Genomic DNA, 576,699 nt, shown 5'->3' with positions numbered 1-576,699 from the left:
CTTGATCATTTTGATCAGCTCTATCATCTGTTACAGGTTTAAGTTTCTAAACACATTACTAAGAAATTGCCAAAGAAAAATAATACCTGAATATTTGAGGTCTTGTAAATGAAAACTACAATAGTGGTGAAATAGAAGTGTTCATACCAGTTAGTGAATTTTCAGACACACAAGGGAAAAACATTGTAGTAATTGGTGAGATAAAGACTGATTTGGGGATTTTGGTCTTTTCTGTGCTGTATAGGACTTGTAGTGAGGAGGACTTAGAGCAAAAGCCCAAGTCCAATTAAGCAGAGGCTGGAAAGACTGTGCTAAACTTACATGCTGTTTTCTGGCAGCCTTTGTGCATCATGTTTTCTAGATTTCAGTTAGATTTCTTAAGGCCCGTTTTATTAGATTAAGGGCAGGGCGGGCAAAAATTTTACTTAGAATCTTTCTCCTTGGGAATACAGAACAGTTTCATAAGTTTGACATATTCTCAAAAGTTTCTGAATTGGAAGAAACAGAAGAAAACAAAAGGGAAAATGGGTGCTCGAAAAAATTCATAGTATTAATAATCGCACACCATGTTTCCAAGCTTTAAGTCTAACATTTATGTCTTCATGTGTGGGTCTGACTCCTGTGATATGCTTAATATTTTGGTTAAGTTTTGGTTTAGAAGTTTATGCCCTGTCTTCCATGAAGTACAACTCAGAGCTACAGGGTTCTTAGGAATGGTTTTTTGCACTCACAAGGGATGTAGTTCTAAAAGAAGACTGATACTGACAACACCAAATGTTAGGGCCTTTAAAAACATTAACAGGTGGTGTTCTTGCCCCCAAATTGTTGTGATGGTGACAGTGGATAAACTTCTAAAGGAAATTCTGTTGGCCCATTTTCTTCTCTTACTGTATCATTATCTTTGGGTCAACTAAGGGGAAGGAAAAAAAATCCCTGGGATACTTTAGAAGAAAAAAGTCTTTTGGAGGAAAGAAAAGACGGGTGAGAGATTGTGTAACATTTTATGTAGCACAAGGTTACAATTGATAGTGCTACAACCCACCCCCAGAAAGTCAAGGGTAACGGCAGATTCTTGTTAATGGATGCCTTGGGGCAACCTGACAAAGACACTGAATGGCTGGTGTTTCTAAATATATGTAGGCTTTATTGCAGAACAGTTTGGTTGCAATGGAAAGCAGGTATGTAGCCATTTTGGTTATTATTCACTATATTAATATGACAATATACGCTTTAAAAATATATAAGGAAGGGACAAGGATAGAAAATTCTCACCATCAAAAGGCATCCTTACACCAGTTGGTAGTTGTAATTTAATGTCTGTTAGTCAAAGTGGTGGTGGCAGACCATCAGGTGGTGGGAGAAGTCACACAGCACCCCCTAAAACACTACATCTATTGAATTTTCATCTGCTCATGTTCAGGTGAGAATGGGAACGCCCAGGTACCTCTCCCGGGGTGGGGAGTTCCAGGCTGGATGATGATTGTGGATGAAGGTTGTGGTTCACGGGACACTTCGGAAGCCTTTGATACCCTATGTGAGCCCAGCAGAGTCCATTATGGCCCATCAGCAGAGATGAAATCGTCAGGCGGAGTACGAATGTCCCAGGACTTCCCCGGCAAGGGAGCCACCACAGCTGAATTCACTTTAGTAAGGACACGAAGACATTCCCGAGCCTCAGGGTTTGCCTCTTTCCTTATCTTGTTCAACACCAGCTGTAGCCTGTAGAGGCGTGCTCGCCCTCTGCTCACCCTCTGCACCTGGGCGGGTACTTTGCCCATCGCTGCTTGCCCCTGAATGTTTGAGCTGTCAGCATCACTTGTGGATACATTCTGCTCCCAGACCTGGGCTGATTGGACAATAGCACCCCTTTATCTTATCTCAAGTGCCTGTCACTTTCCACACTCCAGTCAGTAGGCATAATCGGGGTGGGGTGGGGTGGGGTGAGCTGCCCTGGTCTCAGATGAACAGCTTCTTTGCAGTTTGCTAGAGTGGGCAGATGTCCTCTGATGATTTTTACAGTGTTTAAGCCATTAACCATTTCACTCTCTCACAGAGAGTTGGTGTATATTTCTTTTAAAGATGAGATTCCAGCAATGGAGCGTACTTCTTGTTATGTGAATTCTCAGAGCTGCCATTACACAGCACAGTGTTCAGGGTTCTTTCATGTTTCAGGTCTGAGTACTGAAATTGCATATCCTTGTTCCTTCTTACAGAAGTAACCTGGATTGCAGAATTATCTTTGTGAGTAATCCAGAGTGTCTGTATATTATTACTGGAGTACAGTAAGTTTATTGTTTATGAAAGAGAAGGGGAGGAAAGGAATGTTAGTGGTCCATTATAAAATTTTTCTTTGTGTCCAGGATTTCTTATGGTAGAAAAGGAAAAATTTGAATAGGTTGTACATGTCCCTGGAACCTAGAAATAAAAACAAAGGCATAAAATATTGACTGTGGGGAACAGTTAAACTAAAATGGAAATTTTGTGATGCCTTACTGCCTTGCCTCACTAATTAAACCACAGGGAAGCAATCAGCAGAGATTTAACTTTTTGGTTTTGAATATTACTTCTGAAATAATGTGATGGTTTGTGCTTGGCTAAAAGCAATACATATCCTTGAATATGTTTACATATTGCAGTACCATCAAATCTTCCTCATTTGTTACAGTACTTTTGAGAGGCAGCAAAACTTTCCTAGATTCATTTTGGACACCAAAAATCTTTTCCCACCTCAGCAGTGGTTGAATACAGAATGATATGTATTTTTTAGGAGAGCCCTGAGCTTTCATCTGCCAATCAAAATGGACTTTTGTTGAGAGACCACCTTTATTTTACGTTCATTGAAACAGTAGAAAGTCCTGAAATCAAAACTAAAGATTCCTATTAAGTTGACTTTTTCTCATTACCCAGCTTTTTTTTTTCCATCCTCCTTATGTTCCCTGACTAAACCTTACAGTCCGTTTATGGTCCTCTCCTTTTGGCAGAACCTAAGATCCTGTCTTAGAATGATTCTGGCTTCAGGCAATCCAGGCATTTGGGGCTGGGTATGTATTGGCTTTCCCTTATTGCTGGACATGCTCCTGTCCTGTCTTGCCCCCACACCCTGTGTAGGGTGCACGAGCACATCGTGTACTTGGAACTGTTTCAGTTCCGCCTCAACACCTGACTGCGAGCTGGGGCTTTGTTTGCTGACAGTGTGACTTACCTTCCCAAATTTTGGCATGATAACCTCATAATGGCAGTACTCTGCATTTTTTTCCACTCTAGCAATAGCTGAAAATGCTGTAGTGCTGCAGTGGTTGGATTAAACAGGGCAGGAGGCTTTTACCCCTCGTTAATGCGTGATCTCCTCAAGATTGGGAAACTTGAAGGGTCTGCAGCGTCTCTGTTATCACTCCCGAGGTGACTTGGAGTAAGCGGAGTATGCAGCAATTTCACTGGGGACAGAGCGAGGAGTGTAATCCTCACCAGGGCTGTAGGGATTTACTCCAGGAATTGTGCTTCTTTCGTGCCTCCAAGCTCGCCCTCTTGATTCCAGATGGGGTCTTAGCTCAGGGCGAGGGGCAACAAAGGTTCTCAGCATCTCTGCAGGCTCGGCACCCTCTTCCTCACGTCTAGACATCACTCTAATTTCTTAATTCTATATTGGCTCGTTGTTTTGGGGGTCTTTTCTGTAAGTTTGGTGGAGTTCCTTCCCATGGCATGCTGGTCTCGAGGCTGTTTTGCATCCTCTCTGATGCCCCGCCAATGTCCCCTCCACCACCGGCTGGGAAGAAGGACAACTTAGCTTCAGGCAGGGCTATACCGATACAAAAGGAGCCATTTACGAGAATGGCTGGTGATTACAAAAACAAACAGGTAGAACTTTACTTTAGCAGCAACTAGTATAACTGGTTTTGCTTTTTTTTTTTTTTTTTTTCCAAAAAAATTGGCAGACTTTTTATTTATAACAGTGGTGGTGGTGTTTTTTGCTTGGATGAGGATATTTAATTGGTGGGGTTTTTTACCCCAGGAAGGTTTTACAGTCTAGGTAGGCTCTTAAATTCTACAATCAATTTTTCTCTCACTTCTCTCCATCCTCTTCCTCAAGTCCTGGAAAATTCACAGGATATATCCACAGTCCACAAAGCTGGTTTTAAAATACATTTTATCTGATATCTTTATTGTGGATGATATTGTGGACACATCTAAAAAAATGCACTAATTTATATCTGCCAATGGAAAAAAACTTCGAACTTTATTTTGTGGGGGGGAAATCTGCTTCTTTGTTTCCGTGCATCTGTTCCTGGTAAATAATCAGGCAATGATTGCTCGTAGCACAAGGACAGTTGTCAGCTCATCTACACTCTAAGTAGTCTGTTAAGATTGTAGAAGGACTTTATAGTTGCACTCAGGAAAGGTTAATTTTCCTCTTGGTTCTCTAAGTTATGCTTGATGATGCAGGTCTGAGTGGCACTGCAAATAGTGTTATGTGCAGGACATTTTAGCACTTGCTTTCAAGTAATCTGAAGAATCTGAAAGGTTCTACATTTGTTTAAAGACTCAAGAGTCAACCTTTGGTGTTCAGATATTTTTACTCTGAAAGATAAAAAGAAATCTTGATTTTTTTTTTTCATTTTCTATAAAAGACAAATCTTCAAAACATAAGCCTATTTAACCTCCGGACATATTTACACCTTTGGAATATAAAGGAGGGTTTAGAGGTCTTGTTGTTCCAGGATGCCTTCTGGTCTTAATTTTCAACATCATCTTTTCAGTAGCTTCTTTCAAGGTGTGATGAGGAACCATGAATAATTTCCTCTGTTTTCACCATCTGTGCTACCTTCTGCCTCTCTTCCATCTGATGACAGACTAGCTCAGCTTCATCAGATCTTTTTATATGCTAATATGAACCAGAGTCTTTAATTTTGTTGTCCATGGCTACAGTGTTCAGTAATTTTTATTTTTTATTTTTTGTCTTCACATCAAATTTCAGGTCTCTTTTTACAGTAATTTCTTTAAGCACCTGGTGCTACTTTGCAAAACTGAGATGCATAGAACTAATTTATCTGCATAGACCCATTACTCTCAAGCAAAAAATACAATGGTGATTCATCCTAGAATTGCAAGAGAGGGTATTTATGCTTAAAATTCAAATTGAGGAAAGTAGTCTCACTTCTGTAATTTTCCAGTATAGGAAGGGGACAGTTGTTTTATTCTCATCCTTGAAATTATTTGGACTTTCAGAAAAAATTCAGATTACTTTTGTTGGGACTAGTTGTCTTTTAGAGACCTGCCACTGCTCATCTGAGATGGACCACGACTCTCTTGATGAGTAATTGGCTTCTAAAACATAAGGTCACTTAGCTCAGGTTCTGTCAACTACTTTATGGTTCTTCAATTCTTGGTGGGGTTTTTTTGGTTTTGTTGTTTGTTTGTTGTTTGGGTCGTTGGTTTTGTTGTTTGTTTGTGTTGTTGGTTTTGTTTGTTTGTTTGTTTCAGGGACAGTAGATGAAAAGAAATTAAAAACCACCTGTATTTAAATAGCCCTGAACACCGCCCTGGTGTTCAGGGGCGGGTAGAAACCTATTAGAGTTTTTTCTCTTCAGGAATCTTTTCAGGCTGTGCAAAGTTGGATAGAGTACTTAGACAGTCATCCTCCTACTGTGAAGAGCTTCTTTCTAGTCTTTCTCGAAAAATAACCTTCAGTTCATTCTGTTTGGGTTTTTTTATGGGTTTTTGTTTGTTTGTTTGTTTGGGTTTTTATTTTTGTTTGGTTTTTTGTTTGTTTGGTTTAGGTAGGAGTTTTTTGGTTGGTGGTTTTTTGTCCTTTTTTTTATATCTGTCTGTCAATAACAAATCTCAAAATAATATCTCTATCTGATCTCAGATCTGATGAAGAATTCTTTACCTGCTCTAGTCCACTCACCCTTCCTATTTCAGTGTGAATACTGGGTGTCTGTCAGGGTTAGGGTACTGATGTTCCTATGCTATGGGAGAGATCCTAATGGAAAACATAAAGGGTTCTATGAGAGAATGCACTAAAAAGCCTTCTGTTTCTTCTTTCTTGGCTGAGTGTCCAGACTTTGGACTTTCTGTTGGAGCTAAAGAAGCTCAACCATCCCATTGTCTGCTCCACATTCACTTGGCAGCATTACCTTGGTGCACCAGCCACACATGTTCAATTCAGTGTTCTCAAAGGTTCTCTAGGTTGAATTAAATTGTTTCCAGTGTGGAAGACCAACAGAAACAAACCAGGTAATTATCAGGGCTAGGATTGCAGTACAGAACCTCAGAGGAGTTTACAGCACTGACATTCCTGATTACATCTCTTCAGGTTGTAACATTGTTTGGAGAGCCGGTGAAATCCACGCCTTGGACTGTCACTGTCACTGCCACTGTCACTTTTTTGGATAAAGTGAAGTCCTACAGCTTTCCCCCTTCCCAAGCAATTCTATTTTAACTAGGGAATGTAGTTTTATGTAGCCTCCCATTCCTAAACCATTCTTTCATGGACCAGGATGATAAGAGGGGGTGATTTTGTCTGCACAGGATCAAGTCAGCACCATGTTAGTAGCAAAGCAATGCTATCTGTAAAGGCTGCTCAACAGGATGATGATTTATGACATGTCTAGAGTGAAACTTGCCCAGAGTGGTGCAATTCATCAGACCTCTGGCAATCCTTGAGAGTCTCCACTGCAGATAGTTGTGAAGCTCTTCTCTGCTAAGAGCAGAGCCAACAGGCTTTGAGCTGATATTCAGCAAGAGTTATGGCATCACACAGGAATCTGGGGGTTGCTGCTGAGCTTCTAAGATTGATCTGTGAGTCAATTGATTTGAGTCTTAAAATGAGGACTGTGACACCTCTTTCCAGGTCACTGAGAGATGTTTAAATATATGTTTAAAAATGGAGAAAGAAAATATTCATAGGTTGCACCAAAGGGCAAGTCTTTCTGAGAACTCTGAGTTCTGTAGCAGAGCCAGGGCTGAGATGACACAGCACCTGTATCTGAAGAATGTGTGAGGATGTGGTGTGAACACACGCCGTGGGTAGTGCAAAGGTTGAAAATTCTTAACTGCCTAGGAACATGTGCAATTACAATATAAATATGCAAATGAACAACACTTCTAAGAAAGTAAATCACGGCTAAAGGAGAGAGATTTCAGGAAAAAATTACTGAGGATAGTCATTAAAATCTTCTACACTGATGCTATGTAGCACTGAAATGTATTCAATTCAGATATTTTAGAATTACCTGGATTTGAAAATTCTGAAGAAAATAACTTCAAAATTCATTCATGTTTAGCTGTTGTAAGACCTTTTTAATGCTTTTCTGAAAAGTAGAAACAGAAAAAAATCCAAGATAAATTGACTCCATATAACTGTTTGGCTTGTCTATTTTTCTTCTCTCCAATCATCTTACAAATGTAAATGTTATGGAGATTTCTGCAAGAAGAAATCAATAATTATTTTAAAAACCCAAAAACTTTTGAGATCAGAAGTGAGGGCTTCTGAACACTTAGACCTTTCTAGCATACCAACAAGAGTTTTTTTGTCCAGATAGTAACTTAAGCATACTTATTTTTCTTTCAGTGTGCTTCCTGTTAAAATGATGGATCCAGTCAAAATAATCTATAAACTATGATCAATTTTCTTGGAGAAATGGAGAGACAGCTGTGTCATGGAGATACAGCTACTGGAAGATAGGAGAGGAGTATCTGGAATCATATTCAAGCCAAAAAGGGAGGGCCTGGGGAACTATCTTTACTTTGACATCTGGAAGAACTTTATTTATCAAGCTTTTATTATTCATCAGGTGTTTAGACTGCAAGTTTGAAAGTTAATATTAAGTTTTCAGGAACGACCCTTATCAAATTGCTCCAATTTCCTCCTGTGTCTGAGTAACCAACCTGCAGAAGATGGATACAGCAGATGTGATATGTTTGACTGCAGTAAGACTTGCATAATTGAAGCTTAAGCAAATCATGCAATGGAGTGAAAGCTTACTGCTGGAAAAGGTAAACCTGGAGTGATCAGCAGTTATGTCAAAGCAGGGTCACATGGGGGTCTGTTTGGTCCATTCTTGTTCAGTACCTCAATTAATTAGCAACATTATTGGTGGAATCTCAGACTTTGCTGTTGTCTGAACCTGCCTTATCTCAAAGAACGGAATTATTGATACACAGAAGACTGTAAATTAACATGATGCCATTCAGTAAAGGCAAGTATAAAGTATTGCACTTACAAAAGTGAAATCAAATCCACAAATATAAAATTGATTATAAGCCACTGAAATACTACAGAGAGCAATGGGGTTTTAGTGTGGCTACTAAACCAGCAGTAAGCTAAGAAGATAAATAATACTGTGGAAGTGGAAGGGAAGAAGGGAGATGTCTGATGGGTGAATTAATAGCACTATTATTCAATCCAGGAGAGGTATGTCCTGCTGCTGAAGGTGTACTGTGTCCAGACCTGAGCAACTTTAATCAGCAATGGAGGAGAATGGCAAAAACATACAGAAAACATGACTTTACAGGTATATAATAATGAAAGAGCTGTATTTAGAGGAAGGTTGAATGGACATGATTTCTTCAGATGTAAAATATTGTTACACAAATATTACAAGCTTCATCAGTGAAGCACAAAGAAATCAGTTTCTGATCTGTGGTGAAAATCCCTCCCAAGTATTCTGAAAATAAAAGCTTTCTACTAAAGCAGTATCAGTGATGCTAAATTGTGGAATTTCATTCGCTGGGAGTGTTTGAGAGTAATGCAAATGAATGGATCATAAGATGACCTCCTGCCACTCGGGTTGCAACTTCTTGGTTTTACATTGCCAAATGCACAGAAATTTGTTTCAAACATCAGCTGTCACTGTGTTCAGCACCAGTGGGACTCCCAAAGGAAAAACAGCATGTGCCAAACTATATGTGTTCCTGGGAAATTCACTGATGAAGTAGGCCTCAATGTAAATACCCATGAAAGAGAACGAGTTGCCAAATTTCCCCTTGGAGCAGGTCCATGTATAGAAGTTCAAATGCAGAAGGCCCCACTTTGAAATAGAAAGAGCCAGGCAACACGAAGATAGGAATAACCCAGACTGTTCCAGTTGTATGGGATACAGTGGCTGCCAGATCAAATGGAGGAGCAAACCAGTATATTTTGCATATCAGATTAACAGCTCCTTTTTGATGCCCTTGATGGCCAGACTTCCAGTCACAAGTATGACTCTTGTGTTTTGCACAGTGACCTCGTGCCCTGCCCACTGTCATGTTGGGTGTTTGCATTCACGTTACCATGTTACTAAGATTGATAATTAAATGTATGGATCTCAGAAGAAGTGAAGTGCTTGACATAAAATCCTGTTACCTGATTTGCATTCAGGCCAAAGAAACTGCTTTTACTTCACCCAGAGATCTGTAGCTGCCCAGTGTTTTTGATTTCTCCATGGCTCTTTTTTCTTAGTGATTTAAACAAGCCCAGGGCTTGAACCTACCTTAATGCTTCCAACAGGATGAGGACCATTCTTTGGCCTATTGCAATGGAACCTCTCCTGTTGATATTGATACTGATACTCTGTAAAACATAATGCTACTCTGGGAGGGCTTCTGGGCCATGTAACTCCCAGGTTGTGACTGGCAAGAGTGTGTGGCAGGTACAATTTCACATGATAAATGACCAATTTTAGTGCCCAAGATGCTCCCATTGGTAGCATTACAAAGGTAGCCCAGCATGAGACATGCTAGTTCATAAGAATTCCTGAGAGAGAGAATGATATTTTCCATTTTTATAGATGATTAGAAACATGAAGGAGTGAAATGACTTGCAGAGGTTGCATACAAAGTCTGTGGGAAATTTGGGCTAAGAGCTGTGTCTTACAGCTCCCAGTTCAAAGTCTTAACCACAAGATCGTATTTCCCCCCACATCAGTGAAGCCCTGTTTCATCACCTTCAACAGCTGATAAATTACTGGTTTGAGCTGCTTAAATGCCAGAACTTTGAAGGGAAAGGTAAAAAGTTTTTGTGGCTTATAAGTGTTTTCATGGACACCTTAAATCATTCACCAACTCTATAATAATCTAATGAAATTAACTTTCTTTCCTGACTTGTAATTAAGTGCTTAAGAAAGCTGTGGAAGCCATCAGTTGATAAAAAAAATTAAAAGTACATATCAGCAATAGTTCAGAGACTAAGAGATAGTAAACTAATACTTCTAAAACTTGAAATTTATCACATTTTTAAAGCTTTTTTTTTCTCTCCAGAAAACAGAAGAATGTCTATAAATATTTCTTCAGCAAAATATTCAGTTGCTTAGAGGCATCTATCCCTGAAGATCTTTTTGGAAGTGTGCTTCTTTTGAGACCTTTTTCTGTGATGATTACATCAAATTGCCACTCAGCTACCTTACCTTTACCTTTAGGTCCCATGTGACACTGTCTCAAAGATAGGGACAGATATCCATAATTGATTATGTCACATAATAATTCCAAGTATACTTCCACTAAAGCCCTTAGGCATTTGTTTTTGGGTAGGTCTGTGTTTCAGTCTGAAGCCTTTAGGTCAGCTCATGCAGATGATGAGGATGACTGAAAAAGCTGTTTGAAGCAGCAGGAGCAGTCAGGTTGCAAAGATTTAGGTGCCAGTACAGCCATGTGTGTTCTCCATGGCTCTCTTCTACACTGATGTCTGTACTGGACTTTGGTGTTGGAACCAAGCTAAGAGAAGGAAAGTTTGCTTAGGTCTTGCTCACATACTGCAGTCATGCTTCCCACTTGTTCTACAGAGGTAGCATTTTTCAGGATTGGAAAAATGCTGGATCATCCCAGGACAACATCCACTCCCTCTCTAACCTTTGAGGTACTGCATGAATTAATGCCCTCAAAGATAGCACTTACAGAACTGTTTTTCCTTTATAAGCATGGAACTTGTATATCAAAAGGACCTGCTGTTTTTGTTTCTTAGTGAATGACTTTCATTGGAAAATCTGATTGACGAAGAAATTTAAATCACAGAACTCTTGATTTTAGTGTCAGTCCTCGTTTTCTCTGTCATTTACTAAACTCTGTTCACTATGTCTATTTTTTTTCTGACATAATCATAGTCCTTTTTATCCTTTGCTGCATATAGTTCTGAAGGAGAAACACCCACTTTCTATTCCTAATGTAAACAATATTTTAAAATGCTCCTTGTTGCTTATTTACATATTTATTGGTAACCCCCTGAAATCATATGTGAGGTTATAAATGTTATAAATATATAGGATTTAATAAGAAATAGCACTAACTAATAAACCCCAACATGGAATCTAAAAAAAAAATAAGTTCTCAAAGCTGACCTACTTTTTTGTTCTCCCTGCTTTTAGTGAATTACACGCTTCCTATGATAATATTTTATTATTACTTTATGCTTGGCAGGAATTGTGTTACTGAAGGTGATTCATTCATAATTTTCCTAGCAATTGAACCTGCAAAAGGAAGTTTTAAAGCAATACTTTTACAGCTAATTATCTTATTTTCCCCTAGAAAATGTTAAATTTAGTATGTTATAGGAGGTATAGTTATCAAGGACTAAAATCCTTTATTTTCCATAGGTTATCCAGTGTGAATAATATCTAGAATGGAAAAAAAAAAGAAATAATTTATATTGATTGAGGCGCAAGGCTGGCTGGAACTAGCATTTTATATTTGTAAATGTTGTGGAATTAGGAGAGGGATTTTTAGCTCTCTCTTAAAACTCTTCAGAGAGGATAAAGAATAAATCTGTCCACCCCCTTCCTGAGTTCACACGACAAGTAAGTTTTACATACTTTTGTTCTCATTATCTGCTTTCTCTCTTGTAGAATTTGTGACTGCATTCACTTTCTACACTGTAAATACACTTTCTTCTGTTCTGCCTCTTTCTTACATGGACACTACTTTTTTACCTTATTCTTTGTGTATTCCATGTTTTCATTACCTGTGATTCCTTGCATAAAACCTACTTTTCCTCCCTTCCTCTGGCACAATAATTTTCTTCAGAATTTTCTTGTGTGTGTGTGTGTACATGATATCACTTATTCTTTTTGTTCTGCATATCCTTCTTGTCTCATTCTTCCACTGGTAGTCACATTTCCATTGTTTTGTGACAGGGTGTTGTCACATAATATTTTTCAGTGGAAAACCAATAAATCCTGAAGTACCTGCTTTGTTTTCTTACTTTGATGCCTGGCTTCTGAGTTTATTTTTCTATTTGAAAAATTTTGGTTATTTTTAGGCTCATAACTAACAAATCTGCTTCCTTCCAGGGCTGCCATAGTCCAGGAAGTTTCTGCCTTTGAATGTCTCTCCAGAAGTTCTCCCTTTCCCCTTACAAGTACTGTTCACCCACCTTACTTTTATCTTTTCTGAAAATACTGCTTACCTCAAAGCCCTGTAAAATAGAAATAAAAATAATAGTAAGTATTCAAAACTGCCAAAAACAATATACCACTAAATATTAGTGACACTCTGTGTCAGATATTCAGACTAGGAGAATTGTTTTCATGCTATCAATAAACTGCTAATTGCATGTTGGATGTGGTGTGTACATAACACACAGTTTTTATGTATATGTTTACTACAAGGGTCCAAATATCTACCCTTTTTAACTCTAAGCATAGCTTTTTCTTCTAAATTAAACTTTCAAACATAGATAGGTGGATGAATTAAAGTAATTCAGTAAAATAATTAAATCTCCAAGGAACTTCTAACATTTGAATGACTGAGGAATCAGATTTACAGTGGAATTTAGAATTTAGTTTTATAGGTATAGTGATGTCTTAATACTTACAGGATGAGGTCCAACCAACACTTCCAGCTTTTTCTTAAAGAGTGGTAAGTGCAACGTTGTGATAGTGAGAGCAAAATGGGAATTAGTAAAGATTAGTAAAAAATGTGTCCACATGTGTAGCACCTTCATATCTGCTGGGTGAAAATATCTATGTGCTGTAAACCAGCTTTCTAACAAGAGCTGGACTGAGTTTATAGATTTGGCATGTGACTTACTCAGCCTTCTAACTGTTACATCTTTTGAAAAGTACTAATGGGAGATTTACTTAATGCATTTTACACAAGCCTTTTAAACTCAAAGAGGCAAACCCCTAGCAGTGGCACTGTATTCTCATGTATTTATGGGGAGAAATACAAAAGCACTGGGAAGATACTTTTCCAAGAAGTTGTAAAATGTAGCTATGTAGCTTGACCAGTCTTCCTGAAATTGCCTGCCTATCACTTCATTCCTGTATATTAACTTATGTAGACACTGAATCTGAACTTTAAAAAATATTTACATGTTCATATTCTTGCTCTGGTTTTATTTTTTGGTTTTGGGGTGTTTTTTTGTTTGGTTTGTTGGGGTTTTTTTTGGGGGGGGGTTTTTTGTGGGTTTTTTGTTTTGTTTTGTTTATTCTTGTTCTTGAAGCAAACCTCTTCTACCTTAATGAATGGAAAATAAGATTCTCTAGTAGTTAAGCTCCTGCATAGCAATGTCCATGAGAAACATTTCCTCCCAGTTCCACTGAGGTGTCTGTGTGTCTTTCTGATGCTGTGTCAGACTGTCTTTTCTAGAGGCATTACTGTGTTACAGCTGGGTGTGAAGCTACTGGTCTGAACAAGGCAGAAATCTCAGCAGCAGCAGCATCTGGTGTTGAGCACCACTTCTGTATTCTCTGCTCTCCACATTGGTTTACAGTAGACTGTTATCACATTCCTTCTCTTCAAGTACTGCACAGATTTCTAAAAGGTCACAAAGAACTTGTGGATGGGCAATGAGGCTGACAGAAAATATGGCAGAAGGGCTGCCTGAGTGAGAGGGTCCATCTGGGATGGAGGTTGGGCTCTCTACTCCAGGTGAAAGAAACTTCCACAAGACTCCAACCTCATTGTTTTTTAAAGGACAGATACACTGCTTTGATCTTTCCATCTAATGTACAGGAAATACTTAGTCTTATGTTACTTCTCTCCTCCCTTTTTCTTCCTGCCTCTTTCTCCCCCTCCAGAGCACTACGTCTCCTCTCAGGACAAGAGAAAAATAAGGTGACAGGTGTAACTCCAATAGAATATGCAAGTTCTGTATTGAGAAACAGTGCATCAAAGTGAACCTCCATGCCAAAAAATATGAGGAAAGCTGTTATAGGAGCGTGTAAGATGCTGAGATTATATGGAGGAAGTACCACCCAAAGCTGATCTTACACTCATCCATCAGCATCAGATACTGCAGCTGTTAGCAAGAGGTGGGCTTCACTGAGGAAATACTGCTGGTCCTGTGTCTGCTCAGATGGTAAGTACCCAAATAATTTGTTCTTTTCCAAATGAAAGAGAAATTCAGCAGGTTTACAGTCCAGTTCCTATAAAGAGAAGGAAAAAAGACCAGCCCACAAACAACTGTGTGTGAGCTTTTGAAGTTGTGCCATCAGTAGTAAAACTTAAGAGCTGTTTCAGGCTGTTAGTTTTAAGGAGAAATACCTTATACATAAAACTGTTAGTCACAGCCAGGGTGTTATTTGTGGTAATACTTACTAGAAATTATAGAAACGTACTCTTTTTGGCAAGTAATGCAGTTAGTTTAATTGTTTCAAATCTGGATAGGCCTTGTTGCTTCACATAATGCCATTTTATCTGTCCATTCATTGTGTTCTGGTGAAATAGAAAGTAAAGTGCTGTCTTCTAGAGCTGTTAACAGCAGTAAGTCCACTGCAGTGCTTCCTGTGCAATTAATTTTTCTCAGTTTGCCCCTATTTATAGTTCTTGCCCAGTGCAGTGAGTGCCCTTTTAATTTTTTTTTTCAAGACAAGCAATCAACTGAAATATAAATTCCTCTCAGGTATCATGAGTGAATCCAAAAGCAATTGCATTTGTTTGTTTTGTCCTTCGCTTTCTCCTTCAATTTATCTTAGCTGGTGGCTCACACAATCAGTGGCTGTTGCAATATCAGTTTGTTTTATTGAAATACTGTTTGCATTTGGCTCCTACACTTTAGAATTATGATAACTTAATGGCTGTTCTGGAGAGGAATATGGTAATGCCGGTAAAACAAAACTGATTTCAAAGATCCAACATTTTCATTTATAGAATCAGAAAATACTGATCCTTTTGCAAAATAGTAGTTTTACAGAGTACATTTGTGAAAACCTTTTTCTGTAGAAAATTCAATGCCCGTGTTTTCTTTTGCCATGCAACAGTTGCATTCTGCTATCCCTCTTTTTTACAGCTTCCAGTAAAAGCTGTGTAAATCATTCCTTGTAAGTAAGCAAGGACAGTGGTAAACACAGGAAGAGATTCTTACCCACAGCTAATTCTCATTAGCAAATCATAATTTCATCTCTTTCCCATATTGCATTAATCGATCCAGACTGCAAAGTGTTCTGTGGAAGAATCCTTAACACACACTAGACTGTTTAGAGACCATGCTTTACTTTCCAGAGTCAAACACAAGCATTAGTTCTATCAAAAGCTGCATTTCTCACTGCGTTACGAGCAGAGAGTTTGGCGTTTCCAAGCAGCGTTCTCTGCAGGTTTTCCCAAACCGTGTCCCTGGCTGGGAATGGAGTCCGCAGCCGCGGGAGCCGAGCTCTGGCTGCAGTTGCCCGGCCGGAGGCGGCGGGCAGGGCGGCAGGCGCTGCTGCTGCCGGCGCTGCGGTGCGCGCCCGGCCCGGAGGGTGGCACTGGCCCTCCACGCACCGCCCGCCCGGCCCAAGGTGCGCCCTGCCCGCGCTCCCAGCCAGCGCCCTCGGCCACGGGTTTGTCAAAATATTGGCACCGGTTCTGCAAGTGGCTCCCGAATGGTTTCGGTGCGATAGACACAATGCTGCTTGCCCGGGGGTGAGTAAACAAACCCCAGCCTGCTCTCTGCGTTTCCCTTACCTGGAGACGGGCTGGAGGGACTCCTACCGCCCGTGGGTGTGAGCCTGCCGATTTCTGACCGGGATAACACTGGGCCATGTGTTATTAAGGGCGATATGCCAGAAAGGCCAGGCTCGGAAACCTCTCTTCTGGATGAGAGAATCCTCTTGTATCTCTGTTATCCCCCCACCCCCGTGTGGAATTGTCTATAGGTGTATTTGCAACTTTCATGCATAGCCTACTCAAAAACAAATTGCAGAGTTTGGATACGATTGTCACTAAAACTATTTTGCTATCACATACTTGAACTGCAGGTCGTCTTGATCTGTTGTGTTGAGCTACTCATTTAACAGGACTATGGACAACAGCTGTGTGCAGTGACAGTAAATGGGCCAGGGAAAGTGGTGAAAATGTCACAGATTTTTCTGATCCATTCTGGAGGGACAATTGACAATGGTATGGAATAAAGAAATCCCACACCTTCAAGGAAACTTAAAGAATTACTGTTAAGAATTAATAATGTTGGGCACTCAGCTTTGACCTTGCTGTTTATCTTTGAATGACAAAATCTTAAGAACAGAAACAATGAGTGAATCTCTAAGGGAGGATCTAGTTTAAGCCCCCAGTTCTGATCGTAGGATTGCATTGTCAAGTCGAGGAATTAGTTAATTCTGAAAGAGGAGAAATGTTTTCCTTTCTTAATTTACATTTTTAAAAACATGTTTGTTTGTTTTCCTGCTCAGCTCCCCACGCCTTGTAAATTGTGAATTTCTATTTTGGCTGTGCATGATAAGGAAAATCAGTTTCATTCTACAAGTGTGTTAATCATCCTGTAGCTTAAAAATATCAAAGTGTAAACGCCGTAGTTTCTAAAGGGGTTGATCTTAAAATAATTACAGTGATCTGACCATTGCAGCTCTTTAATTTTATAGTATGAACTGAGGGTTTAAAGTGACTTACTGTTGTTTCGCCCCAAAATGAGCAGCAGGTTAAAAAAGTAGTTTTGACAGCGAAATTTGGTGGCGACTGCATTGGATTGTTACTGGCTTGGAAGATCTCAATACTCTGATTACAACCCCGAATGTGCTGCTGTTAAGAGTTGGGTAAAATACACACAGGAAAAAGAGCATTTCAGGGACTGAGGCGTGCTGATTTGCGGTAATGAAGTATTTCACTACTGGGCTGTCAGGGTTAAACGCTGATTGCACGGAGCTGGAACGAGCCCTGCGCTCCGGGCGCTGAGACAGTAGCGAGGTTTGGCCACAGGAGGCACAGCCGGTGTGCGCTGCACGGAGCTTTCCCTAATCCCTGCGGGCTGGGCACGGGAGATGCAGAGCAGCTCCGGGCCGCGTCCTTCTGTCCCCACCCCCCGGCCCGTCCCAGCCTCTGCTAACCCTTCTTGTCTTCTGATTGCATTGATCCGCTGAGAGGGCGCGCTTCTGCTCGGGCAGGGCAGCGCCAGTATTAAGAGATCAGAGCTGGCTTTCTCCCAGCCTACGTGAATGGATTTGGTGTCAAGGGCAAGGAAAGGCAGCTGCTGCTGCCCCAGAGCACCACCCACCCACCTGTTCGCCAGGGAAAGTGCTCCTGGCCCCAGGTGAGGCTCCTGCCTTTCACACTAAGAGTCCCCAGAGCACAGAAACCCTAAACGCTCCCTCTGGCCCCGAGCCTGCCAGGGCTCTACTTACCCTACGCACCAGGGAAGTTTCTTTCTTTCTTATTACAAGTGACTCTCTTAAATTCCCAAGTAGGACCCACAATTTAACTTCTCATTTCAGGGAAGTTTATGCCTGCGCTTAAATTAGAATGTCATCTGATAAGGCACAGTTCCCACAACCACTGTCTTATGACAGCTACACATATTTAATGAACAGTGGCTCCAGAGGGTACACTAAGTGTCCCTGGAATAATAAGGGATGTTGCATCGCTTCTGAGGGCAAAAGAGAAAGAAGAAATAAACCGTTTCTGGCTTTCAGGAATTTAGATTCCTATTCCAAACTTAATTTAATTCTTATGGAGAAAGTCCCTGTAGGAGCAGCCAAAGTTTAATCAGTAACACTACAGCGATTTAAGTCAATTCTCAGTATCTTAGTCGTATGGAGAAGCTGCTGCAACTGATTAGAAAGCCCATTTCATTGAAATATTGCATAGAAGCATGAAAATTCCAGTGAGGAAAGGCAACAGTCACTTCATCATTTTAGATCCCACGTTAACGCATCACCAACTCTCACACTCAAAGCCTTTCTAGAGAAATTTAATAGTTGGGGCACTAATAACCACCCACAACCCTTAATTCTGAGTGATTATTCCAAGCACAAATTAACAGATCTGGGCCATTACTACCCCGAACTGAATCATTCAGAGGGGTGGGAGGGAAGAAAAAAGGTAATACTCTATGGGAATGCCTCAGGATTAACTGCTTTTGTACATTGCCAAGCACTTTTGTCAATAGCATCCCTTGTGTATTAAGTTCCTTTTCTCGTTCCTTTGACACTGTTTACAGGCAGATGACTTAGAAGATTGCAATATACACTCAAATAACATTTTCCAAGTTACAAGAATTATTCACTTCAGGTAATTTTATTCTTTATAGTCTCTACATATTTGAATTTTTACTTGATAAATTCATAACAATGTATAAGTATTAAAAAAACCAACAGAAACAACACAAATCAAAGCCAACAGTTGGTCCCCAAAGAATAAAGCAAGCAATCAGTTCAATAAACACACTTGATTTATTTTGTATAAAAAGGGTTAAGTTTACAACTAAACTTTTATAAAAAGTTTAGCATGATTAAGTACATCATTACACTTTTTGCAGAAATGTATATTTCTGCCACTATACAAGAAAACTCTAATTAAAGAGTTCACAAGGTTTCACTCATATATATATATTTATATATAAATATATACACAGCATTCAGTCCTAGGTTTGTGTCAAAAAGGTAATTTCTGACCACAGACTTTCCTAAAAAACTGAACACTGGATCCTTCCGGTACTCACGCTCCACCTTTGGAAAAAAAGGCAAAGTCTGCTTTAAAATGGGCAACTCCTTGTGAGATTTTTGTTTCGCTCCCCACGTTGGGAATAGTATATAAAGGAAGCCTTCCAACTAGGGAAAGGGTATTTAAGAGTCTCTTCATAAATAACTAGGTTCAGTCCAAGTTGAAAAATGGGGTGGGGATAAAGATCAATCTTGATTTTTTCTTCTTTTTTCATTTTAAAAGTTCCTTTTACTTGAACGTGGATTTTCCCCTCCAGATACAGCTGAAAAATAAATTCAGCACCTCAAAAAAGAAAAAAAATCCTGTAGACATTTTCTTGTGCAAAAGAAAAAAAAAAATCTCATCAGTGGAACACCTGCAAGAGATTGAAAAGAGGCATATTTAGGAGAATGCTAACAGGGCAGAGATCCGGACAGACTGGCGCCAGAGAGGAAGCCACAGTTTGAACATTTAACCAAACACTCAGAGATTGGGCAAACCCTGGCGTCCAGATGCAACACATACAAGCTCACACACTCGCTCTCAAGAGCACAAATTGAACATAAAAATAACATACACTCCAGGGAAAAGCTAGAAAGAGGATTCTCAGTCCAATCTTTATTTAGATCTCTGTAAACGCAATGTTCAGAGGCGCCAGTCTGCCTCTTAGAGCAATTATTTGATTAAAAGCAGTCACTTATTTAACTGATAACGCAGACAATCCCACATCACAGAATTCAAGGAATTGTGCCAAGATTCCCAACTTAATCAGTCACTTTGGCCCAGGAAGTTGAGGCTCCAAGAACAGATAAGAATTTGCATTAAGCAGCGAGCAGCATCAGAGGAGCCTGTGCTGCTGGGTGAACCTTAGCGACACACACACATTTAGGACCTCAAGACTCAGTTATTAGTCTCATTTCTTACTGATTACAAAGGCATCTCCTAATCAACTTTTAAGAGCTATTTTTAGCACTTGCCATCACGCCTCACATTCCCCCAGAAGGCAGTTTTTACCCGAAGTTTAGGAAAAAGGCGCCCTGCACTCACCGTTCGATTCAGCCACAAAGTGCTTTGCTGTCGCTTGACATGAGCTCTGAGGGGAACTCGGACGCCTGCGAGAGAACAAGAGCAGGGTGAGGGCGAGGTGGCCGAGCACGCACAGGGAGGCCGGAGCGGATCGTCCCGGCTCCCGCAGCGCTTCCCCCGCGGCGGGAGAGGGAGCGCACCGCTGCCACTGTCACCCGCCCGCGCTGGGGACACCGAGCGCCGCCCCAGCTCCCGATGCGGCTCGGCGGCGAGCCGGGGACGCGCTTACCTGTAGCGAGAGGATGCTGATGTCTGTGTTGAGCGTGGTCAGAGGAGTTCTGGAGGAAGGGTTCTGCCCGGGTCTCTGGTGGTGCAGGCTGACGATGCTGGGGTGCGAGTCCAAGGCGATCTGCAGGTCCAGGATGTAGTCGATGACGTGCTGCAAGATTTCCATCTTGCTCACTTTCTTGTTCTGCGGGATGCTGGGCACCAGCTCCTTCAGCTTGGAGTAGCAGTCGTTCATATTGTACAGCAGGCTCATGGGGTCATCCACGGGGGTCTTGCTCCGGGAGATGCCCAGGTTGTGCTCCGAGAGGCCGCTTTTCCTGACGGACCGCACCGGGCTGAAGGCTTTCATGCTGGCAGGGCAGGCGGGAGGAGAGCGCGGTTCTGGCGTGCGGGCTGGAGCCTGAAGAGCGCTGTGCTGCCGCTCTGGCGCTGCCGGAGCTCGCACTGAGGGGAAACGCTGCGCGGCCGTTTTTATACGGCGGCCGCCGCCGGGCCCGGCCCGCGCTCGCTGCCATTGGCGGCCGCCGGCACGTCCATCACCGCGGGGCGCCCTCACTGGTGGGGCCTTCCGCCCGGACAGCCAATGGCGGCGGGGGGCGTGGCCGCGCGCACAGCTGAGGGAGTAAATAGTGTGCGGAGCTGTGCGGACCCGCGCGGGGCCCGGGGCGGTAGTGCTGTGTTCCTGCTGGGCCGGCAGGCACCCCTCCTGCCCTCAGACACCCCTCCAGGTCCGCTGGGACCCCTCCGGCCCTCAGACAGCCTTTCGTGCCCCCTGGCACCCCTCGGGCTCTCAGACACCCTTCTCTGCCCTCAGACATCCCTCCATGCCCCTTGGCATCCCTCCGTGTCCTCTCCCCGTCCGTGCCCGCTCCCTGCCCTCCGCCGCACCCCGGTCACTGCGCGGGCTCGTCCCGGTGTGCGGGGCTGGCGGCGGCGCGCCAGGAGCGCAGTGCGGGATGCGCAGGTCCCGCTGCAGCGAGGGGTGGCGAGGGCTGAGCCTTCCCCAGGTCACCGTGAATTGGAGCATCCCGGCCGGGTCTGCACATCCTCGCTCAGCGCACGGCAGCGAAAGTCAATGGCCGGGTTTGCAGCCAGCGCTGTAGGATGCGGCTGTAAGCAGGAATGAAATAAACCAAGATTAAAGATAAAATAAGCCTTTAAACCCCACTGCAACTTTCTGTCCTGGTGAGAACGGGACATTGAGCACCTCAGCAGCCAGGCAGGCGTCACTCCCAGCGCCCTGCTTCCTGAGAACAGGGCTACTTCAGATGATGCTATTAATTGGAGATCATTAAGCAAATCTGCATATTGGAAGTGCATTTACATGTATTACCCTTGAAAGGCTGCTCATCTGCGCCCTATCAGTGCTCGTGACACAGTACTGCCATTAATTATGCATAGATTGTTTCTGGTGACAAATGCAAATGCTTACTACACGCTGTACTTTTAGCAGCTTTTGGTTGCAGCCAATGAAACATCTTCCAGAAACATTCCAGAGGAAAAAGTTTTCGGGGTTTTTCTGTTTTGTTGAGCTGGAGAAGTGACATTGATTTTTTAAGTTTAGTTCCATTGTATTTTCCTATATTTTGCTTATGCTACCGGCCGTGTAACAAACGGACACAGCTTCCACCTTCCATTCCACACACTACCTAAGGACAGGTCAACTTACAAAAGCATGAACGTATAGACACAAATAATAGAAATTAAATTCTGCACAAATCGCAGCAATTTTCTAATAGTAGAACCACACAGATGCTCAAAGCGCGTTAGTGTTCATTGCAAACAAAACCGTAGTAAACCCATACATCCATAAAATCAGTGAGGATTGTGCTGCCAATCATAAATATTAAAAGCAGACAAATACTGGATTTATCTGCGCGGTTGTTGCATAGCTACACGAAGGGGGTCGGGGCTGTGAGAGAGGAACACTGCGGACACTTGGAGACAAAGCTGCGAAGAGCCACATCAGGTTTTTTTCCAATTAACGTGGCATTCCTGAGCTGGTGGTTGGTTATTCTCTTAACAGGGCACTTCGGTGACTGTCACACCAGGGTGTTTGCCCCGGGGCTGTTCTCCGGGGTGGACTGGAGGCGGTGCCGAGGCTGACAGGAACACAATTCAACGCGTTTTGAAACGGGAAGGGTGAAAGTGAATCTCGACATTCAATCTGATAGGAAGACAAGTACACTGTTCATGTGCAGTTACAGAGAGTAAATAATAATAAAAAACACCCTGCCAATTAACGACTCACTTAAGATCACGACTTAGGGTGATTTCAACCTTTACATCTGTAAGATACCAATTGGTGGTGGAACTTGATCAGCGGCCACTGGTTTTGGTCCTGCAACATACTTGCGTTTCTGTCTAATGAAGGCACCAGTGGAAGAAATGTTGAGTGGTTTGGTTGTAATAATAGCCAACGTAAATATGTTCACGCTTCTCCCATCACTGTTTGTCGTTCTTGGACAGCGCAGCAGCACCGGCCGGCCGGGCGCTGCAGAGGACCCCGTATTATTGCTCTCGGTTTTCCACACCAAGGGCTTAGCACGCTTTTTGGAACACCGGGAAGTTGTGTGGAGAGCCTAACCTGGCTATTTTCTCTGTCATCAAATGACTGTCATGTGTCTGCACGCAAAATAGAGCCCGCGAGCAGCCAGGAGAGCGGCTGAAGAGGCTTTCCCTAACACTGCATTCCCTCAATTCTGCTGTTTTACCACAGAAAGCTTTGGCAGCGGGCTCGCTCGCTTCGGGAGCTCCTGCGCTCTGACACGGGCCCCACGAGCGGTGTCGCACCCGCGGCGGTCCCGCTGCCCGGCGGGACTGCGGGGCGGGGGGAGCCCGAAACCACCGGGGAGGGGACTGCGAGCTGCTCCTCGGGGGCTTTTCCAGGACCGTCCCAGGCAGCTCCGAGCGCCTCGGGAGCCGTGCGTCCACCCCTTAGTTTTCAGCCGGGACTTTCACAGCCGGTTCCCAGCCCCGAACCGCCGCCACTCGAAGCCGCGCACAAAGCGCCGCTTTCGCCTCCGCGATCGCGGACCCGTGGCTGCGCTCCGCGGGTCTCCCCGCCCGGCGCCAGCCCGCGGCGGCGCTGGGTGCGCGGAGCGGCGGCGGGAGCGCGGCCGCCCCGGGGGCGCCGTTCCCCCCCCGCGCCCCCGTGCCCCGCCCCGCGCCCGGGGCCGGCCCGGACTGCGCGGCGCCAGCCCCGTGACATCAGCCCCTCGCCGCCGCCCCCCCCGCCCGCGCCGCCCGGGCCCGGCGGCGCCGCTCAGGCGGCTGCCATGGCGACCGGGGCTGCGCCCGCGGCGGCGGCCCGGCCTCGCTTCCCCCTCCCGGGCGCACCTGCAGCGGGGGCCGCCGCCGGACGCCCCGCCATGCCGCGGGGGGAGGACGAGGGAATGTGGGAAGGCGGGGGGGGGGGGGGGGGGGCGCCCGCAGAAAGGAGAGAGGAAAGAGTAAAAGGAGCAAAATCGCGGATGGACGAGGGGGCGAAAGGTGCTGGCGCCGCTCGCCCCCCAGCCCGGCTGCCCTGCGAGGCCGGGCTGCCGGGCGGGAAGGAGCGGGCCGCGCTTCCCTGGCTCCGATGTGGGGTAGAGAGCGAGGGGTTCGGTTCTGCCCCCTTCCCCTCCCTTCCCCCCCCCCCCCCCCCCCCGCGCCAAAAAAAGTGTATTTTCATGGTTGTTTTGATGCCAATTCTTTGGCCTCTGAAGGTTTTCTCAGCCCAGCCCCAGGGTCACACAGTCGCCCCCCGGGCAGGCTCCCCCCGGTGTGTGCGGGGCGAGGGGCTCCGGGCAGAACCTGCAGGGCTGCGCCGCCAGCCTCCTTGGGGACCGGCGCGTTCCTCCGTGGCCCTGTCCCCTGCCTCTAATGAAATCTATCTAAAACATCCAGTAATAATGTAAATAGCTTTAATTGCCGCGTATTAAAGTCATCAAACCAGACTAAAAAAAAAAAATCTGTTAAAATTGGCCCTGTTCCAAGTCATTGACACCATCCAGCCTGTCCAAGCGGGGTGTCTAAATATGTTTTGATACAGGAGTTTTCAATGTACCAGGTAAAATATCTCGCTAAACCCGGCCGCTTTTAACTACCCGCTCCCTTTTGTTTGCCTCACGTTTCCAACTCATTCAAAGAAAAGTTGTAGAAGTTTGGGGGTTGGCTTTTTTTTTTTCTTTCTTTCTTTTGAGCGGGAGGGAGAGTAATGCATGCAAAATATTTAGTTACAACTTCTGCGAAAGGCACCGATCTGTAACAGCATTTTCTACTTTCACAAAGGATTTTCCTGTTACTTTTGTTCCGGTCACAAAATTAAAAAAAAAAAAGGCGAAAGAAGAAGAAGAAAAAAAAAAAAAAAACTTGGGGGAGAGATAAGGTCTGGAAAACAATCTGGAATTGCCAGGCTGTTGGTGGGAGCTCTGCGGGGCTGGCGTCAGGAAGTCTGCGCCGCCTTCTATTACTGTTGATCCAGCTTTGTGCAGCTGCACTCAGTACAATTAGCTTGTAGAAACAATCCTGCTGTAGGCAGCCTCTTCCCTTCAAAGTGCTTTTCTATACTGATCCCCTCACATCATGATGCTGGAAATCAAGTCACAAGCCGACCACTGTTTGGCCAACATCATCTGTGGGAATTCATTAACCTCCATCCCAGAGATGCAACAAGAGATTGTTTGTCCAGAACTAAACTTACAGCTTAATATGATGTAGCCCATACAGGGAAAAACCTGTGTCCCCATTTTTTTCTTTTTTTTTCTTTTTTTTTCTTTCTTTTTTTTTTTTTTGTCCATAACAAGAAACACATTGTGCAGCTTTTTCTACTTTTTTCTTTTTTTCTTCAGGGGGTGGAGAATGTAGCTGAAACCAGGCATCAGCCAGCTCCTGCTAAAACTTTGCCATCAAACTGTTTTTTGGTTCATCGGGCTGCAGTTTCCATAGAAGCAACTTATCCCCGCGATCATCTTGTCGGGTGCACTTCGCAAGCTCATTTCCCGTCTGAGCTTGCTCCGCTGCTCTCGGATGCTGCAGCTGACACATTTCCTCCCCGTGCACTTTGCACCCACCTCATCCTTGCCCAGATGCTCGGGGCTGATTGTGCCTAAAAGGGGGTTTCAGCAGACTCCACAGCTGCCTTGGGGGAAGGGACTTTTTTTTTTCTTTTTTTCTTTTTTTTTTTTTAATTTTTTTTTTTTTTAAATTTTCCTTCTACTTTTCCCTGTTTCCCACTCCTCGCCATGCCGGCAGCAGCCCTGCCCGTGCCCCCGTCCCCAGCGCTGCAGGCCCGGCTGGCAGGGGCGTGGGTGCAGCCGCTGTCCCCCGCCTCGCGCGTGTGGTGCGTGCGTGCCGTGTGCCACCGCAGCCGGTGTCACCGGGCCCGGGGAGCGCTGCTGTGCCCCGCTCGGGGAGCGGGACCAGCCCCGCAGCGACAGGGTGGCATCTCCGTGCTCCCGAGGCGCTCCGCGAACAGCTGCGCTGTTGGGAGCAGGACTCTGCCTCCCGCACCCAGCGCTGGCCCTGGCAGCGCTCTCGGGCAGCGGGACTGGCAGCGCAGCTCCCTCGCCTCAGGTCCTACACTGGGCACGAGAATGCCCTGCCCACCGTTTCCACACATCCCCCTCCCAACCCCTCCGGGTGCCGCTGCAAGGACACACCTTCTCTGAGACCCTTTTCCAAACTCCGTTCTCTTCTGGGCCGCATTTGCAAATGCCACAGTTCCGCCACCTTCTAAGATCTCTTTTCCTCCTTCCTCACTGTGCTTTTGAATAATGTTGCTTTCGTATCATTCTCTTCATCCCTGCTTTTAAGCATCCCTCATCTGCTGCTGTTAATCCCAGGCCGTGTGTTGTTGGGATGCTTTGGAAGTATTTTGGCAACACATAAATGGTTTTTATTTCTTTTGAGACATGTCCATTTTGGCTAGAAGTGTTGGACTATAGGAAGGGCAGGCCTTTGTTTGGATTCCGTTTTGACATGTGTATCATTTTATGATCATATTCCTAAACTGCTGCTGTGCAGTAAAATGACTTTTATTCAAACTGTATTTTCCAACACTACTCTGCAAAAAGGGGTGAATTGCATGGTTTTGCTGCAACATTTATATCAAATCCAATTTCAGATGCTTTAGTTCTAATGTTTATTTCTGTTTTGTAGGATTTCTCTTTTTTGTAAGTAGGACCGGTGACCTGAAGGCTTTGCTATATAAACTGCTATCTGCAAAGGGCTATTGCTTACCTGATTCTGCTTGAAGAAAATTGCTGTGAAATCTTTCTGAGAGCAGCATCTCTCTGGCATAGTAATTTCTACTGGCATAAGGTGTATTAGATCCATGTATTAACTCTTATATTTTTACTCAAAGCCAAATACATTTATTTTTAAAAATCTTTAAGTATTTTATTAATGCAACATCTATGTTTTAATTAAGTCCTCTATAAGTCCTTATAAGTGGCTCTCTAACTTAGCATGGTTGTTCTAAAATCTGGGCTCAAGCAAGTACACTTATTACTGCATGGCTTATATAGCAGATGGTTTTCATCTAGTGCAACTTTTCTAGTGATACCTTTAAATTAATATCAGTTTAAAATGTTGCAGATTTTGCACTCCCCACCAATTCTCTGGAAAATCTATCCAGGATAGAAGAGGGAGGGAGATTACTGACAGTACCTCACATGCAATAAGGAATAAACCAAGGAGTAAAAAATGTGCTTATTCCTTTCTTAATTTTCTGGCTGGCTGGTCCAGCTCCCCTCACTCTCCCACTTTGGCCCAATTTTGATCTTTAGGTACAGGCCTGTGGGAATTAGATCACAAAACTCTTGTGTTAATTTCACTGAAGAAAAAGAAAGGATTGGGAATGGGCTTGGTGGGAGAAGATTTTGCAAATCTGTTCCAGGTATGGTTTTAAACACACACGCCCCACTCCACCCCCAAAATTGTAAAATTATGATAATTTCAAATATAAATGTATTTACATAGTATGCTCTGTGTGTTTTGGTTTTCCTCAATAATAATAATATTTCATGAACATAGAGGAGAAATTGAGTCTGTACTGCATCTAATTATTGGTCAATCTGGTCTTCCTTGTCTTCAGGAAGAACACCTCAGTTGCATGGTGGAAAGCTTTGTATTATTTAGCAGGCAATACTAATTCAGCTTTTCCAAAGCTATTGTTATAGGATATGTCAACACAGGACCCACAGCATTCTCAGTCCTTTTTAACTAATGTACAGAAAAAAATTTTGTATGGTCAGGAAAGCCTAATTCCACTCAGGGTTTGGGTACTGGAAGTGCAGTTTAACAAAATACATGCACCACATCCCAAATGCATGTGTACCCTCATGAGTCCTGTTGAACCACGTGAGTTTAAGTGAAGTTTCCTAGGCTGTTAAAACTTTGCTTCTTTATTGGCCCAGAATGAGCATTATCTAGGTTAAGTTGACTTTCTCTGTGACTGTCGCCTGCCTAAACCCACCTGGGACACACAAAATAGGTATGTGCCTGAATCTCTGGAGAGGCCTGGTCCAGGAGGTGTGCACAAGATCATGGTTAAATGCACACTGACAGCATGGAGCTTAGCACGAGGTGCAGCAGCTGGAGCTGCTGCAAAGTTCAGGGGCAAAGAAGGAAAGGAACTGTTGCTTTCTCATAGGTAATTTTTCTCATGAGAGCACTTGTCCTGGAAGTGAGTGATGCAGATTCAATGTTCTCCTCATCAGAGGTGATATAAACTCCCTCCTGCTTGCAAAGCAGCCCTAACGACCAGAGATAAGGCTAAGGTGGAGGACACCCACCCATCCTGTTCAAGCTTGCCACAGTAAAGAAACAGATGCAAATTTCGTAGGGCCAGAGGCATTATAAACAAGAGGGAGCCTAACACTATAGCTCAGGGGTAAAGGCATCTCCTGGATGGCAAGAAGCCTGAAGTCTGGGCCTGCTGGCCTGGCAGACTCACCCATTCTTGAGGGTGAGGTTCATCTCACCTTATCTTAGCTATTTAGAGGTTTTATGTCTCATCTCTCTATAGTCAGTGGGAAGAGAGAGCAAGAGACACCTGCAGAGAGTGATTCATTCTGTGCCCATCTGACACCTCTCTCAGGATGGAGTGAATCTCCTCGCTGGGGGCCGTTGCTCGCCATCAGTTCTCAGCAGGAGCCAGACAACCAATTTCAGCCAGAAGCCTGACTTATAGATGCCAGGCGAGGTGGATTCCACTGTGGATGACTAATTTTTCTGATTCATCATACCCAAATTTAGCCTTTAAAATTTGGGTCTGTAGTCTAAGTTAGTTGAGTTCTGTCTCTGTATCGTGGTCATTCCTTCCATTGGAAGGCTGGGCATGGCTAGCTGGGGTGAAGTGTCTTGGGATGAAGTACTGCTGAGCCTGTAGAGCCTAAACATGGGGCCATGTGTGTTCCTAGTCTGTGCTTGTGAATCCTGGTGCCAGGTGTCTGAAATGTAAGTATGGAAGTATAACCTGTCATTTTGCACTCTTGTGGATGGTCTAACTGACTTGAGGCACTACATACTGCTTCAAAGGGAGGATTAGATGTGTAAAATATGCATTAAAATTGTTTGAAGATATTACAGGGCTACAGTTGGGATTTTCAGAAAGCAGAAAGGCTCTGTGTTTAAAGAAAGTGAAGTACTACGGAAAACGGACTAAGTGTATACTGCATTTTATGCACTTGAATACACAGAAAAATCTGTCTCTGACTTCTAAAACTGATGGTTGGATGCCTTTAAAATATCACCTTTAATACTAGCTCTGAAGATGTGAGCCTATAATTCCCAGTTTCAAAAAGTTATAGTTTTTTCATTTTTGATAATGTGGAATAGTGCTGTGGTACTGCAGCATAAATCCCAACCATGTACTTAATTGTTTCATCAGAGATCAGCAGAAGGTCACCCAGCTTTCTTATCAAATTACTGGAGTTCAACTATTTTCTGTGCTGGTCTGAGTTTGGTGCACACATATTCTTTGCAAATGGATGATTCCAGGGAAAGACAATTTTAGTTAAAGGTCACCAAAGGCTTATTGTCCAGACATTTTGCAAAATTTAGATTGTGGAAACAATTGTGGAAAATAAGTGTCCAGTTTGGCAAAATTACAGTAATATGTTCTCCTGATGGGTTTTTAGCTATGAATACAATTGGAGATGATGTTACCATGTTGTTCATGTCAATCATTCCATAAAACTGAATGCCTTCAACTATTCCAAAACACATGGTTGAGAAACCCTTCTGCTTCTTTTATCATAATATGGAAGATATATGTCTAAATTCAGCAACTTAAAAATAATTTGGAATGGACTAAAATTAAATTATTTAAGGCCTCGAGCTATTTTTTACAGCAGAAACAAGAGATCTTGTTGAAATACTTTGAGCCAGGACAAAACAGCTCATTTATACCTAGCATCTCAGCTGTTCTCCATTGAATTTGGACTTTTTGCAGTTTCTTTTTTTCCTGCCTTATCACTCTGCTTGTTTTCACTTCATTAGCAATAGTTTTGTATTCCTTATTCCCTTTCACAGGTCTCTTGGTTCTGGAGATGGGATTCACCTCACCTGATTTATGGCATGTGTCTGGTTGATGTCTGCACCTAAGCCTGTCTTTAAAGACTCAGTTTACAGACAATTGAGAAAATTGTTGTTTCTGTGATGACTTGTATCTACCTACTGCAGAAGCCTAAAAGCTTAACTCTATCCTGGACACTCTATTTCTGAGTCCAGCTGTCCTTTGCCCAGACAGCATATGGTTTAACTAGACACCCTGGCCTTCATGTGGATGTCCCATGTCAGGGTTGGTTCTCAGACTTTCTTGGCAGTTTTTTTCTTTTTTTTTTTTTTTGGTGTGTGTGTGACTTTACACGTTTGACAGCACTGAGAAGAATGAGCAGTGGCTAATAGCTGTAGACCAAGAACCTTTTCTGACTGTGGTTTGGTGGAGTGCTGGGGTTTTACAGTCCACACTGTGTAACCTCTGGGCTAGATGCTCACAGTTATAAATTTTGTGCATTTCTGCCTGTTAGCTGTGCAAACTACACCAGCAGGGCTTTGTATTCCTTTGTGGCATAGATGGGACTTCCATGGTGAGGAAAATGGCATTCTGTGGAAACCTTACCTCAGCTGTTGTAGAAGGTACACAAGGAAGGAAGATGCTCATTGAAGCAGCTGAGTTATGTTCTGGAGGACTTATCCATGTCTCTGCCACAAAGTTTTTTTTATGTGCGATGATGGACAAGTCACTTGGAGCTGACCTGTGTCAGGAGACTGTTTATCACATGGGAAGTCCTTAATCCAGTGGGAATTGTCCTTAAAGATCCAAATTAGGATGAAAACACTGCTTGAAGTAACAGGTCCCATCGATCGCAAGTTTGGTAGCTAGAACTAGTGTTAGTATCCAGTACATTTTCTGACCAGCTGCTTCATATATTATCATTGGTTTGCAGATAACAGTTTATTTTTCTCTTTTTTCCCCTTTTTTCTTTTTTTCCCTTTCTTTTATTTTTAAATTTTTTTATATTTTTTCTCTTTTTTTTCTTTGCTTTTCATTTTTTCCTTTTTTCTCTTTTTTTTTTTTTCTTTTTTCTTTTCTTGTTTTTGAAAAGGGAATATCCCCTTTGAGGGTAGTACAGAATATATTCTAATAAATGTGGGAAAAGATTCTGGGGTGGCAGAAGTAATAATTATAATAAGGGGCATTCTGGTGTCCTTTCCAGTACCCGTAGAGAGATTCCACCTCCTGCTCTCCAGCTGGGAAATCACAAGGTGGTGCAGTGACAGTAGGGTGATTGCCAGAGACCAGAGAAAGTACCAGTCACAGCTGGATGAGGACTTGGAGCAGGAACAAGGAAGTCTAAGGATTAAAGAGGAAGGGGAGAGGGGGAATTCAAGTTTCAGATTTCTTCATCAATTTAGATTTCTTGCATTTGAAATGTCAAGCTAAAATAAGCAACACTATCCAGAAAGTGAATGCTTCTGAAGAAGTTTCTTGTATTTCTGTCTCCTGTTAGGACAACTTGTGAATTGTAATATGGTGATTTTAGCCCTAGTTAAATCAGTTTTCCAGGTTATGGGAGACATAGGTGTAGGGGGATACAGTATGGGTGAATGAAGGTGGTATAGAATGTAATCTTACCCCTAAAGAGTTGCAGCTGGGTTAATTACTAAAGATTAGGAGCAGGCCTGATGTTAACAGGCCACAGCTGTAGCCAATCAGAAGAGTGTTATAAAAGAGTGGATTGGTTGGTTGAGGGGAACTGGAGTCAGTGGTTGCTGTGAGGACAAGGAAGAGTCAGTGCCTGGAGGAGCTGCCTACAAGAGACATCAAGGAGGTATGGAACTCTGGCAATATGGAACCCTTGCAATGTAATGACAATAGAACCTTTGCGCTATAATGGCAACACGTAGGTTCTGGGTTAATCCAGTGAGGTGCCTACCATCATCAGATAAGAAACACTCCAGAAGTGGTCAGTTGGGACATTCACCTGATGCAATGGAAACTCTAAATTGTAGTCTGAACTGGGAAGAATAGGATTTGAAGCCTTGGTTTTTGATAGGCCTTATAAGCATCAGACTACTTTGAATTTCCTGAGGAAATGTTCAGGAGCATAATCTTGGTTTTCTTCTGAAGTGTGGTTTTATTTCTCTTTATTGAGCTTCTGCTTTGTTTTCAGAAGTGCTTTTATAGAATCTATTAAGGAAAAAAATGTTATGGGAAAGTTTTTGGTAATTTTTTTATTGACTGGGTGTTTTTTTGCTGTAATGCAGATGCTCCTCTTTTAAACCTGACAAAGGCATAGCTATTTGGGGACATGATACTCTCTGCTCTGTACTGAGAGCAGCAACACACCTTGCAGAATTGTTTTAAGGAGCAGTCTGGAGTGTGCCAATTTCTCTCTTTTTTGCTATTTTGGTAGTGTTTTGTGGAGAGAAGCACATGTATATAAGCTGCAAATGTACATTCCTGTATAGAATAAGCAGGCTGTCTGTGTGAATCAGCTGTTATGGGGGTGGCTGTGGGTAAGACATAAAACAGGCAGTGGAAACTCCTTTGATGGAGACTCAGTAGTCTTCATGCTTTACACCTTTGGGGCCTGATGCAAATCCAGTGAGACCTTCCAGAGAGAAAGACTCTTCCTGTCAGGCCACAGCTTTGGGTTCAGCTTCAGGTGTGTTTGTGAATGTTTCAGTGAATGTGTCTGTGGGATGTGGCTGGTTTTTGGCTAGTGTAACAGGTGCCTGTGAGAGTTGAGAGGGAATTTGTTTCACTGCTCTGGCTTGGCAAATGAATTTTATCTAAAGCTTGTCACTTGCACATAGCCAGCCTGCTCACGTTCTAAATAGATTCTGCCCTCAGATTGTAAAGAACAAGATAATAACATTATGTTATGTACTTGAGAGCTAAATTATTTTAAAAGTCTGAAATTAGCAGATGAGGAGGAATTTATTTGCCAAATACATTTCAGAAGCAGCTTGGGAAACCTGTCAGAGCCCATCTTTAAGTGCTTAACTAGTGGCTGTTCAACTTAATAGCTCTGAAGAGTGCTTGCAGTATGAGGGAGACCAATACAAAATCCCAGAATGCATGAGATTTTCTTCCAAACAACAAAAAACGCCATCAATTCACAAACCAGATGGTTAAAGAGGAAAACCTGCATCTACAACCACGAACTTCACCTAACATCCTTTGTGCTCCAGGAAAAAAAACCCCTTGCTCTTTTTCTGGACTCTTTATCCTCTCTTTCCAGCTCTGTTAACTTATTGCATGGCTGAACTTGACCTTTGCTGTGGTAGTGATGCTGGCCTGTACCACACACTTGTCCTTTTACTGCACAGATATCTTCACATTTTCCTGTGCCCTATCCTCCATGTATGGGACAAAGATCTTTCCAGCCACTTGCCTTCAACTCATGCCTTAAGATGCACTCCACCCCTCTTGTCTGGGGCTTTGCTGACAGTAGCTGGAAGTTAAATTGCTTTTTAGGCAGTCTGTGTGAAAACATGCTCATGTTATTGCTACTGCAGATCTGCTGTCACCCCCTTTCCTGCTGAGGACCACAAGGCCATGATGCCATTTTAGTAACCATCAGTTGTCATTGGAAGCTGACACAGACAGGAGCAGCTCTTGGCTCTGCTGGTTGTTACCTTCCCTCTCCTTCACTCCCAGCTGTCCCAGTTTGCTTTTAGTCCTGGTGCTGCTTCCATCCTCCTGCCTCTTACACATCTGCAAATTCAGCTGCTGTGCTTGGCCAGGGTCTAAGGCAGAGTCCACTCTTTCAGGCTTTATTAGCACATCTTGGCTGTAAGCATCAAAGATCTCTATTGGGGAGTTGACTTTCTTGCATATGAAGCCTCAGATCTTAATCCTTCAGAGTGGCAGAAAGGCTTCCCTCCTAGCTGATATTACTTGCCCAACTCCATATGGAAGGGGAAGGCATCCTAGCTAATCAGAACTTCAGACAGGCAATTCTTCAAACTGTTTTAGGGTTTTTAATTAATATTGTAGGCTCCTGCATAATGTGGCAGAGAGCCAGTATCAGTCATCTGACAATAGCCTTCACCATCTATCAATAATGAGGGAATTCCTCTCACAAGCTCCAGAAGCTTCTGTAAAGGGTGAGATTGCTGTTTGCAAAGCATCCTGTAACATTCAGCCTTGCAGGTCTGCTGATTTTTAAATTATATAAACAAAACCCTGTAAAATCCACACAGTCCAAAGACAGTGACTTCTGTTTATACTGTCCAGAACACAGATGCTGAGCGTGAATGCATGAGCAGTCCTTTTGTATGGTGCTTGACACTTTCTGCGCTGTCTGCACTGCTTTTTAATATACAGAATCCCTGATTCTCCACTGCCTTGCACCCTGTCTATTCATTCTCACCCCTGTGAAGTGAGGGTAAAACACTATCAAAACAAAATGGTACCATTTTGCATGTTTTCCACTCAGTTTGTTCAGGTGTAAATAACGACAGAGAGAACGGGGCAGAGCAGAACCTGACCCACAGTCTGTCTCTCAGTGCGTCAGGGGTCTTGAAGTGGGGGGATGACAGAACAAACACAAGCTGTTACCTTGCCATTTTTGCTAATGTTTTAAAACCAGGCAGCTTGTGAGGATGACAGATGCAAAAGTCAGGCAGTACTTCATTCAGTAGTCCTCACGTGATGTATTCCCCTGGAGCAATGGAGGTGTTACCTGTGGTGTGGATGGGTGCTGATGATAGCTGGTACAGGAGCAGGGCTGTCAGTGACAGTCATCCTTCTGACCTGTTCAGCTGCTCCACTTAGTACTGGAGAAAGAAAAATCTATTGTACTTTTTGCTCTTTGTTGCATTACCTTGGGTTTTAGAAATGATGGTAAATGGAGAGTGAGCTATTCAAGCTGTGGTAAGCTGCTACTTTGTCTCCTGGGCCCTGGACATGAACAGCACTCACATCTGTTTGACTTTTTAAAATTTTTTTGTCATTGTAGTGACGGAAAACTGTCCCCATCCTAACTGACTTTCCATCATCCTCTAATACTGCCTTTACAAAGCTCTGCAAGTAAACACCCATGCCTTCTCCCAAAAAAGGGTACCTCTTTTCCCTTTCCATCTCTCTTTGCACAAATGACAGCTCTGACACCTTCCTTGCTTTCCTGAACAAGACATTAGACCATCCTAAACCATTCTGTTTTTACCAGGGCACAGAATTTAAGTATATTTCTGTTTTGTTCATAAGATATCATTATTACCCCTTGTGATATAATGTACTTCACCATTAATGCAGGAAAAATAACGTGGCATTGCACAAAAAAAAAATCCACCCTCCCTTAAAAAAAGACCCAAATAATCAAAAAACATATAGATAAATACTGTCAAGATCTGAATTGAATGAATGTTGCATGGGCTTTTGTAGTAGGTAGGAATAATGAGCAGAAGTTAGAGTCTCTTTGAAACCAGAACAGTAAATATTTTTGCTTATCATCAATTGAAATCTCAGCCTTACCATTGCATTAGCATTTCCACTCATTTTTAGAAACAAAGTGAATTTTCATGACTCATTTGAGTGCTCTTTAACTATTTGTATGCAAATGTGACTCAGACTTTCTCACAGTCACATGCTTCACCCTCCTGTTGGAGTTCATGCACAAATGAGAGTGGTGGTGTTCCTTTTCCTTATAAACCTTACCTTTCCTAGACAGTCTTGTGCCTTTCTTGCATTTGTGATAGCATTTGAAAAAACACTTGTTCCTATATCTTCAGAGTTGCTTTAAAATTGAAAGACTCAAAAAGAGAAATGAAAAACCAGTCTGTATCAAAAGCATTTTGTTAAAATGTTGTGTTCTCACATTTAAATATGAGAGGTTAGGAAAGGAGTGCATGTATACTTCTAACTTTCAGAAAAAATTTGCAAGTTCTGGCTTGAGAACAGGCATGAGAAAGTTCAGCTGAAAGGCAATGTATCCATTGATGTATGCAGAGAATTAGAATGAAATTGCCACCTCAACCACAGCTAGAGTGAGCCCAGTTGATGAATAAATGGACATTGTCCAGATGTGGACAATGCAGAATGCAGAAAAGCAGTAAACTGAGTAAACATCAGATTAAGCATTAGCCTTAATTGTGAGGAGTCAATTCCAATGAGAAACAGAACTGGGGAGCTTTTTTGCCCAACACCAGTTGAGGTATGTTTCTAACTAAAAGAGAACCTACCTAATCTGTCACTGCTTTCCCGTTTGAGGCTCATCAATCCAGCAAATTTGGTTTGCAGTTTTTGTCAGCTTTTCTAGAATGCACCTTTCTGTTCTCCATAAACATCCATAGACCTTCTGTACAATATCCCTTGCACTGCAATCCCAGGGGTGTCTCTTGTCAGTGGTAGGAAGTATGTTTTTATATTTTCATCTCTCACAAAGTCCAAATGACTAAAATGGAGTCTTTCAGAGTTGCTCAATTCAGGAGCAGGATTTTTGGAATTCAGATGAGACAGATCACAGAATGGGTCAGGCTGAAAGAGACCACAGTGGGTCATCTGTTCCAACCTCCCTCCTCCTGCAGGATCATCCCAGAGCACATTGGACAGATTTGTGTCCAGATAGTTCTTGAATATCTCTGGTGAGGGAGGCTCCACAGCCTCTCTTGGCAACCTGCTCTGATCACTTGCACAGAAAAGTTGTTCTTCCTGATGTTCAGGTGGAACTTCCTGTACATCTGTTTCTGCCTGCTGCCTTCTTGTTAGCATCCACCGAGGAGCGCCTGCTTTCATCCTCTTTGCATCTCAAATGACACCAGTTGTAGTCAGTGAACATCTAATCAATAAGCTCAGTCTGTAGGGAGGTGTCAAACCAGAGTCCCAAACTATGTCTGCCTCTGAGTCAGTTCCATGGCTCAGCAGTCACTGACCATTAACTTAAAAACTGACACTGACAGATAAACACTGAAACTGTGTCTCCTATTCCAGCAGCTAATTTCCAGCCTATATAATTGTGATTTTTTGCTATACTAGAGTGGCCTGCTCACCCAGCACAGGGATGGAGCCAATGCATACCCAACTGTGTACCTGCTCCAGTGCTGTGTAACACCCTACAGGTTCTCAGATGCTTTTCTAATTGAAATCTTTTGTCTGTTTTTCTGTTTGTGATGTTTGTGCCATTAGTAAGCAGTGCTCCACAGGTACCTGGGCTCTGCTATGGCTGCAGTTAACACTGCTAAATAAGCTAAATGCAAATGAACTGAAATGTCTTGTTGACACACCTCTGACTGAACTCAATGATCAGTTGGTGATCACCTAAAGTTTCTAAATTGACATGAAATTAAGCAAGTTGCAAAAGCTGTAAACGAAGTGTAAAGAAAGGAAAGTAGGAACTTGGTACTTGCTCCGGCTGCAAGTTCCAGACTGATGCATAACCTGCCAACGTGCAGTTCACTCCAGGATCAGGCCTTATGAAGGATGCACTCCCTCCTTTCTTAATGCCAGCATCATTAATATTGCAGGTATATAGATCTCTTAAATTAATAGTGCAACAGATTGTTCCTGCTGCACTTAACAAGCAGTTCAATATAACAGCCCTGAGCTAAAAGATTCGCAAGTTTGTGAACTTCAAAGCAAACTTTACTTCTTTTTAAAGAGTCTTACAAACAACTAAGCACATTTTTTCCCACCTCATCTTAAAAGAAATTACAGAAGAATATATACAGCAGGCCTGAAATTCCTGCCAGTCCTTCATCTTGATTTTCTTGGCATATCGGCAAGGAGTCTGGATGCTGAAATTTACTGTTAATGAGTACCTTATTTTATGGATGTGTTCTTTTTCTGTGCCCTAATGCTTATCTGAACTGTTTGTGCTCTTATGGAGGGCCAAAAAAGACACCTAGAAGATAAATGTAGAAGTAACCAGTGAAATATCTTTGAAACACCAAATACTTTGGTGTTTAATTTTTAGTTTGGAAAGTATGGGTGGTCTTTAGTTGAACTAGATTTCTTTATTGATTTACTTGTCTGTGGATTATAATCTTACAAATTATCTGAAATCTTAATTTCAAGGGTTTTCTGTGGTTTGTGATGGATTAAATGTAGAGGCAGCAATTATTAGGGAGCTGTTGGTCAATGCAAACAAAAGTGGCATTGATTTTAAACAGTGTGAATGAAGTATATGCCTAAACACAAACATCAAGTGGAGAGCAAAAATGTAGAGAAATGGCAAGGATAGCAGCCATTCCAGAATGGAATAGATGAGGGGGAAGCTGAAAATACTTGCCCAGGAATGAAAAAAAGCCCCTAGCCCCACCCCTATTGAAAATAGTGAGGTAAAAATTAGAAATGTACACTTACCATTGGTTTCCAAGAATCCATAAGCAACTGTTGTTGGAAGCTGAACTAAAACCAAGGGAGGTGAAAAGTCAAAGGACCCTTTGATGGGAGAGTAAAAGATTGTGTTTGCCCTTTGAAAGAAAAAGGCAAAGATATCTGCTGGTTTTATCACAACAGAATAGAATGCTGTGAGCTATGGAGAAAAAAAAAGTCAGTGTTTTTATCATGTTGTGGTCCTAAACTTACACATGTGATTAATATGATGTTTTACATTCTGTAAATTGGGTGTTTATACTTAGGAAAATTTTGAGGACTGAAGACTGAAATGTCTTTCCTCATTCCTCCACTGGAAACAGCAGCATAGTCTCCTTTGTATTCTGGGCTTTTGTGCCTCAAAACCCAGCTACTTCTAGCTGGGAAAATCTGTAGTCTCCCCAGGTGACCTGCCCCTGCATTCACTGCCTGTGCATTTCTTTCTTACTCCTCAGTATGAGAAGCAGATTCTTGCTCAGCTGTGCTAGTTTCTGTCCTGCCTTGCTTGATTTCCTGCACACTGGGATTGGAGCTCTGGTATTATGAGAAAAATGGCTTTAAATAGCTGCCAGTTCTGTTTTGTTCCTGTGTCCTTAAGGCCAGTTACCCAGGGGATCTCATTCACCAACTCCTTAAACAGCTGGAAGTTCATTCTTGCAAACTTCAGGATTTTGACTTTGCTCCTCACCAGGCTAGAGTGTGGTCACTACATCTCAGGCTGCCTCCAATCTTAATTCCTTATGTTAGCCCATCTACATTGGTGAGCACCAGGTCCAGTAATGCCTCACCTCTGGTTGCCTTGTCTAACACCTGGACCAGGAAGTTGTCCTCTACACACTCCAGGGTCTCCTGCACTGCTTGCACCAGCTCCATTGCTTTCCCAGCAGATGTCCAGGTGGCTGAAATCACCCATCAGGATGAGAATTTGCAAGTGTGACAGTTCCTGTATGTGAAGCAAAAAGGCCTCATCAACAGGCTCCTAATCAGGTGGTCTAGAAGCCCATCACCAGGTGTCCTTTGTTGGTCCTGTCCTAGATTTTTACCCACAAGCTCTCAACCTGTTCATGGCTGTTACTCAGAGACAGCTCTTCACAATCTATCCCCTCCTTAACATAGGGTGAAAAGCCCCTGGCCCCCCTTCCCAGCCTGTCTCTTCTGAAAGGCTTGTGGGCCTCAGTTGCTATGCTTTGGTCAAACATGACAACTCATCCCACCATGTTTCTGTGAGGGCAATCAGGTTGTAGTCCTCTAATTGCACCATGGTTTCCATCTCATCCCGTTGGTTATCCGTGCTGCGTGCATTGGTGTAACTGGGCTGTTGAGCTCTTTGTCTTTTGGGAGGAGCTCTCTCCAATTCCTTTGGGATGATTTTTGGTGTTTCCTTGCTTTAGGGCTGTTTTTTCCTCGTTCCTTACTGACACCTGGTAGAGCATCCTGTTCCCCCCTGAATCTAGTTTAAAGCCCTGGCTAATAAGTCCCACCATCTTGCTCCCCAAAGCACTTGTACCTCACTTGAGCAAGTGTGCCCCATCTACTGTTGACAGGCCCAGTCTCTGGCATGTCCCAGACCAGAGAACACAAAGCTCTGAGCATGGCACCAATCTTTTGGCCAATCCTTCACCCTATGCACTTGTTTCACTCTGCCTGGGTCCCAGTGGCCTACTGGGAGGGTAAAAGAGAACACTACTGGTGCCTCAGATCCTTTCAATATCTTTCAGAGGGACTTGAAGTCACTTCTGATATTTTGGCATCTGTCACATCTTCTGTTGATCCTACATGAATCCTCAGCTTTTGCCAGGCTTGGAGGCCTCTTTTGTGACATCCCAAATGCACGGCCCTGGGTTGGCAGCAAACCTCTGTGTTAAGGCAGCCTCTCTTCTGAATGGCTAGCAAAGCTGTTCTTCATGTTGGAGATTTTTTTCCAGCTCATTAGTGTAACTGGAATTAACTGATTATCTTGCTGCGTCAAATCCCTGAGTAGATGTGAAGTAGATGCTGTTTCATCCAGGGTGGGATGCACTGTACCAGGCTGCAAAGGATTCTGCTTTCCTTTGCAAGCTCCTGTGGTTCTTATTCCAACAAAATTATGTCTTCATTTGGTTTCATTTGTTACAAATCTAATCAATGTAACTGAGGAGAAAAGGGAATTTTTTTCCTGTCTGGTGTAGTGTCATTGAATCAAACAGCCTGTACCCACACAGAAGTTGCACTGAAAAACACTGTTATAAGCATGCAAGAAGGAGCCAGAATACAGGTTTTCACCTGCAAGTCCTAGCTGAGGAGACAGATTTACCTCTTTAGTTCGTCCTTATCTTCTGGCAGTTAGAGTAGTTGAGAGCAGGGCTGAGCAGCTCTGACCAAGAAATGAACACCATTCTGACCAGGTGCAAGTGTCCCATTTCAAACCAGCAGTCTTTTCCCTCCATCACCATTACCTCTGGCATACATCTCCACAGGTTTATAGGCAAGGGACAGACAAGGAGGTACTACACCAAAATCTCAGAATATTGGTTCTAGTCATTTTGTAAATACATTGTGTGAGCTGTTCAGGGAGATGGTTGTTTGTATACTGTGTTAAAAGACTTTGAAGCACAATTGCATTGTTCTTCATAGTAGCCTCTAGGAAGAAGCAAGTGGGGGAGATGCATAATACCTAATAGATAAACAATCCCTTTGCAAATATTGTGGAGGCAATTGCAACACAATGCCATACATCCATGCCCCAGGCTACTTTGAAACAGCTACTTGTGAATAAAGAGGTCTAAAGTGCACTGAATAGTTAAAAAGCTCTTTCCAAGAAAGGATGAGATCAGTTGTCAGTAGGTGTCCAAACACAGAGAATGGCCAACTTCTTTAGCATTTGTCCTCAGAGACAGAGCAAGTGCATCTTCCTCACCAGCACGGGGGATTTGTGTCCCCTCCCCCTGCCCTCCGCTGCTCTCCAAGGGGCCAGTCAACACCTCAGCTCTCTGCTATGCAGGACAGCTTGGCTTTAACCAGCTTGGAAACTCTGCTGCCTGGAAAGCAGGAGACATACTGTGCCGTGGAGACAGCGTGTGTGATTTCTTGAGGATAGTGATAACATTTCCTCTTCATAACTGTCTGGTGCCAAAGGGAAGCAGAAAGTCTTGGTAGAAACCATCCTTTTGGTGAGGCTGCTACAGCGGGATTTACTAACCAGGACTTGAAACTTGCCTGGGCGTTGCTCTCAGTTCCACATTTTTCCTGCAGCAGTTGTTGCATCAAGGCCCAGAATCACTTCAGCAGATGGAGTCCTGTCTGAATTCAGAGGGACCAGAGAGGCCTGTAGGTAGAGTGGTGTTTGTCTTTACTCTGTGTGCCCTGTGTCAGCAGTCAGCATTGTGTTAAGTGCTAGAAACTTTAGTTAACTTGAAAGGCAATGCATGAACAAATGGAGTGGGCTGACTCTGACTCAGCAGCTGGTTTTCATGGATAGGTAAAACAAATTTATTGTGTAAGGGGTAGTCTTTTGCATAATCTACTATAGAAGTTCCATATGTTTTTCTTGTGCAGTGTTTCTTTGCAGATGTTATTTAACCTTCACTTCTTTCTATTTTTATACAAGCGGCAAGTTTTTTCCCCCAATTGCCAGAAGTATTTTAAGGATGTTGTTCATGTTCATCAAGTGCTTCTTTATTCTTCTTGGGGCTATTGGCATTTATCCCAGGTCAAGCTTGGATGCACCCTGGGTAATGTTTCTGAGTAACTGTGCTGGTGGAGCTGTCACTGTACTTACAGCTCTCTAGCCCTCTGGAATTACATGGATAGAAGAAATATCTTCAGACTTGAACCTTTGTATTCTTAAACATCTCAGACTTAAAGATGTCAGGATTAAAGACACGTTTGTTTGGCTAATCTCACTAATAATGAGTTAATTCACCATAAGGAGCATATGTGTTCTACCAGTATTTTTTGTTGCTCCTTTTTCACTTAGTAACTTACATCTCAGGAATCATGATGGTGCACCTCACTGCAGTAAGTGCAGACAAGGATACTTTTTCCTAGGAACTAAACCAGCACAGATGCTGTCAGTGACTATATGTGGTCTCTGATATCCAGTTGGAGCTCCCTGCATAAAACAACCATTAATTGTCACTCACTGATAAAGTGTCTTCTGATACTGGAGACAATATGACAATTTTGTGTCAGATGAAAATAAGATATCTCTCAGTTTCTGCTTCAAAGCAGTTCCTTGTTTTCTATGACTTGGTCTTATGCTCTGTCTACCTTTAGATGGCTATACTTGGAATAACAGGTCTCTGGTTGATGTCAGTTTTGGCAGTCATTGCTTCAGTAGAATGAACACTGAACTCTAGAGTGGTGGCTGAATGACATTCACAAGATGTCAAAAAGAACTTTGCAATGACACTAGTTGGGTCAGACCAGTGTCCAGCTGCCCAGGTGTTGTGTCTCTGAAAGCAGAAACAGGGAATGTTATTTAGGGAGACCATACTAGCCTGGTCACTTTCTGCAATTCATTCTTCTTCACTTCCCTCCCACACCTGCAGCAATTGTGTAGGGATGTTAGACTGTAGCCCTGCTTAGCTCTTTCAGCATCTGCTTAGGGACTCATGGTCCATCAAGTTATCTCATTTTTTAATGATCCTACACTTGCAGTTTCCCTCCTCACCCTTCTGCATCAGCAGGCTCCAGAAGTTTGGTAGATGCATTATAAAGAAGTGCTTTTACCTCTTTTAAATCAATCACTTACTGATTTCATCAAGTGACCCCTAGTTATAGAATTGCGAAAGTTGCTGAAGACTTCTCCTTTGTGTTCTAGAAACCTTGATTATATTCCCTCTCTCAGCTAGCTCCTTGTCAAATTTGAGCTCTAATCTTTTTTAGTCATTTATTTCTTCTTAGAGCAACTATTCTATCCCGTTGATAGTTTTAGTTGTCCTTGTCTGCACATGCAGTAACTCTGCCATGTCTGCCTCGAGGTGCTGGGGCCAGCAGTGTGAAGAGTAGTCAGGAGGGATCCCATGGGCAGTTTCTCTAAGAAGTGTCTTTAGTCACTTGTCCCATGCACCTACTGTCTGTTTGTAAGCCATACAGCTCCCCTCTGGCCGAGGCACTTGGATGGATGCTATGCTGGGGTGCAGAAGGGGAATTGTGTGTGCTTTATCTTGCTGCATCTTTCTGCTTTCCAGTCCAAACCACCAGAATTTACCAGGACACAGTGTTAACTCATACAAAAAAATAATGGCAGCATACATGCAGACCAGAAATGAAACATATCTCACAACCATCTCAAAAACCTACACTGACTGTAAGTACCAGACTAATCTCTTCAGTCAGCACGTGACTAACCTTGGGCATACATACACATCTGTAATGGTACCCATTTTATAGATCATATTTGTTCAAGTACATTATTGCTACAAGAAAGACATAGTTTTCCAATAGAGCTACCTTGTGTTTTCATATCAAGGCAGTATCTACATATTTATTGCAGATGAAATATTGCAGAAATAATCTTTCTCTAATTTATTCCTTAAAATTCTTAAACCGTTGCTGTTAAAGCAAAGCTCATACATATGATGAACTGAAGGAAACTTTTAGAACATAGTTGCCATTAATGCAAACTATCTTTAGGAATTTTTTTGTATTGATGGATTTACCATTTTGTGGTTAAACAGTTTTTCATTCTGGAATATTTCTGAAGCCACTTTCTGATAGAAATAAAAAAAAAATAAAGTTCATCTTGTCTATCAGTAGTTTGGACAGCTCTATCTGCAGAAAAATAAATATAGTAGATATAAATTAAAAGGGGACAAAACAATCTGAGCTGGGAAGAGTGCAAGTTTATTTCCTTGGTTGTGTAGGAGTCTTGTTAACCAGTACATAATGCATAGTCATGTAATAAAACATGCTAGACATTAAAAGGCAAAAACCCAGTTCACAGATGTTGTAATGTTATGAGATAATTTTAGGGAGTGAATGGGGTGAAAAGGCTGGATTTGTTAGAGAGGAAAATACCTATGGAGGCCTTTTCTGTGAGCAATACCATGACTTCATTACCATGTCAATTCTGGGAAAAGGCTCTGATTTAACACAGCAGTTGGCTGGATCCATATGGAGCTGATGAACCTCTGAATGAATAGTGAATGGAAAAACTGCTGGAATCTGCCTTCAGCTTTGTTCCCAGGATGACCAATGTAAAAGGCCTAAGAGCAATACTGCACAGATGGTGTAAAGAGGTAAGAAATCTGCAGGGTTTAGTTTACGTTTTCTTATTCTACACTGTTTGGGGTTTTATTTTTTTAACCATGTTTCAGTAACTCCAACTCTATTTGCTTAAATGTCTTCACTCACAAAAATGTAAGAAAAAGAAAAGCTTCTGGGAAATGAAATTAATTAAAAAAACATATGTAGCAATAAACATTTACATAAAAATACAATTTAAAATGTTGAATTTTGTATGGTGTAGAAGTAATTGAAAGTATAATTATGAAATCTTGAAAAAAAAGAAGATAGTTAAAAGTTTAACAAAGAACTTTGGAATTACTTGTTCAATTCACCCTATGTTGTGGGAATATGCAGATGTTCACATTTACACAGTCATGTATGTCCACTAGGGTTACATGCTTTTATAGTCTGAAGCATCATCACAAGTGCCAATACAGTAAATCAAAAGACTCTCTGGCATTATCTAGTTTCCTTTCTGGCTTTAAAAGTTAGAACAGATGTCACAAGAGAGGACAAAATGGATTTTACCCACCGAGAGAAGCTTTTCTTGCCATCATTAATAGGAGGCTCCTTGAAATGCTAATGTACACAGTTTGTGTTGCCGGGTTTGCATAGAGATGGTGGGAAACAGCTCTGATCCCAACAAAACCTTTTGTTATTAATCAAGAAAATCTGCTCTTCTGAAACAGCAAAGCACTAAAATGGTGTGGCTACTTGCAATGCAGAGATCTCTATAGCAATCGCCAATGAACAAAAATGTAATAAAAACTGTTCAGCAGTTCTACAAGATAGATACAGCACATGTAGCAATTTATTTGCAGTGATTCTGCATACACCTTCTACTTTTCTTTGTCAGTTCAGCATGGGTATTTGCAGTGGAAAGATTACATTGTTTCTGTATTTTTTCCAAATATCTGCTCTTTAAAAGTCTTGTTATATTTCATAGCAAATCTAAAAAAGCAAGTTGAGGCAGGAAGAACTTGGAAAAGCAAGCTTTTCTTCTTGTAAATAATCTATCACAGAGCAGGAGTTTCTGTTCAATTTGATGTTAATGCTATGTAAAATATTTTTACTTCCTTAGAATATAGGATTATGAGAACTTGTGAACATGTTTTGAGTACAAACATAGTCTGCAAAATTAGGACTAGTATGTTCTTTCTGCTGCAAATGGGATTTAACAATTTTTAGTAATCTTTAAAAGAAGGGGTTCAGGCCCTGACATTACTTTGTGACATATGACCTCTTACTTTTAAGAAATACCAGTGCAGTTAAATCACAAAGTACTGACTGCTGTCAAACATTCAGTGCCTTGTATAGGATGCCTCAGCAGAAGCCTTCTTCCCCAAAAGTACTTGGGGTATGAATAAAAGCAAAAAAAAACTAAGGAAAGCCTGAATTAAAATATAAATTATTTGCCTGGCATTATTCATCACTGAAATCTCTGACCCAGTCTCTGATCAGAGTTACATTAAATTCTCCATCAATTTATTCTACACCAGTTCCACAACACATTAATGTGTCTTTTCACAGATTCATTGTGCTGAGTGTTCCATATATGGCTACAAGAGAATGAATTGGGGATGAAGCATTAGCTCAGAGTTTAAGTCTCTTTTAATTTCTTTGCCTCTGTGTATCTAAAGCAGATACTGATGTTTGGCATTCCCATCGATTATTGCACTTTTATTTCTATTGTGGGGTTTTTTTTTGTTGTTTTTGTGTGGGTTTTTTTAAATGTTAATAAGCAGATAGTAAAAGTAAATAAAAGACCATGTTATAATTCAAGCAAGGTGTTTGAGATGGTTGTTGTGTAGGTATGGGATAAAGCAGTATACATAGTAAATTTTAAAATGGGAATGTCTATTTGTTCACAGCTTTGTCTGATACAAATTTGGTACAGACAACAGGAAATAAAGGAGTGGGGTAAGAGGAGGTAACTTATGTGAAAAAACCTGAGTGAAACATCACCAATTCCATCACTGAGGAGCTGTTTCAAGAGTAGGAAATACTGTAATGGGCCAGCAGAGAAAAACAAAGCTGTAAGAACAGCTTGGATGTCACAAGTGCCTTTGGCATTGGAAGAGGTCTAAATGAAATGACCAGGGCTATCTCTGGGTACTTCCTACAAAAGGATTATCTAGTCTCTAAGTTTTGATGTACGGAGTTTTTCCCAGTTTCCATTTTCCTTTCAAGTTTACAGTTAAACTTCTGATTTCATGAAAGCTGCATTTTAAAGGGGCCCCAAGTGCAGGGTGCAGCCCTGTGCCACAGGGTCTCCACCACCTGTAATTCTGTGAACACAGGACCTCTCTGCTCCTGTCAATGTGCCCAGATTCAGCCAGATGAGGCTGCACTGAAAATCCCAGTTTTCAAGAAGGGGAGACTTTTCATCCAAAATAAAAAGCAACAACAACAAATCCTACCAAGCATGCTGGGTGAGACCTGCTAAGGCTTTTGTCAGGGACCAATGACTTTGACCTCACTGTTCAATTCCTTAGCATAGAGCTAAGGATGAAGACTGTTTTTTTAAAAAAATTTTGATTAGGAGGGCTCAGCTATCTTGTGTCAAGAAAATACCCTACAGCCCTCTTGTCTTAAGAGTACTGACAAAGTAAAGTCATTTGAGCAGAAAAATACTGAAGGGATATTGTCCTATGTAAGACTTTTGTCTACCTGTGGAGTCTCAGTGATTCAGAAAAGGAGGTAGATTTGGTTTTTTTGTTTTTTCTTTTTTTTTTTTCCCTCCCAGAAGTGTTATACTTAAAATGGCATCAAAACTTTGCAGAATTTCAAATGCATAGATTTCAACCAGGCTGGAAATGTAAAGCATAGATTCTGTTGCTAAATTATGAGCTAAGATGCTGTATGGTACCTTGAAATACATCCATGAAAGGGTTTTCAGATAAACTGGTTTTTAAACCAGTGACACTCAACCGTGAAGATTTTCATCAGGGATTAAATGTTAACTGACTACTTCCCTGTACAGTCCCTACCAAATTTTGTTCTCACTTCCTCTCGTCCTGAGTCTCTTCACTGCATTTGAAGTGGTTATTCTAAATTTGTCCCAGTGTAACAGACCAAAATTTAACTTTAGGAGCCTCTTGGAGGAGCATTGCCTTCTGTTGGTGTGTTTATAGATTTTTGGCTGAGAATCTGGAATAGGTGAGCAGTCCAATTCAGGTGTGAATGCTTTTGCTGCACTGCCTTGTAGTGAAATCTCCTTTTCTTGGTTTTTATATACTGAAAAATTGGTGTGAATGGATATAAAATCAGATCTCTTCAGTTGTGCCTTTGGTAACATTTTATGGCCAGCTTAAATAGACAAAGTGCAAGAAATCAAGTCCCACTTTCCACTTGGGAATTGCTGCTCCTGGCAGTAAGCATTTATAAGATCAAATTCCTTTTGGTGGAGTAAAAATAATACTTTTAAAAGCTGTACATGTAAATTATTTAGGGATAGATCTTCAGTGAGGTTTCTAAAACTAAGCAAGTATTTACGATATGAAGGCCTTCAGGCTTTAGAGTACTGTATATGGGCAAACAGCAAAAAACGGTCAATTTTTTGTATATTTAACTTGGCCCCCATGTTAGTTTGAGTCTTATATAATTTCTGCTTTCTCTGTGTCTTTTTCTTTAAACTTCCATAGTCAGGTAGCACCCTGCAAACTGCGTTGATTCCCACACCTAAGATAGCCTTATAAACCCTGCGGACATTAAACTACTGGAAAACAGATTGGGTTGGTAAAAATAAGTGTGCATGTTCTCACAGAACCTGAGAAAATCACACCTTTACTTTGTTAAAAAAATCTGTTTGTGCCACTCCAGTAATCACTTCATAACTGGTGGGAGAGCAGAACATATGTCTCAGAAGTGGTGGTATATAAAAGCCTCTACCTCTAATCCTATTTTCTTTAACAGAAAAAAAAAAGGCAACAAAAACCCCCAACCTTTTCAGTATGTCATCTGTAAAATCGATGCCAAGGGTTTTCTGCTTTAAAATGCTAAGACATTTTGTGGCGATTTCTGTGCAACTCCTTGGTTAATCCTTTTGCAGTTTTATTAGCAAGCAGAGTCCTGAAGAAGTAAAGCAGTGTCAAGAAGGGTGCTGTGAATGGCTTTTGTAGCCCTGCTCCAGCTAACGAATCCTACGTGCCTGCTGTTCCCAGAGCATTTCTTGGTTAGCTGTTTGTGAGGGCTGAACTCACCTCTTTTCAAGTTTACCTTTGGGACTCTGTGCCAGTGCACTAAATATTGGGTAACAGGGTATTTACAGAGGGGTCATTTCCATAGACAATGGATGGGACCTGAACATTGATCTGCTGGACAGGGGAGGGAAAAAGAAAGAGGTTTCTTTTCTTTCAGTGTTGGTTGTTCAATGGTCAGTGGCACAATTGCTGTAATGTGTGTGGCAAGGCTGCTGCTTGAAATGAATGTGGAGAAACAATCTCAGTCTAGTGCCACAAGCATAAAGAGGAGATGATGGCAGTTTAATATGTAGACTACAGGACGAATGTATCCCACTTTAACACTGTTGAAACCAGCGTGGTGACAGGTTGTGCCTGGGAGGCTTTGGTCCAGCAGTGTCCAAATTAAATGTGAAAATGCAAATTAACTGCTGACATTAGACACAGGGGTCTCAGGAAGGTTGTTTTTGTCAGGATTCAATTGCTCTTTCATCTTCCTTACAAACTCCTTCCCTCTCCTCCCTTCTCCCATCTTGCTAATCAGCGAGGTCAGAGGATTGGAGATCCTGCCAAGCCTATACTAAGCCCCAGGGCTGTTCACTGATCAGCAGGTTCCCCAAATTGCTTCTTTTGTTCCCAGCCATGACCTCATCTTTCTGCTGGTTTCATGTAGGCTTAGGCTGGGCTGTACATCTCTGAAATGCAGCACCTGCAGTGGTGTCTTGTCCTTGGCACTGTGCAGCTTCAGGTGTGACAGGGATGGATAAATGAAGGGAGTGATTTGCACCATAAACCACATCAAGTACTTTTTATCTTCTTTCCAGCTCCAGACCTGGGTTCTTTGGCATAGGCCAACAAACAGTCCAAGGATTCAAAACTCACCTTTAAAATTATGCTCTGTTAAATAAATCTCTTTGACTTGATACAGGGCACATAATTCTAATGCACAGTGGGAGTTAATGGATGTATATTATGTGGAAATGAAAGCATGCACATTGCTGTGTGTACTCATCATTTCTAGGCAGTTATTTATTCACATAAATAAGATTTTGCTAAGCAGCACTCAGCTATGCTTAACCTTTATTAATTAAAATAATACTTGGTGTGGTACAATTTCTTAGAGTCAAGCCAAAATAGCTTCAAAAAGAGTAGGTAGAATAGATGTCAGGAGGATTATAGCATTTACATTCTGGTGATGATTATATATTCTAGATGCCAAATCATATTGCATTAGAAAATTCTAAATTAAGAAAATATTGTATCTAGTTCTATGAGCCATTATTTTAAAGCAGATCTGGTTGAAAAATAGTGGCTGTTTTGCTTTGGAATAGCTATTATACAGCTTTGCACTCTGATCTTTTCTGCTTCTTTTGCTTTGCCTTTGTTCTTACTCAGAGCACAAGAAATAAGTCACCAATTTCTGCACACATTGTGTACAAAGAGTACTTATTCATATTTATCAGTGCATCATACAGTTCTTTTTCTACCTCCTTTTCAGGTAAATTCTTCTTAGCAGTTCATTCTTGTTTACTCTCGGTTATTTGCAGTGCCTTGGAAATTCTCATTAAATGCTGGTGAATAACATTTAAAAAAAAAAGTAAAGCAGAGCTGTTTGTCTTGCTGTGTCTTTAAATCTGACCTTTATTGTTTAAGTTGCATTTGAAAAAAAAGGTGCCAGGTTGTTGAAAGATGAGTTCATTCTGTTATGCTGTGCTCAAAGCACTGGGAAAATCCCATTGAGGCAGGAACCCCAGCCAGTGTTTGCAATGCTACATTTTAAATGCATATTGGAAAAACAATGATAACATGAATTTCCTGCATCTAAGATTTCTCTGGTTAATTACACCAAATGCCAGTATTTCTTTTCAAGAGCAACCTACTTCTCCAGCAGTTGCAATGAGTCGTGTTGTGGCTTGAGAAGGGAAATCTTCTCTGGCAGTGCACTGATGCTCCTGGATTGCTCCAGGCAGGTGTGTCCCAGTGTGGACATGGCTGGAAGAGAGGCTTTGAAGGAATGCAGCCACCAACTCTTGTCTCACCTCTTCTGTGCTTTCTCTGACTCATACCCTTGTTTTGAGGTGGATTTTTTTTCTGCTCCCCACCTCGCAGGTATATTCAGAAATTCAAAGATATATAAATGCATATAGATACATGCTCATTTTTCTTTACTTCTTGGCTTCTTGGTGAAGGGGAAGATCGTAAGAGTTGGATACTGGGCTTGCAGTCCAAGCCAGTCAGGCTTACAATAGTGGTGGTGGTACTGAAAAAAGATGTTATTTTGCTGGGGGAAAGGGAAAATTGGAAACAAGAGAATCACAAACAATGAGAGCAAGCTTTAGTGTGCAGGAAAACTTGGAACTTTTCTAAAAGGCATACTGAGTCAACTGGAAACCAAGTTACTATAGTCTAGAGCTTATTTGAATGACATTTGTGAATAGTTTTTTTTCCATTAATTGTTGAATAAATAACTCAGAAATATATTTGCCCCTCTTTGACAAGCTTCATGTATGGTTAAATACTCTTTTCCAAATAAATTATTCATAAATTTTGAGCAATCATTGAGTAATTTATTCAAAGTATTTTTTTCATTATACACTCCTCTATCCCATGGACTGTGAGTGTGACTGTGTTAAAGTTAGCAAAAACATTCTAAATTATTTGACCAATGGCAAGACTTCAGCCAGTTCAAAGTCTTTTGAGAACTAAATGTAACGTTTACTTATGGAACCTTGGTTTAAATATTAGTGGTAAACTTACCTGTGACTTTTCCAATGTGTAGAAAAAAATAAGCAGGAATTACTTCAGCCCCAGCTTTTATTAATAAATCTAATTAATTTAAATTAAAATTTGACTCTGAATATGTGAATGCACAGTCAACCTGGTTGTTTTTTTTTGGACTTCGACATCATGATACTTCCTGTCATCTGAAGTCCCAGTTTATGATGAGGCAAATCACTACAACAATTACTAAAGAAGTCTCAGGTCCTGGCTCGTTTCCAGGTTTTAATAAAGTTATTCAGGAAGACAGCAGTTTTTGGGTTGCTTTGGTTTTGTTTGTTTGTGGTTTTGGTTTTTTAATTTTTTTTTCAAATTGCAGCAATCTTTGAAAGTGTCCAGACTTTGGGTTGGGATTAACTGTTCTTGTTATTGACCAGATAAAAATTTTAGGATGTTACCACAATTCTGGAAATAAGTGTAGTTTATTTTGTTGTGAATTTATTTGCATTTTACTGCTAGTTTTGGTAATTATAATACTCCAGCCTTAATTCTCCCTGAAAATATGACGTGAGTCTTCACTTCCTGTCTTAAATTTGTATTGTGTAACTTTATGCAATTAAGGCATGGCTGGCATTATGCCATTGTTCGTGGGTGAAATTATTCCTATGTAAATACTTCATTTTGTACTGTTAATTGGCAAATGGTATAGAGTGCTTTGGGATCCATCTGGAGAAAAGTTACTGCATATGCTTATGATCATTATTACTGTGTTATCTGGTTCCTTTAAGATACACAACTGCTTTATTATTTGCTGAGCTCCAGGAGAGTACTTGGTACTGTACAGATATACAAGGGGAAATGCTGCTGCCCATGGGGCCTCCAATAGACTTGGCTGAGTGAGACATTAGGTATTGAGCTGTGTGAAATACATGGGTTCAATATCCACATTTCTTATTAACTGAGGTTTTAAAATCTCTCTCTAGTATTATGATTAAGATACTTTGTGGGAGAAATGCACTGCAAGTGAATGACAAAAGAGGAGAAAAGTAACTTAGTGAATAACAGAAGAGAGAGCAAAGCCTAAAGGAGAGGGGCAGAAAGGTGAGAACAGGAGTAGGATTCATATGGGGCAATTCAGAGATAGCCTGGAAGGAGGAAAGAGAGGTTGGGAAATTTGTGCTGTTTGACAGATATGATAGAGGGAGGGAAGGGAGTAGTAGAGGGAGATAAGCTGGTAAATAACAAAGCAGAGCAGTAATTTTAGTGCTGTGATTTGTATTGGGGAATGTGGGTTGCATAATGGGAGAGTGAGAACTGCTGATGTCTGGGGATGGAGAAATGGAGAGGTGAAGATGAGTTGGTGAAGAATAAAACTGAGTTAGTTGTAGTTTTCAGAGTCTAACAAAGAAGACTGGGTAACTTTTTTGAGGAAAGAGATCTGTTTGAGATAAAGAAAATTCAGAGGTTGATGGTGTGATAATGTAGGAACAGATTTTGCTGAAATTTCATGGAAAGAGGAAGAATTGAGATAAAAGGCTGGGTTTAGATCTGGGTAACTTAAAATGTGGTAACCATTTCAGAATGTGCCAATTTATTAATTAACTAATATATTAATTGGCCTAAACTCAGACCTTTCTCTAAATCTGGAAGATTCAGCCAGGCCTTTTCCTTAGAGGTAAAGTAGGAAAAAATTTAAGTAAATTTTATTGTTTAAGTATTTTGATGGAAAATAATTTTGTTTTTCTTCACTGCTCAAAGATGTTGCTATAATTGAAGGCCCTGATCAATAAAGCATTGAGGAATCTGTGTCTTTGGAAGCACAGATGGTGAGAAGGCATCATATAAGTAAGATACCAAACCAGAGCTTGATAGAACTGAGAATCATTTCTACCTTTCTTTAGGTGTTTGCTGGGGTTTTGGACAAGTCAGCATTTCTAAGTAATTTCTTTGTACTTAATGGACATAATTTATTTCTGTTCATCATTCTTTTCATTCACCTGTTTATTGTGTTGAAGTGTCTTCCTATCCTTATTGGCCAGACATGGATCAAAGGGTGACTATATTCCAGCTGGAGTTGGAAGGTGCCTATGTTGTATAGGGTTAGTTCATATTTTAATATGTCTGTGCAATGCAAAGCATAAACAGAAATACAGAATATTGTGTTCCACTACTCTAACTTCTCTTCATTGACTACCCACGGAGTTGGGTCTGAAAGCTCTGGATTATGTGTGATCTGAAGGAAGGCTGTTCTCTTGGACTTTGAGACTGCACTGCTTGTGATCCCTAAATTAGCCATATACAGTTTGAATATGATCCCACATCAAAACAAAAACAATGCTGATATAGTATGGTAATCTGAAGATTCAGAATTAAGAAGACAGGCTATTGTAATTGTTATCAGATGTCATGTCTAAAATACCTCCATTTTTCTCTAGGGGGAAAAAAGGGTTGGCAGTGCAGTTGCATGGTATCAGTTGTCAAAAAACCTTCTAGGAGAAACTGATGTATAAAGTTTTTTTTCTGATGTGAAGGCCCACACGTGAGACATTTTTGTAAATACAGAAGAAAACACTCAACTTCACAATAAACTGTATCTTGTGTAAGTAGGTTGTGTAGATTGATGTGGATGACTCAAACAAATGGGAAAAACTGTTTAAAGTTTGCAATTAAGTTCACTTAGTATTACCTTGATTGATAGTAGTTTTTTCATATATCAGATAATTTTGTGCTAATTCAGTACAAAGTGTCTGCCTAATAACAATCAGTATCAATTTAAAATCAGTGATTTCCTGCTTCCAACTGCACTCAGTGTCAATATTGCACATGGCTCTGCTCAACACAAGTGATTTGTTTGTTAATCACTGAGCATGCATAGATAGATACTGAAGTCTGGTTTCATCAGAGTAGACTCTGAGAATTGAATTGTACATGACTTGGTTCAGTGCAACAGTCTCAGTCCAAATGAAGATGCCATTCTGCTAGACTGAGCATCCCCAGACCTGGGTCATGACTCACTGGATCAATTACTCGAACAATCCTGAAAGGTTGCTTTACTCTCCTTAGTAAATGAATTAAGTATATGAAACTCTAATGATTTTATTCTATGTTTGAGGAATATCAAGTTTCTTACTGAAAATCTGACTGTAAAAAATGAGACAAAAAGATGCTGGTAAAAGGAAGGCTTGGAACTATTTTTCATGACTATTTTTTCCTTGTGATATTTTGCTATTTTACTTCCAGTCCGTTTCTTTTTGTGGAAGATGAACCAAAATGGCTGACAAAATCAAGATACACATGAGGTGGCATTCTAGGCTGGAAAACCATCTTGCAGTGCTGCAGAGTACATCATCCTTCTTTCCATATGTCTTTGCTTACTAGTGAGGGTGAGTAGGTGTTGCAGTAGGAGGCAGTACCTGAATCATCAGAGGGAGTAATAAATTGCCTGGGGAGGTGGTCCCCATCATTCCTGTTTCTGCAGGTAGACAGGTACCCTGCCTTGGAAGTGCTCAGGTGGCTGTGGACTGAGAAATGTATTTCTTTTGTCTGGCTTTGTTTTCAGTTTCCAAACTCCCCCTCCTAGGTGATTATACTGCCTGTAGGAGATCTCTTTGTTAGTCTCAAGTGAGACAGATGCTCTGGCTTGAGCTGGTAATAGTGCTGTTTGGGGGCTGACAAGCTGGGTGAATTTGCAGTGTGGTTGTATACATCCTCTTCAGTCACCAGTGCTGTGTGTTTAACTTCTCAATATGTTCCATCTGTGGTAGCTAACAGGGGTAGGGAATTTATGACTGCAAAGACATAACATACCACAATACAGGAGTGCCTCTTGAGCTGAAATGATGTTTTTAATCAGTACATTAAATGTTGCAGTTGATTGACAGATGGCTCTTTCTTTTTTTCTGGAATGAATGTACTTAATTGTAACAAGGGTATCACATGTTTTATAACACCTTTTACACTAACAGGTACAGAATTTTAAAATCCACGTGCAAAGAACGCTTCATGCACCATGGAAATGCAACCACCTTAGGTGAAATGTGGGGAATTTAGGTAGAGAGAATGTAATTACCCTTGCTGGAATTTGGCCAGCACCCTGAGATTAAAACCCCTAATCTTACAAAGAGTACCATGGGATCTCTAATGACCACAAATGGTCAGATCACAATTTTGTCTCTGGCTATAATGCTTTACTACAATAAGGGTATTTTCAACTGTATAGTACATTCATTATGATTATGCAGCTAATTTTATTATCATTGTAATTTCTAATAATAAAGTTACAATACTGCCACCAAAATGTACAAACAAAATGGTATGACACAATCTTATGTTACACATATTTTGGGGGCATATTGTGCTCTCACTTATAGTGGTATCTCTCTTTGAAGCCAGTGGAATTCCTCCAGGTTTGTGCTGGAATAACTGACAACAGAAGTTGTCTTTCCAGGAGAGCCTTTTTTATGCACATATATTGTAGATATGTTTGAAAAGTTAAATATTTATATTCTGTCCAAATATGGGAGAGTCTTTCTTCTTTTACTTTTAAAACCATAAAATTGTTAACAGACCCATGAAAAAAGAATACTATGGCTCCATGTCTGTTGGTTAACCTTCACCACAAAAATTGATCTGTGGGAATTTCTCACAGTGTAACATACTGTATCCAATTCCATAGTTATTACTGTAAACCTATTAGTGCCACCTGGGTTTGCATATCCGCAATGCTGTCCAAGTGAAGACAGATTAGCTCTATCACATGTTATGCCAGAGGGACAGCCTCACGAGGAGCCTGCCCTCAGGGAGAAAAAAAAAGGGCTCAGACCTTTAATGAGAATACAGTGCTTTATAATAGCATTTGGTGGCCTAGAGATTTTCTGTCAAGTCATTTCAAATTAAATTGGCAGGCTTGCAGTGTTGAGCCCATATGAGTTTTTGTGTGCTGCGTATCGTTGGTGTTAAACCAATTCGCACAGAAATCAGCACAACATACAGAGGCACTGTTTGCATCCGTCCCTCTTTTAAACTCTGGGCCTTTATAAGCTGCTGAAAAACGCTTTTTCCAGAGCAGAACCTAACTTTGGCCTGGTTTATTCATGTGTAAATTCAGGCAATTTATTTGTGAAATTATTTGTAAATAATTATACATTTCTATATAGTGAAATAATGAAATTAGTACCAGTCTAGGAGTGAACTGAATGACTCTGTTACCAATTAGTGTGATTCTACTCCCACTTCCTCAGGCTGACTCCCACAGAAAGGGTGCAAAATTTGCCACTGAGAACTCCATTTATTTCTGTTACTTCCAGGACTTTCCTTTTTTAAAATGTAACATTTATGTGATATTTTAGTCCTTCTAGTGTCTGAAAATTTAAAAAGCAGATGATACTTAAAGCTAAACTGCTATCATTACGCAGGGAGTTTTTTCCTTAAGTCTTTCTCACATTTTTCATTCAGGACTCAGCCTGAAAAGCTCACATTGGTATCCTCTTTCTGTGAGGTATTGATGGTTTATTTTTGTGGGAAACTGGGGTTTGCATCCTCAGTAGTAGGTAAGTACCTTGTTCAATGGAATTCAGGAACTGGGCAGGTGAATAGATATGAGGATCCCAGTTTGCATCTCCAGTCATGCGAAATCCTAAGAATGCCTGCAGGATTCTGAAAGTCCATAAGCTATGTTACATTTAATGATAAAGAAAGTAGTTTTACAATTTCTAAGCATAGAGCATTAGCTGTAATTAATGCATGATAATATTAGATGAAAGTTTGCTTTCTAGTTGCTTTGGTAGAAAGGGAACTCACTGAATTAAGGGAAAAAAGGGACTATTTGTGTGATTGGAGCTACAGGTTATCTTAGTCTATTATTGTACCAATATTAGGTGAATAAGATTAGTCCTATAATAGTAAAACCAGATTTTTTCTTTTACTAGGGAGCAAGCATTTTTCACATTTTTTTGAGAAAAGCTCCTAAGATCTTCCATCCCATATTTGGTATGTGCACATTTGTAAATCAGACATGAGTATTAGTTTTGTTAGAATTATCTAAGTAAAACTGAAGCACCACAGTCATGAAACAAGTTTGAATTCCCCTTTTTATTTAACATAATCCTTGTTTTGGGATTCAGTCCAATACTGTGATTTCATAACATCCCCTACCCTCTGTATTCTGTTTTGTAATTGAAGGAAAAGTGATGACAGAAAATCTTCCTAATGTGATCACATTCTTATATGTAACTGTAAAAAGAAAAATCCAAATCTCGCTGCTTCAAATTAAGAGGAGTAAGTCCACTGCATTTGGTAAGAGATTTACACGGCCAGAGCAAGCATGACTTGATCCTGTGTGTGGTGTAAGCTCATTTTTTTCCTGTCTGTTAAATGTGTAGTTTTCAGTGCATGTTCCTTGGGCAGAATTTAGCTCAATTTTCTTAACTTGCAGTTCTGGACCAAATTCAGCTGTGCTGCAATTCCATTGACCTCTTTGGAGTTACTAAATAATTGGATTTGGCCTAATACGCTCTTCACTGAGCACCATCTTGCTTTCAGTGAGCTTAATACAATAAAATTTTCTCTTTCTGCACTCAAACATGAGCTTTTTTTTTTTTTTTTTCAAATTCCTACTAGAGGGAGTAGGCAAACTGCTGCTGCAAATAGTGCTAAATAACTAAAGGATATCCCCAATTGCCTTGAAACCTCACTTTGTTAGTTGAAATCGATAGTAAAATTCCTAGTGACATTAAGATGGCAGGAATTTTCCACTATTGCACCTGGTTATTTTTCTGGTCAGCTGTCCTTCCATAAAAGTGGGGTTCAGATCACAACAGGGCGATTCCCTGAGGGGTCCATTTTGTTTCCATCAACAGTAACCTTAGGTGATTAACTCCAAAATAACTACAAATAAAGAAAAAAAAAAGCTCAAATATTCCTTTCCACTATCTCTAGTGGTACCTTTGAAATTCAAAAGCTGGGAGTCCAGATCTTCCGTGTGCTTTGAACAAGCAGCATCTGATAGGGAAAGGTGGATGAAGCTGGGCTGTGTGGACTGCCTTAAGCTGAGTATTTTGGCCTGAGCTCATCTATCACAATTTCACATGGTGAATCTTGGTAACAGAATGGATGCACAAGCCTTTCTCTGTGAAGTTCTTAGTCTTGATATGGTAACAAGAATGTATGTGATAAGGTTTACTATGTGTAGGCAACACTGGGGTTACATAAAATACTCACATGCCAAGGTTTTGTTTGTGTGTATTTACAGATCTGGAGTTTTAAGCTACAAATTCACACTTTCAAGTTTGTAAACTTGAGTCTGTATTTTGTATTTTCCAAGAAGTAATTGGCCTAGGAAGACATTATATTGAATAGGATTTTAAGGGTCTAATTTGAAATTTATTTCTATATGCCAAAATCAAATAAGTATTTAATATATCATATGAGTTATAGTTAATTGATCTGATCAGTTATTATATAGATTTGAGATACTGGGCCTAATTCTGTACTTTCTTGAAGCTTGTATCTGACTTAAACCATATAAGATGCATGTAAAGCATTATTTCCATTTTACAAGCATCAGTGTTCACACCTGGAGAAGAAGCTGGAGATGAAGGCCCAAACACAGTAATGTGCCTTCCATGTGGCACAGAGCAGACTGTGTGCCCACATTGGCCAGCAGTGCAGATGGAGAGCAGCACTGGCAGGAAGGAGCTGTCAGCCCTCTGGTCCTGGTAGCCACACTGAGTACATTTCAGGAGGGTGCTTCAGGCTGATGCTAGTCCAGTCCCATGGAGTGAATGTCAGCAATCTCAGTGAGTAAACAGGGGCTCTCAGGAACATTTCTTTCTCTTTTAGCTCTGAGGCAACTCTGCAGTGTGAGCCCAAATGGTGTAAATGGGGATGATTGGTAGGTTTGACTCAAAAGAGTCCCTGTGATCCCAGCTAAAGCAATAGTACAGATGCACCCACATGGAGAGATTTGTCTCTCTGTGTCAAGTGTCTGCTTTTAAATCCTAATTTGCTTTTCTTGAGACTTTGTATTTAATTCTTGTGCCATCACTAACCTGTTCAGGAAGAGACAGTGCAGGTGTGAGGTTCCTGAGAGCATCCATCAAAGGTTTCTTCCTCTCTGGCCTTGTTGTAGAAATGTATCAGCACAAGCAGATTAACAGGGATGATATGAAATGCAGCTGTGTGATCTGAGTGTCCTTATTGAGTAGGCTTTGATTAGCCAGTCAGCCAAATAGTTAAATAATAGCCAATAGCCAACAGTTAAATAATTTTTTTCTCCTTGTGATATGTATTGGTATGCCTTGGTTCACTGAACACATGCCTGAGAACATCACCCTTGAATATCACAAATACACATACTCTGCTCAGGTTGCACTGAGGTTTGTGGTACTATATAGATGCAAACCAGGAAGAGCCACAAGGTGGAAAATAAACTTGAAACTGTCTCACTGAGGAGTGGCACTACAACTAAAAAATATCCAGTACAGAAACTAGATCCAAACACATTGCTGATTATTCCTCTGCAATTTGCCTTTAAAACTTCTGATGGTCTTTAAACTGTTGTACTAATGTTTCAAAAGAAATGTAATTTTACAGAGTGACTTGTCTGGGAATAGAATGAGATGGAACATCTGTCCTTCTGAACTGTTGGAATTGCTTGGCTGAAGCAAATGCAAGATGAAAAAAACGGAGATGAAAAGACAGTTGAAAAAAAATAGGACTTGTTAATCTTTTCTCTAAAACACATACTAAACTGTTCAAGTTAAATTTACTCATACTATTTCCTGCTATTTTATACTACTACATCTTCCCACATAACAACTGAGTTAAAAAAGGAAAAAAGCAAAACTGGTTTCATTACTGAGATAACAGCATATGCTAGGACAATTGAAAAAGTTTGATGCATTTTCTGATCACAGAAATGCAGCTTTGTTTTCTAAAATGATGTGTATGAAAACATATATTGATCTCGACTCCTGATTCATATTGTCAGCATCTCTGCTAATTATTATGACGATCCTTTTTTTGTTCTAAGCTGACATTCTAGAAAACATATTGGAGTAAACAACCATTAAGTCTTCCATGCCAGAAAGCACTTAAGGCTAGTAAAAAAGGTAGCATTGTCTTTTTAAAATGTTTTCAGCAGTCAGTAATCTATTTTCATGGTGTTCTGTAAACCCTATTATCAAGGCTGCAGATTCCTACACATGACTGGTCTTCAGTAGTGAACAAAAATGGCATCTAAATCCCAAGTGACACTCTTAAGTACTTGGCAGCAGAAGGGCTCTTCTGAGGAAGATTAAGTTAATGGAAGCATTTGGGTAACATCTGCATGACTCTTCGTCCTGGTATGGCCAACTCACACTGCTGCAACACGTGACAGAGGATTTCTTCTTCGATTATCACTTAAGAACAAAACTGGCTGAGGTTCCTTCCCAGGCACCCGTCAGGCTGAGATGTACATCTCGGAGTGTGCGTGTGCTGCAAACAGGCACAGCTACAAAGAGTGGCCTGCACGGCCTTTGAAGAGGACTTAATAAAAGTCAGATTACTCATTTAATGAAAAGTAAAAGAAATTGGGGGAAGGTTTGTTGTTGTAGCTGCTGTTTGTTTGTCTTATTTACAGGAAGATGTACTGTCTTTTCCAATTGAGGGCTGCTGCAGGCACGCAGAGCCTTGTTAATGCAGGCGATTAATGCACTTGCCCTTCACCTCGGTTGACCTGGGTTTAAATCTGTTATTTTGTTACAAGTTAGAGGAGTTTATTGGCCTTTCTTTAGCCCCAAGCTGGTGCCTTTCCACCTTGTAAAACCACTTCACAATTTGGCATGAGTGCTGTATTCTGGTGTGAAAAGACCCAGGTTTGCAGCAGCAGGGAATAGGCAGGTCCTGGCTGAGGAACATCTGGGAAGGGGCATGGGGAATTCATCCAGGGATGGCTGTGTTGGACTGGTGTTGCTTGGTTTTTCAGACTCCTATTTGAAATCAGGGAGATCCTTCTCGTCTGCATAATGCAGCATTGGCTTCCATGCATAGGCTGATCAGAAGTTACTGGGTTTTATTTTCCATAGGACTGATATTAACAAAAGAAGGATGGGGGAACCTGAAGGAGTCAGTTATATTAGTGCTAAGGGGCACTATTTGTATTTGCTTTGAGATTTGCTGACAATAAGGGCAGAGTGGAATAGAAATCTTAAATTCTTTGTAAAGGTTTTTATTTTCTACTGGGCGTTCCCACTCTTTCAAGCCTCCTTTCCTTTCCATTATCAAGAGATGATTTTCATTGACAGCTACAGGGGGAACCCACAAACCAATGCAAGCTCCACAGAAGTGCCTCTTCCACTCTACTACAAGACCTGGCTAATTGAAAAATCATCTTGAATTATATTCCAAGATTTGGATGAAAAGGTGACAAATCACTGCAAGTTTGAAATGAGATCCGTTCTGAGAAAAGAGAAGAAGCTCAATTTTTTTTTTTTTTTCCATAGAAAATGAGTGTTTTAGAGGAAATTGGCATTTTCCAGAAGAAAGCCTTGGAAACTGAATTTGAAATTTGTGTATATCACCATAACACTCAGCATTTTGGGCAGTTATACAGAAAAATAAAATTTGAAGAACATAAACCAGACTGAAATTAAAAATATAAAAGCACTTTCAGCATTTCACAGGAGAGAAATAAAAATCAAGGAAAAACTTTGCTGTGGCCAAAATTTGCTAGCATGTTAACATTCGGGTCTGAGCACTAGGGAAGGGAAATTGAGATCTATCTGCTGAGGTTTACTGTCTTTTTCCTTAGCTTCAAATTCTAACATTACCATAAGGGAACTCAACTAGTTGTTAATAATTTCCAGAATGTATTCTTTTTCTCCAAGGTATGTGTTCCTAGAATTTCCCCAGATTTTGTTTAGGTAAAGGAGTAGTTTTTCACTGCAATTACTTTTTTCTTTAATCTCTTTCAAAGGAAAGGCACTGGCATGCAAAGATTGGTTTTGCCTGCAGATTTCATCTTTCACTGACATTTGTGTTTTAGGATGTGGTAGACATCCAGTGTAGATCAGCACACTGGTTTCAGATGTGCTTTCCTTTTTGTTGTTGGTTATCAACTTTTTTTTTTTTTTTTTTTTTTTTTGTAATGCCATTGCCCTGAAAGCCATGTGGAAAGAGACAGTGAGAATCTGCTTCAGGGTAATGTCAGCCAGATTAAAGTAAAGAGCTTTTCTTGTGTTAAATTAACCTGCTAGCATTTGTAAGAGGAATGAAGGGGAGCTCTGCAGTGTGGGCAGCTCCTGGCAAAGGGATGGTAGCAACTAGCTGAAGGGGGACCATCTAACAGCAGTTTCTTCAACAAGCAACTGACCAGTAATTGTAAAGATTTTCAGTGTTTATACCTAGAAATTGCTTCTACTAGTGACACTGTTTAATGTGTCATCAAATTGCAGTGCTTCCTTGGGTGGCAGGGCTCAGGATACATCACAGAGCCCTGGGTTTTCCAATTAGATGTGCAGTGAATTAAGGAGTTTACATTTCCTGAGAATGAACAGATGAGTAGGTGAGTCTTCTTATGAACCAGTCTAGTTAAGAAAAAAAACAAACTCAAACCACCCAGACTGTATTAATAGTGAATTTTGTGGACTTCACCAAACTTCTGATCCTATATACCTACCCACAGAAAGACAAGAATGCTCTGTTGTTAAACCAGAGCCTGCTCATCACATTCCCAGCAGTCTCAACATGGAAGCAAAGCATCTTATCTGGGAGAGTGTGGTGAGGATGGAGGTATGAGAAAATTCATGGGCCTTGTTGTGAAGCTGGGCTCTCTCTCAGTTGCAGCCACAGTCTCAGTCCCTGCTCATAATCTGCACTTCTGAAGGGTGAAGTTTGAAATCTCAGATGTGATTCTAGGCCTTTAGTTTGGTGACTGAAACGTAATAACTTGTAAGCCTCAAACGTCAGTGCCTGGCAGTACTGTCTGTTGGCATTGGCCTGAAACCCTGCAGATGAGCTTAAGATGGTTGTTGTAATATAAAAATGCTGAAGACTTCTCATGAACAAAAGGATGTTAATTTAAAAAACTACACCAACCTCATTAATCTGTCAAAAGCACATTAAAACTGGTGCTTTTCAGTTTCTGGTGGAATACGTTTCTTGGGCCAGATCCTCAGGTGCTGCAGACAGTTGTGCTGAAGTCAAGTAAGCAATGATAGTTTGCAACAGCCAAAACTTTGGGTGCCTGCGGGTGTGTATGTGGGTTATATGTGGCCTGGATATTTGCTGTGAGGCTGGATTACATGCAAGGGATCTGTTGGTAGTGTGCCAAATGGAGAAAGAAAATTCTCTTTCCATGGAGTGCTGTCAAAATCTAGCTTTGTACTTTGAATCATCAGGGCTTTAGCTTTCAGGATTGCAATTGTTTAAAGAAATCATAAATATTTCTGATATTCTGTTAAATGCAGTCTGCTTTTATTACCAAACCTAGCTTGAGTATTGCACTCTGGGGGGTAATGATAATATTGATTTACCTATGTATAGGGTGTAGTATATCAGTGTTATCAGGCATGACTTTATTTTAGTAGAAACTTCACAATACAAATCTAATCTGATAGTTTTATATGATCTCTGGCTCTGGATGTTGGAAATAGGTTGCAGCTTGTGTTGTAATGGTTTTGTTTAACACAGCACATGGCTTTTCAAAAGCATTTGAGGGGTAACCTTTGCTCAGGATTTTGTTCTTACCCACAAATGGCCATTTTAATGATGACTCACAAGATACTGTTTGAAGTGTTTCAGAAACCTGTTGCCCTAACTTTGATATTCTTGTTTGAAGGTCAGTCTTTTAGAGGCAGTGAGCTGTGTCACAATGTCTGAAGGATTCTGGAGAGAAACTTGCTTCTGAACAGGATTCAGAGTGGCTTAGGAGAAGAAAATATCTTCTCTTACCTGCTGCCTGTTGAGAAGTGACCCTGCTGTAACTCATTTCTTGCTGCTCCTAATATACCCTCAAGGGAGACAAAGCCTTTGCTACAAGCCCGTCAGCAGAAAGTAGATCCACAGGGAACTTGGTTACATGGTTCAGTCTGGGGCCCAGTTTAACTTTGCTTCATCTTTCTAGCAATCCCAGAACTCTTCAGAAATGTGGGTGAAGCTCTATTACACATGCTTACTATGGTAACTTGCCATGAAAAGCAGTGTGAATGGCCAACGCAGGCTCCAGGTGGTGGATCAGCATTAATCTTAACAGACTCAGGGGCAGAGGACTGGCAGGATACTGTGGGAAGTGGTTGTACATCCATCCCCTTGAAGTCCATTCCCTCCCATGAGGGATAGGGATATGGAGGTAAGTGCCAGTGCCTCCATCTTCTGTTTCCTGCTCTCAGAAACTGTGGTGTGCTATATGTCCATGTCCTTTTGTCTGCAGGAAACAGGTGCATGACATAACCATCAGGTACAGCCGACTTCGAAATCTGGGGGTTTTGGCAGCTTTCGCAAAAAAGTAATAAAGATTGAAGTCTGTCCTTCAAATTCAGTTGGGTTTAATAGGAACAGTTTTTAGAAGTATTGCATGTTTGTCAGAACACTTAGCTAAAAAGCCATTTGGGTGAGCCAGAAAGATCCATTTTTTCTTCTCTCTCCTCTCCTCCTCTCTCATCTATTGTATATATATTTCTGCTCATCTGAACCTGGAAGGGAAATGGCATGGATATGGAAGAGAAGCAGGAGTGTTCAGTGTGTTTGCAGCAGGCTCAGAGCAGGCCTGTTATGTGAGATACAAGTGGTGAACCAACTAGCAGGAGAAGTTTGGGCTTGTGGTTGGCCTTGCGGCCGAACTCCTTGGCTGGCGGAGCAGCTGCAGAGGCAGCCGGGGCTGAGCTGGCTGTGAGGAGATGGGGAAGTAGACAGGCTCTGGTCAGTGCCCATCCCTCCCCCTTCCCTCAGTGCAGAGCTGTGTCGGGAGCTCTTTTGCTCAGAGGATGTTAGGACACAAGTGATGCCTCCCCTGAACCACAGAGAGGAACAGCTACCAGAGTTGCTGAAACAGGGACTGTTAGATGCTGTGAGAGCTTGCTGCACTTCTGGAGCAACTTCTGCACCCCATCCTCTTTCGCTGGAGCTCTGTCTCTCTCTTCTGCATCTTACCACTGCCTGCAGTCCTTTCACTTCATTTTTGCTCCTTGTCTGTTCTGGTTTATCTTCATCTCTCCTGACCTATTTCTCCTTTAATCTTTCCTCATCAGTCACTTCTTTCTTTTAGTTCCACACACCTCACTTTATCTAAAGCCTGCACAATTTGCTGGCTGTGGTACTGCCTTTCCTGCAGCCTTTCCTCCATTTCTTGCTTGGGCTGTGAGACCTCCTGGCAGGGCCTGCCTGCAGCTCTGTGTGCACAGAGCCTGGTGAGAGTGAAGGCACTATACTTGCAGTAGTTCTTAAGCACTAATGTGGTAAGCAGAATTAATAGCAATTTGAGTGGATGTAACTGCCAGTGTGAGCACAGACTTACAATGCAACTGTGGGAAAGTTACGTCTCCTGGTGTCTGATCACTATCTGTAAAATAACAATTTTCTTCTAGTCTTGAAATAAGAATACATGGTTAAAAATAAATTGTATTTTTAAATCTCTTTCACCATGAATAATCTCCTGTGTGATTAGCAAGAAAAATTGGGTATGCAGTTTTGATTAGTGAAATTTAGGCTTACCTATCTGCTTCTCAAACACTACACAATTCTGCCAAATGATGTACTGATTTGGCACTTGTGCATCCACATGAGTACACAAACACATTCCCTTTTCACTTCTGTTGCTGCTTCTCCTTTGGAGGATCCCACTGGAAAATTGCAAGAAATAGGAATCTGAGAAAAAACTGTTGCAAGTTCAATATCCACCCACCAACTTGCATCTTTTGTACCTGTGCAGGGAGGGAAAGAATAGCGATGGCAACACATGGATGTGCACATGTTCACATAACTAGCACAGTGGTAAACCAGAAACAAGGCAATGGTCAGAGCTTGTTGCTATTATATGAACCCACTCATACAATAGTACAGTGTTACAGTCGTGGAGAAATGCAATGAGACTACTGCAGTGTGTGATATAATCATACTTGCATAGTTCAAGGAAATATGTCTTATTAATTATGGATCACAAATGTATTTTGAGATCCTCTGATTAGAAGCAGTATTGAAATATAATGCATTTCAACAGAACTATGCTAATTTGCGTGGTTGACTGGAAGACCTTTTGTGGCCAAATTAATTTTGCAATTTATTAAGTTAACATACCTGGCACAGCAAAGCTCATGCATCATAAATCACAGTTCTTCAGTATATTTTTACAACAATATTATCTATTTTAGTTTTTTACAGTGCTTAATGACTTCCTAGTTATTCCCTGTAGCATCTGTTTTGAGAAAATCAGTGAAATCTTATTTATAGAGGCTCAAAGGGGTCAAGCACGTGGGAATGTTTGGCATAGATGAAGTTTGGGGTCCCTTTCTTCTCTCACCTGCACACTGGCTGCTTGCCACTGCTGTCTAACTCAACCTATTGTCTCTTCTCAGAAGTACTGGAAAAGTCCCTGAAACTGGCACTGTGGCTTAATTAGGACTATTTAAAAGAAAGCCATTCTTGTTTTTTATTACATGGTGTGCAGAAGAGTGTGGCTTGTTCTATGCTCTTGTTGCTAAATGCTTGATAGTGGCCAAATAACAGATGAAAAGATATTTCCTCTGTAAAGCAGGGTTTACACATTTGGAAATAAGGTAATCTTAAAGTAAAAGCAAAGATCTTTAGTGTATGACAGAAGATAAATGAGACAGATAAGGTTACAGATGACACAGCTTTCAAATATCAAATTGTCAAGCAGATGTTAGTATAGAACACACTTGCTGCTAAGAGAAAAAAATACCTCAAAAAAAAAACTTGGTGAACAAAAAAGTCTCCTCAGCATTGTGATATGACTGTCTCATGCTGGCAAAGGGTCCAGTGAACAAGTCCTAAGAGGACCAGCATGGGAACTGGGGTTGTTTAGTCTGGAGAAAAGGAGGCTCAGGGGAGACCTTATCACATGCTACAAATATCTGAAAGGAGGTTGTATTGAGGTGGGAGTTGGTCTCTTCTCCCAACTAACAAGTGATAGGACAAGAGGAAATGGCCTCAAGTTGTACCAGGGGATGTTTAGATTGGCTGTTAGGAAAAATTTCCTCATCAAAAAGATTGTTAAGCATTGGAACAGGCTACCCAGGGAAGTGGTTGAGTCACCATCCCTGGTGGCATTTAAAAGATGTGTAAATGTGGCACTTAGGGACATGGTTTAGTGGAGGACTTGGTAGTGTTAGGTTTATTGTTGGATTTGGTGATAAAGGTCTTTTCCAACCTAAGTGATTCTCTAATTCTGTGTAGTTCCCCTTTCTTGGCCTGATGGATCTGAAATCCTCCACCTCAGGATTATCAGGAGGCCATCTGGATTTCCTTTGAGATCAGCACACAGGATCATAATTTTTTTTTTTTTTTTTTGCCCAGCCGTGCAGTATCTCACCTCCCCTCTCACCAACAATCCTGGCAGTCCTGCATTTTGCATCTCTTGCTATTCCAGGCAGCCCAGGCATACACACTTTGCATGTGTGCCAAAGCCAATAGTTTTTGCTGTTTCCAGCATGTTGGTGGTTGACTTCATTTTCTCTGAGCTTAACACTTCACTGGAGTTTGGCATTGAGGGCTTGTTGTACAGAGTGCATCTCCTAGTACAGAGCAGGTAGCATGGGCTGTTTAACCCGTCCTTCCTCATGTTGGACAGACATCTCTTTTCTGGATAGGAATTCTCACCCTTTTCTGCTTTAACCAAGGCATCTGTGCTGATATATTACCCTTCCTTGCACCCACAGGGAAGTTGGTGCTTCCCTTGCCATTGGGCTTAGCTTGGTGGTTGGCTGCCTTGTGGGTATCACTTGTCCCTGAAGTCTAGCTATCTTGAGAAAAACCAAATGCATGTGGAAAATAGAAAACAGAGTATGCATGCCCATGTTAATAATGTCAAACATCAGGCTTAGATAAGCCCTAAACCAAGTTAGGTCCAATCCTAGTCAAATTGTTAGGAGACCACACACAATTTATGCATGGTGCTGCCTGTGTGGGTGCACCTCTTTCTCCTCCAAGAGACCATCCAATTGGCTCTCTCAGATAGTCTATGGCTGCTGAGCCTCTTTTGTAAAAATCAGAATCACAGAGTGGGTTGGATTGGAAGGGATCACAGTTTGTCATCAGGTCCAACCTCCCTGCTAAATCTTGTGCCATCCCAGAGCACACTGCACAGAATTGCATCCAGACAGTTCTTGCATATGTCCAGTGACGGAGACTCCATAACCTCTCTGGACAACCTGTTCCAGTGCTCAGTCACCTGCACACTAAAGAAGCTCTTCCTCATATTGAAGGGGAATTTCCTGTACATCAGTTTCTGCCCTTTGCCTCTTGTTCTATTCCTGAGAAGAGCCTGGTCCATCCTCTTGGCATCTGCATCCCAGCAGGCCAGCCCCAGCCTGTGCTGGTGCCTGGGGTTATTCCTCCACAGGTGCAGGACTTTGCACTGGCCTTTGTTGAATTTCAGGCAATTCTTCCCTGCCCCTCTCTCAAACCTGTTGAGTTCCTTCTGAAGGACTGCACGGCCTGCTGGGGCATTGGCTGCTCCTTCCAGCTTTGTGTCATCAGGGAACTTGCTGAGGAACCTTCTGCCCCTTCATCCAGGTCATTGATTAATAAGTCAAACAATACTGGGTGCAGTACTGAACTTTGTCAGATACCACTAGTCTCAGAAGACTTGAGAGAGATCTGTAAGACTAGGGACAGTTCTAAACGAGAGGTATATGAGCTTGTGATAGAGCTTAGGCATGCAGTCTGAACCTAAGCCTATTTTGGGGGGGCGCTGCAGAGAAACTGGGATTTTCAAATTAAACCCAAGTCCAGCATAGCTCTACTTTTCCTCCCAGATTAACCTGCTGCAGCTCTCACCTTCTTTCTTGTTAGTACAACTGTTTATATTTAGGGGTGTATGAAGGGGAACAGCCAGTATCTCGTTTTACTGTAGTGTGAGGAAAATCTATTTAAGTGTCTGAGGAAGGAACTGCTGGTTGCAGGTGTTCATGAGAGATGTGTTCCTCTTCACCCCTGCGCCCCTGGAGGGGAATTCAGCAAAAAGGACCTGCATATGGAGCACAGTCCCTGACTTCCCCAAAGCTATTTAAACACAGTACAGACACTGGTGGGCTCAGGTGTGCTGAGGGTCTGTCCCCTGGGTAGAAAAGAGGCTTAGATTATGCGTTTATATATGTTAACCTGTAAAATTCTCAACCTTTTTCTTCATACATAGTTTGTGCTGGATGTTTGTGGTTCACATCTAAGGATTCTTTCAATTTCTGACTCGTTTACTGAAGTTTTCAAGACAATGAGCAGCAAATAGGTGAATAATAAATGAATAACAGTAGTAGGTAGTAGTTGAGCATGCTTATTACCTACAGACTGTTGGCATCTTGCAGGCTGTAATTTGTCCACTTTAATTCCGACCTGGTAAAACCCTTGAACACATTTAGAAGTGTATGAATAATTTGCTAAAAATATTTTTGTTGCTTTCTTGAAATTAGACATGTCACTAGTTCCCTGTACGGATGATGTGTTTACTCTCATGCTTATGAGCAATGCATCAGGCTTCGCTCTCACATACTCACAGAAATGCTTTATTGCTGCTGAAATATGTCACCTTCTTCCTTCAGCTGCATGTTTCATTCCTCTTGCTCACAGATCTAATACCACAGTGAATTAAATGTATTGATGAATCAGGACTGAAATCTACAGTGAATATGATTGCTTAAAAATAATTCCATCAGACGTAGTTGGGAGATGTCATTTTCTGTGGGCACGTATGCTCAATGTATATAAAGCACACGTATATAAAGCAGCGTGTGGGAATGCGATGTTATTTAACTCGTAAATGGAGAGCAGAATTTTATTGGTCACAGTAAATATTTGTTCAAGGAAAAGGAGTGTAGGTGAGAACAATCCATATGAAAAGAAAGCAGGTTAATACCCAGAACACTGAAAATATTGTTCAAGGACAGTTTATCCTTGTGGAAAATATGACCCCCTGTAAAGCTGCTGAGTCTGTTTGCAGATCTTTTCAAAATAGAGTCCTTGCATTTGCCATTTTAGTTTGTTTTGGCTGTTGGTGTCCAAACTACATTCCTAGCAAATTGCATGAAGTGCTTATTCCATTATTTCAATTGTTATGTTTCTCAATAGAATGTGGTTATCTTTAGCTAGTGTCATGCTTTAGTACATTAGCACTAAAATGCACTGATGATATTGCAAAGAGAGTGTGAGGCAGCTGACATTGAACTGGTACCTTGTACTTTGTCTCTGAAGATTCCCAAAGCAGAGGTTGCTTTCAGCTTAAAATGAAGAAAGAATATTTGCATTTCTTCATAACCTGGTCTCCTCTTGTGAAACTGTGACCTGTGCCAGTTCGTATATGTTCTGCTCAAACTCTGTCCAGGTGCTGGGATGTGCTTGACTGGTCCTAACTGGTTTTTGGATGAGAGGTGCTCTAATCTGCTCTGCATTTTTATTTTGCATGGCTTCAGTTTTCACATAATGAGCCAGTTTTATCTGTCATGTGCACAGTTCTGCTTTCTTCACGTCCCAGTTCATAATTTTGTTACATGCCTTTTGTCCATAGAAAATAAAGGAATCACGGAACTGAAATTGAATTAGACTCAAAACGTGCTCGAGTTTCCTGTTTTTCTTGTATTAAAATACTTTTTCTATTGAGATCCATCATGCGGCAGTTTCCTAACCACAACCACAGGGACTGTGAGAGCACACTGAGTTTTGCCACAGAGCACAGGGAAAGGGGCAGATCTGGAAGTGTGCTGGGGATGTGCTGGGCAGAGCAGTGCAGGGGGGAGGCTGTCCTGCTGCACTGCCAGCTGCCCTGCTGCTGCTGGACAAATGAGTTATTTTTGTCCTGGACACTGGCAATGACTAGGTTTGTGGTTCACCCCTTGTCCAAGTCAGATGTCATCCTTCTCTTTCATCCTCCTTCCCTGCTGTTTTTTCTGCTGGCCATTCTTTTCTCTCATCTCATCTTTTTTTCTATCCTGCTCCACTCCTTCTTTCACTCTGTCCTCATTTGTTCTCCTTTGTTAGCCAAACAGACCTACTGAAATATAAAGCCTGGCCTCTCCTAAAGGGGGAGGATGTCCTTTCTCTTTTTAAATTATGCACCTACATAGATGTTTTCATCATGTAATTGCTACAGTCACTGTTGGGAACACAGATAGCCCCTTTAAGACAACCACTAAAAGCCTTTTGATTTAAAATGATGTCTTCAGTTTTATGGCCTTTCTGTGCTTCTGGTATTATCTTTCTGCAAAGCTTAAGTGGAGAGACAAAAGAAAGCAACGCAAGACCTGCCTCCAGCAATATTTCCACAGCCCTGTTACTGGGGAGGGCTGCTCACACTGAGGTCGCTGCTAGTAGAGCTCATCACTGAGTGCAAAATATATTCAAAAGTTATTTTATTATAAGATTAACAGCTCTATCATGAAAACCAGCAACATTCTTGGGCTTATGGGAATCAATTCTACCGCATTCCAACCCAGGATGTCCTTCTGACACATTTTTTTTTCCTGTGGAAACACTCATAAATTTGACCATGGTACTTGGAGATGAGTTAGACCCTTTTGATTACAGCCCTTTTGAATCCACCCTCTCTCCTTCCTTTGTTCCAAGAAAGAGGTAGTCTGTCTCTTGTGTCTTACATCCCTGAGTAAACTAAAGAATATTTTAGATATCTTGCTGTTTGTTTTGGATTAAGTGGTGCTGTTTAGGGAGTAATGTTCTTTTTGGTGTGAATGGGAGGAGTGGAATTTATAGTTCCTGTCTCGAGAAAAAAGATAAAAGATGTTTTCACAATAGATAAGCATTTTTTTATATGTAGGAGAGAGAGTCATGGTACACAATCAGAATTTTGGAAACCTCCCAGTTTAAGGGAGCTGTGACTTGGGCATTGGTAAAAATCCCTATTCTTAATGGCAATGAGAGGAAAAAAAATCCCAACACCCTGCCCCCCCCCCCCCCCCAAAACGTGATTATGTTAAATTTGCAATTATTTTACTTGTATTGACAAATTATTTAATACAGATTAATCAAATCCTTAATTTAGACACTAATTTGATGATCCACCCAACAGTGAAAGAAAGACTGTTGACTATCCATTATCTCATACAGAACACAAATACTGTGTTATTGAAGTGATTTGCATTTTTTCTGAAGTCAAATATTAATACACCCATGCCTTTCCTAAGTTTCAGCCCATCACTAAAGCTCTGTGGTCTTTTTAAACCAACATTTTGGGCCATTTTACTATGCATAGTAAAATAAAACTATGTTACACAATTAGGCAAAACACCCTTGTTGTATGGAATAGTAATTTTCTGAAGACACTGAATTCAACCTTCAATCAGTATTTTGTGTATGGCTAGGTGTCATACCTTGAATAAGTCCTAATAATGTTGCCATCTTCCAGTTTTCTTAGAGATGTAGTTTTGAGTTTATTTGCAGTCATGTCTAAAATTAACTATTTCAGCTATAAACCTAAGAGAAAAAGGAGGAGGATAATCTCCTAATGGCACACAAGAGTGGGGCCTGCACTAGATATTTTAATGTGCTTTCTCTCCTTATTATATTTGTACCATGTCTTCCTTATTTACTTTTAATATGGGCTATCAGTTTTCTCCTTAAAAGCCTCAGTCCAAAGGCTGTGCTGTCGATTGTACCTGTTGTTCTGGGGGCCTTTTCTGCCAGCACTGTTTCCCCTGCTGTCAGATCTCCCCCACCTATTCATTCCTCCTCCTTAAGGCCTGTTTGACACTGCTGTAATGATTCCCCTTGGGAGATGTACAATTAGATTTCTAAGTTCCCACATGGCTCCTGCTTTTTAATGTTTGCTCCTGAGTCAGCACTGTATGCATGACTGACTGGAATAGTGAAACTTTGAATAAATATCTGTTCTCTTCTCTGGATTATATTGCTGTTTGGTTGCATAGAAGAAATGTACCTCTGAAATGCTTCAGGAATCTCATACTCTCACATACAATTAGGTTGTAGTATTTTGGATGCCTAGTTTTTCTGCTTCCTAATCTTACTAGTACCTAAAGATTTTTGTTAGAAGTAGCCTGATTTTCATCAAAGCTTTATAGTTAAATACAACAGATGACAGATTTTTTTTTTCTTAATCACACTGCAGCACCCTTGATGGACAGTGCAGGCTCTGCTCCAAGTTGCATTTGGTCATAAAATATGTGGCAGTGTGAGACTAAACATGTATGCTGGTAGAACCATGAGCTCATAGCTAGACACTGGGGTAAAATTAGCTTTGGTCAAATTTACATTTTAGAGAGAGCAGGGATAAATGCTTGTCCCATGTCCTAAGAAAGGGAAGGTTATTTCAGGGAATCTCTGGATTCCACAAATGCTTCTGGAGTTCAGGATCATATTATTGGTTTACTGTGAACAGTCTGGGGGTTAATGTTTTTTTCTGCTTCAGCCAGCCACGATGAGTCCAGCTCTTCTGTATGCACAGGCTTGTATCCTTACATTATGTGTTGATAATTCTCATTCTGTCATATACTTTGGCAGAGAGTGATGCAATCTATCAGAACCTCTGAGCAATTATCTTCTTTTGGGCTTCATATCCTTAGTAGTCCGGGTAGCAATTACCCAATCTGAATATTTGGCAAATAGTTTGTAATTCCTGTGGGGAAAGCATATGCAAGCCTGGCTCTGACCTGATTAACTTTTAGTTCCCTGACTTTTCCGTGCAGTACCGAACACCTAAGGGGAACTAGCGTGTTCCCAGGTACTTGTGTCCTGAACAACATCAGTGAATGCTAATCATCCCTTCTGGATTTGGTGCTCCCTTTCATCTTGGGCTGGCTACATCCCAGGTGGGTGCAGCTTCTGGCAGCATGCCCTGCAACGTAGGTGTTGCTCTCAGAACAGAAGTAGAGGACTGCCAGATGTCCGGTGTCACCTGCCCGAAGGAAATTTTCCTTCCAAATCTCTGTGTGGATTGTTTCACCAGGTGACTGAGCTTATTGTTGTGGTCTGCTGATGTGACCATGTGACAAAATGCACTGCTGGCTTCCGTGTTCAAGGGAAGTGGAATTTAACTTGCTCAGTTGTATTTTGCAGCTGCAAAGAAGGAAAAAAAATAGAAGTAAGAGCACAGTACAGGATGGACCAACATATGTCTTATTTCCTGCATTCTGGCAGCACTCAGGGAGGAGGGACACAGCACCCTGGCAGTGACTATGGCCCAGATCCTCAGTTCAAGAGCTGCAGTGAGGAGTGTTAAGAAAGCTCAAGTATTAGGATCACTTTAATCCCCAGGTGACTGTGGACCTTGCCTACAGAAGGCTCTTTGGTTCATAACACAGCATGTTCATTTCATAGTGTTTCCTTTCCTGCTTTTCAGGGGTAGTTGTAGATGGTCTTATAGTTTTGTAACATTTCTCAGCTTTTTTGGATAAGCTTATCCTCTGCTTGCTTGCATGCTGTCAGACTTAAGTGAGATAAAAACATTGCTTGAGGACTAATTTCCTGCAACATCACCTTCTCATTCAGAGCTCCAAACTTCTCACACCAAAATATATCTGATGTCACTGATATGAAAGGGCCTGGGATGGTTCAGTATATTCTTTTCCTCAGCCAACCACATCTGTCTGATGTGTTCAATAGAGGGAACTGGTTGTTCTTGACTCATCAAAAGGGATAGCTTGTGTTATTTTGAGCTGGCTTGTCAGAGATGGCCGTTGACAAGACTTGAACTCATTCTCCTTGAGCTTAGTGGGGTGGTTTAACTGCTTGTCTCCAGACAATAAATCTGGTAGTCAGAGGCACAGCAAGGAGGTACAAGGAAGTTCTTTTAATCTTCACAAAACTTCATGGGTGAGGTCAAGTTCTTACCCTGTGATTCACCAGCATATTTCGTCAGGTTTAAGAGGTGAACATAGGCTCCCTCGTGCTTCTTTGTCAGTTCCCACATATCAGCATTCCTCCCTATCATGGCATAGGGGAAATGGAAGTGACTCACACTTGACAGGTTTCAGGTAGAGCACAAATCAGAACATAAGAGGTGTTGATTGTTGTGACAGTGTTACAAGTGGTGGGTCACTTCTCTCCTTAGGGAACCTGCTTAAATCCCTCAGACTTTTCCAGAAAAGAGCAAAAAAGACCAAAAAAAAAAAAAAAAGGATATTAAGGAAAGAAAAAGGCACTCCCATTTTTTGTGGCATTAAAACACAAAGCTGAGCTGCCAGGTTAGTTAAGATCTGCAATGAGATTGTGGTTAGTACTGGTGGTTGACTGGGCGCCACTGCATTCCTTGCAGTGGGACTAAGGCCAACACCATTACACCATCAGCTTTGAGGGATCACCAGCAGCACAGATTGACAACGGGACAGGAAAACACAACAGAGCTTTTGATACCTAGAAAAGGTGAGCTTTAGTGATAGTCCAATTGTTCTTCCCATCACCATGACTATCCTGGAAATATTAAAGTGTCAGCATGCCCTTTTGCTGTGTTTTGGTCTGTAATAGAATGGTTGCTGTCAAAAAGCAGTAGAATGTAAATATTTGTGGGATTTCATAGTTTGGCATTGGCTTTTTACTTTTTTTTTTTTCTGTAAATTCCTTCACTTCCTTTCTTCCTTCTCTTTAGCAACAGGCTGTGGGTCATTAGTATCAATATCTCAGATCTCTCTCATGCCACACCTAAAATAAATTGTCAATAGGAGGTGTTGTAGAAGATTCACACATCATTCCAGCAACTGTAATATCTGTTGGGAAATGCAACAACACCAGGTGCATAGCTGCTGGATAGAGTTTCCATTTACTTTACCTGGGGCTTTTCTGTAACATACAGTAATGTACGTCACATGCAGAAAAAAAGTAGGTGGAAGGTTCTTTCCAAACCACATTGACTGAAAGAATGTACGTGTAAGGTAAGCTGCATGCTGACATGCTCATGTGCTCTGCAGAGGAAAGGGTTACCTTGTCAAGGAAGTCTTCCTGGTGCAGGTGTGCATCCTAGCAGATTCATTCAGAGACTGAGAGACGAGAATGAGCCCTCCCTCAACTGACATGTACAAACAGCCTTTTGCCCATTTGTCTCTGAGGACATTTGCTAGCTGTCTCGTTAATCTTTTACTCGAAGTCAGACATATGTATTGATGGGAAAACAAACCATAGACCACAGACCCCCTGCCTTGCATTCCTCACCTCCTCAAAATAACACTCACCATAGAAGCATGCAGACAGCACTGATAGCTCCGTGGGTTTGTAGCTGCATTTCCTTGCCCTTCTAAAGGACCCCTTCCTGTTCTCATAAGCTGTTCTTACTTATTGTTTATACTGTTAACTACCTATGCCCTGCAGTCCATCACATCCCCTTCCTCATTTGCATTTTGCAGGTGTCTGATTTCTTCTGTGTCTCTGAACTTAAGGTGGCTGAAGAAACTGGGGCTGCAGTTTCTCCCTTTTAACACTAGGTCACCATGCACCTCTTGCTGACCTTCTAGAGGCTTTCAAACCACCTCTAATGGAGTAACAAAAGTTTAGGATCTGATCCTCAGCTGGTTGTATTGTTTTTAACTTTATTAAGATGGAATTAGAAACTTGTGAGCCAGAGCCACTAGCAGAGTATAGAAAGGGAAGTAATTTTAGGAACAGAAATATCAGTAAAGCTTAATCTCCAGTTATCTTGCCTCTGACTTCATCATCTGGTCCCAACACACTTTGTGAGCTAAACAGAGTCAGGTTAGCTCAGTACTGAAATAAAAGAGCCTGGAGGTGTTGTCTCAGTGATGTTAAATAGTGATCTTCTATCTTACCCAAGCAAGCAGATTCTTCTGCATCTTGCATCATTGCATTATCTGAGACTTTCTTGCATGTTTGCCTTCAAGCTTGCCGGGTGGATTGGTTGGGATTAGTGGCAGAGGTTTTCCAATGCTAATTTTATTTTTAATAGTATTTATTTTCTCCAACAAAGCTAAGCATACTCACATGTTGCATTGCATTTTAAGTGAGATCAACATTCTTTAAATAGTAATTATTTGAAAAGGAAGAATACCCCCAATTCCTGTAAGAATATTGTTTATAAATATTTGTACTTTGCATCTCTGTAAATGAAAATTACCAAAGCAGAGCAAGGATTTATTTTCAGTTCTCTTTAATCTTATAGTTATGCTTTGTACTGTATGACATGGGATTGACCTTCATGGGACTGGAGCTAGTCAGAATTCATATCTCACTCAAATCCACATTTGTACATTGTTAAGGGTGTTTGATCAGGATGTTTTAGCCTGTCTATTTCAAATAATTAATATTTGTAGTGCTCAGCCTCAGTAAAATCCATAGCAACTCCAACAGACTCTGTAATCACTTCTTCAAGTGAGAATGTGTTCTTCAATAGGAATTTTGGTTTGATACAGTGGTAGAACATCTCCTCTCCATTACATTTTTTTCCTAAATATTTTTGGTTTTAGCTTTCAGGTTCCCTTTGCAAAAAAATTCTCAAAAAATTTTTGCAGCACCTAGCGCAAGGACACCTGGATCATACTCTATTTCATAATACAAATCACCACTTAAAAGTAAAATAAGAAATAAGCTGTACAGAATATTGACTCTTCTCCAAGAGATAGTCAGAAGGTTGTAATAACTAGTTCAGTTGACAGCGCAGGGAAGGGAAGTTCTGGAAGCCAGTGCTGGTGATAATGGTGTGACCTTTGCTGCATTGCCCTTCTAGATCCTTCAACACTGAAGCAAGAGCAAGTACTTCCACTGTAATTCAGTTGTCAGTCCTGCACCATCCTTAATCTTGATGTGGAGGTCTGTGACAAAGGCACCTCCTGCTGTGCTGGTAGCAGTATTTGGGAACTAGTAGGAAATAGCTGTTGTACTTGGAGACAAACAGTTAAATTGTGAAGTCATTATTATTATACTTATAATAGCAACAGTCTGTATTAATCTGGGACAGATAAACCCATCCTGCAAACTGTATCAGTCCTTCTCTAGCCCTGGGTTCACTGAAGACACTGAAGTTCAACATGTAGGTTAAAGTGAAAATTGCATTCAATGTTGGCTTTTGTATAGACTAATTTGTTGGCTGGAAAGCAGTAAAGCTAAAGAGAAGCCTGAAAAGCTAGTAAAAGTGCTGTGGCAACTCACTGTAAATTTCTAAGTCCCTGGTGGAGACACTACATCCAGTTGCTGTTACTTCTCATACACTTAGATCAACGGGGAATTCTTTGGGGAGTGGCATCATTGTTTTGTTCTGAATTGTGTTCATGGTTGGTCTGTGACCATGCCTCCTGGGCTGAAAGATATTACAATAGGGATGGATCCTCTCCACCTTTGCAAGTGAATTGAGAAGGCCAGGTCTGGCTGCTGTGGCTAGGGTGAGCTGTGGGAGCCACTCCCATGCCTTCCCCCCTGTTACCCTGCTTACGGAGGCCCTGGAATGCAAAGGAGATGTAGTGCCAGTGCATCTGTCAGCCTGTCCTGCCTGGCTGGGTTTCCTTGTTCTTCTCCTAATTTCATCCAGTATTTCATTCAGGGAACACTAATGCAAAACTTAGCATCCTGGATGATTTCTTGCTCTCTTACTTGGCCTCCACGCCCTTGCTGGGGTCAGTATCCTCCAGATATCCACAGCCTACCACGCTCTCCTGCCTTCCATTCCCCCAGCAGCTTGCTGTCCTTTAGCCAGGTTACACATATTTTTTCAATCCCGGTTGTTCATGGTCTCTGAGCACAAGGCTTAGCGGAGTGCTGCGCTGCCAGCGCTGCGAGCCGCCCCAAAGGGAGCCTGGCTGTGGCTCTGCTGTTTTCACACCTCCGCGCAGATGGACCCGGCTCCCCTCCCCGGCGCCCCTGCGGGCGCCCTGCCCACCCTTGGCCTCTGCTGTCAGAACGGCTTTGGCAACTGCCACTGCTGGATTGCATCACCGTGCATGGCTCCCAGGTGGCTGCAGCTTTCAAACTCGCCTATCAGCCTGTCTATCTGCTATTAGGTTCTTATCTTGCCTGTCTATCCGGGGTATCTACTTCTGGGCTGCCTTTGCAGCTTTAATTGCAGTTTGGGCACGGCAGCACTGGGATGTGGGTGCTAGGTCAGCAAACATAAATCCCATGGTTGTTCAGGCTTGGAGCACACTTCTATGGCACTGCAGGAAATGGAGGTACAGCAGGCTGAAGAACACGGGAAGTAAAGCGAATGCAGCACCGACTCGCGTGCTCAGGAAAGGAGCAGCTTTGCGAGCAGGCACCGCTGGGGAGACGCCAGAGCTTCCCCCCTGTGATTTATATGGGGTTTGCAGTGGGGTGGGACCTAATAGGGCTGGTAGGAAGCAGCTCATAGAGCTGTGTGGCATTAGTGAGGAGTAGACAGAGGCAGCACAGCACCGGGCAGGGGACCTGCTCGTGGGACGGCTCAGCCACAGAGGCAGCTGGCACTGGAGTGCTGATAAGGAGGAGAAACAGATGGCCACGCAAGCCCTTACACATGCCTTCCTGGTAGGCCTGCTGAAGGCTGGTCCACATCCCTTATTCCCCAAACAAAAATACAGCTTTTCCTTTCCCTTGTTTGAAGATTTCATGTGGCTCATTAAAGTTTGCTGCCACAAACATGCTTTTGCGTGTTAGCCCAGTTCATTGCTGCTGCTTGTGAATGACACAGGATCAGTCCCATTTATGCCTCTACTGTGCTGTTGTGACATGGTTACAAAGCCCTTCTTTAGTGCTGCAAGTCTGAAAAGTTACAGAAAATTGGAAAAATGATAAGGAGAGATAGCAATTATGTAAAATATCCAAAAAACAATTCCAAGAACTGGCCTTGATACCAAGGGAAGCATGCAGCAACTTCTAGGTGTGCAGAAGGTAACATGACACACTGCTAAGTGTGATTTGTTTAAGCTGTGTTCTGTATTGTGGAGGTAAGAGTGGTGTGGTGGCATGTACCAGTTGCTGTGGAAGCCTTTTGGCTGTATGGCAGAGGGGGGGAAACCTTTTGGCCGTATGGCAGAGGGCAGAAGGTGAGCAGAGCCCAGGTAGTGGCTAGGTACTGGAGGCAAAGCTCCAGCATTTGGTATCCTGTCCCTACAGCAGTTCATTGCTTGCAGGCTTGTGTTATGCAGCTCTGTCTATTCTCCATTACTACAGAGCCACCATGGGGATGAGGTTTGGAAAAAGCACAGAATGTTTCTAGTAGTGCAGATGTTTTCAATGAATTCACCCTTCAGAACTGAAAGCGAAGGAGGCCTGGAAGGGGAAGAGTGTTTGTAGTGAAAAATATTCGGCTCATCCATATGTAGACCCAATGTGAGCCTGGAAGACACTGAGTGCTCCCTGTGAAGTGACAAGTGCCCTCAGTCTTCACTAAAGTTTTGCTGAAGGCAGTGGGTATGTCTGCATAGCAGTGGCAGCAATGACTGCTTTTTGGCTGGGTAAATTAGCCTTTGTGGCTGCGCTTCGGCTCCTACAGTATGCACGCTTCAGTATCTCTTTTAGAGGCTTGTCTGATGAAAAGGGAAAACATTCAGCATCTTGCCAGATCAGGGCCTGGATTTTGAAATGTTTTTGTAGGTTAAAATGAGAATGCATATGCATGGGCTTGTTTTCAGACAAGCTGAGCACTTGTAGCTTACAGAGTTGAGTGTAAATTTTAGATGTTCTGAGTCTCAGAATATTTTTTCTCCTGATACTATCCTTATTGCCCTTACCTCCACCTCCTCTGCTGGTATATAGTATTTTATCTGTGTAACTGTACTATTTAAAGCATTTATGATACCATTTGTTTGGGAAACAGTATAAATCTGCTCTATCCTATTTAGGAGTTTGCACTGCTACTCAGCAATGTAAACCCCTGAGTGACTTCCATGTAAAATCAATCAACAATAGTGAAATCTAGTGGAAAGGCTGTGAATGCCACTCAAAATAAGGCTCCCTTTCCTCCATGATGGCCTTATCTCAGCCAGTGAACTGGAATCTGGCCTGTTTCACTCACCATGAAATGTCTGGGTATAAATTTACTCATTTAACATCCTACAAAAAAAAGGTTGCATGAGCCAATCCCCACAATTTTCACATTTTAGAGAAGTGATGGAGACGGAAAATTTATGTGAGGAGCCTTGTCACTGTAGTATCTCAAACGGTAGCCTAATTCTGTGGAGTATCATCAATTGTAATCTTATGTGAACAGGCTTTCAAGCATTACAGTATTTCTGGAAATATTTAAAAAATTGCTGATGTTTATACAAAAAGGTGGGTACAGCTTTAGGTCTATATATCTGGACTTTTGATGCCCTCCCTTCTTATCCCCACATCTGTTTCCAAGAATGTCATACCTGGAAAGAATCATTTCAAATTAATTCAATTTGTTTCAAAGCAGCCTAAGCTTCATCCCTCACAGGGGCCATTCAATCATATTACTGCTCCTGTGAAACTCCTAATGGGACACAAAACAAGTAGAAGTAGATTCAGGTGATCTCACATATTAAACATACTAATTACATCTGGCAGCAAAATGACTTTGTGAATTTCCTTTAATCCTGTTTTTAAATTAGGCCATATGTATTTTGGCTGTAGATTTTACATGCTCTCTTTCTCTGAACTTCCTTTTAACCATGTCCTGTGGCCAGTTCATATCCAATTTTTGAAAACCAGTCTTAGGTGATAACTGGATCATTACATATGAAGTGTCTAATTCTGCTTTTAAATCAACCTGTTCCTTTGAAAATCTTAGTGTATATCTCACACAAGAGGTTCAAAGCTGAACCAATCTGATTGTCCTGTTAAAGACCCAAATGTCCTGAGTCTCTGTGTTTTATGGGAAGTGTTTCCTAGAGGAAAACTAGCTTTAGGAAGATGAAGATTCTTGCTTTAAATCAGCAGTAGTTTTCACTTTGCTGCTTTATAGCTTTGTGGGGAATATGGTCTTATTTATGTGTTTTGCAGTGACATGCTGACTAACAAGGGACATACTGACTAACAAGGGCTTTTTCCTGAAGTCCTCTTCTGAGTACAGTGTTGGTATTTAACCCACCCTCTAGAAAGTTTGGTTTGCAGTTCAAGGAAGTCTATGTTATTAGCCAAAATGTTACCTGTCAGTATCTACTTGAATGAATAATTAGCCCTGATGTGCATTCCTCTGTTGTGCACATTTTAACTTCACAAAGCCAAAGCTCCTTGTGGCATTCAGGATATATGGTGGTACCTGAATGGACTCTTTTAGGGGATGGGAGGAAATTCTCTCTTACTTCTGGGGCCCAGAACATGGACACTTTCATGTCTCATGCTCCTTGTGGTACACTACACTTTTTATCTATTTCAGGTGGGGCGTGGGGGTGTGGGTGTGACAGTGAAAATGTTCACAGTGTTTACAGGCCATTCTGGGAGAACATCTATTTATATGATTTTGGAGGGACTGAACTTGGTATGCTAGGTGGCCCTGCTCTTCCTCATTTTATGCTGCACTCTCCTGACTGCACCAGTGACACAAATATGCAATAAATAATACAATCTATAGTAGTGCTGCTTTCACATAATAACGATGGCAGCAAAATTCTTTCCTGGAGCCAAGCACTTAGTGGGTGTAATCTGTTACAGCTCTGTCAAATTACACAGGACTCCATCAGTTCACTGCAGCAGCAGATTGGGCTACTTTTGTTCCATCAAGGATTAGTGGATGGGAAATTTACCCAGACATACACACAGACATAACAGTGCTGATCCAGAGAACATAGTATCATGGACTCACCAGAGCTCCTGTTCTGCTAGGATGACAATCTGGTCTGCTGAAGTGAGTTTGTGTCAGCACAGTTCTCTTGATCTCTGTGCATTCAGTGACTCCTCCACTGGGCAGTAATGTTGGAGAGCAAGGAAAAGCTGCCAGTGATGCACATGTTTGTGGGTCTCTACTCTCACACAGTGCAGAGAAAATAAGTGGCACTGTTGAATAAACGTCCTATCTGCAGAGGTGTGAGGTAGTCGCATTACTCAGAAGTGTGCTGAAATGATTGATGCTAAAAATGTTATACCACTGTACTTCACACAGTGCACATTAAAGGAAAGCCAAGTCAGGGCATATTAAATTTTATTGAGAGTGGGTTTTGCAACTTTTTAAGAGGCCATGTGCCATGCTTCCTTTTTTAGGATCCAACTACCAAAATTAAAACCAGTAAATCTTTCTAAAAATAATCTGAGAAAAACTTTCCCCTGTGTGAAAATGAAGTATGTTAATGTCCTTGTGTGCCTTAATTTTCCATAAAAATATTGCCTTGTTGGAAGGCACAGTCTCTTCCCCTTGCACAATACCAAACTCCATGTATCTTGACCTTGTTGCTGATGGTGTAAAACTGGATGTGACCGGTCCTGGTGTTCAAATCAGTCACATTCCCAGGGATGGGAGGATGCTTTCCACTAATGGAGGCAGAAGACCCTGACTGCAACAGACTGCCTGAAGAAGTGAACAGGATTTGGACCACTAGATTTGGGGAAGATGTAGCTGTGGGAAGATGAAGGATTTAAAAGTCAATCAGATACAAATGTATTGCATGGGTTTTAATGAGGAATGTGTGCTTTGTGGGCATAGCTGTATGCATACTCACTGTTTGCATTCAGTGAGCAAAGACACATGTGAAAGGTGTTTGCATAACATGAATGGGAAGTAGGTAGGGTTGTTCTTTCTCACAGTCATTCTCTTTCTGTTTATATATATATATATGTATATATATAATTTACATTTATTGCAAAATATTATGTACTCAGACTGCAGCATATGTTAGGCTCACTATTTCACTATTGTATGTTGAATTCTTGGGGAGAGATGGAGAGGCAGTAAAATTAAGCAGGATCCTGGGGAAGTGATCATTTCCAGTTAAAGGGGCATGTAGTTTGCATAAGCAATAAGGAAAAAGATTATCTTATTGATTCTGGAGAATTTCTTCTGTGTGTACTTGGAGGCAGAAACAGTCGTGCTATTCAGCTATTTTAAGACTGTGCCTTTGTGTCTTTTTCTACATCTAGAAAGTGCCCTGCCCAATTTGTGCAACTCTAGTTTAAACAGAAGAACTGACCATTTCTGCATGACTGTGTCTGTTTCGTAGGGCCAGGTTGAGATGAATGTGGAGGGAAGCTCCTTTACTGCTGCTGGCTAGAACCAAAATGTGCAGACATGGGTGAAAAGGGCAACCCTGTGTGAACTCAAATAGCTTTCCAATCTCTTAAAATTGCTCAGCCTAGATAAAATTGTGGGATGTGAACTGCAAGTGCAGGCGGGAAGCTTAATGCTTTCTGGAAAAAGTAATGAGTGAAGGCTGCAGCAAAAACCAGAACAGTCCCTCCTCCCCTCAGCCCACTCTGCCCAAATGAGCACTTTCTCTGCAACTATTGGCAGTAATAAATAATCTTCATCTAAAACATCTCTTGTTACAGCCTTTATTGTATTGGCTAAGTGCGTAACAACCCAGTGCTGTACTAATAGTTCTGTGCTGATAAAAACTCAGTCAAGTGAAACACAGAAAATATTTTTTTTTAAATGCATTCTGAAATGCTTTCTTGCAGTGCTAAAAGCAGTTTACAGGAGATGTTGAAAACTAAGTGCAAGGTGTAGACACCATGTGTTTGCTTTTTAAGACTGGGGTAACGCCTAGGAAAATCTTTGCTTTTGAAATGTGTTTCAAGCTGAGGACCAAATGCACTGCTGTGTACTCATGCAAGTTCCAGCGAGCAAGGAGGAGGCTGGACATGTTTCCACCAGGAGTTGGTGCAATCACAAGCAAACCTTGATGTGTTTTTCTGGCGTCAGTGGGATGTGCCATGAACTGCTCTAGGAGCTAGAGCCAGGCCCCCACAGTGGCCAGGGCTTCTCAGGGAACTCTTTTTGTTCATCTGTGCTACTTCTGCCCGTTTCAAAAACTGTGGCCAATTAGCTGTAAAAACAGATGTGCCTGTGATATTTCTCTTCCTCTAAAGGTTACAGGCCAGATTGCTCTTGGTGCTTGCATGGCAAAAAGGCAGGAGGTGGGGAAGAGGGGAAGGAGCAAGAAACCTTTGCTGGTGTATTTGCATACCTACTGAGACACAAATATGGAGGAATGAAGAGGAATCAGGTTGTTTTGTCAATAATAGCGCTTACATCAGGGAGGACAGGGGGAGGGCTGGGGGAATGGAAGGGTGTTCTTTTCCCTGCAGCATCTCTGTACCCATCAGTCTAGGAAAGTCAGGCACACAATAGCAATGCATTTCCTTAGTTTTCACTTCATCCCACTCCCTCAGGCACAGGGAGTTTTGGGAGTTAACCTGAGCAAGTCACCCCATCACTCTTCGAGTAGAAGACATCAGCTGGCAGAGTCCCAGGAGGCTTGCGGGAAGGGCTCTCTGTGCTGGTTGTAGAGGGAGCTGAGGAAATGCGCACCTCCGAGGTGCGGACAGCCACTGCCGGCTGCATGAGATCCACCTCGGGTGGGCTGGGGCAAGGCAGAGGGCAGCCCTGCAGTGCTCCCTGCGCTGCTGTGCCTCCCACGGCCAGCCAGACACTCTCCTTGGGCTGCTGTGAGGTGGGGACACTCACCTAAGGCTTGTGCTGGGGCATCTCTCCGAGCTTCCTGGCCTGCTCCCTGCTGGCCTGGGGTAGTTCAGCTGCCTCTTCGGGAGAGCCGCCTGCCAATTTCTCCCCTGTCACCACCTCTTTTACTCCGTGTGTGGCATCAGAGCAGCCAGCAGGATGTAACTATAGACTCAGAGTATTTAGGGCTGTCGCTGCTGACCAGCACTACAGTAGGTTGACTCACAAAGGACAAGCAATTCTTTTTTTTCTTCGTATGCAGTTTTTCGGGGTTAAGATTATGTAGTGGACAGGGAGTGCTGCTTAACTAGAAAAGCTGCTGTAAGAGAAAGTTTCCTCCTTTTATTTTGTGGTGGGGGGAAAAAGTTTGTTCTCTTGCATGAAATATGATGGGAAGGCCAGAATCCCTCTGGCAGGGCTGATGGGACATGGCAGTGGTGTGAGGCAATGTGTGCGAGGAGACAGCCTTGGGCACTTCTGCACTGTGAGGGCTGGTGAAACTTTGGATCCCCTCCTGACTGCAGATCTTCACAGCAGCATTCCTTGTGTGACAAGCCTTTTTCACATTTCCCCATTCAGCTGATTGTGGGTGCTGTGCTATTTTAAACCCACATGGAAGTATGTTTTTAGGACCATCTGCTACCGGCCCTAACCCAGATGATACAGTTAGAGCCTGCCCACAGCATCCTCCCCTCCTTCAGACAGTTCCAGGAACAAGCAGTGAGTCAGTCCCGCAGCTGAACTCATATTTAGCTAACCCTGATATCCTGCCTATCGAAGAGAAATGCACAACGGCCTTCCCAGGTGCAAAGCCCCGTTGTTCCCATTATTTAGAGAATGCATGGAATTTAAAAAAAACAAAACAAAACAAAAACCACACCACCAAAGCAAATGTCAGCTCGCTTAGTGCGTCAGTTCCTTTTGTTCTGAAGGGTGAGAAGGATGAAGTGATCAGTCCCCACACAGCAGCTTGCCCATCTTGCAGTTTCTGCCCCTGGCTGACCGGCAGGCTCGCAGCCCGCCCCTCGCTGCTGCGGCGGTGCAGCCTCGGCAGGGCTTCTCTCGTGCTGAAACATCTCTGCACAGCTGGAGCGGAGTTCATTCTTCCTGCGGGCACCGGGGTGAGCGGAGGCGTCTCCTAGAGCTGTCTAAAGGCCAGTGTTGCCTGTCAGGGTCCTCCCTTCCCTCATTGAGCAACTGTTGTTAAACACACGTCTGTGGGTCTGGATGAGGCTCTTTCCCTTTACCTTAGGAGCTTCTTGAGCCTGAAGTAAGGTTTCAGCCAGTGGATCATCTGAAAAAGCCTCCCAGAGAGCAGCATGACTAAGAACTAGCATTTATAAACCATTACTTGATGTATTTTAAACTCCTGCTCTTTGATCCCTTTATGATCCAGCAGCCGCTTTCAGGCTGTTTGGCAAAACCAGCAAAATCTGCCCTGCTCTGTCATCACATTTCTCCTGGATCCCCTCAGCATGCTGCACTGTTTCCCACCCAGCAGGTTAATGACCCATAATTACCTTCATCACATAATGAATAAAGTTCAGTATCTCCACAGCAGATACACCAGCACTCAGTCTGGGCACAGCCTTCAATGTTAAGTGATACCTGAGGCCGTGTCCTGCTCCTGCTGAAGTGGAGGTAAATCCCTCACGCCGCCTCCGCGCAGCCACCGACTTCCCAAATCTGCAGCACAGAAGAAAAACCCTCCCTGATGCTGCCTGGAGCACTACCTGTAAAATGAGAATGAAAGATGAACGTTGTTTTATTTAGGCTATGCAGTGTTTGTGTGCTCCCGTGTAAGCTCAGATCAGCCCTGGCTCTGAGGAACTGGTATCCTGTTTCAATCAATGCTGATTTAAATAAGCATTGTGAACCTAATTATTTAGTACTGCTCACATGACACTGCGTTTGCTATGGTACCCTTGAGACAGGCAGGCTTTATCCTGCTCGACAGAAACATCCGCAGCTGTACCACACTGTGCTTCAGGCTCCTTGGAGTTACCTCATCGTTGCCTGACAGCTGTGTCCCTGACCATTATCTGGTGGCCGCATACTTCAATAGGGACTGTATGTACTGTATGCACTAGACTACGGTGTGACCTGACAACTTGGCTTCCTCTCCCAGAGTATATCTTCTGCTACTCTTCAGCATCCTACAGTTTATCTGTGGTCAGCTTTCTTACCCATTTCCTGCCAGCTGCTACTGGTCTTTTAGTCAGCTCCGCCAGGCACACAGGCAATGGTGAGCTTGCTGAGCCTTGTGCTGCATTATTTCTTGGATGGAGGCTCTGCAAAGGCTGCTCTGGACTTTTGTAGAGAGGATTTCTTCATATGTAGTGTCATGGCAATTAAAGAATGCCACTCTTAAGAAATACACCTTGTATTTATTGGATGGTATCAGTTTTATCTCTGTTCTAGCATTATTGCAGCATTACAGCTGAGGCTTTGAAAGCACAATATTGTTCCTAGCAAAAATTATAACTAATTTCATCAGCCCACAAGCCCAGACTTTGGTATTTTTCTTACCTCCTTTGTCAAGTTGTCCCACAGACATGTTAAAGCAGCTGAGGGCACAAGTCCCTGCTCTGAATCCAGAATTTGATGTTTTACAGGAACATAATTTCTCTGCCTAAGCCTTTTGGAAAATGGCTTACTATCCAAGCTGGGACTGAGCTGATGGCACTATGGTCATGTACTGACCTCAGTTTGGAGGTGTCCCCATAGCCACAGCAGGGTGTAGCAGCTGGGGAGGGTCACTATTCATGGACATGTCTCTTGCTTCTCTTGCTCCAGTCAGGGCAGGTTTAGGTTTACTTTTGGGGCTGTGTTGGGAAGCACCTGTTCTGAAGGAACCAAGTCACTGGAGCTCAGGGCTATTAACTGAGAGTTTGTTCTCCACCCTTCCACCCCGACTTCCCCTGTGTGGCAGCTCCCTTCCCAGGAGCACCCGAATGAGCCCCAAACAAGACAAATATTCAGTAAAGCAGAAATTGTCTAGAGAGATTCTGGTGCTCCAGGCTATCAAAAAAGAATGGCTTTGAAACAGCAAAAGGAGAAGAGCTCAAAGACTTGCCCAAATAATTTCCTTTTTTTTTTTTAAAGAAAAAATAGCTTTAAACCTTTATGAGGTTTATGAGTCAGCATGTAATATATCCTTATACTGGGGTAGGGGACAGTGTAGGAGTTCCTGAGATTTCTTGTTTGCATTTTGCTAAGCTCAGATGCACACCATTGGTAGCAGGTCCTGTAAAGATAAAGCACAGGGAAGGCATTGATAAAGCTGTGTCCATGTCCCATTCAGCCATGCAGCCAAACTGCACACCTGGAAACAGGAGTGCTTGGGCCAAAGGCAGATCACATGGAAAATCAAGGGGAAGAAGAAATTTGTCTCACACAGTGGAATTCACTGCTGAGCTTCTGAGAGACTGAATGCTCACAACAGTGTCTCCAATGAGAAGAAGGCAGAGATGTCTTCCTGCAAAGTGATAGGAGGGATTGTGTCCATCCTTTCCCATTCAGCATTCATTCTGACACCTAATGATGATAGCTGGGGGTGAGGAGGGTGATTTTGTTCTGAAACACCTTCTGAAGGAGCCTGACAGTCTCAGCAATACATGGAGGATTCCTGGAGAGGTTTGTCTCACTGTCCTAGAGCCAGCGCGTGTGAATACGCTGGGTTCAATGTCCAGCACTGTTGCTGTCTCCTCTCCTGGTAAATTTAGTAGACATACCTAGGAAAAATCCACTCCAGCTGAGCACCACAGGATGCTAAGATGGAAATTACCCATTAGGACTTTCTGTTCCTGCTGCGGGGCTCCTGCCATGTGTTGAGTGAGTTGTAGATTTTAAGGCACTGGTGCCTTGGTGCATTGGCTTATTAAAACCTGGGTGTCAGTGAATCCACTAAACCCCATGATGCACATCTGCCAATATAACTATTTTTCTCTCCATCATTTACTATTCCAGCAATTTTGAAATGAGATCTGTCTTTTAATAGCAACATTTTTTTCATTTTCTTCAAATAATTGCTAAGGAGAATGAGCAGCACTGGGCTAAGAGGTTTCTGGGGGATCCCATTAAGCATCTTCTGAAGATGGGAATGATTCAGTTAGGATTGCCTTTGGCTCACTTTTGGCTCACCAGCTTTTAATCGATTTAATAAGAGGTACATTAATTCTGGATAATGCTAATTATTTTAATCAGAATGCCATGTGGGACTGAGTTAAATGCCTCACAGATGTTGAAACCCATGATATAGACACAGCTATCTTTATCAGCTAAACTGGTAATTTCACTAAAAAGCAACACTGAGCTCATTTGACAAGACTTTTCCATGAAGTCATGCTGATGACTATTAATTACACTGCTATGTTTTAAACCTTTTTCAACTCTGACCCACAAGTGCCCATCTGAGTGGGATGAAGGTGCAAGGCAAATGAGACATGGAGGCAGACAGGACTTGCTGAGTTGTGTCATCTCCAGGCCAGGAGCTACGCTGGGTAGCATCAGTCATGTAAAGACTGTTCTCTCACTAATCCTTCACATAAATCTGCTTGACTTGTGGATCAGTGTTAGGCTAGTCAGCTTGTGATTGTCCAGCCTGCTTTTTCTACCCTCTGTAAATAGTAATGCCTCATGAGCTTTTTGCCAGTCTTCTGGAAGCTCTCCAGTGGTTCCAGATGTGTGAAAAATCAACACAAACATTTTGGAAAACTCTTTGGCACATTTCTTTAGTATGCTGAGGTGCAACTTACCAAGTGCTGCTGATTGAAAAATGTTCAGTTTTGATAGCAGCTGTTTAACTTTCCCCTAAGTAACTGATGGAATAGAAAGTGTTTCCTTATCACTATGAGATAAGAATACATCATCCTACTAGTTTCCAAATACAAACCTGAAATATTTATTGAATATTTCTTCTTCTATGAATCATGACTGACAATTTTGAGATTCCTATCTAGCTGTGGAGCTATCCCATTGTTAGGATTTTGTTTGTTCCTGATAAATTTAAACAGTTCCTCTTTATTGTTCTTACTGGCTGCAGATTTGTGTGTTGGTGCCTTTAATTTCCTATGGTAATTTCCTCACTGCTGCTATATGTACACCCACACTGACAGATCCAGATGCAAGTCCAATGTCCAAACTACCAAAGTTTTATGAATATGGGCTCCTGATTTTGTCTTGACCCAATACAAATGAACAGCTATAAAGATTGGGTTAAGGTTTAATTCCTGAATTTCATATCCGTTCTCTCTGATTCCAGAAAAGCTGGCATGTTTCAAAGCCATCTTTTATTCAGTGGCTCTCAGTCTTTGAGAATCAAGATCAGAAAAAAAGAATCCCATTTGTTTCATTCCTGTGAATCAGGACTGAACTGGTTTGGACTACGATGAAAATATCTGGGTTATATTTTGAGTGGTGACTATGGACTTGGCTACAGGTCTAACTGGTGGATGGGGCTGGTTGTCCTCTGCCCCTCATGCAGGGCTCAAACCTATTGCAGAACTTGGGACTGCAGGGAGTAGGGAATTTCTGCAGGTGGGGAGTGCTTTGGTCCAGGCACTGCTGCAGTGTGTATCCCTAAGGGCAGATGGACAGTCACAGAGCAGTGGGGAGAAATGAACTCGCTGCGCCAGGGCTGAGACTGTGCACATCACTGCCTTGTCCTGCTGGGCAGCCACGTGCAGCAGCACTCAGTCCTGGCCGTGGGGGCACGAGGGTAGGCAGCCCAAGTGCTGCCCTGCTTTGAGTTTGGAAGTGGGTGGCAGTGTCCTCTAGAGACACTGGTGGGATGAGTGGGTCTTTCTCATTGCTTCCCTCCCAGCTGCTGGGGAGGTGTGAGACATTTTTCACCCTTCTTGTTGCTGTTTCTGACCTAGTGTGCTGCTGTCTGCTGCAGTTGTGCCCTGGGGGCTTAGAAAAGCCCCTCTGGGTAACAGTACGTGAATTGTTATTTTTGATTGCAACTGGGTGACCATTTATTGACTCTTCAGCTGGGTAAAGTTATTTAGAAAGTTATGCAGCTGGAAGAATACTGCAAGCCTGGCTTACAGCTCTCCTCTCTTTCCCAGTAATAGACTTTGATTTGCCGTAGTTCATTTCCCTCTGAAGTCTGCTTTTTGTAGATAACATAAAGCACTTGGCATAGTGGTTGATAACTGAATGTATGAAGCATGACATTTTCCTAGATACAGTATGCCACATGAACACTTGTCTTTTGTATCAGAACCCATAAACAAGAGTTGACTGAGGGCAAATAGCTTGCTCAGGTCCTGTGGAGAGGCAGGGAGTGAGTCAGTGCTGAGGGGAGCGTGATGTGGTCACAGCTGCTTTGAGGAGGGCATGTGGCAAGAGAAGGCAAAGCCCAAGGGCAAATAATCCCTGTGAGCCAGCTGGTAGCAGGTGAGGCAACTCATGATGTGGATTAAAAAAAAAAAGATATTTTGGAAACTTAATTTCCTCCTTACTTGTTTTTCTGTCCAGTGATTAAAATACTGACATGTTTTTCTGTCTCTGGAGCATGGCAATCCACCTCTCCTCCCACCTCCCCCAGACTAGTGAAAACCTCAGAAACTGCCATTAAGGACCGGGACACTCCTGCTGGGTTTAGACCTTGGCAGCCCTGTGGGGGTAGATGACGGTGCCCCGTGCCCAGCCATCAAACAAAGCAGTAACCTCTTGGTTTCTCCCTCACCACCCACAAAGAGAAGCTAAAAATAGTAGGCAATCTTACAGAGTTCTGGGAAAGAATAAGGTAAGAATAAAGCACTGGGCTGGGTGGCTGGAAAGCAGCACTCCGTGCTGTAAGATGAAGCATAATGTATACCAGGGCATATGCAGAACTGTGTAGTATATTTTAAAAGTAATGAAGCTTCACACCTTCAGCTTTGCTATTAAAGCATTGCTGAGAGCTAGATTCACACTGCTGTGCTGCTGAGAGTTAGTAAGGATGTGTATGAACTGAGGGAAAATGACTGCCCTTCTCTTTCACAGTTCTCAAGGTTTTACACCAGCTGCCTGGCTCCAGCCAACACAGGACTTACACAGGAAGGTAAAGGGGAGACAAAGTGGTCATGTCACGAAAGAAAGCTAGAAGAGTACGGGAAGTACACAGAGCTCTGGTGAGTTAAATTGAAGATACTTGGGGTTGAATTTTTGAGCCTCCTTTCCCAAACTGTGTATGCAAGCTGCAGGCAGGCAAGTGTAGGCCAGAGACAGCTCAAAGAAATGCTGACTTGCTCATGAAAATGCAGATTTTACAGTTGTGTGTGTAAGAACTTTTGCATAGCAAGTAAGAAGCTGTGAACTGCTTCCCTTGATGCAGACTGAGCTTCTTTGGTTCAGACTCAGTTGTAAGGGAAAGTAATCCAGTTACTGATTTTGAATGAGAATCAGGCATCTGTTTGGATCGAGTCTTTGCATTCTGTTTCAGCCATACATTTATGAGCTATCCAAAGGGACAGGAACTGAAAGTGAAGAAAATATTTGTGGGATTCCACAGAGACTGAAGCAGCCACTGGTTTGCACGTGTGAATTTTGCCAGTGCATTTTGGTGGCTTAGAGTGAAAGCCTAGTGCCTGCTCATAATGCAAGTTGAACCTAAAAGTGGCCATATCCAAATTCCCAATGCCCAGCAAACTGGAGTGTGAGGGCTTAAGGCAGAAGAGAGGGCCTACACCAGGTAAAGATGCTGTATATTTATTTTAGTGCTTAGGGTTGATTAGAGTTGGGTGAAAATGATTAGCTGAAAGGACTCTGAGTAAACCAATTTAAAATGTAATTATGAAGGGCTCAAGATAGTGTGTGTGTGTGTGTAATTATGTTTCTTGCCCATGTACACTGCACTCAGTGATTTTGTTCTGCAGTGAGTGGAAGGGGGAGGAAGGGATGTGCAGGGGAATAGCTGGATGGGGAGCAGCTGCTGTCAAAAGGCAGCTTGTGCTGGGTTTCTCTTGTAATCTGGAGGTGCACTTTTAGCTGTGCTCAACATAGCACTGGGCTGGGTATCAAACCCAGCGTAGCCATAGCAATGTGTAGTTGTGTTTCAGCTGCTCAGAATTGGGAACAAAACTGGGCAGGTGATTGCAGTGAGCTCCTTGCTGCTCTCTTGGGATTCTCCTAGCCTGTGCCACAGTAAGCTTGTACAAACCAGCTCAGGGCTGCCATGCAAGCTGTGGCATATATTGGGACGAGAGCACTGACATCCTGGCTTGTGGCATTTCTGGGTTGCTCATATCACCCCTGTGACCAGCAGCAGAGAATAAGTCTTGTCTGGTCAGCAAGTCACTGCAGACCAGCTCACATCCATGCTGTTAGGGGTGAAGTCAGTCTGGGATGGGCTTGCTGCATCCACACTGATTGCTCTGGAGTGAGCTGAGTCTGTGCAGAGTGGCTGTAGAGTGAGGGGACTTGTCCCCCCCTTAGCTGGCTTTCTTTTCATATGGTGGCCCAGGGCTGAAGCCTGGGGTGAGCAGATCAGCACAGTGCTGACACTGCAGCCATCCATGAGCCATACAGGAACAAGCCACAAGCATGGTCTAGAGGCACCTTTTTGAGGCTGTTACATCTGGGCTTTCCTCCAGATGTTTTTCTTCTGTACTCTCACATTACTGAAGGCACAAAAGGTCAGGAAATGTTCCTAGAATCCTTCTTACTTTAAACAGGGAACACAGTGAGGAAGAGAAAGGAGAGAAGAAATTGTTGGAGGAAGGTGGGCTATGACAATTAAGGGGGCAAAGTTAGGAGTGCTTATAGGCATTTTATCACCAGTGGTGAAGGCTGATTTTCTGTGGGACTTGATACCAAAGTGTGTCTGAGTTAGGTTGTGAACTGTGTACAGAGGCACATTTAGGACAGAAAGTGAAAGGACATGCTCTGGCTGACTCACACATTCATCCACAGCGTGAGAGCAATCCCTTTTGTAAGACACAGCCCCAGTCGGGCAGCAGCTGTGCTGCACATGACTCTTGCCTTCTCTGACATGGGAACAGAGGACAGGAAGAGATTCCTGGGATAGCATACTCAATATCTCTTATTTTATTCTGTACTTCCTGATCAAGCATTAGTATTAAAACAAACAAACAAACAAAAAAAATGAGCAGCGTTATGCCCATGTTGTTTCATCTTTTCTTATGCTCTCTGTATGTCTGCTTTCTCTTACTGCCTTAATTGGATTGTTGGCTGCTTGGGGCAGTCATGGTCATGGGCAGTCATGGCTCTCATCATTTGCTGTGGTGGGCCAGTATCACACAGGCTATCACATCAGCACTTCAGACACATCCTCTGGCATTTTCAGACATGGGCTGCAAGATTAAGATGTTCCATTGGGACAGGCACATTTTCACAGCAGGAAACCTATGTTTCTGTTTTGTCCTTTGCTCAGTAGGTGCTGGTGTGTGTCAACTAATCCTTTTCCTACTTAATCATTCAGTCAGCACCAATGTGTTCCTCTGAGTAATGGCCTAAAGACCAGAAATTCTAGCCAAACCTTGTGTTTTGCTAAAACCACAAATCAAACTTGAAAAATAGGTGCAATAAGAAATAAAGCTTCCCAATAAAGAGAAAGGAATAGTTCAGCTGCTGTCATCTTAACTCTTAATACCTTCTTGCAGGAAAGAACTGTTTTTGGAAGATGGCAAGGGAAATGAAAAGGGGTAGCAGTGCATACAGCTGATAACACTGACCTGTTTTCTTGGCATTCCTCCAAATGCAAGGCCAGCTCTGCTAGAAATGTAGGTGATTCATCAGCTGAATTGCAAGCAAATAGTGTGGTGCAGAAGCACAGTCATATTATTTCAATAACCTGAGTTTTAGTTATTCCACTTTAAAAACTAATGAAGCAAATAATGTTGTGACACAGATGTAGGCAGTGAAAATGTGTCAGAGAAAGGCAATTAACCTCTGTACTAATAAAGTCTGTCAAATTAGTAAAATATTTTTATATATTATAATAGCTAATCAGAAATATATAGGCCATGAGTATTCAGTGCCACAATCCTGTGGAATTTTCTGTACCTTTGAAATCTAGACGTAAAACTTCATCAGGGAAAGCAGGATGTTTTTTGTGGTTTTTTTTAACACTGGTATAAATGGCTAAAAAGTCACAGGGTGACTTTTGCTGGGGTGGTTTGTGGATTTCTCAGGATCTGTTGGTATTGTGCACACCTCCTGAAACTAGAGTTAGGCTTTTATTTCCACATACAGGCATCCCTTAATCACTTACTGTCTATATTATCAAAGCTCTGCTGGACATTCATGGGGCATTCTGAGCTGAGACATGGTTGATTAAAAACCAAAGCAAAACAGATTCTGTAATCCAGCTACCTGGCTGGAGAAATGGGACTATATGAGATGGATTCCTGGAGTAGGAGAAGGTTCTCTCCATTCTGTGTCCTCTCCCAGTCATGACTTCTCCCACTGAGACATAGCAGGAAAATTACTTTGAATGTGAATCAAGGGTAGGTAAGGTAAAACCAGGTTTGAAATTCTTTGCCAAGGTGTGTAAAAGTTTTTGTGGACAAAACTGACTGCTCCTATAGGAGAAACATTAATAGTTCTGAAACTGAGTGAACTTTGCAAGGCATTAATGTGGTAGGCATTGTGGTGCTATAACCATCACTTAGCTGCTTCGTGTTGGATTTTGATTGACTTAGTCAATTGGTGAACATCACATCTGGAGTTCTGTTGCACTATAATATCACCAAACTTGCTGGACATTCCATCATTCACAGTACAAATACGCTGAAAAACAGCTTGATCTTGTGTATATCTTTTAGGATACACAGTAGTAAAACATTTATCCTGTTTGCAAATACTCAGACCAATGCATTACAGCATTACAAAGCTAAACCTCTTTCTTACTCCCACAAGTCACCTGCCATCTTTTTATTTTCTCTTAAAGTTAAATGTTTAGTGTTGTCTCATATTCACAGTTCTACAGAGCCATAGCTTGTATGCTATAGTATGACATAGTATGTGTGTGATAAAAACCAAAATTTTATCAAAGCCTTTTGTATCTTAATTGCATGCTCCCTCTATGCCTACAGAAGTGTTACTGTTAAAGATGTTAAATCATATTCAAATATTAATAATTAACAACAAACACCTCATATAAGTTATTGCTATTGATGGGCATGTGCTTCTGGTTGTGGCCTCTGTCCTTTTGCTCCTCCACACGTACCCTCTTACCTTTCCTGGCACAAAGAACCTTGTGTGTGCCATGGCCAGGGTTTGTTGGATGGGGCTGATGTGCAATTCGGGTGTGGACCTGAATGATGGCCTTTCCCATGGGCAAACAGCCTGTAACTGTTTCCCTTTGCATACATAAGTCTTTCTGGATTCCAGTTGAGCCAGTTTGTGTGACTTTGACTAACCAAGCAAATGATCTGTTCATCCCCATGACCTCCTACCGGGGTGCACATCATGTCTTGCACAGTATATGGGAATGCTGGTAGTGCTGTGTCTCACTGACAGTTCCTGGTGCAGGCAGCTTTTTTCATTGAGTGGGCTCATGCTAAATTGCATTCACAGAGTCACAGAATCAAAGAACGGCTTGGCTTGGAAGGGACCTTGAAGATCATCAAGTTCCATCCCCCTGCCATCATCAGGAACAACTTGGAAAAGATCAGGTTGCTTGGAGCCCCCTCTAACTTGGCCTTATGCACTTCCAGGGGTGGAGCATGTATAACTTTTCCAGGCAATCTGCTCCAGTGCCTCACTACCTTCATAGTAAAGAATTTCTTCCTAATATCTAATCTTAAACTACTCTCTTTATGTTTGAAACCATTCTCCCTTGTCCTGTCACTACATGTCCTGTTAAATAGCCCCTCTCCATCATTCTTGTAGGCTCATTTGGGTACACTGGAAGGCCACAATTAGGTCATCCTGAAGTTTTCCCTTCTCCAGGCTGAACAATCCCAATAATTTCAGTCTTTCCTCATAGTAGAGGTGCTCCATCCATCTGAGCAACTTGGTGGCCTCTGCTGGATTTGTTCCAACAGGTCTATGTCTTTCCTGTGCTGGGGAACCCCAGGTTGGATGCAGCCCTGCAGGTGGGGTTTCACCAGAGTAGAGCAGAGGGACAGAATCCCCTCCCTCCCCTGCTGCCTACACTGCTTTGGATGCAGCCCAGGACATGTTTGGTTTTCTGGGCTGCAAGGGCACATGGCTGGGTCATGTCCAGGCTCTCACCCAGCAACATCCTCAAGTCCTTCTCAGCAGGGCTGCTTTGGATCTGCTCATCCCCAGCCTGGATCTATACTGGGGGTTGCCCTGACCCAGGTGCAGCACCTTGCACTTGATCATATTAAACCTCATTAAAATCCCATGGGCCCAATTCTTGAGCTTGTCCGGGACCCTCTGGATGGCATCCCATCCCTCAGGTGTGTCAACAGCAACACTTAGCTCTGTGCCATCTGCAAACTTGTTGAGTGTGTACTCAATCCCTTTGTTTATGTCATTAATGCAGATATTAAAAACACCAGTCCCACTGTGGACCCCTGAGGACACCACTGATCACTGGTGTCCATCAAGACTCTGAGCTGTTGACCACAATCCTCTGAATCTGAGTCTCCAACCACTTTCTTAACCATCTAACAGTCTACCCAGAGAATCCATAATGTCCAATACAGAGAGAAGGATGTTGGGGAGACCATGTCAAAGGCTTTACAGAAGTTGAGATAAACGACATCTGTAGCTCTTCCCTTGCCCACTGATGCAGTCTCTCCATAACAGAAGGTCAGGCAGGGCTTCCCCATGGTGAAGCTACACTGGCTGGCTTGAATTCCCTCCCTGTCCTTCATGTGCCTTAGCATAACTTCTTGAGGGCTGTGTTCCATGATCTTCCCAAACACAGATGTGAGACTGACAGACAGGCCAGTATTTCCCAAGGTCCCAGGTATTCAAAGGCTTTAGCTACAAAATGTGAAGTTTGACTGAACTCATAAAAAGAAATGTCAGAAACCATGTTATTTTAATCACAAGTGAGTTGTTGCCTTTGAATTTGTTCTAATTAAACATCAGGTCAGATTAACTACTCAAAGGGTCTTTCTTTTTTTTTACCAGGTCTTAAAGTAATGGGTAGTTTAATAAGTTTTGACTCTTTTAAATAGCTATTTATTGCTTGGAAAAACAGCTTTTTGTACTTTTTTAATTACACAGTGAAAATTACATTAAAAGTTTTTTTATGACTTCTTATCTATATTTTAAGAAGCTTTGAAAGGATTAATTAAGCATCCAAACTACCTGCTGAGGTATGTAAATGTTACTATCTCCACTTTTCTGATGGGGAATCTGAAGCACAATGCTGTGTAAAGCCTGAATCCACCACGTCTCCATTTCAGAAAAAGACAAGGAGGATCAGCACCTGCCAGGGAGCAATTAATAGACTAACACAATCAGGCAAGAGTGGCTTTCCCAAGGTCAGACTATAATGTCATGGGCAGACAGTTGCAGGCATTTGAGTTAATGAGTTACTGATGGTGAACTGGACTGTGAAAACTCACAGGATACGTGCTCCTGCTCACAAGTGATGTACAGTACAGAGTGCCCTGAAACAGTGTTTGTGGGGCATTAGGATAGCTTTGCCATGGCTCAGTCTGATTATCTAAGCTACCACTGCATTTTGATATCTGATGGTCCTATGTCCTTATGCCAAAGTCCTCCCCTGCCCCCCTGTTGTGTGATCTGTAGATATTCCAAGATCTCCTCTGCTGATCCAGTCATGGGAAAAGGAGCTAAAAGAGCCAGTTTGGCTCTGGTTGTTGTCAGAAGTATCCACGGATTTTGATGATTTCCACACCTGAAACATTTTCTTACTCTCAAGGAAGTTCTTCAGTTAAAAAACTCCTCCATCAAATCCAGCCTTCCTGTTGGTTTAGTAGTTTTTACTAAAAATGGCAGAATCTACCATTCATCTGTATTTAATGATAAGCTCCTACAAGAACCATCATTCATCTGTAGGCTGAGAATAGCCCCTCATCTTGCAATCTTTCTGCTTTCTCTTCATCTGTATCCCAGTCCTCATCAACAGTTTCCCATGGGAATTGTTATATTAAAAATGTAATGACAGAAATGCTGTTTTGTGTAGAACTGTTCAGGAAAATGATGAATGCGGTACAGATGTGTGTATTGAAACCTCTCTATCTCTAGGAAATATACTGCTGTGTTTTCATAGGTTTCTCTCTAAAGCTGTAATTAACAACAGTCAGCAGAATGCTTGAAAGGGTTAAAGGAAAATAGATCTGAGGAAATACTCAAAGCCATGTGTACATGCTGCACATTCAGTGTTGCAGTTGCATGTGTGCTTGCAAAAAACGCAATGGGAAGTGTGTCAATTGCCTCTCTTTGCAGATGGATGTAAGTCTGTGTAAGCAAGATGCTGGTTACCACATAATTAGACCACGAGGTTCTGTCCTAATGCCCCAGTTTCTGTTTGTAACCCTGCAGTGATCTGGCATGTGAGAAAGGACAAAGCATTCAGCTTCTCCAGGTCAGTGCCATCAGCAAATCAGGGTGGTCACACCTCTGGTGTGAGTACAAAGCTCAGTGTTTGTCACAATGTTATCTTCCTCTCTCTTTGGGTATCTGCTGTGTCCAGTTTGAGATCTCAGAGCTTATCTACAACATGTGTAGCATGAGCACCTGATAGATTGAGGCTCTGAAAAAAAAAATATGTTTCCCTTTTTTTTTGCTTCTGCTAAAATTTCTCAGGTTCTTACACAAGTCTGTGGCATAAATTTCAGTAAAATGTATGACCTACCACAAACTGGGGTACTTTGCTAAGATGCATTTCTTCAACTCTGCCTTCAGTACTGAAAGTACAGATAATAGCAAGCATCAATAACCACATTATAAAAAAGTTATATATAATATGTGAAAGTATAAATACATTATATAGCTATTTTTGAAAAGTGAACTGAATATATTCATATTTATTTTCATCTATGAAGATTTCTCCATGGGAGGAGAAGAGAAAAAAAGAAAGATCAAGGTGTGACAGATGCACATCAGGGAAGTGGGTTGTCACACTGCAGGGAGGTGTTGAGATATCACAATGATGGGCATGCTACATAGACCAGAGCAGAGCAAAACACTTAGGAAAACTGAGCAGACATAGAAATCATTAACTTAGTGAGAAATGGTCCTGAGGTGAACTGCAATTTTTAAATAATATGCAATATGGAGAAGTCTCTGTGAAACAGGTGTTAGAGTTTCAAGTTGAACTTTTTAACATTTGTCCCTAAAGGCAGATCTGTTAAGTTTTTCCTTTGTGAGGGTATAGGCTTGAGGGGAATCACCTGTACCAAAGCAGTGTCCTTTGCTTTTAGAAATGGAGTTGCAATCTGCTGCCCATGCTGCTCTGAACTGACCTTTGAGTCTGCTCTTGCAATCCAGTATCTGCTTTCTGAGCCTAAGCTGTAAGTCACAGGCTTTGCAGCAGTCTCCCCAGAGAGCTTTGAGGCAGTTCATCAAAGCAGGTGGAAGGAAGAGTATGTTGTAATACATCTTTCATTCTTGCATATGAGTAATGAGGAGGAACAAAACATGCTGTCTGTGGACATAATTTTTCTTCAGCAACCAATCATACCAGGACTATAAATACGAGCAATGTATTACAGGTGCTACGTACAGCTTTAAATATTCTTCTTTGGTGCCAGAGTGTGTGTATTGATGTGATTTCGTGGTGGATGGAGAGAAATACTGTCTTTTGTTTTTGTGACAGCTCAAATACTGTGTTAAACAAATTACTTTCAGGACATTTCAAATGTTTTTATTGTTTGAGCAGCTCAGTTCAAACAGTCAGTTTGCGTTCAATTTCCTAGGTAAGTTAATAAGCTTTTCAGAGTTCTTCATGATTGCAGTTTAACCGGCGTCTTAGAATTTATGCTTCTGTTTTGTTTGCTCAGCATTAGCATTGCTCATTCACTAATCAAGCACTTACTTCCTAAAGTGGCCCCTTCCCCTTCTCAGCACCTGCACTCCATTCCTCCTTGAAGCTTCACTTTCCTGGTAGCTTTTGAGTGTTCTGAAGGATATGTACCTCTACCTTGGATAAATTATTCCTTGCTGGGCCTATTCCAACAGTATTTGAGAACTTACAGACACCATTTGGAAATGAGTATGAAGTTGAAGCTAGCAGCTCTGCTGCCCAGGAGATTGAGTTGCTGTCATATTGCATCTGACTTGCATCAGATCAGAGTTTAGGATTTGGGTGATTTGTTCTTCAGATTAATGTCAATCTGTTTTAAATTAAAACACCCTGGGGCAAATCCTTTGCTGTGATCAATGAACTGTCTGGCTGCAGTCAACCAACATTACAACAGACATGAATTTGGCCTCCTGGTTTGTTGCCTCATCTCCTACATCACTTTTCTTATGTGGTTCAGACATCAAGTCTTTGATCCTATGAGTTGTTGACCATCTTCCACTGAAATCAGTGAGAATGGAGGGTACTTCAATGTTCAACACCTTGTTGGTTTGGGCACAAGAGATGGACCACATATCTGCTCTACCTAAAATATAGTTATGGTATATCTATGAGTGGGCAATCTGCTTTGCACCTGTTTTACTACAGGAACAAAAGACACAGGAAGTGTTTGGAAAATGAGGAACACACCTGTGTGTGAGAGCATCTTTATATATAATCGTTTGCTATAAGTCATTTCAGAGTTGACAAGCTGTTTTTCAACTTCGTGTCGCCAGTGCCTGATGCATCTAATTAGTCCTGTTCTCCAGCTGACAAATATCAGCTGCTCTTTCTAAAACATGGTTTCTCCCTTAAGTACATCCCTCTGGCAAAGTTAAATATTAATTATCCTTTTTTTTTATTTTATGATTATTCATGTGTGCTAATGTCACTACACAATGAATGGGTAAGTCAATACCACAAAATATTAAAAGCATTGTTTCTAAACCTCTGCAGCAGCCAAGATCTACAGAGCCATTCTGGAAATGAATGAGGCTCTGGTGGCTGGGCTGTGCCACCAGTCACGCATGTCAGTGGTGAGTCTCAGAGACCTGTGGTTATGTGATGTGAGAAATGTACCTTCTCTTCCCAGCTCAGATGCTGGCCTGTTTTACAACTGCACAAATCACAGGAGTTTTTACTCTGCATACTGAAATTGCAGGGCACAGAACAGCATGGATTCTCAGCCATCCAGGTACCTCTGCAGGTCTGAGCTGTGTGGACATGCACTTTTGGGTATTTGGGTGGTGCTAGCCTGCTGGAGTTTCTTGCCTTTCTTTGTGTGCTGACTATCTTTGTGTGCCTGCCTTCAGGAAGATCCATATCCATGCCTTGTGAAACTGTCTCAGAAACGGACAGTGAGAAGGAAGATATGTTGTAATCATGTTTCCTGAGACCCAGCCTATGACACCCCTAGTTGTTCCCACAAAAACGAAGTTTCCCATCTTGCCCACTTAGCTGCTGCACTGACATGAAGGCTAGTGCATGCTCTTTTGTTCTGGAGGAGATTTTGTATTTCTTCAGCGCAGACAGATTTGCAACTGCCCCATGCAAGGGCTGATGTATGTGTGTGAGCCCTAATCCTTTGTGCCTTTCAAAGCATTGTGGGCAACTTTGAAGCTGTTCCTTTCCTTGGGCTCCACTTCAGGGTATGCAGGCTTCCTTTTATCTCAGTGTCTTTTGCTCACTGTGGCTATCCTTCCAGATCTCCATGTGGATCAGAAAGATGCTGAAATACAAGAGGATCTCCTATAGCTGTTCCTTACCTATTCCTGTTTCTCACCTTACCATTGACCTGACTTTCTGACCTAGCTTCTCTGTGAGTGTTTTCTAGCATGACTGGCATTTTCTTACCCACATCACACAACCCAGCATGTCTGCAGCCCAGGGTGCTAGACGTGTCTTTCCTCCCTTTCTGTAGGCACTGAAGTATTTGGAGTTTGATTGACTTACCAAGGCAGTCCAGAGGACTGAAGTAGCAACTGACACTTGTTAGAACTTGGGCTAACATTTTTCCAATATGCAATATCCTAGAGCAGTATGTTTTAGAAGCTGAAAGTATTTGTGAATATATTAGTTTTAAAGATAAAAATTAATAACATTTGTTTGCATTATGAATGTCGTGCTTAGGAAATAGAGTGCAAATAGTGCCAAGTCCTGCCACATGTTTAGATCACGGTTTTATTACATGAAAGTTTGTACATCTCTCTTGTCTTTTAAAGTGTCTGTCACCTGATGGAGATTTTGAAGAATGCTGGCTTTTTTGCATGTTAGATACCTGCTAAAGACCCAACTCCCAGCCAAAAGAAACTGAGGTGTGTAGGATCAGTGTGAACATGAAAGCTTCCAAACTGGCAGTCATGAAGGATATCCTATCATTGCAATTATTTCCAAGTAATTTAGTATATCTCTAATTATAATATGAGGTCATCTTGCTGCAAAATAATGTCTAATTAGACACAATCCCTTTTCAGATACTCATAATAGATTCCAGAGAAAAACCTCTTGGCTCCTCTTATTGTGAGCTTTTAATTCTTAATTTATGATTTTTTGGTAATTAATTTTTTGAGCAAACAGGGCAAATCAATCTATTTGAGTTAATTAGCATTTCTTCCTTGGTTTCCTAGTCGCTCTCTCTGTTATTTCTTTTCTTCTTCCCCTTATTTGGATATTACTGTAATTTATTCACATTTGTTTGCAACTAGTGCATAATGATTTCAAGCCATAGGTGAGCAAGAGACTGCAGCACAAGAAAGGTTGCAGCTCTAGGAAGGAAGGAAGGTAGGAAGGAAGGTCTGCAGAAAGTTTGTGTTGGTCACATTCATTTAGTTGCAAACACCAGACTGCATCAGGGCTGATAAGGGCAGCAGCTGAGTTAAGCAGAACTCCGGGGCTGAGGTGGGACAGGGTAGCAGAGCTCTGGAAAGAATCACTGCAACCACAGAAAGGGAAGATAATAAGCACTCAAGCAGGAAAATTGATTGATCTGCATTTGCTAAAACCCATTTTAAGCTGAACATTGTTTCACCTTGATACTTTTAAGAAAGTCCCTATGAGATCAGTTTTACAAAGAACACCTGGACTACATTCAGAGAAACCTATCTCACCTTTACTAGTCAGTGTTTGTACAGCTATTTGCTTTTTTCAGTGTTTATACACATCTATTCTTTTACCTAATGCAGATGTACTCTATGGTGTGCAGCAGGCAGATTACTGCTCTAGTGCATGCTCACTCTTTCTCCCCTTGGACCCATGAATCTCTTGAACTGTGAAAAGTAAGATTGTCCAGTGGTTTGAGCTGTAGGCTGAGTGCCAGCAATTCCTGATGTTGTCTTCTCCTAGTTCCTTTTGTTGCTGATTTTAGGAGCTCTCTAGACAGACAGAGTTTAGTTTAGAAAGGAAACACTTTGTTCTGTGCAGGATGAAAGGTGGCAGTTTCCACAAAGCAAGCACACCAAGGGGTAAAAGTTACATCTTTTATATATTAAAATTTACATGAACCTTCCTATCTAACACATATTCTCCGACTACCTAATGCATATCTATTTGTGTGACATAATCTTATGCAATGCTTGAAACACAAAGTACTTTTCTTATTAAGCAACTTCTATTGTAGAAGTTGTCTGATGACATTAGTTACATTCACAAAAGGTGAGAAAATTACATCAACTCCTTTTATAGAAGTTATCTGACAACATCAGTTACATTTACAAAAGGTAAGAAGATTCAGCCTGGGGACAGATAATTCAGATTGAAGACATCTGTTTCCTAACTTGTTCTGTATTTTTTGCATGTGTCAAGCAGTGGAAACTTTTGTCAGGACAATGGTGTCATAGTGTCATGGAAAAGTGACAAGAAAGCCATGTTTTTCATGTGGCCTGTGATGTGAGACACTTCAGTTTTGCTTGGAATGGAAGGGCTCAAAAAACCAAAGACTTCCTAAATTAGCAGGTGATTTTGTCCTCTTGTTTACCGCCTGTTTTCCTGCAAAAGATGCATAACAATGCTTATATATCTCACTCCCTTGGCTATTGTAAAAATTATTTCATGTTTTTAATGCTCTTTGAAAATAGAAATTGATAAGTAGCATAACCTTAATCAGAAATTGTTTTTCTTTTAAACAGGATCCTTATCTTTCCTATAACTTGCCTCTGCTGATCTCAGCTTGTACTTCATGTATTTGGAATTGAATCCAATAGGAGAAGCTTAGATTCGGGGGCAGAATGACCATGAGAGAGGAGGAGAGTTTTGTAAGGTAGAAGATTGCTGCTTTGAGATTTAATCTACAATTTCAGTTGGAGGGCCACGTCAAGGTGAAATAGTGCTTCGGCCTAATAGATGCAGTCATGTAATTTTCTGGTCAATTAAAAATCAGCTCAGACAATGCAGAAGACTGAGGGGAGATTAAATAGACTCTACAGAAACATCTCAGGGAGCAAAAGAATAGAAAAAAAGCTGAGTTTGCTGTGTTGGGGTGGTTGGCGCAGTCCTAGTAAGAGGCAGTTCCCATCCTGGCAAGTTCTCTGTGCTGAATGAATTGTGGTAGTCAAGATTGCTTCTACATTAGTGAATAAAATAGCCAGGGAGCTACTCACTAGCCACAAGGTCAGCTGGAGTGTCACTGCTTTTGAACATAAATTCTTCTCTCCCACCCTAACAAGGTGGCCCATCCAAACTGTATATCGGGAATGGTCCCCGGTTATTGCTGGAAGTGTCTGGGCATTGTGTGAGAGCGAGCTGGTTGCCTGGAACAAGTCTGTGCCAAGGACAGCACTGAGTTGAGCAACGGGTGATACTGTGCCAGTGCTTGGGCCCATGCCCTGGCCCTCTTTGGTTGCCTGGTGCAGTAGCCCATATGCCTCTGACTCTTGGCCGCATCCTACTGTTCCTTCAGCCCTTCCTGGAATTCTTGGCTTGTACTTTTGTTTTATTTGTTTGTCTCAAACAACACTGCCAGGATCTGAGCTGCCTTCTGGAGCGGGTCAGATCACCCGGCCCATCACCGGCTGCTTAATGAGCGGAGGGAGCCACACAGGCCTCGGGCACTGCAGGAGGCGCAGGGCTGACTGCTTGGCTGGATGGTGTGGGAAGAGTAAAAGGGTCAGTGCCCTGCCTCAAAACACACACACACTCACACACACACTTGTGCTGGCACAGACCATCATGGGGATGCATTCACAGGGCAATTCTCTGAGCTGCCACTTCCCACTCATAGCCAGGCTCTTTGGCTGTAATAACTTTGAAGCAAGGAAGTGGCTCTCAGCTAATAAAATACTTTCTCTATGCAGAAGACAATAGGAGTTTGGTAATGATATAGCTTTGAAAATTGGGATGGAAAGTGATTGTGAAACCTAAGTAAATTACTCTAGAAAAACTAATTTTTTTTAATTTGCAAAGTGAGACTGTGTCATGTAGATCATTTGTAGGTTTCTATGTGCAGTTACGCATACAAGCATATTTATTTGACAAAATGAGGAGATGGAATGATGATCTAAAATAAGAGGCTGACTCAGATGACTGGAATTTAATTTGTCAGCAAGCAAAAGTAGTAGCAATGAATAGAAGAAATAAAATTACTTTATCAAATTTCCTACATAGATCTTGTTTTACAAAAGCAACAATGTACAGCAAATCAAACCAACTCAAAATATTATAAATGTAAAATGGTAGTCACATTTAGCATATGGCAGAAAGAAATTTAAAAAACAAACAAAACTCATTGCTTTCTGGAAAAGTGCAGATTGTGTCAGTCATGTTTAAGCTCTCCCAGTTCTCATGAAGTATGAGGAGAAGTCTTAGTGTACAACCTTCTTCTCTTCCTAGAAAGAAAAGCTTTTCAGTACTGCAGATTATCAAGTCACACTTGTAAGTGAGGCACATACTTAACAGGTCTCCAGAACTTGGCTGCCTTTTGTCATAGAAGCCAAAGGCAAGTTTTGCATTATCCCAAACCAACCTTCAAATAATGACACTTGTTGTATGGCAGCTGTTGTTTTTCTTTAGGAGAATGATGTTCACCTTGATGAAAAAAAAAAAACCAAAAAATGAGGGAAGTTTTTAGTCTTGCTAGCTCCTCAGAAAAGTTATCTTCAGAAACATTTTAAAGACTTTGACAAGTTTCTTTCAAGCTTTTGGGGACTTCTAAACCATTGTGAAATGCAGACTCCTTCTCTTCTGTCTGTGACAAAATGAATTAGGCTGCAATCTGTATTGATAATAGCAACTGAGAGAGATTAGCAGAAGTCTAGCAGAAATCTAGCAATTTTTAATTCCTTTTATTTTTTTTAATGAGAGAATAAATTTAAGGGGACAAATAAGAGGCTGAGATATTTATTAAATCTAAACTGAATTGGAAAGAATATGATTTCTCTTACGGAGACAAGTAAAATGCAAAAACCTGTCTAGAAGCTAGGAACAAGGGTTGGGCTATGGAAAATAGAAACCAGCATTCCTTGGCCAAGAAAGCAGATGTTAATCATGAAATTATTGTAGACTCAAGAAGCATTATTCCTATGCAAGTGTATGACCTCTAATTCACCTGAAAGATTCTTATCTGTTTTCCCTCCTAAAGTGTGCATATATATCTAGATTACTCCTACAGATTATTTTGCTTTCTTTCATGCTTCTAAACCTATGTTTTGTTATTGTAAGGAGGCTTTTCACTTGTGGTTGCAAGTTGCTGTGGATCCTGTCCCAAAGTAGACCTGTTGGCTGTATCCACACTGAAGTTCAGGCATTGTGATCATCGTGTGGGAGACTCCAACGCAAGCTGAGGATAGTCAGTGGCAGACTGCTGTTACTGGGGGCAGCTGCTTTGTCTCACGGGGGTACTTATGTGACATCCTTGCAGTGCTGTCTGAAGCCTTGTGCTGCACTCTGTGTGGGATAAAGAAGAGGAAGGTGGCATTAAGTTGTGAACTATACAGTGCCCAAGGTCCAAGGCTTAACAACCCCTCTCCCTGTCCAGCCCCACTTCTACATGAGCAGTGTCTCCAGTTCCTTTATACTTGAAATTTTCATTGCTTAATTTGTATTTGCTTTGGACATCAGAAAACCAGCCTAAAACCTTGTCTGTGCTTTTCTAAGGTTATCTTTTGAGTCTATCCCTTAGTGTTGTTTTACCCCTCTGAAGCCAAAGATTGAGAAGGAAGGAGGGTGCCAGGAATCTGGCTGGCTGTAACTCTCCTTGAAAATGCTGGTTGAGGGATCCTTTGTCTGATCTTATAATATATTAAAGCTGGTGGTCTCCAGTAAGTACAGAGGAAATCTCTGATGATCACAGAAGAAAGGTTAAGGCAGACAGAGTGAAATTCTAAGAAACTGTTTGGGCCTAATGATGAGAGTAGGTAGCAAGCCAGGGGCCTTTCTGAGACTCACCCTGCTTCTCTGGCCTGAAGAACATGTGACTAAGGAAAAGAGCTGGAGAGGCAAAAGGCACAAAGGTCCTTTTCATCCTTGTCTGCCCTTTTTTTCCTTTTGGATATACCTTGAGGGGACAGGGTCTTCTTCTTCTCAAGAACATGTCATACATTTAACTGTTGTTGTATGTTGCTTAGGATGAGTAAAGACAGGAGGGTTTCTTCTGTTCAGAACCTGAGAGAAGTCTCTTTTTAAGAACATCTTTGTTAAAGTGATGGAAAAATAGTCCTTTGATACAAATGGCTTAGACGCTCGTGTTATAGTCACTTTCTTATGACAGTACTGTGTGTGGTACAGTTTGAGTTTCACATGGTTGCCAACCATTTTCCTCTGTTTTTAATGTTTTTAAAGCAATTTCAAGTCTGCCTAATTCCAAAAATATTAATACAAATGACATTAAAAGATGTTTCTGGTGCTCCTATTTAGACTGTTCTTGGCAGAAGGCTGGAGAGTTCAGCTAGAGCTGCCCAGGCTTGCCAAAGCCAGCTAAACAGCAGGTCCCCCCTCCTCCTCCCTCCACTACCAAGAAGGGGAAAAAAAGTCTGTTGGGCCCTAGATAAGCTTTGAAAATGCTAACAGAAAGAAGTGGAGAATGGTCTAGAAGCCAGATGTGGTGGGGAGAGAGAGGAAAAGATCTGGACAGTTATGAAATGGTAGAGGGGAAGGGATTTATCACAGGATGGGAGGAAGGACTGTAGAGGGTATTAAAAACAGGCAAGTGAACATTACTGGAAGTTGATGATATTACAAGGGAAATAGCTACTTGCTGCTGGCTGTGTAGGAGGCCTGTCAGACTTGGGGAAGTAAAAGCATAGTGCTTACATCAACATGATTTTTTCTTTTTTTTTTTTTTCCTTAATGGCATCTGGTCCTGTGTTGCATTTGGGCATGATATTTAGTGACCTACCTATATGTGACACATTTGCTGTAGGCAGTGTTGGTTGCTGCAGCTGGCAGGGACAAGAAAGCTTGCAGAGGGGAATTCTGGAGCACGGAGAGCCAGTACTGTCCAAGCCCTGAACAGCTCCAAGCTGGGTACATCAGTGTCAGCACCAGAGGTGTCCTACTGGTGATTTAAGCTGTGTTTTCCAATGTTCCAGCTTGAACTTTAGCTCTTGGGAGCCACTGTACTAAAAAGAAAATGTGTATTTGATTATGAGTGGAAAGGAGTGCTTGGGCCATCTTCAACTATTTGAAAAAAAGAGAAGAATTTGGTTTGCCTGTTTTGTTCCACAGAAAAGTGGGGCACAGGGAAGGAAGGAATTCCTGCCCTCTCCAGCCCTGTAGCAGCAAGCTGGGGACAACCTCAAATTGCTCTGTCATGCAAATGCCACTACCTTAGCCTGGGCTTGGCCACATTCAGTGTTGGCTAATGGCTGAGTTTTTCCTTTATAAAGAACCCTGTCTGAAAGGCCACAAGTAATTTCAAAAGTGAGGGAAGAGACCTAAGTTGTGACTTTCTGGTTCAGAGAAAGGGGGAGAACTGAGTGGATCTGGGCTGGGATGTAACTGGAATCTAGCAAAGCTGTACCTGGGATGAAGCCCAGCTATGGTTCCTTGATTCTCTGCTGCATCCTCAGTGTGGGCTGGATCAGCTCCTTGCACACCAGGACAGGTGGACAGCTGCCAAAGGAGAGCAGCCAGAGTGAGGTGTGAGGCAAACAGTGCCCTTCTACTGCCTACCTGAAACCACAGGAGGCTACACTGACTGCATGAGCTGTGGGGATCAGCCCCATTCCTGGACAATCCCTAGAAAGGAGTGAGCCAGCCCTAGACCCTCAACACTGCAAGAGCTAACCAAGATATACATTCAGTGTCTGCTGGAGCAGCCAGTTCTGTAGAGCTTTTACTGTAATGTCTTATCAAGCTGCAACCCATATTTGGGACTGCTCAGATCCTTTCTATCCTTTCTTTGGCACTTGTATGTTGTTTTCCTGGTAGTAACACTCTGCTCTTTTCTTTAGATCCCAGCTGGCATTTGCTTCATGTGGACAAAGCACAGAAAGTTTTCCAAATCCATTTCAGAATATCAGATGCCCTTAAAGGTTTGAAAGGACTTACCAGTCAGCAACTTTGGAAGAGCATTTCAAACCCACTGCCAAATTAATGGGTCAGCTAAATAGTAAGTGGACCTTTTTTACTGCTGTGCGTCACAGACCCCCTTCTGTTTCACTGGCCTAGAGTTTTATTGTGTGAAAAGGGATTGGACTGGATAAACCAGCATTCTTTCCTGAGGACCCAGCAGAGCACGATAATCACACAGCATTGTAGGCAACAGAGTGAATAGGAGCAATTGTATCCAATACCTGAGTTATTGGAACATGCCTGCCTGCTCATGTGAGCCAGGAGAGAAAGATTGTTTTTCCTTTCTGAAGAGGGAAAATTGGAAGGAAGCTGTGCCAGAACCTTTCCAGGTTTAGAGAAGTGGAGGAAACACCTGCTACGCCATCAGCATTCTTGTTAACAGCGACTGCATGAGTGACAGAATCTGTCCTTTCCGGGGATGATTCAGACTCAGAAGACTCTTGGTAGTGATGACACGAACGCCTGGTAGCTCCTGAAAGCAGAACTAATGAGCAGTGCCACTCACTTAGCGTATGGTTTGACAACAGATGCACATGTTGGTAATTAAGTATTTGGCTGCATTACATTATTTTATTTTTGGATTTCTCAAACACACTCCCATTGCAATCTCTAGACGCATTAGCATGATTTAAAAGCCCTAAACTTCTAACAAACAGAAAAATCAGCATAGGAAAACTATACCCCACTTTTCAGAAGGACTCAGTAGTACATGGGCCTTCCTGTGCACCCCAAGCCTATGAAATATAAGCTCTGTATGGCAAAACTGCACTCAGAGAATAATCCCAGGGATTTCTTCCATGTTGAGCAGAGCGGTGTCTGTGGTTTCAGATCAAATCAGTACACAAGTCTTGCATCAGGATTTTATTCTGCTGTATCATCACATCCATCACTTGTGACCCAGCAAAGCCTTGGAATGGCTTTGAACTTCATGAACTTCATAAATACCTGAATGCAATTTACCTTGCAGTGCTTAGGGAGCAGACTCAAATACTTCATCTTAGAAAAGATCTTCTGGAATGTCTTATTATGTTCTTGCGTGCTAGCAGTTATTTATGTCTATGTGTTAATGCTGACCCCAGCTACAAGTTGCAAAATATGTACATAATGGTGCTTGCTGGAGCATCTTGCTCCCAAATTCTGCACCTTTGCTAACTTAGCCTAGATATTTATTAACACTCTCCCTTGGAGCCCAGGCAACATTGCCCTATATGTCAGATATACTGGAGGAACAGTCACCCAAGAAATTATGGAAATTATGCTCTCGTCCCACTCTACCCAGGTTTCTGTCATGGGTTGTTAAGGAGGAATTAGGGTGCATCATAAGGGAATGATGGAGAAGCATATGACAGCTGGGGAGGTCACCTGGTCCAGGAAAAATGCATGGCATTAGGGTTTTTCCTGCACATTATGTTACAGGATAATGATTTCCTTTTGTGTGAAAGTTAGGATCTGAGCCAACTACAGTGAACTTGAGCTTGTTTTGAGATTCTGAAAGCAGCAGAACTAGTGAGAAGACCTGTTCTTTATCCTGACATTAGCAATGATATACAGCAGAGGTCCAAGATCTACTGCAACATCCTTGTAAAACCACCTGTAAAGTTGCTAAATATTTTGAGTCTTGCCTAGAAATTCTCAACCTTGTTTTACAATTCAAGGAAATTCCAAGAATTTGTGACCACTGCCTTCCAAAAGCATGGCTGATCACAGACTGTGCCATCTTTTCATGAAGAGATGAAGTAAAATCTCTTTGGTTTCCTCTCTATCTTTGTAAGCCTGGTTCTAGAGCTAAAATTGCAAGATGCTTGTGCAAAGACACTATTTGACTGACTGAGAGGTGTCTCAGGTATATCTTTCTGTGTTCCTATTCACTGGCTGGAAAGTCTGCCTGTGTAACCAGAAAATGATTACAGCTTAGGCTGATGTAGATGTCAGCTACGCTTAATGAAAAAAGAATTTCAGTTGGTGCTGACACTGAGAAGGGCATTTGGAATTTTGAAGGAGAAAGACAGAAATGAGAGTACTAAGAAAGATGTGACCAGGCAGCTCCACCTACAAACCATAGCCCTCCAGGGCAGTCTCAGGTTTCTGCTGTGTACTAGCATACAAAACAGATTACATGCAACCTAGACTGCAAGCATGAGAGTATTGGAAATCTGTTGCAGGTGTTTGATGGTAAACAGTGTTTATAGCTGCCAGGATGGAAACATTAATGCGTGTGAGTGAGTGCAAGTGGAGGGCAGGCCTCAAACTTTCACCCCATTACCTTCACATTTCGGTTTTGTTTTGTGGAGTACCAGCTCCCTGTGAGTTCAGACTGCTAGTGAAGCTACTATATGATTTTACTTGAGCATGTCCTGTGTTCAAATTTGAAATGCCAGAATCACCTGAGAAGTAGTGGGCTAATTTATCACAGGAACAAAAATATACAATGGAGACTGAATGGAAGAGGATGAGTTCTGACAGGCATGCCTTTACTTTTTCAAGCAAGTATTTTTGCTTGGGTGGGTGGTGCATTAGTTATATATACAACTCATGCTTTTAGCTACAGCAAAATGTGAGAAGACATAATAATAGCTCTTCATGCTAAAGCTTCCTCTTTTTTCTTCTTTTTTTTTTTCTTATTTCTTTTTCAGTTCAGTTAGTTTGAGAGTTTAGATTATTCTCTTTCTGAGAACGGAGGGAAGTATTTTTAATACTTCTCAGTGTGAGAGGTGGCTGGGTTGCCCTTAATCTAAGATGAAAATAGCAGTACATTTACTAGGGATTTGGGCCAGAAGATTGGACTTCTAGTGCAAAGCTCCTGATAACTGCCTTGCAGTGGTTCCCAGACGGTCAGGAAGATTAAAAAAACAAAAAACCAAAACAAATCCATCCAAAATAAAAGGCAAATTCACCTTTGAAGAATGGGTGAGTGTAAAGGGCTAAGTATGCTTCACTAGTATTTCTTTTTCCATAGGGAAAACAAGTAGTAGTAGTAGTATAACCAAAAGAAAAATGTGTTTACTAAATTTTTGCTCTACCCACAAATAGTTGACAATTGCTCACAATGAAACTGCGGCATAAGAAGGATTCATGAGACTGTTGGTGTCCTTCATCAGGGCTGTCTGCAGGCTGGGGTGGACAGTGAGGGGGCAAGAGGTGTTTACCACAGCCCCAACACACCCACTGCTGCTGTGTTTTGTGGGTGGGGTGGGTGCTAAGGGAGGAGTTGAATGATCTTGTTCAAGTGATCTTGTGCAAGAAAGTTAAGGGACAAGCCTGTCTCCTTGGGGTAAAATTTTACCCTATGCTTTGTCTTTTGGAAAATGCAGTTCTCATTTTCCACCAGTGCCACTCTGAAGTAAAAAAATACAAGAACATGAAATGGCTGGTCTGGCATTGTCTTTTGACAATGGTCAATCTGATGCTTAGAGAAAGGTATACAGCAGGAATATTTCCTTGTGTATAAGGTATAAAGCAAGAATATTTCCTTATCAGTTTCCTGCCTTCCTAAGCCAATGAAGTCTATGTCTAGTACCCAAATGGATATCTGTCTTGTTCATTTGTGTAACTGCATCTTGAAACCATGCACTATTTACAGTGCCCTTTGGCAACAAACTCCTACATTTCACTACCTGTTCTGTTGAGAAGAACCTTGCTCTGGTTCTGTCTCCTCATTCCTGTTTTGTGTCTCTCATTCTCAGTGACCATTTCTTATTCCCCTTCCTATGTCACTTTTTGTAAGAATCCTACCCCTTCAGTTTCTATACGAGGAAATGAGAGCATCTGTATCTCCATCATGTGTGCATCTTTGCATGTTCAATGGAGGCTGTGATATGGGGCTGGAGAGGGTCTTTCCAGCTGGGGTTTCTTCAGTATAGGCTTAAGAAGTATAGGCAGAGCAGCCATGTAGGCACTTTTCTTCCTCATCTCTGAGGGAAATGGTTGGCTGAGGTATGTTTGACCTCAGGAAGAAGTAAAGAAGTCATCATCCTCCTTTGCTTAATACATGAAAAAGAGGTGTAGGAATGAGGGAGAACAGGGTGGGAACCATGCGTCCTGCTCACTTTGGAAGACTCAATAGGTCTGTAAAATCATCCTATTAATAAAAATGCACCTTTTATTAAAGTCTGGAAAGGTACAAGCACTTTAGAAACCTAAAACAATTTAACCCCAACACTGCATAAAAAATCTTGAAATGGAATGAGTTAGAACTGATGAGAGTTCCTGGGGTCTGCAAAGCTTCATCCATGCACAGAGTCCTACTTCCTCTGAGCTGCCCCTGGATCTTCCTGGGGGCTGAGCTTGTTGAGGAGTGGAGGGTGCAAGCAGGCATTTCTACACTGCAGTCTGAGAGCATTTGAAAATCAGAATGCTCAATTTTAGTTTTTTTTCTCCTTAAAGAAAAAAGGCAGATGCTTTAAAAAGCAGACGCTTATTCTTTAATTTGTAGCTGTTAATTCATTTATAAACTACATGTGCTTCATGAGTGATTATGCTAATGTACTTAAGACTATTTAAACCCTTGCACTGATTAGCCTAACCATTCATTGTACAAATAAGATGTTATCTTCAGAATGTGTCTAGCAAAATTCCATAATCACAAACATGTTACTTTATTGAATGCAACTATTGGCATTACTGAATTCAGCCACTCACACTTTATTTTTTAGCATTCTATTCTATTTTGCATTATATTCATGTATTCCATACTGATATGGTAGGGCTAGGCTGGTGGAACATATTTAATGGCAATAGTAGGCAGTTAAATTTATATTTCATCCTGTCTCCAAGCAAGAGAATTTGTGGGGTCACACTCACCTCATGCATGCAGAGGAGCAAGTGGACTGTGACCCCTCTGAGGCAGGTGGGATGCACTGGCTCTGTGCCATGAATTAGCGCACCATAGCCCTAGCCTCAGTTCCTGCTCTGAGGTCTGCCAGGTGCTGTGGGGCTGCAGGCAAATCACTTAGCCTAGTGAGTCTGGTTTTCCCCATCTGAACAGGGTAATGATGCTCAGCTACCTTCCACACTCACTGCTAAGTGCTCTCTGAGTCATAGGCGTTGTCATTAAAGGTATCTGGAGAGAAGATTTCTTTGGGCAGCTTTGTGCTGAAGCTGTCTGAGGCCATTTCTGGGCACATTCCCTTGGGGCTGCCATCGTGTCGATGTCATCACTTCGTGTCATTTCTTCATTAAATGATCCAGGGAGTTTAAAGAGACATTAGGGTCTGTGCTCCGTCTGTAGTGCAGCAAGGTGCTTTGGGTGATCTGCCTGATATAGAAAACTTCTTTCCAGCTTGCAGAAGGTCTTCTGCCTGCAGAGTCCCAGGATGGGATTCTGCTGAGGGGGGGTCAAGGCTCTGGCCTTTTCGTCTGGAGAAGGATCAAACCTTTTTTGCTTTCTTTGAGGCAAAATGACAGAGCTCTGTGATGTTTTTGTTGGTACATCTTTTTAAAATCTGTTTTAAGATGAACTTAAATTATAAAGGTTTTTGGTTTTGTGTTGCTATATGACCCTGGCTTGCTGTGAAGTCAGGAGGGAATGTTCTTTTGGGAGGGGGTACAGGGCAGACTGGCTTGTTCCTTGACTGGCCCGCCAGCATCCCAGCCACATTGGTTATGGGACCAGGGCCGTACATCCCCCAGGCCCTGGAGAAAGCTGAGAAGGACTGGTGGCAATGATGATGGGCACTTCTAATCCCTTGTGCCCTGGTGTTGGTTTGGGCTGGTTCTTCCTCTGTGAGCTGAGCACTCTGAACAGCAGCCATTAGAATCAGTTAACTGAGCTCTGGACTTTGTGTGAAATAACTGTGAAGGTCAGATAGTGAAAGTGGAAAAAAAAGTCCGAGATAAATATCTATTTATCTAACATTGTACAACTACTTAAAAAAATGTTCTGTGGATGGAGCACATGGAAAAAGCTGTGCTATTTTGCTTAAATGTGATGTTCAGAGGCTAGTTTGCTCAAAGGGGCAGCTGCTTATACACATGTAGCCCCATCAAGCAGAACCTCTGCACCCGCCCGTTGGGAATAGTGACACCTGTGCAAGCGGGTGCTGACTTTTGCATACACAGAAGCTGCTTTTAGGGTGGATGAGTGCAGGCACTCCTCCCTGAACATCTGCAGGTGCGGCTGCATGCAAAGAGACAAAGGGAAGTTGAAAGGAGGCAATCGTATGTGCCCTTCATGGCAAAAAGTCATGAGTCACACTTAAAAATACTGTAAGATTCTGTGTTTTCAGGCTTTTCTCTGCAACCATGAAGGCCAGAGTTTCAAGGGCAGGCCTCCAGGAAAGAGGACAAGGAGCCCAGTAAAATGTGGGAGCTGAAAACCCTGAAACTTTGCCGGCAAGTGTCTGAAAACAGCTGCAGCTGAACTGCCCACAGCGTAGATTCAGTGTCATGCCCTGTGTCACCATTGAAGTGGAAACCAAGAGACCCTCTGGCTGTCCTTGTAAGAACAGTGAGAGAAGCAAAAAGCTGCATAACTTGTGGCAATGCAACTCCCACAAGAATGGCAGCACCAATGCAGGGATGTTGCGCAGCACCACAGCTTCCTCCGTACAGGTGTGTGAGTGCAGCCTAAAAACAAGTGTGTGCATGTTCTGCTTTGACAGATAAGGCATATCAAGGTCATGCAAGCTAGATGCAAAAGGGGTTAAACACCAGCTGCAAAATGGTTAAAAGTTGCATTCTTGCATTTATGCATTCACTGTCATAAGAGAGTGCTTTTTTCTGGAGTGTAGAGATGAACAGAATGTGTGTTGGTTCTTAGGACAGATTCTAGCCCTAACTGAAACCAACTAAACCATTAGCACAAAAACCATGCTGCTTTTCCTTTCATGCCATTAATTAGGAGAGTTAAAAAATCTTCCCTACTTTCTTATTAAAAAAATAGTACCAAGATTTGCACTTGTATGGATTTGTCAGAAATTTTTTATGATCCTGAGAGCAGTATTGCAGGGAAATTTACAACTAAAAATCAGATAGAGGCATCAAAAAAAGAAAGATGAGTAAGAAGAGGACCTAGTCTATGATTTAATTGGAATCAATGGGAATTGTGCCATTTGCCTTTGGTGGCAGCAGAATCAAAGCTGAAACACCAGCTGTAGTTTATTTTAGATTGGTGCCTATCTGAGATTAGATTTCAGAAATCTCCACAGGGTTCTTTTTCTGTTAACTACCTACAATTTATGGCAGCAATAGATATTCTACATGCCTTCCTCTACCAGCGGATGAGCTGAGCCTGTAAGCTCTGTAGGTGAAACAAGCCCTTTCCCTTTTTTGTTTTTGCTGGGGGATGAGTCTGCCACGTGTGAGTCTAAAGAAGTGAGTATTTCACTGCAGGGAGATGTGCCTTGGGACAAGGCCTCCAAAGCTGGGTGACTGCAAAAGTGAGAGGTTCGAGCAAGTTATGCTACTCAGCACTGCTCAAGCAGATATATGGGAGGAGTGAAAGTTGCAGCAGGCAGATGACTGAGCTCTAGGTGTAAAGAACTCGTGAGAAAGATGGAGTAGAAGAGCCTGATACTGCCAGAGAAATCCATAACCTCTTGGGAAGTGCTGTACTGTTGTGAAAATAGAGCACAGGGAGAAATATCCTCATGTAGGGAAGTAGGAAAAATTAAGGCCTGAAGTCAAAGAAAGACTTGCAGAAGACAACAGGGAAATGTTATCCATCTAGAATAGATGTAACAATCTGTGTAATGCTAGCACTTGCATTTATGTAGCAGTGCTCTTTTGGCTGGTGAATGTGTATAGTTGTCTTTGGGTGACGAATGAAAGATAGTAGTCACTCAGACTTTGAGAACAAACAAAATAGTTGCTGAGGTGTCAGATCTTCTGCAGCCCCTACTTACTCTTTAATAGTGGTTAGTGGGCAGAGATCTCTGCAGGAGGTTTAGAGAATCAGATAGGAAGAAACTAGTGGTGAGCCCTTGAAACACCAGGTGACATAAAAATAAGATAGCTTTGATGTTGTAGGAAGAAGGAAAATTTTAGAAAACAAAATCCTGGAAAAAACTCAAGAATGTTGGCTGAGGGGAAATATCTAAGGGGCCAGGACAGAAAAGTAGCTGCATTCTTACAGAGGTATATATGGTAGCTATGAGCTTTGTAACAACTAGTCAGGAATCACTAAAAAAAAAAGAGGTGAAGTGCATCTTAGAGAAAATGCTGTGGTTTTCAGAGCTTTAAAGTTTCCTGGAGTGCTCCTGCTATGGAGCATTAAATGCCCACATGTGAGTCATTTTGCCTTACAGATTTACTGAGGTGAAGTGTCATGACTGTGTTTTCTCCCTATTCTTTTTTATCTGGTCAGAGGAGACCAGACAAAATATCAGACATGAAATAGGCACTCAACTCTGCTCCAGTCTTTTCAATGGCTAGGGTCAAGCCATTGATCAAGCCTTCCTACTTCAAAGGAATAACAAAAATCCCCAAACTCTTCCACTTATAAACTGTCCCCCACCCATGTGTGTTACTGAAGGTGCCCAGAGCAGACACTATCTGACATTATAATAGAAAGCAACTGATAGGCAGTTCTCTCTGCTAGAGCAACCAGACCTGAAGAGCTGATATAACCTCCTACAAGCAAGGACAAATGATAATTGAGATGTTTCTACCCCAGTAAACTGTACAACACATGCTCTGCTGTCCTTGGGTCTGATTTTGTATTTCTTGAATGTTCTAACGTGCAAAAGATGTTTAGAGGAGTTTTGAGCATGTCAGGAATGTAGTTGGTGCTTGAAGTGTAAAAGGTGTTAGCAAATTATTGCCTGAAGCACAAAGGCCACCTGGACTTGTGACTGCAAAGTTTCCAGTGGCAGTAACCAAATGAGGTTTTGCTGAGTTACTCTGAGTAGGAAAGATATTTTTGCTTTGCTAAAGAAACTAGTTTGTGGTGCTAAATATTAATGAGACACTTCAAAACTAAAACAAGAGTAACCTATCTCTGCCAACAGTTTAGAGTTATATCATACTGGAGTTAAAAAACCAAACTTGAACAAAACCCCAAACAAGCCAAAGCAAAACACATTGTGTGAATCTTCAATTCATTGCCATTATTTGAGTGTTACAGGCTTTCTGCAGCTCTCTGAGCCACAAATAAATAGATGGGGTCCATCCCTAAATTATCTTTCCTAGAGTCTCGTTCCTCATTTTGGTGTTGATTGCAATGTATTAAAAAATGCTTTGGGTGGACCTGTACATTCAGATACTCTTACTAAAAAAAGAGAGCAATCAGCAGAATAGGTGACCAAACTAGTTACATTATCTGTTGTTCAGCTCAAAAAATCAGTTTATTTTTAACAGGTTTTCTCTGCATGTTTTCATGAAGGATAATTTTTGGAGAAAAGCTTTTGAGAAGGGAAAATTGTTCAGGAGCAAGACAGATCTCTACAGAGTGAATTTTACCTGTTTATTGTGGACCCAGAGCCTGAGAGTAGATTCTGACATATGTGTGAGCCCAGAAGTAAACACAAAGGAATTTATTAATGTGGGTGGCATGATTGGCATGAAATGGAAATAGTACCTAACATTTATAAAGCGTTGCTACTCTGATTAAATTAAACAATTTTAATGTAATGGTTCAAACAGGCAATATCCTTTTTAAAGGTAGGAAATGAGGCTTATTAAGGCTTAATGACACACACAGGGTCACACCATGAGTTTGAGGGATAAGTGGTTGAATTGGAAGACCTGACTTCCATTATAATGCTCTACATTAGATGACAATGCATAACAGAAAGAATGAATGGAAATAAAATAAGACAGATGGTGAATGAAAAGAAACATGCATAAGTGTTTGAAATAAATATATGCACTGGGCAAGAATGAAACTGGTAATTGAAACCTTTGCTCACTTTAAAACACAATTAAGTGTATTTGCTTGCAGTGCATTTTGAGTAACAGGCTACTGAAAGAGATGATATGGCCTATGAGAGAAAGTGAATGCATTTTCTGAGGGTGTTGCTAAAAGCTATATTTTTGACTCCATTTTCAGGAAAGAATAAGGGAACAGATGGCAGAAATTTCCCAAGGGAGAAAAGAGAATTACTAGAGAAGATCAGGATCAGACCTGCACAGGTGATCATGAAATCGAAATGCCTGGAAACTCAATTTCTCAAGGTCGATATAACCCATGCCTAGGTAACCAGTTTCTCTGAATTCTGAGGCAATTGGGAAAACATGAGAAAACTGGGAGGTGCTGGAGGACTAGCAAGAGTGTGAAATGTCAGTGATGACCTAGAGAGAATCCAAGTAGATCAGAGTCTTGTCAGCTGGGTGGTTTCTATGTAATTTCTGTTTCTGCATCACACTCATAGCTGGAGTATCTGAGCACCTTCAGTAAAAACAGCCATAGTGTCTTTGCTCTCTCAGCTTCTCCTCCCAGGAGAGCCAGTGTTTCTTGGAGGGCTCGTTTTAGTAGAATCTTTGTGTTGTTATTAGTGTGTGTGTTGTAGAATATTTGTTGCAACAGGATGAACTGAGAGAGGTGTCTTGTGCCTGAAGTGGAAAATAGCAGGTAGCAGGTTAGGGGGGAGACTGCATTTCTCAGTAGCAGCTGCTCCTGGACTAGGCCTAGTTAGGCTAGAATTGCTGGAGATTTAACAAAATAAGGACAGGAATTCCTCCTCCCTTGCATAGCTGTTGATGTTATGTCTAGCTGATTTGTGCCTGCTTTCTCTCCTCTTTGGTGATAAAAGACTGTTTTCAAACATGACCATCTGACTCCAGCTGCACAGACCAATGCAGTTTTGTTCCAGTCCCACTCTAACAACCAGATTTTGTGAGATGTCCTGTTCCTAATGCCAAGGGAGCTAAATGCCCAAACATCTCTAAAATCTGTGTTGACTTTATTTCCATGTTTGTCCAGCGTATCTCTTTGCTTTTGCATCATTCAGGTAAATACTGTAGTATGAGAAAAGGAAATATCCACGTGGAGGAGGCTGGAAAACCTGAAGAGGAGTACAGTGAGAGAGCTTAAATAGTGGGATTTGATTATCCACAGTCAGCATGATTGCCTGAGAAATACTGTCTCTACCAAAGAGACTTTTTTTTTGTTTTGACTTCTCAGAGGAAATGGACTTTTGGTGGATTGATATTGGGCTTAAAATTAAATTTACAAATCTTATGGAGTAAGTGGATATTATAAATGTGACACAGGATGATCAAGCTTATTCAGTGTTGAGAAGCAAGTTTTAGGGAGCCTCTTCCAGACCAGCATCCAGAGTGTTATGTTCAGAACAGTTCCTTTTCCTCTCATCTTAGTGGGTGTCTTAGAGACTTGCCAAGGAAGGCTTGAGCTCCAGGAGTTGCTCAGAAAGTGCTTAATTTCCCATCTTGTGGGTGATGACTCTTCCTATTTTATCAAATCCTTTTGTCTGGTCACTACTGAACCAATGTTCAGTAGTGCTTGACAATCATTGTTCTGGATCCTGGTTGCACCGCTCTGGAAGAGTTTATGGCAAAGTAAGGACAATTTTGGGACAACTAAGAAAAAGATGATATTTTGAGCTGGAACTAACAAGTTACGAGCACTGACCAATGAAGTGTGTTAGAGACATGAAGACATTCCTAGATTTCATATAGCTTCACTACTGTTTCTCATAAATAGTGATTTTCTTTAACAAAGAGCATTTTTTCTGGCAGTAAGCAACCACTTGGATTTTCTGCTGTCCCTTACTCTTACATTGTTTCTAAGTCTAACTTGTAAATATTTGGGATATAATATACAGCATGTTACTATCATTTAAGAGGTGCAAGTACGGATGCAGAAAGTCACTTGCCCTGCAAATATGCCTGCAATAAATACCTTGTTGGGGGAAAGAATAGATGGAGAAGAGGTCATGCATGGCTGATGCTGACTGAAGCTAAGTGTGTGCCTGGTACAGTAAAGATATTGTTCAGTACTTATCTTCCTTGTGAAAATATTGCTGTTGTAATAGTACCAACATATCCATGTATGTTACTTGTCTCTCATTCCAGCACCAGCTGGACTGGTTTGTTCTACCCTGTCACATGTTCTAAGTCATCCACCTGTAGTCTGCACAGGTGTCAGCCCTCGCTGTGATCACACTGCTGATGCTTCTGACCCGATCTGCGTGCATTTTGCTAATATACCTCACTAGACAGTGCTTCTGGAGGAAGCTTTGCCTAAAGGCACTCCCACACTCATGGCTAGGCGGGGGAATCAGGCCCAGCTGTGAGCAGGGTGACAGGGAAGGCTCACAAGCCTGGGAGTGGCCCTTGCAAGTGTTGCCTTGCACTTGAGAAGCTCCTTCCTGCCACCACATTGCTCACCACGCTTAGTGGTTTAGTGCCACCATTTGCACAGGCCTCCCCCTTCCCGGCAGCATGGGGTGGTAAATTTGTGCTCACACAGCGTCTCAGTCCAGATGAGAGGTGCAGCTCGCTGGTAGGATGCAGGTGGTTGGAGTGGGAGTGTGCAGCGCTCGCAGTCGCGCTGGGTGACACTAACCAAGGCGGCTTCCTCCTCCCACGCACCGGGCCCAGCGCGGTGCGCTCTTCCTGTTCTCGCCTGCTGACAAGATGTGCAGCGGGCTCTCGGTCGGAGTGGGTGGGATGAGGTCACGTCCTCTGCACCGTGTCAGAATGGGAGTGATGAGCATCTCCCACCTCAGCACACGAGGAGTCAGCTTCCAGAGAGGTTGGTGGCGCTGGCAGTTCCTGGTGTGCTGTCATACTGATCAAAGTCATATGTTGGCCTATACCAGCAGCAAATTTGTCCCTGGGGCTTTTATCCTTCAGTTGTTAAAGCCATACTCTTGTGAATGATCAGTGTGGAGTGGACTATAAAGAAGAAAACTAATTCTATCTAAGTTCAATGTTCAGTATTCTGTGTACTTTAACATCAGCTGTATATAAAATGGTCAACCTCTTTCCCGTCCCATGGCAGGACTTCAGTTTCTTCTTGAGTAGATATGGTGTCTGGCTTAATTTGGGCTGAGGCTGGGTGAGTAGACCTGGTTATTGTATTTACTTGTGTGGTAATTGGGATCGATACACACTGAAATTTCAACAAGAGACAAATTAAGTAAAATTCTACTGCAGTCCAAGATGCTTCTTTTCTATGCTGCCCAGAACAGTGGTTCATCACTGGGACTCCTCAGACTACTGGTCATAAAAGTAATAAAGCTACAGCTGGTAATTAGTGAGGGTGTGTTGTTTGAATTGAAGTTTACAAGAAAAGGTCCTTGCCACAACACCACCTCTTGCCTACCCTTTCAAGGAAATTTTAAACACTTTTTACTTTTTCTTTTTTTTTTCCCTCTTAAGTCTCTGTCCTTTTTATACCTGCATCATTGTGTATGATGAGCATCAAGTGTGCAACTCCTTCCAAGCTGCAGACTTCTACTATGGATAGTGTACCAGAAGGGATAATAAATAGAAACTGATTTTTTTTTTTTTTTGGGGGGGAAGCAATTTGCACGTTATGCTTCTGGATCCTAAAGAAAAGGAAGCGTACTTGATGTTAAAATTGGCTTCATGGCTCCAGTTTTCTCAGCTCTGCACCACCTGCCTCTAATCAAACTGTCCAATTACAGGAAACAATTGTTTTCTTGCTTTCTGTTAAGTGCAGGAATTCATTCGCTAAAGGACTTTTTACCAAATGTTGCTTTTAACAAAACCAATTTCATAATTTGTTTGGAAATAATGTGCTGTTTATGTCCAGTATGCATGTTGGGATTCAAACATATGGTCACCAGGATCCTCAGAAGGTCATTTACAAAATTGTAATATTTATCTTAACTGATTGCAGGGTTTGGAAATCTCTATTGTATTGGGAGAAACTCAGTGGACATTAATAGTTTCACGATTGTTGTGGTAAGCTGAGAATCAGGCCCTGACCTATAATTATCACTTACATGAAGAGCACTGATAACACAGAAGGGAAATTGGTCTCCCTAGATATGCTTCCTTAATGTGAGACAATGACTTCAGGCTGTTTCTGAGCTGCAAATCTCCCAGGTGAAATCTTGCTGAAGCAGAATAGAGTAGAATAAAAACCAGAGTAAGAGGATCTAGCTTTGGTTAACAATGCTTTCCTTGCAGAACTCCATCTCAAACCGAACTATACCCCTAACATGCTCAGTCAGCCCTACACAATTACATGAGATCACATGGAGAAAGTAAATACACAACATCCACTCTCGTTTTAGCTATGATGTTTACATGTCTTCACCGAACAACTGTTTTTTATCTGCAAGGAAACAGACTGATAACGAAAATATTAACAATATACTCTACAATTTAGGAGCTTACTAATTATACTATAAATATTTGCCTCACAAACTTCATATGAAACAAAATGGACTAAATAAGAGTGTAAAGATCTTAGGTATGAGGCCTGTATAAAAAGACATATAGTACACTGTAAAATTTCCTTGAGAAGCATAAGGCAATTACTGGAAACTACTGAACAGAGGAAACATGAGGAGCTACTATTCACTGTCTCATAGCAAGAGAAGTGAGGGTTATTCTATAACATTGACAGTCAACAAATGCAAAACAGATAAATGAGTGACTCATTGGCATTAACCAGTAAGCCTCCAGCATGTGGAATTAATTTCCATAGGAAATCTATATTAAACTGCAGCACAATTGGCAGCATTGCTACAGCCATGTTGAGAGGAGTGATGTACTAAAAACTACTTTTTGTTTCCAAAATGTATTTAATATGTGTCTGTGTACTCACATACAACTTGCAGTTATGCTAACTGGATCAATAGACTGCTGTATCCTCTGTTAGTTGAATCATTGAGAAGGTATTTGGTATACACCAGGAAAAGATTTGGAAATTTGATACAATGCCCTACATGAAAATTTATTTTTGTCCTTATAACTGTACTTGTCTATGCCTTTTTTTTCCTCTCCTGTATTTTCCATTTTTTTACCTTTTAAATCAGGATCAAGAAGAGAACAATGCTGGAGATTTTCATGTTGGCTGGCTTGTACTGTTTAGCAACTTTTTGTTTGTGTACTGAAGGAAGGGTTAAGGGATATATTACTTTATTCCTGTTATTTCCAAGATTGCTTTAGTTGCACTTGGCTGGTTGATCTTGCTGCATTTATGTGGATAGTGGAGTGGTATATAAGAAAAGAAAAAAAATGGTAACTGTAGAACAAATCTCCATTGATTTGAAAGGAGAATAAAAGAGAAGGGTAACCTAACACAAAGCAAATGTAGCTTGCAGTACAGTAAAAGCCAGACAAATCTGAAATGCTGCATAAATAGGGAGATAGCATGTTTACCAATTGTTATTCCTATAACATAGGTCATTGTTTTGTTTTATTTTGCAACCTGTAATATATTACAGTGCCCATCAACATAGTAACATCCATTCTTCATATGATAGATGCATATATATATTTTATGTTAGCCAAACAGGATGAACAAGTACAGCCTGACCAAGCTAGTACCCTGACTGACAAGTGCTCAGGTCTAGTGGAAAATAGGTATGGAGAGATGCAATTTCCAGGACTCTTAACACTGCAGTTTGTGCCTTGATCTGTTTTTAAGAGGAGATACCAGGTTTTGTCCTAAATCTTGGGCAATGCAGAGAAGAGGGTTTGAAGAACACAGAAGGTTCAAGGAATTGGATTGTTGCCTAAATATTCTTTATATGCCCAAAAATGAATATAGATATGCATGTTCTGTATGATCCAGGTAAGTAGGTCTGTATGGAGTTTTGATAGCCATAAGAAGCTGGAGTGGTGGATATGAAGGTATTGGGAAAGAGTAAGGTTAGTAGGTTGGAATGCAAGGATGTGGGGTATGGTATAGAAGATATCCTCACAAAGACAGTGGAAATTCTGGGAATTACCAGGAAAAAAAAGTGTACAGTGATAATTCCATCATTATAATACCTTGTCCCTTGTTATAAGTTAACCCTGTTTCTCCTGCTGAAACAGGGAAAAGTTGTCCTCAAATTTCCATGTTTCCTTTTATATATTGCACTTCAGTTGTTGTCCACTGTTGGTTTCTTGCTTGAAATGTGGTCATCCTGCCAGGTGTATGTGTGCACAAGTCTGCATGCACAGAGGGACACTGCCAGCCCAGCCCTGCCCTGGTGACCTGATGATCTCTGTGTGTTTGAGTGTATAGTCAAGATCAGAAAACAAAAAAGAAATAGTATACTTAAAGAAAGAAGGAGGGATAAAAGCAGAATTTTAAAGCACTGGAGATTCTGCAGGTCCCATGGTGACACTGCCCACCTGGAAACGTGCTGCAAATCCTGTGTGTCTGCTGGCCATCAGCCCTTCCCTTGTCACGGTGGGCAGTGGGCAATGTGCAAGTTGAGACAGAGAACAGTGATAGCCTCAGACTGCTGTCAGGACTCCCTGAAGAGGAAAGAAAACTCTTCACATCAGAAAAAGCTTTTCTCTAGGATTTCTGCTATTGACCAGTTGTTTCAGGTCCTGGTCCATAAACCCTCCAGTGTGCTGCACTGAAAGGATCTAACATACACAAGTCTGCCTAGGCAGAAGGAATGTACATATTATGATGGTTTCACAGCAGCTCACTCTGGGATTGTCCCTGGGTAGTAAATTTTTTGATTGGAAGACAAAGGCATACATGAATCACCCAGATACCATCTTTGCTTCCTGCCCTTCACACCCTGTCTTACTGTGTATTTCCCACATTTGTCACTAACCATAATCATATTTTGGTGTTGGTCTTGCAATTCATTTAGCCCTATGCATTTTAAATATGCTTGTCTAACTCTCCATATAGGAAGAAAATTGTTAAAAAGGAAAGACTTCTAATATATATGTATCACATTATTTAGTTATATTAGAATGTCCAGCATCCTGCAAAAATGGCCCAGATTCCAGCAAGTCCAACAGCCAACAGGTGCCCCCAGATGGCTTCAGAAAAAGATGCAAGAAACATGACCTTTGAGGCAGTGCAGAGCATGGGCTGGGTTATCACTCTGTTACCAAAGTTTGGCTGTGTGACTTTAGTGGGTAATGGCCATGCTGCCAATTACACCACCTGGGAAGAGGCTGTTAAAGAAACCAGAGAGCCTCCTTTGGAACTAAAGGCAAGAACAATTGGCCAGCCATCCCTGTAGCAATTCCTTTGTGGGTCAGGATGTTATTTGGGTTTGTATTTAACTGCATTGGTTAAAAATGCAATGAACAAATTTAGCTTTTTTATTCTGGACACTGTGCAAGCAGTTTCTAGAAAGAGACAGAGCCTGCAAGATTACGATAGTGCTCACGTGGCTTTTTGAGTGGGCAGCTGAAACATTTTAAGTCACCAAAAATAATAGTAGGGGACATATGATAGCTTTTTGTTATGTTTTCTATTCCGTAGGACTGTCTTTAGATAGTTATTCATGCTGAAATTCATTACTTTCACAACTCAAATACATTTTATGACTATCTAACAGCTTGTCTGCATATTGGAACACAACCTTACAAATATCAGCACACAAGCATTTGCAAAATTAATTTAATTAGTATTCTATCAGCTCTGGAGCTTAACTGCTGTGAATAGGTGTTGCACAGGCAGTATAGTTTAATGGTTACTGAAGTATTTTAACTCAGGACTCCATAACATACTTCTTCAGCCTGTATGCTTGTGGAAAGAGGGTCACAAAATCTTTCAAGCTGCCCAGCTGTTAAATGGTATGCTTATATTTAGGTAGCTTAGCTAAAATTGGTAGGATGCATTGAAGTATTTGGATGAAAGCTGCTCTACAGTGTAAGCATAAAGTATTATTATTAGAAACATTATTACATTATCAGCAGTGTGACTTACAATGAAAACTCAGGAACTTCTGCCTTTAGGAGATGTGGTTTTTTTCTTTAACAGAAGTATTCAAGAAATATAAAACAGACGAAATAAGGACATAAGTGTAAAACAATTAACAGCGATGTTAACTTTATTAAAAAGCTTCATTGTGGTATCAGGCAGGAAGTGAAACTGCTTTCAAACTGCAAATATTTCTCAATCATTTCATGCACCAGCAATCTTTGTAATAGGTTTTCTGTTGTTTTTTGCAAAATGTTCAGATGAGCAGATAAAAGTTCAGACTCAAGGGGAAAGGCAGTCATTTTTCTAGGATTTCACTAGCCATGTATTTCACTTTGTGATTCAAAGTGACCTTAGAGTCTGTCTCAAAGAGCAGATGTGCATGCTGAAGGTTTGAACCCTAACTATTTTTATAGGGTCATTCCTTTTTATAAACCAGCAGAGCTGTATGCTGGCAGCCCTCTAACCGGCTTTGGGTGTTGACTCATGCTTGGTGAGAGTTCAGTCAGAGGCAGCTGAAGGAGAAACGGCTCCCAGCTCCCCTCCCTCCCCACCCTGTGCCTTGCCATGGGCTGGTGGGACGTGATGTGTGCCTGCACCCTGGCCAGGGAGCTGAGGGCCTGCTGTCCTGTCCTCCTGTGGGCTCCTGCTGACTTCAGGCTGTACTCTGCTGACTCAAGAGGGGATACTCATTGTGCTAAAGCCTCCCTGGGATGGTGGCTTCCAAAAGAGGGACGGAGGCGACAGCTGCTGAATGCTTCATCCATCCCAGTTAAATCTGCCGGCGAATGTGCACCAACACTTTTAGGTTTTGTGCTACTTGGAACTACTTTTCTGCCTCTGAGTATCATGTTATGTTGATCCCAGAGGGTCAAGTACAAAAGTATTGAGCACTCAGAGACACTAAATGCCCTTACTGGGTGAATTAATGGGCCTTGAGAGTACTTGGCAATGGGACTGCTCAAAAAAAAACTTCCATTAAACTCTTGCTTGACAGAAGAACAGTTTTTTCATTAAAAACAGAAAGCTAGAAAACTGAAACTTCAGCTATCATATTCATTTCTGCACCTGGGTCAGATGCAGAAGGTCGGATGCAGACTAAGTGCTAATTAGGTATCTCTTGACTCAGTAATTCTTGCTAAAAGTGCTGTGTGTGGGGCATCTAGAAGAGCAGCAGGTGTTGTGGTAGATTTTACTTGTCTAATCTTGTAGTTTCTAGACACCACGACCCCAATTTTTGCATCTTTTCAACCAGCAATGGTTTATTCTTGTACAAAAATAGAAATAAAAAGGTAGGGAAAGCACATGCAATTAAAAATTTCCAAGGTAATTTCACTTCACAATGTTCAAAAGTGATCTAGTTTGAACACTTTTTGTGTTACATTTCAGCCAAATGTTTGTCTAAATTTTGAGAAATCGAAATCTTGGTAAATTGGAAGAAGATGAAGTGTTTTAGAAAATCTTTGCAGACTAGTTCTGAGGATGAAAACACCTAAATTTTTGTAAGAAAATATATGTTAGCCATGTCTACCAGGTCTAGATAATGGCCTGGGATTTGGGAGACCTGGATTCAGTTCTCTGTTCATTGTATGGTTTTCAACATACCACTTAGTTTTCCAGTGCCTCACTTCTGAATCTGTAGAACAGGGGTGCTGTATTTACCTTGCAGAGGTGTTGCAGAAATGAGTACTTTGAAGAGTGTGATGTTACTGTGTTATAGGACAGTGAAAAGTTTGAAGCCTATACTTTTGTAGTTCCCTGGATTCCTATTCTTAACATTTTGCTTTGCCAAACGGGAAAATCACAATACTCTCCAAAATCATAGTAATCTGCTGTTCCTGCTCTGTTTGCTTGTTCCAAAGCCTGTAAAGTTTTATTAGAATCTTTGCAGTGACTTCATATACTTTGTGCTGGGCTTTAATGACCTCAGGACCCATATGGACCAGTGCATTTATTGTTGTGTGCTGAACGTCCTCACATTTCAGAGGCTGATCTCAAGGCTGCTGAGAGCTTGCCAAAGTCTTTCATTAGATACTAGATGCTTGTTTGATATTGACACATTTCACAAGTGTGACACGAACAGGAAAAAAAGCATTAGTACTTAGAAGAGGTTGCTGCGTTTGCTCTGCTTGCTCCTCAAAACTTTTAGGTAGGTAATGATAGTAAAGCCTAATGATACTGTGCTGGAGTGCCAACAGGCCCCTCAGTATCACAGGCAATTCATAAAGACACAGAATTAAAACAGCTAAAGGGATGGGATAGAGACTCTCCAAGCTTTACAGGGAATGGGTGGCTGCAGGATGTGGTCTGGATGTTCCAGGAGCCTTGATTCATTATCATTAGTGCACTGTTTGTACAGCATTTGTAAATGCTGTAGAAAGGTTTATAAACAAGTGTCAGATAACAGAATTACTTGATGAGATCTCTAGTCACACAAACTGCAAATAGATGGGCACTGATGATGATGATAAGCTGAATGATTTCTAACACAATTTAAAGGAGATGCAAAGGGATGGTGTGGTTTGCATCTGAATGAGTTCATCTGCTCCAAATGGTTCAGTTCTCTAATCTGTGTATGGTGGAGCAGGCAGAGTGTTTTAAGATCATAAGATCATTCAGGTTAGAAGGGACTTAGAAAGCCTGATGTGAAACCTTTTATTCAAAATGAGGTCAGCTAAAAGATCAGACCAGGTTGCTCTGGACTTTGTCTGGTCAGGTATTGAAAGCCCCCAGGAATGAAGATTGCAGAACCCCTCTGGACATCCTATTCCCCTGCTTGATTTCAAAGACTTTTATTGTGAAAAAATCTTTCCCTCAAATCCAGTCTTAACCCTGCTAGCAACTTATGCTCACTGCCCTCCCACTATGTACTGCGGTGAAGAACATGCCTCCATCTCCTTGCTGGTTACCCTCATAAGCCCTGGGGGGCTGCTGTTTTCTAAAGCCATCTCTCCAAGCTGGACAAGCCCACCTCCCTCAGCCCCTGCACATTGGGCAAGTGCTCCAGTGCTGGTGGGCTTCTGCTGAGCTCACTCTGGTTTATTGATAAGCTGCCTTGCAGTCATGCAGATTTACAGGAAGACACCAAATTCCTTCAAAAGGAAAAACTTCCATTGGCAATGTCTGTTTCCCCTGTAGAAAGCTGTTCCCAGTTGAGATGTGGCCCCAGCAGTCAGCTGATGGGCTGCAGGGCTCCAGGCTCTCTGGCTCTGCAGCGCTGCAGCCACAGCTGGGGCAGATTGTCAGCTGGCATTGCCCAGGGTCTCACTCTGTTCCAGCACTGCTGAGGTATTACTCTGCAGTTTCCAAAATGAGGTACTGTGTAATTTTAGGGAGGAGAATTTCCAAAAACACAACATTTTCTTCTCTGAATTGACTTCCCTGTTAGTTCCCCTTTTTCCTTCCCCCTCCAAGTAATTTTCTTCAGAATCAACTTTATGTAAGGCACAGGCTGAACCTACAGATCCTTTAAAAAAAAAATTATCCAGAGGATTGTGGGAAATGGGCAGGAGACCCTGTCATTAGTAAGGTGTTTGTTTAACAGAACAAAACTATTTCCCTCTTTACTGTAGACTTCAGATTCTGAACAATTATTAACTTGTTGCCTTCCCTCTTCCTTCCTTCCTTTTCTCTTTATAGTTGGACCTGAGGTTTTGTTTCTCTCTTATCTGCTGCTTTCAACATGTTAAAAGTAAATTTTTGTGGGATTGCAGAGGCAGAAAGCAAAGGATGTTTAAGAAGGGAGGCTGAAGTAATGATAATATAATTAATTATTGTTTTTTATTAATAATTGCACCATTATAGATATATTCCTAATTTTGCACATGCAGGAAAACTCAGGGTGTCTAGGCAAGCTTGAGAAGGCATTGTGCTGCTAGTCCTGATGCACCTTTTCTATGACTTCCTTTCCTCCTCTCAACTTTCCTTCTCTATCATCACCCAGCCAACATCCAGGTGGACTTGGAGGTGACTGCCTGAGGTGGGTGACATAATCAAAAAAGCTATAGATTTCTGCCTGGCATGGTGTTGTATAAAGAAAATGAGGTAAAAGGGCCAGTAAATTGTATTCATCCACACAAGGTGCCTCACAGAGTGAGGCTGAGCTGGTGGACTTCTGAGCCACAGGAGGCTGTAAATGTGAATGCCATGCTGGATTGAAAGGAGCCTAGAAAACGTTATGAACAGTTGTAACATTTGAAGTAATAATACAGGCTTAATTAAATCTCATATTTGAGCACATTGGGTAGTCTCTGTAGGGATCAGGAAGGCTTTTCCCTTATCCACATACAGCATTTTTTAATTGGTAAGGTGCATTATGTGTGTCTTTCTCGAAATCCAAGGCAGTGATTAAATGCTTCTGCTAGGAGTGGGATGCTGGACATGAACGGTTGGCCTGGTGTGGTGTGGCAGATTTGGTCTTCCTTTGGATTGTTGGTTGTTTTCCCTTGTGATTTGCATTTTGATTCTTGTAACATTTGACATTTTTCTAGCTCCCAAAATGAAGGTAATGGCAATGAGGATCTTGGCTTCCACTAGGATACTAATTTCTTAACCTTTCTATCAATACAATAAAGGTTGGAAGCATGACCCAAACCTCTGAAATAGTAGAAACCCCAGGCCATCTTTTACTGCATTATATAATGCATGGGTTGCTAATACTGTCTTTGCATATTTCAACTCAGAGCAACTATGTAATCCATAAATTTGTCCTATAGAGAAACCAAATTCATCAGGTGGAAAAACACTTCCTACCTTTGAAGTGCTTTGGGAGATGGATAAGAAGGTGTTTTTATGCTTGTGTGTTTGTCATCACCTCAGTAGTTGTGTTATTTCTGTGTTATTTCTACACAGACATCCAGTGTTATTGTAGCTGGGAGCCTGGAACGTTCTAGTCTTCTGAGAGGGTTGGGAGGAGTACCTAAGCCAAAGCTAGATGTTCATCTGTCCCTACTTAACCCCTGCCTGATATGTGACCCAGCTTCCTGGAGGCTGATGTAGCTGCATAGGTCTCCCACATTCTTGAAGTCCTAACATGATCATGCAGAGGGCAGAGGCACCCGAAATGGTGGTGCAGGGCAGATGTGAGACGTCAGACCTTGGCCAGGATGTGCCTGCAGATGTATTCTGTTATCCTGGTGGGAAATGCCAGGGGTAGCAGCTGAGAGCTTATCTACCACTGAGCACAAAAGGCTTAACGCAGGCACACCACGTGTTTCTGACTGCTGTGTGCAGATGAGCAACCTTGTAGAGTTCTGTAATGGACGAGCATCCACCATTTGTATCCATCTGCTGGCTGCTCATGGTACCATGGAGGGGGAAAGGTCATTTTACTGGGGCTGGAGAGTGTGGAAGAGGGTCAGAGAAAACTTGACCAGCCTGTTCTATCTTGCCTGATTGAAGGAGGCACATAAAAAACAACCCAATTCCTATGCTATATTTCTATAGAGAGGCCAAGACTGCTTTAATTAAAAGACCTCTCTCTAAAATCCTTTATAAAGGATGTAGAAACCATTAAAACTGCTATCAATTGTCACTGATCATTGTTTACAGTGAAGGAGGAGTGAAATTATAAATGGTACTGACCATTTCTTAAACAAGGAAGGGTCATCCCTACCCTAAATTGCTTACAGTTATCACCCAGAATATGTATTGAGGGATGCAAGGAGTATGAAACTGATCCCCAGTGAGTTTAGTGTGGAAGTTTCTGATAATGTTTTAATAATACTCATGCAAGAATTTAGCTTACTTCTCAATAATTAATGCTTGTGAAAAGTTTAATATGTATTTATTTGGTGTGTTGTGATACTGGCACATGAGCAGAATAATGAGTTATATATGCATGAAAGGGTTTTCACCTGCATGTTGACTTTTAATTCCTTTTATAAAATGCTGAACAATAAGGTTTATTTTAATTAGAAGAAGAAGATGGGTTATTCCTCCAGAGTGATTTTGGTTAAAAATTTAATTTGTGTTGTGTTAATTTCCTCTTAACTGTTTGCAAGAAAATGACATAGTGAAACATGGCCCTGTGCAGAAATGAAAAGTAAATTACATCTGCAGTATATGAAAAAATTCTTTGCAAAATTTCAGAAGCCTGTCTGGTGAGCATATACATCTGTGTATTGGTCAAATTATATGCTTTTAAGTGAAAGTAAGTGAAGAAAAATTACTAATGACACCCAGAGCAAATGCAAAATGGTTTCAGTTTCTTGAACAGGGCACAAAGATGTGAATCATCATATTTTCAATGTCAGAAAAACCTGAGTGGTTTTTCCTCAGGGTTACAAAGGCACATGTCAACTGTCTGAATAAGAAATCTCAGTGAAGGCAACATACATTAGTTTTACCATGAGGTAAACTCCCTCAGGTCAACCCCAGGCAGGGTACAATACTCATCTTGGCAAGTCGCTTCATGGTAAAACTTGTAGTGCCTCATTGTCGCTGTTATTTTACCTCGACATGCATGTTGGCTACCCTGAGGTAAAAATGCTGCCTCTTTATCAGCAGGCAGCAGCCCTCAGTGTACGTGCAGGCCAGCTCTGTACTCCTTGGCTGTCCCCAGGTGTGACAGCCAGCTTGTACCTTTGCCTACCCCATCTCTGCCTCTCCAGCACTCGTCACAACTCAGAGGAAGTCCAGCACCTCTCGTGAATTTATTTCAACCCACTTCACCAAATCTGTTTCATAAAAACTTCTCAGGCTGTCAGGGGGACCTTGCTAACTAGTTCCAGAAAATTATAATAATATTGACAATCACCATGTGGTGCTCTGCAGCCCTGAATATGGCACTGAGACCTCCCTGCACCATGTTTTTCCCCTGGGGGGTCTCTCCAGGGTCCTCTCCCATCTACTGCTTCTTCAAACATTCCTGCTGGTCGCAGGTTTGCCTTCTTGTGCTCAGCGTATCCCCACTTCCATCTCTGCCAGAAAATAGGGGCCTCCTTATCTCTCTCTCTAATCTCTCTCTCATTTGCTGAAGGTCCCCTATTTGTTCCTGTGCTAGGAGCTGGGAATATAATTTTCCTTCCCACCAATCTTATCTCCCAGGCAGAGCAAAAAGAAGTAAATTATTCAGTTGACCACATTTTAACTGTAATGGGGTGAGAAGCAGATGGTTAATAGCCATTGTTATTTTTCTTTTCAGTATATAAACCATTGCAGGGGGAAATAAAGGTATTGGTTTGTCTGGGGAGAGGCAAGGGATTGCATGCATCCTGCACTTTTCTCTTTGGGTGAGCGGGTTGTCATCAAAATCATATGGTCTGTGCTTTGATTTGTAGAACTTTTCCTGAACATTGGGCTTGCCTGGAGATGACATTGAAAAGTTCCCTTATTACAGGCAGACAGCTGAATGCCCTCAAGCTGAAAGTAAGACCTTGCTTGACTTAGAAAATGAATGTCATTTTTCTGGTATTGTTATTGAAAGTAATGTTATACTCCTGTGTATCTGAACATGACAGCAGTTACAGCATGGGTAAGTGCTTATAATCAGCTGTGATAGTGTTTATTTTAGAAGTCGAGTGAATCACTAGAAACGTGCTTGCTGAATGATTTTATTGGGGAAAATGATTGTCTTGCAGCTATGTAAACTCACAAACAACCAGAAAATTATGTTGTACCAAGTTATCACAGCACCTTAGATACATCCTATGTTGTAGGTATGGAGGTCCTTTCAGCTTAGCAGGTTGTATTTGAGAGTGCTATTTGTCAATTACTCTTTTTAATTTCTGTCCTTTTTAATTTTCCTTCCTCTAGTGAGAAATTTTGTTTTCCCATCTCTTCTTCCCAACGTAAAATGTCTAGTATGCCAATATACCTCTGTGAACACTCTGCATTCCTGTTCACTGAGTTATTCTTCAACATTGATCATTGTCTTCTCCTATCAGGAAGCTGTAGCAGAAAAGAGCTGCAGTATTCATGTGTGTTTGACTCCCTAGATTTGATTCTAAGCTCTGCTAAACCCACCCAAGGTCAAACTCTTGATTTATTTGAGAGTTCAGACTTCTTATCCCAGGTCCTGTGAGTGATCTGTTCATGTGGGTGGCCTGTGTGCTAAAAGGTTGGGCCTTGCATTTTTCTAGCCAAGTCACATGTGGGCCTCTGGAATCTCAGAAATTTTCCACTTGACAGAAGAAGGGGACTTCAGAAGCACGGCTATAAGTACTTAGAAAGATAGGCTAAGAAAATATTTCAGTGTGCCGATACCCTACTCTCCTTCTCATTTTTTCAAAATGGTGGCATATTCTTTGAAACTCCAGTTTGGCATAGTTGTGGGTATAGGCTGGTTTTGACCAGGATTTGCTTGTCTGTCTGCAGAAGGGCTTAGAAAGCTGCAAGATCCAACTTTAGCTTGCATCAGTTACATCGGTATGTTTTGTCTTCATTGAATTTTAAATTGGCCCTCACGTCATGATGAGAGCTTCCTGAGCTTCAGGATGCTGTGAAAAAATGCAGCTCCTTAGAAAACATTATGCTAAAGGTTCAGCAGATGTGTTGAAGAAGTATCTTTGGTGTTCCTGCATTTGAGATGCAAGTCACTGGTTTTGACTAAGTACAGGCCTATATTATTAGAGAGTGGTCTCAGCAGAGGGAAATTACCATTTACAGGTGAGAGAAGTAGCCCATTTCCTTTGCCTTTAAGGAGAATATTTTCACTTTTTCCCAAGTAGATATGACAGTTCTTTCACACAAATGACTTACTGTGAAGTCTTCTGTAAGCAATATGGTGGGTCATTAATGGCCTGCAGAGGAGGCAGTAAGAGGCACAAGTATCTGCAGGTGAAAGCCAAGTAGATAAATATAAGGTACTTTGGAACCTGTTTCCTTATCTAACCTTTTAAGGTTGTCATTAACAGTTTCCTGCTTATCCTTCAGTTGAAATCTCTGCTCACCTTGAAGGAGCCGATTGTTCGGTGGGAAGACTCATTAGGAGCTGTATCTTGCTCCATCTCAGCAATTGGGAATACAGTTCTGAGATTTTGTTCCCAGTTCAGGATTGGAAGGCTGCTTTAAAGCAAAACAAAGTATTGCTAAAGTCTTTTGTCTTTGGTTATCAGAATTTACTTGCTTTAAAGATAAATGTTGTGTAGTTCTAATCTTTTTTTTTTGTTGTACGTATCTTTTTTGGGGCCATTTTGAGACTAAAACCAAGAGGTATCTCAGGGGGGTTATGGTTAGCTCATGCTATGCAGAATTACACACAGTAGGAAATCTGGGGATTTCTCTCTCTTGCTTCAATGACTCCAGCAGCTTGCCTAGCAATCCTATAGTGACACGCTGTAAGGGTCATGGTTTTGGTGCAAAGCCAACACTAGTGTTAGCAAGCAGATTCCTTATTACTCCACTTTTTTTTTTTTTTTTTTTCCCCTGTTGGCCCAGCACAAGCAGCAAAAGTAACATGTCTGAACCTGTTTCCTTGTCTGTTCTGGTGGTTACCCACTTTCTTCTCCCCTGGTTCAGGGAAAGTGGAGAAAAAAGGTTTGCCTTTGCCCAGCAGCACTGCAGGTGTCTGTCCCTCTGAAAGAGTCCCAGCAGCGTGGGCGTGCTGGAAAGAAAAATCCCCAGTGACTTCACCCAGCTTGGCTTGTGGTGGTTACTCACAATGAGGTAACTTTTTTTTCTAATTTTTTTCTTTTCTTTTCTTTTTTTTTTTTTTAAGCTCTGCATGTTTAATGCCACATCTGAGTTTTTGCATATGAGTGAAACTGCAGCTCTGGGACGATTCAGGGAGTTTTCTCTGCAGAGTAATTTTGGTGAGTAAACACAGATAAGAGGAAGCTGGGTTAATCCAATAACTCCTCCCTCAAGGGCAGGTGCAGCAATGTGGCTCAAGGTACAGAACAGAGGAAATGCCTTGTTGACACAGGTGATCAGAGCAAAGTGGCCAAAATTGATATAATGATATGAGTTTGCAATGCAAAGCCCTGCTTTCTCAAGGCTGCTATTTGCAGCCCTCCATATCACATCTCTGGTCTTTCACCTCTGTTTGGTCAGGCATCCTGTTGTGGGTGACTTCCTGGCTCCTCTTCATGATCTCTCAGTAGCTGCATTGCTACAGTGTAGCTTGGACTGTGTTGTGTTAACCTGAGAGGATTATTAAAATAAACTCTGAGTCATATTTGAGCTGTACGTGGGATAAGATGGTTATCAAGGTTTATTTTTTCTTATAATTAGGTCTCTTAAATATTGCCTCATTAGATATCTTCAGTGACTGTTGGAAAAGTCCTCAGGGAACTAGAGGTTGTTTGTTTTCAAGGGAAATTCACATGATAAATACAGAAACTTGCAACTCTGTTTAGGTTTTTTTATTAATGACAACTAATAAATTTTTCTTTAATCCTAGGTTCTTGTCCTGATTTCTCTCCAGCCTTTCCACTGCTATTACAGTTCTGGTATCCTATAGCAAGTAAGAACATAACATTACAACTGTTCACACGTGGGAGATGGAGGAACTGCATTAAGAGCCCATCAGATAGGAAAGTAAGAGGCTGCTTAGGTTTGTATGGAGCCACTTCCAAGTTTGGCAAACTGGGCTGGAGTGCCTTGGCCCAGGCTGAACTCTGCACTACTAGGTTTGTAATGGCTCTAAGCAATTCTTTTCTACCTTGTCTTTAAATGTTTATCACCCAGGGGTTGATAAACATTTAAAGACAGGCAGGCATAGCTTGCTTTGCTTCTGTGGTATTCCTCTCTTTTCTCCATGCTTAAGGGGCAGCCTGGGAAATTGCAGCATATGCTTTCCCCTGCTCTGCAGTAGCCTCAGCTTTCATGTTGCCAGTCCCTTGCCCTCCTTTGCTCTCATATCTGTCAGCTGGCTCACATCCATCTCTCAGTGCCTCTATCTGATACGGCTGGTGCTGTTTAGATACATTTTGGGAAGTGTCAGAAAATATCCAAAGTATCCAAAATATCCATTTTTCAGTCATCTTTTCTTTTAATGTCAGTCAGGAAATCTTGATCTTCAAATTCTGCTTCTCCAGCAGTCACCACCATTTTTGCCTCCTATTTCTCCCTTCACTTCCCCTTCAAAAACAAGAATAACTGGCTTAGTGCTCCTACTTAGAGCTTGAGGTCCAATGGGCATGTGGAACACCACACATGAAGTAGGAACTGCTCTGAGAAAAAAAAAAGGATGTTGCTGGCCTTTTGAGGCAGACCTCTGCCTTTCTGCTTTCCTCTGTTGAATTATCTCTAACTGCCACAAGTTTTAGGTGAGGTGGTTATATAGAACTAACTGCATAATATGATCTCTCCAATGATAGCTTTTACAGTCAAAGGTTGCAAGGTTTTTTTTCTGTTTTTCTTCATTTTTTTTCTTTATATTCTCCAGTTGTTTTTCATTTGCTAATACTGGGATATCTAAGAGGTATTTTTAGAAAATGAATCTGGAATGCTCACAAATTTTAGTAGAAATGCCTTTTTATTTTTCTGCAATGCTGTGTCAAAGGTGCATACATTATTTGATACTTGTCAGTATTCTCCTCAATTCAAGAATTTCAACCAGGTAGTCAGGGATGAGGAGGAAATAACATGTAGTAGAAATGATCACTCTTGTGTCAGGAGCATTGAGTTGTGAGCAGAGACTATGAGGCTGGGACTTGTTTTTCTGCCTGTTTTGATGGATTGATCTGTGATTAATCTGCAAACAGGAACAAAAAGGGGGTAATTAACAACAAACATAAATTTTGGAATGAATAATCTGATGAGTCAGAGGCATAGATTAACTATATTTTACATTTAGGGACTATTTGGAAAGGTTAAAGCTAGGAGGAGTTCTGGAATAGGCTGCATCAGCAAACTGGTACATTATTTACTCTGGCAAGGTTTTCAGCAGTAGGGAAGGCTATTCCAGGAGGTGTTAGTCTGGGCATGGTCAGCACTGGCTCAGAGTTTGTGTAACATGCAGATTCAGGAGATTACTGGGCATAGAAGCAGACTTTAGGAGTTGTAAGGCGCCTCGGAACATCAGCCTGGTAGACTACTGGATCTGCTGAGACATTCTGTTCTCCTCTCTGGAAAAGAGGAATTGGCTCATGCTGTGGAATGACTAACAAATTGTCCCTGAGGAATGGCCAGTTAGGTAGGAAAATGTTATTTACCTTAAAAAAAACACAACGTTTTTACGCATGTTCAAGATGCTAATAATAAACCACCAGTGGAGCTCTGCCCTTTGCTCATAACTGTGGTCATTGCTTCTCCACAGTATGACTGAGTGCTAGCATTTGTCATTTCACCCAAACTACTCATACACTAAAACTAACAATCTAGCCATCACATCTCTCCTGGGAGGTTTGGATGTGAATCATGGAAGAGGGTTTGGGTCTGTGCCACAAGTCATGGGAATTGTGGAAGGAAATTATTATATGCTAGATTTGTTTTATAGTAAACCACATACTGTCCTAGAATTAGATTCCTATTTTATATTTTCAAGAGCCAATTCAAAGAATCCTAACTCAGATTAAATTCCTCTTGTACTTGGAAAGTTTGTCCCAAACATAATTTAGGTTTTTGTTTAGCTTCTTGTTTACAACTTTTTTTCCTGTCTTGTAAATTTTCTCTTTTGATTCAGTCTTGTTTTTTCACATGAAAAAACCTGCCTTGATTCCTTGAGTAGTGACTCAAGTGACTTTTCTCTTTTTACTTATTTCTCTTCTCTTTTAGATAGCTAAAAATATTTGGCAGAACATCCTCACTTCAATTCTGGTCCATACATTTTTTTTTCTCCTGCAGAATCTCACAGGTGAAGCAAGGGTTATGAATGTCTTTCTGGAGGTGGCAGATACCTGGGTTAGACCCCATTTAAAGCTGGATTTTAGTAAATGCTGCCCCAGGAGTTAAGTGCATTCAGTGCAACACACACATAAGCCAGACAAAGGGTCAGTGAACTCGGCTGCAGCAGATCCATTTGCTATCTGATTGTCCACTCTGAGTAACTCAGGCGTGGAAAAAGAAGACTGATAAACCCAGTGTCCATACTGTAGTAATTTCCTTGGCATCCTTTAAGAAACAGTCAGACACTTCTACCCCTAAAATATCTAACCCCCCAACCATAACCCCCAAAGACTGTGGGGAGGAAAGCAAAACTTCTGAAGAGATACTGGGTTCATTCTGCCAGAAGTGTGTTGTCTGCAATATCTCAGGTCAAGTCTTCTGCAGAGAACTAAAATAATTTGTGGGAAGCACTCTTCAACCAACCTTATAGAATTCACATGACATTTTATTATTTTGTAGAACTTGCTTTTATATATGAAAAATAATTAAAAGGAGAATACAATTAAATGGAAATTAACTAAGGCTAGATAGATTTACCATAGGCAGTGATGATATCTGGAGGTTAACAAAAACCAGCCTGTCATGCACATCCAAATGGTATTTTGAGATATGTACTGAGCTTAAAAGAACTAATATTTCATTTGAAAAGAATAAAAGATACTATTTCAGAGCTTATTCTTTTCTGAGGCACAGCTGAAGGGTGAAACCAAGCTTTTCCATACAGATGTATGAGACAGAATTCATACTCCACCAAATGAGACCTTTATGCTTCCACCTGCATATTATGGCTCTAATAAACACGTTATCAGCTCATGAAAATGATGGCAAACAGGTGACGGGAGGATTTGATAAGTCAGCAGCAAAGATTAACAGATTTTTCTCAGGGAAAAGGTACGAGAGATTCCTTTATTTAAAACAATTGCAGCATGTGAATTGACTGCACTTAAATCATTACTGGCAATTAGCATGTGTCAGAAAGGTTGCAGCTGGCTCCAATTACAGGTAGAACTTTTAGAAGCTGAACTTAATTGTATGTGTGATAGTGAGAGGCTGAGCAAAGGCATACCAGGGTAAATGTGCTCCCAGAAAGGAGGGCAAGATCTTATGAACTGGGACATGATTATTGTAACTCGGCCTAGTTCCTGCCTCCTGGGAAATAGATCTTCTAGGGGGAAATTGATAGGAACACAGCAGTTCACCTTGCTGAGCTTCTTTGGGTGGTGGGGAGAGCTTAAAAACTGTATATAACAGGCAGTACTTCTTTGTCCCACTGTGGTAGGTTTGCCCAGTTTAAACTCTTGGCAGTCAGATCTAGCTTAGGCTGTATAATCAATGCACTCAGCTCAAAGCCAGCAGCCTGCCCCCTCAAAGGCACTGCAGCTGTAGGCAGGGAGTGATTTGCAGACTGCCTGGGTATTCTGATGGGGCACTCCTTCTTGTATAATTGTCATATCTGAAAAACGTTTTCCTTCTATGATGGCAGTATGTTGGACTCTGTGGTATAAAGGCTCTTGGATTTACAACTGTGTGCTTGGGATGTTTCTGCTGTAGTCACAATTGTCAGGATCTCTCTTAGTTGTGCTACAGGCTATGGCCATGTGCCTTCTCCCTGGTCATGGACCAAGGGGACTTTTTGTCATTCCACTTCTCTCTCTGGTTGTGTGTGTATTTCTTGTCACGTGACAAAATAGTGATGTTTTGAATAGAAGACTAGTATGTGCCTGGTCATATGTTAGGAGTTGGGATTACAGCTTGTTGACTGCTTTTCATACTTCCACAGAAGCGATGTGATCCACCTTGCCAGAGAAATTTATCTTTAAGTCTCGAAGTTCCAGTTGTACCAATGATTGAGATCTCCTGATGAACCATATTGCGTTGCCCAGGTCCTGTGCTCTGTTACAGGAGCCTTAAAGAATGTAAGTATTAATATACCCATTTAGGGGTTGAGTATTGCATATAAACCTAATATGTGTCCTTGTGTCAGGATGATGCCCTCAGGTGGAGCCCAGGCTTACTGCTGGCTTCTAGAGGGGCTTGTGTGCATTTAGTGGAAGAAGGGCGAGCATGGAAAGCCTTCTATCTTTTTGTCTCTTTCCTTCTGTCTCTTGTATGTCTGCTGGAGGAGAGAGGCTTCAACTTTGTCATCTCTGAGCCAGTGAGTTTTAGCTTTTGTTTTCCAATAAAAAGGTGCATCCAGACTACTACATTTTTGAAGGGTTTTGTTGAACAATTTCAAAAGGTTGTTACCAGTTCATCTGAATTTATTAATGAATTGTGGTATGACTGTGTTTGTGTCTCCCTGTTCATTAGCCAGCACACAGTGCCTGTGTGGGCAGGGGCTGTTCTGCACTGTGCCTGTGATTGGGCCGATGCACGGGCGCAGGCACCCTATCGGTTCCTAGTGTAGCTCATAAACCCATGGCTGATCAGCAGGACAGCCACCATGAAACTCATTAGAGCTGCTATTTTGGGAAAGTGGGGTGATGTTTCACATAACATGTGCTAATGTGCAAAGGCTGCCATGCTTGTAAAACTAAACTGGAACTTTGTTGGAGAAGCACTAAGCATTCCAGCAGTGCACACAGACCAAGTTTTGAGTAATTCCTCCAAAGTCTTCCCTGTGAACGATTTTCTACTAACATCCAAGTTCCACAAATGTTGCTAAAATGTTGATAATATGTTTTAAATCCCCAGCTCTTTCTCTGGGATTTTGAGATGAAACTAGTAATCAAGTAGCAACTGGGAACTAGGGAAAGAGAATCTGGGATTCCCCAACTCTCCCTATCTTTTTGTAGTTTTCTTTGTATCAGCATCCACAAAGGTGCTTGCTCTGTAGTAAGCTAAGGCTATTCTGTGGAGATAATGTCAGTTTGGTGTGTGAGGCCTTTGCAAGTAAACACTGCTGTCTCCATGTAATTTGTTCAAAAGCAGTACACTCATTTTTGGTACAAGTATATGGTGCCTTTACAAGAAATAATCTATCATAAGTTTTGTCATTAATGATCTGTTCTGCCACATTTATTAGGGGCCTGTGGATGCAGCTTCTAAGCACCACTGTGCTTAGAAAATTCGTAATTTTCACAATGCAAGGTCCCATCCAGCATCACTTCAGCTGGGCTGTGGTTTTTGTTGCTGTCAGTTCCTGAGCACAGAATTGCCAACACAGGAGATGACCTTCCAAAAGAAACTTTGAATATGTTAAAACAATGCATGGTACATCCCGTTCCACTTTGTCTCAGTGTCTCAAGACAGAGGCCTGTTCTGTGAATGAGGAGGAGGTCATTGTGTTCAGGGCTGTGCAGCTTGGTGGGAGATTTGGAGGTGAGCTGTTTTAGCTGTTATTGATGCTGAACCTGATATTTTATTTCGTTTAATTGTGCTCAGAGAGATGAACTTCAGCATTACCAGGCCCAGACAGGAGCTGTAGAATATGGGAAAAGTAAGGATTTATGCTTGTTGGCACTGCATCCCTTCTCACAGACTCTTTGGAGACCACCAGAGGCTCAGGGCAGGGCTGTCTGAGATATTGCAGGGCCATGTGGCTCTTCTGTTGTCACCTCCCTGTGAGTGCCCTGCTGGCATTGTCTTAGGCCTGTGAGCTGCCTCGAACCTCTTTGGTAGATTGAGTGTCGCAAGCTCCATGCAGTCCCTGCGGCTCTTGACACACACCAGAGACAGCTCCTTTTATTTTTTAAAACGAAAGCAGAGATGCTCATCTAGTAAAGTAATTGCTGGGAGGATTTTGCCTTCTAAGAAACAAAGTATTTCTGTTCTTAATGCAAATTTAAACAAATGCAATACTACTCTTAGTGGAAACTGCCATGGGGTATGCAAGAAAGTTCATGTCATGAGAAAACCAGGCTGCTAATGGGCTGTCCTGGGTCTTGCTGGTCACATCTTCTCTTTGAGAACTCCAGGATCTGCATAAATGTCTTTCATTTCATCGTTATGCTTCCACAGCTGAATACTCTGCTTACTTTGTGGGAACAACCTTCATCTTAGGCAAGTCACTGTGAAGAATAGATGCTGCAAATAGATTCCTCTCCCTTAGTGGATTTACTTCATGTGAGAAGGTTCTTGGGGAATAAAGTTTTGAGGATGTAAATCCAACCTCACAGATGGGATATATTCTTTCATACTTTGTTCTCTCACTGCTCAAGTGTTAGAACTTAGGAGCTGAACAAGAGACTTAGAAATACAACATTAGACTACTCAATAAGGAAAGTCTCTATCTTTCTTTAGTGTTGAATTTTTCTTCAATGTTTTCTTTATGTCTTTAGTCATTATAGTCATATCACTTACCAGCATTGCCTGTATAGATGTCTTAGGGATTTTGGTGAGACCTGGGCTTGGGAGGAGGGATTCTGTGGTCCTGTTAGCTGCTCTGACTGTGTCCTGGGGCATAGCATTTTGGCTTTCAGGACTCCTGTACAGTATGCCATTAAACAGCTATAGAAGTAACTACAAAGAGAGGTGTAGCGACATATGAGAAAGGCAAATATATAAAATCACCTCTAAGTTCTATGATTAAAAGCACTCTTTATATGTAAATTATTATTATTGTTTTCAAGTATAATCCACTTATGGCTCTGGACAGTGTAAACCAGCAAGAGAGCTTTGCTTCCCTTCAACAATCCTAGTTCTGTAAAGTTACTCTCAGCTTCAGAGACTCAAATTTCCTTATGTGGCTCTTCTTCCTCTCTCTCACCTACTCCCAGCTGAGACTGTCTCAATATGACTATTTCTAACAGTTTTCATTACATTCATGGCTATAGCTTGTGGATAGGGAAAAAAAGGCTTTAGGACATGGTGTCATTGAACTGCAATTCTGTGAGAAATGAGAGCTCTGGTGTCAAGGCCTGGAGACCCTGGTGCTCTGGGAACAGCACTGGCTATTGCAGAACTTGGAGTGAAAATGGGAAGTCAGCAATACTTGAGGTCACCTTATTACTTTTTTTTGGTCTCCTCTGAAGATAGCAGCTATTGAATTGATTCTTACTTGAAAAGAACCCTCCTTGTGTTTCCATTTTACTTTTAATAACCTGCCCTCTTGTCTCCCACAATGCCTTAAAGGAGATCACTAATGGCCCAGGTAGCATTTTGAAAGTCATGAGATATGTCCTTCTTCCTTAAAAATCTGCCTAGTGAAAAAGCACTTCCTTATTTTTACAGGTTTGTTGTTCCCCTGTGTGGGAGGCAGTCCCTATTTTGTTTCCTCCACTGCCATTCTCATCCCCCCATATTTCCTTCACAATGTCTTCTCTGTGTTTGGGCATCAATAGCTGGGCTTCACCCTCCTCAGGGCTCCGACTGGTGGGGATTTGCCTTAACAGCCAGTCCTTTTGTAGCAGGGCTTTCTCTAAGACCTCTCACTCCCTTGGGACAAGCTGTCAGCCCACACAGCTTGTCATGAACAAGGCAATATTTGAAGGTTTTACTTAATTCACTTGCACATTTTTTCACAGATTTGTATTTTTTCAGACTCTGTTATGTTGTTTTAATTGAGTCTTGCCACCAAAACAAATGAACATTGTGTCACCACATCTCAGTTCCCTTATACAGCTGTGGCTAAGAGAATTTGGAGAGGGTGCTACCTGCAGAAATGTTGAAGCCAATGCTTTGTATAATCGTGATGAATTACACTCAAACTACTCCATACATAAATCTGGTCACACCAGAACAAGAACTGTGGAAAGTGTATAACATTAATGTATACTCATTACATTCCTCCTTTCACAGGCTCCAAGGCTGTCAGGCTGGCCACGGGCTGGGGAATTTGAAGTAATGAGGAGTCAGATTTGGACATTTTGCTAGAAAGCATTGCAGTTTTTCATTGGAAGGGGGATGCCCTTTAAGAACCAGTGCTTCTGTGATGTACAATAGCTGCTAAGGAGTAATGAGTTCTGTGTTTGTTTTTTTTTTATTGGTGGCAAAGAAGCTTGTCTCATTTTGCAAGTTTATTGAACAAGGCAGGAGTTAAAAAACCCCAACACCTCGAAAACTCAGTTTTAAATTTATAGTGTAGCTTTCTACTCTCTTTGAAACCAAAGATAAATTTCCTACTGATTTTATCAGGAGCAATATAAAGGCCTGAAAAGATAAGTAATGTTTTTTTTTCCCTCATGTGAAAACATGTCATTGGGTTCCTCCCTGGATAGTTTTGGCTATATCATTACAAACGTACACCAAGGACTGAATGTGGCCTCGCAATGAAAAACACTTTGTTTATTCAATTTGTGAACCTCAGAATGAAGGCCCTACTGGCCCTGAAATGGGAAGGAGGAATACAGAGCAGGCAGCCATGCAAGGTAGGATGACTCCTTCCGTGAATAGAGGGTGTCCAGAGCAGGAAGTCAGTACCCAGAGAGATACTTTTGAGCTGCAGTGCCTCATATTTGCCCTTACATCTGTCACATGGCTTGTCCTCAGAATTGCTGAGTGATAATTCCCCTAAAAATCCTTTTCTCTGTTGCAGGGGAGCTAGTGTGGATTCAGTCATCTGTCTTAACTCCCAGATCTGAAACTTCTGCTGAGGAGCTTTGTTGGTTTGGGTCGAAGATATCACATTACATCAAGTGTTCTTTCAGAGAAGAGTGGCACTTTAACAACCAGCTCAAAAGGAGGGAATTTCCTTTCCAGGCAGAATGAGCAGGCAGGTCTTTTGTTGATCACCAAGTCTGTGGTTTATTTAACTGGGTTCTTTGGGTGCTGAATGCTCTAGCTGGTGATAGGGCTACCAGGCTCCACTGCCAGCAGCATACTGTGGCACTAGGTCTTATATCTGACTTCCTACAGCTGCAAATGCTGACAGCACTAATATTTCACAATGCCTGGGACACAACCACTGGGATGAAGGACAGAGTCTTCTAACTGAATTCATGCAGCGAGAGAGGCTAAGGAAGAGTGGCTTTCTGCAGAAGGGAAAGCTGGTCCTAGGAGAACTACCCCTTACTTTTAAGTTACAAAGTCTACTCCCATTGCTGAGTGCATTCTTGGTCTCTTATGCCCTAGTGTGTTCCTTTCCTGACTGATTTTTTTACTTTTTATCTTCCACTTGGATGTGATTGGCAGAGCAATTAATATCTCTGTTAACTTCAGACTGAATTCCCGCAAAGGAGGATGAGGATGGAGGCAAGTTTGAGACTTAGCTTGTGCAAAAAGCCATGTGTTAGTTAACACCATTCTTGATTTACTGCAGCTGAGCCTTCAAGATCAGATCCTGCTCATGAAAGCTCCTGTTGAATCCCTTTTTGTCCTGTGGCTCATATAGCTGTATTGGCATGCAGTTACCTTCCTGCCTCTGACTTCAGTCATGGCTAGCTGGGCAGCCTGCTCTCATTGTGTTAACTGTAGATTCTGGGCCCCGCCATGCTGGAGATTGTTCTGCTGAGGTTTGGTTTTGAGAAGTGCTGTCCACCCATAGCCAGAGCTAAAGCAAAGAACATCGTTGTACACAAAGAAAGAGGATTTTAATCCTGTGCAAATATAAATAATATTTTCATTTATAAATAAACATGGAAAATTCTAGTATATTGATAAGCTTCAGCTTTTAATACTGTTTTGTTCCTTGGCTTTTAAGTTTTGTCTCTAGTCATGAATAGGTATTTTCGCTGCTGAGACACTTGGGCTGCTTTCTGTTATGAGGTCTCTCTGAGTGATTCACTTCTTTGGTCTCCTAAGAAGTTGGTTTGCTCAAGGTGGTGTAGCTGTTGTTATCCTTGAGAATAACACACAGGTCATGGATGATATAGATAACGAAACAGACACTGTTTAAAGAAGCCTCAGTTCTGAGAGCCGATGTTGTTAATAATCCTTGATCTCCGCTCGCTGCTTATAAACTTGACAGTCTGCTTCAAGGGTAGACTGCTGGTATTTTCAGTCTTAACTAACAGGCAGCCGTGCTGTGGGATACATACTAAGATATCACTAGGATCAGAATTATTAAACTGTATTAAAATCTTGACTGGGATCACATCTGAGATTTCACAGTCAACACAGGACTCAGATCAGTAGCTATTGAAACTGTAGTTGGCAGTCACACAAAAAACTAAGAATTTGAAATTGGGGTCAAAGTTGGTGACATGACTGTCTCTAATGATGATAGATATGTCAGAGATTTACAGATATTTTGTATTTTTTAAAGGTAGGCCCCTAGATAGAAAGACTTTTTCTGAGTTTTCATCGTTCCTTGTGGTAATTGTATTAAACTCAGTTCTGCAAGGTAAATTGGCATGAGACAACCCAGGCAGATGAGAAACATAAGCAGAACAAAGCAAATACACTTCATATTACAAGACCATATAGGCAGATTAAGCCCTACCTAAATGTGGGATCTGCACCCTTGCTGAAGTTCTGCCACAGCCCAGCCAGTCCACAGTGATGCTACTTAGTGCTGGGAAGTAAAAAAGTCCTCTTTTGTGCACTTTGGTGAAAGTGCATCTGTGGGACAGACTGTATTTATTATGTGCATGTTGGAAAAATGAGGTAAAGAAAGGAAAAGGGGTATAAACATAGAAAAATGTGTACATTTATTTTCAACACAGCATGATACATGTAGCACTTTCAGTGGACTGCATGACTCTGGGCTCAGTTCAAATCCTGAAATTCCAAGAGAGAAGAGTTTCTTTTGAACTCACTGAGAGAGAGAGAGAGACTGAATTTTGTGTGCATTTGAAGTTGATTTCAGATGTGATCCTTGCAATAAAAGCACTTGATGGATGTCTGATCTGTGATGTGCCCAAGGGTATCTCTTTCTGTGGCATAAGTTGATAATGGGTGTAGCCAGCACAAACAATGCTTGTTGTTCCTAAATCAGAACACATATGCAAGGATGGGAATGAAACTTTAGTGTAGGGAAGTCAAACACAGGCTTTTCCCATGGGCATGAGCAAATCTCTTGACACCTCTCCCTTTCTAATTTTAGTGATAGAGATGTTGCTTTTGCAGGAATTTATAATTGTGGTTGGTCTCTATGAACTTGCATGGCTTGTTTAAACAACATTGCAGTTCTGAAGTTCTTTTGCAACATCTTAGGAGGACACTAAACCAATATAAAACAGACTAGGCCTGACCCCAGGGAAGTTAAGACATGGGTTCAAAGAGTCTTATTTACTCATTTTTTCTGCAACCCAGGGACAGCAATTGTATTTTGCACCTGGAGAACTAGTTTGTCCAAGGCAAAAATTTCCCCCAAATTTTGCTTTCTGTCTTCTATGCCTTTCTATGGCTCTGAAAGGACCTACAGGGTTTTTCCACAACTCTTCTCTAAAAAGATGCCTTTGTTTTTCCTGTCACTGTCATAAATATGTCCCTGTGGGTCCTGGGATAAAGACAAGGATTGTACTTCTGCATGTGGAACATCTAAATACTTCCCTTACACCACACTAGGTTAAAAATAACATGATGTTAATTGGCTGTTGCTGTAATATCATCGTGGAAAAACTGTTGTATTTTTGAAATTTTCTGAAGTGTATCGCAGAAAGTCAGTACAGGTTTAAGCCTGTGGTCTGCCCAGACTGTTAGTGTGCCCTTGAGCAGGTTATTTGGTTTCAGGGTAATTCAATTTCTTGTAACTGACAGAAGAACACTTCCCTAATTTTTTTTTATGCTGGGGTAAGAAGTGGATTAAAGACTGTAAAATCCATGTAGTCTGCAATAGTCACACCATATAAGCCACTAAGGTAGATGTTAAAATATCTGAATACACAATCTGGCCAGAAGAGCCTGGGTTCTCCATGAGATATTGCTGCCATGCTTTGCTGCCTGTGCCAGAATGCTGTACTGCCTTGTGTGTCACTGTTAATCAGCATTTCCCTTCTTGAAAGGATTTGTTGGAGAGCACCGTTTTACTCCATCTCAGACAATGCAGGCTGACTGAAGTATCTGGGAATGCTCATTGCAGACAGTAAGCTTTGAGGTGATGATAATGCCTCGGAAGGGGCCCCCTAGCCAGAGGATCCTGCTGGTGCTTGGGTGTTAACTGAAGATGGTCAGGGCTTCTGTGGTGTCCTAGATCAACACACTTCATTGTAGTTCTCTGCATACACTATCTTGCATCAGATCTGTCTCGTTAAATCAATGGAATTATTTAAATAAATTATTTTTATTAATTTATTATATGAAAAAATTTAGAGCAAATTCCTTTGATGTCTGATATCCTAATCACACCCGTAGGGCATTAGCAAGCACAAGGCACATCTGAGTGTCTCTAATTCCCTAGTGGTGTGATTATATCTCATAATATTCACAACCCCCTGGAGCTTCTTTACTGGTATAAATAAATCAATTATTTAAGTCAAATACTTTGATCATTAGAAGCTGCCAGTGAGTGCTTGAATGCCTGAGCTGTGCAATTCACCAGGAATGATCTTGCTTCTCAAAATGCTGAGCAGCCTAGCTGAGTGCTACCAGCACTTCATTTCAATCTGCTTTATAAATTAGATTAGAAGTCAGTTTCCAATACTTCATGCTGGATAGCAAGGAACGGAGAACTTTACAGGGGTGGAATTACGAGATATTGCTGCCAACAGATCCTTTTATCATTTAACACTGCTGTCATAGGTTAAATGTGAGCTACTGTTCATATTAACTAATAGCTATTATACTGAAAACTGACACCGGGATTCCAGCTAATGCACCATGAACCTGGTTCACACACACTGCATCATATTAACTATTATTTGCACATATGGATGGAAAGGAGTTTTGAGTCGCTTGGGATATATGGCAAATTAGCATTTTATATAATATTAATGAAGTGCTAATTGCTCCTTGCAACCTTTCTTTGTGCAAATTGAATGGGTCCTATTTGCATTGTCATCTAACTGCTGTATTACCTTGCAGCACTTTCATTAGGATGAAGTAGCACAGAGTTCATCAAGGAAAAATATTGGTAATTGTGAGATAATTAGTTATGATACCGATATTGTTTAGAGTAGACTGGAAATACTGCAGTTAACTTTGGTTTAGCTTGGGAATATTTTTATTAATTGGTTTTATAAAATATCTTTCATTTTGCATACATTAAACTGGCATCTTTACAAACAGAGGCTCCTGCTTCAATATTTTATTTTTCAGTTCCTATTTGTCAAGGTGCTTCCCATCTTCTAATGAAACATGAAACAGAGCAAAAAATAATAAATAAGGGAGGAGTTTATTGCTGGTCATTTGTCTCAAAAATTAATTCCAAGTCTGGAGCTCTTTAAAATTGCAAAATAAGAAAATCTCTCTAAAGATATTGAATTGTCTGTGAGTCTAATCAAACAGCAGTCCAGTCTCTAAAACAATTTAAGAAATATTGAGGATGTTACAGTCATAATAATTTACAGAATCTTGTTAACTATCACAGATATAATTCTCCATAAGTGTAAAATACAGTAAAACTATAGCATGTGATATTTTCAGCAGGTACAGGTATTTTGGAGATGAGAGACAGGTGGAAAAGATGAGCTAAAATTGAAAGGTAATTTCATGCTAACTTGGGGATGTTTCCATGATTGGGGAGGAAGCATGATTAATTTCTGAAGCCTCTGTGGAAAAGGCACCCAGACAAAATGACATAAATCTCCATTAGAGGATTTAAATGCTTTTGCCAAGAAAAAAGTGAGCTGAACTTTAGGTACACAGCCCTTTGCCAGTCAATTCATCCAGATTTAGGGCCTGCACCTTTTCTTTTTCAGTGAAGTATTGGATGTGGACAGACTGCTAGCTACAGCCGAAGGTGGTGTGACAGCTTTATTGCTGTTGCATGGGCAACATGTTGTCTTTGATTGGGAAATAGGCTGTGGACTTCAGAAAGGTATGTGCAAAGAAATGCTTCCAGATATTTGTAGTATTAAAAAAAGGTTGTTATTAATACTGATTGACTAATACTTTCATTCTCTCTCTTTTGGCAGTGGATATTATGCATTTGTGTAAATTTAGACATTTGTGTTTATCAAAAAGAGAATCTTATCTTAAGAGACAACTGAATGAAGAAACTGTGCCTAGTACAGTCTGTCAGAGTATATTTGCAAGAGTCTGCAGAGCTTAGGGACTTAGGACTTACACCTCAAACAGACATCCTGAGTACAGAAATAATTGCACAGGACCTTGTCCCAGGCAGACATGAAGCAATGCAGCAAGGAAAGACCTTCTTGCTGATCTAGGCTTAAGACTTTTTCCAAACAAGCATAAACAGCTCAGCAGATTTTTCAGACCTAAAATGTGGATAGGGAAATTTGCAAAAAGCTTAAAAATAAAAAGTCATCCTGGCTTACCTGATGAAAAAAATGTGGATCTGGATTTCAGATGTATTCTGCCTACTTGAGGACCAAACTAGAAATACTTGATTACGGTACTACTTGCATCCAATTTGTACTCAACCAAAGGAACTGTATAAGTGAACAGAACAAAACTCTCTTCATGACTTTGCAAAATGCTTGCCAACCTGTCTACATAAGCTGACTTGTTGAAGTCTCTGTGGTGAAAAATATTTTCTCTCTTTTTTTTTTCCCCCTTAAAAAATACTTTGTAGCTCTTGCTATGACATTTTGTGAGACTTCAGTAGATAGTTTTGAGAACAAAAATATTATTTTATTGGTAAAGTCTGAGTGCATCAGCAAAGCCTTACCTGACAGCACTGCACGAGCTTGCTGCATTGTGTGCGTCAGAGTTTGAGTTTTAATGGGCTGGTGAGTTATCACAACAAATGTAGACCCTGTGGGGAATTGTTTACTGTGTGTAAGAAGATGAGGAGATCCTGGGCGTGGGCAGGAGAAAAGGGCAGTGTGGCAACCTCAAGAATTTTATGGGTTTATGTCAAACAAACACCTGCAGTAATATAGGAGGTTATCAGGAGCCTCAGGAGATCCAAAAGCAAAGCTCTGGAGCACAAATATTCTTCCCTGCTGACAGGTAGGACTGCACTGGTATATTCCTCTGCTAGTCCAAGTGAGTCTGGGAAGAGGAGCTGAGCAGAAAAGGGAACTTTTGGTAAAAGAGGAAGGCTGCTTTTTGCTTCACGGGCTACTTCCTGTTACATGCTCTTCTCTTTTTCAGGCATAGCTGACAGGAGTCTTTACTGAGCTCCTAAATCTGACACTGGGCTATGCAGCTGTTAAACTCTACTTAGAATGTAAGCCTAACTTAAGCTCATGGCTACCAAAAGGCAGTAATGTTTGACACTGGTTACCTGTGAGGAATGAATTCAACTTCACTACGATTCCCTGCAGTTACTTTGCCTGGTTAGAAAATCACTCCCAATTTCCTCAGTTGGCACAGATATATATACCTTTTTTTTTTTTTTTTTTTTTTTTTTGCTGTGCCTATGGAAGCAAAGCACTCTGATCATGAAGCAAAGCCAGCAAGTGTGTGCCAAGGAGGGGGGACTTCAGGTCAAGCTTGGAGACACTTTGCTGCAATGGCATGGAAGAGACTTAATTTCTGTTGCTGAGATTTGTATCTCTTATTTGTCTTATAAAGTAAAAAAAAAAAGAAAAAGAACACTTCCTTCTATGGGTTGATGAGTGAGAAGCTTTTCAGACACCTAAAATGAGTAATGTGAAAAATTAATAGTTTGGAGTCCAAAGCAAAGTTTGTGTGACCTCGGAAAGGGAGGGAGAGAGAGAGTCTTCAAGGGAATGGCAAGAATCTAAAAATATTGATTTCAGTTTGCCATGGGAGGGAGCAGGAGAAACAAGCCATTGGAACAAGTTCCTGAAGCTTCCCACTAGCTGGAATGTTGAACAGCAGAGTGAAAACAAACATTTCTGTAAGGTTTTCCTTCTCAGAAAAGATTAAGTCCAGTCCCTCTTGTCTTGCACTCTGTCACTGGCAACCTCTGGTCCTGTTTGAAACAGCAAAGAAGGCAGAACTTTCAGTGCTGGTGGTTTGTGGAAAAAAAGTAAAGAGCTATGGAGGATGTTTTACTTTGGGCAGGGATTTAAGGCTGCAGCAAGATCCAGCCCGTACACTTATGGAGGGCTGTGCTCAGCCTCTGGGACTGGAGGAAGACGAGGGTACAGTGATGATCCATGTTCATCAGAGCTCTTCTAGGAGTGCCTGCATCGGGTAGAGCTCTGCCTTTCCCCAGATTCAGAGTCCTCAGCTCAGATTTCATGAGGCCACATGATTTGATTCTGCATTTTGTGTATTTCAGACTGATTGCTGTCTCAGGAATGCTGCTCCTGGGCCAGCAGGCCCCAAAACCCTGCCTTGGATGGTTTACCTTTCCTTTGGGAGGGAAGAGCACAGTGTGCACGTGTGTCTCCAACTGGCCAGACAAGAAGGAAGCTTTGATTTTTGATGTGACTTTTTCCTCTTTAGTACAGGTCCAAGAAAAATCACAGTCTCTGTTGCTTTGTATCTTTGAGAAGAATGCAATAACTAAAGTAAGATGATAAATTGAAATTTGGAAGTGGAAATGGCTTAAAATCAATGTATCTGAAGGTGGCTGGACTATTAACATGAGATGAACTTTCTTGTGACCTATATGCATGCAAAGATTGACACCTAGACAGGATCAAAGGAGCTTATGAAAGGCTACAGTACATGAGAGGAAATTGAAAATGTGAAGGTTGTCGATCTCAAGAGTGGCTTTTATTAGTTATTGTACATAATAAGTATTGTGTCAGAAATGAAAGGGATTAACTCTCACCCAAGGTACTGCACCTGAGCAAATATTGTCTTGCCTGGGTGAAATTTGTGCCAACACAAAGAAGACTTGGTATGAGGCTATGTACTGCTTAAGTCTCACTTAAGTCTTCAAAATGAGGATTATATTGGATTTTAGTGGTACAAAAATACAAGGACAAATTTCAGCCCTTATATTGCTACAGTTTATATCCTTGGGGCTTCTGGAGTAATGTAGAGTCTCACCAGGAGACATCAAAGCCATTGGAAAGTGCTTTATCTGCAGACTGACCACTTTCCAGATTTAGGAGGTCTTCATGTCACTGAACTGAAGCTCTGAAAGGCTGTTAGAGAGAAACAAAATGGAGAAGTGAGTATGAATGGCCGAATGTTTTATTCTCTGCTGTGTTTTTCAATGGCTCAAATGCTTTGGTCTGTGTGGGCAAGCAGAAGAATATTTTGCTGAGGTCAGTAGGTTTTTCTGTGAAACACTGTAAATTTTGTAACAGCAGTTGACAGTTTGTTGTTGGAAGTATGAATAGAAAACTCAAAGTTTCAGAATAAAAGTAACAAATATTTTCAGGCCAGAAGAATAAAATTCCATATCTGTAGAGCTAAGGAAATATTTTTCATGCTGAATCCTTCTGTCTAGATCTGCTTCCGGCAGATGTTACTCACCTTTCAAGCACACTCCTCCACCTGGGCCCAGTTTGCACACCTCTTGCTAAATATTTTCCAGTTTGTGGAAGAGTGGTGAAATGGTTTCACAAGAATGCAGACCATTGACTTGACATCCGTTCCCATATTTAATTGCCTGTCTTTAGTGATAAGGCATGCCTAGGTAAGCTGGACTGTAACCACCAGAGGGGAAAGGAGTAGGATATAATCTTGTAAATACACTATTTTCAGAAAAATAATTCCTAGGTTGTGTTGGTTTTTTTTGTTTTGTTTTGGTTTTTTTTTTTTTTTTGGTTGTTTTTTTTTTTTTTAAATGAGATTCCCATATTTATTATGTCTGTCCTTTATTCTGCCACAACATAAGTGCCTCTGTTTTTTCCATATATGTTCCAAGACATGGAGATCACTAACAGGGTGTGAGAGACTTTGGGACACTGTCATATGAAACTGTTCCTTCTGAGAGGATATTCCTGCACTGACAGTGGAGTATTTTTGAGGGGCTTGTGTCACCCCCACTACTCTCATTACAGCTTACACATAACGAGAATGCTTCTCTTTCCTACCAAACTGATCCCTGAGCCCTTGCTGTATGGCTATCTTACTAGAGTTGCTGATTAGCCTGAAGGATCATTTTATGCAGTTTTGGGGTTTCCCCACCTCTTTTTTTTCTTAAATTCTTTGCAACTCAAATATATTCTGATCTGATATTATTAGATTCCTTTATTCTGTTTCTCTATTTGATCTTACACATATAATTGTAAGCACTGGTTTTTTTTATCTTGCATTGGTGTAGTGGTTGTGTTCTGAGCTGAAGGTGATTAGTGATCTGAGGAATGCAGGCCAATGCTGGTTTAGGTAAAATGATCACACATGAATAGATCTGCTCTGCATGCTAGGAGCCCTATAATGCTTCTCTGGCATTTGAGGAAGCCATAGGGTGGTGATGGGCTCCTCTGTCCTTCATCTAATACTTGCCCAGTATAAGAACACTGGAAAGCAGATCATTGTCCTCACAGGATCCCTGTGAGGTTGGCAATACTGCTGTCACCATTCTGCAGATGAGGAAATTTTTGGCAGAAGAGAATCAAATGACATAACCAGCATCCCTCTAGTATACACCAGATAGTGATCTATAGAAGCACGAATTCTGTGTTGTTTTTTTACCTTCTTCCCAAGTTTGGCAGAAGTCTTGGTATTATTCTTGATTTCTGTCCTAGTCAGAATTGTTCTGTCATCTGCTCCAAATTAATTTCTGTGACTTTCCATGATGTCCCAAATAAAAATATTGGATTGCATTTGTGTCGTGTTTACAATGTATATGGAGGACAGGAGATTTCTCAGAGGAGTCAGATCGTGGATGTTCAAGCTTGCATGTGCATTGTTCTGTCACTGTGAGTAAGCACAGAGCAAGCAAGAACTTTTCTGTGCTAGGTTAATTTCTACGGAGACTTTCCTTTCAATGGTTAACAAAAAAAAAATTGGAAAGCAGGATGATTCTATCTTTGTAAGTTTTTGATACATCAAGGCAAAAGTAAGGAAATATCAATTTCTTTATTATTAGGGGGAAAAATGCATTTAGATTTTTGGTTTGACCCACTTGATCCGATACTGAAGAGAAGGAGAGACAGAGAAATCAAAAGTATTTCTGTCTTAATAATTTCTAGATAAACATCACCAGTGAGCTTATTAGTATGGCATTTTCAGTGGAAATACAGTATTTCAGCTGGACAAAATGCAGGAATGCTTTATCTCATGGAATTTCCCACTCAGGAATGGAACAATCCTTCATACTGCCACGGCTGCCTCAGCTCCTAATATGGATTTAGCAAGTAGCTCAAAAATACCCATCAGAACCCAAAGACACAGCTGTTATGGTGGTTTTTCAAAACTTTAAAGTTGTATAAAAAAATGTTTAAAAAAATGTTTTAAAAAATTGCTGCAAAATAGTTTGTTGCAAAATAGGAGGGATCCTGCATTTTCCCAGAGTTACTAGCCATTTGTTTTGATTTCTCCCATAGCAGGCTCTGCCTTGAATACAGTACAAAATTTGATTCTGTTGTATTTTATGTGCACTGAGCCCAAGAAAAGCCTTCAGTCATAATGTCAGTGCCATTTAACTCTTAGAGATTGTAGCTTTCAGCTTGATACTTTCTTGTAATGACACTACTCTTGTTCATCCTTGTTTTGATGTTCTTTTGATGTAAAGTGTGTTTTCGGAATGAGTGGGTTTGCTCCTTGTTTATAATTCAAATTGCTGAAGCCTATTTTCACTGGATTTTTAATTATACAGCATTTAATTCCAGAGTTCATTTTCTTTGAGAAGAATCCTCAGAAGGCTTTTAAATACCGGGGTACTTCTTCTTGTTCAGGAATTCTCTGAGTCACAAAGGGTTGCAGAAGACTCTGCTGGGGAGGTATCACTGTGTGCTTACCCTGATACCACACTGTTTCCTAAGTTTGTGTAATTGGTTAGTGATGCTGGTGTGATAGATATGTGCTCTCACCTGGTACAGCTCCTTTAAATCCCTATACACACAAAATGTTTGTATGTCTTCATTCCTCATGTGAGGATCCTCTGGATCTCATTTTCTGCATTTCTTATTATATAACTGGAAATCACTTACAAAAGGGTAAACATTTGGGGTAATATCCTAGCAGAAGTCCCAGACTGTGGCTGAACTGGTCCACTGGGCAGGGCCAGGAGCAGTGGCGTTGGTGACCTGTGGAGTTTGGGTGTTAGCACACTCCAGGGCATGGTTCTGCCTGTGCCAGCCAGCACTCTGTGCAGCTGGGCCTGGAGATGGGTCAGGGCAACAGTGAGAGCCAGGGACTCTTCCAAGCAGGCAGATATGGATGAGAACTCCTCTTTGGGGACTGAGCAGAAGGACCGAGTTTAGCCATATGGACATGGGCTGTGCCATAAAACTTGTGCTCAGGGGCAGGGAATTGGCCCTGAACTGCTGTATTTTCTATTCCAAGGCAGGCCTGTTGATTTCTGTGCTGCAGTGCCAGGCCCTGAGACAGAATGCATTTACAGCTCTCTGTATACAGGACGTAATTTTAATGCTTGGCTCCTGCTGCAAAAAATGTCACAGCAAACTTCAAGAGGATTGTTTATGTCCCCAGAACCTTAAGCTGGAATAATGACTCTAATTTATTTATGCACATTTTGACAGCTTGTTATGTTTTATTCCATAAAGCTAAATGTGGTCTCAGCACCTTGGAGTTATTGCTACCAAGTAATGATGCCAGGGAGAGATAGGGATTTTTGTCTCTGAGCTAGGAAAAACTTTTCTATTCTGTAAGGATTTAAAACTACTGGCCTTGTGTCTGTCTGTGCTTGAGAATGTACAGTGAAACTGAGGGGTGATGTGTCCTAGCTGCATAACTGAGTGGGAACAGATCGACTCTACATCAACACTGAATGCTTGAATAACCCAGAAACCAGTGACCTTCGCGTGGGAGCTGTCACACTCAGCAAGAGATGGGGAGCTCTGTCTTAGAGACCTGTAAATGCTTGCTTGCTCTGTAATGTGACTCAGTTTGTTTTAGATCTGCTGAATGATACAGATTGGGTACCCCCTTAAGAAAATTCAAGCTTTTTCTCTATGGAGATCTAAAAGACAGACCCCCTTCTAGTCTGAAAGGGTTGTATCATTTCTGGGTGTGTTTTATGTACCCATAATACTTTCAGTGTCTATTATAATTCTTTAACTTTGATAATCTACTGACAGCCAATCAAGGTGTTCATAGGAGCATTGAATAGTTTTGTAAATGAGTAGAATATGATATGAGTCTGTAGAAGGCTGCTTTGATGAGGAGTTTAAATGGAAACAAAACAAAAAAGCCAGTAAAACCAGAACACTGGTCACTGGATTCTGTATGATTTTGAGTTTCTTTTCCTGCTGTCTACAGCGATATCTATACTAATAAAGAAAACTGTGAGGAAGCATCCACAAGCACCACATTGCCTACAATTAAGTATTAGAAGAGTCCCTGGCAGGCTTTAGACCTGGACCGACTAGATTTCTCAAATAATTTATAGACACCATTCAGGGATGAGCTCCAACCCAGAACCCATTCTGAACAGGTTCCTGACCATCTTGTCTTGGAGGTAAAGAGGGTTAAATATGAATTTTCTATGAATAGGAAATGTTGCAGACAGTAGCTGTAATCCCAGAGTTGTCCCTGGCTTGTTCAGTTTTCCTGTGGAGGTACAGCTGATGCAAGCTTACTTCTATAGCATATATATTGGGAAGCTGTGCTGAAATGGGGAAGGGGAAAAAGAGTATGTTTAACCTAATCCAAGATATATGGGGATGACAGAAATCACACTAACATAGACTCTTAATTCCTTCCTGAATATCTTCTATGGGCTTTTAACAGTAGTAGCACAAGAAAAATAACATTCATGATGGGCCAGTGTGGATCCCTGGGGTCTCAGTTGGGACTGCTGAGAGACAAAGCTGTAAATATGCCCGTGATGGACTGAAAAGGAAAAGGTTCCACTCTAGGGGGGAACTCAAAGCGTAAGTGTTGGCTCATGTTCACTAACCTGGGTGACAGGGCAGACTGATCATTGCCTTTGGGCTTTAGTCTGTGTTTTATTGCATTTTTTTTTTTATACTTTTTCTGAATTGACTACTCCAACTGCACAGTTTCCAGGGCCAAGTTCATTTATAGTCCACATGGAGAACATGAATACTTGCTGCTTCAGAAACAATAGGAGGATGTTACTCTGCTGCTGATACAGAGTCACTGATGAGAATGATCCTATTACCATTCAGTTACTAACTCCTTAATCAAAGCTTTAACTAGGTTTATAATCCAAGAGAAAAAGCTGTGGCCACACTGGGATTCAGATGCAAAGTCATTCACCATTAAATTCTAGTGGTAGGAGTTTTGTTTTCTCACTCTTGCCCTGAGGGAATGATCAAAGTCAATCTGACAGCTGACCGTCTTTGCAGTCCAAGGAAGGAGAACTGCCTGAACATGGAGAAGGAGCTAAATTCCCACCCTTTTTGGGTTGGCATTTCATATCAGGTTTGAATCTCATATTATGTATGTCTCTCAGGGATGGTGAGTTTATCAGTAAATGAGTTTATTGCATATAGTTATGTGATCATTGTGACACTTCCCAAGTGTCTAAAGTAATTTCCTGAAAAAATAATATGAAGATCACAAGTGTTAGTCAGTGATTTTTAAGTAATCAAATGCAGCCGAAAAGATAGATATACAGGAACTTGGGCCAAATCTTGGCTATAACCTTATGTCTGAGCTATGTAGAGTATGGTATACTCCACTATCCTTTTTGTGAGAAGGTAGAAATGGGTTCCATTTCCTGAAATTGTTGCCATTCCTGTTGTTAGCAGAGGCAGAACTTGGAGATCATTGAAGAAATGAGCCATTGAGAATCTGATGTAAGTTAAATTCTACCATCAGTGATGTCTGCTGTTGTCATTCAAAGGCATTTTTCACTGTGATATTTTAGCCTTGGCTCCTAATCTTGACCTAAAGTACCTGGGTGTTTTTTCAGAAGTGTCTGGTCCTGACACATAGTGAAGTCCTGACACAGCCTATGTCTTGCTCTGGACCCTTGTTTCATCTTGTAAAATACACATAGTTAATCTCTGTCTTGTCCTCTTTTCAGACAGAAGACAGTGGCAACAAGGAGTAGTTGATGGAGTTCCTGACAGCGGATGTTTCATTTAATTTCACTGCTATAGGGGTTTTCAATATACTAGCATGATTTTTTTTTTCTTGTCTGTGAATTCATGTGAAAATGAATTATGGAGCTGGACTGCATTAGGAAGTTGCTGTGCTTTAAATTAATTCTCTCTACAGTCAAATGGGACCTTTGGATGTTTGGAAAGTCCAACCACCAAATGCTTTCCTGTTTTGTATACTATGGATGGGAGTTCTCATCTTCATTCCTGTTCCAGAGATATTGACCGGCAGGATGAGGAGGTGGTTAGTTTTCTGTCACATAAGGAAATACATTGTGGCAAACTTGAAAGCTCATCTTCTTTTCTAACTTTCCCAATAATTTTACAGCTAGACAGGTAAAAATAGGTTGCTTTCTAGATACTCCTAGTCTCCAAATTGTGTTCATGGGTATTCTGAGCTACAGCCCACAATAACTCTTAGCATTTTGCAGTGTATGGACAAATGGAAGTAGGAGATTGTGACTTTTTATGACTTTTATAAAGAGTTGGCACAAGGTTATATAGTTTAATTTGGACTATATTTTGCTAGCTTTTGCACATATGGAATAGCATCTTTCTCTGCAATAATCATACCTATATAATTCTGTCAGAATCTGTCCTACCAGCTGGAGTGAGCTATTTCACACTGTATCTGATATTGTTTCCTTTTTATCTGTTGGGGCAGAGAGCTTTGCTGTATATCCTGATATCCCATGGCTCCCCTTTTGGGGCTCTGTTCACACATCTTGATTCCATCTGTACTCTTGAAGAGTCCTGCTAGGTGGAACATGTATCTGTCAAACACATGTCCATTCTGGACAGCAGCCCTTTACGGGTCACGCCTTGAAACATCGCTAATTTGATTTCAAAGGGAGCTATTACAAAATGCCTTTTGTGTTGTTAGCCCTCAGGAGAAGGACCTCAGTTGGACACAGTGAAACTCTGCAACTGCTTTAGCTGTGGTGTTCCTTGTTGGAACAGATATAAGAATCAGTCAAGTCTTTGTCTTGGAGCGCTGCACCTCTTCAGAAGTCCCCTGATGTGAGAGGGGATGGCTGAATATGTGCTAAAAGGTCCAGGGGACAGAATCTTAGTGATCCACAGCATCCATCAGATGCTGTTGAACCACCTCAGGAAATGAGTGGAAATCTGACTCTTGTTTGACTACCCTGAGTCCTGAGAATGGCGCAGTGGGTGCAGAGGGTTGACGTACACATCTGTGTGCTCCCTGGCAGTGCTTTGAAGATCTGTATTGCAGCCTGTGGCTTTTTATGATGCAGTCATGTGCATTTTTAAGACTTAGAATTAGACACCTTTGTGCTTGAAGTTAAGCATGACTGTGACTCATTCAGCTGTCACTCTTACAGACTTGGTGTGAGAACCATATGGAAAGGAAGAAGTATCCCAGACCCAAGATGCAAGTTTATGGATTGCAAGACAGGAGGCCAAACACCAAAACAACATCTAACAAAAGTGAGTACTTGGTAAAAAATTCCACTTCTAGTTGGTGAAATTTCCAACATAAATTAAACCATTTTTTTGAAGTAGTGGCTTTTCCCATTGGTAAGCTCTGAATCTTCCCCTACAGCTAATTCACTATTTTCAGTTAGTTACAGTTAGTGCTCATTGGCTGCACAATCTCTGATCACATTAGAGCCACAGTAGTAGTCTATCTGGCATTTGTAAACAGGCAACACTTGGGACTTCGTAATATTCTAACTCAGTGCAGTAGTGTGCCAAAATAAAGGTCATTTCAATTCCATATTAAGTCATGCGGTTCTGAAGTGACATGTATTTAATGATTTTTCTCCAGTAAATGAATGATAGCAAGTATTAAATCAATATGCTTTGATGATATGCCCACAAAAAAAGGCAAAATCTTTTCAAAAACATTAAACTGATATTTTACCAGAAAAAAAACCTCCACAACCCATAACAAGGACTCAAACTCCTACCCAAAGCTTCTGCAATGAAGAAAATCAGACTTCTTGGCCCTTTCCAGATGACAGTTTGCACATGTTTCACTGTAATTTATTTATGCTTGTCCATCTGCAGAGTGGGGCTGATCTTTTGATAGAGGTAGAAGAGCATGAAGGTTGCAATTTGAGCTTGTCACAGAAGCTGTATCACAAAGCTCATAACAGGACCAATAAAGAAGTGGAAAACAGGTCCTTATGTGTATGAAGCCTGTAATTGTGCATAGACATGTTTAAAGTCTTCTCATTTAGCAAAGCCTTCTTGTCTTCCAACTCTGCATAGTGTTCCAGGTAGTTTCTCTCTGCCAACTTTCTAGCAGTCTATGGGCTCAAATAGACACAAACTGGAGCACAAGAGGTGCTGTCAGAACATCAGGAAACACTTTTCATGGTGAGTGTGGTCACTCACAGATTGCCCAGGAAGGCTGTGAAGTCTCCATCCTTGAGGTATTCAAAAGCCATCTTGACATGGTCCTGGGCAACTTGCTTCAGGTAGCCCTTCTTGAGCAAGGTGGGTGTGTGAGATGACCCCCAGAGGTCCCTTCCAATGTCAACCATTCTATGACTGATTCTGTGTCTGCTTGATCTGGGCTGCTGGCATCTAGTTATTCAAAGGCCTAAAGGCATTGAACAAAATCTGTTGGCCAGTCTTGGTTTTGGGAGTGTTGCTTTTGGTGTTAGCAGTTGGTCATGTGCCACTTTAAGAAACTAACAGCTCCTTCAGCATGGAATAGGCGAGAGAACTGTTTTGATTCTTGGTGGTGATTCTTCTTTGATTCTTGGCTCTTGAGTGTGCGGGAGGAAAGGTTGTATTTGGGCTTCCTCTCCTAGGAGGAAGTGTGAAGATTCCAGGAAACAGGATGAACACTAGTGAATGGCTGGTAGTGTGAACACTGGGGATGTACACCTCACAGCAGTTTGTAACAAAGCCTTTACCAGCTGGTGCTTGCAGAAGTTGATTCTTAATACTCTATGTTGTGTTTAGTAGTCAGAGGATGAACTGTCTCTTGAGCTGGTCATACACCTAGGCGTGTCTTCTGTTTGGTCACTACTCCCATTGAAATAAAACTGATGATAAACTGTAGACCAAGAAGTCAATACTGATTGCACAATAGATTACCTGTCCCCTTGAACCTCCTGTCTGACCTCACTGAGCAATAGGAATTGGAAGACATCAGGGAAAATTTGTTATTAGGCTGCAATCCTAGAATGAGACAGCTAAATTAATTCCAATTCATTTCCTTTGGTGACACATTTTTCTGAATGGCTCTTTAAGTATTCAAACTGCAAAAAGTCTGCAATGTTGCATACAGATGATAAACTTTCCTGTGTCGCTCAACTGGTCAATTGCTTTTTTGGGTCAGTGGTTATATGACATTATTTAATAGAGGACAGCTAAATCCATATAAATAATCATTCAAAAACCAGAAAGAGATTGTGTACTTACTGTCTTAGGTCCGCTGGGGTAATGATGAAACTTAATAATACAACCATTCCTTACCACTCTTACAACATGTCCTAAAATGTTTTACTATCAATAATCATGACAAATATAATATGATATTCCTATTTTTCCAGTGCATGGGCATGAGCACTTGCATGAGCTTCGATGATGATCATATTTGGCTTAAAAATTATTTTAATAAATTTTGAATTGTTTCTAGTCATATCAAATTCAATGCCAGAAGATAAATAAAATGGTTTCAGGAATACTTTTGATGCTGTGCTTAATGCATTCATAGTAATAGGATACCAAAGTTGTTATCTTTTGAATGCACGTGGCATGGAACTGAGAAATATCTTAAGACAACAAAATACTTGTCTTTGTTACTTTTTGACTGATACAATCCAAAAAAGTTGGTAGAAGTCCTCTTTTGAGCAGAGATAGCAGGATAGCACTGCACTTTGCCATGATTTCTGTATAGGTGCACACACATCATATCACTGGTTTTAATTGTCTCTGTTGTCTGTCAGGGTAAGTTAAGCTTCAGGTCCCGTTTTCCATTCCAGATGCTGTCACGGTGCCTCTGTGCTGAGAACTGTGGCTGCTCAGCCCCCGGCGCTGGCACCGGGGCTGAGAGGCGAGGAGCAGCGCAAGGGCCGGTGTCAGAGCCAGGGGCTGAGAGGCGAGGAGCAGTGCAAGGGCCGGTGTCAGAGCCGGGGGCTGAGGGGCCAGGAGCAGTGCAAGGGCCGGTGTCAGAGCCAGGGGCTGAGAGGCCAGGAGCAGTGCAAGGGCCGGTGCCGGGGGTGTCAGAGCCGGGGGCTGAGAGGCGAGGAGCAGTGCAAGGGCCGGTGTCAGAGCCAGGGGCTGAGAGGCGAGGAGCAGTGCAAGGGCCGGTGCCGGGGGTGTCAGAGACGGGGGCTGAGAGGCGAGGAGCAGTGCAAGGGCCGGTGTCAGAGCCAGGGGCTGAGGGGCCAGGAGCAGTGCAAGGGCCGGTGTCAGAGCCAGGGGCTGAGGGGCGAGGAGCAGTGCAAGGGCCGGTGTCAGAGCCGGGGGCTGAGGAGCGAGGAGCAGTGCAAGGGCCGGTGTCAGAGCCAGGGGCTGAGAGGCGAGGAGCAGTGCAAGGGCCGGTGTAAGAGCCAGGGGCTGAGAAGCCAGGAGCAGCGCAAGGGCCGGTGCCGGGGGTGTCAGAGCCGGGGGCTGAGAGGCGAGGAGCAGCGCAAGGGCCGGTGCCGGGGCTGTCAGAGCCAGGGGCCGCCCGGCACTGCGGACTCGGGGAGCGCCCCCGGGATGCAGCTGCGCTGTGGGACCAGCACAGGTCGGGCTGCAGAGCAATGCTGAAGGGCCGCCTGTGCTGGCAGAGCGTCATGGTTCGTGTTTCACAAGAGAACTGCATGCACTCTGTGGGCCTTTAATGTCTCTTGTTTTATCCCAAGACCCATCTCCTTTTGAAAAGACATTTAAAAGGTTCTAATATGTATGTGGGTAGGATTCTGTTCCTAGTAGGAGAAAATTTTTTCAGACCTTGCTTGCAAATTTTTGGAAAGAGGGGGCACACTGTTACATAAACTTGGAACATGAGAAATGTGAATATGTTTTGTAAATGATGCATTTGCTCGAACGAGTGATCACAATCAAGCAATCTTAATTGTTTTCTTTTCTATAGAGTAATCTTGCAGTCCTACAAGAAATAATAAGAACACCATGAAAACAGTCTCCAAACTATATTGTTGAATTTTAAGACTTTAATTAGAATATGTACATACAGTTATTGTCATAAAATCAAAGCTATTGCTTCCACAATAAACATAACTTTGCAAAAAATGTAGAGATCCTATATCTATACTAATAGCTTAAAAGGCTAATGGTGGGAAATGCTCTTAATTACTTGCCTGTAAAAATATGAATCACCGCCAAAAAACTTTTTTGGCAAAAAAAAAGTTTTGCCAAGTAAACTTTGGCAAAAGTTTCCTTTTGACTTTTGCTGTTACATAGAACTACTACTGAGTTGGTGCTTTATTTTAAAAATTAGGTTTTTTGGAGGGGACTCCCCAAACTTTCTAGCTTGCAGTAAATCTCTGTTTCCCTCTGTGTGCATCCTCTCCTCCTTAGTGGTTCTTTTAAATTCCAAGATGCTATATGCTGCCCCTGGCAGAAATGTGTATCTCCCAGTGGAACTTTCATGCTACCTGCATACTGGTAGGTTTTGAGAAAAGGCAGTGCACAATCCTTCTGACTTGATCTACATGGCAGCAATTGTGACATTGGGATACATATCTAAAAAAATAATTCAGGTGGTATTGTAGTGTTGGAGATGTTTTTGTTATACAGATTCATTTTCAGTACTTTATAAGAGGAAGAGACTGTTTTTAGTATTCAAGGAGGGATGACAGATTGGAAGTTATGTTTGGGATGGGCTCTTGTTGCTACTGAAAATAACTGTGGAGTCTCCAGGGAGTCTATTCAACTCTGCCATATCTATGTTAAAAGGAAAGCACGTCAATTGTACTGAAGAACTTGGATAACTTTCACAAAACCACTTCAGTGTGACTTAGTTTTTTTATCAGTTTTAAGGAGTGATGTACCTTTTTCAGACAGGATAAGGATATGAAAAGTAAATAAATCATTCCTGTGTCCAGAATGAAGGAAAAAGCCCCTGGATTAGGAGGAGCATGGAAAAATATACTGTAAATATAAGTTTTACTGCATTTAATATCTGCAGTGCTGGCTGTGGCAACCAGCTTTCCATTGTCCTGTTCTGTGGGCTGCAAAGTGGCTGTAAAAGTCTGCTCAGAGTGACCATGTTTCAGTCTTTTCATGGATATAAATACCCATTATGTGAGACAGCAAAGAATCAGACCCAGGTATGGATTGTATACAAATAGTCAGTAGACTCCCTTCTAGATGCAGGGAGTTTCTCTGCTCAGGGCAAAGGATCCTCAGCTCACTAAGTAGCTGCTCCACTTAATTGTTCCATACTTCTCTTGGCCAAAATATTTTTCCCTCCCTTGGAAAGTGCACCTTTAAGAATAACCAATGAAAATGATTTTTATGATGCTTAATTTGCCCTTGACAGAAAAGCTTTCTAATGGAAGACATTGTGTCACAAAATGGGAGCTGTGGTTTAGGCTTGGTCATGCTGCCCCTGACTTTTCCCTGCATGACTGCATTGTAGCCTGAATTGATCATGGCAAGCAAACTGAAGCTGTTAGTTCATTTAATTGCCAGTTCTGTGTCTGTGCAGTAAGTTAGTCAATGATTCCTCTGAAATGACTGCTGCTACACCACCCAGCAGCTGACGTGGCCAATGGATGTGTATTGATGGGGCTAATGGAGTCACTGAGCCAAGCTCACATCTAGCAATGTCACAGCTCTCCAGATATTGGCCATGATGGTGATTTGTTCTGCACAGTGTCCTGAAAGCCCAGTCAGTATCAGAATCCAATGTACTGGTTTGGATGATAATAGCTGCAAGGCTGAGGAGGGTACATGAAACTTGAAAGAAGAGAGTAAACAGCAAAACCAATGGTGCTGATGGTGGAGCAGGATGCACAGACTATCTTTACAGTAATTTAGATACAGCATGACTGGGGATACCTTAAGGAGTGAATATAGTAGTGATTTTTAGAATATTGAGCTTAACAATAATATTTTAATTAAAAAGAACTTTATGATGAACTTTGCTGGCCATTCTGAACCTAGCAAACATAGATGATGAATTTTTTTACGAAACAGATAAAAGGGGAGTTTTGATTAATGTTAGAAAGACCAGCAGCAATCTTACTTAGTCTAGGGAAAATTTATTTTACCTTGAGTGCAGCAATGGACCTGTTACTCATCTGAAAACATCTTGTAGAAAACAGCTGTTAGGTCACTAGTTCACCTCATCCTGAAGATAGGATTTCTCTTAACTGTATTCTCTCTTGAGATGTTTTAATGTTATTTTGAAAGCTAATATTTATTTAACCCTATTTTCCCTCTTTTGCATCTCTAATGCTGGTGTTAATAATCTCTGCCTCTAGGATGTTTTGCAGCATTTGCAGACTCACCACTTCTGATCACTGACTACCTTGGCTATATCTGAAGTATTGATATAGAGATGAAAACCTGTGTGTTCCACTAGTAACCAGTCTCTGCCTCCTTTGCATCTAAAGAAAATTATCTTTTTTTAATAGCTTCTTTTTCTTCCAAGATTGCTCTCTCTTTGGAATCACTTTCCTTAAAAGTGTCCTTGAGACTTATGTGGGGGACCATGATGATCATCTTCATCAAAAAACAAGAAAGCAGAACTACCTGTAGCATCAGAGAATTATTCCTCACATGTACAGTTGGATAAGATGGGATTAATGCAACATCTCAGAATAACTAATTTTTTTCAGAGCAGAGGTATTTGATTGTTATTTACACTGATAATCATTCCATTATTCTAAGAATTTTTCTAGAAAACAGGATTCTGTATATAAACTGAGAACTTTGTATTTCTGGGAGGGAGGTTGGTGATGATACTTAGTGTTGTACAAATGAGCTGGGATAATGATAAGGAATTTGCAACCACCTAGTACTGTGTGAACCAGCCAGAGAAACCTGCCTGGGGGGTATAAGGGAGAAATTACACAGTTGCATTTTTTTTTATGCTGAGATCAACTATGGGGCCTTGACCAACAATTAGTTCTTTCTCAGAATGAAGAAGATTAAACAAAACTGTGTTCCATTGGGCAGCACTGGAGCAGCACTTAGCTAATGAAGGTGCTGTAAGCCTGTGGAAATGTTGGGAGGTAGTCTTGTTTCCCTGCTGCTTTTTGCAAGGGAAAAAAGCTGAAGCAAGACCATTATAGGACCAGTGCTGTGCATTCATGGGAATGTAAAACTCAACTTTAAGAAGCTCTTAAGAAAGAAACTGGTTTTTTAAAAATTTTTTCTTTTAAAGTAATCTTTAAAGTAGTATTGGCAGAACTTAACAAATAGTCTAAAAATGCTACTTTATTAATGTACCTAGGGAACAATAGGTATGTAATGGTACTTAAACAGGATGTTACATCTGGCTCACCCAAATCAGGGTTCTTTTGTAAGAATAAGGTTTGATAATATAAGTATTTCAGGATCAGATTGCACTCTGCATTGGAAATTTCTCACAGTTAATGGTTCCTCCAGCTAGTCATTCACTGCCAGGAAAGCCCTCTTTATTGATTATTATTGTATATTAATGGATCTATCAGATATTTCTTTGGCAAGTTTCTTGGTTAAATTTTCTTTATTGATTTCTCCCGGGGATAAATGAGCTGCAGAAGTGGAAATAGGCAGTCCTCTTCTGCTAGATCTGGATATTTAAATGTATTTTCAAAATATCAGCTCTATTACAGGAGCATTTGGAGCAGACATTTGGATTCCAATAAAGCAGCGGATTTCAAGACTTTTTATTATATAAGGATTAACTCAGAAAACAGATGGATGGACTATGTCAAGAATCCTAGCATGTAGGGAATCATAGGAGGGCAAATTTCCAGCAAAATTCTAGGTTTCTCTCTTCAGAATTGTCTGTGAAGAAGTCAAAACTCTCTGTGCAAATCAAACTGCACATTTTCAGCTACTGCTGTTGTGCGTGCAAATGGAAGTTTAGGAAACATAAGTTTAGTAATTTCCTTGAAATTGATTGAGCCAATATCTGAGAGGTGATTGGATGAATTTATCAGTGTTCTAGATATAGCTTTTCACATTATAAACAAAGCCATTAAGTGAAACATAGGTACATTCACTGAAATGAATTTCATTCATTGGAGATGTTGGGGCAAATGAAATGCCTTTTTGCTTTCTGAAAAGATGGCAGTACATTTTTCACTTTTGCTAATATTTAAATCATGCTTCAAAGTTAACTCAAATGACTACTTTGATGGAGGAGCAGGTTTTATGCAAACCAAACCTTCTTTTTTTTTACATAAACATTTTTTATGGCAGGTTTTTGATAGCACCTTGTATAAAGACACTGCCTTCGAGAAGAAACATTGGAATTTGAGGATTGTTTGAAACAAATATATATGGATATGTTATATGTCATAACTGTGCAGCCTTATATGCACCTGGATCAAATGGACTTACAATAATAATGGACCAAACCTGCAATAAAATTCTCTAATATTTCAGTGGACATGATTGCATGTGAAGCTACTTCAGAATGAAGTTCATGATCCTGGACCTCTTTTCTGAATATATGTATGAAAATGCTTCATAAAAAAAATCATAGTAGAGGGCTTCTTACAGTGTAGGGAATTACACCCACAAGGCTGCACAGTAAGATGTAATTTAACCTTATACATGTGTACCAGAATTTGCATGATTAATTTTTACTGCAGTTAAATCTGATGGTAAAACTAACCTGTGGATTAAACAATAATTGCAATGAAGGGGGAGGTTCATGCAGTGTTTTTGCTACCTTGTCCTGCAATAAGATAAAATATCAAATGGACAATATTTGCAGAGTTACTGTCACTTCTCATTGGTCTATCATATTTTGGTTATAAACCTAAGAAATTTAAACTTGAGGTAACAAATTTTGGCATTAAAAACTAGGTGTTTACATCTCAGTAATTGATCCAGAATAAAATATAATTTTGAACTGCTAGAGAATTAAAGCAGTTGTTCAGAATGTGTGAATTCACTAACTCCTGTTTTGGAAGCACTTGTCAGAATTACTGTTTTTTACACAATCAGTTGCTACATAAAGGCAAAACAGGTTCTAAAAATTAAGCTAGTTGTTACCTAGCAAGAATTGCTGCAACTTTATGCCCACATTATCTTCATGCCCACACTATGAACTTTAGTATCCTACTTTTCATACAAGTATTTTATATGATTTTTCAGACAATGGGCACAATAATTCAAGGCTTACTGCCTTCATTTGAAAGTTAATTTGGATGAAAGTAAGGTTTGTATTTAAAGCACAAAAGCTCTTCCTGCATAAGTGCATGTGTGGACAGTTCTAATTCAGGAATCAAAATGTCTTCTGGTTTCACTTAATCTACTTTTAATAGTAGTGTTTAGCTTAATCCTTCATTGAACTGGAACAGGTCTACATACCAGTCCAGCTCTAAATTATGTTGGAAAGAGAATAGCTTTTCTGAATAGCTACTATTAATGTTGGAAATATTTTTGCAATTATTTAGGTCTAAGTTTGATCTCAGCATGCATTGACATGTACTGCAGCCTTTCAAATCTCAAGTCTGAATTTTTCAACTCATCAAATAACAGGCTGCAATTTGAATACTCAGAAGACTGGTCTCCAAAACAGAATTGAAGATGTATTGAGTATTTGTGACAGAAGTGTAACTGAGATTTGTGGCTTTTACCAATCTCAAGCTACAATTGGTTCTCTGTTGGTTATGGGAGTAGTAATAGCAGTATTTAACTGAAAAGGAGGCCGTGATGATAGTCATTAATTGAACAAATTGAACCACTGATTGTTTTGATACAGAGGAAATAAAAGCATGGGCACAAATCCCATCAATCTCACTTACATGGTGCTATGACTTAGGAATAATTTCTTGTGTCAAAACTTAAGGCTGTCAGCTCTAAGGAGCAAGTCTTGTTATCTCCAAGTGTCTGAACTGTGCTTAACCAACTAGAACTGTTGTATGGTTAAGAGCTTTAAACATAAGGGCAAAATATTATATAGGCATCTTTTTGGCATTTCAGTAGATTCTGAAAGGTAAAAATAAAATCTTCGCACTTAGACTTTTGGGGAACTCAAGTAATTATTTTTCTTTTTTTTTGTTTGTTTTTAAATCATCATTTATGGTCCTTATGCAGTTTATAGAAAAGTGATGTGCATACCTGGGTTACTCTGAAGGTCAAATACTCTGCATATTGAACATTTCAAGCTGCTGTCCTGCTTAAGTTCCAAATCATTAGCTTAGCAAATGGGAGCCTAAATATAAACAAAGTCAATAGGGAGAAAAAACCCACTGCATAGTATGTCTAATGATAGAAAAAGCTACAGAATGCAAACATAAATTTTTAATTCAACATTCTTTAATTTAAAAAAACAACAAGCCCACACCACCTCCACTCCCCTCCCCCCTGACAAGCTTGCAAAAACTAGGTCTGAATTCCCAGTGGGAATAATGAGCAACAGCAAGAGTGAATGCTGGGAGAGTAGAATGCAATTGTATTAGTCTCCATCACAATGGGAGGTAAACCCAAATCATTTATAAAACGTAAATGCTGGCAGAACACAGGGAGCTCAGAGCACCACACTGCAGGTGTGATTTATGAGGCTGGGGACTGGCTATAAATCAAACCCTTTTGTTTTAAATAGTACTGCTTCAACGCAGGAGATCATTTTACATGTAGAGGAAATGATGAAAAAAATGCAGTACATTGCATCCCAAGAATATTAGAGAATCAGCTTTACAATGTGACTATCAGGACCATGCTCAGACAATGGGTATCTGATACTCAGTTTAACGAATTCTCCCACTGCTGAACAGAGTGCCCTAATCTAGCAACTCAGGTTTGTTTCAAATGTATTAATCATGGGATCTATTTTGTGAGACCAGCTGTTAAAATCGTTGCACTTAGGATCAGGAATACATTGGCTATTCTTGTTAACTAGCTAGAGGTGTCCTTTCATGCCACCAAAAGCCCTGCCTGTTTCTATGTTATTTGTATTTTTCCTTAATTCTAAAGGTTGATGGGCCTCATTATTTAGTGGCCTTGTCCTATGGAAATGGGTGAATAAAACAATTAATTCCTAAAGATTCAAATAGAGAGTAGGCATCCTGCAAAGTTCTGCTCAATTGCAGGAAAATGCAGTCTGGCAAGGAGAAGTGCTTTTCTCCCTCTATTGGTTATATAATTATCAAATGGAAGAGATTTTAAAGGTAATGAGAAAAGTGATTTCTTCTGCTCTGTTTTCTGGATCTGCCAGAGTTTATCTTGGCTGCATATTTTGCATTCATTTTACATGCATGCCACTAGAGCCTATGGTATATGCATAAAACCACACTTTATGTATCGTGCAATGTGGGCCAGAGAAGCACTTTAAAAAGCTGAGAGAACGAAAGGCCCACATAAAGGTAGGTACAGCAGTTATATATGTTTTCAAAGAAATTTAAAGTGAAACTAAAGCTGCCTGTATTGCACTTGTGCGTATCCTGACCATTTGATGTGTTGCCCTTCTCATGGAATTGTAGAATGGTCTGGGTTGGAAGGGACCTTAAAGATCATCCAGGTCCACCTGCCTGCCATGGGCAGGGGCACCTTTTATTAGACCAGGTTGCTCAGAGCCCCATCCAACTTGAGTTGAAATGCTTCCAGGAATGAGGCATCCACAACTTCCCTAGGCAGCCTGTGACAGTACCTCAACCACCCTCACAGCAAAGAATCTATTCCTCAATCTAATCTAAACCTACTTTTTTATCAGTTTGAAGGCACTCCCTCTTGTTCTGTCACTATATGTCCTTATAAAAAGTTACTCTCCATCTTTTTTGTAGTCTCTATTCAGATTGTGTAATTTCACAATTAGGCCATCCCTTGTCTTTTCCAGGCTGAACAAACCCATTTTTTAAAGCTTTCCTTCACAGCAGAGTTGCTCTATCCCTCTAGTCATCTTGGTGGCCCTTCTCTGGACTCACTCCAACAGGTCCATGTCCTTCCTGTGCTGGGGAGCCCAGGGCTGAATGCAGCCCTGCAGGTGGGGTCTCAGCAGGGCAGAGGGGCAGAATCCCCTCCCTCACCTCTTCGCTCACTGTCTTTGATGCAGCCCAGGACATGTTTGGTTTTCTGGGCTGCAGGGGCACATGGCTGGGTCATGTCCAGGCTCTCACCCGCAGCACCACAAAGTCCTTCTCAGCAGAGCTGCTCTGGATCTGCTCATCCCCAGCCTGGATCTATACTGGGGGTTGCCCTGACCCAGGTGCAGCACCTTGCAATTAGTGATGTTAAACCTCATGAGATTCACTAATGATTTATCCATGTGAATGTAAAAAGTTGCACTGATAAGTAGAGTGCCTTTATGTAAGCAAGGAGTCAAGAAACAACCTGCATTGAAATGCTTTATTATTTTCCTAGAGTCCAAACTCCACACACTATGGAAATACATGTGCACAATTTCCAGGTTCTGGTGTTGATAAAGGCAATATCAGCTATTGCTGGAGGCATTAATATCAATTGCTTGAGAGAGGAAAGTATCATTTCACTGAAATAATTGTTTTTTTTCCTTACTTATTATTATAAAAATACATCTAGTGGCACATTTGTGGGGCACTCTATAAATGTAAAAACATATTCCCTGCTCAGTAGACCTTGCAGTCTAAATTAGGCCAATGCATGAAAAAGATATATTGATGATGAACAGAGAAAAGAAACAAGTGACTAAAATTGCTTTTACCAATTCGTTTCCAGCTGATAATGGGCCAGACTTTTAAAGGTATTTGGCCTTCTGTTTTCTGAAGATTAAAGTGCTTAAGTGTCTTTAAAAATGCAGTCATTCTACATGTAAAATCTAATGCACCACAAAAAGCACATTATGTGGGAGTTGAGCTACAATGGCATTGTGTCTTTTGAATCTTACATTGTCCTGGACACTAGAGTCAGTTTGGATAGGACTGCCCTAGTTATGTAGTCCTCTCAGGTTGCAATGCCATCTGTAATCTTTGTATCTTTGGTGGTAGTGGTGTGTTGTTTTTTTTTTTTCCCTTTGGTTGCTTTTTTGGTTGGTGGGGTTTTTTTGTTGTTTTTGTTTTGGTTTTGTGTGAGACAAACACTGTCTCTTTCTTTGTCTACTGTGCCCTGTGAGAGAAATAGTTCTGTGGGTCAAAAGTAGTGTTTTAAAACCCGTTTGTGCAAACTTTTCTGCCTTTTAGACAAGTAGGTCACTCAAGGGACCTTGTTGCAACACTCAGGAAAATATATAATTAAAGCTAGTTTAAACATTGAGTTTCTTTACCATTATAAAGGTTAAATACATGAAAAAGTGAAAGAACATTTATATAGCAGAAGTGATAATGAAGGGTTTAGATCTGCAGTCTCCATGAACAGGGGAGGTTGTGGCTTTTCCTGTGTAGAATCATCAGGAATAGATAGTAATTACCAAGTTCAAAGCCTACTGTCTCCTGTAAAAAGCCAACTTGTATTTTTGGGGTTGTTTCAGAATGACACGATGTCTGATCGCTCTATTCATTTTATAGGACTTCTTGACATGTGATGAATTCTGACTAGGGATGGAAAGTAAATTTTGGGAACATATTAACAAAATGGTGTGTAATAGGTCTAGCAAAGGTTGAATACAGATAATGGTGACTGGTGTAGTACCACAGAGAAAAGAAATCTCAAGATTGCTCTCTGAGGAGGCCAAGGGAGGAGTGAGGTAATAAGAGGTTTCATTGCCCAGTTGGGGTTGACAGAAGGCAAATTGTGCCTAAATTGTGCTCAGAGGATGGGAGGCAGTGTATGTTTTACATACATGTGGTAGGTGATAGGAGAGACTTGTCCAGCGATGTAGGAGGTTTTGTGATACATACAAAGGTCTCCTGCAAAGCTGATGAATACTTTTTCCTTTTCTGGAGCTTGACACACTGAATGCCTCCTACAAATCTTGATTCCAGCCTTGATGTGTTTTGCTTGCTATATAATCTCATTAAGCCGATGGGTATGGCGCTGAGGTAAAATCAGAGGAGAGTTTTTTTGTGTTCTGTAGCTGACAAAGGGAATGTTCTGGACATTTAGAATTTATTCTAATGTGGTTATAATTTCTGGTAGATGTTGGCTTGCACAACCTATTTCAAAATGTCTGCTGCAGTGGCTGCAAGTACGGGATGTTCCAGGGGAGCTTGCATAGATGCACCTGCTGTCTGTGGGCAGGGTGTGTAGTATAAAGAGGGCGATTCATGACCTTTGCTTCTTAAACCATACCCTTCCACATAGGAAGCTCAAGTAGGTCATGTACTGAAGGGAGCCAGGAAATGTACATGCATATGTGATGTGAGTCTGATAGCCTGTCTAGTAACCAGGAGTGGTCACAGATGTGCATCCCAATTTGGCAGATGTGTTTATACATTTTCTGAGATGTTGCAGATCTAAAGAGTATATCAGAGCTTACAATCTGACCTTAAAAAGTAGATGCCTTTAAAGACTGTATTCAAGCTCCTTGTGATACAAATTAGTTTCCCAACAATCAGCATTTGTGACTTGATTCAACAGAGCACTAAAGATGTACTTATGGCAATCGCCATTCAGCAAAATTTTAAACTTTAAATACATGCTGTAGGAACACAGCTTAAAATTAAATATGGGTTTACGTGTGTTGCAAAACTGGGTTTCAACTTTGAGTCTCTGAATGGGAAAATTAGTCATGAAAGTTTGGTTCATGGTGTGAGATTTCTCCTTTCTTACTCAGGAGGGAAATGGCATAAGAGGTGCTGCTGGAAACCACGGCTACTGGTGAACAGTTAGCAGGATGTTTTAGCATCCCTTTTGAAATAAAAGCTAAACATGTGAGTAAGTATAAATTAGGCAGAAACAGATTTTTTTTTTACATTTGGATATTAAAAGAAAAATTTTTTGAAGACTGACATTTCAGTTTCAAAATTAAATGAAAAATTTGTAATTCAGAAAGTGTGCTGTCATTTGCAGCCCTCAGGGTCCATATGCCTGCAGACAGACGCTCCTTTTTTAAAGGCATTTTCCCAACATCCTGGGTTTGTGAAACTATAAAATATATGAACAAATAAAGGCACATGTGTTTTGATATGCTTCACTCTTTTTCTGATGTTACCCTGTAGGATGTCATAAAGACATGGAATTAGGCTAAAGAGATCAGAAGTAACAGAGATAAAGTCTTTCTTTTATTCCTTGTAAGAAATATAGACCTGAATCAGCACCTTGGAGGGTGCCCTGTTATTTGACCCTCTTGCAAAATAGAAATGCCATCTTCAGCTCAGCTGCTAGTGGACTTCTGCAAAGTCTTCTCCAGAACGTTGTTTGCAGGCTGAGCACAGGACCTCATTTTGCTTCAATGTGCCATTGGCAGCAGCAGTATCTTGTTACCTCCCCTGACACCTGCAAACCAGAGTCATCACTAGCTCCTAGCCAGGAGCAAACTGGAGAACCTGGTCATCCTTACCTGTTCTCAAAAATGTGCACTGTGAAGAATGTCACAGAATTAGTAACTTGTTGAAGTAACTCAAATGCTCCATCCTGACATCTGCAGATGGCTCCTCCAAATTTTTAAGCATTTGTACACTTTTCTTTAGCATTGATATGTAAGGTGTTCTATTACAAAAGAAGTTAATGAGTTGAACAGTGCTCTTTTATAGCACTGTAGTAATTAGTGCTCCAGATAAGAGCACTTTCTGGCCTGTTGCCTATTTTTAGATTTGCCAGAGAACATCACTGTGTGGCAATGGGATGATTCTTTCTTATTCTGTCTTTAATGTACCTCTGATAAATTATTATCATAGTCCAGTGATTTATAAGGTTTAAAGTAGGCTGTCTGATGGGGACTGTAAGAAGCATGGAAAATCACACTGGACAGCTCATTTCAAGTCTTCTAAGTTGCTGGAAGTAAAGTTTCAGAGTAGGAGTCTGAGTTTTTTCATAATTATGTATATATACATTTTTAGTTTAATAGGTATGAAGAGTTTAAGGGAAGGTAAGCAAGCTATTGCTTCAAAGGGAAGTGTTTAGAAAAAGTTTGAGAACACCTGTTCTAATTATTGTATATGACATTTTAATTTCTAATTAAACTCTGAGCTAGAGAATATCTTCCACATATCTGTTCTGCTGGTCACCCTCATAGTATGGGAAAGAGCATGCATTGCTATTTTTACATGATTTTAAAAAAAAGTCCTTGTAAAATTTGATTTCTCTGTCTTTAGTTCCAACCCTGGTAAGAATTTATGTTTTAAACCTCATAAAATAGAGGAACTTCCTATTAATTCCTCAGTCATATTCCATGTTAGTAATACTGGTCCTTACGTATTGTGTAATTGGAGATTGATCCAGTTTGGTTCTAAGTATGAGAAGAAGCAGAAGTCACTCTAATATCCAGAGGCTGCTCCACAACTTTGTAGACTCTGTATATTCCAGTCGCAGTTTCTATCTGTGTAAAGTTTGGAATAAATGTATTGAAGACAGCAAAGCTGTTTTAGTTTAACATAATTTAATAATATACTGTCCTCAAACTTCATCATCCTAGCACTCATTAGGCATTCTGGTTTTGTTCACACTAGGACCCTTCATAAAGAAATTTATTTCCCTCTGTTCCCTCACCCAATTTATTGCAGGAGAACTCCATGTTCATTTGCCCACTGCACAGTGTTTTGTGGGGTGAGAAAGAAACAAGCCAAAAGAAATCAGCAGAAGAAGTAGTTATCGTGTTGGATGAGGCTCTGCTCACATTTATTTTTGGTAAAAATGCAGAACAGCTCCACTTCTCAAAGAGAAATTTATTTGCATTTGGTGGGTGAGACTAAATCCAGATTAATACTCCAAGGCCCAAAATTCACCCTTTCTACCCCTATTAGCTGCTCTGAGTTACAAAAGAGACTGCTTAAGATGATGCAGCATATATTTTATGATTTCCATTACTTCTGCAGTTCCTCCTCCTCCTTCATTGCTAGCTGTGTTCCCCAAGTTGAGCAACCAAATAAAGTGACCTCCATGGCTGTTAAAATTGCATTATAAATAGGCTGGGAAGAAATATTGTTGGAACAAAGCAATTGGCACAGTCCCTTTTCCTCTCCCCAGTGGCAAACTGTTGATGACCACAACACAATTGGTCTCTGTTATCTGGAGAGTGTGACCATGCCGTTGTTTCTCTGGCTGGGTCCCTTGCAGGGCTGCACAAAGCACAAGCATTTCAGTCAGAATGCCACCATCAGTGTGCTGGACATTGTAGAATGACAATGACAGAAAATGAGAGCCCTCTCCTCGTGCATTGCTCCATGCTGTGAACAAAATGGCATTCTTGGTGCAGCCGAATTGAAAACTTCTGTACACTTGGCTCAGCTATAAATTTGCAGTGAGGAGTGTGTTAGCTGGTAAATCTGTAAGCTGTGAATTGTGTTGAGACTTGACATGACAGTAGATTAAGTGATCCAGTAGTAGTCTTGTTTTCCTTCTATGTCACTCATTGTCTTCCTATTTAGCTGCCCCACATGAAATATTCCCAGCTCCATGTTCAGGGCCTTACAGATGACTGCCAGGTCACCTTCCTGTACTAGTTCAGCAGCTTCATTTCTGTCCCCTGCCTACATCTTTATGCTTTGTCCCATATATTTTCTATCCCTGGTACAATTTTTCCCCAGAAGACCCTCCTGCTCTTGTATGTCAGTAATTCTTTGCTCATCTACCATACCTTTTGTGCCTTCCTCATCTATATCATTAGAACTTTGAGTAATGGAATAGTTTATTTTGGTTTGTCATGGGTGCTATATATTTATACATATTGGGTGGGCTAAGATCAATACTATTCTTGTAGCATTGTGCTTTTGAAAGCTGTGTACAGGATCCTTGTAGACCATAATAAAAAAAACTCTGAATGTGTACCTTAATATCAATGACGTGAGGACAGGGCCTGAGACCAGTACTTTGTGGCATGATCTGAAGCTAGATTAATTACAGCAGTCCTTTGCAGCTAAACATGTAGATATTGTAGATAAAGAGTTTATGCATTTGTGTGATTCTGGGACAAGTATCTGTTTGGAAATTTGGAATAACAGTTTTGGTTAAATTAGTGTTGCAGAGACTTTCCCTTTGGAATGATTTGTCAGTGGCTTAGAATGAATCAAATAAGAATTTTATACAAATACCATACTGTTATTTAAAATGTGTTACAGCATTGGTAGGGCACCTCTGAGCTGGTGCTAAAGTCAGCTTGCAGACTTATGGTGAATTCCCAAGCTCCATTTTGACTGGGTGGTTTGAAACATGGTCTCTTCTTTTGGCTTCCCTGGCTGTTTTCCAATAAACAGTCTGGCAGCCTGTTATGAATTCACAGCTGTATTAGCCCCTTTGGTCTCCCCACCAAACTCCTGACTAGTGTCAGCTCATCTTTGCTGAGAATGTTGGTCCTACTGGAAAAGTTGGTTTACAATTTTTTCTTTGGGCATGTGACAGCTGATAGCAAACAGACAAACACTCTTTGCACTCTTTGCACACCAGTCACTTATTTCCTGAAATAGCACAAGAAATAACACATGCACTCGTGTACATGTAAGGATATATGAGTGTACATCCACGTTTGTGAACACAAAAATGTGTATTTAGGCACAAAATGGCATATGTATATATTTCTGAAATGAAGAATATATATGATCCTTGCTTTTTCTTTCCTCTGTTTTCCCTCTGCTTTCAGGAGCTGTCTATGTCCGAGCCTTCCTGTGGTGCACAGCTCTTCATGGGCTTGGTTTCATTTGGTCCCTACTTCCTTAGTTGGCTCACTGCCCTCTCCATTTTTTTGGTCTGGATTTCTTTCTTACTCAGCTTGTCCTTCCCAGCTTCTTAATCTGTGAGATTTTATCAAGGCAAAGTATGTGCTTCTGTAGGACTGTATCAATGCTTCATTTCATTCTTCTGCCTGTAGGAAAATTCCCAGGCTCTAGCTCTGGCAGCCAGTACAGACATTCTGCCTTTCCTTAGATTTGAATCTTCTCAGTGGCCTGCCCTTGTGCCCAGACAATAACCCTTACAAGAGACTTTTTCAATGATAGATTTTTTTGGCCCCACTTCCCTGCTTATTAATACAAATTGTAATGAACCAAGGTATGGTGAAGACAGATAGACATAAAAATACAAGTGATGCCCACATTGAAGCCAGGCTTTTGTACAGTGTGTGGACATGTCCTGAATAACTCCTTAGAGACAGATATGAAGCTTTTGGAGAAAAGACTAACCTAGGGGAGCTGGAAGGCCCAAACTAAGTTAGTAACTTAGAAAAAAACCTCTGAGTTTTGAGTATTGAGCTCTCAAGTTACTAAAAACCCCAAAGTCTTAAACAATACAGCAGAGGGATAGTTTTCATTTTCATGCAGTAAACAGTTTCAGGAGTCACTTGGTTTCAAATGAGCTGTATTTGACAGAATAACTCAAACTGAAACCAGAGTGGACTGTTTGTGAATGCACTTGGGCTGAAACCGAAGAAAAGCTTTCCATGAATTGCTATAAGTGGAAACTACTGTGCTAACCTAGATGAGTGCCCTACTTCCCAGCTGGGGCACCTGTCTACTTACTCCCTGTGGACTAGCAGGAGAGTGGATGACCCTGAGTAAAGGGCTCTGCCTCAGATGAAACACTGGGAAGGAACTATCCTTCAAACACAAACCACTTTTTGCTCCTCTCCCCTGTGGGATGGAAGACAGGGGAAGTATAGACCATTCTGAGATGAGCTCGCTCTTTCCTCTGCAAGGTGTTCTTGTCCCCATCCTGCTGATGCTATTGGGTTGTGCAGCCTATGTGGGCAGCAAATTTCCATACATGCCATTGGTTAGACCTCACTTGGCTGACCTCCCTTTTATCTTCTCTGCCTACTTTTCTGGGAAGTACCTTCTCAAGGATATTTTAGTCTTATTTAATTCTTTCACATTTTCATTTTTTAAGAAAAAGTAGAAAGGTTACGAAGTGCTTCCTGCACCAGCTGATTTCTTGCAATCTGTAGCCATTCCCCAATACACAGACACTCTTGGATTAAAAAGTGGGGGTAGTTTAACAATGCACAGAATCCTCATACCATCTTTATTGCCACGTTGCTAAGGAAAACTGTATCTTGTACTGTAAATCTATGGCATAGCAAAGGATCTTTTTTTCTAAACTTAAGGCAAATTTTGATTTTTACATCATTTTTCAAACTTGTAGAGTTACTAGATAGATAGATATAGTTTTTATGTTTTCCATTGTTGGATTGTATTTCTTTCTGATTGAGAATTTAGCTATTTTTTTCATGGAAGTTTGGGAACTTCTAGATCTCCAAGTGATTTCACTGTTAATTTTCATCAGAACAGACTCCAATATGTCAGTTGTTCTGATTTGTGCTGGTTGTTGCACACCAGCGTCAGTGCTGACTGAATGAAATGGAAAAAAGCTCAAAGACTGACGACAGTGCTGTGATATGTAACTGCTTTATTGCTGTCTCTTTTGCCCCATCAAATCCCATGAAATGTACTTGAAATAAGATATCCAGCCTGTTGTTGATCAGGCTTCATTCGGATTCTATTGGAGAAATTGAAATTTGTATGTGTTTCCTCGCTACTGTCAGCAAAGTCACAAAGGGAAAAACTGGGACAAAAGAAAAAAAAAGTAAAAACCCAGTAGTTTCTGCACAACTGGACTCCAGTCACTTCACCGTCTTTGTGACTCTGCTGGATGTGCACCAGTATGTCTGTTTCTCTTGAACTGGGGGGCCCAGGACTAGACCCAGCACATCAGATATTTTTCACCAGTGCTGAGCAGAGAAAGATCATCTCTCTTGACCTGCTGGCGAAACTCTTCCTGATGCAGCCCAAGACATTGTTCATGTTCCTTGAGGCAAAGGTGCATTGCTGGTGTGTGTTCAGTTTTGTGTCCTCAGCAAGATGTTTTCCTGCCGATCTACTTTCAGCCTTGTCAGCCTCCAGCACATCTTTGCACATGAGGTTGCTCTTCCTCAGTTGAAGAACTAGGCATTTCCCTTTGTTTGAACATCAGGATTTTCTTGTTGGCCTATTTCTCAAGCCTGTTGAGGTCCCTCTGGATGGCAGCACAAATATCTGATTCATCAACCACTGCCATTGGTTGCAAACTTGCTGTGGGTGCACTATCACCCCATCATCCAGGTTCTTAGTGAAGAAATTAAGCAGTACAGGTCCAGATATCAGAGCCATAATATTCCACTAACAACTGGTCTCCAGCTGGACTTTGTGCTGTTGATCAGGGCCCTTTGATCCCAACAGTTCTGCCCGTTCTCAGTCCACCTCACTGTCCATTTAATCTAGTCTGTGTTTGATCACTTTATCTACAAGGCTTTTACAGGAGATAGCATTAAAAGCCAGGCTAAAATCAAGAGAAAGCCTCATTATAGTCAAGACTTTCAGGTCTGATTCTGCCAGGTGAGATCTTTTTTTTTTTCCCACTGTTACCACTGTTGAGGTCTACTGTCCTGGAGAAGTCACTAAGCCTATTTCTATGCCGTGCTTTATGAAGCTGGGCCTGAAATTATATAGAAAGAAGGAAGGAATGATCTTGCATAGAAAGTATTTTAATACTGCTAAGTATGATCAGTTTACATAATAAGATTCAAAAGCAAGAGTTAGGCATGGGCCATTAATATTAAATATTTTAAATATAAAAATAAAATAAAATTGTTTATAGAATCAGGGTGGTTTGTTAAAGCTTTTGAAATTTAGTGAAGTTAGTATCCACAAATATTAAACATGTAGAGTTTACTTTTAAGAGGAAAGGCTCTGCAGTGGGCATTTAGCTAGATTTGTACACCTACACACTGCAGATGGTTTAGTTTTATAAGAGATGAAACTGCATTTGGTGGAACTGATTAAATATAAAAACACCACCATCTGCCATTTATTCTAATATAAAATGGTTTGGGCAGATGCTGACATCTTTTGAGATGATTGATTCATCTCTGACAAGTGAAGATTCTCAGAGGGTTCCAGCTGCCCACTGCTCACACAATACCCGCTTACAAGAGCGGGCGCCAATCACCACGCTGGTGGTTTGGATGTAGCAGGTGAACGAAGGGCACTCTAATAGCCAGCAGCCTGGAATTCCTAACTAACTACAGCAGTGGAGGGGTTTTTTCCTTCCTTTTCACTCTCCCCCTACACTTCTGGTGCACATTAAACTGGAGGATATTTTATGCACACAGTATACTGTATTGGAGCACAGCGATAACTGGAAGAGTGTCAATTTCTGGCACAAATAGTTCTCTCTTTTTTTTTTAGAGTGGAAAGCCATCAGATATGCTCCACATATGCTCTTCATTTTAAAATTATTTTTGCTAAGTGTCCATCAGGATTACATTTAAACTTCCTGGAATATTATTTATTGAGTATGTCACCAAATGCTTTGTAATAACTTAAATAACAGATGTCTATCTTGTTTTATTTGATAACATTGTCACACTCTCTACTGGGATATTTCCTTAGGGTAGTTTGCTGTAGTATCTTTTTTATAGGTTTTGCTCAGACTTTTAGAATATGCACAAAGAGTTATGGAAGAATTCTTAAAAAAAATCTCAGGACTAGACTGTGACATTCATACACTGAATAGCTGCTTGCACCAGCAGTTAGTCCTACTGCTGACAGACTGTTTCTTATGAAATAAGGTCCTGACCCCAAGCTAGATTTGTGATAACTGCAGTGGACTTTTGGTCCATCTCCAAGTGGGAGAAAGTGCAGCATAATTAGATTGTCATGCAATAAAAAGCAGATCCAGTCAGTCCTAATACTGCAAGTATGTGAACTGCAGGACTTCTTCAGAATAGCTTAAAATAGGATGCTCTTTTTGTACATGTTGAAGTGTAATCTCTGACTGTGTCTTCCACTCAGAAGTATCATGTTGAACAGCTTCTTCACTATAAAATATTAGTTAAAAAAGGAAAAGGGTCTGTTTATATGAAATGACATGAAAATGTGACAATTTAGTGTTGTGCTGGCACAGGATCACATGGCACATATATAAAAATTTGGTCAGAGGGATACTGAGTGATTGTATATTCACTTGAATGTATCTGGAGTAATTCCAACAAAGTCTGGAATAAGCCTACTGTACAGGGAAGTAGTTGATGGTACAATATGGGTAAAAAACCACTCTGTGGGGCATTTTTGAACTATTGAGAGAAGCTAAAAGCTACATAAAAAGTATAGACTCTTATTATTGGTACAGAATCTGTTCTGCTCAGCTGTTACTGAAGGTAAGACTACAGAGACTGTCATTCATTGTTTAAAAAGGTAAGGGGTAAAGTTAAGTCAGGCAGATTCTCATCTGGTGTAAGCTGAGGTTTGAAGTCAATGAAGCTAATCTTATTTTTTATTGGTAATACACCTGGGACAAAGGATTCAGAATTATTTTTTACAGTTCTTTTTTATAACATCTCTTTTACTGATGATGTTTCATTCATTCAGATATTCCCATTTACCCCAGCCCCCTTTTTCTCCAGGTGCTTTTTCTGTAGGAAGAGGCAATACAACATTTTGCCTCAGAAGAATCTTATTGGCCCTTCCTGGATACTGGTTTATAGGAAGAACTGATGAATGCTCTCTGCTGTGAGAGGAGGACTCTCCCATCAAAGAGAGTGACCATGGTATTTCATCTAATGATCTGGGAAGCTGGGTGCTTGAAATAGCCTCTGCAGTTGGGTTTACTGCTGGGAAAGAGCAATGTTTATGTTAAACTCAAAAAGCAACACCTTAATTTGAATGTTCCAAAGGTTTGTTTTAAAACAATGAAAGAGAATCTGGAAAAGAAGCGTGTTTTGGAAATCAAAATGAAAATCAGAAGCCTAATGAATAATGAATATAGAATTACTCAATATATGGAATGTATATTTGACTTCAGGGAAAGGAAATTTTTCCCCCCAATTTGGCTCCTATTTCTTCTGATATAGAAACATTATACAAACCTAAAGTGTCTAATTCAACAAGCAGGCACCAGAACCTTTATAATGCAAATGATCTGACTGTTCTATAGTGTCTTTCTTCCAAAAGGGTCCCAAAGTGCTATACAAATTACATGTGGCCACATGAATTAGTTCCCACACCACTCAACTGCAGGCAGCTCTGGGGAGCAGAACATCTTCCTACTGTTACACAGAGGCATTACTTAATATTTTGTAGTGTCAAGCAGAAAATACAAAGGAGGCAAAATAACAAAATAGCAAAAGATGAAGCAGATATTGAAATTAAAATTCAGAGGACTGAGGAAAAGGATAAAATCAGCTCCATGTTTTTCTTTGATTGCTTCAGAGCTGGTGATGCTAATATTGTTATTGAAAATTATAACTGACTTTCACAATATTTGTCAAGATCCTGGTTCCCAGGACTTGGCCAAGGGTATCTGGGCACAGCTTCTTGTTTCTGGCTCATAGACCATTTCTCTCTGCAGCCCTTCCACCTGTGTGTCTGAGGTTCCACAAAGAGGCCTCCTAGTATAAGGGTGCTGGGCTACCCTGGCCAGATGTGATTATTTCAGAGAATGCTCTTGGTTTTCCTGAAACAAGGGGTGAGTTTGGCTCCTTGTGCCACCTACCACTCCCAACCACCCCAGTGTCAAGCAACAGACTCATGGAGCTGGAGCCTGGCTCGAACTTCACTGCTGCCATTAGCAGGGGCAATCTCCTGGCTTCCACTGGTCCAACCAGAGTCCCTCCAGAGGAAGAGGGACCAAAAAAAAAGGATGGAGAGAGAAAAAGAAGTGAGTTTCCCATAAAAACAGTTTAATAAAAATCAACAATCCTCCAGAATCCTTAATTTTTCTATTTCTTTAAACAAAATGTTTTGGATTTTTTGTAAAAGTTTAGAAAAGGATACCTTTTCTTTTCCTCAGGCTATTAGCATTGAAAGGTGAAATATGAAAAATCCCTTAATCTGTCTGATTTTTTATCATTTGAAAATTTTGTTTGACAATGCTAAAATTTGCCATCATCTGAATTTTGAAATGATGTTTTCTGTTAATAACACGGAATTATTGTCATTACAACTGCTGTTTCCCACCTGAATTCTGTTAAATGTTGTGTTGAAAAGAGGTTTAGGTTTTTTTTTTCCTTTTTTAATGGATAGCTTGCAATTCACTCTTGTAAGACATTATGTTGGGCTAATCATTTCCAGAGTCTGCCTGAATGCAGTGATGGTGACAGTGCTGCTCCTCTGTGCACAATAGTTCCTTCATTTGTGGGAGACATGCTTGGTAATTAAAAAAGTCTGTAAACAAAAGCTGAGGTGTAGCTTCTTAGCAGAGTGATGTGGAGTGACATTGCAGTAGATGATTAGTCTTCTGAGCAAAATCAATGAAAGCAGCAGTTAGTCAGATGTCTTCTGACATAATTTTTCCTGTGTGCAGGTGAAGTATTTTGCAGTAGTCTTAGGAGCTGTTGTTATTTTCTGCTGGCTCTAAAGTAAAAATTTGCAAAAATAACTGAAGGATTTAAGTGTGCTCCAGTGGGTGAAACAGTTATATGGGATTTACACAGGTGGGAAAAATGAGAGAAATCTCATAATTTTCTCACCACAAACTCTGAAACTTCCTAGGTTTCTTTTGTTCCTGATGACTCCTTCCTTCCCTCACATGCTGCTTATCTGGGGGAAGAATCATGGCTGGAATTTATAAATGCTTCTCTGTTGTGCAAAGGAGCTTTGATAGCATGAAATGAATAACAGGTAACGTAATAAGAAAAAGTATCTGGCTACAGCTTTGGAAATGTAAATTCTTTTATCAGTCCCCCTGCTAATTGGAATTTCTGTTTGTTGTTTCACATTTAGTGGATTCATTATAGTTTCCTTGGTAATTAGATATTTTAACTATAAATGAAAAATACCAGACCAAAAAAACCCAAAGCAAAACAACAAAACCCACCCCCAAACTATCAACAAAAAAACCTTCATTAAGATGCAGTCAAAGTTGTATATAGATATGACTTTAATTAAAATATTGTTAGAATGTACTGTTAAGGAAAACAAAGGAAACAAATGAGCCATAAAAAATTGAAATGTGGAAAAAAAGGACCCTATCCTGTCCTTCCCAGTCACTGCAAAGGCACTTGCCATCTGCACTGTGCTTGGGAGGAGTCCACATCTGAGTGAGAGCTTGAACTGGGGGCCAGGTCCAGGAGGAATTTGCTTCTCTTGCTCAGTGTCCTGGTGGTGCCTCTTTTGGTCTGTCTCACTCCATTCTGTATGAGCTCCAGCAGCAGCCAGCTCCCAGACTGATGGGGGCTACCCTGCCTTGTTTGGATACAATAGAGAAGGTGTCAGAAGAAGCTTTTTGCATCATTTGTTATATGTCCATGTGGAAAAGTCTTCCCAAAAAGGATGTTACTCCAGGCAGGTGGAGAAAGGACTTTGTAGACCTGAGGAGTATTTTAAATGGAAGGTCTTGTGATTTTTTTCATGCTTTAGGGGTTTTTAAAAATATGCTTGATAGTAAAAGTATGATGGAAGTTTTTTTAAAAAAATCTGCGTTCCTTTTTATAATTTCTTATGTGAAAAATGAGTATGATCCATTGTACTCCTGTGCCCATAGCACAGAGGTATTCACAGACCTGCCCCTTACACTTTTATTGATACCGCGGAGCCAAGTGCTATTGAAAATGTATTTTGGAAGGCAAATGAGCCTTTCTGCATTTGCAGCTTCACTTTTAGAGGTGGGCTCAGATGTGGAGGAAGGAAAACTATTTCAAAAAATGTTCATTCTTTCTGAGGGTGATTTCTGTCTTATTAGCCCAAGGAAAGGAAATCCTAGGAGAAAGTATCATAGACAGATTTGGGTCCAGACTTTTCACCAAGGTTGACCTCTGCTCTGTAAGTGAGGCCTGCCAGACAGAGGCAGTAGTGTCTGAAAGATTCTGAGGTCTAGATGCCAGTATGTGAAAGCAGTTTCTCTTTAGACAGGTGGAAAAAACCCATCATTCCATAATCCCTCATTTGCTTATTTGTCCAGTGGGAACTCCCTCATTTATTAAGCTTTCAAACCAAGCTCTTTTTTTTTTTTTTTTTGAGATTAGATTGCTTAGTACTAAAAATATTAGATAAATATGAAATATACCAAAATCCAAGTGAATCAAAAAGAATGACATTTCCCTCCAGCTGAAGGTCAGCAAGAACACTGAGTGCATTGCCATGCTCCTAGAATTGCCTTCTTAATTTCTAGTGTCTCTCTGCAACTCAACCTCCTCCCTTTTTTATCACCCTTTCTATTAGTTTAGTAATATGCTGTCATCCTGATTTTTCTTAATTTTGCTTGTGATATTACTTCTCCTTTTCCTCCTCCTATGGGAACAGATTTCTTCTGCCATATGCCCATTTAAACCTGATTGTAGTGCCTGAACATCTTGTGTGCTTAGCCACAGCATCCCTTGGGGTTCAATTGAGGCAGAGTATGTATGTGACCTTTAAAGCCATGTCAATGTGAGACTCTCTCAGCACATGGGTCTTTAAAGCCTGGATGTCTTTGCTTTATACTAACAAATTTGACCAGCATGCCTTTTTATGAGGATATCATCATTTTGGGCAAATTCCAGGTTCCATATTTTAAATCAGCATGTAGAACATTTTTAAAATCTCAATTTCCCAAAGGTCAAGTTCCAGTAGATTAAAAATGAAAAAAATCAAAGCAGTTGTTATTTTACTTATTTATTCCAGCAAATTTGTATTAGCAACTACTTGAACATGACTAATTGGCAATTTGTAAAGTGGACTCTTCTCAGTAGCAAAGTTTTAAGTAAATCAATGCTGTAACTGTTTCCTTATTATGACAATTCTTAAAAAGTGTGACAAGGTTGTTATAGGAAACAGTGAAATGTCCCTACATTTCTGGGGATAATAGATTTTTTATTAGTAGCCTAAGTAGTCTTTATTTTCACACTTTTTTTTGCATACACCAGAAATAGGACTGTGCTGGATAAACAGTAAGCTGCCCTCATAGTCCTGCCATAATAATGCTTTACTGTGCTGAAGTCTCATAAAATCTCTTTGGCTCAATGAAAGCTGTTTCACAAACATCCTTAGCTTGGATCTTGTGTCATGCCACAGCATCGTTGCTGAGCTTTGCCTTCCCAGAGAGTCTCTGACGGTTCAGCACATAAATTGTCCAAATTTCAGTGCATTGCTAATGTAGAAGTTCTTAAATATAATAACTCAGGTGTGTCAGCAATACATAAAACCCAAATTATTATAGCACTTACCTTATGGGGCAACAATATGTGGGGTCTTAGGGTATTTTATTATGCAGCTTACTGGAGAGACTGACAGAAAGCAATGGTTGATTTTTTACTCTGAAGTAGGAAAAATGTTAAATTTCAATTAAAATTAACGGTATATTATAGTAACATAAGCAGAGCATACATTGTACATGTATTGAAATTAACCCTACATTACATAAGTACATAACACAGGAAATTTAGTACTAAAATGAAAGGCTATGAAACTACATAATTATGACATCCATCCAAAGGATATTAACTTTTTTCTCAATAGTGCTATATATCATGCAATTGGATTTTGACTGTTAAGCATTTTAATTCACCAATTAAAGTTAGGCATTTCAATATTCATCTTCCAGCTTAGCTTGGTTAGTTTCATTATAAAGTATAGGTAATGACCATTTATGTTACTTTCTAATCCTTCATTAAATGAGAATTCTTTATCTAAAAGCTCTTAGCTTTGAAATAATTCTAAATATAGAATTGGTCCCAAATCTAAGTTTTGTAGAGTTGAATGTTTTCTGCTGAAAATGTAGTAAAGGAGGAATGAATAGCATTTAAACAGAAGACAAAACCAGCAGCTGGAATTGGCAAATATTGTAAGCTGATTTTAGTCCTTTCCTTGTTTTAGCTCAATAGTGAGGATCTGGGAAGAGTAGTAGCCTTTGTGGTGCAGATTACCAACAAAATTAAATGCTAGGGGACTTGTCACTAATGTTCCTAAATCAGCAATCTTTTCAATGCTAATCACTTTCTGAATCTGATTATAGCATATTTCTGTCTGAAGAACTCTATTGATTTTCCTCTTTGGAAGCAATTTTTGTGGGGGGTTCTGAAGTAGAGGAGCTTGATAAGTGAGTGAGTCTTTTGGGAGGGGTAGGTTTTGTAGATTCATAATGTGTGACAGCCAAGCTCATGTGTGGACTGTTTGCCCTATTGAGCTACTGTTAAACTCAGAATTCCTGGAAACATCATCAAGTTGCAATAAAAGTACCACCTTTCCCTGCAAACACTATTATTTATTTTAGTTTCCTACAAAAATCTTTGAGCTGCATTTTTTTCTTATGCATATTCATTCATAATGAACAATATTTCTTATTGCCTTGAAAAAAAAGGGCATCAAAGTTTGTGCTTTCACAGAGAACAACTAATGGGAAAGGCAAACACCTGTTACTTTGAGAGAATACCCAGACACAAACTCACCAGAGTACAACTGCAGGTGATGCATAGGTGTATGTGGAGCTGAAGGGTGGGTGCCTCATATTATTTGTGCATCAGGGTTGCCACAGAGAGGACCCCAGAGTGAATGGCTCTTTTCCTTTTCCTTGTTGGCAGAACTCAGGGGAATTCTGGGGCAAATGAAAAGTGCTTGTGAGTGGGCAAGGATCCCACCCTGCATTCAAGTGGTAACACAGCTGAGTGACTGCATCTGCATCACAGGGCAGTATGCTTATGTTGTTGATACTGGCTCACAGCTACACTTTGATTTTACTTGCTGTCTATATGATGAACTACAGTCAAGATTTTTTTTCTTCAGTGATAATATATTTTTATTTGATAGTAAATCAAAAGTGTCCTGCCTTTTAATTAATATTATATTCTCCTACACATAATTTTCTGGTGTAAAGAAATGTTATCTAGAAGGTCAAGGGCCAGAGAGAAAGATGGTATCTTGTTGCTTGAATAATCTTAAAAAAAGAAAATAGACTTTTAGAGAAGAGAACAGTATGAGTCTGGCCTGAACTGGATCAGGCCCAATATCCTTCTGAGGAAGAAATAAAGGGCTTGAACCTTCTCCCACTGAGAGCAATTACAAACCTGCAGTTTACTATAATAGCTATGTGTGATAGGGCCATAATAAATTTAAGGTCTGAGATAATCAAGAAGGACTATGTAATCTTCTGCTAACGCTTCTGAAAGATGCTCTAGAAAATGCTAGGCAGGGAGAGCCCTATACTACCTTGTTACCAGAAGAAATAAGTTTGAGCCGTTTGCTTGTTGCACTTGGCTATAACTGGTCCTATGAGCCTGGTTTTAATTTGACAGTGATTTAGACTGAAAAAGTTTTGAAAATAAAATTTATGGAATGATGACTGTGAATGCTGTGCAAGAGTGGGGAGTATGAGGGGAGAGGGAAGAAGTTTTGCAAAGATACCCGTTGGATTTTCTGTACAGTGCACAAGAAGGTTCAAAGGCCATTTTAGACAAAGGTTCCCAGGTTGGTGCCCTGTTTTTGACAGGGTATGACAGGAGATGCGGGTGGATGGTACAGGAGCAGGGCACTCCCACAGTGTGCAGTCCCAGCCTCCAGCAATGTACAGCTGGGGCATTGCACAGCAATAATGTGTTCTTCAAGGAAATGCTATTGTTATCCATTTCAGTGTCTTCCTAAAACTCACCTGATTCAGAGCATTGCTTATTCAAAGGCATTCATCAGGCATTTGCAAAATGTAAGATTCAGTGAATTTGAGTGAGCTAAGTTGCTTTATAACTTTAGCTTCAATAGGATAGAAATATTAGTTCTGATCCAAAGCACCACTGCAACTATTACATATCCTTCTGCTGCCTTAAGCAGGATTGGGCTTACATCCCCTGTGCCCCCTATTATTATCAATTTAAGTAATTGTGACAATGGCATTTATTTTTTCTTTTCCTATACTGGAAAACTTGTGAAGGTGTTGTTGTAGCCTCATCTCTTTGGTTGATTGTCCCTAGTTATATCTTAGCTAAAATTTAGATTTTAGATTTCAGAAAAGAAACAAGCTTTTTTTTTTGTCCTCTGTTTTGAATTCTTTAAAATATTAGTAGGACTAGATTGTAGGATATTGTCAGTATGTAATATGAGAGCAAAAAGATATACATAGCTTTTCTGCTATGGAAAACCTATTAAGTACAATATAACTATATGTGGCAGAGTTATCTACCAATAATAGGAGAGTCCTTTGAAAAGAAAACCTAGCACTTATTTTAGCAGAGGCTATATTTTCTGCTAAACAAAATCTGTTCAGAAGACACGTGTTCAAATGCCATGAAGACTGTTAAATTTGAGTGAGAGGGTTGCATAAATTCTTACGAATTATTTTGAAAATATTTTTGAAAAAATCTTATAAATTATTTTTACTATCTTATAAATTATTTATTATCTTTGTTTTCCCCTTTTGTATTTTGCAGCTTTTATATTTCAATTGGTATAATTTTTGAACATGAAAATACATGTTGGATCTCTATTGAATAGCTGATGGATAAGGAAAAAAAAAAGAGTTTCAGCTTATTCCAGAGAAAGACATTGATGTCCTAAGTTAACACTGAGCTAATGTGCTTTAAATTCCAAAGGTGAAACACATATGAAGTTGTATGTGGAAATGCTGCTGTGGATGCAGGTAGTATAAACAGATTTCAACCTACGATGTTTCATATACAGGCAAGTTCTGTAAACACCTGGCTAATGGGCATACACCGATCCTGCACTCTTAATAGCAATTAGATTTTGCTTTGAAAGTGAAATGAAGCATATGAAACCATGCATTATATGTCATGAGTATATATATCAATTTGCATGCACATCGGTTTTTGAATGGTCATTTCTCATTAAATTTTCTGAAAAAATTTGGTTGATTCACATACTTATTTAGCATATGCATTTGTATGAATCAGGATTTTTTCTGCAGACTGAGAGTCTTCAGTGCTAAAGGAAAATACTGACAGCTGAATGTCTAAACCTGTTTCTGGTTAAATGTTATCCTTGGTTGTGTTCAGGAGCACAGACTTTGCAGCCAATATTTTTTCTACAATTTTCCTAGTTTGTGCATCATGCTTTCCTTATCCTTCCCTAGACACAGCAAAAATGGGCTCAGTTTTATAAATACAGTAGTCAGCAATTCCTAGAAATGTGAATATTTGTTTTAGAAAGGAAAATATTGCAAGTGAATTATTAAAATTTCAGAAGTTTCTGATTTTCTATTAATAACTGAAAGATTGAGGTTTTTCCATTGTCCGTGGTGTTATAACTGAGCACAGCTAGAATGTTATTTCTTTGGCGTATTGCTTTGGACCTTTGGGGTATGATATAAGGCACAGAGCATTCAGAGCACTGCAGCAGCTTTCTGCTTACTGAATAACCAGGGGAAATAGCTGTAGGATGGAGTCAAGGGGAATGATGGTCAGCAATAATTTTGACTGCACAGTTTTTCTTTGTCAAATGTCAGATTGCTGTAGCCCCAGGATGCCTTAACTGTGATGAGTTTCTGGTCACCTACCCCAACCTGTACCCCAGACTTACCAACAGCTCGGTGCTTAGAGGCAGGCAAGAAATGTAGTTCTATGAAGTGACCCCTGAGCCTTTTTGTCATGGGCCTCTCACTTCCCTGAAAGGAAATTTTTCTTTAGGAATCAGGGAGAAAAATAGGGACTTTATATAATGAAGGACTCCACAGTTGGTGGAAGATGATGATTGGAATTCCCTTTCCAGTTAATATATTATTGCTGACACAAAATGAAGTTATTCCAACAAGGGAGATGGATAGTGCTTATCCCAGAACAACCCTGTATTAGCAATTCAGACATTCAAAGGATGGTAGAAGATTAAGATTTAATATCCAGCCTGTGTCTGACTTCTAGATGCCTCAAATACAGTTTTATCCATGGTGAGCTGCCTTTTTCTTTTGTTTTGTATGAAAAAATATTCAAAGTATATCAGTGGTGCTCAGAAATACAGAGCCTGTGTTGCTTTTTGTGCCTGGTTTTTGGTGTCAGCCCTGCGAGGCACAGGTGTCTGTACAAAACAGCTGCTCTTCTGGATGCCCAGATGGCCAGACCTTGTTTCCCTGATTTCCCCAGACATAACAACAAGAAGAGAACTGCCAATAGTACAATTAAACAAAGAAATACTTGCCCTGCCACCCTTGTATCTTGTATTATCTCCTGCATTACTGGGTGGTTTGCTCTGGGCTACCATTGGAGGTGTGTGGTCCCCTGGCCATTGCAGGGGTGGCCAGCACCACTCCTGCTGCAGGATCACCTTGTGGCAAATGTGCCTGACAGAGAGCTTGGCCATCTCTCTCTCTTGAGGCTGTTGCCTGTCTGAGACCTGAAATAGGGCAGATTTGGACCTGCCCATCATCCTCTTCAGTGGAGGTAAGCTGTCTGCTTCCCACAGCAGGTTTTCTTAGAGTTAGGTCAGGAACCTGACCTCCCTATGCACTGTTTGGAAGATGCTGAAGCCCCAAACCTCCCTTTACAGAGATCAGGACATAAAGATGGCCTCTTGCCACTTCTTAGCATCCTCTGTCAGCCTGAGATGCTGCCTTTGGTAAATCAGGGTATGTAACTCTGAACAGCTTTCCAGGTGTTTGTTTTATCTTGGGAAAACTGGCCTATTCTAATTTTTAGGAACCAGCTATGAGGAAAGATGGTGACAGGTGCTGATAGAACCCTGTAAAGACAAACAAAGCACAGGTGGTGGGACCTTCTGCTTCTGTCTCCCTCCATGCACTGCTCAACTCTCTCAGAGTCTGCTTGCACTAGTTTCAGCCCTGCATCCACATGATTGAGCAGTGGGGTACTCCTCACCTCTGTGACATGCTGAGTGTGTTTTTTGAGAACCCCACTGTTCCATGTAGGGCTGTTTTGTTTGTCAGGCTCCAATAGTGCAGGCCCGTATAGTACCTGCACTATTGGTGCAAAGCTGGGCTGTGCTTGGCTTGCCTTGCCTTTTGCTGAGAGAAGGGTGTTTTCAAGTACTACCTTCATTCAAGGAAAGGTTTGGGGTTTTCTTTCTTCTGTACATTTGCCATCTTAGCAGTAAATGACAGCATTGAGTAATGAAAGCCTCTAAATGACAGAGCAGCCAAATCAAACTCTCGTGACAAATCAGTTTGTCTCCATTTGCAGAATGGGGACAGTTTGGAATTCTTAGTACTAATATCACAGGAGCATCAGTTCCTGCCCTCCATAAAAGAACTGTTGAAAAGACCCTTGAAAAGATTTCTCTGCACTGCTTTTAACAAATCTGGTTAGTGGAGGCAGAGTTTACCCCTGTGTGTTTTCCCAAATTGCAGCACACCAAGTTGTGATCTGTTGGCAGTCTGTCTGTGAACTCTGTGCCTGTCCAGCAAGCCCTGAGGCAGTGAACATGAACACCACTGAAGCAGTCCTGGCTTACTGCTGCTGGGGGTCTGTAGCTTTTTACCCTGTGGGTAGTGTGGGCAAAGTAATTCTACAAGGAAAGAATCACAACTGGATCCCAGCTTTTGTATTCGGGGGGTTGGGGGATGTTTGCATTTCATTAGTGTTAAGTTTGCTATTTCCAAGGATTGGGAAGAAACATCTCTTCACTCTTCTCTACAATATAGAGTGATGTTTACTTTCTCATTTTGAAATTTTCGCATCTTGTGTAACAGCTGTGCTAGGGCAGGACTCGCTCTCTGCTGAACTGCTGCTTTTTTCCTTTGGCCTTTGTTAAAATTTCTGATAAATAACAGACTGTCTACAGCTGTTCAAATGATGTTGCTTTTTCTAAGTGTCACTTCGGTGTTCCTTCCCACCAATGTAGGCTTTGCTTTAGAAGGTAAATAAGGGAGAAATAGGGCTTGCTGTTGAAGAAAATTGAACATGTGGGCAGTGGGAAAAGAATCTGAAATGTGAATTGCCCAAGCCTACAGAAGCCATCCACCTCCAGCTGTGATGGAGACACTGTAACGTCTTGGCAACATTGCTGTGTGCAATTTTCTTTAAATAACTAGTGGGTTTTTTGTTTGCTGCAGTTGGTACAATTTCTTCACATTTTCTCATTTGAAGGTAATCTGCTTCTAAGAAGTGATTAGTGTGATTTGTGCATGGAAGGCTTCACTGGGCTTTGAATTTTTGCAGTGGCATTAGCTATGCCAGTGCTACTGGGCCCACCACTGTAATAACTAGAGAAGATACTATGTGTGACTTAATAGTACACTAATCTATTGTTGTAAAGATAACTTGTATCACTTATCATATTAATCCATGATTTAATTTATCTGGAAGCTTGCTCTAAGAACTTTATAAAATCACAGTTCTTGAACAAAAGGATCTTATGAACAAGGATTTTATTTTTTACATGCTCTATCTCTCCTTTACACAGCAGTTGTTCTGTTCATATTTTCTTCTTAACCCTTATGTGCAGATGTCTCAAAGAAAGTGAAGGGCAATATTTGATCTGGATTTGAAAAACATAACAATTGTGAAGAAAAAATATGAGTGCAAAATTCTATCTGTGTTTGAGATTAGAAATTGAATTTCTATAGTAATATTTAGGTGAGGTATAGTAATATTTAGGTGAGGTAAATATTCAGATGAGTTTGATTTATTTCTGGTTGCAAATTTCTTATAAAGACAAAAATATATAATTTATAATTCTAAAGAGAGAGGAAAGGGAATGAACTAGAGTAACTCAACTCTGTCCTTTCCACAGCTGAGGACACAAAGCAATAATTGTTGCTTAGCTAAATTATCACACAAAAGAACAGCAAGTCATTCATTTCCACATGAAAAAGCATAAAAATAGGGTTTCTGTAAGACTGATTGGGAGGTTTAATATGAGAATGTCAGTGTGAAGGTTTTCTTTTAAAGGTATTAGGTCTGCTTGGGCTGGAATTGGTCTTGCTTTTGCTCAAGCATAGCTAGAGTAAACCTGCAGCAGTTGAATAAATGGAGAGCCAGTGCCATTGTTTAAACAATTTTTTGACAAATATGACAGTCCAGAACCTCAGGTCCTCTAGTTTTTGAAAACCTTTCTCAGGCTGTTTATCCTTGTAACAATTATATAAGCCAAATACATAAGCCAAATGTGTTGGTTCCAGTACAGTACCAGCACTTGCTGAGAGACAGTAGATCCAATGGTCCTGTAATTTGCTCAGTGACTCTTTAAATACAGGATGCTGGCTCACAGCAGTGCTGCAAGAGAAACAGATAGTGTAAGTTGTTAGACATCAAATTCTGGTACTTTTGGAAAGAAGCTGGGTTTGCCAGTTATGGGGAGTTCTCCAAAAGGAATTTGAGAATTTTGTGATCATGTGTTTCAGGTTTGCTCAACATTTTGAGGCAAGTGTAAATCACTTCTAAGTAAGCTGTGACGAATGAAATGTTCCTAATTACAAGCTGCTAGCCAATCTTTACACTATTTTTGCCTTAGTACTGCTTAAATTTCTGCAGCATATTTTATAGACAAGAAAGTATGACTAAGTACCTGCAACATCAGTAGACTCATGTAGGAATAACAGTGAGAAGAAGCAGAACTAACTCCTCTGGTTGAATATGTTAAATATTTCTTGGATCAGAGGTGAGAAATTGGGAATCGCAGCCCAAATCTGGGTGATCAGCCACTTCAGATATTTTCCACCAGCTTGGCAGAGAGGCCAGGGACTTAATAGAGGTAGAGTGTGAACTACACTGGTTTCCTGAGATGGCTCCATTTCTTGAGGTTTATGGGCAAAATTGTGACTAATGAGAAATGCGTGTCCTGCTGGAGCACAGCTGCTGGGCTCACTGGATGAGTGAAGACCTGCAGGCCATTTTTCAGTTGCAAGATTTTAATGGTGTCAAACACTGGATTTTAAATCAGCTTTTCAAAAAGCAGCAAAAAACGCACATGCAAATTGCTGATCTTGGTTGATCTTGGGACCCATTTTCCTGTGACAGCTGGGGCCATCTTAGAAGAAAGCAAAAATAACAATGCGATAAAAACGTTTCTCTAGACCTTTGTAGTTGGTGAGAGAGGATGTTCAGTTTACCCCAGATAGTGGCCATAATGCACAAAGAGCAGGGCTCGTGTGTGCTATTTTCTGATGTGTGGTTCAGGAGGCTGACCACCAGCTGCTGCTCATGAGGTGGGACAGCCACACTTGGAGCGTTGGGCAGATACACATCTAGGCTCCGCCACTGGGAGCCAAAGATGTGTGGCTGCAGCCACCCAGTGAACCTATCTCTGATGCTGCTCTTGCTCATCTCTGACAGTTGTACTGAGGCCCTACATCTGCAATGAGCAGGATTTTTGGTTCAATATTTAGATGTCTTTGAAATGGGGCTATAATGTGAAAGAGGAACTAGAGTTCTTCACTGTTCATGCAAAAGAGTACTTGGAGAATTGGAAGATTTTTTATACTTACAGGGTCACTTACTTTATTATAGATACATCATATTTGTATCATAGAGTCACTTTATTAGCTGACACATCAACCCTGTTCAGTCTCACTAAATTGTAGTCTGTTTTGAAAGTAGAAATGAAGCCAGGAATACCAGCAGTGGTAAGGACTCAGACAGGACTTTGCTGTGTCAAAGCTGGTGTTGTTTGGCATTTCACCTTGAACTGGCTGGTGAGAATTTTAAAAGTGGAGATATTAGTCAGCATCACAGTTATGGTATGCTGCATTTTCACTGCCATGTTTTTTTCATGAAAGGTGGCTTTTCTGTACCTACAACTGGAAAGCATTCATTCCCTATGTGGCTACAAATATTGTATCTGGAGACTGTGCCTTTAACAAATAATTACCTTTTCATAATAGGCACAATAGATAGAGAAGGTCTGCTTGGGCAGGCAGGCCTTTGCTTCTACACAGAGGTAGTCTACCTTTTTGCAACTGAATCATAATATTTACTTGTGTGTTCAAGTGAAATGCCCAATGCAGGATTTCTAAATCCAGAATTAGAATTCAAGGGTTCCTGATTATCGTTCCTTTTTCACTTGAATTGTTTTTTACACCATTTCCTAAAAATCTTGCTAAAAAAAAAGGAAACAAAACCCAACCACCTCCCAACCTTTTACTGCACTGATATTTGTGGAAGAAAAGCTGCAAAAACACTTTATGCAGAGCATATGAAAGGGAAATGGTTTTAATTTTTAACCATAATATTTTACTTTCCTGAAATTTGTATTCTCTCTTGGAGGTTCTGTAGAAGGAACGAAAATCTGTAACCCTTTTGCTAGCATTATTTGGAATATCTTCTACATTTTCTATAATTACAATGTCTTTGATACATTGAGGAAAGAATTTATTGGAACAACATGTTCAGTTAAATTATGAATATTTTGGCTTGTGCCATATCCCAATTCTGTTGTATTTGCCTATTTTTTTCATGCACATAACATTCCTATTAACTTCCTATGTCATTATATCCTCTGCTTCCCACAGTAGAATAGGCTTTCCTTACTTCTTTTAATTGCACTAGTGAGCAAAATGTGCTAAAAATGTACGTGTGTGTGTGTGTGTGTGTGTGTGTGTGTGTGCCCGTGTGGCGTCCGGTGTTTACACTTGTACTGGACATTTCACTCCCAGCCTTTTCCATCCTGGATGCTTTATGTGGTCAGCTGTGGCTCTGCAAACCTGGCCAGCGCCCTGTGGGAAGGCATGAATAGCCCTTGTTGTGCAGCACACCTGTGTTCTGTGCACAGCTGTTTGGTTCACAACAGGGTTGCTGTTAGCAGTTATGAAACGTTTTCACACCACCCACCCACTATCCACTGGCTTATAACATTTGCTGGCACTTCTGTCCGGCTTGAACTTGTTTTTTGTTTTGGTTATTTTTTTTTTTTAATTTAAAGGACACCAGGATACTTTATGCATAGGAATAACAAGCCAAATTGGCAAGGCACCTTATTAAAAATATTCCCTCTCTCCTATGTCAAAGATTGCTCTTTTTTTGCCTGTGGTAAATCTCCAACTATAAGAAAAAAATGTTGCTATTTATTTTGCTATTTTTATATAGTTTGCTATTTTAATTTTTTTTTCCTAGTTATCAGACAGTTTTGTGCTGGCCCAAATTTAAAGAAGCTGGAACATTACTTTTTTTTTTCTACATATTACTTGAGATGCAGAGTCACCCATCTTGTTGTATATTTTTTCTGTATGTAACAATAGGAGGTTAAGGCAGTGAGCAATAAAATTCTGCTAATGTAGCACTTTTTAAACCCCCAGAACTGATTGGATAACTTTAACTCTTCCTGAAAGGAAGAAGGCTAAAAGGCTCACTTTCCTGGTACTCAAATCTTCAAAATGGAAAACTGAACTACAAGTAAAAAACTAAATACAAAATGAGGTGGCTAAGTGAAGCAGGTGCTCCATATGGAGGGGAAGAAAGACAAATTAATGTACAAACTGCCTCACTTCTATAGGAGAATGCTATTTAAATACATAGACTGGGAAGACAGCTGAACTCTTCTGTGCAGTTTTATCAGCTGTGTTTTGTATCTCTCCATGACACAGTATGTGGCTCTTTTCTGAAAGCAGGACAATGTGTTTTGACAGCCCTTGGCAGTGAGAGCAACAGTGAGAAAAGCAAACCAAAGTAATTCAAATTAACACGAGTTGGCTGTTGCAAAGCTGGTCCATCCAAATTATTTCCCATTAATAGAGAACCTCAGATATTTTAAGATGCAACATAGCCAACTGGGTTAGAAGCACTGTGCTAATGCTGCCCACCGTGCTGCCGCCTATGGAGAACTCCACTTTCCTTTGGTAAGGAAATCTATTGGGGCATTTAGCCCTAGTCCTGTTTGACAAGGTAAACAGGTCTTATATTGAGCTTTATGTAGGGTCTGCTGGGAAAGCAGCATCAAGCAGAGAGGCAAATCTCAATTAAAATTGCTTTGGGTAACCTTGACCATTTTTGTCAGGGATGGTTTGCATGGGAATTTTTTGTTTTCATAGATTACATGTGTGTTTGTTTATTTTGCCACAACTGCTGATGGTTTTTATTTTTTAAACACTTTAATGCTGATCAGAAGGCAAAATATTGAGAATTTCCTATACCTTGTTTTCTAAACACTTTCTAATTCAAAAGAGGTAAAAGTCTTAGAATCAAAGATTTTCTGCTCAAGCTAGAGCAATTTTCATGAGGTTCAGTCCTGCTGACTTTATTCAAATATGACTGGTTTGAGGAATTCAAAGAGGTCTAGAAAAGAAAAGTGTTTAAAGGGCATCAAAGCTGAAAAATCTGGCTTTTGTCATTCATGTCCACTTTTGGCCTTGCAGGACTATAATTTCCTTTCATATTCCTTTGCTGATGGTAAAAACATGCTATTTTTTGAGATGTACAAATCTGTGACCCATCTCTCTGTTTTGTGTGCCGAAAGTTACTTCCCTGCACGTTCTGACTTCCTAAGAGTACTCCTTTTACTTAAGATCCTTTCATTTTGCTTCTCTTCTGAAGAGGCACTTGCCTTCCCCCACCTTGTCACCAAATAAACCTTAATTTAGAAAATTCAAAGTATCTGTTGTTTTCTTCTTATTCCCACACCTGCCCACATTCTACTTCTCATATCCAGTGCCTTCCCACTCTCTTTTCCAGCTGGAAGACCTCCTCTTCCCATAGTAGTAAAACTCCCTTATGAGTAGGAAATTAACCTTCCGCCAGTACTTTATTAGTGTACCAGTACACTAATAAAATCTATTATCTGTGCTGTGCCCTGTGAAGAAGAAATTGTTGCAGATGCAAGAAATTAAGTGATTTGCCCAAGGTCATCAAGAAAGTTAATGGATAAATTAAGAGCAAATCTCGTGGATCCTAATTTGGGCTGTGGAAGCTGTAATAGCAATGGTGAGGAGGGTAGAAAGTCCAGGCAGATGATTTGCACTTCTTACTTACGGCCAAATATGACACAAATAGAGGCAAACCCTATTCCCAATGAGGAGAGGCGGGAGAGTGGGACATAATTCAAGCTATTTAGATTCTGCTATTTAGCATTTGCCGATCACTAATGTGATATTTGCAAAGTATAATATTTTCTAACAGCTGTAAGAACAAGAGAGCCTAAAATTTCTCCCTATACATAATATCCATGAAATTGCATTGAATATTGTAATGATGTGTTATGCTGCCATTAGCTCCCCGTGAATACCTAATTTGGAAGGTTAATGAAATTGACAAATGTGTGTACTGTATGTGCATTGTCAGTACTAGTTAATGGCAACTCTCACATTTTTATTTGGAAAATTATATAAAACTGAAAGCGACAATTACTGTAACTTCATCTTTTTTGGAATCTAGCAGAGTGTGCAGTTTATTTAAATAGGGTTGTATGTGTTTTAAATTTGTATACCATCATATGAAGTCCTTTGCTCATCATGTGATTATATACTTAATTTTTGCATGAATGAATGCGTGTATTGTGGTCTTTTACAGCATATTGGGCCAATTTTTTTGCTTTTTTTATGTGTATTCCACACTAAAATACCATAAGTCCTTGTCTTCCTGTTGGCTCAACAGTGCTTGATTACAAAACTCGTGCCAGTTAATTCAAAGAGACATCACACATTCAAAATGAATTTCCCCAGGCAAGGAAAGTATGCTAGAGCACAAAGAAAGAGTACGCTCTTGTATTTTGTGAACATGGTCACTTGCAGCTGCTGTTGCTTCAATATATGAATTTGATGAGATCCTTGAAGTTTGGCCCCTAATTATTTCTGTGGCTTTAGAGGGTGCTTCTTTAGGTCAAGGTCACATTTTTAGGTGTATAGAGTCCAATTTGATTTCTTCTTTTGGTTTAAAGCTGTTCAATTAGACAGTTTCACATAGTGAATGAGCCCTTATGGTCCTGGAGATTTCAGTTTCATCTCCTGGGAAGTGAGAAGAGACATTCTGGTAATCCTCTGTGATGCACCACAGAATGGATAATGTTGCCACATCTGAGCCTTGCAGGCTAGAAAAGAGTGTATGGATGGAGTGATAGCTGCACAGCCCACTTCCCCTGTTACTTAATTTTTGGGAATCTCTTCAACTCCTTGTGGAGTTTCTTCTGGGGAAGCAGGTGTCGCAGAGGAGGGCGGCTGCCCTGAGGAGACCATATGTGTCACTTCCAAGAACAAAGCAATCTTTTAAAAACCCAGCACTATATTGAGCCTGTGAGTCATGAATCTTCAGATCAATAACCAAAATGTTTTTAAATGTGGGGGCAGCCCCAAACAGAGTGACTCAGCACCGCAGTTCCACATTCAGCGTCCCTGGTGCAGGGTCTGGTTTCAGATAACTGGTCATGGAGCAGGGCCAGGTGATGTGTGGGGGCTGAGGTGCTGATAAGGCCCAGTTGAGCAGGGTTTGCTTTTCAGTGCTCACTACACCTGCTTGGGGTCAGCTTCAGGCAGGAGCTGTGCTTTTGGGCTGTGTGAGGGTCAGCAGCCCCTCTGACTTTCTGGAATTTTTTATAAGGTGACTTGGAGTTGCTGAGGCTTAAGACATTCTTAGGCTTAGATTCTGCTGTGGCCTTCTCCCCTTTTTTCATGTTGTGTTAATAAATATATGTCAGATCTGCTGGAAGAATACATCTATTCAGATCCTCCAATGCAGATGCTGCAGATTCCTGTAGCCTAAAACTCTGAAGAACTATTAAATGCTTGTCCTTCTCACATTTGACAACAAAGACTCTTTCTGCTTTTGGTCCAGGCCTGATGGCCATGTCACATCAGGCTCATGGTAACATGGGAGAAGCTGGAGTGTATTAATCATCCCACAGACCTCTACCCCAAAAGCACAGATCATGCTTTAATGTTAACATCAGCTGTGATTGTCTATCTATATGCTGATTTGAAGTAAGAAATTTGGAGCCTGGAAAAGCTTCACACTGAGATTTGTCTTGATAAGTGGGAGTGTTTTGCTCCTCTGTGGATTAATGATTTACTGATAGCTCAGTAAAGGATAAGAGATATTTGCACCTGGCCTACTGAAGGGAGATTTGCATTTGAAAATGTTAGGCCAGTAAATTATTCAGGGAGATGACATTGAAGCCAGCACCTGAATGAAGGGAGGGAGATGAATTTGAATGAACCTTTGTGCAAAACTCCAAGACAGAGTACAAAGTTATAAGTTAGCCTTCTTCCTTGGCTGCAAGTTCCCTTCTGTGAATATATATATTTGTGATGGAGGGTGTACACCAGCTCTGAGACAATGTCCCTGTGGGTCAGATGTGGTTTAGATCTTGTTTGGCAGTTAGATACAAAGTGAGACAAGAAGGAAAGAGATGATGGTGGGCCTCTTGGACTTGATTTTAGAGAAAGTTTTCTTTCCTTTTTGCTAGCCATATGTTAAAAATCTCTACAACTCTGTTGCTTATTTTGGATTTTATAAATGAGTATTTTTCCTTGCTTTTGACTTGGCTTATGCAGAGGATGATTTCTAATGTTGGCTAGCATAAAAGCCTTATTCTGAAAACTGGTATATAGGCACAGTGTAGTAACATCAAAGTCCTCATATCTCCCATATCAACAGAAATTGATATCTGGGACAGAAAGGCAGCTGTTAAAGTAGGAAAACTATACTAATATAAAATATTTTGTTGATCAGCGCAGGGCAGGAGGGTCTTGTGCACACACAGGGGGACAAAAAGTACGTTGAACCTCAAGTTTTATGTTCCTTTCCAGGGCTTTGGGGGGGCCCAGAAAAAGCAGTTGACATGCTCTAGCTTTCCTTGAAGAGCTCTGGCTCTTGTATATAGAAAGATATTTGGCAGTTCCTGCAAGCTAGAGCATATTTGATAGGTATATGCATTCTTCTGTTCTTTTCTGACCAATGTGCTTCTGTACTATGTGTGTGCTAGAGGGAGATAGATAAAATTTCTGCTGATGGATCAGATTTCCTTCAAGGTCAAGAACTAAAGTTACGTACTCTTAACTCATGAAATTGAAGGAACTCAGGGAAAGAAAGTAATAATGAGGAAATGTTTCAAATTAAATGATTTTTCCTCAAGAGATGTAATAGGGCCACCAATTTTTTTCAGCTTTTAGACATTTCAAGCAGAAGAGGAAGAAAATGAATGGTGAGTAACACTGAGAGATGATGAGGCAAGGACACCATAGGGAATTGGCCCAGAAGTGGGAGGGGACTCCTTAGGCTGGGAATGAAGGAGTTTTACCGTCCAGGGCTTGTTCCATCACCTCCAGCAATGATTCCTTCTAGGAAACTTATTCCCATCCTAAGGGTAACAGGTGTGGGGCCCTGACTCCTCAAAGAACACTGACTTTGTCAACATCTAAGATACTGCCAAGAGAAAGGAAACCTCTCTAGAAGAATGATCACTTTCATTAAACAGAAAAAAATTCTGCTGGAAATTTCGCTATAAGCAGAGAGTGTCTACACATAGAAGTAGGACAAAATGAAAGTGAGTAACATAGGAGAAAATTCTCCTAATATCGGTGGAACATAACAGAGGTCACATCTATCAAACAACTCTAATTAATTATTGATTCATTATGATGTATTTCAACATTCAGTGAAAAAACTCTCACTGACTTCAAAAGATGCCAAGCTGAACTCAGTGAAGGATAAAATAATCCCCATGTCATTTAGCCAGTAACATTTTGAGAACTAAAGTTTAATTTGCTTTCTAACAAAAACCACCAGGTATAACACACAGAGTCATTTATTTTCTAATAAGACCCACCAGATGTAACACAAAGAGAACCATGTTATAACTCTCCTTTCTTCAGCTTGAGACACACCATTAGTGAATGTGTGAATGTGTGATACTTGAGGTGTAAGAAATGATACTACACTAGAAGGGGCAAAAATTAGAGTTCACAGCTCTGGGAAGGGCAATTATTCTGTTGCTTCTTGAATGTATTTTTTTCAGCATATTTTCCTAAAATGACTGTACTATTAATTAAAAAAAAAAGAGACAGGATGCCATTTCTGTGACTGTGGTTAGCTCATGCCATAGCTCTGCCTATGCAGCTGTGTCCCAAGCTAGAAGGAAACAATGCTTTGGCACTCAAAAGCAAAGAGTCCTGATTAAAAAACTCATGGTTTAACCTCTGGCTTGCTAACCTTTGGTTTTAAATGTAAGGGGGAAATACCTTACCATTATAGTTTTATTGAATCAATTGGATACAGTTAAAAGACCATTGTTTTTGATGTGAATTTGTGTTGTGGTACCTTCTAACTGGGAGGTAAAAATTGAAATATTGCTTCTATCTGAGGTTGGGGCCAGAAATCCTACTAAATCCAACCTATCCATATTTCTCTGCTAATCTTATGCTTTTGCATCTGATGAACTACAACTCAGGATATTTAGCTTTGTTCAGACACTGACAGTATGGGACTTTTTGTGGCTTTCATGGTTCTTCTGATCTTTTATCTATTTGATTAAATGTATGTTACTCATAATACCCAGCTTAAAAATGTCCCTCTATTTCTTCCATGAGTAGGTTTGTCATAGTTGAGCTGGAATTTCTGCCAGGTAGAAGTACCCTATCCATTGTCTACTCCAAAATGGTTTAGACTGTGTGGAATTAACTTTCCATTACCACCATCCAGGGTTAGCAGTGTCTTTCACGATCCCTTTTCTTCCTTGTTACCCTGGTATAAAATCATCTTTTTGGATCATACACGAGGAATCCAGGTGTCACAGAAGTCAGAACAGAATTGCCAAAGACATAGAGGAGACTGACAGCACTCCCTGTTGGGGCTCAAATCCTTGCCATAGTGTTGTGTGTCACATCCTGTCTGAGCTGGTGTCCAGTGTGTAAAAGCTGGAAATAAATAACTGCTTATCCCAATCTCTTTCTTTCCTATGTGGGCTCTGTGGGTTTTGCTCACTATGCTAGCTGAACTTTGCTGAACTAATCTGTTATTGTTTTCAGGACAATGATTGCTGTCTGAACAGGTTGGCCCTGTAGGTTTCAAGTGGCAGCTGCGTGGGATACAGGCAGCGTGTGGAATACAGGGCCTGAAGGAGATGCTCAGCACCCAGCATTACAGGATTCTGCTTTTTTCTTGACTTTGGTGAGTCTGTCTGGGTGAATGAGGCTTACCTGTGGGAGTTGTAAAGTATGTTGCTAAGTTTATTTTTGGTGTTTCTTTAAAAAATCTTCTGTGCCTGTTGCCAAACATAAGACGTTTGTTTTCAGACTCTAACTTCTCAGGTAAAGCTGTCATGTTTATTCTGACTCACTACATCAACACATAAACATGAGGTCTTTGTTTACATTTATTGCTCTTTGTGTATCTTTATATAGCCTGGAAACATTTTTTCAAGGCTTTTATTAATTTCCAATGTATGAAAGAATGAGGGAAAAAAGTGTCACTATACAGCCTAATCTGAGAAGTTGTGTTTGAGCTATGTGTTGGCTGTGACACAGTAGGATACAGTTAAACCTGAGGCAGGTTTGGGTTTGCATTTTCTGGTGTAACTAACAACCTTGCTTTGACCATCACTTGACATTAAAAATAATTTTCCACTTTTCAACATGAAAGCTGTGAGTAATCCCTGAAATGAGTCTTGCCTGTGTAGTGCATTTGAGGAATGGTTTGGGGCAGGTTAGCTTGCATTCACAGGTTCTATAATTTATCATCCACTTTGCAGTGCTTTAATGTACTAACGTTTTCACAGGCTGCAGACAGTGGCTCTCTGCTCAGATTAACCACAAGCTCATTCTGCCTCACCACAGTTTGACCTCTCTGATGAGCAGCACGTTAATGTGTTTGCAGATTGTGTATGTATATTTGGCTATAGATGTGTCAAGACATGCACAGCACAGAAATTGTTTTTATTTTTAAATTTGTTTGGTTTTGACCGTGACTTGGCCGGTCATTTATTGCTGGTAAATGATTTTTGTGGTGTCAGATAGTCAGTTGTGGAGTGCTGTTAAATATTGGCCCGTTGTTTTCAAAAACCCAAAGATTATTTATGGAGGGTGTTACAGAATGAGGTCAGAAAAGACCTTGCTAGGTCATCTAGTCCTGCTGTGTTGCCTTAAGGTGAGTAGTCTGAACCAGTTAGTCCTCCCAATGTCTGCTCCAGCTCACTTCTGGTATCTTGTCCTTGTCCCTGCTGTCTGACTGTGGGTGCTCAGCATGCTGTGACTCACATCTTACTGGAATAGACCTCTGTTTATTTCACAAAGGTCAGCTGCAGGCTTGTGGAAACCAGATGAACTCTCCTGCTCCATCTCCTTCACTAGGGACGTAGAGAGAGGCAGAGCAGGCAGCTGAAGGTCAGGACTGGGCTAGAACAGCTGAAGCTCTCTGCTGTGGCACCTGCATTCACATCCTTGACCTGGGGTTGTAATTGCTGAGTTTGGGCACCTGCTTCTCATCTGCACCAGGTCCTTCACATGGAGGCTGAGGCTGTTCTGAAGTGAGGAGCAAGCTGCTATTGCCATCCATTAAATTAGTACCTGCAAGCAGCCCCTATGACTGGATAAATGACCAGATGTTTGAGGGAGACTGTAACATGCCACAGGAATGTGTGTTCTCACCCAAGGCACCAGCCACTCAGAGTCTTTGCCATGCACTGCAAGGCTGGCACCTCCAGAGGAGGATGGGATCTCTCACCAGATCAGTGCTGGTGAGGTATGTGGTTACTTCCAAATGCTCTTGCAGCTCTCTCCATCCTTAGTAACCTCTCTACACTGAAACATGCGGGGCTGTTGTTGGCAGTACTTTCTCCCAGTGAATGACGAGCAGGAGGAAAACCTGGCTGTCCATCTTGCCAGCCTGTCACAGAGTGCCAGGTGGGCTGCATTCAGTTGCTGTGCTGTGTGGTGCCCAGCCCCACCAGGGTCTGTGGGGAGGTTGGGCTGAGGCTAAGGCAGGCTTAAAGATATACCCCTTAGACACTACCTTCTTATCCAGCCTGGTTTTTAATTTTCATTGCTGTAGTTTCAAAGGAGTTCATCCAAGTGCTCAAAGAGCACTCCCAGGAGCTCCTTCAGGGGTTTCAGATGGTTAATTTTTGAAGAGCACTTTCTACTCACTTTGAAATGAGACATGCAAAGGTAATGTGCTCCTCTTCCTTTCTGTCTGTTTTTCCCCAGCATGTAGAAACTTGTTATCGGTTTCACTGTGCAGATGTAAAACTATATCTTGAGCAACCTCTATCAATGTGACAGAGAGGGTTTTTTTCAAGTGTTTACTGAGAACATATTATGTTTTAGTGTCTCTGTCATAAATACCTTTTTGTTAATCTTTCACCCTCACTAAATCTATTACAAGCTTTAATCAACCTTTCTAAGCAGTAATAAAATGTTATCAGCGGTTGGCAAAGATTATAAGTGACAGACCCTAATGTTTTCTAATGATTGTCATTATTTAAAAGGTTGTTTGTAGTTTTACGGAAAAATAATTAGATCTATCACATACATTTGAAGAGAGGGGAGTGTAACTCCTTGGATAGTTTACTCTCAAGAAGTGTAATTTGTAAATAATTACTTAAAAAGAAATAAACCAACAAGCTAGAGCTGAATTAAAATTCAAGATCTATTTAGGCAAATGCAGGCAGAAGAGAGCATGCTTTATGCTTAAAAGGCAAGATATTCCCCAGGTGAATACATCCAGTTCAAATTTTTCACCTACAGGTCAACAAGACCTGAAGTCTGAATTTCTAAGTCTACAGCACCTTCTTTATCATCTTGCTACATTGTCACACACAAAAAATAGGCTTTGTGAAACTATTACCTTGTATTATGCAAATTATTTTCCTTTTTAGAAACAGTCAATACTGTTTTACTTAGATGACATGTTTCTACAACTAGAGAAGTGAAAGGTTTGAAATAAATGAAGGTGAGAATTTCTTGGTCTCCTTAAAGTTTAAACATTTTGGGTGGGTTTCTGTAAATTTGTTTTATTTTGTTTTGTTTGATTAGGTTTGGTTTATAAGGGAATATCATCCAAACACTATATTCTGGATGAATTTCAGTATTGATGTACTAAAACAAGATACATTTTGATGAATTTTCAATGCTGTGACTATCTTTTAGTTCTTACTGTGTTGATCCAGGTTGTTGTTGAATCTGGAGAAGATGCAGCCCCAGGCTTAGCACAAGATAAATTTGGTATGTGCTCCACACATGCTGTTCAGTCAGCTGTCCCACACCTCCTGTCTCATCTACCTATGCCCTGTGATGCAGCAGCTTCCTGCCTCCAGGTTCTGCTGTGTCCCTGAAGCCACAGAAGTTTTTACTGCACCCCTGGTACAGCCCTTGGGCTTTAAGAGGACCACAGGCAGGATCTATTCTTGGGCAGCAGTCCAATGGCATCTTCTTCCCTTTTTGTTTTCCCTCCTGTTGTATGACCCCCAGATGTGTGCCAGTAGAGAAAGGCCACCTATGAAGCAGCACAGCAAATACTCAGAGTGAATATATCTACAGTACTCCCTGATACTTGCTTGTGCCACAAAACTGAAATCCTCACCAGCACCAGGCAGGGAATGTTTTATAGTTTAATGTTGTTTCATGCCCAGTGAATGCTCACTGCTGACCTGCTTTCAGAGGGTGTAAAAAACATCTGTGCAGGTGTTTAGGTCTTGTGGATGTGTTCCCAGAAGCAAGCACACATGCACACACAACCACACCCCTTCAATCCTTAGGCTAAGTGATCAGTTTAAGCACAAGTGTGGGCCAAATCAGATTAGTGTAACTGAGCTGGACCTTAGCTTTGCAGTTGCAGACCTCATCCTCAGTCTGCTTTTAAGCCTCAAAACTGAAGCTCATTGCCCAGTACACCCTTTTCCCTCATATCCATTTTCCTATTGCTCAGCACGTGGATCAGCTATGCACTCAAAATGCACTTGCAAATGATTATTAATTTCTGTTTATTTTTTGAAAAGCTTGGTTTATTTCTTGTGGTGGGTTTCTGTTGGCCAGTGTAGATGTTGACTCTTTATTCCTGTCATCACCTCTTAGACATTTCCAGAGTGTTATGCTGACTGCCATTTTTTGTCTCTAGTGATCTGTGTTTCTGCATATCCCAGAAACTTTCTTGTTTAACTCTGTTAAAAAAAAGAATGGAATGTTTAAAAAAATTAAGCTGATTTTTAGCTCCTTAGTAAACACTACATGGTGAATTTTTTCTAAGCAAACTAGACATTTTTAGCAATTTATTTCCTTACTCAAACTCCCCATTACTCTGGAAAAGGATGTGCATCCTAAAATTTTTTATAAAGTAAGCAGAAAACCCAACTCGAAAGGACTGGCAGTGTTTAAAGTTAGCATTTGCCGTATATCTTCAAGAAGCAGCAGCAATGTTTAAATGGGAAATGCCAGACTATAAATTCTTTTTCAGCTAGATTATATGCAGTACAAGTGTTGACTTTCAATTTATACCTTTGATATGACTCATTGAATGCTCTGATTCTTAGTTTATTTGTCCTGTCTTCAGCAAAATGGATTGAATATAGGGTTATCCAACCATGATGCGTTGTCTCTGTGCCTCAGATGTTATATTGGTGAAATCTTAGTGTCTGGCACTATCTAAGAGGAGTATAAAAATTTGATTTGGTCTGCAGCCAGTTTTCCTCCCACTCTGGAACAATGATGGAACATCTGGAGAACGCTGTATTCATTAACCCAAATCCTGAACACTTCACATAATACCTGATCCTGTAAGAATCTGCTTAGTTTTCCAGCCTGTGCAATTTGTGCTGCATGCAGCTAGAGCATATTTAGTCAAAGGACCTTGTCTCTTACATTTTTGAGCTTTTATGTGACATTATGTTTTGTCATAATTGATGATAACAAGATTCCCATTTGTTTTCTGATTTTAAATGCCAGTTATTTGCATGGTGGCTCACTCTATTCTCTCTCCTCCAGAAATTTCTCTTTATTTGTCATTTGTATTTTCAGCTGGAGACCTTGGGGTTTTATTTTACCCAGGGTCTCAGCTGAAGCCATATGCCAAGAGGCCTCTTAACTTTCGTGAGGATGGATCTTGGAATATCAGACTGGCACAATGTGCCACCTTTATTGTTTTTCCTGCTTTCATAATCTCCCCTTCTCACAGTGACAGATGCACACCAGTATTGTGGCTGTCAGAATAGCCATTTTCCTCCTGGGGTTTGATGCTGTGCTCTGGCCAGCTGCTGTGGGGTATACAAAAGGGATGCAGTTGGTACATCCCAAGGTTTGAATATCCCCTGTGATTTTACATTCTGTGCTTGCCTAAGAAAGGGATTGTGTTTATGTCTTCTCATGACCTCAGATCCTCTGCATGGATTTGACTTTTGATGAGACTAAATAAAGCTAAACTCCTTAACTCTTTTTTTAAAATGACTGTCCTAATGCAAAACATGGGAGCTCATCTGTCGGTTGTAGGAAAGGAGGAAGGAAGCAGTGGTTAGAGAACGCTGGAACTTTTTTCTCTCTTTATGCTATAGGTGGGATCTGTGCTTGACTTTGTGCAAGTCACACAGGCTGAAATCCAAAAAATACTTATGCACCTAAATCCCACTGTGGGTTTTAGCCACCTGGGTAGGAGAAAGGCCCAAATTTAAAAAAAAAAACCTAAGGTTTTCAGAGCACCTCATCTGCAAAATGAACATGGAGGCTCATAGTTTTCTTCAACAGGCTGTCATGAGAACAGATGTACTATGTTTGTAACACGTAAGCCACTCATCTCTATTAAGGCCAAATGCTGAATCAGAAGGACATAAAAGTCTATGTTATCCCACTGCCCACCTTTTCTTCTGATGTTTTTAAAATGTATCATTTGCTGGTAGGATTTGGCAGAAATGGAAGAGGGTTTGGGACCAAACCTGAAAATTCTATCTCTGCATTTTATCGATATAGCCTCCAAAGGTTTATGTAAAAACAACTCAGATGGGCCACTCTTCAAGGCCTTGACATCAGTATTGCTGATAGAGTTAAGGCCATTAGCTGGGTGCCATCAAATAAAATACTTAGTATCTCACATCTTCAAAGCAATGTACAAATATTAACTAATTAATCTTCAAAATAGCCTTACCTCCACACCCCACAGTCAACCCTGATTAAAAAGTAAGTATTCCTCCTGCACATGTAATCAAGGCTCAGAGCTTTATGCTCTAAGAGTGTAATTGACTTGTTCCTTGTTTGTGATTTTGATAAACAATTCAGAGTAGTTCAAAGGATGCAGAGCCAGAGGGAAGGTCAGTAGCAGTGTTCAGGTATGGAGTGGGAAGTGCTTCCTCCCCAGACATCATCAATATTTCTGGACTTTAGCTTTCTTTTCACTTTGATATGAGAGAGAAAATATTTATGGTACAAAATGCTGTGCCTAGCAAGCCTGAACTATAGTGACAAGAATGGTACTTTACCATACTTTTTTAGGTACCTAAAATTTCAGCTTGCCATTGCTCCGTGTTTTTATTGGTGTGGAGAAGTGTACCACAAGTCATTCCACTTGCTTTGCTTCTTTCCTGAGAGTGGACCCATCACTGGACCTGTCCAGTTACAAAGTGTAATATTGAAATTGATGGCTAGTGCAAAATTAGGGGAAATTTCTGTACTTTAAAAAGGTATTAGTAACCCATCTCAGATGAGGTTGTGTCTCTTAAATCTGACTCTAAGAACAGATATATTGGAGATGCTTCATCACAATTGATTTGTCTTGTGCCATCGTGACAGTGACATTTAAAATAAAACCACTTTGTGACCACTTATTGAAAATTGTTCTCATCAGACCTGGATGCTGCTGCATGAGTGAGACTCTTCAAAGAGCTTTTACTACTTTTAAATGTTTTCGTAGAATAGGGGTCTACAAAATCCCATTGTTATAGCCATGTATTTACATCTGAAGCATCTCACTGAATAAATGCTAATAAATATCAAAGATAACCTCAAGCTGTGCCAGTGGTAGTTCAGGTTGGACATCAAGAGAAATTTTTTCATTGAAAGGGTGGTCTAACATTGCAGGCTGTCCAGGGAGTTGGATCATTTCCATCGTCCCTGGAAATGATCAAGAAATGATTGGACTTAGTACTGTGGTTTAGTTGGCTTGGTGGTGTTTGGACAAAGGTTGGGCTTGCTTGATGGTCTTTGAGGTCTTTTCCAACCTTTATGATTCCCTGATTCTGTGTGGGAATAGGAGTGTCCAGCCTGCAGCTAGCATCAGGCTTATAGATTCTGCATGTGGCAGAAGGCAGGTCAGTGGCCCTGTGGGTCAGTGCAGGGAAGGGGAGGATTCAGGATCTACAATCCACTTACAAATCTGTGGGATCAGTCAGCTGTAGGATCAAGATACTGTAACAATTTGCTACCCTTGTCCTTATCCTTGATTTTACAGCCTGGGTACTCTGTCTGCTGAACCTTAGATTTTTTCTTTTACTGCAGATTCATGTTGATATCTTGTCTGGCTGAGATCTGAGACTTAAAAGATGCCTTTTTTTGTTTGCTTGAGAGCACAGTCCTCTTGAATTGAGGAGAAAGTTGCTTTGTTCACTCTGTTGCAGCATCTGGTTAGTTCTTTTCTACTTCATGCTTTAAGGATAAACATTTCAGGTGCTGAAGTCTATTACTGCTGGGAATCAGAGATTATTGTTGTGCATGAATTTAAAAAAAAGTCTCAAGTCAGGCAGTTGAAAATTGTGTAGCTGAGTTGGTGGGGATGGATAACTGCATCAAGAGATGAAATGTACTTTTGTATGCAGCAAGTTTAGGCAACAGCATAGTTGCATTGTGACCATGGTGTTCGGTCTTTGGAGGGCTTGGCTTGGGACTGTGAATTACCTTTGCAGTGCCTTTATCAGCAAAATGCTGCGTACTTGCTAGCCCAATAGTGTTCTGATTGTCTAGATACATAAAGCACCATGTATATCTTCTTTAAAAACCAGAGTTTTAAAGATCACAAAGCATTTCTAGTAATGAATAATATTTATAGAAAACCCAGTAACTTGGAACGCTTGATAAGGTATTAAAATATGCTGCATGAAATTCAGGTGTGGTTGGTTAAAAGAGTTAAAAATAATGGATTCTTGCTGTGCCCAAATTGAGTTTAGTTTGCAAGGTATGCCTGGTCCTGCTTTTGAATATTAAAAATTCAACATTTGTCACATAACCACTTCAGCTCAGTTCAGCACACCTGGGTGCACGCCACAGTGGGATTAACTCTGATTTAATCACTAAGGAAAGTGGTCTTTTCAGGTCAGGACTGAGGTCATGATTAGACTGTAGATAGAAAATTATTCCTTCTCTCTCTGAATCATGCTTATTTACAGTATCAGGTGGTGTTCACTCATGTCTCCTGATTTCATCATTGAGATGCTAATACTCATTCATCAGTGTCACTGATACTCCATGTGTGTGTGGGAGCATGTTTTATATTCTCCAATAGGCATTGCAATATCATTTTCAAAGGTAGACCTTTGTTAATACATTTAGGTAGCTCTATATATTTAATTAGGTCAATGGCTTCAGTGGACATTAGGCTTCCATCCACTGTAATAATATTTAGCCTTTGTATTTCACTTGTCTTTAGTGAAGCCAGAAGGTGCATATGTAATGGTCTAAGAAATTGTAAAGCATAAATAAAACATAAATTCTTATCTTTGTGTTGAAATGTTAAATGTTCACATGTCATAAACCTCCATGTAGCAAGGATGCTCCAACAGTATGAGTGAACTGCCTGTCTACTCTGCTTCTGGTTTACATCTTCCCATAGCCTTTTCAGCAAGTAATTGATTAAAATACATATATTTGACAAGGACAGCATTCTTATTAGAAATTAGATAAATATTTTGAGATAAAATATTGGAAACAAGTTGAAAAGCAGCAGAAGGTAATAGCTGTAAAATCTTTTAATCCTTTCTATCTCTTTGCTATCAGTTTCCTGGATCTGTTTTGGTATAGAAATATCCAGAGGCTCTGTCTCTCACAGCTTCTCTACTCCTGCAGACTATTACATCAAAAATAGATGTTCATTTCACTCAGCTCTTCGAATGTGTCCTAGTATCAGCTTGGTGATTCTCACCTGAGGATTTAACATCCTCTGCAAGTGCTAGAGACAAGCTGGATGTGATATGGAGACAAGTTATAGTGTGTTTCTTCCACTGGCCTACTCATCTGCATACAGAATGTAACTGATTTTCACTGGCATTTCAGGATTTTGAGACATGGTGCACTCATCAAATTATATTCGATTCCAAGCTGACATGTGAGGTTAATCACTACCAAGTACCTTTGTAGAGGGATGTCTCAAAAAGTGTGTAGCTCCAGGCAAAGTGGAAGTGGGATGTATTATGGAACCTGGATAAAGATAATATCAAAATTTATTAAAACTGTGGCTGGAAATAGTAAGGATGCAAGAAAACCAGGGCTTCAGCAACAATGTCCATGAAAATGGAAGATAAATTGGGGGAGAACTTGGTAGACCATAGATGAGTGCACTGTGACTGCTCAAAGTCTAAGCTCATTTTCTAGACATACTTAGCAGTCTTCAGAGAGACATAAGCACTGCTGGGGCATGATTGGTGTCACCCTGAGGCTGACATCTGATTTCAGATTAGTGGAGCCTCTGTTCCTCTCTAATGACTGGAGTCTAGCCTGCTGCATCAGGCACAAGCACTTTATAAACAATCAGAAATAGGTGAGGTGATTTGTGCTCTGATCATGCTGGAGACACACCACATGATTTTCACCTATTCCACTGTGAAGGGAGGGTCTGAAAGAGCTGTTTTGTGCTGGTAAATAAAAAAGGAGAGAAACCCTTCACAAAAGGCCAGGTGGGTTTTCACAGTATCTGGAATACAGCAACATGAACTTCCCAACAAACAGTGCAGTTTATTTTCTTTTTATTGACATCAAAGAGATTTTGCTGCTGCATCTGGTGAGGGAGGGTACAGAGCTGGGACCAGAATTTCCATTTTGGAGCCCTTATTAACCTCCTTTTGGAACAGGTGAAGAGCAGAGTGCAGGTGTCACTGCAGAAATAAATCCTACATTAAATACTGCACGTGTATCTTTGCATTAGTCCTGCTCACATATACTTGAGGAACAATGTGTGTGTTGAACTCTGTGCTTTTTCTTAGGCAAAAACCAGTAATTTGGGCACTCATGTCTACCTCAAGCACCATGAATACCCAATAGAAAACATAATCCAGTTTTGTCATCCAAATCAGAAAGAATATTTTTTTAAAGCTGGCAGAAAAAATGTTCTTGGTTTGTGAGTATACAGTTGTTTGAAGGGTATTTGATAACAGGAGACTTGTTTTTCTTCCTTCCCCAATCTTTAGTTTCTGTAATGGATTTTCTGCTCAGATGTATCTTGGGCTCATCTGAGCCAGGGTCAGCAGTAAGCACTTAGAGCAGCACGGCTGCAGTGCCACTGAAAGCCTTCCTGCGGCTCTTTCCTGACATCACAACAATGCATTGCACTGACTCAGGAACTGCTGGTGTTTCAAAGGTGCTCAGTGCTTTAATTTTCATTGCCTGATCATTTGCTAAAAAAAAAAAATAAATTACAAACCATTCTGTTTTGCAATTGGAAAACCTTTTTCAAGTGGAGCCATGTGTTCCTGGGGTGCTTGGATGAGTAGCTAGCCCTCTCTTTGTTTATAGACACGTATTCAGCTGGTATGAATCTCCTTCCACATTTAACACTATCACAGCTTAAGTAGTGTTCCAGAGTAACGCTCTGTAATCAGGCAGCACAGTTTGCTTTGTGCCTAAGAATGGGGAAGAGTACCTGTGCTCTACTGGAATCTCTCCTCAATATTGTCAAGGGTAATCTCTTTAAAGATATCATTATTGTACAAGGCAAAAATCAGTCATCAAATTTAATTGTCAAAGAATTTTTATATCTGACTAGCACGCAGATCCAGACTGTGTTAAATACAGTCTTCTGTACACAATAGACAGGTAGGGTGTGTAATGGTTTGCTACAATGTATTTTTCACATTGACTTTGGTAAGATTAAAAACTATAGTAGGTTAAGCAGACTCCTGCTCTGAGAAATGCAAACTATTTTATTTGTATGTGAAGCTGTAGCCAGCTGATGTATTGTAAAATAGTACTTTCCTTTTTCTGTCTTTAGTACAACCACTGCATGGCAAGTGCTTGCATGCTGCAGAAATGAGGACCATTTAAATATTTAGCTGTCTTATACCTTGGTGTTTCTCTGCCTGGGACTCTTATGCCTGAAGGCATATATTCCCAGAGATCTTCTTTGCCCTGCAGTTTGTACCTTCCTGTGCACATAGTTACTGACTGGAGAAACATATAATGGTTCAGCTGCTTGACTTTAAACTTCTGATTCATCCAACAGAACCTGCAGACACAGTAAAATCAAATGTGGGTCTTAGGGTCACTGAATGTTAGTTTATTTTCGTGTTTGTTTAGGCCAGATATGCACTGGAGAGGATAACCACAGGTGTAAAGCTCACAGGAGGGTAAAGATACCTTGCTCCCAGGCCATTCAGTGTTGTGTACAACTACCACTTTTGCAAACATATTGAAAATGGTTTGTTATGTCTGGGGACCATTTGGGTACTGCAGAGGAGTCTCTCTGGCATGCATGCTGCTTGGAGATGGCCCAGGATCCCAGCCCAAGGTGTGGTGTAAACAGATACATGTGGGACATGTGAACAGATATCACCCAAAGCTGTGGCCCTGTGCACTGAAAGCAACCTGCAATCTCTGCCTTTTTAAAGCCTGGAACTTTTCAGAGTTGTTTGGAAGGAAGAAGGAGAGCTAATGTTACATTTGTAAGAAACAGTAAGATCTGCCATGCAGCTTTGCAAAAATTTTAGTCTGACATGCTTTTTTCATGGAGAGTCACCAAAGATGGAGAGAGAGGGCTCAAACATCAAGAACTGCTATTTACCACAGGGAAAAAAAAATCCATAAGTGAAACATACATCTCAGTGGGAAGCTTTTCATTAAAAGATTGATATATGGTTTGATATAAAAGAAGAAATAAAGGGTTACATTTTTCCTAAAAAATATGGAGATTTTTTTTAATGCTGTGGCACTTGCAACTTGATTTTCCTCTGTAAAAGTCAAGGTTTGATTATAGTTCCTGCATTATTATTTATAGTTTAACAGTTATACATGCCACGTCCTTGGCTGTGGCATTGCAGTTTGCACCATCTATGTCTGCTTCCTAAATTTATTGATCTCATTAGAAGATAAAAATGACAAAGATAGCTCATAATACTTCTGAGAAATGTAAAACCATTAGCAGGTCATTGTCAAAGTTATAACATGTCCTTTTAAGCTGCTTAGCAAACTGGTGGCAGCCTATGATACAGGGATTAACCTGTTCCAGGAGTGACTGAGAGGATCGCAGTGGATGGTTAATATTCAGCCTGCCTACAAAGCTTTGAAACTGCCTCACAAAATGATACAACAAAGAGATAAACAGAAATATATTAAAAACAAAGGGGACAGAAGTTTTCTTTTCCTGTCTTTTATCCTGGTCTCTGACATATAAGAAGCCGAATAGGTGTTAGAGCTTCTGTCTGAAATTAAGAGTTACTTTTTAAAATTGGTTATGCTCCCACTGGGCCAAGGAGCCTCTTAGGCTTTCCTCTGAGTGCAGGCTGACCTTGGCCAAGACCCCAAGCCAGCTTTTCCTCAGATGGGACCTTGAACTCTCCTAGAGCCGTGTTTAAGTGCACAGACACACAATACACCACTGTATTTTGAAGCCAGCATTTGTTGCCCCAGACACTCCATGCTGCCCAGGATGCCCACCAGAGCAATGGACATAACAAGACTTGCTACTTTTTTGCAGAAGACCTATACACCTGCATTGTTTTTATTGTTGTTTACATTTCTTCCCTTAGAGAAATGGCTGCAAGTGCTGGCTGATTGCTCTGTTGCTTACAGAACTGTCTGGACTTACAGAGAAATGATTTAAACTGGCAGAACACATACTGCTGTGTAAGATTTGGGCTGGAGGGCTGGGTTTTCTGCACTGGTTCTCTGGGATGGAGCAGGATAGGTGGTTAAGGAGAGGAAGATGTCAGCAGAAAGACTGATACCTAGTGGGTCTTTTCAGCATCTCACCCTTCAGTCACAGTGGAGGGCATGGCATTAGCATGACTCAGTTACTGCCAAATGCCTTTGGGGGTGATGGAGCGTGCACAGGTGGGCTCTGACAAGAGGAATAGGAAGAAGAGAGAAAGAATAAAGACCCAAACCCCCATTCATTGTTGTTGAGCATCATGTGACCTGATTTATACCAATGCATTATTCTCTTTTAGGAGCAATTTATATGCGCATTCCAGTAACAAGTAAACAAGCATTAGGGCAATGATGAATTAGCCTAGAGCAACAGTTTACAGATTACACAGCAGAGAATAAGGATAATAACAGTATTATTCATCTCAGTTATTCATTCTATTTTTAACCTATTAATGGCTATTTGTTGATTTTATCTATCAGGCAGTCAGAACTACCAGGAAGGGACTCTTGATCACCTGTGCACAGATCTGTCTCAACAAAACTTGTTTCTGTTTTCTTTTTTCTATGTTCATAGCAGTAATTTCAATTTGGTGCAACAGTACAATTTTGGCTAGACCACACATCTAAAAATTAGGTGTGATAGTGTTCTATTGTCTAAATCACCAAGGTGGTTTTGGGTTAACTGGTGAATTTCAAATACTCAGAATACTCCATAATCATGTTGTATAAATACTAATGTATATATTTGTTCTCACCCATTAATTGCCCTGTCATTGGAGTCTGGTCTGCTAATATTTGACTATAATAGAAACCCACTTGATTTAGCAAAACAATCTGTAAAGTTTAAAGAGATATTTTCCCAGTCACAGATCTTGTAAATGCTGTCATGGGATGCAGTCAATAAAGAATGAAAAAAAGCTAGTATCTTTAATAAAATTGTTAAGGAAAGCTGTATCAATTTCCTAGACATTTCTGAGCTGGAAAAAAAAAATGTTTGATTCTTATTCAGACTGGAAAAAAATCCTATAAATATAAATTCTCCTGCTGAAGACTAAGTTCTAGTGGCTCTGGCTCTGAAAGTTTTTGCTTTTTCTCACTTCCAGCCACTGGATCAAGAGAATTCTTCAATTTCCATCATAAGAGCAGCCTCCCAGCTTGACTTTTCTGGGGCCATGCAAAAAACTTATGGCCCCTGATTTTAATACTATCCCATCATTGGTGCTCCAGAGTTACGGGTGTTTCCCATGGGTTTCTATCCCAGAATCCTGTAATCCTTTTGCTGAATATCCTTACTTATGAAGGATTAAGGCAAACTCGAGAGGTTGCAGAAAAGAAGAGCAAGAACAATTGAAAGTCTGAAATCCTGCCTGACACTGAGAGATAAAAGAAGATCAGTGTACTTAGATTATCTGAAAGAAGGTTAAGAGATGGCTTGATCATGGTCTCAAAGTCCCAAGCAGAGAAACAGTTTTCCAATACATGGGGAATCTCTAATTTAGCAGACAAAAGCCACAGCATGGTCCTGTGACTGAATGCTTAATCTGGACAAGTTCACACAAGATGTAGCACTTTTGAGATTGTAGCAGCTTTTTTTTTTTTCTTAGGTATTTTTTGATTCTTAGTAATTTTAAGATTTCAAAACATATTTTTTCTAAAAGCTGTCTGACTTTGACCAGAAATTATAGGGTCTGTGCAGAAGTCATTGGGTGAAATACGATGGGTATGTGTTGTGCCCAAGGGCAATCTCTACAGTCGTGATTTCAGAATTTATTAATTCTTTGGTAATGAATGTTCCCTACTACTACATAAAATAGTTTCATGTAACATGCTATCATTTGCAGTTTTCTAACCTTAGTGTAATTATTCAGAAGCTATCGAAGCTGTTTTTGTACCTGTGTGTGCTTAGCCCAAAGAAAAGGAAAGCTAGTTAATACAAAAAGTTATTTTTCACATTTCTGAAAGCTTCATATGCCAATCCCTGAAAAGAAACAAGAAAATTCTCCAAAAATGCAAATGCTCTGTCTAGAAGCAAGGGTATAATTTTAACTACCTCATCATTATGTGTCACTCCCTAAGTATAGTAAGTGCTGTGTGACAGCTGTTTCTGAGAGACAATCGGGGACTTTTCCAATAACTAAGTAATTATATTTCATAATATATATATATTTGTGAGGCATAGGGCTTTATGTGTTCGAAGCACTTAGGAGTCATTAGCTAATGCTCACAGCACCTCTATTGAATAGGTAAGACTATTGTAAGGGCAGATGGTCCTCAAGGCCACATAAAACACTGCAGCCCAAGAAAGAAATAGAGGTTGGTACCTTCCCATTTCCAAATTGCATGTTCAAGTCTCCAAACATTGTATTAGATATATAACTACAGGAACACTGCTTTTAACAGTATGTTCTAACCCTCCATCTCTTGATTTTATTGACCTCCTAAACTAATACATGGAGTAATGCTATGACACTCTACCTAATTTGTCAAGATCAGCAACATTAGCCTCTACAGTTCTTACAAGGTCTTGACCTTACTTACTGAGCTAGTCCTACTGAAATTAAATTGCTGCATGAAAAGTACATTTCATTTAAAATTACTGTGAAGGGGAAGTGCTACTACTTCTTTCAAAGTTTGCCTTTATTTAACAGATCAATGGCATTATGGTTTGGCAGTAAAGTCCATGGAGCAGCGGGGACTAAGTGCTTGCTCTGCCAAGTCCAGTCCTTGCTGTTAAAAGAATGCTTTATGAAAGAGACCACTTAAGAAACCAATAACAGGACAGCTTAAATAAAATTTATGAAAGAACTTCCAGACTATTTGGAGTCCATTCTGTCCATTTTTATGTGCAAGAAAAGAATATCTGTCTGCCACAGATGAATAGCCTTTCACAAGGGATTTCTCAGGCCCAGTACCTGCCCATAGCTTTTCTCTCCTTGACCTTGCATGTTTGACAAAAGCATCTTGGAAGCACATGTAGCTGCTGTGATAGCAATGCAGACTCCAACCAGTTCAGACTTATTCACAAATAAATCTCATGCATGACAGACTTGGAGGAGGAGCTGATTCCCATCTCATCCAGAAGCTTTCCGGTGACATGTTATGTGTTCTTATTATGTTTTCCATGGATTTGGGAGAGTGATTGGCAAGGCAAATGTAAAAGACATGGTTAGGGTAGAAACCTGTGGAAGGAAACTATATGTTCAAAGCCTGACCTCTTGTCTGGATTCATTTTGTCCTGAGTTTTGGGCACCATCAGGCATGGCTCCTGGACTTCCTTGCTCCTAGGGATTGTCACTGTACCTTGATGATTAGTCAAAAAAACTTCTGAGTAATGGACAAAGGGGAAAACAGAAGGATTTTACCTCAGAGCCTATCACAAATATATATTGCTATATTTCAGAGTTGGATGGCCAGATGCAAAATCTCATACCGGGCCTTTTAATTTTGACCACCTCCGATCAAGACTAATTAAAAAAACCTAGGAAAATGCAAATTCTACTGAACTGCTAATATGTGTGTTTTGAATTGCAAAAGGAAAAAACTTACCTCCGAAAATACCAAGTTTCCTTTTCTTTTTTTTTTTTTTTTCTGGCAAAAAAACATGCAAATTTCAGAGGGACAAAATATCTGACTCAAAAGAGAGTCTTGTGAAGTCAGCAATATAAAAAAGAAAAGTTTCTTGAAAAAACCAAGAAACAACCAACAAACACAAATGCTGTGTTTCTCTATAAAATGAAGTGCAAGGTACAGAGAAGGCAGAAACCACAGTTCTGTTACTTTCATTTTTTTAAACTTGCCTCATTCCAGAGAAGTTCTGATCACCTTGCCACCTAGGCTCATCTCAAAGACTTAGACATGAAGAGAAGTAGAACTACAAATTTTGCAGAGTATGATGGTTGCATGTGGAAGGATCAAGGACCTATGCAGGCAATGATATACAGAGCAAAAGCAGATCATTAGCCTTGTAATTGAAAAGAAAAATGGAATAATGATATTGTGAAATACAAGACAACTTTGTAAGATACACACATCCTCTGCATTTACAAATGCTTATTTAAATGCTATCTATGTTATGGTATCATTTTATGGCTTACCAGTGCAGCTTACTGATCATATAAATGCCTTCAAAGAAATCTGATCATTTGCAAAAATCAATAATTACCAATATTCTGCAATTGAAAAGGGCTGGATAATAACCATTCCCTAGTACTTCCTGTAGAAGGAAAATATGACATTTAGAATTTCTAAAAATGTACAGCTAAATTATTTGTTAAACTGCTTGGTAGCATTGGAACCCCAGATATTAGATTTCTTCTAATTTATTATTACTCAGCTCAAGAAAAATTAATAATAATAAAAAAAATTAAAAGCACAAGAATTGAAAATAGCAGGAGATGATTGAGTTTTTCTACATGTATCTTGCAGGTATTTTTGAAGGGCAAGTTAGGGTCTGAATATTGAAACTCCATCATTGAACTTTTTGGCTGTGGTGCACACTGAGAAATAATATCTTAGTACCTAGCCAGAGTGCCCTGCTCAGAGACATGAGAATAAGGCAAATCATATAACTGCTATTAGTCACCACCATTTACAAGTTTAAGCACTTTGGGTTTGGGGGATTTTTTTTCAGAATATTGTATTTCCAGAAGAAGTAGATGTTTTTGTGGAAAACTAAGAGTATTCCAATACAAAAACCTTTCCAGAGCTATTAATGAGACGTTTAATGAAGGGTTCTCAGCTAAAAGACATGATTTTTAACTTTATGACATAGCTGCTTGATGAAAGATCCTTAGTTCTGTAGTGTGGAGTGTTTTTGGAAGAACTTTTATTTTGTGGACCTTATAACACAGGTACCACAAGAAGCACCAATAATGAAACTTGCAGCACTGCATCATAACAGACTGATTTTTAATATTTATTTAATCCCATTCTTCTGCATCTCTGCTTCTACATAAAGACTAATTAAAAGCATAAGAATAAACAGTCAGCTTTTTCAACAGAAAATTATCAGTGAAATCCCTCAAAGATATAAGCGAGAGACAGTAGAAGAACTGGCAAAAGAAATATTGAAATAACAATGTTTTCAAATAATATAAAGCTATTGGAAAAAATATATGCTGGAAAGAACTGCAGAGGAGTATGATGATACTGACTGACTGACAAAATGTCAGGTACAATTCAGTAGTTAGAAGTGTAAAGAGATGCTAACATTATATACACAGTAGTGGCTTTTGAACTGGCTCTTACCACTCAGAAGGAATATCTGAGCTCTCCAAAACCATCAGCTCAGGTCTCAACAGTGATGAAGTCAGGAGAGGTTGTCAAGTATGTGGGACAGCTTCTTCAGAGGGAGATAAAATAGGCTGTGGGTGTCTGGTATGAAAGGAGCAAGTGAAGGGAATGCCTGAGATCATGGAGCAGGGAAGTGAATACAGAATTATTATTTAACCCTTTTGGTAACACTGGACCTAGAAAGCACCACAGGTAAACCACTGGATGGCAGGTTTCAAACAAATACCAGGTGCATAGCTGAGCTGTGCAGGTCATTATTTCATGAGTGCAAAAGAAGTTTAGACATTCATAGAAAGCTGTTAAACATGTTCATGGAATAAAAATCCACGGAACTATTAAAGTATCTTCTTGTCAGAGAGTCCCTGACTACACATCATGAAGCGATGAGTGAGTCAACCAAGAAACTCTGAGTATACATTTGCCCTGTTCTTTTGCCCTTCCTTAGCTCCATTGCTGGAAATGAGATAAAAGGCTGGAAATGCTCTTGGTCTCAAGCAGAAAAACTGTTCTCATGTTGAAGGGTAGTTTCTATTGTTCTGCTTTGTAATCTGTATGATATGCAAAGCCCACATGCGAATGTGTGTGGTAGCTAATGGCAGTTGCTGTGACCACAGTGGGGAGATGCTCAGAGCAGGGCCACTTCTTCCCAGTCACAGCTTCCTCATTGTGCCCTTTGCTGCTAATGAACCTGAGAAGAGAGAGGGGAGTTCAGACTGTGTTTCTTACTTGATTCCAGAAAATTTGTACCAAGAAATAGTAAAATTATTTTTATGAAATGGGGAGGCCAATATTTTGTGGTTTGGCTATATTTTTTCCCCCGTCCTGATTTAATTTAACCAGACAGTCCAATTTCAGTAATCCTCATCACTTCTTAGCTCCCTGTTTTCTGTTGATGTTTATTCATGTTCTCCTGCTTGTAAAATTCACCAGTTCCCTCTCCTAATGTGTTGATACCAATGTTCAGGGATGATATAAAAAAAAACTGGAGGGAAACACGGCCATTTACTCCTTCTTGTCTTGTTTGTTTGCTTCAGAATTACTTGCACTGACACAAATAGACTTTCCTTGTGCACAGCAAGAGATAAGGTTGGGGTTTTCTGCTTTATTTGTTCTGTACCACACATATTTCCCCCACCCACTCCCTCACTTGCTTTTGTACATGCTCACACACAGATGTACTTGCGTACTATAAGGTTTCAGAGAATTTCACTCAGTTTAGAAGAATGTGACCAATGTCTGGGATGAAAAGTTTATATTTTCAGCATCACAAGTCATTTCCACTAATCTTACCATCACAGGTGGGTGTTTCTGGAAAGGGTGCTAAAGCACCTAACACTCAGCATTTAAGACACTGAAATACAATTAGTGAAAGCAGTGCTGTGAAAACATGAGGTGTGCCATGTGACAAACTATTTGCTGCCTGCTAGGTTTAGCTCCATGTTCAAAAGTAGAGAAGTGATTTAGCCAATAGTGATGCAGTTGTCTGTGTTTATCTGCTTATTTCTTCCTGGAAAATGTTGGTATGGCTCATAGCTCTGCCTCATTGCTGTATCTTTGACTACTACTTCTCATATGGGAAGCTGCACACAGATAATTCGGGTGATTTTATGAATAAAGGGATTTTTCTGAGCTTGCTGCATTTTGCTCATGCATTCTCCCAAAGCTGTGTGTCTCTGCTGATAGATGAGTGCATCTGCAAGTTTCAAGATGTGTGGTTTCTGTGGGTGGAGTGGGATGAGTGTGGTGGGTTGAAAGAAGAGAAGAAGAAACGGTCTCCAGCATCAATAAAGTTTCTGGTGCTTCATGAATATCTGTTCTCTTGAAGGTTCTGCTTTTTAAACACTGACCTCAGGAGAAGCTCTGCAGCATCAGGAGGTTATTACGGGACTGGACACCTTGAGTCCCTTGGGGTAAATTGCTACAGTGTCTCAGTTATCAGTTAAGTTCTTGTGTTCTGGTGAAAACAGTGGAGCTTGTTCTCACTGGTGTAGTATCTGAGCCATCAAGTTTAATGAATCATTACAAATAGTTTAATCTGCACTTGCAGGTGCTATTAAAATGGGTTGTTTGGTGGTTTTGTATTTTTTTTCCAAGAGAAGTTTCTTACCTAGGAAGAACAGTCTTTCTCAGGCACAATGGTTTTAAATATGGAATAGTGGGATAGGTTTTGCTCATTAGAAAGCCTGATGCTGAATTCAGTATTCCCTTCTGCTAAACTTACCTCCTCCAGGATTTCAGACTCTAAGTTGCAGAGGATAAAACATAAGGCCCTGGTTAATTGCAAATAAATAGTGCCAGAAAAACATACAGATGGTACCTGAAGTTCATTTCTGAAGACTATCCAGTAAACTATATATAATGCACATGAAAAGTATGTAGAATAAGGAGGAGAATAATTTTTTTTGTGTTTTCTTACATTTGTAAAACAACAAAACAGCAAAAAAAAAGAAATAATAAATGAATACCCTCTGTTAGTGAAACTTCTTGTCTGGGAAAAGAGCAACCTGTATTTCTGTTTATTTACCTTAATCAAATTAATTAATTTAACAAGTTTGAAAAATTCAGCATTCTACAGGATACAGGTATAAATATCTGGCAAGTAAAGTGTATATATTATAAACCACATCTACTAGGCTAGTAAATATTTTGCTGCATTAGTTTGCTCATTCCCAAGCAATCAGTTGTGAACTCCAGTGTTGTAACGGGTCCACAGGGAACATTTGTGCTTTGGTTGGCACTTAGATTAAATTCATCAAATTATTTTTTTCTCTGTTCAAGGCTGACATTTCAGAATTTTTTTTGAAAAGGTTATGTGCCAACTGCCAAAGTCAATTAATTAAATGGTAAATCTGAAATTTGTAGAGGAAAACTATCATTCCCTTTTGCTGTGCGACCTTGGAAATGTGAACATTTAATCCACAAAACACATGGTTTACCAGAGAGTCCTGATCTGCTTGCACTGAAAGTAAAAAGCAAAGCTTGCTGTTATGTTTTGGGAGATTAGGGATTACCACAAGGATGGCATTTTACCCTGCATTTTTCTTCTGATTTTGATACTTGGTAGTAATGACAATATCCTTTGAAGTCTTGTTACGCTTGAGAGCTTAAAGTATTCAGCACTTAGTAGGAGGAAGCAGTGCAAATTTGTGGACTCATTTTCCATATATTTGAGAGACTGCAGATGAGGGTAGGATGTACAGTCACAGAATTTGCTGGCCAAAGAGCTCCATCTTAGATCTGTAAAGGAAATCTTAGAGGCAAAATTCAACAGTCTTGAGCAGATGGTGATCATATTCCTACACAGCAGAAGTATTACAAATCTCTTCCCAAAACCCACACCTTCCAAGGAGTGTATCTACCCTCACATTATCAGCAAAGGCAGTCTGGTTTCAAAGACTGGATTGGATCTTGCTCTTCTGGCTCCTACTCTGTATGTCTCTTTTTGTACATCTCAGTGGACTTCTCATTTCTTATTTGAAGCATTGTCATCTCAAGGTGCTTGAAAATGAGTGCAATACATTGACTATTCCTCAGGTGTTAATTCTCTGTCATTAGTTTATATTGATTTATGTTTGTTTATTTCTTCCCTGCCTGAAAACTGGTGCAGATGAGAACCTTGTATTTGGGGCCCTGTATATGCATGGACTAGAAACACAGCCCAAAACCAATGTAAAAGATAGTAAAAACAGTGAATAGGACAGATAGGTTTAGGCAGACCAGATACATGACCTAGTACTCCTCTTCCTTTACCATTTGAAATTCTTTCATTCTGTGTTTTGCTATGATTTTAAGTTTAGGATTTTTTTTTAGCCTTCTCACTCTCTCTTTTTAAATAAAATTACATGTTGTGTATTTAGGAAGATAAAAGATGCCTAAATAGATTTGCTTCCTGCACATTCAGAAATTTTTTAAAATTTGGTCCTTAATTTGACAGCTTGGCATGAGGGGGCTACAGTTTGAGGAAAGACACTGATTAGCCCTCAGTAGTAGGGAAAATGGTGGAAACTGCTAGTGCCAAAGGTGCTTCTTAAATACTGGCCTTGTGGGTGTGTAGGCACTATGCATATTAAGATACAGGAATATCATATAAGATATAGCTAATTCTTAGGATTCATAATCCTGTGCCTTCTCCTACCCCTTTGCTTTATATAGTGAATATATACCCAAAGCCTAAAGTGCAGTTCTTGGAATTGTCCTGCCTGTCCAGATATAGGCCATTTTGCAGAAAGGAAATCTGATGTTTTCCTATGGAAAATGTTCCTCCTTGTGAAAGAGACTTACAGAGATGGTGGCCCAGAGGGACCAAGTCACCTATGGATGAGCAGAAGTGGGAGTTCTTCAACTCTGCTTATCTGAAATACGATTACTGTATTTAATCTTGGGGATATTTGATGTAAAACATAAGCAAGAATGCCTTCAGGAAGAAGATAAATTAGGGATGCCAAGCTGTGGATAATGCTTGGAGTCAAAGCTATTTTTGATTCCTGGTTCTTTATACTGTAAAATTGAAGCATTTCTATCTATGTCTAGAAGGAGAATCACTGAGATGACTAGGGAAACTTTAGTCTTAACACTTGAAGAACTTCAGATGGTGCAAAGGCTAAGCAGTAGATGAGGGAAAATTTAGAATATTGAATTAAATACTATCTGAGGTATCTAAGTGTTGGATTGGGTCTAAAACTCAGTTAGTGTGTGTCTAAATTTCCTTGCTGGAGGATGGATTTGTTGATCTTTATCTCAGAGCAATGTTGTGCAGTGAAATGTGTCAAGTGATCACTTATTACAGTAATAACTGTACCATGTGTGCACTTACAGAGATAGAACTGTGTTTTAAATGTCTTGTAAAATTTGGCAGAGGACCAATCTGTGAATGCTGCTAGATGATCACTAGATTACCAAGTTTTCCTTAACCAATGATGGTTATCTGTATAGTTTCTGTGCAAAATGCCTGTATCTCCCTGTGATATGTGGATCCAGTTTGACAGGAGATAATGAAACATGAAAGAACAAAACATTGTAGTTTTTTTCCCCTAATGTCGTATCTCAGCATTGTCTCCATCAGTAGCCTTGTCCGCAGGAAGTGTAAAGTTTCCTGCTATGATTGTTTGACTGCTGCCAATTATCAGATCTGCTTTTGGCAGCCTTCCCTCCCAACCTGCTGATTAGCTAATGTGTGGTTACTAATACAATATAGGAAACTGGTGTAAATGAAGGAGCAAAAGATTTATTAATTTCATGTGCTAATTACTGTTTGTAATATAATTATCAATACTGCAAAAAGAAAGCCTGGCTTAAGAAATAGCCAGGTTTCTATGTCTTGTGAAACGAGGCACAAGAATTCTGTGCAGTAAACAGGTATATTTTCCCCTTGATACATGCACGTAACTTTCATTAGATTCATAGGTTTCAAAGGCAGAAGAGAGGTCATTAGAGCTTGGAGTCTAACAATCTGTAAAACATAGGCTAGAGGATTTCATCCAGGTACCCTTTGCCCGAGTTAATAGAAAACAGGAGCCAGATCCTGGACTGGATGTACAGCAGTTTTACTCCACTAAGCTGGAATAATGGTGATTTATACCAGCTGAGAAATTGGCAGTAGACTTAAATGACAATGGATTCTTTTTTGCATAAACCTAAATGAAAATGGTCACTTATATTTTAATAGCTGTGTTGAAAGAGCCTTGCTGGGAGTCAGTTTTTGAAAAGTATTTTAAGCTTTAGAAGAAAATGAGGGTTTTCCAAACCTTTATGGGATGATTGTGTTCCCTGTTGCAATTTAAACTTGTCCCTTCACTGAAGAAAAGACATAAATTTAGCAGGAAAAGAATTTTCTCTTTAAATTGAAACATGTGCCAAGAGTCTTATTTGTAATTAAATAATTCACTAGGATTTTAGTGGGGGAAGGAACAACAAAATAATATAATAAAAAGCTGAATATTCTCAGAGCCAAGAGAAACTTGAACTCAAATGTTTAAAGATTAAAAGTCTCAAGAGCTAAAAAGTAGTCTCTGATTTCTTTCATTAGGGTGTATATTTGGCAAAACTAGTTGTCTCATTACTCTTCTGTAGCCATTTGTATGAGTGTGTGGATGATGTTATTATATTTATAGCAGATACAGTCTTATCATTTAGGTACAGACAGAATCCTACCTGCTCAGAGCTACAGGGTTTAAGAATGCACTCAGACAATATTGACATAGACAATGCCATAACATCTTGTAATCTGCACAGAAACTGACTTTGTGCACACCAAAGATGAATAAAAGAACTTCCTTCCTAGTCCCCTAAAATGAGAGTGTTTAAAGGAAAATACAAGTGTGGGGAGAATATCCTCCAGATTCCCAATAAATTTCTGTCAGTTCTGTCTCAGGAGGAGGTGGTGGAGGCTTTTGTGTTTGGTGATACAGAAATCTGTGGCTATCACATCAACGTGTAGAATATGTAGAAAGACAACTTATTTGAGCAGCTGCTTATGTGGATGGTAAGCAGAGAGAATCTTGTCTCATAATATTCCTATTCTCATTTATAATAAATCAGCTGCTGGTTTGGCTGATGAACAGTTTGAGGTGCTTTATATCTGATGAAAAAAGCCTAAACAGAATACACATTTTAATACATTTCCCATATTTTTTCCCTTAGTGTTTTTCTCCTTCAGAGATGGACATATGTTTCAACATGTCACAGTACATTTTGATGGCACTGTCACATGGAGAATAAACCTGATAATTTACTTCACAGGTAAACATCAGAAGACATGGTCTGAACCAAATCATTCCCAGCTTTCTCTCTCTCATTGCTTTAAGTAGAATTAGAATACCCAATCTTTCCTTGAAAAGCAGGGTTTCTTTTTGTCCCTTATCCAGAAGGATTTAAGCATTCCCCATCCCTGAGGATCCTCAGGTAACTCCATAGTACCACTAAGTATTTGGAAACACCAGACTTGCCTACAAAGTTTGTAGCAACATCACACCCTTCAGCCTGTTGCACACATCTGTCTCATGAGGAACATGAAGCTGCTGAACTGACCTTCCATAATGTCTAGGCCCAAAGTTAATTCAGCACTCTGTAAGAAAACTGAGAAAAAAACCTCCACAAACTGATCGCAGCCAGGCAAGAGCAAACATCTATCAATGCTATCTTGAATACTCTCCCTTTATGAACATCAGACTGTTAGCTCATGTTAGATACTTCTGTAAAATGGATGCTCAGGGGTGAAACACTTGGAGCAGTGGCTTGTGAAGGAGAACAGCCCTTTGCAGCACTGTACAAAGTGGTAATGTACTGCAGCATGTAGAAGCCACTGCTCCTTCTCATCCTGCCTCATCATTTCTGCCCAAGGGTGTGGGTAGAGTGTGCCAGCATATTTGCACTGTGATCCAAGGAGAGACAATGAGTTCCTTGCAGAAGCCAGGCAGGAGAGGCTCTGATTGAGGTCTGGACTGCATATTGTGTAATTGCATGTTACTTGTTAAGACCCTGTGTTTATTGCTTGGTTCAGTCCTACAGCTCTCAGACCACTATACTGACTTCCAGGAAACTTAAAAAATATTGTTTCCCAAAAACTAAAGTTAGGCTGTTGTCATAGAAAAAATAGCTGTCGTTTATGGTCTTGTCAAATTAAGTTCAACTTCAGTAAACATGACATGAAATCTGTACCGGGCAGCCTCACCAGTGAATAAAAAGGCTTATTCAGCCCAGCCATATATAAATATCAGTAATATAAAATTCTGACAATTGTAAGAGATTTGCATTCACAGAAGCTTTGCACTTTCAGCCTGATGAAAGGTGATAAAACATCAGTCTGTATATAGTTCCATTTTGTCATTTGCTTGTGAAGTACTTCCTTCTCACACTAAAATTAAAATTTAAAAGACTTTCACTTTTGAGGAAAAGAGCATCATTGAAGAGAAATTCTCCCTGGCAAATTAATAGATAAGGTCTGCCATGCTAACTCAAAAAAGCAAGCAAGAGGTAAAAATTGAATCTCTTTATCACACGTGAGTAATTTTTCTAAACTGGGGAAGTAATATGGGATGGAATATATAGGACAGATTCTCTTACAGAAAGTGCTTTCAAACTTTAAAAGATCCATAACTAATATTGGGAATGGTTATAAATGACAGTCTTCTCTTTTTGATTGTGTCGCATTTATTACATTCTACCAGGACTTTATGGAGACTCTCAAGGAATTAATGTTATATTTATGATAAAGATACGGAGCTGCTTCTAAATAGCATTTTCATCATATTAACTGTTGCCTAGATAACAGGCGTATCTCCTCGAGCACCTCTATTCTGGTTTAGCACTACAGCTTGCAAATTAATACAGTCATTATAAGACAGCAAAGCTATATCACTTACCATTTCATTATTGTTCAAGTCAAAATCCATATTTTTTCAGTTTTCCCTAGGGTTACAAACTGGATAGGGAAACGTTATCATCTTGCAGAATAATCTCTCAAGACTCACTCTCTTTGGTGTTAAGAGGAGCCATTAATCATATTACAATAATTTTCATATTAATAGGTCCCGTGTAAAGACAGAGTTAATGCTCTCCTTCTACAGTCAATCCTCCAACATAGTTTTTTTATATACATATATGTGTGTATATATATATATCCATATATTTAAATCTGCTTGGAACTAGATTAGCACAAAAGATATCACGTCCTACTCAGTGTATGAATCAGGGTCAAATCAACAGCAAACCCTTAAATTTTTAATCAAAATGGCAATCTGTCATCCCTAAGAGAGTTAAATAACGTTTAAGTGAATAACATGAATATGTTTTAGTGGAAAATGCATGGGGGAACTTACTGCAGCACACAGAAAACATTCCATGGAATATCTAGAAGATAGTTTAGTCCTTACATGAGATGCTGTGATACTAGCATGCATATCCACTCTAAATTAGAAATCATCTTTAAACCTGAATTTTGTTTTCTGAGGAACCAGTACACCCTTTATTTTTTTGATCTCAGACACTGTAATTTTCTGAAAGCTTCTCAAATAATGTTGTACATTTAATAATGTAATGTTACCTAAACTCAGGGCATTTTCTGATATTTTTCCTTTTTTCCAATCTGCTGACCTGAGTAATGTGGTCTGCTCAGAAGAAGTTAAGTGTGAATTTAAGAAGCTGTCCAAGGGGTCAGGTGTTTCCCTAATTTTGAGCAGCCTGAATGTGAAACAAAGGTGGGTCATGTCTGCAGGGACTTGGGGGTGACTCCTGCTCTGCCCCTGTGCTGCCCTGGCTCGCTGGGAAGCCTCTCTGTGTGGGAGCCCGAGCACTGAGCTGGAGTTGTGGATAATGAGCCCCATGGAGAGCAGAATGGAGACTGGAGCACGAGGCTGACTTAATGTGGCAGTCTGGCTCCTGAAGCTGGTCAGCTTAGCCCAGGATGGAGCCTGCTGCCTCCTCCTCGGCGGTGTGGGAAGATGCTCCCTTGGTAAACTTCACTTGCTGTCAGCATCCGCTCTCCTTTTGCTAAGCCCTTTTACTGTAATGATGCCATCTCTCTCAATGTCCTTTATTATTCTCCTCTCTGTCATTCCCAGGGGGTCTGATTAAAATCAGTGGAAAGCTCTCTTGGATTTTACTGGCTTTCATACTCTCGCTCTGCTCCTTAATTTCCCTTTTTTTTCTGTTTTTAACTGCTTTCTGTTTAGGCTCACTTCTGCTGTGTTCTAAACACCCCTCATCTTTCCCCACGTTTGTGTTTTTGTACTTTTATTCCTATTCCTGACCTGCTCGACAACTGTTAAATTACTTAGGCAGTGAGTAAAATGCAGATTAAAAAAGTGCTTTCAGCTTTGAGCTAAAATGTGTTGACAGGTCTCACAAGAGGCCTAGAGGAGACATGGGAGAGTGGCATCATTTTGGGAGAAGAAAAGCTAGAAAAATGACTCTCATCAGATCTGAGGCCTCACCATGATTCTGTGGCAGCACTCCTGGCTGCCTTAATGAGGTCATGAATCCACTAGCAGTGTGTGGAAACAGTTTTAATTGGTGATAATTTTAACACTTGTTTAACTAAATTTAAGGCAGCTGGAATGGGGTTCTATCTGCGCTATACTGGTGTAAATCAAAAGTAATGTTATTCAAACTTATGTTCTTCTAGAATAGCAGCACTTCAACAGAAATCAGATTCTAAAGCACTCCTGAATTTCAGATATTATACTGTATTTCCATTTATAACCTGACATAATTCCCACACAGCATATGGTATTAATCTGGTGTAAACACCATGTTATGATGATACTCAAACACATACAGCTGACATGAAAATGTCTTCAAGTACAATATTTCCAAAACCAATTATGTCTATATGGTTGGTAGTTAGTTAGCTTGTGCGAAGTTTTATTTCTTATTTATACATATATGAAGGTTCACAGGATGAAGCATGTATAAAAAAGGAGATGTTTTCAAAAAAGTGGGAAAAAAATCAGTAGTCTACTTATTTTGGCCTGTTGGGCTTTTGTAAGGAAATGTCACCTGCATGAGTACAGAGGATTTTTACAATATTGGAATTTCCTTTTGTTTGCATTAGAGGGTAGATATATAGAAAAATGCAAGGAATACAATGACACAAATTGAAACTGATGATATTTTTGTTTGACAAAATGGACTCCAAAATAAGTATTTAGGGAAATTTTGCAATTCTCAGAGAATGTAATATTCTTGATGTGTGAGTGCCTCAGACATAATCTCTGTTGGTAACCAAACATTTTTCAATGTTCTCTGATGAGAGGGGAGGGAGACCAGCACTTCTTGTCCAGGCAGATGCATCTGTGAAATCCTTAAAAAAATTGCCTAAGATAGGAGTTGAGCCAATCATATTGTTGAAAGGAGATAAAGAAAAGCATGTCTTCTGAAAAGTAAATGCTTATGGATGGTAATATTTTTGTTTGAACGCTTGCCAGTAGGGCCAGATTTACAGGTAGTGTAATTTTTCTAGTGCCATCTCACCCTTTTGAGATTAAATTATTTATTAGGATGAAGTGTAGCTTTTTCACAGATTGTTTCTAGCTCCACCTGGTACCTAGAATTCCAAAATTTTTAGCCTTTCCTAGCCCCTTTTTTTCTTCCTGAGGATCCTTTATTAAATATATTCCCAAGACAAAGAAAATAAGGCAACCTCAGTATCACATTCTCGTAACAGAAAAGAACTGCAAGAAACTGCCTAACAACCAGCTCTGCACTCGTTAGCTTTAGTATAAATCTGCAATGACTTTATTTTTATTACTTCATACTGGTGCTAGAGTGAATAATAGTAGGTTAGACTGTTGATGGCATTGTAAAATGAGCATTTCCATCTCATGCCTATTGTCCAAAACAATATCTTAGGTTTAAAAGAGAGAGCTAAAAAATTTGCAGCGGGACAAGAATAAATCTGGAATAACTCCACTGAAAATTTACACCCGTGTGACCAGGAATTGAATTTAGCCCACTTTGCTGAATTCCTTTTAATGGTTTCTGCACGTTCAGGCATCCACCAGAGATTAGATGGAGGCAGCAGACGCGCCGCTATCTGCGATGCAGGCAGGACAGCCGGGGTGAAAGGGTAACGCATTATCACACTGCGCCACCTGGCCCATCCAACACAATTTGAGCAACCATAATTGTATTGATTACTTCTTGTGCTCATGACTAATGACCTCTAGCTGCAACCTTGCATTTTCTAAATCTTTTATATTCTGATTTAATAATAAGATTTGATTAAAAATTGCCATTAGCCAATGCCAATGATTAGTCAGCAAGACTCAATGCCGCCAAGTTCCAATGAGTTTCATTATTCTGGAATTAAAAAGCACAGAGAACTTCTCTGGGTTAATAATACAATGATTCTGTCTCAATCAGAAATGAAAGAAAACAGCTCTAATATACAAATGCAGCAAAATGTGTGGCTATTACTAATAGCCACATTTTACAGAGAAGTATTTGAAGAATTAAAGGGACTTTGTCACAGATGGTGGGGACAGTTTGCTTCTGCTTTTTATATTTGATTGGAAAGCCAGTGTCAGATGGTGTGTGAGGGGGCATTTTCCTAAGGAAAGACATTTCCTTTGGTGCAACAAGAATGTGGGGCTTATTCAATTTCTCCATGAGAATCCCTGCCACAACAAAACAAGGCAAAGTGTACATTGGCAAAAATTGGCTTTAGAAAATGACGAGGTTTGTCTAGGTTATTTACCTGCTGAGAATATTTTTTTATTATTTTTTTAAAAATATTACTTATTTAAAAAGATATATTGTCACATCTTTCACGGAAAACAAAATCTGCCATCTTCTTTCAAGAAGGTAAGATATTTAAATACATACTAATTTTTAGACATGTAACTAAATCCTGCTGAAGAGTGTTAGGCTAAGGAGAGACTTAAGTCTATATATAAAAGCTCTGCTGGATCCAAATTGGCTTTGGTGTTTCTGTATTTGGGGTGTGCTAAAGGAGATGCTCTGTGGGGTGAACATCTGCTATGGGATGTGATGTTCCCTCAGATCCCACTGAAGCTGATTGAGGACTGGGCGACACTGAAGTCAATGAGAGCTGAGAGCACTCAGCACCTTTCAGGTTCAGGTCTCTAAATAATAAAAGACTCTTGAGACACAGTAAAAGCATTTCCTGCCTGTCACACAGGAGCAGGAAAGCTGTCCTGTCTCACTTTCATCCTCCAGAAAACATGCCATGTCTCAAACGTGAGTCCCATAAGATTTTTAAAGTATTTGAATAAAGAAATACCTTTTTAAAATACTGTTCACATAAAATATTGTATTGGGTTTGCATGCCAAGGTTTTGGTAGAGAGGGAGGCTACAGAGGTGGCTTCTGTGAGAAGCTGCCAGAAACTTCCCCATGTCTGGCAGAGCCAATGATGGCTGTCTCCAACACAGACCCACCGCTGGCCAAGGTTGAGCCACCAGTGATGGTAGTGGAGTCTCATGGATGACATTGTCAAGAAGCGGGAGAAAACCCCACCAAACTGGGGTGCAACAGCTACTGGAGTGAGAATATGTGAGAGGAACAACTGAACATACCCCAGGGTCAGTGCAGGAGGGGGATGGGCTGCTCTAGGTGCCAGAGCTGAGTGAGACAGGCTGTGCCCCTGCAGTCTATGGAGGTTCAGGATGGAGCACAGATCCACCTGCAGCTCATGGAGAGGAAGGGGATGCCTGAAGGAGAGTGTGACCCCATGGGAAACGTACACTGGAGCAGACTCCTGCCAGGATCTGTGTCCCTGTGAAGAGAGGAGTCCATGTTGGAGCAGGTTTGCTGGAAGGACTTGGGACCCTGTGAGGTACAGTCTGGAGCAGCCTGTTCCTGCAGGAGTGCACCCCGTGAAAGGGACCCATGCTGGCTGGAGCAGTTCATCAAGAACTGTAGTCCATGGGTAAGACTCACGTGGGAGAAGTTTGTGGGGACTCTCTCTTGTGGACTGGACCTCATGCTGGAGCAGTGGAAGAGCATGAGGAGTCTGCCTGCTGAGGAGGAAGGGGCAGAAAGGACACCATGGGATGAACAGACCACAGCCCCATTCCCCCTCCCCCTACTGCTGTTGGGATGGAGGCAGAGAAATCAGGAGAGAAGCTGATCCTTGGAAAAAGGGAGGGTTGGGGGAAAGGTGTTATAAGATATGGGTTTATTTCTCCATGGTTTGATTTGTAATAAATTAAACCAATTTCCCCAAGTGCAGTCTGTTTTGCCAATGAAGGTCACTGGTGAGTGATCTCTCCCCACACTTATCTTGACCCATGAGCCTTTCATTATACTTTCTCTCCTTTGCCCAGCTGAGGAGAGCAATGATAAAGCAGCTTTGATGGGCACCTGGTGCCCAGCCAAGGTCAACCCACCACAAATCTTTTATCACCTTCAGGAAAATAATTTTAAAATATTCTTTAATAAAGTTTGCTACTGGCAACTGTTGTTTTCCTGGCTTATTATAAGTGCCTTTAAAATGTTTCCATTAATTAAGGCTGCTTTTATGGACTACATCCATTTAGTAAAATTGCAGAAAGAAGTGCTGCCGACACATCTGCCATTGACTTCTGTTTGCCTGAGCATTTTATACCCCCGTGAATAGCACAGTGGGGAGAGAAAGCCTGTGAAGGAGAATGATAGAAAGTGGTGAATTCTGTCCAGCAAAACATGGAGGTCAGGAGAGACAGCTGATTACATACTCGTGTTTTCCAGAATTTCATGAGGAGAGTGGAAAGTTGTTTAAACTCTGGTTACAACAGAATAGCGCTCTTAAAATGTACTCTCTTAAAATATACATTAAATACTCAGAAAATAAAAATGCATAAAATGTCAGTTTGAATGTATGAGATTGTGTTTTGTGGGATCAGGCAGGAAGGAGGTTGATCTGATCATCTCTGTATTAACTTACCGAGGTTTTTATACACCCTCAGCTGACAGCATTACTAGCCAGATTATAATTATAATTACCTTGGCTTCATCTCAGTGTTTATCTGCCATGACACCCACCCAGCCACCTGCCTGCTATTAATTCATTCAACACTAACTTAATCTTTTTTTCCTTTTATCTTGTTTTTTCCTGTTATCCTTACTTTAAAAAATGTGTCCGTTATTAGAAACAAACGAACACAATATTTGTTTGTCCATGACATCACTTATTCCTTTGTTTAAAAAAAGAGAAAAAAACAATCCAGAATCCTTCAGATTATAAAAATAACCTGTTTGTATTTTATAGTGAAAATTGGAAAGATCTGGCATTTGACTCAAAAACTCAGAACAGCTGATAATCTTCTTTAAATTGAATCTTTTTTTCATCCATAATACTGCCAGATATTCAAATAAGAGGAAATTCATGACAAAGGGCAATAAGCACGATACACAGTTGGCTTGTAGGATTCCACTGTGGGTGCAGTTCTGTATGAGTGTTGGATATTTGTTGCTGTTGTTGCTCCTGAGGTGTAGAAGTTTTTTATTTGTTCTGACAGAAAATTGAATGTCCGACTGTCCTGTAAAATGATGCTTAAAAAAAAAGAGAAAAACTGTAAAGCTGGAAAGAACAGCCATGTCCACAGTGCTTAAAGCCTTGGAAAGATTTAACACTACATTCTGCTATGCTATTTATGGGACAGAAAGCATTTCTCCTCAGTACACCAGGAACTGTGAACTGGTGCTGTTGTGTGGATGTTCTTTTGGATGTTTGGTGAGGGGTAGATTGAAGACACACTGTAATGTGTCAGAGGAAGCTAATTATAATAATGGCTTGGGGTCAGGTAAATGCTTCACTATTTATCTGACCCAACCACTGTTTATTATACTCCTTGTGTCAACACATTTTTACAGAGTGAAAATTAGCAACTAATTAATTTAATTTCAGGAGTTAATGCCACTGTAAAGAAAAAAAAGCAAGGTTTATATTGAATAGCGATGTTTCTAGAAGAGACCATTGTAAACATTGAAGTGAAGGGTCTTTAAAAGCAGCTTTGAACTGTATAATGTAAAGGTCCGATTCTGTGATCATTCATCAAGCATCAGTTCATCAAACTGTGCTTAAGTATCTGGTCAAGTCTTGTTCAAATCAAAAGCACCTGTTTAAATGCTTTCTGCACTGAGGTCTTAGACCCTACTCAAGCAACATTTCTGACTTTGCTGAGCCTGCTTCCCTGGGGAAATGTGTCAGGGTGAAGGCCTAATTGCCTGTATTCCTCTCTCATTTGTTGATGCCCCTTTTTCCAGTGGCATTTCTGCTCTCTGTCAGTTAAAAGTTTGGCAATGTCAGAATTGAAGACACTACTCAGAGCTCTCTGCAGGTTTTGGGGGCACAGTTCAAGCAAGCAAGTGAAGGAAGGGAATTTTCTGAGGGTGTTTAATATTGCTTATTATATTTTTCAGCTTTCCAAATTAGGCAAGCTGCTCTTTAGCATTGGTTCCTGATGTCTTTCGACCAACACATTCTTCCCTTAGCATAACCCGCAAAGGCACAGTAACACCTTGAGTATATGGAGACAAGAATTCTTTGAATTTTACAGTCATTTTAATGTGAAGACTTTAAGTGCTTTTGGACCCACTGGAGCTGGAGATTTTCCCATCTTTCCTTCTTTCTATCTTTTTTTTCTCATATTGCCTTTCCCATCTTTCCTCTCCTCTATCCTTGTGTTCTTAGATGAGGTCAGTACTGGAGAAGCTTAGGCACACTTTGCCCAGGTTCTGGATGATTTATTTGCTTTCACTCCAAGCTGTGTGGGACAATGAAATCTCCTCTTCCCCTGAAGGCGATAATCCAGAGTGTCCCAGCTGGATCCCCATACTTAGTGAGTGAAGGTCCAGGGCTCCAAAGAACACTGCAGGCTGCAGCTGCTGAGCAGTTTTCCACAATTGAAGTAGCCAGCCTCAGGAGATGCAAAAAATCTGTGGCAGAGCTTAGAAAACAACCCAGATGTCTTAGCTGTTCTTCCTAGACATTCAACAGCCTTCACTCTCAATGTGCAATCAATGATTGCTGTGATTTTTATATTTCCTTTTAAAATGCTGGGCCACCGCATGCAAGAATAGATCCTTTTAGACTTACTTTTTCTAATGATAAATTCAGGAAATATTTTAATAGTTGTAATTATCAGAACACAGCTATCAGTCTAAACTTTTATTTAGCCCTGTGCTGATTTGGCACTGTGGCTGGCCTGGCTCTGTCTTCAAAGTCATCTTTTGTGTCAGATAGCAACTGCTACAAGGGAAGTATGTGCAGCTACAGCTTTCACCAAGGCATTGACAGCTCTGAGGTTGGGGACCAAGAGGGCAATGCATAGGTCTTATGATCTTCCTCATCTTGTTGGAAAAGGTCACAGAAGTCATCAGATTGACTGCAGAACATTCCCTTTGAGCAATGCACCTTTTGTACTGCAGAGATACTGCTATTTTTGAAGCCGTGGTCCATGTGGAACATAAATCTTTCTTTAGCATGTATATCAATGCATCACAAATGCCCTCAAGGGACAGGGAGAGGCTTCCTGTTCAGTGCAGTATTTCAACAAAATGTTCTAAATTAGAGTAACATAAAATAGGCAAGAAAATCCATTGATTGATTTTGTTCCTTCTTTTCAAAAGTAAGTCAAGGAGGAGGCATAGAGATCTTTGTCTGTGGTCAGCAAATGTACTTTTTTCTTATAAAGAGGTAATAATAAGAAAAAGTTTGATATAACGGAAACCTTTGGATTCTTTCTACGTTACAAAGATCATCAGATAAAACTGGGTTGGGGAAGATGGTGCTGTAGGGACAGCACAGAATACCATGGACCATGTGTTTTAGAGGAGGGCCTTGGATGTGTCCCATGTCCTCTGCTTTTACTCCATGAGCCTTGTACAAAATCTGTATTGTAAAAAAATCACTCTGTGGAAAGTATGAAGGATTTGATGAAGTATATAATACCCTTGTTCAAGAAGTTTCTGCAAAAGGGTTACCTACCTAATAGACAAATGTTCTATTATATACTTTATAGGGATAGAAAATGGCCCTTCATTTCACATATGGGTGGGAGTAACAAGTGCAAAAGCTGCTAAAAATGTGCAGTCAGATGTGTCCAAGAGTATTTTCTTCTGCATTGTCAGAAAACGGTGAAATATTGGTTTTTGAATCACAAATATTTTCCTGTTGACCTGTGCCCTTTGGAAACACTTGATGAATAGATCAACCCTCATCCTCCATGGGTATTTGCTGTCTCTCACTGTAGGTTTGCTAGCAAATGTCCCTGCCACAAACAGGTTTTTTGTCTTCAGATGCTGGCCCTGACCCCTGGCTGATGCACAAATCCCAGTCCTGCTGATCACCTGCACTGCACCTGGAGGAGAGGAGTGAGCTTCCTGGAGGCCTGATCCTGCAATGACATCACATCACAATCAAGAATGACGATCAAAAATGACTGTTTAGTTCAGTCTCTTCATCACTGAATGAGCACCATGAAGACTCAATAAGGCTGAGCTTTGTTACTAGGCTTGTTTGATCATCAATATGTGAATACTCAGAGGTGTGAATAAACCCAATATGGGAAGAAAAAGCCTCACCAAACAAATTATATTTAATGCCTAAAACATGCTTGCTGTTTTTTAGATACAACATTATGAACTTTCTTAACAGGATTTAAAATCCATTTAACATTTGACGCCTATTTACATAGAAATCAGAATAAAAGCCCTCAAACTTTTTCTGATTTCTGTGACTTTTCTACAGGCTCTAAATTTTTTTATCAGTCAATGTTTCATTAATAATATAATTTTTGCTGCTACTTTTTTTGTATTGTGAGCTTCTGAAAAGCATGGACTTTTTTTGTCATGGTGTTGGAAGACATATGAGATGCACAGTTGAGTATGAACCTTCAGGCCTGACTGAATGGAAGAAATAATAGTAAATGATTTTTAGCCATTGTTTTACGCTGTGGGAAAATGTGCAAGAAAAAAAATCATGCTAAACTGACGTGTTAAAGCACTGGAAATTGACCAGACAAAGTTCTCAAAATCAAGATAAGCCAAGGCTGTTGCTGGTTACTTCTTAATTAACTAACTGAAGCATACACAGCCAATAAAATCTAACTTTTGCAAGGCAAATAACCCTGGACTTTTATGGATGTCAATAAAATGAATGTTGTCTGGAAGATATTCATTAACCAAGGGAAGATGTCTGTAGAGGCTATGGTCCAGAAAGTTGGTGGATTTAATGACACAGGCACAGAAGATTGTATAATAAAGTGAGTGGAGCCAGTAAAAGAAAAGAAGTAGCATCACTTCAGCATGAATATGTTTCATTAAACCAGCAGTAAATTGCGTAGACTTTTTTTGTTTCTGGTCTACATTAGCCAGGGTCTGTCTAATGTTAGTGGGTCTACGCATTCATTTTCAGAACAGTAAGGCTGGTTTACTGTTCCTCACAAGCTGAGGAGTAGATGACTAGAATATAGTTGGATGTCTCCTGTGCATGCAGGAAGGTGAAGAAAAGCATTTGTGAAACAGCAAAATCTCAAGTATGCCCAATACCCCTTTTCTCCTGTTTGTGATTACATGGTTAAACAAGAAAAATAGAAATGCTTAACTTTTCAGATGTGGTTTTTTCCTACCCTGACAGTGCTCTCTGTGCAATTTGGAAACATCCTCATACTGTGACAGGTTTAGAGGAGGAAGGAAGGAAGGAAGGAAGGAAGGAAGGAAGGAAGGAAGGAAGGAAGGAAGGAAGGAAGGAAGGAAGGAAGGAAGGAAGGAAGGAAGGAAGGAAGGAAGGAAGGAAGGAAGGAAGGAAGGAAGGAATTTCTGGACAATGGAGAATAAGGATCAGGATAAGGAGAAAAATGACAGTATGGTCAAGAGCAACCTCTTGTATGTACATACACTCTGGTGTCAGTTCAGAGCCACCTGTGCTCCTGCTCTTTGTCAAACTGTGAGGGGGCTGGTGACCTCCCTATTACTGGCTGCCTTTTAGAAACCCCCATGGTGTCCTGAAGCAATGTGATGACTAAAGCTATTTCCTCAGGGTGTAACTGCTTTCTGATTTGATAGCTCTTCAAATGACACATTATGTCCATGTGATTCAATATGTTCCAGTGGCTATGTGGCTATTGTGCCAGAATAGTGGTTATATCTGGCTCTTTTTGCTTATTCTTGCCCAAAGACCTCTTTGTTCTTTGCGGAGTGCAACATTTTAACTTCTTTTCCAGTTTCTTTGTAAGGTAAGCCAGTAGCAGAGCCAGGATGAGAACCAACATCTCATGAATTTCATCACCACCACCTTCAGTGTCTCTTATTGCTTCCCAGTTGTTGGCTGAGGTGCTGGTCCATGTTTCCTTGTATGGACCAAGTAATTTTTTAGATCAAAAACTGTCTGGATCCTGGAGTCTTCAGTTCTTAGTTACCTGGTGCCTCATGTGTAATGAAAAAAAGATAGTTTGGCATACCATTGTGTAACCAACCAATTTGTCTCCAAATAAAATAAAAAAAGGCTGGAAAAAGCCCAAGAAGATCAAGTAAATTTAAAATATAGATTAATGATCACCAATAGATGTGATATGCTTAGTGTTTGGGCTTACATCTCTGAATCTTTAGATAAAAAGATCCCACAATAAATATGCACATGAAAGGCATATAGGTACTGGGATAGTAGAGAAAAAAAAGAAAATTAATTAATTTTCTAATTAACTAATTAATTTATTCTATTTTTTTATGCCTTCCCAATCTATTTTACCTTCTCTGGTAAATGGACAAGATCTGGCAGAATTTGGGGACTATGAGGAAACTAAAAGTACATTCTGCATTGGATGAGAAAAGGCTTGTATGATTTTCAGCTGAAATGTGCAGAGGATTTTCAGCTGAAATGTGCTATGGAACAGTTAAATGAATGTTAAAATGTTTCCCTGGTTCTTATCGGGGAAATTTTGTGTCTAGGCTGTCAAACAATCATTTAAAATCATGCGTTATCCTTTTGATGGCAAAGTGGGAACTAGTTCAGCTTAAGCTTTGCATCACAGGATCAGTAAAGTTATGCATCCAAAAAATGAGAAAACAGTAACACTTCAGCACTGAAAAACTGCTTGGCTATTTCTTTTTTACAACTCCACAGCTGTTCTACTACCTGTAATTGGAGTGCCAAGATGAATACTTGTTTTAATCGAGGTGGGTAAACATTGACGGCAATTGTATAATATTCTGAAAGAGCAGAGAGAACGTTCTAGTGACTATAGTAGGTCAGATTTAGGATCTGCTAATGAAATTGTACTGTGCACATGAGTAACTGCTCTTTTGGTGTGACTCAGTTGCTAGTTGTTTAGCTCTGATAACCCTAATATTTATAGTTTCAAAGCCTTTCTCGAATCTCTTATTTTTACACTGGCACATACAAAACTTCTTGAATAAATCTAGTCTGCAGGCATGAGATGCTTTTCAGACTGTCTACAGTGGTGTCCAGTTTGGTGGCTGTGGCTGCTGTTACCCCACAAGTGAAAGGAGACTCAGGGTATGACAGCAGTAAGCAATGATGCCTCACCAAACCCCTTAAAGGTAGATGCTCTAGATGCTCTGGCCTTTGAAATTCTGCTACAGGCTACCTGAATATGGTCACATATCCTTCCTTGATACAAATGGAAATGAGCATACATCATAACTGTGGTTTTGGAACTGTCATATTTGAAAGAATTTATTGAAAATACCTTAAAAATATGACTAACTATATTTTGACATGAAGAACTAAAACCACAGAGACCTCTTGTTCAGTTTTCTCCAATCATTTGTCCAAGCCACTGATTCAAGCAGAAAAGATTATCCCTCGCTCTTCTCAGCCACTAAGGAATTAATATTATTTTTTAGTTAATAGCTGAAGCACCAGTGCAAATGTGAGTTGTGTCCCTGAATCTATTAGGATATAAATACCTATCCTTTCTCTCTCCTAGGAGTCACTCTATTTTAAAAGAGGCAATGATAAATTTAACATCCAAGCTGTCATGAGTGGAAGACTAAACACAGATGAAGAAAAGTCTTCCAGTTCTGCTTTCTTATAGTTAAATTTTCCGATATTTTTTTGTGATGAAGCTGAGAAGGAAAGAATTGCACCTCTACCATTGGAATAGAAGCCACGCTCAGAGCAAGTCACAAATCACTGATATGTGCTAGGTACACAAACAGCTCTATTTCTTCTTGGTTTAGCCTCTTCTTTTTTAGCTGGAGGCAAAAAAGCAGTCATAGAATACATGCAGAAAATTAAAAGAGCTTCCAAATGAATTCTTGGTCAGATAAATGGAGTATCACATAGCCCAAATTTGTGTGAAAGATCCCACGAATGGTCACAGGTGAGGATTCCAGTGGTATATCTTCAGCATTTTGAGGCTACTTTGCCTTTTTTGAAAGGTGAGATATTTTGGGTGATAATGTTATTTCTTATTTAAACAAAAAAGTCCTATTCTGCGCTTTCAAATCTTTGCTTCTTAGTGAAACTCTTAAATGCATATTGATTCTCTTGCTTTTCTCAGAGACTAAAGTGTTCTTGTTCCCTGAACGTGAAACAATTGTTTAGTAACTGTGATGGTCTCAGGAATACAAACTGAAATGGGTATTTAAAGACAGGTATGTACATTAGATCAGTGGTTTTTTTAGGCCATAACTGGAACTTCTGGCTGTTGCAGCTGTGCACCCCAGTTCGGGATGTATCTGGATTCTTTGGGTGCTGCCATGATTTCAGTGCGGTACAGAGACAGAAGAGCTCTTCATATTAACCACTTATTTTAAAACAAAGAGCTCTGCAAGCTCTTCAGGGCTTTCCTGCCAATTGGCATTGCCTTTTTCTTTTCCTATGCCTTTTCTAAAGCACAGATCATCTCCTCAGACCCCAGTGCTGACACCACTGAATTTTGGTGGTATACATGGCTGCTTTTTTATTCCTTATTACAGAACATGTAAGCATTATCTCTGTTGTTTTCCAAACTGCTTTAAGAATTACTGAAAGCATTGTGAGAATTCAGCCTTAATTTTTGATCCAGGACTGATGACAGTTATATCTGTACAATTTTATACAAGAATCTCAGATCACTATTACATTTCACATTGACCACCATGTGTCTCTTCAGTGATCCACATTTAGTTTGTTTAAGGTACCTACCCATAACTAATAAATATCACTAACCTGTCAGTCCTTTGAAGTTTTGTCTGCATAACTCGTCAATTAGTTTTTTGATAAAAAAAAAATTGAAATGCTTTACATTAGAAAAAAAATCAATAAAATAAAAACTTTTAACCTTTTCAGATTATGTAGCCATCACCTATTAGCAAATATCCTTCAAAACCTGAAGAACTATGCTTTAGTTATCAACACACATTTAAAAACAATTGGGACTGAAATGTCCTCCTTAGTTGATACCTTTAGGGACACATCTGCAGCTTGACCTCACCATGTCTTTTTCTATATTGAGTTAGTTTTGATGTTTTAATAGGCACGATATTAAAACTTCACACTGTGGCATAATATTTGGCTTTCAATTTCATACACATAGGCAACACAAGGGACTGTTAGTTATCTTCCATGTGTAAGAACAAGTGCAGCATAAGATAAAGCTGGAAGCAAAAGGCTTAGGTAGTAAAACATGTTTTCTCCCTTCTGTTTTTATCCTGATGAAGTTACAGGAAAAATACACAAGTTGTTTGTTTGTTAGGTTTCCAAGCTGCCAATATGTACAGTAGAGAAAAAAATAAATAAATCAAATTTCTGACAGGTGCAGAAAGAGAGACTCTGAGGCAAACTTTGACTCCCCAGGGTATTTAAAAAATTTTCCTCTTGCCAGACTCAAAATAAAATTCAGTCTCTATGTCCAAGAAAATAAATAGTTCTTTTGACTTGCTGGATATCAGGGCTTATCTTGGAGGTTTTATGAGATTCATGTAGATGAAATTCAGGAGTTTTTTTATTTTTACCATAGATTCTGTATTGAAACAGTACAATTGTAGGAGAAAGGTAACACCACATTTTTAATGTATGACATCTGATTTAGACGAGCTGTTCTAGTGATGCCTGAGGAAGCAAACTTGAGCAAGAATGTTTCACTTCTTCTTTCATCCCCTGTTGTCTTGGTTGGTGCTGTTTCCTATCTTCCAGTCTCTTCCCAAATAACCTTTTCTTCCAAATAACTGCCAGAAAAATTTCCAGTCCAAACAAAACTGCCTAAATATGTGATTTGTGTGAATATCTGGGGGATGTGACGGAGCAATGGAGATGAGGTGAATCTGATTGTCACCTGCACTACCATGATGGATGTCTTGGCCATCTATTGCCCAGCTGTACCCATAGGAGTAACCCCAGTTTTGGTGACAGTAAGTTGTGTTTATGTGTCCCTTTTTGGTAGTTTGTGCTGGGAAGGGATGTGCTGCTGACTTGCAGTGGTAGTAGGATCTCCACTGCAGTTTGGTGGAGCCCACTCAGCTCCAGTTGTCTGACCCTGTACATGCAGCACGGCTCAGGAACCTTCCAGATGGCTACCCCAATCCTTTTTGCCTCAACTAATATCCTAGTAAGGCCATAATTGTACTCACTCTGTTTTAAAACTCAGTTTTGAGGAGGTATTGCTGGTTCTATCTCAAAGTCTCATAAATTAAATTGAAATCAGTCACATTTATGACTGGTTGTTAAAAAGCTGTAAGTGTTATGAATTTATGACACTGTGCTCATGTTCAGCTGTTCACTGCTTCTGCTTCTAGGTCTTTTAGTCCTATGTGGGATAAAATTTATATTTGTGGGTGAGATCATTATAAATCTTTTATGTACCACAAGTGCAATTTTAAATGTTTGCAGGCATGGAGAAATGTGCCCATGAGATATCAACTATATTTCATGGGTTATTGCTTCATAGAGCTGACAAAAAAGAGCTTTGCAACTAGTATACACTCACACACCTTCTTAAGTTTACATATTTGACCTTTAAAAGCTGGTAGGCAGCATGAAATGTGCAACTTAGGAAATAAAATGCTACCTGGTTCATATTTTACTTGGATGCCAATTTGCCATGTTAATTGTCTTTCTTTAGCAAAAAAAAAACCTTTCTCAGAACACTTGCCCAAGCCTCCATCAAGGCTTCTTGCTGATTCCAGTGACAATTGATCAACTTTCTCAGGAGTAAGTGTAGCTTGTGTACACCTCTGCATAAATCAGTGATGAAACAGCGGCCAGCAATGATGAATGCAGGGCTCACACTTGATGCAAGCCTATTGCTGAGAGCTGTAGCCTTCAATCTGAGCTTCCCACCACAGTTCTTATAAAATATGTATTCAAAGGCACAGAGTTTTCAGAAAAAGATGTTTTTGGGGTGGAAAGATGGATGGGATGGATGTGTGTCCTGTTAATAGATGACGCACTGAGCTAGGTTTTCACTGTGGCATTAATTTAGAAGAGCACTTGGGAAAAATATGCTTTAATAGAAAGCACAGTGTATTGGGAACTGGGAAGCCTGGGGTTTCCTAACTTTGTAGCAGGACTTCCAGAAAAAAATAACTTCACTTCTCTGGGGCTTACCTAGAGAATTACCTGGTATCTATTCACCAGGGGAAAGAGGTTGGAGGGGCTTTCTCTCCTTCTTGCCCCATTGACAATTACCCATAGCATACTCTGGCAGGTGTGAGCACTTTTCTGCTTCTTGGTCTGAATCCCAGCCTGCCACCATTGTCCATACTGAGCAAAGCTGGGGAAAGCCATCCTGTAACAGGCATCTCCTCAGTGCTGGGGACACACCTCTGAGGCATAATTCAGTGTGAGCATCTACAGAATGTATCTACATTGGCTTCATCCTATTACTCACCTCACTTTCTCATTCTGGACAAAAAAGTGGCTTGAGACGGAGACTGTCCCTCCCTGTATGTTGCTGCTTTAGATACCCATTTAAATATAAAAAGTGAAGATAATTTTCCAAGGTTTTGTGATATGATTATGATGAATTGGGAATGATAAAGTGTCAGCTAACTCTAGGGAATATTTTTTCATGCTTTACCTATGAATTTCCTTTATATTTTATTGCATATTTGGTAATTCCCTTACTGATTTCCTTTTTTTTAACAATCTATGTAATCTCTTTAGCTTTCATGATCATTTTACCTCAGGCTTTGTATGTTGTATTAGAGAGATTAAGAAACACACATACCATTGTCTCTGTCCCCTGATTTGGGGAAATGAATTTTGATGAAGACATGTCAAGAGGGCAGTGAGATTGTAAACTCCATCAATATTAGCACAAATGTGCTTGTAAATGTTTCAATGCATATGTGCATCCTTTGAACATATTAACAGCACAACATAACTACTGAATATTCAGGAAGTAGAAAGGAATTGCGTCCATGGTTTCTATTTTAACAAATAGGCACAACCTTTTTTAATGCAACATTCATCCAACTTCATAGTATGCATCAAAATACATTTGGATTGTTTATGATTGATGTGGTCATCCTCTTATGGTTCCTGTGGGTTAGATAGAAATAGAAATGTAGGGCAGGAGTCTCCATTATGGTGCAGCTGCTTTTCTCTGCACTGTCAGCATAAACTCACACGAAAGCTGGAGGATCTGGCTCAGCACAAATGTAATTCTGAGATGATGAGCTGCTGTGGGGCACCTACAATTCTCTTCCTTAGTGTTGTTGAGATAACCAAAGGGGTGGTTGTCCAAAGGGACAAGGCAATGGGGGAGGCAGTGTTGTGTTTCATTCACACTCGTTCATGTTGTTGCCTATTGGGAGTGATTTTGGTTTACCGTGTGTTGTGGCCAAGCATAACTGGAGCAGCTTTTGAGCATTTCTGATAGAATGGAAAGCAAATGGCCCTTTTACACTGCAGCACCAAGTTAAGCAACAGTCAGATGTAGCCAGCCTATAGGTGAGGTTAAGATGCTTTGAGGCCATAGTTCCATATTCTAAAAAGCAGGTAGGTTTCTGAGGGCTCATATTACTTTCCAGTAATACCCAGTATTGCTTTCCAATAGGGTTCATGACTGCAGGCACACATTTCTGAAAAATACAAATAAAGTTATACCTGATTTCTGGAAGTGACCTAGGAGCTTGATCCCACCCCTTTTTAGTGAAGCTTAGGCTCTTATTTTCTTGCTTTTCAAAGCAGGGTTTATCTGTAGAACTTGGACTGCTAATGAGCTTAGGAGGTTCTGAAACTGTTGACCTCCAAACTGAAAAATGTTTGTATCTTTCTGTAGCTGTGATACATGCTGTCGGTAAATGTCCAGATCCCAGGATCTGTACAATTTGTGTTTTGTAGCTAGATGTATTAGATAAAAATTAAATAGTAGATCTATTTCTGAAGTTAAGGAAGAATGGAGAAAAGAAATAATGTTGCTTCAGTGGAAGAAATCTGTGTGATATTATTGGATGTACCTTTCACTAATGTAAATGTGTCTAAGGGAAATGGATATTGAAGAGTTTTTTGTGCTCCATGACTTTGAATATTTTGCATTAATTAGTTTTGTCTCTTCATAGTTCTTGTCCTCAGTAGAACCTGAATCCTTAACTAAAAAGTAATTAGGCTTTTAATGTGACTGTAAAGATTTAAACAAACACACATGCAACCACTGCTTTCCTTAATCAGAGCAACTCCTTTTTTCCCTCCTATTTTATTTAGTCTTTTAATCCTTCTAACATTCTCTAAGACAAGCTAACTACTGTCTCTGTGTACCTGAGGGATTGTGCAGTGCAGACAGAGTTTTCTGCAGCTTTCTTTCACTTCTGAAAAAAATCACAATCCACTTAATCTGACAAGTGAAACCTTTGATTACATGTTACCTACACAATACTGCTTCTTTTCATGTTAAGGAAGGGAAGGAAATAAATGCAGAAATGTGTCTGCTAAATTTCCAAGTTAGCAATCTGTTGAAGGAAACAGTGATCCTGGCAGGTGCAAGTGCTGGACTCTCGGGCTTAGGGAGTCTCATGAGCCTTTCAGAGGTTTTTCACCTCACTGATCCAAAATAAACTTCAGTACTTAGGAAAAATCAAAGCAGGCAAAATGTTTAATGTAGCACAATCTGGTACAGAGCAAAGAACAGGAAGAGAGAAAGACCATAATTTAACAATTTGTGCAATGATCATCATGGACATGAATCCCCATACTGTTCCTTTCCTTTACCTGAGGGATAATTGCAGGTTTTGGTTCTTGACTAGATCTTGAGGTTTGTACTACTGCATATCTCTCATTGTTAAAAAAAAAAATACACTGCAAATGGAGAGATATGCATACAGCTACATACATACACATGAGGTGCAGCCTATCTGAAAAATTACTCTGTGCACATCTCTTGTCTTCAGGTGCTAGCAGAATCCCTGCTTGGAACTTTATCTAACAGTGGATTAAAAAGGAAAGAAAAAACCCAACTCAACACTGTTGCACTGTTTACCTTTAAAGTACAATTACTTAGGCTGTACAATTTTCAGATCAGCATCTTCTGCCTAAAAAGTGTCCTTTCACCACAGTCTCAGCCATCAGGTTTCAGCCATGGTACCACAGAGACATGAATACAAGCTTGTAGAGTCATTGTGTTTACCGATAATAACATCAATAACAACAGGAATAATAATAATAATAATAATAATAATAATAATAATAATAATAATAATAATAATAACAGAAATAGCCTGCTCCTCTGAAGGGGCTTCTGAGATACTAGTCCAGTCCTGTTCATATCCAAAATTAGCTAGGAAGTAGATGTGTATTTCTCCTTGCCACGTATCTTTGTGCATCCATATACTCATATAAAAAATTACCTTAATTTGTCACACATAAATATCTCTCTCTCTACCTATCTCTATGACTGTTTTTCAGAAGTAAAAAAAACTAGTGGGGACAACATACAACACAGAAATAGACCATCCTCCTGTATCAAGCAGAATAAATTAGTGCTGAATGCCTAGGTTAATGTTCACTCTGAGCTGGGCCCTGCACAGCTGGGATTCTCCGTGCTGTTTGATCTGCCCTTTCAAGCTCCGATGATCCCATTGAATTACATTTAATGGACACAGGGCTGAAGTACAAAAAAATGAGAGGCCTTGTTATAAAACAATAGAGACAACTTAGCTCACATGCACACCTGTTCTTTGTACTTCATGAAAGACTCCTGATTTGGGGGAAAAGATTTCATGAAGCACTCCCCTGGCATTGTTTGCTTGAACTTCAGAAGTACAACAGCCATTTTGGGGTAATTGGATTTACAGTTGCTACAGTCATGGATGAATTTTATGGGAGGCATTCGTGCTCAGCATAGTCACATCAGAACAGGATGTGACACACCTGCACACTACACTAGTAGAAAGAAAACTACTCTGAACACTTATTAGCTAGACATGTCTGAGTTAAACCAATTTATTTCACCCATGCAGGCTACTAAAGGCTTATGCAACTGCAGAAATGCTCCAAACTCTTCCTGTCCTGCAAGATAGCACTCAAAATTTACCCCAGCTGAAAAATGGGAATTTTATATTGGTGCTTTTTTGACAGTATCCTGGGATATTCATAGTAGGGGGAGGTGCAAACTGAAAAGTATAACCTTTAATTTCTTTGAGGATTGTAGTAGATTTTATTAGATATTTGTTTCCAAATAAGCATGGCAATATTTTTTTTTACTGGAATGATTGAATGCAATTTCCATCTTTACCTTAGATTTCTATATCTATTAATCTGTTATTCACTAAATTTGTCGGTGTGCTCAAGATTGCTCTTGGGATCCAGTTGCTGGGTCTTGTCTTTAAATTCTGATGAAAAAATGGTCCTTGGCAAATCACTATGATCCTAAAATCAACATGGTGCTATATAAATCTGGAAAGACAAAAGGCATGTAGTTATTAGAAAACAGTAATCATCTGACTCATCCGTATTCAGTTATAATATGGAAATAACATGGATTGTCGTCCCCATTTTGCACATAATCCAGACAACAACATTTAGTCTGAAAATAATAATCTGAAGACTTTAGACCTAAACTAGACAAGTATTTTCTCTGTATACAGAAAGCCAGGAAAATGTGCAGTGTAAGTATAGACAAATTTATGCTGATGTGCTGATTTCATAGAGACCAAGCCTCTAATATGTACCTGAAAGGGGAACAGTAAGGTCTACATGTATCCCTATGTCCCATGTATTGATTCACTATGACTGTGTGTGGAATTGTATAAACCTGTCTGAAGGATGTTTCCTGTCACAGCATGCTTGATATTGCACATAGAATCATAGAATGGTTTGGGGTGGAAGGGTCTTCAAACATCATCTAGTTCCAAGCTCCTGCCATGGGTTGGGAGCCTTTCACTAGACCAGGCTGCTCAGAACTCCATCCATACTCATCTTGAAAACTTCCAAGGATGTGCAGTTCACAACCTTTCTGGGCAACCTGTTTCAATGCCTCATCACCTTCCCAGTAAATAAATTTTACACAATATCTAGTTTAAACTTACTCTCCTTCAGCTTAAGGCCACTCTCCCTTGAGTTAGTTGAGGAGAATTTTGCAGACTGGCTAATAAAAAGGCACTTTTTTTTCTGTAACATTTTCCATGTGATAATAACAATGTTGGAGTACTTGAGTGGTGATCTCTGTGGCTAGGAAGTGTGTGACAGCATTATATTAAAAATTCTGCAGGACAACAGGTCTACATTTGTGTATTTTAAGCCTATGATCAACCATCATGACAACACAATTTGACATTTGGCATGTTTTTCTCCTTTTTCCTGACCTTGCTCCTAAATTTACCTGAATTAGTTACTGCTTCAAATTTGTGACTTATGGCTATGTTGGAATATTAGATAAATGCCTGTGTCCAGAGAAGCCTGGGAGGTGGCTGTAATGAGATGTTTCCCATAGAGTCCAAGTGAGGGGTTTTCTAGATACTCTTCATAATTACTCACCTGGTAGTTTCCACTGTAGGATAGTGGAAACTGACAATAAGAGATGTGCTCTTAAACTTTGATCTTAAACTTCAGATCCTTAAAACTCACTCTGGAGAAGGACCAGGGTACTTTACCTCTCCTTTAAGGAAGGACTACATCACTCTTAAGTGGTGGAGTGTTTTTTCTGGGAAACTGTTTTTTCTTAGAAAACAGTCAGCAAAGGTAAAATGACAATACAGAATCATAGGTTAAAAGCAATTAGCTCAGTTACTGTAGGGTGATAATTTAATAAGATGATTCTGGGGAAAACTTTTTTCTTTCCCTTTCCCTTACTCTATGCTTTTTGTTTTAACTCTCAAGAATAAAAAGCAAAGACTGTCAGTAATAGAGAAATGTATTGCTTTCTATGGTGACTGGTTTTGAGGCAGGTTGAAATTGTCAAGCTGAAAAAATTCCAAAGAGGGGGGCTAAGGTTAAAAAAGAGATAACATTGTTCTTAGTCATATGTTTTTCTTGAATTCCAAATGTCTGCATATCATGGACTTAGTTTGGCCTATTAAATATCTAACTTTCAAATCTGGATTGAGGTCCAAATCACTGCTGAATTTATGCTTCACTGAAAGGAAGAGATTAGATACAGATCAGTGATCAGCAGTGTTTGCTGTGGAAAAAATGCAGGTGTGTTTATTTAAGGCATTAATTTATTAATCTTTACCTACTGCTTCCAAATAATCTGCTCTTAAAGGTGATCAGATATGACAATTATGAGAACAATAAGTTGCTCTGGACTGAAGCTTTCTGAGTGATTATCTGTAAGATATTGGTTGCTTAGTAAGGCCAACATGACTGCTTCAAAGCTGGCCTCAGGCCACTGAAAGCAATAGGGTGTTTTCTATTGAAAATATTCTGATAAATGTGCAGAATGGTGTGAGAGAAATGTTGCATGTTATCAATAAGCCATTGAGCCAAAAGCTTTGCAAAACATTAAAACTGATTTTTCTCCCTAAGAAATTTCTTTGATTCCAGTTGCCATTTCTGTTTTGATGGTCATGTGCGGTGGTACATTATGAAAATGACTTTTGATTCTAAGAATGGTGGGTGACATGGTAGAGCTCTATTTTTTGCCTTAAGTGTCTTGTCTCCTTATTTACTATAATGAATACTCCAGGATGGAGTTTCCTCTAAATTAGAACAGCAATTGTACGCGGCGGCTGTTGTAGGGCTGGCTTGGGAACCTGCTTGGAGTGCCGAGCACCAGGGCTCTGGGAGGGCACCTCTGTGGGAAACACTGGACACCACAGAGGACTGGGAGGCAGGAATGAAGTGGTGCACTTGCAGAGACATGTGTCTTCTTTTATCCCTGCAGAGGTTCCCTAAAAGATACACATAGTGGTAGATTTCTGGTCTAATCTGCTCTTGTGCTGTAAATAACACTTTCTATGAGAAGGGCTGTTTTAATAATACACTAGTTTATCAGATATATATAAAAGAACAACAACTGGGTAGTTTAGTAAAGAACAGTGGTAATAAGTTCTTTAGTAAAGAATAGTGTAATAATTGTGTCATAAACAACAGTACTTTTACTACAAATACATATAACTTTATGTAAAAAAAAAGGTAGTAATGCAAAGTTCATTGTTAGCATTATCTAATTATAAAAGACGCAAAAGTAGTAATCTGGGTAGGGACCAAAGTGCTTTATGATATTTTTAATAAAAGAGGAGGCATAGTCAGCTTGTTGGGGATCACAATAATCTTAGTGTCATCCCTGTGCAGATTTAGTGCATCCCAATAATCCAGATTCACATCCCTGTGCAGTCTTAGTGACCTTCCCTAGTCACTGAGGTGAAGATTTTCAAACACAGATGAAGTGCTTATGTCCATGTTTTAGCATTTAATAAAATTGGCTTGATTTTCAGAGTGTTTGTGTCTCCCCATCTCCTAATTCCAGTGCAAATCATGATTACTTGCAACTGAGGTGAATTGGCAGCTGGGACTGTAATTACCCTTCATCCTTCCCACTCAGTGCAACTGCAACTGATGTTAGTGGTGTTTTCTGGATTTACTGAGCAAAATTTCACTCTTGGCTGAGCTCTTCAGACTAATATTTTCAAAGGCATCTACTGGGAGTTAATGTGCAGATCTCACTGATAATCATATTGATAGTTTATTCCCTTCGATTGTTTTGGATAAAAGAGTCTGTGTTTGTGGACTTTCATCATTAAAATAGATAGTGAAATTTCTTTTCACCCCACTAGAAATATTTATCAGGTCTTACTCAGAACTCAGAGCTGAAATATTCTGACCGATGCTGTATTAATGATGATACTATAACTATCTTAGAATCACAGGATGATTTGGGTTGGAAGGGACCTTATAGATCTTCTAGTTTCAACCCCCTGCTATGGAGGTGTAATGTGATTTGCTCCTAATCAAGAAAAGAAACACATTTTTTTAGGCTAAGTGCAAAATCGTATATTATGCTAATGCAGTTCCACCCAGCAGTGGGAGAAGATTTTTTCCATTACTTCTTAAATTACTATCCCAAAGGAATGAAATTTCATATTTCTCCAGAACTGGGGGATGCCTTATTTTATGCCAAGAATTTGGCATTTCAAACTGATTTAGGAAAAAAGAATTGGCAGAGGAAGAAATGCAAGAACTCTGTTTTCATTATCACAGTATCACAGGTGTGGGGCATGTGAGACATCTGATAAAGACTCCAGTAAAAAGTTGCTGCTGCTCAATCAACATCATGAGGAAGAATGTCCACTCTCTGGTGTCTCTGGGTAGTTTTCTTCTCATTCTTCCCCTGAACAGAAGACAACTGTTTCCTCATCCCAGAGGGACCTCTAACTTGAGGGTTGAATTTGATGGCCAATAGGGATCAGCTAAATGGGACTGTCCTACCTTTACAGATGTGTGATATCTACATCCAAGCTGCTATCACAGGGCAGTTCATGCAGGGTATACCTTGTCAGAAAAGTGCTGGTCTGTATGCACCATGGTCGTGTGAGGTGATTCAAGGTAACTGGCTTTCTGGAGACAATGCCATTCTTGTAAAAGGTCTGTAAAAGAAGAAAATTTGGTTTTGTTTTGTTTTTTTTTTACACTGCTTCAAATAAGATATGCAGCTTTTACACTGTGAATAACATCCTTTAATATCTATATTTGGCTTAGAAACTACAATAAATCTGACTCTGGAACATAGGCCTAGAGACCATTTGTTTCTTTTTGTTGGAAGGACTAACCATGATAGTTCTGTTTCTTTCATAGGATGTTTTTCAGCTTTCTTTGCAAAACTTTTCATTGCCTGTGAAGGGTTTTGTCTGTGTTTGCATCTATCACTGAAGCTTGGAAGTACTTTCACAATATGCCAGCAGTCATTTTCCTTTCAGTTCTGTCCATTTCTAGAAGAAAGAAAGAAAGTTGGCACGCTATGGAGCTTGAATACAGTATGTTTCCTCTGTCATACTGTTCCAGCAGTCAGGCAAAGATCACATATTTTTTTTTTCCCTCAGATGGCCATAAACTATTTTACATTAGAAGCTTTCAGGTAACTATCTGTCACTAAACCAACATACAAGCAGTATGATTTATCACAGTGAACAGAGCTGGCTTGAAAATATTCATGAGTCGGTGAACATTTAGAGCTTGATCTAAAAATGTTGCATGCAAGAGAAAAAGGAGAGCATTTAATAGAAACTTCAGGCTTTAATCTCTCTCGGCTTTACAGACATGCTAGCATATGGATTCACATGTGTCTGCCATGTGGTAGAGTTTGTGCTTCTCAGAATCCAAAGCAAATAACATTTAAAGCTTTCTTTTTTAGGGGAAGAAAGGGACAAAACATTCACATACTAATAGCTCATACAGCTGAAGAAGAAAAGGCTCAGACTTCTTGATCTGGAGGTATGGAGGGTGATATCCAAAGCTCCAACTGGGGATGTTTAAATGGACCCCCATGTACAAGTGCTGAAGAAAGTGATGTGAGGCCAACTAATGCTTCCCTGTGAAACCTTTGGGGCAGGAGATCTGGACAGGGAAGGTGAGAGCTGAAAGTCAGTGGGCTGCTCCTCTGAGGAGAAGATGACTGCCTGAAAGGGCCCAGTGCTCCAAAGGGGAGCAGGGCAAGGGAAGGCATGCTGCACCAGCTGGAGCGTGGCCACAGCCCCATGCAGAGTTATCCTAAGCATCCCCTCTGAGACCGTGCAGGGCTGAGCTCCGTCAACTGGCAGAGAGTAACTGGCAAATCCCAGTCTGATACAGATATAAATATAGCAGTTAGCTCACAGCAGGTGGACTCTTTGGCTTTCAGAAAGGATGGGCCTGATAGGTCTAGTTGCAGGACTGGTTATTCTTTATTAAGAATTTATTTAGATCTATTTTTTGTAATGCTTTATTATTTAAATGCTGCTTGTGTATTTCAGAAGCAGAAAACAAAAACTCCATACACTTCAATGCTGCCTTGTAAGACATCAGATATAGAAAATGCACCTCATTTGATTACAGTTCACTATTCAAAAATCCCAGACAGTATATTTATTTAAAAAAAAATTACCCTTAGGGATTTTTTTAGATTATAATGTTCAGGGTGTTCCTATATAAACAGCAGAAGGGTTATTCAAAATAAATCAGATTCTTAATAATGAAATCACTCCCTTGAGTATGAGAGCTGAATGGCATTTGCCAGTTGAAGGATGAAACTTTCTGTCAAGGTGGAGATTCACAAACTTAACAAACCCAGTGAGACTCCTTCTTCCTCCTCCTCCTCCCTCGCAGGAGAGAAAGGTTAGTTAGCTGCTAACAGGAGGTGTAGTTAAACCCACAATAATGGCAATACAATGGTTTGATAGGTGACAACTCCATCAGAGCACTCCAGTTGCATGACAGCTGCCTGGGGTCAGGCACACACTGTATGTATAGATAGATGCATTCTCCCGGCGGGACCCTGCAGACAGCCACATTCTTCAGGCCTTGTGCTATAGTCAGCTCACTTTCAGTGGCTCATATTGTAATCAACTACATTCTGATATTAATATGTTGTAGCCTTCCTCCTCAGGGCTGCGTGTTGCCCTGCCAAAGTCACTTGCTGTAGTCAATCAGACAGACACAGCCTGATAGGTGTGTGAAGAAGACAAAAGTATTACTGGGGGAGAAGCACATATGCTGTGGACTGCTGTAGCATTATAACCTCATGATATTACCAGACCTGTCCTTTAAAATATAATAAGGAGTCAGATGGCACACCCATATGCTGGCATCCATACGTTTTCCCTGAAGTCACTTTACTATCAAGGACCATGCTGCCAGTTCCCGGGGGCCTCTTCTCCATCTGATCGCTGGAGTCTTACACTTGATTTGTTGCTTGTCCCTAAGATATACCTCCCTTATTCACCTGCACACTGGTGGCTGTGTAGATGTCATCTAATGAGCAGCTGAGGCCTCTTAAAATTTCTCAGTTCTTTATATTAGCATCCCTCCCCTCTCCCCTGGACCCTGTTCTCCAGGTCTTATTTTAAGTACAGGGACTGTCCCTGAAAGAAAGAAGAAAATGAACAATTGCCTTTTCTAGGTAAAACCAAGTGAAAGGCCAGGATGGAGAAGAGCTAAAGACTTCTCTGATCTCCACATTTTAATGAATCTATTAGTATGAGGAAATGTGCAGAATGCAGAATGGTGACAAGCAGACATCATTCATTAGGTTGTCTTAATTTATATAGCAAGACATTACTTACAAAAAGGCAAGAGTTTTGGAATTTAGCTGTTCCTTTTTTTTTTTTTCCCTTTATCAGTTTATAAATTAGTGGTGGATTGTCTTTCAGACTGGAAAAACTTTTGACAAGCTCATATCTTCCTGCATAACACTTCACATGCTCCAGAAGAACCCACAAAAGCCAAGTGTCTACCAGTGACAGCAATTATAACCTTGGGATACATCAGATATTTTCTGAGATGATGCTGTATTTACACTGGTCTGGGTTGCTGGAATATGAGAAATTTGCTGGAAAGTAATATTGCTTCATTTTTCTGTTCCTAATTCACCTCCCACTAATACAGTCAGCTATTACTGCTTTGTCAATTATTCTTTTCTTCTGTGTTGCATTTAGGTCATCACTTGCTTCCTTTGAGTTGTCAATAGTGCTAACTTGCATGACCTTGGCTGTGGAGACAAGTGGCTTCAGTAGACAATGCTGTGCACCCTAATGAACTTATTTTATTTATCTTTTATTAAGAAGCTAGCCTACATTTTGTTACTGGTTTAGCACCACATATCTTTTTCATACTATATAATTGTTAATATATTGAAGTTTAAATATACAACAAAATTAGTCATTACAATACATACAATTAGACATAAGAATTACTGCAACTAAGGAATGATAGTTCTTTGAGTCAGCAGCACACTTTTAGGACCACTATTTGCTTTCACCTCTGTGTCCTGACCTTTGGGACACTATGCCAGATAAGCTGTCTTGTCTACATGGTAACAAGACAAGACCATCATTATGTGTGCTCATTAAAGGCTCCAAAGGTATTTCTTACAGGAGCGGAGGTGGAGTTCTTGCATACTGCCCAAATTCCTGTACAGGTAGTTGTAGTCTGCTTCCCTAAAATTTCTTTAATTTTCTTTAATCACTTTAATAAAAGGTTTTGTTATTGTATGAAATTTCTGAAGTGGCTGGTTGAGAACTGTTAAACAGTTGATGCATGTAAATAAAGCAGAGCCTTGTGTAACACATCACTTTTCAGAGAACCTGGAGATTCCATGGGGCTGAAAGGTGTTATCTAATTGTAAGCTCATTGTCACAAATAAAGTAGTCCAAGTCTCCCCTTATTTACACACAGTGTAACCTTCTTTTTTTACTGTAGCTGCACATTGTGCGAATCAGAGTAGAATCCATTTCATGAATTCTAATTCTGTTCTGGCTGGACAAACAGACAATATGCCCAGACAGAATTGTCATTGCATATGAAAGAAGTGCTTTACATATTTTCAAAGTATCATTAAGATGCTTATTTGGGCTGCAGTTTAGGAGCATCTCAGAACGCAACCTCAGTGACATTGCAGCTGTTGTGCTTGGACATTAAAAAGGCAGTCTTTCCTTTCATTGTAATAATTTAAAAATTACCAGTCATGTGCAGACTCTTAGAGCCTGACCCTCAGCCCATGTGAGCCAGGATGGAAGTCAGGGTATGTCTCTCCATTGAAGTGTGCATAGCTTGAATCATTCTGTGGGTTTTGAGTGCCTGGCCATGCACACCAGGTAGTGGACTGATAATTGAAATAACCTGAAATGGTTGATATTTGAGACCTGCATTCTTGATAGCAAGCACAGCATACATGGGAAAAGAGGCTTTTAAAGCCCTTCTATTAGTGTAATGTTGGAATGCCTTCTGTCCAGTGAAATGAGGCAACTCTTTGGCACTGTTAGCAGCAGGACAACCACCCCCACAGCCTTCTACTCTCCAACAGCCCTTTGAATCTGCTGGAATAACGTAGTGGTTAATCTGGGATTCATTACAATGTGTGAGTGTGTCTGTGTTGGGGGGGTGGGCAGGAATAACATCTCTATTCCTGCAAGCAGCAATGCTGTGAGTGTTACGTTATCCTCCAAGTAGCGTTCCCTTTCACCACATGCTGTATCTGTTGTTAAGTTTTGTCACCTTCCAGAACTTTGTCAGCCCTATTTTTGTCACAAAGCAGGGATCCCATTCTGATATTGCTCCAAATCAGTGTTGCACAACTGTTGAACATGGCTGAGAACTGTGCTGTTCCTGGCAGTAAAACCCTTGTTGCTGTAAAGCCCCAGGAAAGGTTCTTCATGTTCTATTTTCATGTGTGGGCTTTTACTTAAGAGTAGTACAGTGCACAGACATTGCTAAATTGTCAGAGTTGCTTGGGGTTTATTTTAGCTCACACTGTCTTCAATTGAGTTTGTTGTGTGGGCTATATAATGAATTGTATTATTTTATAATTTACAAGTATATTAATCATAAAGACAAATATATTAGTATTTTATGTGGAAAAGTGTATTAGAGGAAGACAATTCACATGATCAAGAGGTGAGCCCAGGCATTACCTCACCTCAGATGGGAGAACTGTTAGAACAGCCTAGTTATAACAGACAGTAAATAAATCCTCAGGTTTCTGCAGGAAGACAGGCTCTTGTCTCATCTACTGCATCACCACTATGTCTCTCACAATGTCCCTGCAGGCAAGCTCAGGAAGTGTGGACAGTGGGGTGGATTGAGAATTGACTGAACAGCAGACCCCAGAGGATAGTCTGGTTGGGGTCTAGTTGGAGGCCTGTCACTAGTGGTGTCCCTCGGGGTTCAATATTGTTTAACTTATTAATGACTTGGATGAAGGGGCAGAAGCCTCCTCAGCAAGTTCCCAGCTGACACAAAGCTGGGAGGAGCAGCCAATACCCCAGAGGGCCGTGCAGCCCTTCAGAAGAACCTCAGTGGGTTTGAGAGTGGGGCAGAGAGGAACAGTTTCAAATGTAACAAAGGCAAATGCAGGGCCCTGCACCTGGGCAGGAATAACCCTGGGTACCAGCACAGGCTGGGGCTGGCCTGCTGGGAAGCAGCTCTGTGGAGAAGGACCTGGGGGACAACAAGCTGTCCCTGAGCTGGCAGTGTGTCCTTTTGGCTTAGAAGGGTGCATTAGCAGGAGCATTTCCAGCAGGTTGAGGGAGGGCTCCTCAGTACAAGAGAGACATGGAACTCCTGGACTGAGTCCAGCAGAGGCTACAAACACAATTAAAGGACTGGAGCATCCCTCATGGGGAAAGTGTGAGGGAGCTGAGTGTATTCAGGCTCCAGAAGAGGTGACTGAGAGTGTATCTCATCAATGCATTTAAGTATCTGAAGGCAGGTCCTCAATAGGGTGGAGCCAGAGTCCTCCTGGTGGTGCCAAGCAATGGAACAAGAGGCAAAGGGAAGAAATGGATACACAGGAGATTCCACTTCGTTTTGAGGAAGAACTTTACATGTGACCAAGCACTGCCCAGAGAGGCTGTGGAGTCTTCCTCACTGGAGACATTAAAGAACTGTCTGGACATAATTCTGTGCAGTCTGCTCTGGGATGACTCTGTTAAAGCAGGGATGTTGGACCAGATGGCCATTGTGATCCCTTCCAACCCAACCCATTCTGTGATTCTGTGATAGATATAGAGGAATGATATTTGGAAGTACTTTAGTCCAATCTCTGCTTTACAGTTTTCTTTGCCTCTTACTATACAGAAAGTACATTCACAAAGGCAGAGTGGATCTGAAGTAGTTTCAGCTGAGTGGTGAGTTTTGTCCCCCACAGTGCTGCTTGGCAATAGGTTAGTATGCAGTGTGTTAGTTGTTCTGCAGGAATTAGTAGCCTTTAAAAGGGCCACGGCACACAAACATCTCTGCAAATGACTGAACATAGAGTTGACAATCTGGATATAAATATATGCATAGAAGCCTACTGGTATTATGGAAAATGTGTCTGGCATTATTCTAGAACAAGTTCTTCAGAAAGATAAGTGATGTTTTAGGTGGTGAACAACAGCACCTACAAAATCATTCCCATTACAACTGACCTTAATGCAGCTGGATTTTTTTCTGACACATTTATCTGTCTGAATTAATTATTCCAGAGTTTTCTCAAATATTTACTGTGTTCAAGTAAGGATTTAAAATTACTCACTGTGGGAACTGAAATCTAAGCTTTGCAAGGAAAAAAAATGTAGAGAGTGTTGCTGTAAGAAAAACTAACATTTCAATTTTTTATTTTGTCATATATATGAGGTTTATACATATAGATTATATAAGTTTTGTTAGGCATCACAGAACAATGCCTAAAGTCCACAGATATTTCATAAGACACTGTGAACATGCTGCTGTGCTAACTGGTTCAAAAAATTTCCACTCTTGCTCATTACGTACACAGAATTTTTTTCTTTTTTTCTTCATCAATTTTCAATTGAGGAAACCCCTGTAGGATCTCTCTTAGAACACACAAGAACAGTTCAGTTATGGGTATAGAGGTCTACAACAGGGCTGGTTGCTTTAATTTCCTGAGAGCTGATGGGTGAACCAGCTAGGGAAGGTGCCCTGATGGACCTTATGTTTCTGAACAGAGAAGGATTAATGGGTGACGTGATGGTTACAGGCTATCTGGGGCACAGCAATCACAAAATGATAGAATTTTTTAGTCTTGGAAAAGTAAGGAGGGGGATCAGCAGAAGTGCCACCTTGGCAGACTGTGACCTATTTAGAAGCCTGGTTGACAGACTCTCTTGGAAAGACGTCCTGAAGGGTGAAGGAGTCCAGGAAAACTTTCTTCAAGAAAATACATTCTTGAAGAAAATCCCACAGGTACAGGAGCAGGCCATCCTCATGTGCCAAAAGATGAGTCAGTGGGAAAGAAGATTGGCTTGCCTGAACAGAGAGCTTTTGCAGGTACTCAGGTAAAAAAATGTGTTTATGACCATTGGAAGAAGGGGCAGGCAAGTCAGGATGAGTACAAGGATGTCATGAGTTTATGTAGGGAGAAAATTAGAAGGGCCAAAGCCCAGCTAGAACCTAATCTGGTTAATGACATCAAAAACAATAAAAAGTGTTTCTATAAATACATGAGCGACAGATGGAGGGCTAAGGACAATCTCCATGGATTTTGGATGTAGGGGAAAACATAGTGATAAAGAATAAGGAAAAGGCTGAGGTAATAATGCCTTCTTTGCCTCAGTTTTTGCCATAAAACCATTTGTTCTCAGGGTTAACCAGGCCCCTGAGCTAGAAGACATTGATGGAGAGCAGAATGCAGCTGCATAATCCAGTGGAAAAATAAAAATGGAAATAATTAACAACTTGCTACACCACTTAGACACAGACAGGGCCCAATGGGATCCACCCACGTGTACAGAAGGAGCAGGTGGAAGTGCTCACCTTCAATTACTTGTAAGCAGTCTGGTCAGCTGGGGAGGTTGCAGTTAACTGGAGCTTAGACATTGTGATGCCTATCTACAAGAAGTGATGGAAGGAGGATATGGGGAACTACAGTCCTGTTAGCCTGACCTAGGTACTGAGGAATGTCAGTGGATGGAGCAGATCATCCCGAGTGCTATCCTGTGGCACATGCAGGACAGGGAGGTGATCAGGCTGCCTTATGCAAGGCAGCTCGTTTGACCAGCCTGACCTCCTTCTATGACAAGGTGATCAGTGGATGAGGAAAAGGCTGTGGGTGTTGTTTACGTGGACTTTAGTCAAGCCTTTGACACCATTTCCCAGAGCATTTTCCTGGAGAAACTGGCTGCTCTGGGCTCAGATGGGTGCACTGTCCAGTGGGTAAAATCTGACTGGACAGCTGGACTCAGTGAGAGGTGGTGAATGGAGTCAAAACCAGCTGGTGGCTAGCTGCAAGCAGGGTATGATGGTGTTGGTGCCATATGTCTCTGTGATGAGGAATTTGAACTGCACTAAGTGTTGTTAATGGGAAAAAAGGTGGCTGGAAACGTTGCCTCTTCCCCAGGGAAACCCTCCCATGGTTCTCTTCCCTTACATCAAAGGTGACCATTGCTGTTTTCAGGGCGATAGTTAACATTTGGTTGCCTAGACATAGTATTGGTCTTTCTGGAATCAACAAAAGGTTTTCTTCTGTAACTTAAAAAAATTTCCATGTGCAAGTAATACCTGATCAATGACATATGTCTGCAGAGGCCTGTTGTTTTTTGTCTGGTGTTTCTGCTTACTGATTTAAAGTCAAATTCTGCAACTTTATATCAACACAAGCCCATTGTCTCCGGAGATTGAGAACAGAGTTTGGCTCTGTCAGAGAGGTCTACCACAAACCATGTAATTCCAGTGTATGTATGATGTGTGACTTGTAACCTTGTTTGCTGCAAACTAAGTGGTTTGTACATCTCTTATGAAGACATGGTAAAGAATCCCAGCACTGCATCTGAAATTCATTCTATTTTAAATTGTCCTCCTGCATATGCAAACAACTGAGTTTCCCTTGCCCACTTCTGTATAACAAATGATTGTGGTATAAATAACCTTCAATACTTTGTAGGCTGAGTGTGGTGGTATGAGTGAAAAGTCAGAATGAGGCTGAGAGAAAACACCAGCCAAAAAGGATAAAGAACACCTAGACAAAAGCTGTATGGTTAAAAATAAATGGTTAATCCCATTCTACATTGTTCTCAACTACTCTTCCTTAAAGAAGGAAGTGACATGTGAATTCCAAACTTGGACTGCAGATTTTGAAGCTTTCCAGTTAGGAACTATTATTTCGAAATATCAGTGCCTGATGCTTCTTCCAAACAAAGCAGTTTCAAAGAGTTCAAACTCCAAATTCTAAGTAGCATTTTCTCTGTATTTTAAACATCTGTGCTATTTATTAGAAATGGCATTAGATTTTGGCAATCCGATCTTTTTCCTTTTCTTTTTTTCTTTTTTTTGGTAGAGCTTGAAAGAGTGGCACCACTCTTTTTTCAGTGCAGTTGTTAGGGTCTAGGGACTTCCTAAAATTGCCAGTAGAGTGTAATCCTGGAAGAAATTTATCCTTGCTTTTTTTTGAAAAGGGCAAGGACACAAAGGAGAAGAAGAAGGTATCAGATATGTTCCTGATTTGTGCAACATTAAACATAGTACAGAAATTGTTTGTCATTTCACTTCTACTGCCAGTTTCCCATTTTCTTAGGGCAAAATCGTGATTTTGTTTAAAAAATAGCTGATTTACAATAACAATTACTGTGATATTACCAACTGTGATTTTTGAGTAGATTTCAAAAAATTCTATCTATCTTAAGCCTTTCTTCTTCAGTTGAGGTAATGGTAAAGAGAGAGGGAAGATATTGTTTTCAAATTACCATTAATTGAAAGCAGGAAAGCCTCATTAGAAGAAGTTTAGTTCTGCCTGCAGTAGAAAGTGCTATATACACCGTTCATGAATGTGTGGGACATAGAGCTTGTTATACAAAGAGAAGATTCAGAAGAAAATCAGAAATGGATATGAAAACTGCCTTTACTCTGTCCTTTGTAGTGCCTACAGTTTAAATTCTATCCTTTTCTTGAAAAATAAGACACAAACCAAATAGTATCTGCAGAACATGTCAGCACTTTAATGCAGTTTTGTGTGTTTTATGCATGCATTTTGCAGAAACTGGAAGAGTCCTCTACAGAATATTTAATCCCAGTATTTTCAGGGGTCTGGCTTATTGTACGCTTTGGAACATTTTTTATTTCTCTGTATTACCTACTTACCCATTCCATACCCCTTAATTGAACTGTTTGGGTGCATTGTGGCCTTCATTTGAAGGCCTTCATTTGAAAAAATGATAGCCTTTGAGCTGAAGAAGCATTAGCACTTCTCAGGTGCTCGGCTTCTGGCATAGCCAGCCTGGGGAAGCCTCCCGTGGTATGTGCAGCTCAGGAGCAGAGGCCCTGGGAACAGCTGTCCCCTCATGAATCATTCATGGGGGGAGCTGTGATGATGAATGATCAGCTGCAAACAATGCATAACATTTAGAGAAAATAAAGGCATTTCACTGTAATTTCATTTTTTTCCCCAGAGGTGGGGCAGAGCCCCAGGTGTCTTCATAGTGTGATAACTTTAGTTAAGGAGGAACCTTTAATAAATCCTGGAAACTGTTTTCCAGTGACCCCATAGGTCTTCTCATGACCCCTTCCCATAAGGAGGAGGCAAAATAGTAGTGATGATAAGGTAAGACATTAAGTGCAGATTAGAAAACAGAAACATTTGTTCCTGCCTTTAACTTTTGCTGTTTCCAAAATTCCCAGATTTTGGAAAATTCATGAAAAATTAAATGGGTGACTATTTTCTGGCTGGCTGGGGAATGCCAAGTCACATGTTGTTGCTCCTGCTCTTTGACTGGCTGCCTTCTATAGCTAATCAACACAGTGTCATTTTGAAATTCACATCTGGGAACTCTTTGAGCTAAATATGCACTTTTCATAAGCTCTGGCAACTGTAAAGCTCCAAATGCTTGAATATTCAAGGAAAATAAACACACATGCTAAGAACGTGACAAAATGGAAATCTGTGTCAGGTTTGAAAGAATAATCTAGGATATCCTCTGCCCTCTGCTCCCTGCTCTCCACTCAGCTGTGCTCAGTAGCAGGAGTAGATGGCAGAAACGTGTGTCCCTTATGTAAGATGTGCTCACAATGCCCCTGAACTTTTGGCATCAGTTCAGAATGTAGCTAACTGGATCGTGCCAGTTTAAATATATCTGGTCATTTTCCAGTACACTGCTCAGCTGTCTACCTTTCAGCGCCCTTGCTGGCATCCCAGTAAGCTCAATCTGCATTTCTGCATTTCTGTGTTTGTTAATGCTACTGGGTTCTCTAGTGGGAAACAGAATATTATTATATTGAGAGCAAGGGACTGGGAACCACGAGATCTGGAGTAATTTTTGGTGGCTATTATGTTTTCCTGCAAACTTCTGGAGACATTCTTCTGTCTTAGTATTTAAAGAAGATTCATAGACTCGTAATGAAGCCCACTTCTAGTTTTGAGCACGTGAGTAGTCACATAGGAGGAGGAATGAGGCTTTGATTTCCTTGGAGTTCAGTTTATTGCATGTATTTCACACTATCTCGGGATACTGAAGTACAACAGTATTTGTAGATTATTAGGAGGATTCATACAGTCATGGGTCAAAATGACATGCTTAAAATTTCTAAAAAATATGCAGACTTTGATATTGTTTGTTTTTACTTGTACCAGAGACAAGAAGGTTCTTCTGAATGAAAGAAATATTCTCAGGACCTGTTGCTTACTACATCAGGCTAATTCCTCATCCTGTCCAATGGACCCCATGAAAGAGATGATTCTTTGCTTACATCCTTTTTCCCCCTTTTTACTATGTTCACAGTGTGATTGTATGGAGTTGTGCACAAAAGCTGTGACAAGACAGTCTTCAGTGATGCAATTGAGATGTAAAGGTCACTGCCTGCAAAGTTTTTCTGTCCTGTGGAGAATAATTAAAATACCAACCTGCTTGGGGCATCTCCAGCTTTTCCACTGTTCTTGGAAAGGTAATAAATAAGGTTCAATAATAATGAAGTACAAGAAAAACATGGCTGATGGAAATGGTTAAACCCAAATTCCTTGCTGTGGCTGAATTGAAGTGCCTGTTATGCCTTGACACACTCTGAAATTAGGCTGAATAACTTAATTTCTAGTTGTGGATTCTACGGATCCTCCTTGCATACTGCAAAAAGCCAAATCAGAAGATTAAAAAGATCAATGCCAATTGTTTGGGGAAGTCATTGTTTGTCTGCATTTAGCAAGAAAGGGACCCCATTTGGCAGCATGGGATGCTGCCACCTTGGTTCCAGCTAACGATCACTGTGAATTGAGCTGTAAGGAGAGCTGCCCATTGACCAGCATTGATTGCTGTCTTCGACAGGTGCTAATGTTCAGAGGGCAGACCACAGCTGCTTTCACAGGGTTCCCATTATCCTTTGCTGGGTATTGATTCTCCCTTTGGGATGTTTCCTTCCTAACTGTGTTAATTTTCAGATCACATATTTGCATTGGTCTGTGCTGAGAGGGGCAAGCAGAGGTGCCTTGCCTACATTTAATGACCTTCCTTGTCCCCCTGCTCCCCCCCCCCTCACCAATCTCTCACATCTTTAGAGACCATGTCTGTTGGGATCCAAGTTTCCTCTAATTATGGTGCACATTAAGGGACAGACTCTATGAAGAATACCAGTACTACTCTTGTAATTGCTTCAGGTGCACTCAAAAATTAATCAGAAAGTACACAATGGGGTTTTTGTTTTGGTGTGTTTTATTTTGAATCCTTTCTAAGTCTGAAGACTTGGTGCCTGTGTGTAGAGCTCACACAAGTGTAACAAGAAAAGGATGGGAAAGTAGTTGTGAAGCTGCCAGGGCAGGGACTGTTGTGTCTCTTCAGCACTATTTTGGTGCTGTACACAACTAATTAGCTGATGGACCTCAGTTACTATCAAACCAGAATGACACTGTTATACATTCATTTTGCACTGGTATAAATATCTTTCAGGGCTGTATGGGTATATGGACTTGTCTTGCTGTAGGTGTCTGCATAGTGCTTAGAGCTGTGTTGGGATCTTGCCGAATCTTTGTACTACATAAAGCTGCTTATAAGAATTGTGCCTCAGCTCTCTACTTCTAAGAGACAAAGAAGTCTAATCCAGATTTTTTTTCAGGGGAGGGAGTAATAGCATATTACAGAAAAAAATATTTGTCTGCTGAGGATTTTTCTTGTTGTGGCAAATATAACCACGTCAGTGCAAATGTTGCCTTCACATACGAAGAAGCATTATTAATTTTATCTCTGTAGTAAGGAAATGGAACAATTAATTTAGGCTCTCTGAACAAATTATACTTTCACACAGATAAATGGACACCAGTTTCCAAGCTGTCCTTAAAGCATCTTTGTTTTCTACGGTCTGCATAGAAAGGAGAGGGTACATCTGAATCTAGTCAGCCCTAGGGTGAAAATAGTTAGGTTGTGGTGTTTCTGTAATCAATAACAAGCAAAAGATGTATGTAATTATCTTCAGCTCCCCAATTTAAATGGCCAGGTAGTCATTTATAGATGAATATTAGGGTGGGTGAAACTTGGATTAAAACCTCTGTAACCATTTTGCCAAAATTTCTGGGTTCCTTGTGGTGTGAACAAATGCAGCGTTACTATAAAAGTAGCCTTACTTTGAGCTTCATAGTACCAGAGTGGTTACCTCACCCTGGAAGCATGAAGTCCCAAAGATTGTACTCCAACATAAGGAATTTTTTTCTTTTACTAGAACGTGTTTCCTATACTCTTTGTGGATGGCTTTAGAATGGTGTAGTCTACAGACATGAGTTTTGGGGTACCCTTTTCAACTATGGCAGGTTCACAGTCCACCTTACAAAAATGAAGCATGAGTGGGTGGATTAAAAAAGGATGTGAAAATACCTAAACCAGTATATAATTGAAAAGAAAATGGTAGGGGATTTCAGCAGCATCTGAACAGCAGGGAGAGGATATGTTCCTCTTTTCATTTTTCTACTGCTGAAGTTGCTTTACCTTTAATGCACAAGAGCTTCTGCTCATCTTGGTTTCCCAGGACTGCAATTGCTTCTGTGGTTGCTGGAGTGAGTAGCTTGTGCTGCAGTGCATGCAGGATTGAAAGAGATGGTTTAATCCTCAGTTGCAGCACATCAGCTCATTTAAGCAGCCGTAGTGCTGCAAGTGTGGACAAGGGTACAAGTCATCTCATTAACTGATAACTGCTGTATGTTGGAGAGCACAGACTTAAGCTACTCCTGAAATGAAAAAAGCCATCTGTTTAGAATCAGCTGGGACATCAAATTTAAAAAGTAAAAGAAAAAAAAAAGAGAAAATCCCAGCCCAACAGAGAGCCTGAGTCTGTTCTTGCTAATGCTTAAATAACTCAAGAGAAATGAACAGAAATTAACAGTGGAGGCAGTGTAAAAGCAGTAAAAACAAGATCAGAATCTCTGCCCATAAGAGACTTTGTGTGAAAACTTTGTAGAAAGAAGATGAGTGGGAAGAGAAATGTTGGTAGGGAATGGATAAAGACAAGGAATATTTATTATCTGCTTGCTGCAATGCTTTTCCCCCTTCACGGGATCAGAAATTTGAAAATTTTCCCTATTATCTGTTATACTTTGAACAGCTGCTTCCCATTGTGTTCAAAAGGAAACATCTCAGTTATATTAACTGGGTTTGCTTTATGGGACTGACTCTTTGCTACAGCAGAAGGGTACAGATCTGGTGTTGCTCATTTGGGACCCACAGAATTGCATTGATGTAAGGAAAGCAAAAGGGGAGAAACCTCGGCTCTGTGTCTGGAATGGAAACTCATGAGTTAATAAAGAATTATTGGGGGGAGGGGAATTAGAAAAGGAGAAAATAAATTAGAGAGTTGAGAATTCAAAGAGGCAGGTGAAGCTGAGAGGCAGAGCTTTATTGAAGGGGGTGAGATAGTGCTCTGCATAAGACAGGAGTTAACTGAAAGAGAAAAAAATAATTAAATTCAAATAGAAAGCTAATTAAAAAAATAAGAGAGAGAAAAGAATACATTAAAAATGGAAAAAGGAAATAAGAAATAAGAAAATGCAAGTACTGAGAGGTAAGAGATGAAGAAAAATATCTTTATCTAAAGCAATTGTACAAAATAAAAAGCAGCAGCTATTTTATAAAAGTCTTTACCTTTGGATTGACAACCACCCTAAAAGATCTCCAAGAAAAGCAATTCAATTCCAATTTGATTCTAGTTAATTAAGACACCAAAGTAGATTACTGAGTTGGGCAGCAATTCAATGCAGTTGTAGTAGAGCTGTCAATCAGTACAGCTGCAATCCAAATTAGATACCAAAAACACAAAAAATTCAAAAGGAAAAGAGCTTGATCTTATTTCTCATTGACTTCAGTGGGGCAGGAGGAAACCATTGTAAACAAAAAACCCATTACTGAGAAAGAGAGAAAATGACAGAGGTTAAAGTCAGAGATGATTTGGGCTACAAGCTGTGTGTGAAGATGGAAAATGAGAGCTTCCTTCATATGAGGCCCTTGTTGGTTTCAGGCCTGTTCTGGCATGCTGACTCTAGATCAAGTGGAAAGCTGAGGATGGGGCTGTCTGTATTTTCATAAATTTATGAAAGATCCTGAGTTGGAAGGGGCTCACAATGATTATTGAGTCCAACTCTTTATTCCCCTCAGGGAAACCTGAAACTTAAATCAGGTGTCTAAATGCATTGTTCAAATGCTCCTTGAATACTCAACAGACCTGGGGCAATGTCCTATTCCCTGGAGAGTTTCTCTCAGTGCTTGGTCTCCCTCTCAGGGAAGAACCTTTTCCTCATATTTAGTCCAAGCTTCATCTGATGCAGCTTAAAGCCATTCCCTTGTGTTCTATCACCAGACACTGGGCAGAAGAGATCAGTGTCTCTCTCTGTGCTCTGCAACTTGAGGGGCTGCAGACAGGAATGTGGTCATTGCTCAGTCTCCTCTTTTCTGAGCTGAACAAACCTGGGACCCTCAGCCAATACTCCTAAGTCATGTCCAACTGTCCTTTCTCCATCTCTGTTGCTGTCCTTCAGGCACTCTCTAAAGCTTTTATATCCCTCTGATATTGTGAAGTCCAAAACCACACACAGTACTTGAGGTGAGGCCTCACTGGTGCTGAGTATAGTGGGACAATCACTTTAGATCAGTTAGCTCCATTGTGCTCAATGCAGTCCAAGTACATAGTTGGTCCTTTTGACTGAACCTTGTTGACTCAAATTGAGTTTATCAGCAATCAAAAGCCTCAGATCTCCTCCTGCAGGGCTGCACTCCGGCCTCTCATTCTCTAATCTATCTGTGCATGAGTTTCTCTCCTCTCTTCAAGGCAAGCAGTATGGATAGAATAGTAAGGAAAACAGGTCTTCTTCTCTCAGCTTGGCACACGCAGGAAAGAGGTTTGATGATATCTTAGAGCAGTGATGCTGAGCACAATACTTCCTTAAGCTACTTCAAAGATGGTGTAGTTTACTCAACCCCTCTATTCTAAACATTTCCTGAAGATGCAGGCTAATGCCTCAACATTAAAGGGACAAAGTCTTGGAAATTCTTGAACATGCAAGTTATTATCCATGGATTAAAATGGAAATAATCACCTATAAAACATGTCATATACTTTTGTTCCCACTGGTTGCAGGAGTAATGTGTCTGTAAAGCAGTTTCTGGTCAGGATGCTGCTCAGGGCTCAGACTGCTGGAAGAATTTGTTGTGTGCAGATCATATCTTCTGTGTGTGCATTAATTTAACCCCATGGAATGAAGTTGCTCTTTTTCTTCTTCACAAAAGTCTTGTGAGAATAAACCTGGGACATTTTAGGATAGAGTGATAAATGAAACCATTCCAACTCGTGGCATAGCCATGCAATAAAGGTCTGTAAGTGTCTGTGGACAAATCCTGCTCTTGTGCAGATGGATTTAGCATGGGCCATGTCTCAAAACCTCCTGTTAGTCATTACCTGCAGCTGCTGAGCTTTGGTCTTTGGCCCCTGCTAGCCAGGGGAAGCAGGGGCACACTGTATGAGTCAGGTACAGAGGTGTGGGAGAGGCCATGCTGCTCAGGGGAGGGGGTGTCCAGGTGTAATTCAGGATGGTAAATAGCCCAATGAGTTTAACAGCACTGTTTAATGACATTGTTACCATACTACACAAACTCCCATTGAAATTAATGGTATTTCACATAATAAAGTACTGTGCAAATACTCAGTTATGTAGAACATTAATGTGCCTTTAAAAAGGTCATAAAACCAGAAAATCAATTTCGTCTCTGCAGTTATATTTGAAGTGGAGGCTCATAATAGAAACACCAGCACACCTAGAGATGGAAGTCCTCAGCTTCTGAGGCTTGTAGTCATTTGTTCCCTGTCACTTTAATCCAGTTAGAGGTTTTGAAATAAGAATTCTTCCCTCTTTTCTTTTTTTTGCCTGTCAAACAGAATTTCCTCTTGGGTTTCTCCAGTGCAACAGACAACATAAATCTATGTTTTTTGTTTTCTTCTATATATGCCTAAAACGCAAGTGATGTTAGCAATGAAGTATATTTTGCTGTTGACTGAATTGGAAAACACAAAATGAAACATTTGTTCTCATCCAAAACAACATTTTTTTGTTCCCTCCACTAAACAAAACACCAACTCTTTAGACATCAAAAATTTAAACATGTTTTCCTAGAAATCACTGGTGACAAGTATGTGAGCACACTATTTTATATTTCAAGTATACAGGGTGGTATGGGTATATTTATTAATAATGTCTCAGAGGCCTGTGTTCAGGTTTTCTTTTACTCCTTGCTTACTAGCATAAGATAAATATGATAAATCCTATATACATTTTTTGCCCTTTCCTTATTCACCTGGCACAGCATTTTTTTTTGGAAGCTGGTACTCTTGCTTTTGTTTAGATATTTCTCTTGTTGTTTTCTGTACAAGACAGCATATCCACCTCTTGGGCTGATCCATTAGCTAAGTCAGATGCTCCCCATCACATGAATGTTTCTTTGTCCTATGAGTTTTTTAACCCTTCTCCTTCATTACTTTTGTGCATGTCTCTAAAACCTCCTGGGATTTTTTTTTATTCCTTATTTCTCTTGACAAGCAGTAAAAGCTGGTTCATCAGTCAGTCTCTTCAGCCAAAATTGATAAAATCATAGCTGTTAAGATTAGCATTTCCTCAGAGTTCCTCATCTTGTGAGAACCCATGAGTTGAATTAATAGAAACATTCCAGAGCCCAACAATTTGCCTTGTAACTTCATGAGTGAATTGAGTTTGTCAGTTTTACTGGGGCAGAGCCACCAACTCTTCACAGGAGGCATCACCACAACATATTTCCTGACCTCATGAAATGATGACCTTAACAAAAAAACTGAGAACTGTAGTCTCTACAATGAGAGAAGCTGATGTCAAAGGAAGTGAGACTTGCAGAAATATCAAGTGACATATACCACCATCTATATGCAGATACAATTAGATCAATGATGGTTGAGTGTGGGAAAGCTGGCATTGTGTCATTCCTGTGACAGGGCACATGTCTGTGATGCAAGACAGCAGTCCCAGAGACCTGGACTGTGGCACAAATCTCTCCTGTAGCCTTGTGAGGCAATTAATTCCCGACACACATAACTGTAAGCCAAGTAGTAAGATCTGAAGAATTGCACAAGGTGCACTGAGTGCTCAGAAATGCTCCCAGCAGAGCAGGTAGTGATCCTCTGTGCTTTGTTTGAGTCTAAAGCTCTAGCACAGGACTATTGTATTACTCTATTTTCAGTTCTCTAATCATCACCCCAGACAACCCAAATTTGCATAAAATCAAAGGCAGAGACAGGAAGGGTATTACAACAGAGACGGGAAAGAGACTGTAGGGAGTTGAGGAGAAGGGGGTTAATGCAGGAAATGAAACAGTCAATGGAGATTGAAAAAGTGTTGAGGAAAGAAGCATCTAAGCTAAACTTTACCTTGCATGACCTACAAATATAGGTATATAATGTACACTTTTCCTATAGTATATGTGCCTTTTTTGTTTTATTTTATTTTTATTTTCTGAATAATCTGAAGCATATATTTATGAAGCATATTTTTTTTTAACCTGAGCTCAGCTGAATAGAAGTCAGTACTCTGTAGCTACTCCACAAGCAACCAGGAGACTGGGAAGATTATTGGATATCCCCAAGGAATTTGGGAAATGCCATACATCTTGGACCTCACAAAAGGTCTGGGGAAACATGCCTGCATTCCAGTTCTGATAACAAGCTTATATAGTCTCCTTCAAAGTATATGCAGCAGTGTGTCCCAGGCCTGTACTCAGACCTCTGATAATAACTGTGCAACTAAAGAAAGAAAATGTTATTTTACAGGGAAAAAAATTCAGGTGTTCTTTGTCAGTGGTAAGAACTGTAGTCAAGTTGCTTTTAAATGAAACTGAGTTCTGGGAAATAGGGACATGATATTTCCTGTATCTCCTGTGACGAACAAGCTCTCTTGTTCTACTGGACTATATTTGATGCTCATCTTTAGCATCTTTGACACATTAGACATTGGAATCTGAGTTGAACCTTGTAGTTCAAAGGTGTTTTCCATTTTTTGTTACTGAACTTCAAGACAAAGACTACTTTGATCAGGACTTTTGAGTTTTCGATGTTTTGATTACATTTTGCATTCTTACTTAATTTCATATATAAAGCTCACCATAGGTTAACTTGGGGTTTCTCATTTTTTTTCAATATTTTTCTTCTTGGATTCCATGACAACTGTTCTTTTATCAGTTAAATACTACTAATTCAGATGCTCAGGCTTAGATCAGTTGCAAAATCTTCCACTGCTTTGCTTCCTTTTTTTTTCCACTTCAGATCCCAGACAAGTTTTACATATTTTCTTTCACTGAGCATGCTTCTTACTCCTGCAGTAAGTCTGCTCTTCCTGACTTCACTGAAAACTTTAAAAATTGTCAAGTGCATCATCAGGGCTTGGACTTGATCAAGGAAAGACAACCTGGGTGTTTTTCTCATTGGCACCTGGTGCTTTCCAAAACCAAATGCACTGTTGTTTAAAAATAATTTGTTTTCATGTTTCTGGATGAGTTTCAGCTGCATGGGATCTCTTTGGTGTTTTTCTTTCAGAAGATTTTGACTTCTTATTACCTCTATAGCCTTGCAGTAGTCAATAAGAGCTTTGGGCCTGGAGTGATTTAAACAAATCTTATTCAGGTACAGGATAGTAAATCCTTCTGATTTACAAAAGAAAAGCCCCAGAGATATCCTTTTTGCCTGTGTTTTCCAATGTCTTGAGTAAAAAGTACGAAGTTACCAGCACATTTGGTCTTGTGGGAATGAGAAAATTTTCCTGCCCATAAGGCTGGTAAAGGTTGGGAAGAAAACTCTGCACTCAGGAAAGTAAAGGAAATTACAGTAATCTGCCTGAACTATAGCCCTGTTAGCTGGGATTTCACAACAGCATGCTCCCAGCTAGCCCATGTATTTCATCTAGAGCTATGAGGAATGGCAGCAGTGATGGCTTTTAAGAGGAAAGAAGTGCTGGAAGAGGAAAGAACTTACTCTCAAGGCTAAAAAATGTGCAAGTTCTTAGAGTCCTTTAAACCAAGTTATAATCATGATAACACCATTCATCATAGCAATGCCCACCCCTTCCTCACATTAAACCAGCCCCTTTAAACACAACTCTTCCTGCTGTATGAAGTTGTTCAATGAAAGATTTTATTACTGCTGTCTGTACTATTTTTCCAGGGTGCTACCATAATAGAAATCAACACAGCGAAATCAGTAATAATCACATATGTTTCATATTGGTTCCCATGTGGAAAACATTTCAAAGGTGTCAGTGCCTGGAAAACCTGATGGTTTCATTGAATACCAGAATGAAACTCCAAGGCAAACCCTGAGGAGAGATTAACACTTGGAAGTATAAAATTCAGGTAGTAATGAGAAGCCAGGTGTTCACTGTCAAGGATTCCAAGTTTCCCTAATTATGGGCAAGTATCTGACTTTAACTGCCTCTCTCAGGTGAGCTAGTAATCCTTTGCTGACAAAGATTTATAAAGAGAAAAAAATAACAATAGAAAAAGAAAAAGAAATATGCCTCTGTTTCCTGCTATGGAGAAAATATTACACAAGCAGCCCTATTTCTAACTAAATTAAGATGAGAGAGAGAGTTGGAAGTCATGTTGCACCCACAGTGATCATTCTGCAAATTGCAATATGGATCTAGAATTTCATGTTAATTACATTTTATTTGAAAAGTGCTGCACTACCCAGTATTTTCCACAGCAGTGGAGGCTTGATTCTGCTCTCAGTTATGTAGGTGTAAAGTGGAGTATCTCCAGTGAAGCTAATGAAGTTAGAGTAGTTTAACACTGAAATGAGGAGGATTACAATAAGGCCCTAGAGTCTGCAATATTGCTACTGCAGTTAATGATCATTACTGCAGAATGCTGTAGTCTGGTAATTATTTTGTGTGTGCAGGTAGACAGATACACAACACTGGCACTGATTGTGTCTGTAAGAACACAAGAAAGAGTCCAAAATTTTACAGCCCAATATTGTCTCTCCAAATTGCATTGCATATTCCTGTTTGTGTGTGTTGTGGTTCTGTGCAGAGGAGAGTGTGTTTGATTTTGAGGAGGCTAATTTAAAAGGCTGCATGGAAGCTGAGTATCAAAGTGACAAAACTGTGCCTTCTGATTCATTAATCCTTTGGGCTGCTCTGACATCTATTGACATTATGTGGAGACCCCATTACTTTTGTTTCTTTTGGAGTGTCTTAGTACACACTTTAAAGTACACCACCTTAGCTAGTCCTAGTTCTAACCACTTTCTAAATCTCATTTTAACAACCGCAGTGTTAAATGCCGCACAGGCTTTTCTGGCCACCATGTGTGAGTGTGTTTGAGCAAAAAGTGGACCCAAAATATTTTGGAATATTGAGTGGAGAGGGTCCCAGTGAGACTTTGTGCTGGCAGCCCAGGACAAGAGTGTATACCTTGGGTTCATCTCTCCCTTGGCAGTTGAGGACACAGAAGTTACATCTAACCCGTGTTAACAGTGTATGCTCAATCAGTGGTATGTGATTGTCCACACATAAGCTGCCAAGCAAGGTCCCTGTAATGGATTTAACCAGCACGTATCTGGCGATGGATGGTGACAGAACACATAACAAGAACTATCCCTAAAAAGCAGTTAGGATATGGCCATCCTGTTCTGGTCTTGACTATGTTTGAATGAGGGCTGGGCCCTGCTTAAGGAAAGATTTCTAGTGAGAAAAAGGTCTCTGGTTTGCTCATACTTGCATAGCTGTAACAAAACACAGATGCAGCTGGAGCAGAGATAGGTCATTACCAATACATTTTACTTTTTCCTTGGAGCCCTGTAGAGCCAAACTCGGGCATCAGCCTTGTAGCCCTGGGGTAACCCAGTGGCTACCACTGAGGACCTAAGATCTCTAGGGCTGAATTGTATGCTTTAGGGCAAAAGGACACTCACATGGACAGGTCTGGATGCTCTGTACCTGGTGATAGCATCCAGCTGGCCCAGTGTCTGAGCAACTCTGAGCCACCAGCCGAAATGTGCTACCTAGAGAGACTCCGGTGTTAGGGGAGCAAGTTTGCAAAGGAGCAGTAGGCAACCTGAGGAAAGAATTGATGTGAGTTGAAGGTCTCATGACACTGACTTTTGCTTGTTCCTGGGACTGAACAGGTAAGATACAAATTCATATAGCCTTAGAGTAATTGGTGTGAATATAAAAAGCTGGATTAAGGCAGCTAGCATTTTAAATAATATTTCAACACAGTGTAAATGTATATCCAGTGCCAACCTTTTTGTTTGTCTAGCTATCTGGATTGTATATTCCCCATACATGAATATATTTATTTTTAAGAGGGTTATTTTTGTGACTGATTTCTTAAAAACTCCCATGCTAACCTGTTTTCTTCAGCCAGATAACACAAGATTAGCATCAATACTTATAATGAATTTGGAGCGTATGAAAACATATCAATGACAAAAGGAGAACAGATAATTTGAAAATATGTTATTAAAAGATTACTATCTACAGATAATCTGTTTTCAGCAATAGTGCAGTCCAGGTGTAGCAGATTTCATAATAGCTCTAACATCCACTACATTTGGAGGGTAAGTTTTCAAAGGCATAAGAAGTGAAAAGATCCCCAGATCAATTTGGCTGGGAGATGGGAAGCTGTCTTTATGTGTCTTTCAGGTTCCTGGAGATTTCCCACCTTCGTAGTTTACACTGGGGATGGCAAGTCCAGAAATTGTTCTGTAGCTGTGCTTTGACAGGCGCATTTCTGCCATTCTGTGTTTGGAGGTGTTGAAATGCTGCTGACTTGTTTGTCACAATATTACTCCTAATGCCTTTTAAAAATTACTGTGTGTTGTCTGCTCTTCTCTCTCAAGTGATGGTGAATTAGAGGGGAAGCATGGAACTGAGGTAGCTTTGCCTTTGCAAACAGCTTTGGTAGGGGGAAGGCAGGGTCTGTGATGGTTTTACATCATAAGGCTTGCTCCTTTTCCTTTGTCTTCATCTGAATGGAAATGTACAGCTTCACCTCTCCTCAAAGAGAAAGACAACACAAAATGTCATCAGGCAAAGGGTTATGAATCTCTTCTCATTAGGCACCTGAGAACTGAATTTTGAGAGCTTCTCCTGAAAGGATAGCCAGCTTTATCTGTGAGATAAAATGCAGCTTCTCTTCAGGAAGGACATCACAGTTCAGCTCAGAAGCACAAGCTGGAAAAGGCATACTGCACATGATCATGTAATCTATCTCCTAGGATGCACAACTTGAGAAGAGTTTGTATGTCACTGCAATATGTCCCCTTGTTTATCTTCCAGACAGACTTCATGTATCATGTTGATAAATTGGGCAATGCGCAGGGCCAGTTCCCTCCTACTGAGGTGAGTGGGAGCTGCATGGTGCCTGATACCAAAGCTAGGGAATTATTCAGATTGACTATCATAGCTGAGTGCATGCCAGGCTTGTTTTATTTTCCTTGACAGATCTCTTGGGAATTTGAGGATCTGAGGGGTGATTGAGTTTCCACAGCAGAAGAAAGGAAAGTAGTACCACCTGCTCAGTAGCACCCCATGTATCACACACATGGGTGGCATTGGCAGTTTGGGGAGCAGCTCAACTGCAGGTGCAAGAGGCTCTAGCTTCAGGGAAAACAAAATCTCCCTTTCTCTGCTGGAGCTATTGCTTAGGGTTTATACTTTTTAGTATTTGTCCTGGAGGGTTGCTTAAGGCATTACTGTGACATAAACAATTATTAATAATGATTCAGCAACTATATCACCCTGTGTAAAAGAAAACAAACCCAAATAAGGCAAATCTTTTGCAATACTACTTGCAGTTTCCTACAGGGATTGCTATTTATCTTCTAGCCATGAAATAATTAAATCTTACTGCTTTCCAGTTGTGGAGGAGCTGAACACTGAGGATTTGATCCTGTATCTTTGGGACTCTGGGTCAAACATTAGGATAATATTTTACTAAAATGACTTTTATTTTTGTTGTTAGTTTGAATATGCAAAAAAAAAAATTTCAAATGTTTTGATTCAATATCAGTGCAGTGAACAGCATTCATACACCTGGAGTCTGCTGCACTTGTTCCTCACATTTGTGGAGTGAAACAGTGACCATTTTATTCACTGGAATCCAATATGTAGCAGTGAGCAGTGGGTCCAAGCAGCTGCTCTCCAGTGCACATCTCTTCGTGGAGCCCTTCTGCAGCACTGTTCTGTATCTATGTTTGTCATCTCTCAGGGACTTACAGGGAGAAGACCTCATGTGCAGTTTCCTGCTGGGGGTTTCTCCCCAGTACCTGATGTTGGGAGGAGCACTCCCCTTCCTAATGCAGGCACAATATTTCTTCACGTCTTATATCAATGATTTGCTCCTTCACTATTGGATTTTGTGCTGTAATGGATAGAACTGTTCTAATGTAATGAGTGCTTCTGATCAGTGGTCTCTGCAAGACTGTCTGGGATAGAATCCCACTTACATGTATGGGAAAGTGAGGGAGAGTAAATCTGGATGGGTTTGGGTGGAGGGTTACAGGGGTAGTGTGACTGTCTCCTTTGTCCCTGACAGTGTTCTGGTAACACAGACATAACTCTAACTTCAAAAACTGCCCTAGTGTCTGACTAACAAACACATTTAATTTTGCTTCAGTTCTATCAGAAAACAAGAAGGAGTTAACCCAAATGCTGTTGTCATGATCGTAAATACAACTTGGAGAAGGGAGCAGCTAAGTCACTAAAACCTTCTGAATCCTGTCTGGTGATGCAGAGAGAAAAGTGTGTGGCCAAGAAGAAAAAAACTGTGTATAATAAAACACACATGAAAAAATTATCTCGAGAATGGGAAATGTTGAAGATAAAGAGAAAAAACCCAAGAGAATAGAGGCAAAGATAATAAACAGCCATAGCCAGACTCAGATGTTCTCTCTCCCATTTGAGATGACTTTACCAATGTGTATTACCTCTCTGTAAAGGTATGTAAGCAGGTGTGATTCAGCATCAGTCCAAATGAAGCCTGTTGTTTTATCTATATGAAAATATAGAAGTGAATAGCTGTATATAGTACTTGAATTATTAATGCAAGAGACTGAATCCAACATATCTTAGGGATTTAGCCATGGAAATCTCACTGACCTTCAGTAGTGCCTATGCACCTACATTCCTCAGGAGCTCTAGAAAATCTATGTGTATGTACTGGGCTTCAGGGAAAAGTCCAGTGCTATTATTATAATGCGACTATGATTTTGAGACCCTGTAATGTAATAAATTTTATACAAATTTACACAGTAGTATTTTTCAGATCAGGGTTGTTGTCATTAAAGTAGAAAGCTCAAATTGGTGTGAATTACTGAGACTTAACATTGTACTTTGAATTATGACTTTTTGTATTTACATGAGTGTCCTTTGAGTCACATCTGGTTTTTGTGCTGTTTACAAACTACTCTAAAAAGCTGAGCTGAGAATATTCACAGTTAGTTCAGCATGTCAAACAGAGAAATAGAATTTAGCTCTATTCTTAAACCATGATTATTTATGTAGCAGGCGTGTTGGCCAACAAAAAGAAAGAAAGCTGACTGGCATGAAAATAACCAGTCTGCTCATACGTGAGATTTGCTTGCAGTGGTCCCAGCAGGAGGTTGAAGAGGACTGTGTAAATTGTGAAACACAAGGATGTATAGTTAATCCATGCTAAAAATGACCATTTGTGGGGCTACTTAGTGCTACAAATCCCACATGGTGATGAGGCTGTGAAAAGAAGAGCAGAAATCACAGATTGGGTAAGATTGGAAGGGACCACAGTGGGGCATCTGGTCACCTCCCTGCTTAGTAGGGTCATCCTGGACCACATTGCATAGGATTGTGTCTGCATAGTTCTTGAATATGTCCAGTGAGGGAGACTCCACAACCCCTCCAGGAGACCTGTTCTAGTGCATGGTCACTTGGGTTCTTCCTCATGTGGATATGGAACCTCCTGTGCATCTGTTTCTGCCCATTGCCTCTTGTCCTATTGCCCAGGACCACTGAGCAAAGCCTGACTTCATCCTTTTGTCACCCTCTCTTCATATACCTGTTCATATATAGACATTGATGAGATCCACTCTCAGTCACCTCTTCTCAAGTCCACAGGCCCAGCTCCTTCAGCCCTTCCTCATAAGAGAGATGCTCCAGTCAAGTAATCATCTTTGTAGCCTCTGCTGGACCTGCTTCAGGAGCTCCATGTCTCACCTGTACTGAGAAGCCCAGAACTGGACACAGCACTCCAGGTGTGGCCTCACCTGGGCTGAGTAGAGGTGAGGATCACCCCCTTCTACCTGCTGGCAATGCTCTTCCTAATAGAGCCCTGGAGAAATAAAGAAAGAACTCAGAAAGCTACAGGAGCATGTATGCCCATGCTCTGGGAGCACATGGCTGTTGGTACTGAGGGTGGGCTGGTGCATCAAGTTACCAGTTTAACCTCAAAATGCGATAAAGATAAGAAGACATGGAGCTGTATAGATTATGTACACTCAAAGATAAATTAATGGAGTATTATATTTAAAACAACTTACAGCTGGGAAATGCGGTAATCAGAAGTGTGAATGCATTAGTATTGTGAGATCCACAGGCCTTCATCTGTGGATCTCACAACACTAATTTATAATACAATAAATACAATGCTGTTCTTGCAGACATATCCATTGGCACATATATCCGTGTGCTATGAAAACTATTACTTGATCACATATAATGGTTTTCCAAAGGGTGCCTACATTGGTTATTGAATGGTATGGAAGAGACTGATGCATGAGACAGATGATCAATAATTAGTTTTAAACTTTTTTCCTTGAGAAATGAGTATTTTGTTATTTTCTGTTGGCCAGTACTCTCTCTAATGACTTTATATCTATTGGACCATCTAATCTACACTTGATGTGGGGAAGGGGGAAATAGTGTGTGTCCTCAGAACCTTGCTAGGTTGGCTCAACCAGCATATTAGGTATCAGAGAATCACTCACTCAGAATGAAGCAGGTTCAGTTAATACTGCATTTCACAGTCTATTTGTCACTCTTAGTGCTCCTCATATGCAGTCCCAGCAGCAGGCATGCACCAGATAAGGAATTTTCACAGTGCCGTGAATTTTCTTTCGGCAACTGCTGGTCTTATCAACCAAGTACCTTGCAAATATAAAGTAAGCTTCACAATGATAAAGGGAGAGATAAGTGTTATTATCTCTTTGCTATGGAAAAGGATCTAAATATACAGTGCCACCAATTTTGTGTGCTTCTATAGTCATTTGTGTAAAATGGGACACAACTAGATTTTTCTGATGTTCCAAGCACTGAACACTCTCAGAGAGAGCTGAAACAAGTCAGAGCCACTGACAGGAACATCCATCCCTTGGGGAGGCAACTCTCAGTGCTGACCTTTTGCACTATTTTGTTGTATGAGTGAGTCTCTGCTAGAACATATGTGATTTTGTGTGACTTGTCCTTGTAAACTTTTTTGTCTCTACATAATACAGTGGACTCAGGTGAGGCTGGAAACTGAAGGAATTGGGAATAAATTACTGATATTTCAATATAGAGTGTAAATTTTAGAAAGGTGAGAACCTTGGCACTGAGAGTGTGAAGAATATCTTACTCTACTTCATGACAAGCTATGATGAGAAGCAGTTTTCCCACTGTCAATATCTAACATTGTCTCTTGCTCTCTCTTGCATCCACCTTTCTCTAGCTCACATTTCTGAAGCCCTGAAAGCTGTTTAGTCTTCCAAGATCCATCTCACAATGCCAAAGCAGGCTGATGGAGTAAAGCAAATTTTTTCCTTTAGCACCTCTATTTCTCTTACTGTGTTCTTTTTTTTCCCTTTTCCCTATGGGGAAAAAAAAAAAAATCTATGTTATGAATATTTCTCAGACATCTCTCATGGTCCTGTCTAAGGGAAAAAGGAAGAAGAGATAAAACAGACAAAATATGAAAACTTTTGCAAAGATGAAACCAAGAGAGTAATTATTACACTAAAAATGCAGCAGGATGGACAGAAGGATAACTCTGGAACAACTTGCTAGTATGGCCATCTCCTTGATGTTGGAGGTTATTAATTTACTGAAGTGTTTATGGGATCAGAATATGAAATATTTCTCATATTTTGTCTACTTCTATTAAAATGTCAGCTCCAATTTGACAGGGTTTATTAAGTAATTTCTAATTGGTGTAATTCCTTTACATATACAATAGTGTCACTTATAAAAACTACTAAAATTTATAAAATACACAATGTCTTTGTCTGAATAGGCAGCTGAAAGCTGCATTGTAAAGCTTATCTGTCTTGTTTCCTTACCAAAAGGAAAGCTTCTGGCATATTTTTCTTTTCATTATTTATATAGCATTCCATCACATATCGACTCAAATCAGAAAATTCATATAAAGTGTAACTCTACATTAGTGGGAGAAAAAGAGACAGAAGACTGCAAAGGTTTTGTTAATTCGTGATGAAACCAAAAGTCTTCTCATAAAGCTGATACTAAACTATTTTGGGTTTTAGATGTACATAATATTATGCAGTCAAAATGAAGGTGCCTTTTCCCATATTGTACCATTATAGACATAAATAAAATTTAAATATTTTATTTAATCTCATAAAATTAATCCAACAGCAAAACTGCAAAATTTTGTGTGGCAACACAACTTTGTATTCATGGCTGATTTTTCCCCTTTACACAGAAAAATAATGTGGGTTGATGCAGTGTCCTAACACAATAGGGGCTAATGAATAGAGCTTGCTGTGCTCAAGAGACTGCAGTTCAATTACTAGTGGTGCCAATCAAGTCAGAAATATTAACCATGGTAACAGCAGTTTTGAGTTACATGGAATGAGGCCGTGGCTTCTTGGGGAAGATCGCCTCTTGGGAGGGAAGGGAAGGTTCACAGTAAGAGCTGCAGAAGGTCAGAGATTGCTTCTTTATGGCAAGGGAGAGCAAGACAACTCATGCCACAGGAAGGTTTCTTCTGTTTTTTTACCTTTTCATTGCAAGTACACCTGAGTTCATAATATGTAAGTGTGACTAACTACGTGATCCGTGCATAAGCTATAGAATTGGATTTCCTATTTATAAGTGTACAGCAATTAATCACATGAAAGATAAATTACGTATCAGATTAGGTCCTAAGCAGGAGTAAAATGTTGCTGAAGTCAGTGTGACTAGGCTGAATTACACCAATTGATTCTGTAGCCTTTTATGAGGATTTACTTAATATAGTGCATTTGTTCTGCTGGCTGGTGATCAGAGTGAGGATCCCTTGATGTGATACAATGGCGGTGTTATGAATTAGTAGCATGAACAGGAAGCAGCTGGCATCCTGTTCAGAAAACAATCTCAATTTTTATTGCAGAGAACAATATTGAAAAACAGTGTGTGTGTGATGGTCCTAATCCTTAAAAATTAGTGAGTTTGGATTCTGGTCCCTTTAAATTGACTAGTCAGTTCTGGATTAAATCTAGATTCATTTTGTTTCACAGAAAGCTCTTCTGCTCTTTGTCCTTTGGAATACAGAGAAAACCAGCTAGAGCCCCAAAATGGCTTTTTTTGCACCTGCCTGCTGCCTCTCCATCTCTTCCAGCTGGTGAGTATGCTCAGTTATGGAGTGCTTTTTGCTTTCTCTTATTCATGAAGAGATGGCACATCTCTTTGGTCAATATTCCTGAAACATTTTCTATTCTTTGTCTTGGATGCCATTAAAAAGTCAGCTATTAAGGATGGTTACTGTGTTATTGGAACTTAGTTTTTGTTAACTGAAACTTCTGTAAAAATTTAGGATGGGTTTCTTAAGAACTGAAGAGTAATAACAACCTATAAATGAATTTGAATATGACTGCAAAGTGGTGAAAAATAGTGCATACTTGATACCTTTTCTGAAGATTTTGAAACATATAGTAACTATCATGGTATCTCTGTAGGGTAAACAGGTGTTGTACGTGGACAGGGCAGCTGGATTATAGAGGTTTCTCTTGTGCAGTTCAGGCATCTGAAAAGAAGTCATCCTCATTCAGTTTCACCACTATAGGCCACTCTTTTAGTCAAGCACTGCAGTCTGGAGGGATGTTTCACCTCAGCTATCTTAGAATTCATCCCAGATTAAGAGGAAGAAATGTCTCCAGAAATGGACCTTAGGGACAATTTGTCAATGCATGTTTGGGCTCTAAAGCCAGGTGACATGAAGTGGTTTGATGAATGGGTCTGACAAGATAGGAAAACTAGCAGCAAAAGAAGTGAGGGCAGGCAAGGCTTTGTAGTAACTGAGCCTGTCTTCGCTGACAGGAGGTTGAATTTTAATTCCTCTTTTAACTTACTGTCTATTTGAGACAGGGTCATTTTCCATTATTATCTCCTTTTTACCCCTCTTCTTCCTCCATGCTTAGTCTATTTAAGTACTGATCATTTATTTTTTCAGCGTGGGAGGCATTCCCTCTTTTCTCCTAGTGAAGATTGAATCCTGGTGTCTTACTAATAGTAGAAAATGTGAGCCATCTGGTTAAGATGTCCTGGTAAAAATGCTCTTAAGTCATTACTGTTTTAATTGCAATAATGACTATCAATGGAAGAGGATGAAAAGCCACTTTCATGTTTCTTAGAGAATGCCCTGACCACTGAGCTAAACTGTGATTTACTCACTGGGTTGATAAATAACCAATAAATATGAGACATCAACAGAAACAGATTGAGGAAGTTAGTGTTTAGATTGATTTGCAGTCTCTTGTTAAGACACTCGCTTGAAAAAATGGAAGATTTTAACATAATACTCAGATCATGTTATGAGTGGTTCAGAACAGTGCCTGAGGCTAAGGTAGTCTATAGGCTCACTAGCCACTAGGCTACTGGGCTATTTTCTTGTCAACTCAAGGAATATTAAAATAACAGTAGAGAGTGTCTGAATAATCTAAATGCCTAGTTCAATGTCTTTGGGCATTCTTTTTGGAGAAAAGTGGTTTGGGTTAAAATTGTGTTTAGTGAAGGACAGAATGGAACCAGTCTCATGAGTCTGGGTCAGGCTGTAATAATTGGAATAGAGTAAGTAAACAGAGTGATAGCAACATTATCAGCATCTAGCTCTCAAACCCTAATTGCACTTGTTCGGTGTAAATCTAGAAATAATTTCAGGATTCCTGAAATTATACTTCTTGGCAAATGCTGTGTGTTATTTCACCTGATCTTGATTTGTCACATAATCAGCCCACAGCTCCTATCGAGTTGCTTGTAATGGCTGCTTTAGTAGGCAATATGTGAAAATACAGGAAACAAAAATTTGGAAACTATGTACCCTAAATTGCATCCTTGGCTCTGTTGGCTTCATTGGAACATTCTGATTTATCTAAGATCTTCATTCCTTTAATTTCTATTTTTCTTCTTCTCTAATGAATCTTTATCAAATAATCTCAGCCATTTTGGCAGTATTCTCCACAGTAAAAGTTGTTAATTAGCAAATTAAAAGGCACCATCTAAATTTTTAATTTTTTTTCTCCAAAAAAATGCAGTTAAAATAACTATTTTTTGGAGCCCTTCCCCCTCATCTGAGTGTAAATGTAGGAAAGGAAATCTCTTTAATCTTCACTCTTATACTTTCCTGATTCACCTGGCTGCTCTTGGGAATTTAGGGGGAAACAGTTCAGCATGGCAGATGAAAATTACAAACTAAGTTTTATGCAATGTTTTAGGATGAATGAGACTCCACTGTTATTGTCCCTCACTATTGCCTCCCCTCAGCTCCTGCCTGCCATATGAAGAAAAGTGCTAGCAAAGTATTTGTGCTAGGATATGGATTTAATAACAGCGTAACTTATTTCTGACCTCATAGCAAAAGTTGAATGATATTCAGGCCAGATCTATGATCAACACTATATCCTTTGTTATTAACAATCTTGCACTCTCTATAATGAAAGAAAATATCTCCCTAACAAGCAAAAAATCCCAACAGGCCAACCAACAAAATAAAACTGGAGAGCCTTGAGTCTAGTGAGCCTCATAAATTGTTTTTCATGTATTTTATTCTTTTTTATTTAGAAAAGTTAGGACAATAGTTTCTCTTCAGAAAACGTTTGCTATCAAGTAATATGAACTACTCAGGTATTTCCTTGCTGAAACCACAAGTCACAATGCGCAATATGATTTTGCTGGTCCTTTTAGATGATTGCAGGTTACAAGCTAACAATAGTGCACTTCCTTGTAAAAGATACTTTAGCTTCAATATGAGGTTTATCACTGCCTGGTATCTGAATGGTCACTGGCAACAGTCAGGCCAGAATGACAGCAATGCTGCAATGCTGTGCTTGGTTGAAATATGCAGGATGTTCCCATGTATGGAGCTAAGTTATTCTTTTAACAGGTAAAAGTGAATTCTGTGGTATAAACAAAAAAAAGCCCATGAGCATCACATAGGTGATACACCATAAGCTAAGAGGCTGGTGAGCCTGGCCCTCAGCTGGCATTAAAAATGAAATAATTACTGTCTCAAATCAGCAAAAGGAGCTGAAGTGAGGCAGAGGCAGATTAGAAGAATGTGGAAATGGGAATTGCCTTATGGCTTTGACAGTAATTTACCTGCACTGCAGCTATCTTACGAAAATGTCATCACCTCGTGAATAAGAATGCATGTCTCTAGAAGGGCAAACCACAATGTCTACTTGAGGCAGGAGTGGGAAAATCTGTGAGCAGCCTATATCTTACCATGTGAATTTCAGCTGAAAGGCTTTCTGCTCTAGAAGAAGCTCCTTGTTTTAGAAGACATTATTTTCTTGTGTCTCTATCTGAGTGTTTGTGGAGGTGACATAAACTTTATGTCCGGTCTGCTGCAGAGAACCTGGGACACTGTAGCCCAGAGGAGGAGAACTCTGTAGAGGACAAAGAACAGCCAATGCATATCATCAGCTTGAAGAAGATACCAAATGATCCCATTACCAAGGTGATATATACATTAACCCAAGTTTCAGCACTACAGTCTTTCCTGTTTAATAACTAAGAATGGAACAGAAGATAATTATCTAATTTGCTTCAGGGCAGCGAATTAGCTAATGGAGAGTAAGCTCAGTGCAAAGAGTAAGTGCAATCAGACATCCATGTGCACGAAGATCTTTCTGAAGCAGAATGTAACCTTGTTCACAAAGAGTAGATTCCTTAGTGCTGTTATCCTGCTGAACACAAAGAGTTAGCCAGGATGTTATTTTGTTATGTTCTTGTCTAGTTGTTGATCTTTCCAAAGAGACAGAACCACAATCTAGGTCTTGAACAACTCAAGAAGCGTAGTTTGAAGAATTGTGGACTTGCATAAGCTGTTGTAAATGGCAGGGGAATTATTCCATTTTTAGAAAAGAAATGTGACTGCCATTATTATTGTTTGTTTAAGAGTCCTACAGTTTCTTCACAATTTGTACAGATGTGTTCAATTTCAGTTGTTTGCCCTGTCAGTTTTTCTGATACATGGTACATCATTTTCTTTAAGACGCCTAAGTGGTGGTGATTAGTGGTGTGTGATGAATGAACAAGGAAACTTTACTTTAAAAGGAAGAATTCTCTATGTGTTCTATATGTGAAAGTAAAATGTAGACTCTCCATTGTAAATTATATGTTGCTGTAGTTCCTGCTTCGTGTTAAGTTGAAACATCACAGCCCAAACAACATTGAACATGTGTGATGGCTGTAAGATGTTAAAGTAGGAGCGGAGAGCCATATATCAGAGTGTCAACATCCTTAACATCCAGTCACTTAATCCCTAGCAGCCTCTGGTACAAGTTAGATTACCCTGGAAATATGTGTGCAGTCTCTTTCTTTTAGCAGGATGTCCATGTAAGTATGAGCTTTCTGATGTAAAAACAAAAAACAAACTGCATTTTAAAAGCATTAGCACTGATGTTGGAATGCTTTGGCTCATTTGGTTTACTGAATTTAAAATAGCTGTTGAAATGTTTAACTCTGCCATCTCTTAGTGACTCTGCAAAGGAAGAGTAAACTACAATGTGGTTTTCATGCCCTTCAAAGTACAAGGACCTGGCTGTGAAGAGCAGCTAATTACTGACCTGCTCAAGCTGGAATATCAGGTTAGAGGGATTTTGGAATTAGCTTCTCAGTCAATTCAGCAGAGCTGATCTAGGGATGCAAATGGCTGCTAGATACATGTGCTCAGCAATGCCTCTTTTCCATTCTGAAAAGTCTCCTATACTAACAAGCACTTTGACAACAACTATAGATGACTTTGGTGGTCATGCAGTTGTAGGTTAACACTGAAATATTTCTACATTATGTCCATGGAACTGCAAGAGTAACATGTTGTATGGATAACAAAGAGAGAAGCCAAGCTTTAACAAACTATACCCACTAATGAAAGGTAAATGAATTCCATCAAAAATTCTGAAGATCCATATGGATTCCCATCCCTTTCCTTGGCTTGTTTTGCCTTGCTTTGATTTCCTTTCTATTCAGAAATGAAGCAATTTAACAGAGATCTACTTCAAGATCTCCTGGAGTTAACAAAAGCAGAGCAAAAGACGTATCTCTCTGTATAGTGCTGGACTAAGGTTTCATTTATTCAATGAAACAAGGCAGGCCCAAAATTTCAGAGGAGGTGGCAAGCGGCTAATCTCTGTCTCTTGCCTTTACCAGTATGTTGAAATAAATATAGAAGCATTCCAGGACATATAAAGATCCAGCTTGGTTCTCCCTAAGCACAGAAAAATCTAACATTGATGAAGTTAGCAACAAATTAAGCAATATGACCTACTACAACCCATATGGCTACCTTCTCTGACTTAGATGCTTCTAGGATGCAGATGATGAGGAAAAAATGTCACCAGTTCTAATAGATCAGTGGATTCGTATTCACCGGTGACTCATGGTCAGTCAATGGAAACATGGGAGATAATCTGCAAATGAAATCTGGAAATATATTAAGAATTTTTCTATTACCTTCAAGTAAATTATAAGAGTGCAGGGTAATTTTGATTAATTTGAAGGGCAGAAATTATCCATTGGCCCTAAATGTTTGGGAACTATCTGCTGAAAGGCAGTTTGTCCCAAAGAAATGCTGCTGACTGAATCTAGAATATGACTGATAGTGAAAGAGTTTGTATTGTTTAGGGTTAAAAATCTCATGAATGACCAAGAAATTGAAAGCAGGGAGGACTCTGTATCAGAATTTCTGTCTGTGGGAGTAAAGAGAAAGGGAGTTAAAAATATGGTTAACGAGGACAAAACTCACTGTTTGAGGGACTGGATACTACTAATAATACTATGTCATCTTGGAAAAATTATGTCAGTTTTGGAATACAGACAATTAGTCAGCTTTTCTGGCATTGTGATATTATTTCAGTCACATTACTTTTTGGGAAGGAGCTAGATTTATGGTGTCAGCATCCATTTTCTTGGACAGCTAGAAGAATACTCATATGTCACTTCATTTTCCCCTTTTCTTTCTCTGAAATGTCAACATGTCCCTAGATGAAGTGCTTTAGAGGGAGGCCACTGTGAGGCTGCACTGTGATAGTAGACACATATGTGGAGTTAGTACCACAGAACACCCATTATTACAGCTACTTGGGCTTCTCTTTTGAGAACAAAAACATCTGCCTAGAGTATGCCCCCAGCTTTCTTGTTCTCCTTTAAAAAAGATGATAGAAATAGTGTTGGCAAGCAGTTCCCCCAACAACATTATTAATGTGGGTTTGTTCTTGTTTCCATGAAGAAAGAGATTGTGTGCACCTTTCTTTCAGACTTTTAAAACTACTAGCTTTTCTAACACTAAGGAAAAAATGCATTCATCATTTGTGATAAGCCAAATTCAGGTTTAATATGAGTTACTCCTTGCAATTAGAGACAATATAAAGGTATGTAGCACTATAAAACTGCCATGCACAGCATTGTAGTTTGGCTTCATGTTAAACATGTTCTTGCTAAACACTGAGTTATATTGACAGTGGAGCTGAGATGCCTTGCAATCAGGCATTATTTGATCAGGCAGTTCTTGTTGTACTGTACATAGATACAGAGTTTCTTTAAATACAATAAATAAAAGTAAAATCTTACACAAGGCAGCACAGCTTAGTAATTGCTGTTTTGGAACTCACATCGCTGCAGTTATTTAGCTCAGCATTTTATCTCCAGCTGCAGCACAATTTTTGCCAAATATAGATAAATGAAGTTAAAGTTATTGGCAACGACTAGTTCTGTATCCCTGTTTTGAGTTCATAGATTTCATTGGAGAGGCCTTCCTTTATTTTTGTAGCAAGCAATTGTTTTGAACTCTGAACTTCTTCACGTTCCAGCGCAACACAGTGTTTTCAGTTCTACTTTATCAGGCAGATACTGGTAAACAGAGAGAATGAGCAGGTTCCCTGTTTGAGAAATATACCACATGAAACATGAAGGAGGAACAAACTAAGAAACTGAACCTCACTCAGCATATTTTAGGAGTTTAATGTAATTTTGATGTGGAATTTGCAGTCAGGGCCTTTCAGTGTGGGATGTCTAACTCTACAGTGTGCAAATGTCATTACTCTCCATCTTATATGAGGTGACCTGGTAGTACGGTCTGCTGCAGACCCTCACTGAAAAGTCACTACAAACTACATAGAGATGACTTTCTGGTTTCTTTAGACCTTCTGTAGAGTAAAACTTCTTTAATTAGCATTTAATAAATGAGACAATACAAATAAATGATAGAGATATAATATTGAACGTATTCTAAATCACTATAGCAACATTATTGAACAAACTCAAGACTTTCAAATTTAGACATATACTTTTGTTTCTTTCAATTTATTCAATTCTATTTCCTTCTTGCTCTTGTGAAAACATATTGCCACTTTTACAGCTGTCTGATGTTTATCTGTAAACAAGTAATGGGGTCAGGAAATGCTGGTGTTTCCCTCTGACCCACCTGGCTGCTTTCCTTTGATCTGTGATCCCTTCTGTTAAAAGGGAAATGAAATGTCCTACTCTCCAGAAAGCAAACTCATGGAGCTTTTGTTTTGAATGGATATGCACAACAAAACAGATCTCAAATACTGCTGTGAAATAACACTTCCTTCTTCATGTCCAAACACTGGCCTGGAGTTTCTTTCCACGGAGTTTCTATACTAAAAGCACATGCAATTCTTTTGTCATATGTTACTTTTGTTGTGATAAATTCACTTGGGACCATAGCTTCAGAAGTAGTAAATTATAAAATTACATTGGGAAGATGCCTGACTTTTGCCAGTGAGATTTCAAAGAAAAAACATATTTTCAAAATTAAGAGAGCAAGCATTATTATTTTTTTTTTGGTCTGTGAAATTTTCCTGATTCATTCAGGGTGACTGGTTTCAGTTAACGAATAGGCTTCTCCTTTTGGTGATTTCTCACCAGCTTGACTTTTTCTTGTGAGTTTCACTTCACAGATCCTATGTTACCCCATTTTCCAAATGATGTGAAGTTATAGGCTTTTAAATGGTAAAAAAATACCCCAAATACAAAAATCTCTAAGCTGTCTAACAAAATAATTGCTGGTAGCAAACAAAAATCAGATATTGGTATTTGCTTCCATAATATAGAAGAGAGAAAATGTTTCATTAGCTAATACAGAAAGATTATCAATAGATATTATGGAATGATCCACTTTTCAGATTGCACTGATTGAAATATCACTTTAGAAGAGTTCAGCTAAAAACACCTTCTATCTCTTTTGAAATCCATGGGGTCTCACAATGTATACCTTTTGACCATGCTATTAATATATTATTTTATACAGCACTTTTTAACTTAAAATTCTGAAGCATATTACAAGAAAAGTGGATTAGAAATGATGGGGTTTTTCATATAAGAAATGTTGATGAAAACAATATTTTTCACTTTTAAAAATATCTTACAAAAAAAAAATTTCTTTTGAAGACAACATATTTTTCCTTGAATGCTATTTTATGGAAAAAAGGGTACTGTTTCCCACTGAGGAAAAGAAAAAATATTTCTCCTTCAATAGATGCACATAACATAGCAGTAAATTTCCAACACAAAATTCAGGATTATTTTAATTCGGAGCACTGTTTAAGCCTCATGTTCTCCATGTAATATGCATTTTACAAAGGAGTGGATAGAGATATTACTGGTTCTCCAGGCTTATAAGGTGAATTGTGCAGTCAAAACAGAACAGCATGTTTTACATCCCTATCTCCTGTTCACAGTACTAATGCAGCTGAAAATTGGAGTTTTTCAATATGGGGAGAAACTGGAGCTTTTCCCAGTATGATTCTCCTTTCTAATGAGAGCAACAAGTAATAGCAAATAATAGTTTTGATGTTCTAGCCAATTTCTCTAGGATTATTATTTCTGTTACTGGTATTGCTGAAACTTCTCACCTTTGAACTCAAAAAGCTTTTTTTCTGAACATTGTACATGGAGCATAACTCCAACTAATGCAGCTGTCTCTAATTTATACCAATAGATGAGGTAGATAGGGATCAGGCTCTGTTCTAAAGAGGAGATATTTCTTGGGCTGCATGTGTGTCTCTGGTTCCTATTGTCTCTCATAGGTTGAACTTCACTGCTTCAGATAACTGTACTTTCTCATGGCTGCTCATACATATCACTGCCCATGTGATCCAGAATATATTTTGTAATATTTGAGTCTTTCTGGTTCTATTGAGGAGGGCATCAATCCATGCTGTCTGTGTTTCTGCCAAAACCCATGTATGGCTGGGTCCAGGTTGGTGTCTTATGGTCGGGAGGCAAATTTTCACAGTCAGATGTAACCATTTCTCATCCTGGTTATTTCCCTCATAATTAATAAACCTGACTAGAAGGCTGATCTGGTCTCATCTGCTACATAGCTGGGAAGCAGAGAGCAAAACCAGAGCCTTTTTGATATGGAGGCTGCATTCCTTCAGCATGTCCCTCCTGAAGAGCAGTTTACACAGGATCTCTTGTTTGAACATACAGGGCTCACCTCCCCCTTTGAGTGACATAACAGCAGCATGATGTGAAAATAAAGTGAAAAACTCTCAGGAACATTCCTCTTCAAAGCACACGTGCTCATACAAATGCACACAAACGAGCTCGTTTGCACACTGAGGCAAATGCAGGCATCTGCACATGCACAGACTCACACCCTGTCACATTTGGCTCAATAGCCAGCGTGGTTAAATAATGTCAATAGCAGAAAGTCTTACAGTGCTGACACTTCCTCTGGCTGTAAAATATTTACTGTTCCTTTAAAACTGTGAATAAAAAAAGGTCAGTCTGTATACTGAACAAGGAGTTAAAAAAAAATCCTTTTTTTTTATTAGAAAACACTTGAAACTTATCATGTGCAGCAGATGGGAGTAGAAAATGCAGCTTGAAGACAGTTATATAAATATATCCTTGATGTCTGTTTTGCTTTTCAATTTGCAGTGAAAAGTACAAAGGTAGAGTAGAGCGCCAGTCAGGGCTGCACTGTGTCTCTTGATATCCATTCCAGATGTTGGCTAGACTTTGTGGAGCCAGGCTTATGGCACTGAGGCTGGAGCTAGTTGTCTTTTCCTCCAGGTGTGATGCTTCATGCTGATCCCCCCACATGCTAGCCTGTCTTATCCAAACAGTCTAAGCTCTGTGACAGGCATCTACCACCTTTTTGACCAAAATTCACCTCCCTTCCCCCCCTCAACCTCAATGCTTTCCACCCACCCCAACTTCTTTCAGCTTGATGGGCTCTGCAGACAAGCCCACTTGTCCCTGCCTATCATTCTGTCACTTCAAAAGCAAGCCCCCCTAAAAAAATGAGCTCTGACGTGGTTCTCAAATAATGCTAGTCAGTTAGTAGCTGCTTTGAATATTCCTCTTTGTGTTTTGAGAGTGTCTGGAGGTACTATTTGACACTGAGTATGTCTGCCAAGCCTCTAATGGTAGTTCTCTGTTTGTGCATGCTTGTAAAGGATTTTACACTGTAATATTTTAACTCCCTGATTAAACATTGCTAAGCACAGAAGTATATCATAAATCTCGCAGGCGCCAACTCCATTTATCTGAATGTTAGTTACTGTCTACGGTGGGTAAACAAATTACAGCACAGTTTATTACAATATATGGGGCCACAATGTAGCTCTATTAATATCTTGTACCCCCTGGAAATATATCGTTGGCTCACAGTCTGAATTTTTTCTCCTGAACAATTAAAAACAAATTCTGAATGGAGGGTGGGAGGGTGTGTGAGAGGGAGGGGGAAGCATCAGGCACTTCCAAGGGGAAACTTGCTGGGAGTAACAATAATGAGCTGCAATATCAAATTACTACTATCCTGGGTTTGAGGTCAGTACATATTGAGTTAGTTGTAAGATATTGAAGTAGAAACTTTTCTAGTTTGGAATGCATTAATAGTGCTAAATCTGCCAGAAAAATATCTAGAAAACATTTGAGTTGGAGAGGGCAGAAACAAAGAAGAATGTTAATAAGCAAGAGCGTTGGAGTCTTTTCCTTTCCCAGCTGCATGCAGCACATTTGCAGAGATCATTCTCATTACTGCTAGCATGTTTGAGGTGCATGGAACCCCCACATGTAGACAGGAGATCAGCACTGGAGAGACTGGAATATTTCCACATCCATTTACAAAAATAGTAGCTTCTAATTTTTTATCAGTTTTCTTACCCCACACAAATAATCCCAGTTATTGAATGTGTGGTAATCAATGGAAGCTCTGTCTTCTCAAAGTGCAGAATAAATGACAGAATAGAGTAGGAATTCTATTGGGAGGCTTCTGGAGGGACAAGTTTAATGCCATTTAAAATGGTTTGTGATATGTTTCAGTATAAAAGTAGGAGCAAAGAAAGAAGTGCTATAAGTTTTAAAGAAATTCATAGCAACTACTAAACGTAATTTCACTACTGAAAGAAACAGAATCAAGATAAAAATAGTATGTGTAAATCTCTGTTTACTTTTGATATTATAAAAGCATCACTGCTACTTGTACTGAAGCATGAAGTTGTGGCTAACAGGCTAACTATTAATGCAGCTATCAGGCTGGAGATTACTTGCAGTGGTGTAGTCATGATAGAAAAATAAAAGAAAGGGATCTTCCTTCCCTAATTCTGCTCTGATGCTTGCAGGGGGCTGCAATTTCTGATACAAGCTGACAACCCTGACTCCATGTTCAGTGGGAGCAGGAACAGCTAGCTGCTATCTCCCTTCCAGGAAACCACAAAACACCAACATTTTACAGACTGGAAAAGAGTTCATTACTTACAGGGGCAGGGCAGGATAATGTTCTGATGTTCTTAGCTGGGCTCCAGTGGCCAATAACACAAACACCATCCTTCATAAAAGCAACTGAAGCTTGGTAAAAATAGAAATCCAAATATTTTTAACGTTTTTGCATATTGTCAATACTGTAAATCATAATATAATGTTGTATAGCAACTGATGAAAATATGTCTGTAACAAATAAAATTAACACCACAAACTTTCACTTAAGGAATTTGCCTTCACGTCAGAAAAGAAGTAAGGCTAAATTAATTGCTAGTCTTTTCTTACTAAAACCAGTACATTTAGGCCAGGGCTGAACTCAATTATGAGATTCTTAAAGAAATGCAAGTGCTACGTTTGTGTCAGTTTGTAAAGATCTTGTTTATATACATACTCATTGCTTGATTCAACAATGTTTTCAGCATTCTGGCCTGATCCACCAAAGCATTTAATCACATGTGCAGGCATGTAGGCCATTTCTTTCACATCAGTTAAAATATTTACATGCTTAACCTTAAGCACATTGAAGGGCCAAGCCTGCAATGGGATTACTTTAAAAGAAAGCCATGCAACAAAAGCAATGCAGTTTGCAAAGGTACTGTCAGGACCTGTACCACCTCACCACAGCAAAGGGAGCCTGAAGGTGCTGAGCCCCACTTGCCCATGCTCTAATTGACTCCATGCAAGTAAGGAGCTCCAAGGATCTCTCACTAAGTGTGTAGGACACAACTCTTGATCACTGAGGTGGAAGGTTCAGGTAAAGTATGTCCTGACTTTTAAAAGATTAGGAACATTTTAAGAATAAAATTTGATTCTGCACCCTTAAATATTTTGGGTAATCAAACCAAGACTTTGGAAACTGTTCTGATCCTGGAAGGACTCACCCTACACAATCCTGTGAAGTAGAGGAGTGTTTGTCAGAGAGATGGCAAATAAACCAAAGTGTAATTTCCTGTGGTTGAACATTTGCACCTGAACTGGAACTGATTAAGAATGTTGAATCCAATAACTGGAAAAAGAGGGGCAGGCTGGACACAGGCCTGTAGAAATTTTTTTTGAAAACTCAGTTGCTGGTCTCAGCAACTCAGTCAACTCTCAGTTGACGGGTGTCTCTGGAGACATCAGAAGATATTTTGACAGAATCTGAGGTGGGAGAGTAGGATAAAAAAGATAGGAGGAGTATTGAACCTTTTAAATCTGCCAAGGGAGAACAACAGAACAGGACAGTTGAGTGCAGGAAAAGGCTTGAAGCGGGAGGGGAAGATCACAGTGTGTACTCAGGCGTCTCCCTGGAAGAATGATTGGATAAACCAGAAGGCAAGCTAGCTGCCATGTTGGCATCCTCAAGAAGCTTCCCATTGCAGGTTTTGAAGAGTCACTGAAGGGCTTAAGGGTCCTGGAGAGAGAAAGGAAAATGTCATGGTGAATACTAAGGTGAGCAAGGAAAGATAATGAAGGTCTTCAGACTGTCTTAAAATAGGAGCTTAAAAGGAGCTAGAGGAATCAAGCAGGAAGAGCTGATACTTGGGATAGTGTGTTGATGCACGTGCTGGGGCATCCAGGGGTGCAGATGGAGAAAATGGCTTTGTTCTGAAACTGAAACAGCTGTCAGGTAAAGGAAATGAAAAGCTCCCAGTAAGGACAGCTTCATCCTATGCTATCTTATCAAGAAATTTTGGAAGAAATGAAGAATGGGAATGACAAATGGCAGTCCTGTTGGACTGATCAGTTGTGACATAGATCATTTTGACCCCATTTTCAAAGATGTAAAAGAGTCTTTTAAGACTCTGATCCATCTTGTGAACCTAAAGTTTGGGTGTCATTTATGGTATAGAAAGCTGATCCCTTGATTTCATATTTACAGATTCAACAGCAAGAGACAAATCTATCAAACATCCAAAGATGTTTGAATGATTTTGAGAACAATTGATGATTCTGCTATTCTTTTTGCAGCTTTGAATGTATAATCATGGACTGGTGAGATTGATGAAGATTATCAAAAGGGACTGTAATGTTTATTGGTACTATAATATTAAACTCTGATCTGGCTATATACTGGATTTTTGTGAATATTCACCAAGCATGTTAACTGGCAAAAATATTTGATGCACATTGTATAAATATAATTCCAAATGTCATTGTCAAGTTAACAACTGTTTGTATTTGCAATGAAAACACTATTGCTTTAATTAAATCAGGGAACAAACCCTGGTAATACAGAATCTCAAGTTCAAGCCTAATTTATATAACTTTTGAGTTTTCAAGTGCCATGAGATTTTTTGGCATCTCTCACAACAAAATCACATTGGAGGTAGTGTATATCTGACTCAAATCTATATTGGTTTTTGCTTAGTCAGCAAAGGGATTTTGGATAAAGCTTTTGAGCATACGCACAATTTGAAAGTTACATTCATAAATCTTTTCATTGCTACTTTCCCAGAGGTTTTCTGCAGGAATGTTGAGTTTTAAGATGGGAAGAATCAAATGAAGTAATAGGCAAAAGTTACTTCAAGTGTAGTGGCCTGCATGGTAGAAAGCATGGAAATGCTCATGAGAGAAGGAAATGAAATGAGCCCATGGTCTGAACCACAGATGTAGTGACCAGTTAAAATCCTGAGCAGAAAATCAATCAAGCAGTGTTAACCACAAAGTTAGAACATCTGGCTTATGAAGTCACTTATCTACACAGCACTAGAAGCTGGAATGATGTAATAGACAAAATATCATATTGTTTTCCTAGCACTTGTACTTTCTTTAACCATCTACTTTTCACTGCTCTTTAAAGAAACTCCTAGGTGGACCTTGGGTTTGATTTCTGTGCTGTTCTCGAGGTCTGTCCTGGAAGTCCCTGTCACACAGATCACAGCATTTGGTGACAAACATATTTGTAGGCAATCACCCACAGTTCATGGAACTCAGCACCAGCTTAAAAAAAGCCTTGAGGAATAATTTACATAGATTAATTAATAGCTGTGAATGCTTCCTTTGTTTGAGAATTCATTCAGTGTCTTCGTCATGAATTTTTTACAGATTAATTTCTTTTATGACTTTTGTTGGTGAAGCTCTACCTGTGTTTCCCAGCAGTTGTGATCTTAAATGTTTGTAGTCTTCAATCAACATCCTTTTTTTTTTTGGTTTTTTTTTTTTTTTTGTTTTGTTTTACTTCTGGATTTTAAATTCTATGCCACCTAAGTTCTGCTTATGCTGAATGTTAAAAGATGACAAGTTGACTGCATGATACAGATCTTCCATAGTTTTAGTAAGTTTCCAGAGGAGAACTGTGTCTTTCTCCATGAAGATAAAGGGCACTCCAGGCACATTGAGAAAAACACCCAGCACGGTGGAGAAAGGCATAAAATGCTGTTCTACTGGTGCTTAGCAGTGAGTGTCCCCAGTGCCTGCAGCCAGACCAAGGGAGGGAAGCTGCCTGCACCTGTGATCCATCTGGTCATGTTTTCACGTGGCCATGAAATGCAAAAAGTTGCACTTGGTCGTTTTCCTGCTGCATTCAGGAAGTCCATGGACTGCTTGGGTCTTTAGAGAAGATCAAAAAGGCCCCTCTCTCCATCTTTTGCACCTTGGGATGATTCCCAAGAGCAGTCAAAATTCAGGCCTCTGTGAAGACTGGCTGTTGTGAAAGGGAGAGCCTGTGACAGAAATACTCTTGTGACTTATAACAAGGGGAGCCAGTGTGCTAAGAAAGGAACACATAGCTGCAGGCTAGATGAATTAATTTTGCTAGGACTGTGTGTGTCATAGCCTTGATAAAGCTCAGTTCTCTTTGTACATTCCAAGCTGCTATGTTTGGGTAATATTACAAGATATCTAAATGTTTCAAGCTTTCTTATGATATAGCCTCAGTATGTTTTAGTCTCTCTTTCTGGCAGACTTCTTTGATACGTTCTTTATCTACTATTGTTTCAGAAAAGGAAGATTCCTAGAGTCCATTGCCTCCTCCCCTATTTCTCCATGCATATAATTTCCCAGAACTCCCCATTATGGTTGACATAAACTCACAGTTTATTTTCTCAAAGATATGAAATAGCTGAGGTGAACAAATGTGTGATAAAGATTATGTCATTTTCCATCAGCTAGCATTAGAAGCATACATCTGTGGACAAAACATTTCCACATTCAGCCTTCTGCTTAAGTTTCCTTTTTACCTTGGATGGTTCTGTCCTTTGGTCAGGATTTTCTGGCTTGTCCATGACATTTCTCCAGTTTCAGGTCTGAACCACTTAGTTTTTCTCTGTCCTGTCTGCTCCCTCTTTCTTTCTTCTGAAGTAATCTCAGAGGAAGCAACTTCTTTAAGTCCCTTGCTATACCTCAGGTATCTTTAGATAAGGTGTATCAGATGATCTGCTTCTTGGTAACTAATCTGTAGTTGAATTACTATCTTTCCTGGGAATCAGACTTGAAATAACCATTTGCTCTGGATAGCTGCCATCTCTTATCCAAGTGTGCTCCATTTAAATGGAGGATCATCAAAGTTTAATGGCTCAGTATTTTTAGCCATGAACCAGGTGCAAGCAACTTTTCTGTCACCTACTGTGGGTTTTATGTCAATATGGAAGAAAAGGATCAAAAGGAGCGGAGCGTGCCACATTCCTGCTGGAACTTACATCCTGACAGATGTCCATAAGATTCCAGTGTCAAGAAGAAATCATAGTAGAGAAATTCCCCAAACTGTCTCAATCTGAAATGCTGTTTCACCATATGTCTTGTTATAATTAGCGCTAGTAGGATGCATGTATTCCAGATCTGAGTTGATAAAATATATTCATTTTGATAGGATGATTTTATAGAAATCTAAAATATTTTCTGCCTGAATGTGGAGTGCAATGAGTGTGGAATGCAACTGTCCTTGCCAGCGATCTGCAGTCAGTCTTTGAGGTGCAAGCACAGCCACACGAAATGGTGCCTAACTTCACAAAACACTGTGATCTCCCGTGGCTCCACTGTATTTCCATCCTTGCCAGCAGTCTACAGGTCTCTGTCTAGGTCCATGAGCTAGGAACTGGTCTGGGTCCCTTCTACTGCCACAGTGAGAGAGCCTGTCTGTTGCAGAACTGATTATTGCTTGCTTCACAGGAACATGCCTGTTCTTTATTTATCAGTGAGATGAACCCTACATATCAAACTATAATTATTTTTGGGTGAGATAGGAACAGTTTCCAAATTAAATTATGTATTACCTAATCATTATATATGCCTTACACTTGAATGTGTGCAAAGCATAGATGCAAGCTGGACAGACAGTTTGTGGACTCTGTAGGATTGGAATTCACATATTTTTCGCATACAAGGTTTGAAACTTCAGAAATTCTGGTTCAGGAGGTCCAAATTCTGAAAAATATTTAATCTAGGACTGTAATGGAAACATACTGACTGAAGAGACCAGCTAATTGTTATCACTGTCATTCTTATGTAAGAAGTGCCTTCGGCTGCTATGTGAAAGAAATTAGAACATAAATTCTTGACAACTTTAACACATGCTACCTGAATACCCATCTGCTTAGCTTAAGAACTAAAAAGGGGTTCATTAATGTAGTATTGAATAAATTAAACGTGCTGCTATATGTGTTGAAATGTGTTACAATATTTAGCACTGCTTCCTTTTTTCCTCTTTTTAAAAACTGTATCTTAAAAAGCCGGCTGTATTTTTCATATGAAAACCAAACAGCAAATTGGATCTGCATCTAACAAAAGAAATTCATGTTTTGAAGTTTCCAAGTGGTGGCTGACCACTCATACATACGGACTGACTAGAAATGTTGCTTAGAAACACCACGTTATCAAAGAGAACCCAACATCAGGTTGGAGTGCTTCCCAGACAGCCGGTTCGTGGCGATAATTTGCAATGGAAAATTCTAATATCTGTTCCAACAATTCTTTATTTTCTAGATCTTCTTACTTTTCCCTCTTGAGATTATTTGTCATTAGACTTCACAATTTTCTTCCAAACTCTGATTTGGAAGATAACATAGAGGTATGTGAACTACATTTATGGATTGATACATCCTTCCGCAAGAATTAAGAAAATGTTGTTCAGCTGAGTAAAATATATGGAAAATTCATCCTGAAGGAACTGCAGTGTAAATTAGTATTTCTGTCATGACAACTGACTTAGCTAGATGTAAATATATTATTTCCCCTGTACATATTAATAGTAATATTAATAGTAATGCTTGTTGTGGACTTTTTGTTCTAAATATAAAAAAATAATTAAAAAAATCTGCACAACTACCTATTACCTATGCACAATTACCTATCTAAACCTTGCAATCATGTACTGTGTAGAACAGGAGGGGTGATTTTATATTTTCATAGAGAAGTTATTGAAATAGGGCAACTAAAGAACTGCATTTGTCATGTCCTGTGCAAACAGGAAGATTGAACAGATTCCCCTCATATTCAAAAGCAATTTTGTATTGCAGTAGCCTGTGGTCTGCTCCTCTGGTCCCTTCCAGGCCCCACAGCATCTGTTACTCCAACCACCACAGCTGGAGTTAGAAGGAAATGGGTCACACTGAGACATATGGAGAAGGGTATCTCCAGGCAAGTTGGGTCCAAGACTGTTTAAGTTTTATGCATTATTACAGCTTGAATATAAGTGGCTTTGTGTATATGTGTATATTAAATCCCAAATCTTATAGAAGACAATTTGACCCCTTCCCCTTAGAAGAACAGTTTCTAATCCATATCTGAGCCCCTGTGTTGACTCAGGGGGAGGAGTGCCATCTACTGAGGCTCCCTTATGAGACTGCGCTTCATCTGCCAGGGGTTCTTTGAAGATCCTCAGGGGAAGTGCCCAACCAGAGTACAGCAACTCCTCTTTTTCTTAAGAAGAAACATTTTTATGAAGCATACACTGTAAACTTTTGGATTTCCCAGGTCTTACTGCCAAACCCAAGTCTCTTTTGTGTTTACCTACTTGTATTTTTAATTTTATTTTTTTTTTAAAGGGAAACATGCAAAGTAGTGCCTGGTTCCCTGATCAAATTAGGTGGTAACTCTCAGTGACACTTTTTCTTTTCTATCTTAAAATAAGACAGTTGTCTTCCTTGAAGTCACCATTGAATCATGTGCAAACAGACCTCTGCTCTCTTCTAGGCCTTCACTTGCATTTCAAGTTTGTTTTGTAGAGCAAAATAGAAGTTTAAGTTTTATAGCCAAACATGAATGTAGAGAATGGCAGAATTGTGTACTTGGGGGGTTTAACAGACTGTAGGTCCCATGTACATTACATTGTGTTTTCAAGGCCATCGAGGGCCATGCATTTCCCTATTGCTATAAGACTTCTGACAGTTTTAGTGCAATAAGTGCAAACTCAAATTTTCAGGTTGCTTACAATATAAATGTCCCTTGCCAGAGATATCCTGCATGTGGGAAGGTGAAAATGAGTTGTGAAAACAGAGCATAGAAAACGTAGATGACAACAGAATGTGAGTGAGAGAGGTGACACAAAAAAATATTAGAAAAATGCAGATCCACATTTAAGATTCCTGTATACTCTAGACTACTAAAATGAAATTGGTACAGCCTATATTCTTGATTCAGTTATTTTAATGTTTCCAAATGTAACAAGGGGAGATGAGTTACTTGAAGGAGAACAATCAAAAAGCCATATGTCCACACAGGGCAGGAGGTCCCACCTTTTCCATACAGCTCTTATTTTGTCTCCAGTGTCTAAGTCCCATGGCCACAGAGGAAAATGAAATCTTTTAGATTTTTAGTTTCCTTATTGCCACATAGGTCTTGTAGCCCACTGTGGGTACCCCGGCATGAGCAGTCACTGCCCTGGGACCACCTGCTGTCCTTGTGGAGCTCAGCTGTAGGGTGAAGAGAAGCGCTGATATCATACAGGCACCTCTATCTGGCAGCCAGCTTGAATCTCATCCTGTAAATGTCACAGAAAGAGTTGGGAATTGCAGTAGACATCAGGATACTTCTTTCCTCAAAGAAAATAAAGCAACTGGGGTATATCTGAGTGGAGATGATTTCATGATTATAGTACTTTAAGCTCACACTCCCCACCATGGTGCAGGTCAGGTTGAAGCTGCAGGATTCAGGATAGCTTCACAATCTCATGTAGTGCAGCAGTCAGTGTAGTGTGGGTCTGGGATTAGTAGGTGTGCCAATTATGTGGTGCTGATTCTGTTTTGCTTCTCACAGATGAAGCATGGATCCCTTCATGGTGTTGTGCTGCACTGAAGGAATTTTCATCTTAGAGCAATATTATTTCAGGCCCCTTTGTCCTGGCTGGATGTCATGATGTAACCATGTCTTAGGTCATGCTAAAGAGGGGTTATCCACTCAGGAAAGAAAAACCATCACACACACTTTAGAACACCATTTATCCTGCTCAGGTTCTGGTTCTTACCCCTTACCTCAAGGCATTTCCAGTGAATCTTTGGTATCAAAAGTTTATGTTAAAACAAAACAAACCCCAGACATTTAAAATAATGCACTATGCAGAGGGGATACTTGGGATCTATGTAAATTAAGATGCCAAACAAAGAGACAAAAAGTCAACTGATGGTAGCCTTGCTCACAAGAAGTAGTGTGTGTGGCTCAGTCCTGAGCACAGGATTGCAGCACCTGTGGCTGTGAGAGCTACAGCCCTGCACTTCCCATGGCTCTGGCCCCATCCGCTGGCATTAAATAGCTGCCTGCTGCTGCTGCAGATTGATCTGTCTCTGGTGAGGGTTAGGACTGCTGTCAAGAAGTAGGGCTTAGACATTTTCATTTTTTAAAAGGTTAATCTTAATTATTTTTCATGCTTTTTAGTACATTGTGACACGCAAATTTTGGAGAAGCAAAGGAGCCCATTGTACAACCATCATCCATCCTCATCTTATTTTCAGAAAGCCTGATTTCTTCTAAGGTCACTCTACACTTATATACACATACCCATGGAAGTAAATGTACATATGCATATGTAGGGATATGTAGACCCACACAGACATATGTGTCTGCTTACATATGTGCATTTTTTGGCCTTCGTTTGGTTAATGGAGGTTTCCATTATCTTCAGCAAGGGAGGTCAAGGACTTAGAATCTATCTAATCTTTGTGTTCATTGATGTTAACCTTCCTTTTAAAAGTGAAATTCTGTGTGTTCTATGTAAGTCTAAGTTTTGGCATCTGAAGCATTTATGTCCCTAAGGCGACATTCAAATTTAGACCTGTATTGTGTAAAATATCCTTGTACAGACAAAAAAAAAAAAAAATTGCTCAAGGAATAGCTAAGATATTTCACTACTTGGGGTGTGACATATTTAAAAAATGTGTGTTTTTTGTTCTCATGGGAAGTTCATTCCTGGCAATTTTTGCCAACCTGGGAACCTTGTGCTAAGTACAATCCTACCATTTTTTTACATTCATGGAATACATGTCATTGCAAAGGCTTCTTTGACTCAAGCCAAATTTATCTTAAAACATTTTTTTTCAATGAAATCAGAATCTTTTTGCTGCAAGAGAGTAATTTAAACAATAATGATACCTTTTCAGTTAAGTCATTAAAAATATCATCTTTATTTTAAAAGTGTCAGTGAATCTCTTAATAGTGCAAAATCCTTTTATTCAATAAGTTCAATTCTGTTTCAAAAATTTGTTTCTCCCTTGAGCCTACTCATGAATCATTGAAAGAAAACATTATTCAAAGAATAATTCATTTCAAAACAGTATGTAAACAATTTAAGATGTAGCATAGTTTATATAGATTAGCATCAGTGTTTAAGTATTTTAAGTGCTTCTCAGATAATTTTAGTTTTGTAGCACCAGTGCTGGGGTAGCAGGTGGCTCTTGCAGGGAATCACCAGGTGGTGCTGTTGTACATGTCTGCCAAGTTATTTTTCTATGTTTGAGCAAATGTTCAGTCTTGGGAAGAAATGCAAAACCCACTATACCTCATTGGAGGGAATGACAGGGATGAAAGAGCTGTTTGCTTTATGCTGCTGCAATATCCTAAAGTTTTCAGACAAAGTTGCTTTCAGCCAACCATGCTTTGCCATCATACAAAGAACTCTGAAGTAGAGATGTACAGTACCAATATCCAATTCAGCCACTACTCATTTGGTGTTTGTGCATGTATGGAAGTAAATATGTAAACTCTAATATTCCTAGGTTGTCCTTGATTTCTTACTTCTTATTCAGTAGGAAGCTGACCTACAAAGCCCTAAGACACTATGGCTTAGAAATGGGAAACATCAGTATCTCGGTGAGACACTGGAGTCCTTTCTTAAATTGGCTGCTCTATCGTAAACACATGAACTCCAAGTGAACATGGACAATACACATTTACAAGGCATATATGTCTTTTCTCTAAATGGACATCAAATTCAGCACATAGGACATGGCAGGCATTCAGGGCTGAAGGGTTGGACTGATTGAGGGTAGTGGTGCTTAGGAACATGGTTACTGGAGGACTTGTCAATGTTAGGTTTATGGGAACTTGATGAACTTAAAGTTTTTTTTCCGACATAAACAATTCTATGATTCTATGAAAATTTCATCCTAGTTCAGTCTTCCTGAAACTGCATGTTTGTTTGCTCTGCAATGCCCTTGTAAAACATATATCACATATATATGAGAAACATATATCTCATTTACATAAAAATAGATTATTTACTGTAATGCTTGGTTACCTGTTTGGCCCAAATAAGTAAAGTTCATATTGTAGACTTATCAAAGACCATGTTGGACAAATTTAGTTCCATATGATAGTATTATTGGTTGTAATCCTATCTATGGGATGTGGAAGAATTTTAATTTTGTGAGTAGAAGGTCTGAAAAGCAATAAGATACTATTTCAAATGTATTTACATGATTTTAGTTCACTTGTTTTCTGTATGTTAATTAAGACAGTTGACTTGAAACCAATTACCTATATTTTATAAAGCTGCATATTTTCAAACAGAAGTTTTGAATCTGGTGTTCAAAGATGCCCCAATTACAGAATGCTGTAAAAAATATGTTTACCATTGAAACATGCCTCTTTATCAGGAAATTGTTTTTCCAAACGGATATGGTATAACAGTATGATAGAAAAGCTTGAAAACATAATGAACTTTAACAAGACCAAGTGTAAGGCACTGCACCTGGTTTGGGGCAATCCTAGACATGAGCCCAAGCTGGAAGAAGTTGCCCAGAGTTGTGGCTGCCTCCTGTCTTCAAGTGTTCAGGGTCAGGTTGGGTTGGGCCCTGAGCAAGTTGGTCTAGTGAAAGGTGTCCCTGCCTATGGAAGGGGGAATGGAATTAGAAGATTTTTGCAACCCAAGAATTTATATGGTTCTATGATTCTATAACCCTGTTTAATTACAGGGTATTTGTATCTTCTATTTTAAAAATATTGCTGTTTATTTGAACAAGTATATAACTTTAAAAAAGTTTTTCTTCAGAATCACTTTTATTTAGTGCATCAGAAAGGTTATGCACTTGCTTGAAACATATTTGTTGAAGAGCATTCTCTAAACAACCTAATCTTTCAGTGGGTGTGGACAAAGACCCAAGGAGTTGCAGCAAAATGAACTGGTCCAAGAGGTGAAAAGTAATGCAAGTTTACTCTGTGATTACAGTTCTCCACTGAGTTCTTTTGTGCCTTAGCAAGCATTGCTCAAACCTACAGTTTTAGTCTTGTCCATTCTTGTATAGATCATTCTATATATAAGGAGCTTAACATAGGATGCTGTTATAGGTTTGCAGGAATGTTGACTGCCTATAGACACAAGTAATTGTTGCTGCATTTGAATACACAAAGATCTCTAAAACATTTGTTATTCTGAGACATCTGGTTCTATATGTCTTAAACTAGATTCTTAAGCTTACAAACTCTTCTAAATAGAAAATTTTAGCTTTAATATCTCATTAGTTCCTAAGTTATATAGTAGTATTAATATTGTTATTTTTTCTTTTTTTTTAAGAGTCTTGTATTTAAAGAGTCCATGCCATCACATACTGAGTGAAGAAGGCAAGGAGAATGAGTCAAGGTCCCATGCAAAAATAGAAGGTGGTGCAGTTATAAATTCTTGTTCTTGTATTCTCAGAGGGTGGATGAGTTAAGTTCTCATGAACAATGCTAATTCTGCCATTTGCCATTTTTTGAATTGTAGGTTGTGTCTTTGTGTCTTTTTTATATATTTGAATATATACATTAAAGAAATTTAGTTCTAAGACTACGTTATAGTGTATGTGTGTGTTCAGCCAGATGCGTGTCCATCTATGTTATATAATGCAATGTGGATTCAGAATTACATGGAAAATCTAAACAAAAAACATCCCAAGAACAAATTTTGTCCGATCAAAGAATGTTTCTAAGAGAAAAAGGTGTCAGTTTCTGTATAAAAAAAATAAAAAAAAATTGTTGTGCTAAGGAAGGAAAAATCCATCCCCCTTTCTTTGAATGGAGAAGGGAAAAAAATCTCAGCTGTTAGAGATCCTGAGATTTCCAGCTTATTGAAGCAAAAGAATAAGGTTTCAGACATGACTCCCCTCCCAACACACCTTATTAATTTTTTTTCCAGATGCTTGTATTGGAGAGGAAAAATGAAGAGAGGAAAGATGTAGTTATCTAGCTCAGAGAAATGTGGCTAGTTGGTTCCAGATTTTTCTCATTTCTGCCCTTTTACTCTGATAACCCTTGCACATTGATTTGTATTTCACACAGCCCTTGTAGACCTGTAATAATGATATGTACATTGTGCAGCTGCCTAATTTTTTTTGTGTGAGATGCCTTTTTCATCTTGCACAAAGTGGACTCTGTTTAAACAAATGTATGTTTTAAAGTTTTCAAGCCACACTGTTTGTGGTAAAGATTTGGACAGAGACCAGCAACTTGAATGAATGCTTAAAATTTCTTGCCTGTTATTGCTATTGTTATGCAAGACCACATTTCTAGAGGTTAGCATTTATTAGTCAAAATATTAAGGACTCGTTGTGTTATCAGGAGCAACTTTAATCTGTTATTGGGGTAGGCTTGGGAGGTACTACTATTTAGAGAGACAGTTGTGAGGAGTTGCATCTGTGCTCCTTCTAGTAGCAGTAATTGATTTCTGGCCTTTATATAAATTGGTAACTGTACACACATGCTTAGCTATTCTGGCATGTAAGTGAAAAATGGATCCACTGCTTGTCTGTATGCTCCACAAAGGGAATGTGGAGCGTAGTCATATTACAAAACACTCTGCATCTGGAGTTAAGGCAATAGCTGCTCACAAAGGGGTGCAAGTCACACAATGGGCTACTTTTCAGTAATTACTCTTGAGTTATTCAGGCCCCAAGTGCATATAAAATGAATTAAAAGAAATAAATTTGAGTTGAAGGTATTATATGCCTCTCCTCTTAATTTCTGTGGAGACCTTAAAAAATCCCAGCACCCTGCTGTTTTGGAGAAACAAACCTAACAGCACCGAGCTAATATACATGAACCAGAAAGAAAGGTTGGCTGGTTTCAGTTCAGTCATAGGCTGAAAGCTCTGCAAAAAAGTGGATGAAAACAGACGCCAAAAGAACATAACTGAGAAATGTGGAACATTCCAAAATGTTTTCTTGTTATGGCTTTAATAGGTGGGATTGTTCTCTATTTTTTTTAGGAAATGTTGATTTTTATATTTCTCTAAAAAGTACCAAATCCAAAGAGCTCTGTCTAGAATTGTTTGTCTACTAGCTTTCTTCTTGCATCACACAATCTCTCTTGAGCCTATGATTTTCCTTTAGATTATGAACCTTTAAAACAAAGACTTCGGTTTTTAAACATTAGTAAATTGTTCAGTGCCCTGTAGATATTACCCATTTAGAAAAAGATTTTGTAAACAGTATTTGCTTACTGGAGTAAGTGTCACACTGACATAACAATATGCTTCAGGATGAGTGATGATAAAATTACAGCTAGACTTTCATCCTGTGGTTCACTTTATGTCTGAAACACACATATCTAACACCATCACTGCAAAGGCAACACATGAAAGTGCTGCCTGACTGGTGGAAGTGAACAGGCACAAGCCCAGAAGTGTGGCTTTGCTGCGTGTCTGTGCCTCAGTGTGCAAGCCTGCTCCCCATGATACTTTGGACATCGCACTTGAGACTTACTGAATCAGAGCAGATTCCTTCCAGGGACTGGAAATCAAGTCAGGCTTTTTTTTCCTTCTTGTAATTTACTGCCAGTGGTGAAGATGCAGAGGTGCAAATGCCAGAAGGTATAGCGCTTTTCTAGGATCCCACACAAATGGTCTCCAGGATGGTTAGAGAAAGGAGGCCTTGACCTTCCCCACAGATCATGTCTACACTGAAGCAAACTTTGTCTTGTCCTACATGTATTTCTCGTTCTGTCTCTGTACTTCTTCTGGGTTGCCTGTTCCTGTCAGAAAACTGTGTTTATTTCAGAGATGTGTATTTTCATTTTAAAAGGTATTTTTTTCACAAAGCTATATTAAGTGACCAGAAATGGATGAAACCGATAATTTTTGATGAATGCCTTTTCAGGTGAATATGTCATGCTCTAATTTTTTCCTTTGCCTTTTCTCTGCATTTCTTCTGTCTTTTTCTATTCATAAATTACATTTATCCTGTACTGTTAAACACAAGATTACACAGATTTTCTAGGGATGAATTTTAGCTTTACTCAACTGTACAGCAAGCACTGTATTCTTATATATGCAATATAAAATTGCATTATGATAAAAATTCTATGGCATTTGTTCTCACTAGGGCCATAATTTGGTATGAATATGAACTTTTTTGAATACTGGTATATATGGTTGATGAGAACTCAGGCTGTCTGTTGCGTGCTGCCATTTGCTGTGGTCCTGATGTTGGAAATGCTGGCTTGCTCTCTGGCCAGCTGCAGTGGGAGGGGAGGGTCCTTTTCTCTCTTATATTTTTAATTTCTCTTGCAAAGATTCTTACCTGAAGGAAAGTCCTTTACTTAGGCTGCCATGGTGGTTGGTCAATTTATGAAGAGAAGCAAGAAAACTTCTTTTGTTTCTTCAAGGCCTGTTAAAGATTTTTTTGAGGAACGCTGAAAACAATTGTGTTACTCTGGACTTTTGTAAATGGTACTTAATAGTACTCCTGTGAAGTGCTCCACTCTCTCCCTCTTTCTATGTAAAGTGGTACATTGTGGTACCTAAGTGATTATATTTTTGGAAAGAAGTTACATGCCCACATTTTGTTCTCCAAAAAGACCATCCAACATGAAAGCTTATAAAAATTATCACTGTATTTTATCCAGTCAGGTGTACCTTGCAGGGCAATCATTAGATGTACAGCCTGTGTAAATCAACTGATCTTTAGCCTGTGCTGGTTTTGGAGAGGGTCAGCATGGGCTTTTCTGATCTGTATTCCCTTGGAGCCCTGGAGATCAGCGTTCAGAGACACCTGTGTGGGTCTGCATGGAGCTGGATGAAGTCCAGGTCTGGAAAGGCTTATATATTTGGATTTAATACTACCTTTTCCACAGCTGATAGCAGAAGTGATTTAGATAAATAGAAGGCTCTGACACCTGTGGAGCTGGGGAGCCCCGTGGGGCACTGAAATAGCAGGATTTCTAAGTGAAGCTCCAGAATCAAGAAGTGGGAAACGCTGCTTTCCATGATGTAATGCATAACAACTGCAAGTCATTATCCATTTACAATGTTTCTCTGTACAGTATTGTGATTTCACAGTATATGCTAGAAAGCTAGGGTTAGGAAAATAATAACACTGAAATAACTTTGATTTGATCAGAACAAATCTAAAGGCAAATCTTATGATTATAAAAAAGGAGTTTCAAAGCTTATAGTTAATAGCTTTATTTGAATTAGAATCCCCTATGATTTTGTGCAGAGGTGTTTATATACATTAAATATGATTGATGGCTGATGTTCAACAGATTATAAAAAGAGAACGGACTAGTTTCAGTGAGCTCTTTTAAATAAAAATATGAAATTTAGCACTAGAGAATGGATGGATTTCCACACTGCAGGTGTCGTGCTTTTGATTCCTGCTTATTCCTGCAGAGCACTTCATCCTGTTGGTAAGACCCTCGCCTTAAAACTTCCATGGCAAGTCTCTCACTGTTTTTTCAAACAGAAAAATGGCAGATTCTGGCCTGTGACTAAGGATGTCTTTGTTTCCAGAACAAACTGACAAAACAATCCCCTATGAATAATTATATACGAACCTTCTGTTTCCTAGTGAATTACCAGCTTCTGCATACAAAACTAGTTACCAGGACTCAGTTATCCATGCTGCTAAATCGTTAGGCTGATCACAGGCATGGACTTAGCCTGAGCAAACTGGCATTCTCCCAGATAACTTCCAGATAGGAATGCAGAGTTGACTTTACCCAGAAAGCATTTTAGATGCAACCACCTTGCTTTGGAGGGTAAGAGAGCCAAATACGGACACAGACCATTCCAAGTTTGTTATCCTCAGTGCTCAAAGGTTCCAAGCATGTTTGATTTTGCAGAGATGTCAGCTGAGATAACAAGAAGAACTTGTCTGTGTTGAAGCTGAACTTGGACATCTTAATGCAGCTTGATACGCCAGAGAGATCACATTTCCTGATATGCAACTTATACTATGGCTTTAACTTCAAAGAAAAGCATGACTAACAGCTTCACAGAGTGGGAACTAGAGGTGTCTGAAGTAACATCAGCCCTAAATGATAAATCTACCTTACTTAGATCCCAAACCGTGAAGTTATATAGTGGTGTTTATACTGGACTAAACTCAGAAGTCCAATTTTGGGGGCAATTCCAGGCTTTTTTTTCTACCTGGTATCATCTTAGATATGTCTATATTTATGTTTTAACCCTTCCTTTTGTCTCTTGTCAAAACACTGTTTCTGATCAAGGAGTTACTGGTACACACTTGTTCAATAGGAAGGCATCTCTTACTTTCTAGAGTGCAACTGCAAGAGACTTTTATGCCTGTTACATGAATAGCACCACATACAAGAAGCCATGGTAGTATTCCTCCTGATGTGACTTTTTTTAAATCAACTGTATCCTATAATTTATTACAAGTAAAACCTTAATGAGTCTGGATATTTACTCTGATCCCTTTGAAGAACAAGTTCTCATTTGCCTGATACTGTCAGGACACCCTTGAATAAAAATCTGCCTACAGAAACATGCAAAATTCGGGCAGAGGATAAAAAAAGGCAATGGAGCTGGAGTCAGATTTGAATCTTTTGTTGGTTCTACCCCATATAATATGCAAATTAAAATCTAAAGTTCAAATGCCTCTCTACTTTGTCAGAGTAAGAAGTGGGTCCTGAACTCTGCTGTTCAGACATATCTCTAGTTAAGAACACAATTTATTCAGGGAATGTTATGTATGAAGTCAGTCTTGGTATATGAAACAAAAATCAGAGGAAAATTATATTATTTTAAATACAAACTGAGCAAGAAATAAATTGTTCCTGACCTTTTTCTATTAAGGAGCTCAAACTTGATTAATTCTTGGCCTGGATGTTCCCTTACCTCTAGCAATTACATGCCACTATTACAGTGATTATTTTATAAAAGCTAATAAACACTATCTGGAGTTAATATTTGCTCCTGAGGAAAGTTTGCCAAGAGCTTAGAAGAAGTTTACAGAAGATTTTGCCCATTAAGTTTGTGTACAACATTTGAAATGCCAAAATCCTTTTAGCATCATTAATCACAAAAATGCAATGTAAAAACAGTTGTACCTAATAAAGCTGTAATCTGATACAAAAATAGGCAAACCCTCAGGAATTTAACACAATAGGCCAAACATTGTCCATTCCAAATGAGTTCCAGTAGAACCACTATTGATTCAGCTTTGAATAGCCTTCTGCTCTTTTAAAACAAATATATATATAGATAAAATAAGATTTTATTTTCTGCTGTACAGATGCATCTGTTATTAATAATTTCATTCACAAAGGATTTTGGCTAATGCAGTCCAGAAAAGTTCTTTTGACCATCTTGCAACAACTTCTTTCTTGTTCGCTAAGCTTATATCTTCCCCTGCCCTGATGAACTCATTGGGGATCCCTCTGGCCCTGACTGATGAGTTGCTCATGTTCAGGGTTCATCAGGGGCTGAGTCTGTCTGACCATGAGGAAAAGGAACTGTCTCTCCCAGTTTCTGACCATGGTGTAGAGAAGTGTTGTGAGGGACTGGCTGTTGTCATGCCATGGTAGTGCCAGAGCAGGGGGCTGGGGCGGTGGAGCAAAGGAGCAGGAGCAGATGTATTGCCTTCCTGCAGTTGGATCTGTTGCTCCCAAAAACCTGGAGCTCCAAATGTCAGAGGAAAAGTGACATTTTAGACAACAAGCCATCACTCCCGTGCCTCCCACTGTACTCAACTATTCTATGGGCATCTCAGCTTAACTGAATATTTATTTCCTGCAGTGATCATTTATTATTCTGTATTGCATTTTTCAGTTTTATGTGGACTTTCCTAGAAACAAGCACAATTAGCCTAGCAATGGGTTAAGCTCTCCAGAAAAAAAGATATTTAGAAAAGGTAAATAAAACATCAGTTTCTATTGTAGAACAATAAGACATGTTTTTATTTGTTTAATCTTCCTCATCTTGAGCTATGTCTCAACAGACCACTGTTTGCCTTGTGATCTGAATGCTGGGCTTTTTCAGGATCTAGGTTTAAAGGTACTACAGAAGACTGATGGGCTTCCCTTTTGAGTTCATCCTTCGCTTTCAAGATGATAGTCTATCTGTCCTTTTCTTACTTCTTCTCTCTTGCTTTTAAAATTAAACTTCCTTAGACAGAGAACAATGTGCTTTGGTAATTCACCTTTTTTTTTTTCCCTTAGCCAATGGCATAATAATTTTGACAGCTTATAAACCAAGCTTGATTTTAAGAGTTATTTTTACTTGGCTATCTTTCAGTCTCAGATTCTGACTATCCTTATTCTTCAGATTCTGACTATCCTTATTCACCTTCTCCAAGTCTTCAGCTGAAGCCTTAATTAACTATTTTTTTTCTTGTGAGGATAGTTTAAAAACTATCTAAATGAAATCCAAGAATTAGATATTATAAAAGTTTTTATTTTTGCTGTAGTGCTTTTATTTCCACAGTTCAGATATTGGAGACCACATGCATCACATTAACAATTGGATGATGGACTGTTAACAACATGTATTGTCCAAGCTAATTCCTTCTATGCCTTTTTTCCTGTCATAAGGATTTTCTGTTATTTTAAAGGACATGGGATCCCTTTCCTTCTGATACTGACAAGGAGTTGGGAGCTCCATTACCAGGTTCTTGCAGAGGAACTAAGTGAAAACCTGTTGTATGGCTGAGAAGACTGATAAAGGCAGCTACAACTCTCATCGTTATTCTTCCTTTTTACAGTCACAGTAGAAGATACTCAGCTTTATGACTCTACTCTCCTGATAAACATGAGAAATTTGATGCATGGGAAAATGGGACTTGATGATAGCTTGACACTTTCACACCTTAAGACTCAAAGTCAGATCTGTCAGAGGCGCTTGCAATGAATATGCTGATGAAACGTAACCCACACAGAACACATCACAACCCTAGTTAAGAGGCTTTGTATTTGTCTACTACAAGTTATTCTTTCATCCAGCCCGCACTGAATTGCATCAAAGAGTTCTATTATAAGGTTCTGACCATATCATAAGGACAACATGGAGGAGATGATTTGACTCGTGAGAATATGACAACACCTAAAACCTCCTGCCATGTTGCTGGCCCCAGGACAGCACTTAGAGTACTGACACTTGAATCTCACACAGACTCCACCAACATTTCAGGCTTAATAATGACAGGTCTTCATTTGAAGCTTTGAGGTTATCAGGAAATCTTTAGCCCACCTGATGTGCACACAGTTAACTGCATTACTTGTTCAGCTAGAAAGGCTATCCAGTAGTCGCCAGTAATTGATGCTTGCCAGCAGTCATTTAAATTCAGCTGTCAGACACAATCAAAAGCAATTGATAGAAAGCTGCTTCATTATAATTCCTCCATTTCTATCAAATATTCTTATGTGGAGTTGGATTTTGGTCTGGAACAGTGCAGTAATGTGAGTTGATAGCAAGCTGGGAATGAGCCAGAAAGTGAATGCTTAACCCAGAACCAGCACCTCCGGGAGCAAAGACTTCAAGAATCAGATGTTTTGCCTTTGCATTCCTTCCAACTTCATATTGGAGTATGGAGAGAGATGATGGAAACCATCAATAAGATCAATTTAAATTTCTTCTTTAACATTTCGCTTTCCACACTTTATCCAGTTGGGAATTTCAACTAAAATCTAGGACTATGTTATTAGCCTCACAAGCTGCAGACTAAGAAGTTAATGAAATGTAGCTCTAATTTTAGAAATATCAGTTCATTTGGAATCTGTTTGACAGGGACAATGATGCTAGGCAGCTACAACTGGAACAAACTTGAAACAGACAGCAATGATGCTTTCAGTTTTCTGTGTGTGTGACTTGAGATTTCAGGGCTGCCAAATTTCACGCATTCCCACAGCTTAACAGTCACACATTGAGTCAGGCTTCAGGGATTGATCATGTTGATCATCAGGAGATTGCCTGGTTCTTGCCCAATTTTATTTGAGATATGGTTTCTGTCATATTTTTAATAGCATCAATCCCTTGGGACACTATTTTCTCTGAGATTTTGCTGTCCACATTGTACGCAAGAAACATATTGTAACCTCACTTAGACATATTTCTTTCGCCCTTCTGTAATTTAAACCAGAAACCCTGTGATAATGAACAAACAAGCTTGCTTCTACTGCATGAAAGCATAATAGAGAAATAGTATTCTTGTTTACACAATACCTTTTTCCATTTGAGTCCCTTGCTCTGAGCAGTTCTGAAGAAATATTGTACTCTTTTTTATTTGAATTGTTGTGGCACCTAAGAGTGATTGCTCTTCACTCCATTATGCTTCATTGCATGGAAAGAATGGCAACATGTTCTTCTCTAAGAGCTTGGTTGAGAAGCCTGGAGAAATCAGAATAAAATGCTGATTGGAGAAACAAGGGAATGTCACAACTTACCCAGGCTTAACTACTGTTTAGATTTTGGCTTCAAGGAATTTAATGAAGTAATTTTTGGATGCTTACTGGGAGACCCTTTAAACAGTAGTTAAACAGAAGTACAAATCAGGCATCAGAGCACTTTCGTAATTCCATCACTGAGATTCAGATTGTTTGTTTAACATGATTATAAGAACCACTTAATGCTTTCTGAAATCCATAGTATAGCAATGAAAAAAACAATTTAGAGGTGGTGCAGTTGAATGCAAGAGAGTATTTTCATTGCTCACCTGTAGCTCTGTACCTCACTCTGTGTAGTCAACAGACAAAGGAGAGGTGCTCCAGGGAGGCAAGGTACCTGTTGAATGGATAAAACCAACCTGAAGTAGAAAGCATGAATAAGCCTTGTAAGAACTCATGCTAAAGGATATTGATATAATATCAATATTATATATTGATTATTGATATTGATTATTATTAATATAATACTGAAATGTTCCACACATTTCTCTTTCAAATCCTTCTAGGAATATCCCACTAGAATATTTATAATATGTTCAAGGTTTTGAAAATAAAGCAATTTCTAAACCAAATTAGACTATTTTGTTTACCTGGAATATATATATATATTAAAGTGATTTAGCACATGATTTAGCAATCATCTTAGCAAGTACATTATTGTACTCATCACTTCTGTTCATAGCTATTTTTTAGGTCGTATCTAGGGGCCTGCTTTCTGCTGTCTACTTTCAGACATCTATTTTGGCTGATTTAAATGTGAGGATGGAAAAAAACCCACTATAAAAATTCCTACAAATAAAGTCTTTTTTTGAAAAATGAGGTGTCATGTATAGTTTAATTTAATCTTTGTGTGGTTTTCTTTGGCATGTTGCTCACACTTGGGATTCATATGGTGTATCACAGCAGTTCAGTTTACAAACCCACTTGTTGCTCTACAAATGGTTATAAAAATTCCAAGAAAATGCTGCAAAAGAGCAAGTTTGCAATCTTGAGAGAAGTAAGTGACAAATATGTTCTTCAGAAGAGATAAGGTTGAATTTCTGGAGCACATGCACTGTGAAAATATCTTAAACAGTAATTTTGGTAAATAATAGATTATCATTTTTCCTTCTGCCAATACTTTCTCATTTCACTTCTCTGTCTTTTGGTGTCCACCAGCACAAATATCAGGTCACAGTTCATGCATAAGGAAGATGTCCATATCTGAAATTCATATGTGTCCTGTCAGCTCTTTTTTCCACCAAGAGCTTGAGAATCATATTGCATTGGAGACATGAGGGCTTGTTTTCATGAAGGTTTTTCAAGCCATACCCCTTGAAATGTATAGCCTTTTGTATATGAAAAAGGCAGTTTACACAGTTGTGTAGTAAAGACCGTATTTTCTTACATTTAGGAACAAAGACATGTCAGGCTTTATTGAGCACATCACTAACTATATAACTAGCATTAAACACTCTATTTGCAACTGTTGCTGTGTATTTTGTGTGTGATTATCACCCCTAGATCTGCATCCTATAAAAAGATATTTCTGTTTGCTTAATTATAAAGCTCTTTATGAACAGGCTCATCTGTAAATAGCTTGGTGCAGCTGAAATAGAAATATAATTATAATGAAGGCAGATGTTTCTGAGATACTTCTCATGAAACTTGTTCTGAATATACAAAGGAGGAATGCTCTTCTATCTGGTGGAGTGTTGGCCAAATGTGGTCTAATCATCCAAATGTGAAGGGGGGTTCACTTTGAGGGAAAAATCTGAATAATAATGACAACAGCAGTAACACCAACACTGCTAACAACAATATTAATAATATTTCCAAACCTATATACAACTGCCCTGTCCCTTGGTAAACATCTTTCTTCCTGAATCCTGAAGGGGCAAAGAAATAACTTATGCAATTTATTCTCTGTAGACTAGTTGCCAGAAAATGCTGGACTGTTATAGTACAATACTTTGTTAGATTGATGAAACTCTCATGGAGCCACAAAGTTTAGGGTCATTTGTATACAAATATAGCACTTCTGTCTGCTTTGCTGTCTCTGCATGGGCTCTTGGATTGTTTAAATCCTGTCAGTAATGTTTAAATCCTCTCATCCAATAATGAGACAATTTTTAAAAATTATTATTTTGACATCCAAGGACTTATAAAACTACTGAATCCTATTTCCCATGGAAATTCTATTTCCAAATCTTTAAAAAATGTCACCTTTCAGTCAAACCCCAATCTTCCTTCCCCCTCCCTCCCTTCCTTCACTAACAATAAATGCTTGTGCTATGACAGCTGGCTGGGAGCTGTTGATCCAAGCCTGCAGTCCTCACTTCAGTGGAGCTGCCATCCTGATCAGCTCCCATTTGTTCCATCTTCAGTGACTCACCAGCAGGGCCAGTCACTGTCCCAGTCATCTTATGATCAGGGTGCCCAGGCAGCTACAGCCATCTGGCAGGCTTGTGGGTTGGAAACAGCCAGTTTAGCCCACGATGAACTGCTACAAACTCAGCTATGCTGTGGAATAGCACCTTCCAGCCCAGGACAGTCTTGTTGTGCTCACAGCATGTACATGGGAGTTATTGGTTAGCACTGCTGCTCTGCTCATCTTCCTCTTCCTCATCTCAGACTGCATGACTGAATAATGAAGTATGGAACTGGGCTGCCTCTTAAAGTAAGAGAGGTGAGTGTGAAGCAGAAAACACTTAAGGATGATTTGAACTGAGCCAGTAGCATCCTGATATCTCTGTTGTGGATATTTTTCAAACATAAACATGAGCATCTGACTAAAGTTTACAGAAATGGAATATGAGCATTTGTACCATGAGACATCAGGGATTTGATTTAAAAGGAAAGCAGTGATTTTAAAGGGTTGTGTATCAAATTTTGAATGTAACTTTGGGTAGCCTGTAGTAATTCCTTTTACTTCCTCACTTGGGTGGCAAACTTAAGGCAGCCTCACCTGGATGAACAGAATTGGAGAATATATCTCCTTTGCAGGAAATATATCCTTAAGCATAATAGAGCAGAATCCATTGCAGAGCAACTCCTTTTGAAATGAAATATATATACTTCCTGCTCTCATTTGTGAACAACTTTACTGTGTCAATGTTAACAAGACCTACCATGCCAGAACCTGGCTGGTGTGGTTCTCTTTCAATGGTCCATTGGTACTGCTCCAGATTTTGGGAGAAGCTTTCACTAATAATATATATCAAGAATATTTCAGTTTAAGAACACATCACAGTTGTCATTTCAAAAGTTGGATCCCAGGTCACTCCTTTGCAAAGGAGGAGCAAACCCTGGGGAGAGATTCCTTGCCTGGTTGGATAATTCTGCTCTCTATTTCTGATATTCTTAATGGAGAAACAACAAAATATCAGGGAAGTGCATTATCAGTGTAAGTGCATCACTTCCATTAACAGTAAAAACAATTACATATGTGCTCAGGATGAGAATGAACCTCTCTGACTGTACATACTTGTGCCTGAGGCCAGGCTGTGGGGCCCAACAAAACAGGCTGGCTTTCTGGTCTCTTCTGACCCCAAGGGATTCTGTGTAACTAGTCTACACATATGGGATAGAAAAAGACAGAAAGGAAAGGTGTTGCATTTATCTAGAAAAGAAGTATTCAGTAGTAACTCAAATGTAGGAATTGAGATTAAAATTAATGGAGTACCTGATGCTATAAAACACATTCTATTAATGAAATGAACAATTATTTTCAATTTTATGCAGAACAAATGCATTAAGAAAGGTGATGATGAATATTTGTGCATCAGGAATTATACATGCTGTGATAGGAAGAAAATAACTCAATTGTTTCTTTTATGAGTGGGAAACTGAGGCATAGAGATATTTACTAGAGATTTCTCTTTTTCTCTTGTACACACACAAAGGAAAATGAGTGGGTTTTTTGACTCTTGTGCAAATATTAATTTTTCTGTATTTGTTCCAAATTTGTGAACTGCTCTTATCCTCAGACTCCTATATATAAAAAACTGCCATCCATGGAACTGCTGCTAATAGAAACTATCAAGTCTGAGGCAGACATTTAACCTGCCAGCTGTGAGTGTGCATCTCCTTTGCATCTCCACCCTCACCTTTTGCCTGCTCTTCATTGTCCTTGTCAGACATTTTCTTCTGAGAACTTCTACTGGAAATCGTGTCCTTATACAAGGAAGATGTTAAAATGCTACTCTGACTACTAACTTAAAGAAACCATTTAATGACTAACCCTTGTCCTTATTAGGGAATAAGGTAGAAAGCACTCCATTTGAATTTGGCACAGAGGAAAAGTATCTGAAAGTATCTTTCCCTGAAAAAGAAATGTTACCTGTTTTTCACATTTCCCCATAGTTGCCTCTCTAAATTGACACTGAGGCATTCTATCTTTATTAGCTTGTTCACTTTGTTATATCATTAATATAATTCGTTTTAGAATATCTTGTTAGTGAAAAAAATGCAAATACAAAAAACCTTGTAAAGTTATTTTGTACTTTGCTACAAATTCAGAATTATAGGGCAACAAATTAATTTGTCAATTTTGAAGAAAACATAAGTGTGTCTGACTTAAAATATCTTGCTGTCATTTTTGTTTTCCAGTTTCCTGTTTTGTTTTTTTGCCTTTGTCATACTGATGACTGTACAGAAATGGAAGCATTTCAGAAATATCTGTCATGAGATTAACAGCACAGTTTTGAAAATGTGTAGAATCAGAAGATACAATTACTCTTAGTGATTCTGAGATAAATTTATTCTTATTTCTTTCCAGTATGTACAGAGGGGCATGAAGACATGGGTTTTAGATTAAATTCTCATTTAAAAGAAATCATAAATGGTCTTTTACCACTTATAGGGACTGCTGTGCAGTGTCATTAGCAAATCTGTGTGCTTAAGAATAAATTTTAAAAAAATATTTTTGAAAATAAAAAAATAAATAAAAAATAAAAAAGAATAAAAACAGAATCTCTTCAAAATGCTGAAAGGTTACATTGTATTATCTCTGTATGATAGAAAATCAGTTTTTCAGATCTATAAGTTCCTCATGTCTAGAACTACTTAAAGTGATGATTATTTCAGGCATCAGTTTCTCAGTTGACTCCATGTAGCCAAATCTATGATCTCTATAAAATCTAGAGGATAGCATAGACATGCTTGTAAGACTATGCATTGATCCATTATTCCTTCATCTAAACTGGTGTTCCCCATACCTGTAGCTACTACTATTGTGGCCAATCCATTGCAATGAATCATCACATCCCCAGCTGGGAATACCACAGCTGGTGTTTATTGAACCAATGTGTGGTTAAGGGTCATGAAATGGATGTGAAATAAGAGGAAATGTGGTAGGACAGCCAATGGAACTACCAAAGCACCTTTAACAGTGCATATGGGGCAACAGGGAAATTGTGCGTAGAGGTGGAATAGGCCACTACTGAAAAGCTGAAGATATTATTATATTGACTGCTATTTACCTTGGTATGGCTGACTTGGACAGATATTGAAGCACAGATCCTTCCTCCATATACTCAATAGAGATTATTTGAGTTAGAGGAGTGATGATCAGAGTTACACATTTTGTCTTGTTTTGTTTTTTCCCTTCTCCTTCTAAATAAATAATTGAATCTTTTAGAGGAAGACCATAACAACTGGTATATAGAGAATTCTTTAGCAATTCTGGAGAAAACTATTCAAGTGAAATAGTATCAAACTGTGACTTGTGATCCCTTTAATGTATATTCAAGAGATACCAAAATCATGTAAACAATGAGTTTATTCCCCTAATGTGTTTAAAAGTTTTGTTTGAAAAAATCAATGATTGTTTTCTTGACTTATAACAATCTGTGTACAAACAAAATTCTGTATCCCAATATTAAGTTGTGAGGACTTCTGAATTCCCTTTATGCTGGTATTTCAGTTTTACAATGTGAAGTTGAAAGAAGTTAAGATTTTGACTATGCTGTTAGAATGGGATAAAGATATCTGAGGCCTAGGTTTGGTGGTCAGCTGTTAAGGGAGCTTCAGTTTTCTGTGCAGTTTCATTTCAGTTTCCATAAAGTAAAATTTAAAGGATATTGATTAAAAGTAAATTTTAAGGATATTGATTGCATTATACTATGCTCATTATTAAATTTCATTTATTTATGTGTGTAGTCTACATAATCTTCTAATAACAACATTTTATATTGGGTATATAACATGCAATAATATAATATTGATATGTTGTATTCAAAATAGTATGTATTATAGCATGTAACTTTATAATATTCCAGATGCTGATAAATCTACATTAAGTCAGGATTTTCTACCACTGTAAATCTACTGCAGCAGGAATTTTTTTCTGAAATCTGCCCAAAAAGTTATATCCTGTAAAGAATCTGTGAGCTATAATAGTAAATTTTTGCACTTGTAGGACACTTCAAGGAGATAGGATCTGGACCACAGCCTTCAGTGGTAATGGGCAGAGCAGCTGGGAAGGGACAAATCAAAGAGGTTTTACAGTGTGGGATCAGGAGGATTGCAACAGCTGGGGAGGGTCAGGCAGGTTATGACATTTGGGGGAACTGTTGGGTAGGGAGCTCTTCGCTGAGGAAGGATGAGAGTTATGGCAGCTGGAACTGAGCTGGTGGAGACTTACGATCAGGAGGAACTGGGAACAGTATAGCATCTGGAAGCTGATCAGGCAAGGGGCTCATATTATCCAGGGGATCAGGAAGTACACAACAGCTGGGAAGGGTCAAACAAATACCCAACACACATGGAATTGAACAGCAGGGCCTGGTGCCACATACGGCTTCTCACATTCCTTTTTTATGTATTGCCGCTCTCTACCTTTCTGTAAATTTCTCTTAACTCATGTTCAAAATGTGTCTTTGAGGAAAAACAAAGAGGAAAAAGTAAATAATATGAAATTCTACTAGGGAAAGAAATGTGGATAGCCCTTCTCAGACAAAAGGTGTCCAGCCAAAGCCCATGTAATTGTAACTATTGGCTAATAAAATATTTTCTTCTTCAACCCTCTTGCACCCACTGCCCTACCATGTGAAGATTTTTTAAACCTTTTTTCCAGGAGCTCAATTAGCCAAAGGAGTTTAACTTTTTCCTCCAGTGGGAGCTCAACATATGGAGGCTCAATTTTTTGTGATACTGCCCAGCAATACTGAGGGAATTTCATGACAGATGACCCTGGTGCAGGAAGAACAAGCTTCATGTGTCTTGCTTGGCATACACCACTCTGGCTGAACTGGTCTGTTTCTCAAAAATTTGTTTATTTAGTGCTTTCCTGGTCTCAGATGTTGCACTATTAGATAATGCAGGTATAATTGCACATTTGACATTTTTTTCCTAAAGTTTCTACTTCCTATCTGAGGTTTATTATTTCTGTCCTCCATGTATGTTGTTGCTGTCCTGTTTTGTTTTGATTATTTTTTCAATTAATTTTAAAAGTGAGATATTTATGACGCAATACTTTCACATTCCCTGTAGGTTTCCTTTCCTCTTTTTATCATTTCTCTCTGACCTTTGCTGACACTCCTAGAAGACCAGCCTTTTTCATTACCTCTTTGCATCTGCACCTTCTTGCACCTGCACCCAAATATTTTGTTTCATGCTGCATTTTGATTGTAAGCTCATTTTGCAGAGATTATTTTTTAATTCATATTTAGCTAAGTACCTAGCATGATGCAGTCCTTCACAGTCAGTCTAGCAGGTACTAAAAAGAATAATAAATTATAGTAATAAGTTCTTTGAAAGCCCTGATTCTTTGCAAATCTTTGACAAATTGGGAAATTATGTCATATTTACTAGGCAGTTGTGATAAATACGCACAGGGTGGATGGTAAATTGTTGTTTTACCTCTACAAAAATCCGTAGTATTCTCTTGTGTTTTCCATAGCTGCTCATATGATTTCTTTTCTTCTATAGGCTCTTATTGCTTTCCAGACATGCTGTGCCTTGTCTTTGCCAATTGTTGCCATCTGTCCTGATGACATTGTGATGGAGGTTGAGTGTGTTGCTGAGCTTCTTAATAATGTCACAGTGTCATTTTGCGTTACTTCTGTCACTCTGCTGCTGTTATGCTAACTTGTCTTCCTTCATCTTTTCTTTCACACAACTCTTATACTCAATGCAGTCTAAAAAATGCCCTCTGGATATACGTTCTTCTCTTCTTTCCACCACATCCAATATCTCATATGTTCTCTACAGCTGCTTTCTGTGTTCTCTATTTATTCCAATCATATTCTATATGGTAGAAAGTGCTGCTTGTAGGACAGATTTTTTTAATTTCCTCTTGGCATTCAGTAACACCCTATTAAGTGGCTGTGTTTACACTGCAGTTGTCAATGATCTTTTCCGGGTCCTCTGCTCATTAAGCAATAAATTCAACTTTCCTGGCTAGCAGTGTTTTGAACATTTCATGTGGCAATATGGAGCCAGTCCCACAGGGAATGGTTTCCTCTTACCAGACTGCTCCCTCCACGTGCTGTACTCCCTGTTGGGTTTATCTAACTATGTCATCTCTAGGAAGGATACTTGAAGCAAGCTGTTGCCTCTTTCTTAGTCGCATGCAGGTTGCCAGGGAGCCTGGGGGACCCACCATCTGACATTATAGCACTCGGCTTCTAACGGAATATGTCTGAGAATCCCACTGAAGCGTGGGATGATAAGTTCCCGCTTTCTTTTTTGGAGAATTACTTCTCATCCACAATCAAGGTAATAAAGTATTTCTGCCAACCTGTTATTGTGTTGGCATTCAGATTTCTATCCTTCACTGAAGAATTATAAAAATAGAAATAGTTTTTCAAGGGCATCTCATAAGTGACTTTGTTTCACATTTGATTCCAAGATTGCAAAATGAGAAAAGCCCCATTGATCTGAGTCATAGAGATGGCACAACAAAAGCAGTAATTACTTGGGCTTTCCTTTGCTGCTTCTGTATTCTGCTTCAACTTGGACACAGGTAGATCACACCCAGGAGTGAAAAAATAATTCATTGCACAATCTGGTGCTTAACCTGCCTACTAAGACTGAGAAAGAGGGTGCCAATTAGTGCCAGCTGTAACAGTGCATGGGAGATGTGGACCATCCACCAGGAGTTGGACCATGATCACAGTTCATTTCAAAAAGGACACTGAGCAGTCTTCAGAATGTTAATAATTTTCAATCACTCCTGAATTGGGATAGATTCAGACTTAATTTAACAGAACAGACACTCTAAAGAGTACTGAGGGTTAACACTGGGCAGAGAATGACATCAGAGAGGTAACATGGAAACAAATACAGGGACAGAAAAACATAAGAAATCTATAATCTTTATTTAAAATAAAGAAAGAAAAAGAGAAAAGAAAAAGAGAAGCTTGACCCAGAAAGAGCCTAACAAAAAAGAGGGAATGAACTTGCAGTCATGTTGGAAGGGCAGAAAACAACAAGTTATGTTATTTCTTGATATCCTGGAAGGGGAACTGAGATCATGCAGATAGCACAAAGTACCATCATACAAAGTACAGTGTTGTAATAGTATGATACAAACCCCAGAGCTCAAGCACAGCGCTGAAGGATATGCATTATTAATGGTTTATATCACCAAGTTCCCTCCATTGTACTCTTCTCTGTGCTGACTCTAGTTTCCACTCCTGTAACAGGCTGATGCCTTCTGTTCTCTACCTTATTCTATTAATCTACATGCCAACTTAATTTTGTTCTTTCTTCCTTTGTAGTCTTTTTCTCTGCACCATCACTGACATTAACTTTCATACTCATGACAAACCTAAGGCCTCAAATATTTGCTGCTTCTTTCAGCTCTTTGTTCCACCCCCAGCTTTGGTACAACTCTCCCACATGTCAAAGAGCTGTTTGCATAACTCAGTCTTCAAGTGATGCTCCCTTTTTGGCTTCTGGTCATGTACAAGGGGCTATTTCAACATTCATTGACTTTGACCCTCTCCTGGTCTTACCTCAGCATGACTTTGCCAGCTTTCCACTTGGATAATATAAGTGTGCCTGTCATCATTTCCAGTGCCATCAGTATTGTTGCCCTCTCTTCTGCTTTCAACAAAATCTAAGTGCAGATCTGTTAGCTTGCTATAGGTAAAGTAAGTTAGGAAGCATGAATTATGAACTGCTCAAGAAATAGCAGCTGTTGAGCTTGTGTGCACAGCGAGGTTTGTTTGCTGCTGATCAATAAAAATCAGAGTCAGTAGCTATGCTACCAGAGAGACCATCTGTGGCTAGAGAGCCAGAAGCTTGCTGACCAGGATAGACACTGCTGGCTCAAAGGAGGACAGGGACAGGTTATATTCACAGAACCACCATAAGAGGGGCACATTTAACTATCAGCAAGTGCTAGAGGGAAATCTGTGTGCAAAAGCACATTACTGCCCTGAACTTCCTCTGGGATGAAGGGGCTACAAATCGACAGAAAAGTACTAGGATGTCCCTTTGCTGTTAGTGTAATAAAGTAGCTTGGATAAAAAAATAGGAATTTTTACTAAAAAAATTTGGTACCAAGTGACCAGATAGGAGTAGAGGGACAGAAATGTCTCCCTTCTCTTCATGAAACAAATAGGGATGGTTCCTCTACTATTCTTGTGAACCTTGTGCTAATATTTCCTAATAAAAAAAATTGTGTCCCCATTTCCTTTTCCAGTTACTGCACTGCTTTATACTTCACTCCTGTGTATGCTGGGTCCTGTCACTCCATTTTTGTTCCCCAAGTGTGGAATCCTTAGGATCTTTCCCACTCAGGGAATTCCCCAGAGCCCTCCTTGGAGAGTCTTACCATAGAGTTCTCCCCCACCTAGGTGTGCAGAAAAGACTTCCCCACGGAGTCTTGCACAACACTGATCCATCACAGTTCCTTTCCCCATATATCCAAACTTCCTCTGGTTTCTTCTTCCCCTGTCTCCTCATTGGTCATGGTTCTCCTGGTGGCTGGCCCCTTCTTCCCCAAAAGCCAATGCCCTTTGCCCTGCCCCTTGGTACTGTTCCCATATCTGTCTCTACTTAAACCTCATGCAGAGTGCATGGTTTGTCTTTTGTTTCTGGCTCCCTTTTGGTGTGTTGAAATAAGTCACTGGAACTGACCACATAAAAAAGGCCCTTCTGCCTCTCTTCACTGAGCTAGCCATGGTGAGCGTGGCGTGTTGACTGCCTTGCCTGAATGTTTACCCAAGTGGCTTTTCCACAGGATATGCTTATTTGGAAATAGGTAGCAGCAACCACCATCTAAACCCCCATGCTGCTGCATCTAAGCCCAGCACAGACCAAGCTCATTCAGCTGAAATTACTCTTGCAAAATTTCAAATGCCTTCTTGTTAGCCAAATCTCATACTCAATACTCTGTGCTGTCAATTTTTATCAGATGTCATGGATATATCAAGTATGCTCATCTTAAAATTTTATCATCCACTGGCTTTTGAGGTGTCAACATATGTTGGTTTTCCCTCTTCCATTTCTAATAGATCCTCAAGTCTTTTCTTTTATAGTTTCTTGTTACTGATTATCTATTAATAAGACTTTTTTTCTTATTCTTCTTTCCTTGTGTGTTGTATCTCTGAATAACATATGCAAAATCAACTACTGTTTCTTTTCAGATGACTCACAGACAGAGCTCTCCTTCAGATTTCTCTCCTGTTCTACAGATGGAAGAAAAACTCAACTATTATGCTATATTTTTTAAAGGCCAATCTGAGTAAAAAAAAAAGAGTTCTAACTCCTTAACTGTCCACAATATTCCTTTTTTTCATCACTGTGACATCATCCTGCTTGTCTCTGATATAATTCAGTGTTTCTTCACTTGCTCTACTCTCCATGTTCTACCATCTTGAGTATCACCAGGTCTTGTGGATGCTTTCCTGGAACATCTGGAAGGTGTGTAAGCTATATTCTCTCTCATTGTTCCTCACTGTGAAAACCTTTTACAAGCATTTTTCCTTACATCTTCATTCCTAATTAATACCAGCATCTTTAATCTCAATTAATATCTTCAGAGTTACAGTTTTGCCCTTTTGTTCTATTCTCTCTCTTCTGTTGTAAAGGTACATAGATTCTTGATTTCAATTTAACTGTGCCAAGGAAAGTATATCAATTCAGTGGTTTCCCTTTTTCTTTTAAATCACTTTCTTGATCTTTAAAGCCCTTCCCAGGCTTTCCTTGCTTGGTTAATATTTGCTGTAGAGAAGTTGATTTCTGGCCTTAGCAGTTGATGTCAATCTTTGTACTGTCCTTGTTTGATTTTTTTGTGTGCTTTTTTTCCTAAAGACTTTGTACATGGAGGAAAAAACCATAATCTTCATCAGTACAATTTCCTTGTCCTCCTCCAAAACTTCTCTCTAAAAAGAAACCACCTTACTCTGCTGAGAAACCTACAAAAACCTTAGGAATAGTTTGGCAGCCTGAGTGGGATACACCTGCTCAAATGTTAGCGTTTCTCACATAGAAGCTATGTCTGAGCTAGTCCCAGCACACTTAGTAGTCAAGTCAGATGGGAATCATGGATTTATCTCATCCTAAACTTCACACGCGTCTCTCTACACTGATGGTAAAGAGAAGTAAGCAGATGGCTCCTGTGCAGACATCACAGATATAAGAAACCCATTAAGTATACATAGGATTAGTTTACTATGCTAATTCTATTTATCCACCTATTTTCTGTTATTTCAGTTCAGATATTAGTATTATTCTTCCTTGGTTGTCAACTCTAGAGTAGGAACTTTCTATTTTCCCATCATGGTTAAACCCATAATATCTCATGGCTTATTTTCATAGTTTTTCACAGTGATAATATACAAAGCAGCCAGAGAGCTCAAATAGGTGACTTGACACATTCATCCTTCTTATGAAGCACTTGCAGAACTACTTAGTACTTTCAGCTGTTAGACAAATGTTTTCATGGGATAAATATTAATGAAACAAATTGTTACTTCAGAGCATTTCTTTTGGCTTGACTAATGTGGTAGGAGATTGTATCTGCTGGTTTAATTCTAACAAATAAACAAGTTATGTCAGAAAACATTACGCGGGCAAGCTGCTGGATTATGCAAACTACAATACAGTCAATTTCATTGACCTGAGAAACCATAGTCAGAAAAGAACACTTTTCTGTGTCTGAGTATAGCACAGAGCCTACAGAAAACTTCCTTAAAATAAAGAGAGAAAAAAAAAAGTAAATAAGACATGGTAAAAGAAAGGAAAATAACTAGTCTTAAGCACAGTGTAAGAAATAGCTTGGCAATTTGTTTGCTCTCATACAGCAATTACCGTGCTAAATTAAGTGCGTTAACCAAATGCCCCCAGTGGCTTATGCCATGTTGTAGTCAATTCAACATATGTGAGGTCTTCTCAATTGCACCAACATGTTACATTTGCACAAGTTGCATTTTGTGTCATTCTCTATTGGAACCTGAGGGCTGTTTTTTTACAACTATAAACAGAGATATGAGCAAAATAATTTTACCCACTAGCAGTGTATATGTTCCCAGAAACATAATATCCATCTGTCTTTCTTGCATTCTCACTGTGTCTGATATCAATTTGGGTAGATAAATAGTTATTTTGAAATGTTTTTCCATAGTCCCAGATGTGTGAATTTTTAATTAGTTCTAATAATTGCCTTTTCTATATTGTTTCTGTGAACCATGATGTATAGCCTCTAATCCTTATAAATTACATCTAAAGTGAAAATTTGAAAATCAACCTATTCTAGGGTTATATTTATTGCAAGCTGAATTGCAGCTTTCTTGCTACAGACAGGAGTGCACCTGTGATAAAAACTAGTCGTAGAGTGACTGTCACAGCTAATGTTATAGTATAAGATATATTAGGGCTGGAGACCTCTCATAATGATCTGTCTTAGTAGTATCTGTAGCAGTGTGGTCAGTATTGCAAATCATACTAATATGGGAAAGACTTTCTCAAAGAAAATAAGGTGTGTCCCCAAGAAAACAATCCTGTCTTTCCACTTTGATCTTTAGCCTTCCTTCTTTGGGTAGTGTTCAGTTAAATACTCTTTCTCCTTCCTCTGTTCCAGGCACATTTGGGAGGTGCAAAGTGCTGAAAAACTGCTGAAGAATTGCATCTTCACTGCATGGAGAAATCCAGAGGTGCCTTGCAGGGACATCATCTATACAGAGAATAATTTTAAAACGTTCCCTATGTGAAGATGCTGAGGAGGAAAAGGTTAGTAGTTAGTGTGATGATCTTTGTTTTAAAGGGTCTTAAAAACTTTCATTTGAATAATGAATATTAAGCAAAGGGAACGAGAGTATTTAGACCTATGTTATGTCCTGTAGACACTTATATAGTTGTACACAGAGAATTAAAAATTTGTCTGGATAAAAAAATTTATCCCTCTTGGGATTCTTTCTCTCTCCTGTTTTTCTCCATCAGCTTTGTGTAGAGGGTGACTTACATCTTCCTTTTTTTAGTCACTTCTAGTTATTTCTTTTTCCTGTGATGTTCTACCTTAATCCATTTATTTTTCATTTTCAATCTTCCCATTCCACTGAAAGCATGCCTTAGAACAAGGAGACATCAGATCCTTTGACAGTGCAGTGGAATATTGTTGGTTTGCACTGGCATTACATCTTGGCTCCCTTTCTTTTCATACTATTACAAAATATTATTATTTCAGGAGATTACAGTGAAAGTTGAGAAAAATACATTAATGAAATGCCATTAAAATTAATGTTGAAAATACAAGGGTTAATGGAACAATAATAAGGAGGAAATAGCTCCAGGCTGGACCAATGCACCTAATCTGCACCTAAAACATTGACAGTATCCCCTTAGCAATTGCCTAAGTATTCTCATTAGTCAGTAAAAGGAGAAACAGATTTTAACCACCTACATGCCCAGCACTTAGACAGCTTGAGGAAACTGATATCTCACTGACCTTTTTGGAGACTGAAGACCATGATGCTAAATTTTTGTCTTCTAGATGCCTTTGATATTTTAGCTTTCTTTGATCCCTGTGACTTCAAAATTTATACCTCATTCAGTAATTTGGAAATTTGCATAATGAGAAAAGTGAGTTTGTGGGTTATACAGGTTCCCTGAGTAGTGTAACTCCAGTTTTTCTTGATGCCGATGTAGAAATTTGAGTTGATGTACTGTGGCTGCATTACTGTGAAAACTCTATTTACAGAGGAAAATGGGTTTTACTCTAAGCTAGTACTTTGCACAGAAAAATAGAAGGTTCTGCACAGGTTTGCATGAATTGACTTGTTCTCCACTCCAAAGAAGCTCTCCCAAGTCTCAGTTAAATGAAAAAAAGCAGGAAAATATTGAAGAAAGTATGAGACAGACCTTAAGGATTTAGAGATTGCCTATGCTTTTTGAGAGCTCTGATTTTTAGCAGATACTTTTATGTAGTAATCAGTGCTTCCATGATCTACAATAGATTGGGAAAGGAAGGATTGTCAAAAGAAACCTCAAACCAAACCAACAACAGCAACAAAACCCTCCCAACCCCAAAACTCCACCAAAGTAAAACAAAAAAATCAACAAAGAAAAAAAAACCACCCAGAAAATCAGTTTTGGATGTGATTTTTTTTGGTAAGTGTATTTATTATTATAAAAGCCACTGGTTACATTAGGTCCCAAGGCATTATTTTAGTTTATGCTTTATTTGATGGACAACAGACAATTATTTTAACAAAACAGTGTGCCTAACTGTGTACCACACCCTACTGGACTTGGTGTTTCTTGAATGTAACAGGAAATGTTCAGTCTGTAAAGCCATAGAGGAACAGAGTTTTTGCCTATGGGCTTCTGGAAATGATAGTTTTTGCAATTGCAAATTTCAAAGCAAAAGTTCTTCTGAAGTGTTTAACAGTACACAGATCAGGAAACTGATATTGTAGATTTGTTAATGATGCACATGCACAAAACTAGACCAAAATGCAGGTTGCAAAAACAGATGTTAGGTCTGTTGGTGGGTTGTATGCAGCAGCATACTGGATGTGAAATGGGTTTACATGTGTTTTTAATCAATGAATCTGTATCAAATTATTCCAATGAATGCACATCATGTGGAAGATAGTACTTTAGTGCTTCAGTGTTATTTTCAGTAAAAAAGAATAAAGCGTTGTTCTCCATCAGACTACACTTTATCTGATCTCTATTATAAGTGGTTTAATGGAAAAAGACTGACAGGGAAGTTCTCCTTATATTGAGAATTATTTTGCAGATTCAATTTTTTATTAGTCTGAAGGTACATTTACTACCAGAAGCTTTATGTGACTGAAGAAACTTGTCTTTATAAAATGGATGTAACATTTTAGGACTTTTAATCATGCTTGACTGGAAATTAGTCAATTTTTTGTGAAACAGCCTTAAACACATGGTGGATTTTTTTTTTTCCAAAATAGGAGCTTCCAAATAGGAAGTTCCACTTCTTCTAACTATGATTTTGAATGCTTAGTAATTCATATCAGTTATTCACTGCTAACTATAAACTTGTGGAACAGGAAGTGATAGGTGTTTTTCACTGTGTTTATGTATATGAACAAATTCTCCAGATACTACTGCAATGGAAATGACAGTTCAGTGAGCTAGAGTCATCCTTGCCTCATTGAAATCTGTTTAAAGCACTTTCAAATTGCATTTAGAAGGCAGTCTCTATGCTGGATGTAGCACTGCTGTAGAAAATGGCAAGCTGGAGACCACTCCTCAGCTTGACAAATGATCACACTTTGGAATACATCCCTTTGGAACAAAAACTTACATTGGTCTAATATTTTATTCTCTTTTCTGCATCTGTGTAGCAGTTTAGGAGTCTGGATGATTGCACACAGGCCTAGCACAAGGGTGTCCAGTTTCAATCAAAGTTTCTTGATCACAATTCAGAAATTATTACCAAAGGCAGAAGGAGCATTGTGCAAGACATAACATATTCACAGATTACAGCCAGATCACTTTTGGGTGTCAAGCCTGGTCAGGTTAGTCAGTTGCTAAATGGCTGGGCTTGCAATTTCCTTGTCATTTTCTCTGCTAATCTTTAAGCAAAATTCCATGACATTCCTTGTGCAAATGAATTATATTGTTCTTTTTATCAAGATGAGTTACAACATGGAGTTTCAATTGCAATGTAAAGAAGTTGTTCCTGAGGACAGGTGACATGAAGGCTTTGAAGCAAAACAAAAGGAAAGTTGATGGGGAAGTGAGAGAGAGAAGGGTATTACCTGGAAGAATTTCAGCTATTTTGTAGAACAGTCCTGTGAAAAAATGCTCTCTTGAAAGAAACAAATCTATCAGTATGACTTAAAACTAAATTTCTAAAAACTATAGCTGTTATGTTCTGCAAGAATTTAGAGATCGAAATTGCAGAGGTTTCTTATTTTACTCTACGAGATGTCAGTTACATCACAATGTAACACACAATAAAGCTTCATTTTTTGTAGAATCATAAAATAGTTTGGATTCAAAGGGACCTTAAAAATCATGAAGTTCCAACCCCTCTGCCACTGGCAAGGACACCTTCTAGTAGACCAGGCTGCTCAATTTTTGTCTTAATTTGCATGACCAGTAGGGAGAGTTGCTTAGGAAAAATCAATAATCTACTATAGTGCCTTCAGTCACCCTTATCTCAGTTTGGCTTCCAGAAGGAAAAAGTCTTCAAAGTTGAAAACTCTTAGCCACCTGGAGTACACTGCAATTAAATTAGAGGACAAAATAAAGACTGTGTCTTAATCTATGTGCGTGATTTTTGCCGGAGCCTCCAACATCCCCAAATTAGCACCATGTTCAGCTTGGGCTAGATACTGCACAGAACCACAGAAACAGTGGACTAAGGAAAAAAAAAAAGTTAATAGCAAGTATCTGGCAATCCTTTCCCACCATTTTCTATTTTATCTACAGTGGCTTGTGGAAGGGGCTATTTTATATAAACTTTATTTTATGTAAATGTTGGATATTCTGGAACAAGACTGGATGTTGCTACAATTTCTGTGTCTGCACTAGGGCACAAAGCATGACCAGTGCTGAACTCTCTAGTCTTGGCTGGACTGTCTCCTGACAATGATCTCTGGCACTAAGCCATGGCTGGGGGTTTCCTAAAGGAGTTGCCAGCTAGGCATGGATCAAGCTCATTCCAGGGACGTGCCAGCACTTAAAATGATTCATGATGTCTTTGGCCATGTTTCATTTACTGCTGGAGATGTAGCAAAGTATCTGAAGCATTGCCCTGGTCTGAGTGCACTCCAGTGCTATGTGGGAGAGACACTGTGGCGTTTGCAGTCCTGTGCATCTTATCTTTTTCCCTGTCCTCCCTCCAGGAAATCTGCTTGTGACGGAAAAGTACTGATGGTAAATTCCGGAAGCAGTTATATCTCTGCCAGTGAAACCCTGGGTATTCCAGCACAGCCAAATAAGAATGAACCCGAGGGTTTAATGGTCTGCTGTTGTTTGTGTTGCATGTGTTGAGTTATATTTGCAGTTCTCAGCTCTGAGGGCTGGAGTCATGTTCCCTTTGCATTGTGACTTCCTACCAGGTGAGACCTGTGAGCACACTGTATTCCCCTGCTATCCACACCTAGAGTCTAGGAATGATGAAATCTGATGGAAAACAGTCATGGTGGCCTCTATGCAGATGTCATAATCTGGTCTGTGTGGTTATGAGGGCTGCAGGAAACACCATGGGATCCTTGTAGTAACAACAGAGACTTACAAGCATGGGATCCAAGGATAATTATCTTCCACTTACCCTGTGCTAGTGGTAATGCATTGGTCTGATATTATTAACAAAATGTGGCAAATAAAATGTTGAGAGGAAATGGGTGTTGTCAGTGCACCAAATTTTTAGCCCTCAGATTTTTTTCTAAATGACTCCAAACACTGCTAGAGGCAATCCATGTACTTGCTTAAAAGTACTTGCACTTCAAAAATACTGATCATCCTGCTGTGTCTTTGTCAACAGTAACTGAAAAGATGAACCAAAACCATGCTAAAACACCACTTAATTCAATCTAAACCATGTTTTAAGTTTGCAAGTCCTAATCAAGGTTAACATAGCTTAAGACTGTTACAGGCAGTGGAGTAGTAAATAATAATTTGTTTCCATGATTTGTATAGACTATTGTGCTAGAAAAGTGGGAATGTGATTTCAAGTTACATGAGTTCTCCCTTGGAAAAACTCTTAATCAGTATCCATCCTCCTTCTTTACTAGCATAATTTTATCAATACTACAAATTTATTCATTATTCCTTAAGATGCATAATTTTATATCTATATATTATTTTCTTATAATGAGAATGTAGGATATCTAATGAGGAGTCCCAGGTGCAAAAGCAGAAAAAAACACCCAAAAAAATCACAAGAGGCCATAAAGTCGATTTAGAAGCACATTTTTAACTTAGTTAATACTTTTTTTTCACTTTGATATAATTTTGTGGAGGATCTAGAAATCACTAGATAATTCTTCTGAAAGATTTTTTCCCTCCTTTGATGTTTTGCCAGAGGTTTGAGAGAGGTGCTCCTTCCCCTCTCCTCAGCCCTAGTGAAACACAACTGAAGTGCTGGGTCCATTTCTGGGCTCCCCAGCAAAGATATGGAAATATTGGTGTGAGTTGAGTAAAGGGCATGAACAGAATGAAGTAGCTGGAGCATCTGATGTATGAAGAGAGACCAAGGTAGCTGGAGCCATGCACTTCTCAGTGGTATCCAGTTAAAGGATGAGAAGCTGTAGGCAAAAACCTTTTACTATGATGATTTTTGGGTGGCCCAAAGATTTTGCACAGTCTTTCTCCTTGGAGTTATTCAAAATTGAGTAACCCTAAACCCCCTAACCCCATAGAAGTTCCACTCTTAAACACTGCCATCCTACAGCCTCAGGGGTTTACCAGCACATGACCCCACCACAGCATCACAGAAGCTGACCGAAAACAAGCAATCCAAGCCCTATCCCTAACATAGAATGGTTCTGGGCAGCCCATGCTCCTTGATTCTCCTGGCTTAGACTAGTCAATATTCAAAGAGGCCTTCTGACCTCATCTACTCTCTGATTCTGTAAAATTGATTTGAGTGAGAATCCCAACAGTCAAGGATCTCTTTCTTGTTGTCATACTGATACTTTGCCCTGAAACAAATTCCCATACTTGCAGTTCTCATAGAGTTTCAAAAATCCTACTAAATGGGCTGATATTGCCAGTCTATGATTTGCCTTTTTGGGACTCCATGCTAAACACAGTACATGAATACACAGAGTCTATATCTGTGTGAGCAAATCAGTCGTGTGATTCTCTGGCGCTGAGGCAAACTGGAATGAATTGATTGGTATTCACACTGTTCAGCTGTCCTACCTTCCAAAGAGGATGGCCCCATCCCAGCTGCCTACTGGAGTGCTTGGCCCATTCCTGCTCTTACACCATACCCAGGCATTCTCTTGGATGGGACTAGTAATGTACTGGGATCATTTCAGCTATTTAGCAGTGTAAGTTACCAGTTGCCAGCCTTTGGAAAGCATTGCATAATTTCTAAGTGTAGAGCCACTCATTCAGATCTATGTTCTGTTTTTAAAACATTGTTGTATCAATTAAAAAAATAAAGGATAAAACAGTAATGCTTTAGTAAAATGAGCTCAGAAAATAGAAGGAAAAAAATGCAATCCCTATCCTCATTTCTGTGCTATATGACAACAATTTCATGGTCTGGATCATCCCTCAGGTTTGTGCTCAAGTCTCCCTGGAGGCTTTTTGAAGATCAGGATCCTTTTCCTGTGTGAGTTTTCTCCAGAATTAAAGAGATTTATCTCCGAACCAGGATAACTCATTGTGAATTTGGCTGATTCCTCAGTGAACCCAAACTATCTCCTGACTCTCACTAGGAATGACTGAATTCCCATCTCTTCCTGTCTTCTGCTCAGAAACTTCCTGTGTGGGCCCATTCTAAATATTCCTGCTGGTGCCTTGGCTTCTTTGTTTTGCCTCTGAAAATTCTGCACTTTTTGAGGTCTTTTTTTTCCCTTGCAAATTAAATGACTTTCTGATTTAGGCTTTCTCCCTTGCATACTAACCATCTAATGAATATAGCCATTAATTGCCTTATATTGTAACAACCCATCATTCTGGTGGGGATTTTCTGGAGCAGCAATTCTCAACCCTTTGTAATCCATGGCAAACTCCTCTATTCTGAAAACAATCAAAAGATGCCTTAGCCATTTAAAAAAATAAAAAAAGAAGAAAAAGTGCAGTACTACTGTGACAGGTTTTATTTGCAAATAAAAACGAGTAAAGCTAAAATAAATGTCTATTCATTTTTTTTAACTTTATTTTTTGTGTGGATAAAATCATATATACATATATTTCTCCCCTCCCCAGACTTAAACACACTATTACTTTGTGAATTGCCTTCTAATATTCTACGACAATAGGGACCAAAGACTGGGAGAAAACTTTTAAATAAAAAAGAAGAAATACACATGCTAGGAACATTGAGCTAAATGTTGTACATGAGTACACAACTGAATGTCCAAAGAGATTTTGAGTCTAAAAGTACAAATAAAGACCTATGAGACTAATTAAAATAAATAAAATAGGGAAAGGCGAGGGGAAAGGGAAAAGGAAAGGGGAAAGGGAAAAGATGGGAGAGATCATGATACGTAATAGTTCTTTTATACGGTCTAGATAATATCTTTAGACAGTATGTGTGTATAAAAAAAATGCATTCGTATTGGCAAACAAATATTTATGTGCAAAACTGAAAAAATGGATTCGTTTATTTCAGGCAGTGTTTCAAAAATCTGTTTCATCACAGTTATCAAGAGTATCTTCCAACAAAAGCAACTTCCTTCAGATACTAGGTTAGAATTGTCTTGAAATAAATGTTTATCTTCTTACATTATAGCCCCTTTTTGATGTAATTATATTTGAAACTTTTGTGGCAATTTGGATTTTTTGGCAAGGTATTAATGGTACATGAAGATGTCAGCTGTTTCCCATTCTCAGCTTTGTATTATCTCATAGGTTTCTATCTCTTTTTCTCTCATCCTTTAATTTGCAGGCATTTTGTTCTAGATTAAAAATGTTTGTGTACACCTTTGGGATAATTCATCTTGATGCTGAGAACATTTAACATTTCTTTTCCTTAATAAATAAAACATGGGATGTGTCGTTCCATTCTTAGAGTTTGACTCTAGGTCCTCACCTGATTCCAGTTAGCCAAAAATAGATGATTCATTCATGGGGGGGGAAGGCTGAGTAGTCAGCAGATTTTCTGAGAGACAGGTAGAAGGTGAAAACTCACTGTATTTTAATATTCTGTAGGCAGTACTATGTGATATTGCTTCAAGTATGTTCATTGACCTGGTCAGAGAGGTGGAGCTGCTGGATAACCATGGTGTGAATAACTATAGGAATCCAGGAGATCAAAGAGCTCTCTGCTGTTTAAAAAGCTCTTCTCAGGAGAGAAAGGAGTGGGGAATGGGGTCAATTCTTAGATGTTGCTCCTGTTGAGAACAGACAGTGATGGAAGAGAAGGCATCCTCTGGTGAAAGAAACCAAAAGGCTTTTTTTTTTTGTTTTCTCTTGTAGGGTCTGCTCAATGTTCTTTATTCTCTGCCAAAATAGAAACTTTGTATTGCGTCTTCTCTGCCCTCAGGCCTTATATGTCTAATTTATTTCATTTTTTAATTGTTTATTTTTGGTACTGTGAAGCTTGGTGTCAATCCACTAGGCTAAAAATCCTAAGAGTGTGTTCCCTCTGGAAGGATGGAGTGCTGTGTTTTTGTACAAAGATAGAGTTTCAGTGTCTCACCTGTCTAGATTCACGTATGCTCAGTATTGTACTTACTTTTCCTTTGTATATGGGTGAAAAGGTGTGAGAAAAGAAACTGTGTTAAGTGAGATAATCTTTTAGTAAATCCCCAGTATAGCTGCACAAAATGATCAGCAGCTGTAACCCAATTAAATGTAGCAATTTCACAGTACACTACTGCTCACTAGAGAGTATATACTGATATTGTCTGAGTATTCAGCCAAACCATTTTGTATCACTGCTTGCAAACTTCTCCTCAGGAATATTTAAAATTTGGCTAGAGCTCCTCAAACACAAAGGGAAGATGAGAGGGAAGAGAAAAAGCAAAGGAACATAGTGCAAGGAGAGCCAATTAGTAAGTAAATCCACTCTGTCTCTTGAACACAAAGTAATCGCTTCACAGGTGTGCACAGAAGAAGTTGCAGTTATAACATAACTAGAAGGTTAACTATTTAAAAGGTCTTCTCAAAGAACATTTAGATTAAGGAGCCTTTCTTCTTCAGTTCAAAGCTCCTGCTGCTGGTTTATGAGTCCAAAGTGAGGAACCAAGCTATTCCTTGTTTAATGTGATCATTTTAATAGCTAACCCATTTCTAACTTTGCTTTTCTAGATATCATGGCTCCAATCTCTGCTGATCTGGCTGCTTTTTTGCATGCCCATATATATGTGTCATAAAAGTATTTGGCTAACAATTACTGGGGTGAGGAGAAAACACCCCTAAAATACTCTTGCAAGGCTGAGGTTATATATTTCTCACCAGCATATTCAGTATGAGACATGCCAAGAGACATCTTTAATGTAATAAAGATGTAACCATTGATAAATGGTTTACAAAACAATATAACAACATTCATAGAAACTTCTGATTATATGAAAGAAAATTTGAAAATCAACTTTGTTTGTTAATTTCCATTTATATTTGAAAATCTGTGTCTTACCTCCATTGATGTACTGTGATTTTTGTCCTACTCATCTGCCAGACAATCTCAGGAAGGCTCAACCAAAGGGTGAAAAGCAGGACTCCTACTTTTGTCAATTAGTGAAAGAGAGCATTTAAAGCCATGTGTCTTCTTCTGTCCACATCTCCTGCTGAAATCACTTACTGGCAGTCATCTTGCAAACATGGGATGCAAACAGAGGACTTTTAATATTTGTGCAAATTCTCCTGTGCTTCCAGTCCCTTAGCATATATTGTGTAGAACTGCAGGTCTCTGCAAAGACACATCTTTAGCCTGTGGTTATGTGGCACAATACCATATATGAAGAAGAAGGCAGAGAAAAGAGCACAGATCACTGCAGAACTCTGCTTTTTGCTCTAGTTTTCTGAGGCAGATGTAAAGCAGTAACATATCAAATCCTGTCAGAGCCTTGATTTCATCAGTGGTGCTTGGTTGCTGCTTAATTAACACACTTTACGACATTCTGAACACCACATGGAGCAGGAGTCACAATCTTACGTATGGGGCAATGAAACAACAGCAGACAGGGGTTTCTATCCTGAATTTTGTTTCTGTAGAATGTCCTTGTTCCATAATCACTCATTTCTGTAAATAAATCATACAACTCTCACTCCCCAATAAAGTATTTACCAGCCCGAGGTTATCAACACTATTGTTTTTTCTCATTTCTTTATGTCCATATGGTAAAATTCTAGTATAAATTTTATTTTATCCTTTACAGACCTCTGTTTCAGTTCATTTTAAGTGACTAATTTGCCTAAATAGCCTTCAGTTTGACTTGGAACTTTTTCAGCTGAACATGGTAAGAAAATAAAAGAATGTATATGATCTGTTTAAATAATTGCCCCTTAACATCTCCAAAACTATGCAGAATATTTTTCTAAGCAGCAATAATGCCCAGTACTTTTCTGCCTATTTTTGTCCTTTGTCCTCATTTCTGTAACTGAGCCCACTGTCATCTGGTAGAAATATTTACCAGTAGGATCTGAATTGGCCTGGTAACAGAGAGAGCACATCTGGAGTCTAGACTCAGCGGCTCTATGGGCAGGGTCATATCTCTGCGCTCCATCAGCCCCAGCGCCTATTTCTGTTTACATAGGTGGTGTGCAGCATCATCTGTTTCACTTGTCAGACACTGCCAGCCCCCAGCCACCCCCTCCCCTTCTCCCTGACCCTCCACCATCCCACCACTATCAGCTGGAGACAGGAAGCAGGGGACCACTGGCACACACAACGGGAGAAGAGGGGAAAGAAAATCCCTGGATCTTATAAAATCCAGCATTGTCTGTGTATCTAAGATACAGTTCAGCTCCACGAGATTCAGTTGAGAGCAGTACCTTTGTCTGATATGGCAGAAGGCTGCATCAAATATGCAAGGGACAGAATAATCTCTTGGTAGATGAGGAAGTATGCTCTAAAGTCTTTAAAAGCTCTTTTGGTTTGATTTTTTTTCTCCTCTTCTAATTGAAAGTGTGTTCTTCAACCGCTTGGACTTCAAAACTAGAAAGTGTTGTAATATTTACTGAGTACTACTCTTTACCTGAAGAAAGGGACTAAAATAAGCTTAGAAAATGTGTCATGGCAAAAAATATAGTCAAAAGAGATTGATGTGACAAGAATTATGTCTTATAACACCAAGATACTTAAATTTCTGTAATGTGTGAGGTAGCTTGTGTGTGTTTGAGGATAAGAGTTATGCAATACTTCATTAATGCTTCTTTAAAACTAGATTATAGAATTTTCTTTTCATCACTCATTGAAAAATGAGTCAGTCCCAAAGAGTAGGAACTATCTCATCAAAATATTAGTATGTTGTGGTTGGTTGACCTTGGCTGGATGCCAGGTGTACACCAAGCTGCTTTATCACTTCCCTCCTCAGCAGCATGAGGGTGGGGGTGAGAATATAAGACAAACAAAACTTAAGGGTCAAGATAAAGGCAGCTTAATAAACCAAAAGCAAAGGGCAAGCACGGAAGCTGAGGAAAAGTAAAGATTTGTTCTGTACTCCTGTATTCACTTCTACTTCCTGAGAAGTAGGGTTTCTTACTTTGGAAGACAAATGTGAATGCTTCATGCCCCTCCTTTCTTCCCAGGCTTAACTCATGATTTTCTTTACCTCCTCCATCCCACAGGAGGAAGGGGAATGGAAGGGGACGGTGGTCACTTGGTCACAATTTGGCTCTGACATTCCTTCCTCCTCAGGGTGAGGGACTACTCACACTCTTCTCCTGCTCCAACACAGAGTCCCTCCCACAGGAAACAGTTCTCTACAAACTTCTCCAACATGAGTCCTTCCCATGGGCTACAGTTCTTCATTAACTGCTCCAGTGTGAGTTCCTTCCATGGGGTGCAGTCCTTTAGGAACAGGCTGCTCCAGTGTGAATCCCCCATGGGTTCCTGACAGCAAACTTGCCGCAGTGTGGGCTTCTCTCTCCAAAGAGACACAGGTCCTGCCAGACCCTGCTCTAGTGTGGGCTTCCCACACAATCACAGCCCCGTTTGGGGATCCCGTGCTCTGGTGTGGGGCCCTCCACAGGCTGCAAGTGGGTGTCTGCTCCTCTATGAACCTCTATGGGGACACAAGGGGCACAGCTGCTTCACCAAGAGCTGTATAAGAATCTGCTCTGGTGCCTGGAGCAACTGCTCCTCCTCCTCCTTCACCAACCCTGATGTCAGCAGAGTTGTTCATCTCACATATTCTCACTCCTCTCTCTGGCTGTTGATAACTGCATCATCCCAGAGGTGCCACCATCCTCACTGATGAGCTTGGCCTTGGTGGATCCATATCAGAGCTGGTGGGTATTGCCTCTGTTCAGAGAATTGTTTAAGAAAAAGACATAACCCACACAAAAACAATCACACATTAATGTCATGCCCACTTCTAGAGTCTGGTAGGGAAGTTGCACAACACACCTTTGGGGCTTTGTCACCAGGAGGTATGCACAGCTTGAGCTAAATCCTCAGACTGGTGAGAGGAAGGTAACACTTTAAATCTTACGTGGATTGGCACAGTACAGCCCCTCTTGAGTACAGTACTGTTGCTCTGAAAACAATGAGCAAGCATTTATAAGAGATGTGTGCCTCTGTTTCATTCATGATGTGTAAGCAGGTCCTCCTATTGTAAAGAGGAATTCTGTTCACAGAGAGTATGAACAGACAAATTTCTACAATCACAGTTTTATCAGTAAACATTATCTCTTGTCTGAATACTTAGAGCTAAGCCATTCTGCTTGAATGGGAACACACAGAGATTTGTTAAAGATGTGTGTGAGATACTCTACTGTTTTTTGCATCAGCATAATCATGTTAAAGATTTGCTTTAGTTGCTGGGATAGATTCTGTCATCATCACTAAGAGTTGTACAGTCTTCTTCAGTGTTATGGACCTGCATAAAGTTAATGAGTTGAAAAAGTGCTTGCAAAGTATTTTGTTATTGGTGATGTGGCAAAAGTCAGAAACAATCCTCCTTGACTCAGCCTGCAGAGTGGCTGGCAGACCAGGCAATATTTGTTTTTCTTTTTTTAAAAGTACTTTTTAATCTCATAAACTCTGAATAAAATTTTGTAAAGTGAGACTTTCTGACAATATTCAGTGAATGTTGGAGGCGGTGTTAATACATCTTTTGACTTTAATTGGAGCAGAGCTTAGCTGATGCCAAGTATTTTTGAGATGTCTCAACATCACTTTAAAAGTATCACTTCTGAAAACATTTTTTTTCCAACAAAACAGTGTTCTTTTCAAAGCTGAGGGCCAAACATTGTGAAGTCTACAAAAGAATGGTTTATTAGGTTTGAATTTCCCTTTCAAACACATTGGTTTGGACAATCTGACAAAACAAAGCTAGTTGGATCCTCCATAAAAGAGAAAACTTAATTCAGATCTTATATCACAAATCTTGGATGTAATATTTTCCTGTATAAAAAAGTGAAAATTGCTCCCTTTACGATACAAGAGATTAGTTTATGAAAATATAATACCCAGAAATTACTTGAACATATTTTTAACATACATCATATCATCACAATATTTCCATGGATTTCTACGATAATTCCACAAGTGTGTGTTAAGAAAGCTCTCAAAAAGTTACAGAAAGTAAAAGAAAAATAGTTACAAAGTATGTTTTAAAAAATTATATCTGTATTACTGTAATTACATAATATCATGTAGAGCTAGCTGAAGGAATATGATTCAGTTCACAAAGCTTAGTTGTGATAAAGATCTCACATTATTGTGAAATGCTGAGAAACACTCCTTCCCTAAGATAGTTTTATTATTACTGAAAACACTGCCAGACTAAGGTAGAAAATAATTGGCTGCCAACAGAAAACAAAGCAGGATGTATTTGAAATTGATCTTTTCACTCAGTCATCTGTATTCATCTGGTCACTGCGGATGGTGTTAATAACCTCACACGTAACGTGATTAACTGGGGCTTGCATATGAGGGCTCTATGGATGTAGAGCTATCAATCTGCTCATTCTCATTGTCTTTTTCTGTCTATTGCTTTTGCTAGCGGTGGCAATGAGGTGCAAGCCCTGTGAGAAGAAGCTGGAGGAGCTGGGATTGTCTAGCCTGGAGAAAAGGAGGCTCAGGGAGGGCCTTATCACTCTCTACATCTTCCTGAAAGGAGGGTGTAGACAGATCTCCTAACAAGTGACAGGACAAAAGGAAATGTCCTTAAGTTCCACAGAGGATGTTTAGATTGGGTATTAGGAAAATTTCTTTGCTGAAGAGGTGGTTAGCTGTTGGAACAAGGTACCCAGGGAAGTGGTGGAATCCTTGGAAGTTTTTTGAAAAACATGGATGTGGCTTTTGGGTACACTGTTGTGAACAATTGGACACGGTGACCTTAAGGATCTTTCTCAATCAAAATAATTTTATCGAGGAATCACAGAATTAATTCCTTGTCTAGCATAGAAATTATGAATCTATGATTCTAAATATTAGAAGCTCTCAGGATCAAAACCAGCTCTTTTACCTCTGAGTGAATGAAGAAGAACTTCCTTCCTTCCTGTTTCCACAATGTCACAAATATTATTTTCTCTTGAAAGCAAAAAATTTTGAGTCTTTATTTTTCTCCCCCTTTTCCTATGATAAACTCAGAGAAGTAAGAAACAGGCTGTACTTTTTCAACACACATTGAATGGAGGCGTTAGAAGATCATATATATATATATATATATATATATATCCATACACATATATATGCAGCATGTCTCAAAATCCTCTCAGGGAGGTGAAAATATACTTTGCAATGTGTGAAGGTAAATATTTCAAAAGATCCCATGGTCAGATTTTTTTTGCTTGATTCTGAAAAAAGGCCAACATTTCTAAAGTACTCATGGAACTTTGCAATGCTCATTGCAACATCTGTGGGCAGGTTTTTATAAAATGATTGGTACCTAGGGTGCAATTAATGCCCCAGAGTCTAGCAATCTGTTTTGGCATTAAAAAGAAAACTGAGAAGTTTAGAAATCACTAAGGAATGAAAGAAACACTGAGAAACTGCTAGAAAGTATAGACTGTTTATTTTGAGTAGCAATGAAAAGTTACCTTGATTGCCTTGATACTTTCCAGAAAAAGGCTGGCTATGGAGTTAAAATTATCCTATAGAAATAGAGGTGGCATGAAACTACTAAAACTATAAGCCTAAACCAGGAAATAGTAACATTTCATCAGGATAACCCCTTGGTGGTGGAGGAGCTGCTGAGTTGCAACATTGGAACCTCTGTGGTGTGTCTCTCAAAAGTGAGCTCAGGTAATATGACTGCAGCTCTCAAATGCTTGGAAGGTATTCAGGGGACACAAAGGGAGGGAGTGGACAAAGAATATGCTCAGAGTGTTTTGCTGATGCAGCTGACCACCTTCAGTCAAGTTATTCCATCAAACACTTTTTCTTGACATGCTAACCCCTCTGCCTCAAATCTCTGTGTATTTTTTTAACATGAGCAGCATGTGTGAACAGCATTGGGGTGAGGCACACAAGGGCAGAGGTCAGTGGGAGGGACCTGTCACTATTTAGCTTCCAGGAAAAGAGGATTAGAATAAAAATTTGACAAAACGGAGAGCTTTGAGAAGAATAGCCATGAGCAGTCAGATTTCAAAACTTTTAGTTGTCTCATTTAATCAAAGTCAAAAGAATCCAAAACAATTACAATGAATGGTGGGAGAAGGAAACAGGGACTTTCTAACTTGATGGTCTTGGCATAGTAGGCACGCTTATTTCTAGGCCACCCTTGAAAATCTGGCTCAGCTAACAAGGGTGGGAAATCATAGCCATGTAAAAACCCTTTATTCTCAGACATTACATGAAGCGAGTCATAGATCTCAGTCGCATTTCTGTGGGCAAACCCCTCTGCATTTAAACATACCCTCACAGTGGACAGCACATGGCACTTGGCACACACCCCACACTTCAAGTGGGATACAAGGACAATATTGGTATGGTAACTCCTGGAAGTAATCATAAGTTCCAAATTTTTCCTCAGTCTGGCAAAAATGGAAAGATGCTTGAAGTCAAAGCACCCAAAAGGAATGAACTTCCCCAAAGACTTCAAATTACACAGTTACTCTGGCAATTTTTACTGTGGATAAATTCATGAATTTTAGAGAGGGTCGTGAAGGTAGTGGATGTGGCCATAATTTTGGCCTGCTTTGGAAAGTGTGGAACCAGATGTGGAAGTTAATGTAGAAAAGGAACGTTGAAGGAGTATAAACAGATGGCAAATAAAATAAGACCTTTCTGTCTCATATTTATGAAGAAGTCACATGTAAGAAAATGAACTTCTAAGAACCCACTGTGAGCAATGAAATAGGAGAGTCTGGAAGAAAGAATCTGGGACTGATCCTATTAAATAAACTCCAGTGTCAAAGAGTATCGTGGGATGTATTGCTCAAGAACAATAAATCCAATCACAAAGATTTCTGTCGCCAAGATTTAGTATCTACAGTATGATGCACATACTGCTGGATTAGCTCTAGCCTGCAGACCAGCTGATAGTTCTGTGTAAAAAGGACTTTTTTTGGCCAGCATATCAACTGAAAAGTCTTACTTTCCATTGAAACCATTTGAAATTCAGTATTTTTCATCCAGCCCAATGCTTTACTGTGTACAGTAAAGGATTTCCCTTAGGATTTTCTTTCCTTTACATGGTAAAGGGTCCTGGTTCAGAGCTCTTGCTCTCTAACTAAAAAATCACCAATTTTAATTTAATTCAGACAAGAAAAATATTTGTTCATTATGAATTAAAAGGTGATAAAGTGTTTCTACCACAACATTATTAAAAAAAAAATCAGTGAAATTCAATGATGATTCAAATATTGAGAGAGGCTTTATTTTAATATTTACATTCATATTGATGCTGCTGTAGGGACTGACATTATACTTTTGTAACTTGAAGGCCAAAATGAACCCACAGCATTTTTAGTTTAACTGATAAGACAGACATTTACATTGCATTTCTTTACCAATATGTGACTCCTTTAACTATATATTCTGATAGAAGAAAAATACATGTGGTAGAAATTCTTTGTTGAAATAGCATGTCAATTATTATAAAGTTATAAATGCTTTAGAAATGAATTACTGTCGAACATATGTTCACTCAAGGCTCTGAGTTGAAAAAGGTAGTAAATATGCTGCATGAAGAATGATCATGAAAATAAAGAAAGAAATATCTGGACATAATTACCTAGTTCAATTTTAACTTTCCTCACTAACTAATGCAAACATCTCAATTTACGCAATCCACAGGGTTTGCTACGTTTATACAAAATTGTAACAATAAAAGATCTAAACCCTGAAATAGATGTAAAACACAAGCAAGTAATAGAGGTCATGTTACAGCAATATTGACACTGAACCTTTAGTGCAACTTTACATTTAAAATTTTACCATATCTCTTAATTTTTTACTTATGGGACACAGTGAGCTCTTCATGGTTTCTAGAATTTGTCCAGAATTAATTAACTATTAATGTCTGTTAGACTCTTACAGAAAAAGATAATACTGACACTTAAAATACAGCAGATTTACAGGAAGTAAGGGAACTTAAAATGGGCAAGGTATGAAATCTTTTGTTTCATCTTTAAAAAGAGGGAAATATCATACCTCACAGAAGGCCATTAAAATATAGAACGGAAAGAGGTAGAAATACTGAGAAAATTTCCTAGTTTGGAAAATATTTGTGCAACAGCATGTGAGAATCAGCATTATGTAATTTCTATCTTTTGTATATGTAAAACCTCTTTTGATGATAAAAATTTGGCCAGCTGGGGGACAATTAAGTTGTGTTTTTCAAGAGTATTCTTATTCCTCTTAGGTTAAAAAGTATATGTCAAATCTTAAGTGCAATGATGATTAGGTTGAATGCAGTGTTAACCTCAAGGTTTATCTAGGCTAAAGAATACCTTCTTAGTTGTTTGACTCTCATAACACCAAACACCCTAAAACCTGACCTTGTTTCAAAGAAGATAGAGGGTAAAAGCCTAGTCAGTAGAGTTTAGTTAGTGACAGAAATGGGCTTCAGCTGAAAATGACTTCACAGGACTCGGGTTGGGTGTGTGTCAAGCACATATTATCACTCTGTGCTGGAAGGAGGCACAAGGAAGGATCATGTTGCATGCAGAATCATAGAACCTCAGAATGGCTGAGGTTGGAAGAAACTTCTGGAGGTCCTCTGGTGACCTGGTACACCCTGTTTCCCATAACCACGTCCATACATCTTCTGAATATCTCCAGGGATGGACATTCCATGACATCTCTTGACAACCCGTTCCAGTGCTCAGTCACCCTCCCAATAAAAAGATGTTTCTTTGGGCTCAGACAGTGCGCCTGTGTTTCAGTTTGTGCCTGTTTCCTCTTATCACTGGGATTGGAGTGTGGCTGAAAACAGGGAAGAGGTTTCTGACCAGAGAACCCACATGTAGAACAGGCAGGTGGGGCTGCAAATCAAGCCTTGGTGAGCATGGCCACCAAGCATGGGGAGCCATATCCATGCTTGTGATGGAATTCTTGCTCATCCTAATCTGTAGCAATGATCCTGAACTGTTTTTTTAATGCACAGGTAGAGACTCTGTGAAGGCACAGAGGACAGCAGTGCTGTCAGTGTACTACAATGCATTGCTTTCATATGTTTATGTGTTTTCTCAACTGAGCAATAGACTGGGAAGGACCAACGTGGCCTTGACTGGTCAGTAGCTTTCCAGAAAAAAAATTTCCTTGGAAAAACATTCTTTTTTTCTTTTCTTTTCTTTTCTTTTCTTTTCTTTTCTTTTCTTTTCTTTTCTTTTCTTTTCTTTTCTTTTCTTTTCTTTTCTTTTCTTTTCTTTTCTTTTCTTTTCTTTTCTTTTCTTCTTTTCTTTTCTTTTCTTTTCTTTTCTTTTCTTTTCTTTTCTTTTCTTTTCTTTTCTTTTCTTTTCTTTTCTTTTCTTTTCTTTTCTTTTCCTTTTCTTTTCTTTTCCTTTTCTTTTCTTTTTTCTTTTCTTTTCTTTTTTCTTCCTTCCTCTCTCTCCCTCTCTCTCTTTCTCTTCCCATTCCTCATTCCTCTATACTATCTATAGGACCACATTCCTTCCTCTGCTTCCAAATTTTAGTTTTGAGATGTTAAAGTACATCACTGATCTTCTTCATGTCTCCTCCACAGAGAGCTCCTACTAAGCCTCCATAATACTTCTCCAGTTGGGGTCAAGGGATGGGATTTGCTCAGAAGTAGAGGGTAGCAGTGGACCTGTGATAGACTACAGTACACACAGCATAGGTGAAGAATTGAGCATTTAGATTTGAAGGACAAAATAATAAGTGAAATATTAAAAAAATTGAATTTGATTCAAGGGGGCCTTGATGTGGCAAAAAATCCAAAAGTCTTTGCAATGACCTAAGTATTGAATTTACTGATGAACATTAGACATATTATGTTCATTTAGCTAATGTACATTAGACATATAAACATTTTTTAATGAGAATTGGGTGTTTCTAAAAATTGATACTTTAAAGCTTTTATCATTGGACTTCTACCCAGGGTCATTTGGCAGTATGAATGAGTAATAATTTTTCATGATTTATACCATTACAATATAAATATTATGAATATTTCTGTTAATTAAGCCAGTAGTTTGAAAATAAATTCTTTGATCCACTAGTATGTCAAAAGTCCTGTTTCCCAATGCTAAAGTGGCAAATGACAACATGACTCTGTAGGAAGAGCAGTCTTAGTCTTTACGGAACATCAGAGGACACAAACACTGAGCTTGCTGTGTTGGTTAATATATATTTTAAGTACAGTTATTTTCTTTTCCCCTATATTCTTCAGTAAAAGCATTTCATAAGTATAACTTTTCGCTTCGAAAATTTTGATTTGGCCTTTTTTCCCCCCTAATACTAGAAAGGTTAATGCATTTGTTTATCTATGTATGGGTATATGGTATTGGGAAACCAGGGAAATATTTTGTCTGGAGCCCTGGCATTCTTCAGTATGTGTGCATCTGGGTAAGCTTTCCTCTAAACTCATTATGAACAAACAGCAGTGCTTCAGTACATCTTATGCTTGCTTTTTTCTTCACCTATTTGGTTAACACTTTCTCCCATCCATGTCAAATGCTGCTTGGATAATCTGGTAGAACCAGGCACTCTGACTTGTCCACCAAATACAGATAGGGATCAGACTTCAAGATCTACAGCAGCTTGTCATTGTTTTTAATTGTTAAAATCTGGACAGCTAAGAACCTTTCTAGAAGCAGATTATTCTCTCACAATGCTTCTTCTGTCTTCCCCCTTTCTAAAGAGTAATTGTCATTGTTATCAGTGAATGAATCTTTTGTTGACTCACATAATTTCACAATTGAAAATATAATAAAAATAAATATAATGCAGATGTAATGGACCTCTGCTCTTACAAATAGCTTATAATTATATACAAATATCTTTATTTTAAAGTATATTATGTAGTACACTTCACAGAGGATCATAAATCTTAGAAATAGAATATTGAACATTTATAGATAAATGGCAAATGTCCTAAACTATGTGCCTCAGACCTTCAAACAGTCATACATTTTTGAGTGTTTTGTTAACAAATTTTCCATTCTTCTAGTTTTACAAGCTTTTGCACTTCTGGTTTCTGTCTGAGACTAGAAAAGCAAGTACCCAAAAACCACAACAAAGACAGTGCTCAAGATATTTCAGTCTTGATTTAGAGCAGGGAGTATTTAGATTCTTTTAAGGTTTCCAGTTAAATTTTCGAATACAAGAGTATTCAGATAAATAACCAAGTTGACTGGTGTTAATCTGAACTGAGCACAAATACTCGAACTTTAAAATTTACCTCCTTAAAGCCAATAAGATCTATTTATGGGACAATTCTGTATTGGTGTCATGTAATGAACTGCTGGATTGCATAATTTCTAAGCATTGCTTGTGTGTACCACACTTTGTATTTACTTACAGAAAATACAGACTGCATACTGAAGCAATTTAAGAAATATATTTCTGAGAATATTGGAAAAAGACTTGTCATATGTATACTCAAACATCTATGATTATATTGGGCCCTTAAAACACACTCAACATTCAACATTTGTGGTAGAACAAGATTACACTGTTTTGGATCATTACTGCATATTTTTTTTCTAAGAAAAAAAATAACTTTTTCAAAGAAAGGAAATTATCATAAACATTGGCTGTTTATCACACTGTGGTATTTGTTTTCCTTATGGCATTTGCATCATTTCCTAAGCAAAGAATGGCAAGCATTGAAAGAAGTACGATGAAATAAACATAAGCACCTTGTTTAAATACTTATCTGAATATGACTTGCATGGCTTGTTATTTTTTATGCGGCTTTAGGTGCCACTCAAATCAGTCTAACTCTTACTGCAGTTTTAGTATTTTGATCTTAAATGGTTAGAGTTTGTGTTTCAGGTAGTAGCTGAAATAAGGTGTATCTGGCTAAACAGGTGTTTTGGAAAACACATACAATAATATTATTTTTTGAACCAAGATAGTTCCCTAGACAGAAAAATTGTTTTTGGAGGAGAAAGGGACTAATTGGTGGTTGTGTAATGTGGCCTGAAGCCAGAATTCACCAACTGACTGGGTCAAAGCTTTGGAAGAGATTTTAGAGACATTTAGATAAGGACAGCACTTAACTACCTGGAAAGATGATTAAGAAAGGCTGGAAAGAATATCTTGATGCTTGCAAGTGGTTATTTTCATCTGTATGCATGGAAGGAGTAAAACTCTTGTGTCCAAACAGATCATAAGGCAGATGAAATTTGTTTATAGTATTTTGCCTTTATCTTCATGTGGAATTCAACTTCTAATGCTGAAGCAGAAAATCTGCAACTGCCACATTACATGCTAAATGGAAAGGAATTAATAAACACATGCAGATTCTGTTAGCAGTATAGAAAACAATTCCCTGCTTTTTTTGGTGCAAGAATGTTAAATACAAAATTCACATAGCAGAGCTTCAAAATTGTCAGAATTTTAAAGCAATTATGAGACACTGAGAAGTTACTCTACATGATGGAGAAGACTAAAGAAAAAGACAGTTCCCCACTGATATGTCTATGCAGCTCATTTATTTACCCTGAAAACATGCCAGATATCTCAGAACAGGCTGTAAGTTAACTAGCTGAAGAAATTTTGGCTACTGAGCTGCTAAACCTCACATTTTGAAGAGATTAAGTTATAAAATGAAATAACTGGTATTTGAAGATGAGTGGGATCCTATGAGGATGCCTTGAAGAGCAAAGGAACCATTAAAAGCTTGATGACCTATATATAATTTCCTTGAAACACAAGAACCATCCACCCTGCTGTAAAATAAACCAGCTTGATTGAATGGGGAACTAAAACTGAATTCAAAAGCAGACCTGAAGAGGTGGAAACTGGAGAAGTGTAACCCAGAAGGAATATACCCAAATACTTCGGGAGAGTTAGGAAAGCCAGACCTTGGCTAAGTGGAAATTGGTGAAGGATGCAGTCAACATGAATGGCCTCTGCAGGACTTGTTATCAGTGAAGAAAACACTGGGGCAGGTGTAGAGCTGCTTGTGAGGGCAGGGAAATGAATGAGGTGCTCAGAGCCTTCACAGAAAAGGTCTTTCCTCAGGTCTCTTGAATCTGCGCGCCAAGTAAAATTTGTGGAAGATAGAAACACATTGAAGCTTTGGAGAGGGTCACCTTAGGGATACTTAGGTGAGCTGATGACACACATACACCAGCTCACAGGACCTGACAGGATGCATATGAGAGTGTTGAGAGAGCTTAAAGTCACTTTGTGTTTGATAGAAGGGCTGGTAAAGTCTTCGTACAGACAGAATGTGTGAGGGCAATGCCAGGCAGGGACAGTGAGACTGATGACTGGAAAACAACACTGAAACTGCCTGTGCAGGAAAACCTCAGCAGGCTCCAAGAACAGGAGCCTCATGAAGTTCAACAGAAGCAAACATTAAGCCTGCACTTGGGAAAATCCCTATGCTGTGCACCAGTACAAGCTGGAGACTGACTGTTCATCAGCACTACAAAAACAGTACCTGAGAATCCTTGTGGGTCCAGATTAAACCAGTTCAGTTCTATAATCTTGCAATGGCAAAAACTAAATCTAGTCTGGTATGTATCAGCAATAATTTGATAATCCATCACTAGCACTGACATAAATATATTGTCATTATTTATTACTTATTGTGATTGCTTACTTCAAAACTTTTAGGACATTACTTGCTTCTCTGAAGATATATTTAGTTATTATATCAGATCACGTATTCACAGATAACAATCTGCATGTGGTTCAGAAAACAGATTAATTAAGGAGTTTCAATATGTTCTCATCAGTGATGATCCTGCTTCAGCCTGGCACCCTGATTAAATCTTAAAGCACTTGATGAAGCATCCATTTGTGTTCCTGAAAAGTGGTTTTCTGTTCTTTTCCTCTGTATAGAACAGCCTGTGCAAGTGAAGGGGCTTCTAGAACTGCTTGTATATATCTATACATTATACATATATGTACTAGATGTGTACTATACATTATCTCCCCAAAGAAACAGACTTAAGATCAATGTATAGAAAATGGACTATGTTGCCTAATACAGTAACTCTGGTCTGGTTTTATTCCTCAAATTCTTTCAAATGTCTCTATTGAGACATTAAGAACAGTAATATTGAGCAAAGTGCCTAACTGGGCTATACACCTTTCTCTAAGGAAGCTTTAGTTCTTAGCAAAATGAAATAATGAAATCTGCTCTGCATGGGAAACCACAGATATTAGCTTTTTAAAAAAACAAAGAGTTTTTAAAGCAGGAAAATAACTGAAATTGTTGAAGCTGCTGCAGCTATTCTCATATTGAAATTAGACATTTATTCAAGTTTATCCTATTGAACACTATTATTCAGTTATATATTCAAAGAAAATGAAAGCAGAGATGAAAATATGTCCTTTACATTGCTAAATATAAGAAAAGAACTAAGAGTGCCTACTCCTTAACAGATGTTAATTGGCTTTTCTTTTCACAAGAGTTAAACTTGAGCAAATACCAAATTTCCAAATCCAGCTGAAAGGCAAAAGAAACAGAAATGTTATGACAGACATAGAAAACTGCTGTCCAGGCTGGTGGCCAGGCCACCTGAGACCAAACAGGAACAGCTGGAAGCCAGCAAAAATCATTACTGCCTCAGTAGAGTCCCACTCATGTATTGCAGAAATGGAGAATGAATAGTACTGGAGGAATCAGTGAGATAAAATTGAATTACTGGAGAAATCTCAGATAACTCTTGAAAATGGAGGAAAAGTTGAAAATATTATGTTTTTTTAAATGGTGCAAGTATAAAGAAAGCGATATCCTTTTCAGAAGCATTATAAATACCAGGAGCACTGAAATTACCAGTACAAATTGCTTCCAGCTGAGATTGCAGCCTCCCAGCCCTTTAATTTCTGAGTCGTGACTATTCTAACAAGGTATGCAGTGAATTTAAATTGCACCTTGATGACAATATGTTGCCATCTCAGAAATATATTGATCCCTTAGATGAATTTTGTCATAAAAGCAAAATATTGGTATCTAAAATAATTTATCAGAATGGAATTGAAAGGGTTACATTTTAATGCTGATGTTACCATACTACTGATGCTACCAAGACTTTGATCATAGGAATGTAGACTGAACATTTTTCATAACCCAGCAAAATGATTGTGCATTTAATGAAAGGAAATCTTTCCATTTTACTTTTAAAAATGCTGGAATTAAAAATTGTTGCCCACTACTGATATAGATTGAGGTCAGTTAGACTCTACCTAACACCACTTTAAGACTGTATGGAGAGAGAGAATTAATTTCACTGAATGCTGGGCATCCACACTTGCATTTGACACACACTCCTCTTCTAATGAAAGAAAAAGAGTTTGTACACTGTGTTTAGTACCTATTTTTATTTAGGTTGAATACTTGTAGGAACATTTTTCTTTTTCTACTAATTTTCTGCTTGCTTGCCTATCTCAGTCACAGATTCAGTGATATTGATGTGTTATCATGTGCTAAATCTGCATCCACTGGGTTTAGACAGGTGGCTCTTATGCTTATTGTACATTATAGATGCTTACATTTGGTGGGATAGATGCCACTACAGATGCCGAAATATTAGTGAAAAATTCAGCTTATTTAATATAATTCACATAATTCAATTATCAGTTAGCCTAGGGCACCCAAGCCAGTGTGTATTTCTTCCTCTGTTCAAGGACCTAAGCAGATGCATCTCAATTTGTCCCTTTGTATATTCTTTTTTATTTACCACATGTACATAATTTATTGTATTGGGAGAAAATGATGACAGCAGAGAAATACATTGTTGTCAGTCAAAGCCTCTTAATCTAAATGAAAGAGCTCTTGGCACTGTAGTCAATGGATGTAGGATTGTGGGAATAAGGTCTTTTTCACTTTTGTATTCTTGCTGAAATGTCCATTGTATTTCACAGAAAGTAAAAATGTACACTGTAAAGGCAGTGGATTGTCCCATGAAATGCAGCAATCCACAGCATGTTAATGCAATTTTTTTCCTTTTCATATTGCCCCAAACTTCAAGAAAAAACATTGTTTTCAAAAAAATAATACTAACCATTCTCAGCAGTTTCTAAGTAATGGGCTCTCCTTACATTTCAGGCTTTTAATTCTGTTTTGTTTCTTCCATTGAGGAGATGGAAAAAACCCTAGATCAATTCAAACTCATTTTTCAAAAGCACTCACTTCCCAAGCAGAAACAAATTACCACCATCTCTCTGAAATTTAATTGCTTTCGCTCCAGTAAAACACCCTTTCTGCACAGAGGAATGAAGAAAAAGAGAAATGCTAGATGCACGAGTAAAGAATGAGTAGGTTTTAGTTGTTTTTTCCTTCTCCTAAATTAAGTTAGGGTTACTTGTCCATTAATATATAGGTACACATTGTGAAAAATTCGGCACTTCCCTTATTAAAATCAGGAGCTGAAATATCTGTTCATCTATTCAGCTCCAAAGGAAGGTGCTTCTGCAGGGAAAAAAAAAAAAAAAAGAGAAAATATAGAAAAAGAAGCAGAAAAAAGAGAAAGGGAGAGAGAAGAGAGGAGAGAGGGAGAGAGAAAAAAAGATGGAAAAGAAGCCAGGCAGAAAGCAAGAAAGTGAGAAACTGTGCCTGCATGAGAGAAAGTGAGAAGGAGGGCAAGAAGGAAAGCAGGAAGGCAAAGAACCAAGAAAGAAATAAGATCTAAGTTGCAATATTTCTGAAGCAGTGGGTCTAGCATGAAATAATGGGCCAACCAAGTGTAACATAAAGAAGTTCAAAGAAATAGGGTTTGGTAAGGTCAGAGTAATGATTTTTTTTTTCATGTGAGATATTGTTCTTGAAAGTGAGGCTGAGCTATAGTAGGCAATGGTAGGAAAGGAAACATCTTGTTTACAAATGTCAGCCAGCAATTAGCATCATTTAAAGAGTGGAACCACAACGGCTGTTTTTTGTTAGCTTCGAAAACCCATCTCTTTCTTGTGGCCAAGTTTTAAGAGGCAAAGTAGACAGCAAGACTCTGAAACCAGTTCATAAATAGTTGATTTCATATTTTAAAATCTTGCCTATAACTGTCACCCCCCTCGCGTGGATCACAGATGGTGAAGAACTAATTTGTTACTGTTTGATAACGGCTTTTATGTATCAAAGCGCTTATTTACTACTCTGTGGGGGGAAATGACAGACTAAAAGCAATTATGTGTTTTTCTTTCAGTTTTTCTTTAACCACTATGCTCTTTGGCTTTTTTTTTTTTCCACTCCCGACATGTTTCTTATTTGAAATATAGCATTGTGAATCTTTTACATATGTTGTTTCTCATTTAACCCTCTTTCTGGGTTTTCAAGAATGCATCTGGCCAGGCAGATCAACTGTAATCTTTCATGATTGTTTATAATGGCCCAGTGATAAGTAATAACACTCAGGGGTGTCTCCCGGTAACAGCGTATTACATTACAGTATTAAAAATGCAAATTGGGACTTTGCTTTTGAAGATTGTCAGGAAAATGTTTCAAGAAGGTAGAATAGCTATCAGGACGCCTGTAAGTGGAATCACCCCCTCTCCCCCCACCATCTGGGGCCTCCTGCCTGCAGGTTTTCTGAAGGAGCCCCTCGCCCCCTCCTCCTTCCCCCAAAGTAAATAAATAAGTGAAGAGACTTTCCTCTGTACATGGTATTAAGTAACTGATGTTGGATCTCTGGCCCTGAAAAGTCATGAACTCCTGCATCTTTCCATTTTTTCTCTCTCACTGGTGATATGCAAACTGCTTACTAGGTGTTGCCATCAAGAACAATTTTGCTCTGGGTTGTGCCTTCTGGTGTTGCATGGCAGCAGGGCTGATGGGGATGAGGGAGTAGTTTGTGCACATATATTTATTTAAAATAAACAAAAAGGGTTCCAATTTGGTGATGACCACAGCTGATTTTAGGGTGAGTTTCCTTAAAATGAAACAGTGGACCTGCTTGTGTGACTAAAGTTGAGGAAGCGCATGAACACCACAGTGAATTTTGTCATTAGTGTAGAATTGTTTGTACTGAATTAAGAGTTAAATTTAAAAGGGAAACAATTCTGTCATAGATAGGAATTTCAATATGGCAATGCAATATCATAATAATGGTTATTGTCTATTGCTGCTGAAATCAGTAGGAATTTTCCCACTGACTTAAATGAAAGAAAGAATAAGTCACCATGGAAAAACCCATGGAAAGATTACAAGCTTTTGTTTGTCTCATTACATCCTTTAAATTACCTCCTGGCTCTCTTCGCCTGTTTCACCCTCCTTTTCTTCTTCCATATTACAGTCACACTGGCATTAGGAGATGCCTGTTAATGTCAGCGGGACTGCTTGGGGAGCAATAAACTCAACATGGAGAGGGACAGAAAGTTTTTGCCAAATAAGAATATATAGAGCATGTACTTCCTTATTCTCTGAAGCCTGCCTTGTAGCCAAAGCTTAGACTATCAAGAAAAAAAAGAAGAAAAATCAAGGAAATGCAGAACAGAAAAGGAGAATAAAAGGACGATGGAATTTAGGAAGCGAGTTCAAAGCCTATCCTGTTTAAAGATGAAACATCATAATATATCCCTTATTACAACCAAAATATGGGAGTAGCACTTATTTCAATGCTTTAATACCAGAAAGCTTCAATAGAATCCATAAATCACTTCCACATGTTTTTGAATAAACCTCTGTCCTGCATTGTACAAATTGCTTTCTCAAGACACAGTCTGAGTAAGGTCAGCAATCCTTCCCTCCTCTTGTGTGACTTTCTCAGGGTGAAATTCACCCTTGGCAGTTGTCAAGAAAACGACCTGTGTCACTGAACTCCTGCCTAAGCCAATTGATTTCCAGTGAGAGCTATATTTAGGTTAATCAGGTCCACTGTGTCGGGATGTGGCAATGAAATAGCTGAAGCATGCTCTATCAGGCCCCATTTGAAAATGCTGGCCCAAGTGTGCTTGTCATTCCTGCTGTATTTCAGACTCTCCATCATTTTGATAATTATACAGCTTGGAAACTTTTTTCTTTTTATAGTCTTTGAAACTATAATGAAGTCTTCGGTGCTGCCAAGCCAAACCATCCAAAAATCTTGAATCAGGCTTGAAATAATCATGAGATTGGCCTGAAAATCATACAACTGAATGTACTTGGCTTCTTTTATTTGCCTTCTGGTTTTGAGTGTTTAGGGTGCAATGGGGTCACATTTGCAGGGTTTCCTCTGCCTCTGTGTGGGCCAGAAATGCAACCTTTTTATAAGACAACTGAAATTCCTTGGGTACTCACATGACTCCAGGAGCTGGGATTTAATGGGGGTGTGTGGGGGAAATCCACTGTGTTTGGGCTTGTGATAAAATTGGAAGTCTTGGCATTACAGAGCGTCTCACATTCAAAGTTTGTTTATAAGGGGAATATAGTTATATGGAGAGAGAGAACAGAGTTTCCTTCTGTTCTCTTCTGACTTGAGAGAGATTCCTCCCAAAGGGTGAACTTCACTTCTCAGACCTAGCATAAGGCCTATTCAGCATCTGAAGTGATGCATAGACCTGGCTGTGTCTCTCTTTGCTTAAATTTACTTCATGCTACACTAAAAGGAGCTACAGAAGTTATTGTAGCTCAGATAGTTTATTGTTCAAAATGAAAAAAAAAAATTCTTTTTAAAACTGCCTATTATCAAGGATTTGGAGGCAAAGTTCAAAACTCTGGGGTACAGAACTAAAGCCCTTGTGATAGAGGATGGAGGAGGCCCTTGAAGCAGGGAGGGAGCTGGGATGGAAGTACATGAGCTTTATAACATTTGGTATAATTCAAGATAGGAATCCAATCTTAGGACAAGTATTTGTGCAGTAGAAGACATTTTTAGAGATGCAGGTAGGAGCATCACCTGGAAGCTTTGCATGTAGGACTAAGATATTAAAGGTGGGATTCATTTACCTTATCCATCATCTGCACATGTGCTAGCTCTTTTGTAAGCAATGAAAATTATTAGATACTTCTGGACTGCAGTTCATCTCATCTTCACACAGATATCTAGAACAGATTGGATAAACTGTAAAATTCCATAAAAATGCCTTCTTATTTCCATTGCCTATGAAGGAAACTTAAATTGATGTTTTTTAAGAGGATCAGGTTTTATGTAGACTATTGGCAGTGTAGAAGTCAAAGTTAAGCATTTTTGTCTATGTTTTGCTTAAGAGTAATCTTAGCTGACACTTTTTGAGCAATTTGGGATCCAGCTGTAAATATTCTTGGTGCAACAATATGTATGTATGTGGATGTGTGCATGCTCAGGGCGTTTGGGTATTTTTTCTTATGTTAATGTCTAAATGGGGAGTTAGCAAGAGTAGAGAGTTTAGTACTGCTCCTGGAGAAGGCTGCATTTAACCAGACCAAACTATACGAAGAGGGAGATGAAGGTGTGGCTTGGAGCCATTTATACTACATAATAAATGTCTAGATAAGGCACAGTGGTCATACTCTGGGATCCTCAACTACAAAACAGTCGCAATGTCCTAACGTCTTGGACCAGTCTGTAGTGCTTTAAAATAGTTTCTCTAGTTTTGCTTTTCTTTTGTCTTCTTGCTTTTCTTTTGTGACACCTTTAAGTAGTGCACCATTAGTGCCTCTTAATCCCAGTTGTGTGTGCCTTAAAAATTGGCAGAATGTTTTCAGTCAAAAGGTATCACATTCAATTTAAGTACAGGATTTACACTGTGCCAAGCCAAGTACTCGTTGCCAGCAATTTGACATCCTGAACAAATAAGGTTTGAATTCCTGCTCTGAAACAGGAAAAGGATCATTTAGTCTGTTTGAATATCATTTAGAGTAGGATAGCTTTATTTTTTTGATGCAGCACTAGTGTCAAGTGTGGATTCTGACAGATTTATTGAATTGATGCTTGCACGTTAAACATAAAGCTTTAGACACAGTTTAAATACATGTTCAATCTTTCTATGAAATTTAAGTTATGAAAATACCCTATGATAGGTAGATTATAAATGTAACATAAAATAAATGACAACAAAACTTTCTCAGGGTATTTTATCCAGCACAACTATGACTGGGCTTAAGAACAAGGATGGGGGAGATCACACATGAAGGAATAGTTCAGCAGAAAGATGGTATTTATTCACCAGTTTTGTCATAGAAGTCAAACCTCATGTTCTCAGACCCTGACTTTCATCTTCCCTCTGTTGCAGCTATTGCCCATCTTTTGAGACATAGTGTTTAAGTCAGTAAAATTTCTTTGGTGCATTCATTTCTGCTGCAGACAGAATAAAATATTGACAGTTCTTACTGCTCTAAATAACCTTAACCTGAGCATGTGTCTGTGGACAAATGGGGCAGGAGATAAACAGCGAAGTGACAGTATGTCCTTGTACCTGAAAGTAATGTAATTTTATTAATGAGAGAATCTGAGGTAATAAGAGCCGCCTCTTAAACGGGGACATCAACTTTAAGTAGGGAACCTCACCAACTGACCTTATTGTTTCTTTTCTGAGAGTTGGCTTAGTTACAGCTGCCTTGGGTAGCTCTATCAGGAACTCCACCAGGAAGAGGTATATGGATGCTCTTAGTGTTCAACAACCAGGTGAGAAACCAAATAGAGGAATTAGGGGATGAGTGCAGGGGACAGCACAAGGCAAGTCAGGCTCCTGCCTAATGCTTTGCACCTTAGAACACCAGCTATGGGCTGACTGGTATGAGCACTCTTCCATGGTGCTACAAACCCAAATGTCCTGCTCACATGGCTGGAGGGTGAGGTGTTACCATCAGCAGTGTTGTGCAGCAAGGTGAAGTGATGAGACAGGAATTCAGACAGACAGATGAATTTTGCTTATGTACATGGATACAAGACTGTGTCCCATCTGTTATGCCCCCGTCCACTCAGCAGTTTTAGGGGAAGGTTGTTTGATTCACTCTGGGTGGTGCATGGGAAAAACAGCAACCTTCTCAGGAGGTTCTATAACAAACATTTACTTGCAAACTTTAGAGCATTAAGGTAGAATAAAGTACTTGGCAAATTTTAAAACAACATCCAGGCAAAGTAAGGCACTTAATGAACTTAAACTTGGCCAGCTTTAACTTATCCAGACACAACAAGGCACTTTGTAAGGCATTGACTGGAGTTCTTTAGTCTGGGTTACAATATATGTTGAGAAGTAAAGAAGAGTAGTTCAATATATGTTGAGAAGAAAGAGAGTAATAAAGAGAAAGCAAGGATAAGAGTAGAAAGTTATTTATGTTGGGGGAGGTTTAGGTTGAATATTAAAAAAAGGTTCTTTACCCAGGGGATGTTTGAGCACTGGAACAGGCTCCTCAGGGAAGTGGTCACAGCACCAGCCTGACAGAGCTCAAGAAGCATTTAGACAATACTCTTGGGTACCTGGTGTGACACTTGGGGATGGTCCAGTGCAGGGCCAGGAGCTGGACATGATGATCCTTGTGGCTCCCTTCCAATTCAGCATATTCTCTGATTCTGTGGTATTGCCACCCGCTGATCCAGAAACAAGACTTGATTTCTGCAATTGTAATGTCTACTGATCAAAGTGATGGTCAAAGTCTTGATCTGTTGGGGATGAAGGGAAGCTCATGAAACATAAAGTTCAGTGGTTTAATACATGCTTAGGTTTATGTAGGAACACCCATCTACCTCCCCTGGTGGGGGGCATTTTACATTATAGGATGTAACACTGTGGATCAGATGCAGTCCTTTAGTGGAAGGCTTCAGAAGTGAGTCTGAGGGCTCTTCAGGGGTCTGTGATGGTTTATGACCCCTTCTAAGACATGACAGCTGCTTCTCATGTCAGCATAGCTGAGCCTGTCTTGCCCCATCAGAAGGGATGAACACGTTTGGGCCCATGTTTGAATGTCCCCATACCTCCCCTGGAGCAGTTGTCACACCTGAGCCGGTTGCACAGAGGAGGACATTGGCATGATAAAAAGCACTATCCCAGCACACAGGATCTGCTTCTTATTGGCCTCTTCCTGTACCTGGCTCAAAACCCAGGTTCTTGCTGGTAAGTAAGTAAGTAAGTAAGTGTTGATTTTTTGTAGCCACCCTCTGGTGCTCACATGCCCTGCACCTGCACCACGATCCCGTTCACATCGTCAGCAAACACCGCTGCTTTTGCACATGGTTGATTGTCTGAGCCATTAATCATGAACATCAGTCTCTCACACCATCCTCTTCCTCCTACTATTAATTTAGGCTTCAGTATTGTTTACAGAAATCCTGATGAGGCATAGTAACATTTTCTAAACCTCATTTGGCAGATTTTGAACACTTTTCATTCATGGTCATGCTGTGTCATTGTTCGGAAAAAGAATTATAGCATTTTCTGTCTCATGGCTGCTGCAGCACAATCTTTATAAAGAGTTTTACCTTGTCATCACTTTTTACTGAACACTTGCAAAAATAGTAATAATAGTAGAATTAAGAAGAGCTCTAATGACCAGCCCTTCTGTCTGAGGCTCCTTGATTTATATTACTCCCTCCATGAGGCTGAGATTGCTTTGTGAGAACATTCGCCTGTCTCTAGCTATGCATCCATTGAGGGGAATGCATGCTAATGGAAGTCAGTGTGGAAGACTTTGAAAGGCTCCAACAGGAAACACTAATTTACTTTGAAGAAGGGCTACAAATTGTATTTGGGATTTAGGTGAAGATGCATCTGATTTCTTGTTAATTAAACTTATGATTAAGTCAAACTTAATTTTATTAAAGACATGATCATGCAATAGAAATTGACAGTACACTAAGACAAAATCATTTAAATGTGCTCACATTTTTTAAAGAATCCCTAGAAAATTTCCTAACTTTTTTTAGCCTGAAAGCACCTAAGAACAAAATATGAAGCAGAAGTCATTAGATGTTTACTCTCAAAGATAACTGGAAATACCACCCTTATCACAAACTCTATAACCCATGGTATATTAAGAAAAGAAATACTCATCTAGCCCTCAAATCTACCTATTTCGCATTGTACTTACAATGTTCTGGCTCTTTAGCAACATGGATTTCTTTGCATTGAGACAAAATAAATGCAAGACAGTCCTTGTGAAAGCAAAAAAAAGTAATTTATTGCTTCTTATTTGTAATCAAATGCAAAAATATAAAAAAATCACACACACACAAAAGAAACAAATGCACTTATTGTTGTTAATTTGACGAATAAGTGTTTCAGGATCTTTCTCTGGCTTTTCCTGCTATGGATCTGCTGTACCATATGCTATTATTCAGGCTAGTGATGGTGGCATGAAGCTCATTTTCTGTCTACTAATCAGTGTAACTTTCTGAGCTTGTTCTGCACTACAGATAAAAAATATCCCTTTTTCTGGGCTCTCCAGAAATTAAAGCTGATCTCAGATGTTGCCATTCTGCATTGCTGCTTGTTTATTTGTTCTGTCACCAGCACAACAAAGGAAAGGCAGCTTTAATTTGCTGTATGTTGTGTAATGCAAACATGAGTTACTGTATATCCCTTAACAGCCCATCATTAATTTCCCTTGCATGCCGTTTCCAGGTTTCATATATTGCTGGCTGTTGTGATAGTATGTAAAGCATCAGCTGCTGTTTCACAGCTTGGATTTTAAGAGGTCCACAAGGAGATATCAAAAGCTGAAATTCTAATATTGCCTCTAATGGAAGAACTATTACCCAAACAAGCAGGATGTAGATTTCTTTCCTAGCAGAATACTGCTATGGCATTCTCTCAGCATTCAGAATGGCTCTGCAGCATTCAGAACCCTGGCAATGTATGGTCTCCAGTTCAGACAAACAATTATTTTATACTTATTCTTTTGTCCAAGGGAAAAAAATAGTCTAACTAGTTTAGAAACAAATTTATTTGTGTAAATTCTTACAACGTGCTTATGACTTTAGTATATGGGTGTAGTACAAAAAACAAAGTTATTGACACTGGACATTTGTGGCAAACAGAGATTAAGCCTGAAGCCAGAACAGTGAGAATCTGATTTGTATAGCGACCTAAAATCACTAAAATAAAGTTATAGATCAGGAGCAGTTTTTATACCAATTCTAATGTTCTTCATAAACACCAGAGCATCTTCATTAGTTGTCTTGGAGGCAATGTGACTCATTTGACTCAGATTCAAACCCTGATTTCTTTTCTGTAAATTCAAAAAATAATAAATAGTCCAAGTGAAATTTAGAGAACTGACATATAATGAGAGTTATTTATTCTCTATAAATGTACTTTGTAAAGAAAGCTACAAGATGTTTCTTTTCCAAAAAAATACCAAAGGGAAGTGTTGAGAGAAGGAAACTGTATTTTGTTTAAGCATGGAAGAATCCCCATTCTTAAAAATAAGGAGATAGTGTATCATTATGATTTGATCGAAACAAAATCTCACTTGTTCTATTTCTTGGTTGAAGATAGAGCCTCTAGTTCTTGAAGGAATGCTTGGGATTTTTAATTCAATCATCACTGTTCCCATTCTGAGACAAACATAGAGATAGACACAAGACTGATGCTGTGAGACCCCTCAAGTAAACTTTGATTCTGTGTTTAGGCATTTGGTGCCTTTAAAGAAAAGACCACATGGAACTTCATCTTGAAGTTAGGATTCAACTTCAATCTTAACCCCTACTATCTTAGGGGTTAAGATTGCTTTTTAGTTTACCTATTTCTAAAAAATATGTGTTAAGAATCAGAGCTCATCCTTTAGGGGGAAAGTTATTTAACTGTCATCAACAACTGATTGCCAACAAGGTGGGTTAGCATCTTCTGTTTCAGAAGATAGATGACAAGTACAGTCCCATGTAAGGCAGAAGGAAAGGAATCACAACAAATGCCTAGAGGAAAGATTGCTATTGGAAAATCATAGGTGTAGGACAGTTTAAAAAGGCATTCTGTACAATCACTTTATAAATATTGCTCTTTTGTGCTAACTTATTACCTCATCTGCTACTGTAGCTTGAATTTTCTTTAAATCTTTTTTACTTTGCTGAACCCAGTCTCAAAATCTCTGTCTATTCTGGAACAGTGCAACAGGAGTGTAATGGGCTTTTAATTTCATCATAATGAAACCTAGAGAAACTAAGGATCTTGACACTAAAATAAAGATCTTTCTCAGATAAGAATGTAGGTAGCTGATTTTCCTTGTCTATAACACAGAATTTCTCCTAACATTTTCCCATAGAGGCCTTATTTGTAAAATGTGACTTTTCCCTTTGCTACAAAATGACTCATTTTCAAAAAAATCTGGAAGTTGAAAAGAAAAAAATCCAAGTTGCAAATTTAATGCAAAACTCTGGGTCTTTTTAGCTTTTAAACTTGATGCACAGGGGAACGTATGTGAAGGGATAGAAATCTGGGTCACAGCATGAAATTCCTGTTTTTGTATTCATAAAAAACAAACTCTATATATCAAAGGAAGGAGGTGTGAAGTAGTAAAAAAGAAAAGGAGAAAAGCAGTCTAAAATATTCTCAGCTTTTGATATTTCTCAAAAACATACTGAGTTCTTTTAAGATGTTATATGATTTCCTCAGACCATTTTTGAGATAAAAAAATGTTACTTTCTCTGCTAATAACTGCTCTAAATTTCTCTTCCAGAGAATTAATGGAATATTTTCAGTTTTCTAGTACTTTTTTCTATCAAAATATGGTCCTAGGCTCTGTAGTCTTGAAAAATGCTCATGGTGGGTACCAATTTATATAGAAAAACAGGACACAGACACCGAATATCTCCTTCTCTACCCATATTTGGTCAAGAGTTGCAGAGATGATGGTATGCAAACAAATCCTTTTTGGAATCATAATATTACCCTGAGAATAAACCCTTGAGGTGTACAGTGTCTCATGTACATCCCTGATGAGGGAAATCAGAGGTACACACCCCTTTTAAACAAACAGGTAGTATGTATGTCTCCTGCACTACAGACCAAATTGTGGACCAATTACATTGCAAGCTGAATCTCCAGAGTGGACTGATGGAATGAATTTAGTTTACAAGTTAATGATGACTACTAGGTTCAACATCACACTGAAGAATCATGGAATTTGCTGAGTTGGAAGGAAGTCACAGGAATCATCAAGTCCAACTTCTGGCCCAGGATAGCCCAGGAATCACACCACGTTTCTGAAAACATTGTCCAAATGCTTTTTGAACTTAGCAGACTATGGGATAAACCCATAGTTGTTTTCTAAATAACCTACACGTGATTGATGGAGCTAAAAATGTCAGTTTGACACTTCTGAGGAGAGCCAGTAAATGAGAAATAATTCTTAAAGAAATCATACTTCTAGTGTGGCATTTGTAGTAGTAAACATTGAGGTTTTTTTTAGACAGCTGCAGGGAGATCAATTTTTATAATGCAATTCTATCACAGAAAGAGAAGGAAATGCAAGTCTTGTTTGAAGAGGAACATGCCAGTAATTGCATGAAGTGCTGTTCTGCTGCTCTGGGATTTTACTTTCTATTATAAAATTACTTGAGAATAACCCAAAAATAACCTAATAATGAGTGAAAAAGTACAGTTTTAAGTTGCTTATGAGAGAAAAAAGAAACAAAGAGAAGTAGTTGCCACTAAATTTCATTTTTCCTTTTGAAATTCTTGCTCAGTTCACTAATGCTTTTTGACAAGAAGTTCCACTGCCCACTACTGAATTTACATCCAAGAAGTGAGTAACATAAGAGAAGGTACATGACTATATCAATCTCCTACTGACTTTCCTTGTGCTGTTTGCTTGCCAGTAATTATATATTTTATGCACTCATTTGCTGTGGGAGAACACAAGTGATATCAGCCATCACAGCACAAATCAGATGGGATTCCATGGGCCAGGAGGAGGGATGACTTATTTCTGCTTGGTTCTGGTAAAGATCCCCAGTGCTAAGCTCATTTAGGACCTTGAACTTCCAATTGTTCTCTTTTAAAATTTCCCCACAACCTTGAAAATTATTATGTGTGGTTAGTAACAGAAAGGAAGGATCATCCTTGCATAGTGACCATTTATATGTTCTTGTTTACAGAAGAGATGGATAAGCTTCCTTCACATTGTCCTAAAGATACACAACTTCTCAATGGGGATAATGCCATTCTTTATTATCATTAAATGGAAATATTATTTCCAGGAATTCATTAAAGAATTATATCTTCATAAACCTTTTGGGCAAGCTTCTTCTTTGAGGCTGTGCCCTAATGGGCATAATTGGACTCTCATTTTTTTCATGTTATAAAAGTCTGTCAGTAATGAAACATCAGTAGAATTCCAGATGCATGTGTTAGTCCCTGTGAGACACAAGTCCTCTCTGATATGAGTCAGACATAAAAAAATATCTTTTATAAAAGTCACATGTTTGCCCAGTGGAAGAACAGTTAGATGGTGATACCAGTTCACAAAAGTAGTTTATGATGATCTGCAAATTAATTACACACTTTGATTGCCAGAGAGAGTGTCAACATTTGCTAGGATTTGCATGAATGCTGATTTAGGTTTCAAAACAGCACTTAGGCTCAGGCTAAACTTAAAGCACATCCTTTAGTCCAAGAAAAAAAACTCAGGACCTAAATTATTTTGTGTATTTAATTTGGAGCTAATAAAATGTAGGTACAAAAAGGGAACATTTGAGTCAGTTTATTATATGGTATTTGACCCTATCTACCCTATTAAAATTTCACATTCTTTCTCCAGTGGTGCCGTATGGGAACACAAGATTGCAATTGTGCCCCAAGAGCATGACAGCAGTCCTCATAATAGTTTCTTCAGTCTTTTTTTACTTTGCTTTCTAAAATGATGCTGCCATATGTGCTGTTATATTTAAGCAGCAGATGCTATGAACTCACAAAGTTGAAGAATGCTGAAGTATGATGCCATTTGAAAACAGGTTTTCTAAGGAAAGCTGACTTCTGCAAGGCTTTGGATTTATTTCAGGCATTTCATTACTAATTACAAAAGGCCATATAGAATGCATTTATACCACTTATTGGTTCTGTCTTGGGGCACCTAATATATGGGCTCTCTGGCTTTTACTCTCTATTGCTGTTTCCACAGCTACAAAGCAGCTATAAGCTCTGTTTGCAACAGTGTTAATGCTTTAATTTTGAAAAGGAGCTGGGAATGGGTCTTCATTTTCACTCCTTTACTTAACCAGAGTTTGAGCTAGGGATGGTATTGTGCTGTTAACCGGGCTCATAGTATTAGACTATGCATTAGCTAAAAAAGGGTATTATGAATATAATGTTAGAAAATTCAAATTGCTTCAGTTTTCATTGGTAACTGACCTTCTAGCCCTTTTTATGTCTGAAAATTAAGCAAGAAAATTCACAGCCTACTCCAAAATAGATTGAGATTGGCGGACATGCTGGATTCATAGGGAATCAAATCAGTTCCAATAGAACACACATGAGATCCCTGGACTAGCAGTTGAACGAGGACAAAGTAGAGATATGGAAGAAAATAGTGAAGGAGGGACACTTTTCTAATATAGAGGTTGCTTCATGGAAGTTGATTTGGGAAAACAACAGGATCTGGCAGCTGAAGTAAATACAAACATTTTTCTAGCACTGATGACTTGTGTCAATTTAATTTCAAGTGTAACTTCACTGGACTTATGAGACTGAAATATCAGGCTCTGTAAGGCAAGCAGTTCTTTTTTACACATGGTCAGCTCTGAGCTGGATTCTGCTCCCTTGATCGGGCAGTCCTGGAGGTATGTACAGACTGTGCAATTAGATGCTGCAATGAGAGAAGTGCTTAGGAAAGGGAGCTGGGGGTCCTGGCTGATGTCAGCACCCTGGCAGCAAGGAGGGCCAACCTTGTCCTGGGGTTATATAACATCAGGCAGAATATAACAACAGGTAGCTGGACAAGGGAGAGGATTGTCCTGCTCTGCTTTGCACTGGAGCAGCCCCACCTCGAGTGCTGGGGACAGTTTTGGGTGCCACAATGCAAGAAGGATATAAAACTATTATAAAGCAACCAAAAGAGGGCAACAAAGATGGTGAAGGGCCTTGAGGGGAAGTTGTATGAGAGGCAGCTGAGGTCACTTGGTCTATTCAGCCTGGAGGAGGCTGAGGGGAGACCTCACTGCAGTTAAAGCATCCTTACGAGGGGAAGTGAGGGGCAGACACTGATCTCCTCTGCATGGTGACCAGTGACAAGATCCGAGGGAATGGCCTAAAGCTGAGCCATGGGAGATTTAGGTTGGATATTAAAAAAAGGCTCTTCACCCTGAAGGTGTTTGGACACTAGGACAGGTTCCCCAGGGAAATAGTTACAGCTCTAAGCCTGGCAGTGCTCAAGAAGCATTTGGACAATACTCTTGGGCACATGGTGTGACTCTTGGGGCTGTCATGTGCAGAGGCAGGAGTTGAACTTTGATGATGGTTTTAGGTTCTTTCTAACTTTGCATAGTCTATGATTTTATGAAAATAGCAAATAGCACAAGTTGCCATCATGTCTTGTATTAATCTGTAGTTAATTCTTTCACCTTAGGGGATACAGACTCTAATTTGGAACAAAGGGAATTATCCACTGAGATTTCTGGAAGGTCCTGCACCTTTTTTGCATCCTTCCACACATACATAAAACACAGACTGGCTTGGGTCTTCTCTCACTTGTGACACTCACTGATTGACACTCCCATCAAAAGTATCAGTGAAAGTATAGATCTAAATGTCTCATAAATACATTTGGCATGAATGGCAAAGTTTTGGCAGTGGAGAGGGCTGTGGGGGTGGGCTTTGGGGGAAGAAATATGAGACTGACTGACTTTTGTTAGATGCAACCAGTAGCTCCAAAGCAGACCTACCACAGGGCGCAGCTGATCCTACCAGCTGAATTGTTGGCACCTTTGTGAACAGAAAGAGCAGAAAACACCAGAGGCAGAAGAAGAATGAGAAACAAGAGAGAAGAGCAAAGTCGGAGAAGGGGGAGCAGGTATATGACTGAGGGAGCTGTGGCCTGAGGAAAACCCACAGTGGAGTGTAGGCAAAGGGTGATAATTAGAGAAACTACTGTGTAATTGACCTCCATCTTTGGTTCTGCTTGTTACCTTGTCACAGGGACTGAGTGTAACTGTGTCAGTAATGAGTGTGCAGAGCAGTCTGGAGCGAATGAGTAAAGTGGAAGTAAGGAAGAAGGAAGGACAGGAGTCCTCCTTTCCCAGGAAAGCGGAAGGAAAGATTATTTTTCCCTAAGAACTTAATGCTCGTCTCATTTTATTTTGCAATGCTCTAATCAGTAATTAAACAGTTATGCAATTTGCAATAAATTAAATACCTCAAGTTGAGTTTGTTTTGCCCATGACAGTACTTAGCAACTGATTTTCCTGCCTTCACTTTTGTGGTGTTGGGGGAGATGGAGACACAAGACGAGATTGGAGTTAATGCAGCAGAGAGAGCTTTAAAGGTGTGCACAGCTCTTACAGAGGCTATCCAGCAGACTCTGCACTCAAACCTGACTGGCTACAATTTGGTAACCCCCAGCTCATTGGCCAACAGCTGCCTGCTTACACTCTCTTCACTGGCAGCTGTTCTCTGTAGCCAAATCCCTCCCCTTCTCCTGTTCTGTGTGAGGCTCACACACTGGGTGTTGGTGTCATACACCTTGACCCATGGAATCTCTCAATCTTGTTCTTCTCTCTTCTCCCACATCCAGCTCTAGGGGAGAGAAAGGGGGGAGTGAGCAAGTTCCTGGTTGGTTCTTGTGTGGTAGTTGAGGTGAGCATTCTATAGTAATTTTTCTCTCTCCTTCCTTCCTCCTTCACTTTATTTTTTTTTCCTTTTCAGCTTTTGCTCTTTGGTCCTATTTCCTTCCCCTTTATAACAGTTTGAATGGGAGAAGTGTATCAAACATAGTTGATAGTAAGGCAGGTTATTGCTCATGCATTTAATTCTTGCTACTATCAGTATCCCAATTAAAAAAATAGTATGGAACTGCTCCTATTGTAGATGCTTCCAACAGTTTGATGTTGGCAAGCAGATCACATTGTTTAAAGGGATTTTCTTACTAAAGTTCCAGCCCTAGAACAAAAAAATGTAATTGTTCTAAACTGCAGTTGGTATGGTTGCCACCCAGAAGTCATGTACATGGGTTTGTGTTTTATACCTTTTCCCACTTCCTCTTTAATTGTGTTTCCCTCTTTCTCGTTCATCTGCTGGTTTTGGGGTGGCATTCACTTTTATTAATTGTCCATTGATTTATCCTTATTTTCCTTCTGGTCTCTGCAGCTCTGCTAAAATGTTGCCAATCCAACATCACTAGAAGAAGTATTGATTTCAGCAGCAGTAATGTTTAACTAGAGTTTTTGGCTAACATGACTGCTAGCAAGATTTGGATTCTTCCACCTCTAGATCCCCCTGATGTGTGCTGACCCTCCTCACATTTAAGAGTTCTGTGTGATGCCCCCTTTCTGCCTGAAAAAGAATGAAATGCAAATTGTAATGAAACTCTTTCTCCCCTTGTGAGGGATCCTGCAGCATGTCTGCAGTGCACTGGTAGAACATAACAAAGAGATAATTTCCAGCTAAGCTACTTAAGGTTCACAATATCTTAAAGGAGAGGGAATGTTGCAATGCAGAATAGATCCTAGAATGTTCTTTGGAACACCACATTCCCTCATGCATAAAAATATGTTAATTATTCAGGCCAACAAGTTTTGCATCTTGGCTGTAGTCTTATAATAATCTGACAGGCAGAGAGGAAATGCTCTGAGAGCAAAAGCTCCAAGTTGCCCTTGTATTAAGAATATCACAGGCCAGCAGTGGAACTAAAAGAATGGTGCAGATGAAGGTGAGGAGAGAAAGACAAAGTGTTAAATAGTTAATATACTTTCTGCTAGATTGAGCTGTTTGGAGAAAAAGGATGAAGCTATAAAACCAAGATTTAGATTTTTACAAGTTCAAGAGAGGATGGCTCCCATTTGCAGTTCAGCTTTGAGTCTTTTTAATAAAAAAAAGTTGGGCTTAGACTGAATTTAGTGTTTAGTTAACACTGCAGGTAAATTTTTCAAAGAATCCCTAACTCAAAACCTGCTAACTTATCTACAAAATAGATTATATGAAGAAAGTTTTAAGAGTGCTGGGTTTTTCAAAATTTCTGAACAGAGTATCTGAAGCAGCTGAAACATTTGTATGGTTTTGCTTTTCTTTCCAAACCTAACAAGAGTGCAGCTCTAGTAAATGACAAAATCCAGATAGAGTGTGGGAGCAGCAGGATCCCAAATTAAACAACTGGGAGGTTGATAAATGCTTCCAGTAGCAGATTTAACTACAGATGGAATCGTTTGACCATTCGACACGCCACAGTCCACTTGTTGGGGGCTTCCGACCATCTCTCTGCAACATTAACTTCATAAAAACTTCCATCAAAGAGCCCCCACCAGAGTCACAGTGCCTTTTTCAGAGTGTTTTCAAACAGCAGAAATAAACATTAAAAGATTCTGCCCTTCCTTCCTTGACATTTTTCTGACAGTAAATTAGAATCAGATGGAAGGTATCATTATTTCCACAAAGATTATAGTGCAAAAAAAATCTTTATAATAACTTAGAAAAAAACCCAAACAACCTAAACCGAAACATTTTTAAAATTTTGGCCAATAAATTCACAGAGAAATTTTGTTCAAGGCTCATGTGACTCAATTTATATTCCTGTCCTCAGCCAGAGGATGTTCTCCACTGACCAGCACTTTTAACATGCAGTTTATTTATTATTCTGCACAACTGATAATTTTGTTCTTCAGGGTTTTTTCCTCCTTTCTAGGTTTGTTAACTGCTTGGAGGGTTTTTGTGGTGGTTTTTTAAATTTTCTTTTCTTTTTTTTTTGTTATTTTTTTAAATTCTGCATTGATTTTCTGCACTTTAAAATGACAAAATAATTGCGTACCTGGCACTAGGAAAATAAATCTGCAGCAAATTAGAGTATTTTCATTCCAAGAATCTCTAAGAATTTGAGATGATATAATTTTAAAATGACAGTTTTTGAAAAGCAGAGTTTCAGACACAAGCAGGTGGTTCCCCTGCCTTCCTGCTGGTGAACACGATGCAAAAGACTGTCATTGCTCTCCAGAGAATCTGTTCACAGAGAAGGTGCTGAACCAGGATATTGATTTTGTGAACTGGAAATTTAAGAGAGATCTGAGATTAAATATATGTGGTTGAATGTAAATAAAGATACAAAAGAAGACTGAGTTGTGTACATTTTTGGAGGATGACATTTATTTATTAGTATTGAATAACTGATTCCCCAGTACAATTTAGAAAGGTTTATGATACTTTTATTGGCTACCTACATGAAATAATTGTGAAAGAAGACATTTTACCTTTATTCTTTAATGCTTATGTTCTCCACAATAAAGGAGTAAGAGACATCACTACTCTTTTGTGTTTTGTTGTTTTGGTCTTTTTGCAAACACTCCTGGCAAAGTGCAGGATGATGACCCAGAGAGTGCTTGTGTTTCCTTCTGAGTTATGAGGTCTTGCTTTACTGTAAGCAATAATGACTTTTTTAGAGTGAAGAAAATCAGGTCTATTTTGGCTCTTTGTTGATGGTTCTTTGGAAGTATTCTCAGGATCCAGTAACATTGAGATTCCATTAAAATTCTAGTTGGCAGATTACTTCATAATTACAATGGTCTGGAATTGCAACTAAATAACTAAGTGTAGAGCTGTTCATTATTATTTGTATTTGTATGCTGTAGTATTCACAACACACTATCCAACTTTTCACCCATGCCTTGTGCCTACAGAGAAAGTCTTGGTGGATACAGACTCAGAAATGCTCATGATCTACATCCATGACTAGGTACTCGGAGTTCCTTCAAATTTTAATTAATTTTTAAATACATACACATACACGCACGCACACACACACACACACATATATATATATATATATATTTGTTACTGTAAAAAGCTTTCTGAATGTTCAAGCAAGGACATGAATCTAAATTATTTGTTAGTATTACAAGCTTTGTCACATGTCACCATATTGAATACGTCATCCAGTGGTTTAGTCTTGTTTTCTAAACTATATTGAAGTAGAAACTTGCTATTTTCCTGTAGTGAAAACATCTCTTGGTACCTTGCCTGCTCACAGCTGGCTTCTAAGGTGTACATTTCAGGCTTCTATCTCCCCTCAGGCTGCAAGTCAGATCTTTACTGCTCTCAGTGGCTGTTGAGACAGGCTGTAGGTGCAAAGGTTTAAGTGTAGTGCCCCTGCTGAAGAGCCAGGCCAGGCCAGGCCAGGTGTTCAGCCATGCACATCTCACATTTGGTGCATAGGGCAATGCTCCCTATCAAGCACTGCCATGTCTATATCAAGTGTTATACACGTTTTAGCAAATTTTGCCACTGGTGAACTGAAAATAAGTGGTAGCAAAAAATGTGATTGTACTGTTTCACCAGTGTCAGAAGAAGAACTTCATGAAGGTGGTAATTCCACACACTTACTGCTCTCCTTTAGTGTAAGGCTCCCAGTATTCATTACAAATATCTATAAATCAGTTATCACAATTACAGGCTTGCTGGGATGGTCATTTTACAAACATCAAACAAGAAATACTCAAAAGTAGTGGTTAATTTATTTACAGATTATTTAGGGCCCAAATTAAATTTGAAATTGAATGACATTTCAACTCATAAACATCCACAAAGGTTCAAGATCATGAGGGCCAGGTTGCCTGTGGCAGAAGTAAGAGAAATATCTAGACCTTATGATTCCAATCCATAGAACCATAGAATGGTTTGGGTTGGAAGGGACCTTAAAGATTATCTAGTTCCAACCCCCTGCCATGGGTAGGGATCATTCCACCAGACAGATTACTTAGAGCTGCATCCAGTTTGGTCATAAACACCTCCATGGAGGAAGATTCCACTACCTCTCTGGGCAAACTGTTCCTGTGCCTCAGCACCCTCACAGCAAAGAATTTAGCTAATACCTAAACTCACTCTCCTTCAGCTTAAGAGCATTCCACCATGTCCTGTCATTACATCCTTATACTTTGGCCACAAGAAATAAAGCTCTCAACTACATTTATCCAGCACTGAGGTAAAACCTTTCTTCCTTCATAAAGAAAAGTAAACCAGAAATATCTATGCAAATATCTATGCAAGACATGGAGATGTTCTGAACAACTTTCTGTTTATTATGTATTTGAATGTCCTTCTAATGGGTGACTATGTCTTTGCTAGTGGCACTCAAAGAGCCAAAAGAAACATATGTTGTGAAAAGTACCTTTAGCAAAACAGACAGATGGATAGGTAACACTTTAAATCAGGGTGGCCAATGATTAGCAGTTCATTTGGTATTCATTGCGATCACATTAATTGTTATGAATAAATTACATTTAGCAACACTTGGAATTTTGTGAAAAGAACGTTTGCCTTTTGGGAACTTTGTGAAAAGGAAAAAAGAAACCGCTTTTTTATTTTTTTCATTTTATTTTTCTCATCTCAGAAAATTGGGATTGTTTGCAAGACTTTCAAGAAAACCACAAGCTGTGTACCAATGCTTTAGAATTTTAAGTGCTGCTAATATGACCTCTAAGTAGTTTTTCACTCAGATCATGCTTTTAAGCTTTCCTTTTTTTTACAGCAACTGAAAAATTTCTAAATTGCTCAATCCTTTCTGCTGGTTAATCACTCTCCTACTCAGTTAAATACACCACAGAAGTGAAAAGATATACCTATTGCTTGTAAGCTGTAAACAGTCAGTAGATTGTATTCTGATGATTACAGACAGTTTGTATTGGCTGGACTGGGCTTTAGCTGTCAGCACATAAAGAGAGAAATGGACAAAAGAGGCTCTGAGAGCAGATGTTGACACTGGAAGCTCAAATTCAGGGATCCTCAGCCTGTGGCTATGGAAGCCCAGCTGGGAGAAAGAGACAGGCTGCATTCATAGAGCCTCTCTGGGATCCCTGCCCCATGCAGGTACCCAGGCATTGAGAGACAGGAAGATGAAAGGCTGCTTCACAGATGTCACCTGCTGAGGGTTCAGCAGCCTGTCCAGAAATGTCATGTTTGGCAGCTGGTGGAGGATCCCTCCCACCAGCTCTGGCGCACAGATTCTCACAGTATTCCGGGAAAGATGCTTACACAGGGGCTTCCTAATGAGACAACATTAAAGAGAATTTTTGGCTTCTGCCTGTAACAGCACGTTGACATTAACCTAGCTGTCCATTCATTACACAGTTCTCCTGAAGATCAGTCACTCTAACAAAATGAATTTTAGGCATAAGCATCAAGCCAAATTACCCAGGAAAATTATCGAGATGGCTATCTCTTCTCATTCTGTTAAAATGATTCTGCATTCCTTTGTTTCTGTGTATGTTTCAGAAATCCTATTGCTACAGGCTCAGCTGAGGTGCTTGGCCCAAAAAGCAGTACAAACAGCAAAGTTCTGGAGGATATATGAAACTCAAAAATGGCATACTGAAAGCTCCTGGGTCCTATTATCTGCTTGGATAGTAATATATGACATCATCTGAGCACATGTTTAGAGCATCGGCAAAAAAAATCAGAGAATATTTCAAAGAAGGTAAAAAAGAAGGGCAATAACAATTTGGCAGAAGGAAGTTACGATCTAAGCAGAAAGGTGCTAAAATGAAGAAAAGTTATTCCTTAAGTTGGTTGGTTGCCCTTTTTCTCCCCTACAGCCTCAGATTAGGGCAAATGGCACATGCTTTGTCTTTTGCCTTTTTGGCTACTTCTGATGTGCATAGCAAGAACAAAGAGTCCTTTTCCATACTACATATAGGTTCAGGGAAGTGACAGGACTTGATTCTTGTAAATCAGTTACATTCCCAGAAATATTACTTAAATGCATGGTATCTAAAATTGGCATGGGATCTAAAACTGCATTTAAAATTTCTCAGAATGGTAAAATTTCTCATTCAATTTTTTTGAAACTTTACAATCTTCACATATTTTTCCTCTCTTCTTTCTTTATTCAGTGTGTTAATAAGAATAACTATGTTTTTAACAAGTGAAATTTTTGGTATAAATCTACCTAGTAGTGTATTGCCTCTTAAGACCATTCTGAGGCATCAAAATTCCACTAGGTCTCAGGGCAAGATTATGATCATCTAAATTTTTTCACAGTTATGGTTTGGGTTATTGTTTTGGCTCTTCCCAAGGAGGCTGCGTGCATACCAGGACAGAATAGGCAATTGTCCTTAGAGCCTATGGCAGGAAAGGTTTGCCTGAACATGTCAAGCAGAAGGACTAAAAATAAATTTGTTCATGGTTGAAGCTAAAATCACTTTTAGTGCTGTTTTTGACTATGGTGGCCAAAACTTTAGAGCATTAGGGGTCATCTTGACTCTTTAGTCATTGTTTTGTAAAAGGGGAGGAGAAAAATAATGAGTGAAAAATTAGAGGAGGGACTAACAGAAGGAAGTAAAAACAGCTGAAAAACATGATTTTAAATAAATTCATAGCATCAACCAATTGGAGAAGCATATAGTGTTAAAGTTTGAGGTTTGATTGGAGCATTAGCACTACAAAGCCATGGTGATTAAAGTTACTCTCTCAGTTATTTCCATCTTTTAAGAGGAACTAGGAGGATATTCCAATCTGTGGAAGTCCAAATTGAGATATCTTTGAAAAAAATCTGATTTTGAAAAGGTAAAACATTTAGTATTTCTGAAAATTGGTTACCTAATGTGAAAATCTTACAGAGACAAATCTTCAGTTTGTTCCATTATGTGCATATAATTTGGACATCTAAAGAATAATAAAGCCCTAAAATAAAGGATGTCTTAGACAAAACCAGAAAAAAATCTCCTTAAATCCTAGCCCCTTTTAGTGTTTTCAGTGCATTCCATTCCCTCTTTATATTTGTGAGAGAACCTTAGCAAATGCTGGAATTTTCTCTTTAGGAGACATTGATGAGTTGAACTATGGAATACTAAATATACATATCAATGAATTTTTATGTTTATAAAAGTATTATTTTGTTTTAACTACAGTGCTATATTCTCCACCATCAGGTTAGACTTCTGTCTAGTTGAGAAGGAGTTTTTTAATTAAAGAACATAAAATTTAAATGGTTCAGAAAATGTCAACATGGGTTCCTATTTTCAGCCCAACACAGATGATAGAACGAGAGGGCATAAATGAAAATTAAAGAAAAACAAATTCAGAACAGATGTCAGGAAGCATTTTTTTCAAGCAGCGAATCATAAATGTGTGGAATGGCTTACTAGGCAAGATAGTTAAGGCAAAAACACGGAGGTCATTAAAGAATCAATTAGAAGACATCATGGTGTAGATGGAAAAGGGAATGAGGCATGATGAGCCAAACCGCCTCTGCTTGCTACAAGACTGTCTCATGTTCTCAAGAAATCTGGACACTGGTGGATGTTTTTAGGACTCTACCATAGGTGCTAGCTAGAAATCCACACAACTCTCTCCCTCTCTTCCCTTACTCTCTCCCTTGCTTTCTGCAGGTACCCAACACAACTTTAAGGAATACCATCAGAGCAGTTTTAATGATGGGGGAATTTTCATTAAATATGCTTTAGAGATGCTAGTGGAATCTTTGAAACATGAAACATGTTACAAAGCAGTTTTATTATCATGAAAGAAATTTGCCAGTAGAGCAATAGGCAACTTCTATTGGTTAAAGATGTCTTCTACTGGGAATATTTTAGTGGGGTTTTTGTTTGTTTGGTGGGGTTTTTTTGGTGGTTTTTTTGTTTGTTTGTTTGTTTGTTTGTTTGGTTTTTTTTTGTATTACCACTATAAAGAAACATTCAATACCATATGCAAATGCTATCAAAGATGATGTAGAAATATTTAAAGGAGAAAGCCAAGTCTTATAAATAAGCCAGGACAGTGCACCTGGCAAGTTGTATGGCAGAAACAAAGATTCAGACCTTGCTGTTCTGTCAGAGTGGGGCAACCAGAGAATCTGGCTTAGGTGAGGATAGATAATGAAGAAGAATTTGGTTTACTATAAATCACCTTCATCTATGAATGGAGGAGGAGGACAAACAAATAACCTCTGTTGCTTGAGATTATTTTGAAACAAAAAAGAAATCTGAAGTGATAATTATATCTCAAAAGCGACAGATGTTAAAACAACAAGATGCTTTAAAAACAAGTACAGGCTAGAAATGAACTAAAATGAAATTATTGCAGTAAGCCAGCTGACCGCAATTATTTCCAGCTTAAGCTGTTTCAATAACCTGTAAAATTCTAAATATATGGGAACTAAGAGTCATATTTTTACTCTGCAAGCCTAGAAAGAGTTCTTTAAAGGGCTAGTGCATTATGAGGGGGGAATGATTTTTTTTAATAATTTAAAACATTTGGAGAACCAGCTCATTCTTGGTGAAAAAAATTGCTCTTGTGTTAATCTGTGTATTAGAAACAGAAAACTGCATCTTGCAATGTTCTTGATATAAATAAACTGATATAAAATTATGTAAGGCAATCCCAGGTAACAGGTTGGATTTGGCCAGTGGGCAATGCAGCCTAAATAACAATTTAGTCAATGAAGAGCAAAATACCATTCAGCTCACTCTAAAGTAGATAGTCTTGTCTGGTGAGATGAGTGTCTGGTTAGGAATAGTAGCAATTCAAATCACACTATTTGAGAAAATCCTTTTTATGGCTACTATGATTTTCATTTGCCTTAATCTATTTAGGAAGTGATTAAATATGAAATATGTTGATCTTTTCCCATGACCACCAGATGATGGGATGAAGTGTTCCTATCTGTTTAAGATCTCTACAGCTGATTTAGCCACCATAGGCTTCCTTGTCATCAAAAAAGTGGTCGCTATGGAGGCCAAGGTTTCATCTCAGTCTGAAGGATATCAGATTAATCACATTATGAAAGTGCCCATTTTTCTCTACCAAGGGGTCGCAAAGGGAACTTAGAGTGACTAGGGGTTGGTGTTGAAATCTAATTAATGGCAGTCATCATGTTGAGTTCTTCCCTTGCTACACTCTTCTCATGGAATCATGGAATCATTAAGGTTGGAAAAGGCCTCCCAGATCATCAATTCCAGCCTTTCACAACTGTGGCCACATAACCATATAATGAAGTGCCACGTCTACTCATTTTTTGAATGCTTCCAAGGATAGTGACTCTACCACTTCCCTGGGGAGATGCTTCTAAGGCTCCAAGTTTGATAAATTTAGGCTTGTAATATCCTTAAAGTTATAAGGAATTTATACTTGTATGTTCATTTTAAAATGCACTTTACACTTGCATCTTGTGAGAAGGTAGAGGAATAAAGACAAAATTCTCAATGGAGACTAGGGAACAATTACTTCTTCTTCCCATTGAGGGAATAAGTAGAGCTAAGAGAGGACAAAAAGCAGGTCTTGTGGAGTCCAACAAGTATTTCAATAAAACTTATTTCTGTAACAAGCATTCACAGAAAAGTAAAAACCAGTAAATTTTTGCAGATCTTTAGAATTTACCCATAGTTGGGGTTTTCTTTTTCTTGGAACTGTTCAGCCCTGCTTTGGACCAAAAAGCCAGGAAAACATCAGGAGTTCACACTGGGGCTAAGGATGTGGCATTTCCAGCGCAGGAAGGACAGATAAGAGACTGAGTGAGCTGAGCTACGCCCCACAAAAAGGACTCTCTGAATTTGCCATCTCTTCAGAACAATGAGCCATTTTATTGTTTAAAATTATTGATTTTTTTAATGCTTGTGAATACTTTGCTTGTTAAACAAACAGTTTTTTTCCACTTTTTCCAAAGAGAAACCAGCTGGGGATGGGCCACTTGAATCTGTTTTCTAGAGGGACCCCTTTGAAGTTTCCTCCTGAATTTGTCCTAAACCAGGACAGTTCTCCTTAAATTGTATACAGTGTTTGACCATTTTTGAAATTACATAATGAAATGTACTTTTCATAGTTTCTTCAATCTCTCCCTATTTATAGAAGGAAAACTAATCTGAAACTACAAAGCTGAGCTATTATTTGAAAACCAATAGCATGCAGAGATGGAATGCGTCCCAGGTGATTCATGCCATCTGAAAAGTCAATTTATTTGTAAGGTAGTGCTTAGACTACATCAGTGTTCAGCAGAGAGAGGAGTGTCCTCAGGGCATATGACCCTCCTTGACAATTAAGTTTTGGCAGGACAAATTGCCTCCTAAAGGTGTCTACATCAGTCTGCCAAATATACAGGAAAACCAGAAAATCTGCTCATGTTTGAAACTTAACTTTCAGATGATTGCAAGTAAATGTGGGTGAATTATGGCTACAAGGGAAAGTTTGCTGTAGCCACCTGTGTATTAAGAGTGATCACAGGCAGTGACATGAGAAACACACAGACCACAAAATAATGTTCAGACTTTTAGAAGGGAAGCAGACACGTCCACGTATGCAGGCAGATTCATGTCCTAATTGGGCTCAGGCATGTATGTTACATATATTGCCAAATTTCACATCATTACATATGATTTGCAGTCAAACAGAAATGCCTCAGACTGCAGAATTAGCAATAGATGCTACATTTCTGCTTGGGTGGGTAAGGAAATGCTCACCAAGGTTCATAACATGAAGTGCCAGACCTACTGTGACTTAGTGATTCTAAACACTGTGGAAGTTTAATAAAACAGGGAGTAAATTGGCTTATGCCATTGGAGCTGTGCTTCTGGCTACATGACTGAGCATTTGTTTTGGAAGCTGGAGACTCTGGTTTTGGTCCCAATGTTAATTAATTGTACCAGGCATTTGCAGTGCAGTCCACCAAGGAAGGTGTAAGACAATGTCTGGATGTGGATTATTTAAACATTACTGGCTCATCCAAAGGGCTTTAGTGGTCAGGTAATGTCCAGCTGGAGCAGTTAATGCCTGTGGGTGAAGCAAATTGTTTTGCATTTGTGAAGGACCTCCAAGTGACTCTGTATTGCTCAGGCAATTTTGAACTTTTTTTTAAAATTTCATTTTGTAATTTAATTTAATTTTTGAATGTTTTAAAAATCGAACTTTTAATGTCATTATACTGCTGCTCTGCTCTGCCAGAACACTCTGTTCAGCGGCCACAGTCTGCTCATCCTTGCTTTATCTTAATGGGAAATCATTCTGTTTGAAGCAATGCAAAAGCAAAGTATTATGTGCAAGTTATCTTAAAATTAAATGTTTCTCTGTGGAAGAAAGATCTCAGCTCTCCCTCCCAATGATGAACTGAGAAAAATAGTTTCTGAATGGAAAACCAGAAAAAGCCCATCTCTCCAACAATTATTGGGTAGCTATTTTGGTTTGTGGAGCTATCAGTACCTCTTCACATCCTGCTTTAGGACTTTGTTGGCTTTCTAGAGCAGGTAACTCCACTCCTCACACAAAACTCAGGACCACTGATGCCTCACAGACTGTACAGACTGGAGGGTGGTCTGTAAGAGGTGCACAGATTCCCTCTTAACATGAAGAAGCAGGACCAGGGCTGTGCTGAAGTGCAGAACATGGTCTGCATCCCGCTGTACTTGCAGGCCGCTGATAATGGCGATGTCAAGGCCACTGCATTTCCCACTTTGAAAGGGGATTTATCAAGTCTATGGCTGGATTTATTCCAGTATGACTGGAGCCATGGCAAGGGCTAGACAGTAGAATAGTATATAGTAAATTTAGTCCTTAGACTACCCTAGTCTTTGGGTGAGTATACGCCACATAACATAGTGGGTTTCAAAGCTATTCCTCATCTGTTGTTATGACTGTTGAATAGAAGATTGTTGTTGGGGTTCTATTGAATAGAAGATTGTTGTTGGGGTCCTATTGAATAGAAAAGACCTGGAGAAGAAACTGTTAGTAACATCTATTAAAAAAAAAAATCAGCATGAACCTACGAAAGACAAAGCAGTGGAAAGCTCTTCTGTGGGGCCTCAGTTGTCTTCCATGGAATGATAAAGCCTTGATAGAGCCCTCTTTCAGGTGCCTGGCTGTCTCAGGCTGCCTGCACAGTCATGGCATCTTTTGGAACATCAAACTGTCTAGTCTGGCTTCTGCTTGGAATGTGACTCCATCTGGTGAGAGCTTGCCAGTCTCCACAGACTATACAGGAAGCTTAAGGGTCTTCCACAGATCAATTTCATTTTACACTTGTGCTTAAACCCAGTGGAAGCAACTCCAGCTGAAAGCTGAGCATGTACTCACTTGCTGTGACATTCACAGAGAGACAAAGGGAAAATATCAACCAGGAATAAGGAAAAGATCAGAATCAAAAGACTTAAATAGAAGGAAGGAAAGAAAGTGGTACAGAAACATGACATAAGAAGGGAATGACATTGGAGATGCAGATGGAGAGGCAAGTGTCTTAAAACAGAACATTTTAAAAATACCCTTCTGTTATTGTTTTGATGCTAGTTTCCCATTTCTTCATAAAGCAGAGGATTCAATGAAGCAGAACTGAGGAACATTTCTATTTCTTGCCTCTCATGTTTCAACTTCTACTAGCAGTAAAAAGCAAGTAGGTAACTGGTACTTTTGTTCTTGCAAATCTTTCCTGTAGAATAAATTCCCATATGTTAAAAGATTTGTTTTGATTTTATATGCTTTAAAGATATTTTCCATCAATACTGTTCACATTTTAATTACAATAATTACATATTTTTCCAATATTTTTTGTGCCTTTGATTATATGCCTAAAAATGTTGCAGCTGTGTTTACCTATATCCTTTTTGTCTCAGGCTTCATCTGAAATGAGAATATCATTTTATATATAGCTTTCTACTGGCTTTGTGAACTGTTTTTCACAATACCCCAGTTTAGCTTCATATACATTCATACAAAGGAAAGTACTCAGCTCTCTCAATTTGAGTGATTCTGGAACAGAAATCACGATAGGCAGAAATTCCCAGTGTAAATTGTCTGACTTTTCAAGAAACAGCAAAATATGTTTTCTGTTTGAACAACACAAGAATATAGATACCAGAGAATGCTGCACAAAAAAAAAAAAAAACCCCAGTGGTGGAATGATACATCTTTGCCTATCATTATGAAATGGAGGGGGAGATATTAGAAAAAAATGTTGATGAAAAACTGAATTTTTATCTTTGCTTCTGGTAGTATATGCAATGACCCAATACTCTTCCATCATCCTTTTTCCAGGGAAATTATTTTATTTTCCTTGTAGCTGACCTATTTCTGGGAAAGAGGCAAGGTGAAACAATAATAAAGTTTTGTACAGTTCATGTGGACAAGAGATCTCTCACTCATTATTGAAGCATCCACTACCATATGTGGTCTGTAGAGCAGCCAGACATTTGTGGTCCAGCAGCTGCTAAGGATTTCTGATGGATTAGGCTTTGAAGTCTCTTCATTGGGAATTGGAAAAGTCCATGGAGTTTCCACAGTGGCTATTGGAATTCCCTTCCTGCATCAAAGAATCCAAAAGGGCATAACTGAAAGCAATTGTTTCATCTGGATTGCTTTGCTGCCAGCTCCTGCAGGCAGCTAGTAGGAAGAGAAGAGCTACTGTTGGGGTGAGAGATTTTAAAACAATTCACCAAAGGACTTGAGAATCACTCTGTACGAAAAGATAAGAATGGAAAGCAAAGACAAGTGAGGAAGAAGAGGACAAAACCTGAACAAGGAAGAAAGAATGAACAAAAAAATAAAGAGATAAGTAATAAAAGGTGGGTGATGAGGAACCTCTAGGTCCTAAGGAAGACGTAAAGGAAGCTTCCGCATTTCCTGCTACTATTTTTCATTGAAAAAGTTTGCCAGAACTGGATGTTTTAAGCATACATTGCCTTCTCCAGTTACTCCTGAAATACACTGACTTCATAATCCATTGAACAGCCAAATAATAAACTGAGGGAGGGAGACAAAGTATTTAAGTGGCTTCATCTTCTCTGTTGCTTATATAGCATAGTGGAAGCTTTCTGCTGAAAGGCCATGGGCTATGGAGCAGCATCACCTTCCTCTATGTTGTGTCTATTATGTATTGTAATCTTTCTTTCATAAATTTGCCCAACCTTCTATTTATAATAAATTTGTGCATTTTGCTGCATTTTCTTAATGGACTTCCAAAGTATTTTCCAGGTAAAAAGTGCTTATCAGAGGCTAGGATCATGATATATGGTCAACCTCAAGCACTCGGTAATCATGACACTTAAAAACTGAGGTTTTTTGAAAATTATTTTCTGATTTGCATTTCTGTGATGTGATTCAACTTTTGCCACAAATGTGAGGGCCAGAATGCTGCTGGTTTTTTATGAGAAATTTAGATTTCCACTTAAGTAGTGTCACTTCAGGAGTTACTTTTTTAAGAGAAATGACAAATATTTCAGTATTCATACAAAATTAATGAATTGCACAGCATTCTCTTGACTTTCAAAGACAGCTCAAATTGCTGCATATGTTTTGTGGACAGCCTCTTATTAGCTGATCATTTGCTGTGACAACTGCAGTTTTTATTTCTTGGACAGATTTCCCTCTAGACTTTGTAACCTAAATACTGATTTGGCAGTTTATTTTCTTAAAGCGAAAATAATTAAATGTTTTTTCCAAGTAACTTAAGTGAAGCTGATTAAAACTAATGAAGTTACTTTCATCATAAAATACAATGAAAGCATACAGAATTTCATAAGATATCTCATACTCCATATAAGTTAGATCCCAACATTAGATATAGCCTGAGATAATTAATATTGTGCCATAATTCTGAAAGTCTGTTTAATTTGCAGGAATTTTTTTTAATTGGGCTTTGATTCTGGAACATATATATTTGATTTATTTCACAGAACACTAGGAAACAGTCAAATGGGAAGAAATCATTCCTACATTTTATGACTGTGTTCACTGACTGTGATCAAGTCAGTTTGCTCCAACTGAGATTTCTGATATACTGTCTATTGTGTCAGAAGCATTGTCTGCTCAAGGAGCAAGCCAAGCCCTATAATTTAAGGTGTGAATATTCTTCTTTCAGGAGATCCTTATACAATCATAGAGTTATTTAGGTTGGAAAAGGCCTAAAATCATTATGTCCAGCCATTAACTTAACACCTCCATATCCAGCTTGTTATATGGTCTTTGATTTTTCTGAAATAATTTGAACTTTTGGCTTTTATAGCAAAAGACACAGCATGATGTCTAAGCTCAGAGACCAATAGAAATACTGTGACTGATGAAGAACTGGTTTTAATGATAAAAAATGTCCAACAGTTTGGGGGTCCTCCATTTCACAGCTTCAAAGTTTGAAAGTGTAGATTTTGTGTTATTTGGTTGGGGTTTATTTTAGGAGATATTTATGAGGAAGAACAGTCAGTAACTATGGGTATCAAGACATACTTGGATATCTGAGGGAGAATGTGTACTCCTGATGGTAAAGTGGAGACCCCATACACCTCATCTCTATTTTCAGCTAAGCTTCGTGCTCCCTGTAGGACAGAGAACTGAGTCAGCATTTGCAGCTGATGGATCTGAACATTAAATATCCCATGTAAACTTGCTTGCATTTTCACTCCTTAGGACCTGAGATGGGTTTTGGGTTTTAATCTTGGCTGCTTTATATGAGTCACATCAGTAAAAATTAATTCACCTAAAGGCCTTGCTATAGAGCAAGATGCTTAAATTTAAGCAGCTGAAATTGGAAATGTTGATTTGGTGCGTTCCTCTAGAGGGGCAACTGGGTCCTGTGGGGCATCAGGCACAGCATCACCAGCTGGGCACAGGAGGGGATTGTCCTGCTCTGCTCTGCACTCAGCCTCACCTGAGTGCTGGGGGCAATTTCTAGGTGCCACAATGTAAGAAAGATATTAAACTATTACAACATCCAATGGTGGGCCATGGAGATGTTGAAGGATCTTGAAGGGAGGCCACATGAGGAACAGCTGAGGTCACTTGGTCTGTTCAGCCTGGAGGAGACTGAGGGGAGTCCTCATTGCAGTTACAACTTTCTCATGAGGGGAAAGGAAGGAGCAGACACCATACCTTCTCTCTGGTGACTAGTGACAGAACATGAGGGAGTAGCTTGAAGCTGAGTCAAGGAGTGGGGGTTTATGTTGGATTTTAGAAAAAGGTTCTTCACTCAGAGTGGGGTTGGGCTGGAACAGGCTTCTCAGGAAAGTGGTCACAGCACTAAGCCTGACAGAGCTGAAGAAGGGTTTGAACAATGCTCTTGGACACATGGTGGAACTCTTGGAGCTGTCCTGTGCTATGCAGGGCCAGGACTAGGGCTTGATGATCCTTGTAGGTCCCTTCCAGCTCATCCTCTTCTGTGATTCTGTGGTTCTTCATTCTGTGAAAGGAGGTTGTTGTTCAGCTCTGTGTGTTTCAGCATTGTTTTCATTCACTGCTCCTGAGAGACAGTTGTGCCACACCCTTACAGACACACTGTGAGGGTGTGATTCAAAAGCTTTCTTAAGAGTGACTGCAATAATCAGTAAACATATAGGCATAAATTGCCAATATTGCATATTGATGGTCTTGAAATATTTATCTTCATTAAATATACTTGGTTCACAAGTAGAATATATGTTTATAACTATAGTACTGTGAAGCGTCTAAGGACTCTGGTGTCTTCTTCAGCCTGATCAAAGGTATTCAGAAGCCTGTATATTGTATTGTCAGTGGCAATGCTCCAGCTTGGTGTTTTCAGTAGGTTTTCTGGGGCAGGACCAAGACATTGTGGCTAAAACAGAAGAAATAAAACTTCCACTGGATCAGAAGGATTAAGAGGAATGAAAACCCTGGAAACCTTAATTTCATCAAGAAACTAAGATGAGAGATTTCTAAAAATATGCAGGCAGAAAACTGTCAAAGTCATTATTTGGGATTTGACATCATATCTGGTACGATTTAAAACACTTGTACAGCTTGAAACTGAATTTTTCATTTTTTGAACCATAAAGCTACTGTTCAACCTTCAACAGTTCTGGTGAATCAGGAAGTATTTCGGCCAACTATTGGACATTCCATGGCCACCGCATATCCTATTGAGGTACACTTTTACTGAACACAAAGGTGACATAATGACTGATTATTACACTTCACTAGACTTCTGCTGATCATTAACACACTGATGTGGCCTGCTGATGGTACACAGAGCACAGTTTGGAGCTGTAGGAACAGAACAGAACAGAACCCAATGCCTGACTGAGGGAGAGGGATAGGAGTGTGTGGAGCAGACATTTGTATCCATGTTGTTGTTCTAACAGGCTGTGAGAGGTGAGAGATGTTCTTCTCATCTTCTGGTGGCCTCAGCAGTCTACTTCAGCAGCACACAGCAGCATACAGCAAGTCACAAAACAGGTAATTACAGTACTGCTTGCATCCCTTGGTAATCACATATCCCCCTCCTCTCATCTCCTTCACATGTTATCTTGATATCTTTATGCTAAATATGGGAGAATTTGATTCAGACAAATATTTGAAGCTCTGTAAAATGTAAGGCTCATTTTCAAGTGTCAAAAAAAAAAGAGGAAAAACATCAAGGGAAACAGGTAGACCATCCTGAAGGAGGGGTCATGGGCAGCATCTACACCCAAAGTAATAACTTTCTATTGTATAAGGAAGTGGAAGTTGAAAGAGATTTTTTTTTTTTTGGTGCCTACTTCTGCTACAACAAGCCAAACACCTTGCACAAAGAGCACTTCAGTCAATTCCAGAGATCTCTGCCATTGCAAATACCATTCTTCAACCAATCTGTGTAAGCAAAGAAACTCTTTTCAAACATCGAAGTCATTAGTGATCAGGAGTAACCTATCTGCTTGATTTTTGATTTTAAGTTTAGAAAACTGATAGAAGAAGCAAACTATTGTTAAGAAGCAAAAAGTATATTAGCAAAAGAGAAGCAAAGATGTGGTCAGGAGAAGGACATTACAAGGTCTTTACCTTCTCCTGTCAGCTATGGGAATCACATAGAAATATCATGTACTAATGGTGTTTACAAAAACCAGAGTGTCTTGTAATACCAGGACAGCTCTGCTCATGAAAACCTAGAGGTTTGTGGAGGTTATGTGTGGAGCACTGTGTGAAGTCTCAATCAAATGAAAAATAGTATTCTCAATCAAGAGGCCAGACACAGCAGGGTAGAGACCCCCAAATTTGCAAATGAATGTTGTGAAAGAAAGCAATAAGATTTGAGTCAGGGTAAAGAACATTAATGGGCCTTGACCTGTTCTGGTTTCTGAGAGTACAATGTCACTGTCCTTCCTAATGGAGGAGGAGGAAACCATGGCAGAGCTGATAAGAGGGTTGCTCTTACAGCTGAGAGTGTGCATTGTTGGAGGACTCCCACAGGCTTCCAGCACCTGGGTGGCCTTGGCTTTCAGCTGCTGGGCTCACAGAAGCAGAAAGGACAAAGTTAGGGCTCAGGCCAGTTTGTTATCAAGGATGGACATGCCTGCAGAGTCCCTCTTGCCTAGCTTTAAGCTTTCAGAAGGTCCATATGTGAAGCACACAGGATCATTTTCAGTCAAAAAGGAAAAGTGGACACATTTTTAGAATGCATCTGACCTTAGCTATTTTAGACATTTACTTTAGTGATGAATTGCAGCCCAGAATCTCCCTTTGTTGGTTGACAAGAAGCTAACTCAGATTTTAGATGTTTAAGTTGGTCAGATGAATCCTGCCCCCAAGACAGAACTGGCCATTATGAGATGTATTTGTCATTTGAAATGTGAATCGTGCATGTTGTATGGTCTTTTCAATGTCCTTTTATGTTCTTCTTGCCCTTAAAAATCATCCACTGTGAACATTTCTGGAGCACATTTTTCAGCTTTTCTTCTCTGTTGTTCTCTTACTTTTCCCCCCCAAAATACTCATGTGCTTCCACTCCTGACTACATTTTTTTTTTTAACAACACTGTACTTATTCTCCCCCTTATGAAGCAAATTGAATGATCAATATGCAGGGGCAAAAGGAGAAGGTTTTCTTTTGATCCAGCAATCGACTCCTCTAGTTTCTTCTCTTGTATCTGGCTGCAGGGTCAGAGGCACATGGTTTGCTTTGTGTTTCCATAGTGCCTGGTACAATGGAGCCTGCTCCATGGCCAGAGCTCTAAGGCACAATGGTTGTACAAAGAACATGGGAATAATGAATAGTAAATGAAGTAAGAGCTAAGTAAATAGAAAACTATGTTGAGGTAGAGAGGGGTGCATGGGCAGTGGAATGAGAGAAGGCCAGAAACAAAGACAAGGGGAGAAAGAACCAGAAGATACAGTGAGAAGCATTGGAGACTGAGGGTTAAAAATCCAGTGTCTGGAATGTCCAGTGAATGGAATTGAAATGGAAAATAAAAATCAAATGAGAAAAAGGATACTAGAAGAAAATGATAATGAAAGGTGAATAACATGAGAGTAGCACAGAAATCCCCAGAAGGATTAAAAAAATCCTTAAATATTCAGGAGAAAATGGAAGTAAGAGGGTCAGGAGTCAAAAACCAGAGGCAAATAGGATAAAAAAGGCATGATAGGCCTTGGGATAAACTAATTGAATCCAGTCCCTTAAGAACACAATGTTATAGGCTTACTTTTTTCTTGTTCTATTTTTTTCTTTTTAAATTTTAATTTTTATTTTTATTTATTCAAAGCTTCTTGCAACAGTATCTTTATCAGCTTATTTTCCAAAGGTGATAGAATATCCCCTTTTTCCACCTGGTTGCTCTGCAGTTTATATTCAGAAATGACTGGGTGTTAGTGGGCAAAGATAAAATCCACACAATGAATTCTTCAGCCTGAGAGTGACAATGTTCTGTCCTGCCATGACAGCCAGAGCCTGCCCTTGGATGCTCAGCTCTCCCTGAGCTGCACATGTGCAACTGAGGGTGGGGTTTAGTCCTGCTTTCCAGCATACAATTAACACGGAAGGTCTATACATTATCTCATCTTGCATTTTTATTATTTGCAGCTTATTGTTCAACTGAGCATGTATCATTGGTTAATTAATGCTGCCAACACTCTGCTCCGCTAAATGATTGTTTAGCCTAGAGTGGAATAAAATACTACAATGACTAATACAGTATCATTATGTAACAGAAAATTAAAAATCTGATAATTTGATTGGAAGTCTCAGGTGAGTTTTTTGTATAAAAGTGTTAACCTCAAGTAGCTATAAACAGGTAAATGTTTTATTCAGCTGACTGATAAGGAATAAATGCTTATGATATAAATTATGTATAATTAATACTCCTGGGATAAAAAAATGTATGCTAATAGGTTGTCAGTTAATTAGGAAAGGAATATGAGGTAAACAAAGGTGATTAGACTATACCCTGGGACTATAAACAGAAATTGTGCCTTAAATAATCTGTAAAAAAACCCTCACACATTAAACAGCAAATACTTCAGTTTTAATTCAGAGCAAAAACATAATACTTTATGGAGAAAGGCACAGAGAAGATGTTAAATGAATAAGCAGCTTGTGATAAAAGATCTAGTGGCTGCAGAGTAACTCACCTTCCCTGTTCTGCTTTACCTTGGTTTGTATATTGTCTTGGTCTTTCCTCAGGTAAAAGAAGGCTAAAATAAGTTTTGTAAAAAATATGGCAGATAATGCGCTGGAGGACCAATTTTAGCTCATAAAAATGACAGCTCTTAATGGCTGGTCTTAAATCTGCAACATGGGAGATGTTCCCCAAATCAGTTTATGCTTCTAACCTGCCCTTTGACTCACTGATCCTCTTTGCTTCTGCCAGTATCTTTATGTGATAAATGAGACCATTCTCTTTCCTGCCATTCTATAATTTCATTTGCAGTAGACATTTGAAATATCTTCCCATGAAACAGGACTGAAGTAGAGAAAGACATGACAGAGATGAATGCTCATTACAATCTCAGCCAAGTCTTTCCTTTGTATTAGAAGGGGACGGATCTGCATTGCCTTCCAAGAAACAGCCATCTTGGACAAAAATGAAGATTCATCTCCCCTGTGCCTTGTTTAGGACAGCAACAAAAAGCAGCTATCAAGGGAAGAGTTTAAGAATGAAACAAGTGTATATGACGTTCACCTAGCCTATATATTACTCTCCTAGCCTTCAAACACTTACAGCTCATGGGCTTCCTGACCTGGATATATATGCTAATCTCTAATGAATTTATTCTTCATCAATCTGGCCATTCCTCTTTTGAATGTATGTAGGCAGTAGCTATTCCTGAAACCATTCAAGAAGAATGGTGAGACCAACAGCAAACCCACCTGCAAATGCTGAGTGGAGTCAGTGCAAGACACTCCCTGCAATGCCATGCAGACTAGAGTGCCATTGCCTAAAGGAACATAGCGTTATTATGGGTTGCAGAGGGAAGGGAATTTTTTGGATTGTTTAAAGCTTACTTGAAGCTGGACTGGCTAGTGGGTAGGAGAGGTCTCAGTGCCAACCACTGGAATGAGAGACTGTCAACCTAAGGGGCTCAGTGATCCCCATTCCAGAGACTGTCTGAGAACAACTGCTGGGGAGAGCCAGACTGGAGGTTACATACTCCACCAGTGCATTTCCACCCAGATAGCTGGGGAAGATGAACAGGACTGAGCCTCTGTGCTCTTCAGGTGAGTGGAGTCTGTGCTTGCATGAGTGTTGTTATAGGCACTGTTGTCTGTGCTGATCTGAGGGCCAGCCATGTGTCTGTGTGCTTGTGTGCCTTCTGGGAATATGTACCCAGCTGCCTTGCCACTGGCTGGACCTGGAGACTCGCTTCTGTGGCAGCCTTGCATCCATGGGGACAGCAGTGACTCTGGGGCAGGAGGGGATCCCCATGGGGGCCAAAGCCACTGCACTTGGTTACCTTTAACAGTACACAGCTGCAATCCATAGTCTGCCACAGAACAATTTCATGCCCAGGGGAGTTGCACAGGTCAGACACGCATTGCTGGCTGCTGTTTTTCCTGAGTTGCTCTCTTCCTACCTTATTTGACAGCCCCAGGTTCATTTCTCAGAAGAGACAGTGAAAGTTGGCACCTACCTCCTTTCTATGTGTCTCTCATGAAAGTTCATGCAAGCAGTGCTCTGAGAAAGTTATCAAACTGGAGGGATCACCACAAAACAGAGCCCTCTGAGAGTCACCACCTGCTTTCTGCAGCAAACTGCAATTACAGTGGTGGCTGTGGTCCAGATGGACACAGCTTCCTCCTGCAAAACACCATCCCTTTGGAAAATGAGTTGAGTTGCCTTAAGAACTCTTTTTGGAGCTTTTTTTTAAATGACTTATGGGAGTCTAATGCTGACACATTCTTAACTATATTCTTCAGGTCTCATGAGATGGACTGAATCAGGTCAATGTTGTTTTGCTAAGGTGCAAAAAAGAATTCTTCTGTCCCTTACAAAATTTAGTCATAAAACTGACAAGAAACCTTTTGCAAACATGTTCATCCTGCAGGGTGTGTCATTATCAGTTTCTCAGTGAATTAAAAATATAACTTTAAAAAAAATCATTGTGGCAATAAGTGCCTAGTTTCTCATAAAATTCATCTCCATAGAGTGGTGTAATTCCTAGTGAAGTGGCTTGGTAAGTTTGGTATATTTTTTTATACTTAGGATCAGTTCAGGAAATGCATAAATTAGATCTCCACTGTATATTTTATAGTTATGTGGGGGAGTAGCATGAGCTGGAGTTGTGGAGCTGGACCTGAGGATGACCCAGCACTGGCTGTGCCCTCACCCACAGGGCACAGTCCCGGTGTGCCAGGGTCCATTGACACACTCTAACACAGTAAGCCATGAATCAGGGCCATCTGAGGAAGGGACTCCAACCAGGGCTGAAAGGAGATGGAGGAGATGGGGCTGGAGATCAGTGCTGCTGCATCATCACTGGGATGGGGACTGAAGGCCCTGGGAGGCTGCAATGAGCCTCCCATCCTGAGCAGGGTGGAATGAGGTCCCAGAGAGGGATGTGCCCCCAGAGCCCTGGGAGTTATATATTGGATGATTGCTTAAATTATATGGGATAAAGAAGTGCCATAAATTTATTATTAGTAGTAATATTTATATCCCTGTACCACCTACACAGAGTAACAGACAATAACCTTTCCCAAGAGTAGTAGGAGAAGTGATATCTGAATGACGAAGGGTAGAAGACATCCAAATATATGCATTTTCCCTGAGATTTAATCCATACAAGAATAAAATCAGTTTATGATGGCCTGGGTCAAGGTATTTTTCAATATATTGATTTTTTTCTTTAGATATTGTGACTTCACTATTATACAGATATCCACAGGCTGTGATATAGCAAAAGACATCTAAAACAAAAGAGAATCTCATGAAGGCAGCTAGCTTTGCTGCATGGTGCAGATATGGCCAAATACCTGCATACATTTGGGCTATCTGAAAGTGGTATTTGGTTTCACCCAGGTATCAAGCTACCACATAAAGTATCTGAAATAAAAAGTCTTTCAAATGTAGTATATGGCCCCTTCAGCTCCTTTTAATACATGGAAGATAGGAAAATACTTTCAGAAGGAAACTTTTTAAGTCTTTTAAGACTTGTAAACACAATTCAAAATATAAAAGAAGACATCTGACACCTGGCTCTGTTCAAGTTCACATTTTGAATTATCTCAGCACCACAAATTAATTGTGCATTTCCAGGATTTTTTTTGCACAGTTTATATGCCAGTGACTAAGACCATATCCATTTTCTTTCTCTGTATAGGCTGAGGATGAGAAGCACAAAACATTTTGCCAGCCTTAAATATGGAAGTTTAAAATTACCAAATGTAAAGCTCTAGCAGTGGGCTTTTAATTTGGCTCAAGCTTTCCGAGTCTGGCAGGCTGATGAAGTGCAATTGCCATGGGTGAAAGCAGAGCATCAATTAACAGACACATGCGAGGTTGGCACCTACCAAAAATTCACCCTGAAAGATTTAAAGACAAATAACTCAGTGATCAGACACACCTGGAAATCTTGGAACAAACTTCACAGAGTTATGAAAATTAAACCCACTAAAAACTTCCAGTTGAGTATCTGGAACAATGCTATGTGGAGGCCAAGGAGGGAAATGATACTGTGCATTACTAATTGTAAATAGCAGCTTATTTATGGAGCAGATTTTAAATAAATTTCTAGTGATACAAAAGACAGTCAGTGTTACAGGTGAAGAGCACAATAGACAGTCTGTTGCAAAAAGGCTCTCTGAGGACCCAAAGGGTATGAATCAAAGATATTGATGTGTGTAAAAGTTTTTTCCATTTAATTCAAAGTGCTTGGAATCATACTAACAGCTTAAGAAGTCAGATTAAAGCCTTCACAGATGTACAGGGGTCTCTGGCTTCCCAGATGAGTTCAGCCTATATTTAAAGGCATTTTACCATTGAATAAAAGGTAAAAGTAAAAACAAATACTTGCAAATACTTGGTGTTTGCCTTAAGATGATTCAGGATGTAAATCTGTTTAAAAACACCTAATCAACTCTGACTTTTTTTTTAATTTTTGAAGTGCCTTTTGAAGGCTTTGGGGTCACAAATAAAATTCCCTAAGTAGAAACAAGTCAGCTCTGAGAAGTGTGGAAATACTGTCCTCGCTGAAGTGAATAACTGCTCCCCACCACCAGGTCTTGTGCATTTTAGTCATATATTTTAGATAGTATATTAGGAAAACTGTAAGAAATTAAAATGTACTTTCAAAGAAAATATTTATATGATCAACTTTCTTGTTATCAGAAGAAAGTTTATGTGGATGAATTCTTGAAAGGCAAGACCAAGCATAGAAAATGTCTATTCCTGATGAAAATGTTACCAGACTATTGATTGTTCCTTTGATGAAAATGCAGAGACCTCTTCATTATGAAAGACAATACAATCTGTTACAGACACTGATATATTTCAGAGTTTTTAAAATTACTTTCTAATTGAGTCAGTATTGCTTGGGCTCCAGTTCAATAAAGCACTTCAGAGTGTATCAACCTTTAAGTTTGGCAGGGTTTATGTGCCAGTTACTTGATCTTAATCATTAGCCATTAAATAAATGCTTAAACGCTTAGCTGAACAGTGCTGTTTTTAAAGCACATTAGATTGAAAGAAGCCCCAAGAATATATCTTTTCATACTGGTCTTCTCCCCTCCTGCTCTTGCTGAAAAACTCTTCTGGTTTTCATTTCTCAGTCTTGCGTCTTTTTAGATTGGCTGTATTCACCAGTCCTCAGACACTGGAAAAGGTTTTAAGGGACTCTGCACTAAAAGAGTCCTAAAAGGCCTCCAGTGACTTCCTTGGGTTTCAGTGCTGTGACCTTCATTCCTTCCCAGCATTTTCACTGGCTTACAAACCTGTTCACATAAGTTGAACACAGGTTGTTTTTATGCTGTATATAATTAAGTGTATATAAGTCCTTTTATCTATGCAGCAAGATGTATATTCAAGTTTAGGAAAATCTACTCAGAGCTGAACCCACCAGGAATATATTATGTAAAAAAATAGTTGTGATGGTTGTTTTAGTATTAATTTTAGCCTAGTAATGCTATGCATATGATACTGAAGATTAAATTCACTATATCAAATCTCTAGCAAATTCTGGATTGGCAGTATTATTTGAAGTTTCTCAACATGTTATGGTTGAGATGGCTTGAATTCTCTTTAAATGAATTGCTCTGAGCAGAGTCTCTTGGGGAAACTGATGATGACAATTTTTGAGACATTTTAGACATAGATATATCTGTCAATTCCGGAGTAATTTTTGAGAAGGCTGGAGATTTGTGGAAGGCTGGTATGTTACAGCTGAAAGTATGGAAGGGCAAGCCCAGGTAGGCAAAAACAGGTGCAACCTCCTTGAAGTCAGGAAAAAATATTCTGATTTGAACCAGCTGAGATCTTGCTGTCTGTAGTTTGGCTAAGGAGACACAATTTGTTCTGGCCCAGAGATTCAATTCTGACTTTGAAACAACTTTTTTGGGGGGAGTAGAAACCAAGTGTTATTTCCAAAAGAGCTTTGGATTTCATCTGCACTTAGTCATGCTGTATTTGAGAATATGTCTCTGCTCTTTTCTTGGATAGGTCTAGTAATTGATACTCTGAAATAAGAGGTGAGTTTCAATTCTTCCATTTCTTTAGCTGCATAGGTATGGTATGATCTGTGCCTGTCTTTTATTTGTAGGTCTGCTTCAGGAGAAGGGAGAAATTAAAGGAAGAATAAACATGGGGTAGGAGCAACAAAATAAAAGAATATTTAAATGATTTCAAATGGATTGTAAAGTGTTGAATCATAAAGGATTGGCAAAAAAGCCCTCTCCTCATGCGGTCTGGCTAATATTAGGAATTATTGCCTCAAACTCTGCAGGTGTGGATCCATTTCTTTCATTGCTAGCAAATGGGGTTGCAACTGCCTTTGACAATGTAAAAGCTGCACAATCCCTGTGCCCCAGGGCAGACAATGATGTTGGTGAGATGCTGATTTTAGGATAGAAAATTACAATGGTTATATAGTAAACAGCACCTGGAAGTTTACTAATGATTTTTTCAATTAACAGCAGCACTATGGTCTGATTATTCATGCATGCTCTCTATGAAAGGAAAGAGGCAGATGTTGAAAAGAATCATCGGTTGAGGGATATTTTTAATTTTTTTTATAACTGGAGGTACAGCCTCCTTCCTGTTATCACTGCTTCTGATAATGAGATGCCAAAACTAGTAAATTAAAAGTTTTTAAGAAATTTAAAAATTGTTAGACTGTTCTACTCTCCCATTAACTCCAAATACTCACATGAAATGTACATGAAAATGGACAAGTATGTGCACATGTGTGTAGGGATCTTTACACAGGCTATTCTCTGCCTGTGGCTTCATATGTCATTTTGGCATCCAAGTGAGAAAAAATAAAAACATCCCACCAAAAACTGCATGGCCATGCAGTTCTTCAGCTTTACTGGATCATCTATGATAATAATGGCTGGATCTCTCCCCTTAGAAGTCCACCAGGTGTGCACCTGCCAGGTTAGTTATTTTAGAGTGCTGAGATTTAAAAACACTCCACCATCTGCAGCATAAATTTAAAAGTACAGTAAGGCATACTGGTACCTCATATATTTTCTCTCTCTCTCTAGTCATCATTTATTTTCACAGCTGTTCTCGACCCACTGCCAAGCAAAGGCCTCTTCAATTTCTTTTCTATCATATTGAGGCATAGTCAGTATCTTAACAAAGAATGACCATAAAATACAACCTCTCTTTTCCTTTAACCCTTTGTAAATTGCCACAACTAAATCTTTTGGGAGCTTCTGAAATGTTCTCATCTTTTCACTGCAATAGGCTGTTGCACATTATTCTTACAGGACTTCTAGCCTGATACTGCTAATTCAAGAAATTATAGCAAGAAATTCTTAGGAAACTTTGGATGTTCATGCTGATATGTCAGGACTCAGCTCTTCTGAGGTTTGTTGGTCACTGATCTTGTGTTTGTAAGGGCAGGTAAAACCATACATATTTTAGTTCTTATCACTGGTCAGACAGCTCATACGAAAGGTGTAAAAGGTCTTGCCATGGGATGAAGTTGATAATATGGTGAATGTGAACTTGAGTAAATCCATTCTCTGAACCAAGGCCAGGGCTGGACACACTATGTTCTGGTGTCTGTATAGACTCCTGGTTTGCAGGAGAAAAAAATTAAAATTTACAGATTAAAATTTACCTATTGCTTTTCTGGTAAGTGTCCAGAAGAAGCAAGTGAGACTGAAGTTAATTTTTTAGTACTAGCTAAGTTATTGCTGGATATTTCAAACATCTTTGGTATCTTCTGAGATATTTGCAATGCTGGCTTACTGCCTCTGGTCTTGGAAACTAAGTTGTCTTGGACCTGTCCAAAATGTAGCAGAGAAAGATGTCAGGCAAAAGCCGAGGAATCACAGAAAACACTGTCCAGAACAGGCTAATGAGCTGCAAGGCAGGATTCACCCCTATCACCCTGCTGAAAGGGCAGCAGTGATGAAGTGGTGTCCTGCTGAGTGGGACATGGGTCTGACATGGCACAGGACCCTCCTTGTGTTCTGAACATCCTTGGCTGGGCAGTTATCTGTAACTGCTCTGATTCAGCCCAGGGAAAGCACTGGTCTTGTGCATTGTGCATGGTCTTGTGTAACACTATGCTTTTTTTTCATGTTATTGATATAGAGAGGAAAATAATTTTTTAGATTTCTTAATCTCCTTACTTTAATGGACAATTTGGCTCCCTGATTACCCTGGAATCCCATGGGCTTTTAATTTATTATTCAAATAAGGACACTTCACATTTTCAGGTTTAACTTTCACATGTGTTTGGAAAATACAAATATGCACTTATGTATGTAATCTATTATTTGTCTACCTAAACCTTCTCAGGGACAATCTGAGGATATGAATGTATATCTGAGAGATGTTGTCTTGTAAGTGAGAATGTCTGGCATTGTTAATGAAGTCATCTGTAATAGTTCGGGTATGCAAGTACTTGTTCAGTTATTGGACAGGCTCTTTCTCAGTTAAATTTAGGTGCCCTGGCCAAGGGCATCATGCTTTTATGAGCTGAATATAATGCACATTGTGTCTATCCAAGTACACAATTCAGCCTGAAAAAAGGCTGAATAATATTAACATGAAAGTACTGAGACATGTAAATACTTAGACTTTCATTTACGTAATCCAGTTAAACTGGAGATATACACACATGTGTATATAGTACGGATAAAAAGAGCAAATAACAAACTTTAGTGGCTCAAAATTCAAGGCAAATGAAGTCACATAGATTTCAGGCAGTTGTCTGAGTTTAGAGAACTGCCTCTTGGACTTTGGACAAAGGACCTTGTTTGTGCAGGGGCAGATGTACAAAGGGAGAAGGTGGTTGAAGGAACCTGGACACCATCCCACTCCAGCCATACGCATGATGTGGCTGGCATTTTTTGTAGTCAGGTGAAGAGAAGGTTGCAATGTGGCTGTGTGGTCTTTCCCATGTCCAATTTCCCTCATGTCAACTGCCAGTTCCTTGCCAAACCAAGTTTTTTTTTCTGTCTTGTGAATCCCACTTGAATCCCTTGATTTTAAGGCCTTTGAAAAGCTGAATTTTCAAAATAATTTGTAATTGCTTTTCACCAGGTAGGATAAGATATGAAATTGTTATCAAGATATCAGATAAAAGACAATAATTGAAAATATCACAGCAAATGAGACCTTTGAGACAAATTATTCTCTCTTACAGATTTCTATGTCAAACCAATTTTTTAGCAAGATTACCACACACACTGCACAAATTGTTTTGTATTCCTGATGAACATTACTTGGAATAGTCCTGGTATGCCAAGAAAGCTGTGGCTGACTTGGATTTTCTGACTTGTCATTGTTGCACAGTTTTTTCTCAAGGGAAGATCCTGAAGTCAAAGAAGCTAATCTGAAGGTTAGGAGTGTGAAATTTATATAATGCAGAAATAGGATCCTCAGGATCAGCTGGGCATGAAGAGAGGTCAAAGATGAAGCAAGCTGTTATGCTTTTATATTACAGTGTATTAAGTCCATCAACATACTGATTCAATTGTGATCTCCACAGAGGGTATGAACAGTGTGGCTTGTCCAGCTGGGGAAATCTGTCTTTATTGTTGGTGCAGAAAAATCAGGGATACTCTTTAATGAAATTTCGGGGATCAACTCACAGTCTTGTAGCTGGTGAACAGAAAAGAGTATAAAAAATTATATTTTAATAAGCTCAATTATGCTCAATAAGCTCAATTTCTTATTGTGGTACGTGTAGTATTTGGAGCGCAAGAACACACTTTGCTACCTGCAACATGGAATTTTTTCTTTCTTGATCAATCAAAGCAGGACTGTGTTCTCTGGCTGAGAAAGCCATGCACCATTTGGGAACAGCTGCGCTTGTTGTTGACCTAGAATAAATGCAAGACCAATAAGAGTGCAAGTGCCTATGCTTATATTTGCTGCCCTTGTGAATACTGTTGAAATGTCTTTAAATTAGTTTGTTTCGGCTTGGGGCCTAATCCTGCCAAGCACATTTTTAGCATGTGATCTTGTGCCATCAGTGGGAAAAAAACAAAATAAACAGAATCTGAGTGTTCTCAGTGCCTCTGAAAACTGGACTATTTATCAATGTGTGGGGTTTTAGTTCAGTAGCATTTGAAAATTATGCTAACTTTTTAATTTCTTTTGGTTTTTTTGGAGCTGTTTTGGAAATTGTTACATCACAATATGCAAACAAACTATAAGGTACCTGAATGATGGAAAGGGTACCATCAATAGCCATATTCTCACTTTCATACCCCAAAGAACTGGAGAGGTCAGAAAGATAGCATTTAGACTGAAAAAACAGATGTTAAAATGTTACACTAAATAGAAAAGACTCTTCTGACTATCTAAAACTGTAATTGCAAAACTATTTTAAGGTCTCTACTAACAAATGAAAATGATTAAAATTGCTAGAATGATATACTTTCTGCATTTGTGTTTCTGGTTATAATTATGTTCTCTCATGTCAAGAGTAGACTCCTCTTTACTGTCCTTGGTTAGTTCACCATTCATAGTCAGCCAGTACCCATCGACAGATTTACCCAGCAGAAAATACCAAACGGGAACAATGAAAGCTGAGCCAAATATATTTAAAAAGAAATAGCAATTTTCCTATGCTCAGCACTACCTGACAAACAGCACTTCGCTAAGCTGTGGAGTGGGAGCAAAGCATGGAGAACAAAGTATGAAAGAAGAAGGTGGTAATGATGCTGTTGGTGTCACTCTTCTTCTGAGTCAGATTTGAACTTATGCCCCAGCCTTGTGCTAGGTAGTATAGTGCTGCTGAGATTGCTGTGTTTCAGCTGAGATATCAAATAAAGGTCCCGACCTTGTTCTCATTAGAGATCCCTGGGTACTTGTTCTCATTAAAGATCTCCTGGCACTTTTCAAAAGGGAAAAAGTGTTAGCCCCAGTGTCTTGGCCAAATTCCAGCTTGGGTAATTATGTTCTGCCTACCTAAATTCCCTTGTTTCAATTCGCTGTTATTTTTAATTTCTTCCCTAAACCTGTGTATAGTATTATCATGTGCTGGGAGACAGCTTCCTCTGGCACTCTAGATTTACTTGCATTTTTGAGGTAGAATTGAAATTTGTATATAATAATAATAATTTGTTAAGTCTACAAAGAACTGAAAGTCTTATCATTTAATGTAAAATCATTTTTAGAATGCAATCTAAGTCTTTCATGTGTTGCAACGATCAGTTTCACACAATTATTTCTACTAAGAAAATACTTTTTCAGAAGGATGGTTTGAAGGTACCTTTTATGTTATTTTAGTTGATATTTTTAAAATCTAATGATGTAGTGTGTATTGAATATCAACACCCACAGAACATTGGAAGAGATGTTCAGCTTAGAAACAATTTGTTTATTCATTTTTTTATGAGCGTGAAAAGCCAGAACATGGAAGATGGGTGGGTACTGACATAGTGTGCTTTGGATGACCTGTGTGCAGAAAACTGTTTACAGAAGGAACATCAAATACAGAAGCTGTAAGTCCCATCACTTACAATCTTAATGGAAGATTCTTTATAGTGGTACAGGCAATGGAACAAGAACCCCCAGAGAATACAAGAATTAGTGTTAACCAAATAGAAAAGACGAAAGTCCTCTTTGAGGTTCCAACCTTTTAAGATATTAGAGATAAACTCAAGCTAGAATATTGAATAAAGTGTATACCTTCAAGTACACACTCAAACATACTTCACAGGGTTTGGAAGAATAGTTGTTTTGGTATGGTCTTTCATGGGCAGAAGTCACTCAGAGTTAAAAGTTAAATGTTCTCAGTGATTCATCTTGAGATAACACAATCCCTAAAGGCTGGTGGCTGGCACATGGAGGAGCTGTGTCTGTGGCTGGCTGGTGCAGTCACTCCCATCCTATCCAGTCCAGCTGTGTCCAGGTGTGTGTGATTTGTGCCACTGTTCAGGAGTGGTCAATTTTGGCTCCCTGTACACTCAATGGAAACAGATGGCTTCAGAAGACTGCTGCAAATGCAATTTCGGTCTCTGATTAAAGTCTTGTGACAAAGGACCCAAACCCAAGCACACACATCTTTTCTGAATGGAGGTTGCAATATACATGCAGGAGCTGTTAAGCTTTTGAGGGATTTCCCATGCTCGCTATTTTTTGTTTTTTGTTCAGGGAAGCAATTTCATTTGTTTCTTGGTATTCCACTGTGATTGCTGAGTTGCAATTCCTCAAAGAAAGGGATTCTGGAAGGATGAGAACAAGGGGATTGTGGGCCTGATCCCACCTGGTGCTGCCCAATATTTTAGTTTTGTGAAAGCTGAGGGTGCTGAGTTGCTTGTCTGCAGAGATCCACTTATGTCCAAATGTTGAAACCTTTGGTGGGAAAAAATTGTTTTTTGTTTTTTTTTTTTTTACCTGTTTTTAAGTGTGGAGGGTTTATTCAATACCTGCTTGCTTTTTTATTTGTGCTATTAACTTGTTTTACTGATCTGTTTGCACAGATTCCTCTAAATTGCACATTATTTTCATTATAATCTGTATCTGCTTTTTAAAAAAGAAAACCTCACTAGAGCTGTTGCCATGAAAATAAATTAAAATTGAAAAGTCTATAATTACAATATTAGCCTGTAATTATTTCTAAAAACTACAATACAGTACAGAGCAATAAAATAAGAACAAGTGTTGAACAACTCACACGACTTTGTTGGCTAACGCTAAGCAGTTAACTGTACACTAAGAAGTAATCAGAAATCCTGAGCCAAGGTTCCCATTTGGACCGAAGTCCCTGCTCTGGATAGTCCTGTTATGTGAGATCACAGACTTTTATGAGAACCTTACAAATGAGCAGGTCCTGGGAGACTGGCGGGTGGAGTGAGATGTCCTTGGTCCAAAACTCTCTGGTGTCAGTATCTAAAAAAACCTCGATGGCCGGGACTGGAAGGACACAGCTCCACACAGGGCTGCTCAGGGAAGCTCCTCTTTGCCTTAGGGCAATGCAGAGATATCAGCATCGCTTATATCAGCAGCACTGCATTTCAAGAGACAGCTCTTTCTTCTCTCTTTAAAGGCACCCTGAAATCCCACAAGGTGTGAAGAAGCCTGCCTAGGAACAAGATCCCACACCAGATATGGTGTTTATGGTACCCACTATCATGTGACATTTAAGGTAATGGGTGATGCCCACACGAGTAGAGGATGAACATGTGACAATCTTGATCTCACCTACCCTTGGTGCACTATTCTGAACTATTGTAGTCTCTACCTATTCATACATCCCTGCTTTTTGAAATCCCACTCAGCATCTGATAGATCATGAAGGTCCTAAGTGATTTATCTAAAGTCTGCTCTTGGGTAGAAAATAGCAAACAGAAAACAAGGCTAAAAGTGTAGCGCAAAGACTGATGCCTTGATTTCTGGTCAGCACTTCTCCCTGTTGGAAAGGGACATTATTTTCTTGAAATTAGTGATTTTTGCTGAAATGAAAGATGGATATACTCTATGAAATCTTGCTAATTTTTCAATAAATTAATTTGAAACAGAACTAGCATTATACACTCCTTTTAAAACTGGTAGCAGGGAAGAATTCTGCAGGGTTCAAATTTCAATTTCACCGATTAAATGTTATTTTCCAATAATTTTCTGCAGTTTGAAAATTGTTCTTAATTTTAATTATTTCTTAAAAATAAGTGAAGGATTTAAGAAACAAAGTATATAAAGAACTTTTCCAGCAACTTTGTATTGCTACATGACATAGATGTGTTGGGGCTGCTATTTGTATCCTGAATATGGCCTGGTTTTTGGGTGGCTTTGTCAATATGAGCTGAGACCTGTCCTGCTCCATCTCAACAGCCAGCAGGACCTGAGGCATGTGGCTTAAAGCTTTCTTGAGTTTGTTTCAATTAAGGAACTGTTTTACAGATGCTTAATATAACCTAGAATAAAAAAAATACGCTTTATACACTATACTACTTCAGATGCTCCTGTTCAATACTTAGGAAGGAATAAAAGTCAAGATTTTTCTACCATCCTAATTGCTGAGGCAAATACAGTCTCTAGAAACAGTAAGAAAGCCTGCTCCATGGGCTAGTGGCGTTTGATATTTGTGAGTAATCAAAAAATGTTGTTACCCTCTTGCCAGGGGACCCAAATCTGACCATATTTAAAAGAGATGCAAATGGAACTTAAAGGGACTATAAACCCCTGGGTTACCCATCAGCTGTTCTTATATGGAGTTCAAAGACCTGTTCTTAGTTCTCCATTGAGCAAGGGCTCAATCTGTACAATGAGCCAAAATTAATGGTATTGGTATCCCTTTCTTGCAGGCGGTCTCAGCTCAGGATTCTGAGTGGAAATGTTATTGCCTAGTCAGTTGCCCCTATTCTGGAAGTCCCAGCTTTCATACTGAGATAAATCCATTTTCCACAGAGTAGACGACTTATTCCATGGCAGTGTCCACAGGAACAGGAAAACCAGAATGGTTAAAGTATACCTATTTCCAGGATCACAATCCCAGTTGGTTTATTTTCTGCACATACCAGTTGACTCTTTGCTTTCTTGAAAGAGTAATTATTATGGAAGAAGTTATTATCTGAGAAAAGAAAATCTGAAAAAGGAAGAGAATTGGCATAATTATAGTAGAATAGCATCCCTGACCAGACCAACCCTAAGTGTCACAGCAAGTTCTTTGATCTACTCCAAAACAGTGTAGCCACAAGCTTGATTTTCCCCTCAAGACAGAAAGTTGAATCACAGTATGCCCCAAAATAATTTAATGAGCATGAATTCCAAATTAAATTAAAAAAACTTGTAAAGGCACTACACCCCAAAGATACCAGTCGCCACAGAATTTTTTAACCAACTGTGTTTTATTTCAAATAATAACAGTAATTAAAAATACATATCTTAGAAGCAGCAGCAGATTAGTTAAAGAACATTTTAGGATTATAAAAGCACTTTCCGTTGTATCAACCAGATGTCATTTCAAATGCTACTGTTTGGATTAATTAACTGAGTTCAGGACACCACATATTAAACCTGCTAGTTGTACTAGCCATCCTCCCTCATATCCTTTTGTAATTTGTTACTAAAATCTTGGCCAATTAGAAAAACACAATCTATTAAGTAAAACAGCACACTGAACAAATCAACAGTAATTACTCAGATTAGGAGCCATTTAAATGATTTATGGCAGAAATTAGATTTTTTAAAATGCTTCATAAAGGTGTCATTCGTTTCACACATACACATATACAGTATGTGGAATGTATGGATTCTGTGTTGAAATGATACAATTAATTGTCTCACAGAAATGCTACAAATCATGTATTTTAGTAAAAAGATCATTATAACAGGATATAATTGATTTAAAGCACTAGTCTGGTTAAGGAATACCACTATAAAGTGCTTCAGACTGCACTGCAAGTGCAATTCTATCTCTCTTATAGATACACAATTACTTCAATAAGTCTGTAAAACTATTTTATAAAGCAGTAGCTTTTAAATTACTTTCACCCTAGCAGAGATTATGATCATTTTATGGAATATAATGCAAATACATTTCTCAGCATATTAATAAATCCTAACATTTGCTGCATTGAAGACTGGAGGAAAAGTGCTCTCTTTATATAAATATAGGTGGCCTTCCTCTAGATTTTCCTTTAGGCTAAAATAAATTAAGTGTAGATAACCTAGTGTGTAATAATGCTTCCTTATCTATATCAAAAAGCACATTTTAAATTTGACCACTTTAAACTGGGGCAGTTCACCTGGGCCCAACCTCTGGTCTCCAGTGTTGGCCCATGACAGGTGCTTGGTTTAGAATTTAAGAGCAGGGTATTAACAAATATTTTAACACTTTTGTCATCAGCCTTCCTGTTGGAACCAGGGCACAGGGAATATTTCTCTGCCTGTCCTGAGGGGTCCTGGCTCCCAGAGAAGCACTGCCTTTAACCTTTGCCCGTGGAGAGGGCTTCCAAGACTTTGGGATGGATTGTGGATTGGAGTTTACAAGTGTGTGAGATAATAGAGGATAGTGTAGTTTGTCACAGGGTGAGAAATTTAGAGTTTTGGGATTTTAGTATAGAGATAAATAGGAGGTAAGATGGAGGATATTGGGCATTGTCTGAGCTTCTTCTTTATCTACTCCATCCATGTTCTGCAGCGTTGGAGCACAGGGTGATTGGTTGTGGGAAGCTGCAGTGCAGAGGTTACGTGGGCAGACAAGGATTAGTTGTGGGTAGAAAGGTAGAAATAGAGTATGTTTTAAGAGTTAATTGGATAAAATAGCTTTAAAAGACCTTCAAACTGTACATCTTGGGACCATTTGTGCTGTACTTTCTTGCGAGCTAAGTCTGCTGCAGAGAGCGTGCCAAACTTCTGATAAGATAAAAACAAACAGCAACTTGAAGACTGAAAAAGGTCCCATGTGTCTCTCAATCCTGGCACAGAACTGTTAAAAAGAGGTTTTTCTGTCAGGGGACCCTCTGAGGCCCTGAGGGGCTGCACACCTTCCCACATAGTAAATCATAATTTCCCTCCCTTTGCTGCTCTGGGAGATGCAAGACCTTCAACCAAAAGACCTGCCCATTAAAGAACCAAGCCCAAAATCAATGACAAGGAAATTTTTCAGTACCTTGGTGACTGTCAGAAGAGAAAATTACTTTTAGAGATAGGATCTCATTATGTAGAATTGCTTAAGTGTTAAAATTAACATTTAACAAAAGAGATCAGTGAGGCTACATAAAGTTTTGGTTCCTTTATTGTTACAAAGGATGACCTAACAGGAGAAAGGCATTGGAAGCATTTGCAGGCTCTTAAGCAATTTATAGTGAAGCTGCGTGAATAACTAGGAATGAAGTAGCTGACAAAAATCAAACCTGCTGTAAAAACCAACTAGACTAATCATAGGTTTATGACTGATCACCTTTGTCATTCAGTTTAAAAATAAATTGTAAGTTTAATGAAGGAATTTTTTATTTATACTTAATTTTTGTTGAACCTCTAGTGTGTTCTTTAGTGCATTCACTTCATCTGTGACACCATGGCAAAGTTGCTAGATAAGGACAAAAGATGGTAAGATACAGGACTGTTTTATTACAGTGTTCATGAACTTCCAGAATTGATATTATCTATTGAAAATAGTACTGTGAGGTGTGATGGCACTGGAACTCTTATTTTGAGGGCATGCCAATATAACACAGGTAAGCATGCTCCAGAGGTGCTACAGGATTTGTGTGACAAAACATCTGGTTTGTAACTAAACAAAAATACTATCCCAAGCTTAATCATGTTTGCAACAAAAAAACCCCAAAAACCAGAGCTAAAGAGCTTTTTTTTTTAATAAGACTCTGGCTGGGAGGGGAAAACCAATTTATCTAAAGTAAAACAATTGCATTTTTCCTATTTCTGCAGCCTCTGGCTATTTCAGGTTGAAGATGGATTTTTTTTTTTTTTTTTTAATTAATGAAGCACACTTTCTCTTTTTCCTCTCTTTGCAGCAAGTTTTTTGTGGAATACTGATAAAGAAATATGATGCAGGTGATTGGATTGCTGGAGCAGGGTAGTTCCCTGTCTGAAATGGACCATACAATTTCTGTGGTCAATGGAATCTAATCTATAGAAAACACATATTCTGCTGAGTTGCAGGCATACTTTGAGAGCAAGGCACATGGAAATCACACCCTCAAATCAGAAGAGCAATCTAGGATGAGCAAAAGATATTCTACATTATAAGGCAAGGATATCCATTTCTGCTTTCCTTCAACAATTCATACACAAACTGCAGATATAGATAGGCAGCAACAATGTTATCAGATATGTGAAAATGTGCTGTTTAAGAGAATTGTTTTACAAAATGTTCAGTTCTAACAAAATTCCAATTATTAAGAATATGTGAATAAATTTGAATATATTATTTTTTGAGTGTTCAACAGTTTGTTATCTTCATAGTCTTATTTTAAGGAATTTCATGGTTCTACAGCAATACCATTTAGTGGGTTGTCCTTGCAGAAGGAGATGCAGTAGAGGAATTGGGAAAGGAATATGCTCAATTAATTAGTACAGTATTAGATCTTGCTCCAATTGAAAATCTAACTAAAATACTAATTTGTCAGATTTTTGGCCAGAAAGGAAACATTAGGCACTCTTAAATTTTGGGGAAGTGAGTAGGAAAACATAGAGCTTGAAAGGCATTTTGAGAGCATTTTACAATAGCTTTTATCTCATTATTTAATACATTCTCTTTTATGTAAATTCTAATACAGGCTTTTTTTGTCGTTGTTGTTTTTACTATCAAATCACTGCATTCAATTCTCTATGGTTACAGAATGTCACTCTAGAGTCTCTAATTTTTTTTCCTTAAATTTTTTTCTTTTATTGTGTTTTTGTCTTATTATTTTTTATTCCCCACTGGTTACTCTCTGAGAAATCAAAAGCCTAGAGCATGCACCATCTCACCTTACTCTGCAAAACTTCATAAAAGCCTTTTTTGAGGGACGATGTCTGATGAAGGTTCTCTTTACAAATATCCCTCCATTTCCTCTTGTCTGGACAGGAAAGATAAAATCTGCTACAGAAAAAGCTGCAAGTTTCTTTCCACTTAGAAGCTAGAATATGTTTTATAAGTACCCAACCAACTGAATTATCAAAATCTTTTAATAGCAATTTACTATGGGCTATATACAAGAATAATAGCTTTGCTTATAATTTAAATTATTCTCCTACATTATATCTGTAATGAGCATGTGAAAAAACCAGTAGAGCCTGAATGAAATAAGCAGTTTTATATATCTGACAGGAATTCTCTCTGGGACTTCCTAAGAGCTTAACTCTAGCTCAGCTCTTGTTACAGGTTTGGACACAGGCTGTTGTGTGTTACTCACAGAGCTGCCTCAAGAGGAAGGGCAGACTTCCCTAGAGCCCAGATGCCACCAGATCCTTGCTGCTGGGACGGTGATTTGGCAATACAGCCTGCCCCAGCCATGGGCCTGCCTCTGGCCTTGTGGGCACTCGGGGCTCCCTGGCTGCACAGGCTATCACAGGGTGGAAATAAGGAGCACATTTTGGTTTGAAAACATTACTGCATCCCTGCAGCAGTGATGTTGTGGTGTTTTCTGTATCAGATATTGTGACATTAGAGCTTTATAAAAATATAATCCTTTGGGTGTATAATGTGTGAGCGTGTGTTATTGCCTGGATTTACAAAAGTTTCTATTTCAAAAGCCTTGTCCCATTTCTGGGTCAGATATGTTTGTAAAACAATAAAAATAGAAATCCCTGTTGTAAAGCAAAATTATGCCCAATGAACAAAAAGCCTCATGAGTCCTGGAGCTTTCTTCCTTAGACCTAGGCCAGAGATGCTTTATCTGCAAACTATGCAACAGTTTCAAGGGAGCAGCTGAAGAAATTGTATTGTCATAGGATCAAGGTAATTATTACATTGTCTGGGGGTTTGACCTTGGCTGGATCCACCTCTGCAACTGGACAGAGCAAAGAAAAACTATGATGGAAGGCTCATTGGCTGAAATAAGGATGGGGAAAGATCACTCCTTGTTTACCAACGTACGCAAAACAGACTGGACTTCAGGAAAATTACAGAATTTATTATCAATTAAAATTAGAGCACAATAATGAGAAATAAACCAAATCTTAGAACTGCTTTCTCCCTACCCCTCCCTCCTTCCTGGGCTCTATCTCCTCCCCCAGTTGCATGGGGAGATGGAGAATGGGGCTTACAGCCAGTTCATTGGACATGGTTCCTGCTGCTGTTTAGGGAGAGGAGCCCTTTCCCTGCTCCAGCATGGAGTCCCTCCCATGGGAGACAGTCCTCCACAAATTTCTCCAGGGTGAGTCCTTCCCATGGCTTACAGTTCTTAACAAACTGCTGAACGTGGTTCACTCTTCCATGGAGTGTAGCCCTTCAAGAACAGCCTGCTCCAGCGTGGGTCCCCAGAGTGTCACAAGCCCTGCCAGGAGCCTGCTCCATCTTGGGCTTCCCATGGGGCCACAACTTTGTTTTTGGGCATCACCCTGCTCCATTGTGGGGACCTCCACAGGCTGTGGGTGGATCTCTGTGTCCCCATGGTCCCCCATGGGCTGCAGGGGCACAGCTGCTGCACCATGGGCTGCACCATGGGCTGCAGAGGAATCTCAGCTCTGACACCTGGGGCACCTCTTCCCTTTCCCTCTGCGCTGACTGGGATCTGCGGGCTTACTGCTTTTCATATTCACACCTGCCTCTTCTTTGAGCTCAATTACTACTGCACAATCACTTTTTTTCCCTTTTTAGATATGTTATGACAGATAACATATTACATTATTACTACCACCTCTGATGGACTTGGCCTTGGCCCACGGTGGGTCAGACTTGAAACCATCTGGCATGGATTCTGTCAGACATGGGGGAAGCTTCTGGCAGGTTATCACAGAAGCAACCCCTGTGGCCCTCCTGCTACCAAAATCTGGCCATGCAAACTCAATACCTGTGGTCTAGAATAATTAGACATTATTCCTCCAAGATGCTTCTTGATGTCCAAGAAATACTATCTTCTGACCTAAGAATATTTTTCTACAGCATATGTACATTAAATTTTGCATTAAAATTTAGAGAAGACAAACTCAAGCTGGATTTTGTGACTAGTTTCTCTAGGGAGACCCCCATGCTATTCAATACTGTGCTATAAAACAAATGTGTATTTTGTGAAATGAATATCAGACTTTGAATGTTGTGTTTAGTACACCCAGACCTGTTAGATCAGTGACTGCTGAGTTCTCGAGGGATACCAAGAACAAAATCAACTGAAATGACCTCTGTTTACAGGGGACAAAAGCAAGGTGCAGGTAATCAATATGTAATCTTCAAGGGTCTCTCAAGTATCAGGGGATACTAACAAGGAAGGCACATCTCAGTATTCCTCTATATTGAGCAAAAATAAAACCTCAACAACTTTGAATAATAAAACTTTAATAATATATATTTTATTTTGACATTAAAATAATTAAACATAATAAATTAAAATATTGTGGTCTATGGGTTACCACTATCACCCTGAACTATTGCTATAGGTCACTAAAATATCTACAACATATGTCATAAATCTTGCTTCCATAGAATTGCTATATTTGGTCAGATTTCCCTTTGCTGGTAAAAAATTCTGTTTTGTTATCCTTGTGCTGAGAGGGCCGATACCAGGTGATTCAGAATAAACTAGAAATCCCATGAAATGCTAATAATTTTCATGAAGATGTTTGGGTTCTAATTCTAACATTCTAATCCTCTCACACAAAGTCATCTCAAGCTATAACGCATTAAGTTTTCTGGTTGTAACATTTCTTTTTTCTCTTGCATTAGGCAATGTTGGACATTACATTTACAGTAATATACCAGTTATTCTGTAAAACCTTAGTTGAATTTGCCTAGCTGGCAGCCCACCTCTGTGAGTTCCACAGTCTAATTATGCTTTCAGTGAAGAAATTTCACCAGGTGGGAAAGGAGCTGAAAAAGTATTTTCATTATTTCTTTGCCTAAGGCCTTACCCAGAGAAGCAAGTAGTCCTCTCCAGTTTGTTGAACCAGGAACCCAGCTGTTAAATTCAGGGTTTTGGTGAAATAAAATCCACAGATTAGGAGACAGAAATAAAATTAATCCTGTGAAAAAAACTGTGGAAATGAAATTGGTTAAAATTCTTTGTTCAGTCATAAGATGCTAAAATAAGAGGACTGCCTGAGACCCCAGAATTTTGATCCATTTAATAGAGATGCAAGAAGGGAAAAACTATTAGAGCTTTATAAAGTTTGATTAAAGTCTGAAGGATTTCAAATAAATGGTTTTGATATTTCCATCTCAATTAAAAACAAATTGTTGCCATTGACATTCTCCTTAACAGTACATAGCTGGAAAACCATGAAAAAGACTACAGAGGGCATTGAAGAAGCAAGCAGAAGCTTTTCTTTCACTCAAAATTTTCTATGGTCAGCTAAAATATAGCAGAATTACAGTGAGACTTACTGTGTAGTCCTTGTTGCAAAGGTGGGAAATCACCAGCTCTAGATGGCTGCATGACTTTGTTCTGCATTGCACTGCAACTCATTGAAACCAATTGACATTATCTTTGCATCCACATGACTGGGAATTTACTGCTCATGATACCTCAGAAGTGCTTAGCAGGAATGAAATTTCAGCTTAAAACTGAGGTTCCTAATTTTAATTATTCTAATGCTACTGTTCTGTTTAGATCACCTTCTGAAAAAAAAAAAAAGTATTTCTGTGGGAAAAAAAGAATGTGTTTTTGGTTGTTATTGTTGGCTAACACATACACACAGACACAAAAAAAGTAATAAAAGAAAAACTTTCACAGCTTTCCCATTATTAGTTCTGGGAGAACATAATAAAGCCACAGCTGGCAGGCACATTTTTTTTCTTAGCATTTGATAATAGAATTAATTGGTAAGTGGAAAGCTTACAACCCTTTTTCTGCTGCAAGTTGCCCTCTGCTATCATTTTGAATAGATGTTAAAATCCAAGCTAATTGTAATTCACTTAATAATGAAGAAATATATTTGCATCATCAATAATCAAGGCCCTTTTTTTACAAGTAATTTTAGTGTGGAACGCCAATAAACTGTGGACAAAAAGATGTTCAGGTTAGCATGAGTAGTTCAGGGTGATGGGGTAAATTCAAATGCAGCACTCTGATATACATCTCCAGTCTGTGTGCTTCCTGTTGTAATGACAACACTCCCTAAACAGCATTTCAGGAAGCATGGGGCAGGGGTGGGGTGGGTGGGTAGGAGAAGAATGTCTGGGTTTCTACTACCCTACAAAGCTGAAGTGAGCAGTAGTGAGTGATGAACAGCAGCTCCAGCAGAGTTGTCTACAGTAGTTCAAGCCCATTACTCCATCCCCATTAGAGACATTTATCATTTAGTCACTGTGCTTATGCAACAGTATTCTAAAGTTGCAAAATAAAAACCTTGCCAGCTCTATATTAGGTATGGGTGAATTCATTCTGATAAAATGAGAACTGCTCTGAATTTTTATCAGACCTGTAACTGAACCAAAACCTAATGCTCATCCATCATTTTTTCAGACCCAAAAGTTTGTGCTTTGTAAGCAGGGCCACTATGTATCAGCTCAGCAAGGTCCCTAATGCAGTGGTTGGTGAGCATGGTATAAGAGCCTGACCAGAACGGAACAGATTATTTGGGAATTTCTCCATCCCCTTCCATCTGCAAACTTCTCTCCTAGGCTTCTTGCCAGTGGTGAAACCATGGTGAGGATGTAATCTGCTGGCAGCCCAAAAGAAGCAAAGTGTCAGCAATATGTATTGATATTTAGGAATAGCTGGATTTGAAACACAACATAAACTTATAGTCGGATTAATTCTGGGAAATGATAACCAGTAAAATATTGCAAAATTAAAAAAAAAAATCTGTTTCTACTATTTTGATTCCCATGTCATTTTTCTCATGCTTTGTTATTTATAAACCATTATAATATACATGGCATTTACAAGCAACTTTCAGCAAATTCTTGTTCAGGTATAGAAGAGACTGTATATGTGATTATAACAAAATTCATGTCTTTCAATACAAAGTTGCATTGCATCTTGTTGATTTATCACCCTTATCTAAGTACAGATTTGTATGTACTAAGAAGTATTTCTTTAGTGAACACTTTTCATATATTGACCAGCTTGGAGAACAGATCGTCCTAAAATATGCTAGAAAGTGAAGGAAGAAGTATGTATTACAGCAATGACATGGAACATAATAAAATTTTCAGTCCTTAAAAATCTTGCTGAATTTCATTTTTGGTTCTGTTTTTTTTTTTTTTCCAAGCCTTAACAATAAGTAAAAATTAGTTTCAGTGATTGAAACTAAATTACTTTCAGTGTTTAAACTGAAACCACGACTTTCCAGCACTTTCCCTCCAAAAAATAATCTGAAGTAATAAACCTCCATCCTTTGGTGAATGAATGTATTACCTTCTGCCTGTTAATATTCCAAGGCTGTTTAAAATTTACATTTAATCGTCTGCTCCCAATGAACGAAAAATATTCCAAGAAATTTTGAAGAGGTAAAGCAAAAATTAATGTAAAGAAGAGACGTTGGAATATTATTTGGTGACCATGGTCATAGATTCAGTACTGCAGGCTCCTAGGGTGACATTGGACATGGGATTACCTCACAATCACATCTGAATCCTCTGTAAGAAATTTTTTCTATGTTGGTAGAGTAAAAAGATCTTTTGTTGCAATCAAAAAGTTATTGAATCTTTTCTCTCTTCTCCAAGATAGGAATGTAGGATCATAGTAAAAATTCTCCAATGGGTGAGTGTTCCCTTTCTGCAATGAGGAATATTTGACAGCTTCTTATATAGTCCAATGGCTTTACTGGACAAATAGGTGTTTTCTTTGACTAAATTTCTGATTTTTTGGTTGTCTGGTCCTGGCTCTACAGCATTTTTGGTTTCTTTTCTTCAGAAGACTCACTTCAGCTTTGCCAGCAGTGATAGTCAAACTAGCTAATTGCTGCTCTGGGTGTTGTCTAACAGGACTGTGTTTGAAAAGAACAGCTTAGGAATATTGTACCTGTAAAGTCCAGGAATGGGCTATTTATTGTAGCTTGTAATCATTTCAGGGTTATAGCAAGTGTATATAGTCACTAAAGAGAGTTTGGGATGTCTTCTGGGGAATAATCTTTGACAATTAAAGTAGAGAAACTGGGACGTGTTCAATATTGTCTTAGCTTGTTCAAAAATCCATGCCACACAGATAGAGACTTCTCAAGGGTAGTCCTATTGGGGCTACTCTTGATTTACAAGGGAAATTAGTAGAATTCATCAATACAGTAATGAAAGTCAGGAGGACAGAATGAAAAAGCCCCTGGTGATCAGTACTGGTATTTAATCATAGGGGAAGGTGTTGCTGGATCTCTCAGATCTCCAATGTGTTACATACTCTTTCTTTGCTGTTTCAGACAAAAGCTGATATGTCAGATATATCACACAGGATCATGTTGCTGTGTGGTACACAATGTACTCATTAAGGTAGATTCAGCTTTGCAGATCTGAGAACCATGTCTTTAATTAGCTGAAGCAGATACTGATGTTAGAAAGAAATAAGCTCTGTAGCACTTCAGCACTTTTTTCCAGCTATGTGTTGAAGCAACATATTTGGTATATAGACTATTAAGGCAGCAAGAAACACAATAGGAATCATAGCTGTTGGCTAAAATTTACTAAAAATAAATTGGATCCTGGAAACTCTGTAGTGAACCCCACTCCATTAATAAATTGTTAAACTGAAAGCTCCCATGTACTTTCAGTAACCACTGACATTTTATCTTAAAAAAGGATGAGAAATTTCACTTCCTACAAAGTAAAGCATTAAAAGGTTCCTTATCTATGGGACCAGAATAGGGCTATTAGTAACACTGTCTGCTTCTTTTTAAAACCCTATTAGTGTCAGGTAATATGTTTCTCCAATGACGCCTGATATTTTCTTGACTAAAAAAAAGAGGGAAAATGAACTTTCCAAGGGAATATTTTAAGTAATAATAGCTGGCTAAAGAACATGTAACCTTTAGTATCAGTAAAACATACAATAGCTTTGTTCTTAAAACTGGTTTCACTGGCATTAGCAATGTGATCTGTTATTTCTATTTCTGTATGTGTGTTTCTTTTTTGGTCTCTAGGTATACATACATATTCCTGCTAACCAAATATTCAGCGTGTGCTATTTGAATTCAATAAGATGCATAGCTAAAATGCAGGACTATTCTGACAGCTAAAACCTAATACTTATTCTTCTCTGTGTATATAATGCAAGTTAAGAGATGGGGATCCCAAGCTGCTGTGTAAGTATTGATCAATCCTCTACATGTCATAGTCCTTTAAATAAAATTTCAAGTCTGTAAAAGACCTATAGTTGCCCAGGTGTGCCTCACAGATTATGCCTTCAGAGCTAAAAAGCCCAAGGCTGTTCAAATAACATGGACACTTCATGGTGTGAACAACATAACTGGAATTCTTGTGGAAATAGCACAAACTGCACTACTGTGTTTGGAAGCACAAAGATTGAAAACACTATACCACATGTAACAAGCATCATATGAGAGACATTTTTCTGCTGCCAAATAAAGCAGGAGCAGAGCATAAACTTAAGCACTGAACAACTGCTTGTCCATACTGGGTATTTCCTGTCACGTTTACATGCAGAGCAACAGTTTAGTGATCTAGACATTGTCTGGGCACACTTTGGTAGGTAACATGTACTGTAGGCTATGTCCCAAAGGTACAATGAATAGGACTGTGTTTTTCTCTCTCTATTTATACATCGCTCCATCAGTATCTGTAAAGACTGTACGTGTGTGCAGGCATGTGTTTGTGTATTCAAACTCCATGTCTTCTTGCAATATGTCTTGGCATGTAACATTTCCTTTGCTTTGTGCCATGAAAATATCGCACTGTGATGTCCTAGGACATGGGCCTTGCTTTGTTTCAGACCCTTAAACTGAGAAATGTACATCACACTCTAGCCATGTCCTAAAACCCCCCAAATAGCCAAGGTCTCTGGGCTAAGTGCAGTGTGATGTAGATGACACCCGTGCATGCCCTTTGGCCTAAGGATAACAGTCCTTGGCACACATTTATTCTGTGGGGCCAGTATAGATATATCCAACAAGAACAGGCAGAAAACAACTCACAACCAGAATGTGCCAATATTAGACATAGAATTGAAGCCTACTGTGCTGGAGATTTTCTGGAAAGTGCTTTGATGTTTGAATGCAAGTAGAAAGTGCCTGAAGTTCTTGGTTTTACCAGTATTGAGCTGCTTTTCAGAACTATCCTTTAATTTTCTAAAGTGAAGATTAAAGCAAAAGGATTAAATACTTGGGAGCATGTAAAACAAAAACATCTCCTGAAATCCAAATGTTCATTAATCACATGACTGATTCTGATCAATGGTGGCATGAGGTTTCTACTGAAATGTCCTCCTGAAACAGTGAATTCCAGGCAAGTGAATTCCAGGCAAGTGTGAGAGAAATGATCCCAGGTGATGGATCACTTGCTGAGTGGCTCAGAGCAACTTTCCCCAGAATTCATTCACTTGGATGAATGTTCCTTTTAAGAGTGCTTCAGAGGTCAAAAGTCTTTCTGGCTATGAAGGCTGTGAAAAAGAGGAAGTCTTTCACCAAAGCATTGTTTGTTACCAAGCTCCCTGGGCTGTGAAGCTTGTTTTTCATTGTTTCATGCCTAGTCCTGATGAACTGGTTTGACGGCTGCAATTTTAGAAACTACCAAATAAAAGAGAAAAAAAATAGTTGGGGAAAATTTTCACTGAGAATATATGGGGCAGGAAGCCAGTCTTATGATTGGCTAATCTTATGCCAAATCTTATGATTGGCTAAAGAGAATAAAATCTGTGGATTTAGACAACAAATCTAGATTCTGATTTGCTCACCCATCCTGGGTGGTAACTTACTGTCAAAATTCTCCTTTTCAGTGAAGATATGGGAGAGCATCACTCTCTGTGAGTGAGAACTGTGAGCATGAAAAAGAAAGCCTTGTGCTGATTCACATGCTGCAGTTAACCACGACTAATAAACATTCATCTCTTGAACAAGACTGTATGCCATGCTCACACATTCTCTATTTGAAATGTGATGGTGAAAATTATTGATACAGACCTCAAACTTGCTGTGAAAAAAAATCCCATTTTTTGTGGTAAGTCTTTTCCATCGCTTCTTTCTCCCTCAACAGAGGTTTAAGGCTCCTCAGCAGCTGTCAGTGTAGTATCTACCACTGGCAATGCCGTCTGAGTTTCAAGTCAGTATGCTATCTAATGGAGCATCCCTTGTGAGAAATTCTAGAGCCAGCATTATGTCTGGCTACCTCTTGCCTCCAAGGTTATAGCTGGTGTGTGCAGTTCATGTTGTCCTTCTGTCTTGTCAGCCTTTGGGTGCATTTTCAATTCTCTTGCCATTATGCATTGGGCACAAACAAGAGCAAGCCTGTACCCTTGTTAGTACACCAGGCTTTAACATTGTATATGCTTCTTTACTTGCTGCTGAGCTTCACTCACACAGTACCAGAGAGTCTCTGTCCTGTGAAAGGGCCGAGGGGCAGGCAGGCTACTAGGCCTGCAATGCCAGTAGTCTATGGAGTAGGAAAACTCCACACTGAAAGCTGCCTGTATAGGATCCCGTGAATCCATATAGAGCAACAAGCTTGGCAAATTAAGTGCTCTCTATATTGTTTATTGAGCTGGATCACTCTTTCACTCTTCCTTTTTAATTAGTTTTCTAGGTTAAGTACATGGTCACTATTTTGAGCCTAAGCAGGAAAGATCATCTTTCCCCTTCAGACTTGCCACACAAAAATATAACTGTTTATACAATGAGTCATGCTCAGAGCTTCTTTTGTTCTTGATAAGTCAAATTGTGAAGTGCAAATTAGAGGGATGTGTATATAATTGACAATGCATTTTTAAGACCTTGATACACTTGGTGTCACCTGTGTCTGTGACAATAGCAACGCAGTATCCTTTCCCTTGACACACAGAGATTTTTTCTTACATAGCTGTCTCTAATCATGGTTTACTTGTTTCAGTCACCTAATATGTTCAGAAACATAATCCTGCCTGTCTGATTCCAAGACAAGTTAAATAACTTCCATACGTCATGTGGGCTCCCCTTTGTTAGAAGTGCTCTGTGGTAAGTTCTAATTAGAACAGTGAAATTCTTAAGAAAGCAGGAATGAGGTGGTTCCCAGGAATGCAACTATCTACCTACTCCATGATCCTCTGAAAACTCCTGTGGCTAGGGATCTCCCAAACCTTCCTTCCTTCCAAAAGAGCTTGTCTTGTCTCCCTCAGTACTATTTACAGAATCAGAATTTTCACGATCTTTTAAGCTTTATGTAGAAGCTGATATGGAGCAGTTTCAGTGCTGTCTCATTCTGGCAACAAACAACACATTGCACCTTTTGAATTTCCCCTTAAGTGGAATTTGCATTGATCAAGATTCTTAGCATGTCTGTGAGATATAGAGAATTACAATTCTTACCCTTTTTACAGTGAGAGAAATTATGTCACTTTGCAGTTCAGTTAACTTAGAAAATCATCAAAGAAAGTGATGTAGGGAGTCTTATATGTTTACATTGATGGAGGCAGATAGACACACTCTGGCATCACTTAGGGTCCTGCCCATGATTTATAGGTATAGTTAATGTCCAAACTTGCATAATTTTTCTTTAACAATGCTTACCACCTGGGCATAGGATGTTTTTGTAATTACCAGATTAGAACTGTCAGATCAGCTGGGCTGTAGTCAGAGTGAGCTTGTCTGAACCTGCTGGTGGAGAAAAGTGCCCAGTGACACCTGGAGTCTAGACTGCAGCTAGTGGTTATCACCTGCTCCATCTGCAAGGGTTTCTGTATTTGCTTTTTCTCAAGGTGCCCAGTAGAAATCTGTATCAGGGTCCTCAGAAATGTTATCTGAAGATTTTGCAATTCATATCATAGGTGTAGCTTACTGAGAAACACAACTGAAATAACATCAATGCTCTTCCATTTATGCTATGCACCAGCTGGTCATGTTTCACAAGGAATTCTGTAGTTTGTATTCTTAAATCTCCAAATTGAAAGTGATGTTGCTATATCTCCTATAATGTGTTGGCTTCATCCTTATTTAACATTGATAAATTGCAACAGAGCAACAGTTACCTGTTATTTTTCTGCACAATATAATCACACTTCTAAGACTACCTAGTATAATATCAGTATAAATCACAGAATCAAAGAATCATAGAATGGCTTGTTCCAACCCTCCTGCCATGGGCAAGGACATCTTCCACTAGACCATGTTTCTCAGAGCCCTATCCAACATGGCCTTGAAAACCTCCAGGGATGGGACATCCACAACTTCCCTGGGAAGCCTGTTCCTAAGCCTCATCACCCTCATAGTAAAGAATTTCTTCCATTTATCTAATCTAAACTTATTGTCTTTCAATTTGAAGCCATTCCCCCTTATCCTGTCACTAGATGCTCTTGTAAATGTTCTTGCCCCATCTTTCCTCTAAGTTCCCATCAGGACCTGCAATTAGGGCACTGTAACTAGGTCACGCCAAAGCCTTCTCTTTTCCAGGGTGAACAAACCCAGTTCCCTCAGCCTTTCCCCATAGGAGAGGTGCTCCATCCCTGTGATCAAATTGGTGACCTTCTCTGGACTGTCTCCAACAGGTCCATGTCCTTTCTGTGCTGGGGTCACCAGAGCTGGATGTAGCAATCCAGGTTACAGAAGAACAGAGTAGAGAGACACATCTACCTTGCCTGACCTTTGATGCAGCCCAGGATGTGTCTGACTTTTTGGTCTGGAAGTGCACATTGTGAGCTCATGTCCTCTTGCCTTCCATCTCATTAAACTTTGAAAATGCTTACTTGAGAAGAAGAACAATTCAAACTCTGACATCTGTACCTAGAAGCAGAAACTATAGAATAGCAATACATCATTCTCCCACAGCTCTGCATCCCCATTGTTTTTCCCTTGAAGTTGAAATAGGTCTTCCTTTCAAAATCTTCTACTTTAGGACTGGAAAGAATCCATCAGTATAATGCGGATAGGCTATATTCTGTCTGTGTAACACATCAGGTCATCCATCAGCACATCCATTATTATGCCAGGTGCTTCAAAGCTTGGGAAGCCACTGGCTCTCAAACCCCATTGTATTGCAAGCTGCTCTTAATGCACAGAGACTGTCTTCACTATACAGATCAGTGGGAAATCGTTAAAAGCAAAATGCTTCTACTAGGGCATGAATCTCAAAAGGTTTGGTTCAGGCAACACAAAAAAAGTTTTTCAATAACTTCTTTGTTATGAAAATCAGGTTGGAAATCTCATGAGAATAGGTCTTCTCCTTATGAGAACTGCAGCATTGTCCCACTTTTGGTCAAAGTGAAAATACCAGTAGAATGATCTTTTCTTAAAATAGTTCAATAAATCAATGACTGATTCTTATTAAAACCAGGGAGAGTAAGAAATCTGTGAAAACTCGAAATGCTAAACAGGGAAAGAAAATGTTTGAAAATGGATAACATCACCCTGGAGCTGACTTCACAAACCTGGAAAAATCCCCCACAGGCCTATCTTCAAGAAGGTTAGAACCATATGTTTCTGTGTATTTGCTCTTTATGTTTTCAGCTGAACCAGAAAAAAAAGAGAAAAAATAATAAAGCCCTCCAGCTCTGTTACAGCTTTCATCATTTCAGATCTTTCCCTTAATAATTCAAAGTAAACTAATTACCTAATTATGTTAACAGGTGTCAGTCATTCAAATATAAAGAGCTACCAGAAAGACCTGAACTGGGGAATTCTTTTCCTTAAGTGTCTGCACTTAAAATTTGAAGCATAATGGCATTAAAACAACTGATTGAGTTCTTTTAAAGACATTGCAGCTTAGATCCATACTGGAGGCATTCACCTGTGAGGCAATTAAGCTTTTACCTCCCATTACAATACTTTGGCAAGCTTCCTGATGAATCCTTTATGTGTGGCCCTTCATGTCTAAAAGCCTACAGTAAAGAGTTGTACTGTTTGAAAGGAGGATGAGGAGCTGCTTGTTAAAGAAGGGGGAGAACACTGGCCTTGCTGTGAGTGTAATTGTGTTGGTAATTATCCTGTGTCAGTTATAGTACTGTATTATGCCATGACAACAGCCAATAGAACTGTTGGGGTCATTGCTCATAGTGCCAAGTGATGTAAAATTATTAGATGTTCTAAAAAACACACAATATCAAAATTTTAATAAAAGTTTAAGATTTTTTCCTTTGTAATATATTTTGTGGATTACAATTTTCTCCTGTCTTCCATGTCCTTATTCTGCCCCCACCCCTCCCTCCCAGCCCTGAATAAATGCAAGTGTCTGCCTGTGCATGCTGTTCAGTTCCATAATTTCCTGAAAACTCTTACAGGGTTGTGTCTCAGTAGTAAGCAGAAAGTCATTAAAGTGACAAAAAATGAGATCCAAAAATACAAATAAAGCTTATTCAGCGAGATAAAGGAGACAAACATTTTATAAGTGTTAATACCAACGTGGGACCTTCCTTTATAGTCAAAATAGTTCAGGGTTTGAAAGTTTTGCCTTTCAAGGAAAAGAAAATCAGGAAAATGCAGCATGTTTGCTTGTTTGTGATGCTCAGAGGAAAGTTAATTTTTCTGACAAAGGCAAACTCTAATCATGACAGTCAATATAAATATTGCTTAGGTGACCTGTAGTTAATTTTTCCAGTCTGGCACATCCAAGCACTGAGCCCATCTATTAATGCTCTCCTAGGGGAATGTAGACACATGCCTATGTGTATGCACATTGTTTCTGCTGCCTTGATTTCTTACTGCTGTATTTCATCCAGTGGCAAAAGCAATACATGTTTTGGTGCTGAAAAACCTCTATCCAAACCTAGCTCATGATATTTCACAAGGATCTAATCCAACATGACATTACAAGAAGCTAGAGAAGTAGGTGTGGTAAAGTCAGGGGTGGGGAGGAGGGAGCTTGACTGGAATTTGGGAGACCTGGTTCTTTATGACTACCTACAAAACAGTGCTGTGGAGAAGGCATGGTGCAGAAACAGGAATTAAGCCACAATGTAGGCATGTGATCCAGAGCAGGGAACAGAACTCTGGTAAGTTCTCTTCTTTCAGTGTGCAGTGTGCATATGCTTAAAATTTCAGCGTGCATCTTCTTTAAAGTTCTAGACTTCCTAAAATGTTACTCTGATTCTGTTACTCTGAACACTTTTTTAATATATAATATATAACACATGCATATATGGGTTTAAATAATTATTAGACAAATTCATCAGAACAGTTAAACACAAAGACAGCAACTCCCACCTTCAGTCTTTGAAAGTCTTGGTACTGCAAGGTGTAAAATTAAGCATTAGCCCACATTTACCCTCTTCAGTTCTTTCTCAGGCTGTATTGGTGACAACATAATGCCTGATGGGCCAGCAGTCTGAACTGAAATGGCCATTTGTATGATCTTACATTACTGTATCTTTGTGTTTGGTATTACTTTCTGCAGTGTATTTATGTTGAAGCAGTGAGCAATGACAATGTCATGGCTAGAAAAAACACGGACAGCAATGAACAGACTGAGACCTAAAATTATTCTTCCTTCTTCAAATCTTCAATAAGAAATTTTACTTCAGTACAAAAGATACCCTCCTCTGCCCCCAAAATTTAAAGAAAAAGTTAAAAAAACCCAAAAGTCTTGTCAATGTGCAGGTGTCAGGCAGACATGGTTAATTCATTTTAGTAAAAGGATTCATTATGCCAAATACTTGTGTGTATGAAAAGAGGTAGGTTACATAGAGTGGATGGATCTTTGAACAAAGAGCAAACAGGTGCTGTTTGAAGTTTTCTTGATATGGACATCTACAGATAAACTTCCCAAAAACTCCAGCCAAAGAATTGTTTTAACAGATGAGCCATTATGCTGTTGTCTCTATTTATTTTTAAGGAAGATTGAAATGCATATCAACCAAACAGTAATGTAATTACAACTGTACTCTCTCCATTTGTTTTTGAAAAACAAAACAGTTTCTCTGCTAGGGAAAGCTTATTTAAAGTTAACAAAACTATCAAAGGATATAGGGAAAGAGGGCTTGGGTAGCTATTCCCCTGCATTGCACGAACCACTTCACTCAGCAATGTGTTGAGGGGCTGCCCCATTTTCCCCACAGGCACAGGTGGGAGGGCTCAGGTCTAAGACTGGCTTAGACTTTGGGAATTTAAACCCACAGCTCAGGCTGAAAGAGCTTGAAACACCACACCTCTGGGATTGTGGATCAGGAATGAAACAATGCAGAGGAGAGATGAAAATATTTCCTACACAAAGTGGCCCTTAGCCTGGTGCTAGAACAGCTCTTTTGGCACTGCAGGAACCAGGTCAATAGCACACAGAATTATGACAAGGAAAAAACCCCAAAAATTAATCATCTTATTTTATGACAGACTGCAGGATAAGGAATATAATAGCTGGACCATGCAATGGCAACAGAAAATTTTATAACATTATAACTCAGACAGGAAGTTATTATTTAGGTTAATATTTAATGTCCTGATTGCTATTTATCAACTCAATTTTCTTAAACCATTGAAAATATCTATAATCCCTGTAAGTATCTTCACTCACTACTTACTCTGTCATGTCTATGCTCTGTATATTTCCAATAAGTATGTTCTACGAACTACTTTTTTTGTCTTTGAAGGAAGACATAATAATTTTCCTTAAACAATTAATTTTAACCTTGAAAAAGAAGAAACAACTCTCTGCTTGAAAAAGTAAAAAAATAAACCAATTTTATTTTATGTTTGTAGTTAATATGATCCTATTAACTAACCAAGGATTGAATTGTTCCAAATACAATAATGCATGGAACAATACTTACCGAGATTTAGAACCTTGAAATACAACAAACTTTACCTGAGCAAAATAAATGCAGTTTTCTAGTAATTGCTGCAGACACTTTGTGCTTTTCAACAGAACAAAACCAGAAATGCAGATTCAGACAAGGATGGCTTGTAGTATTTTATGATGGGTGTCAGTTTTTCCACTATGGTGTGCAGATTAAAGTGTGTTTCACTGTAAAGCGCCACTACCTTGGCTGCCCTGGGAACCCAGCAATATTATGAAGGCAGTAAATAAGAACCAAGAATAAATCCTGCATAGGTGCTGTGTCAAGAGAAGCAGAAGGTGGTGTGGTTTGGACTGGCTAAAATATGTCTTTCTTATGTAAGGCTACAAAGTTCTTTGGCTCTGTAGTATTTTTTTCTCCTTTGAAAATGAAGACAAAGAAGGAATAAATCTCTGAAAATTCTCTGTAAATGAAATGCTGAATATGTAATTAATGGCTGACCAAATCACTTTTAAAAAGCAATTTGGAAGTAAAAATTGAATTTTCCTGTAAAAAATGCCAATTTTACTTTCAGAATTGTATTTCTCAGAATAGGCATGCATCACTGAAATACCACTGAATAACAAGTGTCACTTAGAGTCTTCATTAATGACAGAGAGAGAGGGATTGTGTGCACCCTTAGCAAAATTGCAGATGACACCATGCTGAGTGGTGCAGTGACACACCTGAAGGATGGGATGCCATCCAGAGGGACTTGGACAAGTTCAGGAGTTGGGCCCATGGGAGTAATGTCCAGGAACAAAGTGCTGCACTTGGCTCGAGGCAGCCCCTGGTATCCATCCAGGCTGGGGGATGAACAGACGCAAAGGAGCTCTGCCAAGAAGGACTTGGGGGATGCTGTGGGAGAGAGGCTGGACATGGCCCAGCCATGTGCCCTTGCAGCCCAGAAAGCCAAATGTGTCCTGGGCTGCACCAGAGGCAGTATGGGCAGCAGGTGAGGGAGGGGATTCTGCCCCTCTGCTCTGCTCTGCTGAGACCCCACCTGCAGGGCTGCATCCAGCTCTGGGGTCCCCAGCACAGGAAGGACATGGACCTGGTGGAGTGAGTCCAGAAGGGGACACTTGGTTGATTAGGGGGATGAAGCACCTCTCCTATGAGGAAAGGCTTTGAGAAGTGGGTTTGCTCAGCCTGGAAAAGAGAAGGCTTTGGGGTTACCCAATTGTGGCATTCCAGTACCTGAAGGGGACTTACAGGAAAGATGGGGCAAGAGCTTCTGGTGACAGCATAATGGCTACAAAAAGAGTAGGTTTAGATTAGATAATTGGAAGAAATTCTTTACTGTGAGGATGATGAGGCTCAGGAACAGGGAAGCTGTGGATGCCCCATCCCTGGAGGTTTTTAAGGCCATGTTGGATGGGGCTCTGAGTAACCTGGTCTAGTGGAAGATGTCCCTGCCAATGGCAGGAGTGTTGGAGCTAGATGAACTTCAAGGGCCCCTTCCAACTTAAACAGTTCTACAATTAAAATGATTGAAATGTCTGACTTATGAAAAATCTGTAATTTGTTGATGGGTCATAGATTATTGGAGGATCTTTAACCAGATATAACTGAAAATATTACTTCAGAAGAAAAGGTTGTCTCTGTGAGTAGAAAGACAGTAATATTACTGCACTCTTCAAAGACTCTGATAAAATTTTTTTGGAATCAGTGGTAAAATTATCACTGACTTAATGAGTGAGGATGTAAATCACTAGATTACTTAAAGAGATACTTTTTTCATTATTTCTTGGGTGTTTAAAGATGCACTGCTGGAATCTGGTGAGCAGTTTTGCAGCTATCTCTTCTTTTCCCCCAATTTTTCCCCCTCTTGCTCCACCCTCACTTCCTACTCCCTTATCCCCCTCTTTTCTTTGCCCTCTTTCCTGCATCCCCTTCCCTGCCTTAAACCAGAATGCCCTGACATCTTCCTTTCATCTCACAGATTTTGGGAACCCTAAATTATCTTTATTTCCTGTACTGCTATAAACTCCTCTTGCAAATATCCCTGCTTTCTGAAGGTTCATTTTTTGTGAACTGAAGCCCTGAAAGCTCAGACAATCATGTTATCCAAAAGAAAACAGGCCCAGTATGAGATGGAGGCCTTGTTTGTGCAGTAACTCATGTTAGAGCTATGTTATTATTACGTGACAGAAATAGGATCTAATGTAGTGAGGTCTTTACTGGATCCAGTGGATCCAGTGGACCCAGCTGCCATTTTTGTCTGTCCTGCTGCTATGTGAGATGGCTGCTGGCAGTCACCTCACTTCCTTGCAGCTTAGTCCCATCTCCTGTAACAACAAGGATATTATTTCCATGCCCCTTTTTCCACCTTTCTGAATTCTGTGGATGTAAAATGTTAAACTTGTGAAACAAAGCAGGTGTGTATTGAGAACAGTGCAACTTCTCTATAAACCACTGAAATAGATCAGTAACTATGACCTTCTTGCACATTTAGACCAAAGTATCTTGCAAAACAAAGAAACCCCTTATTATACAGATAGAGCTGAGACACAGATGCAAAATGCCATTTCTCATTCCACACTAAATAGACAATAAAGCCAAGAATATAACCTGTATTTTCTAACTTCTGAACTAGTCCTTTTCATCAACAGTTCTTTAAGCTGCTTCTAATACGTGCCATATTTCTCTACCTTCCACTTGCTCTGCCACTCAGAGTCCCAGGTGGGTGGCAAATCATCCTAAAATTCTTTCATTAAGGAAATAAAGCTCCCAGCATCTTGTTTTTTCAATTCAGAAGAATAAAGAAATCTTTGCTGCACATTACAGACACACATTGTTCTTCCCAAATTGATCTTCTCTTAAAAAACCTCTGATTGCCACTGTGCTGCATTTCACATGCAAATATATTGCATTCCTTTTTTACTTGTTCATAGTTTAATTGGAGAACAGCAGGTGATCAAAATCACAGTAGTAAGAAAGGTGTGTTTCTGTAGAACAGATGAGACTTCCATTTAAATCCTTACAGGGGTGCTTTTAGCTTTCTCTATTAAGCAGCCTTGCCACTTTCAAATCCCATAGCTATAAAACTGAAACAGAGTCTTACCTGTCTTGTAAGTTCCCTCAATCACACAAGCAGGGAGAGAAATCTTAGGCTAGTTTGCTGTCTGGTTTCTTTGTACTTAGTCTGATTTTTTCCCTACCAAAGCCTTATCACAAGAAAGCATATGAACTTAAAGAGAAAAATATGTTTTCCTTTCACTAGATAATTTCTTTAAAATTAATTATCAGCAATGGCACAAAATTGTCATTCAGGTTTGAAGAAACAGATAAAAACGCAATATAAGAAGAACAATCAAGTAACCTACATAAATTGTGTAAGATATTTAAGAATGGCAATGCTTTTAAAATTAAATATTACACCTATTTGTACTAGCTGGTTATGTTTCAGACATATCTTTATAATATGTAATAGTTCCTTCTGAATAATTGACCATGATTTGTCTCTCTGGAGTCAAAATCTGTATTTTCTAAGTCTTAAGAAGCCCACAGTTAGTGATATTATCTTTTTCTGGCAAATCATGAATGAGGCACATAAAAAACAAGTAGGAAAGAATGAAGATGGAAAACATATAGAAGACAAACATGCAAAATATGCCATTTTCTTTGTTCCGCATTTTTTGTACATTCTCACTTTGTTATGATTTTTCACTCTGTTTTCTAAACATTTACTCACACATCTATCAAATGTGGACCTATCACATATTTTTCAACCTTTAAAATATATATTAATACCAAAAATTCCTAACAAACTACCAGAGATTGTCAGGAAGCAGATGACCCAGTATTAATTCTTACTAACAGACAGCATAGGTTGGAAGATCTGCATCATGTGATTGTTTTAATATGAGACTTAATCCAATACCTTTACAGGCATAAATCTGAATAAACATACATATCTTTCCTGCCTTGTAGGTCAGGTAATTTGTATGCTCACTGAGGAGAAGAGGAATGAATATAAGCCATTGACACAGATATTTTTGCTTCTCCTAAAAATCAGTAATCAGGGAAAGCTCTGTCTTCAATGACTGTAAGTAAACCTTAGCCTGGAATGAGGCTTATGTCAACATTGCCTATGGTCTTTATTAGCAGGATTAAATCAATGTGGAGAATTTCCTCAAGTTATCTCTAATGTTATGAAACTCCTAAATTTGCCCTAAACCAAGACAAATACACTACTACCTATACCTTAAGCATGTTTAGTGGTGCTTGTTTTACACAATTAATTGCTGTTACAGATTAATTGCTGTTACAGATTACAGGCACAACTGTGTTTTGTTGTGTTAGCTTGAAATAGTAAGCAAGGTAAGCAAGAGTGTTTTTTTTTACCTTTGCAGTACTTTTTTGGGAAAATGTTATACGCTCCATTGCTCTGGAGTGTAGATTTAAGGAGATGGCATTCAGGACACCTTTGGTTCATTACCTTTTGCTTATTAATATGTTCTGACTATGTAACTCATGTTAACATTTGAACTTATTACTACTTTTAAATCATATTTGACTGAGAAACAGGTTTCAAGTACGTTATATTCCTGCAAGGTTCACGAAGTAGGCAATTTGTAAGGGGACAAAAAAGACAAAAATTCTTATCTAATACCAATAGACATCTATAAAGGAGAATAACCCTAGAAGTCAGAATTTATAAACTGTGGATATGTGCTTTTGGGGCTATCTTGCCTATGGTTGGGTTGGAGGCTGGATGTGAATTCTTATCTAATGCGTCTTTTAATATTTCTTTACAATATCTGCTTTGTATTAATGTAGGTTCATTCAGTGACATCTGGAATATAATTAGGCAGCCAATGCGTTTTAGATTCAGTAAATGTTTTCTAACTCTATCTGGCTATGTCTGAAAAAGAAAAAAATTAATCTCTTTTCTCTATTTATCTGTTTACATATAATTTTTTCATATGAGAGCATATATTTCCCAAACATACAACATTTCTATCTCAATATAAAGATTATTATTATTATTATTATTATTATTATTATTATTATTATTATTATTATTATTAATATTAATAATAATAATAATAATAATAATAATAATAATAATAATAATAATAATGAATCACAATCATGCATTGGTTTTGGGGATATCTCCAGCTGAAAACATCACCTGGTTGACAGGAACCTCATGAAATTCAACAAGTGTGAAGTACTGCAACTAGGAAGGGGTAATTTCAGTCTACATCAGTAGAGTGTTGGGTCAACTGTCTTGAAAGAAGCAGAGCAGAAAAGGACCTGTGGGTCCAGGTGGATGCCAAGCTGAACATGAGATAGAAGTGAGCAAGCTTCTTGCCATTTCATGCCAGAGTTAGGAGAAGTACTGTCAGCAGGTTGAGGAAGTGAGTGATCCTTCCCCATTATTCAGTGATGGTGAGGCCACACTTGGAGTACTGTGTGGAGGTCTGGGCTCTGCACTACAAGGGAAGAAATGTGGAAGATCTGGAGAGAGTTTGATTAAGGGTGACAAAGACAATGAAGAGACTGGTTCATCTCTTCTACAGGAAAAAGATGAGAGAGATGAGACTGCTCATCCTGGAAAAGAGAAGACATGGGGGATCTCATTGTTGTGTGGGATATTTGAATTAAGGTGCAAAGAGAAAGAAGCCAGGCTCTTCAGTGTCACCCGGTGACAGGAACAGAGGCAGTGGGCACAAATGGACACACAGGATGTGCCATCTGAAGGTCAGTAAACACTTTATCACTGTGAGGGTGTGAGTGTGACTGATCCCTGATGATAGTTGGCTAGAGAGGTCATAGAGTCTCCCTCCATAGAGATTTCAAAAGTTGTCTGGACATAGTGCAGGTCAAGCAGCTCTAGGTGGTCCTGCTTGAGCAGGATCAGGTATCTCCATGTCAGCTTCAACTGTTTTGTGATTTTCATAGCAGTCATATGTCTGTGTCATCAGCAGAGTTTATGTGACTGCAGTATTTTTGGACCCTGTAATCCATGGACTCCAGGTTTTCAAAGAATCATGAAGAATAAGTAAAATGCTGAGTGTAAGGTCAGCTAGGGCAGGTTCTTTGGGCTGTGTTCAGCTGAGTTTTGAGCATCTCTAAGGATGGAGACAACATAGCCCCACTAGTCAACTTGTTCCAGTGATGGGAAAGCATCACTGTAGATAGACAATTATTTTTTCTTAAATTTGAATGGAATTTATTGTCTTTGAGCTTGTGCTGATTCCCTTTTGACTTTTCAATCTCTACCAATGAGAATTCTTTGTCTCTTCGTTAATCCCCGCACATTAAGTATTTATGCATATTGATAAGACCACCATGATTCTTTTCTTCTTCAGGCTGAACAAACTCAGTCAGATGGTCCAATCCCTTCATCAGTTGATTGTCCTCCACTGGATTTGCATGTGCCATGTCTGCATTTTACTGGGGGTTCAGAATAAGGCAATTCACATTACATAATTACTTCAGAAAATATCTTGCTGTTACAGAATAAATCCTGGATGTTTTAAAGAGAAGATAATAGTTTAAGACCGCAGATGTATCAATAATAGATACTGAAACTCTCTGTCAGAAAAAAAGATTTCTGAAAATCATACTGGCATTTCTATTCTTAGAGTAATAATCTCCTAAAAATCCTTGAGGAAAGACATGGAGTAATAAGAATAGAATAGAAATCAAATAACTTGTTTTAGAGGCTTCTCATTAATTTCTGAAACAATTGAAGAAAAATATTTCAGCCCTCATTAAAGAATACTGATTAACTTTGTGTCTCTAGATATTTTCATAATTCACCTTAATTTCATATTTTAATAATACTAGGGATCAGAAAGCAAGAAGGAACAGATGTTTTGGAGATTATGAATCAAAAGACTAGCCCGACCTGTAATAACAAGGAGACAAAGCTAAATATCTTTCTGAACATTCATATAGTTAGAAAACTGTTGCAGAGATATAGATCTTGATTCTGCTCATATATTTTCCTATTAAGCAGCACTTTCCTTCCAAATTTAGTTTTCCCCCATAGCTTTCCTTATAAATCTTCTGAATCAAAATATTAATTTAGGATTTCCCTGTTGCTTTGTTGTTCATTCACCTGAAGTTAAAACTGCAGTGAAAGGAGTTGAGGCAGAGCACAATCATGTTTTGAACATTTATGTGCTATGTGAAATATTTCCTGTGTGGAATATGAACCTAAGTTTGATGTCATTTTTCCTGAGGAGGTATATCATGATAATAGCTTGAATTACAGAAATGGAACTACCCTTAGTACTTGGAATTACAGACGTGGCATAGCATGCTCAGTTTAACACAGAGTTGAAATAGAAGTGTTATAGAGTGGTGGGAGCCAACTTCACTCTCTATTCTTGGTACTTCCAGTGATGTTAGCATTCCTGTCTAAAGAGATTTATTTCATTTACTTTAGTGAGTGTTGGACTGGACCACGAAAGAGGTAGACAAAACTTCTAGATCACAACTGTTAGAAGGATGCTCATAAACAGTTCAGTCAGCATAATATTGTTGGATCCTACACCATGGAAAAAGGGTACGAGGTTTCTGGAAAACTCAGTCATCTGCACTGTGTCACAGAGTCAGAGGGACTACTCACATTCCATCTCCTGGTGCAAATGCAGGTTGCTGTATGTGCAGAGAGAGTACCTCCTTTTTCTTTCCTGTCCCGTATCCCAAATTGGAGAGAGCTCTTTCCTGACACTGAGACATGCTAGGGAATTTCTTTGGACATCAAAGCAAAGGTTTATTGAAATCTTACTCTTGAACTTCATTTTCTCTTTCTCTTCTACTGAAAGGGGTGACAAATAACAGGGCCCACTCTGGAGGTCACTGAGGAAATGATGCTGAGAATTCACTCCCTGGACAAAGGTAAGGCTTGCCTGTCACCACAAAGTTGTTAAGAGTATGAAAGCTATGTTCAGTGTGCTGGTAAGAGAAGGGGACAAATGTTATTCACAGTGTTAGTCTTTCATGAAAAAAGGGTTTTCCTGTTCTTTCAGCTTTTACCTGGGTTCAAGGACATTTGTCTACCTTACCTTGATTTTTTCCCTGCAGAAAAAGTAAAAGAGATCTTTCATTGTGATCAACCATTCTTTTTTTCTTTACAGCTCTCAGTGAGGTATTATTATCTTGCAGGTGCAGAACTGAGGAGTGGAGGGCCTGGGTGACTTGTTCCTGCCCACCTCCTTGCTCAGGAAGGAATCAAACCCACATTTTTGTTTTGCTGCAGGGCTATGCCCCTTGTCAGACAGAGAAAAGCTGCAATGGAGTAGCCTTTATGGACATCCCTGGCCATGCCATATTTCCCTGATTCACTTGGCAGATAGGCTCTGAAAGGTTTATTAAATAACCTGACCTAATATTTTAAACAAAGTTCAGAAACTATGAAGTAACTCAGTGTGGGGGAGAGGAACATAAGAATATATTTTCTTTTACTGCTTTCTTCTTCCTACTGAGTTCTTCCATCACCTGGTTGCATCTCCCATACATTCCTATTCACTATCTACATGGTCTACACTAAATCAAAAATATCAGCTATGCTTGCAAAGTCATGTTGAAGGGGGGGCCTGGAGACCAGGTTAAGCAGCCCAGGCCTTGGTGAATATTATGCTCCCCCTGTAACATTCCCTAAATTTATCTTCCCTGATTTCTTGCACATCCTTTTTTACACTGCTTCTCAATTCCTTGGCAGTCTAAATAATTTATAGTAGAAAATGGAACTGTGAATGGAAACAAATCTTCAAATTAGGTCCAATCCTCTCAAGTCTTAATAGCTGGTGAAGGCCTGCCTCTCACATGCCTACACAGAGAATGGGCTGCAGGAACAGGAGGTGTGTACCTTTGCTTTCTTTTTTTTTTGTGTGTGTGGTTTCTCTAATAAGCAGATTTATGAAATGCATTTTTGGATTGACATATGTAAAGCTGAAATTTTGTAGAAAGGGTTGGCCCTCTTCATTTTATTTGCATATATTTACCCTTGGAACAGAAGTCATTTATATGAATTTCTAGAAGGACTGTAAAGGTTATCCAAAGACCATCTTTCAAAGGGAACTCTCATAAGATATGTATGCAAAACATGCCTATGCTGTCACAAGCAGGTAAATTCACATGCAAAAATATGCTGTTATAGATGATGAAAAACAAGCTGTCATTCATGCAAGCCATGGTTTACTTGTGCAGTTAATACTGCAGATTCAGCTAGGAAGAGACACCTGCAGGAGACCATCTAAGCCATCAAGTCCATTTGTCATAAGTGCAGGCATTACAAGTATCATCCAAACGGCTTCATAAAACACCTCTTTGGTGCACTCAGCATGCTACAGAACTGGTAGCCTCTAGGTTAAATATCAAATGACATAAAATACTGCAATGGGCCACATGAGAAGGAGAGGGTGAGATCCAAGGTATTACCAATGTCCTAGATTCTTCCGCTGCAGTTCTGCGAATGGCCATATGGTGCTAGAGAACCCACTTTCCATGGGAAGGCTTTCAGATTTCTTTTCTTGGAGTTTCAAAACTGGACTAGACAAGACCCTGGTTTGTTTGGTCTGGCTGGCCCTGCTGTGAGCCACAGTTGGACTAAATGACCTCGGGAGGTCTCTTCCAACCTAAATTGCTCTTATTATGATACACTTGTTTTACTGTTCTCAGCTTCAGAACTTCTGTATGAATTGAAGTAGTAGCATGATTTTCCATTAATTTTCTGTGGGCCAAGAATTATTTCAACTGTTGATATCCTTCCTTAGTTTGGGATATCCTTTGTCTCTGATTTTTGAGCCTTTCTCTAAGGCACACAGTAGGGAGTGGGATAAATGAGCAGAGAACAAGACTAAATGTTAGTGTTTTCATCAAGTCATCAAAAAAGGCACTTTTGACTCACTGTGTATTAAATGAAACACATCAGCCTGGTTCTGTTGTAATACAAGAAAAATGCACAAATGACAATCCTGAGGGTAGAATGACTTCTCTATACCTTATGTAGTACAACACTGTAACATTGTACATTGCTGAAATTTGGGCAAACAACTTCAGAATTTTAAACTTGACATCTGTACTCTTTGCTTGAAGGAAAATGTACACACATTAGATGGAAAATGTGCTTGTGGGGCACCCTGAAATCAGTTTCAACTTTTGATTGAAACCAGCGGCAAAATTTAGAATTTAAAATTGTTTGAATTTAGTAGAGTTGGATTAGGAACTCAGCTGTGGAACTTCTTAGGGAAATTTTCATATCCTTATGTAAGCCTAGAAGAGATCTGGTCAACTGAGCCCAGCACAGGGCTCTAGGAATGATCCAATCCATCATAAGAGTGGGCAGGTCTTCTCCATCAGTGAACATTTGTGCTAATAGTGTAATTCCAACTGAGTTCAGCAGAAAAGGAAGCACCCACATCTAGCTGATTTAATTCTTTAGGGCATAATTAATTAAAGTAGTATCTGTGATCTGTTAATTAAAAGAATGAAATCTGAAATTAGATTTTTGGTAAAACAGAAAATGTGGACTTGGCAAAAGTTTTGAAACTCACATAAGGCTTCTGATAAATTCACATTGGATATGCAGTTATTTGGGGGGTGGGGTAGAGGTTAAAAGAGGGTCTTTTATCTCCCCCACAAAACCATCTGTGAGCCTTTTTTTATCTGACAGGCAGTAGAAGAGGAGGAGATGTGTAGGAAAAATTAAATGTTCACATTGTTCAGCAACAAGAAAGGCATGTGTCTTAGAAGCTCTCTTATCCAAGCTTCTGCCTTCCTAAAAGCCCTATAAGCCATATTTAGGTTATGTCCCCTAAAGTAGCCTTAAGGAACTCTTTTAGCAGAGATTTCAGCGTGTCCAATTACAGTCTGAGAGCCTGATCCAAATATCACTGAAGTCAGTATCTCCACATTCCATCTCAGCAATTGTAAATAAGGGGGTGGAGGTCTACTGTGCAATGCCATAAAAATATTCTCCCCTTTAAGGCACATGTAACTAATAAAAAAAAAAATCTGATATGTAAACAAACATTAGTAGAAGAAGATTATGTTGCAACATATAACACTATTCAACATGCTAAATCCTGCATTTATTCAGAGAATTTGTCACATCACCTAGCTTATAGATTTTTTTAGAAGTCTTTAGACATATGTTGTGTGTATCCAGCTATTCAGAATCATGGGATTGGTGATTTTTCAAAGTAAAACCCCATGAAAAGTTGAATCTGTATCATATGATGTGGTAGTAGATGAACTAAAATTATATATGCATACATATATGCAAATATTGTCTATACTAGTAATATATAAATACATGTATGTAAGAAAATGAAAGGGGAAAAAAGTGGGAACAATGTTCAGTATTGGTAGCTACTTAACAGGAATATCTCTAAAAGAATTATACCACTTACTCTTAGAATATTTTTACAATTTAATTATATATCTCTATCAGAGTGATACTAAAGAAAAAACATTTTGAAATTTTTTTTCTAAATGTTTTTCTGTATTTGAAAATATTCTGTTGACTTCATTTGCCCAAGCAGTTGTTTCTCAAAACCAGTCAAGTAGGGCTTTGACCCAGCTTCCAAATAACTCATCACTTGAAAAGCAAAAGAAGCCAAAAAGAAAATAATGTCTAAATTCAACACAAACATGCATAAACATACACACAATATACTTATTTAACACAGCAGGTATTCTCACTAGTGTCATATATAAGACTAACAGATATATTCCTACTGTGTTTGTGTATGAGTGCAACACAACAGACACACTATAAGAACAATGTGTCTAAAAACTGGAAATATTTCTACATGTTGTTCCTGTAGAAACCACAACATTTTCATGAGTAACTGAGAAATCATGTATATTTGAATTAAGAAGCATGTTAAGAAAACTGATGAGGACGTGGGATTTGAAGTACAATTTCAACAATCCTTCAAACTAATTTTATATTTTAAGGAAGTAATAATTTCCATCATATGCTGAAGATAAACAGATGTGGAAAAAATTCAGGTTTTTGTCATTGTATTTAAATTTGATAACAAAAGACCTATGAACTGGAAATTATTGATACTAATAACTAGTAGATGGATCCTTGTTAATTTACGGGTTTGGGCTTTTCTTGGTAGGAACAAGATTGATCAGGGATTTCCAGCCTGAGATGTGGGTCAGAACAGAGTAATGATGAAACTTTCTTTTAGGTTTTATAGACTGGAAACATTCTCAAGATATAAAATAAAATTATTTTTCTCTAATTGTGAAAAAGCAATCACAATTTTAAACTGATTTCCATAAACATAATTTTATTATTAAGAAAAAACATGATCTATAGTTAAAGTAGAGGAAAGCTGCTTAGCATTATCCAATTCCCGATTTAAATCCTTGTGTTTTTCACCTACTGTTTGAAGAGTCTCTCTAGTTAAAATTTGTTCTTTTGGTCTGAAAATATGTGACATAAGACACGAAGCTCTAGTTTATCAGCTATCATGGTTTCTAGTGCCTTAAAGATCTGCAAATATTGTGTAGTGACAATTCCCATGAAGAGATGGATTGCAGTGTCTCCAGAGCTGAATGACATCATGTTCTGGGGGAAGAGCAGGCCAAAGGGCTGGCAGACCAAAGTTTGTCTCTGTTACCTGCACCCTGGGCCCCAGAAGCACCAGGAATATGCCTCAGCCACGCATTCAGATGGGCCCAGAGACCTGCAGGCTTTTAGCTACATCAATACCAGCAAACAGACAAGTCCAAGACCTCTTTATTTCTGTTGCTGCCTGGCAGGGAAACCTTATGGCTGAATTGTCTGTCCCATGGCAGGAGGCCTCACCCTGACTGCCAATCAATAGAACCTTGCATGACTCTGTCATCAGCTCTGCCTGGTCTTCACCAGAGGGTAGACAAAAAGAGAAGAAAAGAACATGTCAGGGTTTGTCTACATTATTCAGATCTAATTTACCAGGTATAGGCAAAGCCTTTTTTAAACAATTTTTTTCCTGAGATTTCCACTGAGATGAAGGACATTGCCACACTAGAAGTCCAGGCAAATATGGAACAGGCTGGGACTAGTGATGTCTTTTGGTGCCACCTGACTCTGTTTCTTTGAGAAACTAATTAATTTGCCTCATAGGACACAGATATAAGGGTCTGACAACACCTATGCCTCTGCTTTTGATGGAAATGCTTCCAAAGATAATAAGAACATAAATGTGTCACCTCAATTTATGCAGACATTGTGCATCTTTGCAGATATCCAGGCAGAAGGGAGGCTAGGTCCATAGTCCAACTACATTCCTTGGCAAGTCTCCCTTCAACTCCTTAAGGTTTGAGTGATATTCAAGGGTGTGGACTAGAGATATATATTGTTGTCCTGGTTCCAGCCAGGACAAGGTGAATTTTTTGCAGCACCTGGGAGGGGGCATGGCCAGGATCCAAGGTTGTTCTACAGTATTGCTGGGACTGGGGGCAGGGACTCTCTCCCAGGGATAAGGGGCTCCTTCCAGATGAGAAAACATGGTGGAGGGAGGTGTCCAGTATTTTCTGTTATTTGGGATGTTTGTCCATGTGAACATTTTATTTCCTTACACCTTTTATTATTAGTATTGTCTCTGTTACTGTTCATTTTATCTCATTGCTGTTCCAAGTAAACTGTTCTTACCTCAACCTATGATATTTGCCTTTGTGCCTGCAGTTGGAGGGGACATGGGGAGCAGTGGGGGCACTGAACTGGGGACTGAATTCCTAAACCGTGACAATGGTCTAGACAGGAAAACTGTGCTCATCCGTGGAACAGTGTGGATCTTCACACTGCCCACCGAGATGAGCCCATGGTTTATGCTAAACCCCTGCAATGCTTTTGGGCATCATTGCCAGTTTTTCCTTGCTCAAAACAGTGTTAGGGATCATATTAACATTAAGCAGGACAAGAGCCAGGGACCTTGTGCTCAATCCTGGTCTTGTAGACATTACTATTACAGATAGTTGAAGTGGGTACCACCAGGAGAAGAAAGAGAAGAAGTTTTTTGCAGGGGAATGTGTTCTCCCTTTAATTCTAATGATTCCTGGCTATTTTTATGTACAGTAGTTAGTTTTCAGACTGATGAGAAGAAGTCTCATTTGTGCAGATGGGAAATGCTTATTATGCTAATAGTGTTCTGCATTGTTAGCAGAGATTATTAAAAGGAGATGTTAGAAATGCCTCTAGTGGAATTAAGTAGGTGACAAGGTAAAATGAAGAGATAAATGACAACAGTGATTAGGAAATGGATTGTGCTGAATACATCAGTGCAAATGAAGAAGGGAAAGGGACTACTTTTAAAACAAATTGTTTAATCAGTGAGGTAGCCATGAAAAACATACAAAAAGATAGTTTATCTAGATGATACCAAACTCTGCTTGTGAGATTACATGTGATGTTTATTCTGGAGAAACCTGAGAGAAGTGTCAAAATGATCAGCAAGGAGGAAAAACAGAACACCTGAAAGTAAGGAGGCCATTGACAGGCTTGTGTTTTATAATTAATAAATTTTGCCAAATATATGTATGGACAATATTATGTATGGACAACTACATATTTAACATGAAATTTAGTGCAATGTGCTATTCATCTTTTCTGAACTTGTAATACATCAAGAAAATCAAACTTTAGAGGTAGTCCTACAGGCTGTCTGGTCACACCAGTCTCTCCTAATGCCTTAAGAACTGCTGCTCTTTGGCATGTTGCCTCTATATCTACTTCCATTGTTCCAGATGCAGATGGGATTGTGACTCCAATCTGAAAAATAGGCTTTTGTCTTTGTTTCTGAAGTAACACATGTCAATAGCCTGACTGTGCTGTAAACTTTCTCTAAATGCTTGATGAAAATCAATGCTTATTTATAAAGTGCTATTGCAGCACTGCAGTTTGATATGACAGAACCAGTCATGGAAAATAAATGATTTGAGGAATATGGCTTTTTCCTTGTTTGTGGATCAGCAGTGAATCAATCCTGCCAATGTATTGATTATTCTTATTATTCAGTATGGGTAAAAGCTTTCCTTGTTGTGTCAATTACCATCACACAGCATGTTCAAACATTGATCATTTCGGCTGTTCTCACTTGCAGTATGTGACAGATCGCTAAAGTTTCTGGAGCCGTTTTGACTCCCTCATCATATGCCTGAAACTTCTATGAGAGGCAGAAGAGTGAAGAACAGCAAATAGTTACAATCATTAGCTGATAACAATTGTTCTTGCTTGCATTCAAACTTTCCTGCTTTCGTACCTGGTAGGCAATATAAGGATTGCTTTTTTCTCCCCTGGTATTGAGTATCAGTTAAACAGAGAACTCCGCTGGGACAAATGCTGCTTCTTTCAGATTAATTGTGAATAGCATCTGTGGCTTCCTAGCAGAAATAATCATGAATACAAACATTTACTGACCAGAAAACTTGTGTTGACTAAAATCAAAATAGGTTCCTAAATTTTGTTTGGAATGGGGAGCTGTTTGTGATTTCCAGAATGACTGCAGAACCTTATCATGCACCATCCAGCTTTCCTTTCTCTTGTTCTGATTATGTTGATGGAGGGCCAGATTCTCTGGTCTACCTAGCCAAAATGGGGCACCCCTAAATGCATGGGTTGTAGTTGGTGTGCACACTATTATTGTAACATCTGAGTGCCTCACAAACTTCAAATTCTCTGAGAGGAGCAAGTAAATTATTGCCTTTCACTGACAGTAAACTAGAGCTAAGAAAGGCTCCATAACTTGTCTAATGTCACATAGGAAAACTGCAGTTGAACAAAACAAATTTTCTGGATTGTGGACCCTAAACATCCAGGACTTAAACTTCCTTTCAGGTTGATAATGCACAAGATGCTTGAGCTGTGAAGCACAACAATAAAGGTCATCTTCCATGAAGAAGTGCCTGGATACAGAATGTTTGCTTGGCTCTTTTTGGTGCTTGATAGGAGGGTAAGAGGAGAAGGAAAGGCTGTTTCATTCCTACTGAAATGCAGCTCAGAACAGATTGTGAATGGATGTGATTTTTCATGATGGTGAAGATGTAAGCAAGGAGGAATCACCTGTGTCCTGTTATGAGAAGTTCTTTATTCCTCTCATTTCTGACACTGAAGATCAGGCAAGGAAAGTTCATTGGGTGTCCCAGCAGGAAGGGATGGGCTCTCTCTCTGATGGGAAGACAGTAGGAGATATTTCTTTCAGAGTGGGAAGCTCCTGTTTTAGCATCAGTTTTTATGAGACTTAGTGATGATGGGCTGTTTCTTGTCGTAAGAAGTAAAAACGTTTAACATGAGGGCCTACATTGCCTAGACATGACCAGCTATTTTTTTGTGTCTCCCTAAAGAAAGATTGGAGGAAGGAGATCTTTACTTTGGGCCACAGCAATGAGGAGGAGCAAAGTTACACTGTGGAGAATATTTCTGTACCAGAAGTGTCTTCAGGAATCCAATTTGCATCTGATGATGCACATTTTTTGCAATACAATCATTTAATGCCTCGTTTTACCAACAGCTGAAACAGCCTTACAAGACAACTTCTAACTTGAGAATAGGCACAGTGTCCTCTTTCTGCTAGTCAGGCTGTTCCCACACTGTCACAAAAGCATTGTCACAGGCTAAACCTCCAACTGTGACTCTGACCTCTGTCCTTCCTGGATAGTAAAGGCATCAGTCAATACTTGAGACCCCTGCAAACAATGGGCTTTGGTGACAATACCCTAAAGCCTCTAAGTCTTCAAAAATCTGGTCACTGGGAAAAAAGAAGGCATCCCTGGGTAAATTGCTGCACAATATGAGTCTCAAATATAACCACTTAGCCTATTTCTTCTGTAAATAAGGTGACTGAGAGGTTGGTAAACTGCTGTCTCAGTCACTTCACTTTCTTGAATCTCTCCCTGGCTTCAGATTTACATACAGCACAGACAGAAAATCTTTTGGGGAAATTCAGATTTTGCAAAGATTTTGGGATTCTTATCAGGGAAAACTAACATAACATTTTGGGATTAAGAAATCTGAATTGGAACTACAACGTTTGATTCTGGACAAGTTTTACTTTTGTTTCTGTTCAATTGACCTGCCAAGTCACCTGCTCAAAGCTTTGTTTTGGATATCTTGACATCTGGAGATTCATGGTAGAAAAAAGAACATGACGAATACAGGATACTGCAGTAACTAGTCCAGGTAATGCCAATTCTTAAATGGGGCAAAAAGGTAACGTGATGATTCAGTTCAATAAATTGAAGTTAAAAATTTCTGTAAAGTAATATTTTTGTAGTGTATTTTAAATTTTTAAAGTTATGCCTTTTCCATTCCCGTAAAAAGCAGTTTTCATAATTTGCATCCATCACAGGAAGATAAATGCTCCACAGAAGAAAAATTACCATTTCCATTTGTCAGTTGCAGACCTGGCAACAATTCTGTGTACTTTTTGACTTTTCAGGATTAATTTATTGCATTTAAAAATGAAACAGTCAGCCTGATTAAACTCTACTTAATAGAATAAACCAGCATGCATAGAAAACATCTGAAAATATTTATCTGAATTATTGCATTTTTTAATAGGTCTTGACATTTGCTGACAAAGAGTAGATGTATTGTGTTTACTTGGTTAGCCAAGTGCTTACTTTCCCACTAGATAAACAGTAGATGACACTGGTTCTCCAGAGCAACTGGCAAACTAGAGGGCTGAGTTGCTCTGAGAGGGGACCACAGGATCCCTTAATGAAATTACAAACCTAATTACATGCTCTTATCCCTATGTTCAATCAATATAAGCATGGAATAGATATTGGCACTTGTAAGTATTCTATTCTGCTGGTGACTTTTTCAGCGCCTCCAGAAAAGCTCGAAGTACCCACACTCCTAATCCAGCTGTCTCAGAGCCTTCACATAGATGAACAATTCCATATTGCCATCTGCCTAAAATTTAATATAGATCTGCTGTTCTGTTCTAGTAAAACTCTGCAGACATATTTCTGTATTTTCACTCTCCTTTGGGATGATCACAGAGCTAATAACGTTTTTTGGTGGAGAACAGAAGGGGAAAAAAATGAGGAATGAGGTAAGGGATTTTTTTGTTCAAATCCCTGCTCTGAAAAGCACATTGAGACTGAAAAAAAAATTGCTTTGGGAATTAGTGAAAGGTAATTCATGAGCCAGCATGAACATGTTGCTTTCCTGCTTCATTCTATGCCAGCTCCCTAGGACTTCAAAGTTTGAATCAAAGTTTCTGCTTTTTGTTAAAATTTTCTGTGAGCTGTTTTTCTCTTCCTGAAGGTTTACATCTCCTCCATGGTAGTCAGAGAATTTGGTAGGTGCTTTCCACCAGAGAAGCTACTCCTGCCTAAGAACAAGCTGGTGAACAATAACTTGTCCCCAAATATTAGTTCCTGTTCCTTATAAGAGCCCTGCTGAGACTTCCACAATAAAATAATTTTGTAGGGTATACAGTATGACTTCACCAAAAGAAACTTACACATGCAGAACTCTTCAAAAAAGTTTAAAAAAAATAATTACAAGACTGTGCATGCATCCTTAGTTTAGTGTTTGAAAGGATTTATTACTGGTTTCAGTGTGTATATTTAAAGTCAGACTGGTATGTGTGTTTAAAGTAATAAGGTAGACATCAGAAAGTTAACAATTTAATAACAGGTTGCCTAAGAGTGCCAGGACTTTTACTGTGATCTGAAGGCAATTGACAGCTATTATTCTTCACTGAGGAGCAACGGCCCACCCCAGTAGCAATGAACAGACAAATCACAAAGTATCATGTTCCTTCTTGATTGAACAACTTCAGGGGCCCATGGTTAACTGCATGGCCTCTTGTTCAGCTGCAAGAGTGTCTTTTTATTTGTTTGAGGAAGTGCCCAATTGAATATGGAGGTGAAAGAGAGGCCATTTCTCTTTTCTTTTTTTTTTTCTTTCTCTTTCCCCCTCAGCCTCAGAAAGGTCAGGAGCCTGCTTCATCTGTCATGCTTAATCAGCTGATGAAAACACTGCTGATGCATGAGGTTGTGGCTCCTCTATTTTAAGCATAAATCTTAATGCAAGAATCATTCTGTAATGTGTTACTTCCTGAAATGTGGAGCTGCTCTTTTAGGAGTCTGCTGCAGGCTTTTGGTGGCATGGGTGTACAGTGTTTCTGGAGCTCTCCCAGGGCACCATGCTTTTGTTGGGTGATATATGTGACAGCTTCCAATTGCATATGATAAGGCATGTCGCCTCAGACTCCAGCAAAAGGCTCTAACAAAAGGACTAGACGTCCCAACTGGAATGTGAAACAAGTCATCATGACTACAGTTAACAGGATGCTGCTGACTGAGGAACAAAGATGGGAGTACATTTCAATTACCAAAATGAAATTTGTTGGCGCCCTCCAACCCATCGTACTTCTAATTTGAAGTGTTTGTGGAGCAGTTGAAAAATGCTTTGTGTCTAGTTAAGGTTGGCAAGACATGTGCAATAATTGATCTAGAGAGGGAGATAGAATTATGCAACATTGGCACAAGTGGTCCTTTGTCCTGGCTGGTGGGTCTGGCTCAACATGCTGAGGGACAGATATTGTGTCACACCTTGTCAGAAGGGCACATATCTTTAAAAGCCCTTCTGAAATCATTATGGTAAAAGATGTCTTTTCACTAAAAACTATTTATCTATCTACCTGATACGTCCTAGTTCTTAGTCTTTAGATATGACATATTTTGAAAGTGCATATATTCCTGGAAGGCCCAAGAATTTTTTCTCAGGAAGAAGATCCTACAAAGAAAAAGCTGCAGCATGACAAGATGCAGTGCCTTTTCTACTGTCATTAGAAGACACCCAAAAAGAAAAACAGGTATGAGTTGCAACATAGAAATATGAAGTTCACGATAGTCATAGATACTGCATTTTGTCACAGGATGGAGAAAAAGAATACTCAGCCTCACACAAAAATGAAAGTAGTCTACAGGACTTCTCCTTTTTAATGAGCTTAATGTCCCAGAAACACATGGTTGAAAAAAAAAAGAAAGTAGCCAATACATAGGGACTTTGTGTGGGCTCAGAAATTGAGAGGCCTTGATGTGGTCTGTGTCAGTTATTCTGACAGGAAAATGTTTGCTACAGAACTAGCTGGATTTCATAAAATTTTTCTCCCCTAGGTTGATGTGCAATTAAATGATTCATCATTGTATTCATGTATGAATCAAACTTTTGAAGTCCAGCACTAAGAAAGAAAGGACTACAACAAAGAACCTTCACATCTAACTTCTACCCTGGTATTTTTCAGTATATCACATTACAAAAGAAAATGCAAGTGAATGTGCAGGCAAGAGATGTCTTAGATGCATGCAGCATTCATCAGCTCTCCCCTGGCATACAGAGAATTCAAGGTCTTTGTGCTTTGTACTTTCCTGTTTTCTTGAACCTGGAAATGCTGCCTTGAGCAGAACATACATGATGCACCTTCAGAGAAGCTGCTGAGCATTTAAATATACAACCACTGCAGATGGGCATTAGCATGTGTAGAGGCTACCATTATGGCTCTAATGCAGCTTTTCCAAACATACAATCTACAACTTCAAGGAGTCATGATGGCAGTTCTTGTTTCTGGAGCTAAGCCAGAAGCTCTGTTTGCAACTACATGTAAAGTTGCAGCTGGAAATGACTTGGGAACTGGCATCCTAGTGACAAAATTCAGTTCTGCATGTTACAGCAATGTCCCAAGATTGAGTGCACATGTGCCCATGTGCATGATTCATGTTGCTTGTTCTCCACCTACTGGTGGCATTTTTAAGTCTTAACAGCCCTAATGCCCCTCCTATAAGTGCTGTGGAGGTTACCATTACTTAACCCCATAAAAATGTGCAATCAGCTAATTGGAAAATTCTAGTTAAGCCTGTGCTCATGGTGCAGACATCCATTTATGAAAGGCACTTGTCTTTATGACCAGCCTGCTTGCCACTGGAGAGCAGCAATGGGTTTGGACAATATTTCCTTTCCCAGCCAGTGGAGCATGATGGCCCTGGATGACTGTGTTGATGGCTGGCTTGTTGAAGGCCAATTTTCTAATGCAGACACCCATGGTTCCTTAGTTTCAGCTGCTTATTCATTCATGTTCCCCATTCTCAATAATCGCCATTTCAGAAACAAAATGAACAGGGGTGAACATAGTTATCATTAGGAAAAGAGATAACAATTAAATATAATTAATAAACACTCCTATTACAGGGCATATGCATGCTGTGTGTCTAAACTGGACTGAGTCTAAAAATTAGTACACCTCATTACCCAAATAATTTGGAATTACACAGCACAACTTCCACTATTAATACAACTTAAAGAAACCCTCAATTTTTTCTCATGTATATCTGTTTCCAGAAAACTATGTGTTTTTTAGTCAAAGAATATTAGAATGAACATTGCTAATCACATCAGTCCAGATGGTTGGCTCTCTTCTTGCCAAGTGGAAGTATTGTAACCTATTTAATGTGCAATTTACATAAGCTCCATGTTAATAAAGATCCATGAGCTTGTGGACTTTTTCTGTACTCTTTTCTGTGTCAGGGGTTCAGCCCACAGAGGCAAAGCACAGTGCTCATGACTGCCACTGGTGCTGGCTACTGAAGCCAGAGCTGCTCAGTACAGTGCCCCCAACCTTTTGTCCCTGTCTTCTCACAGCAATATGGGATCCTATAATTGATCATTATCCACTTTTGAAGTTAAAAGTACAGTTAGGAGCATATATGCCAAACCCACATAAATCTGTGGTAAAGGCTGGAGTGAAACATATCTCAAAATAAAATTATCCTGTTCCTGTGTGCATTCAGCCTGCATTCTCGCACCAGCTGGAATGTATTAGTACTGTTTTGTGTTTATGGGCTTTTCAACTAAACCTTACACAATTTAATTTTCTCTGGAAATTTACTAACTTTGAGGCTACTGTGCACCCTGTTCTTCAGTCCAACCAGCATTTTTTGTGTGGCAGGTCGCACTATGCTGGCAATTACAAAATATTTTTCTGACGGGTAGAATTATGTGCTTATAAATTCCTGTTGGTTTCTCTGTGACCCATATGAGAAAAGTTTTTGTTGCTGAGAGCACATCTCCAGTAGGTTTGGCAGGTCATACACTTTTCTGTTATCCAACTGTAATGTGGTAAGAAATCATAAAACCAAAGATCATCTAATGTTAAATCATTAAATCATGGTCTTGGCTGTCCATTCCCCCCTTTTTCTGGATCAGTAGATACCTATGGAAGGCAGAGACTACTTTTTTCAAGTCACTCCAAAAGTACTTGTGCTCTAAGTACTTTAAAAAGCTTGTTGAGTATACAAGTGAGACAGACACCAGCTAAAGATTGGAAACAGGCAAAATTGTTTCCAAGGCCATATAGGACTTTAAAGGCAGAATTGCACAGATCATTCTGCAAGGCTGTTCTACCTACATTAACAGTAAAATCTGAGCAAAATCTGGAAAGGAGACCACCTGGGTCTGAATATTTTGTATTTTGATATGCTGTTGGACTATGTAGGCTTGTTCTGTTAAAAGCAGAACCTGATTAATTATTCATTTCATGTTTAATACTTTGATATTTAATTTGATGATTACATTTCAAAATGTATTAGACTATTGGGAGTATTCCCATTGGTATGGGTATAATGGTGGAGGGTGCACATCTAAGTCTCCTCTGTGCAATAGAGCACAATAAGATGCTGAAGGCTTAATCTTTTTTGGTTTTGAATTCAGTCTTCTTTGATGCAGCTGGAAAAAGGTTGGAGGTAATGAGATTAAAGATCAGATGTACCAGGATGGGTTTGGCTCAGTCAAAGATTTCTCCTACCAAAAACTGACTACAAAACAAAATACTTTCTGGAGAAACATCACACAGCCCAGAGTGGTCTGAATCTTTCAGACCACTGAAAGATTCTTAATGTGTTCTTAATGTGTTTCCTTACTGTTTCAGAGAAGCACAATATATTGGATCCATGTGTCTTTGTGATGTCTTATTCCTCTGCCTTTTACTAACAGGTCATCAACTTCCCTGGGAGTATGAGCATGCAAACCTGTGTTTTATGTGACCAAAGCAGAAGTATGCTCTTCTCTTCTCCACACAGGGACTGTTTTAAGGAAAGTCTCCACCCAAAGATGGTGCAGCCTATTCACTGCTGATGTTCCTGGCACTTGAAAAACAACCAAAGACATCTGTGAGAGAAGGAGATTATCCACTCCAAAAATGCACTTGTATTAGTAGTAGGACAGGGCATCAGACAATATCTTACCACATTACACAGTAATTATAGGGAGAGCTGCACTGTACCCTCAGCTGATGCTTCCCCTGGATAGGCTCAAGATTTCACTGATGTAATTTCCAAATGGCACAATGTAATCTGTAATAAGCAGGTAACAGGACTCTGATCCCAGAATTAGAAAACAGGAAGAAAACCAGGCAAATTAAAATAAAGAGAAATAAAACCTCAGTTCACTGGCAGGGCTATGTAAACTTTTTTTTTTAAGTAGGTCTTGCACATACACCAAGTTGTCTTTTTCATGCTTTTCAGCTGCTGGAGATTTAAACTGAAATTTTTGTAATAACTTACGTGTTTGTGTGTGCTTAGTATATGTATGCACAGGATGGGGGTTTAAGAGAACAAATTCATATAAAGCAAGGACATCCTAGATTATCCACTACCAAGACACTACTACTTATGGGAATATTTAGTGGTTACATGCCAGAAAACATTAAAGTCAAACAATTACTTTGTAAAGGATGTTTTGAATTTGTCCTGTGCACAGCTTCTTACACAGAGGTCAAGGTGACACTTTGTCTTTACAGCCAATAAAATCTGCCCCAAGGGCTGCTCCAAAGGCACAGGATGCTTCCTGCTCTGTGCCCTCTTGTGCCAGGGCTGGAGTGAGCACATGCTCTGCTCATGCTTTACCACAGCAGGTGAGGCTCAGGGGGTTTTACTGAGAGTGGAAAAGTTCTGGCTGGGGTTCTCCTGCCTCAATGTAGCAGCTGCTCTTGCAAGTCCCTCTCAGGGCTGATAGAGCTAGAATACATCTTAGTTTTGGACTAAGTCCTTGATAAGATGACTCTCTGCTGTGTCCCTTTCTGCCTAGTTTTCTGTGAGTCCTTGAAAACAAACAACTCAAATGCTGAGAGAGACTATTTTCAAATATCACCAGTCTCCAAGACCCCAAGCACAAAAATTCAGGGAGTGTTTTGTTGACAGGAAATTGTCACTTGCATATCTGATAGATCTTGTCTTATTTGGTCGTTGTTTGGTTTTTTGCCTGTTTCAACTGAAATGTCAAAATATCAAAATATCCTTTACATGTGTATGGGGAAGATAGAATTACTCAGGAGTGATTTCTTCTAACCTTTAGAAAACACCCCTATATTCTTCTATTGGCTGCTTCTAATGCCTCCTGCTGCTTTAACCTCTGTTTTCTTACAGAAGTGTGTGTTTATGGCATTTTAATCAAGTCTCCTTATTAAATGTGTGAGCACCATTTTATGTGAGGTGAAGGCTTGAGTACAATCTACATCAACACCTCACAGAGCCTGGTGATTATACATAACCTACATAACAGCTTTTCTGTTACACTTTTGACTAAGTTCTCACTTCCTAAACCTTGACAAGACAGGCAATCTGCCTTCCCATTAGAATCTCATGCCCACTGCCCACCATTACAGTCAGCTATTAATGAATGAGGTGACAGCAAACTAAGCTACATTTGCTGGTACCTGCTAGTACCAGCTAAGTCCTCTTTATCTCTTAATATATAGAAATGACACCCCCCCTCCCCCAAACCCGCCCTCCTGAGTACATGTGCTTACAAGATTTACAGTAGGGATTAGAAATTGGAAGATATTTTCCTTCCCATTTCACATACACAACCTATTGCCAGGTCAGGATGCATTCCGTCACTTAACGCAAGGGAAAGCTCTGGCATGAAAACCAGGATGTGTTTTAACCAATTAATCAAGACTGGTGTAAACCTATCTTTAGACCTTGTCCAGACAAGAAAGAAAAATCATGTCCAAACAGAAATAACTAAAACAATTCTTACCTGCTTTATATCCATGGATCTTTTTTCCCTCCTTTTATTCCTTTTCCTTTTTTTTTTTTCTTTTTTTTCTTCGTGTTTGAGAGCTGAAGTTTTACTCCCGAAAGATGAATGGGGACCTCTCAAAGGAGTTATTTTAGGTCTGTATTGATTATGAGCATTTTTCTTAATGATCAAATGGCCAAAAGGATCTCCAAACAGGTTTTCTTTTGTACTGGATATTATGCCAACAACTAGAAAGTCTTCTCTTCTACAAAGACTTTTAAGAGTTTTAAGAACCTAAAGATATTAAAACTTTACCAAAGCAAATCCTCAGTGCTGGACATGGCTGCTGAACTCTAGCAAATATCTTACACAAATGACTGAATTGTCCCTTCAGTAAATACTGGTTCCTATTTTGGACATTGAGATTGCTTTCATTACCTGTTTCTGGATTTGATCCTGATCTTAAAATTTGTTCTGTTTAAGTGACCCAAATCACCTTGTTATTGTGATGTTAGAAACTAGTCCTTTCATTACCTCTATATGTTGGTATTGCCATGCAGTCTTACTCTTAAAAATTATTTCTATAAACAAAGTAGAATCTCATTGCAACCAAGTCTTGTTAAACTATTTTCCAATTGAAAAATCAGGTAAATAGAAATAGAAACATATTTCTGTTCCCTTGCTCCATCTGTTCTATCAGATTCTCCCCTAGCAGATAAGAACATTGCAACACCAGGATTTATCAACTGACTCTCAAATTCAAGAAAGATGATTTTTTAACCTGCTTCTTTATAGTCAGCCTCAGGCTTTAAATCTCCCCACATGACCTCAAGTAATAATTACAGCAATTAGTCCTTACCCCTCTGGGATAATTACTAGCGTAAATTGAGCTAACTTTCCTCAAAGTTCCTCTAAAAAGTCATAAAGAAAGAAGGAAAAAAAGAAAAAAACCCAAGCCCCGCTAGACAACTGAGCAAGGACTGTAGACACAAGCAGGCAAAAGTAAACGGGAAAAGGAAAAGCAAGACAAGACAATTTTCCACATTCCATTCCCGTGTGCTGCCTCTCTCGCAAACATCACATATATAACATTCCTTCTTGCAGGCAACAGGCCTCCCTACCCCAGGTGCCATCAAAAATTATGGGAGTGGAAAAAAAGAAAAGCTCATATCTGAAAAGAAACCCTGTTTTTCATCAAAACAGATTGCTCTAAGGCAGCCATCTGACTGGAAAGAGGAAAAAAAGAATTAAAAGGGTCTTGTGCTCTAAATTTCTATGTAATGCTCAGCCAAAAGAGTAACTGAACAGTAATGAGCAAGAACTCGAATTTACCAAACTAAAGGGAGAAATATTGCAGTGAATTAATTTGCTAAAGGGGTTTAGATTGAGGTCAACGTAGCACTCTGTGGTCATCAGCAACAAAAGCAGAATCAAGCTGAAATTCATAACAATTCCGGTATCAGGAGTAGAAATGCCATATCCAATGATTTCAAAACTTGTCTGTGTGCAGAATCAGTGCAAAACCTGATGATTTCAAATTTCTTTTTAAAATAAATAGTACAAGCTGTTATTTCTTTAAAACCCTTCTGTTTAAACAACCTTAAAATACTTCTATTTTATTTTAGCTTTTCTTTATGTACCATGCAACATAAAAAATATTTAAAGTAGAAAAATATGAAACCCTCATAGAAGCACACAGAAATGGGACTGCTTAAATCGTCATAATTTTTGCCACCTCCTTTTTCTTAGTGAAAATGAAATACTGGTTAATTTCAAGAAGTACTTGAGTAGACCCACATGTACACAGAGTATATTCTCCCAGTAATATTAAAACCAGCTCTGCTTCAGAACTTTGTTTTCCACTGCTGCTTTCCTGCAAAGCTGTAAGTGCACTCAATCTAGCAAGAAATACAACAAAAGTAGTTTATATAAAACAATTATTTTCCCCGTGAAGGAGGAAAGATTACTGATAAAAGAATCTCGAAATTCTTTCTTGTAACTTGTCTAATTGTATAATGTCCTAATTCATTCTGCTTTTCTTCTCTCAATGGGGAGATCCTGGTGTCTCCTATTACTGCCCTCATTTTCTTAAGAAATATGCTGAGTCTGCGTTCTGAGTAACAAATATCAATACAGGCACTGACCAATTATTCACCTTTCCACATCTGCATGAATTTGGAACAATCCCACTGAAGGAGAGAAACTAGTGCTATAAAATACTGAAATTCTATCTTGCTAAAAAAAGAAGGATAAGAAACACCTAAATCCTCACATAATGCACTCCTCACATATGGTTAATGCAGTGTGAATTCAAATGAAATGTAGAAGTCTAAATCAGGGAGAGCAGATCATGGCTGACATCAGACACTGCAGGCATATTTATATTTTGTTCAGTACTTCCTCAGAGATCGGGGAGCATAGCTGACATACATTCAAATGAGGCAATTTCCGTATCCTTGAAGTCAGTGTGACATGCACTTGGTCACTTCAGCTGGATGAAGTGATGTACATAAGAGCTGCCAGCTTTATTAAACAGAGTGAGATATAAACAGAGTGAGATATAAAGCCTCATGCACCTTTGATCATTTGCACCTTTCTCACTACTGGTACAAAATATAAATGGTAGAAAATGCAGCTGGTGAAGTAAAATATTAGGGTACAAATAAATATCCATCGGTCAAAAATCATGAAGGGCATCATGTCTTATAAGGTATCTGCTCTATGGAAAAAATCACACAGTATCTCCTTTGATACACCACTCTGAACTTTAGGTCAGCATTTAAAGCTTCAGGCAAGTATAAATTAATCTGTCCAATGTAGAAGTACCAAGGATACAGCTACAAGGGCCCACAAAAAAAATAAGCATGAGTTTAGAATTAAATTCATTAGATAAGATCTCACCAAGTTTAAAATTCTGCTTCATAAATAAAAATTATTCTATTTTATTTATTTATGTTTCTTTTGTATCTGGGTCAAGGGGAAATGCCCTGCATTGCAGACAAATCCTAATGAGAATGCACTCTAAACCATTACATTAAAGCTATTTTGGTGTTTGAAAAACAGTCAAGTCCTTCTGTGAAGGTGCAAAAAATGTTAAAAATGTATAAATTGAAGGAGGTAATAGGGTACGTGGTGGCACTGCTAAGCTGAGTGAGTGTGGGTACATGTCACATACCCATGTGGGTGTGAAGAAGACTATGTGTGGGAGGACATGGGAAGAATTTGACTTCTGTAAGGGGATTAAAACATAACATCCCATCTAGGAAAGATTTTTTTTGGCTTTGAATCTAAAAATGAGGCCTTGAAATAAAGTCTGTACATCACCTCTGTAAATCTGATTATTTTGAAACATAAACAGAAGGATCTTCCACTTTTAGTTTTCATTGTCAGGAGAACTCAGAGTTAATATTAAGGGAAGTGATGTGTAAAATCTCAGGGACATGCTGAGTTCTCAAAGTTAAACCTATCTACAAAACACCAATGGCAAAAGTGTAAACTCTGCTACTTGTTTCCAAGCACATTTCTTACCTTTTATACTAAAAAAGTATGGTTCTGATCAGTCCTGAAGGCAAAGAGCCTGACTGCAAGCAAGAAGTGTATGTGTGCATGAGAGTTCAAAGGAGGATTCTGCCTAGCAAACACCCTTCCAAAAGACAGTACTTTCACTCAAGGCTGTGAAGCTGGGAATATAATTGTATTTCTCATCTGTACTTCCCTATGTTAAAGCAGTGTGGATTTTAACATACCTAGAGAAGAGTGTGGGTAAGTGGAGAAAATCTGGGAGGGAATGTGTCAGATCTCTAGCTACACACAGTGCTAACACATGCTTGGACTCCCACTCTCCTCATTCTCCCCTTTACATCACCTGCCTGCTAAGTTGAACATCTTGGAGGTGGTGAGACAACATAAGGAAGGACTGTTTTCCCAGCTCTGGGAGAAAACAGAAAAAGTGTAAATGGGGCAGCTGATACAAGAGATGTTAGGATTTTAGCTTAGGACATAACTTCTGCATTTGATTTGCAACGTTCAGAAACAAATTATGCAGATACAGTATACTGCCAACTCCTCTCCCAAGCACAAGGAAGATTTACAACATATTGGAATATAGATAACCCACTAAAATATTCCCCAGCTGAGCATGACTTTTGTTGCCTACACAATGAACATTCCTGGCTTTTTAATGTATCATTTCTTAGAATTTGTTCAGTTTGATATGGTGTGCAATCTCCAAATACTGAGTCTTCCAAATACTGAGGCTTTAGTGGTAATTGCAAGGTCTTAGCACCTTTTAAAACATGGGTAAAAGTACCATAGCTGATTAGATCACTAAAACTATCATACTGGATCAGGCATTGAGTCATTTTACCAAAACTTCTGTCTTTGAAAGCAACTGCTTCTAAGTACACTCCAAGACAATTACAGATAGAATATAGCAGATGCTATATTAAGGACTTCTAATAAATTTTAAAGATTATATAAGGCTCTGAAGAAGTAATTAGCTATGATTTCAATAATTATATTCGTTGTCCTAGCTCTAGATTCTTGCCATCCATGTAAACATATATTTTCCCTTTGAGTCTTACCACTCACAAACCTCAACTATTTACAAACAGTGAGAAGTAGGTCACTCCCACTTCTTCAGATCCTGAAGCTGAAATGAAATATAAACATAAATGCATTCATGTTGAGTCAACTTTTATTCTTGCATCTATCTGTGGGACTGAAGCTTAAATAGGGAATGCATAAAAAGCTATGGACAGAAATGGTTAGAGAGATATGTACTACCAGACCACTATTAATCTATCATTTTTTTACTGTCCTTTCCACTTTGTAGTCCTTAAGACATTATTAATTTTGTATCTATTTCCCCCTTCCATATAACTACTCTTGCTTAGCAAATTTCTTTCCTGTTCACGATCTTAATTTTTTTCAGTAACTAATAATTTCTGTCTTCAGTCATACGATATTCCCAAATAATCACCTTTAAATGGGATTTTTATAATACTTGGCCTCTCCTGGATCACTACTTTCTTTGGGAATTTGAAAATTACTAAAAAACTATATTTATTTTAAAATGTGAACACAATGTAAGAATAAAAATTGTTTCCCATTATAAAAGTAACATAGCTGTAACATTTCTTGTGGCAGTAAAACATAAGTGATTAGAGCTCAGGGTAGGTATCTGAAGTGGTAAGATCCCTTAGGCTCATATGAGACAAATTTGATTGTTTTAAATTCTGATATTAATCTGACAAAATATGGATATACAGCAGAAGCAGTCTAGTTTTGCTCCCTCTTTAACCGTAAAAGTGAGAAATAATTTGCAGTAGAATTTCTCAAGTTTATTTTGGATTGTCCTTTTAGGATGGGAGAAGAAGTGATATATATTTAAATGTTATACATTTAAAAGAAGTGGTATACATCTAAAAACTTGAAATATCTACAACTCCTTTAATGAGATATATCTGATTATTGTCCCTCATTCTCCTCAGTTCACAGATTGCCACATCAATGCAATGTGAAAGGGATGTTTCATGATTAAGAGCTAATGTAATGATGACTCAAGCTGCAGAGGGAGTCTCAGGGAATGTGTGCCCTAGTTAGCTGTGGTATTAGGGGAGATCTGTGGTCACTTCTGTATCCCTGTGGTGGATGTTCACCTTTGCAGACTCTAAAATCTTCTGAAGAATCGGTGGCAGCCCTATGCAGACAGATAGGTGCAGCCTCACGTTCACAAGCAGCAGTTGTTATGGGGAATTTCAGGAACCCAAATATCTTTTGGAGGGACAGCTCAGCAGGGAATGAGCAAGCCAGGAGGTCTCTGGAATGAGTTGATGAAAATGTCCTTCTCGAATTCATAGAAAGGTTAAAAAGGAGATGTGGCATGCTCGGCTCTATTCTGACTATCAAGAAGGGCTGGTGAAGCCCAAAGAAAGCCTTGGTGGAGTTTGAGATCCTTATGGCAGCAAAGAGGGCATGCAGCAAGCTCACTACCCTGGACTTCAGGAGAGCAGACTTCAGCCTCTTCAGGACACTGCTTCATAAGGGCTCATGGGAGTGAGTCCCAGAGAGAATAAGGACAAGAAAGCTGGCAATGTTCAAACATCACTTCCTCCAAGTGTAAGGTGCATCTCTTATGAGTAAGAAATCAAGTGAAAGAAGCAGGAGTGTAGTAGAGGAAATGTATTTGAATATGTGTATAGAGGCTTTGCCCCAAAGGTCCTGGTTGCCCTTAATAAGCTGCAGCTGTGATGTCCTTAATTGGGCTGCAGCTGTAACCAATGAAGATGACTGGGATAAAAGGGGGCGGGTTTAGCCAGTCAGGGAGAGCCTTGGAGGAGCCCTGAGCTGAGAGAGAACAGCCTGGAGAAGAAGGAGTCAGTGAAGATTGGCAGCCATGAGAATACATCAAAGAGGTATGGACTTTAGAAATCTAATAACAACAATATGGGACTCTAGAAATAATAGAAGAACAACACAGGAGAACTGTATAGATGCAATAGGAGCTTCTGGCAACACTCAGACAGAAGAAAGAAGTTTATATAGAACATGGGGAAAGGGGCAGACACTTGGAAAGCATATAGGAATGTTGTCAGAGTATGAAAGCATGCAACAAGGAAGGCTAAGGTCCATTAAGAAATAAATCTATCAGGGGAAGTCAAGGACAACAAGAATGGCTTCAGCAAGTACATCAGAAGCGAAGGGAAGACTAGGGGAAAACGTGGGCCTGGTGCTGAATGAGGTGGATCTTGGGTGACAAAGGATACAGAAAAGGCAGGGTTACCGAAAGTCTTCTTTGCTTCAGTCTTTGCTCCAGAGGCCAGTCCTCAGGAATCCCAGACTCTGGTGGTAAGAGAAGTCTGGAGAAAGGGAAGACTTTCCCTTGGTCTAGGAGTACCAAATTAGAAGTAATTTAGACAAAACTGACATCCACAAATCCTCGGGCCATAGCGGGTTGCACCCATGAATGCTGAAAGAGCTAGCAGATGTTATTGCTAAGCCACTCCCCATCCTCTTTAACTGATCACGGAGAAGACCCAAAGTGCCTGAGGAGTGGAGGAAAACCAATGTGACTCCAGTCTCCAAAGAGGGCAAAAAGGAGGACCCAGGAAACTACAGGCTGGTCAGCCTCACCTTCACCCTGGGTGTCATGTCTATGCCTGTGGGTGGCATCTCTAAGCATGTGGAGGATAAGGTCATCAGTAGTCAACATGGATTCATAAAGGGAAATCATGCTTAACCAATCTGGTGGCCTCCTGTGATGGAATTACTGGCTGGGTAGATAAGGAACACAGAAACTTTCACCTTGACTACAGCAAGGCTTTTGACATTGTCTCCCATAATATCCTCATAGAAAAGCTCAGGAAATACACATTAGATGAATGGACAGTGAGGTGTAGTGAGTGGCAGAGCTCAGAGGGCTGTGGCCTGACATGCAGAGCATAGTTAGAGGACTGCAGCTAACAGCATTCCCCAGGTGACAGCTTGATGGGACAAGTTGGAAGGGGGACAGATGATACAGAATTTGCTGATGATATAAAACTGTGAGGAGTGGCTGATACACAAGAAGGCTGTGCTACCATTCAGCAGGACTTGGATAGGATGTAGAGTTGGGCAGAGAGGAGTTGATAAAGTTCAGCAAAGGCAAATGCAAGGCTCTGTACCTGGGGAGGAAAATCTCCAGCCTCCAGTACAGGATGGGGCTAAACTGCTGGAAATCAGTATTGCAGAGAAGCTCCTGGGGGTCATGCCAGACAGCAATTTGTTCATGAGCCAGCAGTGTGTCCTTGTGGCCAAGAAAACCAAAGGTATCCTGGGGTGCATTGTGAAAATCACTGCCAGCAGGTCACAGGAGATGACCCTGCCCCTCTACTCAGCCCTGGTGAGGCCACATCTGGAATACTGTGTATAGTTCTCAGATTCCCAGTTGAAGAAAGAAAAAGAACTCCTGGAGAGGGTCCAGAGAAGGGCTGTGAAGATGATGAGGGGACTGGAGCCTCTGTCTTATGCGGCAAGGCTGAGACTGCCTGTTTAACCTGGAGAAGACATGACTGAGAGGGGATTTTACCAATGCATATAAATATTGAAGGGCGGGTATAAAGAGGATGCATGAGACCCTTTTCAAGGATGCTTAGTCAAAAGAAAGGGCAACAGATGCAAACTGATGCACAGGAAGCTCCCTCTGAATATGAGGAAGAGCTTTACTGTGAGGCTGAGAGCAGTGGAACAGTCTTCCCAGAGGGGTTGTGGTGTCTTTTTCTGGAGACAGTCAAAACACATCAGGATATTATCCTGTGCAATCTGCTCTAAAGGTCTCCAGAGGTACCTTCTGTGATTCTGTGTAACTAGGCCCAGAAATTTTTTGTACCTTAATTCATGGACATACATACTCATGCATCTCCCATGAATGTCAATAGGAGCAACCATTTGCACCAAAGATATATACCCTTACTGAGCTTATTTATCCTTGATTTTCTCATTTTCTATAATTTTCCTTCAGGCTTAGATGGCTCACAGTTTCCCTTCCCTGTTGGTCTAGAAGAAAGTAATTTCAAGCACTGCAGGCCTGCCTGTGGTAATGACCATGCTGAATGCCATTGTGTGGTTTGGATCTTCACAAATCAATGCTGCTCTGTTACCTTCTTTCTTTCCTTCTCAAAGGTTATAGGTCTAATAATTAGAGTGGCCCCTTGATGAGCACATTGAGACCCAGTTTTCATGCCTTAATGATAGTGATAAGAATAAAATTACAGCTCTTCACAGCAATCTTTTTTGATATGATGCTAATTCTGCATTGTGTAAAGTTAAAGTATGGTTATTATAACCATATACCCCAGAAGAATTTCACTTATTAGAGAAATGAGGAAGATTTTGTCCCTTGAGACATTCTAAAACACTGTTGAAAGAAGAGAACTTAGATGCATAAGCCACCTTGACAAAAGACCTCTTTATTTCCAGTTTCAATCAGCAATAGGATTATTGGCTAGGCTACTAGACAAGTAGGACAACCTTCCCTTAATCAGTGACCCATATCAACATCTGAACACGGGGCTGCACCTTATGATTTCAGTCGAGTTTTTGAGTGTGCTTAAACACATATACTTATCTGCCATTCTGGAGTAGTTATATTTTCCTGAATAAGGATCCAATTCTAGCAGTACAGTCAAAACAACTGCTGTAGGAATAACTGCAAACAATTCTAACTTTAGTACTTTAAAAATGCAGACACACAGATCCACAAGCAAAAAGGGAAAATGGTGGTGACTGATCTATGGGTAGCCAAAAGCAGGGGCATTGAACCATCTATGTTGAGTCCTTAAATCACAGAAGAGCAGTTTCTTCTCATAGAAAAGGCTGAATTCCTGTATGGTTGAGACCACAGGGGTGTCTGTGAGGAGAGGTCAGGAGTAACACATGCCAAACACAGCTGGTTCCAGCCAGCTCCAATGGCCCCACCAGAGGACACAGCTGATCCCATTAGTCCCTGCTGGCAAAACAGAATCATAGAATATTTTAGTTTGGAAAAGACAACTAAGATCATCCTGACCAGCCATTGATACAGCTCTGCCAAGTCCACCACTAATTTTCCTCAAGTCATTTCTGTTTTACCACAACAGTAACCAGTAAGCAATCTCCCTGCTTTTGTGTCAACCCAGGACTTCCTCTTCTTTCAATTTTTTTCCTGGTCCTGATGTGAGAGGTGAGGTGGGAAGTGGGCAAGTGGCTGATGGAGAGTTCAGCTCTTAGCCAAAGTTAACCCACCAGACTGGGTGTAGTTTTTAAAGCTGTGCCCTTTGCAGTTTGAATACCTGTAATACTTGTCTAATTTTAGTCTATAATTTTTCACTTGGATGTACTGTGAAATGAAAGTGTGAACTTGCAAAGCATTAATTGATACATATTCAAAGTTTTTCTCTAACTTGTAGAAAAGCATCACAGTCTATATGATTGGTCTTTAATTTCAGAAATGTAAGATTAAAAAAAATAATACCAACAACATCAATTAAAATATTCCACACACCCTCCCCTGCAAACAAACCAGAAAGGAATGACTCAATTATCAATGAGAAAGAGTGGTTGAGACATGATTACCCTTTTTTCAAAGTCTTCCATGTAAAAATGGAAAAATATTGCCTGCATAGCAGAAACAGACTCTAGGAATCACTGTAAATGACTTGAGGATCTGAGGGGACTATTCTGGACAGAGATAAAGTAAAATTTGAATAATCTTAATTTATCTTTGGGCAGTTCTTGATATACAACTTAAAATTCTTTGAAATCTCTAAAGCAGTTTAATACATAAAGGAAATGGTCTCAGAACAGACTTTTTTTTTCAGAACAGTTATAATCCCTTAGATTCAAATTCCACCCTTTTTACAAGTTTAAACAATAAAATGGAGCATATGAGAGCTTTTTGAATGATATCTTTTGGATATAAAATCAGTCCTTTAAGTTAATTTCCCATCTCTCATAATTTTAAACCTTCTAAAAGGACTATCTCCTGAAATTATATTACATGAAACCCTCTGCTGCAAAAAAAATTCCCATGAATGTTGGTTTTGTGCTACTACTAAATTGCTTCCAGTACATTAGATTACTTTCTTGCATAGCATTGCACTCTGTTATTAGTACTGTGGTTGTTACTCTTTATTTTCTTTTCCCACTGCTGTTTCCAGTAAATTCTTATTTCCACCTATGATCCTTAATTTTTTGTGCCATTCTTCTCTCCATTCTGCCACAGGGGCTGTGGGCAAAAAGTGAGAGAGCAGAACATGTTCCAGGGTATTTCAGTGGGAGCCCTAAATGGGGGAATACTGTTCCTAAACCATGACAACATCATAAAAGAAAAGGTTCAGAAGTGAAGCAGGATCAGCAGGCCGGAGAGACCCCTGTCATTCCTCTGTCTTTTTTCTCATGAATATTCATCCTTTGAGTAAGATTCTGCAACTTTGGAAGTTGAAAGCCACCTTTCAAGTGAAAAAAGAAGGGGAAAAGATGGGGAGGAAGGGAAATTCATAGAAATATTCTGTCATTTTTCTGACTATTTTTCCAAATATGGCAAAGCAATCCATAGACTAAATGCAGCTGCATAGAAGAAACCTTAACCTTCTCAAATGCATAATTATAAAACATATAAATTATGTCCAGTCAAAGATACATTGTTCAACCCAAGGAATGAACTTCTGTGAGGCTAGCAGAGAAAACACAGAAGTAACACTTGTTACCTTCCAAAAGGTATTTTAAGGTCTACATTACCAATGACTCAATATAATTGAAATTATGGAAGGTTTTAGGTAATGTGACCTAAAATAGAATTTATTGAGTTTGTTTATCTAGTGGATTTAAATGACATTCATTGGAGTTGACTGTGTTGATTTGCCATAGGTGAAAAATCATGAAAGTAGTGGATTAGATTACCAGTATCTCAGGGGTTACCTGAGAGGGCTACAGAGTAAGAGATAACTTACTCTGGTATCCATCATGAAAATAATTAAAAATGAGAAATATTGAAGAGAAAAGAAAGATTTACTTCATTATATCTTCCGAAGGTGAATGGGGATAAGCAGTGGGAATTGTGAATCTTTTTTATTGATGTATGGAGATATCCAAATTGAACAAATTCATATTTCCTATCATCAGTGGGGCTTTCTGCTACTGACCACTGAATCAGTGTCTGCACCCTGAAAGGCTGTTAAAATAAACCAAACTGTGTGTTCATGGAAGTATTCTTGCTATACACTTGTAATGTGTGCACAAACTTATGGTAGAAATATGTCTGTTTCAGTACACATTTGCAGCTCAGACCTGTGCAGGAATTTGGTAGCAAAGCATCAATTAAAATGAAGAGGGCTAGCTGCCTGCATGTTTGTACAAGTGTATTGGTAATGATGAATGAATCACAAATGGCACGCTTCTATGTGTATTTTGGCAATGCAGGAGTTGCTTTGCTCCCTGTTCCTACTGCATGTGTGTTTTGGCATGCTGGTTTTCTGCATATTCCTAAATAGAATGTAGATTTGTAATGCTGAGCCTTAGTTTGCATGCCCTGTTCTTTCATAGCACTAGGTGGGACAAGAATAATTGAAAAGGGGAAAAGGGATATTATTTTTTTAATTTAGTGACGTCAGATGTCAGGAGGAAAACTGGGAAAATGTAAGAAAAAAACTTTGTATCACTATTGGGTGAGAACTGCAAAACCAAACTGGGTGTGATTTAAGTTGTGTAGCTGAAGAAACAAACCAAAATATCTGAAATTTTGCCAAAAAAAATCCAGAGATGTCAACCCCTGCTAATCCCTCAAAGCCATTGAATCCTTATATATGATGTGTAAAGTTGGTTTATGGTTACTTTAAAAGTTTATTTGAAATATCCTTATCCTAATTTTGTCTGATTCTTCTACTAGCTGCATCAGGATGAACTAAGAATAACTTCTACAAGTAAATGGCCTTAAACTGGCTTGACAGGGAATCTGGCCCACTAAAGCCAGTTCTGCTTTACTCCCTGCCACTCCAGTGACTACTGAATTAAGCAGTGAGAAACATCACCTTCTATTTTGGCCACCTAATACATGTAAGAGTGAATATGTGGCAAAAGCAAAGTGCTGGCTGTTGAGAGGTCTGGTTTATATTCCAAGATCTACTCTAAGTGCTAGTTTCTGACTTGGCAGGAGTATTTTAACCCCTGTGTTCACACCTTTTTCCTCATTACAAAGTTAGATTGGTATCACCTCACAGGCATGATAGGAAACCATATATTTTAATAATTGTAATTTTTGCTTTTAAATCCCTTAATAAATACTCCTATTTATTAAGGGATTACTATTAATCAATAGTAATCATTGATTAATGCAAATACTAATTATCAATCAAGTTTTCTTGAGGCTTAGGATAAGAGCAGGACAAACTTGCTGAAATACAATTTATAATCTTCTTTACAATCTCTGAATTTTTGAGAGGTCCTAAAAGCTTGTAATATAGTTTTACATTTTTGAGGTGAAATTTATAGAACCAGGACTGACCTTTCCCAAGAGGGAGCAGTGGACCCTTCCTTCTCTTCTGTCCCTTTGTGCTGAGATTCAAAGTGCTACACTGGAAATTCAATCTGTGTCTCAATACAGATATGTTGAAACTTTCTGAAAAGCTGTGTATGTGAGAGGTGGTTTTCTTTCCCCTCCACATTTATTCTTTGTATTGCTTGGAAGATTATGAGGAAAAAAGTATGTGCAACTTGCTAATAAAAGTACAGAAGTTTGGTGTAGGAGTAGTGTCTCCATCCCAGCTCTCTGCCATAATAACAGGGCCATGCTATTCTCTTTTAGAAATAAATAAGAAGGAATAATGTCCCATTGCTCACTGATGGCTATTACAAAACTTCCTTATGCACAATAACAGTAGGCAAAACCTTTCTCTCCCTTCTTTATTTATGTACAATAAAAGCTCACAAAACTCTGACAACTTCAGAAAATTAAGTCAGTATGTGCTTGTGGCAGACATGTCCTTCAGCCTATTTGCAATTAAATTATTTCCTTCGGCCTTTTAAAAATTAAATAAAGTTGCAAAGGAAAATAAGAATTTGTAGTGTTTCAAAGTATTATTAGTTGAAAATACAAATAAGAGAACATGTCTGGAGAGAAAGAGAATGGTAGTGTAGCTGGACAAAGCCATTTGCCTGTCTATACTCTTGAAGTCACCCTTTGTTTAGGACATCTTTATCTTGGTACAAGTTCTCATAACACCCTTAATTCCATGTCTTCTTCCTGAAAGTGTATCCCCATGATAGATTTGGCACACTAGCAGGTATCAGTCACAAATCCTGAGCCCTTTCAGTCACAAAAAGTCAGCCCTTTTGATATGACTGAGATAAAGCAGCAAGAACAGTTCCAGGAAGATGGCAGTGTCTCTGAAAATTTGTAGCACTCTGATGTTTTATTCTGAAAGAGGTTCTCTATTTCTCATAAATGTCTCACAATATATTTTTTTTTAGGTCAGATATTTAATTAGCTATCTTCTAATACTCTTGAAAAAAAAAGTTACGTGCCTGTGGGACATTTTCCCTTCATTGCATTGACTCAGGTGCACTGATGTATATTCAGAGCATCTCACTTGCCATCAGGAAATTCAGATTCTATACCAGATAAGAGAGAAATAGGATTTATATCTCTTTGTTGTCTTTGCTGGACACCAAGCAAACAATAAACCCCTCCAGAAGGCCAATATTTCAGGACTCTAGAGCCAGCTGCCTGCAGCATCCAGGTGGAATGTGGGAATGTGCTGCTCTGAGGTTGCCCCCATTATTCTGTGTCAAGCATCACAGCCTCATGGTCCACTCTCCCAGTCTAGTAAATTTGTTCTTTATCCAGCCTTTAACTCCCCCTTGCCATGGCAGGAAAATGAGTATGAATTATAGTGGAGGTCTATTTTGCAATCATACGAGGTCCAGCTGGGAGAGGAGATCAGAACAGGGTCTGTGGCTAAAGAGAGGCTTTGAATTTCTAAGACCCAGTATCTTCTGTCTAAATCAGAGAGGGTGAAATCATACATCTGTGATTTCCTATTTGGCTGCTAAGACATCTCTAAGATTCTTTGCCAAGGCTAGGGCTTTTACAGAAAACACAGCTCCCCACTCCCAGCACAAAGATAGGGTTTGGATATATCTTTACAAATCTCTAAACTTCATAGTTTGAGGACTTAGTCCTAATTGCAAATATAAAGACTGAGACCTAACACAGGAAAAAGATTATCCTGTGCTGGCCTACAAGAGGTATTTTACACCACGCTGAAGGCAAGAGGCCTGAATCTGTGTCTATGACTATTTCTACATTCTTGTAAAAATGTTTAATGAGGACAAGGCATGAGGGCAAACCTTCTGAAGTTTCTTGTAAATCACCTAACTTTGGTCCTTAAGTTGAAGTCACACTTAACCATAATGTGGAAAGAAGACGTAGTGAAGAAATTAATATTCAACATTAAGACAAATAAATGATATATACCTCTGAACTAATTTTAATTTAATTAAAAATAAACAGGAAATTTCTCTAGTAATAGTAATAATTTGAAGCAGTACTGTTTTTGCTTTTCTGGTTCTATGGACTGTGATCAGAAAGGAAATGTTATGAAAACAACTTTAAAAAATGAGCAGTGATATTTCTTCTATGACTTCCTTAAAAAATACTGTATATATGAAATATAAAATAAGCTGGGCTTTTATGCATGTCTCCAAGACAGGTTTATTTTCTGCAACAGTTGAAGTGCAGAAGAATAAGAAGCCCCTATGTTATAACACAGTCTGTTTTTTAGGGAACAGAGGTGGGGCTTTAGCACTTCACAGTAATCTCCTCATCAGGAAAAGTATGTCTTCTGTCTGGGCTGTGTCACACTGTATTTGCTTTTGCAGTTGTGCCCTTCGGAGCAGGTTCTGCCACTGGTTACACTCAGTGGTGCTTACAGAAGAGTACAACAGAGGGACAAATTTGGTTGTGTGTTTGTAAGCAGGCGCCCAGGGAGTGACACGGGTTGCCTTATTAGGAGCACAAAAGGAAACGGCGCCGCTCGGCAGCCCTCACGTGTTCCCGCCGCCCGCGCCTGCACTTGCTCAGGCCTCTTGGGCCTGTGCTTTTTCACTGTAAAACAGCAAGCCCTTGAAAATACAGTGCTGGCTTGGCAACTGACCGCTGCCAGATAACAATTGACACCAGGACTAATTTAGTAATGTGCAGTTTTAGGGAGTGACATTTACTGTATCTCCTGGTGCAACTGATACAAAGCATGCGGCCGTGGCAAGCCCTGCATGGTATTTGCAAAGTGTCAACTTGAAAGAGTCAGGCTGCTCTTATGTCTGCTCTCAGAGGCAATTGCTGCAGCCCATCAAATCAACCTTCATGTAATATAAACAGGGAGACGTTCTCCCGCCATTCAGGGCTGCTATTCTGTGCGGTTGCTGGTTATATCATATGTCAACACATTGTACAGATAATGAAAATGGGGAGTCTGAACTTGTACAGGAGATAAAGGTTTCCCCGGAGAAGCAAAATTACAGTGAATCTGTCAGGCACAGATTAAGGATTTTGCAAAATAATCAGAGACGCAGAAGTTAGCCCTTTTGATATGACTGTTAGCTGTGGTATGACTTACTGTGTAGAATAATTCTATTAAATGAGTTCATTAATATGTAAGTTATAATGATCTCTGTAAAAAGGACTTTCAGCATAAAATACCGGTAGTTCTTTCAGGAATTCCAGGTGGGTGGGCTGTAAGCTATTGTGATAATGATTGCAGAACTAAAGATCTCACAAAAGAAATTTTCACTTGGATTTTTGCAGTAGATGTTTTGAGGTGAGGTATAAATGAGTGTTATCAAATCCTCAGATAAGGATATTATTTTCATCATTTCTTACCTTTCATTGAAAAGGATTGTTAAGCAGTGGAAGGTTTCCAAACAGAACAATAGAAGGGGGTGTATGTGCAGTTTTACTTTCACTCATTGACTTTTTGCCAGAGCAAGCAAAATGCTTTGTTTTCAGCAATTCAGCAGTGCTCTTTAATAAGAGCTGCGGCTGTAAGCTGTTGCTGTGCTGAGAATAGGGTATTTTGTCCTGATATCCCACCACTTTCCTAGCCAGGATCATTGGGAAGCTGCTCTGGGGCTACATCAGTCCAGCCCTCTGAAAGCCACATGCCCTGCATGACTCTTTCTGCTGCAGCAGCCCCCAGGCAGCATGCAGACATAAAAATGGCATCCCAGTTTCCCCTTGATAACTGCTTCCTTGTTAGCTCTAACCCTTGGGAAGCTGATTGATCTTAACATTAAACACTATCAAAACTTGCAAGTCTATCTCAGAGAGAAGAAATGCCTGTCTGGAAAAAGATGCCAAAGTTGTTACAATTACTCCTGGTTCCTTTCCATGTCATGTTTTTATATTTTCTGCTATGCTGTAAAAAGTTCTTTTCAAGCATATAAACCTATAAAGAAATCGCTGATCAATAGCCCCAGAAGTAAAAGGTTTCTGCACAAGGATATTGAAGAAGTAAAGTAAAATTAGTGCCAACAATTTCTGTTTAAAATTTCATTTTTGAAAATAAGAAGTCTTTGTAACTAGAAAAACTTTTAGCTATGAAGTTTTAATCAATTAAAAGATACTTATGGCACATTTCTATTCATTCTAAAAATATCTTGATGCTTAACTGAGGCACAAACTGACCTGTGAACTGTGCCATTCTCAGTGATGTTTCTGCTGTATCTGTGTCCCTGTACTTAATGTTGGAACATTAAGAACACAAAACATTAAAATGTTACGATTTCATCTTTTACTCCTCAGCATAATTCCATAATGAGAAGTCACAAATTCACTGTGGGAAAATCATGATGTTTCCATGGTTTTATTACTCATTTCTTTTTTTCATTCTTGTAATAATAGCATTGCTATTGTCTTAAAATAACAGCTCTGTGTCCAGGTCAATGATTAAGCTCCTGTATTTATATCACAACCTGTAGATCAAACCTCCTATCCCAATTTCCAGAAGCCCTAACTGGCTAAATTCAGCATCTGCTAGAATGAAAACAAACTCTAGTTGTTCTGGCATAAGGATGTTCTCTATTGGTCTGTGTGAACTAATTGCATGGATATTAGGAGGGCTTTGAGGGAGCAGGAGTGCACTGGTGTGTGGCAGCCAAGGAAAACCTGCCCTTTCAGCAGCCCCACCTGCGGACAGTGGCCGGGCTGAGGACACAAAGGGAGAAGTGAAAGGACAGAGCCTACATGTGTCCACAGCTCTGCAGGACTCTGCAGGGAACAATTCAAGGCATTTCTCAATCAGTTTTTATTCCCATTGCATTGCAATTATATTTCAGGAGTGGAATAATGTGTGAGTTTTTGAAAGAAATTGTGGGAATATTAGATATGATATTTGGGAGAGAAAATATTTCTGTTGAAGTGCTGTCCGGAATTGACAGTAGTGTAGATCTTACTATGAAAGATACATTTTTTTCTTCAAATTGTTTGGTAGGTTATGACTAATAATTTGTTAGGAATCAAAAATGGTCCTTATATGGTTTGTGTTAGTAACATAAATGAATCAAAAAGGACCAAAAGGAAATGCAGAAATGCCATCACTGTCACACAGCTGAATCGCAGAGAGTGCCACATTTGCCAGGAGAGCTGTGGCAGGTTTTTCTGTAGGTCATGAAGGAGGAAAAGCCTGTTCAATTTTAAGGTCTGCATCAAAGAAACATTTGAAAATTTTTGTTTTAGCCATCCTCATCCTTTAATCTAGGCTGGGAAAATACATTTTGTTTGCAAATTGCAAATGTTTCTGTGGTGTTTAAAAGCAATTCACCAAATGGTTCCTAAGTAAGAGATCACTAAAAGTTTAATGGGAAACAGTGGGAAAAAAAATTCCATTAACTCCAGTGAGGTACTTGAACTTTTTAAAAAAAATGTTTTCTTGTTTGAAATATTACTGTTTTTAGCTGTTAACAATTTTCTGTCTTGGCCAAGCCTTTTGGAAAACTGATATGTCTATTCTATTTGAAGACAATACCCTTTATGCTAATTGTTACAATTTCTTTTGAGGCCAAATTGTCTGTGACGAGGCAGACTTTTTCTTCTTGTTTTTTAATGAGTCTCTTTTTTTTGAGATGTGGGGTGTGTTGTTTGTTTGGTCTTCTTAGGCAAAAGCAGATATTTAGAAACAAATAAAATTCAGATCAACATTAAATCCCACATTTTGTTTAAATGGCCAGATTTTTGCTACAATTTTTCTTTGTGTCATTTCATTAGATGGCCCCAAAATAGCTAATTAGCTAAAAATTAGAACTCAGATTGCACTCTTCCACTTTTATGATACTTAGTTTTAGCAATGTAAAATGTATTACATTGTTAAGTAGTATTTTTTTTTACTTAGAATTCAGAAGAAATTACTGTGTTTTTCCTTGGAGATGATATGAAATTGCCAATTTGACAAGAAACTGTAAATTAATCAACTTTTTTCAGTCAGTTCTGGAACATCATTACTTTTCTTGACTTTCAGTGACTTGCAGAGATGTGAGTACTCCAAAACAAACCCCTGTTTGTTCTTTTTCTTCTTATTCACATTCACAGGGTTGATAAAACCCTAATCTGTGGAGTTGGAGCTCCTATTGCTACTCTGCTGAAACAATAACTTTACAGACATCACAACAGTCATGGCACTTCCCTGGGATTGTTTGTTCAAGAAGTTCATATTTAGAAGACAGTGATATGTAATGCCAGACTTTTCCCTATCTCCAGGGAACAAATGTTGGGAATTGGTGCAACATTTTTAGCAATAACTTGGCATCTTTTAACACTTTACATCATTGCTGGTAGGAAGCATATTTGTACAGAGCTATAACAATGTGTGCAAGTCAAACCCGATGTAAATATCTCATGAGAGAAATGTTGGCTGTAGCTGTCTGAATTAAACAATATAACATCCTATATTATATAAAAAAGGCATCCAATTTATAAGATTTTTTCCTAAAGCTTCTAGCAGAAGGTTCCAGTGTGTTATCATGTGATTAAAAAGACAAAAACTTTTGTTTAATAGAGCTTTTAATCCAGACATGAAATCATTAAAATAAAATGAAGACATGATGTTTTGGATGAGAACTCAAGAAATTTGGGTGAAATCCCATCTGTGCTGCAAATATTCTGCTTGAACGTTGAGAACTGATTTAATCTGTATTTGCCTTAAATCCCTCTTTATGAATTTAAGGTGATGATACTCAAATTGTGCTCCTTAGGGAACATCCTAAGAAATGCATATGTGATTTGGAGCTTACCTCCCTCATTTCCTGTAATACTGAGAGTACAGAAAGGAACTTAAAAAGTGAATACTTGACTGGATAAATACTTGACAAGTTAGTAATTTTAATGCTGTTGCACAAAGCTGGTATTATATGTTAATGGCATGCCAGCAAATACAGCCTTTTAAACTGGTATATTCTTTAAGTATTAGGTCATCATTTGAATCTATTCATTACAGCTGGCATTCTGGAAAAGGATCTTTATTCTAACACAGGTGCTCTTGAAAATTATTTCTGTTTAGTCACTCCTTGACAAAATCAGTGGAAAAAGGCCATGTCTCTGTTTTTGAGACAGTAGGATTCCCATTGGGATCAGAACATGTTGCTGGAGTATGGATGGTAATACAGGTACAAGTACAATAGCAGTGTGAAAATGAAAACTGTTGAATCAAACTGTTTTCTGGAGGCAGGGAAAATTTACCTTCCCAAATGCTACTGCTGAGACAAAGTTGCACAGTAACCTTTTGCTGCAATGTTTGCATCACACTGCAATCCTCATAGTGTGGATGGTTACTGAATGGAACCAGACCTTCACTACCTAATCAGTTTATTATTCTCATTCTTTTCAAAGTGAAATTGTTTCCTCCAAAGAAATAATAATAAAAAAGAACTTTTGAAATTGGCAACAGAAAACAAGAGCAGACATGCCAGCAATCATTTTTCATTTGACCATATCCCTGAACAAGATAATTCACCTCTGCTTCAAGTCTATCCTGAAAAGTGTCACTGTTTTCAGAGATAAGCCTAAAGCTGGAAGCTCAGATCAAGAGCAGATCTCATTGCTGTGGGAAATACCACTGTACATGCAGATTCATTATTACTTGTTTTCACAGTCTTTATAGTAGTTGAATTTGTGGAGCTACTTGCACTTTACAAAGGGGTTTGAATGGTTTTAATTAAATGTTGATAAAACAGAAAAGGAATCTTGGGATGTGAAAACAAATTAATTCTGGTCATTAGTCACCTGACAAGCATATTACAGTACAGATTTTTTATAGCTCCATGGATGCCTGTGAAACTGGAAAGATGGTATTCTAAATGGATTCCTTGTTAGCTGCTTTGAGTCACTGTGAATATCACTTTAGTTACCTACTAAATTACTGAAGCAGTTATGTAAAGTGCTTTCAAGGCAGTACATTACCATGCCTATATCTGATTTTGAAAATGAATTCTGAAAGCTTAGCTGTAAAAAATATAAGATCAGCTTAGTATAGTTCAGAAACTGCTGTAAAATCTTGAAATGAATGTAGTAGAATGTTTTGGTGATGTGCAGCTCCCAGCTGCTCTTATGGACATGGCAGAAATATGTTCCATATCCCTCCTTCTGCCCTACTTTTTTCTTTTCTGTTTGTTATATGTCACATGAAGCTAATGTTTGTCCCCTGCTTTTTGTATCCTATATAGTACTCTTGTCAGCTGAGAAGAAAATAAGTAATAAAATAGGCTAGCATTGCTTTAGCTAAACCATGAGGAAGCACTCTGATTTCCTACATTGATCAAGCCTGTTGTTTGATAAGGAAACCAGCCTGTGTAAATACAAGAGTGTGATGTTTATGGAAAAACTCCTCCAGGTTCCCTAAAAACCTGCCACTGAGGTGTGTATTACTGGGATTATGAGGGACACATAATGCTTTCTATTTCCATGCAAATTGATCTGGCAGCTCCTGCAACGAGTTGTACCAGATCTGAAAATTACTTTTACCAATGTACTGCCACTTGAAGTTGCTTTATTTTAGCTGTTATGCAGAAAACATCTTATGTCTCAGTTTATCAACACAGACTATTAAAGAGATTGAAGGATGTTTGGATATCCAGATTATATATTAATTTGCAGTAAAGTAGCAAATTGGAAGAGAGCATAAAGTAAATGAACTAAACTAGGCCAGCAAGACTAATTTCTTTATCTTAACATAGCATGTTGTGATCATTAGATTTTCCACCAAGAATGAATCCTGCTTGCCTTTTGTCTGTAATAGAGCTGACAAAGAAAAAATGAGAAAGGAAAAGAATGAAACATTTGCATTTTCCTGGCTGACTGACATAGATTTAGAAACCCTTGAAGAGTGAGTCTGCCTAGTGAGCAGATAGGAAATTGGTATAATTGACATAACTGACACCAAGATCACCTTTGCTATCTGATCTTTAGAACTTTGGAGTTCATGTGAGTCCCAAGCTTGAGAAACTTTGGGAAGCCCTGAACAATCTGTGTTAAAGGCAGCTTGTCTGTATGCTTGCCCTGATGTTCTGGGTCAGGGAAGATATGGGCTTCTCTGTTAATAGATTAAGTCTGCACAGAAGGTAGCAGTGATACAGGTGTCTGGGTGATGCAGGGCAACCAGAATTTTATTGAAGGTCACTATTTCCAAGAGATGTTGAAGGTTTAAAAAAAGGAAATAATTTTTTATCAGAATTTTTTGGCCCCCTGAACCTTCCATCATTCCTTGGGCAGAAGTAACCTTTTGGCCTGCTAGGACTTTACTATCTTAAAGTGAGTGCATTCTAGCTATCCAAATACTACAATAACATAGCATACTACACACCTGTCGGGGTATCAGGGTGGCCTCTGCATCTAATACTTGCAGAGAACCAAAAAAATTCCAATACAGAACAGAGTGATAAACATGCCAGTGAAGTACTGGGGCCCTGAAGTACATTGCAAAGGACATCAGCAAGGCAAAACTTTGAGGGAAAGGCAGAAGAGGAACAATACCAGCAGCTAGCAATGGGAAGGCTCTTTTTGTTTCAAAGCCCTGTGCCTCTGAAGTTAGTAGCTGTCACCTAGAAAATGTTATTATCTCTAGCAGAGGAGCATTAAGCAGCGTTAAAGAAAAGAAAGAATTAGGTTCATTATCTTAAACTGGTTTATCTTCGAACTATCTTGGAACATAATATGATTTTTAAATAGTGCATTAAGGAAATAAAATTAAAAAGAACAATTCTATTAACATGATTGACCAAGAAACTGCTGTTGGTTGACCCTGACTGGATGCCAGGTGCTCACCAAAGCTTCTCTATCACTGCCCTCCTCAGCTGGGCAAAGGAGAGAAAGTATAATGAAAGGCTCATGGGCTAAGGGCAGGGAGAGATCACTCACCAGGGATCATCATGGGAAACAGGATCCTCTTGGAGAAATTAGTTTAATTTCTTACCAGTCAAATCAGAGAAATGAGAAATAAACCCAAATCTTAGAACATATTCCCCTGACACTGCCTTTATTCCTGGGCTCGAATTCACTCCCATTTTCTCTCCTTCCCTCCAATGGCCCAGGTAATGGGGAATGGGGACTGCAGTCAGTTCATTCCCAAGTTTCTGCCACTCCCTCTGCCGAAGTTTCAGCACTCCACACGCTCTTTCCCTGCTCTAGCCTCAAGTCCCTTCCAGAGGAGACAGTCCTCCATGAACTTCTCCAATGTGAGTCCTTCCCATAGGCTGTAGTTCATTAACTGCTCCACTGTGGTTCCCTTTCCATGGGGTGCAGTCCTTCAGTAATAGGCTGCTCCACTGTGGGTTGCCTGTGTGCTCAGAGTCCTGTCAGCAAACCTGCTCCAGAGAGGGCTCCTCTCTCCTTGGGGCCACAGGTACCACAGGTACTGCCAGGAGCAGACTGCTCCAGTGTGGGCTTCCTGCAGGGTCACAGCCTCCTTCGGGCACCCCCTGCTCTGGTGTGGGCTCCTGCACAGGCTGTGGGTGGATCTCTGCTCCCCCATGGACCTCCATGGGCTGCAGGGGCACAGCTGCAGGGGACCATGGGCTGCACCATGGACTGCACCATGGACTGCACCATAGACTGCAGGGGACTCTACTCCTGCACATGGAGCACCTCCTGCCCCTTCTCCTTCATTGGCCTTAGGGTCTGCAGAGTTGCTCCTCTCACATATTCTCACTTCTCTCATCTGACTTGCTGTGCACCTTTTCCCCCTTAACTATGTTATCCCTGAGGGTTCCCCTCTGTTGCTGATGGGCTCAGCCTTGGCCAGTGGTGGGTCCAGTTTATTTTGTTGTAATGCTTTGAGTCTTTGCTACCAAATGTAATCCTTACACACATGTGATGCCGTATGTTAAAATCAATGGTATTGCATCCTACATAGTGCCACTTTGTAAGAGTTTGAAGAAAACCAGAACCCTGGGAAGTTACCACTGAGAATTCAGCTAAATTCAAGTAAAAGTATTCAGCACCTCTTTCTTTGTTAAAACAAGACAGTTTTATCTCACAAAATGGCAGCTGGCTTGGCTGATTGTAGTTCTAAGAGACTGATATTGTTCAAATATTGAAATGTACATCTCATTGTGAAAGACATGCTCTGCAAAATAGACTGCCGCCCCAAAAACAGAAGGAATAAAATTTAAAAATTGGAAAAAGAGCAACAGTGCTTCAGAACATATCTTATGGAAGGATCTTTAGAGGTCAATGTTCATTTATATTCCTCTGCATCTAACTCTTCATATTCTCTAGGCTCAAACTTCAGGTACAGGAGCTAGCAGAGATTTGATAGGAGAATGGGAAAAATATTTATTTTATGAAATGGGATTGTTCTGTTAGCTCAAAATGGAGACACAGTCAGTGAACACTGATCTCACATCTAATTTGTTCTTCAAAAAAAAACCAAAAAACCAAACCCTCTTTATAAAGCAGAGTTTCAATTTTCTAAAATCATGGTTAATAAATTCCCAGCTGCCTTCTTGTACTATAATACATTCAAATCCACTTTTCAAAGACCTGAGGTGTTATGAGGCATTGTCTTTTCCTGTATTTCTCCTACCATTGAGACCTCTGCATCCCAGAAAGTCAGGCATCATGGATCTCATCTCACATCTCTTGCCCTGTCACCTGCTACAAGACAACTCACAGCAGACCCACAGCTTGCTGGGGCAGTAAGACAGGACAGAAAGGTGGCTGTGAGAGTGAGAAAACTGCAGATCTTTTCCCTATAACTGAGCTGAAGCAGCATGCTGGTCCCATTGTTTTTATGTACATATTTTTGGCAGTAAGTGAATTGGAATATGTTGTTTTCTGCTACCACAGAGAGTCATCCAGCACTTCAGATAGTGAACACATTATTTCATTCTGAGGTTTTACTATTACTGCTTCAGATTCTGATCTGCCTGTACCGTCTGTAAGGAGGCATAGTAAACATGCTCGATTTAATCCCACTCTATGAGAAAGAAAATAAGTATTTTTTCACACAGAGAAGACTTAAGATTTTAATTGTGAATTCTCAGCAAAAATAACTTTGACTTGAAGGCTTCTCGTATTCTTTACCAGGGGATAAGTAAGAAAATGTTTTTTTGGTAATTATTCTCAGTATTTTCCCGTGTTTAGAGTGACACTCAAGCAATTTACATGGAAGGAATTTATGAAGCAGTTTGAATAGGCAGCAGGCACAACAAGCAATGCTATATGGAGGGTTAACACTTGCACCAGCTTTGAAGCTTTGAGGCACAGAGCCAGAGGCCAAGTGACATTAGCTGCTCAAGAAATGCACTAATCGCCTTAGAAATGCAATGCCTGGAGAGTCTCTTAGGTATTATGTAATGGAAATTGTAAGGGAAAGGATAAAAGTCAAACTTTGTGTATTTACTGAAGGTTATTGACGTAGTTATGACATCACTGACGGAGAGTCACAAGACACTTTTTGTATACATAGTGCAACAGCCAGGTGGCAATTAGCACAGTGCCACCAGGCACCTGGAAATGTGGTACTGTACCTGCAAACACACTCCAGGAGGTATTGCCCTAAGAGCCCACTGCCTTTCACACACCATACACAGAAGGTTGGTCTTGTAGTAACCATGACAGTGTCATCTGAAGGGTTGGCTTTCCCCTGTGACATCAAAAACAACACTGAGGTACAGCCAATGAAGCTGATGAAAGGTCTAGAAAATGTCTTATGAGGAACAGCTGAGGGAACTGGGGTTGTTTTGTCTGGAGAAGAGAAGGTGCAGGGGGGACTTCGTTGCTCTCTACAACTGCCTGAAAGGAGGCTATAGCCAGGTGGAGGGTTGTTCTCTTCTGCTGTGTCTCAAGTGACAGGATGAGATGAAATGACCTCACATTGCACCTAGGGATGTTCACATTAGATACAAAAAAAAAAAATCACTGAAAGAGTGGTCAGGATTTAGAATAAGTTTTCCATGGAGGTAGTGAAATCACCATCTCTGGAAGTTTTCAAAAGGCACTGGGATATGGCACTTGGGAATGTAATTTAAGAGTGATTATGGTGGTGTTGGGTTGATGGCTGGACTGGATGATCTTGAAGGTGTCTTTCAAACTTGATGATTTGTGACTCTGATTCCCCATATCTCTTTATGATTGCTCAGCTTGAAACACAAACAATGATTTGAGCCTATAGAGAGCTTTTGTTTGGATCTATGCAGTGTGAAGGACTCTGCAAAATGCCAGTGAGCTTTTGACTTATTTGGGATAATCAGCCATCTCTTTAATAGGTCTCTACCTGCTTGCTAGGCAAGCAGAAAGGATGTATATTAATGAGATAATTAAGATTGTGGTGGATCATGACTCATTCAGAGTAGCAGAAATCCCAAAGTTAAAGTAGCCCTGCTCTGGATGGAGACATTTGGCATGCAGAGATGGTACGTGGGTGAAACAGTTAAGTGGCATGATGTCCTGACAAATTCACAACTCCCAGAGGCCAGAAGGTGACTTCAGAAGCCCAAACTTGTGAACAGAGGAGTTTGGATATCTAGACATATGATACTTAACTCCCTGATATTGGAGAGTTCCACTACAAATCAGTTGAATTTTCTAGACTGGATTTTGTAGATGTCTTCTCTATGATCAAGCAATCTGCTCTATAGAACAACTATGAACTGCTCAATGGAAATCTTATGATTGGTGTGGGAGGATGAAATACAGTCTGTGATTTTAAAAGCAGTTGTTCTTACCTGCTTCTGTTAAGAGCTGAGAAAATTAAGGAATTAAAAAAGGAATGCAGTAATTTTCCTACTACTGAGCAGTTCAGGTCAGATATTAGGGTCTGTGCAAATCTGTTAATTTAATTGAAACTCTAAAGCTGCCTCTGCCAGAATTCACAAGCCTGATAAACAAGTCCTGCAAAGCTCATAGGCTTCAGCTAGCAACTCCACTGCTGTTTAGGTGATGGCCACATTCTGATATAATTGTAAAAGCCGTGGATTCTAAATAAAAAAGAAGAAAGCAAAAAAGTTATGAAATTCTCTATATAGAAGTAAAGATTCTGTTGGCAAGTCTTCAATGATGCTTGAATGCTGCTGATTCACAAGCCTGATAAACAAGTCCTACAAAGCTGGTGAGTGTTGCAGAAGTGAGGAATGGGATAGTAAACAACCCTGCAGCAGGATGTTCTAGGAGAAACCACTAGAGTGGGGACTGCAGCCTTCCCTTCATGCCTCCAATCAGGTCTAACTGGGTGGTGAGATGCCCCTCTTCTTTGTTTTATTGTCAACCCCCACTTTTCTCTTTCCTGCTATTATGCAGACTCCCAATTCAGGAATCATTCGGTGTAGCAGGGTAGAGACAGAATCACCTGAAATTTTATTTCTTTCTACAAGACATGTTTTTGTTTCCCCTGCTTTGTTCATCAGTTTTATTTGCCAAAACCATGTCTGACCTCACCTTGAAGCACCACACTGTGAACAAGACACCCCTCCTGTCCTGTCAGTGACTACTGCATTTGGCAAGAACAAGGATTTGAGGCACAGGAAGGAAAGGCTTAGGAGCAAACATTCAGATGCCTTTCCCATACCAAAGAATTGAAAGATTTTCATCTTCTGAGTACCAAACTAATTCATTAGAAGTTTCCTATTCTGAACAGGGACTGTGCCATTTTGCAGAACCTAGAGACTTCTCATCTTCATCCATAGCAACAATGAATGATGAGCTGTGTTTCTACCTCCACTGCCAGCTAGCTTCATATTTCAAGTACCTCCATCAAAGCAGAAAACACTATCAAATAATTATAAAACAATGTGATTTGATGGACCTTATCTCATATCTTGAAATAAACCATTCAGCTGAAATTGAGAGCCTTATTTTCCCGAAGTAGGAAACAACACACTGTTTTCAATCCTGTAACTTGATGTTTGCAAGAGCAATATTAAATTCTAGTTCAGACAAATTTTAGACAATAGTGGTTCAGATTGCTTCTGTATTTTAATCTCATAAAGAACTCAGGGAGAGTTTGCTTCTTAACTGTGAGCCATGGTGCGCAGCCATAGTGATGCAATTTGCTATAGAAAAAGTATTAAATTCATTATATCTACTCTCAATGTAATCTGCATAATACATGCTTCCCTTTTGGCTCCAGTCTTGTCCTTCTGACCCTTTGGTTCTGCACCTGCAGCGCCCTGGACAAGGTTGCCATGCAATGCACTTGGCTGCCTGGTAGGTGTCTGTCAGGTAAAGGCAGAGCCCTGCCTCTCGCCCAGCACTTCACAAGTGCCCATGGACAGCCACACAACAGTGCACTGCATTCACAGACAGAAGAGCAGGATTGTGTTCAGTCTGCTGGGAGAGCCAAGCACTCATGCTTAAGCATTATGGCCAAATAAAATTGCATCAGTGGTTTTGCATCTTCCAAGTCTGCAACAAATCATGATCACCTTAATAGAGATTGATCACTGAGTACCCTAAGTGAACACAAAAATTAGTTCTGTGTCTCTAAGAATAAAATGCAGAAGGTAAAATACTTTAAAAATGAATAATATTTTGTTTTGCTTTACTATGTAATTTATTTAAATTATTCTTGCTTTACTGTTGTTTTCAGAGATGTCATATACCACCCCACATTTCCTATTATTAGAATGTTTCACTAGTGACTAATATCAACTACAGAGTAATGGAAGCTTCTTCACTTTTCATGCTTTCAGTTGAGCACCCCAAAGGTATTTAGGATCCAATGGCTACAGTGACCAGCCTTGGCCAGATTGTTCTGATCTGCTTTGCTTATACCTTTGTATCACAGAGATGGAATTTGTTGGGAAACATATGGAGTAACAATCAGCTCTTACTCTTATTTGTCATGTGTCTAAGTGAAGAAGGAAGGGTCATATGTAAAGCAGTTGACCTGCAAAGCAGAAAGTTACATCATAAGGTTCAAAACATAGAAAGGAAAGGAAAACATAAACTAATGCAAACATGAAAGAAAATGAGTTTGTGTTTACAGAGAATAATAACACCATTTTCTGTGACTTTCCCTATGATACCTAACAGCTTTATGATTCCAAGTCAAGGCTTGAAAGAAATCAATGACAATAATTCCTCTAACTTCAACACTTCCTTCCTACCGAGAGACACATATAAATACCATCAGTTTTGCCATCAAACAAAATGTTTGTCTTCTCATGGAAAAGGGTATTACAGAAGGCAAGAGTTAATGTATTGTGGGATATTTTCCTTGCAGAATTGTGGAGGAACGGAATTAACAATGGCAATATGATTTGCTATGTGCTTCAGCACAGCAAAAGATTTTGGCCATGAAACAGTATTTAGAAAAGCTAGAGTCAGAAATGGAATGTAGGGGAATGGCACCAGTGTGTGGCAACAGTTACATGTAGTGGGACCTGACCTGTCACAGTATGGCTTTGTAGCAAGAGCAAGAGCTAAACGTGAATTTAGAACAAGAGTTGCCATGTGTGACTTTCAGAGCACAGTGCGAACCTTTTACATCTCCACTGTTGCCAGGCCTAAATGTTTAGTAGACCTTGGTGGGACAAAGGGTTTACAGAAGTAATTTGCCATTTGAACTGCCTGGCTAGATAAAGTTGGATGGGGCAAATGCAGCAAAAAACTTGTAGCCTGCTGGAGGCTTCTAGCTATTGAAGTAACAACTGGCAATTTTGCCACATTGTTTTCAATTAAAAAATTATATCTAAGGAAAAAAAAAAGGCACAGTAAAAGAATGATCTTGCACAAAAGCTTACCTGCTATTTGACAGCAAGCTCTTAGCGGAGTTAGAGCAGCCCTTGGCCCCTGCTGCACACTTGTGAATGTTTGCCCAGGGAGCAGCAGTCAGGGCTCTGCCACTGACAGCACCTCCAAAGGCAGATGAGCACACAGGTGTGTTCATGGGTGGGGAGTGCATAACTAAGGAAGAAGAATAGCAAATGGAGAGATAAACCACACATGTTTGAGTTTTGTTATGAAAACTCAGAGACAACAAGAGATGTAAAAGTTACTTGCTGTTCCACATAATGAGCTAACTGGTACAAGATTCTGCAAAGACCCAGGCCTCCTCCATGTTTCTTAAGGACAAATGAATGTCTTTCATTTCATTTTGCTAGAAGAAAAGTTCTTGTCTGAATAGATATGAGTGACTTTCCTATCCTGACATGTGAAATTCTGTACTGCATTAAAATGCAAAAATTCTGTACTGTCTTTGATGCAAAAAATTCAGTCACAGGTCATTCTGTATGTAAGGTTATATTCCCTTGCTTATTTAGATCTGTATATTATACGTTCATAAGCTTTTTACAAGCTCATTTGTGTGTCTCATGATTAAAAATTCTGTTTATGTTTTTTCGCTTGTCAAGCCATAATCAGCTTTCATGCTGTGTCTATGTGATATCTTCAATAATCAGTTAGGTTTATGGGGAAAGCAGGAGCAGCAATGCTGTACAAAGTGCTTCTTGGGGATGAGCTGAAGCTGTGAACTCCGTTTTCATTCTGCTTCTCTTAAAATCTGAAAGCTGTGGGCTGCTGCCAAGGGAAGTTTCTCTAAGAGCTTGGACTCTGTTAGCTAACTAGCTCCCCCTCTTGAAACTCCAGAAATGCTGACAGGACTCAGAGATGTAAAGGGAAGTGAAATTAAATCCATCGGTGTTGGAGTTCTCACATTTTTTATAACCGTTGTGGGGTTTTTTTGTCTTATATGTAACTGAGAGCTGGGGAATGTCCTTATCTCTCTGCTGTTGGTTTCTGAACTGACCTTGTAAGAATATAAAAGGGGTTTTGATGTCTGCTGCAAAGAAATTCAAGGCTGCAGAGGTCACCGTAGTGCCAGTGTCCAGTGGGGAAAGGCAGCAGAACTTCCCAGCTGAAGGGCACTGGAGGAGGATGTGGAGGGCAAGGATGGCTGGGGGACAAGATGGTTCAGCTGCACCCCGCAGCAGCCCCTGCTGGAACTCCAGCAAACACCAGGGCAGGAAGGGGAGCGCCCATCTGTGCAGGACACAAACATCAGCTGTGCCTCCCGGGGCATTCCCGCTGACAATGAGCGCAGCTGACGGGGAGGTGGCAGCTGTGCTGCTGCGGCAGCCGGGCTGTCAGCACCGCAGGTAACTGCAGCCGCATCTTCTGTTTGCTTTTCTTTTTCTATCTAGAACAGGTATGAGGTATACGGATGGGTTTTACTCTAGGGCATCAAATGGGGAGGTATGTGAGTCTGCAGCTGAGAAAAAGGTGTCTTTGGTAGAGAGCAGGCCTCATTACAGGGAACTCTTTTTCATATGGGTTTTACAGAGAGCTGTCCTTGCCTGAAAATTCCCATTCAGAAAAAGTTGCTATAATGTCAGGATGGAAAAAGAGCAGGAGAAGGCAAGTGTTCTTGCTTTGTAAAAAAGGGGAAGTGAGATGGACTTGCACTCAAACTTCATACTACATTATTCAAGCATCCAAAGACTTATTAGTTGAAAAAGCATTTGCCATCCCTGAAAGAATGAATGTTAGAAATTAGGACACCACATTTCCAGGTTTTTCCTGGCAGTGGGCTATAAATCCAGACCCTTTTTATTTCTTCTTCCTTTTTCCAGTATCATGGATCTTTCATGCCTTTGGGCAGTGGTCCACTTTCAACAGGAAGGACAGAGGAAGACCAGTGTAAAATCAGGTGAGATTTATTCTGAGTAGGGACAGAAGTAATTTTAAATCTGTAGATTGAAGAGAGTGTGACCAATTTTCTGGATAAAATTCAATTGTTCAAGATTGAGAAGACTACCACTAGCTTGATTTTTGGCTGAATATGATGCCTCGTGTCATTTTCAAAGGTGTGGTAGGATCAGATAGCAGAGCTGTTTTGGTATTCCAGCTGCCTGTGTGTCACTGCTGCCATTCAGTGAACCAAAGTGGAGCAGCCATCACAGCCAGGCTTGCAACTGAGAATTGATACCCTTCTCATCCTAATAATGTGGCATTCACCCATTTCTTATATAACCCAAATGGTTGAAGTTTTATAGTTCTTAAAGTCAGGCTTAAACCTTTCTAATCAGCCTAAATACATCCTTGGAGATACATCTTAGTTGTTTAGGTCTCTTGAATTCTATGTAAATCCACTGTAAATCTTAGTCACAAAAATATCAATGTTTCAATATTTATGATGCCTGTCCCAAGTCATCCTGAAAATCTATTAGAAGTGAAAAAAAAACCCTCATATTCTTCCCAAGAGTTCTAACCACAATATGGTGTTTCCCACTTAAATTCAGTAAGCAACACTTTTTAAATAAGTGGCAAACACAAGAATTTCAATTTTTTGATACCCATTGTAGGACACTGTAAGTGTCACCTGATTCTTCAGATGAATATCACCTTCAGGACATCTGCAACATCTCTCTGGTAAATCTGCACTGTAAATTGTAAACACTGACCCAGTTACAACTGTTTTTCTTTTTAAAATCTCCCATCCCAATGATGGAGAAAAACATGCATAAATGCTTACAGAAATAAAGAAAGTGCTTCAAGGGTACACTCTCAAATCTGCTGAAGTACTTGTGGTGTTCAGGTGAACTGTGAAATCAGTGGAAAACAAAAAAAAAGATATTTCAGATTTTTAGTCTCCAAATTGTGTTTCTACTTTACCTACAAACAAAGAAAATTATTAAGGAGGCAGGTTGAGGTAAATTTTGTTTAACCCCTTCCCAAATCTTCTAACAATTCATTATTTGCTCAAAATATAATACATATTTTAATTTCAAATGGTAATGATCAAAGTATCAAGAAAAAAACTGCATTCTGTTTTCCATCCAGTCTTTTCATATTTGTTTTTATAACCCTCTGAAAGCTTGCTCTCTGCATGCTTTTTAAAGTAGAACTTTAGGATTCAGCATTTCAGCTGATAATCTTAGAGAAACTCTGCCCATTTTTATCTATTGAAAATCTGAACTTCAAACAGTTTCACAAAAAAACAAAGCAACACAAAAACCCCTTGCTATTATGCATAATAACCCAAATTATGCACATAGGAAAATTGCCATGGAGTCTGTTAGTATGTCTGAAAATACAGCACATAATTCCTGATGTATATTTTATAAACTGCACAAATACCAGCACATAATAAATGCTTGGGTCTGCACGCAGAAGTGTTCTTTAATGCTCATCATATTTAAAGCTGGGGGTCCTCTAGGCAAAAAGTGACTGTCTGGTTTGGAGGTGAAGCAAAGAAGGTCATCTACATTAAATGAACTAAACTGGGCTCAGTAATAGTGAGCCATTCTCAAATACTAATGACCATCTGGATTACAGATGCAGTAGCCAGATTGTCTGTTGTGTCCACCAAGTGAGTTGTCTTACCCTGGGAAAAAACTGTCATCTGTCTGTCTTGCCCTGTAGACATGAGCTTTCTTCCAACCTGTCCACATGGATTTACTGGTGGCAAGGTCATCCCGTTCTCTGGAACGTCACTCACTTGTATTTGCTGGCTGCTTAGCAGCTGCCAAAATTTTTGGAACAGAACAGAATGGCAAGGGGCTGGAAATAAGATAGTAAAACTGAAATATTTTCTCTTTCTTTCTGGTGTACATTCACCAGTACTTAAAGGAAACAATACCTATTTATTAGCTGAATAAAAACTCTTTTCTCAGCTCTGTTTTTAAAATAGATGATGTCGGTTTTAGGGTGTTTCTCTTCTCAGCTCCCATGCTGTGAAACTCCTTTCCTTTTGTTAAGCAGAATAAGCAAATCATTGCAAGACCTAAAATCTTGTTAAAAAATGCACCAATTTGATTTGGCATTTAATTAACACATTTTTGTTTGGTATTACTGTGTGAGCCTTGACTCTACTTTCAAATTTCCTTTTAATTTTATTTAGGCAATTATGTTTTGCTTTTAAGGATGCCCAGAGAGTCCATAATTTATATATTTCTGCTCTGGTTTTGTGGGTTTAGCATCATGCTATTGTTTATTCAGAAGAGGATTGTAAATATTTTTCTGAGTACAAAATTTAGAAGTTAATCATTCCTGAAGACTTTATATAGGTAAATGTTATCCTTCTGCTTGAAAGACACAATTCTGAAGAAGCCCTACAAAGTATTGCAGGCAGTGAATACATCAAGCACTTGCATTTATTTTCACAGCTTCTTTATATCCTTCAGAGCACATAGACAATTAAAAAACCTGAAAGGTGTTTGCACGTGAGTTAACTTCAGATTCTAGAGAAAATAGTCCTTCCAGAAAAGGTTTCATCCCAAAATCTACAGGTAGGTAGCCTGGGGATTAATTTGTGATTGTCATGGTGAGGTGTTTTTGCTAATTAATTTTGCTAATGAGGTGATAAACAAACTAAGGGAGTCCTCTCCTTTTTAACACTAGCTCAGATTTCATTAGTAGTAGCTTGTCCATGTCAATAGCAGGTAAATCCCAGACAGTATTCATTAGAAAACAGTAAATGCAAGGCACTGGGATGCTCTGACACCAATTTTAGCCCAAAGCCTTGGATGATTCTTGTATTTGTCAAGCTGGATGTTCAGTGAGCCACAGTGTGAGCAGGGAAGGCCATACTTCCCTGTTACAGCAAACCCATCACACAGCTTTGATGGGAATATGCTGTGAAGAACAAGGTCAGTGGTGGTAAGAGAGGAAGGAAGGAAGGAGGGCTGCTGTTAAGGAACTGGAAAATGTGGAATTCTGTGTGTGTTTAGGGACATGCATTCATGCACAAATATGTGCTCTCTCTATATGCCAAATAGTTTTACAGTGTTAAGTGTGTGCTTAAATACCTCCTTACACTGGGGTTGCAAGAAACATGGCTAAGGAAGCAGGGAAAAAAGGAATAGCAAAAAGGAAATGAAAAAGGGAACCAAAAGAAAAAAGGAAGAAAACCGTAGTTTTTCACTCATTTACTTCATGGGCTGCTAATATACCATATATATATGTGTCTCTGTGTATATATAGATGTAGACAAGTGCATATGGTTAGATATTCAGAAAATCTGTGTGCAGACATAGCTTTTATCTTCATTATAGTTAAAAGAGGACCAAGTATATGTGCTTGAAAAAAGTCTTGTGAATGGTATTTCATCTGGCATCATCAGAAAAGGTGTTTTCCAAGCAGATCAGAACCAGTCTGTAGCTCACTGTAGCAATTCTGTTTGGAGTAAACGAGCTCTTAATTAGGTGAGGGCTGATTTCTTGGCGTTTGAAACTCTTTGAAACTCTCAGACTGCTCTTCACATAAAAAAAAAAAAAAAAGACTACTCTTTTTAAAACTTCCTAGCAAATGGGAACACAGTATATAGGAAAACAGGATTCAAAGCCACACATCATTGCGAAGGGGAAACAGACTCCATTTCGTACTTGATTAATTCCACTGAAACATTTGGCAAATACCAGCTAGTAAGATACAAGTGGTATCTTCTAGGGTATAGGTGTTTCATGAGCAAAGATATGACAGCTCAGACCTAGCTTGAGAATCATCCTCTGCTGTGGGAGGCGTCACAAAACACATCAGCTTCTTTTTAAAGCTTCTTTTTGTTCCTTGTCCTCGCAGCAATGGGAAAGCTGTTCCTTAACTTCATTCTTGTGATGGTTAGAAACTATGTAATTTCCTTCATTAACCTCCTCATGGCCTTGCTATTCCTGTGCCCTGGTGCAGCCACCTACTTACAACACCAGCTCCAGCTATGTTTTTCAGCACACCCACCTCACAGAATGATCTCCATCCCTTGGACCAAGTAACACAGATTGGCTGATATTCAAGGCTAGTCCTTGGTAGAGCAGTGGAGCAGATGAACCTAATCCACACCACATAGCCCATATGGTTATGTCTAAAACATGACAGTTTTTATCTGTGGGGGTGGCTTGGTTCATCATATTTAAAAGTGTGAGGACTGTGTTGCAGCCCACAGATTGGCGTTTCCATAGCATGAAACAGTAGATGCTGCATGCTCTGGGTTGTGGCATAAATGTGCTGGGAATGCTTTTGAGTTCCCGCATTCTTTTTTGGTGGGAACTGGTTCAATTCTTCCCAAGGAGGTCCTGGAAGTAAATAAGCAGATAAGGAGGCAATGAGCATAAAGGAAGAAAGGAGTGAACTGAGCTATCCAATTGTATTGGTACCCATAGGCTTTAGCTTCAGCAGCATAATCTCCCTTGCTGGGTATCACCATCACAATTTTTTTGGAGAGGGCAATCATATTTCATCTTTGGCTGTGTTTTGCTAATCAAAAAATCTTCCATTTTTCCAGATCATTCCATTGTATCTTTATGAACAGCTTTAATTTATCTTCCTGGAATATGAATTACTAAGATTTTATGAATTATTCCAGATAAATTTTTTTAGTGTTTAGTAAAAGAAAAAAAATCTTTGCTTCAGAGGATGATCTAGATCAACATAACTGAATATTGCATTTATCTTTCACATACTGGCCTTACTTACCTAGTTTATTGTAAGTGAATTCACAGTGTAGACATCTCAAATTCATGCACTTGTCTAGACCTTTTTCATAATCAATAGAGAGACATGAGTGATTCATCTCATTCTGAAGTTAAAGTCTGAAAAAGGTCAGATCAATAATGTCTGAAGTGCCTGTTTGTCTCCTCTGACTGCAAAAGCAGTCTGGGTTGAGCAGTGAGAGTAAATATGTCTATACTGTAGATTTCTGAAGTTAGGTCAGATAAATCTCTGATTGATCAAAACTGAAATGATCACACTGTATTTCCTCTTTGCTCTCACTAACATCTAAGAGCTCTTAAATTATAGGAATTATTCTTCTTATGGACCTGCAATTGCAGGAGCTTCCATATGTTGTATTAATTAGGTAGTTCACGAGTTTCTATTAGCTCAGTCCTCAGGGCCAATATAACATTTCTACTGTGTGGTACTCCAGTTCTCTTCCATGATTGTGTCTCTCAGTTTTATGCCAGCACCCAAACTGAACTTGTGGGCTCCTACATCTTGTGCTGTTGTTTGTGAAAGCTTTCAATCATTTGATCTCACACAAGTTTTTAAGAATCTTTAAAAATATTGTCCCTAAAATACAACTATCACCCTCAGTACAAACTGCTGCTGTCTCCTAGATGGCTCCATTTTTTTCTTTACTGTACAATTTTAGATAAAACTCAGCTTCTCTGTAAAGTAATGGCCAGTGTAAAAGAAGATTAAATGATTTGGCAAAGTTTAGGTAGATGGCTACATCAGCTATATCTTAGATTAAAACTGAATTTTCTTTTAAATAAAAGGTCAAGGAAGAAATTTGCTGTTAATTAAAGGAATATTTATTGGTAATTGCTACTATATTTATGCAATTTTCAATCTATTTCCATGGAAATTTATTATTTCTTTCTAACTGCATTATAAACAATGCACATTCCTGAAACCTCACCAATGGAATTCTATTTTTTCCTTCTTAAATATTACTGGTTTGTTTGCTGGTCTTTCTTCATGCATTGATGAGAATCAATGACTTGATCAATTCCCTAAAAATCCCAGACATTAGACTGAGAATTTCTTGTGTCAGTTCTTTGGATATTTTGTATTGTTTTCCCCCCCTCCCATACTTTTTCAGGTTGAATTCTGAGTTATGTGTCTGTCTGGAAAATAATTTTAATTGTAATGCTTTCATTTATCTTTGCTTTATTTTCTTCACCACTTCCCATTCAGCATTGGTTTTATTGAAAACTGGAACAAAATAGTCCATTGCTACCTGGACTTTATCTAGATTGTTTAATTTCTCCTCCAGTCTCAGCAATCAGGACTCCTTTTTACTTTCCTTTATCTTTTCTTGGTTATGTGTTATTAGTCTTAGGTTTTGCTGTTATGTGTAACTCAGCTACACTATGACAGTATTTTGTCCCTCCAGTTTCTCACCTTCTATACATATATATCTCTCAAGATATGTATATTCAGTCTTTTTTTCAGTTGCCTGTAGAATCTCTGCTTACGTCTAATATCACTTCTCAGTTATATTATATGTAACAGGGTTTTATCCTTGTTTGAATAATGAATGGCAGGAAAGCTCATGAATTTGACAAAGAAATTCCAGGCCTGGAATTGGATATGAGGCTTTGAGTTCTTTGAGTTCTTCAGTCCAGTGGGCATCACTCACTAGTTACCTTAATTTTCCAGTCTTCTTCTTGAATTAAAAACTGGATTTGTTTCATTTAAACTGAGTCAATCAACCACTGCCCAGTGCAGGGCTTCTTCTGTGATTAGTTCTTCTATAAAACCCTTTTCTGATAACCAAAAATAAGCCAGAAATGCTGTGTCAGATGGTGAGCTCCCTCTGCAGTCAGTGAGGAGGGACAGACAACTTCAGAAGATGAGTCACCCCATGGAAGCAACTCTTGTTCTGCAAAGTCCAGTCTCAGCTTCTTGGCTCAGAGGCACTGTAGATCAGACAGGCTGGGCATCTCACTTGGTCTTCCCTCTGCAGGTTGTGTTTGGTGAGCTGTCACTCCCACAGATAGGAGGGTGACACTTGTTTCCCATTCTCCAAGCAGGCAGTTGGCATCCTGTGGCCCTGTAATTCCCAGCAGTGTGACATGGGTGTGGTATGCACGCATGTGTGTCTAGAGAGCTCTACAGATCTTGAGCCATACTCACATCAATCTGATTACACCAAAACCATAGGCCTTCACCACTGCCTCAGGGTGAAAAACACTTCCTTGGTGTATTTGTGGCACAAGGGAAGTCCATTTCACTAGTCCCATCACTTCCTATTTCCTTGCACTGTCTTGCAGCACTGATGTATTTATACAACACTATTATGATATGATTGTAATAGCTATGCAACAGAGCTCAGTGCCTTTGCTTTTACCATATTCCTGCCAGGTTTGGTTTGGGTTTAGCAAGGAGTCAAGGGAGACTGCAGCTTTCACATTAACAGTACTTGGAGAAGTGTATGACCCCTTACAGATGCTGCTGCAGACTCTCCTCTTGCCCTTTCCCTCCTCTATACATATGCTGTAGTATACTGAATCCTTATTTTTACTTCTCTCAAGCCACCTCCATCCTTCATTCATTTCAGCCCCTAGAGCAATTAATTTAATCAAGCCCAACTCAATTTTTTAAAAGTAAGGCATAATCTCTCGGCATAGATGTGACTGCCCTGTCAATTAGGGAGTTACAGGTAGCTGATTCACCTTGTAACAGTGCTATTTTATTTTTCCAGTGGGACCTGTTTTCTCTTCCCCCTACTCTTTTTGTCTCACTTCTTCTTCATAGATTCACTTTTTGCTTGCTGTTGCCTTCCTTAAAATTTTACTTATCCCCAGTTCTTTTCTAATGTCTTTCTAAGAAAATCAATATCTGTATTGATGGTCAAATGAGGTCCCATGAAGTTTGACCAGATATAAGTTGGCAGTGATTAGTTCTATTGTGAATTCTAGCAGCTGCAATGGTAGCTCTAAGAGCTGGTGTCATGTCCAGGCTGTTGGCTTAGAAGACCTCCAGGTCTGTCATTGTATGTGTATCTTTAGCAGTCCCCCAAAAGAAAGGAAAAAAGTAAAAGTGTAACTCTGGCTGCCACTGGTCTCAGTGCTGAAAGACATGTCACTGCCTTAAAAGTGATAAATCCCAAGAATGTGCAGATTCTTTTTGTTCTGATATATGAAGGAAATAAAAATTTGTTTTGCTACAGGAAGTGCCTTGACATTACAATGTAACTTACCATACTGCTGTAGTGTTGTGAACTATGTAATCTAGCAAACTTCATCACTCCCAGGCCACAGTATGAAGGATTTTAGAAACATTTTTTTGTTTCATTTTATGCCCTAACAGTCAGAAAATGTATCTTTTCTGGGTCTAGAAGTAGAGGTCTTGTGAACAAAGGATTTTCTTTCCTTAAGATGAAGCAGAGAATGAGGTCCCAAGACTACTACACTTTTTGGAAAAAAAAAAAAAAAAAAAAAAAGGTAAGAGTTTCACAGATATTTCAGATATTTAAGCAACAGAAATTTTCTTTTAAAATTTAGCATAGGGCTTCTAAGATTCTGGTTTTCAATTTCATATGAATGTTCCTTGGAAGTTTTGACGTTCCTGAACTTAAATCAGTACACCCGATGGAGCTGCCTTAAAACTTCAGTCTCTAAAATTCTAAGCCAAATTCCCTTGTGCTTCAGTGGAAATTCATTGGAAGTAATATCTATCTGTGATCCAATGCCTTTTCAAGAAATAAATGTCCTTTCTGATAAAAACCTATTTTAGTGAGAAATTCTGTACTGGTGCTAAGTAAAATACTAGAAATAACAAATATCCCACTGAGGGAATATTTGGTAAGTATGCAAATCTGAAAGTGAACGGAATAATAGGGTGCAGCTGGCTCTTAGTCTTATATTTGACTGTTGCTGTTCACATACAGTACAACAGCCGTGCATGGGGGAGGAGTGTTAACACGATATTCAGTGAAGGCTGCATGGCGTGGGTGTATCACAGTTCCAGGAAGAGCCTGAGGTTATGGTTTACAGAGTTCACGCCAACTCTTCATTTTAAAATGTAGTGGCACACTCTAAGTCTACTGCTGACAGAATGAAGTTTTACTGATGCTTGACATGGTGACTAAACTATTAGGCCCATCCAAGCTCAAAATATAAAGCTGTTTTCTGACAGCTTATCAGAAAACAAGACTAACTGCTCTTCAGTGGAATATTTCTAAACCTCTCATTCCTCAACCGATATCAATTCTCGTGACACACATTTTGAAAATCTACTTAAGTATTTCACTTTGTTGGGGAATTCAGGCCTGCTTTCCATACAGAGGGAATCTGAACTGTTTTATTATTTTAACAGATATCCCAAACAAGCTGCTATTAGCCATTTTTATTTTTTTAAACTTTTAAGTTTTGGGCAATCTCTAGTACCACTGCTTGTAAAATTTAAAACAGAGTGACTGATGCATGAAAAATATACTAGCAAACACGTCCTGCAATGTCAGAAAGTAGGTTTTTCTCATATCTTGCATCTTTCATTCATAGATTTGATAATTCTTTTCTGTGAAATGTATCTATTTAGTCTTGAAGCTCTTATGCAAATCTATCACAAAACCTTCCTTTTTGTTATACTGTGTGAAAAAAATATTTTCTGTTATACTTTTCTATATATCTATATTCTACATTCTGCATATTGAAAAAATCTTACCTTTGAAAATTTATTTTCTCTACAGATTATTTATAATGTGTTTCTCATTCCTCTTCTTGTCAAGTTTCATGTCTTGCAAGTTTTTAGTACCTTTAAAACTCTGTGTCTTTATTTAGATTGGCAACTTTACTAAAATATACAATAAGATATGAAAACAATAAATATTTAATTGCACGAATGAGATTCCTTCAATATCCAGCCAGTGTTCTGTATGACCAATGTGTCAACATCTATTTTGTAGGGAAATACAATATTTGAAAAACTGGGGAAGGGGAGTATTTAAATATTGAAAATTGAACTCTTTGCCTTTATGCAAAAAACCATAAAATATATTTCTCCTTAGATGCCTTTTTCAGGAAAATGAATTGCAGTTATTCACAACAAAATATATTTGAACAACAACAACAAAAAAATGCATAACATGGAAACTACACTAGGGAACTTGAGAACCTAAGTACCCTACTGTTTGGCCAAAACCATTATTGGTGCCTGGAGGAGAGGCCCTTACATAATCCAGTCATCATATTTCCTTACATGGCCCACACTTTAGTCAAAATTCCCTACAGTCCAGGTTACTCATCGTGTGATTATAGGTCTTCTAATTTATTTCATTCTGAAGAATTTTGGGCAAGTAAAATACAATATTTTTAAATCTCCAAGAAAGGGCTACATAGCAGCTTTCTCTCTTCTACTTTCTATAATTTATAATTTGTTGACTCTCTTTTGTTTGGCAGCAAAATTACAATCATATCTGTAGAAAGGGAGTATCTTTATAATAAATTATTTTTATAATATTCAAATACTTAATCATTGTCTGGCATCTTATTAAGTCCCCCTCCCCCTAAAGCCATTTTTGTGAGCTCTACACCTCTGTCAGCATTCATATTCTTTCATTATCCTATATTTGAGAAAGCTGTTTATCTTGAAACATACATTTTTAATTAAAAATTTCACTTATGCTCAGAAGGCTTAGGTATGCGTCACCATGTACAAGCCTATTTTTTTAATCATAAAAGTCATATTGAAAAGCAGGTCTGGTATAGAGAAGACTGTGGATTTAATCAGTTAATTGTGTGGTTACACTGTTCATAATCACTTCATTTGCTTTTAATGGCAATGAGATGGATATTTCCAAAGGAGTCTTATAGTCCTCTGTGTAAATAACTAATTGTTTTGTTATTAAATACTTAAATACTCAACATGCCCTGTAAATGCAATCTGCATGTGAAACCAAATCCCCATACTCTACCCAATCCTCATTTCATAGACAGACAAGTAGTTGCATCTAAATAGTGCCTGGGATCACCTTTGGGTAAATCTGAAGTAATTCCTTTTCCTCAAGAGGTGACTACTCCGATTTTCAGTGATTACTGCAATGTTTGTTGATTACTTTAACTGATTTCATTTATCAATCTATTCACACAGTTGAAGAGCCAGCTAATCTTGGAAGATGTCAGGACTGAATCTAGGTGGGATATAAAGGCTGCTGCATGTTGCTTCATCTGAGTCTGATACAAAGCAAGAACGAGCTGTTCCTCCTTTGGTCTGAATCAGACAGAAGTTAACACAGATGCCATCTAGCATATAAATCACTTGGAAACTAACCCATCGATTCTCCTACTTCAGAAAACCTGTTTGAAAACTCATTCCTCAGGGTCCAAGTCCCCCTACTTCTCCCCAGAAAAGCATGCACCTGATTGCCCTTGTTTAATCTACTGCCATCCAGATCAGCAGGCTTTTGTGTCATTCTATTAAATGAAAATCAAGTCAGAAAAGATAGAGGACAGCCTGGAAAACAGCCTGGAAAGATAGAGGACAGCCTGGAAAACAGCAGATCATAGATGGCTGCAGTGTGCAGATCCAAATCTGATCTAGTCACACTAGGCATTCTATATTGTCAATAAAGAGACATGATTCATCTGACCCATATTCAGTGTCTACTTTAGGTTAAGATGAATCATACTCTAAAAGCACCTATTTATTTCTATTGACTGTAAGAAAGGTCCTGACAATTGCTCACTTGTAGACAGCTATGCTCACTTTTGTTGCTAGTTAAAGATATGCTGGGTAATTGCTAATGTATTGAATTACTAAGACAGAAAGATTCTGTGTGGGAAAAATATAGAAGAGTGCTATTACAGGAGAAGTAATGTCAAGGGAGATGCAAGCCAAGTTGAAACAATGGAAGAAAAGCAGAAGTAGCGAAATGGTACCTGGGGGCAGGAAAGTCTGAGTTTATGTTTGATTGGCTTATAGGTATGACTATATCCACATAAAATAATTTAATTTGGAATACATAGATTAAAGCAATCGATATGAGATCTTTATATTTGTTTTGTACATAGTTTGGCCTCTTTCTTCAGTTTAGATTTAATATGGTGTTCTGGACTGAACACCCCTACAATGAATACGTTTCTGAGCTCACTAAAGAACTGGTTGTTGATTGAGAATGCCATATCCCCTTGAAGGGCAGCAGCCCATTTGGTGTGCACTGTAGCACAGCCCTAGAAGGGATTTGGTTTCTAAGCACTAAAACCTTTCTGTGAATTCAGCCTATGTGCAATAAGGAGGGACTGAGAGAGTTATTTCAAGAATGCACAACTTCTCTGTACCAATATGCTAATGCAAATGCAGCCTAAGACAGACAGTTTGCATATAAAATTTAAAATTCTAATGGAACAGTCCTTTAGACATAACTGCCTAAAATCCTGATAGAATTGATGTAAAGTACCTAACTTTGAGAGCTGCCAGATCATCAATTCACTAGATGGACTGAGGAGGACAAAGTCTTTGCTGGCGCTTCTCACTCTATGTTGATTATATGGAGCATGTGAATAAAAATCTAGGAGCCTCCCACCCACCTTGGCAGTACACAGGCAGGTCTGATGGGAGAAAAAGCAAGAATAGGACTTTCTCTAGGGAAATATATATGCAGTCTGAGGTTTGGTCATGGCTGGAGACTGAAGAGCACTTCACCAACAGATTTTGACCAAAACCGGAAGACAAGGAGACAGGTGCAAAGAATGAAGAGGTGAATGGCAAGTGTGAACAAATTATTTTCAATCTGAAATTCTGTGGAACTAAAGTACAACTTTGCATTAAGCAGAGGACAAAAAATACATATGGAGAGTTCTGTTTGCATTTGTATCACATTGTCCGGACCTTCTGTTGCTATGGTTTTGTACCACCTGTCTGCTATCAAGATTTGTTTACCTCTTTCAGTACTCACTGGATTATTTAGATGGTTATCTCAGCATGATAGATTGAGTTACCTCTCTGGCTTCATATGCTGATAATGAATTCTGTAAAAGTGCTTTTTGGACCATTGTGGTGCTCCCTTATATCTTTTTTTTTTAATTAAAAATTATAAAAGATGTCTGTTTTTTACAAAATTAGAATAATGGTGAATGTAAGGAAATCCATTAGCATGCAAAAAACACCCTAATGTGAAGAAGCAGCCAGGTTTCTTTTTAACTTCACAAAATAATATTTTATATCAGTTATAACACAGTAGCAATTTTGTTCACTTGTATTTTGAGTTAGTGAAAATTGTGGAACTTTTCAGGTGGGGTGGAACAACATATTTTTATCATCTTCTGTTTAACTGCTTTTGTCTTCTGAATTCATTCATAGGATGAGACATACATTTCAAACAGTGTACCATTATCTTAGCGTTGGCAAGACTATATGCCTAAGAAAGATGGAGATGGATTCTAGTACAATAGCTTAACTGAACTGTTTGCTAAGTTTCATTCAATTATATCTGCAGAAATCTATAGAAAGCAGTGGAAAATCTCATCTCTAAATCAAAAACAACTTGATTGTATCCAAGGGGCAATTGGACCCCTGAATTGGAGCCCTGAATAACTCATAAATGTTGATAGGGTACAAATGGCAATGATCTTCCAAGTCCAGCTGGGGTGTGTAGACATAATAGTTGGAAGTAATATTTCTTTACATGTAAGCTGAATGAATTTAAATAACAATCATTGACAGACAACAAGTGAGAAAACATATTCTGGTTTTATACATTTCATTAGAAAAAAAAAAGACTGTATTCTGAGCCTTAAAACTTCTGTTCTCTTAGGTATTATGACTAGATTTCACAAAAGGAGTAAAAGTGAGGAGCAGGAAGCTTAGGTAGGGTTTAGTCAGAAAGAGAGCTCCTGACTCTGAGAATTCAAAACAAATAATGTGTCATCTCCAGCTTTGTATGACAGCCTTGTGAGCAATTGATTGAACATGTGCTGTTTATCTGATCCTCCATTCTTCTGTGTATGAATATCACTGTTTACACCTCTCCCCTTTAAAACATGTCAACCTGGCCTTGATATATACAGATCTACCACAGAGCTGAGCCTTTCATTTGGCCAGAATCATATCAAACCTGAAAATCTTTAGTAAGAAGAGAAACGTGATGCATGGATATCAAAGGGGTGTAGAAGCAGTCTGCAGCAGTTAGGCTCTGATCTACCTGAGATAGAAACTGTGCACGACTGGAGTAAAGGTAGTCCCATCTCAATTCTCCTGGAGAGAGAGAATGAACTGAATAAAAACTCCTCTTTCACCAAATGAATCAGAATACGATCTAAATCCTCCCCTTTAGAAATAATCTTCATTATTTCTAAAGAGTATCTTGCCTATAGATTCCCACCAGAATTTTTAAGGTACTTCAGAAGACAATGCAAGGAAATATTTTGGGGAAAAGGTGTCCAAACAGGGCTTTGAGAACAGACACCTCTCCTTGTCAAAAAGGGGTGATCAGTCTCATCTTAGGACTCATCGAATCAAAAACATAAATGAAAGTAAACCAGAGGATAAGCCCTCTCATCCTTGTTTAGTATGGCTCAGTGGTTTCCAGAATCAGAGGTAGCAAAATGAACTGATACTGTGAAATTGAAATGGTAATGCTCTGCAATTATTGTCAATAACACAGTCACAAGATAAGAGAAGGATTTCTTTGTACTGCTTTATGGCAAGTGACAGAACCTCTTAATAATTTCAGGAGAGAAAACTGTGGAAAGCAAATTTCAAATTTAGAGTATGAACCTGCATGGTGCTACAGCCTGCCCTATAGGATAAAAGCAAATGGATAAGCCCTACTGAGTTCTTGTTAGCACTGAGCTAACTGAACTGAGCACTGAACTTGTAGCCTGAAAAACTCAAACGTAGCATGAAAAACTTAAAAACATGAACTTTTTATCCAAACCATTTTGGTTTTAATCCAGTTCCCTAGAAGATGTAGTATCTTTTACTATTTAATAGTTCAAAGTCACCAGATCCTTGCAGAACTTAATTTATTATTTCTTTAAGAAAAAAGTTAAGATAATTAAAAATAATTATTGACATGAAGAACAATTTTGACATTCAAATACTGTATAGGTCTCTAAATAAAATATGTACAGTCAAAGAGCAGTTCTCTCACAACATAAATATTATATTTTTTGTCCTGCTTTATAGAAGTTAAACTGCAGGATCAAAACAGTCCTCTCTGGCCCTAAATTCACCGTATCTCTGCTGATTTTAAATACCGTTTTCCATTAAATAAACAAGTGTTTACCCATTGTGTTTTTTATGACACTAATACATATGGAATACAAGAATTATCTTAAGCTAATCCCTGGACTTTAATACTTTTTTAATAATTTTCAATCAGTTAATTGTTTTCTTGGGACTGAATGACAGGATTTAATTTCACCAGTTCAGATTAGTATTAATGACTCTTCCAGAAGAATTTGAATCCTCCCTTCTTGTATTCAGTCAATTAGATTCTCAACCTTGTTTTTTTTAAAAATAATCTGCTTCAACTATCTCAGTTTATTCTTTAATATAGAATTGTGAGATAAAATTATTTTAAATATTTTTATTTCTGTAGATTTCTTTGCAAGAAGCCATGTGCCAAAGTGACCTCAACAGGTCAGGACTCCATTTTCTGTTGAGCAGCTTTTTTGCTATCCAGCCTTCTGCTGAATTGTTCAGATGACAGTTCTTTGTGAACAAGAATTTGAAATATAGAACATAGAACACCATCTTTCTTATGACTTTAGTTCTCAATCACATATGCATCTCTGGAATAGTCTTTTCCATTCACTCATCTTCAATTTTTCCATATAATATGAACATAATGAAAGTATTAGTGGAGTTTCAGGTTCAGTTTGTTCAATTTTTTTCACAGACTAAGTTTTGTACTGAAATTCTATGAGGTTCTCCATTTTTATCATCATCCACAATTCTTTATCATTGTAATTTTCCAAAATCTTATTTCTGAGAGAAAGTAAGCTCTTCCACAGCCAATATCTTCAGTTCTGGCAGTGCAGGAGCATCCTGTTTCTGTGCTCCAGCAATGGGTCAGACAGCAGATAGAAATTTTTATATTGTCAAGGCTTGTCTGTCATTGGGAAGTCCTGGGATAACATAATCCGAATCATGAAAGACAAAGCTGAGAAAAGAGACAAAAAATTCCATGAATTTTTGTCAATTTTGTTTTAGGAGTCCCATTAGGTATGGAGAGAGGTACACCAGCGGTAAAACCACCTTGATGGGAACGACTCTCTGAGTGAGACTTTGCCAGATATTCATGACTGCACTTGTGCCACAAGTCCCCTGCCATGGTGGCAGGCATCCCTTCACTGGTGGCCATCAAGAGAGCCAGTTCACCAGGAGTTTTGTGCTATGTCCAAAGCAAAGTAGACTGCACCTGCTGAAGATAGAGCAGAAGTGCCCTCGATGCCGTTTATAGGTACCCACATGCAGCTGGGCTGCCACTGGAGCAGACAGGTAGAAAAGTTTATGAAAGTTATTCCTGTACATGGGACTGAAAAGTCATAGCGTTTTCTTCAGTTTGGGTTATCTTTCTAAGAAAGGTTAGAATTAGGGATTTTTATTTTTTTTTAACCTGGGACAAACTGGTATCCTACGTTGTTTGGGAATTTTTAATTGTGTCTTTTTCTCTTCCTTTTTCTCTCTTCAGGCTATGGACAAGGCATTTCTTCAAGTGCATGGAAAGGCAAACAATTATTTGGAGATTCACTTGCTTCCTCTTCTTTTATGGAGATGTGTTATTACTAGCCTGTTTGTCAGATGTCTATTTTTGAGTACTCTGTCTCAAAGCCCTTAAGGGGCTTCTGTGTGAAATTAATCTGTTCTAAATGGCCAAATAAATTATGACTGTGGCTAGCAAGACCCTGGTAAAGGAGGTTACCTAAAGTCTGTGACTGGAGTTCTCCTCCCATGAACTCCCTTCAGTAGGAGAGACTGGTCTGGGCTTGTCCTTTGAGAAGAGTGGTACAGCTGGGCAATCTCCAGTGCAAGCTGCTGACCAAAGATCTTCCTGTGCCCAGCAGTCTCTTTCTGTGGGGCCAATATATTTCACCTGTTCAAACAGCAAACAGCGTAATTACTCGACAACTTAAACTTATTTTTTATTTGGATGATAACAAAAGAGTTTTGCATTTGTTGGCACTGGGCAGCTCTCTTGATTGAGTCAGGTAGAAAAAAAACAGTTTACTCTTCTCTAGGCATAACTGCCAGGGGACCACTCACTATTTCTTTGTTGAGGAAAACTTTTCACCATCCTCTGATCCTGTTTTTCACTGCCTTCTTCCAGGAGAAGAGCTCTAGCTCAGTGAGTGGAGAATGTTTCCCCAGGGATAGAAAAATGTAACAGGATGTTAGAAAGTATTCTCTCTGACTTCTCTAGCATTCTCAATTTGTGAGTGTTGGTACATGTTTCTTTGGTTGATGTATGATGTACTAGGTTCTATGAAAGTGGAGGAAAGAGAGGGCAAGGAAAGGAAACAGGACCTCTGAGTTCTATTTCTTTGCTGCTGTTTGTGAAGAAACAAGGTGACAATAAGTACAAATTCATGTTAGGTGCCTTAAGTGTCAGGTGATAGGGCAACCCAGAAATTATGTCAATTTATATGAATGAGGGAAAAGAAGCTATTGTTTGCAGGGAGGAAAAAATGATGGAGGGAAAGCCTATATAAAACCTTTCTAAAGTAAGAAGAAGGATATGGACTGAACAGAAAAAAGGGTAATCCAGAATCTACTACTTGCTCATAAGCCATTCTGTTGAAGGATAGGTGAGGAATACATGCAGAATATATTATATATACATATATGTATATACACACCCTTGGCAGTCTAGAAAGCTGTTAGTACAGACCATACACAAACCTACCCCTGGACTGGGCAAGAATCATCTGGCTTGTGTGGTATTTTTGGAGGCTGTATAGCTTATAATGGCTCCATTTTCCTCATGTCAATGGTGTAGCAAGCATCTGGATGATGTTTTCCACACAAGCAATGAGCTATTCTCACTGACAAGGTCCTAAGACAACCAAATGCACCATGAAAAATGTCTGGCAGAACCTGAAAATATTGGTGCATGCTGTCTAGGAGTGAAATGGTCATGGTCAAAAGGGAATATGCATCAATCAAAAATTCTTGGTTTGAGTTGTTCAGTTGGCTTGAGATGCAGATATTAGTATTCTCCTGCACATAATAAGTTATGTTGATCCTTGTTAGTCACAAAAGAAGGGCAGTGCCAGATATTTGAAATAGATTGGCAATATGAGCGTGACTAGTGAAGACGATGTATACAACTGGCCTACAATGAGGGAGTATCACTGTATGATTATTATAAATAACAATATATTGAATGAAGACAGCGGGGGAAGTCTGTTATTTTGATAGTCTTGGAGTGGCTGGATATGGTATAATTATGGAACATGGCAATGATGCCTTTCATAAATCTTGTCAAGGATCAAGCAGATGGAGAACAGCCTTGCAGAAGCTCCTTGATAATGAAAGCAATAAAAGATTTGCTAACTTTGAATTGTAAAGCCCTATCTCTTTAAATGTCAGATATAGATGCATTAGTGTAGCTAATGATCCTCTGAAGGAAAGGTCCAGAAAATAGTCTGCTGCTTCTCTAGATCTGTCTGCTGCTTCTCTAGGTCTTTCCTCACAAAGGGCTATCTAGGTGGCCTTTTCAGCCTGAAATCAGCAGCCCTCTCTCTATGTGTATCTGTCTATGGGAAGATGTAGTTTCATGTGTGAGTGCTCATGACATATGTCCCATTTAAGTTTAAAAAAGACAGCTTGACCTTTGTAAAAATGTAAAAATTCAGTGTTTAAAAAATGCTTCTGTACTATACAGGTGCTGAGAAATCTCTCACATTCATTCTGGTCACAGCATTGGGACCTATGAGAAAAGGCTGCATCTTGGTGGTCCTGCCATGACCCAGTCTTGCTCCCTCTCTCTTCATCCCCATCCTAGCAGGACTTAGCTAATCACTTTTATTGGTGCAGGGGGTACATTTGTGCAGGTGTTCTCGATGAGTCCAGGGTGATGAATTCTGGAAGAGTTGTGGGGTGGTGGGTGCTGTGCCTGCAGGGGGCTCATGCTCTGTGAAACATGTGCATGTTGGGACACAGAGGAAGTTCTCAAAGGTCCACAGTACAGAGTTAAACAGAGAAGCCTGGGAAGTGGTGTTCTTGTTGGGATAGGATGTTAAGAGAGTGGTATCCCTCTAAAAATGTTTAAATCAAAGCAAAACTAATTGCATAAATTTATGCATTAACTACATAAATTGTTCTTTCTTATGTTGAACTGACTTACACATGGAAAAAACTTCCTAGCTCTCAGCTACAGTTGTCATCAACAGGATAATTCTGTTCCTGAAAATGCTCACTTAGATTTAGATTAAAAAAAAAAACCACTGATCATAAAGTCAAAACCTAAATGAATATGTGGGTACAAAATTTCTGCCACATCTTGCTAGTTCTTTAATATTTATGAGACAACAGAGTACCTCTCAATTTTCAGTAGTCCTTGAATTCTAACAAAAAAATTTCCAAGCCCAAGTCATTAATTCCTGAAAAATCATATTTATTTCAGCCCATGGCATGACACATTTTTATGATATCAGAGATTTAACCGTCAATGTCTTTAGAATGTATAATATAATGTAATATAATATAATATAATATAATATAATATAATATAATATAATAATATCCAAAAGGGACAGTCATCTAATAAAGCAGCCTACTTTATTTTTACATTTTCTGTTGCTACTGATCAGATTCAGTTTGTGTGCAGTACAGAAAACAGACCACTACTGAAAGAAAGAACAAAAGGCAAATCATTGTAAAATCTGAACTGCCAGAATTAGGCCGTCATGTTACAAAGTGGTAATTCTTTCTGACAGCCTCAGCTGTACCAATCATGACATTCGGCAAATTAGCCAGGCCAAGAACAAATAAAAAGAAGAAACAGGTGTGAAACCAACTTCCTGCCTCCCAGGATAAATACATTGTTCACTGAAGGGCAATGCACCTGCACTATTGTTTCTAGTTGGCAAAGGGGGGTGGGGGGAAGCTTTTAAGTGCAAATACACTTGAGACTTGATAAAGACAAGAGACTTCTCTATAATTTCTGTATAAATGGGCATTTCTTTCATGATCGTTTTTATAATTTTACTCTTTGAGGAGACATTTAAACTGTAGTTTGAATAAATTATTGCTCTGCAAGGGAATATGAAGTAAAGCTGAATATAAGCCTTTTCTGGGCTTTTCATAAAAATGAGGGTGACCTCACTGTTTCTTTTATGATTATGATCTTTCTTCTTTAAGTTGCCCTCGTGGCTGAATAGCACCTCAGTAGGGTCAGATGAAGGAGCCTGTTGCCATCACCCTGCTGAGGCCTTGAAGGAATCCCTTCCCAACCAGGTGTACTGCACTGAGTTTATTTGCAGAAACCAGAAGAGACGTAGAGTAGGAGACAAGAGAAGAGCTGCAAAAGGCTGTAGTCTGCATACCTTAATTGAATAAGTTTGTTGCTCTGTCCCTAAGTTATCCTTCTGCATTGGTGCTTGGGAGCTTTTGATTCATGATTATTGCAATGGGCAGACAAAGGAATGGGAAGGTGGGAAACTGTGATTTCCATTAAAGAGCAGCTCATTTCTCCAACCCAAAATAATGAACTAGTGAGACTGCTTTCTCAGATGTTTTCTTCACTGGTACAGATATGATTCTTAGACACATATTTTAATAAATCATTCTCTGCGTGTGGATGAATGCAGACCAATATCATAACTGGAAAGTTGGTATCCCTTGATATTCATGGTTGCTGTAGGAAAGAGCAAGGAGTAAGAGGGTTCAGCCTCCACTGATGATTCGGGTTTTTTGTCCCGAGTACAGACAGTTTAGCACCTCCACATTTCACTCTACATTGGCAGAGATGAAGTGGGTATGGAGTAACACATTGAATAGATATTTCCAAGAGGCAGAATAGCTGTGAAACAGGTCCTAGTTTTTTTGGGGCAGCTGCTGACCCTCACCGCCTTGTGGAGCAATAGCCCCTCCGGCGCTCTGGGACAGACTGATGCCTGCAACATGTGCTGTTTTACAGCAGCACCTGTGCCTGAGGAAGTGCAACAGGTTAAATTTCTGTCATTCTCATGAATCGCTGGGAAAAGGAGAGGAAACAGTGGTTTCACAATTATGAGAATGGGAGAGGGTCCAAGTGAGGTAGATAGGGAGGCTTCTTGTGTTGACCTCAGATTATCCCTGAATTTGTTTGTAGCATCATATACAACATATTCTGCTTGCTTTTGTTTGGTGCTTGGTTTGTGGTGGTTACTGTGAGAGCTGACAAGGTCTGAGCAAAACTGGTTCCTCACACACACTGAACACAGACCAGTGAAACTGGAGAATGAAACTATTTCATAGAAATGTTTCTGCTCCTGCACAGTAGATTTGTTAAGTGAGCATTTCTGTGCAGGATCTCAGGATGTTTTATTAATGCAAAAGTTGCCTCCTGGCAGATAAGTACCTCCTCAACCTTCTACTGCAGCCCTGTGATCCTTACCTATAAGGTTATCCCTGTGACAAAATGCCTGGAGAAACGGGCAGCTGTGCACTCGTTATGTCACAGAGATCAGCTATAAACTTGAAACAATTTAGGGCCAGAGAAAGAAAGCTGTTTTTACATTGATGTAAAAGCAGTCTGTGCTGCATTAGGCGATGGGACTGGTATAGGTATCACTAGCAATCGGTGCTATTATTTGAATATTTTCTAGATTAGGAGTTGAGATGCTAGTGCTACTCTGGCAGCTTTCTCTAGCCAAGGAGAACTGTAAATGGGGAGACTATAACAGCTTTACTTGAGGTATTATTCAGAATGAGTTGTACACTTGCAGTGAGGATTAGTGGTTTTTTGTTCGTGAATTTTTATTTATTTGTGATTATTTCTGTGAGAAATATGACAAGAAAAACCTAATTGAAGTTCTGTGAGTGAGCACAAGCACTTGCATCATTTTAACATCTGTAACCAAGCTCAGTTGATAATGGTGACTGCTATTATGGCATCTTCCTCCCCTCCACACAAGACCATCTGGGATTTGTGTTATGTAAGAGGATTAGCATTTTTGCTTTCCTCTGTTATTTAAAGTATTTCTCAGAACCGGTTTTTGAATAATAATAACAACAACAATAATTGGTCTGTTTTATGTAGGGCTTTCTGAAAGGAGAAGTTGGGAATTCTAAAGCTACTGCTCTTAAGGAGAGCACCTGGCCTCGCCATTTGGGTTTGAATGGGATTCACTTGAAACAGGGTTTTTCAAGCTGTGGTGGATAGGACTAATGGAGGGCTGATATCACTGGATGAAATCAAGGGTAAAGCATAAATTATTGTGAATGGATCAGTTCCAGCAAGGAAACCATTGTGATTTCCGTTTCCTCTTCTCAGGCATAATTATTCATCACAGTTGTTTTAGGGAAAACCTCAGCTTCAAATCCTATCTCATAAAATTATGGTAGTGGCTGGTAACATTGCTTATTAGGAGAGCCTGAATTGTATAATTTTCTGAGCCTGGTTTGGGTTGTTTAATGATTTGCAAAGATTGAAGTATGTGGGCTGAAATTTCTAATATGAAGGGTTTCCTCAAGACCAAAAATTTTGAAAACTTCTAATCAAAGTAGGTACCTATTTTTCAGAACTTGATAAAAAAGAAATAGTTTTTACCATGGAAAAAAAAAAAAGTAGTGCTAAAGGTTTTTTAATCAAATTCACATAAACTTGAACTACGAGTACTGAAGGCAGGGTTGGGGAAAAAGAAGTAATTTTAGGTCTGTGGCAATTTCTGTGCCTTAAATATTTTAAAAATATCCCTGTAATGGAATCCTAGTGTAACCATAGCTTTGAGGTTTGGGTAGTAATCTTTTCCTTAAATATATTAAATAAATTTTTAAAAAGTCTAAATTCTGATGGTAGACTTTGTTTGAACAAATGTTTTAACAATTAGTTCTTCTGACTGGAGACATAAGAAAAGTAAGAGGGTGGTGTACAAATCCCACTGTGCACAGTAAGTTCATAGGCTCCCACCGGAGAAATCTTGGACTACAGGACTCCATGGACATTGTCTGTGCTCCAGTCACCCACACATCTTGACAATCTCACACATAAGAAACATCTGCAGCAGGACTTACTATACACCAGGAAAGAGTTCAGGACTGCTTTTGTTTAGGGTTTTTTTGTGTAAATGCTGCTCTCCTGCTGGTGTGGGAGCAGTCTGGTAAAAGCAGTAAGGTAACAGCCGTGGCCTCTGGGTGCCGGAGCTACAACTGAGACAATAAAAATGGTAGAATGAAGACTGATTTTGGGCCTGGGAACTCATTACTGGCATTACCATTCTGGTGCTGGAGCTCGGATGGAAAACTTGTGGTGCAAGCAGCAATTGACTGCAGCAGATGGAAGCTGAGACTGGGTGAGGTTGGAGGCTAATGCTGGAGCAAGGAGCTTGGGCAGGGGGATGGGGAGGGGGAACAGTGGGTGGCAGCTCTGTGTGCATCAGCATTCACTCCCTTCAAGCCTGCAGAAATCCAGGGAATCTTGAGCCTTGTAATTTCCCTGCTTCCAGCAATTGCCATACAAATCTGCTGCTATTAATGGTAAGTACACCAGGCTGACTGTGCTGGGTCAGCCCACCTCACCCAGTTTCCTGTCTCCTCAGCAGTAATGGCCTGAGGGGGAGTACAAGCACAGACCGACAAAGTGTAAATTGATGCATTCTCAACTACCACAGTTTTTTTTTTCACTAAGAAGAAATCTCTGCAGTCGGTATAAAGTTCTCCAGTAGCTGCTGACTCACAGAAAAGTCAAAATAGTGTCCCACAATGGCCTTCCCTTTTTCAGATGGCTTTGTAGACCAAGCATTAGGGAAGCACACACATAAGTATATGTGCTGATGGTGCGTGCTGAAGCACAGGTGAGAGGAATCCTTCTTTGCTGCTTCTTCCTGGGCTTTCTTCCCACCTGTGGCTACACAATCACAGACTTTTGTTCTGAGAGGACTCTGTCCCAGTCAGTGCTGAAAGCAGACCTGACACCCGAGATGAACTGATGCAACAGGAGGGTTTGTCATCCGATATGGCCATCACCAGAATTAGAAGTTTGGAATAGAGAAAGTCTTGGGGTGAATGAGTGAAATTTTTCCTAAGTGACTGGACTCTGTCACTACCTCAGAGACCTGCAGGCCTAGGGAAGTAATTTAAAGGTAGCCCTTTAAGGGTGGAGACTGTAAATTAGATTAATCTCACCTTAGTTTAGAGCTCTGAGCATCTGGGTGTCTAATCATAAATTAGTCATTATTGGCACCTGCTTTAGTTGATGAACAAAGTGCATCTGTCTCTAACCTTGGGATGAAGCTAATTTGGGGGTTTCTATCTAGTGATTGTAACAGAAACCTGAGACTCAGGGCATGTGAATACCACCTTGCTCACCTTGCTTGAGACTATTTTGTGAAAAAAATATTGAATTATTATAGCTTTTTCCCTCAGAAAAATATAAACAAAGATAATTAAATAAGGAGGTAAAAAGAACGAGGATAAGGAAGTAAGTAACCAAGCAGAGTAAATTATTTATCCAACAGCTGTATGTCAAATGATTCCTGTGCATTCCATGTGCTGTGAAGTTGACTTGTGCAACTGTAATCCTCTTTGGGTTTTGACTATATAAATAAACCTGTATAAAGTAAATATAAAATTATCTGGACAAAATTAGTCATAGGTTTTTCCTTTTTTAATCCGCTCAGTGTTGCAAAAATAATCTGTTAGCAACATGTCTACATACTGTACAAGGTGAACAAGGTGAATTGCTTTGTTTTATGATTCAAAGCTATTTATATAGTAATTTCTTTTTTTTTTTTCCCTAACATGGCTCTTATGTCGTAAAGAATATCCCTGTGGTCCAACTTTGCTTACTTTGTGGTTAGTCTCACAGGTAAGTGTGCTAAAATTTAGGCTGTTCTCTGTCTTTTAGGAAGTAGTTTTCATAACTGATTAAATAGGAGAAGGAAATTAGAAACAAGGGAGATGGAGGGACCCAGCAAATTAGGTGATTACAGGACTCAGAATATGCAAGATTTAGGCTCATATTTCTGTTTTGAGTCTGTTGGAGCAGAAATCTGAATCTAGAGCTGCCAAGTGCAGAGGTGTGTCTTCTCTCATTTGGGTTTCTTACGCATGAGACCTGAGTCCATTTTCTTCAGATGCAGCTTAAAAACAGTTGTTAAAAAATAATTTACAGTAGGAAGACATTCTTGATTGGCAACTAGATGAGAAAGTCATTCTTCATGAAGTACAGTGTCTGATCAACACCATGTAGATAGCATAGGTTTTAAGAAAAATCATCCCAGTCAAACTTCCAGTCAATTTCTGTGCAGTCTTCTTGTGAACCAGACAGAGTTGTTTTTTTTATCCAATCTGCTGATCATGTTTTACCAGTGCAGAAATGTGCATTTTAAACATAACCTGTAACAGAATCTTACTGAGTGAACAAAAAAAAAGGAGAAAACAAGAAATTTATGTTAACAGCACTGCAGATATCAGAAGAATGTTATTCCTACTGCATTGTTTAGGCAGATATGCAGCTCAGTAATGCCTTCCTCTTCCCACCCGCGCTGTCTTGGAACCAACTCACAATTCCTATTGGGCTTCAGATTTCAATTCTCTGCACTACAGAATGACATGGTTTTTCTGCACAGTGTGTTTTCAATATGAAACAGAGTATATTTCTGCTCTGTGAAACCTCTAAATTCTGTCTCCATGCTGGAGGAGTCATTTTGCATTGTGTTCCTGGTTGAATGCCTGAGAAAAGCTGTATTCCTAGCTGAGAACTAGATTGCAAGGAAGCTAATCCTTTTATGTATGTGTGTTCCTGCTTTCTCATTTCGGACATAGCGAGTATTGTTAAGAATCTTGGCATTGCTCTTTGCCTTGACTTTCCATGCATATCCATGTGCCAAATGTCATCAGAGAGTTTTTTTCCAGCTGTGTATTTTTCTCATGTACTGATAGACCATTATAACAATGTGCTCATAATGTGGGGTAGTGGAGTTTGGGTCTTACGGCTCCAGAAGCCCATCATGGCATTTTTCAGTATGGATTTGAAAAAAACCTTTTATTGCCTCTCTCCATCCTCAACTGGCCTCTTCTCCTTATAATCGTACCACAAAGAGTAAGGTCAGCAAAAACATATGAGAAAGGTTTAACAAACAGGTTCTTTGAGAATATATTCCAGGCTATAAATATGTGAAACTTAACGATTTTTGTTGTGAGTGTGAGGCAGGGCTGGAGCCCAACTGCTTTTGCTGGACATAAATGCTAATATTTTTCTTAACATTTTACAAGAGTCCATTGTCCAAATGCATTGTCCAAATAAGCCACAGGAGATATTAATGTGCAATCTGGTGAATTTTAGCATATATCTAGCATGCTAATATTGTATTTTAACATGCACACTCATATATTTTTGGAAACTAAGCTTTCTTCTGTAGGAGAAAAAAAGAAAATAAGATAGTATTATGGGTAAAGGATATATTTTAAAACAGAAAAGTATACTTAGGAATATAACCAGATGTAAAACAATGACTGTGGCTGTAAATTAGTCAGTGATTTTTTTTCCCTAAGTATCACACATAGGTTATTTATTGTCTCCTCTACAGCTGGTCAGGGCTGTGATTTTCATCCTGTGAAAACCATTACAACAAGATATTCTTTTTTGTAAGGCCTAGCTCTCCTAGATTAAAATCTATCTGATATGTTTGTGTGAGGAGTGAGAAGTGCAGGAACTTAATGAAGGAAAAATAAAGATTGTTCTTTTTATCACTTTGTAATATATATCATAATATATCATAACCTTAAAAGCTTAAACATGCTTATGGTCAAAAGAGATTTACTCCATTAATACAAGAAACTAATATTTTCTCTGTTTCTTTTTTTTTCTTATATGACTAATATGAAGTATTATTCTGAAATTTTGTTCTGTAATTTTTCTTTTTCTGGTTTTGACATGCTAACTCTTACTGATGAGAGATGTTTAAGTACATTTTTAATAAAATAGACATGACTTGCAACACTGTTGCTATCAGAAAAGAAACAAAATTTCTTGCAAAGCCTATCTAAAATTGAAGTTGTAGGACATACAAATCTACTATCTAAATCCTCATTTTCAGTGAAAAAAACCAATAAGTATTTAACACTTTTGGTGTTTTAAAGCTCAGATTTGCTCAGGATTTGTCTTGCAGTATGCCTTAATCAAACTGTAAAATTTCTCCTGTTTATCCCTATAGAAAAACAAATTATTAAAATACAACTTCCAGGTAGTTTAGATTTCAGGATGTTGATATATGGTCAATTCTTCCTTTGTTCTTTTATTTTCATATTTATTTTTTCTCCCTCTATTGATTTGTATGTGATTTCAATCTGGAAATTGTCTTATGGGAAGTTCCAGCTACCGGCTTTTGCTCTGCCTTTCTTCTCTAAATAAATAGAACTGGATTTTCAAATTTAAAGAATACCTGGCATTTAAAGAATAATGAAAGAATAATTTAGATTATCACAGAATATTCTGAGTTGCACAGGACCGAGATGGGGATCACACCGTGAGCCCGAGAGCATTGCCCAAGTGCTTCTTGGACTCTGTCAGGCTGCTGCTGTCACCACTTCCCTGAGAAGTGCCAGTTCCAGTGTTCCAGTGCCCAGCCACCCTCTGGGTGAACCTTTGCCTGGTATCCAACCTAAATCTCCCCTGACAATTTCAGGCCATTCCCTCAGGTCCTGTCCCTGGTCACCACACAGTGCCTGTCCTTCCTCTTCCCCTCATGAGGAAATTGTAACTGCAGTGAGGTCTCCCCTCAGCCTCCTCTTCTCCAGGCTGAACAAACCAGTGACCTCTGCCACTCCTCATACAACCTCCCCCCAAGGCCCTTAACCATCCTTGTTAATCTAAATTCTTGAGTGAACCTTTTGCAGACTTTTCTGACACTTCCTACTATTATCTTATAATCCTATAGATAAGATGAAGCCCAGGAATTTATAAATATTTGTTCATAAGCTTTGTTTTGTTTTCCATGATAAATTAAATCTTATAATTTGTTCATGACACCACTTTAGTACTTGAAATCATCTCAGTGTCTCCTGGTGTATTGGTTTCCAATATACCTAACATATACCTTTTTTTTTTAATACCAGAAATTCAAGTCAGAAATCCCAAATATATTAGGGAATTATATTGCATTTATCCAGTTGTCTGTATCAACCAAACTATAATCTCCATCAAACAATGAAATCCCTTTTGTTCTCATATATTGCCTTCCATAAAAATACATTGAAGTAAAATCATAAATATTGTATAACTATGAATTAATTCTTGCTCAATTCTTTCCACATATGTTTTCATTATTTAGCCCAGAATTAGATTCAGGCCAGCTAGCTTATGCTTATCCAGGTCATTTCATTTGCCCTTTTAAATATTGCCCCAACCTTTCCACTTATGATTTCTCTGCTATTCAAAGATGTGTCAAAAACTAACAAGGCTAGGAGTTGTTTTTCTGCCTCTTTCAGGATTCTTGACTGCAGGACTAAAAGGACAGACTTAGATTTAGTCCTGCAGCCAAGTGCTTCTTCAGTAACGTGCTCTATATGTGCTTCCAGCTTTGCTCCAAAAAACCCCCAAATGTGGTTATTGCCCTTTTGTTTTTTCTGCCTTACTAACAGCTAGTGGAAAACATTTTTGAACAGCTACCAATCTAACTGAGAAAAACTAGCAGGTGGATTCAGACAAGCAGACAGAGGCAGAGCACAGGGAAACCACATTTGGTCACCAGGGGAGAGGGTGATCTCGGCACATCGGGCTCCTGAATCGCTGCCAGTCTCTGGCAGGCATCACAGCAAAGAAGTATTTTAAGGTGGATTTGAAGGACAGAAAGTAAGGAGTCTGGGTTCCTGACTAAACATTTGGTTTGTGATATAACATCAAAGAAATCCAAATTTGGACATGGAAGGGGAAGAATACTTTCTTTTCACCTCTTCACCAAATTATGGATAGCATCATTTTTGTTGTCTCACTTAGCAACATGCTGGCTGACAAGTTTTTTAGAGTTTTTTTGGTTTGTTTGTTTTTGTTTTCTTTCTTTTTTTTAAAATAAGTTTAAACCTCCTTTTGTTCAATTAGCATTTTTCAAGTGGAGCTGAGTTAGTTGAAGCAGATGGTTTATCTTTTTTGGTAGTGCTTCTAGTTGGACAAATGAGACTTATTTCTACATCTTCCTCTCTATTGCAGTGCCTACAAAGTCATTCCACATTTTACGCACCGTGTTTTGACTTATTTAATGCAGGCGTACTTTCCCTGCAGTAAACATGATTACCCAAATACTTTAACTAGAGAGCTTCTGCTTTCCTCTCTGGTATAATTAGTCACACTGCACTCACACTGCATTTAAAGGGGGGAAAAAATCCACACATGGAGCATCTTGCAAATGTGCCTATAATCCCATACAGCTGCTTTCTTCACTTTATTCTTTTTTGACTGCTTATAGAACAAAATTGCTGCAGCTGGGCAGAAAACTGAGCAAAGTTGCAAAGGCACCTCTCCTTTCTTTTCTTTGTGGAATCCACCCATTCAGGTGTTGAGGGATAGCTCTTGATTAGCAATTGCTTAACATGGGGCTAAGTTTTCTTGGATTCTAGCATTGAATAACTTGGCAGGATTTCTATTAGGTTTGAATTTCAAAGCCAAAAGAGTGATCTGAGATCGCATACTGGCAGTTCCACAGTGGTAATTTCCATGTTAAAAGAATACTTATCACCAGCACCACAGCGAAAGAGGCAGCTTTACACAGAAAGGCCCTCTTGTGAAATTAATTTGGTGTTTAGTTTATTAAGAAGCTGATTCCAAATGTGCATTTTTTAGTTTTGTGTAAGGAAAGCTCTTTCTAATTCTGCCGATGTTTTGAAGGCAAAGATTTGGTTGTTTAAAAAATGTTTACAAAAATTCTGCTGAACCTGTTTTTCATTTATATGGTCAGCATGCTTTCTAATTCCTGCTTGCTAGAAATGGAGCAGGAGATGGAAAAGGGAATGATCAGTGTCGATTCAGTAAGATATTGGCCAGATCAGTTTGGCTACTCTAACTTCAGTAGGTAGCTTGTTTGAGAGATTATTGATGGATTTATAATCAGTAAGCTTAAAAGAATAACTTGCTTGGCAAAAAAAAAATTTAGATAAGGAAGGAAAGGTGCATTTGTTAAGAAAAGAGCCCCTAAAGATTATCCAGGTCTGTGCATGTAATATAAAAGTAGAAATCTAATATAGGTCAGCTAGTCTCTGCTTATTTCTGTCTATTAACTGTAAATGAACTTTGGGCAACTTGTTCAGATGTAGTCATCTAAAATAAACTGAGATTAATTCCACCCTTTGGTGTTTGTTTTCCTCTAACACTGACTTGTTATGTTCCTCCAAGAGTCACGCCCACTCAACGTCTTGTCTGTTTGGACAGAGACCTCTTCTGACAGAAGGCAATCTTGTCCTGTGTGCTGGTACAGAGCTCAGTCCTCACAGAAGAAATAGGAGACCTTATCTTTCTTGAAGGGTTAATGTGCCCTAAGGAAGCAGCAATCAACAGACATTAACTTGTGATCACAAGCACAGGAGCTGTATCTTCAATGGACGTGTTAGAGGAAGGGTAAAAGCTTCATGGAGAGCTCTCCATCTGTTGCTAAAATCAGCAAGGGGACAGAGCAGAAAACACACCAAAACAGAATGTGTGCTCTCCAAGCAACATTTATTCTACCTATAAAAAAGGAAAAGCTAAAAAGAATCAAACCTGGTTTATATCAGGCCTTCTTCAGGCTCTGGAAAAAATGCATATCTGACTGCATTCGTCAATGAATATCTAATTCCTCATGGCCCATTTGAAAACAGACCACCTTTGAGAGTAATAGAGATTACTGCAACACGTGTATTACAGCCTTTTCACCTCTGAGGTGAATGTTCCTACAAAAAAAGCAATACCCTGGGCAAAATATGCAGGGAGCTAAACATCTCTTCATTTATTGCAGGAGATAATTTTATTCACTGAGAAAGCAGCACATAAAATGGAAAAGGAAGAAATGAATGTGTAAAAGGAAGAGGGGAGTGGGATTGGGATTGTCAGAAGATACAGCCTTGAGAAGCAGGATCTGAGAAACAGTTAGTGACTGAATCCTTTGTACTAATGAAAAAGAAAACTAGATAGATAGATAGATAGATAGACAGATAGATAGATAGATAGATAGATAGATAGATAGATAGATAGATAGATGAGCTTAAGAGTTTGGGGAAGGAGATTGGAAAGTTTCTCAACTACCTTCTTGTCATTGAAATAAAAGCTATTTTTCATATATTTTAGAAGATAGTTCAACTAGAAGAAATGCATATTTATGGTACAGATAAATGTTTTTATATTATGCAGTGTTCAAAAAGATAATTGCAAATACATTTAGAAGATAAAAGTTTTATTAATTTAAAAGAACTACATTTAGAACATGGCAAATGATTATTCTGTAAGTACAATTTTATTAGTAGAGTTGTATTAATAGAATTATTATTTTCCTCTCCTGCCTGGTTAATTATTATAATCTTTCTCTGTTTATCTATTTTGGAATTTTTTTCTTTTAGTTTAAAAAAGATATGTGCTCACTCTCCACGTTTTCTTCAAAGCAGAAAACAATCCAGTAAACATTAGGACTGAACTCTCAACCCAACTCTGCAAAAGTAGAATCATAATTAGGCAAAGTTAGTTTGTCTGCTGCTGTGTGTAAACAAGTTGAATAACTTCATTATTTTCAAGCTTTGCCCCTACATTAGAATAATTCACACTACTTCAGGGAAATGACACCTGCTAATTAACCACAAGCAGACAAAGCACTTTAACAGCCATAATCAGTCATTTTCTCCTGCAGTTTAAAAAAGATTTTAAAAAAATATACCAAGAAAAAGAAAGAAAAAAAAAGATCAAAACCTTTGTGACAAGATGTTTCCATGAATCATCCTCTTGAGGAAACCTTACTGCTTGAAGAAGATTTAAATATAATAAGTCACACATCTGTTCAGAAAAGGAATTAAGTAAAGTCACATATATGCTCCATTGTATTTTACACAAACACCTGTTTGGGACTTAGCTCCACATAAAAATAGGTATTTAAAGTGGTCAATATGGATAGTCAATATGTATTTATTGAATGACTCATTCCTAACAGAGGTTTCTAGAATAATGAACCAGCAACTTCCCAAAGTTCTCTCCCTCTCCCCTGACAAACCTTGCCTTTGGTGTTGCACATCACTGCAGATGACTGAAGCTAAGTGGTGTGAATCCCAACCCCACAACCCTGTCCCCAAGTAATTTATATTCAACATGCACAAGAGAAAGTATTTTCAAAAGGAAATCTTATTCTTATTTTGCAGTGAGAAGATGAAGCATGGAAAATGAATCTCCTACACATGGTTTCGCTGAAAGTCTGTGAAGGAATGAGACGTAAAGACCAAACTGCTGGTATCCTGCTTCAGGAGCACTATAGTCCTAGTTATGCCTTTTCCTCCTCTGCTTTCACATCCTAAGATCCTGCAGAATTGTTTCAATTGTATTTTAAAGAGTTCCTATAAATCCTGATTTCTCAATTCATTTGCAACAATTTAGAAAGTACTTTACATGTCCTGGTGGGCTACTGCATTAAGCAAAACTGTGCTGATACTCTCCAGAACTGGTAGAAAATGTTAAAACAGCAAAACCTTCTTGTTCTCTCATTCACTCAATACCTATGTTGAGAGGAAAGGATTTATTTTCTTGGGACATACTAGGAAAAAACCCTTAAGCTAGAAGTGGAAGACATAAGAAAGTGGTTTCACAGTAATTGCTAGTAAGAAAACTAAATAGAAAATCACAAAACCCAGATATTGCAGTCTCAGTTTTACAGTAGTTTGGAGGCAAAAAAGATCCCTGGGGAAAAGTGCTGAAACAGCAAATGAATTATGGAAATCCATTTCAGAAATTGAGATTGTGAAGGTTATTCACAAAATAAAAGGAGACTCCATGAACAAAGAAAAAAGTCACAGCCTCACAACCTTTCAGACATATGCTAAGAGAAGTGAGCATGTTTGATATTTCCATTTTACAAGTAAGAACCAGATAGACACCAGATATAAGAAGATGCTGAGCAGACTGAAGAGCTACACAGTCTTTTTCCCATCACAATGGGAAAAAGAGCATGTTAGGCAATTCCAGTGTTAGACCTTTCATCCTTTGACCCCACTGTCCCTCTCCAGAGATGTACTGTTCTCCATTGTGTATTTTTCTAGGTATCTGCATACCTTTTAAAAATCCTTGAGCCAAATAAGTACAGTCTTTATCCAAAAATTTTAATTTTCTAAACCACAGCTCTAGCTATTGCCACAAAATTATTATACACTTTGAACAGCTTCTGGAAGAGTTTACATGCTGTGCTTGCTTGAGATGACAGGAGACAGGAAGTTTGCACTAATCATTAAGAAAGAAGGTGGCAGGAAATCTCACTCTTCAGATCATGTAAAGGATTCCTTGTGGTCTTTGCTTTGAGAAATTCTGATATCTCCACTCTAAGGCTTTGTAATTGGGCATGTGTAACCTCTGCAGGTGGGAGTAGTACATTTCCTTTCCATGGTAAAGTTTCACAAAGATTGGCTGAGCTGAATAGAGTTGAGCATGGCTATGTCCTGAGCTTTCCCAGGAGAAAGTTATCAATTGCTGCAATCCTAGAACATTCCAGAGAATCTCATGCAAGACAGTACCAAAAAAGCAGCCTGGGAACTGAAGCCAACAGCCCTCTTCTAGGAACTCTGAATGGGATGGCTGGTTATCGTTCCTGGCAGAGAGTGACCCAAACTTATCTTCATGTCTTGCAAACACCATATAGCTGCAAGATGACCGCTTCCTCTTTGGTCGACTTTCTGTGAAGTCCTGCTGTTGAGGGATGGAGAACTGATCTCCTGGACAGATGTAAGACAGTGACAGCCTATGCTGTGACACAGTGGCTGATCAGGATTTTCTGGCATGTGACAGTGTTGAGTTTTATCTTTTCTCTGCTAAAACATATGCAAAAGTATTCTTAAAGACGTTGTTTAGGATGCAAAGTCCAAATCCAGTGAATTAGGTGATCTCAAGATAACATTAATTTGCCCCTATTTGTAAATGTATTGAAAGTTCCCATGAAAATATGACCTTGCCCAATATTTTAAAGACATGTCAGAAATAGAATTAAATACTCTTTTATTTGGCATTTGCTAACATTTAATTCATTTAACAATCCAATCCAATGCAAGTAGCTTTCCTTTACTGTTGTTTTTGTTGTGTGGTTTTGGTTTTTTTATTGTAATTACAGACATGTACCTGCACATGTTTATGCTCATATAAATTTACAATACTGGGAAAAAGGAAGCTGTGTTTTCCATTCAGTATGAAATGTCTTGCTTGACTTGCTTCCCTGTAATGATTCTTGAGGAAGATAAGTAAAATAAAAAGGCTAAAGACCTCATGAACTCTATGCTACACCTGTAATTACAGTACTTAAGGGTTCTTAACCACACTGCAGAAGAAAAAAAGGAAACCATCTCAACATAAACACTCTTGGGTACATGCTAAATCTGTTCACTTTTTTCTTAGCCTACCACCTCCCGCCAGCTGACCTAATGAACAAATCTTTTCTGATGTCAGAAGAGTCTACATTTTAGCCATTCCAGCTGGGAACAAGCAAGGTTGCATGCTGCCATGGCAGCAGTAACTGAGAATGGGATAAATAGAAAAGGTGGCAAAGGTGTCCAAAAATAAAAAGCTATAAAGAAGTGGGATTCTGTTTATCTGCAGTTAGGTGGGTGGGGTTAAGCCCTCCACCTAAGCCCTGATGAGTAGGAGCCCTGGCCATGAGATTTTAAACCTCAAATGTCAGCATGGGAGCTGTGGTGATAAGTTGGTGACTGAGGAGATCATGGGCATTTGACAAGATCTCATTTGTCCAGTCCACAGAGGATGCTCTGTTTCAGTTCACATGCCAATTCTCCCTTTATTACTTGGCCTATAATGCAAGATGTGTTTCCTCCGTGATCATCCTTGAGCAATGTAAGCTCATTCAATTCCTACAGGGTAGACATCCTTGAGTAACAAGTATTACTATGTAACAAGAGTTCAGAGACTTAATATTTTTCCCTTTGGTTTCCCTGAGAGTTCATCACAAAATTGTTCCAGGTCTGCTTTGATGAAAAGAGCAGAGTACTTGCAGGCAAAATCCTGGCAGCACACAGAATACTCATAGTTTCCATTTTTAATTCTGCACTTCCTGTTGCATGTATTTGCTCTCGAGCCACTTCATTTAAATTATGAAATACAGCACATTTAAACAAAAAAATAAAAAATTCTACAGACTTGCAATGAATACATGCAGCCAAACAAACCACACAGCACAGAGCCCACCAAATGTGTTGTGTGAAGGTGGAATCACTGAGGGCTGTAGAAAATTTAAATAATTTAGAGAAAATATTTGTGACACTTTGATATAGCCCAGCTATTTGACATATGAACAGTGAAGGATCCAAATTGTGGTTGGTAAGGTAGGTTCAATAAGGAAGTATAATCCTTTATCTGTAGGAATTGTTATAATTAGTTGTTTCCTCTTCCATTATTGTCTAAGAACTCTGCAGTATCTTCTTCAGTATGTTGCAAGTTTAGAGTGCTATATAGGATGGGCATATGTTGTAGTCATGGAATGGAAATGGCCATATATGTGTGCAACACGTCACTTGTATGTTCTTTCACATAATCAGAAATGAAATAGTCAAGATTTATTTTCCTTTTGGTCATGTTAAGAGAGAGAGGTTAGTTCATACAGTCCCTGAGTACTTCCATGTGTGTTCACCCTTAACTAAAATGCATATCACTCTTGCAGGTGACTGAACAGTGGTTACAATGTAAATTATTTAGGACTTAAAAAATGAGATGACATTTGAAATGTGTCATTGTTAATTAAAAAAAAAATTGTTTTGATGTGTTATTCCCACCCACACATGCCTAAATTTGTCCATCTACCTTTTTAATCTTTCTTTTTTACCCTACAGGAACTTTGTCATCCTCCTCAACTGCCATCTTCATTTAATGATGAAAAAAACAACAGAACATGCAAGTCCAAAGACACTATGAAAAATATAACCCAGGCTCTGCTGCAATAAAGAAACAACAATGTAAAATGTGGAACAATATCTCAGCAGTCATTTCTCTGAATAGCCTACTCATATCAATCAGATTACTGCAGTGATTAAAAGAAAAAAAAATAAGACCAGTATTATTTTAGAATTAATGTAATAATTCGGCTTTTAGACTTCTTTTGTGTCAATTTGACAAAACAGTCAGCTGTGGGTTCCCTGGATTGCTGTGGAAGCTGCTGACTTGATCAGTTAAACTGGAGTAGTTCTTCCAGTGCTCATGGCAGGTACAATGCTTTCCTTGGAGACTGTGGAGTCTATTTTCCCCAGAGCTTTACTACCACTGGGAAAATCTTTTTCTCCTTGCTGAGCAGTGCTGGCAGAAAGATGAGGATGCACCAGATCAGGAGGTTACTGTGCTTGCCAGAGGAGATCCCACCCACAAAACAGCAGCAGAGCTGTCATGGCCCCACAGTTCTCTGAGACTGTAACTTCAATTATCTTAGCATACTGCTTCAAAACTCATTACAAATGTATTATCCATGCAGCAGGCTTTAGTAAAATATCCACCCTATTCCCTGTGCCCAGATCCCTGTGAAAAGAGCACAGACACAAGAAGGGAGCTGGGCCTTGCAGCTACCTACAGCCAGAGCTGCTGCAGGTTTGGGGTAGAGTTGCTTCACATAACTCAATGTTTCAGCTATTTAACTCTCTGCAAGTCATACTTGGAAATTTTAAGAAAACAAAAAGACTTAACTGTAATGAGAAATAAATAGTTCTAAACTGCAAGATGAGAAAGGCTGAGAAAAGAAATTTGGAATGAAATCACTTTCCACCGAGAATAAATTTGGCTGCACAGCAGCTGTATGAAGAGCCAGCCAGGTGTTGGTCATGGAACTATAAGCTGCCCTTTGTAACTTATTATACAATATTATCAAGTTTGTGTAGAATATAAGGCTAACTATTATGATTATATATTTTGAATGAGGGCATAAGCTTTAATAGATATATAGTTGCCTCTCATAAGACCTGACCTTTGGCAGCCGGAACACCATGTCCTCTCACATCATGGTTGTTTTTGAAGAACAATAAATGCTTTACAGTGTAGAGAGTCACATGTGTGGGTAGCCTACATATTGATTCAAACAGTACTTTACAAAGTCAAGTTCAGGTTTACAAGCCCATAAGAAAATCATCAAACTTTTGCAACCTTTTTGTATCCTTTTTAATACAGAAGTTTTGCAATTTCAGCTTCCCTGTGCATCTGACAGAAATCTGGTAATAATATAGATTTTGTCATTTCATCTCAGAAGGATAAACTTAAATATACTTGAAAAAAATAGGATATAGCATTACATTTAATTATTTACTGTTGAAATAATACAATGTTGTAGGACCTAGAAATTGAAATAAACCTTGGAAATACCTTGCATTGGTTTTTCAGATTCTCTGTAGTGAAGACAAAATGAGAATATATTTCTGTGACAAGAACCCCCAAATATAATGGACCAAGAAACATGACAACTTTTGTGCTCTCTGCTGTTGTAGAAAGGACCTCAGGTCCTTGAAAACCATGATCCCCAAGCAGTTAACAATTATGCAAATGCAGTCCATGCCATTAGAACAATATAAACAAATGAAGACAGAGAAAATTCAGCAGTCACTGTCACCCTTTGTATGGAGATAAATGTGCAGGAAAGTAGCAATGCTTGAAAAGTATACTTGTTTGATTTATTAGAGCCTTTTTTGGTCAGGGTTTGCAGTTCTTTCAAAGAAACAGCATGTGTCTTTCTCAGGTATCTCTGGGTGCTCTGCTCTGTTGCTGAAGCATTAGCAGACTGACAACAATAAGCCCAGAGTGGATGCAAAATGCTGTTGTTTAAACATCCCCTACTCCTGTACATATTGCTCATTCTGCATGCTGGAATTGGAATACAACTCTCCTTTTCTTGAAAAGTGTGTTCTTAACATAAACTAGATGCCTGCTTTTCTGATTTGGAACATCTAAACTCTCACTTCATGAACAGTCATGAGTCAAAAACTGAAGAATATTATTGGCACATTCTGAGTCATATTGCTATTTTAATAACTACACATTACACTTGCACAGATTCTCACAAGAGAATGAATTACCTTCAGACAGAAAAAGAAAAAGGAAAAGAAAAAGAAAAAGAGGACAGAAAGAAAAAGGAAAAAAAACCCATGGTAGATGTTTTCCTAATCTTCTAACTCAAACTTCATAAAAAATCTTTCTGAAAATGTATTTTTGATTACTAGTAGTCTATGGCCATTAAAGTAAATGTGTCTAATGAATTTATAAAGGTTACACAAAATTTCATTTGTCTGAATTTACAGTGCTTGGATACCAGGAGAGATCAAGGAATTCATATTGGTTATGTATAATGAGGTAATCAGGCTTTAATGAAAAGCAACAGTTATTAGATAATCAGTTCAGCCTGGTGACTACTGGTCTGTTATTGCAGGGCAAGAATAATTAAGGGGCACTTAAGGTATGGAAAAAAAATGGCAGCCAGAAACTGATGTGCCTATAGGAGTCTCCAAACGACAGGCATTTAATAGCCCTTTATATGTTACTATAGCAACACACTTTGATAACTCATCTGCCCACACCACAGTAAAACAAGGGGCACAGGGCTCCTCAGAAAGTGCAATCTCCTTTAAGCAGATCTATAAGCATTGCAGATGAACAGAACTCTAAACATTCCTCCATGAATATTCATGAACTAAGTTGTTTTTTGTTGCCTGCCTAGTCAGCAGTCACAAAACACATGGTGTGTGTTGGCAGCATCTTGCCTAGGTAGAGGGCTATGGACTGAGGCAATGGCAGGAACCAGGACCTGTGAGGCTGACTGACATTTCCATCTGTAGCGAAGGCTGGTAATTAACAGGAAGGAGTGTGCCTGCAGCATTGCACCATCTGCTAGGGAAACGGCTCAATAAGAAAGGAGCTGGATATCATCTCAGTGGTGGCTCGATCTGGTTCCGACATGAGGCTGGGCATCTGTTAGCTGAGGAGATAGGCTATTAGGAAATTCGACTGGGAATGAACAACATGGAAAGAGCACTCTGACCTAGCCCATAAAAGCATCTCTTCAGAAATGGTGTCTTTTTATCTTACTTACACAAGTCTTCTGAAAATGGTTTGCTGAGGGACCATTATGGATCTGTTTGAAGTAACACAATGGTTTCAAAAATGCTGCTTAATTCCAACATGAAATTCTTGAAATCAGGATACAGCTGTCATCTTTTGACAATAGAGCTAATTTCAGAATGAGGATATGAGGTTAAATTCCTTCTTCTCTTGTTTGTTTTTTGGGGGCAGGAAAGCAAATTAACTTCTAACTATTGTACGGTTTAACTCTCGGAACACAGTAAATCTGGGATACTGGAATGGAAAACGTACAGAGATGAAAGCAGAAAACCTTGCCATGTTTTAAAAGCAGGACTGTGCAAAACACAACAGTCAGAAAGAACATCAATGTATGTTCTCAGTGTGTATATATATACATTTAGAAATATATATATATATGTATATGAGTTTCATAAACTCTTTTCTCTGGTAGGAATTTAAGAAGTTTCTGGTTTGCAGAAAAAGTCTTTTCAGGATTGAGTTTTGTAATTCAGGGCACTGAAATAGGCTAGTTTTTTTGTGCTGGGAGACTGACTTATGTATCCAGTTATGAATTTAAAATATTCTGAGTGTAGATAATATTATTAAAGGATTTTAAAGCATAATTGACTATATATTTTTTGGAAATTACAGTTTTATATTTCCCAGACCTCTGATAATGTACAGATTCATTAAAATTTGGGTAAATGTCTCTGTTCTCATCTGCTGACATTCTCAAAATTCTTTTGATGAAGAATGAACTTTCTACCCTTTTCCTCCTTCGCCCACAGTACTGTGAGCAAGTGTGCCCATGTGTGCAGCAACACGCTGCTGACATCACCACTGGCTGCATTACATCAGTGCCTGTGGACACAAATCAGCTTGGGGCTGTGTTTGTGCACCCGTGAAGCTGAACAGCCACAGGCATCACTGTGTGCTTTATTTGCTGTCCGTGGCCAGTCCAACACAGCTTAAAGCAGCTCTCACTGACTGCAGGATAAAGAAACTGCAATTCCACTGCACTTGCAGACTCTGAAAGCCTGTACGAGTGCAGCAGCTTGGCATTTGTTTGCTTGGACTGGGGTGACTTGGTTGTATGTCAGAGTCAGGAGGGTGACTGTAGTCATCCTCGTGAGTTTTCCAGTCTTTGTCTACAGCCAGGGCACAAAGGTAGCATTCCAATAGACATTTTGGTCTCTAAAGTCTGATGTGAGTTCATGTTGAAATTAAGCATGTTGTCTACCTTTTAAATTCCCATATGAACTGCCATTCCCCTATAGAGCTCATAGGATGCACAAATAATTGCTGAGAAAATTAGACCACATAAAGAACCCAGGCAAATAAGCTAAATATCCAGTAGAGACAAACTATTTCTTGTTCTGGGAGATTAGAAGATGGAAATGGAAGATAGTGTGTCTCAGAAAATGGCAGAGGTGTTTTCATAATTGTAGAGATGTATCTGACAAAACAGAAAGAAATCTTAGTTACACAAATTTAATATTTATTTGTTGAGGGTTTTTTCTTTCTTTTTTTTGTCTGTTTCTCTACATAGATTTTAAACTCTTCTCTTTGTAAGAATAGTTGTTTATTGTTTTCTGGAAACGCTGATGTATATTTGGCTTTTCCCCATAATAGGAACCGATTTTCCCCCACAGAGCTTATACAGCTGTATTTCTACTTCAACTCCATCCCTTTCAAGGGGAATACAGAAACACTTTAGGGTCTACTCTTCCAGGGCCTTGGGAACCAGTTATGTGTAATGCAACTTAAACAACAATTATCAGCACCCTATATACCTTTGTCAAAGTGTGTTCTGTGAAAGACTGGAAGGCCACAGTCTAGGTAGTGGATGCAGTCAGAACATGCTGGCATTCTGCTACTATTTCTGTCAATACCTTTTACAGGGAGCTGTGCCAATTAGAGTGCTCATGAGTTACTCTACTCCTACAGAGATTCTCACTCACCAAACTCCAGGCAAAAATGCCCTTGCAGTAAAATCAACAGGCAATAGGAAAAACAAAAGTGAACTCAGGGCTAATCAAGCAGAAATCACCACTGTCTGTCCTCAGCAATTGAAGGCTGAATTGAAGGCTGATCTACAGGCCAAATTTTTTTTCTTGTTTTGGGGTTTTTTGTTTATTTGTTTGGGGGTTTTTTGTTTTTGTATTTTTTGTGTGTGGGGTTTTGGTTTTTCTTTTGTAGTTGTTGTTTCTTTTGGGTTTTTTTGGATTCCCAAATATCTATTTTCTTGACAGCAGGTTCCTCACTATTCAATCAGGGGCAATATGTCTTCAGTCAACAATTTTCCCTTTTTTCTACTCTTTGTGTGGATGTGTGTATGTGTATAACACTGTTCTTAAAGCTCTTTGCAGCTGGTTGTCATCTGAACGACTGCCAATAGCCTCTAAGAGCACTACCCCCTCCAGAACACATCATTTGGCTCCCTGAGATTATTTACTAGTGAAAGCTCTGCATGCACAGAGTCAGTTGGATATGACTCTCAGAGGGAAGAGCTGGGTGTGGCATTTTGGGGAATGAGCTAGTACAGAAGACAGAAATACTGTTTGGCAAGAGAGAAGATGTGTCCTGCTGTTGTCTAAAGCCACATGCAAAAGGAGGGTAGCCCAAAAAGGCCCAGAGGAACATGAATTTCTAATCAGCAGAGTTCTAAGACAATGAATAGTTTAATTAAACACAGCATAACCTTTCAGGAAGAGGATATTCTTAGAGGTGGTGGAACAGAGAGAACAGTGATAGTGGAAAGGGAATGGTGCAAATCCTTTTTACATCCCCAGGAGGGTTAATTGATTTTATTGGGGTTTCTCCTAGGTCTGAAATGTTTACCTTGCAGTGAAAATTATTTAAAATCTACAGCTATAATTGTTTAGTTTGATATTAATTGACAGTAAGTGGATTCAACCCTAGAAGATTTCAGTAAAGCACTAAGTAAGAATCCATTTGGGCGTCATTGCTATGAGGCTGAGATTCAGCACTGAGCCATTAAGCCCACACACACATTCACAGTCCCAGCATCCAGCCCCTATCAGCAAACATGGTGTCTGACCCTGTCCAGTGAGATGGACCCAAAACCTTTGGGTCCTGACATCCTCTTGGGTCCTGACATCCTCTTTAGTGCAAAGCTTGAAAGCATTCTTCGAGGGAAGGATTCAGAGGTAACTTCGGAAGACCAAAATGCCCGTTTGCACTTCTCTGAACTGAAGTAGGAGCCCTCTAAATACAGTAGCTAGTAGTGCACTGAGTTAATACAACAGGAAAAAAAAAAGGGCATTATTCATTATTTAAATTGCATTTGCATGTGAAATCTTTTCAAATTTATCCAAGGATGCTGAGTCAACAGGGAAAATGAGAATTTTGTTACCTCATTATTTTTATGACATAAATATGTCATAGAACTCTGGGTCTCATCAGATGACACTTGTAACTCCAGCTATGCTGCCTGAAAGGGTTAAACACCTCTACTTACCCAGTATACAAGCTCTGTTTTTCTAAAAACTTTCAGAAAATAGTGAGTTTAACCCAAAGGAAGGGATGGGAGGACACTTTGGGCAGTACAGATTTGAGCTCCACATGAAGACTCATGGCAGGATGACAAACAGGTATGATTTCCCCAGGTTCCCACTGCGCAGACAGGATGGGCACACATCCAAGACCAGGGGCTTTTCTTAAAACTCCCAAGACTGCATTCTCCTCAAGAAGAATAAAACCTCCCGACCTCTCCTTCCAGAAGCGTGGTCGCAGTTTGGCAGGGCGGCGCGGGCAGGGCTGTGCCGGGGAGAGCGGCGGGGAGGCGGGGGCATGGCAGGATGCTGCGGCTGTGCCATGCATTGGCAGAGCTGCGTGGGGAGAGCGCGCACAGCACCTGCCCGCATGCTGGCTGGCTCTAGCCACTGTCATTAGCCATTCATTCCACAAGCATTAAAGTCAGCCATAAAATGATAAATTAAATTTAGATTTAAAAAAAAAAAAAAAGGAAGAAACAAATCACGATGTAACAGAGCAGTGAAGGAAATTGTATTGTGCAAAACTTTAAAATATTTTAACTTCAGTGCAGCCCCTGCAGATGCAGAGAAACAGTTTGTGTGCAAAAAGGCATTTAACTGTGTAGAGAAGGTATCCATATATGCACAAAGCTTCCTGTACTAAAGAGGATGAAAAGGGGAGGAAATAGAAGCTGAAGGTTTACTGTATATTGAGGACAAAATGCTCAAAGGCCACTGCATTTGGAACATGTTGAAGTCAGTGTGATTCTCAATATCCATAATGAAGAAGAGAGGGGGTTTTTGGGTTTGTTGGTTTTTGTTTAGTTTTTTTTTTTTTGCTTGCTTCAGTCATAGTACTAATTATTTAGTGGTCTTTCAAACCTTTTGTAATCTCAACTTGAGAAAGCACTGAAAGATATTAATTCTTAGCCATGTGTCTCATAAATGAAGGCCATTCTGCTATACTTAATGACAAGGCTGAGGCAGCAAGATGTCATTTGCTTTTTTCTCGGTTTTTAAATTGCTTTCTAAATGAACTACAGCTGTGAGGGCCAGGTGCTGTGATCCCTTTAGAAAGATCAGGAAATGATGAAATCCAAAATTTCAAAGTGTGATGGATGTCAGCTCCCGATTTGGTGTGTGTGTGAGGTCACCCCCATGCACCTGGTGCTATCTCCACAGCAGAATCACTTTATTGTGGGGGAAAAAAAAAAAAAAAAAAAAAAAAAAAAAAAGATGCACATGTCAAGTGCAAGAGTAACAATATGAGATGCAGTTTATAATTATCCCTTTGTTTTCTCCTCATCGAGATGGAAATGACGGATATACAGTGTGTGTGTTTCTTGTTCTAGGTGCTGCAGAGTATATTAAAACAAGTTTTGAGTAAAATAACCAACATGGCTGGATGGTGAGATGAGCAGCCACCACATGGGAAATGCTATATTAGAAAAATAAGAGCTCACTGACTAGCTTTACTCAATTAGAAATTGTAGCTGCAAGGTCAAGAACTCTATTAGCTAAATTTTATTTTATAGAATATGGGCTTAGGAGGTGACTGAGGTGCACTATAGAAAACAATGCTTTTGTTGCAGCTGCTCTAGGCTTTTTATCTGACTTTACAATAATTCAAGAAGATTGGTTGAAACCTTTTAAAGTACACTGTTGAAATACTATTAATGTCTTAATTGAAGAGAAAACTTAATCTTAGAAAATCAGCCCCAGCTACAGGGATGTTCTGTCCGGAAAGTGCACACAAAACATGGACACCAAAAGCCAGAGCCTTGCTCTCTGATACCCTCATTTGACATGTTGCTGTGTTGCAGCAGCCACTGCAGATTCTGGGGTATTTGCAGACACTGCCAAATCCTTTCCCCATTGTCCTTCTTTTTGTGCATTGGCCAAATTCCTCCTCTGAACCAGCACAAAGATTTATTCACACTGGCAATGCACCAAAATGATCCAGTCCACAATGCACGAGATGTGTCAAATTCAGCCTCTGAACTGTGCAACTCCAGCGCAAATTAAACCATTCAGAGGCTGTATTCTTCATTCTGTAATGACATGACATCTTCTCCTCAGTTTTAGTAGCAGAAATTAAAAAATAAAATAGCTGTATCCCAAGTTTTCCAGGAATGGGGATGCTTTTGTTGCAGATTAATCCTTCCAAAAATGCACTTATACATTAAACACATCTTATTGCTGGACTCTATTAGAAGCTCATCCGCCATTCTCAAAACTCCAGCATTGTCAAGCTGGATTAGAGATTTTTCAGGAGCAGGATTTTGAATTCCAGATGCATTGTCATTCTTAGGTAAAGCACAGTCAAAACAACGTGCAGTAATGTGAAGGAAAAATTAAATTACTGAGTGTAAATGAAAACTTCAAAGCAGGGTCACCAGATCTTTGAAATGAATGATGAGGATATTTTCTTCACAAAATGCTGTATTTATTACCTGTGGTGAAAATCCTTAGTTTGTTAGGAACTTTTCTGTGTTGATTACAGTAACATCACAGCATGTCAAAAATTGTCTGCAAAACTCCAACTCAGTTAAACAATTTTAGGATTTTTCTAATAGGCCTAAATGAAGTTCATGTACTTCTTTTACTGCATTTTTTAAACATCTACATTAGAAATCAAATTTGTACTTGTTGAGAAAGCCAAACACTCTCTTTTTGCCTGACCTCACCAGTTTTTATGGTACCAAATTGAGTGACTGTCAAAAGAATTTCACATCACTTATTTCACATCAAAGATTTCAAAGAATCTATTGCCATGAACAAAGAAGTACAAGGAGGTCTTCAGACTGAAGGACAGACTAAGGATTGTTCCTAAGTAAGAACCAGTGAGTTATGGGTACAAATGTCTGAATTCCTGATATGTAGGCTATAAATTTATGATTTTTTAATTTAAAAAGTTTTACACTCAGACTAGCTTCAAGACTTCATATTTTCAAAGAGATCATTTGGCCATTGAGATGGTGACAGGCCTTGGTCTCTGATGCCTGCTCAGTTTGGGATGAAATTTTCTTTAATAATTTTGTTGGTGTCGGGATCAGAGATACAAAGAATACATGAGGCTGTGTGTCAGAGCAGTTCAACTATGCCCCATTGAGCTGATGTTTTCAGGCATTTGGTTCCAGGAAAAGGGATCATTACTTTGATTCAAAGAAGAAGACACCACTGTCTCATTTCATGGCAAAGCACACTTTTAAAGGACAATAATGCTATGTATAGGAATGCCTGAACAAGACGTGAGTTGATTTAAGAATGCTCATAAATAAATTAGAAAAATATTAAAAATTTCAAGCATATGTCCCCTAAAATTTTCACAGTACATTTTGTGAAGAGCACCCTGTGACCATGAGCTGTAACTCCTTGATAGTACAGAGGGCATTATTAAGTGTTGGCAGGTTTTGGGCTGCTACCCACTAGATTCTGGTCTTTATAAAGTGTTTTGAAAGGAAAGATAAAGACAAGCAGAAACAGACACTAAACAAAACCCCCAGCCTGAGATGCTTCTGGGTTATGGGGCTGTCAGTGTTACAAAACTCACTGCTCTAAAGATCAGTTTTGGAGATGCCTTTTTATCTGTATCAAAGTCTATATCAAAACTCCAGATTGAGATTTCATGTGTCGGAAATCTAGATCCAAAGTCTGTGGTTTGAACCTATTTCTGGTTTTCTGTTGCTTCAGTTTCCAGGATACATTGGGAGAAAATAAACTCAGAGATACCTTGTGTAATGATAAATTAATTAAAATTTTTAAAAAGGATGGAGAAACTAGAACTGCACCACCCTTCAGTCTGATCAGAGCAAATCAGTTGTTAACCCCTGGGGAATGACTAATTTTTCTGACACAGCTGCAACAAAGCTTTATCTTGCTTCTATTATTTAATAGATTTATTGTAGTTAAAATGAAGGAATTTTTAATGGTAAAAATTTCTTCAAAATTCCCTGTATTAAAGAATTTGAGCTATTTAATTTTCATTTTTAAAATATTTTTGTCATGTTCCATTGTAATACAGCTTGATTACAGTAGAGGAGAGAAGAATCTTTTGTAGACAGGTTTGAATATATGGCTCCACAGATCAGCTATTTGTTAATTTTATGCAGGCTGTCTCCAGTTTCTGCATCTCACAGTTTGGGCACAACAGGAGGTGACACTGTTAACTGTTACTCTTTTCACTTACTTTTTTTCCCCTAGCTGAACATAAACATATCATTACACAGTTACACTACACTATATTTAGAGTTGATTTTTAACTATCTATTAGATAAAAAGATTTGAGCTCAGCTAAAATACCTGGAATGAGCTGGGAAGGTCTAGCAGAAAGGCACTACCCACAGGAATTCTGGTGCAAGTAAGGTATTCCAGTCAATCCATCTATTTCATTTTGCTCCTGAGACTTCTCTGATGTGACTGGACAAACTGGTACTGGGTCACTGCTGGGGGCTCCCTACATGGCAAAGGAACTTAGCCATCAAGAGTTCCTGAGTTAGCAACTCAAGTTCCTGAGTCCTTTTTTCTCCCCGAAAGGAGGAAATGAACTAAGTCTAACTTGTAAAATCTGTGAATGCTTTCTAAGTCTGACTTGGCATCCTGGGAGCATCAGAAGGGCATCTGGGTCTGCTTCTTCTTTTCAATATCTGGCTCCTTGCAGAGAAAATACATGTCTCAGACCAGCAGGGAAGCTTTAGATATTCCAGCAGATCCCCCAGCTGGGATATCCATGGGATGAAACTCAAGTCTGTGCTTTGGAGTTCACTGGTTCCGCTGCATAATGCAAAATGGTTGCCTAAGTTCCTGCAAATGTGTCGAAATATAATCATTAAAATTTTGGTGAGATTAAGTTATTGCTGCTTTAACCCTGACTTGCCAGATATCATGTCCCACAGAACAGGGTGATCTGAACACCAAGATTTCCTCACAGCATCATTATGGGCTGGTATGATAGAAAGAGGAATAAGGAAGATGTGTTCATCCACCGCCCATTTGACAAATAAGTTAAAGAATTAACCTTGAAAGTGAATTTTTTCTCACATTTCATTTAAATATGATCTGAAACACAGATTCAATTGTCAGTCATCAGCATCTGAGCTGCATGTTTATGAACCAGACTGGCCTATTCTTCACATGGATCTCAACCTCTGTGTCCTGAAGGAATTTCTTTGCTTTTTAAAATTATTGTATACACTGAAGTTGACACCTGAAGCAATGTATCAATTCAGTGCTGTAACTTCTGGTATAAAGATCTGTTTTGTTTGTTTTATTTATTTATGTTTTTTATGAGAAAAGGATGTATCTGGTAAGTCACCTATCTCTGAATGGCTGTAAGTGTGGAAATACAATCTATGTGTTCAAACACCTCTCTATGCTTTTCCACATTTGGATGGAATATTTACAATAAGAAATGTGCATACACCACTTAAAAATGTAGCATTTGCCAGCAGTTCCCATATCTCTGTGAATATGGTACCTTTCCTCTGTATTCTGAATGATAAGTATTGCACTCATTATCATTGTGTGATAGCTGATAAGTGACTGGTTATTCAATGACTTATCCTTGACTACAATTCTCTGTTTATCCCGAGGGAAAGGAAACCAACTTTTTAATATACTTAGCAAATTTATTTTCTTGGTGTCTTGCTTCTTAGAGTGCAGAGGTTTTCTACATAAAACCTGAAAGCTATAAATAACTAAATGGACGAAAGTAATCTCTGAAGTAATTGCATTAATTCAAATGAGGTCAGTTGAAGCATTAATTGGACTCTGTGATGCTTCAGTGATATATCAGACTAGTTCAAAAGGCAAGTCAAACACCCAAGATTGAATATCTTTCTCTGGGAAAGAGAGACTAAATGGGCAAACACGTATCCTGATGGTAACTCTTCTTCATATGTATCTGTGTTGTTATATACTGTTTTCTGCATATATGGTCTTAAATACAGCACGGAAAGGAAGTGCTACAAACACTGCCTGTTTTAGACATCTGTGCCCCAATCAGTCAAAGTATATGATCCTTACACTAATCCTTAAACACCCTGAGCCAAAAAAACAAAAAAGAAATGCAGGCATTTCCTTCTTATGCACAGATAACATGGTGCCTATTTTTAAGAATGAGTTTAAGAGTTGTTCCACTTGTGGAAATGAACATCCAATTTCAAGTCATTACTTGCATTTTAATTTCAATGTTCAGTACATTTTAATTTCAATGTTCAGTGTACAGACTTCTGTGAGTTGTGCAGTCCCCATTCTAACATGATAATTAATAAGATATAGCTTTGAACTGCATCTGTGTTACAGCATTGGTTTGTTTGTTTTTTCTTTAAGGCAGAACTCTTCCTTGAGTCTTTCTTTAATGCAGGACTCTCTTTAAGTCATGGGCTACAAAGGAAGGATTGTGTACAGGGGCAAGTCTTTGTACTGTGAGACAAGTTCTTGATGCAAAAACATCATCAAACCATGACTGATCTTTGTTGGAAAAGGATGGCTGGATGCATGGCTGGCTGGCTAGCTGGGTAAGAAATGAGCTAACACATTACTGATTGTCTCATACTATACTGAACAAGAAATTGATGTTCACAGGTTTTCTGGTCTTCTAGACCATTTTTCTTCTTATTTCCTTCTATTGAATCAAAGTAATGGGAAACGCTTGAAACAAAGAAAATAAATATTTGCACCAGATTTAGCTTTCTTCAAGGATGAACATGCAAGTGAAGAGATGCTGAACCATGAGGTCTGATTACACCCTAGGAAGGGCTCTTCACTGCCACCTGAGAGGAGACATGTTTGACCTGTTTGATGTGTAAAATCTACACCAAAGAGCTAGTTGGTTCCCAATAGCAAGAGTGTTAGACAGTGAAATGCAGATACAAACTTAAACCATCAGATTTTCAGTATAATAGTTGCAGGTCCAGTGGGTAGTAAATTCCAGCAGGCAGGGTAATATTTCTGGTCAATGTTTTATTCATTACTGGGGGAAACCCACAAATTTTTAAAATATTACTAATTGTACCTTGGATGTTGGCATATCATGTTGAAGAAAAGACATCCTCAGGGAACTTACATCTGATTTGTAGAACTCTTTTGCATGATCAGACAGTTTGGTAAGAAAGATTAAGATGTTTCATTTTGGCACAGAAACATTGCTGAGCAGAGTATGGGAGGTACATCCTACTATACATTGGCATAAAAGCTGCTTCCTGCGGGGTTGCATCATATCCCACTATGAACAGAGGCAGTAGGAACCATAGATGTAGAAATAATTGAGGTATGACTTCTGTTTCTGAGCCTGGATTTTTTTAAACATCTCACATGTTTTGGAAGTAAAAAAGAACCTAGCAGAGGTGGAGAATATAAGATTTATCAGCTCAGGTCTCAAATATAAACGAGTAATTTTAGTCATACTGAACACCTTAGTATCAACAGGGGTTCCATTGTTTCCCATCAAAACTTTTGGAAGCACCACCTCTAGGAATTTTCAAGAATCTCTTATGCCTTTTGTGTGCTGAAGCAACTGTAAAAACCTCACATGCGTTTTGGTTTTGCTACAGCAATTATTTGCCCTAAATCCACACCTTCCACAACACTGCTGTTATTGCTACCTCATGACCACATACTGAAGGTTCAGTGTATACCCATGAAACACAGTGTGAAACAACAAGCAGAATTGAGTATTACAAAAGTTATGACAGAAGCCATAACAGAGACACTGTGTTGCAGGACAAATGAAAATGTTATGGCAATGCATAACTCATAATTCCACTGTCTTCCTCTTAAACTATCACACAACTATGGAGAAAAAAAAAACAACACACTAAAATAGTCCAAGATGCTATAGACATTAGTGTAGCTGCCATGGTGTGTACACTGCTGAAACTTCATGTTCAGTGATTGCCTTCTTTATAGTAGAGATTTTAAGTGGAATTAGGTATGGAATAAAAAATAATCTATGATAAATTTAGCCACTCAGGCAGGGCTAGAAATTTCCTGTTTCAGGCTGCAGTAGGAGACAACTTGCCACAATATGAGCTGATTGGAACTCTGCAAAGTCTCTGCTTCAGTGACTCCTGGAAGAGACAAAAGCTGTGTGCAAATTCAGAAGGGAGCACAAAGTAGTCAAAAGGGAGGGGAGGAGAGCACAAAAAGGCATTCACCAGCAGGAACAGACTGGAATTTAACAGGGGATTGTTTTCTTCCCACTGGTCAAAACGAACTCTTGCAATTTGTGTTAGGTGCTTTAAAACCCAGCTACTGTCTACTGTCTGTAGAGGAAGGAAGAAGAGCAGAGCTCAGGTGGAGGAGGACCAGCAGGCCCCATATGCATTTAAGCTGACTGCAGAGCTCTGAAACAATGAAATATATATCAATACAAGCACTCAAATCACTGTGTGCTGCTGTAGGACATGTCAAGACTGTTTTCATGGGTTTTTCACCAAAGAAAAGCTCATATGAGGCATTTGATGCTTAAAAAAATTCAGAAAACTGATCTGAAGTGTAGTATTTTATTAAACTAATAAGCAGACAGCTCAATCCAAAAGCCATGCTGCATTCTGTTGACCCTGAAGAAATGACAGAGTAGTTCTTCCCCAAAATGCAAGCTTTACTGCTTGCCTACTAGTTCCTTGCAGGACACAGCAGAGGCAGAAATGAGCTGAAAAGAAAACAAACTTTAGGCAGAAACAGAATTATTCTAGGATGCAGCTGAGACTGGGATGTGGTTACAGGCTGTCCCAAACCCCAGCCTGAGAATACCATGTAGGTATGTACCCTATATGTGAAATCTTCTAAACTGGCATGATGGCTCTCCCATTTTTACAAAACATCTAACATCTGCCCAGTGGTTGCAGCTGTAACTCTTTGCATTAGCAAATGGAAAAACCAAACTCATGCCAGTGAAGATAATGGGTACCTGAGCACAGGGAGAACTCAAAGTTGGGGACAGGAGAGAAAGATAGAGCATGACAATTTCTTTATATTTTTTACCCATTTTATGTGGTACTTACTTCAAGTAGGTTCACTTGCTACAAATATATAAGAAAATTGCTGATCTAAAAGCTGATTGTTGCCACAATGACAAAAACTAAAATGGTCCCAAAACAAAAAAAAGTGAGGGTTTGCCATCTTAAAGATGGTTTGTTTCTTTTATGGCAATATAGGATAATAGTGCTTTTTATAGTACTCTTCTGTACTCTTCTGCAAGTTTTTAGTAGATCTGTAACTCTGATAATAACTTGCCAATTCAATGTTTTTTGAGAAATATATATGTTGCAACTTTATATATATATATAAAAATATAAAAATATATTTTTTTATATATAATAAAAATAGTATTTTTCATTTTCTACTCTTTTTTTCTTGACCTGATAACATTAGTTTCAAAATGGTTTAAATTTTTTTTTTAAATGATAAAAATTCAGAGGAATATACCAATTTAAAATCTGGAAGATGAAATTCATTTATCATTATAGAAAATAGCAATCGGCTCAACTGAACAAAAATAACTCAGGCAGTTAGCTCTCACCAGCTTGCACACTCCACTGATATATTCCGTTTACTACTTTATATCCATCTGCCAAACCCACCTGGGTTTCAGATGGGACATATTCTAGCTCTGTTAATGATAAGCTTCACTCTATTCCCTATGTCATCCCCTCAACACTTTCTAAAAAAAAAAAAAGACAAAAATTATATAGTGCATATTGTGTCATGTGTATTGGTTTAAATGCTACATTAAGTGAAGAGCATATTAAGAAATATGCCAAGAGTGTTTCCTTCTTGTTATGACCCCCACAATGAGTCAGGCAAAAGTCATATAATCTACAGTTAAAAGCCAAAAATAGGAGGGTTCTGGGTAAAGCAGAGTCATATTTGTTTTTATGAGATACCTTTTACAATGAGATTATCTCTAAGCACTAACAGAAATACTGCAAATGCTACTATTTCAATGGCTTAGTAGTAGGAATATATAAGGCCTGCTGGAATTGGAAATAACAATTACCAGTTTGACAGGCTCCTTTATGGGGTTTGCAGGGAGCTTCACGTCTGCACAGAGGGAGCTTCACGTCTGCACAGAGGCCATACAGAGACAGTGACATCCTACAGTGTGAAGGATTATTTTTTCCTCATCTTTCTTAAAGGCCCTAATGATCCAGGAGCCTATACCCAAACAGGTGATGTTACTGCACACTCCAGAGAGGTATCCTGATGAGCAGAGCACACAATCAGTATTTGTCAGGGGGCAGGTAGGTGAGAAATGCATCCTTATTGCTCTGGGGAAAAAAATTCTCTATAGTCTTCCTCCTCTCTGTGGCATGTTGCATCTGCAGTCTTTTTTGCAGGAAATGGAACCTGATGAGCTATTGATATGCCAGTCACAATCTACAGCAGAATGAAGATAACCAGCTGGTGGCACTACCTTAAGGACACAGGCAAATTGGCAAGGAACTAAGTAGCTCCTTGGTCATTGCTACAGAAACATAGAGAGTAAGGCATTGCTTTGTTTAAAAGAAACCCTGCTCAGTGTGATGAGAAGACCTTCTGGCATTTCTGAGCACTTCAACACAAGGGCTGGGCACAGGAAACCCATGTCCCCTAAACACCCTAGCACTGCCCAGGAGATAATGAGTCACTCTAATCACAGCAGGCTGATACAATTAATGGTTTAACTGAGTTATTCCCACTGTGCGTTTTCATATATTAGTGAACATTATGGGCGACCTTTTTTCAAGAAATAAGATTTCACAAAGCCTTCTTGATGCAACTTTCACAAGTTTGTCCCCTTCAGGCAAAGGTGGCTTTTTGTCAGGCTTCAGTGACTGAAGGCTCTCATCAGCTTAAGCCCAGTAGTTTACCATACCTAACAGTCAGACCTCCTTCATAAATTCAAGGACTGAAATGGCATTATTTTTAGACATTTCAAGTAATTGACTTTTAGCCTTTCTACTTTGCATTCTGACACTGACATGAGTACTGAGTAGTTCTAGAAATAATTTCTGTGTTTAATTAAAAGGGAAAGAAGGCAATAGCGTTTTTTACTAGATCCCCAAATCAGTCTCGGTGCACAGGAGACATCTCTATCAGCTGAAAATGAGTAGCATTATTAACTGCAAACTTCTCTGTCAGAGCTAATTTTCCAGTCTTCCTGGAGAAGATCAGTTGTGCATGCATCCCTCTCCAAGCACCTGCACAGGATGTGGGCACACTCAAGGACAGGAAGGCTTTCTGTTCCCCTAATATGCAGGTGTGCGCAATGTCAAGCATCAGCTCTACTTTTTCAGGATCATTTCATAATGCATACACAGTACAGTTTTGCTGGATGTCAGCAGTCTGAAACTGTTTTCTCACTGACAGAGATGGGGAAATGTAAAAGCATATGAACAGCTCTGGTGGACAGTTTCTCTACAGATCTTTCAAGGCAGGGATTATTTGTGATCTTGCTGCATTCTCCAAAGCACATCCACAAAATGTCCTGAAAAGAAAGGAGGCTTAGGTGAGAAAACTGTATGTTGCATTTAAGTGTGGCTGAGGAAGAAGTTATTTTTATTTAATTCATAGAAACATGACCCGAATAATGAGAAAAAAGGCAGCAGTTGATGGCTTACCATTTTTCAGGTCGTTGCTGATTTTGGTATTTCATAGGATAATTGTGGACTTCCCTCCTTGAAAAAAATGAAGTGAGTTTCAGAGAGAGGTAAGATCAGGTTAATACTCAAATAAATAGAGGGAAGTGAAACAGTGAAAAATATGAGGCAGAGAAGTTAAGCACATTTAAAGTCATATGCAATTAGTAATTATAAAACACAATAAAACAGAAGTAAGGATTGTACCATATAACATTTATGTGGTTCTATCTAATTACTTCTAATCTTGAAACTAGTGTTTGAATCCACGTCTTTCTTCAATTGTGCAAAAATGAAATTTCATCCTTTCCAATGGCTCATATCCAATCTTCTACATGTGAGGACACTTAAGTAAGTATAGCTGTATATTATAAAATAATGCATTTAGAAGTGAAATATAGTGCTATTTAGACATTCATTTATTGCTATATTTATGATGTTTCTATATTTGTTTACTTATATCTTAATTATGTAAGTCAGGGGTGGTCTAATCCTAGCAACAATGAGGGCCAGATGGAGATTTTTTGCCCTCCAACTGAGCATGTGACATTCCTCCCCTCACAGCTGCAGCCTGACACAGACGTTTGGCTGGTGCTGCTGCTGCTGCCAGAGAAAGGAGATATTTTTGAGGAGGTGAGGGAAAGTGTCCACACTCCCTCCCACAGGTGACATTGGCAGTTTTGCTCCATGTGTTGAGTGTGTTGTGAGCAGGAGATGGCTGTCAGCTGTTTGCACTGCTTTTGATGCATGAATTGCTACCTTTCCTCCTTTCCAGGGGAAATACTCTGCATTGGAAGGGGTTGATCCGTGATATAACCAAGACAACAAGACCAGAAGTCTTTCCTAAAAATACGGCATTAGAAGACTATGAGCTGAGTGTATTGTGCTGAGAGCTACACTGAAACTGAGAAAGCTCTCTTAAAACAGAACAAAACAAACCAAAACAATAGAAATACCACTTTTCTTGAGGAAATCAGGTTTTTTCCAACAAGGTACGACACAGAAAAGTTGTGATATGCTACTGATTTTTTAATATAGGAATTTTCAACTCAGAACCCCAGGTTCATTCAGATTTTAGTACTACATTAAGAAGGAGGAATTTTTCTACCTGTGTCAAAAAGAGAAAATACTCTGAAGTGTATGTTTCTTTTCCTGGTTCAGCAAAACTGCTTTGTACCAACAATGTGGGCGAAGGATGGAACACTAGTTGTCAGAGATGCTTTAGGGCTTTAAATCCCAACTTGAAGAAAAGTCTGCTTCAGATCTATCATTTATATATTTTGATATATATTTATGGAATAGATCAATCTCTCCAGTTGTAAAGCTTGAACAGGGATGAGAATGAAACCAGATGAAGGCTTCCAGATATAACTCCCTCCATAACACTTTGAAAATACCTGCCAAAAATGTGAAACAATCCATTCTGAAGTCCCGAGAACGTTCTTCAGCATCATTTCCTTTCCCAGAGAGGAGACTCATCTCTGGCATAGATTATTTACTACTAGAAAAAGGTAGAATTTTTATCAGAGGAAAGGGAATCTCCCAATTTTACCTTTGGTTTGGCAGTGAAGCTGTAACAATCATAAATCACTCCCAGCTGTCCCTGGGATCTCCCCTTAAGCACATCACTGTAGGGAAGGCAACAGGTTCTGCAGCAATCAATCCCTTTTATATCTCTCCACAGACACATAGGCATCATACTGGAGCTCAAACTGTGTTGCTGGCTAAAAAAGATAATTGGTAAATCAAATACTAAATGAAATCACTCAAATTATATCCACTGCCCTCACTTTTGCTGAAATCCTTCGTTCATTTCTTAACCCATGCATGTATATAACCGAGAAGCTTCTTAATCTTCCTAACCTCTTTCCACCTCCAATATTCACTCCTGTGGGTACCATCACTCTTGTTGCATGACCCATATATTGTATCTCCATATTTCTTTTTCATCTGTGGTCCTCTAGATGATCTTTGTTGGGTTTAGCCTTTGTTCAGAGTGTGTTTACCTCAGGCGTTGAACATGCTCATTTGCAGGGTCGTTATTTCCTTGCTCTGTGACTGCTTTTTCTGATTCCTACCCTATGGTACTTTCTGAGCTGAATGGATCTCTGGCTGTCAGTGATCAAAGCTGTCAGTTGCTGTTTATTTCCTCACCTCTTCAATTTGGCTCCTGGGAGGATGTTTCAACAGACGTTTTAGAGAGACAGAAAAAACCAATATCCTATTAAACTAATGACCCTTGGCTATGCTGTCTACAAATGAATGCAGGCACAGACAATTGCCCAGTTTTCTACTGAGGGTCTGTGCACAACAGTCTTATGTGTGTTTTCTAGCTATAAAATATATGTGTGCATAACTTCTGGAAAAAAAGTATCATTTCCATTTAACAGTAATTATGCCAGTGTAACTATGGCACTCCACTAATTGCTTTCTGGTTATTAAGAATATTAATAAAGTTCATGTTCAGATTTTCTGGTAGAGAGCACTGCTGGCTCTTCTGTTTATTTTTTTCTGAGGGCTTCTGTAAAGAACATCTGAAGCCTTTTTATAACAGTTGCTTTTTCACAAAATCAAAAGTCTGGAATAAATTTGTTGTGACTAGCTATTAGAAAAAAAGATTTTCTATTCAGAGTAGCAATGGCTTCTCTCTTTAGATAAACATAACTATAATGTGTCATAGATTGAAGTGTATCTTCATGTCCTATGACCATTGTGCTAATCACAAATATTCCTGGTGTTGATGCTAATAAATGTTTTTCTACTACCAGCCTGCTATTGAATTCCTTATATCTAATACACTTAAGCACACTTTCTAGGAGGAAATCTTTGATGTTTTTATTCTAATTTATTGGTTGAGGGGTGGTGGAGACCATGGCTGAGAAGAAAATAGAAGTGGAGAGAGCTTGTGGGCATTGGAAACAGAAAGTTTAAGAGCTTTGTTTCTGAACAGAATAGATGAACAGAGATCCATGAAGAGCTGCTCAGGATGAGGTTTTAGTGTGAACAGAAGGAGAGGGGTCCGAAGCAAAGAGGTGGTCTTTGCAAAGGAAGAGTTGTTGAATGCGTATTTGAATTAGGAGGTGAGGTGAGGTGAGGTGAGGTGAGGTGAGGTGAGGTGAGGTGAGGTGAGGTGAGGTGAGGTGAGGTGAGGTGAGGTGAGGTGAAGGAAGAAAGAGGATCCATAATGATTTGTTGGACTTTACAGTAGTATGAAGGTGGCAGCACTCTGACTCTCTAGAGAGAAAAAAGTAACACAGGAAGAATAAAAGGTTTAAAAGCAGAAATGTAAGAAATGCAATAATGGAAGCCCAGCAAGGTTAAGATTTAAAGAAAGAGAATCATCAGTTAATAGAAAGGTATGGGCTGACACTGGGTCAAGGGCAGGCTGAGAACAAAACACTACAGTGTAATTTTTGATAAAAAGTCAACACCACTATAAACTTTGTTTAGACCAGATGTTGTAGAATGCAAGAAGTAAAGGGAGGAGAAAAGGAGAAAGGAACCTGGAAATAAAAGAAAATGTTGTGAGAACAAATCTGCAAAACAAACTTTAAGAATATATTCTGCAATTTTAAAAATAGAATAAGGTAGTAACAATAGCATTTGGAGAAGCAAGGGAGTTCACTCTACAGTTTTTAAAAAATTATTAAACAAGAAGAAACTGAAAAATTTTTTTATTATGAAGGGGAAAAAGTACAAGGTAGAGAGATAGAGACTATCATAAAGTAGTGAAAATAAGAGTAGATGTGCTGGAAAATATAACCACGTTCAAAAGCTTGATGATTCTGAAAAATGTGATCGTGCAGAGACACAGGAATGGAAATGTGAGAAAGGAAGGTAGAAAAGGTTGAGAGAGAAAAAAAAAAGTGTCTATCTGTGACCTAAAAAACACATAGGGACTGTGATTGAAGAGAAAAGGAAAGGAAGGAGAGGCTGAAATCACTCAGTGTTTGTAGATTTTGCAAATCACCCAACAATCCCTGGGAAAGTCAGGGAAGCTTTCTTGGGAGAGCTCATTTCTAGTTGCTCTATGTGTGTAACACACACAGCATAGAAACTAAGCAAAACACTATGAACTATAAAATCTCTTAGGAACATGAAGAAAACAGCAGGCTGATGAAATCTATCAAGAGCCTGTGAAGGTGATCTGACTAACATTATGCTTGTTTGGATAAATGTGCTATTAAAATACGTATTAAAGTATAAAACACAGGCCATTATTCACTGTTTCCAAGGCACTGTTCATATGGAAAAGCAAATGAGAAATCATGAGAATGGTTTTAGCATTATTGTTGATTCATGCTAAATTAGGTTTCCAATCTGTACATAGAGCTATTATTATTAAAACAAATCATTTGTCCTCTTGAGAACAGTATTGCTTTAACTTCAAATTATGCTCTTTCCCTACTACTGTTGTGCACCTTTCTTTTAACATGGTTTTTCTTTTGGCACAGTTCCTTGTTTATTGAGCAGTAGATTGATATGCTTGCAGGGAATGGAAGAAAGATGTGCTGCTGTACAGCATTAGCATCCGCCCTGTAGTATTTTGAACACACTGGAAATACCAGCTAATGATAAAAGGCTGTGATTAAATCTTTCAGGGCTGCAAGGGTGAGGAGGGAAAAAAAAAAACTTCCTTTAAATCAGAGCAGAAAACTACAAGGGAGGAATATGGTTGAAGATTCTGTACCTCTGTCTGTGTGCATTGTATAGGAGGTAATATTTAAAATGTTAGTACCATTTGGCCTAAACATTTGCCAACCAAGATGCTTCTGAGACTTTCTGCAGATGGTTACCATTTTAACAGGGGAATATTTTATATGATAGCCTTGTGTTACTCACACAAAGGACATTCATTATGCAGCAGAGATAAATAAAGAGCTTCAGATAAGGAACATACCAAATTCATATCCTGTGCTACCTCAGAAATCTGATAGGAGATTGAATCTGTTTCCATGATGCAGATCACGGTTACAAAAAGCTTTTACCTCTTTCTAAACAGAGTTAGGGCACTGGTACATGAGAAAAGTTACAGCAAAGCAAGCTGTGGTATTATTTCAAAGCCATTGTCTTCCATGCTTTTTTGTTTCAGTGAGTGCTTTGGTGCAAAATATTGCAGCAGAGCAAAGGTAAAAGAGATTATCCAGCTTTACTAAAGGGTAGGGGTAAGGACACTTGTACACAGGTAATTCCCACAGATTAGATGGATTCTATGAGCTTCTTCTCAGGAACACAGTTCTTTGTCCATATCCTCAGACTTGTCTTCTGCTAAATGTCAACATTATATCTACATTTTCTTTTTGTGTTGAAAATAAAAAAGAATCCAAATGGGAATAAAATTGTAAGACTCTTTGGATTAACATAGTTTTGAATAGTCATTTAAGCAATAAAACTACAGAAGATGGGCTCATTAGGATCTCAGACTACATGGCTCTTCTCTTACCAAAGACACTCCTAATTAGCAAAATGTTTCTTCTGAAGTGGCCTGCTGGGCTGGAGAAGTGGATTAATCCACAGAGCCTTTCTGAACTCATTCTGGGCAGTGTTTGCTTGTTTGATATGGGTCTTGATGACACAAAAGGTCCAGTGATGTACACACTTCACCTGGGACTCACCCTCTGCTCCTCCGGGGAGATACGCGGTGTGGACATGAATCACGATCGGTCTGTAATTTGAGATACTTTCTGCAAACTTATTGCAAATCGAGTTTGTCTAAGAATGCCTACAGTACAGATTTAATATCTCCAAATCCCAGGGAAGAAGGTTTGTTTTGGGATACATTGCAGCACTGATAATAGTGATTTAGAGCAATATAAAGATTTCCAAGCTCGATCACACTTGTGGCAGTGCTCACTCTGTCCCTGCTCTCCACAGTCCTATATCCAGAGGACAGCACAAGTCCCACAGTGGGCAGCAAGTCATCCACACGCTTATGAAACTATTTTTTCTTCATTCTTAAGAGTTGAAAGTTGGCTTAAATTCCTGAACATGAGGTTTACAGTCCTTTTCATCATCTATTTTTAGCATTTACTATTATAACTCTGTGTATTCTCAGTATTCATATAAATGTCCAGTTCCCCACTGACTTTTGCTAAAATCCTGGCCTTAGTATTATCTGTTGTCAGTGATTTATGAAGTTTAATTGCATATTGTCTGTTTTTCTTCCTTTTATATATTTTCAATTGGCCGCCTTCAAATTTAATCAAGTGTGCTAATCTGCTACTGTATTATTTTAGGGGTGCTTATTCTTTATGAAATTCTTCACTGTCCTTCTGGATTTGAATAAAACCTAAATAATTCATGCTATCTGCAAACATTACTGTCTTGCTGCTTGACTCCTTTCTGGATAATTAATATATTGTCCTGGGGTGACTTTATGATGCTTGGATCCCCGATGGTCTGTCTTGTTTATACTGGATATTAAGTTCTGCACCTTTAAGACTGGTTCTGAGAGTGAGGTGGGGGGAAGAAGAGGCACAGAGTTTGTTCTCAGAAACTGCACTTGCTCCTCCACATTCCTGCTGCTGGACTGGGTTGTCTGCAGATGGACAAACAGCAGGACAGAGCTCTCTTTTGCTTTTAGTTAGTTTTTAGCTAGCTGAGGCAGAGAAGGTCCCTAGACTGCAGGTTTTTTTCTTTTACTCAGAACTGTTTGAAACTCCACTGGGCTAAAAACCCAGAAGAGCACTGGGAACTTTCAGCTGTGTCCCACCCAGGCCCGGGCTGGGCTGCGACATTTCCAGTGCTGAAGGGATGATAACAGACTGGGTGAGCAGAGCTGTAACCCATGAAAGGGACTTTCTAAATTGGTCATCTCTTTAGAGCAGCAAGAGGTTTTATTGTTTAATACTGTTCTTTTTTTTTTTTTTTTTTTTTCTTGGCTAGTGAATATTTTGCCTGTTAAATAAACAGTTTTTTCCACTTTTCTCCAAAGAAATCTTTTCCCGAACTAGTTAGGGGAGGAGCCACTTGAATTTGCTTTCTAGAAAAAACCCTTTGGAGGTTTTCTCCTGAATTTGCCCTAAACCAAAACAAATACATAGATACATTAAATTATCTCTGCATGTCTGATGTAGCTTTAATAATTTCTGTTACTAATGTTTTTATTATTATGCCTCTCCTTTCTGACTCTGCTAGTTTTGAGAATGTAACAATACTATGCATCCTTTCCCCTGTTGCTTGTAACTGAATTGAATCCAATGAATTCCCATAAACAGAAGTGAACATATTTCCTTGAAAAATATAGATTTGTCTCAGAGATGGCCTTTCCTCACAACAGGGCAATTAACTGGTAGTTCACCCATGTTTTGGGCTGTGAGTGTAAAACCACTGATGTATCTCATAAGTACACACATATATAGCAGCCCTGGTATGCACTCATGTGGCTGCATAGCAGTTGGAAATTTCTATAGAACTATCACAAATAGTTTTCCCCAGTCCTTGAGGGAAGAGGTATTTTTCTTCTAATTATTTTGGAAAGTGGCCCTGTGCCTCTGTTTTGAGAAAATGCATCCCAAAGCCTCAGTCCGATGGCTGAGGTGAGCACACTCCACCATCAAAATCCTTTTAAACAAGAAAATTGTAAATATCTGTCTTCTAAAGTTTTTGTGTCTTGTTTTTTTTTGTTTTTGTTTGTTTGTTTGTCTGTTTGTTTTTGCTTTGTTTGATTTTGGTTTTCATTATTATTTCCTCTGAGCTTTCCTTCTATATTTCTCCTTTGAGCAAGGTTCTCCTCTGTGAACCCCAGTCTCTGAGGCACAGTTACAGGAACTACCTCTGCACCCATTAGCAGAGGGGAGGGCTGGTATATGAATTTTGTGTGGTACACTTACATGGAATCATAAATTCCCTCATGATAATAATAATAAATTAAATCTATGTGACACCAGAAAAAGAATCTGAGTTGAGTTCCATTATTATTCTTTTAAAAATTTTGGATGTTTTGTATTCTTTTCAAAAAGAAAGCCTCTTCAGTATATTTCCAGCACTTTAAAAATCATTATCCTTTCAGAAAATTCTCAAATAAATGGAAAATAAAGCATGGTTTTGCTCTCTATTGTTATACTTGTTTAAATGTTACTATTTTTTTTTTTATTTTTTAAAAAATCTTATAAAGAATGACAGGAAAATCAGGGAAGAATTGAAAAGGTAACTTTGATCTAAAAAACCATTTTTTCTTCTTTAGTTTAAAATGCTCACACAAAACCTGTATTAATTTTTAATTTCTAACTTGAGAGAGAAACGTAATATTATGTTTTTCTAATGCTTTGTTATCCTTATGTCTTCAACTGCAGCTCAAAAATGCAATTAATTCTGTAACTTACACTCTGTGGCGGATGTCATTCAAGCTGCGACAGCTTATTTTGGGTAGTTAAAAGGATAAAATCAAGTAGTCATTCTACTAATCCCTTTACAAGGAAACAGCTTTATGCATAAAAACTGGAACTTATGTGGTCATTAGCAGATGCTACATCAAGCAACCAAAAATACACACATTTAAATTCTTAAGCACAATCTATGAACACTACACAGATGGTTTCCAAGAAACTGTACCTAAATTGATTACGATAAAAATGATCTGCTGCAATTGTTTCTGTCAAAAGGGAGAACAGAATTTGTCCCAATGTGTCGCTCTGCCCACTCATGCAGAGAACCCAGCTGCTGAGACAGATGTTGCTCTAAGCACTTTATTTTAGGGTCATTAAAATGGTTACAGGGGTTAGTCATTCATTGTTTTATAAATTGTGCTTACTAGCTGGCTCCATAGATGCTGGAAAACTTCTTTGTGGTTGATCAAAAAAGTTACATGTCATATCACGTTTACTGTATGCTGGCAGTAAAAATGGTTGAAGCATTTGTGCAGGACATGAAGAGAGAAAAAACAATTACTTTTTCTGTTTTATTTAGAAGAGCATTTATTTACTCACATCTGACCTGGAACTAGTGTAGCCATCTGAAATGCAAAACTTGCCTCAAAGGCCTTCTAGCTTTCATTTTAGTTCCTTCCAATCATTAAAGAGCAAGATTTTTCAGTACAACTCACTCCTGTACAATCTTGCTTCTGTGGTATTATGAGCAAGAAGTGTCAGACAAGCAAAGGTTCAAGATCATTTGATTAGATCAGTGCAGAGTGGGTCCGTCTACCTCCCCGCTGTCTTTGCAAATGCTGCTCTTTGGCAGTTTGAGCATACTCAGGCTTTACTTAGAAATATTTGGCTAAATCTCTTCTCTGTTGGCAGGTTCTATGGTTTTCCATGGCTCATCTAATTCAGGATTGACTTAGCCATGTGCATGTGATGTATTGGTGCAGCAGCTAATGTGTCAATGAGAAACAGAACAGTAAAAAGATGAAGCTCAGTGAAAAACAGCAAGGTTGGCAGATCCAACTCCTTTTCAGATCATGCTGTAGCCTTTTATAGCCTCCAGTATAAAATGTAGCCAACTTCCGCTCTTTTATTTCATCTTTGTCCCTGTGTACTTGTTACTATGTCGATAGTTCAATTCATCTTCCCTAATTGGTTACTGAACTCCGGCAGCCAAATCCTAAATTCAAGGTGGTGTTCATGGACACACTCTAAATTATATTTTCCCACCTTTCCTTTGCACATTTAGGATAAAGTCATTCATCTGGAAAAAAATAGTGAAACTTTTTAGTGCCATTGTATCTGACTCCTTAAAACACAGATACTTTGGCAGGTTGATTTCCTGCATTTCTGCAGGACATTGATTTTTCTCCCCTGGCTTTATTTAGATAATTATGGCCTGCTCAAGGGTAAATCCTCCCAAATAAATAATCTAGCATGTTTCTCACTTTGAAAATGCAGTAAAGTTACAATTTTTAAATTAAAATCAAGATAGCCTCAGAAAATTCAAGAGCTAGAGGAACAAAGTTACCCTCTGCCCCCAAATCTATCCATTTCTGAGATCAAATACTATCCCCCTCCCCCCCGCAACCCGTGCCCCTGCCACTAGATTAGGAGCCAGACAGAAGATTGTCTCAGAAAACACAATCCCTGAAAATGCATGAGACTTTCAAAAGCAGGCACATTACATGCATTTCAAGATTCAGCTCGAACAAAATTATTGATACAAAAAGTAATTCAGTCAAGAGAGCCACATTTTTACCTGACTGTATGATAAAATATATAAATTCTCTCAGTTTCATATAAATTTGAATTGAATTTTATCCAGTCCATAGTTTGATCTTGCAAAAAACCCCTTAGACAGGAAATCCTTTTTCCCCAGGATTTGATTGTGTCCCCATCAACTTTATCTGTATCTGAAACAAAGAGATGTCTTTCATAAGTAATACCAGCTTCTTATAATTTCATGATTGGAAATTTCGTATTGCCTTAATAAGATGTTAAGATTTGTTGTAACTATTTGCTGATTTGACTGCAAAATAATAAGATGAGGGCTGCATTAGAAGCTTGGGGTCTCACAGAGTGCACTGATCTTCATAAAAATCACTTTGCCCCTCTGCTTTTGTCTTACCGTGTTGTGAGGTCTTCAGGATAACAACTGTCACTTTGCTTATGAGCAACATTGGCTGTAAAGGTTCTTTCTTTTTCAGGAAGTGTTTCTAAAAGGTAATGTAACCTTAAAGGACTCTCTCATCATCTGACACGTTGTGTTTTGAGGTGAGATTAGCAGAATTGCAAGGCCAGCATAGAGGCAGAGATGCATTTGCAGGACAAATGTCCTTTTTAGTGTTCGTGGCTCAGACAGTGCTCACAGAAGAACAGAAAGAGAAACAACCTGATGAAAAGCAAGCTTGAGTTCTTAAGAGAATTTTTGATATTCTGCACACCAGGCATGACAACATAAGGCTGCTCACAGCCTGGATGTCACTCCAAATTCCATTATACTTACATTAGATGCTGTTTGTTCCTCCTGCAAATGCACTGACAGATTTTTGCAGCCCTGTGCATGGGGTTTTTTTTAGTGTATGAAAGGTTTGTAGTTATTTTAGCCGTGGAGTTGCTAAAAAATTATTAAAATCAAAGTTCGCTCTCATCTACCCTGAACAAAGCCAAACAACATGTTCCTCTTTTAGAAACAAATGAATGGGAATTGGCTAGTATACCACTTGCACTAAGATGGCTGGGGCTGAAAAAAGGGTGTGATGGCTTGATACACTTTATGGAAATAAAAGCATTTCTGCTTGAAAAGCCATCATGATACCTAGCTCTAATTCCCCTTTTTTTCCTTTTTATTATGTAGCATCAGAGCAACAGCTGAGATGGAAAAGAAAACATTATTTGTACTGTTGTGGAAGGGCACTTATCTTGAAAAACATAGATTTTATACAGATCAGGAAGAAACACAGTATGTGCAATTGGAAGGAAAAAAGGACAAAACCTGATAATAGAGAGTCATTCTGCTGGCACACTACAGCTTTTCTCAAGGTTATATTGTCTAGTATTAAGATGAACAGTTTTTGCTGGTTTAGAGCATTACTGAATACAACACAAAGCATATTTATACTCGGTCACACTGGGTCCTTCTAGTCCAGCTCTTCAAAAGAGCATGCTTAAGGTGAAACGTAAGAACAAGAACAACTTTGCCCTTTCTCTGAACACTCATTCAGTCTTCAACAATTTCTGGCTCTTGGACTTCCTCTTGCCCACACATTCTGTCTTCTGTGGCATGCAAAAGCTAGAAACACTCTGTAGCATAGGGAGAAAACTTGGGCCCATTAACATCCCTATCATTACTGCCTTAGTTTGAATAGAAGAGGATTTTACCCAGATGCACACTTGTGTCTGCCATTCTCCTTCACCCTCTAAAGAAACCACTTACAGTGGCAAAAGCCAAGTCACAGAGGGGAGATTTGAATCTTGAAACTGCAGTTTGGGCACTGACTCATAGACTTGTCCCCTGAGGCTTCTCTACAGCCTCACATTCACCTTCAGTGCATGTGCCCCTGCTCTTTTGTACTGTTTCCCTACACCTTCTCCAGCACTTTGTGTCTGGCTGACCCAAGGGATTTCCCCTCTGATCCTTCCTACAGATCTTGACTCTCCTTTTTCCCTCCCCCAATTTACTCTGCTGGGAAACCCTGCTTATATTACTGTGACCCTCAAGAAAACAACATTGTGGGAAAATATGAGATGTACCTCTTTAACAATACTACTTAGTCCTTCCTTCACCTGATTCAGGTCTGGCACTGTTGTTAATCATTCCACTTGACCAATGCCAAGCAGCTGTGCTTTTGACCAACCATGGGAGTACAGTCACTTTAGTAAGTCTTTGAACTCTTAGGAGAGTGTGAAGAAGCCTAGATGTACTAATATATTCAGTGAATTTTCTGAAGAGAACAGGATTTCAGAAAGAAGCCTTTTTCAGGAGCATAGTTTGGGAAAAATAAAGTCAGAGTTGGGTGATCAGTGAGACATGATATATCAAGGTGATTTTCCACAAAACAGTAGTCAGGGACTTCTCTGAATATCACCATGGTAAGTAATCTCAAATTTACTATCCAGAAATAAAGGCTTTAATAATTAAGACATGTTTATTGATATTAGAAGTTCTCAGACAAAAATTAGAAGTCTAGAAGGCATTTAGATTGTCTTCAGGAGATCCCATACATACATATCTTTAGTTTTGAGCAACACCAGCATGGAGCTACATAAAGTGTAAACATATCACCAAACCATGGAATATTGTATTTTTATGCAAGAGAATTAGTTTAGTCAGGTGATAACCAGAATGTGAGAAGTAAACATCTTCTACTCTAGCTTTCTTATCAGAAATATCTTCATCATTGTGCATTCTCTCACTTGAAAAACCCCAAAATTAACACCTCAAATATATGTTTAAACTTAATTCATAGAATAATAGAAAAGTGAGAACATTAATACTCATTCACCATTGATTGGAGGATCTGAAAGCACCTGTGGCTGCGTAGGTGTGTTTTTCTACTCTTGTTGATTATCTTCTAAAGGTTTCTGATAGAAACCACATCCTCTTACCCAGTATTGGGTGGTGTTTATTAAAGATGCTGAGAGCATATAAGAGCAGCTCTCCCCCTTGAAATTATCTTGTTCAGACATGCATGTCTATAACTTTCCTTGTAACTGAACTGTAAACATGACCTTTGCAGACCAACAGTACTTTCCCAACTGAAAAGGTGTGTCAGCTGCATGAGAGTGTGGTATAAGATTTTGCAGAGGTTTGCACTTTCACCTGTGGCAAAAGTGAATTCAAAACATGATTGTCTTTATTTAGTAATAGACAGATCCTTTTTCTGCCACTGCAGATAACTCTCCACAGAGCTAAGCTTGTGACAGCCAGACCCTGTAACTTTTAAATAACAGTTTTAATATCCTGGCATAGAAGGAGTGATCATCTTCAACACCAGATGGAAACTCCAAGAAAATAGTTAAAATTCTCAATAATTCTATCATTCTTTTCATTAACTGTCTTAGTGGGATGTCATGTAAGTGCTATTACTGTTGAAGACTGAAATTTGAGGTGAGGGAAGGAGTAACAAAGCAAATCAGACAATGCATCTTCTTTTCCCATTCCAAGAAAACTGGACTTGTTTACTCAAGGATTCCTTTTGTCTCATTGCTATCAATGCTAAAGCTCCATAAATGGAGCAGACTGTGAAGACACACTTTGTAAGGAAGCCCTAGGTAGCTAAGTGTCCAGGAAAAGAACAGTGAGCTTGATTCATTGCGACCCACCAGGTTTTGCATCAGAAGCACAGAACATTTCTGTTTAGTTGCAAATCTACTGGAATGTTTCTTTTTTTATTAAACACATTTTATTTTATGAAATTAGTTGAAATTTTATTAACATTTTATTTTATGAAATTAGTACAAAAGGAGTATGAGAAGAGTGTTTTGTCAAGGCCTAATCACTCTCTCTTGGATACTCTTAGGAGGCCATTACCTTTTCTTCAGGTTGGTCTTGCATAGGTGATACATGTATGAAAAGACAGTTATTGTTCTCTGTTGAAGTTGTGTCCAGCTGCCTCCAGCTGTCTTCCAACCCTGTGCAAGAGGGAGCTGTGCCATGAAATGACAGACAAGACACATAAGCCAGAAGAAAGACATCCACCAACCAGCTCACAAACTTTGCAGTTTGCATGGCCAAAGATGAATCTTTCTGGCCCTGATAGGATATGTACATTCAGTATACAGCCCTGAGGTTTTGGCTGGAATATTCATATCTTAGCAAGTTGTTAAACATAAGTCATAAAAACCTAAACATGCCTCCTCCCCTTTCTCCCCCCGCAGTTCTTCAGTCCTAATTTGCTGGCATTACTGCTTACTGTGATCACATCTAAAGCTTGAGGGCAAGTCCCAGCTTCACAAAAAACTTCAGAGTTTAAGTCTGAGTGTCAAGCAGCCTTTATATTGCTGAATGTCTCTGGACCTTGATTTCTATAGAACAGTTCCACAATTTTGTTGCTTCTATTCAGAAGGATGTTACTTCATGGAAAGCTGGGGTTAGCTATTCCCCTCCACCATCCCTCCTGAGTGCTCTTCATGTACTGTAAAAGCAAATACATTTGTTACACTTTGAAAGTGAGGTTAGATATCTTGACTTTATGGGGATGTAGTCATGCAGAGAGATAGCAAAGAGTAGTAAATGCACTGTCAAATTTCACCTTAGTATATTTTTCAGATGTTTTGTTGGGGTTTTTTTCCCTGTGAAAATAATCTTTCAAAGACTTTGTGGCTACTTTGGTCCCTAAGACTTGAAATCATCACATCCACCTTTAAGATCCCAACTGAAGCAGCTAAGGGAGGAGACTGATGGATCCTTGGCTCACTGGCAGCTGGTGAAGAGGCACTTACAGAGAACTAATCACTTTAGGTAGACTGAAGTATGAGGTTTTCATCTAGACTGAAGTGTGAGTTTCTGGAGGGGAGATTTTACTCTCCTTCTGTCATCCCAGAAGAACAATTTCACTCTCTTTCACCTTTTCTCTCATTATTTCTAACAAGACACCAGAGAACACAATTGTTTGACCAGGTTCTGGATATGTAATCTGCCTAATTCTATGAAGATGGTGAAATATTCCAAAAATAGCCTTAAAAATTTTACAACAAGTGTTCCTAATGAGTTAAAGATAATGAAATAAAGCTTCAAATATGTTTTTTGGAAGACAAGCAGTCTAGGGTTGGTCCAGCAAAGGGAATTTAGGGTAATAATAATTAGAAAGCTTTCAGATGATGCAAAAAGTGTTTTGATCAAGTGCAAAAACAAGGTGGTACAAAGAGGCCTAACCCAGTGTATTATGTGAAATGATGAAGAGGGTGGGAAAGGAATACATACTGATATGTACAAACTAAAAACTTACAAATGGAACCAAGAACTGGTCAGGTTTGGTTATAAGGAGAATGCTCAGCTTTGCTCCTACAGGGCTACAACTCTGTTTCTCTGAGATGCTGTGTTGTCACTCATGCCAGAGATAAACAGGTCTATAGGTTTATCTGATGAGGGAATATACCTGCCATCTGCCTTTAGCCCCTGGCTTACTGGGGGTGAGTCTGCGCCGTTGCACCCTATTGGAGGAAACTTAAAGGAGCACTATGTTTTTCTCTCAGCTTTTCTCCATTTCCTCAATAGCATCCAGCATATATGGCACAAGCACTGTACAAAGCCTCCTGTTCCCAGAAAGCATTTCTAAAGTCATGAAAAACAAAACAATTCAGTGTGAGAATGGTGTGTCCCCTTGTCATCTGAGCTCCACAGCTCTGCATCTTTCCTGCACAATGTTTCTCCAGCTGAAGTGGGCACAAGGTTATAGTTTAGATTATTATTGCTTTCATGATGTAGTTAAAAATGTCTAATGAAAGATGTTTTGTAATATTTGTTTAATAATGTTATCAGGTTGAAGTTTACTAGAGAGAGGAGAGTGAGCAGGCTGATAAAGCACCTTTGGAATTAAGACTTACAGCTAGCTTGACAAAAGGGATGTGATAGTGCCACCTCAATCTTGCTCTGAACTTTTCAACCAGAAAACTTAAAGCACTTGTAAAACACATATCAAGGTCACATGTGCAGATTTTGGAATTGGCAAAGACTGAAAAGTAACTGAGCTGTATCACTGATGTGCTGAGTCTGCAGTGTTGAGACTCCAGATTAGCTTTGCTATGCTGATATATCTGCTAGGAGTGAACAGGAGTGAACTATGCCCTTCACTATGTACTTATGGAAGACAGGGCATAGACAAAATAATTTTCCTTCCTTTCCAACCCTTGGTTCTGTAATATGGTGGTCAGACTAGCAGAGATTTTCTAGCATGAACATAGTTGATGCACAACTTAGGTACTAAAGGAGATTTTCATCTGGTCTAAATGAATAGAACTATTTGATTCCTAAGTTCTAAAAATAAAGTCCAACAAGGAGTTATGAAAAAACTAGCCCATTTTTTTATGTACTCTACCTGGTCTATGTTCCCTGATAACATTATTCAAAGGAAAAGCATTGCCATAGCCCAAAAAATTGTATTCAAAATAATTTGATTAAAATGGATAATTTCTTACAGAATAGGGTTTGAACTTTATGTAGAAAAACTTGTGAAACAGCTAAGTACATTCTGGCCTAGAAGTCTGTATATCCTTTTTCCCTGTGGAGTGGAGGTGATGGCTTTGTAACGTGCTCCAGGACTGCAGCATGCAAACTTTGCTATTTGAATTTTAATCAGTAAGACAGTACCAGATGGCAAGATGAGCTAAATGAATTGTGTCCCACCGAAGAATCCAAGGAAGTTGCTCCATTTTAGAGGAATTTACTTAGTTTTATATTAATTGTGTGAATCTTTTTCCACTTTTACCTTTTAATTAACATCCTGTATCTTTCCATCCTAGCAGTGTTCTGTGGCCCTTCCATTGTTTGTACCTATGGGGTCTGTCTTGTCCTCATGGAATCTATCTTAAATCATCACTGTGGGAACAGGACTAAGATTCAGTGCAAGTCATAAAATGCCTGCCATGATATGGTTTTCCCATGATATTGAAAGAGTCAGCCCTACAATGTTTCCCAGAGCTGGAAAGTTTGCTAGCCGAGCACAACATGGAAGGTCTTCAGTATTCACACTGAAGCTTTACTATGATAATATTGAAGGATTAAAAGGCAGCTTAGGTGAAATAATCATCAGTCTTATCAGCTTTTCTTCAGGAACTTTTAAAAGGGTAAATATGGATGATTTGGTTTTGCTGCTTTAAATCATAGTATCATTTGGAGATTATTCCGCTGCCATTGAAGTCAATGGTGGATCTTGGACAGAGCCTGCCTGCTTGCTTCACACCAGCTATCAAAAAACTGCTGGGTGATAATAGCTGTCAGAAAACAACAACCTGAGCTGAATGTGAGCAAAATATTGCACAGCTGGTTTCCAATGCCACAAGTTGTTTTTTTTACCATGTCAAATTGTGGATTTTAGTGTATAACTCCAGAAAACTGTCCTTTCTGCATCCATTTTCCTGGGTAACAAATTTAAATGCTTATTGCTGCCATCCTAATATTAGCAAGGGGACTAATGACTAGTAATTGATTCCCTCCACTTGAGAATAGATATGCCTGTTGGCTGAACCCTTAGAGTCTTGTAGAAAGGCATCAGAGAGGAAAACAAACCACTCTATAAAATTACAGAATGAGAAATTTGTCACCCAAAATGTCATGTCTGGTTTCAGTTTTTCTCTCTGTACTACCAAGATGTTAACAGGAGAGGGAAGACTATTAGAACAGTTGTTTTCTTCTGAAAATGAGTTTTTGCACCAAGGCTATTTATGTGTAACTGGATAGTACAGTTTCTGTATATAGATAAGCAAAAAAAAGCTTATTAAATTGTCTTTATAAATTTAAAAAAATAGTTATATTAGAACCCTGGAGTAATTTTGAATAGGTAAGTGTCCTAATCCAGTTAAAGATATTGAAATCACATGGATCAAAATGGTAATTAGAGCAGGTCATGTGTCAACTTGATAAAGTATTTAATGCCTAACTTTTGGTAGTGTTTGCCATAGTGGCTTTCCCCTACAATGGACAGAATAAGGAGTTTTTGAAAAAACAGTAGTGAATAGCATTTACTGCTTTGATCATAGCAAAATGACTTCACTGAGTTCAGTGCCCTTGAGTATTTATTAATCAAATATTTTATGTCCTACATTTACAGGACAATTTAGCCATCAGATAATAAAACATCTAAAACAAAATGGAGACTTGCAGTAACGAGTAGAATGTCAATATATTCACAATCAAGCTGTCTTCTCAGCAAGATTCTCAATGGGAAAGGCATTTATAAAAGGGATGCCATAGGCAAAATTCTCATTAATGAGGTTAATTCAGTTCATGTGCTGAAATTTAAATTGTGGAATATTCAGATTAATTCAAACAAACATTAATACAGAAAGCAAAATGCAATATAAATACAAGTGAGTCAATATTAGTTTCATTTTGATGGAACAAATATCACAAATATTAGAAAATCAGACTGGCAATCTTTGCCTTACATGGATTTTTTAAGCAATATATTGAAAAACTACATTGTCTCCATAGAAGTCGGTTATACTTTTTAAAGAAAAGCCTGCAATTTACCACGTCATTTTGTTGTCTTTTTTAAAAATTTGCACATATTCAGTAATTCTCTGACATGTCTCAGCTAAAATTATAGCCATATTGTTGTCAAATTGAAAAAAATTAGATGTGTTATAAATTAGAAATGTCTCTCGCACCAGTTCTCTTCCTAATGGGATTCAGCTGAAGTTTTCAGTATAGATGAAAATGGCGTGTGATGCAGGCAGCAAATATCGCTGAGCAGATCTTATTATGCTTCTGTCTTTTACAAGGGTCCAACAGGCCTGATTTCAGGCTGAGTTTGAGGAAGACTTTGCCATTTGGCATTTTTCAGTTTGTCCTGTGGGGCACTGGGGAATTAAATGTACCTCCCCTTTAGGCTAGATGGATTTTAGAGGATGACTGACATCTGGTGTTGAGGGAATGGACACTTGGTTTTCCATGGTCACAGTAAGCTGTTCCAGCTGGAAAGGTTGTTGGGTCGGATGGCAAGGAGCAGCAGATGAATTCCAAGGCAGGCTGATCATTTTACAGCTGAGTGAGCTGTGCGTACTGTGCTGGACAGTTTGAGGTCTTTTCGAAGAATGCTAGGCAGGATTTAAATGTTACAAATCAAAAACACCAAAAAATATCCACAGGGTATGGACTTGAGAGAATGTTGAGTGATCAATAATTACTGATCCTCTTTTCTATGATTCTATAATCCCAAATATCACAGTATGAGGCATTACAGTATTTCTGAGCTTTCTGTAGGATAACATTGTGAAGCATATTTACTGATTAGTTATCCCTGCTATTATTGTTGGTATTATTCCCTTCACCACCAGGCCACATACATCACAGCATCAAGGTGAAATATCAGCTGTCAGTCACCAGTAATTAGGTATAGGTTATGGCCATATTGAATCTCATGTCAAACAGCAGGTTTGCTTTGGAGGGTTATGGGCATAGGACAGCAGATGGTGCAGACATAAATATGTCCAAACTGCCCTTCCAGCAACTGATATCTACCAAACCACTCTGTTAACAAGGTTGCAAAAAGAGTATTCTCTTCTGGTTTATTATTCATGTGCATTTTTTTAACTCAGCCTTTTTCTTAAAGTGTGCATGTTATCATTTTTGGTATTTTCCTCGTTTCCCCTGGAAAAGGAGTACATCATCTCTGAAGACTTCTCATCTGAAGAGTGACTGTAGAAATGCATTTCCTCAACACCACCAGCTCTGATCTAACATCTCAGAGCTAGCCACTCAATTAACAGAAATCACCTAAAATTGCTTTCATTATTGTCCTTATAATATGCAGATTAAAAAGTAAGTGATACTACAGAAATCTGAAAGTCCACTTCCTTATATGTATACACACATTGAAAATATATGCAGAATTGTATACAGATATTTGAATATGTGTCATGTAATAAGCAAATAGCTTAAATGCCAGATAGGGAAAAACAGAATAGCAATTCAGAAACAATAACCAAAAGCAATTGTTACAAGTTAAACCAATGAATTGCAGAATAGGGAAGAATCCAGCTATAGATATTTGTATTTTAAATGAAGATGAAAGTGTAATTTAACACCAAAATTGGAAGGAGAGAAATACAAGAGAAAAGACTGAAATGTGTCTTTAAGTATCTTCAAGTGTCCAAGAAACATTTGAAAAGTAGGTTACTTTCAACACATTGTAGAATCAATATCTGGAAGTGAAGAAGAGGAGAATTCATCTCAAAGCTGTGCATCCAGTCTCCTGGACTTTGTTCTTAAGGCAGTGGAGATAAGGACAGGAGCCTTCAGAAGACTCATTATCCCTTCCTAAGATGGGTTTACCAATAGGTGAAACTGATCTGTCTCCAGGGCTGTCCATATCTGTTTACTGATGAGAGAAGGAGATTACATGGGTAGTCAGAATAAAAACTATTCTTTCTGTGAAATTTGGCTCAAGTCAGAGAATACAAACAGTCAATAATGAAACATAAACATCTAAAAGAAAATCCATGCTTTGGCCATGCCAGATCTTCCAGTCCAACTTTTGACTGAATATTTTAATGATATGTTTACAAGCAAGCTTTCATGTGCTCTTTGAGTCTTCCTCCTGTAATTTCTATATTCTAATTATTGTAATTATAGTCAGTATGCACACTAATGGAATCCTAAAAGTGCTTTTGATGTGCGTTTATTGCACAGCATTTCTAAGATTTTATACTTCTCTGAGGCAAACGGTTGTGGGACTAACATCAATTTGCATTACTATGGACAATTGAATCAGAACCAAGCTCAATGTCAAATTCTTCTCCTTGTGTCTGAGAAATGACTACTGTTCTTGATGTGTCTAACACCTGCTACCTCCAGCTTGAGGGTAAAAGGATAAGTGAATGGACTTGATTTCATTTCTCAGCCTGCAGTATATCGAAGCAAAAATTAATGCAGAAGCTGAGGGGGATGTCTGCTGTGACTTTCATTTTCTAAATTAAACTTAGTCAGCCAGCATTTTGGTAATGAGTGATTTAGGAGAGCACACAGGAAGGATAAGCAGCAATAATATGATGAACTGCAGTTTTATATTATCCATCTAAAGCTTTAGATTGACAAAACTTCAATCTTTTAAATACAAAATTTGGAATATGTGGAACTGCGTCCACCATCCTATAAATATTTTGTCTTATAACGGGAAGTAGCTCAGTTTGATTTCATTCTGAGGACATGAAAACCTCTTGTTGCCTGTACAATCAGTACCTCTTGCTCTCTTGCTCTTTATTTTCATAGAATCATATGATAATTCAGTTGGAAGGGATTTTTGCTGTTCAAAGCAGAGCAAGCTATGAGACTGGGCCAGGTGGCACAAGACTTTACCTACTCAGGTCTTTAGAACTTCCAAAACTTTCTAGAAAACCTGCTTGGCTGCTTGACTCTCCTTGTAGTGAAAAATTTTCCTTATATTCATACTGAATTACTTTTATTGAAATTTGGGCTTGCTGTTTTCAGTCTTCCACCGTGCAACTCAGGACTTCTTGGTAACTTCCCAGTAGGTACTGAGGGGTGCTGTTAGGTACCCTGAAGCTGTGTCTTTTCAAGGGTCCAAAATGCACAAACCCAGTACTCTCATACTCACAGGGCCAATGCTCTGGCCCTGGCCAGATTGTTTGTGTTCACTGAACTCACTTCAGTTTTACAATCTTCTTTTTATTCAGGGCCCTAAACTATATGCAGTTTCAAGGTGTGGTGTAACAAGCACCGATCAGAGCAGGATAACCCTTTGCTCCAGGTTGTGCTTCTACTCACAGAGCCTGGGATGCTGTTGGAGGTCCTTGTTGCTGGGGTACACTGCTGGCCAATGTCCACCTTGTGCTCCCCAGCATGCCCAGGTCCTTTAAACACAGATGTTTCAAGGCCTTGAGTACATCAAGGGTTTAGTTGCCTGGCCCAGCTTCCTTTGAGAACCCCAGACACTCTTGCTGTACAGGACCTGACTTCAGCCTAGTCAGGCTCTGTCAGTCCCTGTAGCAAGACCACAGCAGTGCTGAGCTCCAGCCCTTCTTCTGCTCTTTTGCTGCCTGGCTGGAGCCCCCAGTTCTGCCCTGGGTCCTGTTCATCACTTGCTCCGTCAGAGTCTGTCAGTGGACCCCATACCAGTTCCATAGGACTGTTCCTCATGGGAGAGGGCACAGTCAGTACTGGACCTCCCTCAGCTCCCTGGCTTTGGGGCTGCTGCTGGGTCACACTGCTCCTTGACAAGATACATCCCTGCCAGGCAGCCCTGGCGTGTATTTCTGCAAAGGTTTCTTCCTTACCAGATCCAGGACTTTGCGTTTGTCCTCGCTGAATTTCCAAGGCTCCTCGTGGCCCACTCCTCCAACCTGGCTAGATCTCTCTGAATGTCAGCCTTGCCATTTCCTTCATAATATATGTATGCAAACTATGCACATATATACATAAATGCATCACTGCCCTAGATTTTAGAGTATCAAAATGGTTTAAAGGATCTGTCACCCTTCATGTCTATATACGCTTCTAAAAGAAGTACAGTGCTAATGAAATTCTGTACAATAACTGTGCTGTCTACTGTGTTTGACATGTAAAAAATAACTCTCCTAATTCTCAAGTGAATAATGCCCTCCCTGTTCTCGTTTTTGTGAAGGAGAGCAAAAACTACTACAACGTTACATTGCCTCATGCTTTTTAAAAGCAGAATAAATAATGAAGCAGTTGCAATGTTTACTGACATTTGTAGATGTCTTGTAGGTATATTAAATTGGTGTGGCTAAATTTAATTTCAGCATTTGGTTAAGAACCCAGTGAATTTTACTTTATGGCAATGAGTTTGCTACACCATTTTGGCAGCATGCTCTTCTACTTGGAAAATGATATGTGACTACTATGGCAGGAGATGTTTCCCAATGGTATCAGACAAGTCCTATTTTAGAGTTTCTGGATGAAGCTGAAGCATTATTTTTAGAAAGATCATATTCTGGGCAGAGAGTGTTATTTGACTTTATATATTCTTTTTAGTTATCTAGAAAGATCAGATCAAAAACATAGAGTTGACTTTCCTAAAGATTTATTAATTCCTTGTAAGATGAAGATTTTTTTATATTCTTTGTAAATATCTGAAATGTAAACATTGTATTTGTTTTTTCTTTACTGGATTGCAAATGAGACTTTCTTAAATGGTGAACTTCTCACAAAAGAAATATTACAAAATCGTGGAATAAGCTGAGTTGGAAAGGACCCACAAGGAACAATTATGGTTACACCGTATCTTGATGATGTAAAAGATTTAGGATTAATGCCTTATCTCAAATAGAAAAAAAAAAAAGATAAAACAAAGAAACAACAAGCAAAAAACATCAAAAAGGGCTTAAAACAGTCCAAAAGGCTTTTGTCTTTTTTGCACAGTATACCATATACCTAAACTATTAATTATGGGAGCTCAGTTAAGTTCCTGAGATAAGTCATGGTGAATTGGATGTTTCTTATCCACAGAATACTTAATTAAACGATATCAAACAGTTGCAGAAGATGAAATAAAATACATTTGAGTCTAGAAAAAAACTCACTTCTGCTATGAGACCTAAGTCGAGATCCTTTTTTTGAATCAATTATATGTGAACTCTGCATTCCAAGTGAGTGTCCTATACAGTTTCTGTTCTTTATGTCTCCAGAAAGTGGGTTCTGACCCTGAGGTATGTTAATAATAACATAAAACATTAGGTTACTGCAAAATGTTTTGCTTCAGGTGAAAACATGTTGCCCAGTAAGGAAACATATAGATGTATTTTTTTCTGCTAATTAGCTACTAACCAGCTACTGTTGTGAGGGGCACCATGCAAACACACATGGAAAGAATAAGTCTCTGAGAGAGAACAAAGGTGCTAAAAAGGCAATATTATCACTCTTTTTACAGAGATAGAAGAGAGGGCTAGAAAGCAGCCTGTGGTTGAACCTAGTGTTCAGTCCAGTTTTCAGTATCTCCAGTCTCTGCAGCAACTCCAAGGCTGTTCCTAATATTAACATTTGTTTAATTCTCTTGCAACTAACTTACATGGAGCTTGTCAACTAGATAAAGATTAAAGATTATACAAATGTATGCCAGCCACACTAAAAACAGAAGACTGTGTCCATTCAGCAAAATAAGTGTAGGTATTACTTTTAGGGATATAAAATGATACAAGATGTAAAAATAGTCAGAGGAGTTATAACAGCTTTAAATCCACTACTCAGTTTTATTTTTAGAAATTCCTCTTCTCATAAAGTCAGGCTGTAAGCTTGATTTTACATTAGCATCTGATCCCACTGTGGTGTAAATATCTTTAGAAATAATGGGAAAGGAAAAATGAAAATACAGAGGCACAACAAAAACTCAGAAAGTACTTAGAAGAGAATATTGCCAAAGTTCTGAACAAGAAATGTAGCATTTTGAGTGGCTTCTCGTCCCTTTTCAGTAGGTTTGTGAAAATTATCTAAGGTTTATGCATGCTGCTTCTATATCTTCTGTAACAGTTTGAGAGACTTTATGATGCTGTAATCTAAAAGAAAGTGTCTGTCTTACAAACATTTTCCCCATTTCCCAACTGTCTTGTTATTTCTAGGGAACACTCAGCAGTACATGCAACTGCATATAAATTCCTGTTCTTGCAGTGGGTAAGACCTGTTAAACTGAAAGCAACATTCAAGTTTGAGGGATACAAAGAAGCCAAATGTTTGTTGGGTTTGGTTTTTTCCCTGTTTTTCTTCCTTACAAGCAGCTCTTAAAAAATTCAGTGATTCTGTAGTAGTCCAAAGCTCTTCAGTAATTGTAAGCCTAGTGTAGCAGCATTGCACAGAATAGGTCAGGCATTTTCCAGTAAAGTAGGCTTTCATGTTGGATGGACATGCAGTAATGTCAACAAGCTTCCAGCTGGCTTGTCTCAGAAACCTGACTGGTCTATTTCCAGCTTACTTTTGCCTGCAGATGTCCAGGACTTTGTGGGGACTGTCCTGGGTTAAAACACTTTGTAGTGTCCCAGCTTTGTAGCCCCAGGCACCCCAGGCATTGAGACAGTTGGTTCCAGGCTTGCTGGACCTAAAGCTTCCCACTGTCCCAATGTGGCACAGACTTCATCAGAGGCTGTATCTGATGGATTAACGTGACTTATCTTTAGACACTTACATGAGGTAACTAAATTAGAAACTGTCAGTATGGGAGATAGGGACCTACAGACTGCAGCTGAAATTGTTGCTGGATTAGATCTCCAGATTTCAATTTAATGTAAAAAAAAAGTGTATAATTCATATACATATACCTATTATCATCTACAATAAGATTTCTTAGGCCTCTGCTCCAAATTTTGTATTTTAATTTCTGAAAAGAAATGCATCCTCCCTCCCAAATTCTCAGTAAAATATTTCTAAATGGCAACCCCTCTCTTTCCCGTTCCATGAGTTAAACAGGTAAATTTTGAGGTTCTAGATTAAATAATTTAGTTTCATTTAAAAGAAAAATGGGACAGAACTGTAACATCCAGAGACAGAAGAGACAGGTAGTTATTTTCACTGCTTAAAGGCAACACTATCTTAAAATGCAAGTGTGTAAGAGGATAGTAAGGACAACTTTCACTGTTATTTTCATATTGTTCCTTCAACTGGCTTTTTTTGAGGTGGATCACAAGTCCTTATGGATTTATTTAATAAATCCATATATGTATATGGATTTATTTAAGAAACCATCTCTCTATTCCCCTTAACAGCTCAAAGCTGAAATTTAAAATGGCATATGTTTCTGATTGAATTTTCCTGTTGTTGATGCCTTGGATATTTGATTCAGATAATTAATCCAAACTACAAAAGCACAGAAGTAGAGACCATGGATATTGATTTTAATCTGTGGTTGCAGTTGTCCAGAATTGAGGATTATTATTTTGGTTTTATCCATAACAATAACATACTTAGCTAGCCTGGGAAGTCTAGAAATTTGACTATAAGTCTTGAGACTAAAAAATGTGTCCTGCTATTTCCAGAATTTTGAGGTATGGTGAGACCACAAGTACTGCACAACTTACCACATCTCCAAATTTTGATCCTTCTGTTCCTCAACATAATTGAAGGACATTAAAAACATAGTCATGACAATAAAAGCTCAGTTGCTTAAACAGCATTTTCTAGTCTTTGAGAACTTTTCTATTCATGCATTAGGTGAAAAAAAAGAAAGGCATTTGCTTTCAGCTGATGTTTAATCCAAATATTACAATTTTTTTTTTCCTCCAAGCTTAACCAGTGTGTATAAGTCTTAGTCAATGTCTTTTGAATCTTCACTCTCAGGGACAGACTCCCTGGTAGAGTTTTTCTTCTTTGTGCCACTTCCACAATGAAAGGCATTTGGAAACCTGAGTAATTTGCAGTCCAGCTTAGATTCATAATTCTGCACAGACAGCATGGCTCAAGATATCTAGATAGCTACAGTGTGCATGACCTGTCTGCTCTCTGCTGCTCTTTTGCATTGATGATTCAGACCCTGCTTAGGCTTTGAAGAGAGAAGTATGTGCTTTAAGTACATAATGATTCCAAACAAAAAAGGCTTAAATATCTTCTTTTGAGAGCTTGGCCAAAGCACGCCTAAGAGGCCAACCTATAATTTAAAAAATAAGGAAAACTCTGGAATGGGTCAGCAGGGCCCCTTTATAGTTTAAATATTATGCTGGTTTGGATTTTGGCATTCTCTGGGATTTCATATATCACTCAGTGCCAACTGATAGCCTGCGAGTTGAGTCAGTATGCAGCTGACTTATGGTCCCATCCTTTTTTCAACTAGATTGCTGTGGAACTTCTGGTTCTCATTTGAGTTTGTTTTTATACTTTTGCCAGTTGTTGAATATTTCCCCATTCCCCTTTGTCAATAGGATTTAATATATTTTATGTTTGGGGTTTTTTTAATGAATATCTCTTTTGTTTAGCAATTTTCCAACACTGTAGGAATATTTCCTTACTCCTTCTAATGTTTCTGAAATAGGGTGGTACTTTGAAGTAAGATGTTTTAAACTGATTAGTGGTCTTCATCTTTTTTATAAGTATTTTAGTGGTTTAGTCTTCATGGTTTTTCCTGATTTCTTAGACAAATATACCATACCTATTACACAAGCATTCAATCACAGATTCTTTACTCCTCCATGGGTTTCCTGTATGTTTTATCCTATTGGTCTAAACCATATAAAGCAAAAAACCAGAGATGGTTAGAAATTAATATTATTGAATACTATTCCTACAGCATAAGTAAGTCATGCCACATCTATATCTTAACATGTGTTGTGGTTTATCCCTAGCAGGGAGCTCACTGTCACATAGTTACTTTTTCTACTCAATGGGGTGGGGGAAGGAATAGGAAGAGTGAAGGTAAGGCAACCCATGGGGTGAGTAAAAAGCTATTTAATAGGTAAAGTGAAAGCTGTGGATGCAGGGAAAGAAAAAAAAAAGTTAATTCACTACTTCCTAATAGCAGACAGGAAAACAGGGCTCCATCACATGAAACCCTAACCCTGATCCTAACCCTTCCCATATAATGGGAAGGTGAATGCTGTACATTGAAGGGTGTCCCTGTTTCCAGCCTTTTCTCCCAGCTCTATATGCTGAGCATGTTGCCATATGGCATGGGGTATCAGCTGGGGTCAGCTGTCCTCACTCTGTCCCCTCCCAGCTCCTTGTGCACCAAAACCTTCCTGGTGAGGTGAGATGAGAAGCAGAAAAGGCCTTGGCTTTGTGCAAGAGCTGCTCAGCAATAAGTAAAGCATCCCTGGATTTTCAGTATTGTTTCCAGCACAAATCCAAATCACAGCCCCGTACCAGCTACTGTGAAAAAACTTATCTCATCCAAACCCAGTAAAACTTTTCACCTATTTTCATAAGCAGTGCTGTCATCCTGTCCTGAGAAGCATAAAGTTTAAGTGGGAAGTAAAGCATGCATAATTTTGATAGCAATGAAAAAAAAATGTTTTATCCTCACACATCATATTTCAAGTTTTCCTCCTCATTATTGCAAATAAATGTTTTAAGTTTGTTTTAGGAATCACATGCAAAAGTATTGGCAAAACAGATTTAATATAAAAACAAAAACACAAAAAAGTTTGTTGTCAAAATTCACTGTATTGCTTACTAGATTGTTAAAGTACACAGAGAAAAAGCCAACAAAAATCCAAAATCAATCAATCCAAACCAAAATAACCCCAAAACTATCTAGGTGAAACCTCGACAGGGTGGAGGGGAGGGGTAGGTGAGGCAGGGACAGGGGAAGGGTTGAGGGGTACAGAAATAGATAGGAAGAGGTAAAGGTGAAAAGGAAGATCCTCCTGTTGAATCACAAGGTTCAGAGTACACCCCTGTGCTAAACAGCCTAAATTGACCAAAAGTTTATGCTTAAAGGCCCAACTGCACTTAACAGTAGTTAATTCACAGCTTAAGTTAAATGATTTAGCGAAGGATTAATGAAGAATTTACTGCATCACAACAGTAACTTACAGGCCTGACTCACTACAAAGTTAAACTACTTAAGAATCTATGAGAACAATATTCCTAAGTACATTTGCTATAGCATATTCACACTCACATGCACACAGACAGAGACTGTACACATGTGAAAAATTCCCCTGGAATTCAGTGAAATCTGGATGCCTTTTGCATCTTCTCAAGGAGCAAAGAGCTGAGGTTTGAGGAGTGGGGGTATCAACCCAGGATCTGTGTCATTTGGTGATCCTCTGAGTTCTTGAGAAAACTGTAGAGTTCACTGGCCCCAAGAGGGAGATGTTGGCCACAGCGCACTGCGGGCCAGGAGAGCTCCAAGGGTCCCACCTTGGGCTGGCTGGTGTTTATAGGGTCACAAGAGAGTTGGCTTTAGTCACTGAAATTTTCCATCCTGGCCACAATTCAGGCTGGTAACTTTCTTTGAATGTTTAATAATGAAAATAATATTCTACTTGGATTGCTATTCAGGCATGAAAAATAAGTTTCCAAGGCTGTTTGTTAAAGCACAGGAGCTCGTTAGCACAAGTTCCTGGGAGCAGATAGTGTTTCTGATAAGCTCAAGAGGAGCTCAGCCCAGATGCTGCTCATCAAGGCCAAGGACTAGGAAGCATTTCTCAGATTATAGTGCAGCCTGGGGAGTGGAGTGGATGCACCACCATGCTCATATAGGGATTATAACAGTTTATTTGGAAGGGTCTTTTATATTTGAAGTGGAGTTTCACAGAAAGCAGTCTAGAGATTTTGACAGGATGATAATTGTAATTACCACAATTTTAATAATTCAATTGCACATAACGTTTTTCTATTTTTCCTTAATAATTTTCTGAGGAAGAAACTGGCATGGGACAAAAAAATTATCTGCATCTTGAGGACTTTTATAGCCTTTAGCTTTTCTCATAAAAAATTTTCTCCACTAATACTAATTTTTAAAAATAGATAAATAGTTGACTTAGACAGAGTAATTAGACATTGGGAAAGTGAGATTTTTTTTTTAATTAAGAAAATGTTGGTTTGTTTTGGTCATTCTGTTTCTAATATATATTCTAATTAATTAATTTGATTAAGACTGATAATGAGCATTAATTTTTATTTTGAGATGGTGGCTTTGTTGCTTACTTTTTTCCATAGAGGTGGAAAAATTCTGTCTGATTAAAAAATGTAATTGTAACTTAGTTAGTTATTTATTCAACATGTCACTCTTAATTCATGTCATGTTCTAAGTGGAAATTTGTAAGTTCTCTACTTTAGAAGTCATAATATTGGAAAATTCATATTGATTTTGGATCTTCTGCTGGGTTTGCCTTAAGATTTTAGTGTACTTTATTGAGTTTGGAAAGTTGATTTAAATATATCTCTGAAAAATGTCTTAGCATGTTTGGGGATAAATTCTGGCCCTACTGATGCTGATGGCCAGACTCCAATTAAACATTAGCAGAGTAGGATTTCACTCTTGCTATATACCAAGTTTTGACATTTAGAGGAAGTGAATCACATTCTAGAAGTACTTATTTTCCCTACTGGCTATAAAAGAAATCTACCACAGATGTAGCTGAAGTTAGGTGAGGTGAACTCATTCACAGTCACTGAGCCTTCTTTCTTTTCATTGCACTAGAGAAATATGAAATATATATTTTAAAAAGCCCTCAGAAATGCTGCTTGTATTTTTATATTAGCTATGAGCTCAGTTATGATTTACGATTTTTCTTCCAGAAGGCTGACAAATAAAACAAGAGGCTTTCTAATAGAAACAGCTTAAGAAGGCTTAAGCACAAACTGTGAGCTATCACTGTGAGTTAGCACACACATAAAACTGTGCAGGGAAATTACAACACACTGCTGTCAGTAGATAGACAGTGCTCAGTCTGTTGTTACACATCTTCATATACGAAAGTTTTAAAGGTGGATTTGAAGGGGTTTGATGTTTAAGTTTTGAGTGAATATTTATAATAATATCAGTGTAAAAATTGAGCCTGAAATAAAATGTGAGACTTAGGAACTGAAGGCAAGTCTGGTCTCTTAACATGTGGAAGTGGTAGGATGAATTAACAAACAAGGAACTTGTTTCTTGAGCTGTTTTATGGAACAGCAAATGGAATTATGCAAAAAGACAAATAATAGAAATAAAGTGATGAACCAAGAGCTGCGTTATTCTAAATATAGCAAGTTGTGCTGGATCAGAATAAAAGATGTCATCAGATTTAAGACATAAATGTTACCTTCAAATATGGGCTGCAAAGGCTGTACTTTATATTTTAGGCATATTATTTGGGTGTAATCTTGAAAGTGGGGGAGAAAATGTGGAGCAGAGAATGAAAACTTGGAGTGATATTTTATTTAATCTAAAAATTTGGAATAGAAGTGCAGATCTGTAAAACAACAGAATAATGCTGCTGCTAGAATTCGTTTCCTTAGGGACATGAAAAAAAGGCAAGAGAAAGGAATGGGAGAAAATAAACAATAATTAAATATCAAACAAACAACAAAAACCAAGAGTAGAGAAAGGAGAAGAAACAGGAGAGAGCAGAAAAAACCCAAGAAAGATAGAACTTGTGATGGTGTTCTATGAACTACAGGTCTGGCAAAAAGAAAGTTCAGAACATGCTCAAAAAATTTGCTAAAAGTGATCACTTCTCAACTACAACAAGATTCATAGTGAGGAAAAGCAAGGTGAGTGTGAAAAAGGACATTTTAGATAGTAAATGTTGAAAATAAAACTACTGAACCTCTGTAATAGGCCAGATATTAGGAGAGAATTAAAAAAAAAAAAAAATTAGAGGTTGAGGCAGAAGAAAGTGGAGGGTCAGAGATGGTGTCCTACAGGGAGAAATCATCTTTAGAAAATTCTAGGTATGCCCTTGCATCTGATTCCCTAAATTACAGATATTAATGTACCTACACAGCAAAAGTAAAATACTTCATCTTACTACACTGTAAGTGGAAACTTTTTTCCACTGAATGAAATGAAAGGAGAAAAAGCATTATTTGGCTTGGCACACACTTTAATAACATTAATTTTGGTGAGCTCTTTGAGTATTACTGCGAGTATAATATAATCCACCAGGAATTCCACTGTAATTAAACTAATTTCATCCATATTTGTTACTTTATATTGACATTTCTTTTTCTTTCCTTTCTGATCTGCTTGCAGCATGTTTTACACATTTATCATAAAGGTCAGCACAGTTTAATGTATCCAATATAAAATTTT

At 39.4% G+C, this 576,699-nt stretch overlaps 1 protein-coding gene and 3 long non-coding RNA genes across 4 annotated transcripts; 3 read left to right on the top strand and 1 right to left on the bottom strand.

Annotated features, from left to right (window-relative positions):
• Window positions 1-15,677: 15,677 nt before the first annotated feature.
• On the top strand, window positions 15,678-245,927 carry LOC143693697 (uncharacterized). Its single transcript, XR_013181634.1, has 6 exons — window positions 15,678-15,813; window positions 111,065-111,222; window positions 164,084-164,189; window positions 209,625-209,766; window positions 229,756-229,840; window positions 245,669-245,927. It is a non-coding gene; the product is annotated as an uncharacterized LOC143693697 (long non-coding RNA).
• ID2 (inhibitor of DNA binding 2) lies at window positions 18,551-20,595 on the bottom strand. Its single transcript, XM_054629451.2, has 3 exons — window positions 20,135-20,595; window positions 19,867-19,931; window positions 18,551-19,195 (listed from the first exon to the last, which is right to left on the bottom strand). The coding sequence occupies exons 1-2, from the start codon at window positions 20,480-20,482 to the stop codon at window positions 19,875-19,877; spliced, it is 405 nt and encodes a 134-aa protein (XP_054485426.1). The 5' UTR covers window positions 20,483-20,595; the 3' UTR covers window positions 18,551-19,195; window positions 19,867-19,874.
• Window positions 123,736-139,421, top strand: LOC143693696 (uncharacterized). Its single transcript, XR_013181633.1, has 3 exons — window positions 123,736-123,837; window positions 138,611-138,704; window positions 139,295-139,421. It is a non-coding gene; the product is annotated as an uncharacterized LOC143693696 (long non-coding RNA).
• A 39,263-nt stretch (window positions 245,928-285,190) lies between the features above and the next one.
• On the top strand, window positions 285,191-528,609 carry LOC143693534 (uncharacterized). Its single transcript, XR_013181293.1, has 10 exons — window positions 285,191-285,252; window positions 286,529-286,850; window positions 287,959-288,167; window positions 291,378-291,481; window positions 338,111-338,259; window positions 439,609-439,789; window positions 441,868-441,940; window positions 515,415-515,461; window positions 522,964-523,051; window positions 526,639-528,609. It is a non-coding gene; the product is annotated as an uncharacterized LOC143693534 (long non-coding RNA).
• The last annotated feature ends 48,090 nt before the right edge of the window (window positions 528,610-576,699 follow it).

This window comes from Agelaius phoeniceus, chromosome 3 (assembly GCF_051311805.1).
Source record: "Agelaius phoeniceus isolate bAgePho1 chromosome 3, bAgePho1.hap1, whole genome shotgun sequence".
In the NCBI taxonomy this organism is placed as follows: Eukaryota; Metazoa; Chordata; class Aves; order Passeriformes; family Icteridae; genus Agelaius; species Agelaius phoeniceus.
Note: the sequence above shows the minus strand (reverse complement) of the source record. Positions and strands in the feature narration are given on the sequence as shown.

What these genes read in the sequence shown, in the direction of transcription:
- ID2 (XM_054629451.2), bottom strand. Translation starts at nt 20,482, where the DNA reads ATGAAAGCCTTCAGCCCGGTGCGGTCCGTCAGGAAAAGCGGCCTCTCG. An exon ending in TCAGCATCCTCTCGCTACAG is followed by an intron (nt 19,932 to 20,134) that starts GTAAGCGCGTCC and finishes GTTCTCTCGCAG; the next exon opens with GCGTCCGAGTTCCCCTCAGA.